The sequence below is a fragment of the Pleurodeles waltl genome, chromosome 5, assembly GCF_031143425.1.
Source record: "Pleurodeles waltl isolate 20211129_DDA chromosome 5, aPleWal1.hap1.20221129, whole genome shotgun sequence".
Taxonomy (NCBI): Eukaryota; Metazoa; Chordata; class Amphibia; order Caudata; family Salamandridae; genus Pleurodeles; species Pleurodeles waltl.
In genome coordinates, this window is record NC_090444.1 from 159,961,454 (window position 1) to 160,538,169 (window position 576,716).

At 45.5% G+C, this 576,716-nt stretch overlaps 1 protein-coding gene across 2 annotated transcripts; it reads left to right on the forward strand.

The window, feature by feature from the left end:
• Positions 1–64,458: 64,458 nt before the first annotated feature.
• On the forward strand, positions 64,459–350,970 carry TAF1A (TATA-box binding protein associated factor, RNA polymerase I subunit A). 2 transcript variants are annotated; one of them, XM_069233853.1, is made up of 11 exons: positions 64,459–64,705; positions 69,501–69,599; positions 93,617–93,786; positions 169,069–169,182; positions 203,470–203,662; positions 208,130–208,260; positions 211,353–211,511; positions 271,031–271,097; positions 304,621–304,744; positions 323,810–323,964; positions 350,341–350,970. In XM_069233853.1, the coding sequence occupies exons 1-11, from the start codon at positions 64,474–64,476 to the stop codon at positions 350,445–350,447; spliced, it is 1,551 nt and encodes a 516-aa protein (XP_069089954.1). In that variant the 5' UTR covers positions 64,459–64,473; the 3' UTR covers positions 350,448–350,970. The 2 variants fall into 2 exon arrangements, with proteins under 2 accessions (XP_069089954.1, XP_069089955.1); XM_069233854.1 differs by having other exon boundaries at positions 64,509–64,862.
• The last annotated feature ends 225,746 nt before the right edge of the window (positions 350,971–576,716 follow it).

Sequence of the window (576,716 nt, forward strand, 5' to 3'; positions counted from 1 at the left end):
ATTGCTTGTGTGTGTAGAACAAATGCTTAACACTACCCTCTGATAAGCCTACTGCTCGACCACACTACCACAAAGCATTAGAATTATCTAATTTTGCCACTATTGTACCTCTAAGGGGAACCCTTGGACTCTGTGCACACTCTCTCTTACTTTGAGCTAGTATATACAGAGCCAACTTCCTACAACATGCCATTCCCACAAAGGCCCGGTCCACTCTGCTGGATCCCACCTCTTCAAGGACTCCCAATAAAATTGGCAATGGGGCAACCTCAACCTCCACCTGCAGGACTCTAGAGATCTCCATCACAACTGCTTGCCAGTAAGTTGCTATGTGGGGTCCACACCATATGGAAAAAGTCAGCACTAGGGCCTGCACAACGAGCACAATCAGCCTGGGGCAGGAGGCCCGCTCTACGTAACCTGCCGGGAGTGAGGTAAGCCATGTGGAGAAAGTAGGCCTGCACCACCCGGAGATGGGAGGTCATGGTCAGGGTCCTCAGGGCCATCAAAGCGTCCCTCCTGTCCTTGTCCTCCATCGGACCACCCACTCTTCCCACCGCTCTAGGAGCTTGTCAAGTGTCTGTGCTGTATTAGTGACTAAGGTAAGATATGTTCGCAACACTTCCCCTCTACCCAGGTCGCCCATCAGTGTCATAGCCTCAACAGGGCTAAACTCAGGGAGGACCGTCCCTGCTTGAACATGCACTTGTAACACATGTCTGAGTTGCAGATATTTATGGAACTGGGTCAGAACGAGCAAAAACAGCTGCTGAAGCTCCTGGAAGGACCGCATGTGGGAACCCACCCAGATGTCACCCAGCAGCGAAATACCTATGAGGTCCCATTTATGGAACCCCTCAAGTGCCGAGACCTCTCCCAGCCTCGATCCTTGCCACAGCGGAGTCTGTTGAGTGAGACGGCGCCACCACCCCGTCACCCGCAGCACAGCCCTCCACCCCATCAGCACCACCCTCTTCATCTCCGGGAATTTACGCAGCAGGGGGTCACCGTACAGCATTCCGAACTGACCGGGAAAGCCCATCGTCAAGAGTTCTAGCTGATATGCAGGATCTGACCAACCCCCCCAACCAGTCATTAACTACCAGTAGATGCATCGCAAGGTGGTAAAGATAGAGGTTAGACATCCCCAAACCACACTCATACACATCGCCCTGATAGGGGCGAAACGCCAGCCGGGGGCGGGAACTATGCCATAGAAACTATAGCTCGACAGCCTCCATTTCTTTGAACCATCGCCTGGGGATGTGGTAGGGGAGGTTTTGGAGCAAATAGAGGAACCGTGGAAGCACCATCATTTTATACAGCACTATCCGTCCCAGGATTTTGAGGGGCAGAGACAGCCATCTCTGGAGGTCCTCCTTGGCACTCCGGGTTAGTGGCATGAAATTAAGTGACCATGCCAGCTCGGGTAGCTTCGATATATGCACCCCCAGACACCGGAAGTTATTGCGTCGGATAGCAATGGCACTTTGCCAATCATAGCAGTCCCTGGTAGGGCACAGGGGAGCCAACAGAGATTTACTAGGGTTAATTATCAAACATGAAGCCTCAGCAAACAGCCCTAGCAGTTGCATCACCCTAGGTCCACTGCTGGCCGGGTTGCCCAAGAACAAGAGTACATCGTCTGCGTATAACGCAATGGAGTCCTCCCTCCCAGTGGGCCACGACCAGCCGTCAATCAGGGGGTCTTCAATTATTAGCTTCATAAGCAATTCCATCGCCAATGCGAATAAGAGTGGGGACATCCCTGGCGGGTTCCCCAGCGGATAGGAAACTGGTCCGACACTGCCCCATTTACCTGCACCTGGGCCGTTGGATTAGAGTAGAGGAGTCCCACCAGTGCTCGGATTCGTGGACCAAACCCAGCGCTCGAAAGCACCCGCTGAAGGTAGGACCAGTCCACAGTGTTGAACGCCTTTTCGAAGTCCAAGAGGAGGAGCGCCAGAGGAGAGGTTAAGAGGGCCCGATTGGCCAGTGCCACGTGCAGTCGCCTAATACAATGCCTGGTACTCCTAGCTGGCATAAAGCCGCACTGGTCCAGGTGTATCAGCGAAGACAACAGTCTCTTCAACCCAGTAGCTAAAACTGTGGGCAGTATCTTAATTTCAGTATTCAGAAGCGATATGGGGCGGTACGCAGAGCAGCGCCACGAGGGGGGGGCTAGTCTTAGGTATCACCACTATGGTGGCATGGTCTAGTCCCGGGGGAAACCCCCGATCTTTTTGGCCTCCTCGAACATGGCAAGGAGGTGGGGAGTAAGTATATAGTGAAACTTGTTGTAAAGCTACGCCGGGAAACCGTCGGGGCCCGGTGTCTTGCCCGTAGCCAGCTCCGATATAGCGGTCCCAACTTCCTCGAAGCCAATGGGTTTGTCTAGGTCCTATCTTTCCCCCACACGAAATCCTGGGAAAGGACACCTCCTCCAACAAGGGGGTCTCACTCTCCACTTGGGGCCTAGGCCGCTCTTCGTAGAGTTTTGTGTAGTAGGTGGCGAAACTCTGCGCTATTTCGTACGGTGTCCAGGAAATGGCTCCAGAGTCGTCAATGACTTCCGGAACGACTCTGCTTGCCATCGGTCCAGTTGCAAGCCAGTGCAAGAGCTTGCCGTTTTTGCCCCCCCAACCGTACATGCGGACCGCGGAGGCTCACCACATATGCTTCGCTGTCTCGAGAGTAGCGTGCCTAATCTCTTCCCTAAGGCGAGCTGCCTTGTGATGGATGCATGCGTGGAATCAGTGAGTTGGCCCTACAGACGCACTGCCTTAGCCTCAAGCGCAACACTTTTTAGTTACACGCGCGCTCCCGCACACGAAGGAGATGTTTGGCATGCCCTCTTAGGGTGGCTTTGCAAGCAGCTCAGAATGTACCCGCAGACAGCACAGACCCAAGATTAAAAGCAAAGTAGTCAGAGAGCTGGTCCCTGAGGGCCTGAGCATAATCACTATCCTGCAGGTACCAGGCATTAAGCCGCCATAACTGGTGCCGGACCGCATCAATATCATCCAGTCGAAAAATGAGTGGCATGTGGTCCGAGACCCCATGGGAGAGTATTTCAACCCCTGTGACTCAGGGTACATCAAGGGCTGGCACAAGAAAGAGGTCTATCCTGGCATGAGTGTGGTGCGCCGCCAATGTGTAGGTGTATTGTTGCAATTGGGGGTGCCAAACCTGCCACACATCGCAGAGACCGAGGCCTTCCACCCATCTGAGCAGCCCTGTTGCCCTGGTAACTCGGCTCGAAGACAAAAGCCCGGTGATGTGTATCTCCGGGTTCATGACAGAGTTGAAGTCCCCCCCAAATATGGTTAGACCTGGGGGAAGTCCCGCCACCACGTCCCTGGGGGTCATGAGAAATCACTCCTGCATACCCGGAGGAGCATAGACACTAAGGATATTGAATGGGTGCCCCGGAACAGTCCGGAGATCGCCACGTATCATCCCTCCTGATCCAACCGGGAGACAGCAACCACCATAGGTAAGGAACGGTGCAACAAAACAGCCACACCCCCTACAGCCCCTGGAGAGTCCCGTGTGGTAAATCCTGTCGTAGCACCCCTCATGAGCATAGGGCACCGGGTACCAAGCAAGTGGGCCTCCTGGAGTAAGATTATGGACGGAACAAAGTGACGGATGATGCAAAAAAAACGCAGATCGGTTCATTTTATCTAGAAGCCCATTTACAGTGCAAGGAATCAGTAGTATTGTGTGCAGTGTGTCCGTCCGAACATCCCACCGTGACCAACTAGTCAAGAACAGGAGAGCGTAACACAAACTCAACCATAAAAAACTGTGAATGAACATTCCTGCAAGTCCCCCCAACTGCCCCCCACCCCATACTTCCAACCCAGAAGCATCTGTCGCCCAAAATTGTGAAAACTGTGTCAATAGTAGGTGTGGAGTGGTGGACCCCTCCATCGAGTCTGAGTTCTGCAATGTGGCCATCCGCCGCCCCGGCTCAAGGCCAGGGAGGGAGCGTTCGTCCATGTCCTCCCCAACTGCACGAGGTTCATGTAGGTCAGTCTCACCAGAGCAAGGGAGACTGGTTAAGGCCCTGCCCTTCCGCAGCCGGAGCCAGCCTCTTCTCCCTGGGGCCGTCTGGTGTACTCCTGCCCCCCGAGGGACTCGGGCTCGATTGAACATCTTCCGCCGACATGCCACGCAGGCTGCTCCTTTTCCTCCGGTGGGACCGGGTACGCCTGCGCCCTCCCTGCGCTCCCAGGAAGCTGAAGGGTCCGGACACCAGTGGGATGCCCCCAGGCAGGGGGGGGGCTCATCTGGGCCACCTGATGCTCTTCAGTAAGTCAGTCCCACTCAGCCTCCAGTGAGTCAAAAAAGAAGGATTTCCCGTCCATGAGGACCTTGAGGCACGCGAGTAAGAGGACCATATAAGCCAGTTGCGTTGCCCGAAGATTCTGCTTGACTCCTTTGAACGAGCGTCACCTGGTCTGCACCTCGTGGGTGTAATCTGGGAAGATTAAGATCTTGTGGTTGTCTCAGTGAAGGTCTGGGTGTGCTCTTGCCTCCCTAAGAATGACATCCCAGTCTTTGAAGTTGAGAGGTCTTGCAATCATCAGCTGCTGGGGGCCACCCGGCGGGGGCCCGGGCACCAAAGTCCTATGGGCACGCTCAATGGCAAATCAGGGGGAGAGCCGCTGATCGGGGACCCAGGATCTGATCCAGCGCTCCACGAACGTGATCGCGTGGCTCGCCTCCGCTCCCTGCGGGAACCCCACAAAACGCAGGTGTAGGAAGATGGCTCTGTATGTACTATTTCAAAGTAAGAAATAGCATGCACAGAGTCCAAGGGTTCCCCTTAGTGGTAAGATAGTGGCAAAAAGAGATAATTCTATTGCTCTATTTTGTGGTAGTGTGGTCGAGCAGTAGGCTTATCAGAGGGTAGTGTTAAGCATTTGTTGTACACACACAGGCAATAAATGAGGAACACACAAAGACAATTCCAGGCCAATAGGTTTTTATATAGAAAAATATATGTTCTTAGTTTATTTGAAGAACCACAGGTTCAAGATTTACAATCAATACTTTAAATGAAAGGTATTTCACTCAGGTATGATAGGAACTTTGAATCAGCAAAATAGCATGTACAGTTTTGGCAAAAATGGCAATAAGCTATTTTAAAACTAGACAGTGCAAATTTCAACAGTTACTGGGGGAGGTAAGTATTTGTTAGTTTTGCAGGTAAGTATAACACCTACAGGGTTCAAAGTTGGGTCCAAGGTAGCCCACCGTTGGGGGTTCAGGGCAACCCCAAAGTTACCACACCAGCATCTCAGGGTCGGTCAGGTGCAAAGGTCAAAGTGGTGCCCAAAACGTGTAGGCTTCAATGGAGAAGGGGGCGCCCCGGTTCCAGTCTGCCAGCAGGTAAGTACCCGCGACTTCGGAGGGCAAACCAGGGGGGTTTTGTAGTTTTGTAGGGCACCGGGGGGGACACAAGTCAGCACAAAAAGTACACCCTCAACGGCACAGGGGCGGCCGGGTGCAGAGTGCAAACAGGCGTCGGGTTCGCAATAGGTTTCAATGGGAGACCCGGGGGTCTCTTCAGCGAAGCAGACAGGCAAGGGGGGGGCTCCTCGGGGTAGCCACCACCTGGGCAAGGGAGAGGGCCACCTGGGGGTCGCTTCTGCACTGGAGATCGGATCCTTCAGGTCCTGGGGGATGCGGGTGCAGTGTCTTTACCAGGCGTCGGGTTCTTTGAAGGAGGCAGTCGTGGTCAGGGGGAGCCTCTGGATTCCCTCTGCAGGCATCGCTGTGGGGGGTCAACTCTGGCTACTCACAGGCTCGCAGTCACCAGGGAGTCCTCCCTGTAGTGTTGTTTCTCCACAGGTCGAGCCGGGGGCGTCGGGTGCAGAGTGGAAAGGCTCACGCTTCCGGAGGGAAACGTGTTGTCTTTAAAAGTTGCTTCTTTGTTGCAAAGTTGCAGTTTCTTTGGAACAGGGCCGCTGTCCTCGGGAGTTCTTGGTCCTTTTAGATGCAGGGTAGTCTTCTGAGGCTTCAGAGGTCGCTGGACCCTGGGGGACGCGTCGCTGTTGCAGTTTTTATCGAAGTAGGGAGACAGGCCGGTAGGGCTGGGGCCAAAGCAGTTGGTGTCTCTGTCTTCTCTGCAGGGCTTCAGGTCAGCAGTCGTTTTTCGTCTTCAGGTTGCAGGAATTCCTCTTCCTCGGTTCTGGGAGCCCCTAAATACTCAATTTAGGGGAGTGTTTAGGTCTGGGGGGTTAGTAGCCAATGGCTACTAGCCCTGAGGGTGGCTACACCCTCTTTGTATCTCCTCCCTGAGGGGAGGGGGGCACATCCCTAATCCTATTGGGGGAATCCTCCATCTTGCAGAGTCACCTCAGCTCAGGACACCTTAGGGGTTGTCCTGACTGGCCAGTGACTCCTCCTTGTTTTTCTCATTATCTCCTCCGGCCTTGCTGCCAAAAGTGGGGCCGTGGCCGGAGGGGGCGAGCATCTCCACTAGCTGGGATGCCCTGTGGCACTGTAACAAAGGGGGTGAGCCTTTGAGGCTCACCGCCAGGTGTTACAGTTCCTGCAGGGGGAGGTGAGAAGCACCTCCACCCAGTACAGGCTTTGTAAAGGCACTCTCCCCATGTGGCCAGCAACATGTCTGATGTGTGGCAGGCTGGTAAAACTAGTCAGCTCACACTGGAAGTCGGGTATGTTTTCAGGGGGCATCTCTAAGATGCCCCCTGGGGTGTATTTCACAATAAAATGTACACTGGCATCAGTGTGCATTTATTGTGCTGAGAAGTTTGATACCATACTTCCCAGTTTTCCGTGTAGCCATTATGGTGCTGTGGAGTTCGTGTCTGACAGACTCCCAGACCATATACTCTTATGGCTACCCTGCACTTACAATGTCTAAGGTTTTGCTTAGACACTGTAGGGGCATAGTGCTCATGCACCTATGCCCTCACCTATGGTATAGTGCACCCTGCCTTAGGGCTGTAAGGCCTGCTATAGGGGTGACTTATCTATGCCATGGGTAGTGTGAGGTTGGCGTGGCACCCTGAGGGGAGTGCCATGTTGACTTGGTCATTTTTCTCCCCACCAGCACACACAAGCTGGAAAGCAGTGTGTCTGTGCTGAGTGAGGGGTCCCTTGGTGGCATAAGACATGCTGCAGCCCTTAGAGACCTTCCCTGGCATCAGGGCCCTTGGTACCAGGGGTACCAGTTACAAGGGACTTACCTGGATGCCAGGGTGTGCCAATTGTGGAGACAAAGGTACAGGTTAGGGAAAGAACACTGGTGCTGGGGCCCGGTTAGCAGGCCTCAGCACACTTTGAAATCATAACTTGGCATCAGCAAAGGCAAAAATTCAGAGGGTAACCATGCCAAGCAGGGATTTCCTTACAGCAGGTTGTTATGCCTGGAGTGGTTTTTGGCGTCTTATGCCCTATGGTGGAGCTCACCCGTGTGAGTCTGCAGCTGGGCGACTTTGACCTTGAGGTCCGCAATCTCATCCCCCGCCTGGGAAATTCAGTCTTCAACGACCCGCTGCTGTCCGCAGATTCTGTTGCAACAGGCCCACATCCTCTCTCACCTCATCCACCTTGGTCTCAACTGCCAACTGCGAGGATTGGATTGCCTGAAGGATCATATTCACCCTCTCTGCAGCGGTTGCCTCCGGCACCGGGTCGCCCGCCATGTGAGAGGCCGCATGCCTGGAGAATTGATCAAAGCGCTGCTGCAACGACGCCGGCTGCTCACTTAATCTTTCCCCAGGTCCCTCACCAGTCCGTTGAGGAGCAGATGTGATCGGACCCCCTCCAAAGATCCAGGCACCAAAAGGCAAGTGGAGGACTCGCAGCAGCCACACTCCGGTCGCCCCAGAACCACTCTCCGGCGGGCAAGCGGGGGGTTGGGCGGCTGTTGCCTCTTCAGAAACTGAGCCTACTCAGGCCCATCCAGGCGACGACATCTTGCCCGGCACATGTCCGTGTCCTGCCACCAACTCGGGTCTCGCTGGTTGCCAGCAGATCTCCCATTCCATTGCCTTTTGTCCCCCACTTCTCCTGTTGGGGTTGGTCACCCCGCCACGGGCCACGCCGCACCTCAGGGGCCCACACACATCAGCTCCCTGTCTCCCCACTGCAGGTCACTTCCGGCCTGCTGCAGACTCCGCGCGGTCCTAGCACTGGCGGGGGTCGGCAGGCCCCCCACCCCACAAAGTCCGCTAGCACGCCTCTCCGGGTGCGTTGAGTCACCCTCTTAACGTGCGGCCCGGGCCCGCCGCAGTCCCAGCCGGGACCAGCGACCACAGCACCAACCCCAGTGGGCCACCAGCTTCGGCACCACCAACCGCCAGGCAGGATCCGCCGTCACTCCTGTCAAGCGCGGGCCCCGCTGGGCACAGGGATCAGGCCGCACCACTCGGCGCAGGCCTTGTTGCGCTGGCTCCATGCAACGGAGGTCCTCCCCAGGCTCAGTCGCAAATTCACAGGTAGTCCGGGCCCCCACGCCACCTCAGCCGCCTCCCATACAGGCGGGGGGCCAAGCAAGGACTAGACACCACTCAATTCTACTCTCACCACTCCACACCACTGCACTGTACACTGCACTACTCCACTTTACACCACTCCACTGCACCCTAATCTACTCTATGCCATCGCACTCTATGCCACTTCATGCTACGCCTCTCTACTCTACACTGTACCACTCTACTCTACGCCAATGCACTCTTTGCCACTCTATTCTACACCACTGCACTCTACAACTCTCCAGTCTAGGCCACACTAGTCTACTCTGCACACCTCCACTCTGTGCCACTGTATTCTACGCCACTCTTCAACACTGCACTGTATGACATTACACTCTGTGCCAATACACTCTACGCCATTGCATTTTACTCTGTACACCAACCTGTTGTTTGCCACTCTAATCTACTCTGCATCACCACACTCTACACCACTACACTCTATGCCACTCTACGCAACTTTGCTCTATGCCTCTTAACTTTACTCTGAAACAATCTACTCCATGCTACTCTGTGCCACTCCACTGCATACCACTGCCCTCTACGGCGCTCTTCTCTTAACCACTGCCCTCTACGCCACTGTGCCCTCTACGCCACTGCACTCTACTCTGTATCACTGTACTCAATGTCACTGCTCTATGTGCCACTCTACACCACTGCACTCTGACACTCAACTCTGCAACACTGCACTCTCTGCCACTGAACTCTATGCCGCTCTGCTCTGCACTGCTCCACTCAATGCTGCTCCACTCAATGCCACTGCACTCTGGGGCACTATACTCTACTCTGTACCATTCTATGCTACTCTGCTTTGCACCACTCTACCACTCTATGCCATTTGACTCTAATCTGCACTCTATGTCACTGCACTCTATGCCACTCGACTCTTCTCTGCGCCTCTGTCTTGTGCATCACTCAACTCTATGCCACTCGACTGTACACCACTCTGCGCCATTGCACTCTATGTCACTGCACTCTGGCTACTCTAGTCTGTGCCACTGCCCTCTGCATCACTGCACTCTGCACTCTCCTATGCACCACTCTAATCTATGCCACTGCATTCTACAATGCTGCATTGTACACTGCTGAATTCAATGGCACTGCACTCAACACCACTATACTCCACAGCACTTTATGCCTATGCAGTCTACACGAGTCCACTCTATGCAACTCCACACTATGCCACTCCAATAGCTGACATTCTCTGCCACTCCACTTTACTCCACCTGTCGCCATTCCACTCTACTAGACCTCACACCACTCTCCTCTACACCACTAACTTTTAGCAATGCTGAACAGTGTAGAAAGATGGCTCTTTATATAGCATACCAAAAAGAGATATACTGTGCAAAGAGTCCAGGTATCCCTTATAAGTGGAGAGGGACTTGCTCTACCCATACCCAGGTGCTTTCTTAGGGGGTAGTGTGGTCAAGCAGCCTTAGGCTTATCAGAGAGGATTGTTAGACATCTGCTATAGGCACACAGTCAATAAACAATGCGCACAACTCAGTAAGGAGATCCACACCAATTTATAAAAATACATATCTTTATATATATATTTAGGCACCAGAATCATTATGATCCGGTAAGTATGTTTTGCAATAGAAACTGTTACAGTTTTGAAAAGCTAACACAGTGCAGTTTTCTGATGCTGCAATGTTAACCTATGGAGGAAAAACATATACAGCAAACAGGTCTTTAACAGCAACATAAAGGACCAATCTTCCAGACTTAAGGTGAGTATAGGGCAGGGTCCTAGGCCAGACCAACAGGTCACCTCCGGCGGCACGGGGACAGCTGGGTGCAGAGGTGAAGTTTAGCATTGGGTGCCCTGCTGAAGTTAATGGGGATTGATCCGGTCGGAAAAATGCTGCAAGATGAAGGGAAGCAGTTTTGTTACTCCATGGGAGTTCCTGGTTCTTGGGAGAAGGCTGGCATTCCTCCCAGGCTTTTGGAGACACAAGCAACTGCAGGACTTGGCGTCTTTGTAACAATTGTCAAAGTCAGCAGGCAGGCTTGGAGCCGATTCAGTCACTGGTCTTCAGTTCTTGCCTTTTGCCTCTCTTCAGTGTACTTTTCTTCTTTCAGGTCGGCAGGATCTGATTTTCTGGTACCAGGGGCTCCCCTAAATATTGAATTTAGGGGTGCTAGGGTAGTGTAGTGTAGTACCCCTGGGGTCACTACTCCACCTATAACCCTGTCCCAGAGTTCCTGGTTCTGCCATCACCAAAATGACAGAATTCTGTGTCCACATCAGGTAGCTCACCTTAGGGGTGGAACTGGCCTGAAGGTGGACATGCCTCTCTAACTATTCATTTTCCTAACTGTCCAGGTGCCAAATGAGCCCTGGGTCAGGGAAGTTGGCATCTCCTTACCTCTGAGGGAAGCCAAAAAGCAGTAGGCACTTTGAATGCTAATTCGCAGGTCATCCTGTTGAAAGAGGTGTGGAACACCCCTGCCAGGGTAGGGTTTGTCCTGACCGCCCAATAGCATAGCCTGTCATCCTGGGGCAGTCAGAAACTTGTCTGTGGTGGCAGACTGATTAAGAGCAGTCAGCCAGCACACTGGTAGTTAGTAGGTTTTTCAGGGGGCACATCTAAGTTGCCCTCTCGGCGGATGTATTAGTAAATCTATCCCTGGATCCAGTGAGGGTTTATTATTACGAGATGTTTGATATGAAACATCCCTAGCTTCACTGAAGCTGTCATATAGCTAGGGAACTCGTATTGAACAGTGTCCACCACATGTGCTTAAAATGGTTTCCCTGATCACTTACTACATCTAAGAATCAACAAGGACATAGCATGGACATATCTGCTTCTGCAGATATGACCACACATGTAATATCAAACACCCTGTTTTAGGGTTGGAAGGCCTGCTGTAGGGGTGGCTTACATATACTGCATACAGTGTTAGTGGACATGGCACACTGGCTGTGTGTCATGTCGTGTTTTCACTTTTAGTTGCATCAAGACATGGAGCCTGCAATGGAAGTCTGCAAGAGCCAGTTGAGGGGTCCCTGGGGATGGCACAATACATGCTTCAGCCCTTGGGGGCCCTCTTTGGTACCCATGCCCTAGGTATCTGGGGTACCATTTACTTGGGACTAACAAGGATGCCAAAGGTATTGCCAACTGGGGAACAGTTTTAGGAAACGATATCTGGCAATGGGGACCAGGATAGCAGGAACCCACAACGCCAGTGCACTTCTTGTCAAAATTGCATCAAATACCAGGCGAAATATGGGGGTGGCCATGTCAAAAAGGGACACTTTCCTACAAACAGCAGCCACGCAGGTGTACAACATGACTGAAACACAGTGGTAAAGGCAATAGCTCTTGCATAGGTGAGACCTATTGGCTTTGCCCATGCTTGTTTTATTTACTGGTTGATCCTCGCTCAAGGTGTTATCATCTAAAAATAATGTCCTTCCTTCCTATTGTTGGCAACTTGCGTATCATCTTGCTTTCTTCTTGTAGATTAGAGGCTGTAATGTGGCGTAAGGAAGGACAACCTTTTCCTACCGAGCTTGAAGGAGAAAGTGTAGAGAGAGAGAGAGAGAGAGGCAAGGCCTGCTATCGACAGAAAGGCATGTGAATAGACACCAAAATTGTTGGTGGCATGACGTGGCTTTATTGCTCACAAGCAGTATGTTATGAGTTCAGCATTCTAATTTTCAAATTATCCTATTAACAGTGATTTCAGAATTTCGATTTATGTGTAATAATTTGTTAATAATATTTGCTCTTTGAATCTTGTACTGCTGCTTGTGCCAAATCGACACAGTTTGAGTGCTCTTGAGTAGTGAATAGAGGTACAGTATTAATTAGAATTGCTTTTTAGAAATTCAAATGTCTTTCCAATAAGTATTTTATATCATTCTGCCTATTCATGTGAATTCAAAATGCCATGCATGAGATTTTAAATCTACTTAACCTTTTCTTCAGTTGTCTCACGCATTGCTAAGGCGCAGGAACAGGCACGTATAGCGACCCATCCCATTGTGGTATGTTCCTGGTGTCTTAGTTTTGTTTTCTGACATTCAATGCCAGCGTGTACATCAACTTCTAAAAAAAGAAAGGTCAACAGTGAGGAAGGCATTTAAGAGGACATCCTAAATTAAGTTCTCACATTGATGGCAATCTCATCAACGAACATTCTGCTGCAGTTATTCTCAACAGCTGGGATGCAAGATGACTTTAGAATAATGACAATTCAGCATTTCCTAGAATGCTTACAAATTTCCATACCAAAGTGCCATTTGTGATGTCTACAGCATTTTGGCTATGTTTCAGCCAGCTCTCACAAAACAATTACACCCCCTGGCATTTATGAAAACTGAACACCCAGGGGAGTCCAGGGTTGTGTGATTTGCATGGATCCCACTACGTTTTCTTATCCAGAATGGCCTACATACCTCACAATTTGGAGACAATCAAAACATTTTCCTCAAATTTCTGTGTATTCGGAAGCTGCTCGTATCCACAAAATTCCTGCCACCGAGTGTACCCACACTTCTCTCCCCAAAACTAGTACCCCCACTTGAGTAGCTGGAACAATTGCCTGTGAAGAGATCAGATGAGGCCCATATGAAGTCAATGTACTATCAATGTGGTCTTTGCACTGTCAATGGCTTGGTCCCTTCTTGCCTCCAGTAATAGACTCAGCCACAAAAGTGTGATACCACTTTTATCAGGAGAGGTATGGGAATACTGCATGTTGGAATTATGTTGATCCCTGCAGATTCTGGAACTTTCCCTAAAAAAATGCAAGCAAAGTGTGTGATTTTTAGCAAAAGTTTGAGGTTTGCAGGGCGAGCTGGGTGAGGTAAAGGAGTGGAGCCAAAGCAAGTCACACCACTCTACTCTCCTCTGCGTGTCTATTCTTAAGAAATGTCTGGGCTTAGTAAGTTTCTCTCTATCTCTCTCTGTTAAGTGGCAACGCCTGGGCCCAAAAACCATAGCTTCTCACATTGCTAAAAAGGAGTCAATTTTCTGGGTGAAAATGCGATATCTCCACATTGCATTTTTGGGCCTATTTTGTCAGGGGCTCTAGCCCAGCCACCTGTTTGGGGTACCACTGTTATATGAAGTGTGAGTGGTAGGAATTTGGAAGATCCCTGCAGATCCTGGACCCTTTCTTCACAGAAATGTGGGGAAAATGCCCAGGCTCAAATACCTAAACTACCCACATCTCCACAACGGGTCAATTTTCAAGAGAACAGCAAGATGTCTTCATGTTGAGCATGTCTTATGTGCTATGCCCAACCACACAAGTGGGGTACCGCTTTTATCAGGAGATGGGCCAAAATGCTGAGTGTTAGGAATTTTGTGGCTCCCCACAGATTCCACATAAGGCAGTGCAGCAATCATTCCAAGATTTAAAAAGTGCCTTCACCCCACCTCGGCATCCAGATCCAATGAAGACATTTATTGTGGAAGCTGATGCTTCTTACAGATGAGTGTGAGCAGTTTTGTTGCAGACTTAAGAGGCTCACAATTTGTGACATCCAATCTGTTACCTTTTCCACAGTTAATCTCTCTATCAACATAAGTATTCCATTCTTTTTTTAAACTCTTTATTTATAATTGTGCAAATGTATAATACAAACACAGACCATCTCTCCCAGGCGTATAATAATGGGTTAGTGCCCAGACACAGCCCCATACATCAGTACTACGACAGTGCAAATAATCTGACTGTCATTTCCTCCCTGCTTCTCCCAATCACAGTTGTCACTGTATAGCCAAATGTCCCATAGTGAGTTCAGATTATGCTTTCATGAATTCGGTTTCTTTTTCCTCTTGTGCATCTACACCCTTGTTTGCCATGAGGCATTTGGGCCATCATTATTTTTTCCCAATCCCTAAGTTCCTCCTCCGCCCTCCCATCTCTGTGCACATGTTTCAGGAGCAGTTCTTCCACCAGGGCCCATTTCAGTATGCCCCTTATCAATTTGTGAACTTTGGGTCCTTTATCATCTATCCAGTGGATTGCTATGCATTGTTTTGCCAGGTGGGGACCTAACTATGCAAATTTGTTCTTGTTAGAAATGGGATGTCTGGTTGGCTAGGGTATGCACCTCAGCCAGGCAGAATCTCCCATTCTAGTCAGGGCAAGTCAGTTACACATCAAGGATAACCTGTGTCCACCTCCCGGTAGCTTGGCACAGAGCTCTCAGGCTCATCCCCAGAGGTCATATGTAAAGCATTTGTGCAACACACACACACACACCAGTGACACAATAAATGCACCACAAAAGAAAAGAGACTCCACAGAGGAGTATTTAAAAAATAAGATTTTTACATTGCCGATCTATATGTATATATACATATATCCTAGACCAAACAAGTCATACGTCATAAACATTGTGCAGATTAGGCAATTACTGAAATGTTACTGGTTATGCTGACACTGGGATCATCAAATACAATTGGCACTATCATGTCAGGGCATGAAGCGCAGTAGTTAGGTGAATAGCAGAGCATATATGGATCCCCATGTGTCGTAAAGACTGTGCATCTGAAACAATCATGCAATGGCCCTCCATATCCTAATAACATAAACATCAATATGCTATATATCCCAAAGGATTAATAATTGTTCAGGCCAAGAAATACATGAGGCTAGGAAATGCCCATATATAAATCGCCACCTGTCACCACAAATGCAGGGATCACAAATTATCACAATAAACATCAATAATGATAACCCCAAGTAGATACAGAACCCCTTGTGCCCCTTTTGGCAGGGTTACAGTAAACTTGATGAGCCTGGTTGGAAAAGATGGTTAGCTAGGATAGAATGTAAGCCACAGGAAATAGTAATGTAAAATCCACCTAGCTGCATAAGCAGGATTTCTCACTACAATTCCAAACATGCCCATGCTACTCCTTAAGGATCAGAAATTACCACTTGGGCACATATAAGGGAATTCCCAATGCAAACCTAAGAGAGGAGCAGCACTCACTGTAGTGAAAAGCAAAATAGGCTGTTTGTCACTACTAGGACATGTAACATATACAAATATATGTGCTACCTTTTACTTACACAGCACCCTGCCCATAGGGCTATCTGGGGCCTACCTTAGGGGTGGTTTAGACGTAGTAAAAAGGGAGTTTAGGCCTTGGCAAGTAGTTTGACTTGCCAAGTTAATGTGGCAGTAAACTGTGCATGCAGGCACTACAGTGACAGGCCTGAGACAAGTTTGAAAAGCTACTTCTGTGGGTGGGGCAATCATCGCTGCATGCCCACTAGTAGCATTTAATTTACAGTGCCTGGATATATGGTTTACCACTTTACATGTAAATTAAATAAGCCAAGCAGGTGAGAGCCAATTATACCACATTTTAGGGGAACGAGTGCCCAGAGTCCTAAAGCCAATAAAAAGAAGGCCAGAAAAATAGGAGGTGAAAGGCAAAAGGTTTGGGGATAACCCTGCAGAAAGGGCCATTTCCAGCAGTGGTGCATTGTCCTTTGGTTAGATTTGGGTACCATACCAGTAAGCAATGGTGGAATGTCACCTGTGTATGGATCCCTCCCACACTTTAGTTGCCTCACCACCTCTTCCCAGTAACCCGATCAAACTCTATATATCCATGTCATATGAAGAAATGTGGCATCTCGCTCCTTACATTTGGAGCTGGTCAATGGCCTAGTAGGGTAGATTTTGTGTAGCTTAGCAGGTGTTGTGGGCTCAGTAAAGATAGTGAAGGTGCGTCAGTTTGAATCTGGCCTTGCTGGCCATGTCTTGCATTTGGGCAGCACTGCTTGTGTCCATTCATCTTCAGTCAATGGTATTTGTAGGTCTCTGTCCCAAGCCCGCCATGCTTAGTGCTGTATTGGTGACTGGTCATCAGTTAATGCTCAATAAATATGGGATATCAGTCCTCTCCTCTTACCCCCGACTAGGAGCACCTCCAGTGTCTGTGAGGACTGTGGCAAATTCGGGAACCCAGACCAAATCTCCCTAGCTGTGCGTGCAAATTTAGCAAATTGTAAGAATTGTACTGTAGTAAACCGAAGCTCTCTCTGGCCATCTTGTATGATAAGGACCTGCCTGTAGGACAGGGGACTCCTACCAGTATGCATCCCGCTTCCTTCCAGGCACCCAGTCATGACTTTTTTTATTTGGCAAAATGGCTGGAGCCAGTCCAATGGTAGGGATTTGCTATACTGTGGGTGCTTCAGTACCTGAAGGATCGCCCTTTCCAGACCACCGCTACATGTTTAACCTCTTCTGGGGTACCCTCAGAGTGTTTCAAGCCCTGCACCAAGCAGACCAGCAGCATGACTTCCTCCCCAATTGCCTGCAGGAGGAGAAGCTCCCAGTTCAACTTGTCATTGCGCCGCTTGGCAGCGACGTGGAGTTTGGAAGCCATATAACAGAGTTCCAGGTCTCGTAAACCAAGACTGCCCCGCTCCCTCTTCAGCTTCAGCACATCTAGTCAGACTCTACTCCTCCATCTGCCCCAAACCAAGAGACTATCAAGTTAAAGGAATGCCTCTCTCTGTAATTGGTACAAGGCATTTTGTACTACATAGACGCATCTGGGCAGCAGGACCATTTGTGCAAGGACATCCGTGTCGATATTTGATAGGGGGAGTGTGTTCCAGAAAGTTATCGCAGCCCGCACATCCTGCATAACTCTGTTGACATTCAGCTAATTGTTCAGGGTTGCAGTATCAAGTCACCCAGATACCCAAATATTTAAATGCTCACTGCTCTCTTGGGATCCCAACATCTGTCAGCTTCATCTGGGAACCACCCCCAAAGTTGTGCTGAGGTAGAGCACAGGCTTCTGCTTATTTACTCTGAGGCCTGACACCAGTGAAAAAGCCTCCACTTCTCGAATGAGGGCAGGAACAGACTCCCTTGCATAAGTCAGATACACCAGAGTATCACTGGCATACATAGAGACCAGATGTACTGTGTTTCTGATGATTTTACCCCAGGGTTGCAACCGTTGAGCAGAGCCTAATGGCCATAGGCTCCACTGCTAAAAGACAGGTGACAGAGGGCAACCTTGCCCTATGCTTCTCTCTATTTTCCACTGTGATTATAGCCTACTGTAGGAAGTTGTCTCTGTATGTGCTATTTCAAAGTAAGGAATAGCATGCACAGAGTCCAAGGGTTCCCCTTAGAGGTAAAATAGTGGTAAAAAGAGATAATACTAATGCTCTATTTTGTGGTAGTGTGGTCGAGCAGTAGGCTTATCCAAGGAGTAGTGTTAAGCATTTGTTGTACATACACATAGACAATAAATGAGGTACACACACTCAGAGACAAATCCAGCCAATAGGTTTTGTTATAGAAAAATATATTTTCTTAGTTTATTTTAAGAACCACAGGTTCAAATTTAACATGTAATATCTTGTTTGAAAGGTATTGCAGGTAAGTACATTAGGAACTTTGAATCATTTCAATTGCATGTATACTTTTCAAGTTATTCACAAATAGCTATTTCAAAAGTGGACACTTAAGTGCAATTTTCACAGTTCCTGGGGGAGGTAAGTTTTTGTTAGTTTTACCAGGTAAGTAAGACACTTACAGGGTTCAGTTCTTGGTCCAAGGTAGCCCACCGTTGGGGGTTCAGCGCAACCCCAAAGTTACCACACCAGCAGCTCAGGGCCGGTCAGGTGCAGAGTTCAAAGTGGTGCCCAAAACGCATAGGCTCCAATGGAGAGAAGGGGGTGCCCCGGTTCCAGTCTGCCAGCAGGTAAGTACCCGCGTCTTCGGAAGGCAGACCAGGGGGGGTTTTGTAGGGCACCGGGGGGGACACAAGCCCACACAGAAATTTCACCCTCAGCGGCGCGGGGACGTCCGGGTGCAGTGTTAGAACAAGCGTCGGGTTCGCAATGGAAGTCAATGAGAGATCAAGGGATCTCTTCAGCGCTGCAGGCAGGCAAGGGGGGGCTTCCTCGGGGAAACCTCCACTTGGGCAAGGGAGAGGGACTCCTGGGGGTCACGTCTGCAGTGAAAGTCCGGTCCTTCAGGTCCTGGGGGCTGCGGTGCAGGGTCTTTTCCAGGCGTCGGGACTTAGGTTTCAGAGAGTCGCGGTCAGGGGAAGCCTCGGGATTCCCTCTGCAGGCAGCGCTGTGGGGGCTCAGGGGGGACAGGTTTTGGTACTCACAGTCGTAGAGTAGTCCGGGGGTCCTCCCTGAGGTGTTGGTTCTCCACCAGCCGAGTCGGGGTCACCGGGTGCAGTGTTGCAAGTCTCAGGCTTCTTGCGGGGAGATTGCAGGGTTCTTTAAAGCTGCTCCTTTGGATAAAGTTGCAGTCTTTTTGGAGCAGGTCCGCTGTCCTCGGGAGTTTCTTGTCGTAGTCGAAGCAGGGCAGTCCTCAGAGGATGCAGAGGTCGCTGGTCCCTTTGGAAGGCGTCGCTGGAGCAGAGTTCTTTGGAAGGCAGGAGACAGGCCGGTGAGTTTCTGGAGCCAAGGCAGTTGTTGTCTTCTGGTCTTCCTCTGCAGGGGTTTTCAGCTAGGCAGTCCTTCTTGTTGTTGTTGCAGGAATCTGATTTCTAGGTTCAGGGAGAGCCATTAAATACTAAATTTAAGGGCGTGTTTAGGTCTGGGGGGTTAGTAGCCAATGGCTACTAGCCCTGAGGGTGAGTACACCCTCTTTGTGCCTCCTCCCAAGGGGAGGGGGTCACATCCCTAATCCTATTGGGGGAATCCTCCATCTGCAAGATGGAGGATTTCTAAAAGTTAGAGTCACCTCAGCTCAGGACACCTTAGGGGCTGTCCTGACTGGCCAGTGACTCCTCCTTGTTATTCTCATTATTTTCTCCGGCCTTGCCGCCAAAAGTGGGGGCCGGGGCCGGAGGGGGCGGGCAACTCCACTAGCTGGAGTGTCCTGCGGTGCTGTGACAAAGGGGTGAGCCTTTGAGGCTCACCGCCAGGTGTTACAGCTCCTGCCTGGGGGAGGTGTTAGCATCTCCACCCAGTGCAGGCTTTGTTACTGGCCTCAGAGTGACAAAGGCACTCTCCCCATGGGGCCAGCAACATGTCTCTAGTGTGGCAGGCTGCTGGAACCAGTCAGCCTACACAGATAGTCGGTTGTGGTGTATTTTACAATAAAATGTACACTGGCATCAGTGTGCATTTATTGTGCTGAGAAGTTTGATACCAAACTTCCCAGTTTTCAGTGTAGCCATTATGGTGCTGTGGAGTTCGTGTAAAACAGACTCCCAGACCATATACTCTTATGGCTACCCTGCACTTACAATGTCTAAGGTTTTGCTTAGACACTGTAGGGGCACAGTGCTCATGCACTGGTACCCTCACCTATGGTATAGTGCACCCTGCCTTAGGGCTGTAAGGCCTGCTAGAGGGGTGTCTTACCTATACTGCATAGGCAGTGAGAGGCTGGCATGGCACCCTGAGGGGAGTGCCATGTCGACTTACTCATTTTGTTCTCACTAGCACACACAAGCTGGTAAGCAGTGTGTCTGTGCTGAGTGAGGGGTCTCTAGGGTGGCATAATACATGCTGCAGCCCTTAGAGACCTTCCCTGGCATCAGGGCCCTTGGTACCAGAGGTACCAGTTACAAGGGACTTATCTGGATGCCAGGGTGTGCCAATTGTGGAATCAAAAGTACAGGTTAGGGAAAGAACACTGGTGCTGGGGCCTGGTTAGCAGGCCTCAGCACACTTTCAATTCAAAACATAGCATCAGCAAAGGCAAAAAGTCAGGGGGTAACCATGCCAAGGAGGCATTTCCTTACACAACCCCCCCCCCAAACGAAAGAGGATGAGACTAACCTTTCCCAAGAGAGTCTTCATTTTCTAAGTGGAAGAACCTGGAAAGGCCATCTGCATTGGCATGGGCAGTCCCAGGTCTGTGTTCCACTATAAAGTCCATTCCCTGTAGGGAGATGGACCACCTCAACAGTTTTGGATTTTCACCTTTCATTTGCATCAGCCATTTGAGAGGTCTGTGGTCAGTTTGAACTAGGAAGTGAGTCCCAAAGAGGTATGGTCTCAGCTTCTTCAGGGACCAAACCACAGCAAAGGCCTCCCTCTCAATGGCACTCCAACGCTGCTCCCTGGGGAGTAACCTCCTGCTAATGAAAGCAACAGGCTGGTCAAGGCCATCATCATTTGTTTGGGACAAAACTGCCCCTATCCCATGTTCAGAGGCATCTGTCTGCACAATGAACTGCTTAGAATAATCTGGAGCTTTTAGAACTGGTGCTGAGCACATTGCTTGTTTCAGGGTGTCAAAGGCCTGTTGGCATTCTACAGTCCAGTTCACTTTCTTGGGCATTTTCTTGGAGGTGAGTTCAGTGAGGGCTGTCACAATGGATCCATATCCCTTCACAAACCTCCTGTAATACCCAGTCAAGCCAAGGAATGCCCTGACTTGAGTCTGGGTTTTTGGAGCTACCCAGTCCAGAATAGTCTGGATCTTGGGTTGGAGTGGCTGAACTTGGCCTCCACCTACAAGGTGGCCCAAGTAAACCACAGTTCCCTGCCCTATCTGGCATTTGGATGCCTTGATAGAGAGGCCTGCAGATTGCAGAGCCTTCAAAACCTTCTTCAGGTGGACCAGGTGATCCTGCCAGGTGGAGCTAAAGACAGCAATATCATCAAGATAAGCTGTGCTAAAGGACTCCAAGCCAGCAAGGACTTGATTCACCAACCTTTGGAAGGTGGCAGGGGCATTCTTTAAACCAAAGGGCATAACAGTAAACTGATAATGCCCATCAGGTGTGGAGAATGCTGTTTTCTCTTTTGCTCCAGGTGCCATTTTTATTTGCCAGTACCCTGCTGTCAAGTCAAAGGTACTTAAGAATTTGGCAGCACCTAATTTGTCTATGAGCTCATCAGCTCTAGGAATTGGATGGGCGTCTGTCTTGGTGACAGAGTTGAGCCCTCTGTAGTCCACACAAAACCTCATCTCTTTCTTTCCATCTTTGGTGTGAGGTTTGGGGACTAAGACCACTGGGCTAGCCCAGGGGCTGTCAGAGCGCTCAATTACTCCCAATTCCAGCATCTTGTGGACTTCCACCTTGATGCTTTCCTTAACATGGTCAGACTGTCTAAAAATTTTGTTTTTGACAGGCATGCTGTCTCCTGTGTCCACATCATGGGTACACAGGTGTGTCTGACCAGGGGTTAGGGAGAAGAGTTCAGGAAACTGTTGTAGGACTCTCCTACAATCAGCTTGCTGTTGGCCAGAGAGGGTGTCTGAGTAGATCACTCCATCTACTGAGCCATCTTTTGGGTCTGATGACAGAAGATCAGGGAGAGGTTCACTCTCTGCCTCCTGATCCTCATCTGTTACCATCAACAGATTTACATCAGCCCTGTCATGGAAGAGCTTAAGGCGGTTCACATGGATCACCCTCTCGGGGCTCCTGCTTGTGCCCAGGTCCACCAGGTAGGTGACCTGACTCTTCCTTTCTAGCACTGGGTAAGGGCCACTCCATTTGTCCTGAAGTGCCCTGGGAGCCACAGGCTCCAGAACCCAGACTTTCTGCCCTGGTTGGAACTCAACCATTGCAGCCTTTTGGTCATACCAAAACTTCTGGAGCTGTTGGCTGGCCTCAAGGTTTTTGCTTGCCTTTTCCATGTACTCTGCCATTCTAGAGCGAAGGCCAAGTACATAGTCCACTATGTCCTGTTTAGGCTCATGAAGAGGTCTCTCCCAGCCTTCTTTAACAAGAGCAAGTGGTCCCCTTACAGGGTGACCAAACAGAAGTTCAAAGGGTGAGAATCCTACTCCCTTCTGTGGCACCTCTCTGTAAGCGAAAAGCAGACATGGCAAGAGGACATCCCATCTCCTTTTGAGCTTTTCTGGGAGCCCCATGATCATGCCTTTTAATGTCTTGTTGAATCTCTCAACTAAGCCATTAGTTTGTGGATGGTATGGTGTAGTGAATTTGTAAGTCACCCCACACTCATTCCACATGTGTTTTAGGTATGCTGACATGAAGTTGGTACCTCTGTCAGACACCACCTCCTTAGGGAAACCCACTCTGGTAAAGATACCAATGAGGGCCTTGGCTACTGCAGGGGCAGTAGTCGACCTAAGGGGAATAGCTTCAGGATACCTAGTAGCATGATCCACTACTACTAGGATATACATATTTCCTGAGGCTGTGGGAGGTTCTAGTGGACCAACTATGTCCACACCCACTCTTTCAAAGGGGACCCCCACCACTGGAAGTGGAATGAGGGGGGCCTTTGGATGCCCACCTGTCTTACCACTGGCTTGACAGGTGGGGCAGGAGAGGCAAAACTCCTTAACCTTGTGGGACATATTGGGCCAGTAGAAGTGGTTGACTAACCTCTCCCACGTCTTGGTTTGTCCCAAATGCCCAGCAAGGGGAATATCATGGGCTAAGGTCAGAATAAACTCTCTGAACGACTGAGGCACTACCACTCTCCTAGTGGCACCAGGTGTGGGGTCTCTGGCCTCAGTGTACAGGAGTCCATCTTCCCAATAGACCCGATGTGTTCCATTTTTCTTGCCCTTGGACTCTTCAGCAGCTTGCTGCCTAAGGCCTTCAAGAGAGGGACAGGTTTCTTGTCCCTTACACAGCTCCTCCCTTGAGGGTCCCCCTGGGCCTAAGAGCTCAACCTGATAAGGTTCAAGCTCCAAAGGCTCAGTTCCCTCAGAGGGCAGAACTTCTTCCTGAGAAGAGAGGTTCTCTTTTTCTGACTGTGTTGCAGTTGGTTTCTCAACTGACTTTCCTTTTCTCTTGGTAGGCTGGGTCTTTCTTCCAGACTCCAGCTCTACTTTTTCACCCTGTGCCTTGCACTGTGCTCTTGTTTTTACACACACCAGTTCAGGGATACCCAGCATGGCTGCATGGGTTTTTAGTTCTACCTCAGCCCATGCTGAGGACTCCAGGTCATTTCCAAGCAGACAGTCTACTGGGATGTTTGAGGAGACCACCACCTGTTTCAGGCCATTGACCCCTCCCCATTCTAAAGTTACCATTGCCATGGGATGTGCTTTAGTCTGATTGTCAGCGTTGGTGACTGTATAGGTTTTTCCAGTCAGGTATTGGCCAGGGGAAACCAGTTTCTCTGTCACCATGGTGACACTGGCACCTGTATCCCTCAGGCCCTCTACACTTGTCCCATTAATAAAGAGCTGCTGCCTGTATTTTTGCATGTTAGGCGGCCAGGCAGCTAGTGTGGCTAAATCCACCCCACCCTCAGAGACTAGAGTAGCTTCAGTGTGGACCCTGATTTGCTCTGGGCACACTGTTGATCCCACTTGGAGACTAACCATTCCAGTGTTACCTGGATTGGAGTTTGGAGTGGAACTTTTCTTGGGACAGGCCTTGTCTCCAGTTTGGTGTCCAGACTGACTACAGTTTCGACACCAGGCCTTTTTGGGATCAAAGTTTTTACCCTTGTACCCAGGATTGTTTTGTGAAGAGGCTCTGGGCCCACCCTCCTGTGCAGGTTTTTGGGGGCCTGTAGAAGACTCTTTACTATTTTTATTTTTGGTTGTCTCACCACCTTTCCCCTGGGGAGGTTTTGTGACCCCTTTCTTTTGGTCACCCCCTGTGGAAGTTTTGGACACCCTAGTCTTGACCCAATGGTCCGCCTTCTTTCCCAATTCTTGGGGAGAAATTGGTCCTAGGTCCACCAGATGCTGATGCAGTTTGTCATTGAAACAATTACTTAACAGGTGTTCTTTCACAAATAAATTGTACAGCCCATCATAATTACTTACACCACTGCCTTGAATCCAACCATCTAGTGTTTTTACTGAGTAGTCTACAAAGTCAACCCAGGTCTGGCTCGAGGATTTTTGAGCCCCCCTGAATCTAATCCTATACTCCTCAGTGGAGAATCCAAAGCCCTCAATCAGGGTACCCTTCATGAGGTCATAAGATTCTGCATCTTTTCCAGAGAGTGTGAGGAGTCTATCCCTACACTTTCCTGTGAACATTTCCCAAAGGAGAGCACCCCAGTGAGATTTGTTCACTTTTCTGGTTACACAAGCCCTCTCAAAAGCTGTGAACCATTTGGTGATGTCATCACCATCTTCATATTTAGTTACAATCCCTTTGGGGATTTTCAACATGTCAGGAGAATCTCTGACCCTAGTTATGTTGCTGCCACCATTGATGGGTCCTAGGCCCATCTCTTGTCTTTCCCTTTCTATGGCTAGGATCTGTCTTTCCAAAGCCAATCTTTTGGCCATCCTGGCTAACTGGATGTCCTCTTCACTGGAGTTATCCTCAGTGATTTCAGAGTTGTTGGTCCCTCCTGTGAGGGAACCAGCATCTCTGACTATTATTTGTGGAGTCAGGGCTTGAGAAGCCCTGTTCTCCCTAAGTAGGACTGGAGGGGGGGAATTTCCCTCCAAGTCACTATCTTCATCCTCTGTGTTGCCATCCTCAGAGGGGTTGGCTTTTTCAAACTCTGCCAAAAGCTCCTGGAGCTGTACTTTGGTAGGTTTGGAGCCCATTGCTATTTTCTTTAGTTTACAGAGTGACCTTAGCTCTCTCATCTGTAGATGGAGGTAAGGTGTGGTGTCGAGTTCCACCACATTCACATCTGTGCTAGACATTATGCTTCTAAAAGTTGGAATACTTTTTAAGAAACTAAACTGGTTCTAGAATCTAATTCAAACTTTTAACAAACTTTTAAACTCTAAAAGAAATGCTAAACAGGATCTAACACAAGGCCCTAGCAGGTCTTTTAAGAATTTAGAAAACTTTTCAAATTGCAAAAATCAATTTCTAATGACAATTTTGGAATTTGTCGTGTGATCAGGTATTGGCTGAGTAGTCCAGCAAATGCAAAGTCTTGTACCCCACCGCTGATCCACCAATGTAGGAAGTTGGCTCTGTATGTGCTATTTCAAAGTAAGGAATAGCATGCACAGAGTCCAAGGGTTCCCCTTAGAGGTAAAATAGTGGTAAAAAGAGATAATACTAATGCTCTATTTTGTGGTAGTGTGGTCGAGCAGTAGGCTTATCCAAGGAGTAGTGTTAAGCATTTGTTGTACATACACATAGACAATAAATGAGGTACACACACTCAGAGACAAATCCAGCCAATAGGTTTTGTTATAGAAAAATATCTTTTCTTAGTTTATTTTAAGAACCACAGGTTCAAATTTAACATGTAATATCTTGTTTGAAAGGTATTGCAGGTAAGTACATTAGGAACTTTGAATCATTTCAATTGCATGTATACTTTTCAAGTTATTCACAAATAGCTATTTCAAAAGTGGACACTTAGTGCAATTTTCACAGTTCCTGGGGGAGGTAAGTTTTTGTTAGTTTTACCAGGTAAGTAAGACACTTACAGGGTTCAGTTCTTGGTCCAAGGTAGCCCACCGTTGGGGGTTCAGAGCAACCCCAAAGTTACCACACCAGCAGCTCAGGGCCGGTCAGGTGCAGAGTTCAAAGTGGTGCCCAAAACGCATAGGCTCCAATGGAGAGAAGGGGGTGCCCCGGTTCCAGTCTGCCAGCAGGTAAGTACCCGCGTCTTCGGAGGGCAGACCAGGGGGGGTTTTGTAGGGCACCGGGGGGGACACAAGCCCACACAGAAATTTCACCCTCAGCGGCGCGGGGGCGGCCGGGTGCAGTGTTAGAACAAGCGTCGGGTTCGCAATGGAAGTCAATGAGAGATCAAGGGTTCTCTTCAGCGCTGCAGGCAGGCAAGGGGGGGCTTCCTCGGGGAAACCTCCACTTGGGCAAGGGAGAGGGACTCCTGGGGGTCACGTCTGCAGTGAAAGTCCGGTCCTTCAGGTCCTGGGGGCTGCGGGTGTAGGGTCTTTTCCAGGCGTCGGGACTTAGGTTTTAGAGAGTCGCGGTCAGGGGAAGCCTCGGGATTCCCTCTGCAGGCGGCGCTGTGGGGGCTCAGGGGGGACAGGTTTTGGTACTCACAGTCGTAGAGTAGTCCGGGGGTCCTCCCTGAGGTGTTGGTTCTCCACCAGCCGAGTCGGGGTCGCCGGGTGCAGTGTTGCAAGTCTCACGCTTCTTGCGGGGAGATTGCAGGGTTCTTTAAAGCAGCTCCTTTGGATAAAGTTGCAGTCTTTTTGGAGCAGGTCCGCTGTCCTCTGGAGTTCTGGAGTTTCTTGTCGTCGTCGAAGCAGGGCAGTCCTCAGAGGATGCAGAGGTCGCTGGTCCCTTTGGAAGGCGTCGCTGGAGCAGAGTTCTTTGGAAGGCAGGAGACAGGCCGGTGAGTTTCTGGAGTCAAGGCAGTTGTTGTCTTCTGGTCTTCCTCTGCAGGGGTTTTCAGCTAGGCAGTCCTTCTTCTTGTTGTTGCAGGAATCTGATTTCTAGGTTCAGGGAGAGCCCTTAAATACTAAATTTAAGGGCGTGTTTAGGTCTGGGGGGTTAGTAGCCAATGGCTACTAGCCCTGAGGGTGAGTACACCCTCTTTGTGCCTCCTCCCAAGGGGAGGGGGTCACATCCCTAATCCTATTGGGGGAATCCTCCATCTGCAAGATGGAGGATTTCTAAAAGTTAGAGTCACCTCAGCTCAGGACACCTTAGGGGCTGTCCTGACTGGCCAGTGACTCCTCCTTGTTATTCTCATTATTTTCTCCGGCCTTGCCGCCAAAAGTGGGGGCCGGGGCCGGAGGGGGCGGGCAACTCCACTAGCTGGAGTGTCCTGCGGTGCTGTGACAAAGGGGTGAGCCTTTGAGGCTCACCGCCAGGTGTTACAGCTCCTGCCTGGGGGAGGTGTTAGCATTTCCACCCAGTGCAGGCTTTGTTACTGGCCTCAGAGTGACAAAGGCACTCTCCCCATGGGGCCAGCAACATGTCTCTAGTGTGGCAGGCTGCTGGAACCAGTCAGCCTACACAGATAGTCGGTTGTGGTGTATTTTACAATAAAATGTACACTGGCATCAGTGTGCATTTATTGTGCTGAGAAGTTTGATACCAAACTTCCCAGTTTTCAGTGTAGCCATTATGGTGCTGTGGAGTTCGTGTAAAACAGACTCCCAGACCATATACTCTTATGGCTACCCTGCACTTACAATGTCTAAGGTTTTGCTTAGACACTGTAGGGGCACAGTGCTCATGCACTGGTACCCTCACCTATGGTATAGTGCACCCTGCCTTAGGGCTGTAAGGCCTGCTAGAGGGGTGTCTTACCTATACTGCATAGGCAGTGAGAGGCTGGCATGGCACCCTGAGGGGAGTGCCATGTCGACTTACTCATTTTGTTCTCACTAGCACACACAAGCTGGTAAGCAGTGTGTCTGTGCTGAGTGAGGGGTCTCTAGGGTGGCATAATACATGCTGCAGCCCTTAGAGACCTTCCCTGGCATCAGGGCCCTTGGTACCAGAGGTACCAGTTACAAGGGACTTATCTGGATGCCAGGGTGTGCCAATTGTGAAAACAAAAGTACAGGTTAGGGAAAGAACACTGGTGCTGGGGCCTGGTTAGCAGGCCTCAGCACACTTTCAAATCAAAACTTAGCATCATCAAAGGCAAAAAGTCAGGGGGTAACCATGCCAAGGAGGCATTTCCTTACACAAACCCCCCCCCCAAACGAAAGAGGATGAGACTAACCTTTCCCAAGAGAGTCTTCATTTTCTAAGTGGAAGAACCTGGAAAGGCCATCTGCATTGGCATGGGCAGTCCCAGGTCTGTGTTCCACTATAAAGTCCATTCCCTGTAGGGAGATGGACCACCTCAACAGTTTTGGATTTTCACCTTTCATTTGCATCAGCCATCTGAGAGGTCTGTGGTCAGTTTGAACTACAAAGTGAGTACCAAAGAGGTATGGTCTCACCTTCTTCAGGGACCAAACCACAGCAAAGGCCTCCCTCTCAATGGCACTCCAACGCTGCTCCCTGGGGAGTAACCTCCTGCTAATGAAAGCAACAGGCTGGTCAAGGCCATCATCATTTGTTTGGGACAAAACTGCCCCTATCCCATGTTCAGAGGCATCTGTCTGCACAATGAACTGCTTGGAGTATTCTGGAGCTTTTAGAACTGGTGCTGTGCACATTGCTTGTTTCAGGGTGTCAAAGGCCTGTTGGCATTCTACAGTCCAGTTTACCTTCTTGGGCATTTTCTTGGAGGTCAGTTCTGTGAGGGCTGTCACTATGGATCCATATCCCTTCACAAACCTCCTGTAGCACCCAGTCAAGCCAAGGAATGCCCTGACTTGAGTCTGGGTTTTTGGAGCTGCCCAGTCCAGAATAGTCTGGATCTTAGGCTGGAGTGGCTGAACTTGGCCTCCACCTACAAGGTGTCCCAAGTAAACCACAGTTCCCTGCCCTATCTGGCATTTGGATGCCTTGATAGAGAGGCCTGCTGATTGCAGAGCCTTCAAAACCTTCTTCAGGTGGACCAGGTGATCCTGCCAGCTGGAGCTAAAGACAGCAATATCGTCAAGATAAGCTGCACTAAAGGACTCCAAGCCAGCAAGGACTTGATTCACCAACCTCTGGAAGGTGGCAGGGGCATTCTTTAAACCAAAGGGCATAACAGTAAACTGATAATGCCCATCAGGTGTGGAGAATGCGGTCTTTTCTTTTGCTCCTGGTGCCATTTTGATTTGCCAGTACCCTGCTGTTAAGTCAAAGGTACTTAAGAATTTGGCAGCACCTAATTTGTCAATCAGTTCATCAGCCCTTAGAATGGGAGGGGCATCTGTCTTGGTGACAGAATTAAGTCCTCTGTAGTCCACCCAAAACCTCATCTCTCTCTTTCCATCTTTGGTGTGAGGTTTGGGGACTAAGACCACTGGGCTAACCCAGGGGCTGTCAGAGTGCTCAATTACTCCCAATTCCAGCATCTTGTGGACTTCCATCTTGATGCTTTCCTTAACTTGGTCAGACTGTCTGAAAATTGTGTTTTTGACAGGCATGCTGTCTCCAGTGTCCACATCATGGGTTCACAGGTGTGTCTGACCAGGGGTTAGGGAAAAGAGCTCAGCAAACTGTTGCAGGACCTTCCTGCAGTCAGATTGCTGTTGGCCAGAGAGGGTGTCTGAATAGATCACTCCATCTACTGAACCATCTTTAGGGTTTGATGAGAGGAGATCAGGGAGAGGTTCACTCTCAGCTTCCTGGTCCTCATCTGTTACCATCAACAGATTCACATCAGCCCTATCATGGAAGAGCTTAAGGCGGTTCACATGGATCACCCTCTTGGGGCTCCTGCTAGTGCCTAGGTCCACCAGGTAGGTGACCTGACTCTTCTTCTCTAGCACTGGGTAAGGGCCACTCCATTTGTCCTGAAGTGCCCTGGGAGCCACAGGCTCCAGAACCCAGACTTTCTGCCCTGGTTGAAATTCAACCATTGCAGCCTTTTGGTCATACCAAAACTTCTGGAGCTGTTGGCTGGCCTCAAGGTTTTTACTTGCCTTTTCCATGTACTCTGCCATCCTTGAACGTAGGCCAAGTACATAGTCCACTATCTCTTGTTTAGGCTCATGAAGAGGTCTCTCCCAGCCTTCTTTCACAAGAGCTAGTGGTCCCCTTACAGGGTGGCCAAACAGAAGTTCAAAGGGTGAGAACCCTACTCCCTTCTGAGGCACCTCTCTGTAAGCGAAAAGCAGACATGGCAAGAGGACATCCCATCTCCTTTTGAGTTTTTCAGGGAGCCCCATGATCATGCCTTTTAATGTCTTGTTGAATCTCTCAACAAGGCCATTAGTTTGTGGATGGTAAGGTGTAGTGAATTTATAAGTCACTCCACACTCATTCCACATGTGTTTCAGGTATGCTGACATGAAGTTGGTACCTCTGTCAGACACCCCCTCCTTAGGAAAACCCACTCTGGTAAAAATACCAATGAGGGCCTTGGCTACTGCAGGGGCAGTAGTCGACCTAAGGGTAATAGCTTCAGGGTATCTAGTAGCATGATCCACTACTACTAGTATGTACATATTTCCTGAGGCTGTGGGGGGTTCAAGTGGACCCACTATGTCCACACCCACTCTTTCAAAGGGGACCCCCACCACTGGAAGTGGAATGAGGGGGGCCTTTGGGTGTCCACCTGTCTTACCACTGGCTTGACAGGTGGTACAGGAGACACAAAACTCCTTGACTTTCTGGGACATGTTGGGCCAGTAGAAGTGGTTGACTAGTCTCTCCCACGTCTTGGTTTGTCCCAAATGCCCAGTAAGAGGAATATCATGGGCTAAGGTCAGTATGAACTCCCTAAACTCCTGAGGCACTACCACTCTCCTAGTGGCACCAGGTTTGGGATCTCTTGCCTCAGTGTAAAGGAGTCCATCTTACCAATAGACCCTATGTGTTCCAGTTTTCTTGCCATTGGACTCTTCAGCAGCTTGCTGCCTAAGGCCTTCAAGAGAGGGACCGGTTTCTTGTCCCTTACACAACTGCTCCCTTGAGGGTCCCCCTGGGCCTAAGAGCTCAACCTCATAATGTTCTAACTCCATAGGCTCAGTTCCCTCAGAGGGCAGAACTTCTTCCTGAGAAGAGAGGTCCTCTTTTTGTTGTTGTGTTGCAGCTGGTTTCCCAGTTGTCTTTCCTTTTCTCTTGGTAGGCTGGGTCCTTTTTCCAGGCTCCAGCTCTACTTTTTCACCTTGAGCCTTGCACTGTGCCCTTGTCTTGACACACACCAGTTCAGGGATACCCAGCATGGCTGCATGGGTTTTCAGTTCTACCTCAGCCCATGCTGAGGACTCCAGGTCATTTCCAAGCAAACAGTCTACTGGGATATTTGAGGAGACCACCACCTGTTTCAGGCCATTGACCGCTCCCCACTCTAAAGTTACCATAGCCATGGGATGTACTTTAGTCTGATTGTCAGCGTTGGTGACTGGATAAGTTTGTCCAGCCAGGTATTGACCAAGGGAAACCAGTTTCTCTGTCACCATGGTGACACTGGCACCTGTATCCCTCAGGCCTTCTACACTTGTCCCATTAATTAAGAGCTGCTGCCTGTATTTTTGCATGTTAGGAGGCCAGGCAGCCAGTGTGGCTAAATCCACCCCACCCTTAGAGACTAATGTAGCTTCAGTGTGACACCTGATTTGCTCTGGGCACACTGTTGATCCCACTTGGAGACTAGCCATTCCAGTGTTAGCTGGAGTGGAGTTGGAAGTGGTATTTTTCGTGGGACAGGCCTTGTCTCCAGTTTGGTGTCCAGGCTGATTACAGCTACGACACCAGGTCTTTTTGGGATCAAAGTTTTTACCCTTGTACCCAAAATTGTTTTGTGAAGAGGCTCTGGGCCCACCCTCCTGTGCAGGTTTTTGGGGGCCTGTAGAAGACTCTTTACTATTTTTATTTTTGGATGTCTCAACACTCTTCCCCTGGGGAGACTTTGTGACCCCTTTCTTTTGGTCACCCCCTGTGGAAGTCTTGGTCACCCTAGTCTTGACCCAATGGTCCGCCTTCTTTCCCAATTCTTCAGGAGAAATTGGTCCTAGGTCTACCAGATGCTGATGCAGTTTATCATTTGAACAATTACTTAACAGGTGTTCTTTCACAAATAAATTGTACAGCCCATCATAATCATTTACACCACTGCCTTGAATCCAACCATCCAGTGTTTTCACTGAGTAGTCCACAAAATCAACCCAGGTCTGGCTCGAGGTTTTTTTAGCCCCCCTGAATCTAATTCTATACTCCTCAGTGGAGAATCCAAAGCCCTCAATCAGGGTACCCTTCATGAGGTCATAAGATTCTGCATCTTTTCCAGAGTGTTTGAGGAGTCTATCCCTACACTTTCCAGTGAACATTTCCCAAAGTAGAGCACCCCAGTGAGATCTGTTTACTTTTCTGGTTGCACAAGCCCTCTCAAAAGCTGTGAACCATTTGGTGATGTCATCACCATCTTCATATTTAGTTACAATCCCTTTAGGGATTTTCAACATGTCAGGAGAATCTCTGACCCTATTTATGTTGCTGCCACAATGGATGGGACCAAAACCCATCTCTTGTCTTTCCCTTTCTATTGGTAGGAGCTGTCTCTCCAAAGCCAATCTTTTGGCCATCCTGGCTAACAGGAGGTCATCTTCACTGAGGCTATCCTCAGTGATTTCAGAGGTGCTGGCCCCTCCTGTGAGGGAAGCAGCATCTCTGACTATCACAGTTGGAATCAGGGATTGAGGGTCCCTGATCTCCCTAGTTAGGACTGGAAGGGGGGAATTCTCCTCCAAGTCACACTTTCAAATCAAAACTTAGCATCAGCAAAGGCACAAAGTCAGGGGGTAACCATGCCAAGGAGGCATTTCCTTACAGCCACTATGAGACCAAGTACTGTGAATCGCTTGCTTAATTTGTTGTTAGCTCTATTGGGGTACAAGCCCAACAAACACTGTTTAATCATTCATCAGATGTCTAGATTTGGACTAGAATCTCGACCCAATAAGTTCCGACAACTGGGCAGCTCCACTCAGCATGGAGAAAGTCCGACGCAGCGGCACCACATCTAGCACAGCTTTGGTCCCTGGTGGGTTAACTAATATTTAGTCTCCTAGGGGAGAGGCAGGCCATATGTACAAAATTATATTACACCAGTTTAAATCTTGCATTGATTAACACCTTGCGTACACCATCATGAATTTTAGGCCAGTCTTTGGGGTTTAAGGGATCGTCACTGACTCACTTCCAGGCCTATTCCACTTGCAGTGGTGGTTGGCTCCTAAACAAGTGTAGAGCATGATACAGTTGCATCATCAGCTTGCGTACCCATGCAAGGGAGAGCAGAGTAACCATCATCAGCGTGCACTCAGGGGCATCAGGAAACGATGGCCAAAAATGTCGAGCCGTGACCGCAATTTTGGCATAATGGAGGAACTGTTCCTGGCCTAGCCCACACTAACTGAATGCGTCTTAAATAGTGACAAAACTACCCTCTGTGTAATGATCCGACAACATAATACACCGTCCCTCGCGCCACCTGTCGACCGCCATAGACTGCGCTATTTGCACACATTATTGCACAATCCACAATTCCATGTCTGGGGTGTACAGCGCTCGCCGTAGCACCTGCTGCACTGTTCCCTCTTAAAGCCAACATAACAATCAGATCACATGTGGGAGAGAGTCCCTCTCCCCCTCAACAAAGCCCCCAGTTCATGGCCCTCATGGGTACCATCCAGGAGTGACCTCTCTCAGTTGTTCTCACCATCGAACCAGTGGATTGCATGCTGAAGGTGTGCCGCCAAATAATAAAGCTCCAGATCCTGGTTCTCCATCCTGCCTCTTTCTCATTCCCTCTTGAAGGTGTTCAGCCCAATGCTACAATGCTTTCCCGCACATAGTAGTTACACCAAGAGACCACCCAGCGCCTTAAAGACTAACCAGAGGATCTTGTACATAGCTCCCTGAAGGACTTATAGGCACCTGAGCAGCACCACCATTTTACTGAGAGCTATTTTTCCCATCAGGGTCAGTTTCAGTGCATTCCAGAACTCTCTTGAGGGGCGTCAGTTACAGATCAGCCTACCTAGGTTCAGGTCATACGTCTGCTGTGCTCCTTGGACTACATCTATACCCAAATATTTGACACTATCCACCTTCCAGGGTAGGCCCAACTCAAGCAGACGATCTACAGGCAACCCCCTCAGCATCTCCAGTGGGAACAGAGTAGACTTGACAAAGTTAACTTGAAGACTGGAGAGGTCTCCAAATTCCTGCATAACATTGAGTAATATAGGGTACTGAGATGAACCACAGTGTCATCTGCATATAGGACGACCACATGCTCCATACGACCCACCCGTATGCCCACCACCACAATATTTGATGATGGAGACAGAACCCTAGGGGCTCAATCGCAAGGGCAAAGATCAAGGGGGACAGCGGGCAGCTCTGTCAGGTGCCCCTCTGTAACAAAATGTTAGTCGAGATATACTGCTTAGTGCGGAGCTCTGCTATCGTACTTTCATAAAGTAATTTGATCCAGTTTATGTAGTTATGGCCCAGCCCTACCCTGTCCAATAACTGCCATAGTGCCAGCAGACAGAGTCAAAGACCTGCCCTATACCTAGGAAGGCAAGTGCACATGAATCATCTCCCAGGTCAGGTTCATGTAGGACATGTCAGGCGGCGGAGGTTACATAATATGTTCTGGCGCAGGATTAATCCTGACTGATCCACATGGATCAGTCACGGAAGGTGCAGTATCAGTCTTACCTCCACCGTATGGCTGCAGACCTTTTGATCTACGTTCAACATGGAGAGGGGGCAGTAGAAGACTGCCTCCATGGGGTCTTTCCCTGGTTTTGGTCTCAGTAAAATGACAGCCTCCCTCATAGAGCCCTCTTTCTAGCGCTTCGGTGTACACAGGCAGCAATTTATCGACAAGGGGTCCTGAAAGGTTTTATATAATCTGCTGCCAGACTGCCCCCCACCCGGGGATTTAGCTGTTTTCAGTATGTCTACCATCCATAGCAGTTCTTGTTAAGTTAAAGGGACTCCTAGTTGCTCGCGCTCTTCTAAGGAAAGCTGCGGCAAGGACAGCTCCGCCAAGTAGTTAGGAAGTAGGTGCATGTTTGCATGGTGGAGAGCAGCATAAACCACTCTCAGATGATCCACAAAGAGCTCATTAATTGCTTGCAGCGTAGTAACTATGTTCCCCGTTCGGTTCTTCAGAGCCAGCATGGGTTGCATCAAGGTTTCAGACTTTATCAACCATGCTAATAATTGCTGTGTTCTGTCCGCCTCCATATGGAATCTCATGCAACTAGTGTACCGGGCATTTTTTTCTAGTTGGTCCCATAACGCACACACCTTGCGCCTTGCTTGGTCCCACTCTCCCAGGTTCTCTGGGTTAGTTGCCAGCGCTCTCTCAAGGGCTGCTAATGTTTCCTCACTTTGTGTCAAGTCCCTCTCAAGCATCTGGTGTATACCCATGGACGCTGCCAGACACACACCTCGGATGACCACTTCCATGGCATCCCATTACACAGGCCTGCAGCTTGCGTTAACTCAATTACATTCAAAGTATTGGTCACTGGCCACTGTCAACGCATCCCAAAAGACTAGGTCCGTCAGCGCCTCCACCTTGAGTCGTCAGAGTGGTAATCTAGGCCACACCATATGTAGAGAGCATGTAATTAACTGGGGCGATTGGTCCGATATATAGCCGGACAAGTAGGCTGAGTCAATTATGCACTGTGTCGCGTCAGCTTGTATGAAAAAGTAATCTAGTCTACTATATGTACCTGTTGCTGGAGTATAGCAAGAGTACACCAGTGTCTGCGGATGTTGTTTGTGCCACACGTCCACCAGTCCCTTTTTCACCCTGGCTTGTTCAAGCCCTGAAGTCATATTGGGTTTAATACCTCATTGTCTAACACACCATCCATCACATAATGAAAGACTCTGGCTATGACAACCTCAGCCCCAAAGTAGTTCTACACGGCCGCTAGGACCATGCCAAAATATGTCCCATCATCAGTATTAGGTGCATAAACTTTAATGAGGTATAGCTCGGATGTATGAAGTGTGCCCCCAGAATGACATACCTCCCATCAGCATCTATTCGGTCTTGTCTGTGTGTCTGTGTCTTTTTTTATGGAAAACCCGGGAGCAACCCAATCAGGGCCCCTCGGGGATAACCTGAGTAGGATGTGGCGTAAGTCTGTCCCCGCCATCTTTTCCTAAGCCACTTTATACAATCCCCCCACAGATGTGTCTCTTGAAGGAATGCTTTAACAACTTCATATCTCCGGAGATACGCATGCACCATTTGCCTCTTCTCAGGTTTATTTAACCCTCGCACATTCCAAGTTAGGTATTTGTATTTAGTCCCTGGCTTTGCCATGGAAGTCATGTGAAGACAATCCAACCGACCCCAAGTGTGGCAATGTCCATCATGTAATCGCACTGTACTAGCAGGCTGTGGAAGCTTTCCCAACAATCCAAAACAGAAATATTTCACATTCCTGCAATAGACCCTGTCAGAACCCTCCCACAGGCAGATCATACCAGACCCCTACTGACTAAACCAGTGGCCAAAGGGGCACCAACCCATGCCCCAATCTCCCACCCATCTCTTGCCCAACAAAGGAATTAACTATAAATAGGTGTAGCTACTGTCTGATTTGTCAATAGCTCAGTGAACCGCAAGACCGAAAACGGTACTCAGCAATCTAGAGGCGGTCGGGCCCTCTGTCAGTCCCAGTTGTGAAGTTGGTATGCAGCAGAATATCACATAGTACCCCCAACACTGCAGATCAGTTTTCCCCTCCCCTCCCCACAGACCATATGACCTTCAATATAGTCAATGTTTGTCACCTGGCACAAGCCCAACAGCAATATCCAGACCCATATCCGCCTACCCAGCATTAGTACTGTCACTCGGGGTATCTGGGACCATAAGTATCTGAAAGAAGGGGTTCTGGGAGACCAAGTCCCTCGATTCAGCTTGCAAGGTCCCATCTTGGTAGACCATGATGTGGCCCCCACCTCCCGCAGCAGAGGTCCCTGAAAATGTCAATGCCACTTTATTTCTGTTCGAACAGCGCGCTCCTTGCCATCCCAGCTCAAGCCATTAAAGATTACGTTGTTCAAGGTGCAGACCCAGCAGACTCATCCATTCTGTCGCTGCTTGGGGTGATTCATAAAAATGGACTCTGTTGGTGTACTGGATCCAGAGTTTTGCAAGGAACATCAAATTGTACTTAATATCATGCTCTTGCAGCAACTTTTTGATCCACATGAATTTTTTTCAGAGCTCCTGGACTCTCCTCATATAATAAGGAAAGTTTAGTATCTGTTTATCCTCATACCTTGGGGGGCTGTGTGAGCGCACATGTTGTAGGATCACGTTGTGGTCCCTGTAATTGAACAACTGGGCTATTAGGGCTCTTGTGGGCGCTCCCAATTGATGATTCATCGCCAAACCCTTATGTGCAGGTTCAATTATGAAGAATTTAGAGAGGTGTTTAGGGTGAAGTGTATTAACAATCCAGTCTTCCAAGAATAGTTCTGCAGAAGGGTCCTCTGCTCGTTCCAGGAATCCGATAAGGCATATATTATTTCTTCTGGAGTGCCCGTCTGCGTCCTCTATATACTTCCTCATTTGCATTGCACTACATTTAAAGCTCGCCACCTTGGCCTGGAGTGACGTGGTTTCCTTCTTGAGGCGGTGACATATTCCTCAGCACAGGTAACTCTTTCAGCGACTTTGCAGAGTTCGAAGGGAGGAGGTTGACTCCGAGTTCATTCTATTTTGCAGTGCGGCTCTGGTCCCCTGTATTGCGGCTAGTATTTCATCTGTGACCAGCCCTTGTTCCTTAGGCTCTTGACCATACCTCTCTTCCGGCTCAATCTCCTGTGGGGCTCGGCCAGACACAGTATACTGGTTGATTTTGTTCGATTGTGCAGCCTTAGCTCCTTTTTCCTTGCCCATTGTTAGACCTGACAGCCTTAGGGTAGTCACCCCTAACTTTTTGCCTGCCTCCCTCCACTTTTTGGACAATGTTTTTGCTGGTTTATAGACTCTGCGCACTTTACCTCTGCTAACCAGGGCTAAAGTGCATATGCTCTCTCCCCGAAAACATGGTAACCTGGAATCATACCTGATTGGACTATTAATTTACTTATAAGTCCCTAGTAAGGTGCACTCTATGTGCATAGGGCTGGTAAATTAAATGCTACTAGTGGGCCAGCAGCACTGGTTGTGCCACCCACTTAAGTAGCCCCTTCTCCTTGTCTCAGGCCTGCCATTGCAAGGCCTGTGTGTGCAGTTTCACTGCCACATCGACTTGGCATTTAAAAGTTCTTGCCAAGCCTAGAACTCCCCTTTTTCTACATATAAGTCACCCTTAATGTGTGCCCTAGGTAACTCCTAGGGCAGGGTGCTGTGTAGGTAAAAGGCAGGACATGTACCTGTGTAGTTATATGTCCTGGTAGTGTATAACTCCTAAATTCGTTTTCAAACTACTGTGAGGCCTGCTCCCTTCATAGGCTAACATTGGGGCTGCCCTCATACACTGTTGAAGTGGCAGCTGCTGATCTGAAAGGAGCAGGAAGGTCATATTTAGTATGGCCATTATGGTAATACAAAGTCCTACTGACTGGTGAAGTCGGATTTAATATTACTATTCTAGAGATGCCACTTTTAGAAAGTGAGCATTTCTTTGCACTTAAATCCTTCTGTGCCTTACAATCCACGTCTGGCTGGGCTTGGTTGACAGCTCCTTGTGCATTCACTCAGACACACCCCAAACACAGGGTACTCAGCCTCACTTGCATACATCTGCATTTTGAATGGGTCTTCCTGGGCTGGGAGGGTGGAGGGCCTGCTCTCACACAAAGGACTGCCACACCCCCAACTGGGACCCTGGCAGACAGGATTGAACTGAAAGGGGACCTGGTGCACTTCTTAGCCACTCTTTGAAGTCTCCCCCACTTCAAAGGCACATTTGGGTATAAAACAGGGCCTCTGCCCTACCTCATCAGACACTTGCTGGAGAAGAAACCGGAACCAGAAACTACATCCTGCCAAGAAGAACTGCCTGGCTGCTCAAAGGACTCACCTGTCTGCTTTCTACAAAGGACTGTTGTCTTGCTGTTGCCCTGCTGCCTTGCTGAACTCTTGTCTGGCTGTGAAAGTGCTCTCCAAGGGCTTGGATAGAGCTTGCCTCCTGTTCCTTGAAGTCTCAGGACCAAAAAGACTTCTCTCTTTTACTTGGACGCTCCGTGCGCCGAAAATTTCGACGCACAGCTTGTTTTGCGGCGAGAAAAACGCTGCACTCCGACGCTGATCGACGCGACGCTCTTGGGACGATCGAAGATCTGACGCGCGGCCTCGCAAGGACAACGCCGCCCGACCTCTAGAGGAGAAATCGACGCGACGCCTGCCGTGAGATCGTAATTTCAACGCGCAGCCCCGCAGATCGAAGTCTAGAGGAGAAATCGACGCGACGCCTGCCGTGAGATCGTAATTTCGAGGCGCAGCCCCGCAGACCGACGCGCAGCCGGAGAACAAGCAGGAAAATCCACGCACAGACCCGGGACATCTGGTAATCCCCGCGATCCACAGAAAGAGACTGTCCACGCGCCGGAAAACGACGCCGACTTCCCCGCGTGGAAAATAACGACGCAAGTCCGTGTGTGCTGGGGAGAAATCGACGCACACACCCTTTTTCCACGCTCCTCTTCTCTTGTGGCCCTCCGAGGAGATTTTTCCACTCCCAACCAGGTACTTGTGCTTGAAAGAGACTTTGTTTATATTCTAAAGACTTAAGACACTTTATATCACTGTCCTGTGATATTTCTACAATTTTCCATTGCAACTTTATTCTCTTTGACCTACAATTATCCTGATAAATATTATATATTTTTCTAAACACTGTGTGGTGTATTTTTGTGGTGCTATATGGTGGTATTGTATGATTTATTGCACAAATACTTTACACATTGCCTTCTAAGTTAAGCCTGACTGCTCGTGCCAAGCTACCAGAGGGTGGGCACAGGATAATCTTGGATTGTGTGTGACTTACCCTGACTAGAGTGAGGGCTTTTGCTTGGACAGGGGGTAACCTGACTGCCAACCAAAAACCCCATTTCTAACATTGGTGGCAGCGGTGAGGATAGGACTTGTATTTGTGCAGTGACATACAGTAGCTAAGTATTTCACTACCTACCCACAGTTGAAGGTGAACTTGGTTTTTATCTCTTTTTGAAAACCCGAATTTTTTCCTGACAATTTTCAAAAACTAAATCCTCACTCAACATGTCTCTGACTGGGTCTCAGACAGGGGAATTTGACCTAGTCCAGTTGGATGCATATACGGTCAAACAACTAAGAGGATTCTGCAGGGCATTGAGGGTACCCACCCAAGGGGCCTCTAGAAAGGAGGACTTTCAAGTGGCGCTGAGGGCCTGGGCAGAAGCCCATTTAGAGGATGATGAGGAAGAGGAGCCAGAACATGGCCCCTCAGAGGAATTTTCACTATCTGTGGATGGTGTTACCACTGCAATTGTGCCCCCTTCCAGACCAGGGAGCAGTGTCTCTATGCGAAAGCCTGACCGCAGAGGAAAGGAGAGAGGAAAGGGAGTTCCAATTGCAAATGGCAAAACTGAAAATTGAGGCTCAACAGGAGGAGAGGAGGGCAGAGAGAGAAGCCAAACAAAGTGAAGCTGAAAGAACAGCCAAACAGATTCAAGCAGAAGCTGAAAGGGCAGCCAAACAAGCGGAAGCTGAAAGAGCAGCCAAACAAGTGGAAGCTGAAAGAGCTTTGGCTGAAAAGAAACTATTGTTGGCTCATGAACTGAGTCTCAAGGAGCTGGAGATCAAGGCGAGGCAGTCTGAATCCAGCAATAATGGTGGCAGCATACAGACAGGACCTGCTGGAGAAAAGAAGGTTCGTATACCCAAAAATGTGGTGCCCAGTTTTGTGGTGGGAGATGACATAGATAAAAGGTTAGCTGCTTATGAAGTTGCACTAAGGGCTCATGAGGTTCCTGAAGGGCAATGGGGGGTAGCTATGTGGGGTTATGTGCCACCATTGGGGAGGGACACACTTCTCACATTGGATCAACCTGATCAAAACACATACCCACTTCAGAAAGCCACTTTACTTGCCAAGTTTGGGCTGACCCCTGAGGGATACCGTCAGAGGTTCAGGGACAGCACCAAACAAACCACACAAACATGGGTAGATTTCTTTGATTTCTCCAGTAAGGCACTGAATGGATGGGTGCGGGGCAACAAAGTAGCAGATTATAAAGGTTTATATGACTTGATTCTGAGAGAGCATATGCTTAATACTACTTATACAGAGTTGCGCCAGCACCTACTGGATAGTAAGCTGACTGATCCCAGGAAGCTTGCTGAGGAGGCGGACCTCTGGGTTAGCACCAGAGTGTCCAAGAAGGTACCTGGGTGGGACTCCCACAAAGGTGGTCAGGGTTCCCAACAGAAGAAAGAGGGGGGAGATAAACTTGTGGATAAGGAACTTTCCAAAGGCCCCCAAAAGAATTCCCAGGGAGGGGGTGGCAACCCTTCCTTTTCCAAATTTGGGAAAAAGCCAGGGACATATGACAAGTCAGGGAAATCTAGCCCCAAATGCATGGAGTGTTACCAGTATGGTCACTACAAAGGCGATCCACAGTGCCCCAAGAGGGCACCGTCCACTACCGGACAGGCACCTGGGTTGACTAGTGTAGCGCTCGGGGAGATGGACCCAAGTAGCTTTGGGGAGCAGGTAGAGATTTCCCTAGTGTCCCTGGGAGAAGGAGAAATGGTGCCCAAGGCCCACATGCCCAAAATACTTCCAAGTACCGGCAGTGGGTCACCATTGATGGGCAGAAGGTGGAGGCTCTGCGTGACACAGGAGCCAGTATGACTACTATCAAGAGTCAGCTGGTGTCAACAGAGCAGATAGTACCTAATACATTCCACCAGGTCAGAGTCGCTGACAATCGCGAGAGTCACCTACCGGTGGCTCTGGTTCCCTTTGAGTGGGGGGGGGTCTCTGGTACTCTGAAAGTAGCTGTGAGTCCTGCCATGCCTGTAGATTGTCTGTTAGGCAATGATCTTGAGCACACTGCTTGGAAAGAAGTGGAGCTCAGGTCTCACCTGGAGATGTTAGGGTTACCTGAGTGGGTCTGCATGACCACACGGTCCATGGCTGACCGAGAGGGAAGTCAAGGGCATCTGGAGCCTGGAACGATGGCCCAGAGAGCTGCCAGGAGGAGGGACCAGGGGCGCGGGAAACTGGCCCCAGAAGTTCCCACAGTGGCCGACGGGGCTCCTGAGGAGGAGGCTCCCGAGCCAACTGGGGAAGACATTGCCGCCCTAGGTGACTTACCTGAGCTTGCTGGCTGGCAAGTGGAGGGGGGACCCACCAGGGAGGAATTCTGCAAGGCGCAGAAAGAATGTCCCACTCTGGAAGGTTTGAGGAAACAAGCCTCAAACCAGGCAGCAGGCGACGCCTCTGGCGATCACCACCTATATTGGGAGAATGATCTCCTCTACAGTGAGCCTAAGGTTCCGGCCTTTGGGGCAGCACGTATGCTGGTGGTCCCCCAATGTTACCGAACCTTCCTACAGGGTCTGGCTCACGACATTCCCCTGGCAGGACATTTGGGGCAGGGCAAGACCTTTAACAGGCTTGTCACCCACTTTTATTGGCCCAAAATGAGGACACACTCAGATAAGTTCTGCAGATCTTGTCCTACCTGCCAGGCCAGTGGTAAAGCAGGAAAAAGGGTTAAAACCCCCCTGATTCCACTTCCTGTCGTTGGCACCCCCTTTGAAAGGGTGGGCATCGACATTGTTGGTCCCTTGGACCCCAAAACTGCCTTAGGCAACAGGTTCATCCTGGTTTTGGTGGACCATGCCACCCGTTACCCAGAGGCAATCCCTCTGAGGATCGTAACTGCACCGGTGGTGGCCAGAACCCTGATGGGGATATTTACCCGAGTGGGATTCCCCAAGGAAATAGTGTCTGACAGAGGCACTAACTTCATGTCTGCATACATGAAGTCTCTGTGGGATGCGTGTGGTGTAACTTACAAGTTCACCACCCCCTATCACCCCCAGTCTAACGGTCTTGTGGAGAGATTCAACAAGACCCTGAAAGGCATGATTGGTGGCCTCCCTGAGGCCATGAGGCGTAAGTGGGACATCCTCTTACCATGCCTTCTCTTTGCTTACAGAGAGGTCCCCCAGAGGGGGGTAGGGTTCAGTCCCTTTGAGCTTCTCTACGGGTACCCTGTCAGGGGACCCTTAAGCATTGTCCAGGAGGGATTGGAGAAAGCTCCAAAGACACCCCCTCAGGATGTGGTCAGCTATATGTTGGCCCTCCGCAACCAGATGACCCGCTTCTGGAAAGAGGCCCAAAGTAACCTTGAGGCCAGTCAAGAGGTAATGAAACACTGGTATGACCAGAAGGCCACCCTGGTAGAGTTTCAACCTGGAAACAAAGACCGCCGCGGCCATTCAGACATTTCCGCTGGACCGGCGGGCGCTCTCCAAAAGAGCGCCCGCCGGCCCAGCAGAAATGCCCCTGCAACGAGGACGCCGGCTCAGAATTGAGCCGGCGTAGTTGCAGGGGTGCGACGGGTGCAGTTGCACCCGTCGCGTATTTCAGTGTCTGCAAAGCAGACACTGAAATACTTTGCGGGGCCCTCTTACGGGGGCCCCTGCAGTGCCCATGCCATTGGCATGGGCACTGCAGGGGCCCCGCGGCACCCCCTACCGCCATCCTGTTCATGGCGGGTTTCCCGCCATGAACAGGATGGCGGTAGGGGGTGTCTGAATCCCCATGGCGGCGGAGCGCGCTCCGCCGCCATGGAGGATTCAATGGGGCAGCGGTAAACCGGCGGGAGACCGCCGGTTTACCCTTTCTGACCGCGGCTGAACCGCCGCGGTCAGAATGCCCTCGGGAGCACCGCCAGCCTGTTGGCGGTGCTCCCGTGGTCGGTGACCCTGGCGGTCACCGGCCGCCAGGGTCAGAATGACCCCCAAAGTGTGGGTAATGGAGCCAGTAGAGCCCAGAGCTCTCCAGGACCGCTGGTCTGGCCCATTTGAAATAAAGGAGCGGAAAGGGGAGGCCACTTACCTAGTGGGCCTCCAAACCCCTAGGAATCCCCTAAGGGTGCTCCATGTGAACCGACTAAAAGCTCATTTTGAGAGGTCGGAGATCAACATGCTTCTGGTCACAGATGAAGGAACGGAAGAGGAGAGTGAACCTCTCCCCGACCTCCTCTCTGCCCAAGAAGGTGATGGGTCAGTAAGCGGGGTCATTCTGTCTGACTCCCTGACTCTAAACCAGAAAGGAGACTGCTATGAGCTGTTGGAGCAGTTCTCCCCCCTGTTCTCCCTTACTCCTGGACTGACCCACCTCTGTGTTCATGATATTGACACTGGTGACAGTCTCCCTGTGAAGAGCAAAATTTACAGGTTGTCGGATAAGGTGAAGGCCAGCATCAAGGAGGAGGTCTCCAAGATGTTGACTACAGGGGTTATCGAGAAATCCAGTAGTCCCTGGGCCAGCCCAGTGGTGTTGGTCCCTAAGGCTACTGCTCAGGTGCGAAGCCAGAACTCCGGTTCTGTGTGGACTACCGGGGTCTCAACTCAGTCACACGGACTGATGCTCACCCCATCCCCCGAGCTGATGAGCTCGTGGACAGGCTAGGCGCTGCCAAGTTCCTGTGTACGTTTGATCTTACTTCAGGGTACTGGCAGATCGCCCTGACTGAGGGGGCCAAGGAAAGATCCGCATTCTCAACCCCTGATGGCCATTACCAGTTCCGGGTGATGCCGTTTGGGTTGAAAAATGCCCCCGCTACCTTCCAACGGTTGGTTAACGGGGTCCTAGTTGGCAAGGATGCCTTCTGTGCAGCCTACCTGGATGACATAGCTGTCTACAGTTCCAGCTGGGAGGAACACCTGCTTCACCTCAAGGAGGTGCTTCAGGCCCTGCAACAGGCAGGCCTGACCATCAAGGCCAGTAAGTGCCAGATTGGGCAGGGTTCCGTGGTGTACTTAGGGCACCTAGTGGGTGGTGGCAAGGTGCAGCCACTCCAGGCCAAGATTGAAACTATCAAGGCCTGGCAACCACCGCGAACGCAGACTGAGGTGAGAGCCTTTCTAGGCCTCACAGGATACTACCGCAGATTTGTCAAGGGCTATGGTACCATTGTAACACCCTTGACAGAACTCACTTCCAAGAAACAACCTAGGTTGGTGAATTGGACAGAGGCTTGTCAGAAAGCCTTTGACGCCCTGAAGGAAGCCATGTGCACGGCCCCCGTACTCATGGCCCCTGACTACTCCCAGGAATTTATCGTGCAGACAGACGCTTCAGAGCATGGCATAGGGGCAGTCCTAGCACAGCTGAATGAGGAGGGCAGAGATCAACCGGTAGTCTTTATTAGCAGAAGGCTATTACCACGGGAACAGAGGTGGAGTGCTATTGAGAGAGAAGCTTTTGCTGTGGTCTGGGCACTGAAGAAGCTAAGACCCTACCTGTTTGGGACTCACTTCCGGGTTCAGACAGACCACAGGCCCCTCAGATGGCTCATGCAGATGAGGGGTGAGAATCCAAAACTCTTGAGGTGGTCCATTTCCCTACAGGGGATGGACTTTACGGTGGAACATCGCCCAGGGGTTGACCACGCCAATGCTGATGGTCTCTCCAGGTACTTCCGCCTTAGCGATGAGAGCTCCCAGGAGGTCGGGTAGCTCTCCCCACTTTCAGCTGGGGGGGGACACATGTTAGACCTGACAGCCTTAGGGTAGTCACCCCTAACTTTTTGCCTGCCTCCCTCCACTTTTTGGACAATGTTTTTGCTGGTTTATAGACTCTGCGCACTTTACCTCTGCTAACCAGGGCTAAAGTGCATATGCTCTCTCCCCTAAAACATGGTAACCTGGAATCATACCTGATTGGACTATTAATTTACTTATAACTCCCTAGTAAGGTGCACTCTATGTGCATAGGGCTGGTAAATTAAATGCTACTAGTGGGCCAGCAGCACTGGTTGTCCCACCCACTTAAGTAGCCCCTTCTCCTTGTCTCAGGCCTGCCATTGCAAGGCCTGTGTGTGCAGTTTCACTGCCACATCGATTTGGCATTTATAAGTTCTTGCCAAGCCTAGAACTCCCCTTTTTCTACATATAAGTCACCCTTAATGTGTGCCCTAGGTAACTCCTAGGGCAGGGTGCTGTGTAGGTAAAAGGCAGGACATGTACCTGTGTAGTTATATGTCCTGGTAGTGTAAAACTCCTAAATTCGTTTTCACACTACTGTGAGGCCTGCTCCCTTCATAGGCTAACATTGGGGCTGCCCTCATACACTGTTGAAGTGGCAGCTGCTGATCTGAAAGGAGCAGGAAGGTCATATTTAGTATGGCCAGAATGGTAATACAAAGTCCTACTGACTGGTGAAGTCGGATTTAATATTACTATTCTAGAGATGCCACTTTTAGAAAGTGAGCATTTCTTTGCACTTAAATCCTTCTGTGCCTTACAATCCACGTCTGGCTGGGCTTGGTTGACAGCTCCTTGTGCATTCACTCAGACACACCCCAAACACAGGGTACTCAGCCTCACTTGCATACATCTGCATTTTGAATGGGTCTTCCTGGGCTGGGAGGGTGGAGGGCCTGCTCTCACACAAAGGACTGCCACACCCCCTACTGGGACCCTGGCAGACAGGATTGAACTGAAAGGGGACCTGGTGCACTTCTTAGCCACTCTTTGAAGTCTCCCCCACTTCAAAGGCACATTTGGGTATAAAACAGGGCCTCTGCCCTACCTCATCAGACACTTGCTGGAGAAGAAACCTGAACCAGAAACTACATCCTGCCAAGAAGAACTGCCTGGCTGCTCAAAGGACTCACCTGTCTGCTTTCTACAAAGGACTGCTGTCTTGCTGTTGCCCTGCTGCCTTGCTGAACTCTTGTCTGGCTGTGAAAGTGCTCTCCAAGGGCTTGGATAGAGCTTGCCTCCTGTTCCATGAAGTCTCAGGACCAAAAAGACTTCTCTCTTTTACTTGTACGCTTCGTGCGCCGAAAATTTCGACGCACAGCTTGTTTCGCGGCGAGAAAAACGCTGCACTCCGATGCTGATCGACTCGACGCTCTTGGGACGATCGAAGATCCGACACACGGCCTCGCAAGGACAACGCCGCCCCACCTCTAGAGGAGAAATCGACGCGTCGCCTGCCGTGAGATCGTAATTTCAACGCGCAGCCCCGCAGATCGAAGTCTAGAGGAGAAATCGACGCGTCGCCTGCCGTGAGATCGTAATTTCAACGTGCAGCCCCGCAGACCGACGCGCAGCCGGAGAACAAGCAGGAAAATCCACGCACAGACTCGGGACATCTGGTAATCCCCGCGATCCACATATGAGACTGTCCACGCGCCGGAAAACGACGCCGACTTCCCCGCGTGGAAAATAATGACGCAAGTCCGTGTGTGCTGGGGAGAAATCGACGCACACACCCTTTTTCCACGCTCCTCTTCTCTTGTGGCCCTCCGAGGAGATTTTTCCACTCCCAACCAGGTACTTGTGCTTGAAAGAGACTTTGTTTATATTCTAAAGACTTAAGACACTTTATATCACTGTCCTGTGATATTTCTACAATTTTCCATTGCAACTTTATTCTCTTTGACCTACAATTATCCTGATAAATATTATATATTTTTCTAAACACTGTGTGGTGTATTTTTGTGGTGGTATATGGTGGTATTGTATGATTTATTGCACAAATACTTTACACATTGCCTTCTAAGTTAAGCCTGACTGCTCGTGCCAAGCTACCAGAGGGTGGGCACAGGATAATCTTGGATTGTGTGTGACTTACCCTGACTAGAGTGAGGGCTTTTGCTTGGACAGGGGGTAACCTGACTGCCAACCAAAAACCCCATTTCTAACACCCATCATATAGGCAGCATGGGGGCCACTGCCACCAGAGCCCCAATCTGTCAGCACAGAGACTGCCCGGCTGACCCCAGGGGCGAGCACCCCGCCACCACGAGTCTCTCCACAATCATATGATGCTGTTCCTCCTTGGTGCCACGATCCCACAATAGCCTCCACTGCAAATCTTGGCCACTGCAAAAGACCATACATGACCCACGCGCAGGGACTCAACCAATAGGGGAGTGCTCACTGTCGGATGTCTCCACCATTCCCAGTCACCCCCCCAACAAATGTGCCTGCGATGTCCAGGCAGCGCTGATTTCTCCTCCACAAAGGGAGCATGAAGCAATCTGAGAGGTGTGCAGGGGGAGGGTAGGAGGCAGTCCCCACACTGGCTTTCACCACATATAACCAGATCCTCCAGGGCCAGCTCACCTTTGTGTCTCCCAGAACAGTTAAAAAGCTGCATCTCTCAACATCAGTGCACGACCAAGCCACTCCCCAGCATCCCCAAATGCACTGGCCGGCTTCCGGGATGCCAGCAATCCTCAGGCATACAATGCAGCAGGATATTGTTGCGGACAGCAGGCATGGCAGCCACGCCCTCCAGCACTCTCCTTAAGACAGAGTGGTGCAGGGGGGCAGGAAACTCAGGGCTCTGAACCCAAGAGCACCTATTCATCCATCAGAGAGCCCTGGTGCACCCCAGCATGTCGGGGTCCAGTATTAAGCATGTGGCGCCACAAACCTTCACAGTCCGGCAGACGTCCTCACTAGGCATCCCCGCATGTCGGTTGAGTCTGGGGGGGTTCAGGCTCCACTGGCACCGTTCGTATCTCCTCCAGGTGTCCTCTAATAGAGCCTCATGCTTCTATGCTGCAGGCTGAGTCAGCACACAGTCTTTGACCATCAATTGAAGGCACGTCCCGGCCTGAGGGAAGTGCCCGTTCAATTTAATCCCTGGCGTCATGCTTACTGCTCATCTGGGCGCATGCTTATCAGGAACATCGGTGTTTTCAATGCGCCTGTGTTAACAGCCGACATTATTGTCCGTTTTATGCCACTAGCATCATCCGGGCAAGGCATTGCCCGTTTACCCTCGTCTCATCCAGGCAGGCTAGGAGAAAGGATTGCTACATTGAGATCCTCTGGCACGGCTTGCTCTTCATAAGCGAAACCAATAGCAGGTTGTCATCAGAAAGGGTGTGCCCCAAGTACTTCCCAGTGTAAACTTATGAACCAGGTCAAGGAAACAGTACACTTTCTAGTTGTGAGTGTAGTGAATGTACTGCTGAGTACTGTGAGTAGTCCCTATCGTAGGGTGTAGCAGTCTCTCCATACGTCCCCCACTTGCATGTTATGTGCCCAAAGATGTATCTGTTGAGAGGTGGAAAAGGATTGTGTGACCAGAAGCGGGGGGTGAAACTGTCCCTCATTAGATATGGGGCAGAAAGTTGCCGCACCATACTGAAGCCGCTGTGGCATCTCACAGGAGCGAGGGCATCAAGGAGGAAAAGAAAGAAGCCTACCTTGTGTTGAGAACATACACCGGTTCCAACACCAGTGGCTCCCCGTCTAGCAGCCCCTTCACCACCACATATTGATCTTCCTGGTTTATCCAAGTGTCAGACTCCTGAGGACACCCACACAAGAACTCCCCTGGTAAACCCTGAATGCTTTTATGCACTTTAGTGAGTGCCACTGCCATTGAGTGTGTCTCTTGCAGGCATGCAAAGTGTATCTGACACCTTTTCATATATGTGTGAATCCTGTGCCTTTCAACATATGTGGTTATGACTCTCACATTCCACAAGTTAGCACGTCAGTAAAGAGGTTGCCGGTTGGGTGGTGAGAGAGAGAGGCCGAGTGCCCACATGCAACAAACATGATGAACCAGCCAAACATTTCCCTAGAAACCCTCTCCCTAGGCCTTTGCACAATGGAGGCAGAGACAGCCAATAACTATAGACAAGTCAATGTCCAACAAAGGTCCCTCTGGATGGTGGGGAAGATGTCTTGTATCAATAAAATGTTCATTGTCTTTCCCTAAGTATTCCCCAGCGCCATGCCATAACTATTATTAACCCCACCCCACTGTTGCAGGCCAACAGATCCTCTGCCCATCAATCTGAGGCACTAGCTAATATTGTCTCGCTTATACAACCAGAAAAACGATACATCAGCATAGTTATCATAGCAGAAGATTCGCCATCATCAGGGTAATCTGTGCGGGACCCCGCAAGTCCTCTGGGATGCCCTTATGGAGGGATCCATCTTGTGAGTTTGATATGTCCGAAGCAGTGCTGCCAGTCCTGCCATAGGATGTAACAGAACGTTGCAGCTTGGCAACTACCTGTGCTCTTTCTTGTGCTGCCTGTTCCTAGGAAGGATGACCTCGGAGTTTGTGGGTGTCTCGGCGCCTGCTCCTCTTCCTCTCCCAGCCCCTTTCCACTTCTTCATGGTCCGAGGGGAAATTCTCCCCCTATTCCCCAGCCAATTCTTGTGCCTCCTTTGAGGAAAGGGAAAAAAAATGCCTTGCCTCCATCAAACACCTTCATTTTCACCGGGAATATTAGTGAATATTTGAGCTTAAGATGCTAGAGACTTTGTTTAACAGAGTAATGGGATTCCCTCTGTCTCTGCACATCCGCTGTGTAATCAGGAAAAATTGTGACTGTACTCTTCTCCACCTGCCATGGGCCATTGGCTCTAGTGAGTTGCAGTATGTTGTCTATATCACAAAAGTTGAACAAGTGCACCACCACGAGCCTCGGGACGCCCCAAGCAGAGGTCTGCCCGGTATGCACGCTCCACAGAGAAGGTGGCCGTTGTCTTACCCTGCAGAAACATGTGTGTTAGCCACTGTTCTATGAACAGGTCCATACTAGGGCCTTCGACTTGTTCTGATAGGCCCACAACCCTGAGATTGTTGTGGTGCGGTGTAGGAGGCTGGACTGGCTTGTAGTGAGTACCAAGGGGTACTTGCACCTTGCACCAGGCCCAGTTATCCCTTATTAGTGTATAGGGTGTCTAGCAGCTTAGGCTGATAGATAATGGTAGCTTAGCAGAGCAGCTTAGGCTGAACTAGGAGACGTGTGAAGCTACTACAGTACCACTTAGTGTCATATGCACAATATCATAAGAAAACACAATACACAGTTATACTAAAAATAAAGGTACTTTATTTTTATGACAATATGCCAAAGTATCTTAGAGTGTACCCTCAGTGAGAGGATAGGAAATATACACAAGATATATATACACAATAGCAAAAAATATGCAGTATAGTCTTAGAAAACAGTGCAAACAATGTATAGTTACAATAGGATGCAATGGGGAAACATAGGGATAGGGGCAACACAAACCATATACTCCAGAAGTGGAATGTGAACCATGAATGGACCCCAAACCTATGTGACCTTGTAGAGGGTCGCTGGGACTATTAGAAAATAGTGAGAGTTAGAAAAATAACCCTCCCCAAGACCCTGAAAAGTGAGTGCAAAGTGCACCAAAGTTCCCCTAAGGACAAAATAGTCGTGTTAGAGGGAGAATGCAAGGAAAACACAAATCAGCAATGCAACAACGATGGATTCCTGTCTGAGGGTACCTGTGGAACAAGGGGACCAAGTCCAAAAGTCACAAGCAGCTCGTAGCTGGGCAGATGCCCAAGAAATGCCAGCGGTTGGTGCAAAGAAGCTCTTACTAGGCTGAAGAGCTGTGAATACTGCAGGAACGACAAGGGCTAGAGACTTCCCCTTTGGAGGATGGATCCCCCACGCCTTGGAGAGTCGTGCAGAAGTGTTTTCCCGCCGGATGGACGCCAACAAGCCTTGCTACACGCAAATCGTGCGTTTAGCGTTTTTGGACGCTGCTGGGGCCCAGGAGGGACCAGAAGGTCGCAAATTGGACCTGCAGAGAGAGGGGACATCGAGCAAGACAAAGAGCCCTCACTGAAGCAGGTAGCACCCGGAGAAGTGCCAGAAACAGGCACTACGAGGATGCGTGAAACGGTGCTCGCCGAAGTTGCACAAAGGAGTCCCACGTCGCCGGAGACCAACTTAGAAAGTCGTGCAATGCAGGTTAGAGTGCCGTGGACCCAGGCTTGGCTGTGCACACAGGATTTCCGCCGGAAGTGCACAGGGGCCGGAGAAGCTTGCAAAGTCGCGGTTCCCAGCAATGCAGCCCAGCGAGGTGAGGCAAGGACTTACCTCCACCAAACTTGGGCTGAAGAGTCACTGGACTGTGGGGGTCACTTGGACGGTGTCGCTGGATTCGAGGGACCTCGCTCGTCGTGCTGAGAGGAGACCCAAGGGACCGGAAATGCAGCTTTTTGGTGCCTGCGGTTGCAGGGGGAAGATTCCGTCGACCCACGGGAGATTTCTTCGGAGCTTCTGGTGCAGAGAGGAGGCAGACTACCCCCACAGCATGCACAAGCAGGAAAACAGTCGAGAAGGCGGCAGGATCAGCGTTACAGAGTTGCAGTAGTCGTCTTTGCTACTATGTTGCAGGTTTGCAGGCTTCCAGCGCGGTCAGCGGTCGATTCCTTATCAGAAGGTGAAGAGGGAGATGCAGAGGAACTCGGCTGAGCTCATGCATTCGTTATCTAAAGTTTCCCCAGAGACAGAGACCCTAAATAGCCAGAAAAGAGGGTTTGGCTACCTAGGAGAGAGGAAAGGCTACTAACACCTGAAGGAGCCTATCACAAGGAGTCTCTGATGTCACCTGGTGGCACTGGCCACTCAGAGCAGTCCAGTGTGCCAGCAGCACCTCTGTTTCCAAGATGGCAGAGGTCTGGAGCACACTGGAGGAGCTCTGGACACCTCCCAGGGGAGGTGCAGGTCAGGGGAGTGGTCACTCCCCTTTCCTTTGTCCAGTTTCGCGCCAGAGCAGGGGCTAAGGGGTCCCTGAACCGGTGTAGACTGGCTTATGCAGAATTGGGCACCTCTGTGCCCAACAAAGCATTTCCAGAGGCTGGGGGAGGCTACTCCTCCCCTGCCTTCACACCATTTTCCAAAGGGAGAGGGTGTTACACCCTCTCTCAGAGGAAGTTCTTTGTTCTGCCATCCTGGGCCAGGCCTGGCTGGACCCCAGGAGGGCAGATGCCTGTCTGAGGGGTTGGCAGCAGCAGCAGCTGCAGTGAAACCCCAGGAAGGGCAGTTTGGCAGTACCAGGGTCTGTGCTACAGACCACTGGGATCATGGAATTGTACCAACAATGCCAGGATGGCATAGAGGGGGCAATTCCATGATCATAGACATGTTACATGGCCATATTCGGAGTTACCATGGTGAAGCTACATATAGGTAGTGACCTATATGTAGTGCACGCGTGTAATGGTGTCCCCGCACTCACAAAGTTCAGGGAGTTGGCTCTGAACAATGTGGGGGCACCTTGGCTAGTGCCAGGGTGCCCTCACACTAAGTAACTTTGCACCTAACCTTTACCAGGTAAAGGTTAGACATATAGGTGACTTATAAGTTACTTAAGTGCAGTGTAAAATGGCTGTGAAATAACGTGGACGTTATTTCACTCAGGCTGCAGTGGCAGGCCTGTGTAAGAATTGTCAGAGCTCCCTATGGGTGGCAAAAGGAATGCTGCAGCCCATAGGGATCTCCTGGAACCCCAATACCCTGGGTACCTCAGTACCATATACTAGGGAATTATAAGGGTGTTCCAGTAAGCCAATGTAAATTGGTAAAAATGGTCACTAGCCTGTTAGTGACAATTTGAAAGTAATGAGAGAGCATAACCACTGAGGTTCTGGTTAGCAGAGCCTCAGTGAGACAGTTAGGCACCACACAGGGAACATATACATGCACACCTATGAGCACTGGGGCCCTGTGTGACAGGGTCCCAGTGACACATACATATAGGCCACAAACCTATGAGCACTGGGGTCCTGACCAGCAGGATCCCAGTGACACATAACAACCATACTGAAAACATGGTGTTTTCACTATGAGCACTGAGGCCTGGCTATCAGGATCCCAGTGAGACAGTGAAAACAGTGACAAACACCCTGCCATACACTCACAAACAGGCCAAAAGTGGGGGTAACAAGGCTAGAAAGAGGCTACCTTCTCACACAACCCCCCCCCAAACGAAGGACAATAAGGCTAACCTTGGCCAGTTGAGACTTTATTGTCTAAGTGGTGATAAGTAGAGAGTAGCTCTGCAATAGACTGGTTACTCCCTTTATCATCCACTATATGGTTACTTCCCTGTGGGGATGTAAACCACCCTGTTTGAAGTTTTTTAGCTGAGCAACAATGTGAAGATGTATTTTCAGAGTTTCTATCAGTAAGTTTTAGTTTAGAGCAGTGGGAATTGTCCACTGAACCTATTTGTAGTGATGGAAATGCCAGACAGGGATGCTGTCTCAGAAAAGCCATAGCTGGGCAAAAACTTTGTCCATCTGGCTGGAAGAGAGAACAGGGATGCTGTTTCTCTTGAGTTGGAGCAGGGCAGGGATGCTGTCCTATGAGCTCCACACTAGGGCAGGGATGCTGTCCTAAGTGTTGTGAGGTAGTGCAGGGTTTCTGCACTAAAGTTTCTCTGGGAGGGTTGGAGGGATGCTCCATGTTAACTAAAATGGTGCTGTTTTTCTCACCAATGTTAGTTATCCCACAGAGAGGTACTTCCACCTCAGGGAGTCCAGCTTTGCCAGCTGATGATTCCCTTGGAACAGGTGCCACCCCAGGAGAGGTTTCTCCCACCACAGGAATAGTATCCTGAATGGTAGGGTGGTTAGGGGATACTGTGATACCCTTTTTACCTGTTGATGGAGAGGGATCCTGAGTTTTCAGGCCTTCTCTCCTTTGCTTTTTCATTTCACTTGAAATGAGAGGGAACAATTCCTCAGGGATGCCCAGCATGGCTGCATGGGCATAAAGCTCTACATCAGCCCAACCTGATGCCTCTAGGTCATTACCTAAGAGACAGTCTACAGGTAAGCTAGGTGATACCACCACCTGCTTAGGGCCAGTAACTCCACCCCAACTAAACTGAATTATAGCTAAGGGAAGAAAGTTAGTGGAGTTATGGACATCAATAATCTTATACTGTTGTCCAATGATGTGTTGTTCAGGAGGCACTAGGTTTTCAGTCACCAAAGTGAAACTGGCACCTGTGTCCCTGTAGGCCAAGGCCTCAACACCATTTATTGAAACTGTCTGCCTGTACTTATCCATTGTAAGGGGACAAGCAGCCAGTGTGGCAAGGCCAATGCCACTAGGTGTGACAGAAACTGTCTTGGGACTGATTACATCAGTTTCCACTATGGACCCAAAAGTGAACCCAACTACACCCTTTGCTTGACTGTTGCCAGCAGTCCCACCACTAGTACCACTACTGCTAGGGGCACTAGAGCTTGATGTATTAGTGGTGGTAGGCTCAGGGGGTTTACCTGGACAGGACTTATCCCCTGGCTTATGGCCTCTATTTTTACACACAAAGCACCAAGGCTTTTTAATGTGTGCAGGTTGGGAAGAAGAGGAAGAATTTGTTTTATCCCCACCCTCTGTAGAGTGTTTAAGATTTGAAGTGGGATCTTTGGTTTTACCCTTATCCCCATGCTTATCTTGAGATTTTTCACCATCTTTCTTCTTATTGCCATCTTTGTCACCCCCTGTATGAACTTTTCTGTTCACCCTTGTTCTGACCCATTTGTCTGCCTTCTTTCCCAATTCTTGGGGAGAGGTCAGATCAGAGTCTACCAGGTACTGGTGCAACAAATCAGACACACAATTATTAAGTATATGCTCTCTCAGGATTGTGTTATACAGGCTTTCATAATCAGTAACTTTACTGCCATGTAACCACCCCTCCAAGGCCTTCACTGCCTGGTCAATGAAATCAACCCAGTCTTGTGAAGACTCCTTTTTGGTATCTCTGAACTTTATCCTGTACTGTTCAGTGGTTAAGCCATAACCATCCAGGAGTGCATTCTTAAGAACTTCGAAATTATTAGCATCATTTTCTTTTACAGTAAGGAGCCTATCCCTACCTTTTCCACTAAATGATAGCCATAGGATAGCAGCCCACTGCCTTTGAGGGACATCCTGTACAGCACAGGCCCTCTCAAGTGCAGCAAACCACTTGTTAATGTCATCCCCCTCCTTATAAGGGGGAACTATCTTGTGCAGATTCCTGGAATCATGCTCTTTTGCAGGATGACTATGGGGAATACTGCTGCTGCCACCATGGGTATCTAAACCCAACTTCTGTCTTTCCTTCTCTAATTCTAAAGACTGTCTATCCAAATCCAGCTGTTGCTTCTTGAGCTTCAGTCTGGTTTGTTCCACTCTCAATCTATTGAGCTCCCTTTCTAACAATCTGTCATCAGGGTGGGTGGGAGGGACATTTCTAGATACAGAGGTATGATGGGAATGAACAGAAGGAGACCTGTCCCTTACAGAGGGCACCCTAACAGCTTGGCTACCAGTATAATGTGAGAGCACACCATCAGTATGGTGTGATTCAACCTCTGTACCAACTATGCTAGACTGTCTAGTAATGGGCAAGCTGAGAAGTTTCTTTCCTGAACCTTTTCCTGGGGGAGTCCCTGGATCAGATTGAGAACCATTAGCTACTTTTTCACCGGATTGGGCACATATGGCCTTATCCTGTACTCTAAGCATATTAATTAACAGTTCTAAGGAAGGATTCTTCCCTACACTCAAACCTCTCTCTATGCAGAGACTCCTTGCTCCTTTCCAGCTAAGGTGATCATATGCAAGTTTGGACAGTTCAACATTTTTTCCTGTGCCAGACATTTTTTAGAGAGAGTTAAAGTGATAGAAAAAGAGAAAAAAGTTTTCAGAACTTTTTGGAAAGATAGAAAAAACTTTTTAAACTTTTAAGAACTTTTTGGAAGTTTTAGAAGTACTTTTCAGCACTTAGAAAAGAGTGAAAAGAGGAAATGCAAAACTTTTTGGCTATGTGTATATACACTGACCTTGTTTTGTATATTTTTCTCTTATGAAAAGTACAATGACAAGAGTGGTAAGTAGTCTCAAGCACTTATCCCACCACTGCACAACCAATGTAGGAGGCTGGACTGGCTTGTAGTGAGTACCAAGGGGTACTTGCACCTTGCACCAGGCCCAGTTATCCCTTATTAGTGTATAGGGTGTCTAGCAGCTTAGGCTGATAGATAATGGTAGCTTAGCAGAGCAGCTTAGGCTGAACTAGGAGACGTGTGAAGCTACTACAGTACCACTTAGTGTCATATGCACAATATCATAAGAAAACACAATACACAGTTATACTAAAAATAAAGGTACTTTATTTTTATGACAATATGCCAAAGTATCTTAGAGTGTACCCTCAGTGAGAGGATAGGAAATATACACAAGATATATATACACAATAGCAAAAAATATGCAGTATAGTCTTAGAAAACAGTGCAAACAATGTATAGTTACAATAGGATGCAATGGGGAAACATAGGGATAGGGGCAACACAAACCATATACTCCAGAAGTGGAATGTGAACCATGAATGGACCCCAAACCTATGTGACCTTGTAGAGGGTCGCTGGGACTATTAGAAAATAGTGAGAGTTAGAAAAATAACCCTCCCCAAGACCCTGAAAAGTGAGTGCAAAGTGCACCAAAGTTCCCCTAAGGACAAAATAGTCGTGTTAGAGGGAGAATGCAAGGAAAACACAAATCAGCAATGCAACAACGATGGATTCCTGTCTGAGGGTACCTGTGGAACAAGGGGACCAAGTCCAAAAGTCACAAGCAGCTCGTAGCTGGGCAGATGCCCAAGAAATGCCAGCGGTTGGTGCAAAGAAGCTCTTACTAGGCTGAAGAGCTGTGAATACTGCAGGAACGACAAGGGCTAGAGACTTCCCCTTTGGAGGATGGATCCCCCACGCCTTGGAGAGTCGTGCAGAAGTGTTTTCCCGCCGGATGGACGCCAACAAGCCTTGCTACACGCAAATCGTGCGTTTAGCGTTTTTGGACGCTGCTGGGGCCCAGGAGGGACCAGAAGGTCGCAAATTGGACCTGCAGAGAGAGGGGACATCGAGCAAGACAAAGAGCCCTCACTGAAGCAGGTAGCACCCGGAGAAGTGCCAGAAACAGGCACTACGAGGATGCGTGAAACGGTGCTCGCCGAAGTTGCACAAAGGAGTCCCACGTCGCCGGAGACCAACTTAGAAAGTCGTGCAATGCAGGTTAGAGTGCCGTGGACCCAGGCTTGGCTGTGCACACAGGATTTCCGCCGGAAGTGCACAGGGGCCGGAGAAGCTTGCAAAGTCGCGGTTCCCAGCAATGCAGCCCAGCGAGGTGAGGCAAGGACTTACCTCCACCAAACTTGGGCTGAAGAGTCACTGGACTGTGGGGGTCACTTGGACGGTGTCGCTGGATTCGAGGGACCTCGCTCGTCGTGCTGAGAGGAGACCCAAGGGACCGGAAATGCAGCTTTTTGGTGCCTGCGGTTGCAGGGGGAAGATTCCGTCGACCCACGGGAGATTTCTTCGGAGCTTCTGGTGCAGAGAGGAGGCAGACTACCCCCACAGCATGCACAAGCAGGAAAACAGTCGAGAAGGCGGCAGGATCAGCGTTACAGAGTTGCAGTAGTCGTCTTTGCTACTATGTTGCAGGTTTGCAGGCTTCCAGCGCGGTCAGCGGTCGATTCCTTATCAGAAGGTGAAGAGGGAGATGCAGAGGAACTCGGCTGAGCTCATGCATTCGTTATCTAAAGTTTCCCCAGAGACAGAGACCCTAAATAGCCAGAAAAGAGGGTTTGGCTACCTAGGAGAGAGGAAAGGCTACTAACACCTGAAGGAGCCTATCACAAGGAGTCTCTGATGTCACCTGGTGGCACTGGCCACTCAGAGCAGTCCAGTGTGCCAGCAGCACCTCTGTTTCCAAGATGGCAGAGGTCTGGAGCACACTGGAGGAGCTCTGGACACCTCCCAGGGGAGGTGCAGGTCAGGGGAGTGGTCACTCCCCTTTCCTTTGTCCAGTTTCGCGCCAGAGCAGGGGCTAAGGGGTCCCTGAACCGGTGTAGACTGGCTTATGCAGAATTGGGCACCTCTGTGCCCAACAAAGCATTTCCAGAGGCTGGGGGAGGCTACTCCTCCCCTGCCTTCACACCATTTTCCAAAGGGAGAGGGTGTTACACCCTCTCTCAGAGGAAGTTCTTTGTTCTGCCATCCTGGGCCAGGCCTGGCTGGACCCCAGGAGGGCAGATGCCTGTCTGAGGGGTTGGCAGCAGCAGCAGCTGCAGTGAAACCCCAGGAAGGGCAGTTTGGCAGTACCAGGGTCTGTGCTACAGACCACTGGGATCATGGAATTGTACCAACAATGCCAGGATGGCATAGAGGGGGCAATTCCATGATCATAGACATGTTACATGGCCATATTCGGAGTTACCATGGTGAAGCTACATATAGGTAGTGACCTATATGTAGTGCACGCGTGTAATGGTGTCCCCGCACTCACAAAGTTCAGGGAGTTGGCTCTGAACAATGTGGGGGCACCTTGGCTAGTGCCAGGGTGCCCTCACACTAAGTAACTTTGCACCTAACCTTTACCAGGTAAAGGTTAGACATATAGGTGACTTATAAGTTACTTAAGTGCAGTGTAAAATGGCTGTGAAATAACGTGGACGTTATTTCACTCAGGCTGCAGTGGCAGGCCTGTGTAAGAATTGTCAGAGCTCCCTATGGGTGGCAAAAGGAATGCTGCAGCCCATAGGGATCTCCTGGAACCCCAATACCCTGGGTACCTCAGTACCATATACTAGGGAATTATAAGGGTGTTCCAGTAAGCCAATGTAAATTGGTAAAAATGGTCACTAGCCTGTTAGTGACAATTTGAAAGTAATGAGAGAGCATAACCACTGAGGTTCTGGTTAGCAGAGCCTCAGTGAGACAGTTAGGCACCACACAGGGAACATATACATGCACACCTATGAGCACTGGGGCCCTGTGTGACAGGGTCCCAGTGACACATACATATAGGCCACAAACCTATGAGCACTGGGGTCCTGACCAGCAGGATCCCAGTGACACATAACAACCATACTGAAAACATGGTGTTTTCACTATGAGCACTGAGGCCTGGCTATCAGGATCCCAGTGAGACAGTGAAAACAGTGACAAACACCCTGCCATACACTCACAAACAGGCCAAAAGTGGGGGTAACAAGGCTAGAAAGAGGCTACCTTCTCACATGCGGCCTTCCACATCACCTGCTTTGTGCCTTAACAACTCCATCTCTCGTTGTAAAGACTCGAGCTGGGATTGTGCAAGTCAAGCTAGCCTGCACTGCTGATATGGTGTTTTCACATGCGATCCTTTTGTTTCTAGTTTCTTATGCTCCTCCCGAAGTATACTCATATCTATTATCAGGGTATCTAACTTAGGTTCTAGTGAGGTTTTCGGGTTCTGTACTGCTGTGAGGAGCTCTGTAAATTTTGCGGTTATCTTGCAGCATGTTTTCCATAGAGGTCGACAACTGTGTCAGGGGCACACCAGCTTTGCTCATGGATGGCTGAGGCAGTCCCTCACCTCTCCTAACCTCCTTCTGCTTTGCCATTTTGGCTCCAGATGTAATGTCCAGGTGTGATTGCAGCCACAGCCGATAACCCCCTCATGTAGCAGGATGTCACAAACCAAGCTGCTCTCCTCTGCGTGTACAGCAACTGCATTGCCCCATGTCACCATCACCGGCGATTATCTGTTGATCTTGGCCCACGAGGTAGCCCCCCCCAGTCGTTTGATGTCTGTGGGGGATTTAGTGTGGCTTCCCTGACCTGCTGCACATCACAGTCGTTACACAATTTCTGATTCCCTTTGTGAAGGACAATTTTGCCTCTACTCCGTGTATTGGCCTAAACAATTAAGGGGCTCCACGTGGTCCCAATGGTCAGTTGCACTGGCGCCTCCAACACCTTTTACAGCTAGGTGCCTGTTCAGGGTGGGGGATCAGGCCTCTGCCTACGCAACCTCCTAGAGTGGACAGACAGTGGCTGAGGCTAGGCACTGTAGCAGGTTTTCAATCAAGGGCCGATGTGACTCACAGTCGGGTTCTCCCCCTTCCTCTACAACTGCCCAAGTGGGGCCTGCATCCTACTATGGTGTCCCGGGCATCTCGCATTACCTCTCAGGGGCCCTCACGACAAGGTAAGTGTGGTGTCTGGGGCACCCCTGCCGCTGGGGGAACCACTCACTCCCACTGTGTCCGCTCTGGTGGCTGTCAGTAGGGGTGCCCCGTCGTGTGCACAGTCTCTTGTGATCTCCAGGCCCCCCGGGGGCACTCACATTACATTGGTCCTGTGTGGAACGGATCCACAGGCAGACTGCACAATGCAGAAAAGACCGGCAACACCGCATGTGCACCCAGCTCAGCTGGCTCCAGCACCCCCACCAGACAGGCCTCAATTGTGCCACAGAGGCCCAGGTGTCACAAGCAATCACTGTCTCTCTTCTACTGGGCAACAGGGTGCCTAGGAGGCCCCGCTGCAAATTTCACTGTCTGGGGTGGGGAACTTCAGCCCGCTCAGTCAGGACCTCCATGATTGAGTTATTGATGGAGTTATTGATGAGGGGATCACAAGTGGGTGGGGACTATCCCTACTTTGTATGACACACACTGCCTGTGTCTGGGAAAATCTAGCGCCAGAGTGCTTAGGCACCCTCCCTTCCCCAGGGATCTAGAGGTATGGGTGTTGACTCCGTCCAGAGACCTAAGTAATGATATGTCAAACATACCATGGCAGGCTGAAGTATGTCGAGTATTGGGTGACCTATGTCCCAGGGAACAGATTATTTCCTTCCAGGGTTTATAGGAAGCTTTCTCAGCAGGAGAGGGTCAATACGTGCAGTATGCTAAGAAGGCACAGACCATCCATCCATATTTTTCACGGACTGCCCGTAACTTAGCCCCAATGTCCATGATGGATGGTTTAACTGACAGCATTTGTCAATCATTTGGGCCTTTCAGCTAAACGACAAAAGTTAATTCTAAGAACTGAGATTCTCCAGCTGGAATGGAAGGGAGGGAATCTCATGTGCTTTCATCTAGAGGGAAGGGCAAACAGATAACAAGAAGCATGCCTTTCCACCTGGGTTCCTGCTTCCTAAAAGAAATGTACATGTGCACAACTGGTAAATCTGCAGATGTAAAGGCTGTTTGGGAGCCAAGATAGCTTCCTGTGATAAAGACATTTTCTTTTTTGAGAGGTACTGTAAGGGTATTCCAAACTGAGCTGTACATTGTGTGCTTTTGATGGACAGTTATAAAAAAACATGTTTGTACTAGATTTAATCTGCATATTACTGAAATCTATAATTGTGAAGCACTTTTTAACTTAAACCTATATGCTAATTTTGTGGCAGCCTATATTATACTGTATGTAATGCACGTTTAAAATAACGACTTACACATCCACAGTGCTTTCAGGGACCTCACAGCACTAAAAATACACAGGTAACTTTTCCCTGCTGCATGAAAAAGGATTTAATTATATGGGCCAATAGCTGCCCACACATACTTTGGCAGTGACTGCATTAACCAATAGAGGTTTAATAGCATAAAATACTGCATATGCTTCCAATTAGTTTAGCTTTCGTTTAAGGGGTGCATCCTTCTCTTTAATTGGTAGTCTGTGCTCCCAGTTCTGAGAGAAATGTTGAGTCTCAGACGCACACTCCAATACTGTGAGACTACAGACAAGTTGTGGGTACCTCACATCCTGACATTAGTTGTGAGACTGTCACCCACACCATCTGCTCTGCCTCGTTTTTAATTTTTTTTATTTATAGTCCACTGGACCTTGAGGTGAACCAGACGTTTTTGTTCAACTTCTTTTCACTAGCAAAAGGTCACTTACCTTAATGTTTCCCAAACTGTTTGCCATGGGTTTTAAACTGTTTAGAAACATGCTGCTGTTGCTTTCTCTCCAAGAAAGTTTGGGTAAATATGGGAAGGGGTGATGGCCTTGACACCATTCTCAAGGGTGTTAATATACTATTAAATAAGAAGATAATGTGCCACCTGAATGTAGCAAACCTGGATGTGAAAACAAAAAGACCAAAGCGAATAAATAGTACTATGGAGAAAATAGTAAATAAATGCACTGATAAAGTAGTAGGATGTGGCCTCTCCTTGGATGTGTCTGTAAAACTGACCTTTTGTTCTGAACTTTTGTCCTGATTTTTGACCCTTCGTCCAAAACGTTTTACAGCCATGTCCATAATTTGCCTCCATGCCAGGTGATCACTCTATGGGAGAGCCGAGCCAGGACCGAGTCAAGCCAATGGTCTGGCTCGATCTTTGAGCCAGTGCAAGAGACAAGTCCTGAAAATATGTTTTATGTACATCATACAACAAAAAAAACATAAAAGCATATTCAAAAACTTGTATTTTTTTAAACTTGTGGTACTACGAGGTACGTATTAAAAGTGGTAGTTCTGTACCGCTAGTAGTCTGAACTCCCTTATGTTGCCGATAATGCAGAAAAAAGGAGTTTGGGTGAAATAAACTATTTGCCTAAGATCACACAAATTAAAGTGGTAAATCAGTGACGTATCCGGGTTTTCTAGTTGTACTTTGTACAAATCACCCTGTAAATGTTATTAGTTGTTCCTAATGTTAAGGCGTTCATTATAATCCCTTAGAGCATTTTTCTGCAGGTTTTAAATACAGGGCGAACTGGTCGAGCGCTTTACACAAGCATCAGTCTCTTTACAGAAAACCAAATGAATTGCTTATAAGCACTGGGAGATTATGTGAATGGCCAAGAACCAAAGGATGTTGAACAGACGAGTCTCGAACATTGCTATCCAATTCCGAACTCAGCAGCTCTGACGCCACAAACCCAGTGTCGTAACAAAGGCCCTCCGCAGTCCCCGGGGCAGGCGAGATCCAAGGGTACCCCCAGCACAGTATCCTTGCCAGAGAGCTCCTGAATGAGTCCGCAGGGGGTGGCGGGGGGAGCTGAAGTTTTGCTACGCCATTACACAAACTGGTAAGGGTGGGGGAATGTTCGGCACGATGTTCCCACAGGGCCAGAGGCAGGCTTCAGGATCGAGCTAGTGCCTCGCCGACCTCTAGTTAAACGTGTTTGTGTAGACTCCCCGGAAAAGACCACTGTGCGCTATCAAAAGGGGTTGCAAGAGCGTGTTCCGTTCAACGAGGTGACCAAGAAGACCAAAACAAGTGACAAATTAGAGGCCAAGAAGACCGACTCAGGCGCACCGACAGTCCTTGTAAAGGGGTTGGGGATAAAAGGAAGACTTCCAGAAGTCCGTTACCTCAGTTTTATACTCAAGGGAACAAGACATATTTTAACAATAGATCACCTCAGTTGTGTTTCTAGTCGCTGCCTGAAAAGCCAGAAATAAAAACGAAGCCACAATTTACACATTTAACAGACAAACACAAGAAGCCAACGTCCTCGAAAAAATAGAAATCCAAACGAATATTTAAAAAAATATACGTAACTGGATTACAATTTAGACGTGAACTGAACGTATTAAGTGATGCAGTTACATGCCGGGTGGCTCTCGGCAGCGGATGGCGTTGTTGGAAGCTGCTGCGGGGCGGAAGTCAGTACAGTTTCGTTGCAATAGATAGGCGAACTTTCCCAGACATGATAGTTTCAGCCACTGTTTCAGCCAACCAAAGGGCAGGAAGTCCGTCCGCCAATAGGAAGTCACTATGCTTTTGCTATTTTAAAGGCAATATGTTTTCTCGCACGGGATTGGCGCACCATTCACTGACTCCGTTGTACCATGTTAATAGAAGGCGTCTGTTGGAAGAAGTAACCTGTCAACGAATTCGGATATTCAGTCGTAGGCTGTCCGTGAAAGCTCTGTGCTGGTGCTGTCTCGAGTTATTGCGCATTGACAACGTTGCTGGAGATACGCAGGGGAACGTTTTATACGGCTGTACGTTCTCGGGTTGTGTCTCGGCAGGTGAGGGATAGCGCTTGGAGAACGCGGTTTTAGGAACCACAGCCGCAGACTGGATTATTTGCCGAATCATTAGCAGCATTTTTCATCATTAAGTGGAATGAAAGGAGAAGAGTGTCTCTAAAAGCAGCGTGGCCAACAAAAGTTAAACCATAAACAGGTATGAGCTATGCAATTAAGGGCATGGCTTGAAATCTGTAAGTTCGAATCCTGTGCATCACAAATGTGCCACCGAGCAGTTTGTAAGAGCCTCTCTGAGTTTTCTATTGTTGCATCTAGACATATCACACAACTAGAAATACCTAAAACATTGGTTTTGCCTGTTCTTGTTAACAGGCCCAGGTAAATCAGCAGTGATTTTGGTTTGGGCATTCATACTACTTGTTTTGTGGTATCTCATTCTGTTACACACACACATGCCGTTTTTCCCACCATATCTTTCTGAAAGCTTCTATCTGCATCCCTCTCGCTGTCTCTGCTTTTCCGCACTGTCTTTTCAGTCATTCCATCTGCGAGTACTAGTGTTTGTTTACTTCACAGCCCACCTTTCCCCGCATACAACCAACTGACCTATAAGCACTGCATTTTCATTTTTCTTTAGAAATCTGTATATTTTGACAGCTGTGTATCTCAGTCACGCACTTTCCCACAATGACTAATTTTGTTTCTAGTTTCCCCGAAAATAATTTTCAGTTCTACTAAGGATACAGAGGATAGGATTATGCTTCTTTTCGTTACTGTAAAAATTCAGTCGCCAATAAAAATACAATCAAGAGAAAACTACATTGCCCATGTAACCATATGTCACTCCAGTCACATGTTCCAATCACAATAGCGCAGCCCCTATAAGAGCCTAAGAGTTCATTTTGTGTCCTCTTTCTTTGAATGAGAATAATCTAACCTAAAGTTAATGAATAAACACTCCAACCAGAAAATAATCCAGGACTCCAAGAAATCCACATCCAACGGGGATGAAGAAGGAAGACTTCCAGAAGCCTGTTACCACACTCCCATACTCAATGTAACAACACCTAACTTGAGAAACAATCGCCTCAGTTGCGTTTCTGGTCGCTGCCTGAAAAGCCAGAGCAAAAAATGAAGCCATAACATACAAATTTAACAAACCAACACAAGAAGCCAATGGTCTTGAAAAAATAGAAACCCAATCAGGTACTTAAAATTATATGCAGGATGGGATTACAACATTATACCACTAAACAAATAAGAGGAAAATTATATACTTAGCCCATATGCAGATAAAGTATTCATCTCTAAGCAGGTGGGATCATCCTCGGTTCTGTGTCCTTAAAGAACTGAAAATTCTTATCATGTAAAATAGAACCCATGATGAACTATTTGGTGTAAGGAGTATTCTGATTTACCTAAAGACCAGAGTTTGGAGTGCACTGTATCGAGGAACCGTCTCTGGCAGAGAGAAAGATCGAAAAGAGACGAGGATGATTAATCCATAGATCATGAAGACACCCTGAAATATGGGAGAAGCACCTCAAGGAAGCAAAAAAGTACAAATAAGGCAGTGAAGCACATGTGCAAGGGGGTGCAGGAGCCCGCAACACAACCATATTTCGAGTAAAACTAACTAATTAACTAGCTAGACGACCGTGTTGTGTGTACACAGCAGGATTGCTGGTCAACACATTGATATTGAACAACATGGCGAACTGGATTGAGGGACCGGAGGAACATAGATAACACCAACAACTATAGTTATCAAGCCAGATATTCCCACCCAAAACAAAATGCAGTACGGTAGAGAGGTGAGCCACCTACTCATGCAGCAAGCAGCCTGGAAAAGGAACACATTATCAAACATATTGACACTGCAAATTCCAGATCCGGACACAATGAACAGCCCACCCAGGTCAACAGGCATTGAAGAGCCAGGTCCTCAAAGTGATGCCAGCTCTGAAGGTAGCACTGTAGAGTGTTAAATTATATAGTCTGTAATAAGAGGTTGGTATACCTTAGAACTGAAAATACAAGGAGAGAGTCACAAAATTATCAGAGAGGCTATAAACAACAATTACAGAGACAACTCGAAGCATCTGCCTGAGAGCAATGCACCCTAGTACTTTGAGTTGGCAACAGAGCAGCACGGTAGACACCCTCAAGTGCAGGACCAGGCCCACAGAATAATGCCATAACCGGAAGAACATTGCAACGTAACCATATATTCATGAAAATAGGACAATAGGTCTGAGAACTGAAATGCAATTAAACATGCACAACATTGTCAATGAGATAATAAGAACAGTTCCAGAAATAACCAATAGTGTGTGCTGGTGGACAGGGACACCCTGGTCCTCTGCATTTACAAAAAACAAAGGCAAGTGGATTTTAAGCTAGCAGAACTGGAGGCTGAACATACATAATAAGATGGGAAAACATCTGGACACTCTAGAAGAGTTAATTCGCACCTACCGTACAAGTAAGACAATCATCACAGGGGATTTTAACTCCTGCAATCTAGGCATAAGCTCTGAACCCATAAAATGAAATCTACACAGGAGGGCAAAAAAAACCAAGTCCTTCAATAATGTCTCAACGCTGGACTATGTGTTCTTGAACAAACTTCTCTCAGATCAACTGCTGGATTTCTCAATCACGCACTACAGACCAGAGATCATTTACCATTAACTGCTACGTAGTGCTTACAGTCACTCAGTAGCCATAAAATAAACTTCTTGGGCTTCGCCACCAGGGAAGAAATATAAAAATTACTAGGCAGAGTAAAATGGTGTAAAACAAATACAACAAGATTAGCTACCTGGAAATCTAAATGAAAAAAGGAGAACAGCAGCAGCTCCGGAGACTATATTTTCTCACCTTGACCTGGTACAGTAGTACCCTTGCATCAGTTACTGCAAAGAAAAATGCCTGTTAAGCAACAAATGTATTGTATAAAGGAATGCCATTATAAACTGCGATGTAGCAAGGATGTAGAACAGAACAAAAGAACCCTGAGGTATGCAATCAGGCAATTCAAACGACACAGGGATGAGGTTTTCTGGAGTGAAAAGAGGCAAAGCAGTACAGAAGACAACCATTTCCCATTGTATCATGCTCTGCAAAAAGATCTGCTATGCACTGGCCAAAAACCAGACTTCAGAAGGTCTGGACACATTCGTCCATGGCCAAACTGCTACGACTGTGTTAGCACACAGAGTGCCTGTCTTAGACATCTACCATGCAGCTATATGGGCATCTCTCCACGCTTCCACAAAGCACTATTGGCTGGACAGTCAGTAGAAGCAGCTTGTCCACTCAGTCCCGCAAGACTTTCTGCTTGAGTTCATTCACAGATCCACCTATAAGGGGTTCTCTCTTAGTATCTATTCAGAAGGTGAGGAATCTTTGGCTAGAAGTCTCTACCAAAAGAGCAAGTTACATACTTTCAGTAATATTCTTTCTGGTACAGACACTAGCTGCAGATTCCTCACAGACTTACATCCTTCCCATCCTGTGATTGGATTCTATACTTTAAAAAGATCCTAAGTCTAGGAATGTGCAAGTTGTTTACCAGTTTGCTTTTGGGGCTCTGTGTCTGGTGGCCCAGATAGTCCCGCAAGTGTCTGATGTCAGCGCGGTAGTGGTGCTTAAATAGGCCCCACCTGTCATTTCCGGAATGGAACCGTGTCAGTGCAGAGCCTCAAGGTGACACCTTCCAGTACTCAGAGGTACTGCTGAAAAGAGTTTCCAGAACCAGTCAGACGTCTAAAGAATATTCAAAAGGTAAATAATCCGCAGCTAGATAGTCTCTCAGAAAGAGGGTTACCGAAGGTAAGTAACTTGTTCTTTAGGGACCAAAAGTATTTTTACTTTTAGCCAGTGTCTTAATTTTTTTTTTTTAATGATTAGATGAATGAGGCTCCATTAGCTCCCCCAAACAACAAAAATGTACAAAAACAGTAAAATAACTGGCATTGACAAGGCCAGGAGTCTGGTAGCCAACAACAGAGCTAATGGGTTTGCCAGTGCTTGTATAGAAGAAGCCTGTCTTCCTTTAAAGGAACTAGTGCATTAAAAACAAACCCCATTCAAGAGAACGTTCAACCACTGCCTTCTCCTCCCACTGCTACCTGAATCAATTCTCAAAGGGAATACTGCTCAACAGGGACAGCTTAACTTTTCTGAAGGGGTTACCACCTCCTTTCAGGAGCTGGTAACTTATCAATTGTGTGCAACCACAATTGTGGTCACCTATCATTGATCGATATCATTCAGACTTTGGAGGGGATGCCCCTTTTGCATCCCTCTCAATTGTGATACGAAGTGGGTCAAAATAACTATTTTGGAAGTTTGAAATGCTTTTCCAACTCCCAAAATGTGTTTAGTACATAGTAAAAAAAAAAAAAAAAAAGAAAATGCAGTTGCAACATAATGATTTTGTGAGCTGCAAATGAATGTGAATATTCAATCACTGGATACTGAAATACTAAGATGGAAATCAAGATGTCACAAAAAGGTATTAAGGAATTTGGGTTGGCGGATGATAAAGAAAGCGCTAGGAGTTTGGCAATAGAAATAGTCTTGTTTGAAGAATATTGAAAAATGATGCTCAGGTGATACAAAAGTAGATGATTCATGTCCACCACTGTAGGGTGTTTCTATATGGGAGATTGCACAACGTGCAGATTTAATCACAAATAGTGGGGTTATATTATTTTGTGTATTTTCATAGACTGGATTCAGTACAGTAAGTATATGGCACTTAAACTCCTCGAAAGAACTGGAATATTCTGTGTTATTTAATAATGTGAAATCTGCTTCTTTTCAGATATGGAAGAATCCATGGATGAGTGTGGTGAAGAGATGCCACAGATGTCGCTCCCTCGTATCCGACTACCATACTCTCACAGGCATCATCCATATAAAAGTAAAAGTTCTAAACATACTCCTTTTTACCCAAATAATTGTATACATATGTAAATATTCCTTAATCTGTCCGATAAATGTTTTAATAATCAATGTCAAAATATACAAGGGCTTTTTATTCTTTCATTTCACCTGTTTGCCCAGATTATCTCTCACCTGGGCATGCACATGCAACTGTGAACATAGTCTGTGCTATGTCTGTGATGTTCAGTTCTCATGCTGGTTAATGAGCAGGGTCTACAGTTTACTTGCATCCTGGATTGCACATCAGATTGGTTTAGTCTGTGATGTCATCCTTGCTAAACAAGGTCTGCGGATGAACTGTTGATGAGCAAAAGATGGCCACTGGTGACGGTTCTAGAGATCTATGATTCTAGTTTGGATGGGCATTTGGTTTAACTGAAAAAGTGTACATTAATTTTGAATTATCAGAATCTACTATGGGCTTTGATAGGAAATCGTCTGTAGTAGGTGGAACTGATGCATTAGTATTTAGGTGAACAGTTGAAGAGTCAATGTGCAAATCCATAAAACTATAGCAGTGCTTGAGGAAGTCACTTTCAAATAAACACTCCAGAGTATTGAGCACGGTTAAATATTTCTTTTTTCCAACAAATGAGCGTTGTAATTCAGATGATTTGGATGTTTCTTCTTTGAGTTGGAATGTGGTTTATCATCTTCCTCTTCCATATGATCCTCGCCCACAAACACCTTTATCTCTCAATTGATGAATTGTCCTCTGGAAACATCCCCACCAAATTGCAGCATCCCTTAATTCTCAAAAGGAGCTGACAGAGCTTCAGGGCTGTTCCATATCCTTTTAGTCATTTCAGATGAGACGCTGCAAAAACGGTCAGCTGGGTTGGATTTGATTAAAGTAAAGTTGAGTGACCTTCTTTTGGGGTAGCTTGACTTGGCTCTCTCGTTCTCAAAACCTAGGCTCAGGTACCTTTAGTCTGCAGTTGGGCAGAAGACCGGATAGAAGTAGCTTCTAAGAGTTTACCCTCCTCTCAATTGTTACTTTGGACCTTTAGTCTGGAAAGGTTTGCATTTCAGTCCTCTCCTAATGGGATATGCGATTTCGTAAATTCTTCAAGTAAAGAATCAAGTAAGTGGTCAATGTTTAATCACCTTTCCAGTGACCTACCTCATTATAGGTACATGTTAGAAATCCCATTACAAAGGGAGTGTCACCCTTCATTGGTGTCACAAGGTGGACATTTTATAAGAAAAAATAATTATTGCTGTCCTCTGAAATGGAGACTAACTGCTGAGGGTTGGCCTCATATTGTCCCTTTGCCTTAAATCCAGAAAATAATATTTTGAACTCGAGCACACCAGGAATATAGAAATAATCACGTAGATGGCATAATGGAGCATTTATATTTGCCAGTGCATCCTACTGCCACTGGCAGCAGGTGCAGATGCACCACTCCAGCATTTGAGACACCAAAACAAACTTGGAGGCGCTGTAGAAAAGTAGGACAGCAGAAGTTGAACAGTCTGAAGCTGACCAATATGAAATTTGTGCAGTTCCAGGTAGAGCATATTTCTGCAGTCAAGACAAGAACTGAAAAATGACTTTTGTGATACACTTGAAGTAAAAAAGAAAAAAAAGTTAGAATTTGACTAAGAACGTGTAGGTAGAAGAGACAGGACTTGTCGTAAAATGGTTGATGCCCGTAAATAATTTTTGAGTTCAATATAGATATTAGGTATAACATCCAATATGGACGTATTTCTCCTGGCATCAGGTGATCTTTTGAAGTTATGTTAGAATTTGGATGCCCTTTTTTTTGCATCACATATTATTTGGGTTTCACGTGCTCTAACATCCTCGAGCAACAGTTCAATGCCCCTGAGAAATGCTATTTTGATGTTTTTTTAAAAAATGTTTACTTATGCTTAGTTCCGTGCTTGCCAAACCTTTTTGAACCACAACTCCCCGTCTTTAGAATTTCATACTTTAGAGACCAACGTAGTTTTAATGGACACAAGGCATGCAGGATTTGTTAATGCAACTAAAGCATTGTGTGTTTATTTACAGAAATATATTTCACAAAAATGATGTGTGGAAATCAGATTTCTTTGAATATGCATCATTTATGCATCACCAAATAAAGTGTTTTAATGTGTTATCATATTAAAATCCTTGTTTCCATCACACAGAACTCCAACAAAATGTGCTTAATTTTTGCTTTCTTAACTGCTGAATGTTTACAGTTCACTTACAGGTATTTACATTTTGTTGTGTGGTACAAACGACACCCTATAGCTTTTCTTTTTACCACTTCCTGCACAGCCAGATTGTCCCATAATTCCCTTTACTTTTCTTTCTCTGGCTGCAAAGTGAGAGGAGTTTGGAAATACCCCATGTTAAAAAACATAAGCAGCAATTTGTCAGAAGACATAGCCTGAATAATGTTCTTTGTGGAACTGATGATTGTTATTTCTTTGAAGGACGTTAATGCTCATATCCTTCAAGATCACTAAAAATGCTTAGTTTTAGAGTTGCGTTTCTCCTTTCCAAGGGTCAGACCAGCGCTAAACTTCATTTGACTCAAAAATAGTTTTTGTTTTGAATTCTTTACAAAGGTGTTGTACTACAGAACTTTGTAGAAATATCCAGTACCTCAAGCTTTATAGCTGTCTACTGTACTTAATGTCACATTTTTTCTTGCACCTGAACCTCGATTGGCACCGGTTTTTCCAAGTGCTGTTTGAAATCAGTGGTGTTGCAGGAGTGCTTGAGGTGGTCAAGCATTGAGTCCCAGTATGTTGGTCCCATGGCAAAGAAAGAAAGAGAAAGACAGCTCTGCTCCTTAACCATAATTTGAGGGATTAAAAACGAATTCTTAGGTTGTTTAGTTGCTGCATTCTTATATAGAAATAAATGAATTGCAATAGATTGAAAGGAACTAAGCTATATGCATTTAAACACCCAGAACTTCAGCTTGAAAACAATGTAGTCACACACTGAATGCCAGTGTAGCAGTCTCCTGGCATGAGATACATGCTCCCTCTTACAATGACCTGCGGTGGGGCGAACTCTGGTGTTTTGTGCCCCACTGTGATTTATTTGGGTGGCCAGGGTATCGGAATACTAGCTTCTGCAGTAGCCTAGTCTGGCATTTATATCTGCCTCTAGAAAGAAGCTTTTATGTATTGGGCATCTCATTGGAAGAATGAGTCTGTTTATCCATTTAATAACAGCTACACAGTACAGTGCTGAGCTGTGCTTTCAGAGCGAGATTGCAGTGATACTAACACAATGTTTCTTCACCTTCGTTGAGACTGTCAGTTTTTGCCTGAATATATCTGGGAAGGTAGTACCAATAAGTTAGCTCCACCATAATACTGTAGAGAATTATTTCAGTATTAGTGCTATTAAGCTGTAAAAAAAAAAATTCCAACCAGGGCAACATTTCTATCTTCCTGAGGGTGAAAAGCCAGTTGTTTATCTGGATGAGATTCTAATTAACCTTCCACAATCTTATCCAACATATTTGCAATTATGGGCAGGTCATATACTGTAGGGTGAAGGATTTTTTGTGTACTCTGCTGCTGGGTTGACTGCAGTTGATCCTTTCCAGATCTTTACACACCCCTACTCTCACTAACACATGGAATGGATGAAGCTACTTGGTTCACCTCCATTTCATAGGCCCAGTGGTACTTCCTCTCATCGTCAACCCTCTCCTTGTCTAATGTCCTCACTCACAACAACAACAACCCACTCGGCATTTCTCTACCCTGATGTCCCCTCACACTGCTTCCTCTTTTGCACCTTCCTCTGAGGACACTTCTGTCCCACATTTCTGGATAGGTGTCTTCAGGCAATTCATGAATTTATGCTCTTTTGTGTATCTCATTCCAGATCAGCCTTAACTATGTGACTTTCTATGTTAATTACATCTTATTGTTTTTGAAAAAAAAATAATTTGTAAGGTGTCTCAGATAACCGGTGAGTATTAGTAAAATGCAAAGAAGATAATAATTCACCAACAGAAGAGTGTGCATTTGCAGTTTTAGATGCATGGAATGGAAGAACTTTAAGACAGATCTGGCTCTCCAGGCATTTCCAGACTGATCATCCCCTTCTTAATATCATGCCATAAATGTTTCTGGTGTCTTCATCTTTATAGCCTATTAATGGGATTCAGTCAGCGAAGATGGGGATGCAGGAAAGGGGAGTGAAAGAATAGCTTTGTGTTGCAACACTGCAGATCATATTAGTCTTCCCAGGTTGTATAATTTCCTGTGAGTTGGAGGTGGAGATGGGGAAAAGAGGTGGACCATGTGCAGTTTGAAGTGTGGAATGATAAATAGAGACTGGGTTATCGGACAGCACAAGGAAATGTGGGAGATCCCGCCAGTCTGCTGATTTTGTTTACCTTCCTCTAGAGGGTCTGTGGTGGCTTAAGGGTAAGGAGTGTAGTGTAAAGCAGCCTATGTGGGAAGATCGACCCGTAGCCATGACCAGGCCATGTTGGGGAGTTTACCACTAGCCCTGTATTTAGGGGAAAAAAGCGACCACCCCCCCAAAAAAAAACCTTTATCAAATGAACTTAACTGCCATCTCAGAGGTATAGTATTTAATACTGGGACTCTGTGGGACAAAGCCCTTCTGGCATACTCTTTTGTCCAGCTTGGTTAGGGCTCGAAATTCCACTCTTTCTGAAATGAGTAACCAGTATATCTGTATTCATGCAAAGGGAAGACAGCCCCAGTGTCTGAGATTAACCACCACTCTGATGGTTCAATTTGAAATTTCCTTCTGAGCTTTGTTGTGGAGAGTTGAGCTGCCGTGAAGTCGAGGTTCTTTAATTCTAAGTAGCACTGACATGTATGTCCTTTTTATCCATTCCCTTGTGCCACTACACTGGGTTCATTGACCAATGTGTTTGTCTGGACTCTTGTATGCTGCAGAAGTATTCTGTAACTCATGCTACTTGTTGGTATGGTTGTCTTTTTTAATATATAATGACGATGACTAGTCAAATGACCCAAGTCTTTTTGAGTGTGACAAAGGGATATATATTAACATCTTGGACTGAAAGCATAATTGTCCCCATTTTCAAAAAGGGAGATAGAGGTGACCCCAAATGCTATCGGCCAATCTCACTCCTAGATACCTCCATCAAATTGTTGGGAAGAGTACTCCTAGAAAGACTAGAATTATGGGCTACTAAAAACCATATACTCACAGAGGCCCAATTGGGATTTAGGCCTGGGGTTGGTACTCTGGAACAATGCATAAATCTTAACCTAATAATAAGTAAATATACAATAGCGAGGAAGGGTCATATGTTCCTCTGCTTTGCTGATCTTAGTAGTGCTTTTGATTTGGTGAACCATGTCAAGCTGTGGAAAGTTTTGACAGACATGGGTGCACCCCTAGACATAATACGTTTTTTGGCACAACTATATAATCATTTAACAGCACGGGTGAGATATGGAAGAAATTGTGAGTGTACCCCAGGTTTTAGGATAGGGAGAGGAATACGTCAAGGCTGTGTCCTGGCACCCCTTCTATTCTCCCTTTACATAAATGGAGTAGATGCCCATTTAAAAAATATGAAAATCGATACCCCAAAAATAGGAGTAAACTCTATCCCAGTCCTTCTATATGCAGATGATGCTATATTGTCACGAACTGCAAATGGGTTGCAGAGGCTAATTGAGGGGTTTGTGGAATTTATGGAGGAAAGAGATATGTTGTTGAATCTGAGCAAAACTGTTGTAATGACTTGCGGGCAGGGGAAAGTCAGGAAGAAAGCTTTTTTTATTAAAGGTCACAAATGTGAGGAGGTGAATGGATTTACATATCTGGGTATACAATTTTCTAATATGGGACATTGGAAACAACATCTAGAAATCATTAAGATGAAATATGTTAGGACAACTGAGGCCGTTTTTAGATTTAAAAAAAAAAATTGGAAATAAACCCCTTAGGGAAATGCTGCAAATCTACAAAAGCAAATCAATTAACAGCATTACATATGGTTCTGCCCTTTGGGGTTCAATGTCCGAGATCCGCTCATTACAAGTACTAGAGAATACCTTTCTTTGCAGACTATTGGCAGTGCCAAATACCACTTCCACATTTATGGTACATAAGGAGTTGGGTTGCCCTTACGTGGAAGATCTAATATACACCAATGCGTTATTGGCTTGGTATGGTATTTGGTCTAAAGAAGGGACGCTTTTTACCCAAAAGATTATTAAAGATTGCCTTTACATTAGAATATTGGGATAGAATTCCGTGGTTCATGCACCTAAAAGATTTGCTGAAAGGCATAAATCTAGTTCCAAATTTGGACAACCCAGATATTAACCTTCAATTTAGTAAGAAAGAATTGAAAGATCAACTTATAGCATGGAGGGTCTGCGAAAGAGAAAATAGGGAACGTAGGAAGATAACAGTAGCACTTTATATGACTGAAAATAATGAGCTAATGCCAAATTATTTGATGAAAGTAGCAAACATTCAGGACAGATTTGATCTGACTCGAATGCGTTTTAGAACGCTACACTTTTTGGTAGCCTTCCCAAGGATGAGGATTTGGAGTAAAAGTCTACCTAAGTGCCCCTGTGTGGGACAATTTGCACAATCCACAATGCATTTTATTATATCTTGTAAATTTTATCACTATGTTAGGAAGACATTTTTAAAACCCTTATTTATTACTAATTATTTTACTGTAGAGAGGCATTTAACTACCTATGTAATTTGGACACTAATGAGAAATGTGATGCAGTGATAAAATTTATCCTAAATGCCATTGAATTAAGGAAAAAATCTGTCATATTTAGAAAACCTTCAGTATGAGAATGAATAATTCTACAACCTGTAGTAGCAAGGGTTTTTATTTATTTATTTATTTCTTAGTAATGTTTCTTCTTCTGTATTTTTTTTTTATTGTATATTTTCTTATTATTTTAAAGAGACTGTTTTTATCTTTTGTGGAGTAAACTCCGAATAAAGATTGATTTGATTTGACTAGTCAAATGTGCAGGTGCCTTGGTCCGTTTCCATATATAACTTCTGTTCCTCTGCAGACTATTTGGTCCAGTTTAAAATGGTCCTTCTGGCTGATAAAGCCCTGCCTAGCTTGGAGCAAAAATACCTAAACCTGCATCCATGATAAGCGCTGTTCTGTTTTGTGCCCCTCGGGGATAATGCTGCTAAATCATACTTGCCTGTGTAACCTGTGTGTAGCCCTGCATTCTTGAACTTCTAGTCCCCGAATCTTACATTTGTTCTGAGTGGTAACTGCTTTGGAAAATGCTCTGGCCACATTTCCTATATCTGATTACCATCTCATTGTCACTCTTGCTAGAACATTCAGCTCACTAATGCACTCCCTGCAAAGGGAAGATCTCCAGCACCCACAGCACCAGATGAAGATCCACAGCATCAAACCATCCTGCTTTAGCAACAATTAGAGTGGCAATAAATATCATTTGTCTCAACCTATGTAGCTGTCTATTCATGATGGCATTTATATTGCACTCACTGTATCTGGGGGTAGTTGACAGCTCTTATTCTCATCAGTGGTGTAGCAATCGTTTTGGGTTTTCAGACCATTCATGTGATTTCATGGGCTCATATGTTGGCCAAAGGGGGTGGGATGCGGGGTGGGGGTAGTGTCCTGGAGTCCTAGAAGTTAGCAGCGAAGTCTGACGCAGTACTCATTCAGTCATTTTCCCTTCGAATACGATCCTGTGGGGGCTCTCAGTATCCAGAAACATAGGATTGCCCTGAGGTTCTAGATACTAGCAGCCAAAAGCTGAACCTGAACTCAAAGACATTGCCGCTTGTATTAAATACTGGATATTAAGACATATAAATAGCAGCATGCAGACTTGAAATATGAAAACATTAGAAGTTAACAATTTGCTTTTTCCTGGCTCTTCAGAAAGCTTGAGCAAATTGATCCAAGGTTCTCCTGTAGCATGCTCCAAGTTCTTGGAGTTGAAGGAAAAACGTGGTTAAAACTAGTATGCCCTTTATACACACTGAATCTTACTTCTAGTTGTAGCCAACTAAGATCAGTCAGAATGAATGTAATTTTCTGTATGGGGACAGCTGACCTGCTAACTTTCATTTGGAGGTAGTCTAGGAGGTTCAGTGTTTGTTAAATGTGGCGATTTTGCCACTCATCATAGTTGATGGAGTAATTCCTAAACTGTGTGTTGCTTAAAGACATCTACTAGATTACCAGGTGATTAACTCCATTATGGAGGGTTAGAATTTCAGTTTAGGTGGGTTTAGCATCAGGGAGAAAGAGCTGCAACTTTCTAGTTGTCCAAGGTATATTTTCTGCTTTTCATTGACTCCAGAATAGACCACCCTCAAGAATAAGTGGATATCATCTGCATACTGGTGACTTGATTTACCACCCTCTTCCCCTGTTCCAGGTGCATTTTAAACATACTGGGTTTGTGAGAGCCTCAGCAGTGTAGCAAAAGAGCTGGATGTTTTAAGGACACTAGGGGCCAGATGTACTAACACTAGTTTTAGAAATGGGGTTCCTGGTTTGCTAGGGTAGGCATCTCATCCAGACAGGGACCACTACTCTATTGGACCACTACTCTAATCAGGACAAGAGAGCTACACACCCAAGGAAACCCCTGCCCTCCCCCTTGGTAGCTTGGAACTAGCATTCAGGCTTTTCCCAGAGGCAGTGTGTAAAAGCGTTCACACAACTAGTACTCTGTTAACCAAGCTCAGGTCATCATTATTACCAGGAATGCAAGAGTGAAACATTCTCATACTGCATTAGTCATAAACAGACCATGCAGTGCACATCTTGAAAATATACACGTACCACCCCAACATGGCAAGCACGACATGAAAAATGAATCAGGTCATGAGAAATGATGCTGCATAAATGAGGAGGGCAGAAACACTATCATGAATGCCCCAAAAAAACATTCAGTAAGAGCAAGGAGCACTCTACTTGTGCCCATAAAAAGAAAAAAGCACTAGAGAGGCAGAAATGCAGGGGGACAGAGGGGACACCACCCTGCCACTGGAGACATCTGTGGGGCCACAAAACTGCAGTGTCCTGCAAGGAGGCCAGCACAAGGGTCCAGAAGAAAGCAGTGACAGTTCCTCTAGTGACCTAGCAAGTCACAGGTCGGCACAAAAGCAGGAGAGTCCAAAGGCGGTTCCTGGCAAGCCCTTCCAGCATCCAGTGTCCCGGCCATACTGTGTCCATCAGTGTCTGTCTCTGTCATGTGCGTTCTCAGTTCTCCCTGTACATGGGGAACAATCCCTATACCTATACTCAGTTTGCCCAGCTTCTAGAAGTAGAGAGAAGGTTCCAACCAGTTCTAACCAGTTCCAGGAATGCCTCTTCTCCTCCATACTGGCTGCAGACATCAGTAGGGGATAAACAAACCTTTGTCGTGGGACACAGCTTATACAAATTTAAGTGCACCCTCCCTCTACCTCTCCCAGCCCAGAAAGACCACTCAGTATGCTGATGTACTCCTATTACACCTCCACCATCCCTGTGTGATGGCTGCCTGGAAAGCATGCACAAAACCCAGCTGTCACTCTACCCCAGCTGTGGATTGGAGTCAAGCTGCAAAAGCCCTAGAGTTATAAGCACAGAGAAATGCCCACTTTCTAAAAGTGTCAATTCTGCAGTGGTAATAAAAAAAAAATCACCTACACCATTAAGCATCATTTCTTACTACCATTCCAACCATGCCAATCATACCCACGCCACCCCTCATAGATCAGAAAATACCTCTTAACTATCTGAAAGGGCATTCCAAATGCACTCCTATGAGATGGGCAGCACTGGCAGCAGTTAGGAACTAAATAGGCTGTTGGTCACTACTAGGACAGGCCACACAACAAGGTACATAACCCACCTCTTACCTACACAGCACTGTGCCTATAGGGCTACCTAGGGCCTACCTTGGGAGTGACCTATTTATGGTAAAAGGGAGTTCCAGGGCTGGCAAGTAAATTTAGATGCCAAGCCAATGTGGCAGTAAAGTGTGCAGGCAGGCCCTGCGGTGGTAGGCCTGATACAGGTTTAAAAGGCTACTTTTGTGGGTGGCACAAAATGTGCTGCAGCCCCACTAGTGGCATGTAATTTACAGGCCCTGGTTATAAGGGATGCCACTATACAAGAGACTTGCAGGTAAAATAAATAAGCCAATCAGGTGTATGCCAGTCATACCAGCACATGCACTTTAGGATTGCTAAAGTGCATGTGCTGTCCCAAATGGCGTGCATAGGAGGGACAGCACATGCACTTTAGCACTGATCAGCAGTGAAAAAGTGCCAAGTGTCCTAAAGCCAACAAAAAGAGGTCAGAAAAATGGGAGGAAAGCAAAAGGTTTGGGATGACCAGTCAAAAAGGGCCAGGTCCGTCCAACGATTAGGCATTCCAATTTCCTAACTAGAATTCTCTGTGATGAATTCAGTGTTCCTAATGTGTGATACTTTTTTGGGTTTCATTAGTGATTTCTAGTCAGTTGCAAATAGACTTACCAAATGCATATTAATGAGGTAGGTGACAATATGTGACTCATTAGGAATCGCCGCATGGCCACCAACCATAGGGTTGGTGGCCTGCTGAGGTCAGCACACCACTAGATCTGTGATTGCTGTTAAGTAAAGAATTTTTTTTGTAAATGCAAACAATTTTCCCTAAAGGAAAACGTGATGCATATAAATAGAAAAAAATAATATTTGCAGTTTCATCTTTTAGGAGTAGGCAGTGGTCCGTGGGATCCCTGCCTGCTTTTAAGAAGTACATGCTTACCATTCTCAAAGGGACCCTTTCCCCTTTCTGAATGGGTTACCATCAGTTTCAGACTGGTGGTAAAGTATTACTGTTTTGCGACTGGAATTCAGTCTCAAAACAGTAATACATACCATACCGATTTGGTATTTGGAAGGGATGTCCTAAACACACCACTTCTAAATACCGAATCGCAAATGCAAAATGTGATTCGGTAACAAGTTATAGAATTGCATTTTGTACATTAGAAATGTATTTTTTTTATCGCAAATGGCCCGATTCTGCAACTGGAAAAATGCTTTGTACATCTGGCCCTAAACCTGTATACTGTTCATTATAAATGTACTGTGAAAGCATTTATAACCATGTCACTACTTGGCAAGCCTCATGTGTAGTAAGTGTGAGTCGAAAAATATGTCTGATGGTGTTGCGTAGCTAAGTCGGTAAAACTGGGTGGGGGAGGAGGTGTGAACTTCAGATTTCCCAACAGCACTTTGGTTTATCTTGTGAAATCACAATATATGAGAAGCAGGGTATGAGTGGGGCTTAAGGGGTGGTGCGTATTGTAAGGAGATCTTAAAACAATAGTTTTCAGACTAACCTGCGTTTTTTAGGACCTTCAAAACAGGCGAGAGAGAGATTTTTTTCTTTGTGTATGTAAAACTCTCAGGTGAATCTGAAATGCTGACACCTCACCATACCCGACTGAAATCACTTTAATCCAACTATTTAGTGCAGAATACTTTTTTAAGTGGATGAAACACACCACACATCCCCCTGCCCCCACCCGTTTGTTGTCCTCTTAGTTATTGAAGTCTTCAGATTCTGCCGACATTGCAGCAAATGGCGTGCATAGTTGTGGAGGACGGAAATAAAAAACAGTGAATGGAATGCTAGAATTGATCTCAGTCAATGGTAATAACTACTGGGCTACACCACTTTTTATCGCTTTTTTGCTCTCCATGCTGCCCCAGATTAGACCTAGCTATTTGTATATAACTGTTGATCCTGCTCCATTAGCAAGATTCCAGCCCGAACTACCAAGTCACGCCTTCTCTGAACCGGAACATAAGCAACTCGGGACCGGTTTTGCCCATGTTTAGGCCTCATGGAAGACAAGATACGCTCTTCGCCCCACCAAAATCAGCAATACATTAGTTTGGATTAATCCGATTAAATCATGGGTGTAGGGCGCCATCTCGTGTTGTAAACCAAAAATACATAGGTAACTTTGAGATAGACCGTAAAACGCAAAGAACGTAATAAAATGCAACATTTACAGCAGGGCATAGCAATTATTTTTTACTTCTGCATTTGAATACTTGGAATGCTAAAATACTGAATGATTATTGTTTGCAGGATTCATCACTATCATAAAACAACCACTTTGGCATGTATTCCTTAAACGAGGGCCCTGGAAATGCGGAATTGACAGTGTGGTCCTCTAACATGTAATTTTTTGTTATATTTAACATGTTTTATCTGACTCCCTTATGTTGTACTATTAGCTCTGTCAATGCTGCATATTTCCTCAGCCAATAATTTATAAACTCAAACTTGTATTCAAGGTCCTTCAGTAAAGTCATTTGCGTGCATTACACCTGTACTTCATTATCCTACAGTTTATGCCAGGGGAGAGGTGGCTCAGGCTTTTGCCTGAAAAGATACTAACCCTTCATCTTGTTACCAAGTGAAATGCTTGCTTTGTGAAATTGCCAACTGTAAAGCCCTTCTATTTCCTGTCTTCACATCTGCATGTATGTATATATTGTTTTTTATAGAACAATCAGTTGTCATTTAGGGCGACCAACAATGAAGTGCTAGGTGCTCCAGTAACTTTCATACACAGTTCCTATCTCATTGCTCTGAGTGGGCCTTTTGCTGACACAAGGCCCTACAAAGAAGAGTTTCTGATAGATACATCGATCTGTGGATTCCTCACCTTTTGAATTCTCCCAAGGCACCAGCATTCAACGGAAATCTTTTCTTTCTAGCTCTCCATGTCGATGAGGATGTTGTAATGGAATGGCTTTGAACGCAACTCCATTTGATGTCATCGGAGCCCTAAGAAGTCCTCACTGGCGTGCTGACTTCAGTTCCCTTTTTTTCCGCTCCTTCAACGCTAATGTTTTTTCTGCCTCTCCAGGTGTTACACTGTATCGAGGAGCTTCTTCGTTGTTTTCTTCGTGCTACCATGTCTCTGCCAAAGAAGAAATCTGGGTTTAAGTCTTGCAAGGAGTGTGGAGGTCATATGTCAGTCACTGACCCACACGAAAATTGCCTCTGGTGCCTGAATTCTGATCACAACATCGGGGGATGCTCTTGTTGCCAGAGTATGAACCTGAAGGCACTGAAGGAAAGAGAGGCAAAGCTGTTCATGGTAAAGGCCAAAAAGGAGAAGTGGGGCTGTAGAAGATCCAGACATCGAGAGTCGTCGTCTTCCCATAGATCTTCAAAATCACAGAAGAAGCTGCGTGACCACAGCTCTCGGCGTCGTTCTTTCCAAGATGCTAGCCCGAGGTCCCTGTCACCGGCTTCCAAGTTTCAATGCCTTTTGTCTTGGGAAGGGAGCCCCACCCTTTCTTCTCTGCAACCAAAGGCGTCACTGGTGCCGTTTTTGGCTGAAATCTCGCCATCACCTTCAAATACTGCATCGCAATTCTCTCCTGTTACTCCACAGAAGATTGAGGAGCGAGACTCTGGTCATGTCCAGCCTCAACAAGAATATCTGGCCTTCCCGACTCCTGGCAATCCATATGGCTTTTTAAATGCTGTGTTCAACATTTTTAACAGGGCAGTGACCCCCGCTGGTGCGCCTGCGAGCCCGACTGGTCCATTAGCCTTCAATCTAGGCTTCCCAACACCGTATAAATGGTTCTCCTTTTATGCCGTTTTTGCCCACGACTCCATCACCATCAGGGATGACAGCACCGCGGATGGCAACATCGGATAATGTTTGCCCGATGTCGTCATTCAATGCCTACGAGAGGAAAGGTCACAACGCCGGCTCTGGCTTCACTGGTGCCGCAAGGTACATCCTTGGCATCAGTTCATTCTTTATTGATGCCGAGATTGGAGTCCAGGTTAAGGTCAAGACGAGAGGCATTGACACTCTAAGGAACAGCAATACCTGGAGGAGCATCAGGATTTGGAGGAAGGAGAAATTCCTTTTCATGTTCAGGGTTTTGAAGGGATTGAGGTGGCAAGTGGTCTAGACACCTCCCCAGAGTGGGGATTGCTATCTCCTGGAGATATTGCGCCTCCAGAAGTAACGTCTTATCACAGTGTGATTACATTTAATGAGGCATTGTTGGAGTTGGTTCTGGATTTGTGGTGGAAGCCTGTAACTACTCTGGCTGTGTCCAAGGTCATCGCTAGGAGATATAGGGCTGCACCTGGTGACCTGCAATTCCTCAGCTGACATCTGACATCTGAAATTCTGGTGGTCCAGGCTTCTTGTTCTGCTAAATCAGCTCCTGGTTCTTCCTTACAAGTCCTGCAGATAGGGAGTCAAAACGTGTGGAACAGTCTGCAGAAAAGGTGTTTTCCTCATGGAACATGGCGTTAAAATCTGTAAACACTACATGTGTCTTGGGCAGATACATCCATGCTCTCTTGTATTCTGCTAAGGAAGTGATTCCTAAGCTACCCCAGGACGTGCAGGAGCATTTTAAAGAGTTGAAGCAAGACAGTCAGGCAGCGGCTAAGCAGGTCATCCAATCTTGTTTGGACACTAGGGATTCTGTTGCCAGGGCCATGGGTACATTGATGGCGAGCAAAAGGCATATATTTTTAATGGGATCGGGGCTTCCCCCTGATGTTCAGTCTACCCTAATGGATCTCCCCTTTGATGAGTCAAGACTATCTGGAGAGATGGCTGACTCTGCACTTGAGAGATTTAAGGAGAGTAGGGCCACAGCTAAGTCTATGGGTCTCCAATCTCTCTCCTCAGCCTGTAGACCTTTTAGAAGATTTAGGGGGTTTGTCTGTGGCTCCTTCTTTCGTGGTAGGAAGCAGTTTCAGAAACAATCTGCCAACCCCCTCTACAGGTCCTACAGGGGTTGGGGAAGACTTACGCAACGTGGTGCTGCCCAGCAGCCTTCCTTCTCCTCCACCTCATCTTCCGCTGGGAACCTGTTAGGAAAGAAGCCCTGGTTCTCTCTCCTTTCAGTAGCTTTTGTTGCCATGGGGAGATGTTAATTCATAGTCTTCATGAGTGGGAGTCAATAACATCAGGCTCATGGATGTTGAGCATTGTAGGGAATGAGTATGCCCTGCCTTTTCAGGAGTTTCACCCTCCCTTCTCTCCCCAGTGTTCTGTTCAGAGTATCTCCTGCTGTTGCTTCAGTTATGCTGTTAAAAGGTGCTGTGAAGTTGTTTCTGGAGTGCAAAAGGGGTCAGGGATATTATTCAAGATATATCCTGATCACAGAGAAAGATGGTTGTTTGAGGCCCATCATAGACCTGAGGATTTTGAACTGGTACCTCAAACAGGAGAAGTTCAACATGCTGACCTTAGTTCAGGTGCTTCTGGCGCTGGACAAGGAAGACTGGATGGTTTCTATCGACTTACAGGATGCACATTTTCACATCCCCATTCTGCAGTCGTACAGGAAGTATCTCCGGTCCATGGTAGGGTTGCAGCACTACCAGTTTGTGGTCCTTTCTTTTGGTCTTTCTACCTCGAGGCTTCACAAAGGTGAGGTCAGTGGTTGCAGCGGATCTCTGAAAGAAGGAAATATCGGTATTTCTTTACCTGGATGATTGGCTGCTCAAAGCCAAGGCTCCAGATTTAGTGCTACACCATTTGCAGGTGAAACCCAGTTGTTGTTCAACCTAGGCTTTTCGTTGAAAGTGCCCAAATCTCACTTGGAGCCCTCTTAGCCCCTCTTGTTCATAGGGGCAGTACTTGACACAACATTGAGACATGCCTTTTCCCCCCGCAGAGGATTCGTGACATTCAGGCTATGATTCCAATGTTTCAGGATGGGGGTGCTTGTTCCAGTCCTAAAGGTCCCACGCTTTCTCGGTCTGTTAGCTTTCTGTACTCTGCTGGTCACTTGCGCACTTGGCACACGAGGGCTCTCAAGTGGTGCCTCCGCAAGCAGTGGTTTCAACACAACGAAGATCTCAAGGAGTCCATAACAGTCTGAGACACTGTAGCGGATCTTCGATGATGGAGTGTAGATGACAACCTACGGCAGGGCAGGCCTTTTTATCTACCACCTCTGCTGACTACAATTATAATGGATGCTTCCCCTATAGGGTGGGGAGCACATCTAGGGGATCTGGAGATCAAAGGTCCTTGGTCTTCAATGGAACAGATGTTTCACATCAATGTGTTGGAGTTATGGGCGATACGTCTGGCTCTCAAGGCCTTCCTCCCTTCCATTCACGGTCAGTCTGTTCAAGTTTTGACGGACAACACTACCGCAATGTGGTACATCAACAAACCGGGAGGGATAGGGTCATATCTTCTCTGCAGAGAGGCCCTGCGACTCTGGTCCTGGGCTCAGGACCAGTTGAATTGCATAGTAGCAAACCATTTGCCTGGAGATCGCACTGTACGTGCAGGCAGTCTCAGCTGGCACTTTTCAGCTGACTGTGAGTGCCATCTCTATCCGGATGTAGTTCTTCACGTCTTCCAGTTGTGGTGGCAACGCCTCAGATCTGTTTGCCACTCGTGAGATCATGCACTGCCCGTCTTTCTGCAACCTCCAGTTTCAGTTGAGCTGGTGCAACCGGCTGCTTTACGAGTTTCCCCTTCATACCTCAGGTTCTGAGGAAGCTTTGCAAAGACGGGACCAAAGTCCTATTAATAGCCCTGGATTGGCCAAGAAGGGTGTGGTACACAGACCTCCTTCACTTCTTGCGGTATCCTCCGCTCCATCTCCCTTACAGGGCAGACCTCCTCTCGCAGTTGCAGGGGCTGGTTCTACACCCCCTCTTTCAGGGCCTGCACCTACATGTCTGGAGATTGAACAGGGCAATCTGAGTTCTTTTTCTCTTCCCCCCAGAAGTGGTGGATGTCATTTTATTGGTCAGGTGACACTCCTCCAAGACTGTTTATGCTGGTAGATGGGCCAAGTTTGTTAAGTGGTGTGAGGAGAGACACGTTGATCCTTTAAAGGCCCATTTAGCTAATGTTTTACAATTTGCTATTTCCTTGGCACAACAAGGTTGTGCAGTTGCGACCGTGAGGGCTATCTGTCTGCACTTTAGGCATTTATTTGTTTGCTTGATCAGCCCTCTTTATTTAAGTCCCCTATAGTTCTAAGATTTCTTAAGGGATTAACTAATAGGTTTCATCCCACTCTGTTTATAATGCCTCAGTGGGATTTAAATGTATTTTTAGTGTACCTGATGGGTACACCATTTGAACCATTGCATAGTTGCCCATTGAGATACCTTATGTTTAAAACTGTTTTTCTTACAGCGATCACGTCGGGTAGACATGTTCGTGAGCTACAAGGTCTAAATGTAAAACCGTTTTTATGCTAACAAGTTGATTTTGAAAACTAGCACAGCTTTCCTACCAAAGGTGGTGACTTCTTTCCATTTAGGGCAGCCCGTCACCCTTCCGTCCTTTTACCCTTTGCCCCATCCTGTAAGGAGGAGGAAAGGCTGCACCATCTGGATCCAAAGAGAGCGTTTAGATTTTATGTGGTCAGGACAAGAGACTTCAGGAGAGATGATCACCTTTCCGATGGTTACTTGGGCAAGATGAAGGGCACTTCAAGGTGGGTCATTCTTTGCATTAAATTATGTTATTCACTGGCAACGAAGGGTCCTCTTAAGGGCATTAGATAGCTAATTCTGCTACTTCTGCTTTTGCTAGAGGTGTACCTGTTGTAGATAGTTGCAAAGCAGCAACTTGGGATCCCCTCCACACTTTTGCGAAGCGTTACTGCTTGGACTCAGAATTGGGAAGGGATGGTCTTTTTGCCCGTTCAGTGTTGCAGGATTTCTTGGTATATTTAAACAGGCACCCACCTCCGAGTGCGGGACTGTATTCAAAAGGTGAGGAATCCACAGGTAGATGTATCCATCAGAAGAACAAGTTATTTACCTTTGCCAATGCTTTATTCCTGTGGATTCCTCACGGTCCCACCTGCCTCCTTGTTGCCTGTATGGTTATGCCAAGAAAGATATGATTTGTATTTATATAGTACATATGTTTTTCTGGCAAGTTGTATGTACTTGTAATGTTGGTGTTCACCCGTCTGCCTCGAAGCAACAGTTTAAAAACAAAAAAAAAAAATGGGTGAAACTGACGTCAGCACACTGGTGAAGACTTCTTATGGCTCCGATGATGTCAGACGAAGTTGCATGCGGAGCCTTTTCATTATGACGTCCTTGTCGACATGGAGAGCTAGAAAGAAAAGATTTCTGTTGAATGGTCGCCCATTGGGAGAATTCAGAAGGTGAGGAATCCATAGGTAGATACTGTATCCACCAGAAAAGGCATTACCGAAGTTAAGTAACTTGTTCTTCATCACCATTACTTTCTGTGTACGGTAATCAGACTGTTACCTCGATACTCAGAATTAGTATAAAATTCACCTTGTATGCAAGCAATCTTCAGGGGTTGAATTTACAGGTGTGCAAAATTTGCATAATTTGCTTTTGCATGATTATGCAGGAAAATTATATGAAATTACACAAATGGCCTAGTTGAAATATTGCCACATTTTTTAATTAAGGCCAAAATCTTCATACTCTTCTTAACCTAGTTTAACTGGGTACCATTCCTGGGGAATTTGCTTTATATTTGCATTCTTATGCAGCATTGGGGTGTTAAAACCTTGGTAAAAGACTTGTTGCAGCTTAATGTAAATACGCTTTCAAAAAATGGCTGTAGCTAATAATATGTAGTAGCATGCTGAAAGATTCCTGCTTTTGTATAGTTAACTTTAGTTGCTCAAAAAAGTAAATATGTAACCATTAATGTTTTATTTCTTATGACAACTTTTAATTTTCAAGAAAGCAGTTCACAGCAGCTGTAAGCTTGTTCTCGTTTTCTCTTCTGGAATCTTTCTTAACCAACATCCTGTAATTAAAGACAACAGAATTCCCCCTGGTTGCCCACACAACCAAACAACCATAACTTCAAGCTTGGCTCTCCAGCTTAAACTTAGCTGGCTTCCTCCCTCCCACTCTCACCTGCAGACCCCTCTAAGCTGACAGACAATCCAGCATTTCTGTGATTCACCTTCATTCAAGGAACACATAGTCAGTGAGACCAAGACCGAAGAATTCTAACTCTTCCTCTTGAAGAAAATGAAGCCATTTCTCCGAGAAGACAACCTCGGAACAATCATACATGCCTTGGGCCTCTCCCATGTGTTCAGCAGTGTTCCTGATACCACTCAAGCATCCGTAGAAATGCGTCCTCCATGTAGCAACCCAGCTCATCAAGGTCGTCAGTAAATTCAGACACATCACCCCGTGTTAAAAGACCAACAGTGGGACACCCTTCGAACCCAGATTATTTTACTGACCAGCTTCATCACTAATAAAGACCCTAGTTTGCCTGGCAAACCAACTCATCTCCTCTGGGGAACAGTGTCAGACCAGGAACCTGAATATTGCCAGACTGGAGATAAAACATCTCCTAAAGTTAAAAACCAGAATGCAAACCTTCACTGTTGTTGCTTCTAGGATCTGGAATCCCATCGCTATTGACATCAGATCGCACCAGCATTCCTACCATTTAGAAAAAAGCCGTAGAAACACCTTTTCAAGGAGCCCTACACTTTTGCCCTATGATTTGTATCTTCTCTGTGGGCATCCATGTTGCTCTTTAATTATGTTTGAGCTCTGCAAATAGCAAATTATGCATATATAAATACATGGGTACATAAACCTTGGAAGGAGTAGCAGATGCAGTTCCATTGGAACTTGTAAATTATCTTTTCAAATGTAGTCATCTGGTACATTGTGGCGAACCATTCCATCATGAATCTCGATGTTGGGTTATTGTCAGTGTCTGAATATGCAGACTTGGACTGTGGCCAGCACTGTTGACCTCCATCTTTCCTGGTGATTGGTAAAATCCTACGAGCTATTTAATGTCCTTCAAATTACGGACTATTATGACTCCACTCTGAGATGTTCATGTACCAAAGAAGAGTTTTTTTTTTTATCAGAGTATGGGCATCTCATCATGGAGAGTTGTTGATCAAGCCTATCTTCTTTAGTCTGGCTGGTGCCTTTTGCCAGTTTTAAAGTATTTTTAAATAGCTGAATTTCAGTCTCATTTCGTAGTGCAGATGTGTGAGATTCAGTGAACAGTGACCATTCTGCCTCTGTGTAGTTATTTCGAAATATTGACACCATGTCTCCAAAGACTTGGAGAAGAAGTTAGTTATTACAAATTCACACCTACCTCATACCACCCCTCCATGGTCACCACATCTCACTAAATATTCTAGGATAGTGGGTAGAGCTGTTTCTGATGACTGGGGCCCTATATTCCTTAGTCAATGGGAAATATGGTGTTTTTTACAAATGTCGTCATTACTCAAATATACCTCTTCCTACAAGTCATGAAATGGTTTTAATGGATTGTGGTGTGAATTTATGGACCAGAATGCCTGTGTCCTGTCTCTCCCACGCATTCCATCTAACACCCCTCCTGCTGTTCTGTACTTTGGCATTCTGTTATAAAGGTGCTTGTTTATGGATCAAAGAATCAGTCTTTGTTATGGACAGTTCATGTTGCAGTGGTTGTTTAGATAACTGGTTGTCAGTTGTTTCTAAGGGAAACTTTGTACGGTAAACAAACGATAGGCCCCAAAAAATTATCCTTAGCATCCTCTTCCAGGTTAAACCTGTGTGAGGATGAGATGTGAGTTTTTCATTTAATGACCTAACACAGAACTCCAATGGAAAAGTGCTCAGTAAAGGTAGATCGCTCATATGAAAGGGGTCCACTGGCACACCTTCCCAAAGAGTGCCCAAGCCAACAGCAGCAGAAAATATGTGCAGGCCCTCAGTTGCTCCCTCCGTTTGACAGTACAGTACACTATTAACACACTGCCAGATTTTGGGACTCTTTACTGCAACACTAAAGGGTTTGGGAGACAGACGGAACTCTCAATGTCTGGCCAGTGGTACAAAACATAAAACCACCGCTTTGTTCTGCTCTGTTGAAGACCTGCTCAAGTAATATGTAATGGTGGGGACGACATTCTTGTTATTTGGAGACATGTCTATCTCGGAGCAACCAATCCTGATGTGCTATTACTCATACCTGTGCCTTGTGCCACTTTGAAAGTCTGAATCCAGAACTTACCAACTTCTGTGCCTTAACATATGTCTCCTCTCCACAAAAGTGGAGCTTTGTTTTTCAGTAGGATGGTCTGCATTGGCAATGGATCCCACTGTTGCTGGACCTACAGGTCAGTTGTTGTTGAGGTGGGAAGGCAGAGTAATTATAGTAAACTGGGATACAGCTTACCTGCAATTGGACTGTAGTTTTCCAGGTCTTAAAGTAACATTTTCCTTTGAGGCAGCTTGGCAGGGCAGGTCCAGACAATGGCCCTTCTGAAGGGATCCTGATGGTCCTCTGTGATGTAGCAGTTAGGTGAAGAGTAAATAAATAGAAAGCTTTGTTGCCCGATTGCCTTCTTGGGACAGTGGTCACCGCCAGGCCGATAAAAGGAGTGATAACTTTTTTTTTTTTTTTTAATTTAGTAAAATCTTGTAAAAATCTTTGGCTTTTTGAACTGTATCACTGTAGATATTTTTTGTTTTTCAAATCTCTGTCATAAAACCTTGGAGACCAGTTAAAACTAAAGCAGGACAGGTCACGGGCATACATATGTGAAACTTAGTCTGTATTTGTGCAAGGCTTTTACTTGGGACTTGAGGCAGCCCTGGGCCTTCCATGTGTTGCTTACCACCTAGGAGCCTACCAACTTGAAGAATGCTTGCTTTTGTTCTCAAATACTGATCATAGATTGGCATTTGGTATGACTGCCTTCTTCCTATAGATTAGAACATTCTTATAGTGTGCTTAAGTCTCTTCGTGATATGCTTGATTCCCCACAATTAATGCTCAGCACGTCAGTAATGTTTTTCATCTTAGACCTTTGAGATTTTCTGTTCTTTTGCTCAGAGTGTTTCTTTTTACTTATTTTGTGTTCTTTTACCTGATTTTATAAGCATGTCTTATAACCGTCAGTGACAAGAACTTCCTTGGTGGAAGGGTTCTTTCAATGTTTCCAACTGACTTCCAGCTTCATTTACACAAGCTCATGTCACTCTTAATAGATTTCCCTCTGAGCAGTTCTCCTGTTCCTCTCCTGGCTGTCACCATTGTTTTCGAACAGCAACCTTTAAGGTTTAAATCACTTTAACCTGTCCCCTCTTACAAACAAGCTTTGCCAGAGCCAGTAGGCCTCACTGTTTTAGGACCTATGGCATTTGCCAATACATTTTAGCCATGTTGTGTGCATCCCTGGTCCTGGGCAACATGGCTAAATAATAATAATTTAAAAAGCCTATTGCGTCATTTTATAGGTGTGCACGTTACACATGCCTGCAAATTGAAATAAAAAGAAAAAGTTTGAAAGTGTTTTATTTTTTTGGAAAGCTTTTGGGGAGATACAGCAGCAACACAGGAGGCGTGTAGCGATTGAAGCAACTCGGGGGGCCAGAAGCCACAGATATTATGCAGATGGGGGGAAGCAACCCGAAGGACGTGGTGGACCAAATGGGCTAGAGGCAGAGCCATGTGAAGGGTGGAGTAGAAAAACAAACAAGTCAGAGAGAGAGCAATGTAGAGCTGGGAGGATGAGAAACACATGAGCGAGAAGGCAGAGACGGCAGGGCAAGCACACAAGTGTGCGTGCATCACATAGGAGGGTGGGTAGAAATACATGGGCTATCGAGAGCAGCTCAGAGAGAGTTAATAGAAGCACACTTGGGATACAGCTGGAAAACACATTCACTCTTGTGGATTGCTTAAACGAAAAAAGTAGCACCTAAAATAGCGTACAGTGGGACACATGTAATGCTTCAGGGATAGGACAAGAAGAGGAAGGAAAGTCTCCAATAAGCAAGCAAATGAGTGACCATGAAGCTAACCAATGGTAAGGAATAAGCTGGCTCTAAGTCCACTGAAAGCTAACAGTTTGTCTCGAAACTCACGGCATGCACTATCTAGTTGCTGAGACCTAAAGAAGTATGGTCTATCACGCTTGAATACAGCCTTGCAAATCAGGGCCACACCTTTTTGGAGTTGAGCAAAAGATGTGCTTGCACAGAATTTCCCTGTGACATACCACCAGCAATATGCTTGTGGTAAGATTGTATGCATAGTGGGCCATATCACTCATAACCATGATTTCAACCTGCCATTCCTCACTAATAACAAAAAATGCTAAATTAATCGCAAACCCCAGTCTGAAAGACAATTATACAATTAGGGGGTTTAGCACTCGTTTTAGTGCTGATGGCTTTTTGTTGACTTAATACTGCCCGCCCTTCAGTGTGTTTGTGGTGTGAGGGGATTGGAGAGCCCTTTCCCATCACCCATACTCCTGGGCCTTACTGAGATGTGGACATAAGTGCTCCTTCCAAAAGCATTCTTTCCATGGCTGTAAATGCCCTAGAACAGGAAGTCACAGTACCCAATCTAGGCAGAAAAAAGCCAGTATTTAATTGTATTCTAAGTTGTTTAACTGATGATTTCCAACCCACTAGTAATTAGATATTTTCCTCCACTGCTACCACATTAAAATGTGTATATGGTCTGGAATGTCACCCAGAGCCACCTGAAGAAGACCGCCAATATGTTCTATAAGATTTCCACTGGGCCCACCCATCACACTCCTGTCTAATTAATTTTCAACATCGAAATACACGTGCTTTGTACCTTTAGAAACTGTTTCACGTTCTGTGAGTCATTCTGAACTATGTTTGATTGTGGAGGGAGAATGTGGATTCGGTGAAAGCACTTCTGGTCTGTGTTTGTCCTCGGTGCCTGAAGTTTGTCATTGTGAAACATGTTCTTTAGTACTTGTGTTACGCTTCTTTCTTCTAGGATTTGCAGTTGCCATTGTAGTTTGGTATTATAGGGACCTGTATTCATGGTGTACGCCCCCACTTGTCTTATACTGTGGTATCTTGGAATGGATTTAGCAATTCCGAAGTTCATTGGTGTCTCTAGTTCCACAAACGTTTTGTATTTGCTAAGGTTGCAGTCCTGAAACCTTCAACAAAGTGTTATTTTCTGCAGAAGTCATCTGTGGAAAACGGAAAGGATTTCTTGAAACTGCTGAGGTTTGCTTGGACCACATTCGTGAGGCCCTTTTCCAAAACCAGTGGCAGCGAGCAGCAGAACTCATGAATAGTTACTTTCAGTCCCTGGAGAACTCCTCGGCCACCAAATTAAGTGCTGCTAAGGAGGTAAGAGAAATTTAGCATGAATGATGGACTACGATAGCTGATAACAAACACACTAAGCTTCTGAAAATGTAATCTAGTTAGGCTGTGCCATGCTTTGTAAAAGTGTAAGTGAATCCACCACTTGCTTAATTAAGTACTCCTATTTTTATATTCTTAATGGTATTGCTGGTTATCTTGAAAGGTCATGTCCACAAGATCTTCGGAACATGGCCTTTCGGGTTTGGCCTCGCAGTGTATTGGAAACTAAAAGAGATGCTGTCTGTTTTCTAATATTTATAATTTAGGTGTTTCACCCACTTCGTGGGGTTTGACCTGGTGGTAAATCCTGTCTTTTTCACCATGTGTTTTTCCAGGACCTTGATAGTTTGTGATACATGTCTAGTTTGCGTACACTGCTGGTTACCAAAATCAGTAACTGCTGAGCAGACGTTATCAAACTGTGTGACCATAACTATTTGCAGCATTGGAACTAAAAACCTGCACAGATCCTCCACACAAAGTGGTCAGTCTGAGACAATACTTACAATACTTCTGCTGAAAGAAAGTGTATGAGATAATTGCCAACAAACAGTTAACTTCATAACATTGCATGATTGTTTGGAGCACTCTAATTCAAGCAAATCAAAACAGTATTGCAAAAAATAATTCTCATTTATTACAAAATATATAGCATAAACATAAATATCAAAAGTTCAAGGGTAAAACTACTATGCCACCATAGTCACTTAGTCTAATAGATATAATACACTATGATGTCAACATAGGTGGTAAAAGATCAGACAGTATGTGATGTACAATGTGTGTTTTTGCATAACACATTTGATCAATCAGCATAGCCAACACGTGTTTTGTCTTGCTGGACTTCCACAGGGCTGTAAAGACATAATAAATATGACACCAACAAACAATCCATACTTAATAAAATTGGATAACAACGAAGAAGAGAATAAAAGAGAATGAAATAGAAGGACCGTAACCCTTGCACCAGTAATGTGAAAACACACTTCAGTCTGAGCCAACACCACCAGCTCAATGCAAACTATAAGATATATACAAGAATTAATAGTGTGCACAGACCCAAATATCAAAGTTAAAATTGTAAGTAGAAATAATCTGTCCAAAACAACCAGAAGATGGTAAATCATTTTAGGGTATAGTACGTAAGTGCCCCTTAAGAAATGTAAAAGAACCAAAATCCAGTGTATAGGGTGATCTGCAAAGAAAAGAAATGTATTAAAAATAACATAAGATTAAATACCCTAATAAAGAAGTAAGATATTGACATACTCAAAGTCGACCTTAACCCAGACGTAGATTTCCACCCGTGACAACTTACAATAACTGTGTGTGCAAATTCTCAATTGATAGTTATGCCGCCAGACAAGGTAATGTCAGTGTAAGTTTCTACCTGAACAACCAAAATTACTTTTATTATATTTCCACAAAGTCGTAAGTCATAACCTCTAAAAGGGAAACACAACTATAAGCCATAAGTACAAAATAATAAATAATAACATTCTTACATCAGCTATGAACCCAAACATCAAGATGACCATGGGTAATAACCCATTTATCAACAATTGAACATATTCAAATACTGACTGGAATTCGTCAGAAGAAAGTAAGGAAACAGATATGCAAGAATTACTGTTGTCAGATACGATCCGTGTTTAACCCCTTCGCTGCCAGGCCTTTTCCCCCTCCTGTGCCAGGCCTTTTTTTTGCCTATTTGGAATAGTTCTCGCTTAGGCCCCCTAACTTTTTGTCCACATAAGCTACCCACGCCAAATTTGCGTCCTTTTTTCCAACATCCTAGGGATTCTAGAGGTACACAGACTTTGTGGGTTCCCCTGAAGGAGGCCAAGACATTAGCCAAAATACAGTGAAAATGTCGTTTAAAAAAAAAAATGAGAAAAAGGGGCTGCAGAAGAAGGCTTGTGGTTTCTTCCCTGAAAATGGCATCAACAAAGGGTTTGCGGTGCTAAAATCACCAGCTTCCCGGCTTTCAGGAACAGGCAGACTTGAATCAGAAAACCCACATTTTCAACACAATTTTGGCATTTTACTGGGAAATATCCAATTTTTACGATTTTTTTGTGTGCTTTCAGCCTCCTTTCAGTCAGTGACAGAAATGGGCGTGAAACCAATGCTGGATCCCGGAAACCTAAACATTTCTGAAAAGTAGACAAAATTCTGAAATCAGCAAGGGGTAATTTGTGTAGATCCTACAAGGGTTTCCTACAGAAAATAACAACTGGAAAAAAAAATATTGAAATTGAGGTGAAAAAAACAGCAATTTTTCTCTACGGTTTACTCTGTAACTTTTTCCTGCGATGTCAGATTTCTGAAAGCAATATACCGTTACGTCTGCTGGACTGTTCTGGATGCGGGGATATATAGGGTTTGTAGGTTCATCAAGAACCCTAGGTACCCAGAGCCAATAAATGAGCTGCACAGTGAAGTGGGTTTTCATTCTATACTGGGTATACAGCAATTCATTTGCTGAAATATAAACAGTGAAAAATAGCTATCAAGAAAACCTTTGTATTTCCAAAATGGGCACAAGATAAGGTGTTGAGGAGCAGTGTTTATTTGCACATCTCTGAATTCCGGGGTGCCCATACTAGCATGTGAATTATAGGGCATTTCTCAAATAGACGTCTTTTTTACACACACTCTTATATTTGGAAGGAAAAAATGTAGAGACAAACAAGGGCCAATAACACTTGTTTTGCTATTCTATGTTCCCCCAAGTCTCCCGATAAAAATGATACCTCACTTGTGTGGGTAGGCCTAGCGCCCGGGGCAGGAAATGCCCCAAAACACAACGTGGACACATCCCATTTTTTGACAGAAAACAGAGGTGTTTCTTGCAAAGTGCCTACCTTTAGATTTTGGCCTCTAGCTCCACCGGCACCTAGGGGAACCTACCAAACCTGTGCATTTTTGAAAACTAGAGAACTAGGGGAATCCAAGATGGGGTGACTTGTGGGGCTCTGACCAGGTTCTGTTACCCAGAATCCTTTGCAAACCTCAAAAAGGGGCTAAAAAAACAAGTTTTCCTCACATTTCGGTGACAGAAAGTTCTGGAATCTGAGAGGAGACACAAATTTCCTTCCACCCAGCGTTCCCCCAAGTCTCCCGATAAAAAATGATACCTCACTTGTGTGGGTAGGCCTAGCGCCCGCGACAGGAAATGCCCCAAAACACAACGTGGACACATCCCATTTTTTGACAAAATACAGAGCTGTTTTTTGCAAAGTGCCTACCTGTAGATTTTGGCCTCTAGCTCAGCCGGCACATAGGGAAACCTACCAAACCTGTGCATTTTTGAAAACTAGAGACCTAGGGGAATCCAAGATGGGGTGACTTGCGGGGCTCTGACCAGGTTCTGTTACCCAGAATCCTTTGCAAACCTCAAAGTGGCAAAAAAAACAGGTTTTCCTCACATTTCGGTGACAGAAAGTTCTGGAATCTGTGAGGAGCCACAAATTCCCTTCCACCCAGCGTCCCCCCAAGTCTCCCGATAAAAATGATACCTCACTTGTGTGGGTAGGCCTAGCACCCGCGACAGGAATGGATCACACAAGGGTCAATGGTAGTCCTTGCTTGAGGTCTACTGTTCACCCTGGAGTGATTCATTCCTGAAGCAGGCACTAGGCGCAGGCACACAAGCAGGGTTGTGTTTTTATCAGGACAAGTGGGGAAACACTGGCTGGTAGGAATTTTGAGGATCCCTGCAGATCCCTGGACTTCTGCTCATTGGAATGCAAGGAAAATGTGTTTTTTAAGCACATAATGTAATTTCAAGGGGATTCTGGGTGAAGGAAAACTGGTGAGAGCCATGCAAGTCCTACACCCTTGGACTCCCCTGGTACTAGTTTGTTAAAGTTAACCCACCACTCACACTGGTTGGTTTTAGCACCTCCAGAAATTATTGTTTCAAAGCATGATTACTTATCAAAGTATCTGAATATTGAAACCAAGCCTTCTGAAGGTGGGCCATAAAGCCGCGTCCAGGCACCAACCTCTTTATGGTCCATTCACACGCCATTCACGCACAACAAACAACCCTTTCATATCGCCAGCCACGGGCCCAATCCTATCAATCACTCCACTCACATTAACTTACCGCTGCCAGACAAGGGCCCATCACATTCACACGCCACAGAACGGAATAAGTTTGACTACATTTTACCACCTGTCAAGTAACTGCCTCCTTCTTCCTTAACATTACCAAATGCATGCGTAACAAACCTTTACTAATGACTCCTGTGACAGCCACCTGAGGCTCAGGAAGACATGTTTTTCATGCGCCTTTAACGCTCTGTGCTAAATCCAACTCCTTCCAGTTTGTGGATGCAAGTTGGGGGTGTCCGAGTATGCCGTACAAAGCGATTCCTCGAACTGAGTGAGCATATCTACCTTTGAAACTAAGGGAGACATGCTGGGGATTTCTCATGCTGTTACCTAAAGAGAAGGTCATAGGCTACCTGCCTCCTTCTTCCTTAACATTACCAAATGCATGCGTAACAAACCTTTACTAATGACTCCTGTGACAGCCACCTGAGGCTCAGGAAGACATGTTTTTCATGCGCCTTTAACACACTCTCTGTGCTAAATCCAACTCCTTCCAGTTTGTGGATGCAAGTTGGGGGTGTCCGAGTATGCCGTACAAAGCGATTCCTCGAACTGAGTGAGCATATCTACCTTTGAAACTAAGGGAGACATGCTGGGGATTTCTCATGATGTTCCCTAAAGAGAAGGTCATAGGCTATGGAAAAGGGTAGTGTTTGGTACATAGGGGAGTCCATGAGAACGTAGCATATGTCCCAGCCAACATTATGTGCAGTGATGTGACTATAATGCACTTATACAGCAAACTGAACATCTACTAAGTTCTGATGGAGGATGAACATGAAAAGCAGGTCAAACACTGACCTATACAAGTCATTCTCCTTCAGTGCTGGGATGGCACCAATGGGTTTGAATCCATAGGTGTAGATGATGTACATCTGTACTACCTTTACTATCTGCCTTCTACCTGTGCAATAACCCTGTGAAGGCACTCCTACCATAAGCTTTCCTTACCCATCCATGTCTCTGTTCTCATCAGAGTCCTGGCTAATCCTGTATAATAGCCAAGTGAACCTATACTAGTTTGTGGAAGCAAGTTGGGGGTTTCCAAGTATGCCCTACAAAGTGATTCCTCGAACTGAGAGAGCATATCTACAGTTGAAAGTAAGGTAGACATGCAGGTGAAGAAAGGGTACTCCGTGGCATATGTTCTGTCCACTAGTATATGCAGTAGGGGGAAGAAAATGCATGTTAATTGAACAAAACACCGACCACGCCAAAAGGAAGTCCATGATGAAGTAAAATTCTGTGGCTCCTTGCCTAACGAAGCAGTGGCCCATGGACGTTCTGTATCCATGCACTGCCACTGAAAGGATTACCCAACAGCAGCTCAACCTCAGTCGATTTCCCAGAACTTTGCTTTAGTATGATACAACGTAAAGCAAGTAGGGATACAGAGGCCTGGTTGTGATGGACACTGGGGACAGTAATACCGACTCTCCTGCCGCTTTCCATGCTTTGAGCACACTTTACAGCGACGACATGGACGATCCTTTTTGGGTGTTTTAGGTATGCTATCAGCAAAGTGTCGCTCCTGCAGCCTTGCCACATCCTCCAGAACATATGAGGTGGAGGCTGCTGCTTCTTCTGTAACAGCAGTGAGGCTTTCAATTACAGACAACTGGAAGTCAAGGAAAGTCATGAGTCTTCCTGTTGTTGTCTGACGGTAAACAACATACGCGTTATATGTTGCCATCTGAATCAGGTGGGTAAACAGTTTCTTGTACCAAGTGCGAGTTTTACGACACGCATTGTATGGTTGAAGAACCTGGTCGTTCTTGTCCACTCCACCCATGTACTTATTGTAATCGAGTATACTGATGGGCTTGTGGACGTCGGCCATCTGACCCCAAACCGTGATGGGAGAAGTGCTCTCATCATGAATTGTAGTGAGCACGTATACATCACGTCTATCTAGGAACTTGACTGCGAACAGTTCGTTAGAACGCAATGCAGTACTCTGTGATTTCTGGAGCTTCTTGCAAACAAGCTCCCGCGGGAATCCTTTGCGGTTACAACGAACTGTACCGCAGGCCACAGTGCCAGCTTTGTAGAGCTCACTGAACAGCTCTACTCCTGTATAGAAATTGTCCACATAAAGGTTATAACCTTTGTGAAGAAGTGGCTGGACAAGTTCCCATACAATCTTGCCTGTGACCCCTAACGCGGGAGGGCAACCTACAGGGTTTAGGGTAGAATCCTTCCCTGTATACACTCTCAGGCTGTACACATAGCCAGTAGAGCTCTCACACAGCATGTACAGCTTTATGCCATAGCAAGCTCTTTTGCTCGCAATGTACTGTCTGAAAAGCAGCCGTCCTTTGTACAGGATCAAGGACTCATCGACTGCTATATTCTTTCCAGGAGTATAGATCTCTGGAAACCTGGCAGACAAATGTTCCACGACAGGCCGAATTTTGAACAACCTGTCATGATCTGGATGGTCCCGGGGCAATGCAGCAGAATTGTCATTGAAATGCAGCATGCCCTGCAGTAGCAAAAAACGATCTCTGCTCATGTATGGTGCGAAGATGGGAGTTACCCAAACCGTGCGAGTCGTCCAGTAGGACTGCAAGGTGGGTTTCTGTACTAACCCCATTTTGAGCGTAAGGCCCAAAAATATCTTCAACTCCGCCAGCGAAGTGGGAGTCCACTGGCGTGCCCTAGAACGGGGCCCTAGAGTGCCTCCGCACTCCCTCAGAAATTGGTCTGCACGCAAATTTGTTTGCTGCACAACTTTCTGAAGAAAGTCAACATCCAAAAACAGATAGATGTAGTCGACTGGCAAAAAGTTAGCTGTATCGACTTTACATCCAGCGTCGCCAGTAAAAGGTGGAATTTGGGGCTGAACCAAACAGGGGGGCTGCCAAGAGAGCACTCTCTCTGTGCTTGCGGCAGCAAGCACGTGCTCTCTGGGTTCGGCTAACCCAATGTGGTCCCGCTGCCCAGAATGTGCTTGCGAAGGGACAGCACGGATGTCGTCATTGTCTCCTTCAGACTCACTGGAAGAGGTGTCGTCAGATGGGACTCCGCCGACTGAAAAATCACTCCCAGAATCTGCCCCATTGTCCTCTCCCTCAGATGCTGTCTCAGTGTCTGTTGTCTCAGTCTCTGAGCCTACATCAGAACTGTCCTCCATAACCCGAGCTAGGGCTTGATCAGCAGTCATCCAACGAGACGCCATCTCTGCAACTGGCTAAACTGTCCCTCTAAATTACTAGCCTACGTAGAAGGCAGATAGTCACAAAATTGCTTGTGGGTATGTTTGTTGTGTACAACAGGAAATGTCGTCACCTTACCTTCGCTTCTTCTCCAAGTCTGCAGATTCTCTGAGAACACTGAAAAAAACAAAAAAAGAATGTATTACTTCACCTTACCACACACCCTGTGCAACAGTCATTTTTGGTGCTCTGCCTCCCATTACCTCCTCTTCTAATTCCCTCAGTACTACCCAGCAAAAGTGCCACTCATATCTCCATAGTCCCCCTGGCATTACATTTGTTTTAAAGCGCAGGTAACGCTTGCCTTTACTAATCCACTCAGCTACTTTATGGCAACTGCCACTACAGAAAAGACATGCATGTGTGTGTGTGTGTGTGTGTGTGTGTGTGTATATATATATATATATATATATATATATATATATATATATATATATATAGTGTGAACAAGATTCTCACCCCACTCCACGAGGTTCAAATTGGCATCTTTTATTGCAAGCAACAGCCACGTACGCGTTTCGACTCTCAAGGATTCTTGATCACAGTAAATGAGTCCCTCTTTTCTTTCATTGTTTATACTTGCAATAAAACATGTCAATTTGAACCTCGTGGAGTGCGGTGAGATTCTTGTTCACAAAATATTTTCGAGGTTGCTCTCCTCCATCACTGAGCACCGGCAGTGGAGTGCACTGCACAACAATCTTTTTAACCAATTTGTGTTGCGCATATATATATATATATATATATATAATGTGTTTATAAACAAAGTGGTTGAAGGGTTGCTGGGCGGGACACTCCACTGCCGGTGCCCAGTGACCGAGAAGACCACCAATCTAGAAATTATCTAATGCCGAAAAATTTCAGCGCACTCCACGAAGTACAAATAAACGTGTATTTTATTGCAGTCAATAACCACCAACGTGTTTCAACTCACCAAGGAGTCTTGATCACGGTCCTTGTGGAGTGCGGTGAAATTGTTCACCATTATAAAACAACACACACAAGAATAACAAGCATTTACAATGCAATGGGTCTCGCATCTGCTCGAGTTAGAGCTATTAGCGTTATAAACTCCTAACCCAACTTTTCTTGCCACATAAATTGATAATTGAAAGTTAAACTCTTTCACATAAGAGAGCCGATTCACAGCGCCACGGCCACCATGAGCATCAGGTGAAGAGATACACAAAAGGAAAAGAAGTTCGCTCGCAGTTAAACGTAACAGCAAAAGTGCAATTAGCCATGTAACAGGGGCGATGGCCAAGGCGGTAACAAAACCTCCTCAAGGAGGGACAAAGGTAAATCATTTTCCAATGTCATCAAAGGATTTTCGAAGGGCAAGCCCACGAACGAGTGGTAGCGATGGGCGTGAGGTGGGCGTTGTTAGAAGCCCAGATACACACCAACAAGTCAGAAAAGCAGCACATGGACGCTGCAATGCTTGTCCTGAAAAAAAAAAAAAAATATATATATATACACACATATATATGAGAGAGAGAAAGAAAACATGGGGAGGCCGTTTTGGCCTTTTTTTCCCCACCGGAGAAAGAGAGAACGCTTACCTGCTTCTCTCCTTCTCCGGTGGGGAAAAACTGTGACGTCAGCACGCTTCGCGGCGCGCTGACGTCATAAGGGGGCGGGAGGGGGGTGGGATGGAGACGCAGAAGCTCTTCCGCGTCTCCGACGGTTTAAAAAAAAAAAAAAAAAAAACCCCTCCCTGGTGTCGGCCACTGGTCGTGACCCGCACCAGGGAGGGAGTGTGGGCGTCGGCCAGTGGCCGACGCCCACATCTAAAAGGTTAAAGAAAGTCACAAAAGGACACCCATTGTATATGTCCTTGAATTAGTGCAGATTTACAACTTTTATGAGTTACCAAGAATTTACAGAAGTAGGCCAGGAAATGGTACTTCCAGAATACAATTGTGAACTGCATTTTAGCACAAGCAAATGTGCTTGTGTAGATTTGCTCATGCGAAAATCTGTTGCGCGTTTACAAGTTGATGCACCCTTTGGCTGAATATTGCTAAGCATTAGCTTCCCAGTGTTATGCAAAACAGTCTACACCACACATTCGGACAACTACAGTCCTTCATACAGTCAGTCATTACATCACATGACATACTTACACTCAAGAAAAGTAGTTATTGAGGAAATCTTCCCACAAGTCAGCTCCTCTTCACCACTGTCATCCTCACTTGGCATTTCAGAAGGCTCACCGGGTGGCACTGCAGGCTGCCCCTCCCCGTGGATATATGGGATATTCCTCCTCAGGGCAATGTTGTAGAGCATGCAGCAGGCCACAATTATCTTACACACTTTTCTGGGAGAGTAGAGGAGGGCTCCACCGGTCTGGTCCAGACATCTAAATCTGGCCTTCAGGAGCCCAAAAGCCCGCTCCACTACCCGCCTTGTTCTTACATGAGCCTCATTGAAGCAGACTTCCCCTGGCGTAGCTGAATTCCATGTTGGCGTCAACAATGAAGGACGGTTTGAATATGATGTGTTTCCTGTTAAGGAATGGGACATACGTGCAACCCCCGCCGTCGCTGTCGTCTCCTTGTGTAGAGGAAGTGGCCATGTGAGATGTGGTGTACTGTAGATGAAACGAGCAACAAGCAAGCAGCTCTCTAGAACTGCATAGAGAGCTGTAGAATCCTCCTAAGATGCATTAAAATAAAAATAAGAGAAGCAAAGAAATGAAAGGGAAACAATAAATTCCAACCTAAAGGACCAACCGACTAGCCCTGTCACTGATACGCACTCACTTTCATGTGGAGGTACAAACATGATCTGAAAATGCTGTCATTCATAAGGTGAGGCGCCAATGACTAATGACAACTGAACCCTCAACCATGCACTTCACTTTCATGAATGGAAGCAGAGTGTAAATGACACTCAGGCAGACCAATGCAGTGACAGAACAGAGCTGACTCAGAGGCCCTCTATCTAATTATATATATATATATATATGTGTATATATATATATGTGTATATATATATATATATATATATGTGTGTATATATATATATATATATATATGAGACCAAATGGCATTGGGTATAATTATTCCAGTGCACCAAACAGGCATAGAGCTCATCACCATAACCAACTCAGGCCTACAGTTTTGAGTGTAAGCTGTTCCACACGGCAACTATCGAACACAGCATTAAAGTTAAAAGGTATTCAAAATTACAGATGCCTAAGTAAAATACGATCTCTCATAAGGCAGCCTAACAATGATTCTGCAGGATCATATCTTCTATATCCATGGTTTGTCACACTGGGCGACCAACATCAAAAGGCATTGCATGCTATGGTAATCTGTGAGATTCCACGTAACAAATGCCTATCTGTAGGCTTTAATATAAAGTAATAAAAATCTACTCTTAAATATCTATTGACTTTATCATATTCTTTTCACAATATGTCAGGGCTAGTTACGTTTAATAACAAATAGACCAGGCCTATAGCCAGGATCATGATCACTGGCTTGACACCATAAGCAACTCAGTCCTCCTGTAGCTACCATGAACTTTGCCTCAAACTAGAAAGTGCAACTCAAGCAGTCTTTCTAGTAAAAGCACACAAATTCGGACCTATCAAATCCTGTACTGACGGAAAGCTACATGTGGGTGAATCCTAAGTCTCCCTCTCTTTTTCAGTAGGACTCTGAAAGCTATTATTTGTTGATCATATCAGGTCAGGCAGTGGCTGCACTGTCAAGCAAGTCCTAAAACTCCAAGTAGCTCAATGTACTTTTGGGCTCTCAAACGCAGAACTACTCTAAAGTCTAAAAAGCCTTCTTTTAGCACAAAAAGATGCAGTCTGTCATTAGTATAAGTTGGATAGCCAACCTTGTCTACAGTCTATAATGTTGGTAAAAAGTGCCTTGAGCACAAAGAAAAGTGCTGAAGACAAAGTTGACCCACAGGTTACTCTCAATGTGATGATGGCACTATCTGAACCAAAGGAGGAAGTTGACTAAATGAGTATAATTAGGAAGAACTGATGCAAATCATGGCAGTACTATAACCACAGCTCATTCTGGTTTTTTTTTTTTTTTTGGGGAGAAGTACCTGATACAGCCAAGAGATTGATTAGAATCTGAGCACAGGGAATCACAGAAATGTATTTTACATGTTCCTTTTTAGAGAACCCCCAATTTTTTCATCCCACTTTAAGACCTGTCTGCACATATTTCTATATGACTGATTGCATCCAGAAGCTGTGGGTACTTCCTGAAGTCTGGTTAGAGTATTTTCTTCAAGGTTGATACCCCTTGGTGTGCAAGGGGCCTGAAGTTGTAGCACTGTGCAATTTGTACATTACAGTAACTTTTGAATATGTGAACGCAGGAAGATATGGGACAGTTTTCAATGTGTTAAATATGTTCCCACTACTTTATAAACCTTGCTTTCTGATTTCATTTGTGTGCTTTACAATGCTTCATGTTCAACTCTTTCATTTTTTTTTCTTGGTAAGAGGACCACCCCATGTTTTGGCCTTCAAGCTTGCTCACTTTGCTTGCTACATATAAGTCCAAATCAACTTTTACCAGGGCTCACCTTGTGCACAGGCTTGAAGTTCTAAGCCAAGCCCCTGGCTTGGCTCAGCTCTCCCTGTTACACTGTTGGCTTCCTCACCTTTAAACCAAACTACGCTAGTCAGGGCCAGTGGCGTTTGTTCTTAGGGAGTGGAGGAGCCTCACCCCACCTGCTGTGAGCGCAGTAGGTAAATATAAATTAATAAAATGGTAATTTACAATTTTATTATGTGTGCGCTAGTGTGAGGACGGGGCAGGGCTGATTCCTGCTGATTAGCAGCAGCAGCATCATCACTTGCCAAGCGTGCCAGTGCAGACTGCGCATGTCGGATTGGCTGGCTGCCTTTCCACAGCCACTCCGACATGCAAGCTTCAGACCACATCAATCCTAGTTGTGTTAAACAGCCCGGTGATTGCAGGCACAGGCTCCTAGCCTCAAAAAGAGCACTAGGTTAGCCTTCTCCAACCAATCCTGGAGTGGCTCTCGTGCTGAAAGCAGCATGAGAGCCACTCCAGGATTGGTCAGGTTTGCTTTCGCTTCCTTCCTTCATTTTTCCTTCCTTTCCAACTTAATGGTTTGGCTGGATGGCTGTTCTCAGACAGACAAGAGCTATTTCCATTGCATTTTCTACTGCTGGTCCTCCTGGACACCTGTCCGCTCCTACTCTCTGATTCGCCAGCTGTTTTAGGTTGCAATTGTTATACTGTCTTCATTGAGATTCAGTCGGCACAGTAAATTCACCCGATTGCATTTTGAAAGTCGCCATCCCTCTGGTTTCCAATTGTTTCCATGTGTACTATGATCCATTAGGTGCCTAATGTTTTTAGTGCTATGTTGTGCTGGTGATGGTGCACTTTATAGATAATAATGAGAAATAATTATTTCACATGCCTGCACCTATTTCTACAGCATAAGAAATGGCGGCACTAGATTGGACGTCACATGCTATACTCTATGAGCTTACAGCACACTATGGACATTTTATCGTTGTCATTTTATTATAACTGCAGCCAGTGTTTGACCCAAGGGTAGGTCGCTCCCCCTGCCGCTGCAGCTCCTCCAGCTCCTCCAGGTTCCTGAGTTCCTGAGACCCACCTCACAGTAAGTACCCACCACCTCCCAACCCCTCGCCCTGCCCCGCGCTACTCACCCTCTCTCCTGCTCCTGCTTCTTTTCTTCTTTTCTTCTTCTCTGTTCTTCCTCCTCGCTCCTCGCCTGTAATCTTCTTCTGTACTCTTCTTCTCCCCGTCTTCTCTCTTCTTCTGTGTGCTTCTCTGCCTCTCCTGTCGCCTCTCTTCTTCTTCATCTTCTTCTTCATCTTCTTCTGCCTTCTGTTCTTCGTATCTTCATCTGTGATCTTCTGCTCTTCTGTGAACTTCCGCTCTTCTGAGTTCTTCTGGACTCCTGTTCTTCGGTTCTCCTGTTCTTCGGTTCTCCTGTTCTTCGGTTCTCCTGTTCTTCGGTTCTCCTGTTCTTCGGTTCTCCTGTTCTTCGGTTCTCCTGTTCTTCGGTTCTCCTGTTCTTCGGTTCTCCTGTTCTTCGGTTCTCCTGTTCTTCGGTTCTCCTGTTCTTCGGTTCTCCTGTTCTTCGGTTCTCCTGTTCTTCGGTTCTCCTGTTCTTCGGTTCTCCTGTTTTTCTGTCTTCTGTTTTTCTGTCTTCGGCTCCTATGCCCCCTCCGTCTTCTTCTCCCCGCGCCTGCCCTCCTGCTCCTGCCTCATCACCCTCCCTCACTCGCCTCCCCCTCTCTATCACCCCTATCTAACCCATTCGCTATCTACCTCCCTCTCTCCTCCTATCCACCTATCTCTCTATCTCACTATCTAACTCCCTCACTCCCCACCTCCTCCTATCCACCTATCTATTTCTCTGTCTATCGATTTCTCTATCTATCCATTTTCTCTATCTATTTCTCTATCTCTCCCCCCCTTCCCGCCACCCCCTCTATTACCTATTCTTCCTATCCTCTCACTCTACCGCTCACCCTCACCCACCTCTACAACCTCCCCTCCCCTATCTTCAAAACCCAACTCCTATCTCTCTTCCTAATCTCCCAAACCTCCTAACACTCTCCTCCCTCCCCCAGCTCTTTTCACTCTACCTGTCCCCCCCTCCCTCGCGCTTTCCTGCCACGACCTCCCGCTCGCCCCGCCAGCTCCCATTCGCCCCCAGCTGACCCCTCCCCCCCTCCTACCTCATATGGCGGCCGCTGCCGTCTGCGCCCAGCGCCACGTCCCCTGGTCCCCAGCTCTCCCAAACCCCGCTGATCCGCTACGACCCCACGACCCTCCTCGCCCTCAACCCAGGACGCTCCAACACCTGCTTCCAAGCTCACCCCAAACGCACCCATGGACCCTTCGCCTGCAACTCCTGCAAACGCATCTTCCACCACGCAACGACCACAAGCCCACGCGCCATCAACCACCTCAAGTGCATCCTGGTCAACGCTCGATCCGTCCACAAGCACGCCGTTGAACTCTGGGACCTCCTGGACTCCACAGCACCAGACGTCGCCTTCATCACGGAGACCTGGATGAACGCCTCCTCTGCTCCAGACATCGCCACCGCCATCCCCGAAGGCTACAAGATCTCCAGAAAAGACCGCACCAACCAAGTAGGAGGAGGTATCGCCATCGTCTTCAAAGACTCCATCAGCGTCACCACCTCCACCGAAGACACCCCCCTCGCCGCTGAACACCTGCTTTTTCAGATTCGCTCCGACCCGAGGACCACCCTCAGAGGATCCCTCGTCTACCGTCCTCCCGGACCGCGCGCCCCCTTCAGCGACGCCATCGCCGACTTCATCTCCCCGCACGCCCTCGCCTCACCGGACTACATCCTCCTAGGCGACCTCAACTTCCATCTGGAACAAAACAACGACCCCAACATCGCCACCCTGCTCGCCAACCTCGGCCTCAAACAACTGGTGAACACCGCCACCCACATCGCCGGACACACGCTTGACCCTATCTTCTTCGCCAGCAAACACGTCTTTTTCAGCCACACCTCCGCTCTACACTGGACCGACCACAGCTGTGTCCACTTAACATTCTGACGCGAGACCCGCCACCTCCGCACTCAACTCATCCCTCGTCGACAGTGGAACAAGATCCCCGAAGAGCAACTCTTCTCAGCACTCTCCGCCAACCAACCCACCCTCACCACCGACCCCAACGACGCAGCCCTCAGCCTCACAAACTGGATCTCCAACTGCGCAGACAACCTTGCTCCCCTCAAACGCACGCATCGACAGACCAACACCAAAAAACCTCTCTGGTTCTCTGACACCCTCAAAGAATCAAAGAAAACTTGTCGCGCCCTTGAGAAGGCCTGGCGCAAGGACCACACCGCTGACAACATGACCGCCCTCAAGAACGCTACCCGCGAACACCACCGCCTGATCCGCGCTGCTAAAAAGACCTTTTTCACCGACAGACTGGACAAAAACAGCCACAACAGCAAAGAACTCTTCAGCATCGTCAAGGAGTTCTCCAACCCCAACGCCAACGCCGTCACACCCTCACAGGATTTGTGCGAATCCCTCGCCACTTTCTTCCATCGCAAGATCAGCGACCTCCACAACAGCTTCGGACACCAGACCCAACATAACACCACCGAACCCGCACCCCCGGCCATCACCCTCAACAACTGGACCCACATCAACACTGAAGAAACCAAATCCATCATGAACTCTATCCACTCCGGCGCCCCTTCGGACCCCTGCCCTCACTTCATCTTTAACAAAGCCGACGACATCATCGCCCCGCACCTCCAGACCGTCATCAACTCTTCTTTTTCTTCTGCTACCTTCCCCGAATGCTGGAAAAACACCGAAGTCAACGCCCTACTAAAGAAACCTACGGCTGACCCGAGCGACCTGAAAAACTTCCGCCCCATCTCTCTTCTGCCTTTCCCAGCCAAGGTAATAGAGAAGACCGTCAACAAACAGCTGACCACCTTCCTAGAAAACAACAACCTGCTCGACCCTTCACAAACCGGGTTCCGAACCAACCACAGCACGGAAACCGCCCTCATCTCAGTCACTGACGACATCAGAACCCTGATGGACAACGGTGAAACAGTCGCCCTCATTCTCCTCGACCTCTCGGCTGCCTTCGACACCATCTGTCACCGCACCCTAATCACCCGCCTCCGCTCCACCGGGATCCAAGGCCAGGCCCTGGACTGTATCGCCTCCTTCCTCTCAAACCGTTCCCAAAGAGTTTACCTCCCTCCGTTTCGCTCAGAACCCACCGAGATCATCTGCGGCGTACCTCAAGGCTCATCGCTCAGCCCGACACTCTTCAATGTCTACATGAGCCCCTCGCCAACATCGTTCGCAAGCACGACATCATCATCATCTCCTACGCTGACGACACCCAACTTATACTCTCCCTCACCAAGGACCCCGCCAGCGCCAAGACCAACCTACAAGAGGGTATGAAGGACGTCGCAGATTGGATGAGGCTCAGCCGCCTAAAGCTGAACTCTGAAAAAACGGAAGTCCTCATCCTTCGCAACACCCCGTCCGCCTGGGACGACTCCTGGTGGCCCACGGTCCTCGGCACCGCACCGACCCCCACAAACCACGCCCGCAACCTCGGCTTCATCTTGGACCCTCTTTTCTCACCATGACCAAGCAAGTCAACGCCGTGTCCTCCGCCTGCTTCCTCACCCTCCGCAAGATCTTCCGCTGGATCCCCGCCGACACTAGAAAAACCGTGACCCACGCCCTCGTCACGAGCCGCCTGGACTACGGCAACACCCTCTATGCCGGGACCACAGCCAAACTCCAAAATCGCCTGCAACGCATTCAAAACGCATCGGCACGCCTCATCCTCGACGTACCCCGCAACAGCCACATCTCCGCACACCTGAGACACCTGCATTGGCTCCCAGTCAGCAAAAGGATCACCTTTCGACTTCTCACCCACGCACACAAAGCCCTCCACAACAAGGGACTGGAATACCTCAACCGACGCCTCAGCTTCTACGTCCCCACCCGCCTCCTCCGTTCCTCTGGTCTCGCACTTGCTGCCGTCCCTCGCATCCGCCGCTCCACGGCGGGTGGAAGTTCTTTCTCCTTCCTGGCGGCCAAGACCTGGAACTCCCTCCCCACCAGCCTCAGGACCACCCAGGACCACTCCGCTTTCCAGAGACTCCTAAAAACCTGGCTATTCGAGCAGCAGTAACCCCCCCTTTCCCCTAGAGCCTTTAGACCCGCACGGGTGAGTAGCCCGCTTTATAAATGTTAATGATTTGATTTGTTTCTCGTCATGGACTCTTGTGGCTATTGCTTTCCAGAGTGGTTGGCGAAGAGGAAAACGGAGGGCTTTTTAAAAAAAAATTTTTATACGGGTCAGGTCCGGACCAGACTGAGCCAGAACATACCTGTTATGGCCTATCAAGGAAAACCAGGAGCTCATCTCATGCTCCACGGCTCTGCAGCAGGCAAGATGGTGGGGTCGCTGGTGGAGAGAGGCGGCCAGTTGGCCGTGGTAGGTGTCCTTCATGGTAGCATGCGTGGTTGAGAGAGACAAGAGTGGTCGGGTGTGCATGGCCTGACCCCTGGCACGACCTATGTGCCTGACACTCAGAGTCCCCACGCTCTGCCAGCCCAGCCCACCTTAACACGCTGTTAACTGGCTGCAGCCAGCACAGCTCAGCCTGAAATGCCAGTTCCCGTCCTGCGACATTGCACCGCAAGGACATGTGCCCTGCTGGTTTATACAGAGCTGGTTGGCTCTTGTGCACCTAGAAAGCATCGTGGAGAAAGTGTTTCAAAGATAGAGCATGAGCGCAGGTACCACCTTTAGGTTTCACATCACTACAATCTAATGAAAGCCCCACGTTGATTGATAAATCTTTTTCTTGTAGAAAAACAAACTGACCTTGTCCAACAGGTCTCACATGGACCGGGTTACTTGATATTTTTAAATCACTGGGCTCAGAATTAAAAACACAACAAATGGGCCAGCTCCTTTTATAATGTGTATACCATTAGCACAAAAAATTTCAACATCAGTTGGATTTTTCTTTGTTGGTTTTCTTTCACTGTTGGGCTAATCCCTCATTCTGTGGGAGAATTTCAACTGGAAAAAAAAATCCCAGATTTCATCAGCTCAAGAGCTGCCAAACTGAATTCCTGCTTTATATCACCAATAGCTGTTATAATGCACTCAGGTGCTCCTGCTGCAAGCCTCTGCTCTCTCACCATCTATATTGCAGAGCCCACGTACCTAGTCACAGGTGCTGCACCTGAATCTTGGAGTAAAAGGCCAAGAGGCGTGATTCTTTTGCATTCATCTTTACTTGGCCATGTGATCTTTTTCATGAGTGTCCGAGGGTGACTTTGGACTACAGGCATCTGCACTATCCAGATAACTTTGTAGTTCAGGTACGCTATCAGTTTTGCACTGGTGCCAGTTGAAAATACAGGATAATGTAAATTAATATTAGCCACTTTCAGGATGTTATTTCTGTACTTTTTCATGCAGCACATTACTCTTGTACTGCGCATACTTTGAACTGAGTGGCACCATTTGTTTGTATGATTGAGAGCTCTGGGGCTGTGGTTGAAGGTACTGTGAGTTTTTCTCCGGGTCCCTCAGTGGATCAAAAACGGATTTGGAATACATGGTTATCCAATCAGTGGCCTGTCTGCTGAGCGCTCAGGACAGTTGTCACGTATTTCAGTTGTACTTGTGATCCTATGAAAATGGGTGTGATGAGGCCCCCATCATGGGGGTACATAGTTTTGAAATAACGACAAGGCAAAAATAACCTAAAATGCTGTGGTTGTTCGCTACCTAAAACTCATACCTAACTTTTACATCCCACCACTTTCAAATGTCACCAGTCACCACTGAGAAGGGCTAGGCACACAGACCTGTTCACTGCCCTGATACCCTCACGCGGGATTGTGCGCTTTACATATACACATAACATAAGACTTGACAAGATGAGCTCCTCCCAGTGACAATGGCCAATATAACTAATGGAGCTATACATTTGTCATGCTTACTGGAATCAAGCTGAGTCAGATTATTAGTTAAGCAACCATGTTTATCCCATAGATCACCTTACCCAATATTAATTAATAGGGTAAACGGGCGTCTTAATTTTGCCTGGATAGTCCTGATTATTCACCATCTGCCCCATCACATTTAAATAAATTGAGCATTTGCCTGGTTTTCAGAGAAGGTCAACACAAGGAATGCAAGTGTTCATGTGTTCTGGTGCAGAGTTAGTGAGCAGCCCATAGTATAAAAAAATAGTTAACACAGATTATTCAGTTTAACAGTTTCATTGAATTCCCTTTTGTGCCATTTAGTATGTGTTTTCCATGTTGGTAAGCACTGCCATTTAAGGCATTCTATGCCCCTCCGTTGATGCAAAATCATTGTTCTATTTCTATTATTGTGGAATATTACGTTTTTGTTTTTAAACTGTGGTCATCATGAATATCAAGTATCAATCAAGCCTTTTTTCTGCAAATTTGAGAATGCAACGGGTAAAACGAGGATTTAATGAACCACTCTTTAAGAAGCCTTTATGTGCCAACAGTGATAATTTACAAAGTTGAGGCTTGCTTTAGTTAAGCATTAAGAACTCATGCAGCACATTAAGGGCAAGTGTAAACCAACTCAGACAGTTTACCTATACATTCAACCTTGGGGTAAAAGCTAAACAAATACAGAGCATTTTGCAGTCTGGGCTTTGCACAAGTACAGAAAACTACTGTAGGAAACTGCCGACACTAGAGAGACTTGATAATTACTTTATTTATCTTAAGTTACGGCGCAGAAGGGAGACGTGCAGATGCTCTGTCCGTCCCAATAACCGTCTCTAACACACCGTTCTCGAATGCCTCAGTGCGCGTACAGAATTCCCAGCGTGAGGCATTCAAGAACGGTGAGCTTCTCTACTACCAACACTACATATCTTCTCTCTTTTCACAAAAAAAATATGAGAATAAACAATATATATATTCCTATAAATAAAACCGTTACCTATAAATAAAACAGTTGGACATCCCAATAACCCATTTCTATAGAACATTACTATGAATAATAGTCTTTTAACTTCTTTGGTTTTACAATTCTCCTGCCAGATCTACTCCATCTTCCACTCCTACAGCAGATTCCTTCCAAGCCACTAAAGTCTCTGGAGCTGTTAGATGACCTCAGGTCATTTGATGGAAGATGCCGATCATCAGTGCTCCCTGAATCCACTCTATGTTGACATTGATGAACAAGTTCTTCTCTTCCCTCATTCTTCTCTTCTAACCATTCTTTCCATATATGACTTTTCGGAATCTCCGTTCCTGAGTCCGTTCCCGAGACAACTCTGGTACTCTTACACAGTGACATAGCCGATACATGCCACACTTTACCATCATTGAGTCGCGCTGAATTATTGTACACAGCAATTACTCTCATGGGGAAAGAAAATTTACTTTGTCCTTTAATAGTGTGTTTATTGCTCTTGACTCTCACAACATCTCCAACACACAACATCACCTCCTTACACTTGTGTATGTCATCATAATACTTCTTATATTTATCCTGAGCTTTCTCAATATTTGTCTTCACCTCCTCCGGACTCCATTCTACTCTTTTTGCAGCTTTGAGCCAACCAACATTATCTTTTGACATGGGAGTTCTACCCCTCATGAGTTCAAACGGACTAGCATTAGTACTGTTACATGCAGTAATCCTAAAAGCCCAAAGGGTTTTCCATAACTCTGTTTTCCAAACTAAATTATTGCAATTAGACCATTGAATCATTCCTTTAAGTACACGGTTAAACCTTTCTACAGAACCATTACCTGCAGGATGGTAAATTGATGTAGTATGATGTTTTATTCCATTTCTTCCCACATAATCTTGGAAAGCAGAGGACGTAAATTGTGTCCCTTTGTCCGACACAATACATTTTGGTAAACCCTCGCTTACAAAAATTTTATCCATAAATTTGATGATACTACTTACATCAGCCTTCCTTACAATACCAACCTCTGGCCACTTGGAAAAGTGATCTACAAGCACCAACAGGAAAGTCTGCTCTTCATCTTCACCAATTGGTCCCATGACATCAATACCTACTCTTTCCCATGACATGTTGGAAGAAGGAATGGGATGTAAAGGCGGTTTCAACATTACATGCGTTTTATCTGCATTATCACAAACATGGCAATCCCTCACCATCTTTTCTACCTCCTTATCTATCCCTGGCCACCAGTACCACTGTTTCACTCTATTCTTAGTTTTACTAATGCTTAAATGGCCTTCATGACAAATCTCAAGAATCTTCCTTCTTAAGGTGAAGGGAGGTATTACCTTTCCATTCCTTATAAATAGACCTTCTTCTATGGTTTATTCGTCCCTTACTTCCCAAAAAGGTAACACATTTTTATTAACCATTTTCTTTAACGGCCACCCTTTAGTAATCATAACACTCAAATCTTTCATCATCTCGTCCAAATTCTGCTCTGTATTCCACTCATCTCGCATGATACCTTTGCATATACCTTCCTCCACAATAGCCACCCACATGTCATTTTTACCATCTTCATCGGTATTCTGAAACTCTTCACTGTTGTTGGATGGCAAGGGCATGCGGCTTAAGAAGTCTGCAACCGTATTCTTCACTCCCAGGTAAGTATTGTACCACATAGTTGTAATCAAACAAACACACAGACATTCTGGCAAGCCTAGGAGAAGCTTTATACCATCCCTTTGTGGTTAAAACTTTCACCAGTGGTTTGTGGTCACATCTTAATATGACTGTAGTACCCCACACATACTGTCTAAAATGTTCCAATGCCCATACATATGCAAGTGCCTCACGCTCAATAACTGAATACTTCTCCTCAGTAGGAGTTAATGAACGTGAGGCAAAAGCAATAGTATCTTCATTCCCCTCCTTATTAATTTGAGTGAGAACTGCTCCTATTCCCTTGCAACTAGCATCAGTTGTAATAACACACTTAAGACTTGAATCAAAGCCTTGCAATGGTGGAGCTTTGCAGATATAATTTTTCAACATGTCAAAAGCATTTTGACACACATCTGTCCACAAAAACTTGTTTTTTGCTTTAAGCAGTTGCCTTAAATCATACGTTTTCGTAGAAAAGTTATTAACAAATTTGGAATAGAATTCCACTAAACCCAGAAAAGCATGGACCTCATCCTTATTGTGAGGATTAGGTGCTTTGTATATTGCAGACAATAACTCTTCCTTGGGTTTAATTCCCTGAGCAGATACAACATGCCCTAAATAATTGACATGGTCACAAGCAAATTTGCATTTACTAAATTCTGCCGTCAGGCCCTTTTCATCCAACGTATTCAATACTTTAAATAAAGTCTGGTCATGATCATCCCTTGACATCCCCATCACCAGGATATCATCTTGGAAGACCATCGTATTATCTATTCCTGCAAGAATTGAGTTCATCAACTTTTGGAACATGGCTGCTGCAGACGCCAAGCCAAATGGTATTTGCCGAAACCTGTAACACCCAAAGGATGTGATGAAAGCAGTCGAGTCCCTACTACTGGGACTCAGCGTACCTGATGATAGGCCGCTTTTAAATCAATAGTGGAAAACCATTTCATTCCTCTAGTGCGTGATAACATTTCACTAATATGCGGTAGGGGGCATTGATCAACTAGTATATTCTTATTAAGATCTCTCAAGTCGATGCATAATCTTAAACCCCCATTGGCTTTTTTCACCACGACTAATGGGGCCCCCCACTCAGAAGATTCAATGGGTTCTATAATTTTCTCTTCTTGTAGTTTATCCAATTGCAGTTTAACATCTTCTTTTAGGGGAATCGGAATATTTCTTACTTTATGCACCTGTGGTACAGCATCCTTTTTTAAATGAATAAGGTGCATAAAGCCTTTCATTTTTCCAATCTTCCCCGTAAATACTTTAGAGAATCTCTGCAGAACTAGTTGACCAATTCCTGACCCTTTTTCTATGGACAATACTGGTTCAGGATTATTGGGGTCCAATATTATGCCCAATTTCCTCTGATCAATCCATCCCAAAACGGAAGGACCTGTGACTGCAATATACAATTTTCCGGTCATTTGTCTGTCCTTATACTGGAATTCCAATTCCAATTCCTTGTAGCCTAACAATTTGATAATTTCACTGGTAAATGTCTTGATTGTTATGTCCGGTGAGCATAACTTTTCACCTACAATATGCTTGAGACACCTTTCCCACACATTTTAATTAATAATAGTATATGGAGACCCTGAGTCTACTACAATGCGCATAGTCACACCTCCCAGCATAATCTCACAGCTTGGTGTTTTCATTCTATTTTTCTCTTCTTGTTTCATGCAAAGAATAGTATCTTCGTCAGAAGAATTTACACACAAAATACACATGTTCAAATCATCATCATCCTCTGAAGAGTTTGTGTCTTCAAGATCTAGGATCTTGCTACCTCCACCCTTTCTCTGACACACTTTTTGGAAATGACCTACAATTCCACATTTTAAACATTTCTGTTTCTTTGCCGGACACAATTTATCATTGACCAAGGTGTCATAACTGCCACATCTATAACACTTCTTTTTATCATTCGACTTATAATCCTTAGATTCTATTCCTATTCTCCCTGTACTTCTCTTTTTAGAATCTTTATTGTGTTTTTTTTCTTTCACTCCTGCAATTATGGTCTCCTCTCCCTTATTTTCATTTAAAACTTCTTTCGCACACCTTCCCGTCAATTCTGCCCTTTTTACAATATCAATGACTTCCTGCAAAGAGCTTTCTCCTTTGGCCCACAGATGGTCTTGAATGTTTGAGTTTGACTATTGCATAACAATCTGGTCACGAATAAGCTTGCCATGTAAATCGCCAAATCTGCAATTAATTGCTAAATTCTTTAAGGCAGACACGTAATCCTCAACTGGTTCCTCCTTCCCTTGTTTCCGATGAAAAAACTTATAGCGATCCACAGCTATGCAAACTCTAGGTCTGTAATAGTTGTCCAAGTCTTCAAGCGCATTCTTATACAGGTCGCCATCACCCGCTTGCCTAGGTTTCTTATTAATGTTTAAAAAAAAATTCAGACCACCTGGTGCTAAACAATGCAAAAGAATTCTATATTTGTTTTCAGCAGGAAGTTCTTCTTCCTCCTCAATGGCAGAGATATAATTCTTGAAATATTCGCTCCATTCTTCCCATTTTAATATTGGTGAACCAGCAACAGGAATAAATGATTGTGGAGGTGATAGGTTCCAAGGGTTGTTCGCCGCCATGTATTTGCACTGTCTCCCTTCTAAAGATTAGTATAATCGCTAAAAGTGGATTAAAGGTGGTTTAAATGATGTGTGAAACTACTAATAAACCAATTTCCAAATTCAAATGAACTGTCCCAACTTAAAATGACTGCCGCTCTGAAGTGACGTGTGACCGACCATCACCAATCCAAAATGGCCGCTGAGACTGAATGACGTAATGGTTAGAGGCAGTGCCATTAGTAGTACACACCCACACAGTGAAGACGATCATCAGCTGCCAAGTAAATGCTGCCCAGCACCTAACTCACAACAGCTTACAGAAAAGACGATCTTCGGCCGCAGCGTGAGTGCTTCCCAGCGCTTGACTCACACGATCTGCTGCTCTTCACCATGCAGCATTCTCGTCGCTCAACAACGCGGTAGGGTCGATTCTCCTCTTGTCGCCAATTGTAGGAAACTGCTGACACTAGAGAGACTTGATAATTACTTTATTTATCTTAAGTTACGCCGCAGAAGGGAGACTTGCAGATGCTCTGTCCGTCCCAATAACCGTCTCTAACACACCGTTCTCGAATGCCTCGGTGCGAGTACAGAATTCCCAGCGCGAGGCATTCAAGAACGGTGAGCTTCTCTACTACCGACACTACAACTACCTATAGAAATGAAATAGTTATATTCTTCTGATAATGTACCCATAACTTTTTACCTAAATTGTCGTTTGAATGCTGCTTGATAGTGAAACTGAATTTCAAGCCGGGTTATCAATGTGCAGAAATGCCTGTTTTTGAGGCCTGAGAATGGTGTTTCCCTTCCCGTTTTCACTGATAACGGGTAGCATGTAATTTGTGGTTCACGGTGGCAAAACAAACTTTTAATGCACCTTTGGAGATTTGTTTCTTCTTCCTTGGAGAAGAGGATTTCCCTTACAAGACCTGATTAGCTCCTTCCAGAAGCATGCTGTACTGAACCTTTTGAAATTATTTGTGAGCTTTAATTTTCCCTGGGAATCCAGAAATGTGTCTATAGTGTAGATTCCTTTTAAGTACAGCACATAGTGTGTGTTTAAATGGAGAGTATGCATTAAGCAGTGTTCAGATGAAAATGCAGTTTGCTTAAAAAGCCTTTGGGACAAAGGAGTTTGTGCACAAATCCAGTGCGTGTGCATGAAGAATGTGTTTGAATAAAATTAGGGTGCTCATTAAACGATTGTGTCCCCTCACGAAGTGAGTGCACTGGATGCGTGTGGATGAATGGAGTGTGTCCAAGATTCTAATGAGATAGAAAAGAATGTGTACATTACTGAAGTGCAGTTATGATGGGAGTACGTGCATAAAAAAAGTGTACATATCAACCACTTTAGCGCATGACAGGCGTTTGTTGATGAAATAGATGTGTATATGCCAGACTGTAAACATGAAAGCAGTCTGTACTTCTGCAGAACAGGTGCATAAAACCAGTGTGCACAAATGTAATGCATACATGAAAACAGTTAGCCATGAAACACGTGTGTGCAGTGCATGAGACAAGTATATGCATGAAACAAGTGTGTGGCATTCTCCTCTAAGCAATAACAACAAACACTCAACACAGTTCTCTGGAGAAATCTCTGCACACCTAGAACACTGCCCAGATATTCCATATGCTTGGGTTTCAATGAGCTCAAATCAGAAAGCACAACATTACTAAACACCAACAACCGTGCTGTCATGAGTGCTTTAGATGACTAAGAGAGGTATCTATCATTTAATCCCACAGACTCTGGTCCTTAGCGACTCTTCACCAATCTTTTACCACCTACATATAAGCATACATTGTCGATGGGTAATACCATTCTAATAGATGTCTGATACTATCCAGAATTTGATCAATCCTCCCCGCTATGTGTGTCATCCAAGGCGCTTTGAGGCTGCTGCAAGATCATTTGCAGAGCTTTACAAAAACAATGAATTAATGTATAAATAAATAAAATTGAGGGAGATCTCTGGAAATGTATTTTATTTGTTTTTTTTTGCCAAGTGCTGTATATATCACCATCAGCACTTTGGGTGGGAAAACGGAAAGAAGAGCAAAAAAGTAAAAAATGTTGATAGTAGATGAACAGTCAAGACGGACTGGCAATCAGCCAGTGAAGCGATCCATCACCTAAGATGCCAAGAGTACAACATTAAAGCCTTACGCGGTAAAGCAATACACTTGTATGCCCGGGATGGTGAGAGCATGTGAACTGCCATAGGTGTCTGTCTGAAATACAACTTAACCTGTCGGTCAGCTTGGTAGGAGGACATTTGGGCCATCTCTTTAGATGGACTTCTCTATCTAATGGGTGCATATGGGTAATTGTGTGTGATTTATCTAGGTTTTCTAGGTTAGTACAGTAGGGAGCTTATTAATAGCTGACACCAAGGCAAATTGTATCTGCCTGAGAAATATATCAGGGAGCAGATCTACTTTCATTTCACACAATGCAGTGCTATGTTGCATGAAAGGAAGGCAGCAGAAATATGCCATATTTACAAAGACATGGCACATTCCTGTTGTCTGCTAATGCTGGCACACTGTGTGCTGCCTAGCACCAACACAGGCAACCTTGCACTATTGTGCATGAGTGCCTGTGTTACAGGCAGGATGTTTTTGTGAAGGAAGGATACCTACCTGCACAAATAAAGTCCTCAGAGGCATATTCCACTTTCTATGGGTGCTTCAGAATGCCACATAGCGTAATTTTTCACCAGCTACAGTTTGCAAACATTATGTGACAGTAAATCAAAGTACAGTGGCTTGCAGTAGTCCATGCAATCTGATCTGAAGGCATTAATCTGTACTTTATGTGGAAAGGAGATGAACTGGAATCGGTGCTTCAATATACACAGTTTACTTGATGGGTTACACAAGAAAGGTAATTCCGAAAAAGGAGGGAGTCTTGTGAGCCATAGGATCTCAGTCTTGTCTCCTTTTAGCTTCAGATGGTTGAAACATATCCATGTATCAACCACAGAAATGTAGTTTCAGGGAGTTTATTTGGGATGTGACTCCCTCTAAATAAATGGATACATGGCTTGGTAGTTGGGTCTGTGGGCGCCAAGTCAGATCTGCTATGTCTATTTTGGTTTTTCCTAATTTTTCTGATTTCATTAACATATTTTAACTTGTTCATTTTTGGGACCAGGAGCTTCAAGTGACCAGTTTACAAAACAGTAGCAGATCTGCACTCATAGAAGCACTCCTTGAATGGATGCAAATTTACTACTTTATAGAGCTCATCAGCATCAACAGTAGTAGGCTTTGTAAACCATGCCAGTCTCAGGTTTCCAGGCATACTATTGGCAATCAAATCCCCAACAGATGTTGGGATAAGTGTTTGCTAATATTCTAATCACTAACTATCACTCTGGGTAGCATTGCAAACCATTTTTCCCTACTGTGCCAGTCTAGACAGAGGAACTGATTTGCCATTTTGAATAAAGACATATAGGGTGATGGAGGACTTTACATCAACCATCCTGCCTTTATTCCGCCCACTAAATTTAGAGAGATTCGCCAACCCTGTGGACCTCTCTAAGTGGGAAGAACCACAATCATGGCAGATCCTGTCAGTGTAGGAAAAGTTTGAAAAACAGCTCTGTCAAACATCATGGCTTGTGGTCAGACAATTCCAATGTTTTATGTTTTTCTAAAGCAAACTCCCAAAGCGGTATTTGTTTTTTGAAAAATAACAACTAATGACCCTCACACTATGGGTATTCCCTCCCATGGTTGGGGAGGGAGTCATTTTTCTTTCTTCACTGCCCCCTCACTGGCAGGATATACCTGGGGAAGATGGACAGTGAAAAAAAAATAAAAAAAACATCCGGCTGTCCACGTGACTTTACTCCAATGGCGCCTACTCTATCTGACCGTCAGAGAAAGCTTTACACTTATGTAGTAAATTTTACTTTACCAGGGTATTATTTGCTGTCTGCCCAACACAAAATCAGGTGGGCAGACCTTGAGTTTGATAGACAGGGTACTCCATCAGTATTGCAACTGGGTACCTGTCTGGCATACTCCAATTCAGGCCGACCCAATTCAAATCTGTACTGACACTGCTCCTCATGGGAGCAGTCCATAGCAAACTTTGGTTATTCACCCATTTACCTCGTGGCCCTCTGCTTTTGTAGTTGGGAAATTTGAGAATCACATCCCTAATCTAACTGACTAAGCTACACCTTAGATCAGCCTTTTACAAATAATAAGGTAGTCAGATGGTGCAACAAGTGATGTCCCATGAGATTTTCAATATGATTTATGTAGTGCCTTCACACATGAAAAGGTTGAATTTTGAAAGATTGGGTGTAATGGGTTAAAGGAGTTCTATGAAGTATTGAAAAAAAGGGACTCCACAAGTCCTTGCTCTAACCGATGAAGAAACAAGGGAGAGAACTACTTGTTGGGTACTATCTGCTTGAAAATCAGAAAAGCAAGTAAGAGCAATTCCCTGCCCACCCAGCTGTGCAAGTCTGGCGAGCAGGATTAGATAGTTCATAATATGAAAAGCGTCTGCAAGATCTAATTGAATAAGACTATTACTATCCACACAGTGGTGCAATACATCCAGAGATCTCACAACTTCTCTGTACTGAAACCAGGGCAGAAATCAGTTTGTTAGGGCAAATGGAGATAATTACATTTTACAAATTCAGCAAGCTGAGTAATACTGCTCTCCCTAGCAACTTGGCCAAATAAGGAATTGGGAAATTATGTGGTAACTGGCAAAAAGTAGGCATCCAATGTAGGCTTGTTAAGGAGAATAATCACATACACGTGTTTGGAGGGGTGAGAACACATTGACACAAACCACACAAAGGATGTCACGTCCAACAATGAAAATCCTCAGCTGACTCTTACTAACTCAGAGAACACCACACTTATTCAAAGCATGTTTTACTGCCTTATCCAGTTGGATTGAGACATTCCAAAAAATTGAATTTCAGATTTGTCTGTGTTGAGCTACAGACACCTTTCTTTATCCATCTGGTCCCATGCATGGTGGCTGTCGGAATCTGGGGTGCATCCAGCCCCAGTGAAGTTAGCCAGAAATTGTGGGTTCAGTTTTGACTATGTGAGATCTCAGCTTTCAGCTTCATTTTATAAAACACACTTTGAAAAGTGGGCATTGCCATTGGGCAAACAGTAAAAATCATCCAAATCAATATATTTTTTTTAAAGAGTCTTATGCCAATTCTGTCACTAAATGTATTGTTTCTAGGCAGTTCTAAGCACCGCACAATAATGGTAAGGCAAGCTAGTGGTGTCTTGTGTGAGATTAATATTTGATGAAGTCCTCCAGTTCAAATTTCAACACAATGTAAGCTGTGTAAAAGGCATCTAGTCAGGTGGTATGATGTTACAATGCTTTATCACACATGGAATTTCCAGAGATACGAATTCCTTGGCTTTTTGCTCACTCATAACTTTGCGCCTGTTTCACAAATCTACACAAAACTTTCCAGGCCTATTGCTTTTTCTACATTGACGGATAATGCAAAGTTTCACGGAGATTGAAGTGGAAGTCAGGCAGCCCAAGTTGTTGCTTTGAATTACTATGCACACTATATTCTACATTCCTGAAAAATGTACACCCATTCAACCATTTACACACTACGTCTCTATGTACTAGACTCTACAATACGCCACCCGTGCCACTCCACTGTGCAACGCAATACTCCACTTTGACACACCGCTCCACTTCACTGTGCGGCACTATGCTCCACTGTATTACAGGTAAGTAGGCTAAGTATTTTTACCAACATTAGGTATTTAAACATAAGGTCTGATTCATAAAAGTTAAACACAGTAGTTTAAGTTTATGATTTTTTGCAATTCACAAAGGAATTTTACGACTAGTATCATTATGACTGCCTATCTTTTTATGTGTGTAGTCTGTCATGAGCGCGGAGACTCCACACTCAAAGATACTATTCATAAAAATTCCTTTGTGAATTGCCCAAAAAAATAATCAGAAACTGTGTGAATCAAGAACCTAGTGATGACTGTGGCAGCAGTATTTTCACAAAATGTCCCTTTTTTTTTTTTTTTTGTGAAACTACTGAATTATCATTATGAGATTGACTAATGACTGACTTTACAAAAGTTAAAGGCAGACATGTTTTAAGGCCACTTTCCCTCTGTGCTGGGTTAGGTGCTTAGAGCTAGGTAGTAAGTATTAGGTAGGTATTAGGTTTTGTAATTTATCCAAACCCATTACCACTTAATTAAAGTGATAATGGGTAAGCTTACATTCTTAAATCATATAATACTTTCTATATATTTTTTTTAAAATTCAGTGTACTGCCGTAATACCTAGGAAATACTGCAGTACTTAAAAAAAAATGTTTAAAAAGTAAAGTAAAATATTTAAAAATATATAAAAAATAATACTGCATATCTTTCACAAATATAGTGCACTTCAGTGTTTTTTTGATTGTTTACTTATTTAAATTTGTATGAAAAACTGTATGGAGTACAGCTGAAATACCAAGAAAATTCTGCACAACTTGAAAAAATTAAATAAAGGTGCATTTGTTAAAAAAACGTGATATTTCCTAGGTACTAGTGCATTCCTCCATAAACGTTTTAAAAAACACATACAGAAATACAAACAAATTTCCTACCTAATAATATTTTAATGAAGTGATAATAGGTAGGGACCAACAATAAATCCTATTATTTACCTATATGTAAGGCCGTAACTTACAACACAGCTTAAGTGTAATAAAAATAATATGCCTGTCTTTCATATTTTAAAGGCAGCCATTAGCCAATTATGTACTGTCTTGTCATCGCCATCTATAGCAGTATACTGCAAAAGTACTACAGTATGCCATGGCACAATATATCACTAAGTGATAGTTTTATCATTGCTTTGCATTACCCTTGCGCCAGTCCTGGTGACACAAAGGTAACGCAAAATTTCTTTTTTTTTATTTTTATTTTTTTATTTTGTTCACTTTTTTTTTTTAAATTTTGTTCACTGTTTTTTTCCCCATTTTTTTTTTTATATATATATATATATATATATGTATATATATATATATGTATATATATATATGTATATATATATATGTATATATATATGTTTGATGGCATGTGTAGCTGCAGATACACATGCTGTGCACATCCCGCCATCTAGTGTTGGGCTCGGAGTGTTACAAGTTGTTTTTCTTCAAAGAAGTCTTTTTGAGTCACGTGATCGAGGGACTCCTCCCATTTCGGCTCCATTGCGCATGGGCGTCAACTCCATCCTAGATTGTTTTCTTTCCGCCATCGGGTTCGGATGTGTTCCTCTTCGCTCCGTGTTTCGGTTCGGAAAGTTAGTTAAATCTCGGAAAATTCGACGATATTGTTTGCGTTCAGTATCGGGTTAGTTAATGAAGATCAACACCGAATTAAAGAAGAGCTCCAGTAGCCCTTCGGGGCTTCTATCCCCCTGCGGGGCCTAGTCGGCCCGACCGCGTGCGTCTTCAAGGCTCATGGAACGGACCCCATTCCGCTTCTGCCCTGAATGCCACAATAAGTATCCTTACACAGATCAGCATCTGGTCTGTAATTTGTGTTTGTCCCCCGAACACAAAGAGGATACTTGCGAGGCTTGCCGGGCACTTCGGTCAAAGAAAATGCTACGGGACCGTAGAGCGCGAAGGCTTCAAATGGCATCGGCGCTGTCAGGACACCACGACGTCGAAGAGGAGACTTTCTCCATTGCTGAGTCGGACTTCGGACGAGCCCGAAACGGAGCAGCTGGCGAAAACCGTGAGTAAACCAGCCCGGGCCAAAACTCGCGCCAGAATCATGAGGGCCCAGGGGACGCCACCGCCAGCAGGCCATGGCTTAACCCGTAAAATCGGTGACTAACCATCGGCACCGAAAAAGGGCACACACGTGTCGAAGTCATCCGACTCCGGTCGAGATACCGGCACAGAGTATACACGACATCGAGAACCTGGCTCCGACCAAACTCGACATCAAGATACCGGCTCCGACCAAAGTCGGCACCTAGAGATCAGCACCCCGAAACCGAAAAAAGTGGCATTGGAGCCAAAAAAGACTGCTGAAAAAGTTTTGGTGCCGAAACACCCAGCTTCGTAGCCGAAAACAAGCTCCTACTCCGAAGAACAAGGCCTTTCAACACAACTCCAAAGCCATAAATATGGACAAGAGCTAGAAGTGGGGGAGCCAGATTATACACAAAGAAGGCTCCATATTCAAAAGGAAACAGGGAAAATAAGAACTCTCCCTCCTATTAAGATGAAAAGGAAACTTGCTTTCCAAGACACAGAAAAACAACCAAAAGCAAAGGTGGCAAAAGAAGTAACTCCACCTCGTTTTTCGCCACAACCATCACCACACCATTCACTGCAACCGTCACCAATTGCAACCCCGCCCCCCCCTATGATGCAATCTCCAACGCACACAGGGATGAGCCAGGATGACCCAGGTGCCTGGGATCTATATGATGCACCAGTATCTGACAATAGTCCAGACTGCTACCCAGCAAGGCCATCACCACCTGAAGACATTACTGCTTACACGCAGGTGGTGTCCAGAGCAGCTGCTTTTCACAATGTGGCACTGCACGCTGAACCGATTGAGGATGACTTTTTATTTAATACTTTGTCGTCAACACACAGTCAGTACCAAAGTCTTCCAATGTTACCAGGGATGTTGAAACACACGAAACAAGTATTTCAAGAGCCCGTCAAAGGCAGAGCCATCACACCTAGGGTGGAGAAAAAGTACAAGCCTCCCCCTACAGACCCTGTGTACATCACGCAACAACTGATACCTGACTCAGTAGTAGTAGGCGCAGCACGTAAAAGGACTAATTCACACACCTCTGGAGATGCACCACCACTCGACAAAGAAAGTCGAAAGTTTGACGCAGCGGGGAAAAGAGTTGCAGCACAGGCAGCCAATCCATGGCGCATTGCCAATTCACAGGCTTTATTGTCAAGATATGACAGAGCTCATTGGGATGAAATGCAGCACTTTATAGAACATCTTCCCAAGGAGTTTCAAAAGCATGCACAACAAGTGGTGGAGGAGGGCCAAAGTATCTCCAACAACCAGATACGATCGGCAATGGACGCAGCGGACACAGCCGCAAGAACTGTGAATACAGCGGTCACTATTCGGAGATACGCATGGCTACGCACCTCCGGATTTAAGCCAGAGATCCAACAGGCTGTGCTTAATGCCTTTTAATGGACAGCAGTTGTTTAGGCCGGAGGTGGATACAGCTATATAGAAGCTGAAGAAGGACACTGATATGGCCACGGCCATGTGCGCGCTCTACTCCCCACAGAGCAGAGGCACATTTAGGAAGACACAATTTAGAGGGGGGTTTCGGGCTCAAAGCACAGAACCCTCAACCTCACAAGCCAGACCCACATACCAGGGACAGTATCAAAGAGGAGGCTTTCGGGGACAATACAGAGGTGGCCAGTTCCCTACAACCAGAGGAAAGTTCCAAAGCCCAAAGACCCCTCAAACTAAACAGTGACTTCAGTGTCACAAATCCCCAACACTTAACACCAGTGGGGGGGGAGACTCACAGATTATTACAAAAATTGGGAGAAAATAACAACAGACTTGTGGGTCCTAGCCATTATCCAACATGGTTATTGCATAGATTTCATACAATTACCACCAAATGTGCCTCCAAGGACACACAACATGTCCCAACAACACTTGGATCTGTTACAACTAGAAGTCCAAGCGTTACTACAAAAAGAGGCAATAGAACTAGTACCCAAACATCAGAAAGGAACAGGTCTCTACTCCCTGTATTTTCTAATACCAAAAAAGGACAAAACTCTGAGGCCCATATTGGATCTCAGAACATTAAATATTTACATCAAATCAGATCACTTTCACATGGGACACTTCAAGACGTAATTCCATTGCTCAAACAACAAAACTACATATCAACATTAGTACTCAAGGATGCTTACTTCCATATACCTATACGTCCTTCCCACAGGAAATACTTAAGGTTTGTAATCCAAAGAGTACATTACCAATTCAAAGTGTTACCATTCGGGATAACAGCACCAAGGGTATTTACAATATGCCTTGCAGTAGTAGCTGCACATATCAGAAGACAGCACATACACGTATTCCCGTATCTAGAGGATTGGTTAATCAAAACCAGCACTCAGAAACAGTGTCTTTAACACACAAAATACGTCATAGAAACCCTTCACAAACTAGGGTTCTCAATAAGCTACCAAAAATCACACTTACAGCCGTGTCAAATACAACAATACTTAGGAGCAACAATCAAAACAAAAAAAGGGATTGTAACTCCAAGTCCACAAAGGGTACAAGCATTCCAAAACGTAATACAACCTTGGTACACAACACTACTAGACCTGTCAGTAGTGCCTCATATCAAACTACCAAACAGACCAGATCTGCTAACTCAACACAAACAGATCAGACACCCGAATCCAGCATCGCTCAATCTAGCAATCTGGCTCCTGAAGTCTTAGAATTCTGACATCTAGACCTTACACAAGAATGTATGGAGGTCATCAAACATGCTAGAAAACCTACGCAAATAAATGGAAACGATTTGTTTATTACTGTCATAATAATCAAATTCAACCATTACACGCGTCCGCAAAAAACATTGTAAGCTACTTACTACACTTACAAAAGTCTAAGTTAGCTTTTTCATCCATTAAAATACATCCCACAGCAATTTCTGCCTATCTGCAAATTACACATTCAACTTCACTATTTAGAATCCCAGTCATAAAAGTATTTATGGAGGGTCTAAAAAGGATCATTCCACCTAGAACACCGCCAGTTCCTTTCTGGAACCACAATATTGTATTAACACGACTCATGGGTCCACCATTTGAACCCTTGCACTCGTGTGAAATGCAATACTTAGCTATTAGGAAGGCTACTTTCCAGGTTATCACATCTCTCAGAAGAGTAAGTGAAATACAAGCTTTTACCATACAAGAACCCTTTATACAAATACACAAGCATAAAGTGGTTTTACGAACAAATCCAATTTTTTTGCCAAAAGTTATATCACCGTTCCACTTAAATCAAACAGTGGAACTCCCAGTGTTTTTTCCAGAACCAGACTCTGTAGCTGAAAGAGCATTACATAGATTAGACATAAAGAGAGCACTAATGTAATACATTGATAGAACCAAACAATTTCGCAAAACAAAACAATTGTTTGTAGCTTTCCAAAAACCTCCTGCAGGAAATCCAATATCCAAACAAGGCATTGCTAGATGGATAGTTAGGTGTATTCAAACCTGTTATGTTAAAGCAAAAAGGGAACTGCCTGTTACACCAAAGGCACACTCCACTAGAAAGAAAGGCGCCACCATGGCCTTTCTAGGGAATACACCAATGACAGAAATCTGTAAGGCAGCCACATGGTCTACGCCTCATACATTCACTAAACATTACTGTGTGGATGTGTTAACAACACAACAAGCCACAGTAGGACAGGCAGTACTACGAACTTTATTTCAAACAACTTTAACTCCTACAGGCTAAACCACCGCTTTGGAGAGATAACTGCTTACTAGTCTATGCACAGCGTGTGTATCTGCAGCTACACATGCCATCGAACGGAAAATGTCACTTACCCAGTGTACATCTGTTCGTGGCATGAGACGCTGCAGATTCACATGCGCCCTCCCACCTCCCCGGGAGCCTGTTGCCGTTATAAGTTGATAAAAATAAACTTGTAAATTTGTAAATATATCACTTTTAATCACACTATGTACATACATACTTACTCCATTGCATGGGCACTATTACTATATACACAACTCCTACCTCACCCTCTGCGGGGAAAACAATCTAAGATTGAGTCGACGCCCATGCGCAATGGAGCCGAAATGGGAGGAGTCCCTCGATCTCGTGACTCGAAAAGACTTCTTCGAAGAAAAACAACTTGTAACACTCCGAGCCCAACACTAGATGGCGGGATATGCGCAGCATGTGAATCTGCAGCATCTCATGCCACGAACAGATGTACACTGGGTAAGTGACATTTTCCATATATATATATGTTCGATGGCATGTGTAGCTGCAGATACAACAAGTGGTGGAGGAAGGACAGAGTATCTCGAACAATCAGATACGGTTAGCAATGGATGCAGCAGACACAGCTTCTAGGACTGTAAATACAGCAGTAACAATAAGGAGACATGCATGGCTGCGTACATCTGAATTCAAGCCGGAAATACAACAGGCCGTGCTGAATATGCCATTTAACGGACAGCAGTTGTTTGGGCCGGAGGTGGACTCTGCTATCGAAAAACTTAAAAAGGACACGGATACGGCTAAAGCCATGGGCGCACTCTACTCCCCACAGAGCAGAGGCACATTTCGAAAATCACAGTTTCGAGGGGGGTTTTGAGGACAAAGCACAGAACCCACAACCTCACAAACAAGGCCCACTTATCAGAGCCAATACCAGCGGGGAAGTTTTCGGGGACAATATAGAGGGGGACATTTCCCAAAGAGTAGAGGGAAGTTCCAAAGTCCCAAAACTCCACAAAATAAACAGTGACTTCTATGTCACAAATCCCCAACACATAACACCAGTGGGGGGGGGGGGAGACTAACCAAGTTCTACAAAAACTGGAAGGAAATAACAACAGACACGTGGGTCCTAGCCATTATCCAGCATGGTTATTGCATAGAATTTCTAAAATTCCCTCCAAATGTCCCACCGAAAACACACAATATGTCAAAACAACACATGGATCTTCCACAATTGGAGGTCCAGGCTTTGTTGCAAAAAAAATGCAACAGAGATAGTACCAATTCATCAGAGAGGAAGAGGAGTTTACTCACTATACTTTCTCATACCCAAAAAAGACAAAACGCTAAGACCTATATTAGATCTCAGAACATTAAATATCTACATCAAATCAGATCACTTTCACATGGTGACACTGCAAGACGTAATCCCATTGCTCAAACAACAAGACTACATGACAACACTAGACCTAAAGGATGCATATTTCCATATACCGATACATACTTCACACAGAAAATACTTAAGGTTTGTATTCCAAGGGGTACATTACCAATTCAAGGTGTTGCCATTCGGAATAACAACTGCGCCAAGAATTTTTACAAAATGCCTGGCAGTAGTGGCCGCACATATCAGAAGGCAACAAATACATGTGTTCCCGTACCTAGACGATTGGTTAATCAAAACCAACACGTTAGAACGGTGTTCACAACACACAAAGTACGTCATAGAAACCCTTCACAAACTAGGTTTCTCTATCAACTACAACAAGTCACACCTTCAGCAGTGTCAAATACAACAGTACTTAGGAGCGACAATCAACACAACAAGAGGGATAGCCACTCCAAGTCCACAAAGGGTACAGGCATTTCACAATGTAATACAGGCCATGCACCCAAAACAAAAGATACAAGTCAAAATGGTGATGAAACTCCTAGGCATGATGTCCTCATGCATAGCCATTGTCCCAAACGCAAGATTGCACATGCGGCCCTTACAACAGTGCCTAGCATCACAATGGTCACAGGCACAGGGTCAACTTCTAGATCTAGTGTTGATAGACCGCCAAACATACACCTCGCTTCAATGGTGGAACAATATAAATTTAAACCAAGGGCGGCCTTTCCAAGACCCAGTGCCTCAATACGTAATAACAACGGATGCCTCTATGATAGGGTGAGGAGCACACTTCAACCAACACAGCATCCAAGGACAATGGGACACTCAGCAGAGACAGTTTCACATAAATCACTTAGAACTACTGGCGGTATTTCTAGCGCTGAAAGCATTTCAACCTATAATAATCCACAAACACATTCTTGTCAAAACAGACAATATGACAACAATGTATTATTTGAACAAACAGGGAGGAACACACTCAACACAGTTGTGTCTCCTGGCACAGAAAATATGGCATTGGGCGATTCACAACCACATTCGCCCAATAGCGCAGTTCATTCCAGGAATTCAGAACCAGCTAGCAGACAATCTCTCTCAGGATCACCAACAGATCCACGAATGGGAGATTCAACCCCAGATACTAAACACTTACTTCCAAAGATGGGGAACACCACAAATAGACCTCTTTGCAACAAAAGAAAACGCAAAATGCCAAAACTTCGCATCCAGGTACCCACAGGATCAGTCTCAGGGCAATGCGCTATGGATGAGTTGGTCAGGGATATTTGCATACGCTTTTCCCCCTCTCCCACTCCTTCCATACCTAGTAAACAAATTAAATCAAAACAAACTCAAACTCATACTAATAGCACCAACTTGGGCAAGACAACCTTGGTACACAACACTACTAGACCTCTCAGTAGTGCCTCATGTCAAACTACCAAACAGACCAGATCTGTTAACTCAACACAAACAACAGATCAGACACCCAAATCCAGCATCGCTGAATCTAGCAATTTGGCTCCTGGAGTCTTAGAATTCGGACATCTAAACCTTACACAAGAATGTATGGAGGTCATAAAACAAGCTAGGAAACCAACCACAAGACATTGCTATGCAAATAAGTGGAAAAGATTTGTTTATTACTGCCATAATGAACAAATTCAACCCTTACACGCATCTGGTAAAGACCTCGTCAGCTACCTACTGCACTTACAAAAGTCAAAGCTAGCTTTTTCATCCATTAGAATACATCTCACTGCAATTTCAGCTTATCTGCAAATTACGCACTCAACTTCACTCTTTAGGATCCCAGTCATAAAGGCTTTTATGGAGGGCCTAAAAAGAATGATCCCACCAAGAACACCACCAGTTCCTTCGTGGAACCTTAACATTGTCTTAACACGGCTCATGGGTCCACCGTTTGAACCCATGCACACATGTGAGATACAATATTTAACATGGAAAGTAGCGTTTCTAATTGCCATCACATCTCTAAGAAGAGTAAGTGAAATACAGGCATTTACCATACAAGAACCCTTTATTCAGATACACAAGCATAAAGTAGTTTTACGAACAAATCCTAAGTTCTTACCAAAAGTCATATCACCGTTCCACTTAAATCAAACAGTAGAACTACCAGTGTTCTTTCCAGAACCAGATTCAGTAGCTGAAAGAGCACTACATACATTAGACATCAAAAGAGCATTAATATACTACATTGACAGAACAAAACAAATTTGAAAAACAAAACAACTGTTCGTTGCTTTCCAAAAACCTCATACAGGGAATCCAATATCCAAACAAGGCATTGCCAGATGGATAGTTAAATGCATTCAAACCTGTTATCTCAAAGCAAAAAGAGAACTGCCTATAACACCAAAGGCACACTCAACTAGAAAGAAAGGTGCTACCATGGCCTTTCTAGGAAACATTCCAATGACTGAAATATGTAAGGAGGCACATGGTCTACGCCTCATACGTTTACCAAGCATTACTGCGTGGATGTGTTAACAACACAACAAGCCACAGTAAGACAAGCAGTACTACGAACTTTATTTCAAACAATTTCAACTCCTGAGCCACCGCTTTTGGGAAGATAACTGCTTACTAGTCTATGCAAAGCATGTGTATCTGCAGCTACACATGCCATTGAACGGAAAATGTCACTTACACAGTGTACATCTGTGCGTGGCATGAGACGCTGCAGATTCACATGCGCCTGCCCACCTCCCTGGTAGCCTGTAGCCGTTTGAAGTTGATCTTGAACATTTATAAATTTGTAAATATATCGCTTTAAACCACATTATGTACATACATATTTACTCCATTGCATGGGCACTGTTACTATAATACACAATTACCTCACCCTCTGCGGGGAAAACAATCCAAGATGGAGTCGACGCCCATGCGCAATGGAGCCGAAAGGGGAGGAGTCCCTCGATCTCGTGACTCAAAAAGACTTCTTCGAAGAAAAGCAACTTGTAACACTCCGAGCCCAACACTAGATGGTGGGATGTGCAAAGCATGTGAATCTGCAGCGTCTCATGCCACTGGCTGCATATCCAGAAAGAGACTGGAAAAATACAAACTCTTCCTCCAATTAAAACAAAAAGAAAACTGGCATTTCAAAGATCAGAAATGCAGCCAAAGAAAAAACTCCACCACCAAGTTTTTCTCCACAACCTTCCCCACTACACACACCACAGTTGTCTCCGGTGGGAACACCTCCGATGCAGTCACCTACGCATACAGGGATGACACAGGATGATCCTGATGCATTGGACTTTTATGATGCACCAGTATCAGATAACAGTCTGGATTGCTACCAATCAAAGCCGTCACCTCCAGAGGACAGTACTGCATATACGCAGGTACTATCCAGGGCAGCTATGTTCCACAATGTAGCAATGGACTTGGAGCCAATAGAGGATGATTTCCTGTTAAACACCTTGGCATCCACCCACACTTCCTACCAGAGTCTGCCAATGCTCCCGTACATGCTCAAACATGCAAATCAGGTATTCCGGGAGCCAATTAAAGGAAGGGCTATCACACCTAGGGTGGAGAAAAAATACAAGCCTCCCCCAACGGATCCTGTGTTTATAACACAGCAACTTACACCAGACTCAGTGGTTGTAGGAGCAGCAAGAAAGAGGGCAAACTCTCAATCATCAGGAGACGCTCCACCGCCTGACAAAGAGAGTAGGAAGTTTGATGCAGCGGGCAAACGAGTGGCAGCACAGGCAGCCAATCAATAGCGGATCGCAAACTCACAAGCCCTACTTGCTCGCTACGACAGGGCACACTGGGAAGAGATGCAACACATTATACAACACTTGCCCAAAGAACACCAGAAACGTGCCCAGCAGGTTGTGGAAGAAGGACAAGCAATATCCAACAACCAAATAAGGTCCGCATTAGACTCTGCAGACACAGCAGCACGAACCGTCAACACTGCGGTAACCATTCCCAGGCATGCATGGTTACGAAGCTCTGGATTCAAGCCAGAAATCCAACAGGCAGTGTTGAACATGCCTTTTAACCAAGAACAATTGTTTGGGCCGGAAGTGGACACAGCAATTGAAAAATTAAAGAAGGACACGGCCAAGGCCATGGGCGCGCTCTACTCCCCACAGGGTGAAGGCACATTTAGAAAGCCACAATTTAGAGGGGGGTTTCGAATGCAAACACCAGAGCCTTCCACCTCACAAACCAGACCCACCTATCAGGCACAATACCAGAGGGGAGGGTTTTGTGGCTCATATAGAGGATGACAATTCCCAAGAAGAAGGGGAAAGTTCCAGACACCTAAAACAGGCCAAACCAAGCAGTGACTTCATTGTCACAAAACCCAACACTTAACACCAGTGGGGGGAGACTTACCGCATACTATCAAAACTGGACACACATTACCACAGACGCATGGGTCCTAGCTATTATCCAACATGGTTATTGCATAGAATTCACAAATTTCCCGCCAGATCTTAGACCTATTACAAATAGAGGTCCAAGCACTATTACAAAAACAAGCAATAGAATTAGTACCCAACCATCAGAAAGGAACAGGCGTCTACTCACTATATTTCCTAATTCCAAAGAAGGACAAAACGTTAAGACCTATCTTAGACCACAGAACACTGAATCTCTTCATCAAATCAGACCACTTCCACATGGTAACACTTTAAGACGTGGTTCCCTTAATAAAAAAGGAGGACTACATGTCAACATTGGATCTCAAGAATGGTACTTTCACATACCCATCCATCCTTCTCACAGAAAATACTTAAGGTTTGTGATACACGGCGTACACTATCAATTCAAAGTGTTACCGTTCGGGATAACAACAGCCCCAAGGGTATTCACAAAATGCCTTGCAGTAGTAGCCGCTCACATAAGGAGATAGCACATGCACGTATTCCCATACTTAGATGACTGGCTAATAAAAACCAACACTCAACAACAGTGTCTTCTTCACACGCAATAAGTTATAGAAACTCTACACACACTAGGGTTCTCTATAAATGACCAGAAATCACATCTGCAGCCATTCCAAATACAACAATACTTGGGAGCAACTCTCAACACACAAAGAGCAATTGCCACTCCAAGTCCACAAAGGGTTCAAGCGTTCCAAAATATAACATCAAGCATACATTCAAACCAACACTACTGAGTAAGGTTTGTAATTAAACTTCTAGGCATGATGTCTTCATGCATAGCCATTCTCCCATTACACATGTGGCCCTTACAACAGTGCCTAGCAAAACAATGGACACAAGCACAGGGTCAACTTCAAGATCTAGTGTTGATAGACCGCCAGACACACTTCTCGCTTCAATGGTGGAACCCTATAAATTTAAACCAAGAGCGGCCATTCCAAGACCCAGTGCCTCAAGATGTGATCACAGCAGATGCTTCCATGATGGGGTGGGGAGCACACCTCAACAAGCACAGCATACAGGGTCAATGGGACAATCAACAAAAACAACTTCACATAAATCATTTGGAACTGCTAGCAGTGTTTCTAGCATTAAAAGCATTTCAACCACTATTAGCCCACAAACACATTCTTGTCAAAACTGACAACAATGTATTATCTCAACAAACAAGGAGGGACACACTCGTCACAACTGTGTCTCTTAGCCCTAAAAATTTGGCATTGGGCAATTCACAATCACATTCGCATTCGCCTGATAGCACAATACATCCCAGGCATTCACAACCAGTTAGCCGACAATCTCAGTCGAGATCACCAGCAAACTCACGAATGGGAAATTCATCCCCCAGATCCTACAGGATTACTTCCTACGCTGGGGAACACCAAAAATAGACCTATTCGCAACAAAAGAAAACGCAAAATGCCAAAACTTCGCTTCCAGGTACCCACACCCTCAATCCAAGGGCAATGTACTATGGATCAGTTGGTCAGGGATATTTGCTTACGCTTTTCCCCCTCTCCCACTCATTCCTTATCTGGTCAACAAACCAAGTCAAAACAAACTCAAACTTATACTCCTAGCACCAACCTGGGCTCGCCAACCGTGGTACACAACACTGTTGGACTTATCAGTAGTACCTCACATCAAGTTACCAAACAGACCGAATCTGTTAACACAACACAAACAACAGATCAGACAACCAAATCCAGCATCCCTCAATCTAGCAATCTGGCTCCTGAAGGTTTAGAATTTGGACATTTAAACCTTACACAAGAATGTATGGAAGTCATTAAACAAGCTAGAAAACCTACGACAAGACATCGTTACGCAAACAAATGGAAAAGATTTGTTTACTACTGCCACACTAATCAGATCCAACCACTAGATGCTTTCACAAAGGACATTGTAAGCTACTTATTACACTTACAAAAGTCTAATCTAGCATTCTCTTCCATTAAAATACATCTCACTGCAATATCTGCCTATCTGCATATTACATATACAACATCGCTTTTTAGAATCCCAGTCATCAAAGCATTTATGGAGGGACTAAAAAGAATAATACCCCCAAGGACACCACCAGTACCTTCGTGGAACCTTAATATTGTATTAACATGACTCATGGGACCACCATTCGAACCCATGCACTCTTGCGAGATGCAATACTTAACTTAGAAAGTAGCCTTTCTAATAGCTATCACATCACTTAGAACAGTAAGTGAGATACAAGCATTTACTATTCAAGAACCCTTTATAAAAATACATAAACATAAAGTGGTTCTCCGTACAAATCCTACATTTCTACCAAAGGTCATATCACCATTCCACCTAAACCAAACCGTGGAACTACCAATCTTCTTTCCACAACCAAACTCAGTAGCTGAAAGAGCCTTATATACATTAGACATAAAGAGAGCACTAATGTATTACATTGACAGAACAAAACAATTTCGTAAAACAAAACAGTTGTTCGTAGCCTTCCAAAAACCTCATGCAGGTAATCCTATATCCAAACAAGGCATCGCCAGATGGATAGTCACATGTATTCAAACTTGCTATATTAAAGCAAAAAGAGATCTACCTATTACACCAAGAGCACATTCCACTAGGAAAATAGGTGCCACAATGGCTTTTCTAGGGAATATACCTATGACAGAAATTTGTAAGGCAGCCACATGGTCTACGCCTCATACATTCACTAAGAATTACTGTGTAGATGTGTTAGCAACGCAACAAGCCACAGTAGGACAGGCCGTATTAAGAACATTATTTCAGACATCTTCAACTCCTACAGGCTAAGCCACCGCATTTTGGAGTTTACTGCTTATTAGTCTATGCACAGCATGTGTATCTGCAGCTACACATGCCACTGAACGGAAAATGTCACTTACCCAGTGTACATCTGTTCGTGGCATGAGACGCTGCAGATTCACATGTGGCCTCCCACCTCCCCGGGAGCCTGTATCCGTTATTAGTTGAATGAAAATTGTAAATTTGTAAATAAATATTTTAATACACATTATGTACATACATACCTACTCCATTGCTTGGGCACATCTAGTATATTCACAACTCCTACCTCACCCTCTGCGGGGAAAACAATCTAAGATGGAGTCGACGCCCATGCGCAATGGAGCCGAAAGGGAGGAGTCCCTCGGTCTCCTGACTCGAAAAGACTTCTTCGAAGAAAAACAACTTGTAACACTCCGAGCCCAACACTAGATGGCAGGATAATACACAGCATGTGAATCTGCGGCGTCTCATGCCACGAACAGATGTACACTGGGTAAGTGACATTTTCCATATATATTCTTCAATACAATCTGTACTTTAAGGGCTCACTGTATACATTCGGGTCACGCTCAACAACAGGGTCATTTGTGATTCAGTTAGTCATTGTTGTAATCATTCCCCTGCACCTACTGTTAACGCTCCCCATCATTCTCATGCCCTATTTCTTCCCGTGCACTGGATATCCTCATTGAACTGTAAGCCATTTAAACAACAAGGTAGCTAAAAAGTAACTACTAAAAACAAACAGCGCGCAGGTGGAATAAGTGGTGCTGTGTGTGATCCGTTCTAGCTATTACTTCCAGTTCATTCTACTGTTGTGGTCTGCTAAAGTGTCCTCCTTTCCCTTCCTCACTATGCATTGTCCACTGTTCCGACAGGGACCCCCCGGTCTCAACTAGGGTCATACTTCCTCTCCAGTGTAGTATCCGGGTCTCCCATCCCTCCTCCGAGATTCACCCTTCGCTGCCAGTTAATACAGTTTCGCTCGTGGTCCCCCCCACCCCCATGCTCATGCCTGTCTTTCCACCCTTCCCCACTCCTAGTGTCCGCCTCGTCAGCCTCCCTCCCTGGGGTCCCATCGCCTTGGTGCTCCCGTGCCCTCTCCTCCAGTCCTCCCAGTCCTCCATTATTTCTTTCCACAACGGAGCCAAATATTTTGCCCTAACCCCTCGTGCCTCCTCTCTTTGCAGCACTTGCAGTTCGGCCAGGGCCCATACCAAAACATCTGTTTTCCAGTCCTCTAATTTCGGTCCCGCCTGAGACTTCCAGGTCATTGCAATTTTGCGCCTAAACAAGACTATTGCAAGATCCAAAAACCCACTACCCACTTTCTTAGATGCAGGTCTCTTGTGCAGTCCCACCAAGCACAGAAGAGGGCTCATGTGTAGTCTAGTACCAAGGACCTCTCCTAGTTCCGCCAATATTCTCGTCCATCCCCCCTGTATGCTGGGGCATTCCCAAACCATGCGAAGGAAGTCCCGGTCCGCCACCTGACATCTGGGGCAATCCCTGGGCTCCCCCCGTAGATCACTCTAAGTCTATGTGGGGTGAGGTATGTTCTGTGGATATAGTTGTATTGAATGTATTTGAACTGTGTGTTTCTGGATGCTGTCTGAGGATATGCCAGTACCCTTTGCCACTCGATGTCTGTTAAGGCTCTACCCCCCCTGTCTCCCCCCACTTCTCCCTCAAGGTCTGTAAGGGCTTCAGTATAGTATCAATGGAAGCCCAGTAAAGTTTAGTGACCAGATGACTGTCTCCACCCCCCCCCCTCCCTGCCAATAGTAGATGCAATAAGGCATGGGTCTCTGGTTCCGCGTTTACTGTGGGCCATAATCTTTGCACAGCTAGCACCAGCATTTGGTATGTCAGAAATTGTCCCGCTGGGATCCCATCCTCCTCCATTAGTCCCACAAAGGGTCTCAGTACCCCCTCTCGGAAAAGGTCTCCTAGCGTCAGTATCCCCGCCTGGGTCCAGGCCCTGACCCAGCCCCCACTCAGTGTGGCCCGGTGCTCCCAATGGTATGCCAGTCAGTGGCAGTTCAGGGGAATAGGCCACCGTCACCTCAGTATGCCTCAGACTCATCTTCCAGCAGGAAAGAGCCGCCGTCAGTAAGTCCGATCTCCCAGGCGGGAGGTTTCTAGTGTCCAGCAGACCCGCCACCAGAGCATCCGTCTCTATTTCACCACCAACCACACTCATTCCCGTCCGATGTCCCCAGAGACCCATCTAGCCACCCATTGGAGCTGGCATGCCTGGTAGTACGATTCAAAATCTAGGACCGCCCGTCCCCCCCCCCTCCAGCCTAGGTCAGCAGAGAGCGATGTTCGCTGGCGCCCCCCATCCCATAAGAGCCCCCGAAGGAGCACGTTTAGTTCTCTAAAGCAGCTCCCTGGAATAGACACTGGTAGGTTCGTGAAGTAATAGAGGAGGTGAGGTAGCATGATCATTTTAGATAAGGCCACCCGGGCCATCATTGGGAGCCTAAGAGAGCACCAGAACTGCACAGCAGATCGTAAGGAGCGGAGGGCCGCTCCAAAGTTTCCGTCGCGCAGATCACACATATCGTGAAATACCTGGATGTCCAAGTACCGAAAAGAGCGTGGCGACCAGGGGAGATCGTCAGGGCATGCGGACGGGCGGATGGCACCCTCAGACAACGGAAAAACCTATGTCTTCCCCCTGTTAACTCTGAGGCCTGATCGTGCACCAAAACCCTCTAGCAGCGTCAGTGCCCATGGAATCTCAGACCCACCATCACGTAAATATATCAGCAGATCATCTGCATAGAGTGATGTAATGCTGAATTGGACAGAACATATTATACCCTTACCCTGTCCCTCTACTTGGAACTGTGCCGCCAACGGCTCCATGGCAATTACAAACAACAAGGGCGAGAGGGGACATCATTGTCTGGTACCACGGCATATGGGGTAAGATTCAGATCTCGTTACTCCTACTCGCACCCTGGCCACTGGTCGGCGGTATAACAGCTCGACCCACCGTACCCAGTTTTCTCCCATCCCCATTCTTACCATCACTGCCCGAAGATAGTCCCATCTCACCGAGTCAAATGCTTTTTCTAAGTCTACCGATAGGAGCATAGCCTCAGGGCATCGCTCCTCTAGTGGCCAGTGCAGTATCGCAAACAGCCGTCTAAGGTTCAGGGAGATGCTTCGTGTAGGCACAAAGCCATTCTGATCCTCGTGGATAAGAGTGGGAATGTGTTGCAACAGCCTATTAGCCAGCGCCTTGCTAAGGATTTTAAAATCACAATTTAACATGGGTGGGCAGAAATCGGTCACAGTTCTTTCGGCTGATTTGGTCTTGGGAAGCGGAACCACCAGCGCCTCTCTCAGGGTCCCGGGGGGAAAGCCAGTCTCAAATGCCTCCGTATATAGATCAACCAATACTGGGGCAATGATGTCCATATATGCCTTATAGAACTACATGGGTAGCCCATCCGTGCCCGGAGTGTTACCTGCAGCCAGCTGTGTGATAGCAATTTTCACCTCCTCTAGTGAGATCGGTTCCCCGAAGTGACCCCTATCGTCCGACCCAAGGCCAACCAATGGGAGGGACTCTAGCTGAGCCTCCAGCATCTGCTGCAAGTCGCCCCCTGGGTGCCTGTAAAGAGCGTATAATAGGAATTGAAAGCATCGTTAATCTCCAATGGTGTGTACACCTGGTCCCCAGCCACCCCTCGTACACTCGTTATTGGGCGTTACATCCCACGGGTCGTACCAACCACGCCCTGCCCTCCTCGGCTTTTACGGACATCATGTGCCTCCGGTAATCGTGGCATCTTAATCTGTCTAGTGTCTGGTGAAATGCCTTAAATAGTTTACGGTGGGCTTCCGGGTCCACCCCTTATTCAATCTCTCTGTCATGGAGGTCTTTTTCTAGCTGCGTCAATTCACTCACAAGAGTTCGTCTGATCCCCACTGACTGCCCCATGCAATGGCCTCTGATTACTACTTTAAGAGTCTCACATTCTACACTGTGGGACTCTGTGGAGCCCTTAAAAATCCCAATGTGTTCCCTGAGGTGTGTCCGAAGCTCTTCTCTGTACACTGGATCCTCCAGGGCCCTTGGCTGAAGTCTCCATGTCGATATGGGGCCCTCACCTCTGATCTTTGCCAGGTGACCAGTAATGGGCCATGGTCTGACAACGTATGCCCCAGATACTCGGAGGCGACTATTTTGTGTGTAATGGAGCCCGAGCACACCACCTGGTCTGTCCTGGTGTGCAGATGATGTAGACCTGAGTCAAATGAGTAGTCCCGGATCTGTGGGTTCTGTAATCGCCAGACGTCTTCTACTCCCCAGTGTCTCACCCACTCTCTAAAATTCTCCACCATTTTATGTGCCGCCGCTCCAAACATGGGAGGAAAGGAGCGGTCCATTCAGAGTTGTAATTCGCAATTAAAATCACCCCCAAGCAAAAAGCGGTCCCCAGTGCACCTAGCCATGCGCCCCGATAGTGTCCGCCAAAATGAGGTCTTTTCCTGGTTAGGTGCATATATACAGCTCATCACTACGAGCCTACCTTGCAGCCTACCCTCTACAATGACATATCTACCGTCTGGATCTAGATCTATAGAAAGGTCCTCGAACGGGACCCCAGCTCTGACCCAAATCAGTGCCCCCCCTCGCAGACGCTGAAAATGTAGGATCAAAGAGCTGTCCCCTCCTCCTATGCCTCAGTTTGTCTACCTCTTGTGAGGTGAGGTGCATTTCTTGGAGTATTGCTATGTGTACCCCCCTTCTCTTGAGGTACAACAGGATCTCATGATGTCTAATTGGTGACCCCCTCCCCCGGATATTCCAAGTTATCAGTTTGTATTCCATCGGTATGCGGGAACAGAGTTAATAAAGATCATAACCCCCCTGAAGTTTTCGCAACGCTTCATCACTCTTACGTGTCTCAGTCACGCCATATACATTGATTCCAGAGTAATTGACCCCCTGTGCATGAAATGTAACAAAAACATCAAACCCCAACTCCCTCTTCCCAGGGCAATTCCGCAACGGGCGGTTGTCCAGTTTACACTCAGTGAGCAAAACAGTAACATTAAGTCATGTAGAGTTCTCGCCATTTGGTGATGTTGGTCGAGAATCCAGGTTGGGGGGAGGGGGGGAGCTTTATTGCCTGTATTCCCTTAACCGGGTTGTTCCCCCAGTGGGAGGCCAACCCCTTTCTCTTTTGTTCTCCCTACATGTCATCTGCTGTTTGTGGGGTCACTATTGGGGCTCCATCAGAATGGTTGGAGCCCGAGTCCGTGGAGTAAGTTTGGTGGTCCGAGTTCCCACCACTGGCCTCAGCTGTCGCTTTTCCCTGCTGCAGTGATGCTACAGCTTCCAAGACCGATTTCCTGGCCAGATATTTCTGTGCCGGTGTTGGTCTGGTGCCCGAGCGCGATCCGTTCGGGAGTCTCCGCTTTTCTCTGCACCTTCGTCTTTGCGATGCCGCCAGCGAGGACCCAGAGTTCCCCCTCAGCCTTGTGCGCCTCCAACCATTCCCAGGCCTCCTCCGGTGTCTGGAAATATGTGCTGTGCCCCTCCTGCATTACTCTCATCCTGGCTGGGAATGGGAGCGAATATTGGATACCAGCATCTCTCAAGGCCCTTTTCACCGCCATATAGAATGCCCTTTTGGTCTGTACCTCCGCAGTAAAGTCCGGAAACAGGGTCACTGACCCATTATCTATCCTGAAAGGCCCTGCTTATCTTGCTTCCTCAACAGTATGTCCCTGTCCCTATAGTGGAGCAATTTGGCTATTACGGTCCACGGAGGGCGCCCAGGCGCCACTGGTCTTGTCTGTACTCGGTGGGCTCTCTCCAGGGCGAAGAATGATGTGAGTAGGCCCGGGGCCCCTTCCTGTTTCATCCATTTTTCAAGGAAGGCCACTGCATCCGTCCCTTTAGCTCCTTCCGGCAGCCCAATAATGTGCACGTTATTTAGCCAGTTGCGGTCTTCCGCATCCTCTGCTCAGCATTCCAGTCTCTGAACACGGTCTGTTAGTTGCCCCAGCATGACCTGTATCTCCTGCTGCGCTGGTGCCACCCCGGTGAGCGTCGTCTCAGCCTCTCGAACCCTGTCCGCAAGTTTCTGGTGATCTGCGTGCAGCAGGCCTATTTCTACCGATACTTAACCAATTTCTCGCTGGAGCATGGTCTTGGACTCTTCTTTTGCCCCCAGGATCTTGTCCATGTCACCTGTAAAGAAAGTGGTACCGGTTCGCCCATTTCCGAAGCGCTTTGGCTACCAGTGCGTTCTTTCCCTTGCAGCCTTCCCTTCTTCCGGCTATGGGTCGACATGCAGCCTCGGGGCACCCCTGCCCGGGAATCCGCAGCAATCGCTGTGCTCACACTCCTTCCTCCTCTTAATCCGCTCTATGCAAATGCAGCTCCAGATATAGTGCACCTAAGGCCACTGATCACCCTCTACCTCCTCTCCTTTTATTTCAGCTGAGCTCTCCGCTCCAAAAGGCACCCTACGCGCCTTCAGTTAATCATTAGGGCCATGCCCCATCATTGCGTCTCGTCTGCAGTTGTGAATATTTTAATGTCTAGCCGAAGGGGCGTTGACCCTCTGTCCGGCCCTGTGCACTCTCTCTTGGGCCTGCTCACTCGGGCGTCTTGGCGGCCCTGTGTTTCATGGTCCTCTCCCTGTTTTACTCCCCCGGGGTAGTGCGTTCTCGGGCTGGCCTCCTTCTCCTTGCCATAGGGCCCTCTCGAGGACCCCAGTGCTTACCTGTGTTCTAGCGCGCTCAGCGCTTTGTTATTGAAGGGCCACAGCAATTCCCGGGCCTTCCTCCTAGGCCGTTCGCTCCCCCGATGGGCAGAGTCCTTGCCCCTATCGGAGCCGCCCCATGCCTCCCTGGTACACCACTCTCTGATCGCGCATCCTCTGGTGCTAGCTCTGTTTCGGGGCCACTTTAGCCCCAGGTCTGCCTCCAGGAGTCCACCGGTGTTGGGCGCTTCCCAGCCCTCGCCACGTCTTCGCATTGCTGCTGTGCGTCCCGCAGGCCAGCAGCCGACTCCAGCGCCCGCTAGGCCGCTCTTTGTTCCTGCCCAGGTGCCCAGCCACGGGCTGTTTCTCAGGACATTAGATGGTCGCCGCGGGGTGTCTTCTTCACCCCCTGTGCCCGTATCGTCCTCGCAGGCTCCCACTGGGGTTAATAATTAAAGGATAATCTGTAGGCCTCGGCGGAGCGGCGCGTCTACACGTCCACCATTGCTGCCGGCCAAGCCATGCCCCAAAGGTGACGCAATATTTAAGTCCGATTTACCAAATAATGCAAGGCCACCATGCATCACTTTGCATTGCTTTGTAAGTCTGGAAAAATGGAAGTCAGGCAGCCCAAGTTGTTGCCTTGCGTTACCATGCACACTATATTCTACATTCCTGAAAAATGTACAGTCATTCAACCTTTTACACACTACATCTCTATATACTAGACTCTACAACACTCCACCCCGTGCCACTCCACTGTGCGACACAATACTCCACTTTATGACACATAGCTCCACTTCACTGTACGGCACTATGCTCCACTTTAGGACAAACCTATTCACTCTACAACATGCCACTCCACTTTACAACAGTCCTTTGCACTGTATGACACTCCACTGTATGCTACTACACTATATGTAAGCCACTCCACACTACTCTATTGTAATGTCACTTCATCCTACTCTACAGCAGACTACTCTACTCTGTGCCACTCCAGTCTACGCCAACCGTCTCTATAACATGACACTCCACTCCTCTCCACTTTACTAGGACATGCCACTCCAGTGTACATCACTCCACTTTGTTATTCATCTGTACGCCACTCCAGTCTATGCCACTCCACTCTACGGTATGCCACTCCACTCTATGCCACTCGATCTGCCACTTCACTCCACGCAACCCCACTTTAAGCCATTCCATTTTACAGTATTCCACTGTGTGTCTTCCCCGTACATCACTCCACTCTAAGCTTTTACACTGTATGCAACTCCAGTCTGCACCATGCCACTGTACATTATTCCATTGTATGCATCTCCTATCTATACCACTCTACTATATGCTATTTCATTGAATGCCGGGCGACTCTAGTCTATGCTATTTCAAATTACTCCACTCTATACCACAATACTCTTTAACACCACACTCTTTGCCACTCCACTCTACACCACAATACTCTACTATACAACACTCTACAACACTGTATGACACTGCACTGTAAGCTACTCTCGTTTGCCACTGCTGTCTACTGTTCTCTACAGCGGTGTACTTCAATCTACTATACTGAACTCCTCTCCAGTCTAGTAGACTTTACCACTCTGTGCCACTCCATTGTAGAACACTGTATTTAAGTCTATTTAACTGTACAACAATGTAGTACAGTTTATTCCACTGTATGATACTCTACAACACCACCCCAGTTCATTACACTACACTCTGTGACACACTACTCCACTCTGTACCACTCCACTATCACACTCTAACACACTCTTGTGTACTCTGTCACTCTACAACACTGTACTTCAGTGTATGCCACTCCACTTTACAACAGTTTCTGACACTCTGACATGCCACACCATTACACTTTACAAAAAGCCACTCATGTCTGACACTTTACTGCACTCTAAGCTACCCCACTGTACACCACTCCACTCTGACTTTTTACTCCATTCCATGCAATGCCACTCCACTCAACTCCACTATACAACACTTTACCCCACTAAATGCCAATCCAATCCATTCAACTCCACTCTACAACACTTTTCTATACTATATGCCACTGTACAACACTCTAAAACATACTACGCAACTCCCTGTATGCCACTACAAACCACTTTACTGCACTCTACTCTGACGGACTACTAAACTCTACTCCATTGTACTCTACTACCACTGTATGCCACTCCACACCATTCTATGCCACTCAACTCTACAACACTATATGCCACTCTACTCTGCAACACTCTACTCCACTCTGACACGTTCCAACAGTCTGACATGCCACTCCCCTCTATGGTATTTCACTCTATGCCACTCCTTTCTATGCCTCTACAGTCTACGCTATTCCACTGTACACGATTTCACTCTACAGTACACCACTCTACTGTGTGACACTCTATCCTATTCCCTCTATACCACTCTACCTCACTTTACTGCACTCTTCTTTACAACACACTACTCCACACTCTACTTTACTACTCCAGTCTACACCACTCCACTCTACGCCATTCAACTCTACAAGACCCTATGCCACTCCGCTCGACCATGCTGTACCACAGTGTACTCTACTCCAATCAATGTAGGTTATTCTAATCCAGTCTTTGGCACGCCACTGTACTCCACTCTATGACACATTACAACACTTTGACATGCCACAACATGTATAACCTAAATTGATAATGTGCTCACCACCTTCAATTTACAATAAATTGTGCACCTCCATAGACGGCCTTGTCACCTCACTCACCACACTACATTACCTATTAATCACCACTCTCTTGCACTCCTGTTCTCCGAAATTAGCTTTATCATTGTGCATATATATCTATATCTATCTATGTCTAGCTATATCCATCTATTTTAGTCTTGACATACCTTTACCACTAGCCACCACTAAACCCTAAAATTACCCTTACTACCCTTTACAACTTCCCATTAACTATAGAATGGCCCTTACCACACCCCTACACATTAAAATTATCCTTACCATCTTTTATCACTACCTAACCCAAAATGCTAAAATTACCCTTCCCACTCTTTACCACTACCTACCCCAAAACCTAAAATTAGTCTTAGCTCCTTTTAACACTACCCATCCCAAACCTCAAAATGACACTTACTGCCCTTTACCACTATATATCTATATTTTCAGATAGATAGATAATGCGCTGTGAAGGGATGTGTGGTAGATGCATGCACAGTAAAGGCTTTGCAGTAAAGGCATTGCATGGTAAAGGTAACATTGTAAAGGCATATTCCCATATAGCCATCATCTAAAAGAACATATTGCTTAATGCATTTTAATATGTAAATAAAAGTAAAGCAACATAGAAACTCTGATTTCCTGGTACAAGCATTAAAATTTAATAAGCATTGATGCCTCTAAGTTATATGCCAGAAATGATGAAACCAGTTCAATTATCATCATGTAAATAACGTTTTATTTTAATAAAAAGAGAAAAAGTAAATTTGCATGAAATTTTTTTATCGACAAACGCCAGGTAATGCAGGTGTTTCTTTGAAATGTCTCATTTCTGCTGCCAGTGTGTGTTTCTGGCGAGCAAAGTGTGTTTAAATGCAGTGTGTTTAAGACCGCAGTACCACCTCCTGCCTACAGGGGCAGAGCTGAGCAAAAATATAAGCAAACTTGATGAAACAAAGGTCCCCACAGTGCAATCAAGTCCCCACAGCGTGAGTGTGTTATCACACCCAAGTCCCCACAAGGATAGAGAGAGGGAGACACACACACACACACACTCTCTCTCTCTCTCCCTCTGTCCCTCTCTCCCTCTCTCAGCACAGTTTTGACATCAGCAGGGGGATCGTGCTGTTCCGCATAATGAAGGCATCATGGATTGAACACTGATAACCTTTGAAATGTATAGGTACGCCAATCTTACAACTTCGATATTGATCGAATGGAAGTTCTTTCAGTTGCGGTATACTTGCTCATTGGCATGCGGTGGGACCAAGCCAACATGTGCGCTATCAATAGCTGCCACCACATGTGGGATGCGTGCAGAACCATAAAAGTCAGCCTTCGCATGGGCTAAATCCTCCTGTTGGGGAAACTGGATGTAGCTGTCCAGGTGTTTCAACATTGATGAGAGGATATCCTTCACACCAGACTGTACATAGATTGGGACTTACCACCAGTTTGGGCCACTGTATGTTGGAAGGACCCTGTGGCTAGGACGTGCAACACAGACATGACTTGTACAATGGGTGGTATGCTGGCCGGATTAGTAATAGCTGGCATCAGACCTGGCTCCAGCTGATTTAAAAAAAAAAGTCCACTGTTTGCTAATTCAAACGATCCATGAGGATGATATATTTCTTTCATGGTCTGAAGGTCTGGCAGTGGATGGCAGACAGGTGGTTGTTGCATCCTCCCACTCCCTCAGTACCTATATATGACAAGAAGTGAATTCTGACATTAGTCATTATATCCACAGCAACATACATGATGAATGTCAAGGATAATATGCCAAGAGAATTTAGAAGGGATGGACATGGCAAACAGTACACATCACAGCTGCTAATGACACATGGGTCACATGTTACCCCCTTGGTTTGTCACATGTGTTCACATCATGTATCTGGACCTAAAACAAAAAAGTGCATCACAAATTCCACTCTGCATGTAACTGGATGTCCGGAGTGCAAAAATGGCCTTTGATAGGGGTGGACTGTGCCCCACTATAAATTGCCATCTGTGCCCTGCAACATACTACAATAGTGTTTGAGTAGTAGGACCTAAGTGACAAGACAGGCTAAGCATGTTTGTGTGCTGAAAACAACATTTTCGGAGGTGTGACACAGTTTTTGAAGCCTAAATCCACATTTCAGGCCTCTAAAATAACGCCTGCCTGACTTACTTCACTGGACATTCGGAACTGCCTGCGACCGCTGGTAGAAGTTGCAACCGCGGCACGCACAGCCATAGGCTAACATTGTTGCCATTGGCGGTCGCTGCCGGCGGTGATGACCTCATACGTGGTGGACATGACCGCCATGTTCTGCAGATTCCTTCACATGACTCCTGACACTGCTGCCAGCAAGACTACCAATATCGAGCCTCTGTGTACCGCCTCTGGGAGCAATTATACTATGACCAGCCGGTGATACGGCTCCAGCCTTCTCCAGAACAGCTGGAGAAGCTAGTCGAGGAGGTCCTACCCCTGTATGAACAGCTCTGTGGTTCACCAGTTTTTCTGTACATCACCATCCCTTCCCTCCTCACAGGCTAGATAGTGTGCTTGTGTGTCAGATTCGACTACTTGTGTGCCTGTAGTTGCAGTATGTGTGGCTTCAATGGGTGGGGTCAGTGTGCAGGTATTGCTGGATAGTGCCATATGTTGAGTTAATTCACATTGTGGTGTGTGTGTTTTTTGTGTAACAAGATCCTCCTTGTGTTGGATGCACATAACTAGGTGAGGTAACATTACAGCCATCCACTGACGTCTCTTTCCTCATGATTGTTGTATATGTGAGACAACATGTATGTGCATGGCAGCATGAGTTGAGTACGCATGTTGTATGTGTCAGTCGTGAGTAATGTGAGATATGTGTATGTTGTCACACAGATTTCTTCACACATATGCCCTTTTTTCACTGTGGTTTGTTAAGCATGTCATCGCTGTCTGCCCTTCATGTTTCTGCACACACCACATGACAATTAGCTATTGGCTACATGATGTACCGTCATGCATGGAAATAATGGGAATGTAGTGTCATGCAGGTTCTGTCTGCTCAGCCTGCATAGACCATGGCCTGTCACCTATATCCCCCAGTATGGGTCCTAGTTTAGACAGGGGTGGACATACTTTGGCTATGCAACTGTGGCAATGTGCCCACTCCTTGTACCCCAGCAGACCCTGCCTTGTGGCCAATATGAGGCTCTGTTGTAATATGCTTCCCAGAATACCTTATTCCTTTGATCAGAGTAGGAGTCAGTACAGGGGTGAGTTCTTGATCTATTATACATGTGCACTTAGCATCCTTAACATTGTGTGTGTTTGAGTCATGACAGGTCCCTTACTCCCACAGTCCTGTTCTGACCTTCACACAGGTCATGTTTATCCTGTGCATACTTATTGCCTAAATGACATTCCCACATTGCAGACAGTGTGTTGATTCCTGAGAGATATTATATTGATATTACAGATTCCTGAGAGACCATGATATGTGACTCAGTAGCTTGGTCACATAGCAGAAAATGGTCAATGCATGCCTTTGTGGGATGCCATCTCTGTAGGATGGACACATGTCCAAAAGCGTGTTCTGTGTTCCAGGTACATGACACAGAATCCCACCCCCTGAAGTGGCATGAGTCTACATTTGTCATTGCAAATTTCCACACATGGACAGGCTAAACACTCTCTGTACCCACCATGCCAGCCCCTTCATTGTTACCCATGTGTAATCACCACCATGCCTGACTAGATTAGGGAGTGCAGCCTGTGCATGATGTGGCTGAGAGCCGGGTTAGATGTGCACGTACTTCAGCCCCATGGTATCTCGCACTGCCACCGAAAGAGAACATTCACATGCACATTATCCCCGCTACTCGTTTGTTTACACTCACTGTGTCCCCTCTGCGCCTGGCTGCTACTGTCTCCCCTCCGTGAACCATGGAGAAGTATGACTGACACCTGCCTCACGAGTCCCTGTGCACAGACAGGTGCCCTGTTCCACATGCATGTACAGGTCTGCCCCCTTTTGTGCACATCAACTCTTCATCTCCCCTGACATCCTATGGAGGGCTGTGATTGACAATAAGAATAGGACATGTGCTTTAAGGGATCTTTTTTCTAGCTGCCCCTCCCCTTATGTCCGAGTTGTTTTAGTGTTCGCGCATTTTAGTGGTAATATCAGTGCTATGTACGCATGCCGCATCAACTCAATCAACCCGAAGTTCATATTGCACATGCGCTTCTTTACAGGTGAAGGAATTGTTCCCCACCCCCACGAAGCACCCGATTCACTTACTATGTAAAGTACCATGCCCAAACTATGATTTTACTTTGCATGAACTGCTAAGTATGTATGATGTCATTTTTTTTTTTTTTTTTTTTGTAAGCGCAAACGTCGGTTCAGATGGTGTGATCTAAAATTATGCAAGGCTGTTACAACTGGCATCAGTTGGCACAGGCACGTAAAGCACGCAGCTCTGTCCAGTGATGTTACAAAAAATGGGCCCACCCTGGGCAGCAGGGCCTTTGTGATGCCCGTGGTTCTGTCCTCCTCAGTTTTCTGATTTGCAGCTCACATAGCCCTTCATTGACTTAACGTCTTACTCTCTTCATGCACAAGTCTATTAAAACCTCTCCTCTCTAGTTGTGTGACATGCTTCGAGCTGATGTGAACAAACTACATCCTTGCTTCCTTTGTTAAAATGAATTTCGAAACCAGATAATAATAATGATTCTATTGATATTACAGAAATATCACCCATACTGTTCATTGTATTCCCATAGTTAGAGCAGCGGTTTATGACTTGTTTACTGGTGTTATCATGTTTCATTCTAAGCCACCGTCACACGGGCGCTATGTTAAACAGTTTTACTGTGCCTTGCAGCACCTCAAATCTGTTGCACTCTTTCCTTTGCCGTGAGATAGCAAGCAGTGGATTCGCTCCACCTAGCTAGTATTATTGTAAGCATCCGCTTCAGTATCCTGCAGCTACAGCCCAGTGGTTAGTTTCTTTCCCTTGCCATATAAGCTTCTTATAGTGTGTTCGGATCCCAGTGGAGGAGTTACAGGGTAAGTTGCCTTCTGTTTTTTTTTTTTCCATTTTAAACCACACTTCATTTTGCAATCTTTTTGTTCCTTATGAAGATTATGCTCAGATTTAGGAAGTGCCTTGTAAACAAAATACAAAACTCATCTTTTGCATAACCCATAACTGTAGAGGACGCAAACACCTTGCTGACTGTTTCCCCCTCCTATATTGTGTCCTCTGTGGGTGCTGCGGCACACAGCTGCCTTTTAACCACGGACAACAAAAAGAACCAGTGTATGAATAGCTTAGAAGTAAGAGGGCTGGTAACTTGGTGAGTGAGAGATTGACGCATGACATTGAGTTATGAATAAAGGTGAAGACACTTAGGCCCTGTCATACATAAATGCTTGTGCACCCGCAGGGCACAGCTCTGTCTCTACTTGTATGCAGTTGCTCTTTCTGAAGTGCAGGAATGTCCCTTATCCTTCTCTGTATTTAGCCTCTGTCTGGTCATCACTCAGTAGCTCTTCCTGGACTGATGTACTGTGCGGTGTTTCATCGGAAACAGTGTGCAGATCTTAAGACCTTGACCAGGCCAGCGTAGCGTCCGAATAGCCCCCTGAGGAGCAGCACGCGTCACACGTTACCTCCTGATAGACACGTGGCCATTTCCATCTATTGCCTTGCAGTGATTCCAGGTTTATCTGTAAAAATGTGTCTAAGATGTTAAACAGAAATTGTCAGTGGACACTCTGGCGTGACAGCTGAAAGCGTGTAATATCAATTATCCGAGAATTACTTATTTGGACCAAGCCATGCCTGCCACCACGCCATGTACCAGTGGACAACAAGGCGTATCTGCCTTTGCCATGCATGAAACACTGCTTGTTTTCATAATCTAACTTAAACAGTATCAATGCAGTTTTACTCCTTTCATTATTTTTAGTTAGAAGACTAACACAATTTGCATTTAAAATATCCACGACTCCCAGAACAGATTGCTTGAATGCGCGACTCCCTGGCTCCCACCATATGTTTGAATCCGCTGCGACACTATGTGGTTCTGGTCACATTTGTGTGTTTCAGTAGTGTTTCGTGCCAGCAGATGTGAATAAGTTCCTGTTTGCTTCTTTTTTTCACTTTTGCCAGGCGCAACAACTGCAATGTATAGCATGAACTTGCAGACTTCAGAAGAAGCCAAGTTAAATTATGTTTATGGGATTTTTTTTTTTGATGATTATATTTGGGGACATTACATGAGAGACCCAGTGGATATTTGCTGCCCGTCCTGGCGGCTTACATGTTTTTTTTAAATTCATTTTTGGGGTGTTTTTTATATAGCATCAACATCACCCGAAGGTACAGGAGCACTTTATATTACCACCACTGTTCACAATTTTAACCTGCTGTTCCCAGTTTTATTTTAGGGTCAGTTTTGTAAAGCTCCAGTATCACCCAAAGGTACAGGAGTGCTTTATATTACCACCAGTTACTGCATGATTGTAGGAAACTGGCCCCTTGTTGGCAGTACCCCCACTTTTTGCCTGATATCTGATGCTAACTTGACTGAGTGTGTGCTGGGATCCTGCTAAGAAGGCCCCAGCAACTGTGTTCTTTCCCTAAAAACAGTACCATTGTTCCACAATGGGCAAACCCCTGGCACACTGCTAAGTCCATTGTGAAAGGTACCAGTGGTACCAAAGGCCCTGTGACCAGGGAGGGTCCCTAAGGGCCGAAGCATGTTTTGTGCCACCCTAAGGGGCCCCTCACTAAACACATGCACACTGTGTCCAGGTAGCCCACAGGTCTAGAGCAGGTCCTCGGGCAATTTCGACTTTGTGTCCACCCTGGGTTGACCCCTCCTGGCCAACACAAAGACGCCTGCAGTCTAAATCCGGAAGACCCCGCTGACTGCAAGAGAACTGGATGAAGATTCCCTACGCCTCAAGGTACCCCTGCACCTGCAGCCCCCTGGCCTTGGGGAGTCAGACCTCCAGTGCAGCAGCATTCAGCAGGCGGCCCTCCTACTTGTCCGGCCTGTGGTTTTCTGGAACAGACTCCCTGGACCCAGCCTGCAGCCTACTTGTGACCTCCGGGTTTCCCATATTGGAGAGCATTGGGAGCCTGATGCTACGTTTGCATCCTGCACCCAGCCACCCCTGTGTCGCTGAGGGTGTGTGTTTGGTGCTGACCAGAGGCCCCCAATGCTCACTTAAACCCCCCAAGGTCTGCCCTCCGAAGTCGCAGGTACTTACCTGCTCGAAGATCCATTTCCAAGTGCCCCAGTCTCCATGGGATCCCATTTTAAACTCAACTGCAACTTTGACCTCGGCACCCGGCCCAGCCCCGTGTTGCTGGTGGTGGATGTTTGGAGTTAACTTGAACCCCAATCAGTGGACATCCTAATCCCCGGAGACTGGAACTATAAGTCTAGTACTTACCTCAAAACGTAACTAAAATTTCTTCCCCCCAGGACTGTATTGAAAATTGCAGTGTCAACTTTTAAAACTGAAAATTGCAACTTACTTGTAAATCTTTTTCTTTGCAAAATTGAAACAAAGTGGTGTTGATACATATGCTTGTTACTTACTTTCTAATATACTGGCCTGCAACACGATCCTTTTAGTTCTAGAAATAAAGTAACAAAATGTATATTTTATATAAAAACAATTGGCCTGGAGTTAGTCATTGAGTGTGTGCTTCATTTATTGCCTGTGTCTGTACAGCAAATACTTTCCCTCTGATAAGCCTAACTGCTTGACCTCACTACCACAAAAGAGAGCATTAGTATGATCTACTTTAGCCTCTGTTAAGCCTCTGGGGAACCCCTGGACTCTGCACACTATATTTCATTTTGATATAGTATATACAGGGCAGCTTCCTACATTAATATACTGCCTTTCTCAATAAACAACTCATTACACTTTTACAGTTCCTTTAAATTATATTGCACAACTGCTCAGCAAGCTAAAACTTAAAAAAAAATATATATATATATATTATCCACATAGGCGAAACCTATTGCATTTGTCAATGATTATTGATTACACGGTGTTAAATCCTAGTTGACAGGTCTGTGAGTCACTTGTAACACTTGAGGCACACTTGAAAGGCAGTAAAAAAATAATACCAAGGCTTTTGCTTTACCAGACCCCTGTCTCTCGGTTTCTATGGGCTTCTGTCATACTGGAATTTAGTGTTAGGTGTGGTAGGACACTATTATTACCATAGTACACTCTCCCCCCCCGGACCCCCCTCCACACACACACACACCAAACCATCAGAGCCCAAGTTTAGTGTGATCGAAGACTTTCGCCATCTTGAAAATGCCCAGACAAATGGCATTTTGGACATGTGGGCCTCTTTGAAGTAAAGCAAACAGTAACTTTTATAAAAGTGGGTATGTCAGGGCCTGTGAACCTTTACCTTATTGGTTAGGCAGAGGCCAGGAGTCACCCCACCCATTAGCTAGAGACAGGCATCAGAAGATGGGTTTGACCTCATGTCTGATTCTTGACCATATATATGTATATTTCTCGTACAATGTAGTCACTAGTTTCAGATAACATAACAGGATATTACCTACTGGCGTTTGGAACATGTAATTCCAACAGGAGCAGTCTGTCTGTTGATTCCCTTCTGTTCGACTGCAGCCTCCCAGAGTGTTCTAAAGAACAACTAGAGTGTAACAGTCTTACTTATGACAAAAGTGTGGCACACCTAAAGCCATCTTAATTGAATCAAACTGGTAAAGCTTGAAACCTTTAATTTAGAAAGGAACAAAATGAGGGGGTTCATTTTGTCATAGAAAATATGATTAGCGCTGTAGAAAGAAAAAATAGAACACATTTAAGTGAGTTTTAAAATATCTTCCTGTTGTACTTCTAACAGGAGCAGCTTGTCAGTTGATTCCCCTGTGTTCTGCTGCAACCTCCCACAGTGTTCTAAAAACAAATGGAGCGCTAGCAGTCTTCTTATGACAAACGTGTGGCACACCTGAAGCCATCTTGATTAAATCAAACTGGTAAAACTTTTTGAATTTATGCCAAAAGTGTGCCACATCTGAATGCCATGTAGATGGAATCGAAGTAGAAAACTGAAAGAATTTTATTCTGAGGATACTGCAGTAAGTAAGGAAATAAGTGAGCCAGGCCCTGCGTCCAACCCTCCCGCCCCATTGTTCCCCCACCCCATCCCTCCACCCACCATGCATTGTAATGGGCATCTAACTTAACGGTAAACCCTAGAAATTCAGTGAAAAAAAAACGGGGTTACAGGGGTGTTCTAGTTAAGAAATATAATTTTTAAAAAACCTTAGACGTTTACTAAAAAAAGACAAAAGTTAGAGGGACGTTATAGTTAGGTTCAGATTTTACATGCACAAATCCATAGAAATTCAGCTGTTACAGTTAGTTATTTCAAGTATCTATAACTCGTGCCCTAAGGGTAACAATAACTCGCACCACTGCCAGGCACTGCTAATTACCTGATATTACATCACTCATAACATCTTCTTAGACATCATTGACAATAGAACTGTTGCATTTGCAGTAAAATTATTGATGAGAAAACTCCATGGCGAGGGTGCGAGTTATAGTTCACTTAGGACATGAGTTATAGTTACCTGAAATAACTAATTAGAACAGCTGAATTTCTGTGGTTTTGTGCATGTAAAATCTGCAATTAGCGAATTAGCGATGGACTGGAATGTAGTTACCAGTTATTGAGATGACTGCATGCCTTCCATTCATCACTTTTTTTTAAATATATATATAGATCAGTGGTTCCCAACCTGTGATCGGAGGACGCCTGGGGGTCTGCAAAGCCTCCTCAGGGGATCTTCGAATGCTTAGAAAATGAATAAAAAAATATTGACTAGGTCCCCAGCTTCCAGAAATGACTCAGTGGGAGGTCCCCGGAGCCCAAAAATGATTCATAGGGGGTCCCTGGGTTCCAGTAGTGATAAAGTGAGGGTCTACGGAAGTCAAAATGTTGGGAACCACTGATATAGATCATTGTGATGCCCTAAATAGGACCTTATGCCCAGACATGGATCCTGTGCACACTTTGCCACTGGAAACAAGCTATACCCAACTGATGAGCCCTAATAAGAGTGAAACTGGTTTTAGGTTATTTGTGTTCTGGTTCATGGAGGATCCTGGCCTGCCAGTTCCAGCTGGACTTTTCCTATTGGGGTACAGTGCTGTGTTTACCAGTAAATTACAATTTAAAAGCACCTGCTAAACAGTTCCTAGTGGTCCAGCTTTCAGGTAGCAATACAAATAATCGAGCTGTATTTTATGTGGATAGCTGAGTGGTTAAATAAAGTCAACTTTTACCAGTAGTTTAAAAAAAAATAATAATAATTATCATGGGAGAGGGTCTATGGAGAGACGAGGGCACTTTTGCCGGGTGGTAATGAGGGAATCCGAGGAGATCCCAGGACGGGAGGTCGTTGGGCGGCCGGTGTGGCGCCAGAAAAGATTGTTGCACCGGGCGCCACCAGAGTTAGTACCGACCTTGGTTATATTGATACTTATTTCTGAAGTCTCTCATCCCTTGCACAGTTTAATCCCCTTCTATTTGCACTGTTGGCTCTCTCTCAGGTTGACACTTGTAGTTCTGTGGTGTTTTACTTTGGATCTGAGAGCATTTATGTGATTTTCCAAGAGTTTTTATGTGTGACCTACTTGAAGCGTAATGCTGCCAGCGTGGTTTTTTCGAAAATAACAAGCGACCAACTTTTGGGGAAACCTTTGAATTTAAAAGCATTTATTTGATGTTTGCTGTTTTAATGTTTTTAAAAATGCAATCCTTTTTTTGCAGTGCCAAAACCAGTGAAAAATATCAACTTCTTTAAAGGTTATGATATAAGGAATCCTCAAGAAGGGTCTATATTTTGTTGAAGAATTCATGAAAAACTTAAAACAAATAAAATAAAAAAAGTCAACCCTTTAAATGACTAAACCTCATCTCCATAAATTACATGCATCAGTAACAAATTGACCACATCTGTACTGTTATTATGTGTTTTTGCAAGAGCAGAATAGGTGCATTTGATATACGAGAGTGAGTCAAACACACCTAGATCAGCCAAAGACACCTGAGGCATGAGCCGGAGTTGCAGGGCTATGTGTTTACCCGGGACCTGTGGTTTGCCTGGTCTGTATGACATAAACCTGTACTGAGCTGGCTAGTTATAACGCTCCGTTTCACTCCAGGAGTGTTTGATTTATTCAAGCCAATCCAAATTTTCGGATCTTGATGCACTGCAGAGCATGTTTGTTCAGCTTTGCAAGAGAATTAGGTTTTCAGCTTACAGTAGTTATTTGTCTATCCTGGAAGACTCAATAACTCCTCTTCTTACTGAGGTTCTCCAGTTTGAACCACGAGATTGATGCATAGGGATTTTTGTAGGCAAAGGCGTGCTATGTTCTTCCTTTAATAATATACTGTAGTTCAAGTAGTTCTAGAGGTCTGCCTTGTTAAGCTACTTGTATTGTAGCGTTTATATAGTGCTTCAAACCCCGTTGCGGGGCTCCGTGGCGCATTATTAGAGGAATGGATGGTTGGCACGGTGTTGTAGTTTTTGTGGTACGTGAGCGACCAAAGAGTTGCTATTCACTTAATTTGGAGAGCAGCACCTAGTATTGTGATGGATGAGGAGATAGGTGAGGTGGCTCGTAAATTGCAATTAGGGTTCTAGTTTTTGTGGCATTTATTTTTCGACATTAGCCATTTTGTTGGTGTTTATCCATATTTATTTCCTGTTTTGTGAGTAAATGAGGGCAGAACTCCTATTTTACCACATTTACTTAACCAATAAATGCACTCGTACTTTGACTCCGAGTTTTAGCACATCAAACAGCCAAATGCCATAAAACAGTTCCACCCACTTAAAAATATTGCATTATAGAAACAAGCATATGTTGAGCTACGCAGTTATTTAAGCAAATCTCATTCTGTTTCTTAACCTCCCATGCGGCCAGTATGCACAGCTATTGGCCTGTTGAATGACTCCATGGACAGTCCCTTAAAAGAAGTCCAGTTTTCTGTATTTTACTGCTTTTAAAGATAGACTGACAGGAAACTGATTGTTTTCTGTATGTACTGATCTGTAAAAATCAGCCAAAATGGAAAACTGAGAACCTTAATTATACTTTACTTAGCCGGTCCCATGTCATGATTTGCAATTTCTATAATTCTTTCGTTTAATATAGCTTACAGGCTGCAGCAGTTGGATCAAACTCTCTAAAGAATTGTGAATCTGGGAAGAGCACAGATGGAGGGAGGAGAAACAGTGAAAAAGGCAGGAGAAAGGAGCAAACCTCTACCTGGATGTGTGAGCGCTTATAGAATTATAGTGCCTCCGTCAAAGTTCCAAAGAAACTAATTCACAGTTATTTTAAAATATATTAATAGAAATCGCATTTTGGTGTTTTTTTGAGTCTGAATAACTGCAGCTTTTTTAGCATGGCAGTGGACTTGTTTTAAGCACAGCTCCTCACTGTGCTCCTTTGAAGACTGAAGACAGATCAGATTTCTTAAAAGCTATTGGTTATTAAGTCAGTGAATCTGGAGATTGACCAACTTGAGCTTTGGCGATCCTTTTTGCCGTTGTGTGTGAAAGCAAAACAAATAAAAACAGTTTAAACCTGTTTTTCAAGAGGTGTTTGTTGGTAAACATCCATTCAATAGATGATCTGGCACAACTTAGAGAGGTGACCCAAGACTTTTTCAACGTTTGGCTTAATATAAAGAAAACCACAGTCGTAAAAGAGATATCACCAAAAAGACCACGGAACCTCTACGTACTAGCATACTGTTTCTTCTCTGTTTGATGCTAATCCAGCCCACATCTCCATTGACCGGAGGGTTTTGGTAGAATAGTGATAGTACACCATCATTTCTGCAATTTCCAACTTCTTGTGGACCTGCAGCCCCCGGGGACGCAGGAGGATATGGGTAGCACTCTTGCAGTACCTACTCTGTGAGGTGCGGTCTGTGCAGACCCACTGTCAACAGTAGATTTTAATCCGTGATGGCAGCAGCTTGTCAGAGCTACCACTAGCATGGTATCGGCTCTCTGCACTCAGGCTGAGAGTGCAGATGATGTAAGGCGAAGAGAGAAAAAAAAATTCAGTAGGTAGTAGGAAACCAAGTATTTTTTAAATAGTGGATAGAGTGGATGAATCTGCTACTAAGTAATGGGGGTGGGGGACTGACTGGACATCAGGGTTTTTTTTTATTGGTATTTTTGCAAGATAAGTGAGGGGTTCTGTAGAGGAGGTTGGCAGGCATTTTCTCTTTTGGATTTATGCTTGGAAAGGGTGAGGTGGCAAGGGGTGTCCGGTGAGGACACCAGGAATTTATTATTTTCTAAATACAGCACTGAGAAGTGGGGCTAAGGGAGGTGAAGACGTCACGGTCATGGTCCCAGCTTATTTATAGCTGCACAACTAATCCATAGCAGCATCTAAGCCGGATATGAGAGTCATACATAGAAAAAAAGTGCAAATGGTTAGTTCAGAATAACATCGCTTTCCTCCTTGTGTTTCAAGTGACAGCATAGACCCAACGAGGCATGCATTTCTTGTCTGTCACTTGAACCTTTCGTTAGAAACAAGCACCCTGTTATTTAAGTTTGGTTGTCAACAGTGATGACGTCAAAATGCCTGCAGCTTACTTTTAACTTGTGTGTTCTACTCCCGCACTAAGACACCTGTCAAACTTAATTTGCTTGCCACTGATTACTGAATGGGAGGAGTTATGTGAAATGAGGTAAGGAGATGGTGAGGCATTGCATCATAACATTTTCCAAAGTTAAGTATCAACAATGGAGCTTAGATCCGGATCTACCGGACAATGCTATCTTCTTTCTCGCTGAAAGCACTCGGAATTCCTTGGTGAAACCCCTCTGGCTCACGTCTGAGTATGATGGTATATATTCTCTGCCACTGATTTTAGCTTGTTATTTTATCAGTAAATATCTAATTTCCATGCGTCTTCTAAGAAAAGTAGTATTGTCCATCTGTACCATGCTTACGTTCTTTCAGCTGAAGTAAGACTTTAAAAAGCAAGACGCTTGGTAGCTCAATTGGTGGAACCTTATGAGGACAACAGAAAAAGGGCTTTAAACAGTCATTACAGAGAGAGGAGTTTTAGATCCACCCACATGTTGATTAGCATGAGTATAGCATTTGATCGGGCAGAAGTTGTGTTCTTCCACTGAAGTAGAGTGCTTATTTTGCACTTTATGCCTTTTGGGAATTGTGTGCTCATTGTACTTAATGTTTATTATGAAAAATTTTGATAGTGGTAGTAGGCCTGAGATATTTATCGTAATAAGCATATGTTAAATCTAGTAGGCATTTGAGGTTGGATTATTATAGCACTAGGTTATAGCCTAAGTACAGATATTTTGTTTCATGAAATCCCACACATTACTGTAATGTGCAGGAGTTTTAGTACTGGTTAAGTTCTTTGACAAACCCTGGGTATAGAAGATTTCCCCTGCGATAATCCTTTTTAGGACCTCTTAGGAAAAGTAGTATATTGCAATGGTGACTGTCATTTTGGCCACATTTGCATTTTTCTGAATGTATGCCTCTTAGGTGCTTAGTGGGAAATCTTATGCTGATCATGGCAGCCTGAGTTAGTGATGGTCCAGCCCAGTGTTCAAAACTGTAGGCTTAAGTGGTTCATTGTGAAATTATGTGTCAACTGTCTCACAGGTCTGACCTGTTTATTATGAAAAGTTATGACAACAGCATTGTGCCTGACATATTTATTGTGAAAAGAATATTTCAAAGCCAGTATGCCTTTCATGGTGAATTTATTTTACAGATTACATTTCAGGCAAGGGTTTTGGTGTGGGTTGTTTTGATGGATCCTGTGCTTAGAAAATTTGCACCGTGAGAATCCTTATTAGGTCCTCTTACTATAGGGTGTACTTCGTTTTACTAACTAAAATTTTGTACATATTTGCCCTTTTTGGCAGTATACCTGATTGTCTTTTTGGAAAGCCTATGCTCAGTACAGTAGGCCTTTAACAGTGGATTGTTATTACACTGTTTTAAGGCCCATAAACAAGTATTGTGTTAGATGGGTTGTCACAAATTACAGTAGTATTCAAGGGAATTTGATGCTGGTCAACCCCTCCCCCAACCCGACAAATCATTGAGGTAGAAGTTTTCCCTTTGATAATCGTTGTTAGCACTTTTAGGAGGGATTGCATGTTTTTGCCAAATACAGTTTTGTATATACTTGTAGTTTTAGGACTGTATGGCTCATGGTTGCCTTGTGGGAAAGCCCATGTGAAATCCAATAAGCTTGATATAGCTATGGTGACAAGCCAATGATGAAGGCTAGAGGTACGGTTGGTTCATTGGGAAAAGTACACCAAATGATGTAGGCCTCACATATTTATTGTTAAAAGCCTATGTTAAAGCCAATATACCTTTAGGAGTGCATTGTTATTTCACCATGTTAACCCCTTTGCTGCCAGGCCTTTTCCCCCTCAGGTGCCAGGCCCTTTTTTTGCTATTTGGGGCAGTTTGTGCTAAGGCCCTCATAACTTTTTGTCCACAGAAGCTACCTACGCCAAATTTGCATTTTTTTTTTCTCCAACATCCCAGGGATTTTAGAGGAACCCAGAGTTTGTGGCTTTTCCTGGAGGACACCAAGAAAATAGCCAAAATACAGCGAAAATTTAGTTTAGAAAAAAAAAAAAATGGGAGTAAAGGGCTGCAGAAGAAGGCTTGTGTTTTTTCCCCTGAAAATGGTATCAACAAAGGGTATGCAGTGCTAAAATCACCATCTTCCCAGCTTATAGGAACAGGCAGATTAGAATCGGAAAATCACATTTTTTTCAACACAATTATGGCATTTTACTGCGACATACCCCATTTTTACTATTTTTTTTAGCCGTCTTTCCAGTTAGTGACAGAAATGGGTGTGAAACCAATGCTGGATCCCGGACAGCTAAACATTTAGGAGAAGAAGCCATAATTCTGAATTCAGCAAGGGGTCATTTGTGTAGATCTTACAAGGTTTTCCTATAGAAAATAACAGCTGAAAAAAAACAAATATTGAAATTGAGGTGGAAAAAACCTGCCATTTCGCTCCACGTTTTACTCTTAACTTTTTCCTGCGATGTCAGATTTTCAAAAGCAATATACTGTTACGTCTGCTGGACTCTTCTGGTTGCGGGGATATATAGGGCTTGTGGGTTCATCAAGACCCCTAGGTACCCAGAGCCAATAAAGGAGCTGCACCTTGCAATGGATTTTCATTGTATACCGGGTACACCGCAATTTATTTGGTGAAATATAAAGAGTGCAAAATAGGTATCAAGGAAACCTTTGTATTTGGGCACAAGATAAGGTGTTGAGAAGCAGTGGTTATTTGCACATCTCTGAATTCGGGGTCCCCATACTAGCATGTGAATTGCAGGGCAGGTCGTCTTTTTTACACCCTGTCTTACGTTTGGAAGGAAAAAAATGTAGAGAAAGACAAGGGGCACTAACACTTGTTCTTCTATTCTGTGTTCCCCCATGTCTCCCGATGAAAATGGTACCTCACTTGCGTGGGTAGGCCTAATGCCTGCGACAGCAAACATGGACACATCACATTTTTACATTAAAATCTCACATGTTTTTTGGAAAGTGCCTAGCTGTGGATTTTGGCCTTTAGCTCAGCCGGCACCTAGGGAAATCGAGCAAAACTATAAATTTTTTAATACTACACACCTAGGGGAATGGGTGATTTGTGGGGCTCTCACCAGGTTCTGCTACCCAGAATCCTTTGCAAACCTCAAAATTTGGCACAAAAAGAACACTTCCTCACATTACGGTGAGAAAAAGTTCTGGAATCTGAGAGGAGCCACAAATGTTCTTCCACCCAGCATTCCCCCAAGTCTCCCGATAAAAAAGGCACCTCACTTATGTAGGTAGGCTTAGTGCCCACAGCAGGAAAGGTCCCAAAACACAACATGGACACATCCCATTTTCCCAAAGAAAACGGACCTGTTTTTTGCAAAGTGCGTAGCTGTGGATTTAGGTCTCTTGCTCATCCGGCACCTAGGAAAACCTAGCAAACCTGGACATTTCTGAAAATTAGACACCTAGGGGAACACAGGATGGGGTAACTTGTGGCGCTCTCACCAGGTTCTGTTGCCCAAAATCCTTAGCAAACCTCAAAATTTGGCTAAAAAAACACTTTTTCCTCACATTGCGGTGCTGCAAAGTTCTAGAATCTGAGGGGAGCCACAAACTTCCATCAACCGAGCATTCCACCAGGTCTCCTGGTAAAAATGGTACCTCACTTGTGTCGGTAGGCCTAGTGCCCGCATCAGGAAATGTCCCAAAACACTATGTGAACACATCAAAAAATCAAATACAAAACTACCTGTTTTTGCGGGGTTGGGGGCCACCTGCATTTTTGGGTCTGGGATCAGCAGCCGTTTAGGGAAACCTATCAAACCCAAACATTTCTGAAAACTAGAAACCTAAAGGAGTCCAGGGAGGTGTGACTTGCGTGGATCACCCAGTGTTTTCTTACCCAGAATCCTCAGCAAACCTCAAATATAGCTAAAAAAATTAATTTTTCCCACATTTCTGTGTGGGATCACCACACCAGCCCAAACTTCCTACCACCCAACGTTCTCCTGAAACCTCTCTTGTGTAGGTGGGCCAAGTGCCTGTGACAGGGAAGAGCTAAAACATGTCGAAAATGAGGGGCAACCAAAGCAGGTCCAAAAGGGCAGTTTGGGGAAAAAAATGTTTTTAGGCTGACAAGTGGGGCAGAATTGTTTTCGGCATAGGTGTGACAATGCTGGGTGGTAGGAATTTTGTGGGATTCCTGCAGATTCCGGAAGGTTCCGTCACAAAAAATGTGGGGAAAATGTGTTATTTCAAGCAAAGTTGCAGGCTTGCAGGGCATTGTGGGTAAGAAAATGGTGCGGGTGCATGTGAAGCACATCACCCTGGACTCACCCAGATGTTTAGTTTTCAGATGTGTCTAGGTGTCGTAGATTTTTCTACACAGCAGCATCCCAAAGTCCAAAAAGTGCAGCCCTCACCATTCCAAGTGGGGCGACTTTGAGAGTTAGACAAGCTCTCATGGCCCAAATGTAAAACCAAAACCTAAAATAATCAAATGTCCTCTTGCTTGCCATGGGATAAGATGTTTTAGTGTGTGGGGGGAGAGCTGAAAGACTGTTACCCCCTTCATTTGGGGTGGGGGCATAACCATGCCCATACTGGTTGGTAGCTACCACCCCACTATTTCTTTAAATCACCTGGCATCTAGTAGGCTTTCTGCCCCCCTAGGGAGTGGATTGGGTGTAATTGCCCCATCTACCGACTGGTGTGCAGAACAGCTTTCTCCCAATTTATTTGACCTATTATTGGCCTTACCCCCACCCTCTCTTTTTTGTATTTTTTTGTATTTTTTTTAAATAAATCTTCCCTGGTGAGCTTTCTGACCCCCTTGGGGGCAGATGGATCTTACAAAAATAGGCTGATCTGCCCCCAACGGGGGCAAAAATGGCCAACAGTAATGTGCCCCCATGGGCAGATCAGCCTAATTAAACTAGGTGCAAAGAAAAAAGCCCCTCCAGGGGAGTGACCTTTGCCAAAGGGGTCGCTCCCCTTTATTGTTTATCAAAAAACACACTCCCTGGTGTCTAGTGGGCATTTCTGCATCCTGATTGCATCACGATCAGGCCGCAGAAATGCTCAAGAGAGACATGAAAGGAAAGAAAAGCCCTTTCCTTTCTTTTGATGCCTCTCCCGCCCCCCTGCAAGCACTTCTCTTCCGAGCGTGGTGGGGGCGGTCTCTGATGAGGTCAGCACGTTATTGTGCACTGACTTCATCAGACGTCATGGGGGGTCGGGAAGGAAGGGGAAGCGATTCCCCTTCCATCACTGCTCATTGGAGGGGGGTGCGAGGCCTTCGGGGGGAGCTCCCCCGAGGGCTGGTACCAGGATGAGGTGGTCTCGTCCTAGGCAAACGTGACCGAGGGCGAGACCACCTCGTCCTGGGCACCCGAGGTGTTAAAGGCTTTAGACAGGTATTCTGTTACATGGAATATCACAGATTACCATAATAGTAAAGGGTTTTTAGTCTGGTTTTACCTCCTTTGGCATAGACCATTTGAACTGTGATCATAAGTGCTAAACCCCGTTAGTAATTAATGACAGGCTAAGCTGCCTGCCATACTCTTAAAAACATAGCGAGTCCTAAAAAAAAAATACATTTGTATACTTGAACGGAGTAATGTTAGGTCAGCCTTATTCTTCTAGTGGTCTGTTTGAGTAAAAGTAAATAGCTTGGCTCAGTGGGTCAGCCTGCTTAACCGATTGGCTCTATTGCCTTGTGAGTGATGACATATATTGCCATATTGCAAGGGTTTTCCATTTTCCCCTTTAATTTATTTCTTCCTTCTTTTTATTATAGGTCTAAGAACCTCCTGCAACTCATTTATTCTGTGGTTGTCTGCATCCTACTCAGCAAATGCTTCTGAACCCAGTGGCCTAATTGATTTTTTTTTTTTCACTTTAAATCATAAATTTTGAGATTCAAAGATGCCACAACATGTCATGTTTACCGAGCAAATATCTTGGTATGGTATTGTGCATAGTGGGCCTTGTTTTACGGAGTCAAGATGAGAGATATTGCTTGTAAACGTGGTGGTCTTATTCAAACTTGAAAACTGTACATTATGTGCAATACCATTGCATGGCAGCTGTCCATTGCTATGTATAACTTTAAAAAAAAATTTTTTATCGCTTGCACATTCCACTTTCTCCCCCCGTGTTAAGCCCTTTTTCAATATTTGAGGCACTTTGCAATTAAACTTTCATAACTTTTTCCCACGAGCGCAAATCTGTGTCTACCCTGTTCATGCATTTATGCGTTTTTTTAAGTGATAGTCAATTTCTGCTCTTTTTTGTGCTTTTTTTGTGATGGAAATAGGTGTATAATCAATTGATAAACTCAGAAAACTAAACATTTCTGGCAAGTAGATAAAATTTGGAATTCTTCAATTGGTCATTTGTTTACATCGCTCATGGTTTTCCCAAACAAACTTGTCCTTGAATTAAAAAAAAACATTTAAAAAAACAATGAAAATAAGTAGGGGAAAAATAGAAACAGGTGACAAGGTATTCATCTGTAATTTTGTTCACTCATGGCCGATTTACAAAAGTTACATACTGTTACATCCATAATACTCTTGTGGTTGCAGGGTTGTGTGCTTTTTTGGGTTGTCCGAGAGCATTCCAAACAGTCAACAACTGAGCTGCAGTTTATAATGATTTTTCATTGTTTACGGACCATGCATCAATCACTCTGGTAAAATCTAATGAATGAAATGCAGTGTATGCAGGAAACATATCATAAACTAAAGAATAGTGGTGATTTGTACAACTTTGAATTTGGGGATACTTGTACTATGATGTGATTTAGAGGGAATTTTCCAAAATGTCTTTCTTGTACTCTGACTTACATTTGTAGGTCCAGCATAGTGAGAAACTCAGTTGATGATAACAAATGTTCTACTGTTCTCTTTAACCTCGCTTCTGATAAAAATGGTACTCCACTTATATGGCTGGGCCTAACAACCTCAACAACTACTGGCTGAACTTAGATTGCGTGAAGCCCGTGTGGTGTCTGTGATGTGTTGACATTGTTACAGTCAGGTCTGTTATAACCATGTGTATTAGTTTGCTCCACACTAATGAGGTTTCAGTTGAGAGAAGTATGCAGTTGCAGAATGGTAAGACTTTGACCATTGGCTCGAATTGCTTGAGTTTTTTGTCATACATATATGGACAAAAATGGCCGCCTTTACCCATACTTTGTAATTTGCATGGCATTCTGGGTTGAAAAACATGCTGATCCACACAGGCCACACCACCATGGATTCCCTGGACCTCTAGGTTTCAGAAATGTCTAGGAGTTGTTGGGTTTCCGAATTGCCTGTTGACTTGGAAACCTAGCAGTACACTAGTCAAGCCTCCGAATTAGTGTGAACAAACTCCAGTTTCCAGTGATTCCCCAGTGATAGCACACTGTTCTGCAACTTGTGACTCTTCTTTACTCCGTATGTTTACAGCTTTTGCCATCCATTGATCTTTCGAAACTCATTGACTTATTGTTTGACTCACCTCTTCTGCCAGCCATTACAACACTACCTTGAGTACTAAAGGTTAGATAATCACAAAAAAGTGTTAACCACTAGAGGGAAGTTAATTACTGCATTGCCTCTTGCTAAGGCACTTCATGTTAAATTTTAGCAATTGTTGATGAGCCAGTCATGCTTTTGTTCGTAATAACTGTTTAGATTCCATCCATGTCTGCTCTCTGTTATTTCAATGTTCAGACTTTGGGCTGGATATTGTGACATTGAATTCACAATTAACCCATATCTATGCTATCTTGTTATTTTTCAGGTAATTTGGAAACTAGGAACTGAAATTTTGCTCCATCATCCAAAAAGCAAAATAGACGATATCAACTTGTTTGCAGACAGAATGAAGAACTTAGGAGTCAACAATTATTTGAAGGTGAATATAACCCTAATGCATTTGCCAGATTGTGCCTCGTGTTCAGTTGTGTAATGACAAAATAGTTAATTGCAGTATTTTCATGTTTGCATTGTTCTAATTTTCAACCTTGTGCCACTTCATCGTTGTCTCAGAAACTGTACCTTGGTAGTTCAAACTTTTGAGCCAAGTGTAAAGGTTGAGTTTGCCCTTCTGTGAGCCACTGAGACTTTTATGTTTCTGCATTTTGATTTTGTCTGCATATCTGCCTCAGCTGGCTCTCCTTGGTTTCAGCCGTCCAGCATTCTGAGCCGCACTCATAAAGTGAGTGTAACCTGATGACAGCCTTGTTTACTAGTCTACCTGTGTGGGCGATGGATACTTGTATTTGGATATCTGAAGAGAACATTTTTATTTAGTTACTCATCTGTTTCATGATGTGCACCATCACAATATAAACATTATGGGCACTACTTATAATAATTAACCACAGAAATATACGTGAGGTTTTTGGTTCCGTCTGATGGACTGCAGTGTAGGTTGAGTTGAAAGATTAGAGGTTACACAGTTCGAGTAAGTATTTTCTGTACTAGTGAATGGATTATTTTGGGCTTGGATGTTTTTTAAATGTTTTGCCCACCTGTGCTTTGCATGCCTGCAAACTAGATCTTCTAAGTGTGACATGTTGGCAAGTTCTTTTTTTATGATTTATTTTACCGTAGGATAAAAGGCAGTTGTAATTTAGTTAGATCCGATACATATTGATATCTTAAGGTTGGAGTTGAATGGCTCCATCCGTGCTTAAATGAACGTTCATGGGGCCCACAGTAATATTTAGCCTTGGATGGGCCATTAATCAGTGGGCCACTAATAGTTAACCAAGTGGTGAATCTTGTGGCCTCCAGAGGTCCAGGGAGCCCTTCTAACTCAAGGCTAAGTATGCCAGAAGCATCTGCTCTGATTCACCGTGATCTGCCCCGTCTAGTCAAATCAAATCATTAACATTTATAAAGCGCGCTACTCACCCGTGCGGGTCTCATGGCGCTAGGGGAAAAAGGGGGGGTTATCGCTGCTCGAACAGCCAGGTCTTTAGGAGTCTCCGGAAAGCGGAGTGGTCCTGGGTGGTCCTGAGGCTGGTGGGGAGGGAGTTCCAGGTCTTGGCCGCCAGGAAGGAGAAAGATCTCCCACCCGCCGTGGAGCGGCGGATGCGAGGGACAGCAGCGAGTGCGAGGCCAGAGGAGCGGAGGAGGCGGGTGGGGACGTAGAAGCTGAGGCGTCTGTTGAGGTATTCCGGTCCCTTGTCGTGGAGGGCTTTGTGTGCGTGGGTGAGAAGTCGGAAGGTGATCCTTTTGCTGACTGGGAGCCAATGCAGGTGTCTCAGGTGTGCGGAGATGTGGCTGCTGCGGGGTACGTCGAGGATGAGGCGGACCGAGGCGTTTTGAATGCGTTGCAGGCGATTTTGGAGTTTGGCTGTGGTCCCGGCGTAGAGGGTGTTGCCGTAGTCCAGGCGGCTCGTGATGAGGGCGTGGGTCACGGTTTTTCTGGTGTCGGCGGGGATCCAGCGGAAGATCTTGCGGAGCATGCGGAGGGTGAGGTAGCAGGCGGAGGACACGGCGTTGACTTGCTTGGTCATGGTGAGAAGAGGGTCCAAGATGAAGCCGAGGTTGCGGGCGTGGTCTGTGGGGGTCGGTGCGGTGCCGAGGGCCGTGGGCCACCAGGAGTCGTCCCAGGCGGACGGGGTGTTGCCGAGGATGAGGACTTCCGTTTTTTCAGAGTTCAGCTTTAGGCGGCTGAGCCTCATCCAATCTGCGACGTCCTTCATACCCTCTTGTAGGTTGGTCTTGGCGCTGGCGGGGTCCTTGGTGAGGGAGAGTATAAATTGGGTGTCGTCGGCGTAGGAGGTGATGATGATGTCGTGCTTGCGTACGATGTTGGCGAGGGGGCTCATGTAGACATTGAAGAGTGTCGGGCTGAGCGATGAGCCTTGAGGTACGCCGCAGATGATCTCGGTGGGTTCTGAGCGAAACGGAGGGAGGTAAACTCTTTGGGAACGGTTTGCGAGGAAGGAGGCGATCCAGTCCAGGGCCTGTCCTTGGATCCCGGTGGAGCGGAGGCGGGTGATTAGGGTGCGGTGACAGACGGTGTCAAAGGCAGCCGAGAGGTCGAGAAGAATGAGGGCGACTGTTTCACCGTTGTCCATCAGGGTTCTGATGTCGTCTGTGACTGAGATGAGGGCGGTTTCAGTGCTGTGGTTGGTTCGGAATCCGGTTTGTGAGGGATCGAGCAGATTGTTGTCTTCCAGGAAGGTGGTCAGCTGTTTGTTGACGGTCTTCTCTATTACTTTGGCTGGGAAAGGCAGAAAGTTTTTCATGTCGCTCGGGTCAGCTGTAGGTTTCTTTAGTAGAGCGTTGACTTCGGCGTGTTTCCAGCATTCGGGGAAGGTAGCAGAAGAAAAAGAAGAGTTGATGACGGTCTGGAGGTGCGGGGCGATGATGTCGTCGGCTTTGTTAAAGATGAAGTGCGGGCAGGGGTCCGAAGGGGCGCCGGAGTGGATAGAGTTCATGATGGATTTGGTTTCTTCCGTGTTGATGTGGGTCCAGTTGTTGAGGGTGATGGCCGGGGATGCGGGTTCGGTGGTGTTTGGTTGGGTCTGGTGTCCGAAGCTGTCGTGGAGGTCGCTGATCTTGCGATGGAAGAAAGTGGCGAGGGATTCGCACAAATCCTGTGAGGGCGTGACGGCGTTGGCGTTGGCGTTGGGGTTGGAGAACTCCTTGACAATGCTGAAAAGTTCTCTGCTGTTGTGGCTGTTTTTGTCCAGTCTGTCGGTGAAAAAGTTCCTTTTGGCAGCGCGGATCAGGTGGTGGTGTTCGCGGGTAGCGTTCTTGAGGGCGGTCATGTTGTCAGCGGTGTGGTCCTTGCGCCAGGCTTTCTCAAGGGCGCGACAAGTTTTCTTAGATTCTTTGAGGGTGTCAGAGAACCAGAGAGGTTTTTTGGTGTTGGTCTGTCGATGCGTGCGTTTGAGGGGAGCAAGGTTGTCTGCGCAGTTGGAGATCCAGTTTGTGAGGTTGAGGGCTGCGTCGTTGGGGTCGGTGGTGAGGGTGGATTGGTTGGCGGCGAGTGCGGAGAGGAGTTGCTCTTCAGGGATCTTGTTCCACTGTCGACGAGGGATGGGTTGAGTGCGGAGGTGGCGGGTCTCGCGTCGGAATGTGAAGTGGACGCAGCTGTGGTCGGTCCAGTGTAGGGCGGAGGTGTGGCTGAAGAAGACGTGTTTGCTGGCAGAGAAGATAGGGTCGAGCGTGTGTCCGGCGATGTGGGTGGCGGTGTTCACCAGTTGTTTGAGGCCGAGGTTGGCGAGGTTGTCGAGCAGGGTGGTGGTGTTGGGGTCGTTGTTTTGTTCCAGATGGAAGTTGAGGTCGCCTAGGAGGATGTAGTCCGGTGAGGCGAGGGCGTGCGGGGAGATGAAGTCGGCGATGGCGTCGCTGAAAGGGGCGCGTGGTCCGGGAGGACGGTAGACGAGGGATCCTCTGAGGGTGGTCCTCGGGTCTGTGCGAATCTGAAAATGCAGGTGTTCAGCGGCGAGAGGGGTGTCTTCGGTGGAGATGGTGACGCTGATGGAGTCTTTGAAGACGATGGCGATACCTCCTCCTGCTTGGTTGGTGCGGTCTTTCCTGGAGATCTTGTAGCCTTCGGGGATGGCGGTGGCGATGTCTGGAGCAGAGGAGGCGTTCATCCTGGTCTCCGTGATGAAGGCGACGTCCTGTGGAGTCCAGGAGGTCCCAGAGTTCAACGGCGTGTTTGTGGACGGAGCGAGCGTTGACTAGGATGCACTTGAGGTGGTTGATGGCGCGTGGGCTTGTGGTCGTGGTAGTTGCGTGGTGGAAGATGCGTTTGCAGGAGTTGCAGGCGAAGGGTCCATGGGTGCGTTTGGGGTGAGCTTGGAAGCAGGTGTTGGAGCGTCCTGGGTTGAGGGCGTGGAGGGTGGTGGGGTCGTAGCGGATCAGCGGGGCTTGGGAGAGCTGGGGACCAGGGGTTGTGGCGCTGGGCGCGGGCCAGGGGCAGACAGGCGCAGACGGGCTTGCCTCTGGTGCGCCTCTGGCGCGCCAGCGGCGCGCCCGCTGCGTGGTCGCACAGCAGCAGCCATATGAGGTGGGGGAGGGGTCAGCTGGGGGCGAATGGGAGCTGGGGGGTGGGGGCGTGCAGGAGGTCGCGGCGGGAAAGCGCGAGGGAGGGGGGAGAGGTAGAGTGAGAAGAGCTGGGGGAGGGGGATTTAAGGGTGGAGGGGGGTGAGTGTTAGGAGGTTTAGGAGATTAGGGAGAAAGATAGGAGTAGGGTTGTGAAGATAGGGGAGGGGGGGTTGTAGAGGTGGGTGAGGGTGAGAGGTAGAGTGAGAGGATAGGAAGATAGGTAATAGAGGGGGTGGCGGGAGGGGGGGAGAGATAGAAAAATAGATAGAGAAAATAGATAGAGAAATCGATAGATAGAGAAATAGATAGAGAGATAGGAAGATAGGAGGAGGTGGAGAGTGAGGGAGTTAGATAGTGGGATAGAGAGATAGGTAGATAGGAGGAGTGAGGGAGGTAGATTGTGAACGGGTTAGATAGGGGAGATAGAGAGGGGGATGCGAGTGAGGGAGGGGGATGAGGCAGGAGCAGGAGGGCAGGCGCAGGGAGAAGACGACGGAGGAGGCAGAAGAACAGAAGAACGCAGAAGAAGATACAGAAAACGAAGAACAGAGGGCAGAAGACCACAGAAGAACACAGAAGAAGATACAGAAAAGGAAGAACAGAGGGCAGAAGACCACAGAAGAACACAGAAGAAGATACAGAAAACGAAGAACAGAGGGCAGAAGACCACAGAAGAAGATGAGGAGGAAGAGAGGCGACAGGAGAGGCTGAGAAGCACACAGAAGAAGAGAGAAGACGAGAGAAGACGGGGAAAAGAAGAGTACAGAAGAAGATTACAGACGAGGAGCGAGGAGGAAGAACAGAGAAGAAGAAAAGAAGAAAAGAAGCAGGAGCAGGAGAGAGGGTGAGTAGCGCGGGGCAGAGCGAGGGGCTGGGAGGTACTTACTGTGAGGAGGGTCTCAGGAACTCAGGAACCTGGAGGAGCTGCAGCGGCAGGGGGAGTGACCTACCCTTGGGTCAAGGGTCGCTACCACTGTCGCGCAGCGGCCGCCATATGAGGTAGGAGGGGGGGGAGGGGTCAGCTGGGGGCGAATGGGAGCTGGGGGGCGGGGGCGTGCAGGAGGTCGCGGCGGTAAAGCGCGAGGGAGGGGGGGACAGGTAGAGTGAGAAGAGCTGGAGGAGGGGGGTTTAAGGGTGGAGGGGGTGAGTGTTAGGAGGTTTAGGAGATTAGGGAGAAAGATAGGAGTAGGGTTGTGAAGATAGGGGAGGGGGGTTGTAGAGGTGGGTGAGGGTGAGAGGTAGAGTGAGAGGATAGGAAGATAGGTAATAGAGGGGGTGGCGGGAGGGGGGGAGAGATAGAAAAATAGATAGATAGAGAAATCGATAGATAGAGAAATAGATAGAGAGATAGGAAGATAGGAGGAGGTGGAGAGTGAGGGAGTTAGATAGTGGGATAGAGAGATAGGTAGATAGGAGGTGTGAGGGAGGTAGATAGTGAACGGGATAGATAGGGGAGATAGAGAGGGGGATATGAGTGAGGGAGGGGGATGAGGCAGGAGCAGGAGGGCAGGCGCGGGGAGAAGACGACGGAGGAGGCAGAAGAGCCGAAGGCAGAAGACCGGAAGACCGGAAGACAGAAGAACGGAAGACCGGAAGACCGGAACACAGAAGAACACAGAAGAACACACAGAAAACGAAGAACAGAGGGCAGAAGACCACAGAAGAAGATGAGGAGGAAGAGAGGCGACAGGAGAGGCTGAGAAGCACACGGAAGAAGAGAGAAGGAGAGTGAAGACGGGGAAAAGAAGAGTACAGAAGAAGATTACAGACGAGGAGCGAGGAGGAAGAACAGAGAAGAAGAAAAGAAGCAGGAGAGAGGGTGAGTAGCACGGGGCAGAGCGAGGGGCTGGGAGGTGGGGGGGTACTTACTGTGAGGAGGGTCTCAGGAACTCAGGAACCTGGAGGAGCTGCAGCGGCAGGGGGAGCGACCTACCCTTGGGTCAAGTCTAGTAAAGGGTAGAAGGTAATCCGAGCAGATAGCCTTTTGCTTCCGTGCATAGATCTCCTGTATTTCGGAATTCAAGGATTGTAGCTTCTGTGGTGTCCACATTGAAACTTTCATAAATTCACATGCTTTGAATTATTTTACATCCACAGGCTGGCAATTCTCAGTATAAGTAAAGAAAAACGTATTGACATTAACAACTTATTTACTCAGTATCTTCAGAAACAGCTCTTTGTTTGTTTCTGAGAGGAAATTTGCAGCACTACTTTGCAATAAATTCCTGTAGAATGTATCCAAAATATTTATATAACTCTTCCATGTTTAACAGAGTGTTTCCCACTGCCTCTGGCAGCAATACCAAGAGATACTGGGCTTCTGTCGTGAGCGTCTGGGACTGAACTGCAAAGTCATGGCTGAATTTACAAAAGAAGACAGAGGTTTCTTTTCAATGAATGTCAGTTTGGCTAGTGAAAAACGTGCTTGTGGATGGATGACATTTGCTGTGAATGTATCTGTTGACTTAGCATGCACCATCATCAGGAACATTGACATTTATAAGGGTTCATCTCCAAACCTATTGACAAATAACACTGATGTTCTTTTTATCTTTCTTCTTTAGTTATTTTAATGAGAGAGAATATTTTTGTGTAGAATTGGCCAAGGTATACCCCTGACCATATGCAAGCAGGAAAAATCTTTGATGTCCTCTCCTAGACTAAAAGATAAAGGAGTAGATAAATTGAAAAGTGGGTTAAAATATAAACGGCACCAGTCTGACCTAGGTAGCCATTTAGATAGAGCCTACCATTCACAGCTGCTAATTCATCATCAGCATAATCTCTTCTTGTGGAGCTTCCTAAATCCTTGTAGACAGAGATATTGTTGCCCCTCCATACCATACCATTTTTAGAAAAGCTCTTGTCAGCAAGCCGGCGTACTGCATGTTTGTCTACAAGGCCACTGTTTTCTCAACAACATCCTGGCCTACTACCTTTCCATCATCCAAATGTCTAGCAACCAAGTCTCCACTAACAACTTCCCACTGCCAGCTCTTGTGACCCCAGTGTAAATTATACAAAAAACATGATTCTTTATTCTGGAGATGCTGGCACACATTACGCACCTTTCACTGTTCTGAATAGAATTGAAACTTTCTGTCTTGAAACCTAAGAAGTTTTTTATTCTCTTTCAGGACAAGAGTGTAGGAAAGTACCATCTTTCTTGGCATGTTACCCTCAATTGCTGCCTGTTTGTCAGTATGTTTTGCCTCATAGTTTGTGGCCTAATGTGTGTGTTGTCAGTATGCTTAACTGTGTCACTGAAGTTCTGCTAACCAGAACTCCAGTGCTTATGCTCTCTCCACTTCAAATTAGTTACTATAGTTTAGTAACTTCATATTCCAATTGGCACACTGGACCAACCGTATAAGTCCCTAGTATATTGTACCTAGGTACCCAGGGCACTGGGGTTCCAGAAGATGCTTATGGGCTGCAACATTTCTTTTGCCACCGATAAGGAGCTCAGACAAACCTTTCTTCAGGACTGCCACTGCAGCCTGAGTGAAATAGTGCACACACTATTTTACAGCCATTTTCACTGCACTTAAGTAACTTATGAGTCACCTATATGCCTAACCTTCATTTACTGAAGGCAAGTGCGAGGGCACCCTTGCACTAGCAAACGTGCCCCCACACTGTCCAGGGCCAATTTCGCAGTCTTTGTGAGTGCGGGATACCATTACACGTGTGCACTACATATATGTCAATACATATATGTAGCTTCACAATGTTAACTCCGAATATGGCCATGTGAGGTGTCTAAGATCATGGAATTGTCCCCCCCATTCCAAATCTGGTAATGGGGGGCCAATCCCATGCATCTTGGGGGCTCCACCATGGACCCCCAGTACTGCCAAACCAGCTCTCTGAGGTTTCCACTGTAGCCCCAGCTGCTGCCACCTCAGATGGGTTTCTGCCCTCCTCGGGTCTGAGCAGCTCAGTCCCAGGAAGGCAGAACAAAGCATTTCCTTTTGTATGGAGGGAATTACACCCTCTCCCTTTGGAAATAGGTGTTACAGGCTTGGGAGTGGTAGCCTCCCAGAGCCTCTGGAAATGCTTTGAAGGGCACAGACGGTGCCCTCCTTGCATAAGCCAGTCTACACCGGTTCAGGGACCCCCAGTCACTGCTCTGGCACAAAACTGGACAAAGAAAAAGAGAGTGACCACTCCCCTGTCCATCACCACCCCAGGTGTGGTGCCCAAAGCTCATCCAGTATGTCCCTCGCGTTAGCCATCTTGGATTCCAAGGTGTGGGAACACTCTGGAGACCTCTGAGTGGCCAGTGCCAGCAAGTGACGTCAGACACACCTCCTGATAGATGCATACCTGGGTAGGTAGCCAATCCCCCGCTCAGGGCTATTTAGGGTCTCTTCTCAGGGTGTTTCCTCAGATTCAGCTTGCAACACTTCTCCATGAATCCTCTGCTTCAGCTTCTGACCATCGGATCAACAGCAGACTGCTCCCAGGAACTGCTGTAACTGCAACAAAGTATCTAGGATGACTCCTGTGACCTTCAACTTCAGCTCCCACCAGCATTTGCAACAGTTTCCAAGGTGTGCACGCTCTTAGGACTCCCTGTCTTCACCCTGCACCAGAAGAACTGAAGGAATCTCCCGTGGAGTGACGGAGTCACTTCCCTGCTCCTTGCAGACACCTTCTGCGATGACGACCGGTTCTCTGGGGCTCTTCTCCTGATGACGAGCATGCTCCCTGGAACACAGGTGGTGGAGTAACTCGACCCAGACTGTTCTAAGGTCCAGCTGTTCAACTTTGGTGGAGGTAAGAGCTTGCCTTCCCGGTTTAGGACAGTACCCCTGTGCACAGCGTCATCTCCAGCTCCTTGGGCTTCTGTGCACTTCTTCCCAGAATCCTTTGTGCACAGTGTAGCCCAGGTCCCCAGCACTCCATCCTGCGACGCTGAGTTGTTCAGCCTGGGACCTTCTTTTGTTGTGCTGCACCAACCATATTTTGCACCTTCTTTGTCTCCGTGTCCTGGGACTCCCGTGGGTGCTGCCTGGTCATCTGTGGGCTCTCCCGAGTGTTGGAAGCCCCCTTTGCCTTCTCAGTCCGAGTTGAGGCCCCCAGGTCCCTCCTGGGTCCTGGCAGCGCCATTTTGACGCAAACCGCGACCTTGCTTGAACCAAGGCTTGTTGGACGAATCCAGCGACGCAAACAGCCTGCATCCAACATCGTGACGTGGGACATCTCCTGCACCATGCAGGAACCCGCAGCCATCTTCTTTGGTACTCTTCTGCAGACTTCTTCTAACCGGAGGATCCTCTTTTGCACCATCTTCTAGGTTGGCAGGGGCTCCTGTCCTTCCTGGAATCTTCTGCGACTTCTGGACTTGGTCTCTTCTCTTCATGGGTCTTCAGTTCCAGGAGTCCACCATTTGTTGCTTGCAGTCTTGCTAGGTTCTTGCAATAACTCTTATCACGACTTGTAGTGTGTCCTGAGGAAACTTGCAATACTTTACTCCTACTTGCGTGGGCTCTGGGGTGTTGTATTTTACTTACCTTTGGTGTTGTCTTAAACTCCCAGCGCCCCTATATACACTACATTTGCCTAGGGGGGAATTTGGGATTCGCATTCCACTTTCTTAGTATATGGTTTGTGTTGCCCCTAGGCTTATTGCAATCTATTGTATTGTCTACTGTTTGCACCATTCTATGACTATTTACTTACCTGATTTTGGTCTCTAGTGTATATATTGTGTATAATACTAACCTAGAGAAGGAGTATTGTCTGTAAGATATTTTTGGCCTTGTGTCACTAAAGTAAAGTACCTTTATTTTTGGTAACACTGAGTATTGTCATTTATTGTGTATAAGTACTGTGTAACTATAGTGGTATTGCGGGAGCTTTGCATGTCTCCTGGTTCAGCTAAGCTGCTCTGCTACAACTACCTCTAGACAGCCTAAGCTGCTAGAACACTGCCTGCATTTCACTAATAAGGGATAACTGGACCTGGTATAAGGTGTAAGTACGTTAGGTACCCACTACAAACCAGGCCAGCCTCCTACATTAGAGGCAAAGATTATGCTTTAAAGCTTAGTTACCACCAATGTTGCCATAGCTACAACTGGTTTCTAGTAAAACCTTTTAAACATTGAATCTGAGGAGCAATCCACAGCATTCAGGATGTCCTCCAATTGGCCCCTCACAACACGCAATTTAGAGTGATCAGTAAATGCTGGGTAAGAAATCAATCTTGAATTTCACTTTGTCCATCTAGATACATGGAATGTAACACCCCCTCTGCGGTGAAAACCCTACCAGCAACATCCAGTGCTCTGACATCTGAGACCTTACTGCAGGAGATTAGGCACAGCAACATGGCCAGCTTACCTGACAGTTCCTTCCTGGAATTATATTTATTGCTCTGCCAGGACAAGAAGAGGCCAAACAAAAGGCTGAGTACTTGGGTTCCGGCAAAAGGGAAAAACATATTCCTTTCATCAGTTTCCCTACCAGTAGGTGCTCTCCAACCAGGGAACCATCTAACGGGTGGGCATCCTGCCAATAAAGCAGACCAGAGTGTATTCACTGATCTTTAATCCATACTATCCAGTTCTGAAGATAACAAAAATCCAGGATTGGCACAGCGTTGCACCCCACTGGATCCACGTCCCGCTGAAGGCACCAACCTAACCATCTCAACGAGCCGGACCTGTATCTTAGTTGTTCCATCAACCCAACCCTTTGATAACAGACCTTGAGCATCTTGAGACAGTTCAGGGACTTTCCATTGTTCCTGTAATCCTCCATGCCACGAGCTAACATTGTCCTTTCAACACAAGGTGATGCAGGTTCCCTTGAGGATCCAGGAGGAGATCTCGAAATAAGGGAAAAAGGATTGGAGAGAACTGGATAACAGACTTCCGATCTCCAACTCAGCATGGTGACTAATTCTGCCTTCAATGTTCACTTGAGCTGATAATCTTGTGATCATGGCGAAGGAGGGAAATGCAGACCCTTTCTCTTGACTCCAATTCTGGAGAAACTCATCCATCACTATTGCTTTTGGATCTGGCCTCAACTGAAGAACCTCTCCAGCTGGTGGTTCACTTTCAATGCAGACAGGTCTAGTGTGACATCCTTTAACATCTGTTGATCCCCTGCTGGAAGACTGGAGGTCTATATTGGCCCATTTATTAATAGGAAATACGCGGGTCACACAACTTGATCCACACATTTCTGTAATGGACCAAAGAGTAATAGAGTGTGACGCATCTAATTAATAGCAAGAAAGTACAGGCACTCACAGACGAAATGCCATGTGCCTGGGGACTACATTTCCCATCATCTCAAGGCGCAGTGACAGGCGTTATATCATGCAAACATTGTGTCTTTAGATGGGTCAACAATGTGAGCAGATGCGGCAGCACTATGGGGAGACAAGTGTAGGTGTGAAGGCATGACCTACCCCCTGACGAAGTAGGAAGTTAACAGGGTTTGGGTCTAATATTTTTGTCTCTAGTTTCAGATTCAGATATGTGGCTTTAAGGAATTTACGAATTGTCAGCCAACCTGGGGAGTCGGGCCTAATAGATCCTCTCACCCTCGCTGTTTATATTTGGCACTATACTGATAGCGGGCGTTGTTTGTTTCCCGTCAATGGAGCATGGTGTTTAAGATTGGCTCAGGCTGTTATGCCAGGTGGTATATATCGATATATATTATTATATATAGAGTTTTGTGCCCTTCAATATTGCACAATGGCAGTCTCTTCTGCAAGCAAGTTGAACAATTGCATTCCTTGTCTGTCTATATGTAGTTGTGCATGTGTGGATTGGTGTCAGTTGAAACAATGCTACGGGGAGGCCCCTATTAAATGCAGTTGGGTCACCATAACATACATATTATGGTTGGGCCCTTTTTCTTTATATTTACCCTATGGCTAAGTATAACAGAGCGTGTCCTCACCGCTCATATTTCTCATTTTGAATTGACCTTTTGATGTGCCTGTAAGATATGACATCACTTGGCGCCATGGTAATGTAGGTTATAAGTACCATATAAGAGGAAATAGCATTTCATACAGCAGTTAACAATGTTTGGTTTTTCCTAGGAGGCTATGATTGAGAAATTTCCTATACTATCCTGTGACATACCACTATTTATGATTAGTCCATTTGGTGCACGATCTCTCTCCATCTATTCCTAGAATGTGACAAATCAATGGGATGGCCATCATATTATGTCCACCAGCATAGTAATCCTAGGACACTGCTGGACGTGGTCTTGAGTCCCCAATTCAGATATAGTTGAACTGGCATGAATGCGTCCAGAAAGAAGCAAGCAGTTATGATTGTTTTTTTTAGTTTGTGACTACAGGTGAGGACCCCCTGCAGAGTGACTGATGGTGCAGTACTCTGAGGACTGCAGGGTAGGTTTGTGGATACGAATGTTGCATGTACATACTATGTTTGCACACACTGAATGACAATAATTTATTTAGAAGTGAGTCACGTGTGTTTTCCACTGTGTGTTCTGAATGAGTCACACCTCAAACATTGTTTTAAACCTTTATTTTCATTTTTTTCTCTTTTATTCCATACATTGGACTTATGCTTATAATTTTTAGTTTTGTTTTTTAAGTGCACTGACAACGATTGGGTAATAGGTAAGACTTACTCTTAACATTTTGCATGACTTAGGCATGCTTTTCAAACAGTAGGGGACCTTTTCTTGGATTTGCCCTGACGAAGGCCCAAGACCCTCCACCTGGAAGCTTATTTTTTTCTAGGTGGGTGCCTAGTGATTGCCCGAACCATCTTGGCATTAGTGGGTGTGGTGAGTCTTTACCACTTCTAGACAACCCACTATGGTTGTTCACGAATGAGAAACACTCGTTTTGAATCCTACCTTGTGTGACCCTATTAGTAAAGGAGATAGCCAAGGCACGCACAGAGGTAGTTTTATGGACTTTAGATCTGGTTCCTTACACATACAAGAGGACACTTTATTTTGAGCTCCCTTTTCCCTAAGATGTTTTTCGGGTTAATGTTGAGACCGCAAGGTTGGTTTCATTTTAACCCAGTGGCACGGACTGGCCGAGGATGAAGCATGCCACAACAATGTCGGTGAGGTCTTTCAGTCCATAAACAACAGTTGTTTTGGGGATAAAAGGAGAGAAGAAAGGTATTTAAGGTTTGAGACTCCTTAGGTAGTGTGTGTGGGTCACAGGTTTGCCCTACTTTTGTGTGGTATTGGTATAAGTGTTGGAGATTGTGGGGCCGTAGATTAGTTCTCCGACCTCTGTTTCTGTGATTTTGCAGCTAGTATGAAGGGCCACATTTTCTTTCTCTAGCTTTCAGTACCATCAGATGCATCTTTTATAACCCATGTCTTGTAGTGCATGTCTGCCATTTCATTGGCCGTGCCGGGGAGACGTTCCGCTATCACCAAGATGTTATTGTCCAGACAGAAGTTCTTGGACAGCTCCGATAGGGCTTTCGATTGTGTCCTGCCCAGGTGATTGATGTAACGGAGCACTGAGACATGGTCCATCTTCAACAGCATGCAGCATTATGCCCTCTTTTTAATCTAGCAGTGCACTGTGAATGAGCCTGCTCAAAATTTTAGTCAGTTGGTATGTAACTGTTGCTCTCACGCAGACCACTTCCCTCCATCTGGTGCACCAGCCACTTCTGCTGGTTTCCGACTCTGACAGTATGCAGATTAGAGCTGAATATTCCTCTCCCATGCCACGCTTCCTTGTGCGTGAGCCACCATCTCATCTCCTCTTTGGTATCCTCCATCAATGGGACTAGTTCCAAGTATGTCAAGCCTTTGCGTAAAAGATGAGCTTTCATCTGCTGAAGTGCCCTGTAATGGAGCAGGCCTGGATAAAGAGCCTGAATTGACAATGAAATGATTTCTACCACTCAGGCCTAGAAGGGTCCTGGGTTGCTGTCTGAGCCCCGTGAAAGTTAGAAGCATCCAGGGGATCTGGGGTGTCTGCCATGTCTGGCTGGGGGCACAGCATCTTCTTGCTCTCTGCCCTTTGGGATGGGTGTCGGGACATCTTGGTTGTCTGTGGAGGGAAAATGGTCAAAGTTACCCATATCCATGCTTTGCACATGATTGGCTTGCCCCTTGTCTTAGAAGGGATTTTATTGCAGATTCCTGATTGTTGAATGTATTCCCATGGACTGGCAGGTGTGCCCTTCAGGATAAGAGGCTCATGGTATTAGTGGGCTAATTGCAGTCATTTATGCTTCAAGGGTGGGGTGGCTGAGGTGACCGCGTTGTGGACTGCCGCATGTACCTCGTTGCAAAAGTCATCATCAGAGGGGATGCAAGGACGGCTATTCTCCTCAGCATTATCTGCCTTTGTGTTCTGTGTTTTGGGACGGAAAAGTCCTGGTAAGAGACATGTACCCCTGCCTTGAGTACCTAACTGCACTGTGTAGATCCTTAATGCTGACTTTTATTATATTGTTTGTCATAGGTGAACACGGATCACGTATGTGCGCCATGACATAAGCATTTTTCACTGATTGCATTCTTGTGGGACTTGGTGGGGCGCCCCAAATTGCTTCAATCAAAGTGGTGGAAGTCTGCTGCCTTCACCAGGTGTTACACAGCATGAGTGCAGTGGTGGCAGCTTACTGTGTAATAATCAGTAGCAGTGAACAGGGCCTTTTTACCCTGCGTCACTGGCGTGAGGCTCACTCACCTTCTTAAAATGTTCCGCTGCTGTGTGCTTAACTCATCCTTGGCCTATTTCAGGTAGCTGTGTAGTGCTGCGTAGCATAGGAGTAGTGACTATGCATTAGTTGCATGTGTGCATCTGAAGGGTGCAGTAGAAGGATGGACTGGTGCTTGTGTGGCTAGTACATGTAGTAGGGGTATGTATGCCTTGGAGGAATACATTACATAAAAAATGTAGTGCAGTGCGTATGCAGGGAAGCATGTTCTGGATGTATGTGTGCCTGTGTATAGTAAAATACATGAAGGGTGAAGAGTTGTGCAGCATGCACATAATGTGTGCACAGGCTGTGAATATATTTTGAAATAACACACCCTAGTTAAAGATAGAAAAGCGTCAGAGCTGAACCACGTGCGCAGACTGAGTGTGTGTGCTGAATGCAAGTATAGATGTGAGAGTACAATGCATCGAGGTATTAGTGCTGAACAGAAAGTGTACTATGAATATACACTGAGTGTACCTGCAATGGTGCATTGTATAGAGGACCCTGGGTTCCATTTTAGGAGACCTGGAGGAGAGGAATCCTTCCAACCAAATTTGTGTATTTCTGCACTCCTCTGAGCTGATTGGTGATACACTGGAGGGAAAAGTAAGAGGCTCTCTTCATTTAAAAAGACTGCTCTTTGCTTCGTTGATAGGTCACGAGTAAGGGGCCTGGCTATATCTCAGGAAGAGAGATGGGGCTGACAAGAGAATCAAAGAGTAGGGCTGGAGGTCTGGAATTAACTCTTTGATACATACACATATCTCTGTGGCTGACATCCAGGCGTGAACTTTGGTCACTTCCATGAATTGTGTTGTGGGCAATCAGCTTTGGAGTGGTGCTTCCTGTGCCAGATCTCTTTCATGAAGGGAGATGAAAAGGAGAAGTGCCCACTTCAAAAGAAACAGACTTCCAACATAAAACGTCAAAAACACAGTACTGAAATCACATTTGGTGTCTGGAAAAGGACTATAACAGGGCCCGCAAAATTTACTTAACCACTCACTATGACAGTTTTATTTTATGAGGTAGAGCTATTTTTAGATTCCACTTGACCCTTCTGGCAAGTGGACAAAGAACAAATCAAATCAAATCAAATACATTTCTTAAGCGCACTACTCACCCGGTAGGGTCTCAAGGCAGGGGGGGTTACTGCTCGAAGTCAGAAACTGAATTAGCAATTAAGATGCCTTTAAGTGTTGTTCTTGTCACATTTGCTCTGTGTTCAGAGGCAGAGGTCAAAAGTCAGTTTGTCTTATTGCAGTGCATATATTTTACCTTGTGACTGCAGAGTTCAAGGATTTTGTAAGATGAACTGTCTGACCTATGTGAAATAGTTATATAACTAAGTCAACTTTACAAACATTTCAAAATATATTTCATTAGCTGTGAAGACCATTTTTGCTACTTCTGATATGATGAAAAAATATTTTAATAGAATGAAAAAAAAGTCAGAACACTTTACTTGGTGGTGTGCAAATGATAAATGTTTTCTGAAACCACATTTTCACAGATTATTGTTAATGCACTATTTAGTTTTATCAGTAAAACTGCAAGTTAGTGGGAAGGTTTTTGGACATTTCTTGGAAATTTACTGTCTGTAAATGACCGTGCGCTACCACATCATGCTTTAGTAATATATTTATTAAAAGTGAGTGTTTGAACATAAACTGAGAAACACTTCTGCCCCAATGGGAAAGCTATTAGTAAACTAAGAGGCACGTTCTGCATGGATCATGTGTACCCTATATGTGGGCTAGATTTATTATACATGGAGCAAATGTTTAGTCTATTTAATCAAACAAAAGAGGATTTTTTTACAGCAGAACTACTGAACTTGCATATTAGAAGATGCAGCAGAAATGCTGAACTCACATATTTTACGGTGCATCATGTGAGAGAACGAAGAAATAGACTGTAAAATACAATATTTGCCTAGGATCACACAATTTGAGACCCGTATCTAGGTGAAGTACATTACAGTTAGGTTAAGTAGATTATTCAGGCTCCTCGACCTGCAGGTCTAGTAGCATTTTTATGATTTTTCAAAGAGGTATAAGAAGGGGAGACTGAATCCTCAAAGAATTGCCAAGCAGCCAGACGGGCTGTGAGAAGGGGAAGCTCTGCAAGACGACTTCTGCCACTGACCAGGACCAGGGACCAAGTCCTGCTAGTCTCACTGCTAGGTGAAAGCCAGAACTCCTTACCAGGAGCCTGGAGTATCAGCACCTGCCTGCATGCCAAGACCAGTGTGCTATGTGAGGAAGAGGAGAGCATTGGAGGGAGCAAGGTACAGTGAGAAGTCTTACCATGAAGACTCCCTGTGGGAGTTGTGAGGATTCTGCTGTGCACCGATCAAGCCGTAGCTGGTGTGCAAGACTGTTTTTGGTGCCCCCGAGTGCCAGGAGAGGGCCACCGTTGACTGAGCCAACTATTGAGTTCTGTGTGGTGGGCACCAAGCCCACAACCTCTTTATTGTGACCCTGTATGCCAGAGGGGACCACTGGTGAGGAAGTTGTGTGACCAGCGTGGTAGGACTAGTGAACGTGTGAGTCGCAACCCCATATGCAAGGAGGGGCCACTGTTGTGTGGGCGGTCGACGTGAGAAGTTTTGCCCCACCTAGAAGGTACCACAGCAACTCCATGTGCCAAAAAGGGCTGCTGGGACCACCTCATCATAGACGTCCGGCCATCGCCCATGACTGGAGTTAAGCAGTGACCGATGTGACCAGCGGCACTGAAGGATCTGCCCAGACTGACCCTCGTGGACCAGAAGGACAACACTGAGGAGGACAACGTGTCCTGGGACTGAATGCCCTCTGCCGGGGAGGACTTGACTTACTGCATCGCTGTGAGCTGGAAATTGCTTTGATCACTGGGGAGAGCGACTGCGTGACTGCGTTACTGTGGAGCGCGAACCTGCCCTGACTGACGCTGATGCATGTACCGTGAAGAGCCTGACTTTTCCGAGCAGGATTTGATCTTGCGAGTGCTCGCTCTGAGGGCACCTGCTGTAATGGCCGATGCTTATGTGCTGCAGTAGCAGGTAAGACTTGAAATAGGGCCACTGGTGCCCTGGGGGATTCCCTGCTGAAGGTGCTGCTGCACCATTGGTACTTTTAATTGTAATCCTAAAGAGTCAAAAGAGGAACTCTTGAATACGACATTTCCTGATGTGGCCACCAGTGAATGGGGGATACCCAGAACATGTTACACAAAGGAAGATGGGGCAGGGACAACTACTAGAGCCCATTTGAATGCCTCATTTCTTTGCATGTGCAGAGTTAGGAATAAAATACAACTTTTTCTTCTAAAAATAAGTATTTGGCTGGATGTTCATTTATTGTTTGTACAATTGGATTTTAAGTTATGAGTTGTGTTCACTCACCTGTAACAACATCCGCCCAGAGGGAGCCTTGAATGCTCAACCACAGCTACCACAGAGAGTCAAGTGCATAAGGGGTACTTGGCCTACTTGAGCGGAGTCCATAGTAGATGGGTCCCCAGGACATCAGGAGTAAAAAGAGCTCACCACCATGGTTGGACCCAGTGCTCTGTGGCTAACTGAAGGGGGTTCTGACATTCAGGTATACCAGACTTATACTATTTTGGGGAGCAGAGAACAGCAAAGTGTGGTGCTGAGCAGTGCAGAGGGTATATGGGCTTGATGCTCATTGGTGGGACTATGCCCTAGATGGAATAACCCTTCTGGATGTATTGGGGCTGTGCACCTGGGTCCTGTCCCTGTGGTATGAGTAGAAGGCTCAAAGTCTTACAACTTAGTACAAACCCACCTGTAGAGTGTCAATAACTCTGGTATTAATAATGAATGTGACTTTTAATGCTACAGACCCCACATAAGGGGTTGTCTCACTCCAGGTGCTGCAGGAGGCCAAGGCTCTCCCTCTGATCTAGCTGCTCTGATTTAAAATGGAGTTTGCATGCTGCTAGAGAAGCCAAAAACATCACAATTCTATGGTGTGAGTTAGTGTCCTCTAGTGGTCAGAGGACGTAACCCTGTGAACATTGCGAACTGTGGTAATTATACCAGTGGCACGTAAGGAGTGCTGAGGTGCAGTCTTGCGGTGCCCTCTGTTGAGGGGAGAAAAGTGTTAGTAACAAAGGTCAGCAACACACATAGGTAAACATCTTAAATGACAAATTACAAGAGAAGGAAGAAACCACTTGTGGCTGCGGAGCAACGAAGATAGAGATGGCGTAGCAATCGAGGAAATACTATGTTCGATGGCATCTGTCGCTGTAGATACACATGTTGTGCATAGCCCGCCATCTGGTGTTGGGTCGGAGTGTTACAAGTTATTTTTCTTCGAAGAAGTCTTTCGAGTCACGGGACCGAGGGACTCCTCCTCCTTGTCTCCATTGCGCATGGGCGTCGACTCCATCTTCGATTGTTTTCTTTCCGCCATCAGGTTCGGACGTGTTCCTTTCGCTCCGGGTTTCGGAACGGAAAGTTAGCTAAATATCAGAAAAATTACATCGGTATTGTTGCGTTCGGGATCGGCTTAAATAGAATCGACACCGAATCGAAGAGTGAAGAGCTCCGGTACCATTCGGGGTAGTTTTCGATCCCCCGTCGGGGCCTGGTCGGCCCGACCGCGTGTAAAACAACGCTGATGGAACGGACCCCGTTCCGTTTCTGTCCTAAATGCCACAACAAATACCCGTACACAGACCAACATTTGGTCTGTAACCTGTGCCTGTTGCCTGAGCACAGTGAAGAGACTTGCGAGGCCTGTCGTGCGTTCCGGTCCTGAAAAACACTCCGTGACCGTCGAGCCAGAAGACTGCAGATGGCGTCCACGCCGACAGCTCACCGAGAGTTCGAGGAACAAGAGGAAGAAGAAACCTTCTCGATCCAGGAATCTGACTCCGAGGAATTCGACGACCAAAAAACTGTGAGTAAGACGTCGAAGCCAACACACAAGAAAAATGACAAGGCCCAGGGGACGCCACTGCCACCAGGCCATGGCTCGACCCATAAATTCGGTGACCGACAGTCGGCACCGAAAAAGGCCGAAATAGTGCCGAGATCGTCCGACTCCGGTCGAGACACCGGCACGCAGCCTTCTCGGGACTGAGAAAGTGCTGCTGAAAAAGATCGATGCCGAGATAGCGGAGCCGAAACTGCTCGACGCAGAGACAGCGGCACTGAGGAAGATCGACGCCGAGAGGGTTCGACTCCGAAAAAGAAGAAGGTCACCTCGGAGCCGAAAAAGAGTACAGACAGGGTTTCGGTGCCAAAACGACCCGCAACCGACCCAACTACCGGTTCCTATTCAGAGGAGCAATCACTGTCCTCTCAGATGCGAAAGCATAGATTTGAGGAAGAGTTGCAATCCACCGAAGTGGACCACACTCAGAAACGTATTTTTATACAGGAAGGAACAGGGAAAATAAGCACCCTTCCCCCTATTAGGAGAAAAAGGAGACTGGAGTTTCAGCCAGACCAAGCACCACAAACAAAAATGGTGAAAAAGGTAACTCCACCACCCTCTCCTCCACCTGTAACTAACGTTTCACCGGCACAAACTCCATCACATTCCCCGGCTCACACCACCATGAGCCAAGGTGACCAGGACCAAGACGCTTGGGACTTATACGACGCCCCAGTGTCGGACAACAGTCCAGAGGCGTATCCTACAAAGCCCTCACCACCGGAAGATAGCACAGCATATTCACAAGTGGTGGCTAGAGCAGCAGAGTTCCACAACGTGTCCCTACACTCGGAACCAGTCGAGGATGACTTCTTATTCAACACCCTCTCCTCCACCCATAGCTCCTACCAAAGCCTGCCTATGCTCCCAGGAATGCTTCGGCACGCAAAGGAAATCTTCAAGGAGCCGGTCAAGAGTAGAGCAATAACACCAAGAGTGGAAAAGAAATATAAAGCACCTCCCACAGACCCTGTTTTCATCACCTCACAGCTGCCACCAGATTCCGTCGTAGTAGGAGCAGCTCGCAAGAGAGCCAACTCCCACACATCTGGGGATGCACCACCCCCAGATAAAGAGAGCCGCAAGTTCGATGCAGCCGGAAAGAGAGTCGCAGTACAAGCTGCAAACCAGTGGCGCATCGCTAACTCTCAAGCACTACTTGCGCGCTATGACAGAGCCCATTGGGACGAGATGCAACACCTCATTGAGCATCTACCCAAAGAGCTACAAAAAAGGGCGAAACAGGTGGTTGAGGAAGGACAGAACATATCTAATAATCAGATACGCTCCTCTATGGATGCAGCGGACACAGCTGCAAGAACAATTAACACATCTGTGACTATAAGAAGGCACGCATGGCTATGAACGTCTGGTTTTAAACCAGAGATACAGCAGGCAGTGCTCAATATGCCATTCAATGAGAAACAACTGTTCGGACCAGAAGTGGACACGGCAATTGAGAAACTCAAAAAGGACACTGACCCTGCTAAAGCCATGGGCGCACTCTACTCCCCGCAGAGCAGAGGCACTTACAGCACCTTCCGCAAAACAACCTTTAGAGGGGGGTTTCGGGGTCAGGCCACACAAGCCAGCACCTCACAGGCAACACCGTCCAGCTACAAGGGACAGTACCAAAGGGGAGGCTTTCGGGGCCAATACAGAGGACAATTCCCTAGGAATAGGGGAAAATTTCAAAGCCCCAAAACCCCTACAACCAAACAGTGACTCACATGTCACTCATCCCCTCCACACAACACCAGTGGGGGGAAGAATAGGTCAGTATTACCGAGCATGGGAGGAAATAACTACAGACACTTGGGTCTTAGCAATTATCCAACATGGTTATTGCATAGAATTTCTACAAATCCCTCCAAACATACCACCAAAAGCACAGAATTTATCAAAACAACATTCAGACCTTCTGGAAATAGAAGTTCAAGCATTATTGCAAAAGAACGCAATAGAACTAGTACCAAAGACACAAATAAACACAGGGGTTTATTCACTGTACTTCCTAATACCAAAAAAGGACAAAACACTGAGATCAATCCTAGACCTCAGAACACTAAACACCTACATCAAATGAGACCACTTTCACATGGTCACGCTACAAGAAGTGTTACCATTGCTAAAGCAACAGGACTACATGACAACCTTAGATCTCAAAGACGCGTATTTCCACATACCAATACATCAGTCGCACAGGAAATACCTCAGGTTTGTATTCAAAGGAATACATTACCAATTCAAAGTATTGCCGTTTGGTTTAACAACCGCACCAAGAGTCTTTACAAAATGTCTAGCAGTAGTGGCTGCACACATCAGAAGGCAGCAAATACACGTATTCCCGTATCTAGACGACTGGCTAATCAAGACCAACTCACTGACCAGGTGCTCACACCACACAAATCAGGTCATACAAAACCTCTACAAACTCGGTTTCACCATCAACTATGCAAAATCACACATTCTGCCGTGCAAAGTACAACAATACCTAGGAGCCATAATAGACACAACAAAAGGGTTAGCCACTCCAAGTCCACAAAGAATTCAAAATTTCAACAAAATCATACAACGCATGTATCCAACACAAAGAATACAGGCAAAAATTATCTTACAACTCCTAGGCATGATGTCCTCATGCATAGCCATTGTCCCGAACGCAAGACTGCACATGAGGCCCTTACAACAGTGCCTAGCATCACAATGGTCACAAGCACAGGGTCACCTTCTAGATCTGGTGTTGATAGACCGCCAAACATACCTCTCGCTTCTATGGTGGAGCAGTATCAATTTAAACAAAGGGCGGCCTTTCCAAGACCCAGTGCCACAATACGTAATAACAACAGATGCTTCCATGACGGGGTGGGGAGCACACCTCGATCAACACAGCATACAAGGACAATGGGATGTACATCAAACAAAACTACACACAAATCACCTAGAACTGCTAGCAGTTTTTCAAGCACTAAAAGTATTCCAACCAATCATAACTCACAAATACATTCTTGTCAAAACAGACAACATGACAACAATGTATTATCTAAACAAACAGGGGGGGACACACTCAACGCAGCTGAGCCTTCTAGCACAAAAGATATGGCGATGGGCAATTCACAACCACATTCGCCTAATAGCACAGTTTATTCCAGGGATCCAGAATCAACTTGCAGACAATCTCTCTCGAGATCACCAACAAGTCCACGAATGGGAAATTCACCCCCAAATTCTAAACACTTACTTCAAACTCTGGGGAACACCTCAAATAGACTTATTTGCAACAAAAGAGAACGCAAAATGCCAAAACTTCGCCTCCAGATACCCACACAGGCAGTCCCAAGGCAATGCCCTATGGATAAACTGGTCAGGGATATTTGCATACGCTTTTCCCCCTCTCCCTCTCCTTCCATATCTAGTAAACAAATTGAGTCAAAACAAACTCAAACTCATACTGATAGCACCAACATGGGCAAGGCAACCCTGGTACACAACACTGCTAGACCTATCAGTAGTACCCCACATCAAATTGCCCAACTGGCCAGATCTGTTAACACAACACAAACAACAGATCAGGCATCCCGATCCAGCATCGCTGAATCTAGCAATCTGGCTCCTGAAATCCTAGAATTCGGACACTTAGACCTTACACAAGAATGTATGGAAGTCATAAAGCAAGCTAGAAGACCATCCACTAGGCACTGCTATGCAAGCAAATGGAAAAGGTTTGTTTGCTACTGCCATCATAATCAAATCCAACCATTACACGCATCTCCAAAGGATGTAGTGGGTTACTTGCTACACTTACAAAAATCAAACCTAGCTTTCTCTTCCATTAAAATACACCTTGCGGCAATATCTGCATACCTGCAGATTACCTATTCAACTTCACTATTTAGGATACCGGTCATTAAAGCATTTATGGAAGGCCTTAAAAGAATTATACCACCAAGGACACCACCCGTTCCTTCGTGGAACCTCAATGTTGTCTTAACAAGACTCATGGGTCCACCTTTTGAACCCATGCACTCTTGCGCAATACAGTTCCTAACCTGGAAAGTTGCATTTCTCATCGCCATTACATCTCTACGGAGAGTAAGCGAAATTCAAGCGTTTACAATACAAGAACCTTTTATCCAAATACACAAAAATAAGGTAGTCCTAAGGACCAATCCTAAATTTTTACCAAAGGTTATTTCACCGTTCCACCTAAATCAAACTGTAGAACTACCAGTGTTCTTCCCACAGCCAGATTCCGTAGCTGAGAGGGCACTACATACATTAGATGTCAAAAGAGCACTAATGTACTACATTGACAGAACAAAAAACATCAGAAAGACTAAACAACTATTTATTGCATTCCAAAAACCTCATGCAGGAAACCCAATATCAAAACAAGGTATAGCCAGATGGATAGTTAAGTGCATCCAAATCTGCTACCTTAAAGCAAAAAGACAGCTGCCCATTACACCAAGGGCACACTCAACCAGAAAAAGGTGCTACCATGGCCTTTCTAGGAAATATTCCAATGCACGAAATATGTAAGGCAGCCACATGGTCTACGCCCCACACGTTCACCAAGCACTACTGTGTAGACGTGCTATCCGCACAACAAGCCACAGTAGGTCAAGCCGTGTTAAAAACCTTATTTCAAAATACTTCCACTCCTACAGGCTGAGCCACCGCTTTTGGGGAGATAACTGCTTACTAGTCTATGCACAACATGTGTATCTACAGCGACAGATGCCATCGAACTGAAAATGTCACTTACCCAGTGTACATCTGTTCGTGGCATCAGTCGCTGAAGATTCACATGTGCCCACCCGCCTCCCCGGGAGCCTGTAGCCGTTCGGAAGTTAGCTTAAGCTTTGTACATTTGTAAATATATTATTTAAACCTTAAATAGGTACATACTTATTCACTCCATTGCATGGGCACTATTACTACAACACAACTCCTACCTCACCCTCTGCGGGGAAAACAATCAAAGATGGAGTCGACGCCCATGCACAATGGAGACAAGGAGGAGGAGTCCCTCGGTCCCGTGACTCGAAAGACTTCTTCGAAGAAAAACAACTTGTAACACTCCGACCCAACACCAGATGGCGGGCTATGCACAACATGTGAATCTTCAGCGACTGATGCCACGAACAGATGTACACTGGGTAAGTGACATTTTCATTTTGGGCTATCCACACTCCAATAAAAAAAGTCTAGCTTGCACAGCAAGAATTTTCAATTCTATTAAGGACTCTGATGCGAGGATTATGCGTCTCCTTCTTTGCTGTTTACTAAAGCCAAAACACACAGCAGCCAGAAAAAATAAAGCTTTTCCTAAAACTACATTACCCATAAAATTAATGGATGACACCATAACAGTCCAATCATAACCCATCAAACAATATATAGCTCTGAGTAACCACAAATCCTCCTCTTCTTTGCTCTGAGATAAAAGTCTTAAAGTCTAGAAAAGTCTCAACAGCGTTTCTGAAATTGGTCTCCAGCCTAGCATCGATGTAGGTCAACGAGATTGACAGGTATGCGGGTCCAACGTGAGAACCTGAAGGTGTCCACTTCTCTACTAACCGGAATCTTGATCTGCGACTGTGAAGAAAACAAAGATAACAATGTTGTAACACTCTGTCAAAAGTGAAATAAGTCCTGCAAGCAGACTGAGTCAACTTACTGTAAATTATAACGATAACAATGACTTTCTTATTAAGGAAGACAATGCATCATGTCCAAATTATGATTACATGCTGTAGGAAGTTGGCTCTGTATGTGCTATTTCAAAGTAAGGAATAGCATGCACAGAGTCCAAGGGTTCCCCTTAGAGGTAAAATAGTGGTAAAAATAGATAATACTAATGCTCTATTTTGTGGTAGTGTGGTCGAGCAGTAGGCTTATCCAAGGAGTAGTGTTAAGCATTTGTTGTACATACACATAGACAATAAATGAGGTACACACACTCAGAGACAAATCCAGCCAATAGGTTTTTATATAGAAAAATATATTTTCTTAGTTTATTTTAAGAACCACAGGTTCAAATTCTACATGTAATATCTCATTCGAAAGGTATTGCAGGTAAGTACTTTAGGAACTTCAAATCATCAAAATTGCATGTATACTTTTCAAGTTATTCACAAATAGCTGTTTTAAAAGTGGACACTTAGTGCAATTTTCACAGTTCCTAGGGGAGGTAAGTATTTGTTAGGTTAACCAGGTAAGTAAGACACTTACAGGGCTTAGTTCTTGGTCCCAGGTAGCCCACCGTTGGGGGTTCAGAGCAACCCCAAAGTCACCACACCAGCAGCTCAGGGCCGGTCAGGTGCAGAGTTCAAAGTGGTGCCCAAAACACATAGGCTAGAATGGAGAGAAGGGGGTGCCCCGGTTCCGGTCTGCTTGCAGGTAAGTACCCGCGTCTTCGGAGGGCAGACCAGGGGGGTTTTGTAGGGCACCGGGGGGGACACAAGCCCACACAGAAATTTCACCCTCAGCGGCGCGGGGGCGGCCGGGTGCAGTGTAGAAACAGGCGTCGGGTTCGCAATGTTAGTCTATGAGAGATCTCGGGATCTCTTCAGCGCTGCAGGCAGGCAAGGGGGGGATTCCTCGGGGAAACCTCCACTTGGGCAAGGGAGAGGGACTCCTGGGGGTCACTTCTCCAGTGAAAGTCCGGTCCTTCAGGTCCTGGGGGCTGCGGGTGCAGGGTCTCTCCCAGGCGTCGGGACTTTAGGTTCAAAGAGTCGTGGTCAGGGGAAGCCTCGGGATTCCCTCTGCAGGCGGCGCTGTGGGGGCTCAGGGGGGACAGGTTTTGGTACTCACAGTATCAGAGTAGTCCTGGGGTCCCTCCTGAGGTGTTGGATCTCCACCAGCCGAGTCGGGGTCGCCGGGTGCAGTGTTGCAAGTCTCACGCTTCTTGCGGGGAGCTTGCAGGGTTCTTTCAAAGCTGCTGGAAACAAAGTTGCAGCCTTTCTTGGAGCAGGTCCGCTGTCCTCGGGAGTTTCTTGTCTTTTCGAAGCAGGGGCAGTCCTCAGAGGATGTCGAGGTCGCTGGTCCCTTTGGAAGGCGTCGCTGGAGCAGGATCTTTGGAAGGCAGGAGACAGGCCGGTGAGTTTCTGGAGCCAAGGCAGTTGTCGTCTTCTGGTCTTCCTCTGCAGGGGTTTTCAGCTAGGCAGTCCTTCTTCTTGTAGTTGCAGGAATCTAATTTTCTAGGGTTCAGGGTAGCCCTTAAATACTAAATTTAAGGGCGTGTTTAGGTCTGGGGGGTTAGTAGCCAATGGCTACTAGCCCTGAGGGTGGGTACACCCTCTTTGTGCCTCCTCCCAAGGGGAGGGGGTCACAATCCTAACCCTATTGGGGGAATCCTCCATCTGCAAGATGGAGGATTTCTAAAAGTTAGAGTCACTTCAGCTCAGGACACCTTAGGGGCTGTCCTGACTGGCCAGTGACTCCTCCTTGTTGCTTTCTTTGTTCCCTCCAGCCTTGCCGCCAAAAGTGGGGGCCGTGGCCGGAGGGGGCGGGCAACTCCACTAAGCTGGAGTGCCCTGCTGGGCTGTGACAAAGGGGTGAGCCTTTGAGGCTCACCGCCAGGTGTCACAGCTCCTGCCTGGGGGAGGTGTTAGCATCTCCACCCAGTGCAGGCTTTGTTACTGGCCTCAGAGTGACAAAGGCACTCTCCCCATGGGGCCAGCAACATGTCTCTAGTGTGGCAGGCTGCTGGAACCAGTCAGCCTACACAGATAGTTGGTTAAGTTTCAGGGGGCACCTCTAAGGTGCCCTCTGTGGTGTATTTTACAATAAAATGTACACTGGCATCAGTGTGCATTTATTGTGCTGAGAAGTTTGATACCAAACTTCCCAGTTTTCAGTGTAGCCATCATGGTGCTGTGGAGTTCGTGTTTGACAGACTCCCAGACCATATACTCTTATGGCTACCCTGCACTTACAATGTCTAAGGTTTTGTTTAGACACTGTAGGGGTACCATGCTCATGCACTGGTACCCTCACCTATGGTATAGTGCACCCTGCCTTAGGGCTGTAAGGCCTGCTAGAGGGGTGTCTTACCTATACTGCATAGGCAGTGAGAGGCTGGCATGGCACCCTGAGGGGAGTGCCATGTCGACTTACTCATTTTGTTCTCACTAGCACACACAGGCTTGTAAGCAGTGTGTCTGTGCTGAGTGAGGGGTCTCTAGGGTGGCATAAGACATGCTGCAGCCCTTAGAGACCTTCCTTGGCATCAGGGCCCTTGGTACTAGGAGTACCAGTTACAAGGGACTTATCTGAATGCCAGGGTGTGCCAATTGTGGATACAATGGTACATTTTAGGTGAAGGAACACTGGTGCTGGGGCCTGGTTAGCAGGGTCCCAGCACTCTTCTCAGTCAAGTCAGCATCAGTATCAGGCAAAAAGTGGGGGGTAACTGCAACAGGGAGCCATTTCTTTACACATGCATATCAATAACTGTTACAATATAAATATCTCAGTGCTTGAACACATTTCGCATTTAAGATTGGGAGAGTTATTCAGAATAAATGGGTGGGATAATCCTCACCTCCGAGTCCTTAATAGAATTGAAAATTCTTGTTGCGTAAGCTAGAAATGTTTGTATTCTATGTCAGGACCGGAGGCTTCGGAATATGCTTGTTTAAAGCTGCTGTAATACAACAGAAGCCACAACTACGATAGGTTTATAATATGTTTTAAATGTCGAATCTGCTGATCAGTCTGCCGCTCTCATTATGTTCTGTAACTGTGACACTAGGGAAAACTGCTTCGAGGCCATGGCACCTCTTAGTGAGCACCAAACTTTGAGGTGTCAATTTCTGCTTCAGCCAGGATCCATCTCACCCAGCGTGCTAAGGTAGCTGAAGTCACTGGACAAAAGGGCTTCCGGAGAGAAATCAGGAGTTGACCTCCAGGGGTCTAACGATACCCTCTGGTTCAATCGTCATTCTTTTAAGCAGTGAACTATACATAATTTGGGCTTCTCAGTAACACCAGGGTAAGTCACTTGCTTAGAAAGCGTTTTGGTTCTTTTTCAGATTAAAAAGGTAGCACCGTCTGGAGAATAGACTCGTTCTGAGATATCTAGAGCTCTGACATCAGAGACTCTCCTACAAGATACGGGACACAACAAAATGGTTAATTTAGCTGACAATTGTTTCTTTGACAAAGCAGCAGAAAGTTTAGAATGATGTTAATATCCCATAAATAAGTTACTTTGGCTGAGGAGGATTTGCTAGCCGAATGCCTCTCCGTTACCCTACTTACCAACGGATGTTCTCTTACTGGCTTCCCATCAATGGCCATGTGTCCTGCAGAAATAGCAGACTGGTAATTATTAACCAAATAATAGCTTATACCTTCAGATGCCATTGTTTTGCAGAGGTAATGGGGGACCCCAAGGAATCCAGATTCTGTGTCACACCAACGTACCCATCTGCGCCAGGCAGAGGTGTAATGTTTATGAGGGACATCTGACCATGAAGCGTATACAAATGTCAGAGATTGCTCCAAAAGGCCTGGCAGAGTCAAACGCTGCCTGAAATGCACCATGCCATGAGTTGGAGTTTGTTCTGAGTGAGAAGAGGGTGGGGTACCCCTGCTGGATCTAATAATACGTTATGTAGCATTGGAATCTGTATTGGGGAGTCTCTGGACATTTCCAGAAGTACTGGGAACCATGACTGTTCTCTCCAAAGGGGCGTGACTGGGATCAGTTCCACCCTCTGTTGTCGAGCTTGGGCTGCTACTGTATCATGGTAAACGGGTGAAAGGCATAGAGAAGTGGTCCTGTCCATTGTTGTAGAAAGGCATCCGAGGCTATGGCCATGGGATCTGGCCTCCACAAGAAGAACCTGACTATTTGATGTGATATACGGAATGCAAATAGATCTATATGATATTGGTCCCATCTCTCTTGGAGGGCTTGGAACACTAAGTGATGGAATGGAATTTCCATTAGCAGGAATCCTTAAGGAATCTGGAGTTCCAATATGCTATCATATTGAGTTGGCCCGGGAGGTATTCTGCTGTCACTGTTATCTGATTCTGGAGGCAGTAATGCCAAAAAGTCTTTACTATCTGTGCTAAAATTTGTGACCGTGTGCCTCCCAGTTTGTTGATGGACTGGACTGCTGAGATGCTGTCCATGCTTAGTAATATGCAGCAGTTGGAATGTGGGGCTAGGGTCTTTCTTGCAAAAGACCCTACTACAAGCTCTAGGCAGTTGATGTGAAGTTGAGACTCGCTGTGAGACCAGCAACCGCCTGTGGAAACGGTGCCACACCTGGCCCCCCAACCCCACTTGCTGGCATCTCATTCTAGAATGACATTTGGACGGGAGTCGAAGATGGCTCTGCCATTTCAGGCCGACATGTGGTCTAGCCACCAATGTAGTTTGCTACGCATTTCTAGAGTGAGGTCTTTGAGTTCTGTGTAAGTTAATCCTTTCTGTAGGTGGGGAATCTTTAGGCATTGAAGCGCCCTGTAGTGTAAAGCAGCCGGCAATATGGCTTGTATGGAGGGCGCTAATAGACCCACAATTCTGGCTAATACTCTGATTGACGGCTATCTTGTCCTTGCAAAGAATTGATCTGATCACCTTTTGAATTAAGTGTAATTTCTGGGCCGTAAGAGATAGAAGAGAAGTAGAAGAGTCTATGCTTAACCCTAGAAACTCCATCTGGCGTTAAGGTGTCAGATTTGATTTCTTCGAGTTGATCAGAAAACCTAAGTCTTGGTCCATTCTAGGTGTTGTGTGAGGGTTTGGATAGCTTGCACCAAAAGGAGGATGTCGTCTAGGTAGACGATCATCCGAACAGCCCTTGAGCGGAAATTTTCAGTCACCGGGCGCATAACCTTGGTGAAGCACTGAGTGGTCAGAGGAGAGTCCAAATGGTAGAACCTTGAAGTGGAACCATTGACTATTTAATCTGAACTGCAGAAACTTCCTGTGAAGAGAAAATATTGTGATTGATAGGTATGCATCTTTGAGGTCCAAACGGACCATCCAGTTGCCTTCTCTGAGAATGTCTCTGAGGAGGTGGATGCCCTCCTTCTTGAAGTGACGATAAAGAATCCAACTGTTGAATTCTTTCAAATTGATCACTAAGCGTGAGCCTTCTCCTGCTACAAAGATGTTGCTGCAAAACCCTGAGAAGTTGGGTTGACATGGTGCAATTGCATCTTTGCTCAACAATTGGCCTATTTCTTGTTGAATAAAGGTGTGATCTTGTCAGGAAAAATGGATTGGCTGAGGCAGGTCTGTCTGTGGTGGGTTTCCAAAGAATTCTAGGTGAAAACTCGGGATTGTCTCCAGTACCCACTGGTCTGCAGTTAATAGGGCCCTATTGTGTAGAAAGAACCTGGTTCTGTCCCCTCGAGTTACTGACAATTGTGGTATCGGACTTACCTTGAGGGCTGGTGTTGGAGCCATAGTTGCCTTGGTATGTATTCCTAGTGAATTGGCCCATCGTGGTCGCGCCCTGGTGGGGTAGAAGGTATCTCTGTGGGGAGTATATCCCCTGCCTGAGGCGTAACTTGCTTGAGGACTGCATGTGGAAAGGCTGGGCAGACACCCTCTATTTCTGCCGGCCCTGGTAAAAAGGAGTAGCTGAAACACCTTATTCAGCAAGGTTTGGGCCTTGTTGAGGGCCGTGAATGCATGGACAAACTTGCTCAGGTTTTTTAATTAATTTGTCCCCAAATAGGAGCCCTTTGGCTAGGGGTCCTGGGTCTGCATTGGCCAGATCTTACAACTTTGGATCAATGCGTAGGATTCCAGTGAAAAAAGAAAACAAATGTACACATTTTAAAAAGTTTAACAATATGAGGCTAAGTATAATGCTCCCAGAATGCTCTGATTAGATGCAAATCTTTCCAGAAGCTTGTAAGAAAGACTGATGATTCTTGCTTTCAAAATAAAATGTTCAGAAAAAAATTGAAGTAGGGAAAGAAAAAAAAACTTTTCACTACTATGAAAGTTTAGGTGCTATTTTTTTTTTTTAAGCGTTGTTTTGTAAAATGTATTGATAGATGCTAATATTTCCAAAAAATATTCCTAAAAGAAAATCAGTGTAGCTATTTTTAACAAGATTATGGGAAGCACGAAAATAAACAAGCACTTGCAAAGCCAACCGATCTGACATTTTTTGTGAGTCTTTTGGTTTTGTTAATGAATATCTTGTTCTGACATGGTTTTTGTACCACTTTATTGTTGTCGGAGCTGCCAGGCCTGTGCCGTTATAACAAACACTGGCAAAAAGAAAAAATAGTTTTTGGTCTCAAAAAGCACACATTGCCATTAGTGGTGAAAAGGCCTCACAGCCCCCCTCCAGGGGCTTCCTCCGCACAGTACCTGCCCTGAGTGAGTCTCCATGTTGTTTGCAGGGGAGCCCCTTTCAGTTTTGTTACGCCACATTTGCCACTGTAGTTCCAGGCACTGAACAAAACTACTTTGTGTGCCAATATGCTCCTTGTGGAAGAGCAGAATGCAATCACTCACAGTAAAGCCAGGCAATAGAGAGAGAAATAGAAGTTCAATAAAAACAAAATGTTATTGTTAATGCCAGACCTAATTAGGGACCCAGTTCTTAAAGAGTCACAAAAGTGCACCCATGGTATATGTCTTTGAATTAGTAGCTTTCATGAATTCACAAGAACTTACAGAAGTAGACCAGGAAATTGTACTCACAGGAAATATTTGTGAACTGAATTTTATCACAAGCAAATATATATGTGTAGATTTGCTCATGTGAAAATATATTGAGAGTTTACAAGTTCACCTTCCCTCCAACCATTTTTCCCAACACTGGAAGAACTTCTACTTCTGTCATTGTCAGGAGTACGTTTCCAACCTTTCTACCTTCCTCATTATGGGAAAAGATTAGAGAAGCTGGTGGAACACCTTAAAACATGCAAGTTAGTAGATTTGCAAACTCAAGGGCATTCCAGCCCTGGAACTATTGCTTACTTCTTCCCCCCAGACCCAGTATGTAGATCTGTGGAAAGGTGGCAAAATAAGGAAATTGCTATAGTAGGGATTGAAATTGGAAGTATTCAGTCGCTTTTATAGTCCTAACCCTGGCATAATGAGAGAGGCTTTTATCAGAGGTCTTACATAATGCTATTGCTGCCATAATTTGTCCCCACACTACATGACACCAAGGGGACAAGCAGATTTTTTTACAGGACAAGTAGATTTCAGAAGCAACCTGTCCCATGGGCAAGTAGATATTTTAATAAATTGCACACCCCTAATCTGGCCCTTGTGGATAGAGCTGCCACCATGAGTAAAATTAGTCCAGGATCCAACAAGGCCCGAGTTATGGCATTCTAAAGTTTGGCAACCTTTGACCTACTTACCTGTCTCTGTGTGCATGGGGCTCAACTTTTGTTCTGAGACTCTTTCACTGGGGACCCCATCCCCTGGGCAAATTCCTGCTTAAAGGGTGCCATGACCCCCAGCCCTGGACCCCAGAATGCTCAAACGGTGCAGGGAAGTGCTGTCGAGCTTCTCTGAAGTTCAGGAGGATGGGGGAGTGCTGTCGCGCTCCGTCTGCAGGAGATGGAAGGGGCCCAGGTCCCTATCCCTGGGACCCGTGACAACGAAGGAGAAGGGGGAGCGCTGCCACGCTCCCACTTAGCACTACCACCCGATAGTGGGGGGGGGTGGGGGAGTGACCCCAAAATTATCCCCTCCCTTGGATTTCAATTTCATTTCAAGCTCTCCCATGGCTGGAACTTTTGTTCTACAGCCAGGAATGGGCTTGGTGTATAGTAAAATACAAGAGGGCCTAGAAATGTATAAATGCACTGTTCATGTGGTTGTGCCCTCTAGGGGTTGTTCCTATGGTTGCATTGTATTGTTTTTTTCACTGTGATACCCGCTAGATGTTGTTTCTACAATTACAGTTTAATGCCTAATATATGGAACAAATACACAAACACAAGGTTTTAACTCCTATAAACGTTTTATTAGGTTATCATAACGATTGCACATGTTTTATTGGTTCAGCCTTATCGCAGTAATGTCAGTGACTCATGCCAAAGTAATGTGGTTATTACAAAATGAATGTTGAAACTCATTTGGTATGTTTTGGTGACCCGTCTAGGTGGTCACTAGTGATTACACAGTGTCATGTATAGTATGTTCCATCTGCCAGTGTATATTTGTAAATTACTGTAAAGTATTTAGTTGTGTGTGTAATAAATGTACTTCTCCTTTTTCTAAGAGAATGAGAGGCAAAAGGCCCAAGCTGTCAAGTTCCAAATTGTTCTCTCTGTGTGCTAACCATTACTTGTGCTGCCTGCTGCATATTGGGAATCACACCAATTACTATCCTTTGATTTTACTGTGCTATGGATTGTCAACTTAGATAAATGCATACACTTTACTGCTTGATGAGTTGTAGGCCCTTGTTTTAATGAGAAATGCATCACTGAACTTTTCATTTCGTTTCTCAGGTGTGCCTAGAGCATGTTTTTCATCTCCTGTGTAATGGGTTAACAGAGGATGCATATCTAAACCTTACTGTAGCACAGAGCTGGAGGTATGGCAGTAAGTCACAAGAAAAAACGATGAAGCTTATCCAGGCCTACCGAGCATTGTTAGACTATCAGAGATGGTCATACAAGCGGTGTGCCACATTGGAGAACGGTAAGTTCCAGATCAATCAATGGTTTCTTACTTTCCTACAAAAACTTTTCTTTGGCTTTATTAGGATGTTGACATTAAACAGTGTCCGGATGCCTGCAGTTTGTGCTTATTTTAGACAGATCTTTTGATAATGATTGATCCATGGGTGCAGCACAATGTTGTAACGCTGCAAACAGCAGTAGACATATTCAATAATAATGAATGCAATAGCATGCTTCTCGATAATGCTTATATGGCTTACAGCCAACTCCAAGTACTGTGCGTGCTGTTATTAAAATAAAGGTGACAACAGAGTGTCAGTGATGATCCCCTGGTGCTGGTTAGTTTACAGTAACAGTATAGGTAACTGAAGGAATAGAAGTTAAATAGAAGCTAGAGGCCACATAAAACAATATGATAGGTGTGCAGCTCTCGGATCAGTAGATTGAATTTTCAGAGATTATAGAAGATCAAGAGACAGGGCGATTGACACCAGTTCTGGAAGTCTGTTCCAAAAACTGATTAAGGTTGACATTTGTGGGGTTGCAGGAACCACAGCAGTAGAAGGGATTCTCATGCAGACATATTGGTTCTTAACAAATAACCTTCTTGGTGATGCAGACACTTCTCAAAGTTATATTCTTTTTCAGAGGGAGCTTAGTAGAGGGTGGTTGAGCAGCGTTGCAAAGCGCTTGAGAGCTGCAATACTTGCATGATAGGATTCCTACACGTTTGGCATTCCCACTTTAAATACCAGCCCCTGACTAGCTTTTATGAGTGTTCATGAGGGAGCACAGGTTTTATTCTCAGATGAAAATATGATTGGCAAAGGGTATGTTGATAATCGTGGATTTTTGATGTAACTAGAATTGAACTTCAGTTATTGCATTTGATTCCTCTGGAGGAGAACGACGACTAAGATATACAGGTAAGTATCATTTCCTTTTTCCAAAATTGAGTAACACAAGGTCAGAGCTTTTCTTTGGTTTTGTACAAATTCTTAAGAGTTTAAGAACAGCAGACTAGGTCAAATGTCACCTGATAAGATCTTAGGGTTAAAAACATTGGTGCTTTTATTGCAAGCAGATGACCCTATCCGATATCCAACACATCTGAATGTGATGTCTGGTGCCTGACCACTGTACATCAGAGTTCCACTTCTGTGCTGTTATGCACATGAGGAAGCAGCTATGGAGTAGAAAGCTAAGTTGTTTTTGATTTGCGTTCATAGGGAGACCCTCAAAGGGCCCCACTCCCCTCCCTCAAGTAAGTCTTCTGAAAGGGAGACATCCTCCTATAGAATGCACAAGGACCATTATAGAAAGAGGAATTCCTCTTGTTGGTCATTGAAGAAATGATCTCACTCCTGGGACTGTTCTGAGTCAGCCGAACCATTCACCAACACTGGCTGCTTTCTCAGAATTGATTCCAACTCTCAAGAAGCTGCCTCTGGAATTTCTGGCCCAGTCAGCAAATTCTTCTTAAGGTTGATGCTATTCGACAGGCTGTGATCGGTCTCTACCTCATCGCCTTCAGGTTCTCCTGCACCTGACAGTTCGGACCTAGCAATCCTAGAGTCTACATATCAAATGCTCTGTGTCTCCACAGGCTACATCTTTGGTGCTTGTGACGCTGTGCTTTACATAGACCTTGAGAATGCCAATGGTCTTGTTCCGTCTTTGGCGGGTGATGGTTCCTATTCCTTGGGCCCTCCCACTGAGGAAACCTGGTCATGCTAGTGTGTATAAAGCAGAGTGAACATACTTTAATTGATCCTACTGTCTGCACAGCATAAATGTGGTCAGTAGAAGGATCTCGCTTTTTCCAAGTCAGTAGGAGTCCATCACCAACGGATCACTGGGATGCAGTTGTTCCACAGGGCTTGTACAACCCCTTTTTATCCACTACTCCAGAATATCGACTGTCCATCTGGAAGTTACCCCAACCAACACCTCGATGTTTGAGATGGAATTCCTGGCTTTGCTACAAAAAGAGTCCAAAGCCGTAGTGGGACTTTCGTGATATGATCAGTGTTTCACACATTGTTTCCGGTTCCGAAGGTTCTCCTCCTTTTGGGATTTTCGGTCTTGTGCATTCTTTTTTCAGTGGAAGATGAGGTCCCTACAGTGGTGCTTCAGGCAGCAGTGATTTTAGCATCTGGGAAGCCTTTTTACTCGCAAGGAGACTTATGCTCAGTCCTTTCAAATTTCGATAGGTGAATGTGCCCCTTCAACGTCATGGAGAGACGTCCATTTTGTCTTCTTCAGATACTGGCCACTGTTGTTTACGGGTACGTCCTTGTCGGACTGGGAATCGTGTACGGGGGAGAAGACAGCAGTGACCTCCTAGTTGGCACGTGGGGGTACTTTGGAAAAGGGTTGCAGTTCTGGATAGTCAGGATATTAAATTGTTGTGTTTTGGCTGCATAATTAAGATAAGACTTTGGAGCTCATGGTATGTAAAGAATTTGATTGGAAATTCTGTGGAACAAAGTTGTTAGGCCCTTTTCTTTACCAGAAATCACTAAAATATTTTCTTATCTACCAAAGTGAACTCGGTCTTTTGGAATATAAGAGAGAAAACAGCCCTGAGACTACATCCCGTCAAATTCAAATAATATCTGACAAGGGCAGGAGAGGATTAAATAACTGTACCAAACAGAAGTGATTCTATTTATGATTCTAGTTACCTGATTCATTGAAGGCAGATTCTTTTGGCTTCCCAATCGGAGTAACAGAAGCAGAAGCCCCTTCTTCTATAGGTGTGGAACACCCTGAATTAATCTCTTATATAATTATAATAATATCTGAAACCAAATCAGGCATATCAGTAGGTATGTACAGATTAAGAGAATCACACTTAGAATATTCAAGTTTAGCAGCTATGGGGGCAAAGTCAGATACTCTTTCAACTATTTCTAACAGACGTGTGTTACAGCCAACCAAGATGGATGTGGCTGTTTCTCAGGCCATGGGTAATCAGAGATGTGCTCCACTGGGTTTTCTTGTGACATCGAAGCTTCTCTTATATACATGCCCTTTGATTTTGGTGAGAAAGAACGTAAGGCCCTCAAGCACTTAATGGGCAGGAGAGCTACGGATCGCTAACTTGGGTTCCTGTCCCCTTATTGCCAATTCCGCTAACAATATATCAAATTCAGGGCTTATTTAGGGGGCCTAGTCTATCATCTAAAACAACCCCCACGGTCTGTCCAGCAGGGTCAGTAATTCAGGAGGAGGGGACCTCCCCTTAAACCGGCACAAGACAGGTTCTAGGTAGGTTTCGGAAACAAAAAATGTACACCTTGACAATAATAATTGACGTTTGTTGAGGAGACTTGATTGAACACCTACCTCCGAAGATTCAGCTAAGTCCCAACTCTTCAACTAACTGCCTCGCACGGTAATTGGTCAGTTCCAGCCTCAACACTCTGTGACATCATAGAGGACCTGGTAGCTCAGAATAACGCTATGATGCTCCGAGTCAAAGCGCACAAGCGTTAATTCAGACACCCCCCACTCTAAATGTAGACAGCAAAGAATATATATATCAAGAACCTATATTGTGCACGCACTCAGACTAAATGAAAATCATGATACTGGCCAGCGTGTCTCAGGTTCACCTGTACAGGTGTTTGCCTCAGCCCCATACTTCGAGTTCTGTTAACGTATACCTTCCTAAATTTGCCTTTCTCGTAATCAGTTTCTAAATGTACTCATTCAGTAACTTTCAGATGGATACAGTTTTAAAGGGGGAGCATGAGATTCGTTTTTAAGAGATTGACTACCACCGGCTGCCAGAGGGTAACATTTGTCAGTTAAAGGGTCGTGAGGTGGAGATCTCACTATTTTCTGTAGACTTTGCTCATCTTGTCTGATCCGTAGCAAAATCAGAACAGATGCTTATTTAAATGATTTTAATTGTTAATAGAGACAAACCGCTCATGATAACCTATTTCCCCGTGTCAGCCTCACCAATGTCCTTTGTTAATTTATTTACCACTTCCTGCAGCTTACAGATCACGGATTTGTTCATTTAACCAATTTTATTTCCGTGACTATTAGAAACTGTGCATTTTTTCCTGCTGAGAATGAACTCTCCAGGCCTGTGTTCTGCTTCTGAATATTTACGGGGAACAGCAGTAATTTACTGCATAAAACCTGCACCATAAAATTACATAACTGGGTTCGTGTAGTGCCATGCAAGTCAAAGAAATACATAGTATTTCTTAGATTGTTAATTTGTTAACTAATACGTTCAGTTGTTTGCTTACAAGTTTTCTTCACTACTTATGTGTTTTTAAAATGCCTGATGATGACAAGGAAGTGTTAATGTCCTGTTCCAGCTGTGTTCCCTTAGAAACTGCCTTTGAAATGAAAGCTTATGGTATGGATGGATGTTTTTGAGGTCTTCAGCTACTGGTGTCTTTGTTGTGTGTCCTTCCCCTTTGCTATAGTTGTTACAATTAAGCAATTCCTTGATTTTCAGAGTTGGATTACTTATCTGAAGCAGCCTGTGCACAGGAGATGGCCAGTTACTTCAAACAGGCGACAGGAGCCCTCAATGAGATTATTAAGGTCCCAGGGGTCTGGGATATCTTCGTCCAGAGTTATGCTGACGTAAGATCATACATCGAAAAATCATTTTAATGGATGCATAAGCCTTTTTGTTCAGTGGAGGTCTGCCTCTAGTTTCCTTTGTGTATCTGTGATACCAGGTCACTTATTTGAGTCTTCTTTCACCTTTTGACCTTCCTGTGGCAGTGTGAAAAGTTTGCCTCTGCCCAGCTGTCCACTGTTTCACATGGCATCTTGTAGATAGACAGGTAAATCCATTCATCAGAATGTAAAGGGATATCTTTCCTAAAGGACAGAGCAGCCTTAAAAGTTTTCTATTGAACGTTTCTAATAAACATCATGGCAACAGCGACAGCTACCGCATAATGCAAGGGGAGGGGCAAGGAAGGGCTGGGGTGTGAACGGAGACGAGGTAAAAAAAAGATTAAAACTAAAAAGAATATACCTTGCCTCTGTCCCTGCAGCCGCCTCACGCTCCTCTTCTTCTGGTGTCCCAGCATTCACTGCTGGTACACCAACACAGGCTCCCCAGCAATCCTGGTGCTGCTTTTATGTAAAACCTTGCATGAAAGCAGCTCCAGGATTGGTCTGAGCGGCCACTCAGACACGGCCTTGGGGTCTGTGCCATTTCTCTAGCCAGGCTGTGAACACAGCCAGGCTGGAGAAACCTAAGTGCGCATGTGTGTTTCGCATGTGTTTCGCCAACCTCAGGCGGCCGTCCAAACACACATGCACACTTAGGTGCACTCTCCCCTCATCACTCCTCCCTGCACTGCTGGCTGTGCCAGAAGCAGAAAAACAAAACGATCTTTAATTTTATTTGTCTGCTTCTGGCACAGCCAGTGGGGCGACACTCTTTCGCCATAGCAAAGGAGCCGCCCCTGAATGGCAAGTTGATGATGATGGCAAGTGGTAGGAGTCAGGTTGCCGGGCTGTGAAAAGAGGTGGAGCCGGGGATGGCTGTACAGGAAGAAAGCCTTGGAGATTGAAAAGAGCACTTCCATATGCATTACAATTAAATTACATTGACCTTCCCTGAAGAGGCCTGTCTTGCTTATTGAAAGGGCAGTGAATTGCGTTTATGTTGCTTTGGAAACCCTTTTTGGAGAGCTAATCCACACGCTGTGCAAGATCAACTAGTTCTTCTGCAAAGTTTTTTCTCAGACGTTCTGTATACCTCTGCATGTCTAATTATCACCTCACTCTTCGTGAACCTCTCCCCATTCTTAAACTGTGCAGATGGTTGGCCACAATTTAAACAGACTGAAATTAAAATTGTTTTCTTTTGGGCTTAGTGGAATTGCCTGGCCTCACTATTAGTTGCTTGGTCTGCATTTAATTTCGCAGTTTTGTGTTATTTGTACTGCTATTCTCCTGTGACCCGTTGGAGCTGTTATCCTTCCACTGTTTATTCCTCACGGAGTCCTTTTCCTCTGTTCTCTTTCTACAAGATTCTCCTTGCCAGCAGGGCGTCCATCTTTCTTCCTTACAGAACAGCAAACGTGTCACCTTTCAAAGAACCTGTTGGGCCTCCGGTCCTTATCTCACAGTTTCTGTCCCTAGCCCAACTCATTCCATGATGTTTGCAATAGATGGACTACTAGACACTTCACACTTGCAAAAAACCGTCTCAGTAGGAAGGAATTGTTCTTTATTTTTTTCTGTAATGCAGAAAATGCTTCCTTTCACAAATAGAACCACATATAGCCACTTGTTTGTTTAAAAACAAAAAACTGCCCCTTTCCTGACTGCTAGCCTTTTAATTTATTATAGTTGACCAGTGGCACGGCCATTAAGCCATACCTTAAGCTACAGGTAGGCATGATTGTGAAACATTTCACTGATCAGCATGACCTCCTGTAGCACAGGAATGGACAAGCCAGTGCAAAATGCAAAGTAGCAAAAGCAATCCTGATGGTGCTTCAATTTAGGCTAAATTATGCCTTGCTGTTCGTGGTGGAATCATTAACTTCCAGATTGATCCCTACACAGTAGATATGCAACTCTGGCCTTGCTTGTAAAGGATTGTGTCCATGATCTTTTGCGATCAATCAGTCCCTTAGGACTCTGTACCCACTGTTAAAACAGTTTGATTTGGACCTTCTAGGGCCAGCCAGCCATCAATGTGTTGATTAAGCCCTCTTCTTAGTGGCAGTTCTTGAGAAGTTGGTCCCCAAGCAGCAACTCACTCGCCGTTTAAAGTTAATAACTTGCTGTTGTCTTCTGGGCTCAGGCACCAAAACTGCCTGACTGATGTAAGGTAATAACTTCTGGAAAAGGTGGATCACAGTTCAGTTGTACTTCTCGCTTTATTAGACCTCTCTGTTGTCTTTGATACTACAGATAATATATATCTAGAGAGACTGTTGTGAGGCTATAGGAGATGGAGATGTTAGGGGTACCCAGTTGTTCCACTACATGGTATACATCTTTCTTAGGCAACAAAATGTAACAGATACAATGCAGTAAGGTTCTTGTTCCCTCATTAAATTTCAATTGAGACATTCCTAAATGCTCTTCTCCATTGTCTGTGCTAGTTAACATGTATATAGAATTTCTCCATCACTGCCTACAATCTTGAAGAATAGAGATTCATATTTATTTTGAAAGCCAGCTTCCGATTCCTGTTTAGTAATGTTTGGGCCAATTCACACAGTAAATATAATTGATGAATTCCATGAGTGTGTAAATGCCAACTGGCTGACTCTGATACCAGTACTCTGAGCATGTGCTGACTGCATCTTGCCGTTCCTTTAGTGGTCTAGGTTAGGCATGTAAATGTGAATATTGGAACTGATGTGATTAATAGGTCGTTAGAAGCCAAATCTCTGTGCTTTCAATTTGATTCTGAACTCACTATAGAATGTGAAGTGAACTGACTCGCAAGCAACCGTTGGTGCTATGTGCTGTTTCCTCCAGAAAAGGTTACAATTGTCTGTGTTTCTTACAGTCTCAATTAAAGTACTCCAAACCTGTTAGGGTTCTAGTTAACTAATCACGTGAGTTCAGAGAATACAAGATCCTGCAGTTTGGATTGTGGTAATAGTGTACCTACCATATAAGCAAAACAAATGCTTGGTTTTCATGGTGTTGATAGTGTCTATTGTTTGAGTCCTAATTTGTGTGTTGTACAGCTTCTAGAGTTCCATGGCGACCAAGAGGCTGCCCGAAGTCTGCTAACTGATTATGCTTATGACAATAAGTACCCAGCCAATCCCAATGCTCATGTCTACTTATACGCATTCCTGAAAAGAAACGGCGAGTCAAAGAAGTCTTTGATCGAAGCACTGAAGGTATAGCATGACTTTAAAAGGTACTTTGTTTTCTTTCTATAGTACAAATGATCCATTCTACAGATGTTTTATGCTTTTTTTAATTTTTATTTAGTTTTTTATACTCAACAGCACTTAAAAATCTTGCCTTAACTTCATGTTAAGCAAACTAGAACAGTGCCATGCCCTCCTAAATTGTGGTTCAAAGCCTAACTCATTTGTATGTATGCAGTAGTTCTATAATGTGAACCTAGCCAAAAGGTATTGGATCTCTGTCCAGAGTCAAAGACAAACATAAAGTCATCAAGCGATAGAAGAGGTAGCTGGGTTGTGGATGGTGAATACATTGTGATTTTTTGTTGTTGTTTTTAATAAAAGCGTGAGTCCAACTCTTTCCTAAACTGGAGCAGTGATGTTGTCAGTTTGGATGGATACAGGAATGTTGTTTGAGATCCTGGGTGCATAGATGGGAAAAGCCTGTTGTCTTGTTCTTTTTCTTTTTACACTTCTTACTCTGCTGGTGGCCTGGCTGAAGGTATGCAGAGACCCACCAGAGATGGTGAGCTTGTCTGCAATGTAAGCAGGGGTGCTGATCCTGATGGCTTGTTTTGTTGTAAAACAATTTTCATTTTTTTTTTTATAGCATATTCACACACATTAAAACATTCCTTTCATATGGCAAACTGTTTTAATGATCAAAAACATACTAGGCAAGAGATTCCAAATAAAAAAGTAGCAAGGCAATATTCTTTTGTTAATAAAAAAAATGTAGGCCATAAAAAATCAGTGTGGTTCACTTTGGGCTTCAGTTAGAACTTGGCGGAAGTTTAGATGTCCACCGAGCTTCTGCTTCTTCTCCCACTGCTACACTTGGCGGCAGAATATTTGCGTTAGTTGGAGTGCAGGCCGGTAAATGTGTCTCAGAGTCAAATGTCTGCCATTCTCACAAACCAGCTCACGGCGCCATTGAGTTGTCTTGGTGCATTGCCTGGCAGTGCAGTTCAAGAAGAGCTACCACCTGGGGCAGACACATACAGGGCACCCACTTTGATTCATTTCTGAGGAAGCACCAGGGATTTCCACAGTAATAGATTTACATGCACAAAAACGCATTGTGAATCCCGAAGTTCCCCCACCTCTAGAAGCAGAACTCCTGCCAGTCCAGAGGTGGAGAAGGCACTTAGCCGCTTCCCAACCATTTTCAGACCCTATGGGCTCTTGTGAGATCATATGCCCTGTGTGCTCTTACTTGTGAGATTGCGTGTCCTCTCTAACCAATTACGGGACCGATCAGATCTGCCCTGTCAATTCTGTAAGCCACGTAAAGATAAATTCTTTCACTATGTCCTTTCAGGTTCCTCCAGAAAACTGTCAATGTATAAACTGCTTGTGCAGGCTGGCCATTTGCATTGTCAGCACTTCTGATTATTATTTTTTTTTTAAAACTTTAGTTCCAGTTTTAGAAAAAACAAACATACAGCAGTGAACAGGTTATCAGATACATATCTCTTCATGCAAATATGGTGTAGAATTACTATGAAGCAATCATCAATCATGGGAATTGTTATAATCCCTCCAGGGCCAAACTCTCCCCACATTTTTGACATCTTAATTTTGGGCCTGTCCCTGTGTTGGCTCTCTTCAACGCCCCCCTTCCCCCAACACCTTCTGTCGTTCCGATCTTATTCTTACATCATACTGTCACTGTCGGAGGCACTGGAAGAGTCTTCGGGATTCAAGAATCTGCCACTGAGTGCTATCTGAACCTCCAGGCCCTTCACCACTTTCTCGTCCCTTCTATTTAATTTTATATGTATTTCTTTTGCTAAAGCCCATTCTTTGATGTCACTGTGCCAACAACTTACATCTGGTGCTCTTTGATCCATCCAAGAGATGGCAGCCCGGCACCTTGCTAGTACTAGCACTAATTGCAGAAATTTGTATGCCATTTTTTCCGTTTCTGGTGCCTAATGTTCCCCAGTAGGCAACACAGTGGCATGAGGTCCAGTGCAATACTCAGTCCTTTTCAAGTCCGTTGCCACTTGTTCCGAGTACCTGTGCAGCTCTCTGCATTCCCATGCTAGGTGCAAAAATCCTGCATTACTGTCACTGCATCGAGGGCAGCTGTCTGAATGGGAGGCGGAACATTAAGCTCTATGTGGATAAGGGAAGTCCAGTGCAAGAAATTATAGTGGATTAAGTTGAAATGGGCATTGCAGGATACCAAGTGGGTGAGAGCATTTTTAAGTGCCCAGTCTCCTACCCCCACTTGCATCTCCAGGTCATGATCCCAGGCTTCCCGGAACCCTGGATGCTGACCACCCCTGTCTGTTCTTATGGCCTTATGTAGTAATGTGATCAAGTGGTGGCCTGCCCGACAGGACAAGAGGATTCCCAGGGTGTGTGTTGTACCAGGGGCCTCTAGGATAGTGGGCCTAGTTTCCCTAGCTGTGTCGGCCAATCCGGCATAATGTAAGAAGTGGCCATGTCAATGTGAATGTGATGCATGCCTCTTCAAATGATATAATTGTCTCCCTGGGTATAGGTCACCGAGAGTGCAACAATTTTGCTTGGACACTTCTTTCAGCAATTGTCAGATGGGTTTCAATATCCAGATCGGGAACTCCTGATGGAAAGGGGCTCTTTTTAATTCTTTTTGGGTAAACCATTGCCAGATGGAGACAGGGACTTGCACTATCTGTGGGATAATCAGTGGGAGTCTTGCCCCCTCTATAAGGAGTTCAGGCAGGCGCTCCACCGCTACGCTACCCGCAAAAAAGGCGCTTCTCCCAATTATCTTCTTAATCTAGCCAGCAGGCGGCATGCTGTAGGTGCGCTGCATAGTGATACAAGTCAAGGTTCGGGGCTTCCGGTCTCCCCTCTTTATAAGCCATTTTTAGAGTCAACAGGGCCACCCTGCATTTCTTACCCACCCACAGTCAGGATACCAGCAGGGAGTCCAGTTGATTGAAGACCCTCACTGGAAGAGGGCATAAGGAATTTTGCAACACATACAGACATCTTGGAAACAGCACCATCTTAAAGATACCTGAGCGGCCCATTAGTGAGAGGGGCAGAGTGTTCCAGAATATGATAAAAAACCTGAAGCCATTAAGGCTAAGCTGACATGTTTCCATGTGTGCTACTTTAATGCGCGAGTATCTGAAGGGAGCCGTCGGCCAGCGCAGGCCCAGGGGTGGCAGTTCTTTCGCTGGACTCCCTGACAAGGAAGCAAGTGGAAATAGCAAGGACTTGTCTCTGTTAAGTCGAAGACTCAAAAGGTCTCCAAAACGCTCCGGCAGCTGAAGTAGTAGTGGTACGGAAACCCGAGGAGAAGACATATAGAACAAAGCTTTGTCAGCCTAAAGTGAGATTATATGTCGGACTTTCCCCAGTTGTCTGCCTCAGGCAGGCATCTCTTGGTGCGACCAAAGCACCAATGGCTCTCTTATGAGCGGAAATAGGAGTGGGGAAAGTGGATATCCCTGTCTTGTGCCACGTCCCTGCGTCCATCCCTCAGAATGAATGCCTCCCACCCTAAATCTCACCATTGGATCAGAGTAGAGGAAGCATATCCAGCTTAAGAACTGAGGGCCAAACCCCATTCCCCATAGAACCTCAAGCAAGCAGCCCCACGGTATTGAATGCTTTTTCCAAGTCTATCGTGACTATCACCATCTTTTCGTTAAGGCCCTGGACCTTGTGCAGTACATAGCTTAGCCGTATCAGGTTCATTCCAGTGTTGGGTCCCGGAATGAAGCCACATTGGTCTTCATGCACCTCCCGGGTCGTATAGGTAATCAAGTGGGTCACAAGCAGCTTTCAGAGTACCTTCATATCTGCATTAATTATTGTGATGGGCCTATATGCGACCAGGTCAGCCTGTGATCCCCACCCCAAGAGCAAACAACTCTCCCCCTCTCCCATGGTCGGTGGCAGAACTTCCTTATCCTTGGCCTCCATGAATACCTTCAGGAGCCTCTGTGTCATTGGAGCGGAAAATGTCTGATATGGTTCAAGTGGGAAACCTTTCAAAGCTGCCCAAAGCTCTTGCCAAGTTTAGGGGGCCTCCAGTGATTCTACTGCCAGCGACTCAGTTTTGGGATGCCTAAACCATCCAGGAATACTGCTGTGCCTCAACACCTGAGTCAGCTTCATACACTCGCTGTAGGTAGTATTTGAATGTTTGCAATGTTTTCGCACTGGAGGTGATCGTCTTGCCCTTCGGAGTCAATTGACATGTAATGAGCGGTGAGGTAGTTTCTTTACGTAGTATCTAGTCCAACAGTTTCCCCCATTTATCCCCTTCCTGGTGCAATCTTTGTCGGTATTGACGTAGAATGTACTTATTTAGCTGGTCCTCGATGTATGCATTCAGTGACCGATGCAGTATTCCTGATACTGTACATTGGGGCTTCTGCCTGTGTTTGTGGGAGTTCATGTTCCTCCCTAAGGAGTTCTGACTGCAAATGCTGGCGCACCCCATAGGCATCCGCCAGGTTCTAGTCCCTCACCCTGCCGTCCACCCATGACATCCTGCAGCTGACAGGGGAGTGATCATAGAGGAATCTTGCCAGGGGCATATAACCACTACATCGTCCAGTCTGGGGAACCCGGCAATCAAGACCCTGTCGACTATAGGTATTGTGGGGTAGTGAGTGGCATGTGAATACAGTTTTGGGGAGGAGGGTGTTGCAGTCTCCAGACATCTTGCAGCCCATGCTTGTGTGTTACCCAGCAGAGCGCCTCTGTAATTTTAGGTTTTTTAACGTCCCTTGGGGGGCGTCCTGTTCAGGCTGGGATTTAATACACAATTGAAGTCACCCAGTCACAATAATGGGGAGCCCAGGTTTTGCACCAGTAAGTCCTGCATGGTGTGAAAGAACCCCAGATCATCATTTTTCGGGGCGTAAGTATTAAGTAGGGTTAGTGGTTGCCCATCTAACATACCCTGTAAAAAGATACTTCCCCCACACGTCAGTCTCAGAATAAGTGAGGGAGAACAGGATCCCTGGCGCCAACCAGATCAGGGTGCCTCTAGCATATGTGAGTATGATATAATTGTGCCCGCCATTTTTTGGCCAAGCGCAAGGCGCCTATGTTGGTAAGATATGTTTCCAACAAGCATGCTATTTCTGTTTTGTGCCGTTTCAAAAATGTGAGAACTCTGTGGTGTTTTACATATGTGCCCAGGCCTCTAATGTTCCATGTTAAAATTCACCCGCATCATCTTCTGGAAGTAATGACTTCTAATGCTCCAGTCTTCCATTTTGCCCTAGAATCTGTCATCTGCTATTGAACAAAATAACCCAACCCCATGAACCCATCCGCAGGCATATATAGACAAACCTTCATCCTATAGATGCTCTCCCGTGACTGCCAAGACCAGCACCACTACCCAGCCTATCCAACAGGGACCGGCTAACTCGTGCAATAAACATAGCTCCTAGCCCCTGAATGCCTTCACAATGTACTCAATTAACATTCCCCAATCAAATTGCACAAGCCATGTAAGGTTAAGGATCTAGGCAGCACCTTGAACAATTTGGTTTGCTATAAGGTGTTGCAGCCCGGATCCCCCACACTCAATTGCAATTCAAAGCAAGAATTTGTAGCACTGCAGTCATCTCCCTTGCATAGTCTGAGTCGGATTCCACTACCGCCCTACAGGCAGTCGGCCAGTTTCACCCCACTGCCATCAAAGAAATCACATCAGTCTTCAGCCAGTGCCATGTGCCACCTCAGGGGTGACCAAAGAGTCCGGCACTGCTGTCGCTGAAGGGGAGTGAACCCTCTCCCCCTGATCATCTGGAGGCAGCTGGGCGTCGTCATCCTCCCTCAGTTGAGTCAGACTGGTGTTCAAATGCATAGTTCCATAATCCCCAATCATCACTCTTTGGGAGCCCAGGGGAGAAAAGTTCAGATTTTCTCAGCCTGTTGGTTCTTGTCAGGCACTGCCCGAGGCCAGGTCTCACAGTTTTGTCTCTTGCTACCTCCCACTCTTGAGCTCTTGGCACCATCTGGTATTTCAACCCACTCCCATACTGCCTCTGGGCTATCAAAGTGTGTCTTGTCCTGGAATAGAACGTTTCGTTTTGCAGGATATATCAACATGTACCTCAAGTGCAGGGAAATAGGGAGCGTAATTTTAGTTTGAATCCTATAAATGTGTGCGCTGCTTTGTATAGTTCGGATAGATGGCTATTGTACTGTTGGCAAAATGGGGGACCGTTTGCTCCTATATCACTAGAGGGACTCAGACCCTGTTCCGGTACCTAAGCAGTATAACTTTGATGGCCCTCAGTGGTGTCCTGGGGACAAATGAGGCACCAGTGCTCTGTGTGCCCTCTCCACTACAACCAGCTTCGACTGGCTACTGGGTCTTCAACTCCAACCAGCTTCGACTGGCCATTGGGTCCTCAACTCTGGCTTCAACTCCGTTCGTATCCAGTTTTCCAGGATCTGTCCTGTGGACATCCCTTCCACTTTCTCAGGAAATTCTAAGACTCTGATGTTACTCCATCTGTTGCTTGAGTACCTTCGCTTGCCCCTGCAGGTCAGCAATGTTTGTTTCAGCAGCCGTGACCTTATCTGCCACCTTACTCAGGTCCGCCCAGAGGAGGTTCACATCGATAGACACTGTTTCTGTTTGGTGCTCGAGAGCTGACCGGGAACCCTGGATGGCTGCCAACGGTTCCACCCTCATGACCTCTGCGGACCCTTCCAGAGGTTCTTCTGCCTCCATAGCACCCGTTTGGTGCGTTATCCTTTGGGTAGGATGTCGTGGAGTGGTATATTGGGTGATGGTATTAGATGCATGAGTGCAGGCCATTTTGTCCTTGCTGATCTTCAATGCCTCGTTATTCCCAGGCCTCCGTACCGTAGTAGCCTTCTCTAGTGTGGTTTCAAGCCAGTCTAAGCGACCGGGCCGTCCCCCCGGGCCCCAAGCTCCGGCCGCACAGCACTGTCCTTCCAAGGGTTCCCCAGTCCCACTTGGGGTATGGGAGTCCTATGGCATCCAACTGGCAGTGACTTTGCCGCCAATCAGTGTGTTCCCATCAATCATACCATGCCTTGTGCCAGCCGAGTGCCGCAGTCTCATCAAATTGTAAGAGCTGGGCGTGGCCGCTGCTGAGCAGGGCTCTCAAGTAGCATCTTTGCCCCCAGCCGCTTTGGCCTCAGGAATCCAGGTATGCCCCACGGGAAGTTTCCCCCCTATTTACGCCAACAAGGAGCCCGAGACTTCATTGAAGTGCAGTGGTCCCCAGGTGTCCTCTCACTTAGGTTCACTCAGCCCTTCCACTCTGCCTCTCTGGGCATTGGCAGCTGGGCTGCAGCAGCTCCCCGCAGCCAGTCCTCTTCACAGGGACAGCGGCTCAATGCTTTGTTACACTGCTAAGTGCCGCTCCGATCTGCACCTCAGTTCCCCGGGTCACTCAATGTCCCAGGCCCTGTGCAGGGCGGTCGAGCCTCTGAGCCCTGTTCTCGCCCTGCAATCTCCGGGAGCACAGCTCATGGCTTCCCCCAGACACCTGTGGGTTGCAGCGAGGGTGATATCGTTTTGGGGGTTCAGATTGATGAAGGATGGGGTAGGATTGCTAGGATTATAGAATTAAGCTAGCCGGAAGCTCTGAGAATTACGTCCTGGCAGCCATGTTCTTAGTTCATACACACGAGGGGTGAGAGGAACAAATTCCTTGTCCAACCTCCCAATCAGTAAACCAATAACACTCAAAGGACAAGAAGTCAAAGTGGAGACCCCAGGAGCGATCCCAACGATAGTTCCTGGGGTCTCCACTTTGATTTCTTGTCCTTTGTGTGTTTTATCCATGTTCTTAAGCCACACCACCACTTCTGATTATTATGGACATCTGTCAGCATTAGTACTGTTCCAAGCGAAAAATAAAGCTTTATATTTATTTGTTCCACAAAAGGTATAGAACGTGCCTTTCTATTGTGGATCACTGTTCTAATGAAAGATAGGCTTGTGTTTTTTTATTATAGTAATTATATTTGCTCTTATAATTTTTTGTTTTGCAATAGAGTACACTACTCTTCTTTACCAGTACTTTAGGATTTGTGATTCTGGGCACCATTAAAGCATGGAAAATAATACTACAACATGTACATGATTCAGTTGTGTCTTTAGGCTATGTTGGATGTGTCTGGCAAAAGTATTTTCTGAAAGTTTCCCATGTAGTCCCAGTTTTATACAAATAAGTCTGTCGGCTTTGAGGTATATATAATTTACATGCCACCTATAATGTATTTTGTAAACTTATTCACTAAACTGGATGTAACCTGACAAAGTGGTTGTCGTTTCACAGGTGATGAGTTCCTCTTAGTAGTTGAAGTTGTAGTTCCCTTGTTGAGCTCACCATATGTAATAGTTCTGCATTAATATCTACTGCATCTAGAAGTATGTTTATAGGATACATGTTTTAGGTACTCCTGTCTTTCCCAGTGAATAATAGTGAGGTTTCATATTCCTGTTTTTTTTCATACGTCCAGTGTCTCATTTACTAATGTCTACGCCTCCAATTCACTGGAATTCCAAATATTTAATTTCATTGTTCACATCTGTTCTTTCTTGCCAGTCTTTCATTTGTCAAAATTTGGTACATCCGTCCTTCCTCCAATGTTTAACGTTTCGGAGTCCGAAGTAGGTTGTGTTATTAACCTTACATGACCTTGGAAGAGCGGTCAACGGCGGAGAGGTCAGAGCTCAGATTCTCCTTTAGCTCTTCACTGATCTATAGACTATTGTATTCTACTTGCTAGATTTGGAAAAATCAACTGTGCTGCCAGAGTTGGATACAATCCTTTTTGTACAACAGAACCCAATTACTGGATCTTGTACCCTTTTCGAAACCATATAAATATCTCAAGTATGATATACCACAAGGATCAATATTATACTCTTTATTATTTAATGTATCTTCACCCACTTGCGGCTGCCCTACATAAAATGGGAGTGGCCTATAATAGATGTAGTCCGATGACAGACCGTTTGTGCTCAACCTGAAGAAAGCACAAGATTTAAACTCCCCTCCTTGCAGTGATTTAAAGAAATGTCTGCGCTACACTAGATGGTGGAGGTCAATTTAAAAAAAAAAATTTGATTCCTGCTAAACTCGACATTTTGCTATCCAATAATTGTCTGCAAACCATAAGTCTCAAAAATGACGGTCTAGCTTCGTCAAAATCCGTACAGAATCCGGAGATTACCGTTGATTTCGACCTTTTCTTTAAACTCAAGTTGCCAGTGTAGCCAAATCTTGTTACTAGCAACTAAAACTGATGAAAGTTTACTTCCGTTTCTAGAGGAAAACCTTCATAAACAAGTAATCTGATAGAGACTTCTAGGTGCAGATTCCTTAGCTTTGAATTTCCCCCAGGCATCCGCTTGATCCGGAGAATTTTCTGCTCAGTACCCCTGCACTGTTAGTTGGTGCCCATCAGCTAAGCATCAATTGTCAGTATCGTCCGCGCTGGAAATTACATTGCTGGTTATGTATACGGGCCACCCCAGCACGCTGACATCAGTTCTTTTCTTTCCGTGCCAGCTAGCACTGATCAGAAGAGAGCTACCCCTCAATCACTTTTTGACAGGCCTTTTTCAACTTTTTGTTGAAGGGTTTTTGAGTTTTCTACTCCTGGTTTGTTGAGGATGTCGTTGAGGAAGGCAGAGTTTAAGCCTTGCGGGTCATGTCATCAGTTGATGTCAGTGACGGATCTAATCCTCGTGTGTTTTTGGTCCCTGGAGCATGACCACCACCCAAAGTCATGCTCCCAGTGTTAGGCCATGCATCTGAAGGCTTTGATGGACTTGTCCCTGCAGCTGATGCCGGACTGACACTCAACTCCACACAAGGCAAGGTCTCGGTTGAGAGGAAGGTTCAAAGAGCGGTTGTGGAGTCCTCCATTGTCGTCGTCCCACTCAAAGTGCTCGGGACCATCGGTTAAGTTTAGGCACAAGAAGAAGAGCAAGAAGTTGAAGCATACTTCGACTTCTCCTCATCCGTTGGCCAACAAATCGAGGGAGCGTCGGCACTCTAGGCCTCGTTCTGAGCACCCTGCGCTAGGGTCGACTCAGCATCTCACTGAGTTTCCTTGAGCCGGAGCGACCCCTGCCCAACTTCGAGAGTTTTATGAGGCCAAGCGCCTTATTTTTGGGCTGCCCGACTCTGCTTGAGCGCCTTTGTACCCCGCGGAGTCAGAAGGACCAATGCCAATGGCGCCAGGGGAAACCCAGGGATACGGATCAGTGTCAGTCATACCACCCTCACTTTCCCCGGTGACAGTGCTAGCACTCATGATGCTGTCCATGGGCGGCGCCATCGCCATTCTCATTGCCTATTCCGACACAGAGCCGGATGGGCGTCGTACGATACAGACTCCAATGCTGGCAGGAGCCTTGTCTCCAATGTCTGATCCTGAGCCCCTTTCTTATGGGTTAGGTTATGTTGAGGAATAGGAGAGGCCGCTGGACCTTTTAGAATACCACCTCCAAGACTATATGGACTTGCGGATTGGATACTTCTCCAGATACTGGCACGCTTTCTCCTCCTACCGTGGCTTCGCAGGTGAGGGCTTCTGACTCAATGGTGGTGAGAAGAGCAGCTGAGGTCTTTGACCTTGAGTTGCCTTCGGTGGCAGTCAGGAACTTCAGCCTTGGGTTTCCTTCTCTGAACCTATGTTTCCCTTTAATGAAGCTCTTACAGATATCCTACTGGGTACCTGGTCCAAACCCAGCACAAGTGCTCTTGTGAACGCAATAATTGCCCGCTCCATCACCTGGCTCCTGGGGACCCAAGCTTTCTGTCGCAACACCTGAGAGCTTGGTCATCCAAGCCTCCTCTTCCCAGGGTGAGTTTCCTTCTGCACCCCCGGATAGGGAATCCAAAAGGTTGGATACACTTGAAGATTTTTTCTTCCTCCAGCCTAGCATTGCGGTCTGTGAACACTGGATGCCTTTTGGCCCGTTATTGGGTCTCAAGGTGGCCCCTTGTCCCCACCCTTCAGTCTGCCTTTCGTGGCTACGGAAGGGGCCTCCAACAGAATCCATTCCCGGTCAGCCACTGTGCTGTGCATGCTACCTACTGCTCTCTCTCTCTTTCTCTCTCTTTCTCTTTCTCTCTCTCTCGCTCACACACCTACCTCTAAACCTTCTTAGTCTGACTTTCCACCAAGGTTCTGTCGGCGGCTGTATTCGCCATCACCTGCTCCGCTGGCAATCCATCATGACAGGTGGGTTTGGAGATAGTCTGAAGGGGTTACTCCCTTCTCTTCAAGACTACCCCTCCATCCATGCTACCATCTTACAATTGGATGACGGAGGTTCATTTATCTCTTCTCCTTGAGAAAGTTATGGCTTTTTTGGCCAAGGGAGCCATAGAGAGGGTTCCCGTGCCAGAAGCAGGCTGTGGTTGCTAGTCCCTCTACTTTCTGGTGGCCAGAAAGGACAAAGACCTCTGCCCTTTCCTAGACCTACGATCTCTAAAACTCTTCCTCAAGAAGGAGAAGTTCAAAATGCTCACTGTTGCTCAGGTTTTATCTCCCCTGGACCCAGGAGACTGGACTTAGAGGATGCTTATTTTCATATTCCTGTCATGCCTGCCCACAGACGTTGCTTGCGGTTCACAGTAGGACACGAGCCCTTTCAGTTCACTGTGCTCTCCTTTGTCCTTTCCAACGCCCCTCGGGTGTTCAACAAGGCGATGGTGGTGGTCGTAGCTCATCTGCGCAGATCAGGGGTTTCAGTCTTTCCCTCTCTTGACGACTGACTGTTGAAGGTGGGCTTGCCTCAAGCTGTCATCTCCCACCTCCAGAATACCCCAGTTCTCCTGCATTCTCTGGGGTGCACACCTTACTTCCTCTCAGATGCTCTCTTCCATCGGGGCTGTTCTGGACATAGTGGCGTTTTGGACTTATCCTACCGAGCAGCCAGTCCAGCATATTCAGGCTGTGAAACGATGTTTCAGCCTCTATCCTGGATTTAGATGAGAATGACTCCAAGGCTGCTGAGCTTCATGGCCTCCTGCTGGTGCCATACGGCATATGCAGGCTCTGCAGTGGGACCTGAAGTTCCAGTTGGCACAGCATCAGGAGACTCTCTCTGAAAAGGTCCAGATTTTGGAGGGTACTGTGCAAGATCTGCAGTGGTGGTTAACAAACCTGCGATTGGGTCAGAGACCGATCTCTCTCCCTTCCCCAACCAGATCTGACAGTAGTGAAAGATGCGTCACTCCTGGGATGGGGCAGCCATGTGGGAGAGGTAGAGATCAGAGGCATCTGGTCTACAGCGGAGTCCGGACTCCACATCATCTGGTTGGAGCTCAGTGCGATCCGGTTAGCATTGAACGCATTTCTTCCCTCAGCTGAAAATGTCTACTGGATCATGAATGGGTTCTCCATCTGTAGGTGGGGGGTGGTCACTTTCAGCAGTGGGGAGAGCCTTAGTTAGATCTGTTCGCCTCCCAGAGAACTTTACAATGTCAGCAGTTTTGCATGTCGGAGTTTCCGAGGTGGCAATTGCTCAGAAACTCTTTTCAGCTCAAGTGGACCTCAAGCCTCCTGTACGTCTTTTCGCCCACACCACTTCTGCCCAGAGTTCTCAAGAACGACTGTGCCCAAGTAATCTTTGTGGCTCTGGACTGGGCATGGAGATTATGGTATCCTGAGCTGTTGAGCATGTCCATCGATCCTCCGATCAGACTGCCCCTTTGGGAGGATCTTCGGTCTCAGCAGCAGGGAAGGGTTCTGCATCTGAACCTGTCCACTCTCCGCCTTCTTGCATGGAGATGAAGCAGTGGCAGTTGACCGCTTTTGACCTCCCGCCCTAAGTCTGTAACGTTATCTTGGCAGCTAGGCGTCCCTCCACCAAATGGTATATGCCTGCTGTTGGACGAAATTTGTGGCATGGTTCACAGACAAGTCAGTTGACCCCCTTTCTGCCTTTCTCTCTCAGGTTCTGTTGTTTATACTTTTTGTCTCAGCAGGGATATGCTATGGGCACTCTCAAAGGTTATTTGTCTACAGTTTCCATTCAACCTTCTTTTCTTTACGTCTCTTATTGTACATAGGTTCCTTAAAGGCCTTATACATGTTTTCTCCATCCCCATTAATTGTGCCCCAATGGGATTTGACTGTTCTTATGTGCGCTCCTTTTAAGCCTCTCTACAATTGTCCTCTCAGGCTTTTCAGCATTCTCACTTTGAAAAAACCTTCCTTGTGGCCATTACATCTGCCCGCAGGGTGCGTGAGCTGCAGGCATTGTCATCTAAGCCACCCTACCTTTCCATCTACCCTGACAAAGTGGTGCTTCGCACTAGTGCCTTCTTTCTACTTAAAGTGGTTGCACCCTTTCATGTAGGCCAATCCATCACCTTGCTTACTTTTTACGCACCCCTCATCCTTCTAAGGAAGAGGAGAGACTCCACCACCTGCACCCAAAAAGAGCTGGCGTTCTACCTTGATTGTAGTAAAGAGTTCCGGGTGGATGATCAACTCTTCGTCGGTTATGTGGGTGCGAAGAAAGGTCAGGCAGTGCAGAAGCAGACCATCTCCAGATGGGTCGTATTCTGCATCATGATCTGCTATGCACTAGCCAAAAAAGCAACCACCTGAAGGTTTGCGTGCTCATTCTACCCGAGCTACAGATGCGACCACTATGTTAGCAGTTGGAGTTACAGTCCCTGACATCTGTCAGGCGGAAACGTGGGCCTCTCTGCACAGGTTTACCAAACACTACTGCCTGGATGGTCAGCTTCGTAGGGAAGGGTACTGTCTCCATCAGTCATGCAGGAGTTTCTAGTATGTTCTTGGTTTGCAGACCCACCTCTCTGGTATTGCTTGGGTATCTATTCAAAGGTAAGTAATCTGCAACTAGAAGTCTCTATCGAATTAATAAGTTACTTACCTTCGGTAACATCTTATCTGGTTGAGACATATTCTAGTTGCAGTTTCCTTACCGACCAACCTATCCTCCCCACACTGCGAACTGATTTCTAGGGACAGGGACTCCCATATCAGGGCCTTAGTTTTGATGAACCATAAGTCAGTGCTCTTTATGGCTTTGTGCTTCTGGCTTGGAAAGTCGTGAAAAGAAACGGATATCAGCGAGCCGGGGTGGAGCCTACATACGACCTGCAACGTCATTTCCATGACGCAGACTACTGATGCGGGGCTGATCGAGGCTACCTAATAGCGCACAGGGGTGCTGCTCAAAAAATTCTCTGGATCAAGCTAATGCCTGGGGGGAATTCAAAAGTAAGAAATCTGCAATTAGAATGTCTCTACCATATAAGGAGTTACCGAAGGTAAGTAACTTGTTAATCAATGCACTGATTTATTTTAGACTGAATTATGGTAACGCTATGTTGCTGGTTCTGGTACACTCATTCAGCATCAATAATTAGGCAGCATGCCTGTTAAAAAAAAAAAGGAGAGTACATATTACTACAGTTTTGTGCAGACTACATTTGGTCCTGATAAAACTGAGTGTATTTTTAGCCACAGTCCTTGTTTATCAAATCCTTTACTTTTGCAGTCCTGAATTCGTAGACAATACAAATTCAATGGTATCTTCCAGCTACAAATTTATACTCTAGACGTCGACTTTTAATGTCTCTTCCTAAAACTCGGCCTGCCAAGTGGTAATATGGCTTTCTCAAAATATGGAGCACCCTCGCTCTTCAACTGCAACCTTTCCCGAGTAAAAAAAAAAAGTTGATTGCACTTCTCTTTCTTTTATAAGACAATAGATAATAGTCTACCAGTGTTGGAACCCTCAGCACCAAGAAGCTTCGGCAATCGTTGTGCTATACAAATACCATAAACTCAAGCCTGACGTGGAATGTGTATTGCTCATCCTGGACATGCCTAGATACTTTTTTAGGTGAGTCATCCTAGTGGTCATATCCCATATTGTAACAGTAAAATGATGTTTTAAACTCCATTACTTCTAAAGCTTCCCCCCGCCTGCTGAGTTATCTTTAAAAAAAAATATGTAGGGGCACATCACATAAAAAGCTTCATATCTTTTTCTCTGCAAATGTACGTCCTTTTTTCCCTATGTGTTTGGGAATCTAAAGGTACGCATTGTTTGGAAGAAACCAAGAAAATAGCCATAATACAGCAAACATTTTTTCTTTTTGAATAGGTGGGAAAAAAGAGCTGTGCAAGGAAGCACATTTTTTTTTCTAAAACTGTTAGTAACTAAACAAGATTGCTGTGCTAAAATCACCCTCTTTACAGCTTTCAGTAATAGGCACAGATATAAAAACATTATATCAATGCACAGTTTATGCATGTTTCTAATAGGCCATGAGTCATGACCACAAATTTAGGCCATTGGTACCACTTGAGGGGATGGATTCCATCATGATTTTTTTTTTGAAGGTTTGGGTGCCTAGAGATGGAAAATACGTGATAGCAGATCATCACTCTTTGCATTTTGTCTGATATTATTGGATTAGAAACCATAGGCAAAAAATAATGGTTTTCATATTTCTGATAAATAGCATACAAATTCATCATAATATGTGGAAAAATAAATGTAATTATACCAGATTGGTTAAATTCAATACTTTAAAAATAATAATTATTAATTTTAATAATATAGTCCTTAAAATATTAACAAAACTTAATTGTATTCCTCATATATTCATATAGATTATATGCATAATTTTCAGTTACAATTTCAAGTAATAGTTGTCACATCTTAAATAGGCAATGTATGTCATGAGTGAAAATAAACGCAATATTATCATTCACATTTGTTGTCGTCATCTTCTTCTGAGTAGATGTTATCATTCCCTGCGTCTGTTTTTCACAGACATGAAATCTGCATGTCCATGCACTTGAGATCATTTAGACAGCAAACACGTTGGCAGTTTGCAGTTCCTAATGCAGTTGTTATCTTTTAACAGCACCCGCCTTGAGGTTGAACCTTGTCTTACCACCCGGAGTCTTTGTTGACTGTTACCTCTATCGCTTGATTGACTAGTATTCATCCAATCGGATTGACATCTGACAGTTGAACTGAAAAGCATCTGTTGATGAAATTGTGGTGTATTTCTAGATGATTCATTGCAAGTAATGTTGTTTTGGCATAGTACGCAGGAAGTTATCTAGCATAGTTCATCCTGTCATACGCAAACACCATGGGATCATAGATCGTATGGCAGAAAGATGTAAATGAAAGTTTCCTTCACGAGCAGCACACAGCAGAGCCAGCAAGACATTTTCAACAATATCTGCATACGACATCCAAAATGAAGAGAGATCTCCATTGTAATGACGAGATGAAGGTGGTTTTACTTCGGCAAAGGTGGCATTCTGCAAGAGGTCATCTAATTTCTGTTGGCATAGGTCTTTTGCAAAGTCTTTAACATTCTCAGTGAAGGAGTAGACTACGTGAATGTTCTCTTCATAAGTATTCTCCAACCATGGGATAAATTCCATCCAAGCCAGTCTCAGCATAGCTTCATACATGCACTTGTGTACTCGACCTGCACGATTGTGCATACGACCTTTTAGTACTTATGATATTCATCCTTCTGCTATCTTGTCTGCTTCATTGCAAAGGTCGCGGAGGCCAGCGTCTTTGAAAGCGTTTTCCAGCAATGGACATGACATTGCAATTGGTGAAAAGGTGCCCATTCGAAGAATGATTCTGTTGTACATTGATTTATGCTTCCACACGATCTCAGTTGCTTTTGTGTACAGAGCTTGATCCATGACCACTACAATTTTCGCCAAATGCTGTGATTCCCTCATCAGCTCCGACAGTTTCAAAATTTCAGAAACAGTGTAATCTCAGTTCAGGGGCATTAATGTGGGGCAAATAGCCTATGGAATCCTGTGATACACAAACTAGGTCTCTAGTAGTGATGTTAAATCCTGTCCAAATTGGTATTACCTATGCGAGGCTCGATTCTTGTCTTGTAACAACCCAGATTACGTTCTTATTTTGTACAAGCTTCAATTGGGCAACAATTCTGGCATGATTTAGGTACTTGTCATCAATGGCTGAGTCCCAACTCGTTCACCAGAAACATACATGAACAATTCTTCAGTATTTGTAGTGGTCAGTGTTCTTTGCTTTTGTTTCTCAATGCCTGGAAGAGGTGTTTTAAAAAGTTGTGGTCCAAACAACCTGGGCTGCATAGCTATACAGTTGACTTGATAAGTTGTCCCCTTAGCAGTAGAGTCTGTTCCAGCCGATCATTGTTATCCCATGCTAAGTTAGTGAAGACATGAGGCTGAATCTCAGCTGGAATAACAATTTGCTTTTTTAAGGTAGCAGCAAGTTTCTGAAAACACAAGGTGGTATCATTTTCTTCCAGTTGTGAGTATGAAATCCCATGACCAAGTTTAAGGTAATCAGGTTCTGTAAATTCATATTTATCAATGTCTGATGGATGATATGGCAATGGTGTTGATGTCAAGTTTGTTTTAATCATTGTTCTTATGTGTGATGATATTTGATCAATGATCTTGTTCATGTCTGTTGCCTTAACCTTTAAAACTCATAATTCTCTTTTCAAACTCAGTTTTTTTTTTTTCTTACAACATCCTGTAGCATGACATTAGCAGGTTGGGCCAGTAGTTTTCCTTGGTTGTCTGGGAATATGTGGAGGCTGTCACCGAACTCGGAGTCCATTTTTCTTCTAACATGCTTCTTGGTTGATTTGTCTATTACCTGTATTCCTCTGTGTGTCATGATGGTTTCAAGCCTTTCAGTGAGAGTCGTCGCACGTATTGCCTCTTTGTTAGGAATAATCACAGTTCTAATGTACTGAAATAGTTCATCATATGCTTCATCTCTCATATTTTTAAAGTGATCATGGGTTTGAATGCTAGATGCATGATCTTCCTTCTTTGTTTTAACCCTTGTATAGTTCCTATAACAAGATGCATGATGTTGAACATCTGCAGCCACTATGTCCTTACCACAAACTGCTAAGATTTTTGAATCACAATTAATGGTTGCACACCCTTGAAGCCTTTTGTCAACTCTAACCCCCTTGGCCTTGATTAATTTCTCACACGTTGATGTTCTCTTGTAGCATTTTATCTTTCCCCAAAATATACATTCTCCAGCACGCGTTTGACTTTAATAATGATCTTCTGTTTGAGAATTTACTGTGCACTCACTCATTCCAGCATCATCACTGACACTTGCTTCAGCTTTTCGCTTACTAGTCTGTAAATCTCTCTTCATAGTAAACAGGCTCCTGCACTTCCCGTGGTAAAATACTTGGGGAACTGTGTTGCTTTCCACGTTTCTCGCTATGTCCAACAGTGGAATGTGATCCCTTACTTGACCTGCCTCTACAAAGTTTTCCATGATGAGTAATCCTGCGGGCTTGTCAACATAACTCCATGTTGGACATTTGAGTATAAATGAATTCTACACTGGGGATCAGAGGGACAGGATGTACTTGTTTCAGTCTGCTTAATAATGCTGCACGGTCATTCACCACCAGCTCTGGAAAAATAAATTAATTAAAAAATGTATACATTTTACTTAGTGTACTTAATATAATCATATTATAATTATTAGCAATCTATATAATCACACTTACTGTAATTGTATTTTTTAATAATAAAATTCACATTAATAAAAATGATGAACAAATTTACATTTACATCAAGGTACCTAGGGAGTGGAGTGGTAACTTACAAAATGCAGTTATGACTTATCACATATTTTGCATCTCTAGGCGTCTATACCTTGCCAGTAAATCTTATTTAGAACACATCCCCTCTAGGGTACCGATAACGTGGTTGGCTCAAGGCTTGAAAGTGATAGTCAGTTGTTTCCTATTCTTCTGTGGTGTCTACCAACTTGCAATTTGTGATTGCAACATGTGTGAAACCCATCGGAGAACCTGGAAACCTATACATTACTGAAAAGTAGATACAATTTGAAATTCAGCAAGGGATCACTTGTGTAGATCTCTCTTGGTTTTACCACAGGAAGTGATTATTAAAAAATAATTAAAATATGTAGGTCAAATAGAAATAAGTGACGGTGTCTTCATCTGTACTTTTTTGCCCTGATGGCCAATTAAAAAAATAAAAACAATTTACTGTTACAACCATCTGATCAGTGTGAACACAGGAATATAGAGTATTTGCTGGTTGTCTAAAAACATGTGATAGTCCGATTCAACCACTGAGCTGCAGCTTATAATGATTTTTGCTTGTGGGTGCGGAAGACCCCAAACATTTTACAACCCAAAATAAATCACCTCAACCGAATGCCCAATAGTTGATAAATCAGAGACAGTGTTAAACCTCAATTTCATGAGGCAGTGCGTCTCTGAGGTAAGTCCTCTCCCAACACATCAAAAATACAGACAGGTGAGTAAGTGTCCACTTCATAATTGAGTCCTAGATAAGCAGCATAAATGTAAGTGTTTTATTGCAAAGATATATAGATGTGGTACAGAGTTGTCATTGCTTTGAAGGTTCTCATCAAAAGATTATTACATTTTCTAAGTCCCAAATGAACAGCATAATCAATAGTAAAACAAACAGCATCCCTACCAGCATAGGAATGTTCATAGGACAGTTTTAGCTTACACCCCAAAATCGAAAGTTTATATAAATTTTTTTGCTTATTAAATCATTAAAACTGCAAAATCATTGTGGTACGATTAAACATATTACATTAGCAAATCAGAGCACAGTTTTGTTAAATATCATTGCTTTAGCACCTAAGCACTATCCCACTACATGAATATCTATTCTGCTCAGTCAATGCTAATGTTATTCGGAGGTGGCAGGACAAACTGGTTACATGAATAACCAAAAACTGCTATGAATGAGTAGAGCACAGTGAGCTAGCTGAAGGTGCATGGAAGATTAGATTATTGTGACCACATTGAAAAAATGTTTTTTGAGAACAGCAAGAACGTAGTCAAAGGAAATAAACATGACTGTCCTTGACTGTGTGCTACACAAATAATGAACAGTGGTGTGTGCATGGGGAAATATCCATTTTGAAAACAATGGCAACCAGCCCTAAAACAAGGCATTGTTAACGAGCTAATAAAGCCCGCGTTTACAAGACATAGAAACTTCGTTTGAAAGACAGCACTTATCAACGTACGCATGTAAATTGAAGAGTAAAACTACTTTCTGCTTGTTGTTAATGATACACAAAAATATAATTGCACAAAAACCCCAACATACTGACCATGCATCTATTCATATGGTAATATCTGATGCACGAAAAATGGATGTGAAGGAAACCTATGCATTTATTAAAAGTGCCCCAGATACTGAGTTTAAGAATAGTGGTTAATTGTACAGCTCTGGGGCTACTCATACTGTTTTGATTTGGATTTCGGAAAATGGATTCATTGTTGCATTCTGGCTTAAATTTGGAAGCCAAAACCGGAGAGAATTTCAGTTGATAATAACAAATCTACTATTTTGTGTTCCTACACTTCTCTTGATAAAAACAATAGCCCCCTTGTGTGGCTGGAGCTTGCCCCCATCCACCACATTCTTCTTTTTTTTTAACTTAATTCCTAGTCTAGTGGGCTTTCTGTGCCCCGTCCCCATCATCACACCCTAAGGAGGACAGATTGGGGATGAACGATCCCCAGACTGCCCTTCGGTGGTTGGTAGACTGACTGTTGGGCCTATTAATAGACAAGGCATGGCCAAATGCCAAGGTGGACCATCCCTACCCTGATCTTTTACTGTGTAAAAAAAAAAATAATAATCATCATCCCTGGTGTCCAGTGTGCTTTCTTTGTTTGCTTCCCCCAGGAAGGCAGATTGTGATGGTCTCCCTCTGGGCAGGGCACAGTGTGGATAATACCCCCACTCGGCCCCCTAAGGGGTTTGGTGGTGCACAAAAAGGTTGAGGGCACTTAGGGGGTGGATGTAACACCTGATGCCTTGAGGAGCCTTCCCCAAACCATTCTTTTGTATAAAAATTATCTCTGGTTACTAGTGTTCTTTCTGTTCCCTGCAGATCACGGGGTGATCTCAGCCCTCGTTGCCTGCTGATCTTCACACAGTGGGGCCAGCTCACTCCTCCACCTGTTGGCACACCAAAGCCCTCGGAGCTAGCAGCAGAACCAGCTGGACTGCTCTGCCTGCTGCTACTCTGCTTTTCTGGCTGCAGTGAGGAGAGACAGTGGGTGTGGCAACACACTTGGTTCTCGAAGATCTGGCCCTCTGCACAGGGCCACCAGCGTGGGCGTCCTCAGACAAGGACTGCTCCTCCTGATGGAGGAAATACAAATAAAATATCACAGTAGAACCCCCAGGGTGCCACTTAGTTGGTTCCTCTCTTCTCAATGTGACTTCCTTTAGGCAAAGTTTTAAAAACTGGTGTACAGAGTTCTTGCAGTTGGATATCCCTATCCAGTCCAGAGATGCCAAATCACTCCTCCAACCTTAACTGGCACTTCCTGTGAGCAGACTACAACTGGCCAGCCCTTTACATAGCATTCTGGGAATTCCAGAATGGCAGATTTAACCAAGACTGGGAAAGACGTCTCCTGTAAGCCTGATTCCTTTCAGTCCAAAATGTTTTCTTCCCTCCAAGACTTTAATGGCAACCATTGGAGTGAATGATGCCAGACATCTCCCTGCCCTCTCTTTGTCCACTGAAAGATTATCTTGCCAGTGCTTGCCCAGAGATAAGCTGCTATTCACATTAGAGATTTCTCCCCATTCTTTTCCGATGAGAAGGCACATACGCCCTAATGGGCCTATTGTTCAGAGAAACTGCCAGCTGGCAAGGAGAGTAGCAAGCAAAGTAATTACCATGGCCCAGCAGAATAGTTCAAAGCGTCAATATCCTCTCATATGCCCTTTAACTGCTCTTTCAATGAAATTAGCCTTCTGAAATGAGCCCTCCTCCTGGAGAGAAAATGCTTACTAGTGGTTCATGATCAGTCCTTAACAAAAATGTGATGAAATTAACCCCTACAGTGCGGCCGACGCATACACTACCTCCCTGGTGCGGGTCACGACCAGTGGCCGACACTAGGGAGAGGGTTAATTTTTTTTTCCCCCCCAAAAATACCCCAGGAGACACAGAAGGACTTCCGTCGCCCCACCAGCCCCCCTCCCCACCCGATCGCGCCCCCCCCAGGGGCTAGATTTAAAAAAAAAATTGACATGGGGTTGCCTGTGAGCAGGGCGACCCCCTGTGAGGGCAATCACTTTGTTTTTTTAGTTTTTTGTAGTTTTATGGTTTCCCTAGGGGCCATTATGGCCCCCAAGTAAACTATAAAACTACTACTAAAAAAATATATAAATATATATATATGTTCGATGGCATGTGTAGCTGCAGATTCACATGCTGTGCACATCCCACCATCTAGTGTTGGGCTCGGAGTGTTACAAGTTGTTTTTCTTTGAAGAAGCCTTTTCGAGTCACGAGATCGAGGGACTCCTCCCCTTTCGGCTCCATTGCGCATGGGCGTCGACTCCATCTTAGATTGTTTTCTTTCCGCCATCGGGTTCCGACATGTTCCTCTTCGCTCTGTTTTTCGGTTTGGAAAGTTAATTAAATCTTGGAAAATTCAACGGTATTGTTTGCATTCGGTATCGAGTTAGTTAACGCAGATCGACACCGAATTTGGAAGAGCTCCGGTGGCCCTTCGGGGTTTCGATTCCCCGGCGGGGCCTGGTCGGCCCGACCACGTGCGTCTTCAAGGCTAATGGAACGGACCCCATTCCGCTTCTGCCCCGAATGCCACAACAAGTATCCTTACACAGATCAGCATTTGGTCTGTAATTTGTGTTTGTCTCCCGAACACAAAGAGGATACCTGCGAGGCCTGTCGAGCGTTTCGGTCGAGGAAAACGCTAAGGGACCGAAGAGCAAGAAGACTTCAAATGGCGTCGGCGCCATCAGGACACCAAGGCTTGGAGGAAGAAGAAACCTTCTCCATTGCTGACTCTGACTCGGACGAGGCCGAAACCGAACAGACGCCGAAAACCGTGAGTAAAACACCCCTGGCCAAAACTCACGGAAAATACATTAAAGCCCAGGGGACGCCACCGCCGACAGGCCATGGCTTAACCCGAAAATTAGGTGACCGTCCATCAGCACCGAAAAAGGGCACACATGTGTCGAAGTCATCCGACTCAGGTCGAGATACCGGCACAGAAAAGACTCGACACCGGGTCAGAGCAATCTCGACATCGAGATACCGGCACCAAAATAAGTCGGCACCAAGATATCGGAACACTGAAAGCCAAAAAAGTGTCTTCGGAGCCGAAAAAGACGGTTGAAAAGGTTTCAATACCGAAACATCCGGCTTCGGTGCCGAAACCAAGTTCCTACACTGAGGAACAAGGCCTGTCCTCACAAATGCAAGGACACAAATTTGGACAGGAGCTAGAAGCAGGGGAGCCAGATTACACACAGAGAAGGCTCCACATTCAAAAGGAGACAGGAAAAATCAGTACTCTCCCTCCAATCCGAATGAAAAGGAAACTTGCTTTCCAAGAAAGACAAACAACCACAGGCAAAGGTGGCAAAACAAGTAACCCCGCCACCATCACCACATCACTCACCACAACCAACACCAATGGCTACCCCACCGATGATGCAATGTCCAACGCACACATGGATGAGCCAAGATGATCCTGATGCATGGGATCCTTATGATGAGCCTGTTTCAGACAACAGTCCTGACAGTTATCCAGCAAGACCATCACCACCTGAAGACAGTACGGCTTACACACAGGTGGTGTCCAGAGCAGCCGCATTTCACAATGTCACCCTGCACGCAGAACCAATTGAAGATGACTTTTTGTTTAATACCCTGTCGTCCACACATAGCCAGTAGCAGAGTCTTCCTATGTTACCAGGAATGTTGAAACACGCAAAGCAAGTATTTCAAGAGCCTGTGAAAGGCAGGGCCATCACTCCTAGGGTGGAGAAAAAGTACAAACCTCCCCCAACAGACCCTGTGTACATCACGCAGCAATTGACACCGGACTCAGTGGTAGTAGGTGCAGCTTGCAAAAGGGCCAACTCACACACCTCGGGAGATTCACCACCACCCGACAAGGAAAGTCGCAAGTTCGACGCAGCAGGGAAAAGAGTTGCGGCACAAGCAGCCAACCAATGGCGCATTGCCAATTCACAGGCCTTGCTATCAAGATATGATAGAGCTCATTGGGACGAAATGCAACACTTCATAGAACATCTACCCAAAGAGTTCCAAAAGCATGCACAACAGGTGGTGGAAGAGGGCCAAAGTATCTCTAATAACCAGATACGGTCGACAATGGATGCAGCAGACACAGCTGCAAGGACTGTAAATACAGCGGTCACCATACGGAGACACGCATGGCTACGCACCTCAGGATTCAAGCCTGAAATTCAATAGGCGGTGCTTAATATGCCTTTTAACGTACAGCAGTTGTTTGGGCCGGAAGTGGACACTGCTATCGAGAAACTTAAAAAGGACACAGATACGGCCAAGGCCATGGGCTCGCTCTACTCCCCACAGAGCAGAGGCACATTTCGGAAAACACCATTTAGAAGGGGGTTTCGGGGACAAAGCACAGAACCCTCAACCTCATAAACCAGACCCACATACCAGAGCCAGTATCAGAGAGGAAGTTTTCGGGGGCAATACAGAGGTGGACAGTTCCCTAAAACTAGGGGAAAGTTCCAAAGTCCCAAGACCACTCAAAATAAACAGTGACTTCAGTGTCACAAATCCCCAACACATGACACCAGTGGGGGGGAGACTAACAGAATTTTACCAAAACTGGGAAGAAATAACAACAGACACGTGGGTTCTAGCCATTATCCAACATGGTTATTGCATAGAATTCCTACAATTTCCACCAAATGTGCCACCAAAAACACACAACTTGTCCAAACAACACATGGATCTATTACAGCTGGAGGTCCAAGCGCTGTTGCAAAAAGATGCAATAGAACTAGTACCCAATCATCAGAAAGGAACGGGTGTTTACTCCCTGTACTTTCTCATACCCAAAAAAGACAAAACTCAAAGACCCATCTTAGATCTCAGAACACTAAGGGCCAGATGTATCAAAAAACCAAATAGCATTTCTTAAATAGCGAATTTTAAGAAATCGCTATTTAAGAAATGCAAAATGGTATGTATGATTTTTGCGATTCAGTAATAGCGATTTCTTAAAATTCGCAAATGCTATTACCGAATCGCAAATAGAGAATCCAACTCCATTTGCACCTATGGGCCTGCTGCAAATTATTTTGCATTTCCTAAATTGCGAATTCCAGTTAGGAATTAGCAATTTAGGAAATGCAAATCCCAGGGTGCTGGGGGCCTAAGGCCCCCTCTGCTGCACCCCAAAAATATTTTTACGGACATGTGAAGCACACACATGCCTTAGGGGCATGTGTGCGCTACATGTCAATTTTAAAAATGCATTTAAAATGCATTTTTAAAATTTGCACATGGTTACCACCAAACTTTTGGTGGTAGTTGCATTTCCTAAATGCCCAATTTGCATTTAGGAAATGCTTGATACATGTGCTTAAGAAATCGCAAATAAGGATTCCTTATTTGCGATTTCCTATTTAGAGAATCGCAATTTGCGATTCTCTAAATGGGGTCGCAATTTTAAGGAATCGCTATTTTAGCGATTCCTTAAAATTGCACTGCGAATGCCTTTCATACATTCTGAAAGGCATTTTTGCATTCGCAAATGGCCGAATTTTGCAATTCGCACCGTTTGCGAATGCTAAATCGCTTGATACATCTGGCCCTAAATCTTTATATCAAATCAGATCACTTTCACATGGTGACACTTCAAGACGTAATCCCCTTGCTCAAACAACAAGATTACATAACAACATTAGACCTCAAGGATGCGTATTTCCATATACCCATACATCCTTCCCACAGAAAATACTTAAGGTTTGTAATCCAAGGGATACATTACCAGTTCAAAGTGTTGCCATTCGGGATAACAACAGCGCCAAGAGTCTTTACAAAATGCCTTGCCGTAGTGGCAGCCTATATCAAAAGACAGCAAATACATGTGTTCCCGTATCTGGACGATTGGTTAATCAAAACCAATACGCAAGAACGGTGTTCTCAACACACAAAATACGTTATAGAAACCCTTCACAAGCTAGGGTTCTCACTCAAGTACCAAAAGTCACACCTACAGCCGTGTCAAATACAACAGTACTTAGGAGCAACAATCAACACAAAAAAAGGGATTGCCACTCCAAGTCCACAAAGGGTACAAGCATTCCAAAACGTAATACAGGCCATGCACCCAAACCAAAAGTTCCAGGTAAAATTAGTGATGAAACTACTAGGCATGATGTCCTCATGCATAGCCATTGTCCCAAACGCAAGATTACACATGCGGACCTTACAACAGTGCCTAGCATCACAATGGTCACAAGCACAGGGTCAACTTCAAGATCTAGTGTTGATAGACCGCCAAACATACACCTCGCTTCAATGGTGGAATACTATAAATTTAAACCAAGGGCTGCCTTTCCAAGACGCAGTGCCTCAATACGTGATCACAACAGATGCTTCCATGGTAGGGTGGGGAGCACACCTCAACCAACACAGCATCCAGAGACAATGGGACACTCAACAGAAACAACTTCATATAAATCACTTAGAACTACTAGCAGTATTTCTAGCGTTGAAAGCATTTCAACCACTAATAACCCACAAACACATTCTTGTCAAAACAGACAACATGACAACAATGTATTATCTGAACAAACAGGGAGGGACACACTCAACACAATTGTGTCTCTTAGCTAAAAAAAATATGGCATTGGGCGATTCACAATCACATTCGCCTAATAGCGCAATTCATACCAGGAATTCAAAACCAGTTAGCCGACAATCTCTCTCGGGATCACCAACAGATCCACAAATGGGAAATTCATCCCCAGATACTGCAAACTTACTTCCAAAAGTGGGGAACACCGCAAATAGACCTATTCGCAACAAAAGAAAACGCAAAATGCCAAAACTTCGCATCCAGGTACCCACAGACTCACTCCAAAGGCAATGCGTTATGGATGAGTTGGTCAGGGATATTTGCTTACGCTTTTCCCCCTCTCCCACTCCTTCCGTATCTTGTAAACAAGTTGAGTCAAAACAAACTCAAACTAATACTAATAGCACCAACTTGGGCACGACAACCTTGGTACACAACATTACTAGACCTGTCAGTAGTGCCTCATATCAAACTACCAAACAGACCAGATCTGTTAACTCAACACAAACAGCAGACCAGAGACCCGAGTCCAGCATCACTCAATCTAGCGATCTGGCTCCTGAAGTCTTAGAATTCGGACACCTAGACCTTACACAAGAATGTATGGAGGTCATCAAACAGGCTAGAAAACCTACTACAAGACATTGCTACGCAAATAAATGGAAAAGATTTGTTTATTACTGCCATAATAAGCAAATCCAACCATTACACGCATCTGCAAAAAAATCGTAAGCTACCTACTACACTTACAAAAGTCCAAGTTAGCTTTCTCATCTATTAAAATACATCTCACAGCAATTTCGCCTTATCTGCAAATTACGCATTCAACTTCATTATTCTAAATCCCAGTCATAAAAGTATTTATGGAGGGTCTGAAAAGGATTATCCCACCAAGAACACCACCAGTTCCTTCGTGGAACCTCAACATCGTATTAACACGACTCATGGGTCCACCATTTGAACCCATGCACTCATGTGAGATACAATACCTAACATGGAAAGTAGCCTTTCTAATAGCTATCACATCTCTCAGAAGAGTAAGTGAAATACAAGCCTCTACCATACAAGAACCCTTTATACAAATACACAAACATAAAGTAGTTCTACGCACAAATCCTAAATTCTTACCTAAAGTCTAATCACCGTTCCACTTAAACCAAACAGTGGAACTCCCAGTGTTCTTTCCAGAACCAGATTCTGTAGCTGAGAGAGCATTACATACATTAGACATCAAAAGGGCACTAATGTACTACATTGATAGAACCAAACAAATTCGCAAAACAAAACAATTGTTTGTTGCTTTCCAAAAACCTCATACAGGGAATCCAATATCCAAACAAGGCATTGCCAGATGGATAGTTAAATGTATTCAAACCTGTTATATAAAAGCAAAAAGGGAACTGCCTATTACACCAAAGGCACACTCCACTAGAAAGAAGGGTGCCACCATGGCATTTCTAGGAAACATACCAATGACTGAAATCTGTAAGGCAGCCACATGGTCTACGCCTCATACATTTACCAAGCATTACTGCGTGGATGTGTTAACAACACAGCAAGCCACAGTAGGACAAGCAGTATTACGGACATTATTTCAAACAACTTCAACTCCTACAGGCTAAACCACCACTTTTGGGGCGATAACTGCTTACTAGTCTATGCACAGCATGTATATCTGCAGCTACACATGCCATCGAACGGAAAATGTCACTTACCCAGTGTACATCTGTTCGTGGCATGAGACGCTGCAGATTCACATGCGCCCTCCCACCTCCCCGGGAGCCTGGAGCCGTTTTAAGTTGACAAAAAAAAAAAAAAATTGTACATTTGTAAATATATCACTTTTAGTCACATTATGTACATACATACTTACTCCATTGCATGGGCACTATTACTATATACACAACTCCTACCTCACCCTCTGTGGGGAAAACAATCTACGATGGAGTTGACGCCCATGCGCAATGGAGCCGAAAGGGAAGGAGTCCCTCGATCTCGTGACTCGAAAAGACTTCTTCGAAGAAAAACAACTTGTAACACTCCGAGCCCAACACTAGATTGCGGGATGTGCACAGCATGTGAATCTGCAGCGTCTCATGCCACAAACAGATGTACACTGGGTAAGTGACATTTTCCATATATATATATATATATATATATATATATCTCTATATGTATATATATATATGTTCGATGGCATGTGTAGCTGCAGATACACATGCTGTGCATATCCCGCCATCTAGTGTTGGGCTCGGAGTGTTACAAGTTGTTTTTCTTCGAAGAAGTCTTTTCGAGTCACAAGATCGAGGGACTCCTCCCATTTCGGCTCCATTGCGCATGGGCGTCGACTCCATCTTAGATTGTTTTCTTTCCGCCATCGGGTTCGGACGTGTTCCTCTTCGCTCTGTGTTTCGGTAAGTTAGTTAAATCTCGGAAAATTCGACGGTATTGTTAACGTTCGGTATCGGGGTAGTTAACGCAGATCGACACCGAATCAAGAAGAGCTCCGGTAGCCCTTCGGGGCTTCAATTCCCCGGTGGGGCCTGGTCGGCCCCACTGCGTACGTCTTCAAGGCTAATGGAACGGACCCCATTCCGCTTCTGCCCCGAATGCCACAACAAGTATCCTTACACAGATCAACATCTGGTCTGTAATTTGTGTTTGTACCCCGAATACAAAGAGGATACCTCCGAGGCCTGTCGGGCGTTTCGGTCGAAGAAAACGCTACGGGACCGGAGAGCTCGAAGACTTCAAATGGCATCGCCGCTGTCAGGATACTGCGACGTCGAGGAAGAGGAGACTTTCTCTATCACTGACTCAGACTCGGACGAGCCCGAAACAGAGCAGGCGCTGAAAACCGGCGGTAAACCAGCCCTGACCAAAACTCGCGCCAAAATCATGAAGGCCCAGGGGGCGCCACTGCCGGCAGGCCATGGCTTAACCCGTACAATTGGGCAACCATCGGCACCGAAAAAGGGCACGCACGTGTCGAAGTCTTCCGACTCCGGTCGAGATACCGGCACGCAGCATACTCGACACCGAGAACGTGGCTCAGACCAGACTCGACACCGGGAGACCGGCTCCGAGATAAGTCGGCACTGAGATATCGGCACACCGAAATCTAAAAAAGTGACTTCGGAGCCGAAAAAGAATGTCAAAGTTTCGGTACCGAAACACCCAGCTTCGGAGCCGAAAACAAGCTCCTACTCTGAAGAACAAGGCCTTTCAGGACAACTACAAGGCCATAGATTTGGACAAGAGCTAGAAGCAGGGGAGCCAGATTATACCCAAAGAAGGCTCCATATTCAAAAGGAAACAGGGAAAATAAGAACTCTCCCTCCTATAAGGATGAAAAGAAAACTTGCTTTCAAAGACACAGAGAAACAACTGAAAGCAAAGGTGGCAAAAGAAGTAACTCCACTACGGTTTTCGCCACAACCATCACCACACCACTCACCGCAACCATCACCAATTGCGACCCCACCTATGATGCAATCTCCAACGCACACAGGGATGAGCCAGGATGACCCAGATGCATGGGATCTATATGATGCACCAGTATCTGACAATAGTCCAGACTGCTACCCAGCGAGGCCATCACCACCTGAGGACAGTACTGCCTACACGCAAGTGGTGTCCAGGGCAGCGGCTTTTCACAATGTGGCACTGCACGCTGAACCCATTGAGGATGACTTTTTATTTAATACTTTGTCGTCGACACACAGTCGGTTCCAAAGTCTCCCGATGTTACCAGGGATGTTGAAACACGCAAAACAAGTATTTCAAGAACCCGTCAAAGGCAGAGCCATCACACCTAGGGTGGAGAAGAAGTACAAGCCTCCCCCTACAGACCCTGTATACATCACACAACTGACACCTGACTCAGTAGTAGTAGGCGCAGCACGTAAAAGGGCTAATTCACACACCTCTGGAGATGCACCACCACCTGACAAAGAAAGACGAAAGTTTTATGCAGCGGGGAAAAGAGTTGCAGCACAAGCGGCCAATCAACAGCGCATTGCCAATTCCCAGGCTTTATTGTCAAGATATGACGGATCTCACTGGGGTGAAATGCAGCACTTTATAGAACATCTGCCCAAAGAGTTCCAAAAGCGTGCACAAGTGGTGGAAGAGGGCCAAAGTATCTCGAACAACCAGATACAATCGGCAATGGATGCAGCGGACACAGCCGCAAGAACTGTGAATACAGAGGTCACTATTCGGAGACACGCATGGCTACGCACCTCCGGATTTAAGCCAGAAATCCAACAGGCTGTGCTTAATATGCCTTTTAATGGACAGCAGTTGTTTGGGCCGAGGTGGACACATCTATAGAGAAGCTAAAGAAGGACACGGATACGGCCAAGGCCATGGGCGCGCTCTACTCCCCACAGAGCAGAGGCACATTTAGGAAGACACAATTTAGAGGGGGGTTTCGGGCCCAACGCACAGAACCCTCAACCTCACAAACCAGACCCACATACCAGGGCCAGTATCAAAGAGGAGGCTTTCGGGGACAATACAGAGGTGGATAGTTCCCTAAAACTAGAGGAAAGTTCCAAAGACCCCACAAAATAAACAGTGACTTCAGTGTCACAAATCCCTAACACATAACACCAGTGGGGGGGAGACTCACAGATTTTTACCAAAACTGGGAAGAAATAACAGACTTGTGGATCCTAGCCATTATCCAACATGGTTATTGCATAAAATTCCTACAATTACCACCAAATGTGCCTCCAAGAACACACAACATGTCCCAACAACACTTAGATCTATTACACCTAGAAGTCCAAGCGTTGTTGCAAAAGGATGCAATATGACTGGTACCCAACCATCAGAAAGGAACAGGTGTTTATTCCCTGTATTTTCTGATACCAAAAAAGGACAAAACTCTGAGACCCATTTTAGATCTCAGAACACTAAATCTTTACATCAAATCAGATCACTTTCACATGGTAACACTTCAAGACGTAATCCCCTTGCTCAAACAACAAGACTACATGACATCATTAGATCTCAAGGATGCGTATTTCCATACACCCATACATCCATCACACAGGAAATACTTACGGTTTGTAATCCAAGGAGTACATTACCAATTCAAAGTGTTACCATTCGGGATGATAACAGCACCAAGGGTATTTATAAAATGCCTTGCAGTAGTAGCAGCCCATATCAGAAGACAGCACATACACGTATTCCCGTATCTAGACGATTGGTTAGTCAAAACCAACACGCAGGAACAGTGTCTTCAACACACAAAATACGTCATAGAAACCCTTCACAAACTAGGGTTCTCACTAAACTACCAAAAATCACACTTACAGCCGTGTCAAATACAACAATACTTAGGAGCAACAATCAACACAAAAAAAGAGATTGCCACTCCAAGTCCACAAAGGGTACAAGCATTCCAAAACGTAATACAAAGCATGCACCCAAACCAAAGTTTTCAGGTAAAATTAGTGATGAAACTACTAGGCATGTTGTCATCATGCATAGCCATTGTCCCAAACGCAAGATTACACATGCGGCCCTTACAACAGTGCCTAGCAACACAATGGTCACAAGCACAGGGTCAACTTCAAGATCTAGTGTTGATAGACCGCCAAACATACACCTCGCTTCAATGGTGGAATCCTATCAATTTAAACCAAGGGCGGCCTTTCCAAGACCCAGTGCCTCAATACGTGATCACAACAGATGCTTCCATGAAAGGGTGGGGAGCACACCTCAACCAACACAGCATGCAAGGACAATGGGACACTCAGCAGAAACAACTTCATATAAATCAGTTAGAACTACTAGCAGTGTTTCAAGCGTTGAAAGCATTTCAACCACTAATAGCCCACAAACACATTCTTGTCAAAACAGACAACATGACAACAATGTATTACCTAAACAAACAGGGAGGGACACACTCAACACAGTTGTGTCTCTTAGCACAAAACATTTGGCGATTCACAATCACATTCGCCTAATAGCGCAATACATACCAGGAATTCAAAACCAGTTAGCCGACAATCTCAGTCGGGATCACCAACAGACCCACGAATGGGAAATTCATCCCCAGATACTACAAACCTACTTCCAAACCTGGGGAACACCACAAATAGACCTATTCGCAACAGAAGAAAACGCAAAATGCCAAAACTTCACATCCAGGTACCCACAGCCTCACTCCAAGGGCAATGCGTTATGGATGAGTTGGTCAGGGATATTTGCTTACGCTTTTCCCCCTCTCCCACTCCATCCGTATCTCGTAAACAAATTGAGTCAAATTCAAACTCAAACTAATACTAATAGCACCAACTTGGGCACGACAACCTTGGTACACAAAACTACTAGACCGGTCAGTAGTGCCTCATATCAAACTGCCAAACAGACCAGATCTGTTAACTCAACACAAACAACAGATCAGACACCCGAATCCAGCATCGCTCAATCTAGCAATCTGGCTCCTGAAGTCCTAGAATTCGGACAGCTAGACCTTACACAAGAATGTATGGAGGTCATCAAACAGGCTAGAAAACCTACTACAAGACATTGCTACGCAAATAAATTGAAAAGATTTGTTTATTACTGTCATAATAATCAAATTCAACCAATACACGCTTCCGCGAAAAACATTGTAAGCTACTTACTACTCTTACAAAAGTTTAAGTTAGCTTTTTCATCCATTAAAATACATCTCACAGCAATTTCGGCCTATCTGCAAATTACACATTCAACTTCACTATTCAGAATCCCAGTCATAAAAGCATTTAGGGAGGGTATAAAAAGGATTATTCCACCAAGAACACCACCAGTTCCTTCGTGGAACCTCAATATTGTATTAACGCGACTCATGGGTCCACCATTTTAACCCATGCACTCTTGTGAGATACAATACTTAACCTGGAAAGTAGCCTTCCTAATAGCTATCACATCTCTCAGAAGAGTAAGTGAAATACAAGCCTTTACCATACAAGAACCCTTTATACAAATACACAAACATAAAGTAGTTCTACGCACAAATCCCAAATTTTTGCCAAAAGTCATATCACCGTTCCACTTAAATCAAACAGTAGAACTCCCAGTGTTCTTTCCAGAACCAGATTCTGTAGCTGAAAGAGCATTACATACATTAGACATAAAAAGAGCACTAATGTATTACATTGATAGAACCAAACAAATTCGCAAAACAAAACAATTGTTTGTAGCTTTCCAAAAACCTCATGCAGGGAATCCAATAGCCAAACAAGGCATTGCCAGATGGATAGTTAAGTGTATTCAAACCTGCTATATTAAAGCAAAAAGAGAACTGCCTATTACACCAAAGGCACACTCCACTAGAAAGAAAGGCGCCACCATGGCCTTTCTAGGAAATATACCAATGACAGAAATCTGTAAGGCAGCCACATGGTCTACGCCTCATACATTCACTAAACATTACTGCGTGGATGTGTTAACAACACAACAAGCCACAGTAGGACAAGCAGTATTAAGAACATTATTTCAAACAACTTCAACTCATACAGGCTAAGCCACCGCTTTTGGGGAGATAACTGCTTACTAGTCTATGCACAGCGTGTGTATCTGTAGCTACACATGCCATCGAACGGAAAATGTCACTTACCCAGTGTACATCTGTTCGTGGCATGAGACGCTGCAGGTTCACATGCGCCCTCCCAACTCCCCGGGAGCCTGTAGCCGTTATAAGTTGATAAAAATAGAACTTGTAAATTTGTAAATATATCACTTTTAGTCACATTATGTACATACATACTTACTCCATTGCATGAGCACTATTACTATATACACTACTCCTACCTCACCCTCTGCGGGGAAAACAATATAAGATGGAGTCGACGCCCATGCGCAATGGAGCCGAAATGGGAGGAGTCCCGCGATCTCGTGACTCGAAAAGACTTCTTCGAAGAAAAACAACTTGTAACACTCCGAGCCCAACACTAGATGGCGGGATATGCACAGCATGTGAATCTGCAGCATCTCATGCCACGAACAGATGTACACTGGGTAAGTGACATTTCCCATATATATCACTTTTGTCAGTGCATGTGTGGCTTCCCTGGGGGCTGCAATCGCCCCCCAGGAAAACCAGACCCACATATGTGATCTCTCGCTCTCTATATTTTTAATCATTATTGACAATTGGTCACAAGTAAAAACACTGTCCTCAATGTGCTTCATGTCTTACACATTCCTATCTCAAAAATAATGCTTGCCTATAATTATATATATGCATGACAATAATATTGTACTATTTAAACTCCCATATTTGAGTGTCTACCATGTCATTTATAATATTTTCATCAAGATATTGTCAAATGAAGCAAACATATCCATAAATATAAATATCACAATTGCATTATCGTAATAAAACCTAATTGTGCAATATAAAGATGTATGCCAATTATAAATCCATATTTTGCAAAAATCGAATTTCACTCTCATGTATCAAATACCCAATAGATTGTATTGTATTGTATTGTAATAGTATTTATATAGCGCTTACTACCCCTGACGAGGCGTCGAAGCGCTTTTCGGTGAGTAGCACGCTACTCTGGAACCCATCAAGAATTTGTGATGGATTAGTATCGGGAAATATGAGTACAGTTTTAGTATTATTATGAGTTAATTTGAGCCGCGGATATGAGAGTTTGTTAGTTAGATTGACTGGAGTAATGGAGGGGTGGAGGAGGAAAGAAGTCCAGAAGTGTTAATTGGAGTATATCCTTCATTTGCTCAACCCAAAGGCTTGGGATGAGTAAAGGGGGATGGCGGAGGCAAGAGTCTGTGGAAGGGTTAGGGAGAGCATAGTAGCAGGGTGAGATAAATGAGGGAGAATTTAGTAGGGTTGTGTGGGAGGTCATGGTAGTAGAGTGAGGTTTGGTGAGTTAGATGTGGAAGCGAAGGGAAGAGCTTAGGCAGAGTTATTTAGGAGATGAAAGTAGTTTAAAGGATTTGGGAAGAGTCAGAGTGGGAATGGAGGATAGTTTGATAGAGACCTGACATATGATGATGGGTAGATAAGTGTGATAAGATGAGAGCAGGAATTCATAGATATATATATACATTCACACATACACACGCACATGCAAACACACATGAATATACTTAGTCAAACAGGTTTAAAGAGTCTGTGTATTTTATTGTTATGACATAGTAGCGATACATATTTTCTAAAGAACTATACATAACTAGAAATATACACATAATCAGCAAAAATATTTATCAATATAGGCATATGCAGTCCATAGTTGTTTGAATTTGGTGGTTACGAAGGAAAGAGCCAACTCTTGAGTAGTTTTCTGAAGACAAGAAAGTTATCTGTGGCTCTTAGAGTTGGGGGTAATGAATACCATAGTTTGGCTGCTTGAATGGAGAAGGATGTACCACCTATAGTCTTTTTCTTGTATGGTGGTGTTCTAAGGCGGGGTGCCAATCTTGAGCGGAGGTTTCTTTGTTGGATGTATTTGGTTATTTTGTTTCTGATAAAAAGCGGTCCTGTTCCATGTATAGCTTTGTAGGTGACACAAAGCAGCTTGAAAGTGCATCTTCTGGCCACGGGTAACCAGTGTAGTGCTCTCAAGGCAGGGAAGATGTGGGCTTGCAGCTTTACATGTAATAGTAGACTGGCTGCAGAATTCTGGATACGTTGTAGTTTTTTCATAATAGATAGAGATGATCCATGGTAGAGGCCATTGGCATAATCCAGTTTGGATAGTACAAGCGAGATAGTAACTTGCACCTTGTGTGGAAATCCGAGGTGGGGGAAGATGCGTCATAAAGTCTTCAAGGTGATGAAGCTTGTTCGTGCTAATTTGTCCACTTGGGCATTCATAGTTAACTTGGAATCCATGGTGATTCCAAGGTTTTTAACTTCCTTGGATAATTGAGGAGGTGGTCCGAGATCGTCAGGCCAGACGCACAGAGGGTCATAACTTTTCCAGTCACCACATATGAGTATTTCTGTTTTGGAGGTATTTAGTTTGAGATGGCTCCAGGTCATCCACTGATCAACGGCTCTGAGGCAACTGAAGATTTGTGAGTTTTCAATGTTTTGGGGGCATTCTAATTTAAGTAGTATTTGTGTGCCATCTGCATAGTTGTAGAATGTGAGATGGAAATCATTGATCAGTTCTGGTAAAGATATCATGTAGATGTTGAAAAGCAAAGGTGAGATGATTGATTCTTGGGGGACCCATGCTTTTGTGAGGTAGGATGAAAAATAAAGTGACATGTGCATCATATACATCTGCAACTTGACAATGGACCATATCCGTCAATGATCTCTCACATGACCGAATGTGATCAAGAGGAACAGTAATGTTGATATATAAATCCATATTGAAAATTGTCAATCTAATGTAAAATATCTTCAACAGTCCCCCTATGTCAATAGATGTTGGATCACATTCTCATTTAATTCCTCAATCCCATCAGCTGTTTGTTTTGGTACATGTGATCCTTAATTCTATCTGCCATGTGACTAATATTCCCCCTCCTATGTTCTCCTCTCATAATTTTGATTGACCACATCAAAGCTGATTCATACCAAAACATCTATGTAACCATATCTTGAAATATCATTTGAGACACCGACTAAATCCCCTAAACAAAAGTGCCAGGTGCTGATAAAAAGATTTAAAAATACCTTACAAACATAATAATAATAGTGCAAATTTAAATGCTCATTATTACTTCTCTTATTATCCAATCCATGCTATTTACACATCTGTATTGGTGACAATTTTTGTGAAAATAGTCCCTTGCCGAGTCAGGTGGTATAATGTAACAAGAATATATTTAAACTCTATTTATAGATCACTGTTTCTTGATGAACATTGTAGGACCCATTATATTATTTCTATTCATAAACGCACATGTATTTCTGCATCCAGATTATGTCCCCAAGGATATTCTGAACCAAGAGATAAAATCATTTTAGATTCCATTTGTCTCAATTCCAATGTTCGATCACCCATTCTGGGACCCATTTTGATCGATCTAATACCATAAAAGATCAAAGAACTGCAATCTCCTCCATGTATAACCCAAAAGTGTTTGGCCAGAGGATACGTTCTGTCTTGATTTTTAATGGCTCTGAGATGTTGCAAGAACCTGATTTTTAATTTATGACTGGTACTTCCTGCATATTTTTTCTGGCAACCGCATTCTATGACATACACCACGTATTCAGTTTCACATGTGATACGATCTCTAATCACACATTGCCTGCCCTCAAATGTTTGAAAGCTCTGTACATTTGTAGCAAATTTGCAGGCCTTGCAGTGGCCACATTTCCAAAAACCCATACTTTTGTTGGTTAACTACAGTGTCTTATTCTTATTCTCATTTCTGGCAAACAAACTCTTGGTCAGATGATCACCTTGTGACTGGGTCTTTCGATAAGTGATTTGAGGATGTTGGACAATTGTCTCTTTTATATGTTCATCTTGTTGTAAGATATGCCAGTTGCGTTGTAAAATGTTGACGGTTAAATTCTAAAAACAGTCTAGGCAAAGAACTTTTTGCAATTGCTTCATTATTTGAAAAGCAATTCCTCTCTTGTTTTACATTTCACTGTATGCTGCGCATCAATAAAAATTGTATGCAGGTATCATCTGTCCAAAAATCTTTGTCTCATGTCCATGGTTTCCTTTTCAAAACTGCCTTCAGCTGAACAGATTCTGCGAGCCCGCAGAAATTGACTATATGGTAAACTCCATTTCTGTGCCTTTGGATGCCCACTGTTAGCATGTAGAATGGAATGACATGTAGTCGGTTTATGATAAAACAAATTACTAGTTTGTCATTTTTAAAGCATAACATCCAAAAACTCAATCTTGTTCTTACTGCATGAAGTATCCAATTGAATATTCAATTCATTGTTGTTGAGTAGATTAATGTATTCTTGCAGGGCTTCTTTCTGGCCATCCCATATGAGAAAGAGGTCATTGATGTATCGCACCCACAATACTATCTTTTCCATGTGGATATTGTATGCGTCAGGCCATGCTGTTTCTTTTTCCCACCATCCCATGTAAAGATTCACATAGGTGGGAGCAAAAGAAGCCCTCATCGCTGTTCCTTGTTTTTGCAAGAAACATTCATAATTGAAAAGAAAAGCATTATGCATGAGACAGAATGACGACATCGACATGAGCATTCCGGTGTGTTGTAGAAATTCTATAGGCCGTGTTCTTAAAAAGTATCTACATGCCTCCATGCCATATTGATGTTTGATCGATGTGAAGAGAGAGGAAACATCCATAGTAACCATCAAATAACTATCTTGCCAAGGAATATTGTGTATCTTGGATAAAAAGTCAGTGGAATCCCGTAAATATGACGGCAACTCAGTTACATATGGACATAAAAAGAGATCTAAGTATCTAGAAGTATTCTCCAAAAGAGAGTTATTTATACTTACAACTAGCCTTCCAGGAGGAGGATGTTCATTTTTGTGAATTTTAGGTAAAAAGTAAATGCATAGAGTTCTTGGAAAGCCAACTTTTAAATATTGATATTCTTCATTTTCCATGAGTTGATCTGCCCACCAATTATATAGCATCTTATGGTAACCTTTTTCATACTTGACTGTGGGATTTACCTGTAACTTCTCATAATGCTCATTAATTGTCAATTTCCGATAGGCTTCCTGGGTGTAATCAGTTACATCCATGATAACAATATTGCCACCCTTGTCTGACAGCTTAATGATGATAGAGTGATTGTCTTTGAGAGAGTTCAAATCTTTCCAATCTCTGGAAGTAAAATTTCTAGATTTTGTATTCCTTGTCTGAGATTCCTTCCGGAATTTGTCATGGTCACCCACTGTCAATTCATGGAACGTATCGATTAGATTTCCACTGGGTAACTGAGGATTAAACTTGCTCAGTGGTTTCAAAGAGCTAGCTATGTTCAAATCGGTGGTAAATCCCATCATCTTCATTTTTGTAATGTCAGTACAATCACTAGTATGTATGTTCCGTTGGTCTGTTGCATTGCCATCCACTAGATCCTTAATCATGACAAGATCAGAGGTGTCACTTATCATGAATCCCAAAAAGATCCTATCACGTGGTGCTTTGTCTGGTGCAGGGGCCGGGTGTATCACTGCAAAATATTTAATAAGACGTAATTTTTGCACAAATTTTTCAATTTCAGTTTGAGTTTTGGCACAGGTTGGACCGAAACAGAGCCCTAAATTAAGAATCAGTTCTTGATTATTAGTCAAAATACTTTTTGAGATGCTTACAATTTTATTGGATCCAGTTGAATTTGTCACCAAACTGGGACCTAAGTCTAACCTTTGTGTTTTGCATCTTTTCCCTTGCCCCGTCTCATCTTGTGCCTCCACGACCTCGTCCTCTGCTTCTGCCTGATTGTGGCGTGGCCATTTGCATAAGTCGCATTTCCCCTCGAAAATCCAATTTGTTCAGTGGCGCCTCATCTGCTGAAGATCCCGGATCTGAACTTACATCTGTAACTGGCAACCACTTCTTTTGCATTGTTCATTTTTTCTTTAATCCTTAGAGTTTCATATTTTCGTGCATAAGTGTAGATTTTACCATGTTCATACTCCAATCTATCTCCGTTGAATTTGTGTGCTTTCTGAGTTTTAATCTCTTGTTCCTGTTTAGTAATTTGTTCTTCCATTTTGCTTAATAACAGTTGCACTTCGTCCTGATTGGATATTTTTTGCAGTTCTTTCATCTATGATTTTAATCTGTTCATCCATACGTCGTTTTGCTTGGATAATAAGAGTACCCATGAGTTTAGCAGAACAATCTGATGTCTGTGTTCTCCACAATTCTAATAGATCAAAGTCCATATCGCCCAATGTGGGCAAGATTAGAGTGAGTAAAACACGTGGGACCCTACTATTCTCAATGTATTTAGTTAATGAAGTCATCTCCCACCACTTCTTTAATTCAGAGATGTGTGCCTTTTCCAACTCTTTAATAATGCTAGCAGTTGTACGTGTACGTGCGTTATGTGTCTTCGCCTCCAAGCAGCAGCTGGTTCCATCAAACAATTCTGCTGCTGCTCTTTACCATAATGCTTGGCGTTCTGCCATATTGGTTAGATCATCGACAGGTATTGGCCACTGAAGATCTATATTTTCTGATATATAGAGCCAAATGTTCATATCATCCACTGTGTTCCCTCAAAACAGATGTGAAAAACTCATTACATTTGGATATACTGTTCCATTAAAAATTTGCAACAATCTTGTCAGGAGGAGGCTGTAAAGTGAATTATTCTGCTCCGAACCGTCTATTTACGTTTATTATAGTCAGTCATATCTGACAGGTTCCCCCAGTTTTTTGCAGCCAAACCATTAATTATATCCGACTGAAACTAGGCCAGACGTCGTGTATCCAAAACAGCTGGGAAACCCCACGACTACTCGGTGTCGGTGTTTCCTGAACGTGGGCGCCCTCCGACCCTCTCCCCCGGACACAACACGGAAACACCTACCGCTCGTTCGTGATGCTTGATGGGCTCCCAGCAGTTTGGCGAAGTGTTGTGTGGTGTCTGCAACTTCCTGTTTCTCGCCGGCGGGTTCCACGTGCACCAGTTGTCTTGCAGTTGCAGCTTGCGTCTTCAAAGCAATGCACATATTTCAACTGATGCGTTTCAACTGTAGCTTTTACGCAGCAATAAAAAAGTCAAGTAAGTCTTGTGATTATGTTTCTGCTATAAAAGGATTAGACTTTTCTCTAGAGGCAGTTTTGATGCCATAAAGTAGCGCAGAAGGTTTATATGCCTACTGCAAAGAGCAAATCTGTATTTTATGTAAATAGATGAGTACATTAGTAAAGTCAGTCATTACCTGCACCATAATACAAATGAAATGTATGTGCTGGGGGGCTACGGAGAGATGAAGGGCACTTTTGCTGGGTGGTAGTGAGGGAATCTGAGGAGGAGGACATGGGAGTGGGAGCACCAATAATAACTGTTGGATTGGGTGCTAGAGGTGCTAAAGACTGTGATGATTGGTATGTGACCAGGTTTTTTGAGTGTCTTGAAAGAACGTGCTGATTGAGGGGAAAATGCAAGGGTAAGGTGACCTCTACACGTATCGCACACACACCAGCAATTTTGTGACTGTCTACGTAGACTAGTGTTTTAGATCAACAATTTAGCCAGTAGCAGAGATGGCATCTCGTTGGATTACTGCTGCTCAAGCACTCACTCTGGTTATAGAGGACAGCTCTGACATAGGATCAGAGACTGAGACAGCTGATAGTGAGACAGCATCTGAGGGATAGGACAATGGCGCAGACCCTGGGAGTGATTTTTCAGTCAGAGGAATTCCATTCGATAACTCCTCTTCCAGTAATTATGAGGGAGGTGATGAGGACAGTCCCTACGCAAGCACAGTCTGTGCAACGGGACAATATCGGGTTAGACCAACCCAGAGAGCAGGTGCATGTGGCGGCAAGCACAGAGAGTGCTCTCTTGGGAGCTCCCCAATTTAGTTCAGCCCCAAATTCCACCGCCCAAATTGTATTGTTGAGACATCAAAATTATCTATCACAAAACAAACTGGTTTTGTAAGGCAGGCACCTGTGTTTTTGGTCCTGGGCTCGGCAGCCATTTAGGGAAACATACTAAACCCAGACATTTCTGGAAACTAGACATCTGGGGGAGTCCACAGAGGTGTGACTTGTGTGGATTCCACAAAGTTTTCTGACACAGAATACCCTGCAAACTGAAATGTTGAATAAAATCTCTATTTTTTCTTGCATTTATGTCACACAAACTACAGGAATATGCTGGGATCCTCAAAATTCTTACCACCCAGTGTTTCCCCACATGTCCTGATAAAAACATTACTCCACTTGAGTGCCTGTACCTAATGCCTACGTCCGGAATGGATCACCCCAGGGTCAACAGTTGCCCCTAATGTAAGGACCAACATTGACTGTTGTGTGATCTATTCCTGTTGCGAGTGCTAGGCCTACCCACACAAGTGAGGTACCATTTTTATCAGGAGACTTGGGGGAGCGCTGGGTGTAAGGAAATTTGTGGCTTCTCTCAGATTCCAGAACTTTGTCACCATAATGTGAGGAAAACGTGTTTTTTTTGGGGGGGGTGGGGGGGGATTCTGAGATTTGCAAAGGATTCTGGGTAACAGAACCTGGTGAGAGCCCCACAAGTCACCCCATCTTGGATTCCCCAAGGTGTCTTGTTTTAAAAAATGCGCAGGTTTGGTAGGTTTCCCTAGGTGTCGGCTGAGCTAGAGGCCAAAATCTACTGCTAGGCACTTTGCAAAAAACGCATCCGATGTAAAAATGTGGTGTGTCCATGTTGCGTTTCGTGTTGCAAGCATTAGGCCTACTCACGCAAGTGAGGTACCATTTTTATCGGGAGACTTGGGGGAACACAGGATAGCAAAACAAGTGTTACTGCCCCTTGTCTTTCTCTACATTTTTTCCTTCCAAATGTAAGACAGTGTGTAAAAAAGACGACAATTTGAGAAATGGCCTGTAATTCACATGCTATTATGGGCACCCCGGAATTCAGAGATGTGCAAATAACCACTGCTTCTCAACACCTTATCTTAAGCCCAGTTTGGAAATACAAAGGTTTTCTTTATACCCATTTTTCACTCTTTATATTTCAGCAAATGAATTGCTGTATACCCGGTATAGAATGAAAACCCATTGCAAGGTGCAGCTCATTTATTGGCTCTGGGCACCTAGGGATCTTGATGAACGTACAATCCCTATATATCCCCGCAACCAGAAGAGTCAGGCAGACGTAGCAGTGTATTGCTTTAAAAAATCTGACATCCCAGGAAAAAGTTACAGACTAAAACGTGGAGAAAAATTGCTGTTTTTCCAGCTCAGTTTCAATATGTTTTTATTTCAGCTGTTGGCTTCACACTCATTCCTGTCACTAACTGGAAGGAGGCTGAAAGCACAAAAAATAGTAAAAATTGGGGTATGTCCCAGTAAAATGCAATAATTGTGCTGAAAAATGTGGTTTTCTGATTCAAGTCTGCCTGTTCCTGAAAACTGGGAAGATGGTGATTTTCAGAGAAAGAAACCACAAGCCTTCTTTGGCAGCCCTTTTTTCCCATTTTGTTTTCTTTAAACAAAATGTTTGCTGTAATTTTGCTAATTTATTGGTCTCCTCCCGGGGAACCCACAAACTCTGGGTACCTTTAGAATCCCTAGGATGTTGGGGGGGAAAAAGGACGCAAATTTGGTGTGGATAGCTTATGTGGACAAAACGTTATGAAGGCCTATGCGCAAACTACCCCAAATAGCCAAAAAAGGGCTCAGCACACAGGGGCGGGCTCAGCACTGTGGGGTGAGGGGGCAGCAGCTAAGGGGTTAATAATTCACTGCATGAATACAATTCTAACCACTGTTCAGACACATAGAGAATTTAGAATTATTTTGAGAAACTGATCTCTACACAGTATGCAAGCATATCTCAGTTGTAACACCACATCTGCGGTAAAATAACCCATTAAATCAATTATGTGTTTTTATATGGCACAGTTATCTCATCTGGCATTTTTTTTTTTTAATGTAATGTTATCACTCAGAATTATGCCAAACAATACTCTTATAATAATGACATCAGGTAGACCTCAATCCTCCATCACACACCTTCCTTCTTTTGTACAGTTTATATTTTTCACCATAAACATTATAGCTTGGATTTTCTCTTCATCGTGGCCTATCTCACAAGGTTAACATCTCACTGATTTGCGTTATTCTAGTCTTGGAATTTTTTTGCGTCCCTAAATGTCTTGGAAAAGGGTCCTCTTCTCACACAGATGTTGCATTGGGGCAGCCTTTGAAGGAGGCAAAATTAAATACACTAAAAAAAAAGGTAAAATATCAACTTTGTTTCCCCTTTCTCATTCCTTTCCGGGCTCTTGTCTCGGGGTTTTCCTTCCCACTCTGCACACTTCTACAGATGTCTTTCTGTGTTTTTCCTCATTCACAGTTTTCACCTGTGTGATTGATTGCTCAGATGCTTTTGACAGATGTGATCTATTCATTTAGAGTTGGGGCTCCTTCACCCATATACACTCCTGAACTTTCCTGCTATTATTGTTTTTCATTTTATGATCTCTCAACATCATCAAGGGTAAGAAGCTGTAAACTTCCCTGTGGCTAATCCCCCCTAAGCTGTTAAAGGTTGCAAACGTTCCAATCGCCCTGTGAGCCTGTAGACAGTCTCCTCTCGGACTAAGCTAAAGGAACTGCCCTTGGAAGTGCTTTGAATACATTGTCCATCCAGTACATTGTCAGTTACACATACAAATAGGCGTGCTAAACTGCAATCTAACAGCATCAGTGATAATTAAACAACGGGATATTCTTTCCGTTTCTGCTGCGTTTTGGTGGTTCTCCTTTGCACGACAGATATTTTAGTGATGTTCCAAATTGTTCCAATTTTTGTAACACAATGACATCTTTAACACTGCACAATTAACTGACCAGTATAATTGACATAGTAGAAATAAACATAATATGGAAAAACTTGCTAAAAGTACAATTCCGTTAAACTGTTCAGGTGTGAAATATATTTGATAAATACTAATGCAATAAAATCCGATATAAAGAAAACACTTTCAGTTCCGTTTCAGTTGCATGTATGCTGCAGTGGGCGGGGTGGTGTTGTTGCCTCTTGAATCCACATGGCAAAAGGATTAAAAAGAGCAATCATAACTGTCACACTCTCAATGTACCTTTTGATGCGCAGTCCACTAACTATGTAAATTAAGAGGATGCCCACTAGCCTGTCCATATAAAACTTTTACTGCTGTAACAGGGATTTGCTGAGCAGTGCACATTAAAACAGTCTTGTCAAAAATATCAGCAAGGTAAGTTCTTATTGAGTGGAATACATGTGTACACTGAAAAATGCTTCCCACAAGATGGGCCTCCGTGCTCCCAGAGATGCACATATCAATGAAAGTAAATGCACATATAACATGGCAGCCCAGCTGTGAGCAAAGCTGATGTGTTGTACAGGAAGGGGACACCAGTCACTCACACTCACCAGTCACTCACTCTCACTCTCACACACACACCACATCACATGCAGTCTCAGCATCAATTGCAAAATCAGAAACATGCGTCATACACACACCCCGTCATGAGGAATCAATCACTACACGCCATCATACTGTCGCGTACACACCCTCACATTAACCCTGACATTTAATCACGCGCATCCATCCTATGGAGCTGCATCGTATTCGCCCATGTTCTAATTCTAACTCGCTCTGTGCGGTATATCGTCATATTCAAAGCTCTGAACTGTTAAAGTCGACCAGCAGGTCAGTTTTCATGATCCTGGACTCGTCTGTTGGGACTAAAATTTATTTTAGAGTGGCTTGTCTCAGTCTTAAGGACTCCCTTCTGAACACAACTCCTGCTGTAGCCTCACTGTAGCAGTTTAGAAAGCAGTTCAGGGCAACAATTTTTCTATACATTTTATACTTCTTAAATATTTGTCTATTTGACATTTTAATTGGTACTTTCTTATTGGACAAGTAGCTTTACGGGATGAGTTTTGCTTTAAAAATAAATGAATTAAAGAATGAAAATAAATTGAAGCTTTTACTATATGCTGGTGAGTGGTGAGGTAGCTCAGCTTGTTACATGCTTGCTGCAATGGTCTGTGTGCAACCTGCAACCATAGGGTTGCATGCTGACATTGCTCTCTCTGCCCTTTGTCTTTCCAAGGCTGATTAATTCAGTGTCATTAAGTTGTTAGTCCGTGATATGACATAGCTGTAAATACTCGTTCTGCATACTCCTGCCACCCAGTGTTAGACTTAGGCATGTACAACGTATTGTTCTTTGACAGTATAGTGACTCCTCCTATGACTGGTAATGCCATGGGTATTAGCTCCTTTGTTAGATAGTTTTCTTTCACCGTTAGATTTGGACGTGTGTCTCTGAAGCTCTGAATCGACTCCGCGTGGCATTCCTCATCGGGGCCTTCCAGTGCTTCCGCCCCCGTTAGTGCAAAACAAATTCTTGCCACATAGAAGTAAAACAGTTTCACATATGCGAGCTCACGACCACAATGAATCATGATGGAGACACACAAAAGGAAACACAAGTTCGCTTGCAGTGAAACATATCGGCAAAAGTGCAATTATCCATGTAACCGGCAAAAGTGCAATTAGCCATGTAACAGGGTCGATGTCATGCAAAGCGCTCTACTACTGCCTAGCGCGATAGCGCTGCCTGCAAAATAAAAATAAAAAGTAGTCCAGAAACCATACAGAAAACATGGAGCCTCGTATGTTTTCAGTAGTTAGCCGGTGCGATTGAGGAGGGCTAAACACCAGAAAAGGCATGACATATGCATGCCTTTCACTAATGAAATGAAGCAAATTTTAAAAGGCAACTCCACGAACCAACCACACTGATGGGCGTGGTTAAAAGCCCATAGAGAGATGATACCAGGGACAGACCGCTTTGCAGTCGACCACTGCCTCTCTGGGTCGAGCCTCAAGCCCACTATCAGTCCAGCAGTTTTCCAGGCAGCCATTGCATCCCGGCCATGGCAGGCACGACACAAAGGTTCGTAGCAGCCGCTGACTCCGATACTGGTGCCAAAACAGCTATATAATACCCGGGCTTCTTCGGTGGTGGCAGCGTCCTCAACACCTTCTGGGTTCTTGGTGCCAGCGCAGCCTGGCTCTTCAGAACTGAAGCACTGTTCAACTTGCAGACTGGCTTTTATGCCAAAACACAGCTACAGCACATTTCTCAGCAGGCTTCAAGGATCTCAATGACCCCATTCTACAGCACCTTCAGGACAGTAGGCAGAATAAATTATTCACCTGTAAACAGGCAAGTTTTCTGCCAAACCACAATCCGAAGGTTCAGGACATGTGTTCCTCGAAAAAGGAAGATTACCTTTGAGGGGTAGCTTACACTGGAGCCACCACCACCACCTTCCAAATTGAAGAAGCATTGGGACAGGAACACTAGCCCTATACCTGCTCATCCCCCCCTCTTTTTGTCCTCCTCCTCCTGCTACCATTTTTCCTTCTCTTTCGAAGTTCCCATTCCTCCACTTAAAGCCATCACCCCCACCCTCCCAACCCCCCAACACCACACAGACCATCTACGCCATCCTCGACAGGGGGACCCCTGTATTCCTCCTATGAGTTGGGTAGTATCCCTTTATCCTTTGGACCTGTATGATGTGGAGCCCCAGGATGATCCTTGGGATGATTATGGTGTTGTGCCCCTATTGTCAACCTCTACACAACCAAGCCTTCCTCTCTAGGTGATAACACCTCGTATCAGGCAGACTTGCGCACCATCGCAGAGGAAGGGTGACTTCTTGGTGGAAACATTGTCACACATTCTGCATTCAACGCAATACCTACCAATGCCCAATGGTTTGAAATGCACTCGTGTTGCCTCTAAAGGTCAGGGTTGACAACGTATAAGGCATACCTCTCTGACCAGCTGGGTACTGGCGATGCCCCTCTGGATGACAAAGAAAGTAAAAAGATTGATGCTGTGGGCGAGTGGATTGACTCCCAATCTGCCACCTATTGGTGCATTGCTAACTCAGTTGGCCCACTTTCTAGGTATGACTGAGCACAGTGTGATGAGATAGGGAACCTTATCCAACACTGGCCAGATCAGCACAGGCAGGGAGCTCTGGAGCTCGTAGCAGAGGATCAAATCATTTCCAATTCTAAAACGTAGGTGTTCTCTGGACGTGGATGACACCGTCATCAGGGGTATTAACTTCAGCATTCTCCTCCACCAACAGGCCTGGCTCCATGTCTCTGGTGTTAAGCCAGATGTCCAACAGTATCTGATCAACATGCCCTTTAATAGGTAACACCTTTTTCAGCGTCAAGTTGATCGGATGCTAGAGATAATTAAGAAGGAAACAGCCAAGCCAATGGGAGCTCATAGTTGCTCATAGTTCCATGGGGGTGCCAACGCCACCTCCCCAGAAGATTTCACCTCATACCAGAGGCAGCAGCGGTTGCCTCCCTGGGTTATTCCAGAGATGACTTTGGGGAGAATAACCACAAAGGCAGGGGCAGACTCTGTGTGACAAAGGGTGCTGCCCCACCAAGCAGTGACTCCCCTAACCATACTGCACCTGTTGGAGATGATTGCCGGAGTCCCTCGCACATTGGTGAAATTGCATATCAGACCAGTGGTTTCTGTCTATTGTAGAAAACGACTACTGCCTAGAACTCACTGTCCCACCACCATACACACCCCCTGCAGACACTCCCTCTCTGCAGAACATCAGCGCTGCCTCCTGGAGAAAGTGGACACGCTGCTGCTCGGAGGGGCCTGTGCAACCTCTCCAATATGACAAAGGGGTGTACTCCCTTTACTTTCTGATCCCCCAAGAAAGGTGGGTTTGAGAGGCCCATACTTGACTTCAGGCACCTCAATAAGTACATTTTGTTGAAGGACTTCTACATGGTAATGCTCCAGGACGTCATTCCTCTGCTGCAGCAAGGCAACTTCATATCTTGAAGGACACCTATTTCCACATCTAGATCCATCCTGCGAACCAACGCTACCTCAGGTTTGTGTTAAGTGGGCACAACCTTGATTTGAAACTGCTTCGGGGTAACTATGGCCCCCATAGTCTTTACCAAGTTCCTTGCACTGGTAGCCGGTCATCTCCGAAGGAGCGACATCTGCGTTTTCCCATGTTTTGACGATTGGCTGTTCAAGAGCACAGACAGCAGTACTTGACCCACACTCAGATCACCCTACGCGATCTTAGTTTGACCATCAGTGTGGGCAAGTCTCACCTACAACCCCTTCAGATATATCCCTTCCTAGGAGCAATTCTAAATTCAGTCACTGGGAAAACTTATCCCAACCGGGTCCAGGCCTTCCAGCTGCTGCTGCCTCTTTCAGTTAGGTCACCAGCTAACAGTCCGAAAAGTAATACACCTCCTTGACATGATGAATTAATGTATCACCATCGTTCCCCATGCTCAATTGCACATGCACCCACCTCAAGAGTACCTAGTGGCACAATGGTCGCAACCGGGGGTCTTTTTGATAGGTGCTGGCTCAAATCAACACTAGATCCTATCGCCCTCTGCTGTGGTGAAACAGCAACAACCCATTGCATGGAGGACCTTTCTAGACCCGGTTCCCCGGGTGACCATCACCATGGATGCCTCTCTCACAGGGGAGTACATTTACAGAATTTGACCCTTCAGGGCACTTGGACACCCCTTCGCAGATCTGCTGCATCAATTATCTGAAATTACTGGCCGTCCAACAGACTGTGAAAGCTTTCTTCTGCCAGGTGCGTCACAAACAATCAAAACAGACCATAATACTGCCATGCATTACATTTGAAAACAAGGGTGCAAGTATTCCTCCCAGCTGTCGGTGTTCGCGCGGAGCATTTAGGTTTGGGAAATCCACCACAGGGTACATCTACTAGTGGATGTTTTTGCAGGAGTGGACAACGACTTTGCAGACCTGTTCAGCAGGATGCACAACAAGTCCCTGAGTGAGAACTTCACCCCCAAGTCCTGTTCCTGTATTTTCAACGTTGAGGGTTCCCTGACATAGATCTATTTGCAACCACCAAAAACGCCAAATGCTCCAGCTTTGCTGCAGGTTTCCACACTGACAGTCCATCAGCAATGCATTATGGATGAACTGATCAGGGACATTTGCCTCTGTCTACACTTTTCCACATCTTCCCCTTCTTCGTATGTGATCCAGAGGCTACAGCAGACCTATCTCACCCTCTGGTGGCTCCCACATGGGCCAGACAACCATGGTTTACAACCTTGCTAGAACTGCCTGTAGTCCCTCAGGAGAAGCTCCCCAACTGGCTGTATCTTCTCACTCAACACCAGAACTCGGTCAGGCACCCCAATCCCAAGCAGCTCAACTTAGCGATCTGGCTCCTGAGGTCCTAGAGTTTGGTTACCTCAATTCGCCTTCTGAGCATATGTCCATCCTGAAAGAGGCCCACCGTCCCACTACCCGAGCCTGCTAAGCGACCAAGTGGTAGAAGTTTGTCCATTACTGCCTACCAAAGCACAATGATATACACTAAAGTCAACAGTGCAAGACATTGTCTTTTACTTCATGGGACACACCTTTCCAGTCCTTTCATTCTTGCCCTCTCCGGTATCTATCGTGGAAAGTAGCGTTTCTAGTTGCAGTCACTTCCCACAGACGTCAGAGTAAGATACAAGGTCTCACACTAGAAAGACCAGATGCTTTGATTCACATGAATGGCAATCTTCTTTTACTTCTGTGTTCCATCTCTGTCCTCTCCCGCCGTGCGGGAAAACAACCTAACAGTAGAGCCCATGCGTGTTTCCAGTCATAGTAGGAGTCACTATACTGCATGACTTGAAAGACTTCCTGATAGAAAAACAGGTTGTACGCGTCTGAGCCCTAACACTATATGGCAGGAGTATGCAGCGCATGAAAATCTACTGCTCTGCATGCCACAAACAGATGCGTAGAGGGTAGGTAGCATTTTCCCTTTTTATTACAGTGCTTTGAGGCATGGGATATGTGATGTGAGCACTATACTAAGATAAATGTCGCAATTAGTCCAGCGTGCACTCTTTTTACATTGCATCAGGCATAAGGCGACATAAAGTACTGGATGCTGTTCAGAGTGCAGAGTTGTTCCTCCTAATCCTTTGATTTCGTCAAACCATTGCCACCTGTTGAGGACCAGTGTAAATTCATTAATGAGTCATTGAGGGGCAGACTTGAAGTGTGCTTTTTTGTGAAAATAGTCTCTGAGCCAGATGCGTTGTTCCTAAAAGGTCATGAACCTGACTTCGAGAAAACCCTTGAAAGGATGTGACCCACATAGCAAAGTGCAGCCACTGAAGATCTATGACCAGCAGTCGGGAAATGGCTTGTAAATTGTCTCCAGAGTTCCCTTGTTCGCTGCATTACGAAAGAATGCCCAAGTCGGGCCTGAGCCCATTAAATTAGAGCTGCTCCACGTGGGTTGACCTATTCCTGAGCTAGTTTTGGCAGCGTGACATCTGCAACTCATAAGATAGCAGTTGGGGTTCATATCTGCAGCAGCTTTTTCACAACCTTGTAAAGTATTCAGTGCAGTACCATTGGTGCATTCCCCCTTCACACCCCTAGGCGGTACTGCAAGCACTGTTAGAAAAAGAACATAAGACATATACTTCACTTGCTTTCTAAACAAAAAGAAAAAAAAACTCTATTCTAGTTATTTGCAAACAGAGTTTAGTAGGAACATTAAAAAATATCAAGAATGTTTTATCGCTGTGTATTGAAATCTTTACACCTGAATGGCTTACATTGGTTTGTTTAAAAAATCACACCAGAAAAAGTTCACAACAATTGTATCGCGGGTAAGCTTGGCCTTGAAGCAGAGACTCGCTATAGAAGGGCGGGGGTCAATATTACGAACTTTATAAGCCTTGCTTAATAACGTAATAACTTTATAAGTTGCTTATAAGCGAACTTTATATCCTGCTGCATCCCCCACATGCTGCCCAAAGGCAAGGCACCACGGGAGAGCCGTGGCGACAACCCTGACAGGAAATCTTCAGGAAAGCTCCCAGTCCTGATGGTAGGGTTAGAATTAATAAACAGAAGGCTCTAAGCTGTACCCCTCTCCCACGACCTCTAAGGCTTTGAAGCGAATAAACAAGATAATGATTTAAAGCAATAGAGACGAATCGTGAAGGAGTCACCAGAACGAACCTGGAAATAAACCCTAGGTGTACCTTAAAGGTTAAGCCTCAGTGTCTGAAGATAACTAGAACTGATCCCAATTTAATGCATGAGGGTTATGAAATGAGTCCTACAAAAGAAAGAGGACGAGCACTCGGGCAGCAGGATATGCAAAATAACCAAGGTGAAGTCAGACAACACGGAAAGATGGAAGGTCATGCAGCCAGGAAAGCAGGGGTCTAGCAGCAAGAAAACACAGGAGATCCATGCAACAGGTTTAACCAGGAAGCTTCTGCCTCCACAATGGCTGATCCGTTGTGGACTATTGGGTTGGACTCTGGTTCTTGTGGTACACTTGTGGTCCTGCCTGATAGCAAACACCACTGTGGCATGCTGAGCACGGCCACACACTGAGATATGGCAAGCTTACATTCACAGCTATGCACACATTTCCATCCTTCAAAACTGACACTCTGATTTCAAAAAGATTTGGTTCTAGGTATGGGAGTTTTGTTCTTCCTCAGTATCCTGCTTCTCAGGTTCTTTGAGTCTAAAGACAGGACCTGAAATTGATTCAAGGTTAGTAGCAAGACCCAGTCACTCCTTACAAATATCGCATGATTTAATTAAATATTGGAGCCAGTAACATTCCCTCGAAGTCCACTGAGCTTTTTGCCATTAACAACAGTGTGCTAGGTGTAAGCCCAGTCTTAGGAGAGTCTGACACCTGGCCAATAAGACCTACTTTAACCCTCTGACAAGCTTATAGAAAGTTTTGCATTCGTCTTTGGGTACAAATGTAACCGTGGTGGATCGTTGCTTTTGTATGTCTTGAAGGAGACCAATCACCTTGTCCTCTAACCTTTTTTCCCCCCCTTGTTCAACTCTGTTTACAGGATAGAACTCTATACCTAAGTCTATAAATTTCAAATGGATTTTCCTTTTACATTTTGGTATAATAACATTCACATTGAGGCGCAGTCTCACCATCTCAGGAGCTGCATTGTGCATGACAAAGAATGCATGGTAAAAAAAAAAATAATCAGAAAACGTTTTGTACGGATAATTAATTGTATACATTAATTTTAAAGTCATTTTTAAAGCATAAGTTGATTATTTTTACAATCATTCCTTTTTGGAAAATGAAAACATCAAATATAAAACGAGGGCCTTTCCACAGAAACTAGACTACAAATTATGAATAAAGGTGAAATTTCATCTGAATTTATATACATCGCCTACACTCTAGTCCCTTATTTTCTGTGTCTTGTCTTATCAAATAAAGAGATAGTGAAAGTTCTACGTTCATTGAAAAGTTTTTGAAATAGTCAAGATATGGGTTGTTGTTTTGAGTTAGAAAATACTCTTTGGTGGTGCCAGTTTAACACTATTTCGATTTCCCAAGGGACCTTTATGCAGAGCCTGAACACAATAATCTATATTCTGTTCCTCGTCTGCTGGCTTCTGGTCCAAGCCGGTGGTGTCAGGCTTAATCCTATGGAAGACCTCCGTGTCAAGAAAAGGTTCTTTGCTCTTTTGGTCGGCTTTGACTACTACTTACCTGATTGTGAGAACACAGGTTGCTCTTTGTGACTGTTCAGTTTAAGAGTTTCCAATGGGTAGTGCTTTATAGCCCAAAGCTGCATTAGCAAGGCCACAATATTAATGTGCATTTTTTCGCTCATTAAGTGCCTAACATAGGCTTCATTAAACATGTATATCTTGACATCTCAGTAAAAACATTATTATATTTTTTAAAGGCTCTGATAAAGAGTAGAAAAACACCCTGCACGGAAGTCTGACTTTACATCTACCATTTGCTTTAGGGGACTCAGAATTTAGCTTAATAGCAAAACAAAACCTGCTTTTTACCAAGACCCCTAGCAAAACCTCGGCGCACATGATACTTTCTCCCTGTAGTACATCTTCTATTGTCAGTGCTGTATCAGGCCATTATTTTATTAATACTATTGGTTTGAGCAGAAAACTGTTTTTCTCCCTGATGTTATTAAGGTGGCCTTAAGATCGCATATCAGTTGTGAGTTGGACACGCTTCAAAGTAGGCTCATCTGGTTGTAGGAGTAGTTTGTGCCTGAACCTGATGAAGTCACACATACCATTCTGGAATTTGACTGGGTGTCAGTGTATGTACTTAAGTTTTTGATTGGAGGCAACTAGAGCTAGAATGACTTAAATTATTGGTTCAGTAGGTGTGAGGTTTGGAATTATTAAATGAGTGGGGGGGGGGTCTGTAGTGCATGGGATGAACTTGCACGAAACTAATAAATCCGTGCCTTGCTGGGATAATAGGGTTTCCTTGAGAAAATCCATTTTCTGATGGATACCTCACCTTTTGAATATTCCCCAGGCGTCAAACTGGATCTGGATACGTTTTAATAGTTTGCAAGGCAATAGATACAGTTAGATGTCCGAGGAAGACAGTGCTGATTATGCTAGATCTTTCAGTGGCCTTTGATATAGTTCCCCATGCCACGCTCCTAGGTCATTTGCAGTCTATTGGAATTGTGGGTCAAGCGCAGGACTGGTTGGATTCGTTCTTGGAGGGATGAGGTCAAGAGGTCTGGATTCCTCCTTTCTCATCTGGACCTCGTGAAATGTGAGTGGGAATGCCACAGGGTTCAGTTCTGAGTCCTACTTTATTTAATATGTATCTTACACCATTGCCAACTTGGGCGCAAAAATAATTTCCGATGCTGATGACTCCCTGGGGCAGGGATGCAGTCTTCCCTGGCAAAATGTTCACAGCCTGCCTGACAGCAGTCTTCCAGTGGCTTACACACCATCAGCTCACTTGTAACGCTGAAAAGACTGAGCTACTTTCTTTGGCTTGAAGGCCCCTGAGGCATGGCAGTCTTTTTGTCCTGCGGACGTGGGCAGCAGGTTAATTCAGTAAAGAATTTAGGCGTCAAATGTGATGACTGTCTCTCTTCAACCTCAGGTCTTGGTAGGTACTTGTTTTTGACGGTTATGCATTTTAAGTTAGTCCTTACACTTTCTTTCTTACATAACCATGAAACATGTCATATAGGCTTTAATAGCATCAAGGCTTGATTACGGTAATGCCTTGTATTTGGGTCTACCTGATTATATTTCTAATAAACTGCAGGTGGTTCAGAACGCAGCATCTCGCATCCTACTGGGCTTACCTTTGAGAACACGTGTCACAGCTTTTATGGGCTTTGCACTGGCTCCCTATAAAGAAGAGGATTTTATTTAAAACTCTTGTCCTTGTGCGTAGAGCCCTCCATCAGACTGGTGCAGGGTAACTCAGGGCAAGGATTAGTTTCTATGCTTTGTCAAGCTGCCTTTGTTGAGCCAATGCTTTTTTGGCCAAAATTCCTAGGATCTGGCGGTCTAGGGCTGGAGGCAGGCCCTTTCCTTTTTAGGGTCATTAGCTTCGAACAAACTGCCTCTTGAGTTACGGGCCATTGCAGCCACCTCTCAGTTTAGAAAGGCACTGAAACGTGGCTCTTTAATCAGGATTAATTGTTTTGGCTAAATTGGGCAGTGATGGCAGATGAGCAGAGCGCCAGGACACTCCTTGGAGTAACAGGGCACAGTATAAGTGTCTTTTCATTCATTCATAAGAGCAATATGCAGTAAACCCCAAGCAAAAATAGCAAAGGCCTGATTTAGAGTTTGGTGGAGGGGTTACTCAGTCACAACGGTGACGGATATCCCGTCCACTGAAATATAAATCCCATTATAGCCTATGGGATTTATATTTGGCGGATAGGATATCCGTTGTTACAGAGTAACCCCTCTGCCAATCTCTAAATCAAGCCCAAAGTCTCATCAGAATTCAAAAAAGTATATTTCTTTAACAGATGGAGGCGTTTTACCTTAGTACATCACATTAAGCAATCCATTGATGAGTTTTTATTACAAGTGATATTTTTTAAACATGAACTTATAAAAGTTCATGTCCCCACCGTGACAACAATGCCGCTGGTTAACTAAAGGGCAAGTGAGTTATTGTGTACCATACATGTGGCATAGGTTATTATAGCTGGAGCAGCATTACAGACCATTAAATCAAATACAGGAGAATTTTATTGTATAGCACACATACTGAACTCACATATTTGACTGTGCTTTCATATGTGGTAATGAAAGAAATTTCAGCTCAATGAACTAAAATATTTTCCTAGAATTGCTCAGTTTAGCCAAATGTGGAAGCTGGCATTGATGCCAGATTTTCTGGTTTCATGTTGTGCAATTCATCCACTACATCGGCATCTCTTTCCCGCATTCTTTTTACATCAAAGGTCACTGATTTGTTTTTAATTCTTGGAGCATGAGGTGCAGGCAGAATTCACATGATCGATCTGCTCATTTTGGGCTCAAGGGTCAAGGAGGACCTCGAGCTAAGCCAGGCATCTGCCTGTCGAGTTTTTGTTCATCCACCTTTAGCCACCAGTATTCCTGGTGCTTCAGACACTTAACCATATTCTACAGGACTGCAGTGATGTAGGTAGCACTCCCAATGGAACTCGACCAAACACGTCTTACTACGGAGGCTGTGACATAGCTCTGCCAAGGCTGGTAACGAGCAACTGTGCTTTCATCAGATGAAACTTCTAAGTCACAGTTTTCAGGTCTCGACTGAGACAGCACATGCACTGTTACTTGTGAAACATTTTGTTGGCATTCTTTGGGCTTAGAGCCTGCCCCTGCGTTCCATTTGTTGGTTTCATCATCACTTTCATTTCCTTGCTTTTCGTTTGTCAGCACGTGTAGGCTCCTTTTCCTCTTCTTGTGTTTGGCCCTCCCCAGGAGCATGGCCCAAGTACTTGTGTCCTTCGGGTGCTCACATTTTGAGAGCTATTTTTTTTCCGCAAACTGTCTCTCTCATATTCTTCATCTCTCCCACACTGTGTATTACTCTCTCTTACCTGTGTGTTTTTGTAACCCACTCCAGCTCTCGTCTGTGAGTTGCTGTGTCCCCCCCCAAGTCACTCTCCCGCTGTGTGCTTCCGGCCCCCACCCTTGCTCATGTTGCGGTCTCTTGCACATGAGCTTCTGTGCCCCACCCACCCATGCTGCTCTTGTTGGTCAGTGTGTGCTTCTGTGCCTCTATCCTCCCACCCAGGTACCTTCCCTGTATCCCCGCCCATCTCTCTTCTATGTTGCCCCCCCACTACATGTTGCTACCCACTACATGTTGCTACCAGACTTCATTACCATTGAAAAGGAAAAAAAAAGTCAATGATTCAGCTGCTTGGCTGCGTCATTTTGTAGGTGTGCGTGCATGTTTCAAGCATGCACATTCCTACAAAATGACACAGCCCAACGGCCGTGTCATCATACTTAATTTTTTGTTGCTGTTTTTTTTTTATTTATTTTTTATAATTCTTTCCTTCGTGCTGTACAGCATGTGGAAAAGACAATGGCAGTCCAGTAGGTCTCAACTGCGAGACCTGTTGCCTTTGCTAGTGATTGTTGTTTTTTCAGTCCTATATTCAAGGATAATGTTAGCGTGTCAAGGGTATAGAGAGTTCTAAGCTTTACAAAACAGCTTGGGTTCAGCTGAATCAGTGCCTGCGGCCTTTTCTTGGTGTCTTGCAGCATATAGAGCTGTCCGAAGATTATGACCAATTTGCATGACATTTAACTGTTTAAATTTAAATTCCGATTACCACCACGGTAAGAGTTAGCACTTTCAGGTGAACTCGGTTGGCTGGTGGAAAGCAGCTGATGGCCATATGTTCTCGAGCAGCAACACTCCATTCCTTTTAAAGACTTAAACCTGGTTACAACACCCAGCTGTTAAACTTGGACAAAAGTAATATCTGGAAACTGTCGAAAACAACTGTATTCAGGATCCTAGGCAAAGACATCGTCAGTGTATGATTGAAGGAGTAGCTGACGTCTAAGAGTCAAAGCTGCTTGTTCTTCGTTTTTTTTTTATTTATTTTTTATTTTTTACAGCACTCTTAACCTGTAATGGTGGTACTAAAGTATATGCTAAATAGTGGAATGTTTTTTAAAAAGAGGTGGCTCTTGTAGAGATTAAAGATGTAATTTCATGTTTCCTTTGTTCAGCTTTCCATCATTTCTTACTTATTGGTCTCCAGCCCTCCATACACTTGAGGTCAAGAAACTCAAATGCTGAGTGGACTACCTTGAGCGACTTGATGGTACCACCTACAACCACCTCTTTTCAATAGGAGATCATTTAGAAAATATGTAGAAGTGTGTAAATGGCAAACCTCTGAGGCATCCAACCACACACCTGGGCAAACCAAAAGTCCTTCATTCTTTGGTCAGTCGTATACTATAAAAGGTCAGTTGGTGCATTATAGCCATTCCTCAGACCTCTAAAAGACTGTTCAGCAACACAAGGGCATAAGTCGCCGAACTAATCGTCAAAACAAAGGCGAGTTTTATTTCAGAAGTATTTATTTTGCAAAGTGTTAAGCGAAAATTGTCACCTTCGTTTCATTGACTGAACTCAATAGGGTCAAGCTTGTTAGTGGTCCAACTTCTTAGGCCTTCATTATGAGAGGCATATAACCCCATTATCAGGTCTACAAAGTTATCATGGATCTGTCATGAGCCTCCTACGGAGTTCTGCTGTTCAAATTTTCTGAGGGCAAACTACAGAGGGAAATAAAGTGTTACCTGGGGAATCGGACCCGGTATTGGCGATTCCCTGAAGGTTTCAAACCTGTTCAATGGGACCCTCTGTGTTAACTATGAGCTTATGGAGTTAACTACCCACCAACCTCTACTGCCACAACAGAGCTCTTGTAGTGAAACCGCTAATTTTGTTGGACTGTACACTTCATTTGTTTGCCAACACTGGTTGATGTGGACTTAGCTGATCTGCCCCAAAGAAGGTGATATGATGTATGCTGCGGTTACTGGTGTGACTTTAGTATTTTCACCTAAAAGAATATTAGAAACAGTATGTACTGTTCTTCAGCACTACCAGGTCACCTCTGACTTGTGAAGTTCTATAGAGGACAAAGGTTTAAGATGAAGTGGAAAGCTGTATGGAATGATGGTATTGAAAAACGACTAAAACAATCTCTTTTTTTTCCAGATTCTACATCAACTTGTGCCTTCTCATGAACTGATGTTGGAGTTGAATACACTGCTTCAGGAATCTGGTATGCTTAAGTAAATGTACCCTTTTTTGAAGAGAGCAAGTGCTAACCAGTTGAAAGTTGAATCAGGCGAGTTTTTTGGAAAGACCTTGCATGAGTGAATTATTCTTCCCTTCTCATGTTAGAGTGATGAAATTAGCAATCCACAAAGCTGGGCTATGGTCATATGCCATGTTGATGGGCAGTATAAAGGTGTACAGTGACCAAATGTTATAAGCCTATTATAGAATACGCAATTCCACTTCTGCCCAAAGTTTATCTCGGGACACAGGCAGTTGCATTATTGGTGCTGACTTTAATGTTGGCTAACTAAACAGATTGGGCAGATCCACAGTTATCTGCAAGGCAAGGTCCACAACATATGTGCTCAAGATGTGAAAAGGTATGAATGATAGTGCTAGGTGTTTCTTATTTGACTGCAGTGTGTAGAAGCGAGTTCCAATACAAATCTGCAAAATGTGTTGCCTCCTACCAAAGTCTTCCGGACTGAGAACTGACTGGTTTGGGGAGTTCCTGTGGTTCTCTCCAGTGCAGTGCGGTCCAGTGAAAACCAAACAAACTGTCTACATTGCCCCCTTCATCATCAGTTTGTGTGGTTCTCCCCGGACCGTGTTTTCATAAAGAGAACCATGTCAACTGCACAAACTACTAAGTTTGTATCTTTGCTGGTGGAGTGAATTTGCATGTTTTTATAGCCCAGTTTCGAATCACTGGTGAATTTTTATAAAATATAAGGGCAGATTTAACGTATCTTACATTTTGTTAAATAGTTCCACCCAATATTAAAATCTAACTGTTAATTTTTAATTGATGTGTGGGTGTTGTACTAAGAGCAATCCATGATTCCTGATAGATCTCTTCTTAAGCTCAAGCAGTCGATTGGAATGAATGGATACAGAGCTATGACTCAAATGCATATTTGGGTCTTAATTTTTCAGTTTAACCCAGTTTGGAAGTAGATGGAGAATCAAAAACTACACTTTAACTCACAGTGCTGTAAGTTTATTTGAAAGGGTATTCACAAATACCACACATTTAACTTTGATTCAATACCCGGTGTTGCAAATTGGGGCGTCATTGATTTACTGGGAGATATTGCCATTTATCTACTGAATGAAGAGGCCAACTATAGGTGGATTAACTCAGGACCTGATCTCTTCTCAGAAGCTGTACACATCTTTCGACAGAATCAGTAGATCTGAGGCAAATGGCTGTGGATGTCTACCGACTTATCAAAATATAAGTTCCAGGTCCTAGAAATAATACGAATGATGTGCACAAAAAAAAAAAAACTTTCCAGAGTTGCTTCTGTGCACTAGGGCCAAGGCTGGGAAGCTGTCTGTTTACGTGGCAAGGTTCATGTGAATGCTAAGAATAATGGTATATACCCAGGACATCATGCACTGGTACACAATTGCAGTGAAAACGGTACTTATGAATTATAGACCGATCACACTGACATAATGAACAGCTATTTAGCATAGGTAAGACTTTTGATACTCCATTCCAGTGTCATAGACTGGGTGAATCAGAGCAATTTCAAGTGTAAAACTCAATAGACTGAAATTCTGCTCTTCATATCTTCTCAGGATAACTGGATCTATAACTGTTGGCCTGTCCTAACCCCCAAAGTCTTCCACTATAGTCAGGAATCTGGGAGTGAAGTTTGACAATAATGGATAATTTCTCCCTCAGATCTTAGTCATCAGAGCCTGTTCTGCATTACTCTGTTCCCTTGAGAAATTCTTAAATCTTCTTGCTTTAGAGACTCACAAAGCAGTGGTCCACACCCTGGTAACTATAAGGCTGGACTATGCTAATATTTCCTTTGGTTTATCAGACTACTTGGCCAACTGCCTTCAGACTATTCAGAATTCTACAGTCTATTTAGTTCTGAAGATCCCTCAACGTGCATCAGTATCGCACTATCTGAAACTTCTTCACTGGTGGCCTTTAAAAAAAGGATCCATTTTAATGCTCTGTTGCTAGCTCACTGAGCTATCTATAACTATGGGCCCAAATATCTGTCTGATCATCTTATGCGTTATATTCCTGCTAGAACCTTGATATCTTCTTACGTTCATCTGGATCAAATCCCCAGGTGTAGGTGTTGGAGAGGATTATGCTCCTTCTTCATCTTGCCAGCCGAAGCCAGGAACCATCTTCCACTGACACGCTGTCTGTTAGAAATGGGCCTCTAGTTGGCAGTCATTTTACACCAAGTAAGGACCGTCACTCTAGTCAGGGTAAGGGATACACAGCTCAGATAACCCCTGCTCACCCCCTTGGTAGCTGGACACAAGCAGTCAGGCTTATCTCGGCGGCAACGTGTAAAGTATTTGTACAAACACACATAGTAACACAGTGTAAACACCACAGAAGGACTCCACACCAGTTTAGAAAAATAGCCAATACGTATCTAGTTCAAACAAGAATAAAACAACAAAAAAACAACATACACAAGAAAATATATAATTTTTTAAAGTAAAAAGAGTCTTAATCTATAAGAATCAATGGAGGCATTGTTTTAGCACAAAGTACCTGGTATGCATCAAAAATAAAGTAGCATGGGCGAGCGTGCGTCGGAAAAGCAAGCAATGCATAGATTCCTTACTCGCAAGTGAGGTCATGTGTCAGTTCTTTCTCTGCCGGGTAAGCCATGCGTGGATTCTTTCCTCGCAGGGAAGGGATGCATAGGTTTCTGGACAAGCAGCCTCGGATCTGTGGCTAACTTCTCAGTCCCCACCAGGGAAATCCACAAACCCTAGGTACCTTTAGAATTCCCAAGATGTTGGGGGAAAAAAGGGCGTACATTTGGCATGGGTAGTTTATGTGGACAAAAAGTTATGGGGGCCTAAGTGCAAACTATCTGAAATAGCCAAAAAAAAGGGTTAGCACGGCAGGGAAGGCTTAGCAGCCCTTGCTGAATTCAGAAGCGGAGGGGTTAAGTTACAAGTCATGTTTTTCTGCAGCATCGAGTCCGAATTAGTGAACACAGGACTTTATCTATTTTTCCATATATTTGACTTAAACCTTGCTAAAGTTTTGACAGAACTCAATACCACTCTGTATCGTTTGGGGTTTTTCTCGCCATCAATTTTATGATGGACATGTGATTGTTGACGCTTTCCCTAACAGGCATCATGTCTACACTGTTTCTCTAGTGCCCTTCATGTGGAAACAAAAAAGCCTAAAATACACACTCATACTCCGTTCATCCGGTTCTAGACATCCATAGGATACATAAGTGCGTCATCTGTCAAGAAGCATCCTGGGTAACGTTTAACATTTGGGAAGTAATTTATCTGAGAAGTAGAGAATATTGTAGAGCCGCTTCAGAATCTGCAGCATGTAGACCTCAATCAAGTGAGAAGCCTGTAGGAGCTGAACTCCTGCATCTGATGAACACGGAGATAACATCCGATTTAGTGCCAAGGCGTACACTTTTAAGGGATTAATTATCAAGGCATATGAATTTACCATAATTTTCAGGCTGCATGTATATCATTGTAGAATACTGAGAAGGAAAGATAACTTTTTAAAATGACATGCTAATCATAAAAACACGATATATAGGTCTCAATTTAAGATGTACAACAATTACCTGCAAGTGTCTTGTGTTCTTGTAGGAAATTGGGTTATTATTTGAGAGGAGCTGAAGCCCCACTCAAATAATAAACTATCCTTGTCTGGACCAACCACAAAAAGTCGCTAAATTATTCTGTGCTTAACCCTCTGGTAGTTTGACAGAAAAGCAGTCAGGCTTAACTTAGAGGGAATGTGTAAAGTATTGTAAAGTATTCATGCAGCACACAAACAGCAGTGTTTGTAAAGAGAACACAAAACAAGAAAAATCGCACACCAATTTAGGAAAATAAAGTACATTTTAATAAATAAAATGACCATAAAACAAACTAAACCCAATCAGTAGAAACAGAGTTCTGAATTTTTTAAATGTTAAGTGAAATCTAGCACCTAAAAGATCAAAGCTCCAGCCGTTGGCCAGGTCAAAGTCAAAAGTTAAGAACAACCTTGATGGAGCTTGGTTGGTTTACAAGGGGTAGATTGGGCTTAGCCTCCACTTACCATAAGACTTACAGATCATTTCTGCAAAGTTCTTTGAGAAGGTAGAGTCTACAGTGGGGCTAGGCAGCAGGATGTGTCCAAGGAGTTGTCAGAGAGCTGCTTGATGAGGTTGTGTGACTTTGGGCAGTTTTTTTTAAGTCTGACTTCTGCAGTGAGACAAGGCTGCAGGCTGTAACCAAAGAGGGCTCAATAAGTTCAGATACTTTTGAGACAAAGTCCCACTAAAAAGCATTTGCTGCTGTGGAAAAGAATGTAGTGGGAGCTACCACAGACTCAGGCCAACATTCAATGCACCCTGGGCAGATCAGATGGCAGGTAGGTCTTTTGTCAGTTCTCCTTCCTAGGTTAAGGTTAGGCAAAAGCAATACCACTTCCAAGGCCCAAGATACCACTTGGGGGGCTTAGGACTCACTCCAGCAGAGCCCAGCAGCAGGGTTCAAGGCCTCAGGAGTTTGTTGTGTCCCTGTAGCACACACAGGAGGCCAGCCAAATAGCACTTAGAGTCTCTGTGGTGGCACTGAATTAAAGGAGCAGGTCCAGTCTTCCTTTCTCGGGCAGCAGGGCAGGCCTTTCAGCATTAGGTTTAACTTATACATATTAAAAAGGAAGGCTTAGGTCTGACAAAAGGTTTATTTTGCCAGGTCGAAATGGCAATATAAAACAGCACTGCAGTATGCCTGAAGCATAATTTAATGTACCTACTCTAGTTGGTGGGACAATGAGTGTTGCAGGCTCATTAGTAGCATTTCATCTTCAGGCCCTGGGTACATGTAGTAGTACCATGTACTAGGAGTTTCGAAGTCAATTAAAAGTGCTAGTTAGATACAGTCCAATCCGTCCAAGTTTTAAGGCGAGAGCACAAGCACTATAGTACTGCTTAATAGTGGAAAAGTACACACAGTCTAAAAGTCAACAAAAACAAATTCAGCAAAACCAGGAGAGTTGAAGACAAAGAGTTTGGGGGACTACTAGGCAACGGTGTCAGGTCTAACAATCCTGATGTACCTTGCCAACATATCCATTAGGCAAAACAAAGCTGGATTAGAGCACAATATACAGTCAACCTTAGCTAATAATGTACTACTTTCTGATTCCAACAACCCACTTTCTGACCACAGCCTTTAATCATAGATGCCAATGGTTACTATCCTAGCCTGATATGCACCCACTCTGCTCCTGGATACTCTCTCATTTAACTATGGGGAAACTGAACATATACAAAGTATTCCCACGTTCTATGAGTGACCCTAAGGTACTCATGAAGGTGTGATCATTTTTGTTGGTCAGCTACGTCAAAAATGTCACATTCACGACTTTTCTGCTGTCATTCCCCTCTTTTCATCAGTTTATTTAGCACAGTGGTTTCATCACCCATCCTCATATGCCTTCTTATTCCACCTAAAGGAAAAGTTGCTTACTTCTAATTAGAGTCCTCATCTTGTGAATGTGAAGGTGGAGTTCGCTGTTCTTTGCTAAGTAGGGTTTTAATGCCTTACTCCGGCTGTAAAATGAACCGCCACTCAGCTGTCAACTTTCATATAGCAGGGCCAACCTGAAAGCTTGAAGGCATAGTACAAAATTTACACTGTGCTACTTACTTTCATTATTTTAGTATGAAAAGAGCAAACTGCCACGATCTAATCAAGTTATTTGTTTGACTAGATATGCTTAAAAGATAAATATGCTTTCAGATAGAAGTATTGCTAAAATAACAAAAAACATTTTTTTCTTGTGAGGTGTTCAGGGAATTCTGCAAATAGGCAGAGCTATTCCATCTCCTACCGTTTTTTGGTGAATGTGTCTCCTTGCCAGTGTTAGATTGCTGATAATGCCACAGAGTATCTTTGCAAGTTTTTAATTTTTTCAACTTCCTCAGCACGGCAATCGTGTGCACTATTTTTCAACTCCCCGAGCACGACAGTCATGTGCACATTAAGTCCTTCATGCCTAATGTTTTGAGACCCTGGCCTAGAGCATTACTCTAAAGTCTGAAGAGGCACCCAGGTGCGCCTCTTCTTTATGCTGAGATGCCGACAGTGGTGGCAGCATTAATTGTAGTAGAATGGGCTGGCTTCTTTCTGACCAGGGAGAGATGCCTACTGACCTCCACTGTTGTAAAGGTCAGTCTCATCTCCTTCAGCTGGGTCCTTCCACTGTCTGAGTAGGGCATGAATGGCGAGTGAAAATGCATGCCGGGAGTAGTGTGTATGTTGAGCCCATATGTGTGTGCTGGGCCACCTGCTAACAGGACTCCGCTTTGGTATTCCTGTGTGGGTGAGGTGGGCCTAATTAAAGACTTTGGACGAAAACACTGGAGCAGTCCTCAGCATCTTCCTTGAAGTGGGCTTGCCCACAGTTGCTGGAAAGCCGAGGCAGCATATTCCTTCGAAGTGCAATGGCAGCCCCATTCTCTTCTTTCTGCCTCCTTCCCCAGAGTTACTACTTAAGACGGCTGTGCGTAATTGCTGAATTGGGAATCATACACCCTCTTTTGTGCCTTTGTTTTACATCCCCTGTCAAGAGACCTCCAACTCCACGGCTTCTTTTTGCTGAATCTGTGAATCAAATTGTATGGCTGGGGCAATCTATGTGTAATATACCACCAACACCCGCAAAAACCAGACGTAAGTCACAACAGAATGGGGCTCTTGGATTCACATCATGGTCCATCAGACAAAGATAAATACTAAGCAGACACCCATGCATCAGGATTTCCCCTGACCTAGGACTGTAAAACACAGAAGTGTTCCTGAGACAACTTGTGTGCACCATGGTGAGATTTTTAGATTGCTCTTTCCCCTTGCAGGTTGGGACAGCCGGGGGGTTATTGGGGCAAGGGGGACTACAACGAGGGCTGTAGACTGCCTGGCGAAGGAGGAGCTGCACACTGGATGCACGGGATTACTGCACCGCATTACACTGAGGAGAGCCTGCCTTGTGGAGTAGTCAGTCTGACTTTGACTGCCTGGCAATTAAGGAGATTTACACCTTTTGGATACTACCTCTGCTGGAAGTGTGGCATCTAACTTTTCAGAAGAGACCACCTCGGAGTGAAGAGCGGCGTTGGAGTTGTGCCCCTGCATCAGGACACTGTGTAGAAGAGACTACAGTTTTCTAAGGAAAGACAAAGGATTGTGGTGTAGTATTAGTTCTTCAGGATCCTGGGGCCATGAATCCCCTTTGGCTCTGTTCTCCGGGGTTAGGCCTAGGTAAGCCCAGTAGGACATTAAGTGAATTGTCTTCCTTTTTAGTCTGGAAATGGTTGGAGAATAGACCAGGCAATAATGGGAGGAATACCTATCTAAATCACTTTAAAATCTGCCCAGTGTTTGCAGAAAATTTGAATTGAAAGCCCCACTTTATTTGTATGCCTGCTGTGTCCCCCATTGGCTCTGCTGGTTGTCTAGGCATTGGAAAAGTTGACTGCGCTTTGAAAGTCCCAAAACAATGACCATGGAAATGTGTGGCCTCAAAGTCTGAACCACAGCCACACAGATCGGGGTTTGAAATATTGTTCTTTAAATTATCTTAAACATGTTGAGCGGTTCAGATGGCTCACCGTTTCATAGCTATGGGCTTTTAAAATAGTGGGTCTTCAAAAAAATAGAAAAAGCTCAATCTCATTCGGTGGATTTGCATGTGGGTGGTCCTCTTCTATAGTGGCATAGGTGAAGTAAAAAAAAAAAAACAATCATTTGAAAGAAACCCAGAGTAACTATACAGGGTTCATTAAAAGCAAGTATTTCCATCTGTCCATTTTGTCTTCTGTATTACATGTTTGTCTTTATTTTCAGAAATTACATAATTCCTGTGAATTACATTTTTCAATAGGTAGTTCTCATCCTGTAATGCAAAGTGTGTGTTCTGGTGACATTTACAAATAGCCTCGGGCCTCTGGTTTATTTAGATCACTCATGGACATTGGAGCTGGATGTATTGCCTAGAGTGGTCACAGTTCATAAGGAGATATGTTGATTGTGCTGCCACTTTTGTACCTATGACGCACACTCATTTTTTAGCCTTATTAATCCCAAAAAGATCCAGAAAGTCGAAGGTGCACTGTGCCGCTTTGTTAGATGAACGCCTCTGCTTGTACCTAATATTGAGATGAAGGTTAAAACAAAGAGCTACAGTGAAGGTTTAGTGATTATTGGTTAGGGTTCTTTTTCACGGCCACGTTATTGTCTTAATGATGTAATCACTATACCGTGAAAGGATTTATTTCACTGCTATCACCAATGTTGGGTATTCAGTCACTAACCTCAAGAGGAGTTAAAATAGCAGGTAGGGCAAGAAAGCAAAGAAGTGTCTTTTAGGAAGATCTTTCAGATGAATACATTTTCCCACAGATCTCATACCATGCAGATTATCTTTCCAGACTTCACGAAGGTCTGGAAAACATTTTCCATTAATGAATTCCTAGTACCTCTGGGTTGTGCCAAATGGGTTTACAACTACTCACTTCTGAACAAGACGGCGCTAGACTATGTTGGGTGCCAACCCGGTGGGCATGTGTCAGTCCTAGTTTTTAGCACCTCATAACAGGTCTGGTGCTCCCTCTCCATGTCATACTGACGACATTCCCTGCGTTCGTTTGCAGCACCTAGGTCAGATATCCATTTTAGAGCTTTCAGGTTTGAAGTTGTGTTGTGGATGCCACGAAACTCCTTGTGAGAATTGCATGTGATGCAATTGGAACATGATGCTGCGGCCTTTGATTCTTCTGTCTGTATGTACCTGCAGGCCATCTGGCTTCAGGAGGCCAAAATGTTTCTGGTTAAGGCCTGCATGGAGATGTCTAAGCCTCATCTGTAGGCAAACTGTCGTGCTTCACCATGCTTGGGTATGTTCCACAGGCTTGTCCAGAAATGTCCAGCTTTCAATGCCAGAGGCAGTTCTGAGACAAATCTGGCTCGTCCATTGAGCATTTAAAAAAAATAGTGTTATGGTTCATGTATTGGACCCTCATTCCCCAGTGCAGCAATTCCACCAACATTATAGAAATTTTCATGGCTACTTTAGAGCAGTACAGTTTCGGCAGAGACAACTTTCTTAGCCTATCCACACACAACAAATTTCTGTATGCCCCATTCGGGCCCGGGATAGATGTAGGGGACAAACCCAAGAAAAGCAGCAGATCAAGTCTCCACCATCCTCTGCCAACTCTTTTGCCTCAAAACTCATTTGAATCACCCCCTTAAGGGCTTAAGTAATTGTTTTCACTGGGAGGAGAGGAGACTATCATGATGGATTGTGAAATCATCCAGCTAATCTGCATGTGCTACCCGCTAGCATTCCTGTTCTTCCCTTCAGACTGTCTTTCTTCCACTAGGACACATTCTCCTACACAAGCCTCAATTTTAGAAGTGTGTGCCCTACTGAACAAAGAGGCCATGTAAGTAGTGCCTCTGGGAGAAAAAGGCATGGGATTCTAGCTCATTTACTTCTTGGTCCTTAAGAAGGATGAAGGTTGAAGACCCATCCTTGATCTACCCCTTCTCAACTTGTTCATTCGGTAGGGCAAGTTTAAGTTCTTGTCCCTGAGCCAAGTTTCACTGGTCCTGAATTTGGGAGATGGGAATATCCTAGATGTTCAGGACACTCATTTCCACCTTCCATTTTTCTCGCCCTCAGAAGTTACCGGAGGTTCATGTTGTAACACCATCGCTCGGGCAGATGACCACTCCTTGTGGTGTTCTGAATGTACAGGCAGCTGTGGCTGCTTCACTGTGACAGTCTTGAGTCCATGTATTTTCATATTTGGAGCAAAGGTCTGTGAAAGCAGAATCCCTGGTGATGGTCAAGAAATGGTTTCAGAGGATAATGACTTCTCCATGACTTTGGGCTATACCATCTATGTCCAAAAGTCTAACAACATTCAAATGCAGACTAAAAACTTTTTTCCTTCTCCTCAGATAATCGTGGATATCTGGGAGATGAGTTCAAGAATACAGACTCTGATCCCGATACTGGATTTCTTGTGCTTACATTGCCTCATGTCCTTATGCACCCTTTTAGTGCCACATGCCAGCTGCGGATGAGAGTCCTTCACTGGTGCCTGAGTTCACAGTGGACCCAGCATCAGGAAACCTATTGACTCAGGTGCAGTTTTGCCACTCTCCATCTAATCTGCACTGGTGGATTGACCCCTCCAAACCGTTGCTGGGTTATCCCGTCAGCCCTTCATAGGCTCAGACTACTGTAATCACAGATGCCTCTGTGATGGGCTAGGGTTTCAGTCAGGGAAACATGATTGCACGAGTCCTCAAGTTGGAGCAGTGCCTGCACATAAATGTGCTTGAGCTGCAGGCTGTCCAGCTTATCTTGAAAGCGTGTCTCCTTTCATCTGAGGCAGTGCCATTTAGATATTTTCTGACACCACCACCGCTGTCCATTATATATAAACAGACGGAGTAGAGTGTGGGTCATTTACCCTGTATTCGGAGGCGACTTGCCTGTGGAAGTGAGCTCAGCAACCAGGAATCTCTTGGTCACAGCTCACCTGGTGGGCCCCCTCAATATGAGGGTAGATGCTTTGTCGCCTTTGACTGGAATACCTCAAGTGGAAGCTGTGTCCTGAAGTAACAGAGGTGATCCTTTCCAGATTGGGGTTTCCAATTGTGGATCTCCTCAATCGGCCTGGAACAGGAAGTGTCCTCAGTTTTATGCCATATACTTCCCTCTGAATAGCTCTCTGGGAAACACCTTCAGTTTCACCTCGTCACAGGACCTGCAGCCCGTGTTTCCACTGCATTTGCTTCTGTCTAAGGTGCTGTGAAGGATGCAGGAAGATCAGGTTCAGTGGATTTTGATTGCTCAAGATTGGGTTTGGAGGATCTGGCTCTCTGATCTATTGGAAGTCACCACTTGGCAGGTCCTTCCGCCCCCATGCAAAGCAGATCTGCTTTCTCAGTACGATTATGAAGGCTTCCACCTCAATATGCTTGCAGCTACACACATGAAGATTGAGCGGAGCCTTTGTTAACTTCTTGATGAAGTCTCAGATTTCACCTCTGCTGCCAGGAAGCCTGCCACCAAATTCTTGGACGCTAGTCACTGGGCTACGTTTGTCCATTGGTGAGTCGCAAGGCATCAACCCGTTTGCCTTGCCTTTCTGACGTCTTGCAATTTGTGTTGTCCACCGAGTCTACCGCAATTGAGGGCAATATGGTGGCCTTTTTTGCCTCCTTGTACTTGCCTAATCAACCTTCCCTGTTGAGATGATAGGCAAATCAGGGTGCTTTTTCTGAAAGGTTTGTTCTGGTTTTTAATTTCAACTCTATTGATTGTTCCTCAGCGGCATTCAAACCTTGTTTTGACTTTCTTAATAACATCCCTGTTTGAACTGGTTTACAGTTGACTGGTTTGACATTTCTGTTGGTGGCAATAACTTTGGCACATAAGGGTGGAGAACTTCAGGCACTATTAGCTGTCTACCCAATACAGTGTTCCACACAGATAAGTTGATTCTTTGTTCCTACCCATCCTTCTTACCCAAAGTCGTTTCTTCATTTCATATTGCTCAGTCTGTCTATTACACTTCCAATTATCTCCCTTTCTCCACATCCAACCTAGGAGGCGAAACAACTTCATAGACTGGAACCCAGATGTGCCGGGTCTTACTGCGTATGACACAGTTTCCAGGACAGAATGAATGATAAGCTCTTGGGGCCTTTTGCTGGAGCCAAGTAGGGCACAGTGGTGACCAAACACATTTTTATGCTGGTCTTCCACTGCATCAATGTCTTCTGTTCCCCGGTAAATAATAACTCTGTGGATGGTATGCATGCTCAATCAACTAAAGGCATGGCTTCCTCCACGGTCCTCACTGGAAGGGTTCTGGTGGCCTACATCTGCCAGACGGATATATGGACCTCTTTGCATTCATTTGGCAAGCACTACTACCTCACTTCTCAGGTATGCAGTGACCAGTACCTTGCCAGAGAAGAGTTGAATGACTACAGTGATGTACAAGCATTACCACACACATCTCCCAGGCAGGTATTGCTTTGGGATTCATAAGGTGAGGAATTTGCAGGAAGAAGTCTCTCAGAAGAAAAAGTTATTTGCCTTAAGTAACAATATGTTCGATGGCATCTGTTGCTGTAGATACGCATGTTTTGCAATAGCTCGCCATCTGGTGTTGGGCCGGAGTGTTACAAGTTGTTTTTCTTCGAAGAAGTCTTTCGAGTCACGGGACCGAGTGACTCCTCCTTTTGTCTCCATTGCGCATGGGCGTCGACTCCATCTTCGATTGTTTTTTTTCCGCCATCGGGTTCGGACGTGTTCCTGTCGCTCAGAGTTTCGGAACGGAAAAATAGCTAATTTCAGAAGATTTTCGTCGGTATTGTTGCGTTCGGGGTCGGCGTAGTTAGATACAACACCGCGTCTAAGATCGAAGAGCTCCGGTGCCCTTCGGGGTAATTTTTTCGATCCCCCGTCGGGGGCCTGGTCGGCCCGACCGCGTGCAGAAGAACGCCGATGGAACGGACCCCGTTCCGTTTCTGTCCCAAATGCCACAATAAATACCCCTATACAGACCAACACTTGGTCTGCAACCTGTGCCTGTCACCTGAGCACAGCGAAGACACCTGCGAGGCCTGTCGTGCGTTCCGGTCCCGAAAAACTCTCCGAGACCGTCGAGCCAGAAGACTTCAGATGGCGTCCGCGCCGACAGCCCACCGGGAGTTCGAGGAACAAGAAGAGGAGGGATCCTTTTCGATCCAAGAATCGGACTCCGAAGGATTCGACGATACACAAACCGTGAGTAGGACGTCGAAAACCACTCAAAAGAAGATTTACAAGGCCCAGGGGACGCCACTGCCATCAGGCCATGGCTCGACCCATAAAATCGGTGACCGACCGTCGGCACCGAAAAAGGCCCAAACAGTGCCGAGATCGTCCGACTCCGGTCGAGACACCGGCACGCAGCCTTCTCGGGACCGAGAAAGTGCTGGAAACAAGCATCGACACCGAGATACCGGTGTAGACACGGCTCAACGCCGAGACAGCGGCACCGAAGAAGATCGACGCCGAGAGGTTTCGGCCCCGAAAAAGAAAAAAGTCACCTCGGAGCCGAAAAAAGATGCAGACAGGGTTTCGGTGCCGAAACAAACTGCAACCGACCCAGTTTCAGGCTCTTATACAGAAGAGCACTCGCTAACCTCCCAAATGCAAAAGCATAGCTTTGAGGAAGAACTACACTCAACGGATGTAGACCATACGCAAAAGCGTATTTTCATACAGCAGGGGACAGGAAAAATAAGCACCCTTCCCCCTATTAGAAGAAAGAGAAGATTGGAGTTCCAAACTGAACAAACACCACAAACAAAAGTGGTGAAAAAAGTTACCCCACCACCCTCTCCTCCACCTGTGATTAACGTCTCACCAGCACAAACTCCATCACATTCCCCAGCTCACACCACCATGAGCCAGGGTGACCAAGATCAAGACGCATGGGACTTATACGACGCCCCAGTGTCAGATAACAGTCCGGAGGCATACCCTACGAAGCCATCTCCACCAGAGGACAGCACTGCGTATTCTCGAGTGGTGGCTAGAGCAGCACAATTTCACAATGTAAGCCTCCACTCAGAACAGGTCGAGGATGACTTTTTATTCAACACACTCTCCTCCACCCACAGCTCCTACCAAAGCCTGCCTATGCTCCCTGGTATGCTCCGGCACGCAAAAGAAATCTTTAAGGAGCCGGTCAAAAATAGGGCAATCACACCCAGAGTGGAAAAAAAGTATAAGGCGCCTCCTACAGACCCGGCTTTCATCACTACACAGCTGCCACCAGACTCTGTCGTTGTAGGAGCAGCTAGGAAAAGGGCCAACTCCCACACATCTGGAGATGCACCACCCCCAGATAAAGAAAGCCGCAAGTTCGATGCAGCTGGTAAAAGAGTCGCAGCACAAGCTGCAAAACAGTGGCGCATCGCTAACTCCCAGGCACTACTTGCGCGCTATGACAGAGCCCATTGGGATGAGATGCAACATCTCATTGACCATCTGCCCAAGGACCTACAAAATAGGGCAAAACAAGTGGTTGAGGAGGGACAGACCATTTCCAACAACCAAATCCGCTCCTCCATGGACGCTGCAGATACAGCTGCACGGACAATTAATACATCCGTAACTATCAGAAGGCATGCATGGCTCCGAACGTCTGGATTTAAACCAGAGATTCAGCAAGCAGTTCTCAATATGCCTTTTAACGAAAAAGAACTGTTCGGTCCAGAAGTGGACACAGCGATTGAGAAACTCAAAAAAGACACAGACACTGCTAAAGCCATGGGCGCACTCTACTCCCCGCAGAGCAGAGGGAATTACAGCACATTCCGTAAAACACCCTTTAGAGGGGGGTTTCGGGGTCAAAGCACACAAGCCAGCACCTCACAGGCAACACCGTCCAGTTACCAGGGACAGTACAGAGGAGGTTTTCGGGGACAATATAGAGGAGGGCAATTCCCTAGGAATAGAGGAAAATTTCAAAGCCCCAAAACCCCTACTACTAAGCAGTGACTCACATGTCACTCACCCCCTCCACACAACACCAGTGGGGGGAAGAATAAGTCATTATTACAAAGCATGGGAGGAAATCACTACAGACACTTGGGTTCTAGCAATTATCCAACATGGTTATTGCATAGAATTTCTACAATTCCCTCCAAACATACCACCAAAAGCACAAAATTTGACAAAACATCATTCCAATCTCCTGGAGATAGAAGTGCAGGCACTATTGCAAAAGAATGCAATCGAATTAGTGCCAAACACACAAATAAACACAGAAGTTTACTCACTGTACTTTCTGATACCAAAGAAGGACAAAACACTGAGACCAATCCTAGACCTCAGAATAGTGAACACATTCATCAAATCAGACCACTTTCACATGGTCACACTACAAGAAGTATTACCATTGCTAAAACTACACGACTACATGTCAACTTTAGACCTCAAGGACACGTATTTCCATATACCAATACACCCATCGCACAGGAAATACAAAGGAATACATTACCAATTCAAGGTACTGCCTTTCGGATTAACAACCGCACCAAGAGTCTTTACCAAATGTCTAGCGGTAGTCGCTGCACACATCAGAAGGCAGCAAATACATGTGTTCCCATATCTAGACGACTGGCTAATCAAGGCCCATTCGTTAATAGAGTGCTCAAATCACACAAATCAGATCATACAAACCCTCTTCAAACTAGGATTCACCGTCAACTTCACGAAATCCAACATTCTGCCGTGCAAGGTACAACAATACCTAGGAGCCATAATAGACACAACAAAAGGAGTAGCCACTCCAAGTCCCCAAAGAATTCAAAATTTCAACACCATCATACAACGCATGTATCCAACACAAAAGATACAAGCAAAGATGATATTACAACTCCTAGGCATGATGTCTTCATGCATAGCCATTGTCCCAAACGCAAGACTGCACATGAGGCCCTTACAACAGTGCCTAGCATCACAGTGGTCTCAAGCACAGGGTCATCTTCTAGATCTGGTGTTAATAGACCGCCAAACTTACCTCTCGCTTCTGTGGTGGAACAACATAAATTTAAACAAGGGGCGGCCTTTCCAAGACCCAGTGCCACAATACGTAATAACAACAGATGCTTCCATGACAGGGTGGGGAGCACACCTCGATCAACACAGCATACAAGGACAATGGAACGTACATCAAACAAAACTGCATATAAATCACCTAGAACTACTAGCAGTTTTTCAAGCACTAAAAGCTTTCCAACCAATAATAGTTCACAAATACATTCTCGTCAAGACAGACAACATGACAACAATGTATTATCTAAACAAGCAAGGGGGGACACACTCCACGCAGTTAAGCCTGCTAGCACAAAAAATTTGGCGTTGGGCAATTCACAACCAAATTCGCCTAATAGCACAATTTATACCAGGGATCCAAAATCAACTCGCAGACAACCTCTCTCGAGATCACCAACAGGTCCACGAATGGGAAATTCACCCCCAAATTCTGAACACCTATTTCAAACTCTGGGGAACACCTCAAATAGACTTGTTTGCGACGAAGGAGAACGCAAAATGCCAAAACTTCGCATCCAGATACCCACACAAACAGTCCCTAGGCAATGCCCTATGGATGAACTGGTCAGGGATATTTGCTTACGCTTTTCCTCCTCCTCCCTCTCCTTCCTTACCTGGTAAACAAACTCAGTCAAAACAAACTCAAACTCATATTGATAGCACCAACTTGGGCAAGGCAACCCTGGTACACAACGCTGCTAGACCTATCAGTAGTACCCTACATCAAATTGCCCAACAGGCCAGATCTGTTGACACAACACAACCAAAAGATCAGACACCCAGATCCGGCATCGCTGAATCTAGCAATCTGGCTCCTGAGATCCTAGAATTCGGGCACTTACAACTTACCCAAGAATGTATGGAAGTCATAAAGCAAGCCAGAAGGCCATCCACCAGGCACTGCTATGCAAGTAAATGGAAGAGGTTTGTTTGCTACTGCCATATTAATCAAATACAACCTTTACACACAACTCCAGAACATGTAGTGGGCTACTTGCTTCACTTACAAAAATCTAACCTGGCTTTCTCTTCCATTAAAATACACCTTGCAGCAATATCTGCATACCTGCAGACTACCTATTCAACTTCCCTATATAAGATACCAGTCATTAAAGCATTCATGGAGGGCCTTAGGAGGATTATACCACCAAGAACACCACCTGTTCCTTCATGGAACCTAAATGTTGTCCTAACTAGACTTATGGGTCCACCTTTTGAACCCATGCACTCCTGCGAAATACAGTTCCTAACCTGGAAGGTTGCATTTCTCATCGCCATTACTTCCCTAAGAAGAGTAAGCGAGATTCAGGCGTTTACAATACAAGAACCTTTTATACAACTACACAAGAATAAGGTCGTCCTAAGGACTAATCCTAAATTTTTGCCAAAGGTTATTTCACCGTTCCATCTAAATCAAACAGTGGAACTTCCAGTGTTCTTTCCACAGCCAGATACCGTAGCAGAAAGGGCACTACATACATTAGATGTCAAAAGAGCATTAATGTATTACATTGACAGAACAAAGAACATCAGAAAGACTAAACAACTATTTATTGCATTTCAAAAACCTCATGCAGGAAACCCAATATCAAAACAAGGTATAGCCAGATGGATAGTTAAATGCATCCAAATCTGCTACCTTAAAGCTAAACGACAGCTGCCCATTACACCAAGGGCACACTCAACCAGAAAGAAGGGTGCTACCATGGCCTTTCTAGGAAACATCCCAATGCAAGAAATATGTAAGGCAGCCACATGGTCTACGCCTCACACATTCACCAAGCACTACTGTGTAGATGTGTTATCCGCACAACAAGCCACAGTAGGTCAAGCCGTATTAAGAACATTATTTCAAACTACTTCCACTCCTACAGGCTGAGCCACCGCTTTTGGGGAGATAACTGCTTACTAGTCTATGCAAAACATGCGTATCTACAGCGACAGATGCCATCGAACTGAAAATGTCACTTACCCAGTGTACATCTGTTCGTGGCATCAGTCGCTGTAGATTCGCATGTGCCCACCCGCCTCCCCGGGAGCCTGTAGCAGTTTGGAAGTTAGCTTCAACTATTTGTATATGTATCATCTCAACCTTAAATAGGTACATACTTAGTCACTCCATTGCATGGGCACTATTACTACAATTCAACTCCTACCTCACCCTCTGCGGGGAAAAACAATCGAAGATGGAGTCGACGCCCATGCGCAATGGAGACAAAAGGAGGAGTCACTCGGTCCCGTGACTCGAAAGACTTCTTCGAAGAAAAACAACTTGTAACACTCCAGCCCAACACCAGATGGCGAGCTATTGCAAAACATGCGAATCTACAGCGACTGATGCCACGAACAGATGTACACTGGGTAAGTGACATTTTCATTTTGGGCTATCCACACTCCAATAAAAAAGTCTAGCTTGCACAGCAAGAATTTTCAATTCTATTAAGGACTCTGATGCGAGGATTATGCGTCTCCTTCTTTGCTGTTTACTAAAGCCAAAACACACAGCAGCCAGAAAAAAATAAAGCTTTTCCTAAAACTACATTACCCATAAAATTAATGGATGACACCATAACAGTCCAATCATAACCCATCAAACAATATATAGCTCTGAGTAACCACAAATCCTCCTCTTCTTTGCTCTGAGATAAAAGTCTTAAAGTCTAGAAAAGTCTCAACAGCGTTTCTGAAATTGGTCTCCAGCCTAGCATCGATGTAGGTCAACGAGATTGACAGGTATGCGGGTCCAACGTGAGAACCTGAAGGTGTCCACTTCTCTACTAACCGGAATCTTGATCTGCGACTGTGAAGAAAACAAAGATAACAATGTTGTAACACTCTGTCAAAAGTGAAATAAGTCCTGCAAGCAGACTGAGTCAACTTACTGTAAATTATAACGATAACAATGACTTTCTTATTAAGGAAGACAATGCATCATGTCCAAATTATGATTACATGCATATCAATAACTGTTACAATATAAATATCTCAGTGCTTGAACACATTTCGCATTTAAGATTGGGAGAGTTATTCAGAATAAATGGGTGGGATAATCCTCACCTCCGAGTCCTTCTACCGCGTATATAATCCTTCCGTTGATTCTTCACTGCTCCCATTCCTCCCATGATGATTAGTGATGAGACAAATACGAACATATCATGTGCTGTCTTGGTTGCCGTCGTTACTTTCTTGGTTACTCTCTGCATGCACCACTGAGGCAAGGAAAATGTCCAGTATCTCACACCAGCACGCTGGTTGGTGCTGAATGTTCTCGGTGTTGCTGTGGGGCTGATATATATGTTAGGGTAAGCTCACTCCCAGAATGGTGTCTGAGTATCCTTACCGCCAACATAGTGGTCTGCCAATCCGGTTTAATTGAGAGGACCTTTGGTGTAACCACGGAGACTGCTCCATCTCCGTCATGCTTACATCCTTCTGATAGCCTGATGGAGTAATGCCATTCCAGGTTGACCTAGGACATACAGGCCAGTTTTCACTGTCAGGAAAACCTAGCAGTGAGGGGCAGTGCAAACTGTCTAATGCCCCCTCTCCTTGGGCAAGGGGCGCATTATTATTTATTTATTTTTAAAGAAAGCCCTGCTTTGGGATTTTCTTATTGATTTTTTTTTTTGATTTTTTTTATTAAATAATACGTTTGACGGACAGCTCCGAAATGTTGATTACGGCGGTTCCTGCCAATGCTACAGAAATTACAGTGAACTTGGTCATGGGCGTAGGAAGTGTGGGGGACGCTGGGGATGTATCCCCCCCAGATTTTGAAGGTTGGGGTCACGGGGGACGAAGGTGGGGGGGATAAGGGGACAAAATAATTTCCCCTTTTACATATATTATTCAGAGGGCCATTAGCGCACAAAAGCGCTACTTATAACAGCCCTGTACCGACCATCCTCCAATCTGATGGTAACAGTATGAAGGTGAGTCAGGAGGCCCCCTGCGCCCTCTGCCCTTTTGTTTGTCCTGTTTACAGCTGTGGGCATTAAGGGTGCTCATAAGAACAAAGGGCACGAGGAGGAGAAGAGTTTTGGATGATTACTATCTGCATCACCTGCTGCCGCCTTGAAGAGGAGCACTGCAGGAGGCCTTTAAGAGGAGCTGCAGGACAATGAGGAAGATCTAAAGAGGAAACAGAGTCCCACTCAGCCTGGTGCCTGCAGGCTAGAAAGGAGACTCTGTGAAACACAATATTTGTATTTGACTAAGATCACACCAGTTGGTGAAACAGTGAAGTCGAGATTGAGCCCAGATTTTACCTTTTCACAAAACAATTTAGCTATTAGAAGGGTATATTTTTCTAAGATTTATGTTTAATGTTTTGTTATCTAGGTAATGAAGGGCTTGGCTAACAGGGAGAAGCCATATTTTATTTTGGGCCGTTATGCCTAGCATTATTATTTATGTTGTTGTTATCATTACATACTTCAGCATATTGAAGTATATTATCTTTTCTCTATGTTTTCTTTACTGTACTCTGAAACAATCTACCCTATGCCACTGCACCCTACACCACTTTTCTCCACTCTGTGCTACTCTACGCCACTGCAATCTATGCTGTACCACTCTACTCTACACCACTCTCCTCTGCAGCACTCTACACTACGCCACTGCAATCTATGCTGTACCACTCCACTCTACATCACTCTACTCTGCAGCACTCTACACTATGCCACTGCAATCTATGCTATTCTGCTCTAACCATTGTACACTACACCCCTGCACTCTGCCAGTGTACTCTTCACCACTTTACTCAAAACCAATGCACTCTATGCCACTGCACTCTATGCCAATCTACTCTGCTCCATAACACTCTATTCCACTGCTTTCAATGCCACTGTACTCTGCGCCACAGCACTCTAGGCGACTGCACTCTATGCCACTCTACAATACACCACTGTACTCTGCGACCCTCTAGTCTGCAACATTGCACTCTGCCACTGAACTCCACACCACTCTACACCACTGCATTCAATGCCACTGTACTCTGTCCCACTGCACTCTTTTCTGCACCACAGCACTCTAATCTACTCTACACCACTCCAATGTAGGCACTTCACTCTACTTTGAAATCATCTCCTCTATGCCACTGCAATCTACGCAACTCCACTCTATGCTATGCCAGCCTAATCTACCCTGCACCACTCCAATGTACCCTGCACCACTCCAATCTGCTCTGCACCGATCTATGCTACTGCACTCTACATCACTATGCTCCACTCTGCAACAATCTACTCTTCACCACTATACTGTACTCTGCAGCAATCTACTCTATGCCACGGCACTCTATGCAGCTCTATTCTACTCTGCACCACTGTACTCTAAGCCACTCTTCTCTACTCTGCATCACTCTACATCACTGCACTCTACACCAATGCATTCTATGCCACTCTACTCTACACCAGTGCCCTTTATGACACACTGCTCTGCAACACTGCACTCTGCCACTGAACTATACTCCTCTCTACTCTGCACCACGGCACTCTACTCTGCACCGCTCAACTATATGCCACTCTACTGCACTCTACACCAATGTACTATATGCCACTACACTCTATGCCACTCTACTCTGCATCACTGCACTCCACCACTGCACTCTACACCAGTCTACTCTACCTTGCACCACTCCACTCTACCATGCACCGCATCACTCTACGACACATCACTCTGAACCACTGCAATCTATGCTGTGCCACTCCACTCTGCTCCCATCTACTCTTCACCACTCTACGCTACTGCACTTTACGCTAAACCAGTGCAGTCTTCGTCAATGCACTCTACACCACTTTACTCAAAACCAACGCACTCTTTACCACCACACTCTACACCAATCTACTTTGCACCACTGTACTCTGCCACTTCACTCTAGACCACCCAACTCCACTCTGACACTTCACTCTGCCATTATACTCCACGATACTAGACTCTGACACTCTATTCCATTAAACTCTAACACTTTCTCCACTCTGTAACTCCCTACACAACTCCCTATACGCCACTCCATTCCACTTTACTCCACTCTATACCACTCCACACCACTCTATGCCACTTCAATCTATGATACTCTACTCAACACCACTGCACAACCCTCTATGCCACTCCACTATACAACAATGTACTATGCTCAACAGCACTCTACCCAACTTTCTCTATGCAAGTTCACGTTACTTTACTTCACTCTACTCCAGTTCACTCTTATTTATGCCTTTCCACTCTACGCCACTCTGCCACTCCACTCTATTACACTGTGACACTACTCCACTCTACTACTACTTTATGGCATTGGCGCTTGATTAGAGATTCAGATCTCCATTGATTGCCTTCTCACTCATATGAGACGTGAGTCAGATTTATCTTCGCCGTTTTGGTTACAAGCACTCTGTAACCCCCTTTAACTCAAGCTTAGCGAAGGCTTAGGATGATCCTGATACTTGTCTAGGGGATCGAAATATCGTCGGCCAAAGTACCTTGACCTGAATTTGTGATATTGTACATAAGTTGGCATAAGCATAGGTACTATGAGCTAATGACTTCTTGATTCACTATTTGAGTCATTCATGTAATAGTGGGTGTATAAAAGCTTGTAAATCATTATTGTGGATGCTAACCTTGTAGGAAAGTAGCCTCTTTCTAGCTTGGTTACCCCCACATTTGGTCTGTTTTCCAGTGTGTTTGAGTGGGTCTACTGGGATCCTGCTAATCAAGACCCCAGTAGTTATGCTCTCTCCCTTAAATTATGGTTGTTGCATACTGGTAACCCAGTATTTCACCCAAGATTGGCATACTGGTGTCCCCTCATAAGTCCCTATTATATGGTACTTGGGTACCCAGAGCATTGGGGTTCCAGGAGATCCCTATAGGCTGCAGCATTTATTTTGCCACCCATAGGGAGCCCATGCAAAGGCTTCTGCAGGACTGCCATTGCAGCCTGCGTGAAAAGGTGCCTGCACCCTTTCACTGCCAGTTAAACTGCACCAGGTCACTTATAAGTCACCCCTATAGCAGGCCCTCCAGCCCTGAGGGCAGGGTGCAGAGTACCTGTGTGCGAGGGCACCCCTGCACTAGCAGAGGTGCCCCCACAACCTTCAGGACCATTTTCCCAGACTTCAGGAGTGCGGGGATGCCATTTTACAAGTGTACTGGAAATAGGTCACTCCCTATTCCCAGCTACATAATGGTAACTCCGAACATAGGTATTTCTGATGGATACAACTACCTGTGGATTCCTCACCTGATGAATACTCCCATGGGGCCAGCATTTGACGGAAATCTTCTTACTAGTCTCTGCACGTCGACGAGGACGTCACTTTAGCCCACGCGACGCCGTCTGACGTCATACAGGCAATAAGAAGTCCTCGCCGACGTGCCGATGACAGTTCCCTTTTTTCCGTGCATTCGAAACGGTTATCTTCGAGGGAGTTACTGTTACCTTCGTGGTTACAGTGTATTGTCTGCTGCGTAGTCTTCTCTGCGGTAACAATGTCTCAGAGGAAGTCGGGTTTCAAGCCCTGTCGAGAGTGTGGGGGCAAGATGTCAGTTACAGATCCTCACTCCGACTGTCTATGGTGTTTGAGCTCCGACCACGACGTCTCGACTTGCGATTCATGTCAACACATGAATCCGAAGGCCCTCAAAGAGCGCGAGGCCAAGTTATTCATGGCAAAGTCAAAGAAGAAGGAGAAACATCATAAGAAGTCTTCTTCGCCAAGGTCTCACCGGCGTCATCGAGACTCCCGGCGCCGTAGAGACTCACGACGCCACTCCAGCAAGGAGTCTCGTTCGAGGTCACCTTCGGCTCGGCGTCGGAGGACTTGGGAGGTCAGCCCCACGGTCACGCCGCATCCATCGACGCCGTTGCCCTCTCCGGCGTCACCGACTTCACCTGGTCAGGCGTCAGTGATTGAGGTGGTGCAGCCTCTTGTGTTTTCTCCGGCGTCGCAGACGTCGAGGCCGGCGTCGGGGTCGCCCTCGATCCAGGCACCCCAGTATCCGGCTTTTCCCACTCCTGGAGCCGATAGTACCGCGTTTCTTAATGCGATGTATACCATCTTTCAGCAGATGGCTCCAGGAGCTGCTCCGGCTGGTCCTTCGGGGCCCTTGGCCTTTTCGTTGGGTGATCCTGCGCCTCTTCGGCCGGCACCCTTTATGCCCTTTCTCCCTTTTGGGAATGTGGGCTCGGCGCCGGTGCCGGCGTCGGTGGCCGCTCCGGTGGCTTCGGATGTTTCGGCCCCGGAGGTTGCCCCTCCGTCGAAGTCAGGATTTTGCCCTGTGACTCCGGTTGGTCCATCGGCTCCTGCCTCGGCGCCGAAGCTGCCTGTGGCGCCGGACGCGGCGTCAGATGCTTCTGGAGATCGGCGCCGTTCTTCGACGTCGGCGGAGGCCATGTCGACTCCGCGTATCGAGGAGAGACTTCATTCGAGGAGGCGTGCTCTCCGTCTTTTAGAAGAGCAAGAGTACCAGCGAGTCCTAGAGGAGGGAGAGATTGAGGACTCTGGAGACGGACTGCATGGTCTGGATACAGCCAGTGGGCTGGACACTTCCCCTGAGTGGGACCTTTCATCTCCAGGGGAATATACGGAGGAGGCTGCTTCCTTTCATGCTGTGGTGAGGAAGGCAGCGAGCTTTTTGGACCTGCCTTTGCCGGTGGCAGAGGCAAAGCAGAATTTGCTGACAGAGGTATTGCATCCGGCCTCTGCTGCAGCTGAGCCTCTCTTGCCATTTAATGAGGCTTTGCTGGATCCGGTGTTGGAGGTGTGGAAGAAGCCGGTGTCTTCCTCGGCCGTTCATAGGGCTGTGGCCAGGAGGTATCGAGCTGCACCATCTGACCCTGGCTTTCTCTCTAGACACCCTACGCCGGAGAGCTTGGTGGTGCAAGCCTCCTGTTCCTCAAAGTCAGCGCCTGGTTCCTTCCCGACGGTGCCTGGAGACAGAGACTCCAAGAAACTGGATGCGCAGTCCAAGAAAATATTTTCGTCATGCAGTTTGGCGTTGAAGGCCACCAACGCCACGTGCATTCTGGGGAGGTACATCCATGCGCTGATGGATGATATTTCGTCTTCTTTCACGGAGCTTCCCCAGGGTCTTTTGGATGTGGTCTCGGACGCCCAGGCTGCCGCGACCCAGATTATCCAGTCTGGGCTGGACACGACCGACTCGGTGGCCAGGGCGATGGGCACGGCTGTGGTGGCAAGAAGACAGGCCTGGCTCCGAAACTCAGGGTTCTCTGCGGATGTGCAGTCGACCCTGCTGGACCTCCCGTTTGATGGGGACAGACTGTTTGGAGCCAAGGCAGATTCAGCCTTGGAACGATTTAAGGAGAGCAGAGCCACAGCCAAATCGTTAGGACTGCAAGCTCCTTCTTCCTCTGCCTCTTCTAGAGTTTTCAGGAGGTTTCGGGGATTTGGGCGTGGCTCTTATTCCTCTTCCTTTCGGGGGAGGTTCCAGCAACCCGCCTCTTCCCTCCCCTATAGGTCATTTAGAGGGAGGGGGAGGGGTGGGGTCCGTACCAGAGGAGCCTCTCAACAGCACTCTGCCTCTTCCTCGTCCTCTGGAGGGGTGCAGCAGGGGAAGCAGCCTTAGGCTTCCACCGTCTCCCACTCACTCCTCTCCTGTAGGGGGAAGATTACAGCGTTTTCTCCACAAGTGGAAGTCTATCACAACGGACACTTGGGTTCTCGGCATTGTGGGAAAAGGCTACGCCCTTCCCTTTCGGGAGTTCCCGCCCCTCATCCCGCCCCGCCCATCTTATTGTTCAGAAGAACACCTCCTGTTGCTAGAACAGGAGGTTCAAGTCCTCCTTTCAAAGGGCGCGGTAGAGTTGGTCCCAGAGCAGGAAAAGGGTCGAGGTTGTTACTCAAGATACTTCCTGATTCCCAAAAAGGATGGTCAGTTGAGACCAATCCTGGATCTGAGGATCTTGAATTGGTTCCTCAAACAGGAAAAGTTCAAGATGCTGACCCTAGCACAGGTGCTTTTGGCGTTGAACAAGGAAGATTGGATGGTGTCTGTCGACTTGCAGGATGCTTACTTTCATATCCCGATACTCAAGTCGCACAGGAAGTATCTCCGGTTTGTGGTAGGGTCGCAGCATTATCAGTTTGCGGTCCTCCCGTTTGGTCTTACTTCAGCACCTCGAGTCTTCACAAAGGTGATGTCAGTGGTTGCGGCGGAGCTCAGAAGGAGGGGGATAGCAGTATTCCCTTACTTGGACGACTGGTTGATCAAAGCCAAGTCCCCGGAGCTTGTGTCGCATCATCTGCAGTCAACAACCCAGTTGTTGTTCGACCTGGGCTTTTCGGTGAACGTGCCCAAATCTCACCTGGAGCCCTCTCAGCGCCTCCTGTTCATAGGGGCAGTACTGGATACAACATTGAGTCGAGCCTTTCCTCCGCCTCAGCGGATTCAAGATATTCAGGAATTGGTTCCAATGTTTCGAAATGGAGCGGTAGTTCCAGTCCTCAAGGTCCTTCGTCTGCTCGGTCTGTTCGCCTCCTGCATTCTGTTGGTCACGCATGCTCGCTGGCACATGAGGGCTCTTCAGTGGTGCCTCCGAAGGCAGTGGTCTCAACACAAGGGAGATTTAGAAGGTACTGTCAAGATCTCCAGAGATGCTGCTGTGGAATTGAAGTGGTGGATTGCGGGCAACAATCTTTCACAGGGGAAGCCGTTCGCGCAGTCGCCACCAGTGGCCACGGTAATAACGGATGCCTCCACCCTAGGATGGGGAGCTCATCTGGGGGATCTGGAGATCAAAGGGCTTTGGTCTCCAGAGGAACAGGTGTTTCATATCAATCTGTTGGAGTTACGGGCTGTACGTTTGGCTCTCAAGGCCTTCCTCCCATCCCTTCGTGGTCAGTCGGTACAGGTCCTGACGGACAATACTACCACGATGTGGTACATAAACAAACAGGGAGGAGTAGGGTCGTACCTTCTCTGCAGAGAAGCTCTTCGGCTATGGTCCTGGGCAAAGGACCATCAGATTTGCTTGGTGGCAAATCATCTGGCCGGGGTCTTGAATGTACGTGCGGACAGTCTCAGTCGCCAATTCTCGGCAGACCACGAGTGGCGTCTCCATCCAGATCAAGTCTGTTTAATCTTCCAGATGTGGGGGTTTCCTCGGATAGATCTGTTTGCCACTCGGGAGAACGCGCATTGCCCGTTATTCTGCAGCCTCCAGTATCCGATGCAGGGAGCGTTGGGAGACGCGTTTCAGATAACCTGGTGCGACCAGTTGCTTTACGCGTTTCCCCCCATACCCTTGATTCCTCGAGTGTTGAGGAAAATTCGCCAAGACCGGGCCCAAGTCATCTTAATAGCTCCGGATTGGCCAAGGAGGGTATGGTACTCCGACCTTCTCCAACTCTCACTGTGCCCTCCGCTCCGTCTCCCTCTCAGGGCAGACCTCCTCTCGCAGTCGCAGGGGCAGGTTTTACACCCCAACCTCCAGAGTCTGCACCTACATGCTTGGAGATTGAACGGGGCAACCTGAGTTCCTTCTCTCTCCCGCCTGATGTAGTGGATGTTATCTTAGCGGCCAGGCGACACTCCACTAAATCTATCTACGCTAATAGGTGGTCTAAATTTGTTATGTGGTGTGGAGAGAGACAGATTGATCCCTTACATGCTCATCTGTCACATGTTTTGTCTTTTGCACTGTCTCTAGCGCAGAAAGGTTGTGCAGTAGCTACCATTAAGGGTTATTTGTCGGCCTTGTCAGCCTTCATTTGTCTTCCAGACCAACCATCGTTATTTAAATCCCCTATTGTTCTCAGATTCTTGAAAGGTCTTCTGAATCAATATCCTCCAAAACCATTCGTTATGCCTCAATGGGATTTGTCCTTGGTCCTGACTTTCCTTATGGGGTCCCCTTTTGAGCCTATGCATTCTTGCCCCTTAAGGTATTTGGTTATTAAAACAGTATTCCTGGTAGCTATAACATCTGCAAGGAGAGTGAGTGAGTTGCAGGCCTTATCGGTTAAACCCCCTTATATAACGTTTTATGGGGATAAGGTGGTGTTGAGGACCAAGGCTGCTTTCCTTCCGAAGGTTGTTTCACCCTTCCATTTGGCTCAGACAATCACTTTGTCCACGTTTTATCCTCCGCCTCATCCTTCAAAGGAGGAAGAAAGACTACATCGCCTGGACCCAAAAAGGGCGTTGAGCTTCTATATCGACAGAATGAAGGATATCAGGCTGGAGGATCAGCTGTTTGTCGGATACGTGGGCAAGAGGAGAGGAAAGGCAGTCCACAAGAGAACACTCTCCAGGTGGGTTGTTCTTTGCATTAAAATCTGTTACTCTTTGGCAAAGAAGGATCCGCCTGAGGGCATTAGAGCTCACTCCACCAGAGCTAAGTCGGCCTCTTCGGCCTTGGCCAGGGGTGTTCCTGTGGTTGACATCTGCAAGGCCGCAACTTGGTCGTCCCTTCACACTTTTGTGAAACATTACTGTTTGGACTCTGAGGTCAGAAGGGACGGTCATTTTGCACGGTCAGTGCTGCAGGATTTCTTGGTTTGACCATTTAGGCACCCACCGCCGGGCGTGGTACTGCTTTGGGACTCTATTCATCAGGTGAGGAATCCACAGGTAGTTGTATCCATCAGAAGAACGAGTTACTTACCTTCGGTAACGACTTTTCTGGTGGATACATTAGCTACCTGTGGATTCCTCACGGTCCCACCCGCCTCCCCGTTGCCTTTTTGGTCTCTCCAAGCAATCCTTGAGTGTGCTCCTTTTGGTATTCAAAGTTGCAATACATTTTGCATGTATGATATTTGTATATATGTGTATATTTATATATAAATCTATATATATATTGGGTATATACATGGTTCGTATGTATAAATATATTTATTTGTTAAAAAAAAAAAAAAAAAAAAAAAAAAAAAAGTTATATTAAATCTATAGCTATTTTATTGCAATGTTGTGTGATTTACAATATTAAGAGATGTTGCTTTGCTCTTTCATTGCATTGGGTTATTATTATTATTCTCATGCACGTAAAAAATGTTGGTACTGTCATCGGCACGTCGGCGAGGACTTCTTATTGCCTGTATGACGTCAGACGGCGTCGCGTGGGCTAAAGTGACGTCCTCGTCGACGTGCAGAGACTAGTAAGAAGATTTCCGTCAAATGCTGGCGCCATGGGAGTATTCATCAGGTGAGGAATCCACAGGTAGCTAATGTATCCACCAGAAAAGTCGTTACCGAAGGTAAGTAACTCGTTCGTTTGGTATCAAACATGTTGGAATCATACCCCAAGGCTTTTGCAAGTATTGGTTGTATGATTTCATGCACTCTGGGGGCTCCTTAGAGGACCCCCAGTATTGCCGTTCCAGCCTTCTGAGGTTTTCCAGGCAGCCCCAGCTGCTGCCACCTCTCAGACAGGTTTCTGCCCTCCTGTTGCTTGAGAAGCTCAAGCCCAGGAAGGCAGAAAAAAGGATTTCCTTTGTGGGAGGGATGTTACACCCTCTCCCTTTGGAAATAGGTTTGGAAGGGGTAGCTTCCTTCCCCAGGCCACTGGAAATGCTTTGAAGGGCACACTTGGTGCCCTCCTTACATAATCCAGTCTACACCGGTTCAGATACCCCCAGTCCCTGCTCTGGCAAGAAACTGGACAAAGGAAAGAGGAGTGACCACTCCCCTGTCCATCACCACCCCAGGTGTGGTGCTCAGAGCTCCTCCAGAGGGTCCCTGGGTTTTGCCATCTTGGATTCCAAGTTGGCAGCAAACTCTGGGAGCATCTGAGTGGCCAGTGCCAGCAGGTGATGTCAGAGCCGTCCCCTGATAGGTGCTTACCTATTTAGCTGACCAATCCCCCTTTCAGGGCTATTTAGGGTCTCTCCTTTGGGAGGTTCTTCAGATTCAGATTCAGATTGAAAGACTCCAGCAGGAATCCTCTGCATCCTTTACTTAACCTTCTCACCGAAGAAACTGCATCTGGACCCTCCAGGAACTCCACAAACTGCAACAACGAAGCAAAGACGACTTCTGCAATATTGTAACTTCAGCTCCTGCCAGCAACTGCAGCTGTTTCCCAGTCGTGCATCCTCCGAGGACAGCCTGTCTTCAGTCTGCACCAGAAGACTGAACGAATCTCCCTTGGAGTGAAGGAGTCACTCCCCTGCTTCAGCAGGCACCTCTCTGCAACGATGACCATCTGCATAGGTCCCCTCTCCTGACGAGTTGCATGGATCCTGCATCACGGGTGGTAGACTGCAGTGTTCCTGATGGTCCTGACGTCCTACTGTCCAACTTTGGTGGAGGTAAGAGCTTGCCTTCTCACGCAAGACAGTACCCCATGCACCACGTGTTTTTCAGTTGCCAAGGCGTGTGGCATCCTTCTATGAAATTCTTTGTGCACAATGTAGCTCCGGCCCCCAGCACTCCTTCCTGAGATGCACAGCTTCCTGAGTGGTTCTCTGGCGGCGTGGAATCCTTTGTTTTTGTGCTGCGTGGGCCTCCTTTTGCAAATCCTTTGTCCCCGTGCTGGGGGACTCCTGTGTGCGCTGGCTGGTATTCTGTGGGCTCTCTGAATTGCTGAGAGCCCCTTCTGACTCCTCCTCCTGGGTAGAGTCCACCAGGTCCCTCCTGGTCCTGGGCAGTGCCATTTTCCGCTAACCATGAGCTTTGCCTGTGCCAAGGCTTGTTGGTGGAATCCAGCGATGCAAACCAGACTGCAATCATCGATCTGGCGTGGGACATCATCTGCACCAACCACGAACCCGCATCCATCTTCTTGGGTGCAGTACTGACTGTTGTTCTTCACCAGTGGTTCTTCTTTTGCACCTTGATTCGGGTTAGCGGGGGCTCCTGTCCTCCCTGGACTCTTCTGTGCTTCTTGGACTTAGTCCCATTCTTCCACAGGTCTTTAGGTCCAGGAATCCACCCTTTGTGTCTTGAAGTATCTTCTGGTTCTTGCATTTTCTTCTTTCTCGTGTTCTTGTGTGTTCTAGGAAAGTTACTGTGATTTACTCCTGCTTTCCTGGGCTCTGAGGTGGGTTCTGTTACTTACCTTTGGTGTTTTCTAATACTCCCAGCGCCCCTCTACACACCACACTTGCCTAGGTGGGAAACTGACATTCGCATTCCACTTTCTTAGTACATAGTTTGTGTTTCCCCTAGGCCCATTTCTAACCATTGTGATTTTCACTAATTGCACTGTTTTCTAACTGTTTTTATTGCTATTGCTGCATACTAGTGTATATAATTGGTGTATTACTTACCTCCTAAGGGAGTATAGTCTCTATGGTATTTTTGGCATATGTGTCACTAAAATAAAGTACCTTTATTTTTGTAACACTGAGTATTTTCCTTGCATGTGTGTGAGTATTGTGTGACTACAGTGGTATTGCATGAGCTTTGCATGTCTCCTAGATAAGCCTTGGCTACAGCCACCACTAGAGAGCCTGGCGTCTAGACACTGCCTACATTTCACTAATAAGGGATAACTGGACGTGGTATAAGGTGTAAGTACCATAGGTACCCACTACAAACCAGGCCAGCCTTCTCCAAACCACTGTACTATATAGGTTACTTTTTAAATTTTTCTTGTAATTGGCGACATTGGGTCATCCAGATAACTTGTGTAATGCTTGAATACCAGTCTTTCTCTATTTCCCCTGTTGATGTTTTCCCACTACATTTGATCTTTTATATTTTGATTGAATAAATGCATAAAACATTCCATTTGCATACTACTTTAATATCATTGTTTATGGGAGTGGTGTTGCATTTTTTTCAAGGGACCCCTGTTCCTTTAAAGTTAAGTTTACTGCTCCATTCTAGGATACTCTACTTACTCCATGATACTACGCCACATCCGATGACACATCATTCTCCTTTATGCCATTAACTTTGAGCCATGCTGAATAGTAGTCTCACTAGTGTACAGCATGGCTAAAACACATTGGTGAAGGCAATAGAACTTGCATAGGCGAGACCTATTGGCTTTGCCAATGCTTGTTTATAAGGTATGAACTTTAAGGTGACTTGCAATATCCTTATGTACACAGTGGGTATTTTACCCCATATAATACATGGTCACACTACCAACTTTCCCACAAACCACTTAAAACCTTAGTGCATAGCTTCTGTCATTCCAAGCTATTAAAGTAGAGCAGAAGAAAGAAAAGCAACATTCCATTTTTTGCTTTAAACTGCTGTATTAATTATGCTCTGTGACCTGATCTGCCTTTTACCTTGGCTGCGAGCTCTACCAGAAGGCATTGTAATGTCAGAACTCTACTGTAATAACCCTATCATAGTCATTTTCTGATGTCTTTTCTTTACAATCAGTGAATGTCTTTTCTTTACACGCTGTGACTTGGTGCATCACAAACAGCCGTTTCTAAAGAAATTAGTGACTGCAGTTTATACAGAGATTAGAGAATCCATGTTTATAGCCTGTAGCTCCAAGAGCTTCTTCAGTTGAAATGCTCCTAGTTATGACTGATGTGGAGCTGAGCTTCCCAAGATCACACACAGGAGTAGAAGTGTTATTAGAACTATGGTTTCCGAGCACAGTTTACAACTATTGTACCTAATCGCTTTTGATCTCTCCAGTGCGGTTCCAATTGGCATGAGGTGAATGGCATGGTGGGTGTGGGGTGCAAAGGGTATGTTCTTCCTCTTTACCCTCCTACCTTGATTTGCTTGGTGCATGAAGATGCAAGGTTAGTCAACATGTTATTTTCACATTTGAGCTAATTACTTTGTAAATGTAAATAACATTAAAAGATACTTTCAGACTGTGAAAACATGCCTTCCTTTCTCCCTATTTCACTTCCAATATATATGATTGTGTATATTTATCGGAGCCTGCAGTTCGTAAACAACAAGCGATTTGTATAGGGTTGATTGAAAGTCCCCAAGGCTGTCCCTGTCCCCCCCAGATATTTATGGTCTCCTACGCCCCTGAACTTGGTAGTAATTTGTAAACTTGGCGGGTGATGATTCCCTCAGTGCGACGTCAGCCTGATAGTCTACCCTCTGTTCGCCAATATGTAAACCAGGCTGTATGCCTGGAGGGTGAAGTGGTGAAGGTAATTGCACTGCGCTCTCTGGCGGTGTGCGAGAGCCATTGTTGGAGAAAACGTTCACAGTCTAATCTGACACGAAGGAAGGCAATTGATAAAATGACTCATTTGCGACAAAATGATGTATTCGTCACACATATCGTTACCGAAGGTAAACATTTTTTTCTACAGGTAGACTGGGCAGAATTATTTAAAAAATAAATTAGAATTTTCATAGTGCATTCTTTTGGTTGGTACAGCCAGGGTTCATGTACAGAAGCACCCTTGTCTCTAAGTAGTGGTGACGTTTCATGGCAGCCTGACTGATCGACCCACGGTTATTCAGATTGCTAAAAAAACAGGGCATTTTAACTACTTAAACTGGTCACACTGCGGCCAAATAGAGAGGTTGTAACTCCTCCTGGCAGGATGGAAGGGCTTCCACATAGCTCTTCATTTAAAGTAACTCGATGGTTCAGACGGGGCCGGTAACGGGAGTCACCAGCCCCTTTAGAATTATACTTTGCTGTAACACAGCAGCTCTGTTTTGTTTCGCCGGGAAATTTCACTTGCTGCAAGCAGCTGAGGGGTGAAATCCAGAAAATGCCAGTGTAAACCTGCAGAACTTGGTACAGTAAGTTCAGTTCCCGCATGTCATTCCCCTATAACACCTGTTTCTCGTTATTTTCCCATCCCGGAATGAGTGCTTAAAGCTGCTCGATGACATGCAAACTTAATTGTATTTTCAAGCATGAAATGTTACTATTAAATAAAGTCTTTCACTTGATTGGCTCTTTGGCGAGTGGCCTGACCTTTCGTGATAATTCCAGGGATGCTGGAACACCAGGAGCTGGGGCTGCGGGTCATTTTCGAGGTTCTGGATTACTCGGCATGGAAGGAGCACCTGGAAACATGGGCCTGTTTAGCAAAGCAGATGAAAGCTGCTATTCAAGGGTAAATATGCGATATTAATACCTGCATGAATGTTTATAATCTGCTTCATGCATCTGAAAGTAATAGCTGTTGTTTGCCAAGGTTCTCTTTACTTTGATACTGTTTAATATACGCTTTCAGCTTGTGGGCACAGGTTGAAGCCATTGGGCTTTTTTTTTTAGTGAAGCGCAGGAATGCTAGTAAAGTTTGCACACTTACCCTTTTAACAAGCAGATGCCAATGAATGGGAACTAGAAATAGAATCCGCGTGCTGTTACGTACATCTGACACTCCCCTACGGAATGTCTACTAAACGACCATAGCACTGTTCAAGGAGCAGCCACGTGACAGTGGCATAACAAAGGCCCTCGCGATGCGTTGGAGCTCATGGTGGCCCCCTTAGCACAGTACCCTGGCCGTAGAGCTCCCGAGTCAGTCCAGAGGGACACAGCTAAAGTTGCAATTTTTTTTTTTTTTTTTTTTTTTAGCATTCCACTATGGGGCCGAGCAAGAACACTTATGAGCACATTTTCATTTAAGAACAAATATTGGCAAAGCCAATAGGTTGCGTCTACGTGAAATCTACTGGCTCTGTCATTCACAGAATTAAATCTTGGTTGGTGCAGTGGAGAAAAGTGACGTGTATTTTTAGTGCTACGAGGTAACAGCCTGTGGCAGAAAGCTCTGTGAATATGCAATTCAATATGTTAGACTTGCATTACACACAGTATAAGATAGACTGCTACAAAATGGGCAAAATGTTTAAGATTAAATGGTGGTTCCAAAATATAGATTTCAGTAATGCCCAGAGGTGTACATAATGGATTTTGTTTTACATTACTGTCCCTTTAACAACTCCAGGTGTAGTAAGCGCCATATAAATACAATTACAATTAAAAGCACACTTCACAACCCAGTTGTTAACTCTTTGCACCACCACTCAAAGAGAATAAATCTTTGTCATCACAAGGCTTCGAGTGATTAGGTCAATTAAAGCCAGTACCTGCTCCGAAGCATCCTTTACATTTGCAGATTAACACATAGCGCACATTTGCATTTCTTTCAGGGAAGCAGCCACCCTGGCAGGAAGTCTTGCAGTCTCTTTACAACCAGTGGTTGGAGGGCAGCTGTGTCTCCCTGTGTAAAGTAACTGGTGCTCATGTGAAGTGCTCCAGTCCCGTCGGATAGTGTTTGCACTATATAAAAGTAAAAAAAAAAAAAAGTGAAAAGCAGGCTTGGCAGTGTGTGTTGAGGGGGAGGATGGGCTGTCAAAAGGTGGGGGCGTGTGGCAGTGCAATGGCAATGTTGCGTCCTGGCAAGGGGTTGCCTTTACTAAAAATGGCGTGTTTTTGACTGATGTCTTTTACATTTTAGTGGCGTACATGTTTCCAGCAAACAGGTTGCTGATTGCTCTGCTGTCTGAGAGCAGACTACGCTTGCTCGATGTCCCTCAGGGCTCCTCTCCATCCTTGCCCTGTAGTAACCTTTGCCCAGTGGTCGTAGGACAGCTGAATGCACCCTTGTGTAAAGTAACTGGTGCTTATGTAAAGTGCTCCAACACCTTCTGGTGTTGTTCGCACTATATAGCGGATAAAAAAGAAATGGGACAAGCATGGTCGGGAGAGGGGGAGGATCTGTGTACAGCAGGGCAAGCAGCCATGTGCGGGAGGTGGTACTGAGAGGGACAGGCACCCTACAAAAAGGCGAGCAGGCTCAGGGTTCATTATTTAGATGTACTGTAAGATGTTGCAACTGAGGCATTTTAACTGTCGGAATCGACCGTCCTTGGACAGCAGTATTTTTACATCCAGTGGTCAGAGAGTGGCTGAATATGTCAGTGTGTAAAGTAACTGGTGCTCATGTGAAGCGCTCCAGTACCTTCAGATGGTGGGAGCTATATAAAAGTAGAAAAAAATGTAAAAAGCAGGCCCATGGGTAGGAGGGAACCTGTTGGGGGAAGAAGGGATCAATGTAATGGCAATGTTGCATCATGGCAAGGGATTGCCTGGAATGAGTAAAAATAGCATGTTTGTGACCAACCTCTTTTACGTTTTATTGGAATAAGTGTTTCCAACAAACGGGCAGCCGAGTTCTCTGCTCTCTGGGAGCAGATTATGCTTGCTTGATGTTCCTCGGGTCTCCCCTCGCTCCTTGCCCTGTAGTTACCTTTGCCCATTGGAAGAGGGTATCTAATTGTGTCCATGTGTAAAGTAACTAGTGCTTGCGTAAAGCGATCCAATACCTTTGGGTGTTTGTGCTATATAGTGGATAGAAAGAAAATGAACAAAAAACGGGAATAGCAGGGATGGGGGAGGAGAGGGTCTGTGTACAGCGGGGTAAGCGTCAAAGTGTGGTAGGTGGTGGTAAGGGGGACTGACACCCAACAACAAAGACTAGCAGGCTCAGGTTAATGATTGGGATGTACTGTTACATGTTGCATGAATTTACCACTGCAGGAGCATGGGGGAGGAGGGCAGCGACAAGCTGGGAGGAGAGAGATGGCCTGAAAGTGCACGTGACATGTATGAAGTGTTGGTCATAAATGGAAAAAAAGAGTACCTGCAGAGTGAGTAGCCAGTGGAAGGACACTGGCCAGTAGCCAGTGAACAGAAGCTGTACTTGGTCCAGGATCCACACAACTGCATGGATGGCAAGGTAGAGTAGGAAGTGAAATCAAACGATGTGCTGGCCAATCAGAAGCACATAAATGAGTGTCATTTGAATCAACCAATGGTAAGTTCAGGCAAGCAAGGGGCGGGCTCTAAGCCCCTTTTTCTCAAAAAAGCGTTCTCAACCACAGCATGCAAGCACGCATGTGCAGGCAAAGCCTAATGAGCGCCCCCCCAAAAGAAAGTGCTGGCCCAAGACATTATATGGTTTGGGGGTGGGTGTTATGAGGCAGGAGGGAGCATGCACTTACATTGGGGTTGATAGAATGGATAAATAAGTGGGGGAACCACGTTCCAAAATATGCATGTTGTGACCAAAACCTCACTGATAATGTAGTTACTTGATTGACTCGTGCCTTAACCTTTTGCACCTGCTGGTCATTGGTACCAAAGCACTGATGATTTGTCGATGCTGAATTGTTGGCACTTGTTTATTAAATGACAAAAATAATTAATACTTGAAAAAAGGACGAATTGTGGCGGGGATTGTTGGGCAAAAGAACATTGCACTCCTTGGGCTTCTGGCTTTGCTGGTCTCCTCCCTGCTATAACGTATGCTTGTGCCCAGGCATGTGATGGTTGCAACTGTCCTTCGACTTACCTGATTGTTTTGTCCGAATACTTTCTCTGTTGCTCTGATGGTATCTCCAGTTTACAGATCTCTTCCCTTGCCTTCAGTGCCTTTGGGATGAAGATTGCTACTGCTTTGGTTATTCATTTATTTGGTTATTGAGGAGAAGAATTATCTATTTGTTGCATGAGTTGATTTCAGAGTACTGCATGTTCTGCTTTACGAGTGCTCTGGAAGGAACTGGAGAACAATGTCGATGTTGTCTTTGATCTTCCATGTGCTTCAGCATTCAGTGTGCTCTGGCCCCATCTGTTTTGCGGGGAGCAGGATGTTTGCTCTTTGCAGGGCAATGTTTTGGAGGTCCTCTTTAGATCTTAATTTTTTCAGGTACGGTCAGATATTTGGTGTACACTTGAATATTGTTGAGCTTAGGATGAACCTAAGATGATCCACATTTCTCCAGATTTGGAGTACCTCCATTGTGTAGCAGTCTTTTCCATCTTTTTTTCCTTTGCTGCTAGTTATAAAGGATTAGATGACTTGGTCACTGGATACCTCGAAATTCCAGCATCATCTGCCTCCGTCTTGTTGTTTGTCAAAACTTTGGATTCTGGGTTTTATTTTGACTTGTTCTTTCTAGCAAATGTCAGTGAGATTTGTTTAGATGATATGGATATTCGAGGCATGCTTCAAGCTCGACTTTCTGACTGCAAGTTACAGAGGAAGGTAGCTGCCAATTGCCTGTAAAATCACAGGCACACATGTAGGACTCATTCTAGAATCTGCTTTGTATTTACTTGATCACCTTTGTTATCATTATGCAAGACTCCAGAGCTTCGCTTCCCATCTTTGACTTAAATTTACCTTCAATTTGGGACTATCCTACCAGGCCATGTTTGTTATTGTAGTGTAGCAGCTCTCCTATTACCACCTCTGCTTTCTTCATAGATTTCTCAACGTGATGTTTTTATGCCACTGTGATCTGAACGTTAATGCAGGTAGATGAAATGTCTTACTTTACTAATTCTTTCCCTGAATGGAAGAAGTTTTCCATCTTATGCTCACGATTATGATTTTTAATTTGCTTTCATTCACATTTATGATGATGCATTTGCAATAGGCTAATGACACAGCGAGATACTCCGAAATGATCAGCCTTTTTTTTTTTTTTTTTTAAAACCTAACTGGTTTCCTTAGTACTGATATTTTCTGTAGCCTTTTTCCCATATCTACAGCAGCTTTCTCTTTGGTCACTATCTCTGGGTTGTTTCTGGACTATACAGAGGCGGGCACAAATCTCGGTCTGAAAGGCAAAGTGTATGCAGAGCTTTAAAATCTTTACAGACATCATATCTATTGCTTGATGTTTCCACCTTGATTCCCTGGAACCCTACATAGAAGTACAGTATACCACTGAAAACAAGGAACATAATTATCTGGCAGAGTGCCATAGCCTTAATTATATTTACTATAGTTTTGCTGCCTCTATTGTAACGGAGAATAATCATCTCATCTCTAATTGCTATCACAGCCACCTGACTAGCCAAGTCAGCTCTTATTTACATCTCACCAAGTTGGAGAAACATGATGCACGCGCTCATTATTCCATCCACTCTAACTCATTTCCTCTCACACACTGAGATACTTTAGTATTTCTCTATCACTAAGCATTAGTGCTTCCCCCTTTCCAGGAGTCTCCTACATCTGCTTTTAGGTTTGCAGACAGCAGTGAGGTGGTGGGTGGACAGAATCCGTTTTCTAAGTTACCCTCTAAAGTTGGAGCATACATTGAGTCCATACTTGTGCCTAGCTGAAGGCCAAGACTCAGGTAGTGTCTTCACTTTAAGACTTGGACAGCTAAGGTTATACCGTTATGCCTCTCCTTTGGAATTGGTAGCAGTTGTGTCCCACTGTACTTCACTCTGGTACTGAATACAAGGAGTCATCTAGCCTGGGTGCCTCTGTCTCCTGTGCTTCACCCGAGCAAGCTGGGGTCAGGAAGGCCCTGTAAAATCTGTCTTACGGTGACTCAGACCTCCCTTTATGTCAGACAGTTCTCCTGGCTCTTCAAGGGAGCCACCTATCCTCCAAGATTTGCTCCGTCCTTGTTTGGGTTCCACCCATAGGGATATTTTCTTTATCTTTACCATCATACCAGGGTGGCATCACCAAGGACTTTCAGAAATGCCTCGCATGCAGCTTCACGAACGTCATAGGAATAACTGCACTGCAGGTTTGTCATGCTGACTTATAATGAGAAATGACAACCCTGGGGTACTACCTTGCTTTTAGTTTACAATTCACACCCTAGAACAAGGAGTTCTGCAGATAAACCCCAAGAAAGCAGTGACATTCGTTAAAAAAATCTTTATTTCGACCAAACAGTGGCCATAGAATATCCCAACAAACACAATGAAATTAAAATATTAAAACGACTATTCACAAATGAGACACATAATTCAGGTCAAATAGATACAAAGGCTAAAAGATGCATAAAACTCAGGATTAAAACAACAGGGAATTGCGTAATTTTACAGCTTACTTTAGAAATAAGCCCATTCTAAAGCAGACGTCCAGAGATGGTAGTGACTGAAGGTAGAGCAGGGCGGGTCTACACTTTTTAACCTTTGCCATCCTAAGTGCTGGGATGAGCACAGGTCTCTGCATTACCTCCAGATAAACAAAGTGCAGTAATGTTTGGTCAGACGATTGGTCACAAGGGCAGCAACGGATGGTGGAGACATCGTACTAACCAAGGTGAAAGCAGTTTTGACCTGATAGAACCCAGGTGGAATCTAGTAAGGAGAGACTGCTCCCCTGGGTTCTTAACTCACTCTAAGTATGGTTTGATCCCTGGGCACGTTTGGATCAACTTGTACTTTCTATGGGAGTTTGAGGTGGAGTAAGGCCAACTTACCTGCCCTAGATCATTTCAAGACGTTTTCCCTAACCCACTTCTTGTCCGCCTTCTTAATAGATGTAAGGCCATTAAAAAGGGTGGGTCTTCGAAGACTAGAAAAGTTGGTCTGTGTATATTGTGTCCAGGGCAACAAGGGGCCCATGGCACATGAAGCACAGTCCTCAATTACCTCTCTGCAAAGGTAGGCCAGTGTGTTACACCAGATGGAACACCAAAGTAACAGCGGAGCTAGTTTAATGCCATCTTCAACATCGTCTAAACCAAGCCCCTCATGTACCTTGAAGTTGCTACTACATGGAGGAACCCCTAGCAGCTTTCACAGCACCTATTTTCTTCCAGCTGCAAGTTACCCATATTTGAACAACCCCAAATTCCAGCACTATAAGTCAAAACAGCCACATATCTGCGCTTGTATATCTCAATGAGCCGCTTAAGAGGCTTATTTCCAATGCATGCTGAGACTTCAAAAATTGACCTGAGATTGTGTGAACGTTGAACACCTATTGGCCATGCATGAGATCCAACTCCAATTTTCTTCAAAAGTGATGCCTAAGTAGGGGAAGAGTTGCACTCTCTCAATACGGTTGGCCTTAATAAGGATTGTGCGAGTTCTCACATTCCTAGGTCCACAGACTATTATGAAAGGTTTAGATCTGTTAGTCTCCAGGGTAGGGCCCTCCTTGTAGTGAACAAAACCATGAATTAGGGTTTTAAGTCCGTTGGATTTTCTGGCTAATAAGACAGCATCATCGGCATAAAGGAGTCCAGCACCATTGTGCTCTTAATTCTCAGGACATCAGTGCCTAAACCTACTAAAGTGGACTCTAATTTGTTGATATAAAGTAGAAAAAGAATTAGTGCCAACACACACCCCTGCCAGACCTCTTGCTGTAAGCTCAGGGAATTAGAACCCCATTGTTCCAAAATCTCATTCTAACCTGGAGATCTTGGTGCAGTTCTTGAGAGAGACCCATGTTGGCCATAAGGTCCCAGGGCTTGGATCTGTAAATGCTGTCGAATGCGCAAGACAAATCCATGAATGCTAGATGAATGGCACTACTCTTGAGAAGTTTGTACTTGCTAATGTTAAGGTGGGGATGAATACATTGTTTAATAGTGGCCATATCGGGTCTAGAACCAAACTGCACCTCCGACAAAACATTCTCTTTAATCCAGAGTTCCAGCCTGTCAAGTATAATGCGTCCCACAATCTTAAGAGAGGAGTCCAGGATAGAAATGGGACGATATCAAGCCGGATCCCATCTGTTCCCTTCTTTGAATACTGGAACTGTAGTAGCAGACCTCCAAGACTCTGGAAACCAGGCCACACAAGAGTAATTAAAGAGCCTTGTACAAGTCCACTGAGAGCCCATGTGGGCCTAGGGCTTTATTGGCTGGGCTATGCTCAATAGCTGTGATGACTTCCTCCAAAGAGAAGGAGATTTCCATAGGGAAATTGGATTGAACAGGACATGGCTTATTATATGCGTTTCCCTTCAAGGCATAGATATGTTGGAAGTCGTTCACCTGCTCTCCGAGCAGTGGTCCACGGCTTGCTTGGGTGCATCTGCCAGGTAGTAGTTGTTAACCGGGTTCCAAAAAGACCTTTTGTCTTTTTGGTTATAGGCCTCTACCAGCCTTTCCCAAAGCGTATTTCTAGATTTGGCTTTCCTTGACTTTAAAGCCTCTGTATACTCTTTCCTGCAGTTGGTGATTTTCTCCCTATCCCTTGGGGTTTTCCACAGGGCAAGGTGTAATTGCCTGCACAACTGCCTACAGTCTTTGTCAAACCAGGAGACATCGCCCAACTCGTTTCCCTTAACCCTCTTAGTAAGAATCACGCTTATGGCTTCACCCAGGGCCACAAATGATTCAGCTACCAAATATCTGTTAATCTGCAAGGAGAGGCAGTTTAAGAGAATGGTTTGGTTACCTGCCTCAAGTTTAACTAGAACTGAGGCAGTATCCACATACCTCCTTACTAGCCTGCTCAGATTGTCCTTAGCCTTTGTAAGAGAGTTGTTCACCAAAGTGCCCCTTTGTGCCTTCACTGGATGGTTGATAGAGAGGTGGAGAGCATTATGATTGCTAAGAATGCTGTAAATGTCACCTCCTTCAACAATTCTTGCGGACATATCTCTGGTGATAAAGACACAGTCAATAACAGAGCACTGACCTCTTCCAGTGAACTTAGGAGTTGTGAAGATGTCAGTCAAGAAAGTCAAAAGCATTGCACGGGTTATAACTTGCAAGAATGGGGAAAAGTAAGGTGCCCCTTGCATCACCATTTCGACGGGGGGAAGTGGCAAAGCACTTCAAAGGATTGGGACTGAATAAGGTCCAGTGTATTCCCCAGCTTTGCGTTGAAATCCCCTGCAACCAACAAGTTGAAACTCCCCCATAAACAGAGACGGCTAGAATGAGAGAATCCGTACAAGAAGAGAAGTCTGTAAAACGCATGTTAATCTGTCAGAAAAGTCATCATTATAAAAGTTCACAACAAATTGCCCACCTCTGGGAACCCATTTTAAATAGAAGGCCTGGATACGTCTGCTGTTGGAGACAATGCTAGTTATGGAACATCCCAGGGTAACCTGGAACCAGGCAAAAAGACCTGTGCTGGCCCGCCCCTAAGATACTTGTACTGCATGTTGGGCAAAGCGTATGTAATTATCACAGAAAACGTCCTTAGTGGCCCAAGTCTCCTGCAGCAGGACAATGTCAAATTGCTGGACCAGATCCAACCAGGCCTGGGACCCCAGCTTAGCTTTAACCCCTGCAACATTCCAGCTAAGCATACTAAGGCAGCGCAGCCCAGTATTGGCTGTACACAGAAGTCTTGCTCAGTGAGGAGCGGGACAAAGGGAGGGGGCTAAGATGATACCTGATACCGTTAGCGAGGATTCCATTGCACACTGGGTGGGAGCAAGGAGCGAGGGAGTAACTGGCTTACAAATACTGTGCCCCAAAACAAGAAGTGAGTCAACTTCAGTCAACGTAGAGTGTGGCTCAAAACAACTGGAGATGGTAAGCCCCGGGGGCTGAACCATATTCATTTGAGCAACCAGGTGACATGGTGCTTTGGCCAAGTTGTTATAAAAATGAGTGGGGAAAAAGCTGGATCAGGTTATATTTGATGAAATCCTGGTTAGCTTGGGGAACAGTGTCATCCATTATCCTAGGCCACCTGAAATTCAATGAAAACTGTATAGTCCCCTTCAAAACATTTAGGGCGGGAGCCCACCCACCACCCACCACCCAATTCTATGTATCATTATGGTGACATGATGCATGGTGCATCGAAGGAGTACAGCTCCTAGAATGTGCTACTGCTATAGATCCCGTATTTGACAGTTGTTTACATATGAATAGCAACCACCTTGATATGCAGCATTTTTATGCAAACGCTATAAAAGGCATTATGGAAAGTAATCCCTTTCCACCTGAATGAGTGATGAAAAGGTCTGTGTGGTCTTTTGAGGTTTAGCAACAAAAGGTTAAGCTCTCTGCCAGAGCCCATGACAACATAACAAGAATAACAGAACAGCAATATGGGGCTTTAGGCCATCCTGTTTAGTTATTTCCTTGTTTGCCTCTTCCCCTGTCAACCGTTTTATGAATGATGTGTTTCTGGATTGCGTTGCTGATTTGTTAAGTAGTCCCATGCTCTGCAATGACTGAGGCATTTGATGTATGCTGTAGCTAGGAGGGCCTTCTCCACCATGTCACCAAGCTTCCTTGACATAGCCTGAGAACTGCTGTTCATCTATGAACCAGGGCTTGGGTTCAATCCCGGCTCCTGATGATACATGGTTGGCAATTGTAGCCACCAGGCCACATCACCTGCTGTGAAATCTCGGCTCATTTTGGCTTGAGCTTTCACTAGTTTGCCAACCTCTGTGCTCATGTGCCAATGCAGTCCAGGTGAGCCCCCGGGCCCATTCCCTCAAGGAACCCTTAACTTTCACATAATCCCAGTTTGGGTTTAAGCTTCGTTTGCGCCTGAATCAGGATTCCTGAGGCCCTTGGTGTATTGCTGTTGTCTGGCCATGTAAGAGGTCTCGTGATTTCAGTAAATAATTTATAGAGTTGTACATTGCTTTAATTCCTGAAATAAGCTTTTCCGACTTTGGGTGGTTCAATATATATATATAGATATATATATATATATATATATAGATATATAGATATATAGATATATATATATATATAATATAAATTATAAATAAATATTATATTTCTACTCTCTTGTAAACTTTACTTTGTCTACCCATCACCATATGTCATGTCTCTATCATTCTATCCTCCATTCCCACTCTGACTCATCCCAAATCCATTCTACTACTTTCATTCCCTAAATAACCCTGCCTAAGCTCTTCCCTCCTCTTCCACATCTAACTCACCCAAACCTCAGTTTACTACCATGATCTCCCAAACAACCCTACTAAACTCTCCCTCATTTCTCACCTTCAACTTATCCAAAACCCTTCCTGCTTCTATGATCTCTCTAACCCTTTCCACAGACTCTTCCCTCCTCCATCCCCCCCCTTACTCATCCCAAGCCTAAATCCTATTACTACAAACTCCAAATTAACACTTTTGACTTCTTCCCTCCTCCACCACTCCATTACTCCAGTCAATCCAACTAACAAACTCACAAATCCGCGGCTCAAATTAACTCATAATACTACTAAAACTGTACTCCTGTTTCCCTATACTAATCCACCACTAATTCCTTTTGGGTTCTGGAGTAGCATGCTACTCGCCGAAAAGCGCTTCGACGCCTCGTCACGGGTAGTAAGCGCTATATTAATACTAATACAATACAATATATTGACATATTTGTCCCTCAAATTGAAAAATACATATTTGCTGTGTCACTGCCGTAAATGAGCACCCCCTTCTTGTCATTGCAGATGTTGTTTCCAGTCCTAGACGTTTGTGTAGTTGTATCCATCAGAAGAACAAGTTACTTACCTTCAGTAACGCTTTTTCTGGTGGATACAGTAGGTACCCGTTGATTCCTCACAGTCCCACCGCCTCCCTGTTGCCTGTCTGGTCATACCAGACTTCTTTTACTAGTTTTGTATATATGTTTTGGGGTATTTTTATATAAATAAATATTGTGTTTATATTGTATTTGGATTACAATATATATGTTGTTTTCGTGAGGTCGGTTTTCACCTGTTCGCCTCAAAGGCACGTAAAAAAGGGTGAAACTGACGTCAGCACGCCGACGTGGACCTCTTATTCCCACAGTGACGTCAGATGGAGTGGCGTGCGGAGCCGTGCAATTGTAATGTCCTCATCGACGTGAATTGCTGGGAAGAAAGTTTCCATCGAATGCTTGCACATTGGGAGAATTCATAAGGTGAGAAATCCACAGGTAGCTACTGTATCCACCAGAAAAAGCGTTACCGAAAGTAAGTAACTTGTTCCTCTGACATATTTACATCTGCATGAAGGCAAGTAACAAGCTTCAATGGCTTGTAATTCATATGTAATAAATACATTTGAGATCACCTTATCCCACAGTACCACTGTAGTTTGTGGTGAACCTATGGTTTGATAGAGAAATTTTCTCTGTCTGGTAACTAATTATTGTTTCAGGGCATTAAATGCTTGCTTGTTCATCCAAAAGTGTTAGCGGGCGTGAGTGGCCTTTCCTTTTCATTTTTAATAATTGTCTGTTTTCATTGGCCCAACAGATGTGCTATGCGATTATGCTAGGGGTCTGACGCTCGTTTGCATAAAAGTCTACTCTAGTGAACGTTTTGCGCTTGGCGCTCTTACAGTTATGAGATCAGATATCTTCTGATCCCACTGTGTCTGAGGGGCATATAAGACATGGGCCTATGGATGGTCGCCAACCTCCCATTTGATTTTTGCATTGAGATTCTTCAAGGAATTTGTGTCCATCAGCCTGGGTATACACTCATTTGTTTTGCCTTTCTTGTACCATTTATTTGGACTTTTGCGGAGGGTTTGACCTGAGTCCTTGTAGCCAATTCTGTTTGAATTGTTATCATAAGGAGAATCCCACTATTAACTTAGTGACATGAGTGAGTCCCTGTTTTGTTTAAAGAAGTCTTTCAAGTCAAATAGTATACTGTACTCCTCTCTTAGTTGGCAATGTGTATGGGCACCAACTTCATTATCAGATTGTTTGTCTCTGCCATCGGGAATGGACATATATTGATGGAGACTTGACATCTGGCGTTTTCTGCTTGAGGCCTACACGGTCAAATCCTCCACTCCCATTGCTGAGAAGACTTAATTGACGGCCGTGCCTTTCCTGCCCCTTCAACAAGCTTCAGGTGATTTTAACAAAAACCGGGTCCCCAACTCTTGGAGCTCTCCATCGGGGCTCAACACATCTTCCATCATTGACTCAGGAGAATAAAGAAACATGGAGGATGATGAAACGGATGCCCTTCAGGGTATGCCTTCAGTGCCATGTCAAATACCCATGGCCAGACATACACAAAGTCTGTAATCTGTCTTGCCTTGCCTGTACTACGATGGTGCCATTTGTGCCTTCTGCTTGGCCTTCATGTGCAAAAAGACCCTATACCAATGGAGAGAAAGGCGATTGGCATGCATCAGGATGTGAGATTCATCAGTAAACATGACCTCTTCTGTGACTCTGACCCCATAGGAGCCAAGGAAGAAGAGGATGCCCACCAGCCCAGTCTGGAAGTCATGGATTCCGGCTCTTCTGAACCAGGAAGAAGAGGGGGCAAAGGCACTCCATCCATTTTAGTCGACACCAGCCAGCCCTCCCATATTATCGATCTCGAGAGCCGCGAGTATGGTTAAAGCCAAATCACATAAATCTATCATCGGGTCACACGTCTAGGCAAGAGCTTATGGTAGGAGCAAATCAGAGTGGTAGGAAACAGAATGTGTTGATGGGAGGGAGAAACATAGGCTGCACGGTCTACAACAAATAAAGCCAGTGAATAGAAAGCGAACTAACATGACTGACAAAACACAAAACCAACTGTAACCAGTGGTCGGGATGCATTCCTTGGTCACCTTTCAACACGCCCCTAATACGTCTTTGCAACCAGACAACTGTGCTGCCTGGTAGGCTTTGACCTAAAATATAGGCTGAAAGGACAAGTTGCAATCCATAAAAAACTGGTAGCCTTCCCTCTGCATGTCAGTTTGGAGCACCGATGGTTAAATGTAAAGAAATTAGCAAAGTAGCTGAAAGTGGAAACCCGCACTATCATAGTTTTTTGCTACAGTATAGTTTGTCACACCATCGGAGTTGGTACACCTTTAGTGGTTTACTCCAATCCCCATGCCTCCCTGCAGCACACATTTGCTGCCCTTTTTCGAGACACAACATTTTGATTAATTCTTTCTGTCTTTTTTGTATCTAACTATGCACAGAGCTATAGAAATAGCAACAGTACGAGGGGGACCAGCGCTATCTACCCTTCTGGACACTTTAGCCAGTCTAATGCTGTCCCTTCCAGCACTTGGGACCTTTGGGCCTAGCCTCATGTTCTGCAGAGACCTTCTTTGACTCAGCCTTCCAGGAGTAGTCCTACACCCATCACTTGGGGACCCATGACTTAAGCCCAGCATTGCAAGATACTCTACTTGGTACTTCCTTAACTACCAACTGCTTTCTCAATTTACTCAAAATTCTCCACAAACCGCACATTCCTTCCCCTGAAGACACATGTGCAATCTTCTCCCTGAATGTCATGTTAGTCATATCTAACTCTGCCATGTACATTAAGCTGGTAAGATGGCTCTATGGACTAATCCATCTATTTTAAACGTGTGTGTGCGCAAAAGGACACGGGGGACAAATTCCAGTGTGCCCATTCACAGCCTTCCATCTGTTTGCTTCCGCGATGCATGTTTTTTTCTATTATCCTGCATTTATGACGATGTGCCACTTTAAGAAAATATATTTAGTGAATTGCTGTGTGTTGCTTTACTTGTTACGGCTACCCCTGATGAAGGGTGTGGTTGGCTGAAATGCATGGGATTTCATCTACAAGACTGAGTGAAACATAATGTATTTACTTATTGTTGCATTGTTTGCGATTTGAACGTGGAACAACATTTGAATGCCACTTTAACCACAACAGCGTTGTTTAGCGTAGTTACTACTAAATGGCATATGATGGCACTTGCATAACAGTGATTAGTATTTATTTGAAATTTTTTACAAGAACTTGTGAATAACTTCGACTTTTTGGTTATTTTGACTTAAATCATGTGCCTATGGGTTCACTGTTGTGTGCTCTGTTTCTAATGAACTTTAGTTTTCTAGCATTTATCAGACTTTCACTGACAGGGGCAGGTTCCCTTTCAGAGCTGCACACACTACCAGCTAACTGTTTTGTTTACTTTTCTTGAGTTGTGAATATTGAGTGTACTCTATCATATTTTTGTGTATACATTGAAAAGGTTTATTTTGCCAGGCCGAAATAGCAGCTTAAAACTGCACACACAGGCTGCCGTGGCAGGCCTGAGACTCGTTTTAAAGAGCTCACATGGGTGTCACAATAAGTGCTGCAGGCCCACTAGTAGCGTTTAATTTACAGGCCCTGGGTGCAAGTAGTACCACTTTAGTAGGGACTTACAAGGCAATTAAATGTGCCAGTTAACGTGTAAACCAATTTTACCATTTTTAAAAGAGAGAGCACCAGCACTAGTTAGCAGTGGTAAAATGCATAAAGTCCTGAAAGCCAACAAAAATCCATTATGAACTGAATGCACTCAACATAAATTAAAACGCACACAGGACATCTACACATGATGTACCCCAAGAAGCACCCTATGTATGTTAAAATACAAACGGAAGCAGGAACCAGAGTATAAAAGACAACAAACAAAGTAGTCACTAGATTAACATCTAGGAATTCACAAGACCTTATTGTGGGATTCATCATGAAGAGTAAGCAATACTGTCTCTCTGGTTCTACCCTTGCTCCTAGTGGGCAACTCCACTGCTCGTTTCAGTGTTATGTGAAGAGGGTAATTAGAAGAACTCATCTCAAACTGAAGAAAAGTCTCAATATAGTTCCATAGATCAGTCTCCCCTTTGGCCCAGTTCTAGCCCAGCAGACCGCCATCAGTCACCCTCTCAATATTCTTCAATCTTTGTAGCCTACCTTCTACAAGCAAAACTGAGGCAATAATACATTACTGAAAATGACATAGGTTCTCATTTGTTGCCTCCTGATCGGCAACAAAGGCCTCTAAAGTTTGGTTCAACCCTGACAGCTTTCACCAATGTGTCCTCTAGCCTGTGTTCCACTGCAGTTGGTTTGGCATCAATGCCATGAAGCTTCTGGTGAATACCTTTAAAGGATTCTACCAAAGCCCTCTCTACTCCAGAGAGCTCATTCAGATCACAAATTGTGGCACTCTCCTTGGGCTTTTTCACCAGTTGCAATCTAGGGTGGAAAAAATCCATCCTCCCCACCAATCCATTCTCTGAACTCGGTGGATCATCCTTCTGTGTTTTTCCCGTGTCTTCGCAGTAGTCTCAGGAAAGGGTCACCTTTACTTCAAAGTATCACTTATGGCTCCTCTGCAGTAACAACTCACTGCTCACTGGATATCCGTCCCTAACGTTGCTGAAAAGATTGCGAGTCCTTGGCACGTACGGAGGTTTGATGTAATCACTGCTGGTTGCTGGAGTACCAGACAATGAAGCACCACTTCCCGGTCCAGTCCTGTGAGTGCTATTTCCTTGAACTCTTGATGTTTAAGCCCCAGCGGGCCGACAACGCCATCAACAGTTCAGCTTTGTTTACTGCAGCGCTCCTGCTACCATCTCAGAATCTCACTGAGGGATGATGAGGAACAACTTTGCTGACCGATCATTCCAAGTTGAGAGTCTCCCCTACTTAGTTTGCCCTCCAGATCAAGAGCAGCTTCATCTGCTGTACCAGAAAAATGTTTCAGACCGTCAGCAAACCCATTTTAATTGCTCATTGAGAAGGCCATAAAAGATAACGGGTCACAACCACACCTGTTTTGATTTAATAGTTAACAGTGCTGTAGCATTTGCTGACAGAAGTGTCTGTCCACGTAGTTGTTCAGTTGCAGTCATTGTACGAGCAAATAATGTAACCGCTGCAATTGTCTTGTTATGTATGGTTTCCATCGGAAGCCATTGCAGTGAATAACTGGATCACAATTTCTTTACTGATTGCCGAATGAAATGCTCGCTTAACCCGTGTTCCACCACCTCGCCTGGGTCTCCAGATACTAGAATGAAGCAACAGAATAACAGCTGGGGGGCTCACCCACCTTCTACTGCCCGCCCCAGGTGCCCACGTTCTAGACTGAGGCAGAAACCCACAGGCGGCACACTGCCTGCGCCGCCTGCCACATTTCCCTCTCACCATGGGTCACCGCCACCCTGCACTCAATGGAAAATCCATGCGGACAGCAGTGCTGGCTAGTGGAGGGCGAAACCTTGGCACAAGAAGTGGGAGTGCTGGCACAGAGAGCGGTGTGGGGTGTGAGCGTCAGAAGGTCAGATTATTTATTTTTTAATTTGGGACCAGAGGAGGCTGGGTGAGGGGTCAAATCAGTGGTGGGGTGTAAAAGTTGCTGACAAGTGTGAATGAGCGAACTGTCTGCCAAATGAGTGGCCAAGGGGAACTCTCCCCATAGCAAAATATTTGAAAAAATATAACAAAATAATATATTTTTCAGCACATTTTGAGAAGGAATTTGTTTAAAAAGCCCAGCTACGTATCCATGGCTTATTTGTCCATGAAAATGTACTTGTAAAGTCAGGCAGCATATATAAAGACGCATGTGTGCAGGCCCTGGCCCCATGCCCGAAGAAGAGCGAGAGATCAGATACACTTATTTCCTGAACAGTATTTCAGTAGAATAGAGAACATGGTAAATTGTCTTCAGAAATATGAAATCATGTATGCTTATTTTTTTTAACCAGTCTTTTGCAAGAATACATGAGGAGGGCTTCAGCCACGTTCTTGGGCCTTGGAAACTGTCAATCTGCTGTACAGCTATATTTATTTTGAAATCAGTGTGTGTGGACTCTTGCATCCAGTCTTCATAATCTAGTTAATGTTTTTTATGTTTTGTAAACATGCTTCCTAAGAGTTCTGCAGCTTTGAAGCGCCGTGAATGCTGCTAAGATACACTTCATCGATAGTCCTCAAACTGTGTGGCTGTGCGCTCATTTGTGATTACATCTTATTAAAGATTCAACGAAACTGCAGGCGAACACCCCACCTTAGTGGCAGTCTACAGTATAATAGTGGCTGATACCGGTGAGATTTGCCTCCATGTTGAATTCTGGACATATGTTCACAAATTGAACTGCAACTTTTAAAAATATTGTACTTCAAGATCCTGTTAGCCATTTAATGAATCTATTAATCAACATAGAGGATGTAAGAAAAGTTGAGACAGAGTTTAGTCTAAAAAGAAAAACTGAAAGGAACCTATTGGCAATTAATAAATTCGTAATATAACTGCTGGCTGCAATTATGGGGCACATGGAAAGTCAATGGCCAGCGTTTACAGCATTAAATGGAAATATTTAACCTTAACCAAAACCCAAAACCCGACAGCTTTTTGTTCAACATATTGCAAAATATTTTGTTCAAAATAATGCAGCCACAGATAGCTGTTTCCGATTAAAGGGACAGATCTCATCCAATTATGAAACTGCGAAAATAAATCATCTATATTAGTTAATCCATATACTGCCTGGCACTTTCAGGACTCTAAATAATATGCCTAGCTGTTCTTGTGCATCGAATTTTGCTTCTGCTATTGGCGCCTTGTGCGGCCACATGCCTCAATCCCATCCCTGTTGGAAGTGCTTAGAAAACTAATTAACGGTATGCTATTTAAACATGTGAATATTAACTCACATGTCGATCAATGATTCTGCCAGCATACTGCATGGCTGTTCCCCCCGAGAGGGAAAATGTCACTAACATTTCTACATTTTTTTTCATTTCAATAACAAATGGTCTCACTCCTTCTTTACATTAGCACTACTGCGGTCAGAAACAATCAGCTCTTTCAGTAGCAGTACTTTCACTTTAATTACCTCAAACACAGTGTTGTCAGCTGTGCAGCACGAGTAGAAGGAGCACGCTACCAGAGAGCCTTTCAGAGACTAATGGCTAATCATTGTGTGTATTTAAAATAAGGGCACTCCGTGATTAGCCATGTTCTTCGGTTCTCCTGACCCCCTTTGCCACGTGCGATAGTTCGAGGGACTAAAGGCCTGCCTTCAGAACCAATCCAGACACTGCTCTCATGTTGTACATACCAGCAAACAACATGAGAGCAGAAGCATGATTGGTTGGAGCAGGCAAATCCTCCACTCCATAGGAGACTGGGGCCCTACATCTTCACTTTCCTGGGCTCCTACTACAGCGAGGTTTAGAGAGTCCTGCTATGCGCATGTCGGGCTGGACACAAAAAGGCAGCTGTCCAACCTGACATGTCCACTACACATGTCTCCACACAATTAGTTGCTCTCCCTTTTGCAAGGATTGGCCCACCGTCAAAGACTTCAGACCCGGGAGAAAAAAAGAAAGAGCACCATGGTCCGGCAAGGCACTGGGGACAAAACACAAGTAAGGTTCCTATTGAATTAAAACTTTGTGATGTGGTAACACAAAGAAGGGATGGGGCAGCGCCCTCACGCTCCAACGTAGAAACTGCCACTGGGTCAAATGGAAAGGATTGTGGTGGTTGGTGGCCGGAGTCCACGTATTTTTGTCAATTAGATTGGGGTTTTATGGGAAATTAAATACTGAGGGGCGGAGTTGGGCTGAAGGAGGCTGGTTAGAAGACCAGATGATTGACAGCGGTGTAATACTTTCATTTTCCAATTTGTATCTTTTCTCCGAGGTTGTCACACTTTTGTCTTGCCATGTCTATTCTAGGGAGCATCTTGAATGGATACATCAAGAATGGGATTCGAGGAATGACTGGTGGCCGGCTTATCACTTCAGTCACTTCCAGGCTAAAAAGGATTGCCAGCAAAATGAAAGGCTAGCAATGAAGAAGGCATTTGTGGCAGGCATCTTATTGGGAAAAGGTACTATTTTGCTAATATTTTGTGGTGCTTTGCAGGAATGGTCGCTTGTTCCATGCTCTCTGTCCTAGACAGAACATTGGGCGAATGAAGGCAGATGCCTATTTAATTTTGTCAAATTGAGAAATATAAAAATGTGCTGCAGCAAGTACTTGCTTTGTTTATGCTTTTTCTAAAACCTATCAGGTTGCAGGTATACCATAATTGGAGTACTTGCAAATCATGTTTCAGCCTTGGTCTCCTTTTATTTCGGCACCGAGTCTAATGAGGAATAATTGAGTGCCCATTTCTCTGTGCTGACTTATTTGCTGGCTTGCAGTTGGGACACTTTAATACCCTTCATAGTCAATAATTTCCAGAAACTCTCCTGCTTCTGCACTCAGTGGGCTAGCTCAAAATCACAAAGTAAGACTTCTTGTACTATGGCATAGTACAAAATAAACTGTGTTGTCCATGGTGACATTTATTTATTTGAACTTATATTATTATTTATATAGTGCAGCCCTAACCACACAGGCAACCAGAAATGTTTCTGTGAATGAAGGTGATAGAATAATAGGGGGCGGAGAGTGCATGGACATCCAGAGATTAAAGTGGAGAAAGTGCTGTTTTTACAGATAGTTTCTTTACACGTGGGTTTTCAGATTCCTTTTGAAGTGGTGAATACATTCTAATACAATAAACTATGTCTCTATTGCTCCAGTTGTATTTTGTGGATGATTAATCCTGTGGCTGTGGAACCTGAAAATCGTGTTTGTTAGAAGATCCCCCATCTCTCTTTTTGTCGATGCCCTCACTTACTCAAAGAGCATTAGGATCCAGGCTTTCTTCGATTCGGTACATTCTCCTACAATGTTATGGTCTTTCCTCTTGGGTAGCCAGCATTTGTGTAGATGTTCAGTGAGGTTCTACGAAGTGTAAGAAGTTAGATGATGGCTCTGTGTATCTGCGCAAGGTGAATGGAAGAAAGAAGCTGACCCTCCATTTTTCTGTAGTCATTAGCCTCAGTGCTAAGGCATTGAGCTTGCCTTCTGGGTAAGCGCAGTCCTCTCCACCAGGTCTAAATATGTAGATGTAGATACGTTGACACAATGTTTACTTCTTTTACTACTATACAAGTTTTGTCTTGATCATAATCGCTGGTTAGATGGCTGTTGTTGACCCCCATCTGGGTTTTATAGCTTTGTGTAATCTTTTCTTTTTATACATGCTACTGGTCTATTTCTCTATTACTGCCTTTTAATATTCTTAAGCTTTGGTAAATGGGAGAGAGCATCCCACAAGTAGGCTAGCAAAAGGCAATGCATAATCTGTAGAGCTCTGACCCAGTAGGAATTACCTATTGGTGGCAGTTAAAGGGGCTGCTCACCGAAGTATGCATATGCTTACACAAGCTGGGCTAGACCCATTAAGGTCAAGTGAGAGAGAGGGGAGTGCTTTGGTGCCTCAGTAGGACATGATTTAACTTTGTTTTCCGTTTATGGTTACTATATGACACCAGGGCAAGGGGACTTTGGATGAATTTGTGTAAAACATATGAAGTTGCCATTTTCTCATTGTCAAAACAGTTCTGTTGGGATTAGTTAAATGTGTGAGAAGCAAGGCTTGTTCTTTTGTGAACATATGTAATATGTCATTTTAGCTACAGTTGTAATAAATGATAAGCTATTATTGTGTCTTGAAAAGTGTGTTGTGCCACTCAAAAAAAAAAAAAAGTTATTTAAATCATGGTTTTTCATACAACATGCTCATATAAGAAAAAATGCTTTGTTTCTCTTTGGTTTTGTTTGAAAATTGATTCAATTGTTCCTTTTGTGAGTTAACGTTATTACATACAATTGTTGAAGAAATTGGTGGGGGCATGTTGAAAAAAGTCTGCATGTCTTTTAAATAGGTTTTGATCTATGGTGAATACGGGTATTTGTTGTTTCAGGGATGTGGAATTCCTATCGCCCGACACCCAGGACATCTTGTTTGGGGTCAAGGGCAACAAGTTTTTATGTTTACTTTGTCCTTGGGACAAGTAGGCCCAACCCTCTGCAGCACAAACCCTTTCGCTGCCTGTTTACAGAGAGTGGAACTCTCTGCAGTTGAGGTAATGTGTTTCCAAAAGATAATGCTGTTCGAACTTGTATTTATAGTTCATTATTTGAAAGCCTTCATTATTAGGGTGAGTGCTGTAAATAAATGTCTTAAGGCTACACTTCACTACTGACGTTGGTTCCAGTACAAAAAAAACAAAAAAAACGTGTATACACATGTTTGAAAAGTTTAGGCTATGAGGCTAAGTATAATGCTCCCAGAATGCTCTCTGATTAGATGCAAATGAAGTGTCATTTAGTAAAATGTTTTGATGCATGCTAGTATTTCCCAAAAATATTTCTAATGGAAAATCAGTGTAACCATTTTCAACACGATTATGGGAAGCATGAAAATAAACAAACACTGACAAAGCCAACTGATCTGAAATATTTTTATAAGTCTTTTAGTTTCATCAATGCGTGTCTTGTTTTGACATGGCTTTTTGAAACACTTTATTGTTGTGGGAGCTACCAGGCCCTCAACATTGTAACAAACACTGGCAAACCCCCCCCTCCAAAACGTTTTTGAACTCTAAAAGCACACGTTGCCACCAGTGGCATTACAAAGGCCCGCAGCCGCCCTTCAGCACAGCACCTGCCCTGAGTGAGTCTGGAGAGGGGGCTCCTCCATGTTCTTTGCAAAGGGGTACCCTCCAGTTTTTTTACGTCACTGATTGCCACTGTAGTTCCTGACAATGAATAAAACTACTTTGTGTGCCAATATGCTCCTTGTGGAAGAGCAGAATGCGATCACTCACAGTAAAGCCAGCCGAAAGAGAGAGAAATAGAAGTTTAATAAAAACAAAATGTCTTTGTCAACACCAGACCTAATTAGGGACCAAGACCCACATGTAGGTAGCTTTTTGTATGTCGCAAACAGCAACTTTCGCTGTTTGCGACATGCAAAAAGCACATTGCGATGCACAAACCCAGTTTTGCGATTCGGTAACCTGGTTACCGAATCGCAAAACGGGTTTGCGACTCGCAATTAGGAAGGGGTGTTCCCTTCCTAATTGCGACTCGCAGTGCAATGTAGGATTGTTTTGCGAATGCGGGCAATCCAATCGCAGTTTGCACCCATTTCAAATGGGTGCTAACACTTACGCAAAAGGGAAGGGGTCCTCATGGGACCCCTTCCCCATTGTGAATGTCACTGTAAAAAAAAAATCAGAGCAGGCAGTGGTCCTGAGGACCACTGCCTGCTCTGAAAAAATGAAACAAAAACGTTTCATTTTTCGTTTTTGTAATGCATCTCGTTTTCCTTTAAGGAAAACGGGCTGCATTACAAAAAAAAAAAAAACTGCTTTATTGAAAAGCAGTCACAGACATGGTGGTCTGCTGTCTCCAGCAGGCCACCATCCCTGTGAGGGCCGCCATTCGCAAGGGGGTCGCAAATTGCGACCCACCTCATGATTATTCATGAGGTGGGCATTTGCGAAGCCCTTGCGAATCACAGACGGTGTCAGGGACACCATCCTACATTCGGATTTGCGGGTCGCAAATCTGAACCTACCTACATGTGGCCCCAAATTCTTAAAGAAAGTCACAAAAGTGCACCCATGGTATATGTCGTACCCGTATAAAATATTTGTGAACTGTATTTTAGCATGGGTAAATACGCATGTGTAGATTTGCTCATGTGAAAATCTATTGAGCATTTGCAAGTTCATTTTCCCTCCAGCCACTTTCTTCCCAACCCTGGAAGAAGTTCTAATTCTGCCATTGTCAGGAGTAAATGTCCAACCTTTCTTATTATGGGAAAATATTAGAGAGAAGCTAGTGAAAATCTTTAAAACATGCAGGTTAGTAGGTTTGCAGACTCAAAGGCATTCCAGCCCTGGAACTATTGCTTACTGCTTCCTCCAGCCCTATTATGCAGATCTGCAGAAAGGTGGCAAAATAAGGAAATTGCTACAGTAGGGATTGAAACTGCAAGAATTCAAGCCCTACTGTGGTAGTAGCCCTGGCATAATCAGAAAGGCTATTATCAGAGCTCTTACAGAATGAGATTGCTGCCATAATTTGGCGCCACACTACATGGCACCAAAGGGACAAGTAGATATTTTTACAGGACAAGTATATTTGAGAAGCAACCTGTCCCCTGGACAAGTAGATATTTTAATAAATTCCACACCCCTGGTTGTTTGTATTACATGGAAGCATGCTTGCCATCTATATAGAACAACGACCATGACCTGTTGAACTTATGTGCATGTTTAGTTTGGGCACATTTCCTGAACCTGTGGCCAGTTAGTACCATAGAGAACTTAAATAAGTAGGAGTAGAAAATGACTACATCCATTGTATTATTTCATTCAGTATACCTAACAGTGAGGTGGGCGTGGCCACACAATATAGGCGACAGGATACGTTCCTGAGTGGTATCGCGCTGGCCCCCACAGGATCCTGTATTTATCCTGGCAACACTAACCCATTGGAGGCTCAGGTGTAGCAGAGATTCCTGCTGGTGCCCTGGATTTGACTGGCGCTGCTGTTTCTGGACACTGGATTTTCTGGACTGCTTTGGGCTAAGGCGCCGCTCCCAGATTTCCAGCGGCTGTAGGAGGACTCTCATTGGAAGCTGGGGACAGGGTTGCGGTGAGTGTCTGAGGATAGATTCCGGACCTCCCTCCCAATCCCCCTTCCCCCCTCCAGGCATTGAACATCGCCAGCAGCACTGCCTTAGGTGATTTGTGCATGGCGCAGCGGCCTCTTTGTAAACAGCCTGGGCCCCAGGGGCAGTGTAGTTGGGAGTGGTCGGAGCATTTGGGTCTTCCCCGAAATGCACAATCTAGGGATGGACATTTATGGCCCACGCCACCTTGGATGGTTGTGTGCGGTGTTGTCAGGGTTGGCCAGACCTCTTGTACTGGCATAACTTCCCCCTCTTCTGCTGGACGTCACTATTCTGGGGGCATATGTACTATTCCTCCAGAGACCTGTTGTGCCGGCTGGAGGGGCCTGCACCAGACCGAAGGGCAGTGGCTGGAGGCACCAGCAAGGCACTTTTCCCAGAGTGGGTGTGCCACTTTATTTTCATTGTTGTGAAGGATTTCCAGAGGATGATGTTGGGGATGCACTGCTGGGGCCTGGGGGACACTCGCCGCCTTCCTTCTGGTGAACCTCATCGCCTTGCACTTGGGCCCTGGCAGTCTGGTGAGTGTGGGGATTGGACAGGGTCGTGGTCCCCACTGTCGCCCCTGCCTGGATTGCTTAATTTGCTGCTTCTGCCCTGTGGCACCGAACCCTGCTGGGGGGCCTAGTGACTGATTCCTGCCAAGGGACACAGGAGACAATGGATATTGGGTATAAAGCGAGTACTTCAGTGGTTATTGTGGAACAGTAGAGCATACCAGGCAGTGCGTGCTCAAAGACTTTGTTTGCTTAAGTGGCCTTGCCCTCGGATAGTGCCTACTTCAGACTCTGCTTTGGTTCTTTGTACTGTGTAGTCTCTGGGGTCCCGGTTGGTGGGGGACCCTGGTGTGTGTGTGTGTGTGTGTGTGTGTGTGTGTGTGTGTGTGTGTGTGGAGGTGGGGGCTTGGGTGCAGATAGCCATCACCTAGTCCTGATCGATGGATTGTTGGTGGGGTAGCCGCTGGGGAGGAATAAACAACCAATGCCCACTCAGGAGAATGCAGTGGAGGAATACACCACATTGATGCCGGCAATGCTGCGAAAGACGCACTAGGGTGCTGGCCTTGGTGATGTGGTTATGTATGTCCGCGGAGGAGCCCTCGCGGGCAGACCTCATGGCAGCTATTCAGGGCTCACGGGCGGCGATGGAGGGCTAAATTGAGACTGGCTATCAAGTGAACCTCCTCCATGCCGATCTGCAGAAGGTAACTGATAAGGTGCTTGTTGCGGAGGGGACAGTTGTTGACCTGCAATCGGAGGTTGCTTTGCACAGGCAGCAGATGGCTACAGTCAACTCTAAAACTGCATAGTTGGAGATCAGGGCAGATGGGGAGATCGCGTTGCAACAATGTGTGATTGTTGGGGTTTCCTGAGTGGGCAGAGGGAATGGCAACAGAGTTTTGTGAAACACTAGACTGTAACTTACTGGGTTTTCACTGTTTTTTGCCATTGAGAGGGTGCACTGGGCGTTAGTGGCACCACCTAGGCCTGGGGCACCGCCATGGGCCATCATAGTGCGCATCCTTAATTACAAGGATAGGGACTGTCTCCTACAGGCAGCCCGAGAAACTAATAATGTTCACTTTGATCTCCATTTTTTAAGTCTACACAAACAAGGTGCAGGGCATTCGTAAGAACTTTTTGGAAGTCAAGGATAAGCTGCACGCCATGGACCTCTGATATGTTACTCTTCCCAGCTAGATTATGGGTGATCTATGGGGACAAGTTTCACTTTTTTGAATCACTAGAGGAAGTGTGCAGATATGGGCCAAGCTCCCCAGAGACAAAAGGAGGTCATGGAAATCAGGACCCCACTTGGAGGAGGTGGTCGCGTAGCCCCAACTGACGGTCGCAGGGGAGACTGCGGACATTGGAACTAGAAAGCCTGTGGTCGTAGGCCCGGAATGCATTGTGGTTCAGGAGGATGGAAGTATGGCCCTGGACCCCTTGACTGAGGTGTCTGAACTGGCGGGGGCAGAGCTGGTTCAGATGGTGGATGCATCCTTGCTGGATCCTGTTAGCTGAAGGGGAATCCGCTTAAGTTTGCTAGGTCGTTCTTCATGTATGTTTTTCTGCAGTTGGTAATTTACTTTTTTCCTCATTTCTTGCAGAGGGAGTGGAGGGGTACCGATGAGTTGGCAGGGAGTGCGGTCTTGCTCACTGTTGCTGGTTAATAGTGCTCTGTCTGTTAGCTGAGGTATGGTTGGCACGATGATGTGAATTGTGTGGGGTGATGTGGAACACTCTCCGTGGTTTGTGGTAGGCCACGTTGGGGGTTGTGTTTAGGCTGCAGGTCCTGGCAGCTATGATACTTATGAATGGGCAGCATAGTCGCTTCTTCTGTGGCTGTGTATCCAGGGTGGAGGGTCAGTTACTTTTTTTTCCATCCCCTAATGTTCGCGAGGATACTGTTTGGTGTTGCAGTGCATGTGTGAGAGAGAGGGTTGGTAATGCTATTGGTGGATTGAGCTACTGGACTTCCCTTACCACTGGAGACGAGGGCTGTACTCTATTGCACACAATCTTATGGCTAATAATATTTGTATCCTTACATGGGATCAGGGGACTGCTGTATTACACCAAACAGGAAACACATTAGATGGGGTCAGAGGTCCAGAAGCTAGCAAAGAAACGGAGGGATCAACTCTATTGTGCCTCATACTCCTCCTATGCCAGGGGGGGTGGCGATCTGGGTGGCCCTGGGGGTGCAGTTTCGGCATGTGTATAGTGAAGCGGATGTGGAGGGTAGATATTTTCTCCATTGGATGGCAGGGATGTTACTATTTTGAACGCCTACAGTTCTAACATTGACTATTGACAATTCTACTGCACAATACAGAGGTTGCTTGATGACCGTGTGGGCTCCCCACTAGTATGGACGGGAGATTTCAGCTGTATCCTAGATAGGAGGAGGGATCCGCACCCATCGCAACTGGGAACAAAACTGCAAATGATGGAGTCCCTTCATTGAGTTATGCAGGATTTTTGGTTCATCGATTGTTGGCGCACCAGTCACCTTCAGACACATGGGCATACATTTCATTCCATGGCCCACATTACCTACTTGGGTTTGTACAGGATTCTAATGCAGAATCCATGCAGAGAATTGATCACCTGGAGAGGTACATGTCCGATTATGCCCCAGTGTTACTTAATCTGCATTGGGGGGTGCTGCTCGCACTATTTGTCACTGGCACGTGCTTCCTGATCTCCTGGAAGATGTGACTAGTAGGGAGACGTTTGGGACAGAGCTCCAACAGTGCATAGATGGTGATTGGGGCTCCTCAGATACTATGGCCACAAAGTGGGAGGCACTCAAGGCTGTTCTGAGAGGGGCCTGGATTGGGATGAACATGGTGTCCGGCTGCATCTGGTGGCAGACATTGAGAATGGTGAGCAGAACCTTGGCACAGCTCCATGAGGCTGAGGCAGATTCTGCCACAGTGAGAGATGAGGTTATATGCACTCAGCGCAAATTACAGAGACTATGGGACACTCAAGTCCTACTGCCAGCACCTTCACAGGGAGGGTGATACATCTGGTTGACTCTTGGTTTGGACATTGAAGCGTGAGCAGGACATTCCACCAATTCTAAGGCTTCGGGACAGGGAGGGGCTGATAGTGACGCAACAGCAAGACATACTGACTACCCTGGTAACCCACTTTCAGACGGTATATCGAGCAGATGATAAGACCCACCTTGTCATCATAGATGGGTTTCTTGAGGGGCTGACCCTAGCTCACGTTTTCCCCGTCGAGGCACACGACTTGGACAAGGAACTTACATTAGAGAAGCTTAGAGCAGCCAATTCTGGATCTGAATAGGGCCAAAGCTCCAGGGGGAAACTGTTTCCTTGCTGAGGTTTGTCAGGCCTACTCAGACATTTTTGGGGATAAATTGCTGGAAGTTTTCTTGGAGGCACAGAGACTTGGTGTCCTGCCACTGACTATGCATGAGGGGTTAATTTGTCTAATGTTGAATCGTGGAGGGGAGCAACGCGACCCTGAGGATCCTTTATCCTATAAACCGCTCACTATGATCAATTCTGATGCGAAAATTCTTTGTAAGGTTTTGGCGAAGCAGCTAAGAGGATGTTATTCAGGGTCTGGTTCATGATGACCAGTGTGGGTTTATGCCCTTCCCTAGTACGGCCCTTAATCTGTGATGTCTTACTCATGTTATACATGAGACTGCTTGGTCAGATCAAGTGATCGCTCTTGTGTCGCTCGAAATTGAGGAGGCTTTCGACACAGTTAGATGAAACTGTCTTAAGTCGGTGCTCAGGGAGATGTGAATCGGTCCGGTCTTCCGGCAATGGGTACAGATGCTCTACATGGGACCTACAGCCAAAGTCAGAGTGGGGGAGAGGTGTCAGATGTCTTGGTGGTGGAGAGGGACACTCAGCAAGGATGCCCCCTCTCTCCACTGTTATTCACCTTGTTGACTGAGTACCTGGCTGCAGTGTTGTCCAGAGAGCTGGAACCCTGGGGAATCCAAGGGGAAGGGACTTCACACACATTGTCTCGCTGTACACAGATGATAACATTGGTATAGGTTCGTACACCTACAGAGGTGCTACCAGTCCTGCTACAACACCTGGGGAGTTTCAGAAAGGCTTACGTGTAAACATGATGAAAATGCTGTTGTACTCTCTTGTGGGGCTAGCTGTGTTGCCGCAAAGTCAGTTACCAGATTTGGTCATACGATGGCAGTAGGAAAGCCTTCGGTACCTTGGTATCATGGTTACTAGGGCAGCGAAGGATAATTGGTGCAATAATGTGGACAGGGTGGTGCATGGCGTCACCAGGTCAATCGAATTCTGTAACATTCTGCCGTTGTCGGTTATGGGGAGAGCAGCCAATGCTAAGATGGTCTTCCACCACCGGGATCTCTACTGTAGTGCAGAATGCGCTTTTTCCTATTCCAGTCAATTTTTTCGGACTTAAAATAGTGTATTCATCTCGCAGGGAGGAGAAGTAGAGTGACGCTTCCTGTCTTGAAAAGGGTTTTGGAGGACAGAGGCATGGCATTACATCTGCAGCATGCTGCCTGATGGCTGACTGATACTATCAACTGGGGGAAACAGCTCCCGCGGGGTATGATTGACAATGATACACTGCTGTGCATCTTAATGCGGGGTGACGTGCAGATGTTCCAATACTCAATTTGGTCTGTCGTACTGCACGGATATGGGAATCTGTGGGGAAAAAAGTGATTTACTGGGAATTATGTATCTGGGACCTGGAACCCTTCCGATCTATTGATCTTGATATGTCATTTAGCGGTGTAGAGAGGGTGGATGCCAAGTGGCTGGGGATTTATATCCAGGGAGGACTTGCTCACTTTCCAGGAGGCTAAAGACACTTTTAAAGTGGGAAAGGGCCACTTTCTACAGTTTGCCAAACTAGCGAATACTACAAAGGAATTTTGGTTAATGTACACAGCAGTGTCTCCACCGTCTCACGTATTGGGAGGACTGATTCGATGGGGGGGGGAGGGTAAGCATCTTAGATCTCTCTTCTGTAATGCAATTTTCGTGACAACTGTGTACAAATAGAAAGCATCTTGGGAACTTGACCTGAAGGAAGTCATTGATGGTTCAAACTGGACACATGGCTGTGGTCTGGTAAAGAAGGTGTCCTGTGATAATCGATTCAAATTACTTAATTTTAATTTTTAACATCTGCTCGGCTTAACGGGATGGATCCTAGCCGGACACTGGGCTGTGCATACTATGAGGCGGGGAGCGCCATGTTCCTTCAATCAATCAATAAAAAAAAATGTATAGAGCATGCTACTCACCCGCTAGGGTCTCAAGGCGCTTAGGTGGGTGGGGGGGGGGGGGGGGAGGTTACTGGTCGAACAGCCATGTCTTCAGTTTTTTTCTGAAGAGCAGGAGATATTGGGTCTTGCGGAGGTCGGTGGGGAGCGAGTTCCAGGCCTTTGGGGTGAGGTAGGAGAAGGATCTGCCTCCTGTGGCTGTGCACGCTATGAGGCGGGGAGGGCCATGTTCCTTCAATCAATAAAAAAAAATGTATAGAGCGCGCTACTCACCCGCTAGGGTCTCAAGGCGCTTAGGTGGAGGGGGGAGGGAGAGGTTACTGTTCGAACAGCCATGTCTTTAGTTTTTTTCTGAAGAGCAGGAGATCTTGGGTCTTGCGGAGGTCAGTGGGGAGGGAGTTCCAGGCCTTGGGGGCGAGGGAGGAGAAGGATCTGCCTCCTGTGGTGGTGCGTTTGATGCGGGGGACTGCAGACTGGGGGTGGCGGATGGGAGTGTGGAAGTTAACTCTATGGTTGAGGTAGGTTGGGCCGTTGTTGTGGAGGGATTTGTGCGCGTGGATGAGGATTTTGAAGGAGATCCTCTTGTTGATGGGGAGCCAGTGAAGGGATCTGAGGTGTGGTGAGATGTGTTCATGGCGAGGGAGATCCAGGATGAGGCGTGCAGCTGTGTTCTAGATTCTCTGGAGTTTGAGTTTGAGTGTGATGCCTGCGTAGAGGGCGTTACCGTAGTCTAGCCTGCTGCTGATGAGTGCGTGGGTGACGGTCTTTCTGGTCTCTAAGGGAATCCATTTGAAGGTTTTTTTCAGCGTGCGGAGAGTGTTGAAGCAGGAGGTGGTGACGGCGTTGATCTGCTGGGTCATGGAGAGGGATGGGTCTAGGATGATGCTGAGGTTGCTTCGTGGTTAGCAGGGGTAGGAGCGGGGCCTAGGGCGGTGGGCCACCAGGAGTCGTCCCATATGGTTTTGTTGGGTCCAAAAATGATTGGTTTTGTTGGAGTTGAGCTTGAGGTGGTTGGCTGTCATCCAGGTGGCTGTGTCGAGAAGTGCAGGGTGGAGGTTTGTTTTGGCGGTGGTAAGGTTGCGGGTGAGGGAGATGATGAGTTGGCTGTCATCTGCGTAGGAGAGGATGGTGATTCCATGCGGTCCGAGGATGTTGGCGAGCGGGGTCATGTAAATGTTGAAGGGGCTGAGGGAGGATCCCTGGGGGACACTGCAGATGATTTTGGTGGCGGTGGAGTGGAAGGGAGGGAGGCGGACTTTTTGGGTTCTATAGGTGAGGAAGGAGGTGAGCCAGTCTAGGGCTTTGTGTCGAATCCCTGCGTTGTGGAGACGTATGCAGAGTGTGTGATGGCAGGCGGTGTCAAAGGCCGCGGAGAGGTCTGGGAGGATGAGTGCGATGGTCTCACCCTTGTCGACTCTGGTTCTGATGTCGTCAGTGCATGTGATGAGGGCTGTTTCCGTGCTGTGGTTTTTGCGGAAACCGGACTGGAAGGGGTTGAGTATGTTGTTTTCCTCCAGGAAGTGGGAGAGGAGTGTGTTTACTATTTTTTCGGCAACTTTGGTGGGGGAGGGGAGGAGGGAGATGGGGCGATAGTTGGCGAGGTCGTCCGGGTCAGCTTTGGGCTTTTTTAGGAGTGAGGTGGTTTCTGCGTGTTTCCAGGGGCCTGGGAAGGTGGCGGTGTCGAATGAGATGTTGATTATGTCGCGAAGCTTTTGGGTGATGGTGGGGCTGGCTTTGTTGTAGATGTGGTGGGGGCAGGGGTCGGTGGGGGATCCAGAGTGGATGGAGTTCATCGTTGTTTCGGTTTCTTCGACAGTGGTTGGGGCCCAGGTGGTAAGTAGGCTGGGTGGGGTGTAAGGGGGGGTCTGTGTTGGATGGGTGGGGGTGTGTGCGGTGGGTGTGTGTGTTGTGAAACTGTTGTGCATGTCTAGGATTTTGCGGTGGAAGTGGTTTGAGAGGGAGTCGCAGAGGAGTTGTGTGTGTGTGGGGGTCTATGTTGCTGGCTTTGTGTTTGGAGAGTTCTTTGATGGTAAAGAGTTATTTGCTGTTGTGGGAGTTGCTATCTATGTGTTTCTTGTAGTATGCTCTTTTAGTGGTGGGTATGAGTTGGTGGTGAGTGCGAATGGTGGTTTTGAGGGTGGAGAAGTTAGTGATTGAGTGATCCTGTTGCCAGGCTTTCTCAGCTTTGCGGCATTTGCGTTTGGAGTCGTGGATTTCAGTGGTGAACCATGGGGTGTTCTTGATGTTGCGGGTGGTGATGTTTTTTCTGAGGGGGGGTGAGTGTGTCTGCGCAGGTGGTGATCCAATTTGTGAGGTCGTGGGCAGCAGTGCTGGGGTCGTTGATGTGGGCGGGGGGTGTTCTGTGCCAGTTGGGAGTTCAGGTGTTCTGAGGGGATCTTATCCCACAAGCGGTAGGGCATGGTGTGGTGTGAGGGGGTTTTGACGAAGGAGAAATGGACGCAGTGGTGGTCGGTCCAGTGGAGTTCGGTGGTATGGGTGTAGGCTATGTGCTGGCTTGAAGTGAAGATTGTGTCTAGTGTATGTCCTGCTGAGTGGATGGGTGCTGTGACCAGTTGTTTGAGTCCGAGTTTGGAGAGGTTGTCTAGGAGGGAGGAGGTGTTGTGGTCTTGGGGGTTCAAAGGGCTGATGTGGCAAAGTATTTTTTTTTTTTTTTTTTACAGTGGGGTGAATGAGGGAAGTGGGAACAGCGGAATAGAAATCATTAACTTCCAGTGAGTTGATTAAGCTATCGGGAATAAAAGGGGAGGATAAACAGTTTTCATGCTGAGAAATTGGTATCTGACTGTTGTGGCATTACTGGAGATAGATAATTCCAACCATATACTGGAACTGAAAAGCACACCGAGATTCCTGAAAAAATGTGCTGAAGTTACAGTATCTTGGGTGAGGAGGAGGGGGAAATTGAGCTACATGAGCAAAGAAAAGTAGATTATTCCAGAATAAATAATTAATCGTTGGAAAGAGATAACCCACCAGAGGACGGATGAAAGGGTCTGAAGCCATTTGAAATTGAAGCCTGGCGGTAGGAGGACGATGTAGAGAATGGCAAAGGTGTGTGTCATCCATGTGAAAATACTATGAGACATGAATGGAGGAGAGAATCCAACTGAGGATGGTAGTGTAAAGATATAAGAAAAGGCGGCTCAGACAGTTTTGAGGTAGACTGTCATAGGGAGGGTTGTGTGCATTTGCGTACAAAGTAAGACGAGGACTGGTACATTGCTGTGCTAGGTTTCATTGCAGAACAGATGGCTGCATAGAGGTTGAAGAGGAATTGAATAGAAAGGGAGATTAACTTAATGCACAGAGGTGAGGGATGAAATCAGGTAATTTCGGAGCAGACACTAGAATGGAGCTCATGACCGCCAAAGTGAAGAGTATTAATTAACATATAAGCAAAGAGATGAAGCGTAAGTCTATGAAGTAAAATATATTTGTTATCTTTAAAGAATTATAGTTGTTAGAGCAATAGAGATGTGTGGTCAGCTCAGGGCTTCTTGAGTAGAGTAATATCCTATGGCAGGATTGAGATTTTGAGGCTGGGCTCCAGTGGGACTGGAGAGAGTGTCAAAGGATTAAGCTGCTGCTTAGGAACAGATGTGAGAGATTTGGTACATTTGGCACTGAAAAGGTCAGATGGAGTGTAGGATGAACTGAATGTCCTACTAATTGGAATGACTTCCATAGTGGCTGTAGGATAGATGGTGAGTTGGGAATAGTGCAATGTGGAGGTGAAGCATAAAGAATACAAGTGAGAGGAGGGCTGTGAGACCATTGCTAAATAAGTTCCTTACATTTGTGTTTTTTTTTTTTTATAAAAGATAGTCAATGACGGAATAAACTGGTTTGTGATTGTATGGGAGGGTGTCAGAAGAGAGTTGAAGTGCATGATATCTGCTGGGGGTTGAGCTGAAGGGAGGAAATAAGGTTGTAGAAATAGGCAGATGTTGAGGTATGGGAAGCAAGCATGAAGGCATTTAGAGACTTTTTATAGGCATGTATGACATTCAGAAAGACCCCTGAACAAGATAAGGAGTGAAATGCCTATGTACGACTTGCAGGTAAGAGGGTAAACTTTGTCAGTTGTGCCTCTAAAGGGCATGCCACAAACTTATTACCTATGGACAAGGAGTTGGTCGATAGGTGTGACTTCAACTACGTCTTGAAATAAAGGAGTGAAGATGTTTATTAAATGCGTGCCAGTATTCAGCTGCATATCTTTGGTCTTTTCCTTTATCTTTTCATTCCAAACTTAGTAATGTCAAGGCTGCTTCTGTTGTGATGATCACTGGAGATCTTGGGTTTACCTGCCAGTGCTATTGTGTTAGAGGCAGCTGTCAAAGTTGATACTTGCATTGACCTGGATCACAGCCAGCTCTAAGTTGGAGGCTACTTGCTGGTCCTGGCCTTCTTTTTCAGGGTCACCTATAGATTTCTTCTTTCTGTTGCTGAACCTTGTTTTGTTGGCATTAGGACGCTATGCTCTTTATCTCTGATTACCAATGGTAAAGTGCCTGTGCTGTCTTTCTTAAATGTGGTATAATTGGCATCTACTTGATGGGTACATTTACTGTTCCTGTAAGTCCCTAGTTTATGATACTACATGTACCCAGGGCCTGTAAATGAAATGCTAATAGTGGGCTGCAGTACTCATTCTGCCACAATCTAAAGTAGTCTTTTAAACTCATGCCTCAGGCCTGCAACTGCAGTCTGAAGTGCAGTTTCAGATTGTCATTTTGACCTGGCAAAATAAACCTTTTCCCAAACCTAAACCTTCCTTTTTAGTATTCATATGTCACCACTAAGGTAGTGCCTAGGCTCATAAGGCAGAATGCAGTTTATCTAAAATGCAGGACATGTATGTTTAAGTTTTACCTGTCCTGACAGTGAAAAACTCTAATAACCCCCTTGATTAACAATAGTTATCTTATTTAATGTTATTAGTGCAAACTGTAGGTTGGGAGCAAGTAGTGATATTTTGTTTCCACTCAAATTAATTTCAACTTCAAAACCTTCTTTGATTGTGAAGTTAGATTTTAAGTTACAATTCAGCAAGTGCTACTTTTTGAAAGTTGGCATTTTCTTGTCCTAAGCATCTGTGCCTTCTGCCAGTGTCCTGGTTCACTTGACTGTGAATGGTTCTGCTGTTAGGATTTGCGTATTGCTTCCAGATAGTGCCGCAAAGAGGACTTACGTGTGGACAGGATGGACCATCCTGGCAGGATGACTGGGGGGGAGATGCATCTAGCTTCACACTTTGAAAGGGCTTTTCCTCCTGCACACACAAAGGAATCTGACACAAGGCCTCCCTTCCTTTTGTGACACCAGACAGGTTTGATCATTGACGGGGAAGGAAAATAACTTTCCAGAGCCAGATGTGGAGATAAGACAGGCAGTCCACACCACAAATGGTGGCACTAGATATAAATATTGTACATTCAGAGCCTCTCATCAGAACACTCCTGGACTTGTGGAGGTTACATAAGAAAGACTGCCCTGCTGCATGAGGACTGCCTTTTGTTGCTGTTGGAGAAGCAATTGGACTTGCTTATCTTCATCTCAGGCTACCCAGTGACTCCAAGAGTCTGTTGGCTGACCTCCTCTGTGAATTACATGGACACAGCAAGTTTCAGAGGCCTCCCCCCCTGCAACTGACCATCTGCAACTGCACCTGCTTGGACCAGCAACTGGATCTGCCTGAGCCAAGCTAGTGTGAGAGACTGATCCCCTAAGAAGTCCCTCCCCAGGCTCCGCACCCTTGGCTGGTACTCCTTCTAAAGAAAACGTGAAATCCTGAAGTTTGAGATCCTCACGAATGGGCCTGTTCACATCAAAACTCTGTCCCCTGTGAAGGGCACCAATGCAAAATTCGGGAGAGACCTGCTCTTCTTGCTGCAGCAACCTCCAACAATGAACAGCAATGTAAGAGCCTCACTTCAAGCTATAGCAGCCCTCAGTGACTGCCAACGCGAAGCTGCAGCAGTGACCCTCTGTGACGCCTAACTGGCTTTTTGTGCTACAGCAACAACATCCTGCGACACCCAACCTACTCTTCTTGCTACAGCCATGACCATCCCCAAACCTCTACCTGTTCCCTGTGCTGTCCTCCACCTTAAACTGAACTCTGCGTTGTAATTAGAAGATACCGCTTCAGCAGGTCTAACCTGGTCCTTCTATCCGACCTGTGCTCCATCGCAGTTGGTCTGAAATTGTGACTTTGTCCTGGTCCAGCACGACTAGATAGCCTCAGTTGGTGCTTTGTACCTTTGGGCACTATTTTCAGTTGTGGCTCACGAAAATATTCAGGGGGAAGACTCGCCATAATGTCTCGCCTCAGCATACTCGAAACAGTTTTGCACTACTGTTCCCAGAACAGATAAACTGCTAGGCACTCAATAAATATGTGAATGTCGGTTGCATTCTGAATACCACATTTAGCGCATTTGACCACTCCACTTTCCTCATTTTCGAGACCTTATGTGGTGACAGATAGGCTCTGTGTAAAGAAAAAAGATGATTTCTCCTTAATGGGGCAGATTTCTCTATGTCAAACAAGGTACGCATTGAGACTTGCCACCATTCTTGCAGCTGCTCTCAGGGCATGCTTTCTCCCCAGAGGACTTCTTCCAGCTTAAAGTCACTATCCAATATATGTAGGATCTCCCAGTACCAGACCGATACCTCCTTGGAGTTTGAGGGTCTTGTAAATAGTTTGTCCTCAAGATGATTCATTAATCCCAGGTTCGCACGAAATACCTTGTGACCAACGTTTCAGCTGGTTGTTCTTCAGTCTAGAGAGATTCCCCCATGTTACTTCTGTTAGTTCTTCTTAGGAAGGAAGCGATCCATCCCTAAAGAGATCTCCCCAATACTCAATGCCTGGCATCCTGATCGGCACGGCTAGCACATTATCAAAGCATTCAGGGATGCCTGGGGATTCTTGAATGGGGGCACGTTGACTATAGTATTCTGCCTTCATTGCTTGTCATAACTTGTACCAGATCTTTGCCAGATCTTGTAGTACCTTCAATTTTATCTTTTTACAAATTTTTGATCCCCAAATTTCAGAAAGAAGTGCTTTGCTGCCCCTTTTAAAGAACCCACCATAGCCTTAAACATACTTTCAATCACTGAACAGTCTGGGAAGATGAAAAGCATCCTTGAGTTTGTAAGATGAAATGCCCATGCATAATATTGCAAGTCGGGGAGGGCAAGACCCCTTTCTCTCTCCTCCTATGTAACTTTTTCCACGAGAATCTGGAACCTTTGTACACCCATATAAATGAATTTATGCCTTATTGAAATCTGTCCCGATATACTTTATTCATTTCTAATGGGATAGAGTTTTATAAGAAGTTCAGGTTAGGTAGAATCACCATTTTTAACAAACTCACTCTTCCTAATAGTGTCAGAGGAAGATGTACCCACCCTGCATTAACTAGCTACACTCTCCCAGAACTTGTTTTAGATTTACCACTGAGATCTGTTCAGTGTCTTGCACAATCTGAATACCTAGGTATCTCATTTCACTTTTTATCTGCCAGTGGTCCCTCTGCTGATTCCAGACCATTGTCTCTGTTTTCCCGGCATTGACACGGTATCCAGAGATTTTACCAAACTTTTCTGCTATGTCTAGTATTGCGGGAAGAGCTGTCAACAATTCCGAAGTATATGCCACAAGATCATCCGCATATAGGGTGATGTTTTTTTCCCACCCATTGCAGCAGAAGGGGGATATTACAGAATTCTGCCTGATCTTTCTAGCCAAGGGTTCGATATAAAGTCTGAACAGCAGGGGAGACAGGGGACATCCTTGCCTAGTGCCTCTGGTTATCCTAAAAGCCATTGTTAGATTTCCATTCACCAGTACCCTAGCCGAAGGAACATGATAATTCAGACCAATAGACTTGCAGAATTTCATTCCCAAGTAGTATCACTTAAGGATCGTGTTCAAATGCTCCCCTCTGTTTTCATTTTTAGCACTTTCATCAGTATCTTCTCTTTTAGAACATATGTTTGGAAGGTCAGCAAAATTTTGCGCGGCTTCTTACTGTTAGGGTTTCTCCTGAATGGGTTTCTATGAATCCTCTGGATATCACTTGCGATCTCTTCCTTGCTCTCCTTCAACGAGACTACTGTCTTGATGAGAGAGACCACGTATATTTTAGGTCATCTCCTTCCACTCTTTCATGTACATTTAAAATTCTCAAACTATTCCTTCTAGAGCTATTTTTAAACTGCTCTAGTTTATTCTGCAATTTCTGCTTGTTTCCTTTAAACATCTGAATTTCCTCTTTATTCTTCCTCAAGTCATCATTCATTGTACCAACTGACTCTTTAAGAGCCTGAGTTCTAATCGCCAAGAGGTCAAATTTATTTTCCAAAGTTTCACAGGGTAGCCTTATCTCCCGTTGATTTGTCTCCAAGACCGCAAGACCCCTTTTGATATCATCCAAAGCCGATGTGGAGTCGGCCACACTGTTTGTTAAATCGAGGACTTCCTGAGAGGGCCCCAATGGCACAGATAACACAGGAGTGGCTCTTACAGGAGGACCTGCTGTACCACTACTCAGCTGAGCACCAGTGGTCACACTACTGCTTCCACCTAAGTCAACGGTACTCAAAGTACGGCCCGCGGGCCGCCAGCGGCCCCACGGACCTAGCTTGGCGGCCCGCGAGACGCACACCAAACGCCACATCATAATGGCAGCAGTATGTAAACATAGAAGAGGGCCGCGGGAGCATGCTCCCGCGGCCCTCCTCTGTTTACATACAGCGGCCATTGTTTATGGCGTTGCCCTGACGATCCTGGAAGCCAAAGCCCCATAAAAGTCAGCGCTTGCAGCTAACTTTTATGGGGCTTTGGTCGTCTGCTTCCTGTCACCGGCTCCACGTCTGCTGCCCGCCTGCCTGCCTGCCGTTCCACATTTGTGGCATCTTTACAGTGCTTTGAGTCAGGTAAGGCTCTTTGGTTATTTATTTATTTGTTTTTAATGTAGTGTGTGTTACTGGGGTAGGCGTGAGAGCAGATTGCGCTGTGTGTGTGTGTTACTGGGGTAGGCGTGAGAGCAGATGGCGCTGTGTGTGCGCGCGCTGTGTGTGTTACTGGGGTAGGGGTGAGAGCAGATGGCGCTGTGTGTGTGCGCGCTGTGTGTGTTACTGGGGTAGGGGTGAGAGCAGATGGCGCTGTGTGTGTGTGTGTTACTGGGGTGGGGTGAGAGCAGATGGCGCTGTGTGCAGATGGCGCTGTGTGCAGATGGCGCAGTGTGTGTTACTGGGGTAGGGGTGAGAGCAGATGGCACTGTGTGTGTGTTACTGGGGTAGGGGTGAGAGCAGATGGCGCTGTGTGTGTTACTGGGGTAGGGGTGAGAGCAGATGGCGCTGTGTGTGCGCGCGCTGTGTGTGTTACTGGGGTAGGGGTGAGAGCAGATGGCGCTGTATGTGTGCGCGCTGTGTGTGTTACTGGGGTAGGGGCATTGTTTTGAAAAAGGGGGTGGGGTGGTTGTTCCCCCTCTAAGCCCCGCCCCCCGCTGTCACTTCAGTGCGGCCCTCGGCCGCAAACCATACTGCAATTTTGGCCCCCGAGAAAAAGTTTGTGAGTACCCATGACCTAAGTCTTCAGGGTTACCTCCTGAATTCCCAGAAGCCATGTGCGCGCTCTCCCTAGTGTCTACGTCCTCCATGTCTTGTAAGTCAAACGCCCTCTCATTTAGTACTTGCTCTAATACATTTGGGGTGCTAGTGCTCATCACCGTCAGCAGTGCTTTGAAATATGTCCTCAGCGAGGGAGTAATTTTTAAGTTTGGAATTGCCTTTTTTAAAACTAATTTTACTCAGTTTATTCTCATATACCACATCACCTTTGACCTGAGACTGTTGTGTATGTCGAGCTTGCCCCTTCTTACTTCTCAGGATATGTTCCCTCATTGAACTGGCTCTATCTGCCGTTTTAGATTTAGGTTACCAGCCTACCTCTTTCGGTCGTCTCCCTGTCTTTGCACAAGCGTGAGCCACATTTCCCACCTCTTGCCACCATGCCGCTTTGCCGTCTACCATAGTCTCCTTCCCGGCCTCACCATCCTCTCCAGACACCGCTACCGAAAACGTCCTGCTTGTGCTGACTCTCCCACCGTTCCCTCGGAGGGGAACGCGCACAGCCACTCTGTGGCTTCTGCAAAGCCCAGGGCGTCTCGGCACCAGGTTGTGGCCCCATACATGCCGCTGGCGCTTCCTAAGTGGACTCTCGACCCCCCACAGCACGAGCCGACACATCAGGTTTGCATCCTACTCGAGGGTCTTGCCTTACATCTCACCGGCTGAGAGACCCAAGGTACCATGTTCTCCAGTGATTTACAGCTTTATCTTCAGTTGGTTTATGAGGGAAAGCGATAAGTAAAGCTTAATGCTTGTTAGCTGCTTACACATCGAAAGGAATCTTGCATGGGACCGTATTCCAGCTCTTCTGCCCTTTGCCCAAGAGTTGAAGAAACTTTTTAGCACATAGGGAAATAAGTGAAAAGGCAGAATCTCACCTAAATGTATAAAGAAGAGGTGCAGACTTGACTGCAGCTGGTTACGAGCCCAGTATTGAAATTCAGTGACCGTGATTAGTTATTCACCACATACAAGAACAAGCATTGTCAAAGCCAATATATATGGCCATTTAAAAGTCGAAGTACTTGCCCACTGATTTGAGAGATTGTGTGAAGTGGTGGGCTGAGTGATTAAATGTGAAAATGACTTCCCATTTGGAGGGATGGGTAATTGAACTGATGAATGAATAATAAGTGAAGAAAGGATGAGTGGCTGGATGAAAGGAAGAGTGAGAGCTTTATTACACGCAGACAGGTTACATCAATCCTGCAGGCCGAGGCTTCAGACAGCCGTAGTGGTAATGTTATAACGGCAACAAGAAGTACCATTGCAATGTGAAATCAAGCATTACATCAGGGCTGCACATAACACAGTATATAATTCCCCCAGTTAATACTTTCACTAAAACAATACATAAAATATCATACTGTGTCAGTTTAACTGGGAAGTCCTCACAAACTTTAAAGAATCAGCCAGACACTAACAACTCATCGATCCACCACAATCTGAGTGCACTCCCTAGCCACGGGTAGCCTGCCCCTCTCTGAGTGAAAAGGGGGGCAGGTATTCTCAGCAGCCTTTGAAAGAAAGCAGTACTAGCAGAGCCCAATGATGAAATCAGATATTTAAAAGGGTGACCCCATAAGCCAGTGGAGAAAGAACAGTTTTTGAAGGTGATGTGTGAAAACAAATGACAACATTGAAGAAAACGGAAGTGTTTTATATGCTCTGAAAGAGAATATGACTGAAAGTAGTATTAGTTATCGGTACAAGAGACACCCAAAGTAATAATTTCTTTTGTTTCTTGCAATTGATTAATTACATATGACTCCCCCCAGAGTCATGTATCTTCTTTTATTGTTAATCATAATAATAATAAAGGATACCAATCCACCAAGTTACTCAGATATTAGCTAATTGACATCATTATTATTTTATATATATATATATATATATATATATATATATATATATATATATATATATATATATTTAGTACTTGATCAATACCATTATAGAACACACGATTCAATTCTAAATTAAAACCGCCCACATGTGTTTCACAACACCTGTCGCGTTTTCAAGCCCCAAATTATTTGACACTAACTGTCTCAAAGTCCTGCAAATTTAATTGCCGTAAATGATAATGTCCTCCCCATTAGGTCTTTCTTCCAATGTGTCTTCTAATTGAAGCTGAAAGCACTCTTAGAATTAGTGAGTTAAACAGTTGCAATTACCTTCTTAAATTGTCCTTGGCGTTTGCAAACTTCCTCTTGGAAATTGACAATTTTGAGCTGCCAAATTCGATGAGCAATGGTTACTTCCTTGAGATCACACCTTGCATCCAAAGTTCCATGTCACCTTGACAGCTTGAGTATCCTTTAAGGTGCCTTATTTAAATTCTTGACAACACATGATACAGTTATAAGATTGTGTTAGAATCGTCTGACATCATCTACAAACAGGTGGCTGAAAATAGGGTGACATCTGCTAAATTGAGGGTATGTTGACGTGCACTGAGATATTAGGCTAATCCATTCAAAGACACAGTTTGCGAAGACAGTAATATAGTGTACAGCTGCCTATGTTTCCTTGGCAGAAAAAAAAGTTACATATCTTGCTGTGTCTTTACTAAACAGTTGTATGGGCATAAAATGAAAAATTAATTTTAACGGTATAGATCATACCATAGAATGCAAATAAAATGTATACAACCCAACTGTATGAGGCATTTACTTTAACCACTATAAGAGGTCATGTATGTCACTTTGTTGTTGATGTGTGGGATCCTGGCCCCATAACAAAGTAGCAGTGGTTCAGAGTTTGACTGCACCTGACAAAGGCAATGCATCATTTTAGCTTCAGTGTGGTTGCAACAAAGTTAAACGCAGCAGGTGAGTTAACCTTTATTGAAGTACTCAAGATTGGGCCTTGGGGAACAAAAATACTAGTTTCTGTGTCTAACATTTAGAGTGCTAAAGACATTGCTATCCTTAAAGTATCTGATGCGTAACTAGAAAAAGAATTCAGGAGACCAGTGGAACAACACTCTCAACTCCCACCTCCCAGGCACAACATCCAAACCCAGAACAGGCTGCAAAGATCTTCTCCGAGTGAATCACAGAATGAGCTGGGACACTCACCTCCGCCAAACCAGCCAAATCCAAAGGATCTTCCAGAAGAGCCAGCTGGTTCCCTGCGGAAGTGGCACACAAGCAAAGAGACAGGAGACCCCTCCACCTTTAACACAGCACTCAACTAGTACCACCGCCTCCAGTCTGCATAGAAGCCAGCACAAACCGCAGCAAGGAGCTCTTCACCATTGTGAAGGAGTTCTGCAATCCCGCAGCCACTGGGAACAACATCACTCCCTTCCAAGAGCTATGTGACACCCTGGTGAATATTTTCCACAACAAAATCTCAATCATCTACCAAAACTTAGAACCCCCAACCCTCCGCTTCTGACAGCATCAGCCTGCTCGCACCCACAAACTCTGAACACCTGCAAACCCATTCAAGTCAAAGTCTCTGTCATGAACTCCATCCACTCAGGAACACCCACGAACTCCTGTCCCAACCACGCCTTCAACCTCAGGACCAAGAAGATTGGCGATGAGCTCAAGAAAGTAATGCACACCTCCATCACCTCGCCCTCCTTCCCTGAGGACTGGAAACATGCTGAAGTGAAGCCCCTCCTGAAGAAACCATCAATCCAGCAGAACCGAAACATTACTGGCCCATCTCCCTCCTCCCCTTTCCATTGACGGTTCTCTATAAGGCAGTCAAACAGCAACTTCCCGAACACCTGGAACACAACAATCTTCTGGGCCCCTCTCAATCCGGATTCCGAGCCATTAACAGCACCAAGACAGCCCTCATGGACCACAGCGAAACAGCAGCTCTCATCCTCCTGAACCTGTCAGCCACCTCCACACCATCTCCCATCACATCCTGATCAACAGACTGTACCAAATTTGAATCCAAGGAGAAGCACTCAAATGGATCATCTTAGACCTCACCGGAAGAACCCAGAGAATCAGTCTACCACCATTCACCTCGGAACCCAAGAAGATCTGCTGCATCCCCCAAGCATTGTCCCTTGGCCCCACCCTCTTTAACACATATATGACCCTTCTGGTCAACATCGTCAGACCGCACAGACTTAACAGCATCTCTTACGCCGACGACAACCAGCTTATCCTCTTGCTGTCAGAAGACCCCTCCACCACCAGAGTTACACTTCCACAAATGTATGATGAACATTGCCAACTGGATGAAGGAAAACTGTCTCAAGCTCAACATAGACAAGGACTCCTGATCTTTGGGTACAACACCTCACCATGAAAGATGCATGGTGACCTGCTAAACTCGGCCCTTCCCCCGCTCCAAAAGACCACGTCTGCAACATCTGCATCATCTTGGACAGCAAGCTATCCATAAAGAAACAGGTAAACGCAGTCTCATCTGCCTCCTTGCACACCCCATGCATGCTCTGCAAGATAGTCTGGTGCCTTCCAGTCAGCACGAGAAGGACCTTCGCCCATGCCCTCGTCTCCAGCAGGCTGGACTACGGGAACACCCTCTACTTAGGAATCACCACATGCCTCCTGAAGAGACTACAGTTATTACAAAACTAAGCAGCCAGACTTGTCCTTGACCTCCCTAGATGAACCACATCACACCCCACCTCAAGAAGCTACACCGGCTCCCAATCCAGAAGAGCTGCCCGTTCAAGATGTTGGCCCACACATACAAAGCCCTGCACGATGAGGGACCAGTATACACCATACATCAACAAATGCATGAAATTCCACCAACCAACTGACCAGACACCTACAATCTGCCTCCCTCTTCCTCGTAGACCACCCCCACCCTAGATCTGCTGAGGCAACAGCGGAGGGCTCTCCTTCTCACACCTGCTGGCCAAAGCTTGAAACAACCTTCCCCTGAACCTCAGGAAAGCCTGATTGCTCTAGCAATTCTGGGAAGGACTCGAGACCTGCCTGTTTGAATTAACAGATCACCACGATTTCTATAAACACACTTTCAACATCTGTGGGCCTACCACAGGAAAGAAAATAAGTATCTTTAAAACAAGCATTGCTCCCATACACGCTTGTTTATGGTTCTTAAACTATCAAAGGAATACAACAAATTAAGTGGGTCCCAGACCCACTGACTGCAGGAGAATAGTGAAAATTGTACTGCTGGGTTATCTAAGTTACCTAGTTGAAATTTATGACTTTGCTACCTGAGTATCAAATTTTTGTTTTTGTGACTTATTGAACGGTCCTATTAGCAACTTTCTCTCGAAATCCTCAAAAACATGGGTGAGGGTTACAGACCCATTCAGTGAAAGAAGCTTAGAAGCACCAGCAATTAATTGAAAATACTAACTTATGCTTGAATGACCGCCTCTGTGAGTGCTTATCTGTTCAGTCAAATCTGGAAGTTTAAATATTTTGATACCACTGTGGCTAAGCATTTGAGAAATATTTACTGTGACTTAACCTAGGGAAAACACAGGCAGACGCAGGTGTCCAGAGGGCTGCAATGTCCACCTCCTTAGAGGCCTCACAAAACCAAATTACGCTGATGCCGAAAGACACTCACTTAAATGCCAATCATTTTTTTTGACCCAAATAAAATGAAAACTTAGTGAAAATTACAGGGTCACCAGCAATGGAACTTGAACCTGTCAGCCAACGGGACTGATGGGAAGGGGGGGGGGGGCGTTTGCACTGTCCTGGAAGCGATTCACTGTTGCTATCTTTTGGGTTGCTGAAAATAGCTGCTTTGTTATGATGATATTTTGTGGGTTGCGAAAGTTCTCCCAGTCGGATTTCAAATACGATTTGCTGTTCACCCTCGACGTTTAATCTTTATCTTCTTCTGTGGCTTTGGAGTAGGGTAAATGAGAAATGTGACTTTGGTCCAATTTAATGGTACGCTGTTTATCGACCTCGGAAGGATGAACTTTTGAGCTTAGTTACTGCGATTCAAATTTGTGATCTACACGCCGTAATTATAGTCAGTAACAAGCTCTCACCTCATGGCAGGTGTTTGCATCCCAGCATAATGTATTTGTTCGGACGTTCTCCAGGTTTCTCATTTTTCAGTGTGTGTGTAAATTTGTGGTGATAATTTTTGCCATGTATGCTAACTTTACTCCAGATTTATCCTGAGCTCTGTGCCCACGGCAGTAAAATAGAATGCATCCAGTACTGCATATCATAAGTTAACATTTATCTTCTTTGTTTGCTGCAGGTTGCACATACTTCAGCTTTGTTTGTAAAAGCAGCAGGCAGTGCAGAAAAGAAACTAAAAGGCTGAAGAAGTTTGTTAAGAAGCACGCGCTCCCAGAGCTGGGATGAGCTTCCGCCCTGCATTCCAGCTCATGCGTTGATGTTTAAGGGTGTCTTTCAAGTGCCTGTTAAAATGTGGAAATACTTTTAACATAGTTTTTACTACGCTGGACAATGCATCTGTACCGCTGGGTCCGTACAGTTAAAACCTCTCATTTCCGCCACTCGTGTGATGTTTATGGTTGGCTCTCAGGTTCGCAGTCACCTCTCGGGTCCAACTCTGGCTAATGCTTATGGCAGGCGAGGATATACTTTTTACTAATGTTTGAAGTCGTCAGCTTTAACTACCTCAAAATACTGTACCCTCCTGGCTTTAAGTACAGCGCCCCCAACAAAAATCTGAAGGCGGTGGAGTTGAAAGACATCTCTTGACTTATGATTAGGTGCCTTAAACCGAACGATGGCTTACCAGCATTCATTCATCTTACTTTCCTTCGTGGGAAGCTATGTTGAAAGAAATTGGGTAAATCAAAAATAAACTATAAAAATACATTTAAAGAAACCATTACGGAATTGAATAATAAATGTGTGTGTGTGTGTAAAAAATAAATACAATTTTTTAATATATATATATATAATTTGTGTTTCATGATGCCGAAATGTATCGCTACTTGAACAGGCGCGTTGCTGCTTTTGTACACTTTTGAACTAACTGTGCTATAGTTGCATTTCTAGTCCCTGTAGGACATAACTAACATCTGCACTACATTTCATAGTTGTGTGTAGCACGTAACTCCTTTCCCGGTGATAGGGGTCTTTGTACACAATACGAAGTGTAAGGTAAAGTATTGTTTTGTAAATATAATTGAAATTTCAGGAATCGGTAGACACTGGAGGACTCGGGAATCCCAGGCCTACGTGTTATTCCTCAAATTAGTGGTGCTTGAAATTAGGGTTGGAGGTACCACCCGGAACCGGTGTCTCGGCACCAGTATCCCCACCGTGTAATTCCAGGCATCTTGTAATGAAAACTTGCAAATGACATGTATTTCCTAAATTATAGATAAATAAGACTAAAAAAATAAAATAATTTCAACAAGTGTATGTGTGTCCACTGGCACAGCAAGTACAAGACTGGTCCCTAGGCGCTCAGTATCAGCAGTCTTAAATACCTAATAGTTGTTTATTTATAATAAAAGAAAAAATATGAAAAATGAAAATGAAGTCTATTAACAGCGATGCAGTGGGTGAAGATGACAAATGTGCTTATTGCTCCCATGTAGGTGATACTCCTGTGATAATAGTGGTCAGAGTGCGTACTCAAAATATGATTGATAAACAGTGCAAATAGGGTCTGTAACAACAGTCGACGTTTTGATCACGTGAGTGGGTGTCCGGATCATCACCAGGACTCAAAGGTTTTTTAAGACTCCTAAAGTTGGCTAAAATCACACAAAGAAAAATAGAGAAAACCCGTTGTTAGACTTGTCATCCTTGGCGTGGTCTCCACTAACGTTTTGCCTCTGCTTCCCAGGTGGATGTGTGCTGTTTTTGATACTCTGGACACTTTATCACTGCTAATCAGTGCTAAGGCGCAAGTGCTCCTATGTAAAATATATGTGTAGTTGGCTTATCTATGATTGGCATATTTGATTTACTAGTAAGCCCTTAGTAGTGTGCCCTAGAGGTGCCCAGGGCCTGTAAATCAAATGCTATTAGTGGGCCTGCAGCACTGATTGTGCCACCCACATTAATAGCCCTGTAAACATGGCTTAGACTTGCCACTGCAGTGTGTGTGTGTGTGCAGTTTTAAACTACCAATTCGACTTGGCAAGTGTACCCACTTTCTAGGCCTAAACCTTCCCTTTTTTACACATGTAAGGCACCCCTAAGGTAGGCCCTAGGTAGCCCCATAGGGAGGGTGCAGTGTATGTTAAAGGTGGGACATGTACTGATGAGTGCTCCATGTCCAAACGGTGAAATACTGCTAAATTCAGTCTTCTCCTTTGCAAAGCCGATCTCTGTCATAGGTTAACATGGGGGCTGCCTTTAAATATTAAAGTTCATATTCCGCTTGAGAGCATATAGAAATATGGAGTTTGGGGGTCCCTGAACTCTCAATTTAAAAATACATCTGTTAGTGAAGTTGGTTTTTAGATAGTTTGAAAATGCCACTTTTAGAAAGTAGGCATTCTTTTGCTCAAACCATTCTGTGACTCTGCTTGTTTGCAGATTCCCTGTCTGGGTCAGTTTGACAGTTGGGCTGTTTGTGAATCCGCTCTAGGCAGTGAGACCAAAGGGAGCTGGGGTGTAGCCTTAATATCCCAATGAGCCATCTGTGCTAGAGTGGAGGGAGAAGTGGTCACTCGCACCGGAATGGGCTGTGCCTGCTCTCTCACAATGCAGTCTCCAACCCCCTGGTGTGTGTCTAGGGCCTGGACTGAACAAGGCAGGATCTTGTGAACAGAGATTTTCTGTAGGAAGTTGGCTCTGTATGTACTATTTCAAAGTAAGAAATAGCATGCACAGAGTCCAAGGGTTCCCATTTGAGGTAAGATAGTGGCAAAAAGAGATAATTCTAATGCTCTATTTCGAGCAGTAGGCTTATCAGAGGGTAGTGTTAAGCATTTGTTTTACACACACAGGCAATAAATGAGGAACACACACTCAAAGACAATTCCAGGCCAATATGTTTTTATATGGAAAAATATATTTTCTTAGTTTATTTAAGAACCACAGGTTCAAGATTTACAAACAATACTTTAAATGAAAGGTATTTCACTCCGGTATCTTAGGAACAAAAATGGCAATAAGCTATTTTGAAAATGGACACAGTGCAAAAATCAACAGTTCCTGGGGGAGGTAAGTATTTGTTAGTTTTTCAGGTAAGTAAAGCACTTACAGGGTTCAAAGTTGGGTCCAGGGTAGCCCACCGTTGGGGGTTCACGGCAACCCCAAAGTTACCACACCAGCAGCTCAGGGCCGGTCAGGTGCAGAGGTCAAAGTGGTGCCCAAAACACACAGGCTTCAATGGAAATAGGGGTGCCCCGGTTCCCGTCTGCCAGCAGGTAAGTCCCCGCGACTTCGGAGGGCAGACCAGGGGGGTTTTGTAGGGCACCGGGGGGGGGTACACAAGCAAGCACAGAAAGTACACCCTCAGCGGCACAGGGGCGGCCGGGTGCAGAGTGCAAACAGGCGTCGGGTTCGCAATAGGATTCAATGGGGAGACCCGGGGGTCTCTTCAGCGATGCAGGCAAGGGGGGTGCTCCTCGGGGTACCCACCACCTGGGCTAGGAAGAGGGCCGCCTGGGGGTCGCTCCTGCACTGGAGTACGAATCCTTCAGGTCCTGGGGTCTGCGGGTGCAGTGTGTTTCCCAGGCGTCGGGTTCTTTGAAGCAGGCAGTCGCAGTCAGGGGGAGCCTCTGGATTCCCTCTGCAGGCGTCGCTATGGGGACTCGGGGGGGGGGGTCAACTCTGGCTACTCACGGGCTCGCAGTCGCCGGGGAGTCCTCTCTGTAGTGTTGGTTTTCCGCAGGTCGAGCCAGGGGCGTCGGGTGCAGAGTGGAAAGTCTCACGGTTCTGGCGGGAAACGTGTGGTCTTTAAAAGTTGCTTCTTTGTTGCAAAGTTGCAAGTTGGTTGAACAGGGCCGCTGTCCTCAGGAGTTTCTAGGTCCTTTTAGATGCAGGGTAGTCCTCTGAGGCTTCAGAGGTCGCTGTACCCTGGGGGACACGTCGCTGTTGCAGTTTTTCTTGAAGTGGGGAGACAGGCCGGTAGGGCTGGGGCTAAAGCAGTTGGTGTCTCCGTCTTCTCTGCAGGGCTTCAGGTCAGCAGTCCTTCTTCGTCTTCAGGTTGCAGGAATCTATCTTCCTTGGTTCTGGGAGCCCCTAAATACTCAATTTAGGGGTGTGTTTAGGTCGGGGAGGTTGGGAGGTTAGTAGCCAATGGCTACTAGCCCTGAGGGTGGCTACACCCTCTTTGTGCCTCCTCCCGGTGGGGAGGAGGTCACATCCCTAATCCTATTGGGGGAATCCTCCATCTGCAAGATGGAGGATTTCTACAAGTCAGTCACCTCTGCTCAGGACACCTTAGGGGTTGTCCTGACTGGCCAGTGACGACTCCTTGTTTTTCTCATTATCTCCTTCGGCCTTGCCGCCAAAAGTGGGGGCAGTGGCCCGAGGGGCGGGCATCTCCACTAGCTGGGATGCCCTGTGACGCTGTAACAAAGGGGGTGAGTCTTCGAGGCTCACCGCCAGGTGTTACAGTTATTGCAGGAGGAGGTGAGAAGCACCTCCAACCAGTACAGGCTTTGTTCCTGGCCACAGAGTGACAAAGGCACTCCTCCCCATGTGGCCAGCAACATGTCTGGTGTGTGGCAGGCTGGTAAAACTAGTCATCCCACACTGGAAGTCGGGTATGTTTTCAGGGGGCATCTCTAAGATGCCCTCTGGGTGTATTTCACAATAAAATGTACACTGGCATCAGTGTGCATTTATTGTGCTGAGAAGTTTGATACCAAACTTCCCAGTTTTCAGTGTAGCCATTATGGTGCTGTGGAGTTCGTGTTTGACAGACTCCCAGACCATATACTCTTATGGCTACCCTGCACTTACAATGTCTAAGGTTTTGCTTAGACACTGTAGGGGCATAGTGCTCATGCACCTATGCCTTCACCTGTGGTATAGTGCACCCTGCCTTAAGTCTGTAAGGCCTGTTAGAGGGGTGACTTATCTATGCCATAGGCAGTGTGAGGTTGGCATGGCACCCTAAGGGGAGTGCCATGCCGACTTAGTCATTTTCTCCCCACCAGCACACACAAGCCGGCAAGCAGTGTGTCTGTGCCGAGTGAGGGGTCAGCAGGGTGGCAAAAGACATGCTGCAGCCCTTAGTGACCTTCCCTGGCATCAGGGCCCTTGGTACCAGGGTACCAGTTACAAGGGACTTACCTGGGTGCCAGGGTTGTGCCAATTGTGGAGACAAAGGTACAGTTTAGGGGAAGAACACTGGTGCTGGGGCCTGGTTAGCAAGCCTCAGCACACTTTCAAATCATAACTTGGCATCAGCAAAGCCAAAAAGTCAGGGGGTAACCATGCCATGGAGGCATTTCCTTACACTTTCCTTTGAAACATGCCCACTTCAAAGGCAGAAAGGGGTATAAGTATTGGACCCAAAACCCCAGAAAATTAGATCACTTCTGGATTTAAGAGGAACCTCTGCCAAGGAGAAGAGCTGAGGAGAAGTGCTGCCCCTGCCCGTGACTGTGCTTTGTTGGGCTATCCTGCAGCTGCTGCTTCTGCCTGTGAAAGGGGACAAAGACTGGACTTTGTGGTATATTCCTGCTTGTGAAGAATCTCCAAGGCCTGTTTCAAAGACTCAGGGCCATCAAAGACTTCCTCTACCAGCACCTGGACTCTCTGCTGAGACTCCTGCCCTGTCAAATGGTGTCATATCCAGTACCTGGGCCCTTGAAAGGTGAAGATGACAGAACAAGAGATGAAAATCCACGCACAGAATGCAGTGCGAGGCCGTTTTCAACGTACCATCTACAGGGCGACGGATAAACGACACGCCGCCGGCTTTGTGGTTTAAAACGATGCTTCACCTGCATTGCGGCTGGGAGAGCAACGCATCACGGCTGGAGAAAGAATGCGCAACACCCACTTGCATCTGATAACGCAAACGCCACGCGGTTTTCTTACACCCTGCAGCCAAATTTTCCACGCAACGACCCAGGGTGGCAAAGTCAACTCGACTGCACGGATTCGAGGTGCCCCGTCCGGAATTTGACACATTGCTCTCTTGCGAGGGAGAAACACAACGCATCACTGACCTGACCGGAGAAGAAACAACACATGGCCTCCCTTGGAAGGAAGGAACCAACACACGCTCACCCTTGCGGCTTTATTGTTGACACTAACCAGGTACTTTGTGCAAAATCAACGTTTACATTGTTTTCTATTGAGTAAGGCTCCTATTCTCTTTAAAATTTGTATCTTGACTTGAGTATGTTGGATTTTTGTCATATTGGACTTGTCTGATTTAGATAAATATTGCCTATTTTTCTAAACTGGTGTGGTGTCCATTTTGTAGTGTTTTCACTGTATTACTGTGTATGCTGGTACAAATACTTTACACATTGCTTTGGAGTTAAGCCTGCCTGCTCATGGCAAGCTACCAAAGGGGTGAATGGGGGTTAACCTGGTGTGTTTCTTCTTTGCCCTAATTAGAGTGAGGGTCCTTGGTTGGACGGGGGTAACCTGACTGCCAATCAAAGACCGCATTTCTAACACCCGTCATCAGAAAACTTGTGTGTGTGTGTGTGTGTGTGTGTATATATATATATATATGTTCGATGGCATGTGTAACTGCAGATACACATGCTGTGCATTAGTCCACCATCTAGTGTTGGGCTTGGAGTGTTACAAGTTGTTTTTCTTCGAAGAAGTGTTATCGAGTCACAGGATCGAGTGACTCCTCCTCTTCGGTTCCATTGCGCATGGGCATCGACTCCATTGTTAGATTTTCTTTCCCCTGTCTGGCACGGGCGTGTTTCCTCTCGCTCCGAGATTTCGATTCGGAATACTTTGTAAAACTCTCTTTTTGTCAGTATTGTAACGATCGGCTTCATCTTCTTCCATCGACACAGCAGTACCGTCGGGAAAACAACTTTGTTCACCCTTCGGGGCACGCGCGTGCCCAACTCTGGCCTATTCGGGCCGACCTCGTGGAAAGCCTCATGGATCGGACACCATTCTGATTCTGTCCTCGTGCCACGCAAAGTACCAGTACACAGACCAGCATCTGCTTTGCAACCTCTGCCTTTCCCCAGACTATCGGGAAGAGAACTGCGAGGCCTGACGATCCTTCCGATCGAAAAAGACTCTTAGAGACCAAAGAGCAAGAAGGCTCGAAATGGCGTCGAAGAGCGGGGAACATCTTGACGTAGAAGAGACGCATTCTCAGTTTGAGATTCAGAGTCTGAGCAGGAATCCGAGGAAGACAGACCAGTCACAGCAGGACAACATGCGAGTACGTCTGGTCCTGCATCCTCACAAAAGAAAAAAAAAAGGCCTTGGATACGCCACTGCCGGAAGGCAATGCCTCAGCCCGAAAAAAGACTGTCGGGACCGACCTCCCAGTTCGGCACGAAAAAGGCCACGCCTCCGAAAACCTCGTAGACAACAAAAAGCTCAATTTCCGACTCCAGTAGACATCAATTTTCGGAGTCGAAAATAAGAAAGCCAGTTTCGGAGCCGAAACCTTCGTCCTCCTTATCTTTTTCGATCCCGAAAAAGCACACTTCGGAGCCGAAAAGACCAACATACACAGAGGATCATGGACTTTCAAAAAAGACTTAAAGCCACAAAACCTCTTATGGATGAAAGGCAATCCAGGATCCACATCCATAAAGAAACAGGAAGAATTCTTACAGCACCTCCTTTAAAAACAAAGAGGAAGCTAGCTTTTCAGGAGAAATCGGATACTATGCATCCTCCAGCTAAAGTGCCAAAGCAGATGGAGAAACCCCTACCTCCTCAGTCTTCTCCTCCTCATTCTCCCCACCTACCTACCTCTCCTACTACTAGCCCTACACAATGCATTCACCCACTCATTCATATGATTCACAACAAGACAATGTTGATCCATGGGATCTTTATGACCCTGATCCCATTCCAGGTAATGATCCAGACAGCTATCCCTCTAAACCATCACCACCTGAGGATAGTACTGTCTATGACCAGGTGATAGCTAGGGCTGCAGCATATCGTGGTGTTACCATGCATATAGAGCCACTAGAAGAGGATTTTTTATTTAACACTCTATCTTCAACTCATTCTAGGTACCAATGCCTCCCAATGCTCCCAGGCATGGTAAAACATGCAGATCAGATCTTTTACGAACCAGTAAAGGCACACATCATAACACCTAGAATAGAGAAGAAATATAAACCTGCACCATCTGACCCTGATTATATCACCCATCAGGTACCTCCAGATTCTTTTGTAGTTAGTGTTCCCAGGAAGAGGGCAGATAGTCATCAGGAAATACACCCCCTCCTCATAAAGAAAGCAGGAAATTCGATGCTGCAGGGGAAAAGAGTTGTGTCCCAGGCAGCAAGTCAGTGGAGGATAGCCAACTCGCAAGTACTATTAGCTTGCTATGACAAAGCCCATTGGGACGAGTTGCAAGACATAATACACCATCTCCCCAAAGAACACCACAAATGGGCACAACAGGTAGACGAGGAAGGGCAAGCCATTTCAAACAACCAAATAAGATCTGCCCTGGATGCAGCAGATATCGCTGCTAGGAGTGTCAACACTGCAGCCGCTATACGTAGATATGCATGGCTCAGATCTTCTGGATTCAAGCCAGAAATACAGCAGGCTGTGTTGAACATGCCGTTCGACAAAAAACATATTTTTGGGCTAGAAGTAGACACAGCTATCAAAAAATTGAAAAAAGACTCGGACACAGCAAAGGCAACGGGTGCACTCTAAACCTCAGTTTCGAGGTGGTTTCAGTGCACAGCCCTCAGAGGCATCAGCCTCTCAAACGAAGCCAACCTACCAACCACAATACCAACGTGGTAGCTTTAGAGGCACATATAGAGGACAATACCCCTCTAAGCAGCCTCCACAGCACCCAAACAATGATTTCCCTCATTCCCTTCCACTCCACACCTCTCCTGTGGGGGGGAGGGGGAGGACAACAGTTCCACACAAATTGGCAAAATATTACCACAGACAGCTGAGTACTATCAATTATCCGCAATGGCTATTGCCTAGTATTGCTAAACACTCCTCTAAATATTCCACCAAGCTTACACAAACTATCCACAGAACACACAATGCTGTTACAAGAAGAGGTCCAATCTCTACTACTCAAGCAAGCAATAGAGTTGGTTCCACAGTTTCAAATAAGAACAGGAGTTTATTCACTATACTTTCTAATTCCCAAAAAAGATGGCACCCTCAGGCCAATATTAGACCTCAGGCCCCTCAATCTTCAAAAATACTGTCAGAACACTTTCACATGGTAACTTTACAGGATGTCATCCCTCTACTATAAAAACAAGATTTCATGACAGCCTTAGACCTCAAAGATGCATGTTTTCACATACCCATCCATCCTGCACACAGAAAATACCTCAGGTTTGTCATTCAGGAAAAACACTACCAATTCAAACTGTTACCCTTTGGAACAACAGCGCCAAGGGTATACACAAAGTGCTTGACAGTAGTGGCAGCCTACCTAAGAAGACAACATATACATGTCTTTCCATATCTAGATGATTGGCTAATAAAATCAATCAGTTATACACAATGCCACAATCATACGCATTATGTAATACAAACCTTACACACACTAGGCTTCTCAAAAATCACACTTTCAACCAGCACAAATACAACAGTATTTGGGTGCAATACTAAATACTCAACAAGCTCTAGCATATCCAAAGGGTACAAGCTTTCCAAAATATAATCACACAAATACGAACAAATCAACAATACACTGTCAGATTTGTCATGAAAATTTTAGGCATGATGGCGTCATGTATTGCAATTGTTCCACACGCAAGACTAAACATGCGGCCCTTACAACAGTGCCTTGCACAACAATGGTGACAGGCACACTGTCAACTCCAAGACCTAGTGTTGATAGACCGCCAAACGTACATGTCCCTTTAATGGTGGAATTCCACAAATCTAAACAAAGGGCGGCCATTTCAAGACCCTGTGCGTCAGACCATAATTACAACCGATGCATCAGTGATTGTTTAGGTGAGCTCCCCAACCAATCACAACATTCGGGCGTGGCCAACCACACCAACATGGCGGACGCATAATCCCGAGGCTCTGTCGGGGCCGAAAAGAATCCTGCCTGAATCTACTCCCCTTACGAGTCTGTAAACTGGGCCGTGCAGAGGGATACAGAGGCGCCAGTGAGGAGCAGCCGGCTAGCGCCTGGGAACTCTGAGGCGCCCGCGGACGACTGCAGGAGGGGACCTGGGTGTGGCTGGAGGCCTAGCCCGGACGGGCCCACCAGACGTGGCGGCGCCGCCTTGCTGAGCCGCAGAGGTGGGACGCTGATGCGAGGAGCGGCTTGTGCACCTGGAGGGCTCCCGGCGTGCCCGTGCCTGCCGGCCTGGCTGGAGTGCTTCCCCTAGCCCCAGGAGATTGGAGTGCTGCAGCGGCAACCTGGGGCCGGAGCCTCCCGGCTGTCCTAACCCGTGGGTGCTGCGAGCGGGGCCGGGGCCCGTGGAGGAGTGCCGATCTTGGCCGGCGGGCTGGAGGAGGCTCTGGGCCTATAGTGGTGAACCGTAGTGCGCACGATTGACCTAAGAAGAGCGGCACCGGGGTGAGGAGTGGTGTAGCGACGCTGCGTGGGGAGTCGGCGACAGGGCCTAATCTCGGGCCCGACCTGCTGTTGGACGCCCGCGGAGGAACCTCAGCGGCTGCATTTTGGTGGTTTAAAACGTGACTCCTGGAGGCACAACCCGACGGATGTCGCGGCCTGGGGGAGCTCTATCACTTCTGGTAAGCCGGAGGCCTATACTGGAGAAGACAGACTGAGCTGCTGGGGCAGGGCCGATGCAGCGGCACGGAGGGAGGTTCGTACTAGACCCGTATCCTTGAGGCAAGTAGACCGCAGCCTACCCTGGGCAGCGGTGGTGAGTTAGAACGTGCCCGTTGGTGAAAGACTGAGGCCTGCGGAACCGAGCGCGCAAGAGCACAATTCTGACTTGATCAAGGCCTTGCCTTGACGGCGCGGAGCAGGGATGCCTGGCCTGGGGGCGGAGAGCAGTACCATACAGCGCCACCACCGCCGTGGTCATACACATAGACAAACCTTAGAAACAGTGCCTGTTTGTGGAAGACGACCGGTTTGTTGTCATGACCTCCCGAGGGGTGCTCAAGCCAGAGGCCTATACTGGAGAGGACTGACGGCTGCTGGGGCCAGTCCTATACCCTTGAGGCAAGCGGACTACAGCCACAGGGGGAAATGGGAGAGTGCACTCTGAGTGGCAAATTGGTGGCCTGCCCTGGGCCGCGGTGGTGAGTCAGAACGTGCCTGTTGGTGAAAGACAGAGGCCCGCGGAACTGAGCGCACAAGAGCACAATTCTAACTTGATCAAGGCCCTGCCTTGACGGCGCAGAGCGGGGGTGCCTGGCCTGGGAGCAGAGTGCAGTACCATACAGCGCCCCGACCGCTGGGGTCATACACATAGACCAGCCTTAGAAACAGTGCCTGTTCGTGGAAGACGACTGGTTTGTTGTCACGACCTCCTGAGGGGCGCTCATACCACTTCACCGAAGATGGACGGCGCCTGATTGATGCTGCTGGTTGGTGCACCTCTAGTCTGAGCCATAACAAAGGAACGCAGTGTCAATGCCGTGGAGAACAGCTGGAGGTGAACCTATAAGCCTAGGGACGAGGCACTGAGTAATCTCCCACCTGCTTGACAATTGAAGTACGATTTACATGTCCCGGATGACCACCAGGCATAGGACAAGAGGCAAAAACCTGGGCCGTAAAACCACCAGAGACTACGACAAAGAGAAGATGGAGGACCCCGCACAATCCACGGTACAGACCACCCTTGACAAAATCCTAGGTGCAATAGAAGACACAAAAACCACTCTGAGAAATGACATCAACCAGGTAGTGGTCGAATTGGGTCTGCTGAGAGACGACCACCACAAATTAGCGGACAGAGTGAAAGAGACCGAAACTACACCGAAACAAAATAAACTCGCCGCCACAGTCCTCCACCTAACTGAACGAGTGCAACATCTAGAACATAGGGTGGAGGATGCATAGGGGAGAAGCCGCAAAAATAATATACGGATCGTCAGTCTTCCTGAGGGTGTCGAGAAACCAAACATGGTAGAATTCCTTGAGGAATGGCTGCGCATGGTCGTAGCCCCTGAGCTTCTCTTGCCCTTCTTCTCCCTGGAGCGGGCACACAGAGTACCCTTGCACCCACTGCCACCAGGAAGGCCACCAAGGGTGGTGATAGCCAAACTAATGCACTACAGGGACAGAGATACCCTACTCTAAATGGCCAGAGAGACTGGACCATTCATAGTCGAAAATGCCACAGTGACGCTGTTTCCCGACTTCACTATGGAAGTGCAGATGAAACGGGCCTCACACACGATGGTGGTGAGGACACTCCGAGAAGCTGGGATACCATACTCCCTTCTCTTTCCGGCCAAACTAAAGGTAATCCTAGACCGAAAAACCATGTTCTTTCAAACACCTAAGGAGATATGGGAGTGGCTGGAGTCGAAGGGAATGGCGGAGGGACCGCGTGGCCAGTACGAGCGCATGCACCGCACGGGTCGAAGAGGTCAGAGGAGACAGCGAAACAGAAACAGATCGTGGACAAGACCAACCACAGCCCAAAAAGAACTGGCCAGGATGGACGCTCTGAATGCGGTGGCCTCCGTTTGTGGAGGCACTCCATTGGTTGATAGCGGTAGTGGGGACTCGGAACGTGCGTCCATATCCTCCGAGGGGGGGCTCCGGCATCAGGAGATGCGCCCAGGGTAGCCCCGCAGACGGCGGACGAGCTAGGTTAACAGTCCAGACCCTGAACACGAGGTGAGGAATGTCATATGAATGAGGCCCCGACGGACACGCATCCACCCCCCCACTAGTTTCTCGGCCACTAGACAGGATGGCGAGAACTTTAATCAACTTGTTGTTATTGCTTCATTGTTGCAATGTGTTATGGGCAACCTACATTTCGAGAGGTGCCCCGTGGTCCGGGAGTTGGGGTTTACGTTTGCATTTTTTTGATGGTGATGGAAACACTATGAACGTAGCACACAATTCTGCACAACGAGAAGTGGAGGAGGGGACACAAAGGGGCGCGACAGAACTCAGTTTCACCCTAGTTAGTCTAGTATGGCTGAATACAACTTTCTGACCTGGAACATCAGGGGAATGGGATTGCCCTCTAAAAGGTACAGAGTGTTATCGTACTTGAAACGGCAGGGGTGCACATTGCTATGATACAGGAGACTCACCTTGCCTCCACCGAAGTAGACAAACTCCGGCGTAGATGGAGGGGACAGATATTTGCTACCAAGTACTCGGCCTATGCTAGGGGAGCACTGATATGGGTAAGAGCAGGGGTCCCCTTTGAGGCCAAAGCTGTGGACATAGACCAAGAAGGCAGATTTGTGGTTGTGGAAGGTATATTACATGGAGTTACGATTACCATTAGCAGTATCTATGCGCCCAACCAGGACCAGATACCCTTCATGCAGCGCTTATCGAGTCACCTCACGCGCCAGAGGGGGGAGAGCTGTTATTAGCAGGAGATTTTAACTGTGTATTAGATACTGAACTGGACCGCTCCACCCCACCGCTGGCTGGAGCACCAATGCATAAGATAGCTAAACACATGGAGGAATGGGTCCGGGGCTGGGGTTTGGTGGATGTATGGCGAGCGCAGCATCCGCAAGATAGGGACTACTCCTACTTTTCACACTTACACCAATTACACACCAGAATTGACAGGGTGATTTGCTCGGCAGCGATAGCACAGAACATGATCCACACTGAATATCTGGGGTGCACTCTGTTTGATCATAACTCACTGCTTTGCGTATGGCAAGCAACTAGAGACAGACCCCCTATACCACTATGGAGATTGGGCCCAGCCGCACTAGAGGACCAAGCATATAGGGAGACATTGCGTTCCTTTCTCACAGATCATATCGCCACCAATTCTAGGTCGGCGAAACGCTAAAGGTTGCAGTAAGAGGGCACTGCATGAGCCAGACTGTAGGGGTTACGCGCACTCTCGAGCGTGAGCTAATAGGCTTAGAGAAAACCATCCACGAAGAAGAAAGGAAAGAGAACAGAACTGCCTTAGAATGTGATAGGCTCAGAGAGGCGAAGGATTCACACGCTAAGACTGAGGAACAGTTAGGATGCCACAACACACAAAGGTACCTAACCTCAATACAAGCAGAGGAGTGCAGATCAGGGAGGATGCTACCATGGTTGGTGAGACCAGGAGGAGAGGGGATGCCTATAGTGAGCGTAAAAGATGCGAAGGGACTACATAAATATACACCTAATGAGGTCAATGGAGCCTTTAAGGAGTACTACACCTACCTGTACAGACAACCGGAGAACCTGGAAATCGAAAGGTTCAGAGATTACCTGGGGGCATTACCATTGACCACTCTGACGGAACAGGACGGGGACAGCCTAGGGGGACCAGTGACGTTAGAAGAGGCCATAGAACAGCTGGCGGCGGGGAAGACCCCGGGTACGGATGGTCTTCCGATGGACTTCTACAAGAAGTATTCCGCACTACTGGTTCCCAGGCTAGTTGAAATTTATGCAGAGGTTCTCCAACGGGGTTCCCTACCAGGGACACTGAGAGAAGCTTTAGTGGTCCCCCTGCCAAAACTGAACACATGTGAGCTCTCAGTGACAGACTTCCTACCGCTGTCAATGTTAAACTGTGACTTTAAAATTTTGAGTAAACTAATGGCCAACAGACTTCTCAGCTACATCCCCAATCTAATACATGAGGACCAAAATGGATTTATCCCAGCGCGAAGCACCTCCCTAAACTTTAGATGTCTGTTTAATGTTTTACATATGCCCCAAGCTGCAAAACCTGATGGGTCGACGCTGTTGGCAATAGATTTTGAAAAAGCCTTTGACTCAATACAATGGGATTTCCTGCGCTCCGTGATGCTCCAGATGGGGATGGGTGAGGGCTGGGTAGATCTGCTATATACGACTCCCCTGGCACGAGTGAGAATGGGTAAAATGATTTCTGAGACTTACCCTGTACACAGGGGAACTAGACAAGGATGCCATTGTCCCCTTTGTTGTTTGCCCTGGCAATCGAACCACTAGCAGTCCGGTTCCGGTTGGAGGGAAAGGGACACGGAGTGGAGTGGGGACAAACTGAACACATCATTTCACTCTATGCGGACGATGTATTAATTTATCTGAGAAATGGCAAGACTGGTTTACCAAGGGCATTGAGAGTATTAGATGACTTTGGTGCTGTCTCGGGACTCCGTCTGAACCGTGGTAAGACCTTTGTCTTTCCCATGGTAGAGGGCAGTGAGCGACCCTCCTCTTGCCCCGGGGATGTAGTGTGGGCTCTGCACACCTTTAAGTACCTTGGAATACAGGTGTTTCACAATCTAAAATACCTCCGCGAGGGTAATTTGGGCAAGGCGTTGCGTTCGTTTAGGTCCTCTGTGAGATTCTGGAGATCACTCAGACTAACCATATCAGCTAGGGTGTCCCTTTCTAAGATGATCATGCTCCCACGCCTTCTCTACTTCTTTGCCAATCTCCCGGTACTAGTTCCTTCGACATGGTTTCACAAATTAAATACACTTCTTAGGGATCTGGTATGAGATGGAGGCCGGAGGCGCACATCGCTATCGTCCCTGACTAGGCCAGTACTCATGGATGGTTTGGGAGTGCCGGACTTTGAGCTATACTACCTGGCCTGTCAACTCCAGTGGACAGCCGGGTGGCTGAGGGGAAGAGGCCAACTGGACAGATGCACTGACGCCGGAGTGCAGGATTTAGGCAAGATACTAGCACACATGATTGCTCAAGGTGGAACACGCGGGGAGGAAAGCGCCCTAATGAGGGTTGCGGCAACCTGCTGGAAGCACTGCTCGGGACAAGTAGGGGTGGGAGTAGCTTATTCACCAGCCCTTCCGTTAACAGTGCTGGTACAAACCTCACCAGATAAACCACTAATGAGCCACGGGCTGGGAGTCTGGGCGCGGGCCGGGGTACAGACAGTTGGAGATTTCTTCCAGGACGAGATAATGAGAACTTTCACAGACATGTCCGATAAAAAATAATATCCCAGGCGGGAGGTTCTTGTCGTATCAATACCTAACACAGCGCATAAAATCACTGTGGGACACCGTCAACGCAGAACCAGAGGTTCATAAGATCGTTCATTACCTACTAACACAGGGCGATGAATCTCACCTGGTAGCTAAATTATATAAGGCCCAAATGGAACGCTCCATGGTGCCGTTACAGGCGTTAAGAGAACGCTGGCAAAAAACACTAGGGGAATACTGGAGGAGAGCAGTGTCCTACCCCAAGACAATATCACAAACACATGACTGCGCTATATCCAATACAACTACCTACACAGGACGTACCTCACCCCACACAGACTAAACATACTTTACGGAGGCAAAACTAGAGCATGCCCCAGGTGTGGGGAACTTGATGCGGACCTGGACTACATGCTGTGGCAGTGCTCCGAGATCCGGCATGCCTGGGGGGTGGTGCTGGGCAAGCTGGGGACGCTGCTGGAAAGGGAACTGGATCAGTCCCCATCGGCATGTATGATGGGACTATAAGCCAGTGCAGCGGCAGGATAGGTAAAAACAAGATTCTTGGATCTGGCTCAGGTACTATTTAGGAGACAGATTGCCATTAGATGGAAATCTTCTGAAAGCCCCCCTCTAAAGATCTGGAGAAGAGATGTCTCAAAGTGGGCGAGAGCTGAACTTCAAGCGTTGAGGCGAGAGGAGATGAAGGGGCTACGCCTGAAACCCATTGCCCCTGACTGGGAGGAAATCTTAGATAACTGGGAGCAGGAAGTTCAAGAAATGGGAACTAATAGAGAGACCACGGACAACCCTTAGAATAGAAATTAAGAGAAAGGAACACACAGTAGCAAGCTGGCATAGATAGGGGAAGTGAAGGCAGGTAAAGTAGCAACATGGTAGGCGCAAGAAGAAAGAGTCAGATTGCACCACAACATAACAGACCCATTGGAGGAAAGAGCAAGATGGCATCAGCACATAGCATGCACATGTAGAGACCTTCCCCCCTACATTACTAGATTCAGTAACTAAGGATTAACTTAGAACTGAATAAACTAATATCAATAGACCCTCCTCAACTCAGCACCACACTAGCACTGCATACCACCATCGTGTACATAGTTCTGAATGTAATCAGACAGGTAACTATTACATAATGACTATGAAAAATCGCTATTTATATGCATGAAAAGTATCTCAACCACAAATGATTTGTTACGAAGAATTAGTCTGATATTGATGCATAACCCAAGATGTATGATGAAGCAATAAGTGTGAACATAGAAACAAGTAATATAAACAATAATGAAATTATGTCTGTGTGTAAGTAAAATGTTAATAAAAATATATATAAAAAAAAAACAATCACAACATTCAAGGGCAATTGGATGTCAAACACAAACAGCTACACACAAACCACTGTTTTTCAAGCACTCAAAGCTTTTCGACCTCTTCTCACACAGAAGAATGTTCTTCAAAACAGACAACATGACAGCCATGTATTATCTCAACAGGGAGGGACACATTCATCCCAACTGTCCCTTCTAGCACGGAAAATTTGGAAATGGCCAATCCACAACCAAATTCATCTATTGGCACAATACATTCTGGGGATAGACAGTCACTTGGCAGATTTCCTCAGCAGAAATCACCAACAAACTCACGGATGGGAGATTCATCCCCAAGTACTTCAAAGATACTTTCAAAAGTGGGGAACACCAAACATAGACCTGTTCGCAAACACAAAAGCGAAAACACAAAATGCCAAAACTTCACATCCAAACACCCACATCCCCTATCCAAGGGCAATGCTCTATGGATCAATTGGTCAGGGATATTTGCATACGCTTTTCCCCCTCTCCCACTCCTTCCATTTCTAGTCGACAAGTTGTGTCAAACTTCACTCAGCATGATACTCATAGCACCAACATGGGCACACCAAACAAGGTTTAGCACGATGGATTGTAAGGTGCATCCAAATATGCTATATTAAAGCAAAAAGACAGCTTTTAGTTACTCCCAAAGCACATAGTACAAGAAAAAAAATGTGCAACAATGGCTTTTTTAGGGAATATACCAATGGCTGAAATATGTAAAGTAGCTACATGGTCAACAACACATACATTCACTAAACACTACTGTGTGGGCGTATTATCACAACAACAAGCCTCAGTAGGTCAAGCTGGTCTAAGAACATTATTTCAAACAGCTTCAACTCCTATAGGCTGACCACTGCTAATTTATGGGAGGACAAATTGCTTTATAGTCTATGCTCAGCATGTGTATCTGCAGATACACATGCCATTGAACAGAAAATGTCACTTACCCAATGTACATCTGTTCAAGGCATGTTCTGCTGCAGATTCACATGCACCCTCCCCAGAAGCGTGTAGTTGTTTAAATTACAAACATTTGTACATATGTATATACACTTACATTGGCATGGACATCTCTTACTTTATACCTATATACTCTATCACTCCTTCCTTTACCCTCTGCGGGAAAACAATCTCACAATGGCGTCGATGCCCATGCGCAATGGAACCGAAGAGAAGGAGTCACTCGATCCCGTGACTCGAAAACACTTCTTCGAAGAAAAATAACTTGTAACACTCTGAGCCCAACACTAGATGGTGGACTAATGCACAGCATGTGAATCTGCAGCAGAACATGCCACGAACAGATGTACACTGGGTAAGTGACATTTTCCATATATATATATATATATATATATATATATGTTCGATGGCCTGTGTAGCTGCAGATACACATGCTGTGCACATCCCGCAATCTAGTGTTGAGCTCGGAGTGTTACAAGTTGTTTTTCTTCGAAGAAGTCTTTTCGATTCACGAGATCGAGGGACTCCTCGCCTTTCGGCTCCATTGCGCATGGGCATCGACTCCATCTTAGATTGTTTTCTTTCCGCTATCGGGTTCGGACGTGTTCCTTTTCGCTCCGCGTTTCGGTTCGGAAAGTTAGTTAAATCTCGGAAAAATCAACGGTATTGTTTGCGTTCGGTATCGGGTTAGTTACAACAGATCGACACCGAATTTTGAAGAGCTCCGGTGACCCTTCGGGGTTTTCAATTCCCCGGCGGGGCCTGGTCGGCCCGACCACGTGCGTCTTCAAGGCTAATGGAATGGACCCCATTCCGCTTCTGCCCCGAATGTCACAACAAGTATCCTTATACAGATCAGCATCTGGTCTGTAATTTGTGTTTGTCTCCATAACACAAAGAGGATACCTGTGAGGCCTGCCGAGCGTTTCGGTCGAGGAAGACGTTAAGAGACCGAAGAGCAAGAAGACTACAAATGGCGTCGGCAGGAGAACAACAACTGGAAGAAGAAGAAGAAGAAACCTTCTCCATCGCGGATTCGGACTCGGATGAGGTCGAACCCGAACAGACGCCGAAAACCGTGAGTAAGACGTCACACAAAACTCACGGGAAAAACACTAAAGCCCAGGGGACGCCACCGCCAGCAGGCCATGGCTTAACCCGGAAAATAGGTGACCGAACATCGGCACCGAAAAAGGGCATGTCTGTGTTGAAGTCATCCGACTCCGGTCGAGATACCAGCACAGAACAGACTTGACCCCGAGACACAGGGTCAGAGCAATCTCGACACCGAGAGGGCGGCACCGAAATGAGTCGGCACCGAGAGGGCAGTACGCCGAAAAGCAAAAAAGTGTCTTCAGAGCTGAAAAAGACTGCCGATAAGGTTTCTATACCGAAACATTCGGCCTCGGAGCTGAAATCGAGTTCCTACACCGAGGAACAGGGCCTGTCCTCACCGATGCAAGGACACAGATTAGGACAGGAACTAGAGGCAGGGGAGCCAGATTACACTCAAAGGAGGCTCCACATTCAAAAAGACACAGGGAGAAAGACAAGCAGCCACAAGCAAAAGTGGCAAGACAAGTAACTCCGCCACCATCTCCACAACGCTCACCACAACCATCACCGGTAGCCACTCCACCAATGATGCAGTCTCCAACTCATACAGGAATGAGTCAAGATGATCCAGACGCATGGGATCTTTATGATGCACCTGTATCAGATAACAGCCCTGACTGTTATCCAGCAAGACCGTCACCACCTGAGGACAGTACTGCCTACACACAAGTGGTGTCAAGAGCAGCTGCGTTTCATAATGTCACCCTGCACGCAGAACCTATAGAAGATGACTTTTTATTTAACTCACTGTCGTACACACATAGCCAGTACCAGAGTCTCCCCATGCTAACTGGAATGCTGAAACATTCCAAACAAGTGTTTCAGGAGCCTGTGAAGGGCAGGGCCATTACTCCAAGGGTGGAGAAAAAATACAAGCCGCCACCAACAGACCCTGTGTACATCACGCAGCAATTAACACCAGACTCAGTGGTAGTAGGGGCAGCTCGCAAGAGGGCGAACTCACACACCTCAGGAGACGCACCACCTCCAGACAAGGAGTCTCGCAAGTTTGACGCTGCGGGGAAAAGGGTTGTGGCTCAAGCAGCCAACCAGTGGCGCATTGCCAACTCACAAGCATTGCTGGCTAGATATGATAGGGCTCATTGGGACGAAATGCAACATTTCATAGAACACTTGCCCAAAGAGTTCCAAAAGGGAGCACAACAAGTGGTGGAGGAAGGACAGAGTATCTCCAACAATCAGATACGGTCAGCAATGGATGCAACGGACACAGCGGCTAGGACTGTAAATACAGCAGTGACCATAAGGAGACATGCATGGCTGCGTACACCAGGGTTCAAGCCGGAAATACAACAAGCTGTGCTGAATATGCCATTTAACGGACAGCACTTGTTTGGGCCGGAGGTGGACACTGCTATCGAAAAACAAAAAAAAGACACAGATACGGCCAAAGCCATGGGCGCACTCTACTCCCCACAGAGCAGAGGCACTTTTCGAAAAACACAGTTTCAAGGGGGGTTTCGGGGACAGAGCACAGAGCCCTCAACCTCACAAACAAGGCCCACTTATCAGAGCCAATATCAGCGGGGAAGTTTTCGGGGACAATATAGAGGGGGACACTTACCAAAGTGTAGAGGGAAGTTCCAGAGTCCCAAAACTCCCCAAAATAAACAGTGACTTCAACGTCACAAATCCCCAACACATAGCACCAGTGGGGGGGAGACTAACCAAGTTCTACAAACACTGGGAAGAAATAACAACAGACTCGTGGGTCCTAGCCATTATCCAGCATGGTTATTGCATAGAATTTCTACAATTCCCTCCAAATGTCCCACCGAAAACGCACAACATGTCCAAACAACACATGGATCTTTTACAACTGGAGGTCCAACTGTTGCTGCAAAAAGATGCAATAGAAATAGTACCAATTCATCAGAGAGGAACAGGAGTCTACGCCCTGTACTTCCTCATACCCAAAACAGACAAAACTATAAGACCTATTTTAGATCTCGGAACATTAAACATCTACATCAAATCAAATCACTTTCACATGGTGACACTGCAAGATGTGATCCCATTGCTCAAACAACAAGACTACATGACAACACTAGACCTAAAGGATGCATATTTCCATATACCTATTCATCCTTCACACAGAAAGTACTTAAGGTTTGTATTCCAAGGGGTACATTACCAGTTCAAAGTGTTGCCATTCGGGATAACAACAGTGCCAAGAGTTTTTACAAAATGCCTGGCAGTAGTGGCTGCTCATATCAGAAGGCAGCAAATACATGTGTTCCCGTACCTAGACGATTGGTTAATCAAGACCAATACGCAAGAACGGTGTTCACAACACACAAGGTACGTCCTAGAAACCCTTCACAAGCTAGGTTTCTCACTCAACTACAACAAGTCACACCTACAGCCGTGTCAAATACAACAATACTTAGGAGCAACAATCAACACAACCAAAGGGATTGCCACTCCAAGTCCACAAAGGGTACAGGCATTTCACAACTTAATACAAGCCATGCACCCAAAACAAAAGATACAGGTAAAATTAGTGATGAAACTACTAGGCATGATGTCATCATGCATAGCCATTGTCCCAAACGCAAGATTACACATGCGGCCCTTACAACAGTGCCTAGCATCACAATGGTCACAAGCACAGGGTCAACTTCAAGATCTAGTGTTGATAGACCGCCAAACATACACCTCGCTTCAATGGTGTAACAATATAAATTTAAACATGGGGCGGCCTTTTCAAGACCCAGTGCCACAGTACGTAATCACAACGGATGCTTCTATGATAGGGTGGGGAGCACACCTCAACCAACACAGCATCCAAGGACAATGGGACAATCATCAGAGACAGCTTCACATAAATCACTTAGAACTACTAGCAGTATTTCTAGCGCTGAAAGCATTTCAACCTATAAAAACCCACAAACACATTCTTGTCAAAACAGACCACATGACAACAATGTATTATCTGAACAAACAAGGAGGGACACACTCGACACAGTTGTGTCTCTTGGCACAGAAACTATGGCATTAAGCGATTCACGATCACATTCGCCTAATAGCACAGTTCATACCAGGAATTCAGAACCAGTTAGCAGACAATCTCTCTCGGGATCACCAACAGATCCACGAATGGGAAATTCACCCCCAAATACTAAAGACTTACTTCCAAAGGTGGGGAACACCGCAAATAGACCTATTTGCAACAAAAGAAAACGCAAAATGCCAAGACTTCGCATCCAGGTACCCACAGGCTCAGTCTCAGGGCAATGCGTTATGGATGAGTTGGTCAGGGATATTTGCATACGCTTTTCCCCCTCTCCCACTCCTTCCATATCTAGTAAACAAATTGAGTCAAAACAAACTCAAACTCATACTAATAGCACCAACTTGGGCACGACAACACTACTAGACCTCTCAGTAGTGCCTCATATCAAGCTGCCAAAAAGACCAGATCTGTTAACTCAACACAAACAACAGATCAGGCACCCAAATCCAGCATCACTGAATCTAGCAATTTGGCTCCTGAAGTCTTAGAATTCGGACATCTAGACCTTACACAGGAATGTATGGAGGTCATAAAACAAGCTAGAAAACCAACCACAAGACATCGCTATACAAATAAGTGGAAAAGGTTTGTTTATTATTGCCATAATAATCAAATCCAACCATTACACGCAACTGCTAAAGACATCGTAAACTACCTACTACACTTACAGAAGCCAAAGTTAGCTTTTCCATCCATTAAAATACATCTTGCCGCAATTTCAGCGTATTTACAAATTACGCACTCCACTTCATTATTCAGGATCCCAGTCATAAAGGCATTTATGGAGGGCCTGAAAAGAATTATCCCACCAAGAACACCACCAGTTCCTTCGTGGAACCTCAACATAGTCTTAACACGACTCATGGGTCCACCTTTTGAACCCATGCACTCATGTGAGATACAATATTTAACATGGAAAGTAGCATTTCTAATTGCCATCACATCTCTAAGAAGAGTAAGTGAAATACAAGCATTTACCATACAAGAACCCTTTATTCAGATACACAAACATAAAGTAGTTCTGCGCACAAATCCTAAGTTCTTACCAAAAGTCATATCACCGTTCCACTTAAATCAAACAGTGGAACTACCAGTGTTCTTTCCACAACCAGATTCTGTAGCTGAGAGAGCATTACATACATTAGACATCAAAAGGGCATTAATGTACTACATTGATAGAACAAAACAAATTCGCAAAACAAAACAGTTGTTCGTTGCTTTTCAAAAACCTCATACAGGGAATCCAATATCCAAACAAAGTATTGCCAGATGGATAGTTAAATGCATTCAAACCTGTTATATCAAAGCAAAAAGAGAACTGCCTATAACACCAAAGGCACACTCAACTAGAAAGAAAGGTGCTACCATGGCCTTTCTAGGAAACATACCAATGACTGAAATATGTAAGGCAGCCACATGGTCTACGCCTCATACGTTTACCAAGCATTACTGCGTGGATGTGTTAAACACAGCAAGCCACAGTAGGACAAGCAGTATTACGAACTTTATTTCAAACAACTTCAACTCCTACAGGCTGAGCCACCGCTTTTGGGGAGATAACTGCTTACTAGTCTATGCACAGCAGGTGTATCTGCAGCTACACATGCCATTGAACGGAAAATGTCACTTACCCAGTTATCTGTTCGTGGCATGAGACGCTTCACATGCGCTCGCCCGCCTCCCCGGGAGCCTGTAGCCGTTTTTAAGTTGGTCTTGAACATTTGTAAATTTGTAAATATATCACTTTAAACCACATTATGTACATACATATTTACTCCATTGCATGGGCACTATTACTATAATACACAACTCCTACCTCACCCTCTGCGGGGAAAACAATCTAAGATGGAGTCGACGCCCATGCGCAATGGAGCCGAAAGGGGAGGAGTCCCTCGATCTTGTGACTCGAAAAGACTTCTTCGAAGAAAAACAACTTGTAACACTCAGAGCCCAACACTAGATGGCGGGATGTGCACAGCATGTGAATCTGCAGCGTCTCATGCCAAGAACAGATGTACACTTGGTAAGTGACATTTTCCATATATATATATATATATATATATATACATACACACACAATTTGGGACCATGTTTCTATAGAAAAAAAATTGTTGACTTGCCTATATCTTTGGGGGCGTTTGATGAATCTTCATGAAACTTCCCAAAAAAGTGTTCCAGAGAATCTTGTTGTACATAGGAGGTTTTGGGGTGATCCATCAAGCGGGGCCGAGGGGGGGGGAAAAAGGGGTAGGGGGTCAAAAAAGTGCGTTTCCCATTTTAATTCCCATAGAGATTTTACACACAGCTACAACCCGAACTGCTAGACGGAATTACACCAAATTTGGCAGGAAGGTAGCTCTTGGTCAAGAAAGAGCTCTTTTCAGGTTGAGCCTTTGCAGCGCGCACGTGCTGTCTTCTGGACATGCTGTATTCAGTCTGTGGGCTTTGAACACGTCTATCGCTTTCCATTGTTTGTGTAGAATGCCTTTCCAAATTCCTTAGTTTTCAGTGGTTAATTTGTGGCTGTTTGTCCCTCATTTTGGTGCATCATTCCCTCCCATGACTACTGGCCCGGTTACATGTGTTATTTCGCTTCTTGCCATTTAAGTTAGTTATTGTGCACTTTTTTTTTCTTTAGATTGCCTCTGCTAGTGTGTTTGGAATGTTGGGTTTGGTGGCTTTCCAAAGCAGACCCCTCCCACGCCCGTTGTAGCTCACTTTAATCACAAACCCCCTCCCCCCCAAAAAACGCAGTGTCCGCGCAATAGGAGGCTCTTAACAAAAGGTTGTTATTTCACCAGTTTTGTCCAGGGCTGTACTATTTTACAACAGTCGCACACTGTTGTGTGTAAGGGCTCTGAAACCATGCAGTACTCTTAATAACATGCAAGACTGACCTTGTGAGATATATGCCTGCAGCAGTCAGGCTTGGATTCCTGTTACTTTTTGAGACCTCTTACCCTGCTCGTAATTCAACTTGGTACGTTCTGGATTTTCTCTAAAATGCCTTATACTAATTAAGTGATATCAGCACTACATACATAGTAATTGGCTGCTGATTGAATTACTTCCGGCAGGGAGGACGGGCGAGGTATATGCGGGAAGCACTGAGGAGGGGGCACGACTCCCCGGTAAGCACACCTCTCAGCAGCATGCTCTAGAAGCTTTTGTTATGGATGTTCATATTATTAATTTATTTTTGTATTGCTGCACAGCTGATTGGATTGTGAAGAGTGTGCTGCACAAAAATCGCCTTCAGGTGTGAGTGTTACCAGACAGCCAACATAAAGCAGAGTGAGGCGCTAGGAAACCATGTGGTTCAAGAGCATGTTGTGTTCAATTTCCCCTGGGACCATTTTAGCATTTATTTAGCATCTAATCCAGGGAGCTTTGGGAGAGCACCTTGGCAGAGGGGCATACTTCACATGTAATTTATTCCTACACAATTGGTTCCGGTCAGAAATGACACATTTAGTTAGCTAATTTTGGCACACACCTTCGTCCAGGTTTTAACAGTCAAGCCTCATTAGAAGCCCAGCATCGGGGTCAGGACTTTTTGAGGCTCATTGAATTTCAAGTGAAGGTAAAAATACAACCTACAGTAGTCATCTTTACTCTATTCAGGCGTAGAGCTAGCCATTTCTACCATATGTGCGTGTTTTTTCTAGATTTTTGAGAAATCCATTTGGATGAGGTAAATTCTCTCCAGATTCGTCCCTTCTGTTCTCGGATTAAAAGAAATTACAGGAACAAAAGTGGACCTTAGGAAATCAGGTAGTGCTCATGATTTTTTTTTGTAGCACTTGATATCTAGATTTCCTTTTTGTGTTCCTATTTAACTTTACCTGTCTTGTTTTATTTTCCTTTGCGAAAAGCCGAGTTTAGTTACGGAAGCAGAGGCCCGATTAACCTTCATGCTACCTGCTGCTTGAACAGTAGCTTTTTCATGTTGCTCTCTTTCTCTATAATGCAGCTAAAAATCCCCCTCAAAAGTTGCATTTGACTAAAAAAAAAAAAAGGTACTAACTGGGACTATAGTAAAAATACAAACTGGGTTTTATGAACTCCCTCAAGACCCCAATTTGATTTACTAAATAATCTGTAATAAAAGTTATTTTGTCCTTCCCATTTTGCCATTAAAAGCCAACCAGCCTATCATCTCTTAGATCTCAGTATCCTTACATTCTTTCTTTCCATCTTTCCCCTTCGTGTAACCCAAGAAACAAAAATTGTGAAGTGAAGAAATATTTTGTAATTGGGTATTTGTCAACATCACCTTATTAGCATAACTGATTAATCGTTGCCAGGTATTAAAACGTTAAAACCTCATGGTGGCCCCAATTGTGTAAATGCGGCATAAATTACTGTCATTAACAGTATTACTGGCTTGGCCATTTCTGCAGTATTTTTTTGTGAATGTTATAATCTGTGCCGGTAGTTGTACTACCAACTCCGCCCTAGTAACTTTTGGGACTTCTGTGTTCTGTATGAGTTGAATGCTGCAAATCTGCCCTGTGCAGAAATGTGTAAATCTTTCCGAATCTGCCCCATCACCTTTCTCCTCAATTCTTGATTTTCTTCAGTTTTTGTCAGAGTGAAGATTCATGGATTACGCACCCATGTTGTTCTAGGAATGTGCACAATTGTATCCACATTTCTAGCTGTTGCATTGAAGGGCCATATAGAACTCAAGCCTCGCAGCAGTCTTGCAAGTGATGCTGGTGTCTCTTCATTACCAAGGCTTTACCACCACACTGGGATTATCCAGGTGATCTGATGGATGATTTGAAAAGGTACCAAACGCTATCTGACCTATCCGAGTGCCTAATTACAGCAACATTTTTTTTTTTTTATAGAGCACCTAAAGCGAACATTTGCTATTCCAAAACTCTTTATACAGTAGCAGTCTCTGTTACCCAATTTAATGGTACTTTCACTGACTCGGAAGGATGGAAAGTTAAAATGACATAGCTCATCATAGCAGAGAGCCTTTTTCCAAGCTAGGACCATTTTAAGTGCACTTGTTCCTAGCTAGGACTATTTTAAGTTCAGTTCCACCAGGAAAGTGTATCCATCTCGCGCTTCCATCCCTCTTATCTCCCCTCACACCGCCACTGACTCTCTCACCCGTCCCTCACACACTGGCCCCTCACCTCACACTTCCACTGACTCTCTCATCCCTTCCTCACACTCCCTGTCTCCTCTCTGTACTGTGTGCGCACACATGCTTCCATCCTGTACATCCTTGTGCTGTGCACTTGTCCACTTCTTGTGTTCTTCTCTGAGTGCCCCTACAAATCATCTCAGTGCTGCTCTCACTTTTACTAGTAAACTGGAAGATGTGCACAGCCCATCTCTTTACTTGCTCACTCTGTCAGCTCACACAGTGCCCATCCTCTGTGCCCCGCCGTCAGCTGGTGGGTGGTCAGTGTGTCTCTGAACTCTTGCCTTACTTTGAGGTTAATAAAGGTTCTTTGGAAAAAGCAGCCAGTCCCTCTCTCTCTCATACTCTGTCTCCCCATCTCGCTCTCTCATGCACTCTGCTCCTCTTTCATGTGGATAACTTCAGGTCTTCGAGCACAGTTTCTTTCCCGTGCCTTTTCAAGGTTTCTGTCCCTTAATCCTATGGTCTCCTCCTCCTCTTCTTGGGCGCTCCCTCTTTATGCATCTGTCGCCTGCTCCCCCTTTTTTCTCTGTTTCTCACACACTCTTTCTGCTCCACTGTCAAGTTTATTGACCACTTCCTGCACAAACTACATATCCTTCTCTGTTTTCCTTTCTGTCTATTCTGTGCAGCTCTCAACTGTAGGAGGTTGGCCTGGCTTGTATTGGGTACCAAGGGGTGCTTACACTCTGTACCAGGTCCAGTTATCCCATATTAGTGTAGAAGAGGTGTTTCTAGCAGCTTAGGCTGATAGAAGGTAGCTATAGCAGAGCAGCTTAGGCTGAACTAGGAGACATGCAAAGCTCCTACTATACCACTGGTGTCATATGCACAATATCATAAGAAAACACAATACACAGATATACTAAAAATAAAGGTACTTTATTTTTATGACAATATGCCAAAAGTATCTCAGTGAGTACCCTCAGTATGAGGATGCCAAATATACACAAGATATATGTACACAATACCAAAAATATGCAGTAATAGCAAAATGAAGTAATGCAAGCAATGTAAAGTTACAGTAGATTGCAATAGGAGCACCTAGGTATAGGGGCAACACAAAGCATATACTCCAAAAGTGGAATGCGAACCACGAATGGACCCCAAACCTATGTGAGCTTGTAGAGGGTCGCTGGGACTGTAAGAAAACAGTGAGGGTTAGAAAAATAGCCCACCCCAAGACCCTGAAAAGTAGGTGTAAAGTGCACCTATAACCCCCAGAGAGCACAGAAGTCATGATAGGGGGTTTCTGCAAGTACCTGTGAAACAAGGGGACCAAGTCCAAGAATCGTGACAATGTCGAGAGTGGGCAGATGCCCAGGAAATGCCAGCTGAGGGTGCAAAGAAGCTGCCACCGGATGGTAGAAGTTGTGGATTCTGCAAGAACGAAGAGGGCTAGAAACTTCCCCTTTGAAGGATGGATGTCCCACGTCGTGAAAAAGCTTGCAGATGTGTTCCCACGCAGAAAGACCGCAAACAAGCCTTGCTACCTGCAAGGGTCGAGGTTAGGGTTTTTGGATGCTGCTGTGGACCAGGAGGGACCAGGATGTCGCCACTTGGATGAGGAGACGGAGGGGGCGCCCAGCAAGTCAGGGAGCCCTCACAGAAGCAGGCAGCACCTGCAGAAGTACCGGAACAGGCACTTGGAAGAGGAGTGAACCGGAGTCCACCCGAAGTCACAAAAGGGAGTCCCACGATGCCGGAGGACAACTCAGAAGGTTGTGCACTGCAGATCAGAGTGTCGGGGACCCAGGCTTGCCTGTGCACGAAGGAAATCCTGGAAGAGTGCACAGGAGCCGGAGCAGCTACAAATCACGCGGTACCCAGCAATGCAGTCTAGCATGGGGAGGCAAGGACTTACCTCCACCAAACTTGGACTGAAGAGTCACTGGACAGAGTTGCTGAGTTCCAGGGACCACGCTTGTCGTGATGAGGGGGGACCCAGAGGACCGGTGATGCAGTCTTTTGTTGCCTGCGGTTGCAGGGGGAAGATTCCGTCGTCCCACGGGAGATTTCTTCAGAGCTCCTGGTGCAAGAAGGAGGCAGGCTACCCCCAGAGCATGCACCACCAGGAAACAGTCGAGAAGGCGGCAGGATAAGTGATACAAGGTTGCAGTAGTTATCTTTGCTACTTTGTTGCGGTTTTGCAGGCTTCCTGAGCAGTCAGCGGTTGATCCTTTGGCAGAAGGTGAAGAGAGAGATGCAGAGGAACTCTGGTGAGCTCTTGCATTCGGTATCTGAAGAATTCCCCAAAGCAGAGACCCTAAATAGCCAGAAAAGGAGGTTTGGCTACCTAGGAAGGAGGATAGGCTAGTAACACAGGTAAGAGCCTATCAGAAGGAGTCTCTGACGTCACCTGATGGCACTGGCCACTCAGAGCAGTCCAGTGTGCCAGCAACACCTCTGTTTCCAAGGCAGAGTTCTGGAGCACACTGGAGGAGCTCTGGGCACCTCCCCTGGGAGGTGCAGGTCAGGGGAGTGGCCACTCCCCTTTCCTTTGTCCAGTTTTGTGCCAGAGCAGTGCTGGGGGATCCCTGAACCGGTGTAGACTGGCTTATGCAGAGGTGGGCACCATCTGTGCCCATCAAAGCATTTCCAGAGGCTGGGGGAGGCTACTCCTCCCCAGCCCTGACACCTTTTTCCAAAGGGAGAGGGTGTAACACCCTCTCTCTGAGGAAGTCCTTTGCTCTGCCCTCCTGGGCCAGGCCTGGCTGGACCCCAGGAGGGCAGAAACCTGTCTGAGGGGTTGGCAGCAGCAGCAGCTGCAGTGAAACCCCGGGAAAGGCAGTTTGGCAGTACCCAGGTCTGTGCTAGAGACTCGGGGATCATGGACTTGTCTCCCCAATGCCAGAATGGCATTGGGGTGACAATTCCATGATCTTAGACATGTTACATGGCCATGTTCGGAGTTACCATTGTGACGCTATACATAGGTAGTGACCTATGTATAGTGCACGCGTGTAATGGTGTCCCCGCACTCACAAAGTCCGGGGAATTTGCCCTGAACGATGTGGGGGCACCTTGGCTAGTGCCAGGGTGCCCACACACTAAGTAACTTAGCACCCGACCTTCACCAGGTGAAGGTTAGACATATATGTGACTTATACGTTACTTAAGTGCAGTGGTAAATGGCTGTGAAATAACGTGGACGTTATTTCACTCAGACTGCAGTGGTAGGCCTGTGTAAGAATTGTCAGAGCTCCCTATGGGTGGCAAAAGAAATGCTGCAGCCCATAGGGATCTCCTGGAACCCCAATACCCTGGGTACCTCAGTACCATATACTAGGGAATTATAAGGGTGTTCCAGTATGCCAATGTGAATTGGTCACTAGCCTGTTAGTGACAATTTAGAAAGCAGAGAGAGCATAACCACTGAGGTTCTAGTTAGCAGAGCCTCAGTGAGACAGTTAGTCATCACACAGGGAACACATACAGTGCACACTTATGAGCACTGGGGCCCTGGCTGACAGGGTCCCAGTGACACATACACTAAAACAACATATATATAGTGAAATATGGGGGTAACATGCCAGGCAAGATGGTACTTTCCTACACACCTCTTCCTTCCCCCCCCCCCCCCCCCCCCCCCCCCCACCCAACGAAGGACAATAAGACTAGCCATGACCTGATGAGTCTTCATTGTCTAAGTGGAAATACCTGGAGAGTCCATCTGCATTGGAGTGGGTACTCCCAGGTCTATGTTCCAGTGTATAGTCCATTCCCTGTAGAGATATGGACCACCTCAACAATTTAGGGTTTTCACCTTTCATTTGTTTTAGCCAAAGTAGAGGTTTGTGGTCTGTCTGAACAATGAAGTGAGTGCCAAACAGGTATAGCCTCAACTTCTTCAGTGCCCAGACCACAGCAAAGGCCTCCCTCTCTATGGCAGACCAACGCTTTTCTCTAGGGGTCAACCTCCTGCTGATAAAAGCAACAGGTTGATCCTGGCCCTGATTTGAATTGAGTTGTGATAAGACTGCCCCTACGTCTAATTCAGATGCATCAGTTTGAACAATGAATTTCTTGGAGTAACATGGGCTTTTTAGGACAGGTGCAGTGCACATGGCCTGTTTCAGCTCCTCAAAAGCTTTCTGACAGCTAGCTGTCCACAATACCTTTTTAGGCATTTTCTTGGAAGTGAGATCATTAAGTGGGGCTGCGATGGAGCCATAGTTCTTAATGAACCTCCTGTAATACCCAGTGAGGCCTAAGAAGGCTCTCACCTGGGTCTGAGTTGTAGGGGGAACCCAATCCATGATAGTTTGGATTTTCCCCTGAAGTAGTGCAATCTGTTCTCCACCTACCAGGTGTCTCAGATAAACCACTTTCCCCTGCCCTATCTGGCACTTTGAAGCCTTGATAGTGAGGCCTGCCTTATGCAGGGCCTCTAAAACTTTCCATAAGTGGACCAGGTGATCATCCCAGGTGGAGCTAAAGACAGCTAAATCGTCCAAATATGCTGCACTAAAAGCCTCCAACCCTTGCAGGACTGTATTCACCAACCTCTGAAAAGTGGCAGGTGCATTTTGCAAACCAAAGGGCATTACTGTGAATTGATAGTGCCCTCCAATGGTTGGAAATGCAGTTTTTGCTTTAGCATCCTCTGATAACTTGATCTGCCAATACCCTGCAGTCAAATCAAAGGTGCTTAGATACTTGGTAGATGCCAGTGTATCTATGAGCTCATCTGCCCTGGGTATAGGGTGAGCATCAGTTTTAGTTACCTGGTTGAGACCTCTGTAATCTACACAAAACCTAATTTCTCTTTTCCCATCTTTTGAGTGAGGCAACCACAGGAGAGGCCCATGGGCTTTCAGAATGTTCAACCACTCCTAGTTCAAGCATTTTCTGAACTTCTTGTTTTATGCAGTCCCTGACATGGTCAGGCTGCCAATAGATCTTACTTTTGACAGGCATGCTGTCTCCAGTATCTATAGTGTGCTCACACCAAGAAGTGGTGCCTGGCACAGTAGAAAAGAGTTCAGAAAACTGACCCAGGAGATTTATGCAGTTGTCTTTCTGCTCAGCAGTAAGACAGTCTGCTAAAACTACACCTTCCACTAGAGCATCCTGTTCTGTGGAAGAGAAGAGATCAGGGAGAGGGTCCCTCTCTTCTTCTTGTCCTTCATCTGTTGCCATGAGCAGGGTGAGATCAGCCCTGTCATAGTAGGGTTTTAGGCGATTGACATGGAGCACCCTAAGGGGACTCCTGGCAGTGCCCATGTCAACCAAATAGGTGAACTCTCCCTTCTTTTCAACAATGAGATGGAGTCCACTCCATTTGTCTTGGAGTGCTCTTGGGGCCACAGGCTCCAATACCCACACCTTCTGTCCTGGTTGGTACTGAATCAGAACAGCCTTCTGGTCATGCCATTGCTTTTGGAGCTCTTGGCTGGCCTGAAGGTTTTTACTGGCCTTTTTCATGTACTCAGCCATTCTGGATCTTAGGCCGAGTACATAGTCCACTATGTCTTGCATGGGAGCTTTTAAAGGCTGTTCCCACCCCTCCTTCACAAGTGTTAGGGGACCTCTTACAGGGTGTCCAAATAGGAGTTCAAAGGGGCTGAAGCCCACTCCTTTCTGGGGTACCTCCCTGTAAGCAAAAAGGAGGCAAGGTAACAGGACATCCCATCTCCTCCTGAGTTTTTCAGGGAGTCCCATTATCATTCCTTTGAGAGTTTTATTAAACCTCTCTACCAGTCCATTTGTTTGTGGATGATAAGGTGTAGTGAATTTGTATGTTACACCACATTCCTTCCACATGGCCTTCAAGTATGCAGACATAAAGTTGCTACCCCTGTCTGATACAACCTCTTGTGGGAAACCCACCCTGGAAAAGATTCCCAGGAGGGCTTTTGCCACTGCAGGAGCTGTAGTGGTCCTTAGAGGAATTGCTTCAGGATATCTTGTGGCATGGTCCACTACCACCAAGTTAAACCAATTGCCTGAAGCAGTAGGAGGGTCAAGGGGGCCAACTATGTCAACCCCTACCCTTTCAAAGGGAACCCCAACCACAGGCAGTGGAATAAGGGGAGCCTTTGGAGTGCCACCAGTCTTGCCACTGGCTTGGCAGGTCACACAGGACTTACAAAAGTCTTTTGTGTCCTCTGACATCCTAGGCCAGTGAAACAGGGGGACAAGCCTTTCCCATGTTTTAATCTGACCCAAATGTCCAGCCAAGGGAATGTCGTGTGCCAGAGTTAGGAGGAACACTCTGTACTGCAGGGGAATTAACAATCTCCTGGCTGCTCCAGGTTTTGGATCCCTTGCCTCTGTGTACAAGAGGTTGTCCTCCCAGTAAACTCTATGTGAGTCACTGACATCCCCATTTTGCTGTTTGACAGCTTGCTGTCTTAGACCCTCAAATGTGGGACAGGTTTGCTGTGCCACACTCAGCTCCTCCCTGGCAGGCCCCCCTCCACCCAAAAGCTCAGCAGTGTCTGCTGCCAGCTCCTCTGGTGAAGGTTCTGCACAGGGGGGAAATTCTTCTTCCTCAGAAGTTGAATCATCTGTAGAGGGAGGGATAGTGGGTAGGGATTTACCCTTACTAACCCTAGCTTTAGGGAACACTTGGTCCATTGTTCCAGGATCCAAGTCACCCTGTCCTTTTTGCTTTTTGGCCTGAGCCCTTGTCAAAGCAAAAATATGCCCAGGAATGCCCAGCATTGCTGCATGAGCCTCCAACTCCACTTCTGCCCAAGCTGATGTCTCTAAATCATTTCCTAGTAGACAGTCCACAGGTAAATCTGAAGCAACCACAACTTTCTTTGGACCAGTAAATGCCGTCCCCCCCCCCCCCCCCCCCCCCCAGTTGAGATTTACAACAGCCATGGGGTGGCTAAGAGTGTTGTTATGAGCGTCTGTCACTTGGTACTGGTGACCAAGTAGGTGTTGTTCAGGGTGTACCAGTTTCTCTATTACCATGGTAACACTGGCACCTATGTCCCTGTAGGCCTGAACCTCAACACCATTGATTAGGGGAAGTTGCTTGTACTTATCCATATTAAGGGGACAAGCAACCAAGGTGGCCAAATCAATGGCACCTTCAGAGACTAACACAGCCTCTGTGGTCTCCCTAACAAGACCAACCCCAACTGAATTACCAAAAGTGAGCCCAGCTACTCCCTTGGTTTGGCTATTAGTAGGTTTGCTCCCACCACCACTGCTATTACTAGGGGCACTAGAGGTTGCAGTAGGGGTTGTGGTAGTGGGAGGCTTGGTGCTTTTCTTTGGACAACTGGCATCAGTTGTCCAATGGCCTTTTACTTTACATAAATAGCACCATGGTTTCTTTACTTGATTAGAAGAGGATCTGGACCCACCACCCCCACCAGAGTGTTTTTGTGGGCCAGATGAAGACTCATTTTTAGATTTGGCCCCACCCTTGTCTGAAGACTTACCATCCTTCTTCTTGCCATCCTTGTCACCCCCTGTATGAACTTTTCTGTTCACTCTTGTTCTGACCCATTTGTCTGCCTTTTTCCCCAATTCTTGGGGAGAGGTCAGATCTGAGTCCACTAGATATTGGTGTAACAAATCAGACACACAGTTATTCAGAATATGCTCTCTCAGGATTAGATTGTACAGGCTTTCATAGTCAGAAACTTTACTGCCATGTAACCACCCCTCAAGGGCCTTCACTGAATAGTCAACAAAGTCTACCCAGTCTTGTGAGGACTCTTTTCTGGTTTCTCTGAACTTAATCCTGTATTGTTCAGTGGTTAAGCCAAATCCATCCAAGAGTGCATTCTTCAAAACTGTAAAATTATTGGCATCACTTTCCTTCACAGTAAGGAGCCTATCCCTACCCTTTCCACTGAAAGATAGCCATAGGATAGCAGCCCACTGCCTTTGAGGGACCCCCTGTACCATACAGGCCCTCTCAAGTGCAGCAAACCACTTGTTAATGTCATCCCCCTCCTTGTAAGGGGGAACTATCTTGTGCAGATTCCTAGAATCATGCTCTTTCACAGGATTGCTATCAGGAATACTGCTGCTGCCACCATGGGGTCCAAACCCCAACCTCTGTCTCTCTCTCTTTCTAAGTCTAGGGATTCCCTGTCTAGAGCCAGCTGTTACTGTTTAAGCTTCAGCCTGGTCTCTTCCACTCTCAACTTATTGAGTTCCCTTTCTAACATCTTGTCATCAGGGTGGGTGGGTTGGGAATGTTTTGACACTGAAGAAAGATTTGAATGAGCAGAGAGAGACCTGTCCCTAACAGTTGGCATCCTAACAACCTGGCCTCCAAGAACAAAAACATCCCTACTATGATGGGAGCTTCTATTACTACCAGCATTGCTAGGTGTTCTACTAAGGGGCACATTAGGAAAGGAACCCTGCAACACTCCTACTGGGGGCTCCCCTGAGTCAGAGTGTGAGCTATCTCCTAACTTCTCATTTGAACTGCCAGCTAAGGCCTTATCATTCTCAATGAGCATGTTAGACAATAATTCTCTAGAAGGGTTCTTTCCTACCACTAAACCTCTATCAATGCAGAGACTCCTTAGGCTCTTAAAGTTAAGGTGGTCATAAGTAGTATTGACCAAATCAAGAGGAGTTCCTACACCAGACATGATAGAAAAAGGTTTAGAGACAGTTAAAAGACAGAAAAAGTTTCTGGACCTTTTAAAGAACAGGAAAAAAAACTTTTTCAAACTTTTTGAAACTTTTAGAAAGTTTAGAGGTACTTTTCAGCACTTAGCAGATAGTGTAAGAGAAGAAAAGCAAAACTTTTTGGTTAGGTGTACATACACTGAACTTGTTTTGTATATTATTCTCTTATGAAAAGTACAATATGACAAAGTGGTAAGTAGTTGCAAGTACTTATCCCACCGCTGCACAACCAATGTAGGAGGTTGGCCTGGCTTGTAGTGGGTACCAAGGGGTACTTACACTCTGTACCAGTTCCAGTTATCCCTTATTAGTGTAGAAGAGGTGTTTCTAGCAGCTTAGGCTGATAGAAGGTAGCTATAGCAGAGCAGCTTAGGCTGAACTAGGAAACATGCAAAGCTCCTACTATACCACTGGTGTCATATGCACAATATCATAAGAAAACACAATACACAGATATACTAAAAATAAAGGTACTTTATTTTTATGACAATATGCCAAAAGTATCTCAGTGAGTACCATCAGTATGAGGATGCCAAATATACACAAGATATATGTACACAATACCAAAAATATGCAGTAATAGCAAAAGGAAGTAATGCAAGCAATGTAAAGTTACAGTAGATTGCAATAGGAGCACATAGGTATAGGGGCAACACAAACCATATACTCCAAAAGTGGAATGCGAACCACAAATGGACCCCAAACCTATGTGAGCTTGTAGAGGGTCGCTGGGACTGTAAGAAAACAGTGAGGGTTAGAAAAATAGCCCACCCAAAGACCCTGAAAAGTAGGTGTAAAGTGCACCTATAACCCTGAGAGAGCACAGAAGTCGTGATAGGGGGTTTCTGCAAGGAAGACCAACACCAGCAAAGCAACAACAGTGGATTTCCGGACCTGAGTACCTGTGAAACAAGGGGACCAAGTCCAAGAGTCGCGACAATGTCGAGAGTGGGCAGATGCCCAGGAAATGCCAGCTGAGGGTGCAAAGAAACTGCCACCGGATGGTAGAAGCTGTGGATTCTGCAAGAACGAAGAGGGCTAGAAACTTCCCCTTTGGAGGATGGATGTCCCACGTCGTGAAGAAGCTTGCAGATGTGTTTCCCACGTAGAAAGACCGCAAAAAAGCCTTTCTAGCTGCAAGGGTCGCAGTTAGGGTTTTTGGATGCTGCTGTGGCCCAGGAGGGACCAGGATGTCGCCACTTGGATAAGGAGACAGAGGGGGTGCCCAGCAAGTCAGGGAGCCCTCAGAGAAGCAGGCAGCACCCGCAGAAGTACCGGAACAGGCACTTAGAAGAGGAGTGAACCGGAGTCCACCAGAAGACACAAAAGGGAGTCCCACGACGCCGGAGGACAACTCAGAAGGTTATGCACTGCAGGTTACAGTGTCGGGGACCCAGGCTTGGCTGTGCACGAAGGAAATCCTGGAAGAGTGCACAGGAGCCTGAGCAGCTGCAAATCACATGGTACCCAGCAATGCAGTCTAGCATGGGGAGGCAAGGACTTACCTCCACCAAACTTGGACTGAAGAGTCACTGGACTGTGGGAGTCACTTGGACAGAGTTGCTGAGTTCCAGGGACCACGCTCGTTGTGCTGAGGGGGGAACCAGAGGACCGGTGATGCAGTCTTTTGTTGCCTGCGGTTGCAGGGGGAAGATTCCGTCGTCCCACGGGAGATTTCTTCAGAGCTCCTGGTGCAAGGAGGCAGGCTACCCCCAGAGCATGCACCACCAGGAAACAGTCGAGAAGGCGTCAGGATAAGCGATACAAGGTTGCAGCAGTCGACTCATCCTGGACATACCTCGCCACCACCACATCTCCGGACACCTGATAAAACTCCATTGGCTCCCGGTCAACAAGAGGATCACCTTCAGACTCCTCACCCACGCACACAAAGCCCTCTACAACCTCGGACCCAAACTCATCAACTCCCGCGTCTCCTTCTACACTCCTCCGCGCACTCTGCGCTCCACCGGTCAGGCCTTGGCAGCCGTTCCCCGCATCCGCAAAACCACCGCCGGAGGAAAATCCTTCTCTTTTCTGGCAGCGAAGACCTGGAACTCCCTGCCCAGTCACCTTCGCGCCATACCCGAACACCTCCCCTTCAGAAGGCAGCTCAAGACCTGGCTCTTCGAGCACTGACCCCCTCCCCCCCAGCGCCTTGAGACCCTTATGGGTGAGTAGCGCGCTTTATAAATGTGATTGATTGATTGATTGAGCAGTCGTCTTTGCTACTTTGTTGCGGTTTTGCAGGCATCCTGAGCAGTCAGTGGTTGATCCTTTGACAGAAGGTGAAGAGAGAGATGCAGAGGAACTCTGGTGAGCTCTTGCATTCGGTATCTGAAGAATTCCCCAAAGCAGAGACCCTCAATAGCCAGAAAAGGAGGTTTGGCTACCTAGGAAGGAGGATAGGCTAGTAACACAGGTAAGAGCCTATCAGAAGGAGTCTCTGACGTCACCTGATGGCACTGGCCACTCAGAGCAGTCCAGTGTGCCAGCAACACCTCTGTTTCCAAGATGGCAGAGGTCTGGAGCACACTGGAGGAGCTCTGGGCACCTCCCCTGGGAGGTGCAGGTCAGGGGAGTGGTCACTCCCCTTTCCTTTGTCCAGTTTCGTGCCAGAGCAGGGCTGGGGGATCCCTGAACCGGTGTAGACTGGCTTATGCAGAGATGGGCACCATCTGTGCCCATCAAAGCATTTCCAGAGGCTGGGGGAGGCTACTCCTCCCCAGCCCTGACACCTTTTTCCAAAGGGAGAGGGTGTAACACCCGCTCTCTGAGGAAGTCCTTTGTTCTGCCCTCCTGGGCCAGGCCTGGCTGGACCCCAGGAGGGCAGAAACCTGTCTGAGGGGTTGGCAGCAGCAGCAGCTGCAGTGAAACCCCAGGAAAGGCAGTTTGGCAGTACCCGGGTCTGTGCTAGAGACTCGGGAGATCATGGAATTGTCTCCCCAATGCCAGAATGGCATTGGGGTGACAATTCCATGATCTTAGACATGTTACATGGCCATGTTCGGAGTTACCATTGTGACGCTATACATAGGTAGTGACCTATGTATAGTGCACGCGTGTAATGGTGTCCCCGCACTCACAAAGTCCGAGGAATTTGCCCTGAACGATGTGGGGGCACCTTGGCTAGTGCCAGGGTGCCCACACACTAAGTAACTTAGCACCCAACCTTTACCAGGTGAAGGTTAGACATATAGGTGACTTATAAGTTATTTAAGTGCAGTGGTAAATGGCTGTGAAATAACGTGGACGTTATTTCACTCAGGCTGCAGTGGCAGGCCTGTGTAAGAATTGTCAGAGCTCCCTATGCGTGGCAAAAGAAATGCTGCAGCCCATAGGGATCTCCTGGAACCCCAATACCCTGGGTACCTCAGTACCATATACTAGGGAATTATAAGGGTCTTCCAGTATGCCAATGTGAATTGGTGAAATTGGTCACTAGCCTGTTAGTGACAATTTAGAAAGCAGTGAGAGCATAACCACTGAGGTTCTGGTTAGCAGAGCCTCAGTGAGACAGTTAGTCATCACACAGGGAACACATACAGGGCACACTTATGAGCACTGGGGCCCTGGCTGACAGGGTCCCAGTGACACATACACTAAAACCGTTAATCAATATAGGTACACTGTTCCAAAAGAAAGAAGAGAGAAGACAAAAAAACTTGTTAAGTTCTATTCAGCAAAGGCTAATCTATGCTGGGTATTTAGGAGAGCCCTCAAGCACCCAATAGGGTGACAGGTATCATCATTGGGCCTACTCCTCGCCAGACCGGCGCTGCAATGCCTGGCGGGCCACCCAGGATTCTGAGTGGCGCTCAACCGTGTTAAATTGCCAAAAAGAAGGTCTGGGATGAAAACTGACTAAGAAACGGAGAATATAGAAAGAGACAAAACTCTTAAAATTGGCTCTGAACCAAAACCATCATTTTAATGAGTTAGAAACAAGGTACAGGCCAAGATTAAAACGGGGATGTAAAGAGTGTTGATGGAAATAATGTACCACTACACTCTATGACTAGGGAAGGTAGTTTACCTAATCCTAAATGGTCAACATGTTTCGCGTCTGCGGTTGGTCACAAAGTGATCCTATGACGCTTCTTCAGGACCCAAAAAAAAAGGAAATTGTTATTAAACTACTTCTCCTGTGTATCAACAATTAATCAAGTGCAAAAAAGTCACTTACAAGTAGAAGACAAAGTATGTCTAAGTCAGTTGGTCAGTAAGGTCGCCCTGCATAGAATCGAAAAGACACATAACAATTAGTGCCAGTGATAAGAAAAGAAGAACAATTATAGTGACAACCACCCTCAGTGTATAGTAAAAGGAAGTAAATAAAAGTTAGAAGCTTACCATCCCATATTAGAGATTGGGCTTCCTAGGTCTGCGCTAGCATCAACCAAGGAGATAGTACTAGGTAAAAATAATAATATAACGTATAATGGTATAACACCGCAAACAGTACATAATAACATGACATTTGGAAGGTCTTAGTATCGCCGTCTAGAACAAATCACTGAATTCAGTAATTGACAGAATGGCATATATTGGTCAAAAATAGTCTGTTGACAATAAATTATGGCGAAAGAGTAAATACTTTTAGACTCCATGTCAATGCAGTCAACATTGTAGGTACTCTAGCCATGTGACAAAATACCATCACTCATTCATCTTTGACCCAAAATGCTACTATAAAGATGGCAAGAACTGCTAGCATGCTGTAGATAGTCCGGTATTAATCAATGTATATCAATTCCTTAGTCAAAAAGAATCAAGAGAATGCATTCGGGTCAGGAGGATGCCGATCACCCGATTAAGAAGTCAACAAAAATACAGGGTAGAGAGTTGAAATATGCGGAGTCATAAACGGGGGCGGAGGAAATACCTTCCGTAGCCCCGTGCTTACTTGATTAACTCCTCGGTGAGTCTGGTAACCTGCCCCATGCCGCGCGCCTGAAAACAGTGTGCCGGTGCGGCGGAAAGGTATTTATGCAGACGCTGTCAGCGCGTCTATGCCGGAACCAACCAGCCGGTTGTTCCGGATACTAAAAATAGAGGAAGGACCAAAGTCTATATTATCGGCTGCCATCTTGGGATACATTTTTTTTAGAGTGTTGGTATACGGAGGTACTCTTCCTGCAAAAGCCACTGGATACAGATAGGGTGGCCATCTTTAAGTTCAAATGAGTACAATAAACCATAAATTAGTAGTCAATGACATCAGACCAGTCAAGCAGTTTTATGAAAAACGGGCCAGACAACATTAAAAATGCTTGTTCCATGATGGGGGCAAAAGGAGACGAAATAAAAATGAAAAAGATTTTTTTTGAATTTTATTTTTTTTGTCTAATGATATAAGATCGGGTCATCATAGTTATTTATTCAAAGGGATATGTCTATATAATATTGTCAACTAAGTCTGGAAAAGCCAACCAACAGTTTATATCTCAATCAACTATTGGTCAGAAAATGTTTGTTATATATTGAGTAGGGTTATAATAACCGACCCCCTTCCACAAATGAAGATGTTAAAAGATTGCAAGGAATGTCATCGTTCAGTCCTTCTTTGTGGGTTTTCAATTGAAAAACCCATCTTTGTTCGATCTTGAATAGATAATTTGGGTTATTACTGTTGTGTCTAGGTACTTGTAGTACTATCCACCACATGTCGTCAGGGCCATGTTTTGCTTCTAAAAAATGTGAGCTAAGCATTGTAGTGATGCGGGAGCATTTAATGTTGCTCCGATGTTCATTAATACGTAGTTTTACCGGGCGAGTAGTCATCCCGATATATTTTAAATTGCAGGGACAAGAGATCAAATAGATACATTGGCGCGTATTGCAATTAGTGTGCTTGTTCAAGTGCCAAGTCCCAAAATGATCGAGGTCAATACTATCTGTGCGTTTGATAAGAGGACAGACACTGCAAGAACCACATGGGTGATGACCCATGACTGGGGGTAAATTCCACAGAGTGGTTTGTCTCTGTACATCATTGGACAAACGAGGGCGAGTGTGGATAATAAGATCTCGTATATTAGCCGATCTTTTGAAGGCAAATAGCGGTCTTGAAATTGAAGTTCCACCACTCTGTAGTATGTTCCATCGTTTATTGATTAATTTTTTGATGGCGTTAGACAGTGGAGTGAAAGTGGAGACACATGTCAGTCGTGTTTCTGGTACTTTAGGTACTGTAGTCAAAAGGGCATCCCTGTGGTTGTTACGGGCTCTCTTGTAAGCTGGATTGATGATCTTGTTCGGATAATGTCGGTTCCTTAGTTTCTGTTTCAAATCATGAGATTGAGTATCAAAGGTTTGGATTGAGCTACAATTACGGCGTAACCTCAGGAATTGCCCGAAAGGGAGATTATCCCGCAAAGCTTTTGGATGATGACTATCATACAAAAGTAAACTGTTACGGTCAGTACTCTTGTGGAACGTGGTAGTGGTAAGTTTGCCATTATCAATTTTGATCACGAGGTTCAAAAACGAAACTTGTGTTAGGGACGAATGGGCAGTAAATCTCAAGAAAGGGTCTAAAGAATTCACCCAGGTAGTGAAGTTATCTATTTCTTCAAATGGACCATTCCAAATGATGAGAATTTCATCGATATATCTCTTCCACAGTGTGATCTTATTATAAAAAGGATTAGATGTTTGTAGTAGTATAAAGAGTTTCTCAAAATTATACATATACAAACAAGCCAGACTGGGAGCAAAAGTGCTGCCCATTGAGGTTCCTTAGATCTGATGGAATAAGGAATCTTCGAATTGGAAGAAATTCTTTTTCATCGCTAATGTAGCACATTGCATAATGAAGTGGACTGGAGTAGGGGGTGACCATGTGCTGGCAAGAAGGGCAGATTCCACTACTTGCAAGGTAGATTCCTGTGGAATGTTAGTATATAAAGCCTCCACATCAAGCGTGATGAGGGCTTGTACCTTATTGTTTAAATTGATGTTCTCAATCAGGTTTAAAACATGTGTGGTGTCCTTCAGGAAAGTGCTTGATTCTTTTACCAACGGTTGAAGAAAGAAATCACAAAACACAGAAAGTGGCTCTAAAACAGAGCCAATGCCTGATACGATGGGCCGCCCAGGAGGTGGAAGGGTCCCTTTATGTATCTTCGGCAGGCAGTAGAAATAAGGAATCCTAGGATGTGTTGTATCCAGGAACTCTGCTTCCTTAGGGGAAATCCATGTGTTGTTCTTATCACTGGCACTAATTGTTATGTGTCTTTTCGATTCTATGCAGGGCGACCTTACTGACCAACTGACTTAGACATACTTTGTCTTCTACTTGTAAGTGACTTTTTTGCACTTGATTAATTGTTGATACACAGGAGAAGTAGTTTAATAACAATTTCCTTTTTTTTTTGGGTCCTGAAGAAGCGTCATAGGATCACTTTGTGACCAACCGCAGACGCGAAACATGTTGAACATTTAGGATTAGGTAAACTACCTTCCCTAGTCATAGAGTGTAGTGGTACATTATTTCCATCAACACTCTTTACATCCCCGTTTTAATCTTGGCCTGTACCTTGTTTCTAACTCATTAAAATGATGGTTTTGGTTCAGAGCCAATTTTAAGAGTTTTGTCTCTTTCTATACTCTCCGTTTCTTAGTCAGTTTTCATCCCAGACCTTCTTTGTTGGCAATTTAACAACGGTTGAGCGCCACTCAGAATCCTGGGTGGCCCGCCAGGCATTGCAGCGCCGGTCTGGCGAGGAGTAAGCCCAATGATGATACCTGTCACCCTATTGGGTGCTTGAGGGCTCTCCTAAATACCCAGCATAGATTCGCCTTTGCTGAATAGAACTTAACACGTTTTTTTGTCTTCTCTCTTCTTTCTTTTGGAACAGTGTACCTATATTGATTAACATGTTCATTTTGGGAGACTGCACTGGACCAATAATCTCCCAGTCCCCATTTTTGTTTAAAAAAACCATACACTAAAACAACATATATACAGTGAAATATGGGGGTAACATGCCAGGCAAGATGGTACTTTCCTACACCAACCTATTCACCATGCCCCATAATTCCACTTCACAAATACATTCCACACCACACAGTTCCACCCTACACAAGTCCACAATTAACAATTCCAATCCAACCCACATAGTTCCACTCCACACAACATACACCCACTCCACTCCAAACCTAAACACATGGGTAAAAAACATTTTCCCCCATGCGGCCCTCTGCAGCCCTGGGCCAAAGGAGGAAATTAACTTGGGGCCTGAGTGCCCCCAACCCCTCCCCCCGCAGGGCGTCCATGCGGCCCGACGCAGCCCCAGGAACCACCATCTCCCGAGGGCAAAAGATTAAATTATTGCAGGGGGCCCATGCCCCCCCCGCAGCCCCAGGGACTGCCACCTCCCCAGGGCAAAGGATGAAATGAACACATGGGGATTCTCGCACCCATCCACCCCACTCAGCCCATCGGAACACCACCTCCCCCGGGCAAAGTTTAATGTTGGAGGTTGGCCGCTTGGTGCCCCTCATGAAGCCCATAATGGCCCTGGGGACTGCCACCCCCTAGGGCGAGCTCCTACTATGTCCCAGCCAGAGGACATAGCTGTTTGGTGTGACTTGGCGGGAGCTTTGACAGCTCCCGCCAAGTCAGAGCAAACACAACTCCGCTCCTTGCAATCGACAGCTGTCAAACAGCTTTCTGCATGTTATTAAAATCCGACTTATCATTAAAGAGGGCTTTTAATTCCAATTCCATAGTCACCAAACTCAACATCCCCGTCTGCTCTCAATTGAGTTATCACTTATTCAATGTAATAAGGAAAACTAATGTTAATCTATGGGAGAGTTAGGACTTGCAGTAGTGAAAAACAAATAAAAAAATGTTCACAACAGGACATGTAAAACTTAAAAGTATTTGTCTAACTTTTTAAATACATTGCACCCTACCATGTGGTCTGTGTAGGTCCTACCCTAGGGGTGACATATGTATTGAAAAGGAAGGTTTGGGCCTGGCAAGAGGTTTATCCTTCCAGGTCGAAACGGCAGTTTAAAACCGCGCACACAGGCTGCAATGAAAGCAAATGGCTACTTGAGTGGGTGACACAATCAGTGCTGACATCCGACAAGTAGCATTTCATTTATAGGCCCTGGGCACCTGTAGTACCACTTTTCTAGGGACATATAAGTCAATTAAATAGGCCAAATGGTTGTAAGCCAATTCTATTATGTTTTGATGAGAGAGCACAAGCATGTTAGCTCTAGTTAGCAGTGGGAAAATGCTCAGTCCTGGAAGCCAACAAAAACGTGTTCAGAAAACAGGAAGGTGAAAGCAAAAAGTTTGGGGATGACCCTGCGGAAAAGGGCTAAGTCCAACAAACACCCATTTTACATTTCCTGGTACTTTTGCCAATATAAAGTTTATCACATGGGCATGTGATGGTATATATTGCATTACAGGTGTTGCAATTTGTTGGACCTGGTCCCTTTTGCAGGGTCATCCCTCAAGCGTTTTGCCTCCTACTTGGTCTGACCTGTTTTTGTTGGTTTTAGGACTCTGGGCACTTTGCCACTGCTAACCAGTGGTAAAGTGTGTATGCTCTCTGTCTAAATTGTAGTGGTGATTGATATATACATGATTGCCATATTTGATTTACTGATAAGTGTAGGAAGCTGGCCAGTAGTGTGGTGAGCACCTATGGTGTTACCACCTTATTCCAGGTATCCCCTGTCAGTGAAGTGTAGGCAGTGTCTAGGAAGCCAGTAGTGGTAGTGGTAGCTGTGGATAAGCCGCCAAGACGTATCTAGGAGAGATGCAAAGCTTATGCAATACCACCATAATCACATAGCACTATCACACATGAAAGAACCACACAGTGTTACAAAAATAAATGTACTTTATTATGGTAACACAAACACTAGAATAAGCAGTCCCCCAACTGAAGTTAAGTAAACACACTAATATATATACATTAGCAGTCAGTAAAGAGCATAAAAAGCAATAAGCATTGGCATAAGTAATAGGAAATAGTGAGGGCCGTAGGGGAGGGCCACACCATATACTAAATAAATGGGATGCAAGATACAGTCCCCCACCCAAGGATGTGGAGTTGTTAAACCGGAGCTGGAGGAACTAGGAACCCCAAGAAGTGAGTACCAGAGTAACCCCAGTAACCAGGGGAGCAGCAGTAAGTACCTGGTTTTCCCCAAACCCAAAAGGAGGAATTTGGAAAAGGATTGTGCAAGACCCAAACAAGACTGGAAGAACCCAAAGGTGGCTTCTGGCAGAAGAGGGCCTGCAAAGGAAGGGGACAAAGTCCAGTTCATGATGGAGTGTCAGGTCGTGGCAGGAGCCACAGCTCACCCTTCTGTGGATGCAGGACCAGATTGATGGGGGACAAAGAAGACCAGCTGGGCAGCACAGGAGATGAAGAGGAGTTCCTGAAGTGATAAAGTTTGTGTCCCATGTTGTCTGTCAGGTTGCAGCTGGTCAGTGGTGCTAGAGAACCACCAACAAGCCTTGGCAAATAAAAAAAAAAGTAGAAGACGATTTGCAAGGCTGAAGAGGAGCCCAGGGGACTTGACCCAAGGAGGGGAGTCCGGTGTGACCCTCAGCAGTCGGGAGAGTCGCAAAAAAAAGGAGGCACCCCACTGGCAGCAGGAACAGCAGTCGCAGTGAGGCCCACTCAGCACACCTGAAGAGGAGTCCCACGTCACTGGACCAGCAGAGAGGGGACTTATGCTTGTACAGGAAGAAGTGCTGGGGGCCAGGTCTGCATGAAGCCTGAAGTTCCCTTGGAGGAGGAGCAAACAAGCCTTGGTTGCTGCAAGAGTCGCAGTGCACAGGTGGTATTATCCTTCAAGGAGAGGCAAGGGCTTACCGCCTTGCAAGTTGGACAGCTGGCAGAGAGGACCAGGGAGACCACTCCAGACCACCACCTGTGATGCAAAATCCAAACAGTTCCAGAGGAAAGCAGATCCACTCAGCCGGTCGTCTTTGCAGTTGGTGCCTGAAGATGCAGGGGAGTGACTCCTTGACTCCAAGGGAGATTCCTTCTTACTTCTTGGTGCAGACTAGAGTCTCTTCGATCTCAGAGGATGCACAGACGGGGAAATGTTGCATATGGTGGAAGGAGCCGGAGAAACAATGTAGCAAAGCGGAGTCATCTCTCAAGTTGCAGATTGTTGGTTCCTGTAGAGTCCAGTTGAGGTTCCAGTGGCCAGAAGATGAAGTAGACTATGCAGAGGAGTCATACTGGCATCTTGCACGTCAAACTGAGGACCCATCTGAGAGGGAGACCCTAAATAGCCCAGGAAGGGAGATTGGTCACATAGCAGGATGACCACCTATTGTGAGGTGGCTGTGACGTCACCTACCTGACCTGGTCACTCAGATGCTCCCAGGGGCCTTTGCCCACCTTGGATTCAAGATAGCAGAATCAAGTGGCCACCTGGAAGAGATCTGGGCATCACCCCTTTTGTGGTGATGGACAGGGTAGTGGTCACTCCTGTTTACTTTGTCCAGTTTTGCGCCCCTGAGCAGGGACTGGGTGTCCCCAGACTGTTGCAAACCGGTTTATGCCAGGAGGGCACCAAATGTGCTCTTCAAAGTATACCAGTGGCTTGGGGAGGCTACCCCTCCCAAGCCATGCAACACATATTTCCAAGGGAGAGGGTGTTACCTCCCTCTTCCACAGGAAATCCTTTTTCTGCCTTCCTTTGCCTGAACTGGTCAAGCAGCAGGAGGGCAGAAACCTGTCTGAGGGGTGGCAGTAGCGCGGGCTGCTCGTAAAACCCAAGAAGGCTGGTAGGAGCAATGCTGGGGTCCTCTGAGGAACCCCCAGAGTGCATTGAATCATACAACCAATACTGGAAACAGTTTTGAGGTAGGATTCCGACATGTTTGATACCAAACATGCCCAGGTTAGGAGTTACCATTATGTAGCTGGACACAGATACACGTGGTCCAATACACTGGTAAAATGGCTTTTGCACACTTATGAAGTCCAGTGTAATGGAGCTGGAGTTCGTAGGGGCACCTCTGCTTATACAGTGGTGCCCTCACACATAGGAACTTGCACCCTGCCCTCTAGGCTAGGAGGGCCTACCATAGAAGTGACTTACAGTGACCTGGTGCAGTGACATGTGGTGAAAGGGTGCATGCACCTTTTCCTCACAGGCAGCAATGGCAGGCCTGCAGATACATTTTGCATGGGCTCCCAGGGGTGACACAATATATGGGGAGCCCCTGGTGCCCCAAGGACCTGGGTATAACATATACTAGGGGCTTATTTAGGGGCACCAGTATGCCAATTGTGGGGTGTGCAAAGTCCTAGGCAACCACATTTATAGGGAGAGAGGACAATCACTGGGGTCCTGGTTAGCAGGATCCCAGTGAAAAAGGTTAAAGCATACTGAGCAGCAGGCAAAAAGTAGGGGTAACCATGCCAAAAAGAGTGACTTTCCTACAGTAAGTCCCTAATAAGTGTGCACTGTGTGTGCCCAGGGCCTGTAAATCAAATGCTATGATTTGATTTCATAGCATTTGCAGCACTGATTGTGCCACCCACAAGTAGCCCTGTTAAAATGTCTCAGACCTGCCACTGCAGTGTCTGTGTGTGCAGTTTTAAACTGCCAGTTCGACCTGGCAAGTGAACACACTTACCAAGCCCTTTTACTCCATATACGTCACCCCTAAGGTTGGCCCTAAGTAGCCCCAATTGCAAGGTGCAGTGTATTTAAAAGGTTGGACCTGATGGTGAAATACTGCCAAATTCGATTTTCACTATAGCAAGGCCTATCTCTCCAATAGGTTAACAGAAAAATTGCCTTTAAATATCTTTTTAATGCAGTTTCCTATTGGGAGCAGATAGAGATGTGGAGTTTGGGGTCTCTGAACTCACAATTTAAAAATACAAAGTAAAGTTGTTTTTTAGATTTCTGAAAATGCCACTTTTAGAAAGTGGGCATTTTCTTGCTTAACCATTCTGTGTCTCTGCTTGGCTGCTGAATACACGTCTGGATCGGACTGACAGTTGGGCTGTTTGTGAATTCACTCTAGACCATGACACAAAGGTAGCTGAGGTGTGTCCTACATATCTTGATGAGTCTTCCTAGGCTAGAGTGGGAGGGAGGAGCTGACACCTGCACTTGAAAGGGCTGTTCCTGCCATTACAATATACACACTCCAACCCCCTGATGTGTGTCTGGGGCAGGGCAAGGAAGAGGCATGGTTTTGTGCACTACAAATAACTTCCTTTGAAGTTTGCCTGCTTCAAAGGCAAAAATTAGTATACGTATTGGACTGCTGACAGTATTCGCCATTACCTGCCCCACTGGTAATCCATCACGTCAGGTGGGTTTTGCAAATAGTCTGAAAGCTAGTCCCTCCACTTTTAGACTACCACTCAATGCCACCATCCTACGATCGGATGATAGAGGATCACTTGGCACTTCTCCACAAGGAAGTTATGTTCCTCTTGGCCAAGGGAGCCATAGAGAGGGTCCCTGTGCCAGAAGTGGGTTGTGGTTGTTATTCCTGCTACTTTCTGGTGCCCAAAAAGGACAAGGGCCTCTGACCTATCTTAGACCTCTGGTCCCTCAATATCTTCCTCTAAAAGGAGAAGTTCAAAATGATAACTCTGGTTCAGGTCCTATCTGCCTTGGACACAGGAGACTGGATGGTAACGTTGGACTTGCTGGATGCATATTTTCATATTCCCATACTGCCTGCCCACAGACGTTACTTGCGTTTCGTGGTAGGTCATGAGCATTTTAAGTTTACTGTGCTCCGTTTTGGCCTTACCAGCGCCCTTCGCGTGTTCACCAAAGTGATATGCGGTGGTCGCAACTCATCTGGGCAGGTCAGGGGTTTCAGTCGTCCCCTACCTCAGCGACAAGCTGTTGAAGGCGGGTTTGCCCCAGGCTGTCGTCTCCCACCTCCAGACTATGGTGGACCTCCTGTATACGGTGGGGTTCACTATAAACGTGCTGAAGCCACACTTGACTCCCTCTCAGATGCTCCCTTTCATCTGACCTGTTCTGGAGCGGCCAGTCCAGGTTATTTAGGCTCTGATAATGTTTCAGCCTCTATCCTGGAATTCGGTGAGAATGACTCATGGCCTCCTGCATCCTGCATTCTGCTGGAGACACATGCCAGATGGCGTATGCAGGCTCTGCCTTAGGACCTGAAGTTCCAGTGGGCATAGCATCAGGGGAACCTCTCCGACATGGTCCAGATCTCAGAGGGAACTGCACAAGATCTTCAGTGGTGGCTTTTGAACCATGATTAGTTCAGAGGCAGATCCCTGTCCTTCCCCAACCAGTTCTGACAGTAGTGACCGATGTTTCACTTCTGGGATGGGGTGGCCACATGGGAGAAGTGGAGATCAGAGGCGTTTGGTCTTCGGTGGAGTCCGGGCTCCATACCAATCTTTTGGAGCTCAGGGCGATGAGGCTAGCATTGAAAGCATTTCTTCCCCCTCTCAAAGGGAAAGTGGTGCAAGTGTTCACAAACAACACCACTGCCATGTGGTACTGCCACAAGCAGGGCGGGGTGGAGTCGTGGACCCTTTTTCAAGCCGCTCTGCGCCTCTGGATATGGCTGGAACATTGGGGAATATATCTGGTTGTCTAACATCCGGTGGGTTCTCTGAACGCCAGAGCAGACAAACTCAACCGTCAATGCCTGGTCGATTACGAATGGCGTCTCCATTCGGAGGTGGTTTAAGGTCTCTTTCAGCAGTAGGGATAACCTTGGTTAGATCTGTTCGCCTCCACAGAAAACGCACAATGTGAGCTGTTTTGCAAGTTGGAGTTTCCAAGGCGGCACTTGCTCAGTGACATTGTTAATCTCGAGTGGAACTCAGGACTCCTTTATGCCGTTCTGCCAATACCACTTCTGCCCAGAGTTTTCAAGAAGGTCAGGAACATCTGGGCCCAAGTAGATCTTGTGGCTCTGGACTGGGCAGGAAGAGTCTGTTATCCCGAGCTCTTGAGCATGGCCATCAATCCTCCAATCAGACTGCCCCTTCGGGAGCATCTTCTGTCGCAGCATCAGGGTACGGTACTCCACCCAAATCTGTCCAGTCTCTGCCTTCTTGTGTGGAGATTGAGCGGCAGCAGTTGACAGATTTTGACCTTCCTCCTGAAGTCTGTAACGTTATCTTGGCAGCCAGGCGTCCCTCCACCAAAATGGTATATGCCTGTCGTCGGAACAGATTTGTGGCATGGTGCACAGACCAGTCTGTTGAACCTTTCTCTGCTCCTCTGTCTGAGGTCTTCTTGTTTGTTCTTTCTCTAGCCCAGCGTGGCTTTACTTTGGGCACCCTAGAGGGTTACTTGTCTGCTATTTCTGATTTCCTGAGATTACCTGACCAACCCTCCTTGTTTGAGTCTCTTATTGTTGGTAGATTTCTGAAGGGAAATTCTAAGGTTAAGGAATCTACAACTAGAACTAGAATATGTTTCTACTATATAATTCATTACCAAAGGTAAGTAACTTGTTCTAGTGTACATCAGAAGCTATTATTTTTCATCCTCTTTGAAAGTGTAAAAGGACTGAGAACAGTCTTGCAGGTAAATTTAGTTCTAGTCAGACCAGAACACAATGCAGGATCCATGAAAGTGCAGGTTGAAGAGTATTTTATTTTTATTTTCAACAAATGGAAATGTTATAAGCACAAATACATAACCACAAAAAGTGAATCATTATGTATATTGAGACCCATTTTGCCCAGGTCTAAACTTGTTGGTTGTTACTGGGCAGTTTCCTCAGTTAGTCGTGTTGTTTATCATTGGTGATTCCAGGATGTTCTTGCACTCCAGTTGATTAATGAGGTACTCACTTGTGGTAGGTAGGAAGAACAATCATGACTTTCTGTTGCAAGTATGAAACTCAAATACAGTACAACACAGTATGCTCTACCAATACAGTGTGTTTCCTGTCAGAGCTTTGTTTTCTAAATAAAATCAGTCTATTTACACACAGGAAATGTAGGGCACACCAGTAGTGCACCACACAGAAAATTATAAGGTCTTAGCACACTTTAGTACCCACTTATAACTCCAAACTTCAACCTAACACTTGGACATGTTAATTGGAAACTCTGTCTTAACAGGAGAAGTGATGTTACAATATGCACTGAGCCCATTCAGTGAATCTCTTCGGCACTCTTTCATGGGTGACCCTGAGGCTTGCTACAAGACCACAGAGAACAATGCATCTGTGCTGATGTGAGGTCTACCCTTTGGCCCAGTTTCTTCTGTTGCTATGAAGTTAGGTGAGCTAGCTCACTGAGTCTAAGCCAGTACTGCAAAGTTCATGTTTGAAACCAGCAGTCGATCACCAAAAAGTGAGATGTATCGCCCTGAACTGAAAAGGTGTTGCTGATAGTTGGCAAATGGAAGCTTGATGAAGCTTCAGGTTGTGGGGTGTCAACTGTGCTGGAACCTTCATGCTGTCTTGCAAAAAACCAGGCACAGTTCAGAGAACAGCAGTAACTCCAAAGTGGTCCCTCCCAGTGTTCTGAGTGCCAGCTGGTGGTGCTAGGAGATGGATTACTAAATCATGGGTGCTGGAAACCTTAGGGGGTAATACCTCAAACATATGGGTTCTTTCATAATTTAACATTTTCATAGATATCCACAGTTCCAGTAGCACTATGTTCTGGTTGGCACCCACTTAGATCATCCTGGTTTGTGGTTAATTTTCTGTGGAATTTGGAAGCCATTATATCTTGAACTGTAAGTCATAGCTCGATGGCTCTCCAGTTCAGTGCAGTTAGCCCCAACCAGAGGAATGCGTGATGTGAATCGAGGAAGAAAGGAGGTTACAGGCTCATACCTTGTCAAATAGTGGTTCAGTAAATTTCTTCATGCAATGCTCCTTTCCCCCACAGGGTAAATTACCCAATTTCTCACTACCGACCGGTAGGGTAGATATCCTGTGTGTAGGTACCCAAACTTAAGTTTAAGATGCAATGCAGGCTCATACGCAGGTGCACTGCTTTTGTGTCGTCATGTGAAGATGATGCTACATAGAAGTATTTGGTTTGATTCAAGTCAGCGTTGCTGACTTTATCCAAGAGGTGCCTTCTAGGACGGGGTTTGTCAGCTTGGCCCTGGAATTGTCCTCAAAGTCATGGAATTCTTCTCCCTGCTCCAGACAGTACATATCCTTTTCTTCCAAGCAGTGCAAACCAGCAGAGCGTTCTACTCTTACTCGAGGGTTATTTTCAGCTTTAGGTGGGGGAGACAACAGTGATTCATGTCCTGATCTTATTACGCTCCTCATAGCAGGTGCTGAAGAGCTGCAAGTCGAAGTCATTGAACGTCCTGGCTCTTGCACCTAAAGGTTTGCAAATCTTGGAGTCATCCAAGTAAATAACTAGTTCACTTTTGATATGGTGACCAAGAGGACTCATATTACACTTTCGATTTTACAGTACTGCACAAGGTCATTTGTCCAGCATATTCACTTTCCACTTGTTCATATTGAAATTTCCTCTCAACTAAAATATCATCTCCAATTATATAACATAATGCTGATCTTTTTTTGCCCTTGCAACGAGCATTGCATTACCTACACTTTGTTTGTATAACATATGATATGATTCATACATTGCCTGGATGTGGTTCCAAATATGTCCTTTTCTTAACCTATTCTGAATATTGCCTTCTAATAGGAATCGCTTGTTTCTTCCATTTGATTATACACCCAGGTTCCTCTTCCTTGCTTTTACCTTGTACTTTACTATATTCAGAAACACTGGCAGGAATTCAGGGCTAAATTAAAGCTTATCCCACCTTCAAAATCCATAACCCACCAAACAAGATCAGAGAACAGAGTAGAGGTGCTACACTCCCATCACAACCCACATCCTCTAGGGGATCCAGGTGTGGTTATTTTTACATTGTTTAAAAACTCTAAGAAACACCAACACCGGACTTATTGTTTATTATTAGAGATGAAGCTCCAGCCAGATGTCTGACTCTGGCTTATTTCAGGGATCCTCATAGTCCCTCAAGCCCAACATGATCCCAGCCTGACTCCTCCCTCTTAGTAGGGAACTGTGGCTGCAAAAAACAACATTGTGAAACACAAGCACTGACGCATTGTCTCTTGGCATCTCTGACTATTAAACAATACACGTATGTTTGTATTTCTTAAGAGTTTTAACCCAATTTAGGTTTGTACATGCTGTGAAAAACAGCATTGTGTTAAAACTCTAAAACAACACCGATGCATTGCCGTTTGGCCCATCTGATTAATAAGCAATGAGTAGCACTTGCATGGCAGCAAATATGTGTGACAGAGGGGGGATACAAGGTGCTGTACAATGTGTACCAGCAGCCTTATCATACCATACCTCCTGATTTGGGCAAATCAATGATATAATCTGGTGAGGTTGGGGAGCAGAAGTTGCGGGGTTACTACTATACCACTGCCATCCCCCACACCTTTTCCGATTCAAGCTAATCCAAATTTGTTCTCAGCATCTGCAGTTTGTTTGTGATAGGCTCAAGTCTTTCAGAGTAGGCACAAGGAAAACCCCAGACCTTAAAAGATACGTAATAGCCTCACAGCTTTCTTACCTGCTTAATCTGCAAGAGCATTTCCTCTGGACACTTCATCTAGGACTGGTTGAAGTGTCCATTATGTGTGTGGCAGCACATAGAATGACTGATTCTGTTAGGCAGCAGAAGGAAGGGCATACAGCAATCTTTGTTCCATTTTCAGTAGGAGTGTCTGCGAAGGTCATGAATTATTGTTTCAACCGCAGCAGCCCAAACTCAAAGGGCTTTGTAAAGGTATACTTGGACCCTGTGAATATGTTAATCTTTTCTCTGCAATGAGGCATACTTTGGTCAAGGTTGCACGTTCATCTACCTGTGCGGAAAGTATGTGTGGCAGGTGCCTTGACTTGCCAACTTACTATACAGTACACACTGAATAACCAGCAGTTAAATGTTCAGCATCATCTCTAAGACACCAATAATTAATGTAGTTAACAGGTTTGCTGGTGGGTGTTGCTGTATCAGTAAGACCACTGTGGGGCTTCATCACATGCCCAGTCAAGATAAGCTAATAGTGGTGGTTATCCATCTTGGGAGGAAGTCTTCAAATAGGCCAAGCTCATGGTGGGGTAACAAACTATATATCGAGATAAAGATGACAAATGTTGTGTTTTAGTGGTAAGGAGTAAAGTTTCAACTGATTGGGAAACAGCTACAATCAGGACTGAACCCAGCACAATGTTCTCAGAGGTTTCCACAAAGTGGACAGCAAAACAGAGGGCAAACATCGCTGGAGCCGAGCCGCAATACGGCAGAGAGCGGACAAATAATACACAAGTGGCTTATTGTTAACCCCATGATTTTGTACCATTACTCTAAGTGCCCCATCATCTTTCACAGCAACACACAAAATATTTTAGTATTGTCTGGGAGCCACCGTGAAAACATGACTGCCTCACCTTCATGTCAGTGCTCTGTGCCTCCTCTGACATAATTATCACACTCCAGAGAGAGTCCTTTGTTGGCCAATTCAGTTAACAAATATAGGAAGTCTACCTGGAATTGGTTCAAAGTGAAATATGTGATTAAAAAGTCATCAAGATACTGAACTGAAGGGGAGTTTTTGTGGAAGACCAGAGTATCCCAATTTTTCTGTAAAGGTTAGAAAAAAAAACCGAAGGAGCCACTGTAACCCTTGAGGAAGTCTCCACCACGTTAATAGTGAGCTGCTGAAAGAGAAAGCAAGAAGTATTGACCCTCTTTGTGTATGGGGATTGAAAAGATGGCCAAAAAAAGATCCATCATTGTAAACCATTGGAATATGGCTTGGATGCCAAAAATGATGGTGGCAATGTGAGGGACTTTAGGGAAGCTCGGAATAGCCATTTTATTTATAGTGTGGTGGTTTTGTGCGAAGCAGTACACATCGGTCTTGCCCTTCTTTTTCATAGGCAGCATGGATGTGTTACAGCGGCTAACAGTAGGCACAAGAATTCCGTTCTTGATGCTGTTATAAATGACTCGTCAAATTCCTGGTTTATATTTAGGACAGAGAGGATATTGTGGGATGTGAGGTAACTTACAATCCACAATCTCGACTGGTGCTGCTTCACGTGTTGCCATGTTTCCAACAATATTTTCACCTGTGGACCACAACTTAGGAGGTACCTGTTCAAACAGTTTAGCAGTTCATAAGAGGGTTCATAAAATGTATGTGAACTTCATTCTACATAAGACAAATTCAGGCCACAAAGATGGCCAAAATGTCCTCTTCATGATGCACTGGAACATTCAAGAAAACTCCATCATTCATACAGAAAATATCAGTTTAAAAAGCGTGTTTCTTCCTAACAGGGTTGCAGGAGATGAAGGTCTTAATAGGAAAACATGTTTATCAGGACCTGTGACTGTGACGTGTTACTGGGAAAAGCAGTTGACAACTGGGGGACCTAGGACTCTCAGGTTGGCGTTCTACCTGTATGTGTTACTTTCACCCATCACCTGGTAAAAGGCAGGGACACAACTGCAGAAGGGAGAGAGGAAATCAGAGATGTAGCAGCCTGGTGACAAGGATGGGAAGAAGACTTGGAATGAGGGCTCCAACGAATCACAGCATGGGTGAGTAGGAGGCCACAGCGTTCAGCCAAGGTGACAGGAGTCCAGGACGTGGTGGTGCTGGAAAGGAGAGACAGCGACTAGATAGAGAGACGAATGACAGGAGGCCAGTTGCCCCAGGGAAAAGCGCTGGGAACCAAGAAGCTGTGGCTCTTGTACAGGGCCGAGTCTCAAGGCAAGTGAAATATAGGGGCACTGAAGGGAGAACATGGTGGGGGGTCGCACAGGAGTTATTCACTGAGCTAGGCTTACTCCATATCTGTGAGACGCATGGGAGGTTGCAACGCTTCATTTTCTTTCGTGTGGGTCATCTCAGCCTTGGAATCAGGTATGTTTTGACAACCCGGGTCTAGTATACACTCGCAAGCAGAGCAAGTGAATCACCTAGAGGTGTGGTGTTTTGTGATGACAGTACTTGGAAAAAGAAACTGATTACCAAAGGCCTATCTTGTATTCTCTTTACTCTTGAGGGCACCACAGACTAACCCCAAAGGAGATGTAACCTAGACAACCCCGAAGATTCCATTGGGTAGAAGGGACAACTCCAAGACTGAGGGACTTTTTTTTTTTTTAAATCATTTTTGGGAGTGTGAAAAGTAAAAAGGAAAAGAAGACAAAAATAATTAGGAAAAATCATCTATCTCGGGCTAAGTTAATCTGACAAAAAAATAAAAGGTAGGTGTGAACATACTAACTACATGAAAAGAGGACAAAGGGACAATCAACATTGCTATTGAATATACTTCTTCCGGGATCAATATACAAATCAGGTTCATCAACAAAACAGTGAGTCTTCAGCAAGTCCATTAGAGGCACCATCAAGGGGAATGTGCAGAATACTGGTTGCACATAGGAAAAAGGAAAGCTTTGAGGGGATATGTTAATGGTTCAGGATGCAAAGGGGCTCTTCTCTGGACAAGAATCAAGAAAGGACTGACTAAAACTTAAAATATCTATCCCTATTCTAAAATTACTTTGAATAGTTTGATTGGTCAGTGCAGTTGATCCACTTTATGCAAAAAAGGGCAATATCCAATGAAAATTAAAACACACGATGAATCTGCAACAACAAAGAAGAAGAGATGACTTCACCCAGATCTGGGAATCTTCAGTGCCACACTGGCACTAATTAGCAACTCTGTTCATTAATTGATACATTCAAACATCTTCCCATGGCTCAAACAGTTCCAGTAGTTCTCATGAGATCGGATGATTAAACAATAGGGTCTGTTTTAATTCTGAATCTCCAGCTCTCAATGAACCATGTTCAAGTTCAATGACTAAAAAACTTACACATAATACTATAGGACTATTCATATGAAACAACCTAATGGAAAAATTAATGTTGGGGGGGGGGGTTAAGATGACTTGTCATTTCATGTTACTGCAATATGAAAACTTCAGGCCTAGTTATGCTAACGCAAGAAATGAAATTCTTTAATATTGTTATTAATAAAACACATATATGCACATTTATAAATTCATCAGTAATAATATATCATAAAATAGGCAGACATTTCAATATTAATTGCAAACTTCAACGCATTACATTAGGTATGACAGAGATGCACATTTATTTTTCTGCATGTGACTTCAAACTAATAAATCATCAATGAACATAAATCATATTATTACTCATAATTCATTAATATAGTTCAACATTATTAAATCGGGTTAGCATTTAGCAGATGATGGTAATCACAACATTTGCCATGATAGGCAAAATGTCCATCATATTTAAAATGTGTACAATCTTAAAATACATATTAGTGCAGCTATAAAATTTTGAGCTTTTAAATGCAAATTTAATGTTGCCTAGTGCTGACTTCTGTGCCATTAAAGCATTGCTAAAATTAACACTCCAACCATCCCTCCTCTGACAGTAATCTATACCGTCTCAAAAGTGACTTTCTCATTTACAAATCAAAGCCTATTTGTTTGATAACGAAAGGGCCTTGGTGTACTGAAACTCTCAATTCTCTTCAGGTTCTTGTAATAATTCCTCAGTTTCTTCATTATAATCTTTTTCCTTCTCTGTTTAGTCTTGGCTCTTTGTATCTTCCAGTAATTGTGTAACTTGTGAAATCCAAGTGCGACTATAATACACATAGTCACTATCAACAGAGGTCTCAGGATCATTCTCACAATTCCCTTTCCCAAATCTCCAACACATGATCCTGTATTCGAAAATCCTTTACCTATTGTTTCCCAGATATTTGTCTCCTTCAGATCTTTCAGTGTACGTGCAACGATGTTGCACCTTTAAAACTTTACAGACTCCTCCTTCCTTCGCCAATAAGGTGTCTAATGCAAGACGATTTGGCAAAACCATTGATCTCATAGCATCCATATCCACTAAAAGCATAGTACCTGCATTATCAGTTGACATCTTGTCTGCTATTGTGGAGAGCTTTGTAATATTGATGTCATTTAGAATCACTCCAACTGATGGAATAATTGACATCTTGTCTACTATTGTTGAGAGCTTTCTAATATTGATGTCACTTAGAATCACTCCAACTGATGGAATAATTGCACCAAAAGGTTCACCTGTAATCTCTGCTGCAATACTCCTCTTCTTGGTTTGGATTTAAGTCTCTCTTTCCAGACTGGATTGTAAGAATTGTCTACATGGTAGATTTTCAGAAAAGCTACCCCTAAGTAACATGTACCATACCAGCCTTTCGGCAGCTTGTAATAGGCATTTTTCCCACAAATGAAATAAACACCTGGTACCAGGTTCCTGTCCATTTCACATAAAGGTCCAGGCACTGTTAAAAAAAAAAAAAAAAAAATGCCTACATTCACTAGTTCCTACAAACTTGTCAATCTTTGATTGCAGTCTATACATACATAGCTTCCCTACATGTTGCCAATCTAAAGCTAAGAGTCCTTGTGTATCAGCACCTGCAAGATGTGTAGCATATTTCTGCCAATCCTGTAAAACTATTCCCTTGTCTGTTTTGGTTTTCATTTCCTTTTTCCTGTCATCTGCTTGAATAATGAAATATTTTTCCACTTGTGTGAGAATGCAGGTTAAGTTATTCTTGTGCATATAAGCAGTGCTGAAGGTTAGTGTTGGTTCAAAGAATAATCCCACTATGTCAATGTTTCTAGCTTTAGTAATGCTACTCAAATGCTCGTTAATGGGCTCAAAGGAAAAGACTAAATCAAAATTAGAATACAAATACTTAATATACTCTTGATTATATAACAGACTAACAGGTTAAAAAGAGACTGCAACTAATATCATAAATCAATGGTAGACTATGGTAGGTAATTCCTTCCTGTACAGATGAAGGATTCTGTATACACGCACAACAATCACACACATCAATAGTTTCAATGTATTCATACAGCAGTTCTTAGTATACATTAGATGACAAATCTCCATTTGAGTCATCAAGATGAAGCCATCTCTTATCCTCATACAATTGATCTAATTTTGTATGTGTCTCCTCGTGCACTGATGTAACTGTGCTCTCTAAATGATCCTCCACTGACAGAGTCAATACAGCAATCACCAATATGCTCACAATCACACATACTACTGCTAAACCAATACACACAGATTTGCATTTACTTTGTTGACCTTGTTCCGGATTCATAACTTGTCCAGATTCAAACCAAAATATCAAATTAAAAAATCAAGAACAAAATTGAAAATCTAAAGCAGCCATTAAAATGTTTTTTTCTTAATGTAAGCAAAGCAAAAACAAATTCAAAAATACTTCAGTCTTATTGCACTTATTTACAACAGTTCTTTATTTAGAAAGTTCATCAAAGTTTTTCCTATGTTTTCAAAGTTCAAAGGGAAAAGGTCTTTAATAAATTATAGTTTGGTAATCATAAATTAGCACTTCCAGCATGTAGTGTTTCTGTTCATAAATGGGCAAGGTTATTGCAAAGTTCAACTCAAGCACAATTTCAAGTTCCAGAATATTCAGCTGAATCCACACAGTCAAAACAAAAAGCAAAAAATGATTTCTTCCAGTTATTTGCTGTAAAGTAAGTCCATTCGGTTGCAGAGTATCTGGGCCTTGGCACCCATTTTCTCTTTGATCGCCGTCTCTTTGATCGGACTCTTCAGCTACTTCTGCAGTTTTTGGAAGCACATCTGCAACTGGATCTGGACTTTTTGAGGGTCACTGGTCTTCTTTCACAGTTTGCGTTTCAAACACAACTGATGTTGCAGGTTTAGTAGCAGCCACTTGTCCAGTCCTCACAGTTTGGCTAGCCTGGACCCCTTCACTCACCGATTCTGACCCAAGAGGAACAGGCACTGTATCTTCAGGAGGATTTGGAACTTTGTGTGTATGGCAATCTGATACGGCCCTTTCCAACTCTAAACATAACCTGCCCTACTCCAACCTCTGCGTTCCTCCTCAGTAATTTCGTCCTGTAATCTCTTAGCCTCTTCCCAGGTGTCAATTGCTGTTGTCAAGAAACTTTGGTTTCTCTCATTGGTGCTACTTCCATCACTCCATTCCTCATTAAAGGATGTACAGTGGAGCGCACAGTATCTGGCCACTTGTACAGCATAGGCATTGCCCAATGAGATATAATCATTTGACTTTTGATGTGCTGCACATTTCACAGCTGCAGTTTCTGCTGGTAATTGTAATGCTTTCAATAACTGATAGATTCTTTCACCATTCCTGAAGAAGTCATATAGCCCTTCTGGGACCACAACTGTCCGAAGTCATGAACCACATCAAACCCATACTGGCTATAAGTGAAAATGATCACTTTGAGCTGTTCAGAAACACAGCATGCTCTAGTATGGCTACTTGGGCTGAAACGACTCCTTGAAGCCACAAAGCTTCTATCACTCCTAAGACTGTGCAATAGAAATGTTCTTCTAATGGGGTATTTTGAATATCAGGTCTAGGTTTGGTGCATAGTTCAGTCACATCGAGACAGTCTACTTTATGTTCATCATTAGCATTGTCAGGAGTCATAGGCAAGAATGTTGCTGGATTTAGGGTGGTAAATCTTTTGATATTGATATTTAGCGAACCCAGAATGGCTAACTCATAATGGGTCAAATGAGTATTGGTCCAGTTTGGCAGAAAAATAAGCTGCTGGTCTGTTGACCCCTCCATGTAACTGGGTCAAAACAGAAAGTGCACAACCATCACATTCATTACAAAACAATGAAAAACATTTATTATAATCAGGCATTCCCAGCGCTGGGGCTCAGCAGAGGCTTTCTCTCAGTTTGGAGAAGGCTTTCAAACATCTCTCATCAAATGGTACCAGATCTGACTTAGAAATCATTGAAAAATTCGGGATCCACTGGCGGCAGTAACCAACCATTCATAGGAACATTGCATCTCTCTGTACTGCGGGTGGATTCATTTGCATGATTGCTTTAATTCTCTCTTGGGACACCTTCCTTGCTCCTTTGTGATGGGCCAAATATTTCACTCCTCTTTGACAATGCTGTGATTTTAGGGGGTGGGGGACCTCATGCCCCATTCCCACCTAAATGGTTCAACAGGGCAATGGTATCTTTCCTACAGGCTTCATGTGTGTTTGATGTGACCATCAAATCATCAATGTACTGAACTAGGACTGAATGAAATGGTATGTTCAGGGACTCCAAATTCTTTTTCAAGATCTAATTGAAAATTGATGGTGACTCTGTATACCCCTGAGGAGTACAACACCAGAAATATACACAGCTCCTGAATTTAAACGAATATAAGAACTGGCTCTTTTCATGGAGTGGAAAGGAAAAGAATGCCTGACACAAGTCAATGACAGTGACCCATTTTGCTTCACAACGGATCTGGAACAAAACCAAAGCACAATTTGGTTCCACAGTACAACAGGGAACAACAATTTTGTTCACCTCTCTAAAATATTGAACTATGCGGTATTTTCCATTGGACTTCTGCAGTCTCATATTAGGAGAATTGCATGGGCTTCCCATGATTTCCTTCAGGACTCCCTGTTCTAAAAAAGTTTAAATCACAGGATTAATTACTGCAATTGGTTCTGGGGCCATGTTATACTGGGAGATCTTGGGAAACACTGCATTTGTCTTTATTGGTCTTTCAACTGGTTCAACTCCTCTAATGAGTCCAGTTTTGTTTTCCTGAAAAAGCCCAAACCTTCACCATCACTGTTCCCTGCAACTCTTCGGGCAAATCATTAACTCATCACTGGGAATAATGAAATGAGAGGATACATTTCATCTATTTTGCTGGACATCTCATCATCATTATTTGTCTGTCCCATTGTGATGAAAACTAGTAGAACAATTTAATTTGCACAATAGATCACATCCTAGCAAACTCACAGGACTTGAATAGCAAATCACAAATTGGTGCAAATCCTCAAATTACCCCTTTTAGCTGGAATATGCTCTGTAATCGGGTTTGTAAAATGCTGATTTTCTTCGCCTACCACCTGTACTTTTCTTCCTGACAAGGGCACATTTGGCACTTCTGCAGTTCTGACAGTGGAAGGCGTTGCTCCAGTGTCAACCAGGAATGAAACATTATGTCCCATAATGCTGGAATTCAATAGGGACCACACTGATTCACCTCTGAGGATGCAGCTAGTACACATTCTTCCTCATCTGAACTGTCACTGTTATATATTTCTGAGACTTTGTCATCACTCACATCAATGAACGGGTTTTGTTTGATTAACTGATGTGCATTTGCTCTTTGATTCATATTTTGGTAAGGAACCTTCACTTGTTGGTGTTGCATCGGGGCTTGAGGAATCTGCATTTGCTGAGGGACTTGGACCTGTTGGGGCACCTGCATTTGTTGCAGGGCCTGCATCTTTTGTAGCACAGTTGGAACAGTCACATTTTGAATTTGGGGTCTTTGAATTCTCTGAAATTGAACTTGAGTATTGTCCACAGTCTGAGCAACACCACCATTCTTCACTAAATTGTTCAAATTACTGTACGGACACTCCTGCTTCCAAGGCCCGAATCTACTGCAAGCATGACATGGGCTCAGTATCTTCATTGACTGAACATCAACTGCATTATCACTGTAATGTATCCGAAAACTGCGTCCACTACTTTTAAACCGAGACACGTTGTTGCCCTGCTCTTGTGTACCTTGCATCCCACTAGTGTTCACCACCCCTTGCAGACTCTTTGTTCCTGGCTGGGCAGATGTAATTTGTATCATCATTGCTTTCTCGTTCAACTTTTTCTGCTCTAATTCAGTTTCATCACTACAGTATCTAACCTACTGCAGCACTTCATCAATCGGTTTCTTCTGAAACAAATCAAATTACTCTGGCTCATGCTGCTAATTTCAGGCTTCAATCCTTGCACAAATCTGAACAAAACATTATTCATGTCTTTCGGCTCAAAAACCTCAGAACCACTATGCTGTTTGAATGCTTGCAGCAGCCTTTCATAATAAGCATGAATCAACTCCTTTGTTTCCTGTGCTGTCCTGTAAATCCTTTGCCAATCAACATCTTTTGGGGAAACTCAGTTTTTTAGAAATTCAATCCCTTTATTGCACCCTTTCATCACCTCTTCAGACGGCGCACCTGTTACTGGATCTCTCTGCGGTTCACGAGTTGGCCAATCAACACTCCGCTTGCACTCAGCCCACAAATTGACTGGAACCACAATGTCAAATAAGGAGTTCAAATCTTTCCACAGACATTTTGAAAGTTTCACAAACCTCTCTGTTTGCTTGTGCCATTCTGCTGGTTTCTCTCTTATTCTCAGGTAATCATTTGTGAATGGCAGTATGTCACTTCTGCTCCAAGGGACATGAACATAACCTCCACATGGTATCCCTCTCTTTGGTAGCATTTTTACACTCTCAACAGGATGGTTTGCTCCAGCCAGAGCCAAATTATGCTTTTCTTTCTTTTAATCTCTTTTCATTGCCCGTCTGCTTTCCCATTTACCTAATGCTGCCACGTTCAAATGCTTAAAATTAATTCTTTAACAGGCATTCTCATGCTGGGTGACCTCATGTTTGCAATGTCTTTGGAACTAAATTCTAATCTATAACTTTTCCTTAAAGATTTTGATTTGTCTAAGTCCACTTCATCTTTCCTAGCCAATTCTTCTAATCTTCCATAAGTCAATACTGCACGAGGGAAACGAGGCTGCGCTCATTTGACCTGTCTCAGCAAACTTGTTGACGAGTATTTTTTCACGGTTCTTCACATGGGTGGTTGGGTTGTGTGTGGGTCCAAAATCAGCAGGCCCCCGTGTCGAGTCCCATAGAGAGATGTCTTTACCAAAGATGACTACTTCCATTTTCTATTGGCGATTGCATTGTATTTAAGACCTATGCAGTGTCCAAAAGAAAGTAGTAGGCAGTGGCCCCACTGATCTCAGTTCTGTGTTCCATTCTTACACACCTACATTCACTCTGATGTGGTTGATCCTTTCCTTTTCTAGCCACCATTCTGTTGATCAAGCTCACTGCACATCTTGCTGTTTCTCGAATCACTTGATCTTTGACAAAAAAGCATAAGGAACTTCTCTACTTTAGCACACTGTTGCAGTGTCTCCTAGGATAGGTAGTGCTTTTTCAGAGCTGGGATGCTTTTGGGCAGGTGTATACTCTATTAATATTATTTCATTCATTTATTCCTTCCTAATAGCAATAAATGAGTCTCACCACAATTCCATCTAAAGCATGTTTTAATAATTCTCATGATCAACACAAGTTTCTTCATAATCACCCTTCTGCATATACAAGAACAAATATTGCAGAGATCTGAGAGTCACCATTTAAAGTCAACATTGATCCATTACAGTTCTGAAGGAACAGTATTACTTCTGAATGCCATAGAAGGAAAACTGTACACAGGCCCAAATTCCACTTTTTCGGGCCAGGCAGGCCTTCAGGTGGATGCAGGTGCCCAGCGGTAGGCAATAAGGGTCTCAAACTCCTCAGTGTAGTGGTAATGCCCTTTACAGAGTCCAGAAGACTTTTTAAGTGTTTTGTTTTGTGTGGAGCTTTTTTACTTCTTCAGGTTCCTAAGGTGTTGCTCCTTTTGCTTGTCATTTTCTTCAGTTCAGTAGTGTTCTGAACTTTAAATTTCTCTGATGCTCAAACAGAATTGTCTGGCCTGGAGTCACCTGGTATTTAAGTGTCCACAGTTTTTGCATAGTATCAGATGGGGGGGGGCATGATGGGCATCCTGGCCTATTTTAACTGGTACTCTCCTTTGACATCTCTTCTGTTGTGGCCACTTGTGAACTTTGGATCTCCTTTGGCTTACCTGTCTGACCTGCTCTCTGGTTACAGTCTCTACTACAGGGAGGCCTGACTGGTTTTAAAAGTTCCCCTTTTCGCTCAAGCTCCTTTTTTGTTAGAATATAGAAGGCACTGACACAGTTTTGCGTTACATCAAGATTTAGCCATCACAATATGAGTAATATGCATGAGAAAGTGTCCATGTACATTGTGCAGAAAGTTACAGAATGTGGTCCCAATAGTCTTTACAGTAATTGTAATGTTATGAATAACGCAGTACAGTGTGCAAATTGTGTTCGGTGTCAAATGACATGAGCGGGGGCAGTAATCGTTATGTCATTTCTTTAATCATCAGTGTGTGCTATCTCGGATATCTTGACCTGTCGTAGAAGGTATCACCGGCAAGGGCCCCATATATCTCTAGGCTGAGCTGTAGCTGGTAGGAGGGTGATGTAGGTTTCGGTTCGGTCGTGATGTATTGCTAAGTCTTTCAGCCAGTCTATGACTGATGGTGTGGTTTGAGGCCTCCAGTTCAGCCCAGTCTTAGACTTTGCAAGTAGAAAGGCCAGTGCAGTAAATCGTCGGGTAGCGGGAGGAACCTCCTGCACACATACCAGGAGAAGAGCATTGGCTGTGGCTCAACTCTATGGCTTGCCACCTCAGAAACTGTCTCTATGATTGCATGACGGAACTCACGTACGAATGGGCATTCCCCTGCTAAAAGGAAATAAATCAGCTTGACCTTTGCTATAGCAGGGATGTGTATGCGGTTGTGCCTGGTGTATGCTATCTATCCTGTGCTGGTGGTTCAGTGTGAAGGATGCCATGGGAAGGAACCAAAAATGGAGATATTCATGATGGTAGTTCATGGAGACCAGTTTGGTTTTTACTCCACAGTAGTCCCATTGCTTGTCTGTCAGCACTATTCCCAGATCTGCAGACCACGCTCCACAAGAGCTCTCCACTCAACGCACTCCGCTGTGATATCAATATGTATAGACTGGATACCTATCTGGTGCAGTCTTGTGAACCAATGAGCTGGGTCAGTGGGATAGATTCCTCAAGCTCTGTAGGGAATCCCAGTAGTTATTTCTCTCATGACGAGCCTCAATTGAATATACACTTACATATCTGATACTGTGAGGTTATTGTTGCTGTTAGACTCTTCATTCTTGGCGTGGTCTTCCTTAACTTTTTACCTCTGTTTCCCAGGTTGTTGATGTGTGCTGAACTCCGTTTTTGCTGCTTTTGTTACTCTGCGCACTTTACCACTGCTACCCAGTGCTAAAGTGCAAGTGCTCTTATGTAAAATATATGTGTAATTGAATTTCCATGATTGGCATATTTGATTTACTGGTAAGTCCCTAGTACAGTGCACTAGAGGACCCCAGGGCATGTAAATGAAATGCTACTAGTGGCCTGCAGCACTGGTTGTGCCGGCCACATAAGTAGCCCTGTAAATATAACTCAGACCTGCCACTGCAGTGTCTGTGAGTGCAGTTTTCAACTGCCAATTCGACTTGGCAAGTGTACCCACTTGCCAGGCCTAAACCTTCCCTTTTCTTACATGTAAGGCACCCCTAAGGTAGGCACTAGGTAGCCCCCTGGGCAGGGTGCAGTGTATGTTTGAAGTAGGACATATACTAATGTATTTTATATGTCCGACAGTGAAATACTGCCACATTCTTTCACTGTTGCAAGGCCTATCTCTCTTATAGGTTAACATGGGGTTGCCTTTAAATATGATGAAAGTGTAAATTCCCTTTGGGAACAGATAGACATGTGGAGTTTGGGGTCTCTGAGCTCACAATTTAAAAATACATCTTTTAGCAAAGTTGGTTTTGAGATTGTGTGTTTGAAAATGCCACTTTTAGAAAGTGGGCATCTTCTTGCTTAAACCATTCAGTGACTCTGCCTGTTTGTGGCTTCCCTGTCTGGGTCTGTTTGACAGTTGGGCTGTTTGCACCTCTCTCTAGACAGTGACACATAGGGAGCTGGGTTGTAGCCTGCATATCCTGATGAACCATCTGTGCTAGGAGGGATGGGAGGAGTGGTCACTTACACCTGAAAGGGCTGTGCCTGCCCTCACACAATGCAGTCTCCAACCCCTTGGTGTGTGTCTGGGGCCTGGCCTGGACAAGGCAGGATTTCACAAACAAGAGAGACTTTCCTTTGAAGTAGGCCTACTTCAAAGGACAAAATGGGTATAAGAAGTCCACCCAAAACCACAGACTTTAGATCACTTCTGGACATCAAGAGGGACCTCTGCCTGGAGAAGAGCTGAGGAGAAGTGCTACCATGTCTGTGACTTTGCTTTGTGGAGCTATCCTGCAGTTGCTGCTTCTGCCTGTGCAAGGGGACAAGGACTGGACTTTGTTGTGCATTCCTGCTTGTGAATAAATCTCCAAGGGCTTGTCCTGAGCTTGTCTTCTGTTGTTGAAGTCTCAGGGCCATCAAAGACTTCTCTTGCCAGCACCTGGACTCTCTGCTGTGACTCCTGCCCTTCCAAGTGGTGCCCTATCCAGTTCCTGGGGCCTTGGAAGGTGAAGCTGGCAGACCAAGATTGAAAATCCACATACAGACCGCCGTGCGGGGAAAATATCTACGCACCTTCCTAGACATAGCTGAAAAATAACACTCAGCTGGCTTTGCAGCAGAAATCAATGCTCCACCGGCATCGCGGCTGGGAGATCGGCGCACGCAGCTGGAGAAATGACGTGTAACACCCGCTGACAGAGGCTGATAACGCCACAACCCAGATTGCATGGTTTTGCTGATACCGTGCGGCAGGAGTTTCAACGCAAACCTTGTTGGAAAAAACGATGCAACGCCTGCCCGGATCCGAGTACTTGCCCAGATCGACGCATCGCTCTCCTGGGGACAGGAAAAATGACAGGAGAAGGCGAAAGGACGCATGGTCTCGCTTGCGGGTGAGAAATCGACGCATCGCTAACCTTTTTTGACTCACACTTGCCCATGCGTGTTATTTTACGCTACCCAGGTACTTTTCAACGCTAACAGTGTTTTTACTGTTTACTAAAGGATTTAAGACTCTCTTGCTTTTAAAATTAATAACTTGACTTGTGTATGTTGGATTTTGGTCATTTTGGTCTTGTTTTGTTTAGATAAATATTTCCTATTTTTCTAAACCCGTGTTGCGTCATATTGTAGTGTTTTCACTGAGTTAATGTGTGTGTAAGTACAAATACTTTACACCTAGACTCTGAAGTTAACCCTGTCTGTTGTGCCAAGCTACCAAGGGGGCGAGCGGGGGTTAACTGAGGGTGCTTCTCCTTTACCCTGACTAGAGTGAGGGTATTTGCTTGGATAGGGGGCAACCTGACTACCAACCAAAGACCCCATTTCTAACATTGGTGATCAGCGGTTGGGATTGGACTTGTATTTGTACTTGACATACAGTGATTAGGTGTACACTACTGTTTTCAGCACAACCACTATGTGACCACATACTACTTGTCTTGTGATTTAGCTTTTTCTCTTTTTTTGAATTTTCCCTACTTCCATTTTTGTGGTAATCCTTGATTGACTTTTGAACTTCATTGGGAACTTTTTTTTGCCTTTGGAACTTTGCAGTTCTGTTTACTTTTCATCATGTCTCAGTCTGGAGATGCATCAGCTGGAGCTGCTTTTGATTTAGGGAAACTGGAGAGTTACACAGTGGCCCAATTGAAACAGTTATGTAAAGATCTTGCCTGGCCATTAGGAGCTCCACCAGGAAGGAGGAGCTGCAAAAGGCATAGAGGGCCTGGGTTGCAGCCAAGGAAGCTGAGGGGCACACAGAAGATGAGGATAAGGGTGAGGAGGAGGAGGAGGATGTGCAGAGTATTCACAATGGTATTGTGGGTGGGCCTGTTCTGTGTGGGGGGAGGAACTCCAGGGCAGGTAGCAGTGTCTCGTCTAAGGGTCTGACTCCTGAAGAGTTGCAGGACAGACATGCGGAGAGGGCTCAGCAGTTGGAGTTGGAGAAAATGAGGATGGCCATAGAGGAGAAAAAGTTATTGTTGGCTCATGAGCTCAGCTTGAGGGAGCTGGTTTAGAGGAGCCAGTCTAGTAGGGATTGTGACAGCAATAACACAGTGCAGCCTGAGAGGAGGGTGCACATTCTTAAGGAGCTTGTGAAGGATTACAAAAGGGAGGATGACATATGCTTGTGGTTTAAGGGATATGAGTCTGCTCTCCATATGAATCTTGTCCTTGAAGCTCAAAGGGGGGGTGGGTCTGTGAAAGCATTTAAGGTAGAGGGAAGGGACACTAACATCCTGAGGGAATCCCCAGGGGCTCACTTACCCTATCATGAAGGTCACCCTGATCACTAGGTATGGTCTCACCCCTGATCATTTCAAGGACAAGTTTAAATCCTATAAGAAGAAGGAATCCCAAACATGGTTGGAATGTGTTGATTCATTCTGCAGGTCACTGGATGGTTGGGTGAAGGGCAGTAAGCTGACAACATATGAGGGGCTTTACTATCTGACTGCTTGAGAGCACTTGTACAGTTTATGTTTTCCAGAGCTGCGCCAGCTTGATTGACAGCAAGCCGAATGACCCCAGGAAGCTTGCGCAGGAAGCAGACTGCTGGGAGAGCACCACGGTCCAAAAGATGTTTTAGGGAGACCATGCCAAGGGTGGGCAGGGTCCCTCTCAGACGAAAGGAGGGGGTAAGGGTAAACAGGAGGAGTTCTCTAAAGGGCCCCAATTTGATTCCCAGGATAAGGATTCCCAGCCCTCCAGAGAGAAGAAGCCATAGTTCTCCAAAGGGAAACCTGTGACAGGGGGTCCACCACATAAGTGTTATGCATGTGACCAGGTGGGTCATGTGATGGAAGACCCCAAATGCCCCAAGAGTACACCAGCACCCACTGGTGCGCAGTCCCAGGGTTTGGCTAGTGTAGCGCTTGGGGAGGAGTTGGTGGATGGGAGCCAGCTGAGATGACCCTTGTCTCACTAGGAGACAGTGAGATGGTCCAGAGAACCCTAGTGCCTGAGAACACTAAAAAGTACAGGCAGTGGGTGACCATCAGTGGACAGAGGGTGGAGACTCAGGAGCCAGTGTGACTACAGTGAGGAGTCACCTAGTGTCTGAAGCGCAGATAGATCCCCGGGTACTTCACCAAGTAGTTGCAGTAGACAACTCAGAACAACACAGATCCTGTGTAGAGTGGTGCAGGTTCCCTTTGAATGGGGGGGGGTCTAGGGTTCCTTGAAGGTAGCTGTGAGCCCAACTATGCCGGTAGATTGTTTGCTTGGCATTGACCTGGAGAATTACCCCTGGAAGGAGGTGGAACACAGGTCACACTTGGAGATGTTGGGTCTGCCTGGGTGGGTACGCTTATCCACCAGGTTTATGGCAGCCCGTAAGGGTGATCAGGAGACCCTGGAGCCTTAAAGAGTGCCCCAGGTGTCTGTCAGAAGGAGGAAGCACAAGGGGCATGGGAAACCAGCCACAGAAGTTCCCATGGCCCAAGAGGAGGCTGGACCTGAGGGGGAGGCCCTAGAGTCTACAGGGGAACAAGTGGCTGAACTGGGTCAGGTCCCTGAGTTGACAGCAGGAAGGGGGCCCACCAGGGAAGCATTCTGTGAGGCAAAGAAGTCATGCCCTAGTCTGGAGGGTTTGCAGCAGCAGGCTGCAGACCAGGCATCTGGCAAGGAGCCTGGATCACATTTGATTTACTGGGAGGGTGGCCTCCTATATAGCAAGCCTACGGCTCCTGAGCCTGAGTCAGCCCATGTGCTGGTGGTACCCTAGTGCTTCAGAGCCTTCCTACTTGGTCTGGCTCATGACGTGCCTTTAGCTGGTCATTTGGGGCAGGACAAGATCTTTGAGCAGCTTGTCACCCACTTCTATTGGCCCCAAATGCGCAGGCACTCTGATGCTCATTGTAGGTCTTTCCCAACTTGTCAAGCAACTGGCAAGAGTGGTGGGAAATGTAAGGCTCCCCTCCAACCTTTTCCTGTTGTCAGTACCCCCTTTGAAAGGGTTGGCATTGACATTGTGGAGCCTCTGGATCCCAAGACAGCCATTGGCAACAGGTTTATCCTGGTCTTGGTGGACTATGCCACCCGGTACTCAGAAGCCATTCCTTTAAGGTCAATCACTGCCCCTGTGGTGGGCCGTGCCTTGATGGGACTTTTTACCCGCATGGGGTTCCCCAAGGAAGTGGTGTCCAATATGGGTACCAATTTCATATCAACATATTTGAAGTCTCTGTGGAAGGTGTGTGGGGTAACCTACAAGTTCACCACACCTTACCACCCCCAAAGTAATGGTCTTGTTGAGAGATTCAACCGCAACTTAAAGGGCATGATCATGGGCCTGTCAGAGCCCTTGAGGCGGAAGTGGGACATCTGCTTGCCATGCCTTCTATTCGATTACAGGGAAGTGCCTCAAAGGGTACTTAGCTTTAAACCTTTTTAGCTGATAGCCCCTATTAACCCCCCCCATGATGTATTTAGTTACATGCTGGCTCTGAGAAACCAGACTGCCCGCTTCAGGAGTTTCGCACAGGAAAACCTAGAAGCAAGCCAGGAGGACATGAAACTCTGGTATCACCAGAATGCCACTCTGGTCGAGTTTCAACCTGGTCAGAAAGTGTGAGTGATGGCACCAGTTGAGCCTAGGGTGTTCCAGGACAAGTGGACTGGGCCATTTGAGGTGGTAGAGCGCAAGAGCGAAGTCACCTACCTGGTGGACTTGCAGACTCCCAGGAACCCTTTAAGGGTCCTGCATGTTAACTGGCTCAAGCCCCACTTTGAGCGGACAGAGTTGACCATGCTCCTAGCGACAGATGATGGGGTAGAGGAGGAGAGTGAGCCTCTTCCCAACCTCCTGTCTGCAGGAGAGAAAAATGGGTCTGTAGAGGGAGTAAACCTCTCCCCCTCCCTGACTGCAGAGCAGCAGAGGGACTGTCACCAGGTGTTGGGACAGTTCGCCTCACTGTTTTTCTGGATCCCAGGGGTCACACACTTGTGTACACATGATGTGGACACTGGGGACAGTACACCCCTTAAACAAAAGGTTTACAGGGTGACTGACAAGGTCAGGGCTAGCATCAAGGAAGTGGTATCCAAGATGTTAACTCTAGGGGTTGTTGAGCATTCCAGCAGTCCTTGGGCCAGCCCTGTGGTATTGTTCCCAAAAGCTGCTGCTCCTGGTGCCACCCCAGAACACCTGTTCTGCGTCGGCGACCGTGGTCTCAATGCGGTCACTAAAACTGACGCGCACCTCATCCCCCGAGCTAATGAGCTCATAGATCGGTTGGGAGCTGCTAATTACCTCAGCACGTTTGATTTAACGTCTGGGTATTGGTAGATTGCCTTGACTGAGAGGGCCAAGGAGAGGTCTTCATTTTCTACCCTAGATGGGCACTTTCAGTTTAAGGTGATGCCATTTGGGATGAAAAATGCCCCTGCCACCTTTCAGAGGTTGGTCAGCCAGGTGTTGGCCGGGCTGGTTGAGTTCAGTGCCGCTTAACTGGATGACATTGCTGTCTTCAGTTCTACATGAAAGGAACATTTGCAACAGCTCTGCAAAGTGTTGGAGGCCCTGCAAAAGGCAGGCCTCACTATTAAGGCAAGCAAGTGCCAAATGGGGCAGGGTTCTGTGGTGTACTTGGTGGGGAGTGGCCAGGTGGCACCCCTACAGCCAAAGATTGATCCTGTTCTGGCTTGGGAGCCTCCAAAGACCTAGACTGAAGTGAGAGCCTTTTTAGGCTTGTCAAGGGGTATGACATAATTGTTGCTCCCTTGACTGAGTTGACCTCCAAAAAGCAGCCCAGAAAGGTGAACAGGACTGAGTCTTGCCAGGTGGCTTTTGATGCCCTGAAGGCTGCCTTGTGCAAAGCACCTGTGCTGAAGGCACCCGACTATTCCAAGGAGTTTGTTGTGCAAACAGATGCTTCAGAGCATGGTATTGGAGCAGTACTCTCGCAGCTTAATGAAGACGGCAAGATAAACCTATAGCCTTCATTAGCAGGAGATTTCTTCCCAGGGAATGTAGGTGGATTGCCATAGAGTGTGAAGCTTTTGCTGTGATCTGGGCGCTGAAGAAGCTAAGACCCTACTTGTTTGGGACTCACTTCCGGTTTCAGATAGACCAGAGGCCCCTCAGATGGTTAATGCAGATGGGGGGGTGAGAATCCAAAACTGTTGAGGTGGTCCATTTCCCTACAGGGGATGGACTTTACGGTGGAACACTGCCCTGGTAAGGAACACACCAGTGCTGATGGTCTGTCCAGATTCTTCCGCCTTAGTGATGAGATCTCCCATGACGTTGGGTAGTTGCTCCCCACTTTCAGCTGGGGGGACACATGTTAGACTTTTCATCCTTGAAGTACTCTCCCTTAACTTTTTGCCTCTGTTTCCCAGGTTGTGGATGTGTGCTGGACTCTGTTTTTGTTACTATGGGCACTTTACCATTGCTATCCAGTGCTAAAGTGCAAGTGCTCATTTGTAAAATATATGTGTAATTGAATTTCCATGATTGGAATATTTGATTTACTGGTAAGTGCCTAGTACAGTGCACTAGAGGTGCCCAGGGCCTGTAAATCAAATGCTACTAGTGGGCCTGCAGCACTGGTTGTGCCATCCACATTAGTAGCCCTGTAAACATGGCTCAGACCTGCCACGGCAGTGTCTGTGTGTGCAGTTTTCAACTGCCAATTCGATTTGGCAAGTGTTCCCACTTGCCAGGCCTAAACCTTTCCTTTTCTTACATGTAAGGCACCCCTAAGGTAGGCCCTAAGTAGCCCCATGGGCAGGGTGCAGTGTATGTTTAAAGTAGGACATATACTAATGTGTTTTATATGTCCTGACAGTGAAATACTGCCAAATTCGTTTTTCACTGTTGCAATGCCTATCTCTCTCATAGGTTAACATGGAGGTTGCCTTTAAATATTATTAAAGTGTAAATTATCTTTGGGAGCAGATAGACATGTGGAGTTTGGGGTCTCTGAGCTCACAATTTAAAAATACATCTTTTAGTAAAGTTGGTTTTGAGATTTAGAAAGTGGGCATTTTCTTGTTTAAACCATGTGGTGACTCTGCCTGCTTGTGGATTCCTTGTCTGGGCTGTTTGCACTCTCTCTAGACAGTGACACAAAGGGAACTGGGGTGTAGCCTGCATATCCTGATGAGCCATCTGTGCTAGGAGAGAGGGGAGGAGTGGTCACTTACATGTGAACAGGCTGTGCCTGCCCTCACACAATGTAGTCTCCAATCACCTGATGTATGTCTGGAGCCTGGCCTGTGCAAGGCAGGATTTTACAAACAAGAGACTTTCCTTTGAAGTAGGCCTACTTCAAAGGGCAAAATGGGTAAAAGAAGAGCACCCAAAACCACAGATTTTAGATCACTTCTGGACATCAAGAGGAACCTCTGCCTGGAGAAGAGCCGAAGAGCTGAGGAGAAGTGCTGCCCTGCCCGTGACTGTGCTTTGCGGATCTATCCTGCAGTTGCTGCTTCTGCCTATGCAAGGGGACAAAGACTGGACTTTGTTGTGCATTCCTGCTTGTGAAGAAATCTCCAAGGGCTTGTCCTGAGCTTGCCTCCTGTTGTTGAAGTCTCAGGGCCATCAAACACTTCTCCTGCCGGCACTTGGACTCTCTGCTGAGACTCCTGCCCTGCCAAGTGGTGCCCTGTCCAGTTCCAGGGGCCTTGGAAAGTGAAGCTGGCAGATCAAGATTGAAAATCCACACACAGACCGCCGTGCAGGGAGAATATTGACGCACCTTCCGAGATGTGGCTGAAAAACGACATGCCGCTGGCTTCGCAGCAGAAATCGACACTCCACCAGCATCGCGTCTGGAAGATCGACGCATGCAGCTCAAGAAGCGAAACGCAACACCCGCTGACGGAGGCTGGTAACGTCGCAACCCACATTGCACAGTTTTGCTGGTACTGTGCTGCATGATTTTCGACGCAAACCTTGCTGGGCGCGGAAAAATGAAACAGTGCCTGCCAGGACCCGAGTGCTTGCCCGGATCGACGCATCGCTCTCCTGCAGAGAGGAAAAAACAACGCATGGTGACCTGACTGGAGAAGGAGAAATGACGCACGGTCTCGCTTGCTGGTCGGAAATAGAGGCATAGCTAACCTTTTTCAACACACACTCGCCCGTGTGTGTTATTTTGACACTACCCAGGTACTTTTCAACACTAACAGAGTTTTTACTGTTTGCTATAGGATTTAAGACTCTTTTGTGAGGAAGTGGTGTCCAATATGGGTACCAATTTCATATCAACATATTTGAAGTCTCTGTGGAAGGTGTGTGGGGTAACCTACAAGTTCACCACACCTTACCACCCCCAAAGTAATGGTCTTGTTGAGAGATTCAACCGCAACTTAAAGGGCATGATCATGGGCCTGTCAGAGCCCTTGAGGCGGAAGTGGGACATCTGCTTGCCATGCCTTCTATTCGATTACAGGGAAGTGCCTCAAAGGGTACTTAGCTTTAAACCATTTTAGCTGATAGCCCCTATTAACCCCCCCCATGATGTATTTAGTTACATGCTGGCTCTGAGAAACCAGACTGCCCGCTTCAGGAGTTTCGCACAGGAAAACCTAGAAGCAAGCCAGGAGGACATGAAACTCTGGTATCACCAGAATGCCACTCTGGTCGAGTTTCAACCTGGTCAGAAAGTGTGAGTGATGGCACCAGTTGAGCCTAGGGTGTTCCAGGACAAGTGGACTGGGCCATTTGAGGTGGTAGAGCGCAAGAGCGAAGTCACCTACCTGGTGGACTTGCAGACTCCCAGGAACCCTTTAAGGGTCCTGCATGTTAACTGGCTCAAGCCCCACTTTGAGCGGACAGAGTTGACCATGCTCCTAGCGACAGATGATGGGGTAGAGGAGGAGAGTGAGCCTCTTCCTAACCTCCTGTCTGCAGGAGAGAAAAATGGGTCTGTAGAGGGAGTAAACCTCTCCCCCTCCCTGACTGCAGAGCAGCAGAGGGACTGTCACCAGGTGTTGGGACAGTTCGCCTCACTGTTTTTCTGGATCCCAGGGGTCACACACTTGTGTACACATGATGTGGACACTGGGGACAGTACACCCCTTAAACAAAAGGTTTACAGGGTGACTGACAAGGTCAGGGCTAGCATCAAGGAAGTGGTATCCAAGATGTTAACTCTAGGGGTTGTTGAGCATTCCAGCAGTCCTTGGGCCAGCCCTGTGGTATTGTTCCCAAAAGCTGCTGCTCCTGGTGCCACCCCAGAACACCTGTTCTGCGTCGGCGACCGTGGTCTCAATGCGGTCACTAAAACTGACGCGCACCTCATCCCCCGAGCTAATGAGCTCATAGATCGGTTGGGAGCTGCTAATTACCTCAGCACGTTTGATTTAACGTCTGGGTATTGGTAGATTGCCTTGACTGAGAGGGCCAAGGAGAGGTCTTCATTTTCTACCCTAGATGGGCACTTTCAGTTTAAGGTGATGCCATTTGGGATGAAAAATGCCCCTGCCACCTTTCAGAGGTTGGTCAGCCAGGTGTTGGCCGGGCTGGTTGAGTTCAGTGCCGCTTAACTGGATGACATTGCTGTCTTCAGTTCTACATGAAAGGAACATTTGCAACAGCTCTGCAAAGTGTTGGAGGCCCTGCAAAAGGCAGGCCTCACTATTAAGGCAAGCAAGTGCCAAATGGGGCAGGGTTCTGTGGTGTACTTGGTGGGGAGTGGCCAGGTGGCACCCCTACAGCCAAAGATTGATCCTGTTCTGGCTTGGGAGCCTCCCAAGACCTAGACTGAAGTGAGAGCCTTTTTAGGCTTGTCAAGGGGTATGACATAATTGTTGCTCCCTTGACTGAGTTGACCTCCAAAAAGCAGCCCAGAAAGGTGAACAGGACTGAGTCTTGCCAGGCGGCTTTTGATGCCCTGAAGGCTGCCTTGTGCAAAGCACCTGTGCTGAAGGCACCCGACTATTCCAAGGAGTTTGTTGTGCAAACAGATGCTTCAGAGCATGGTATTGGAGCAGTACTCTCGCAGCTTAATGAAGACGGCAAGATAAACCTATAGCCTTCATTAGCAGGAGATTTCTTCCCAGGGAATGTAGGTGGATTGCCATAGAGTGTGAAGCTTTTGCTGTGATCTGGGCGCTGAAGAAGCTAAGACCCTACTTGTTTGGGACTCACTTCCGGTTTCAGATAGACCAGAGGCCCCTCAGATGGTTAATGCAGATGGGGGGGGTGAGAATCCAAAACTGTTGAGGTGGTCCATTTCCCTACAGGGGATGGACTTTACGGTGGAACACTGCCCTGGTAAGGAACACACCAGTGCTGATGGTCTGTCCAGATTCTTCCGCCTTAGTGATGAGATCTCCCATGACGTTGGGTAGTTGCTCCCCACTTTCAGCTGGGGGGACACATGTTAGACTTTTCATCCTTGAAGTACTCTCCCTTAACTTTTTGCCTCTGTTTCCCAGGTTGTGGATGTGTGCTGGACTCTGTTTTTGTTACTATGGGCACTTTACCATTGCTATCCAGTGCTAAAGTGCAAGTGCTCATTTGTAAAATATATGTGTAATTGAATTTCCATGATTGGAATATTTGATTTACTGGTAAGTGCCTAGTACAGTGCACTAGAGGTGCCCAGGGCCTGTAAATCAAATGCTACTAGTGGGCCTGCAGCACTGGTTGTGCCATCCACATTAGTAGCCCTGTAAACATGGCTCAGACCTGCCACGGCAGTGTCTGTGTGTGCAGTTTTCAACTGCCAATTCGATTTGGCAAGTGTTCCCACTTGCCAGGCCTAAACCTTTCCTTTTCTTACATGTAAGGCACCCCTAAGGTAGGCCCTAAGTAGCCCCATGGGCAGGGTGCAGTGTATGTTTAAAGTAGGACATATACTAATGTGTTTTATATGTCCTGACAGTGAAATACTGCCAAATTCGTTTTTCACTGTTGCAATGCCTATCTCTCTCATAGGTTGACATGGAGGTTGCCTTTAAATATTATTAAAGTGTAAATTATCTTTGGGAGCAGATAGACATGTGGAGTTTGGGGTCTCTGAGCTCACAATTTAAAAATATATCTTTTAGTAAAGTTGGTTTTGAGATTTAGAAAGTGGGCATTTTCTTGTTTAAACCATGTGGTGACTCTGCCTGCTTGTGGATTCCTTGTCTGGGCTGTTTGCACTCTCTCTAGACAGTGACACAAAGGGAACTGGGGTGTAGCCTGCATATCCTGATGAGCCATCTGTGCTAGGAGAGAGGGGAGGAGTGGTCACTTACATGTGAACAGGCTGTGCCTGCCCTCACACAATGTAGTCTCCAATCACCTGATGTATGTCTGGAGCCTGGCCTGTGCAAGGCAGGATTTTACAAACAAGAGACTTTCCTTTGAAGTAGGCCTACTTCAAAGGGCAAAATGGGTAAAAGAAGAGCACCCAAAACCACAGATTTTAGATCACTTCTGGACATCAAGAGGAACCTCTGCCTGGAGAAGAGCCGAAGAGCTGAGGAGAAGTGCTGCCCTGCCCGTGACTGTGCTTTGCGGATCTATCCTGCAGTTGCTGCTTCTGCCTATGCAAGGGGACAAAGACTGGACTTTGTTGTGCATTCCTGCTTGTGAAGAAATCTCCAAGGGCTTGTCCTGAGCTTGCCTCCTGTTGTTGAAGTCTCAGGGCCATCAAACACTTCTCCTGCCGGCACTTGGACTCTCTGCTGAGACTCCTGCCCTGCCAAGTGGTGCCCTGTCCAGTTCCAGGGGCCTTGGAAAGTGAAGCTGGCAGATCAAGATTGAAAATCCACACACAGACCGCCGTGCAGGGAGAATATTGACGCACCTTCCGAGATGTGGCTGAAAAACGACATGCCGCTGGCTTCGCAGCAGAAATCGACACTCCACCAGCATCGCGTCTGGAAGATCGACGCATGCAGCTCAAGAAGCGAAACGCAACACCCGCTGACGGAGGCTGGTAACGTCGCAACCCACATTGCACAGTTTTGCTGGTACTGTGCTGCATGATTTTCGACGCAAACCTTGCTGGGCGCGGAAAAATGAAACAGTGCCTGCCAGGACCCGAGTGCTTGCCCGGATCGACGCATCGCTCTCCTGCAGAGAGGAAAAAACAACGCATGGTGACCTGACTGGAGAAGGAGAAATGACGCACGGTCTCGCTTGCTGGTCGGAAATAGAGGCATAGCTAACCTTTTTCAACACACACTCGCCCGTGTGTGTTATTTTGACACTACCCAGGTACTTTTCAACACTAACAGAGTTTTTACTGTTTGCTATAGGATTTAAGACTCTTTTGCTTTTAAAATTATTAACTTGACTTGTGTATGTTAGATTTTTGTCATTTTGGTCTTGTTTTGTTTAGATAAATATTTCCTATTTTTCAAACCTGTGTTGCGTCATTTTGTAGTGTTTTCACTGAGTTACTGTGTGTGTCGGTACAAATACTTTACACCTAGACTCTGAAGTTAAGCCTGCCTGCTTGTGCCAAGCTACCAAGGGGGTGAGCGGGGTTAACTGAGGGTGATTCTCCTTTATCCTGACTAGAGTGAGGGTCCTTGGACAGGGGGTAACCTGACTGCCAACCAAAGACCCCATTTGTAACAGTTGCTGAAGCTGTTAACCACCTTTTTGAACCTCTACCTCTCTTCTGCTGCCATGGTCGGATTTAATTTCCAGCATTCTTTTGGTTTCAGTCTCAGGCCATCAGTGATGTAGTAAGACTGCCATGGGCCATAGTACAAGCAATGAAAATGGCCCTCCTACTGTTGGTTAGGTAGAAAAATACAACATTAATCAGAGGTTAATGGGCCCTCAGGGCCCTGGTGCCACTGCACCTACTGCACCATTGGTAACTACATCTCCCTGCAGGTGGTGTTGGGATGAAAATCATATGCATGCATTGCATGCAGCTATGCCCAGCCCATTTTCCCTGGCTTTTTCTCAAGTGAATTCGACATAGAGGTCCTGGTCCACAGTGTCTGTCCTGGCCAATGTACTTACAAAATTCCCACCTTACCAACCCTTCCCTGATACGCAATCCTCTTAAATTATAATACTTTATATGTCACATTATAGTACTTTCCATACACTTATAAAGAGACACAGATCAGCAGCACACTCAAAGCAGGCACATTGTTCATCTTCTTGCACAGAATCTTACAATAACCAAAAGTGCGACACTGTAGAAAGCTAAACTTATTGGCTTTGCCAGTCAAAATATGAGAAAACTCCTTTATTAGCTACACCCGAAAACACACCACCCCAGCTGAGATGCCTGGGTAAGTCTCATTGTGACGTCAAAGGGTTTAAGAGGATTGTATTTATAAAAGTACCACTGGAATTATATGACATGGGAAGACCAAATTATGGGGCAGGGTTGACTAAAGTATGCAGCATCTTTTTGTGACATTACGTCACTGTAATTTTTACATGTTAATGCTGTATAGGTAAAGGTTTCACCTCTTTAGTACCAGTTTAATACCCAAAACACAGCAATAAGCAACTGAATGGTGATCAGTCATCCTTTTGAAAGTGTCTTCCACTGTGTAGCAGCATGTCACCATTTTTGCAACGATTTTGATCTGTTTGGACTAGACCCCATTTTTTGTGATAGTCTTCAAATTATACAGCAGATGATGGAGTATGTGGCAATTACAGCAAAGCCATAATTATGCGGAAACTGTTGCAGGATCACATAATTCCAATATTACTGACTTATAAGAATGTAAGCGACTAGCCCCCTCCCAATGTCACTATCATTAGATATTCCAGCAAACAACAAGGTGATGGTAGGAATGCTTGAATTAATCTCATTTACTGGCGATTGCTCTGACCTGCAGTTCAGTCCATCACTGTACGCTCATTGTGCCTCTCCACACAGAGACCTGCTATATGCAAATCAGTCTTGGTACTGCTCCAATGGAGCCATCCAGCCCAAACTTCCAGGCCAAGTCCCCTCCTCTGGGCAGGAGCACATGCAATATTAGACTGGTTCAGCCTCTTTAGGCATCATCAGTAAGTTATAGTCTGAGTCTAGTGGCACAGTGAGCACCGGATCCACTTCTGAGCATACCCATTGTCCTCAGAGCATCTACAGCAATACATAAAATGGTGATTAAAAGAATACTTGAATTAATTTCAGCTATTGGTGGTCATTCCTAGCCACATCACATTCCAGACCCTTGTTTTCACTCACTATCATAAGACAGGCAGAAACAGTAGTAGGAAAGAAGTACAAACAAAATGAGTTTGTTCTTTGGGAGTTACTAAGCACTACGGAGATCACTCTACGGCACAATATCTGCAACTATTGTGGAGAGAGGACACCACGTTAGCTTTCATATCTAGTGTGTAAATAATACCACACAGAAAAGCCATTCAAATACTCACATATAAAAAGTTATATTGCAGCAATTGTATAAAACAGTAACAAGCGTTGGCAATGCCAATGGATTTGGCTTATAAAAGAAAGTGCCTCTTCAGCCTTTAATGGGCTTAGGCACTCAATGGACCATCATACTTTCACTCTGTCACTTATCCATGCATTTATGTAGTCCTCTAACAACTGACATTTTTTCATTCACTCATTCACCCACTTACACAATCACAATAAACAGACACACAACATAGGTTTAGCAGGCAAATGCTTGCAATAACAAAATGAAACATAGCAACTTGCTCATTTTGTAAGGAAATTTGACAAGTTTATGATTGTTTTAAAGTTACATCTTGGCCACATCATTTAGAAGCAACATATTGGCCATTTTGTAATTGTGGGGTATGTTATGAAAAGTAAAATGAAAAGAAGAGAAGGATAAAAATGAAAGGGAACCTATAAGAAGAGAAAATTGTATACTAAAAGATTGGAAGCATATTGCAAATGACACTCATGCAGAACAACGGCAGAAGACAACTGACCCAAAGCCCCTGAATGTATGTATTTTTAAGGATCTTTTTTAATTCAAGATTCTGGTAGAGAACTAAGTCAGGCAGTTTTTCCAAATATATCCTAGCAAGATTTATTGTACAGCAAATCTTCTACTCTTTATGTTTGTGCTGACTAACCTCTTTGACTGTCATTACATAGAAAGTAATGTGTGAGATTTAATTTAACAGAGTGTAATACAAAAATCACCCTTAAAAAATCCCCTTGAATTTAACATATGTGTTTCACAATAAGTAAATCAGACCTACTGTCTTGGTCATAATCTTTCATAATAACCTAATCAGATCAGCCTTTAGCATCTGAAATAACTTTTCTCAATGAACAAGGCAGACCAGTAGCATTTATCATTGGCTTGTTACCATAACCAACTCAGACCTACATTTTTTAGCATAATCTGCCCCATATGGCAACAATCAAGTACACTGTAATAAACTTACCAATACAATTTTATAATAATAATAACTAAATAATAAAATTACAAATATGTTCCAAATCACAGTTGTCAAAACGATGACATCGCTCCTAAGAATGTCTAATAAGGATTATCATAGTGCGAACTGTGGTGTTAGAACATACATACATAATAGTGTGTGTGCCAAGCAGGGCACTGTACAACCTCCTTTATGAGGTCATATGGAATGTTGGAGGATTCGATGTAAGGAGAGAGATGAAGGCGGCTGTTGCTTCCTCGTGCTTTGCATGTACTTAAGTGCCAGGATTACGATTAACTCTCGAAGAGAATTGGAGTGTGGATCTTTCTTTACAGAATTGGTGACAACCTTGCACTTGAACCCACGGTGTGCAAACTATGGAATTCAGGAAGTACTGTATGTGAAACATTTGAGAAATAAGCTCAACGAAGATTTGGTGCCTCTAACTTGTTATCTAATCAGACGTGCTCCTTATCGTGAGTATTCACATAACAAGTTAGAAATTTCTCAGTTTGAGGCGTACTTACCTTTGGGGGAAAAAACAGAAGGTTGGAAGACCGTAATATTCACATGTGCTGCTTTGCTTTCAGTACAGCTGTGAGAAGCGTACCATGGCTTTGTGCAACATACTGCTTTTCACATGAACACACGGGACGTTCTGGTGTGATTTAATGCGCTAACATGGATCCTGATTGGCTAAACACACAGCATATTCTGGTGCCTCATTGGATGTGTGTTGGAAATGGCTTCTCTGCAGGGTCACCCCCAAACTTTTTGCCTTCCTCCTGTTCATTGTTTGACCTCATTTTTGCTGGCTTTAGGACTCTTGACACTTTACAGCTGCTAACCAGTGCTCTCTCCCTAAAAACATGGTAACATTGGCTCATACCCATTTGGCACATTTAATTTACTTGTAAGTCCCTAGTAAAGTGCACTACATGTGCCCAGGGCCTGTAAATTAAATGCTGCTAGTGGGCCAAGCCATCCACATAAGTAGCCCCTTAACCGTGTCTTAGGCCTGCCATTGCAAGGCCTACGTGTGCAGTTTCACTGCCACTTCGACTTGGCATTTAAAAGTACTTGCCAAACCCTATGCTCACCTTTTTCTACATAAGTCACCCCTAAGGTAGGTCATGGGTAACCCACAGGGCAGGATGCTATGTAGGTAAAAGGCATGACATGTACCTGTGTGTTTTATATGTCTTGGTAGTGGAACACTCCTATATTCGTTTTCCACTACTGTGAGGCCTGCCCCTTTCATAGAATAACATTAGGGCTACCCTCATATACTGTTTGAGTGGTGGATTCTGATCAGAAAGGGCTAACCAGGTCATATTTAGTATGGCCAGGATGTTAATACAAAATCCTGCTTATTGGTGAAGTTGGGTTTTATATTACTATTTTAGAAATGCCACTTTTACAGTGAGCATTTCTCTGCACTTAAAATCCATCTGTACCTTACAACCTGTCTCCAATCCACTTCTGGGCTGGGCTGGTTGACAACTCCCTTGTGCATTTCACCCAGACAACCAGAAACAAAGGATAGTCAATCACACCTGCATACATCTAAATACTGAATGGGGTCTTCATGGGCTGGAAGGGTGGAGGGCCTGACACTTAGAATTTCAAAGGCTAGTGACCTGCCCTCACACAACGGACTGCCAAGCCCCCTACTGGGACCCTGGCACTTCAAAACCACTCTTTGAATTCTCCCCCACTTCAAAGACCTTTTGGGGTATATAAACTGGACCCCTGACCCCACCAAATCAGACACTTCTGGACCTGAACCTGCAACCTGTCAAGAGGATCTGCCTGGCTGCCCAAAGGACTCATCTGCACTGCTTTCTTGTGAAGGACTGGGTGACCTGCTGTTGCCCCGCTGACTTTGCTGAGAAGTGCTGTCCAAGGACTTGGATTGAGCTTTCCTCCTGTTTTCTGAAGTCTCAGGGCTAAAAAGACTTCGGGGGTCATTACAACCTCGGCGGTCTTTTAACAAGACTGCCGAGGGACCGCCGTGCGGAAGACCGCCAGTAGTGGTGGTTTGCCGCTCGGCGTATTATGACTGTTGGCTGCTCTCCGTTCTTTTTACGACGGAGAGCTGCCAACAGCCATACTGGCGGGCGGCGGGGAAGTGGAGGTTGCTCCAACTCCACTGCCACGCCAACAGAACACCGCCCAGCGAATCACGTCCTGTGATTCGGCGCGGCGGTGTTCTGTTGGCGGTGTGGTGTCGGCGGTGCAGTTCCCATGGCTCCCGTCCCCTCCCAGAGGATCGACGGACAAGGTAAGTCGATCGTCCGTTAGGGGAGGGGGGTGGGGGGTGTTGTGTGTTGTGTGGGTGCATGCGTCTGTGTATGTAGAGGGTGGGTGTGAGTGCGTCTATGCTTGCGGGTGTGTTGCGTGTGTTGGGAATGATTGCATGTATGTCTGTATGTATGTCTGTATGTATGTCTGTATGGATGTGTGCGTGTATGTCTGTATATGGGTGTGCGTGTCTGACTGAGTGTGTGGATGTAGACATGTATGTTGGTGTGTGTGCGTGTTTGTGTGTTGGTGGTGCCTGCGTGCGTGTCGTGTGTGTGTGAGTTATGTGATGTTGGGGGTCGGGGTGGGGAGGGGGGCCCTGCCACCTTTGGGGGGTGGCAGGGGTGGTGGGGGGTGTAGGGGAGGGAGTCGGGTGGGGGGTGGGGGAGACCCCTATCAGTGCCAGGGAAGGAATTCCCTGGCACTGAGAGGGCTTACCGCCATGGATTTCATGGCGGTTCCTACCGCTGGAAATCCACGGCGGTAAGCCAGGTCGAAATACCGGCGGCGGTATTGTGACAGCCGCCGGGCTGGAGACCCAGGTCTCCAGCCCAGCGGTCGTCTCTGCCCTGGCAGGCGGAACGGTGAAGCGGCGGATGACCATGGCGGTTACATAATACGGAAAAAAAGACCGCCAGCCTGTTGGCGGTCCTACCGCCGCTTTAACACCATCCGCCAGGGTTGTAATGACCCCCTTCATCTCTTCAAGGATCTCCTTGTGCGCCGAAAATTGACGCACAGCCTGCCTTGCGACGAGAAAAGTGCCGCACAGCAGAACTGGAACGACGGAGCCTGACTTCCGAAGGAAGAATTGACGCGGTGCCTGCCTTGCAGCTGGAAATTCAATGCACAGCCCTACCGGATCGACGCACAGCCAAACCGGAACGACCTAGCCTGACTTCCTGAGTGAAGAATCGACACAGCGCCTCAAGTGCAACAGAAAATTTGACACATCGCCTACCGGATCGACGCAACCCCTTGACTTCATCGCGCACGCCCAGGATTTCCACGCATCGTCCCTGGGTGTCAAAAAGATCCCCACATTGCAGTGAAGAACCAAGCCTTCATGCCAGAAATCAACAAAAAGCCCCCTGCAGCATCTGAAGAAACAACGCATCATCTGTGCCACGTCGGAAAATCTGGCACACACCCTGTTTTTTCCATGCATCTCTTCCTCTGCGGTCGCCGTGCGTGTTATTTTTGACGTAAACCAGGTACTTTGTGAAACCAAGAGACAACTGTTGATTTCTAAGATTTAAGACTCTTTTTAATCTTGCAAAAGTGATACCTCAACTTGTGCTTATTGAATCTTTATTGTTTTGACCTTACTTTAACCAGATACATATCATATATTTTTCTAAACCTGTGTGGTGTATTTTTGTGGTGATTTCACTGTGTTAATGTATGATTTATTGCACAAATACTTTACACATTGTCTTCCAAGTTAAGCCTGACTGCTCAGTGCCAAGCTACCAGAGGGTGGGCACAGGATAATTTGGATTGTGTGTGACTTGCCCTGACTAGGATTATGGTCCCTATTTGGACAAAGGTGAATGCCTCTGCCAACTAGAGATTCCATTTCTAACAATGTGCAGCTCTGGACCCTGATTGGTTAAATACCCTGTTTGGAGGACATCAAAGCTTCAGAACTGTATTTCAAAGAAGCAGATATCTAAAGAATTAAACGCAGAGGTCTCCTTTCATCTCTATTTTGGCCTTGATTTATGGAATAAATCAGTGTTACTGAAACACACCTTTGTCGAGCAACAGCACTGCTTTTAAACTTGTATATGATATTGAGTGTACTCTCCAGAAGATTCCACACAATTGTGTTGGAGACAATTGTATATTTGAGCTACACAGCTGCTGATCCTTCAATTATCATGAGAAATGCATTGAATATCTATATTTATCTCTCTCTCTCTCTCTATATATATATATATATATCTCTCTCTCTCTCTCTCTCCCTATATATATATACATATATATATATATATAAAATCTCACTCCACCACAAGCATTTTTACAGGCAAAGGGGAGCCAGTATTAAAATAGGGTGAATAGAAAGAATACTTTATAAATTATGGGGGTGATTCTAACCCCGGCGGTCTTAGACCGCCGGGGCCAGGGTCGGCGGGAGCACCGCCGACAGACCGGCGGTGCCCCGCAGGGCATTCTGACCGCGGCGCTTTGGCCGCGGTCAGTGCAGGAAAACCGGCGGTCTCCCGCCGGTTTTCCGCTGCCCATTGGAATCCTCCAAGGCGGCGCAGCTTGCTGCGCCGCCGAGGGGATTCCGACCCCCCCTACCGCCATCCAGTTCCCGGCGGTCCGCCCGCCGGGAACCGGATGGCGGTAGGGGGGTCGCGGGCCCCTGGGGGCCCCTGCAGTGCCCATGCCACTGGCATGGGCACTGCAGGGGCCCCCGTAAGAGGGCCCCTAAATGTATTTCACTGTCTGCTGTGCAGACAGTGAAATACGCGACGGGTGCAACTGCACCCGTCGCACAGCTTCCACTCCGCCGGCTCGATTCCGACCCGGCTTCATCGTGGAAGCCTCTTTCCCGCTGGGCTGGCGGGCGGCCTGAAGGCGGCCGCCCGCCAGCCCAGCGGGAATGTCAGAATTACCGCTGCGGTCTTTCGACCGCGGAACGGTAACCTGACGGCGGGACTTTGGCGGGCGGCCTCCGCCGCCCGCCAAGGTCAGGATGAGGGCCTATGTTTCCACATATGAGGATGATGAAGACCTTATAGCAGAGAAAAAGAAGAAAGGAAAATTCTACTGCATTGTTTGGGTCCTGGTGGGCTTAAAGTCTATAACTGGATACAGCAAAAAACCCAGACAAGGGGATGTTTTCACTAATAGGACCTAGATGCATAGTATAACCCAACAGTATGCGTATCAGTATACTGTTTCCAAAATTTTCATAGGAAACAGATGAAAGTATTGAGGACTATGTTGCATCATTAAAATATTTAGCATTAACATGTAGGTTTGGAAATCTTCACAATGAGTTAGTTTGTGACCAAGTAGTGATGCATGCAAGTGACCCAAATATACAAGAGAGGTTATGGGCAAAAGGAGAAGCGTTAATGCAGGAAATAATTAACATTGTTAAAAGGGTGGAAATGACAAGATGATGTGCTAAAGCTGTGATTGCAGAAGACAAAAATAAAGTATAGGAGAACAGGAACAAAGATAAAGATCTTGTAGCAAAAATTCGGGCAAAGGAAAGCACCACCTACTAACCAAAAAGATAACTATAAAAAAAGAATTGCAGACTACTGTGGGTAGATACAAGGAAGGGTTAAACCAAGGAACTTTTAAGGGAAGGTGTTACAGGTGTGGCAATGTGGGCCATTTAGCTAATGACAAGAAATATCCTGGAGGTTCACAAAGATGCTCAGGCTGTAGGTTAATAGGTCATTTTTACAAGGTATGTAGAAGGAAGAAGGAATAACTAGTGAAATTACTCAACCAAATATCTAACGCAGAATCAGATAGCGGAAAAGAAAATGATATGAACGTGTGTGTGCTTAGTATCAAGGAGGAAATATTTAAAATTGAGATTCAGAAGAATAATCCTGTTTCTAACAGGTCAATGGACATTGTAGACATTTCCATTGTAGCTGACTCAGTATTGATAGGGCAGGGGTAAGATCCTAGTCTTGTCCTAGACCCTAACAGCCCAGAGCCTGTGTTATCACCTCAAATGAATGGTGAGTATGAACAATGGGGCATATTTATACTCCGTTTGCGCCGAATTAGCGTCGTTTTTTTCGACGCAAATTCGGCGCAAAACTAACGCCATATTTATACTTTGGCGTTAGACGCGTCTAGCGCCAAAGTATGAGGAATGAGTGTCATTTTTTTTCGTGAACGCCTTCCTTGCGTTAATGAGATGCAAGGTAGGCGTTCCCGTATAAAAAAATGACTGCGACGCAAATGCGTCGTATTTATACTCCCGGGCAAAAATCACACCCGGGAGTGGGCGGGGCAAAAAACCCCGCATTTGCGCCTCTTTTTAACGCCTGGGTCAGGGCAGGCGTTAAGGGACCTGTGGGCTCAAAATGAGCCCACAGCTGCCCTCCCATGCCCCCAGGGACCCCCCCTGCCACCCTTGCCCACCCCAGGAGGACACCCAAGGATGGAGGGACCCATCCCAGGGACATTCAGGTAAGTATAATTTATTTATTTTTATATTTTTTTGGGGCATAGGGGGGCCTGATTTGTGCCCCCCTACATGCCACAATGCCCAATGGCCATGCCCAGGGGACATAAGTCCCCTGGGCATGGCCATTGGGCAAGGGGGCATGACTCCTGTCTTTACTAAGACAGGAGTCATGTAAATGGTGTCTGGGCGTCGTTAAAAATGGCGCAAATCGGGTGGAGGCGATTTTTTTGCCTCAACCTGACTTGCCCCATTTTAAGACGCCCTAACGCCATTTTTCCCAACGCCGGCACTGCCTGGTGTACGTGGTTTTTTTCCACGCACACCAGGCAGCGCCGGTCTGCTAGCGCCGGCTAACGCCATTCAATAAATACGGCGCCCGCATGGCGCTTCAGAATGGCGTTAGCCGGCGCTAAACATTTTGACGCTAAACTGCGTTAGCGCAGTTTAGCGTCAAAAAGTATAAATACGGGTCAATGTGTTTTAAAAACATACCCAGATATATTCTTAGGATCTGCAGGCCACCTTGAAGGGTTTCAACACAAAATAGTCTTAAAGTCCAATGCAGAACAGTGTTTACACAAAGCAATAAATATACACTTGGCCCTGAGTGAGCACGTGACAAGTAAATTAGAGAAATTATGTGCTGCTGGTCTCACAAAGTGGGTAGAGCCATCAGAGTGGGTGTCGCCTATGGTGATAGGCAAATAAAGCTAATGGGGAACTCACACTCTGCATGGATTTAAGATATCTTAAGAAAAATATTGTGGTAGATCAATTTCCTCTACCAAAAATAAATGAAATACTGTCCCAAACTAAGGTTGTGGAATGGTTCACCACAATAGAACTTACAGCAGCATACCACCAGGTTCAGTTGCAGCCAGAGAATAGGAGTTTGACCATTTTTATTACACCTTTTGGTTGTTTTCAGTTTGTAAGAGTTCCTTTTGGTCTAGCCCCTGCAGCAGCCATGTTTCAGAGGCTAGTGTTTGAATTGTTTAAGGAATTAGGAAACAGAACATTTCTTTAGGATGAGATCCAGATTATGGGGAAATCTAAAAAAGAACATGATCACACTGTAGAAAAAGTAATGAGAATATTGGAAAAAAATGGGCTGATAGTGGAATTTGCTAAATGTAAATTTGACAAGCAAAGTGTAACTTATTTAGGACATGAGGTATCTGTGGAGGGGATTAAACATAAAAGAGAATTACAAGAGGTTATTAGCCGTTCCCTGAGTCTGAGTAACAAAGATGAAGTGAGAGCCATTTTAGGCTTAGCAGAATTTTAATCGAAGTTTGTAGAAAACATTTTGAGCAAAACATACAATATTATATAGTACTAGAATACATTTGAAGGGCCCTCTGATTGTTGAAGAGAATTTGAAAGAGTCAAAAATAATGTTTGTTTTGCATTATCAATACAAGGATTTCATCCTAATCTAAAATATATTATCACAATGGATGCAAGTAAAAAAAGCATTGGTGCAGTCCTAAGTCAGAAAAATAAAAGTGGGAAAGAGTGCTTAGTTGCATTTACTTCACATTCATTAACTTCTACTCAAGAGAAATATTCAGTTACTGAACACAAAGCATCAGCATGTGTATGGGGAATGGAACGTTACAGACAATTCATTTGGGGTTCTGTCAACATCAGGGCAGTGCGCGCTCTACGGGCAACTGGAATGCAAAAATCCAGCACTTCCAAGATAACGTAATTCATGCAGTATGCTGATGTGCTGTTATTTAACCTTTTGCATTTCAGAGTTTAATCCTGAAGACTTATATTAAAGGTGCTTATAAATACTGTTCATTTGCAATGTTTTGCTGCAGGCTTTCAGAGTGTGTCAGGGTGTGGTCCTTTTCCAGGGCCTTCTAAAAGCTTCCTCTGCAGCATGACTGGGTGTGGTTGTGGGCTGGGCCAAGACTCAATATAAGGGAGCCATTCCAGCTACACGTGCTCACTATTCAGAGGTCCCGGTGCAGAGCAGCAGCAACTTCCTGAGCGCCTGTTCTGGAGGCCTACTTTGATCTTCCAGGCCTTGCCCTTCACTTTGTTGGTGATTCTTGATCAGGGCGGTAAGACGGAGGTCGGGCTGGGCCCCGGATCCCGTTCTCAAAGGCTTTCGAGTTTTTGGGCCTAATTTTCATGATAAATTATTTGACCTTGTGCGTGTGAATGTGCGCTTGGCTTTTTCTGGCATTCGCATGCTAGCATTCAAATCTGCAAGACGCGCGATTCATTTCTTGTGCTTAACTCATGAAATTCATTGTACGCTACCACTTCATGGCATTTACAAGGTAGCATTCGAATTGGCAAGACGCGCAATTCATTTCTTGTGCTTAACACGTAATATTCATTGTGCGCTACCATTTCTTGGCATTCACATGGTGGCATTTGAATCGGCAAGGTGCGCAATTCATTTCTTGTGCTTAATCCATGATATTCATTTTGCGCTACCATTTCATGGCATTTACAAGGTAGCATTCGAATCGGCAAGACGCGCAATTCATATCTTGTGCTTAACTCATGATATTCATTGTGCGCTACCATTTCATGGCATTTACAAGGTAGCATTCGAATCGGCAAGACGCGCGATTCATTTCTTGTGCTTAATTCATGTTATTCATTGTGCGCTAACATTTCATGGCATTTACATGGTGGCATTCGAATCGGCAAGATGCGCAATTCATTTCTTGTGCTTAAGTCATGATATTCATTGTGTGCAACCATTTCATGGTGTTTACATATTCTTGTGGAACACAGCAATGTGCGCAATTCATGTTTCTGCATTTAAAAACTAAATGTTAGAATTCTAGATGTTACATTATATGTGCATAATAAGCCCCTTAATACAACTCCTATGGTGTTCCAGAAAGTGTTCAGATTATTTCCTTGTCCTCATGCAAAAAGACTGTGTTTGATTCTGAAGACATAGTTCTAGAGGGTGCTTATGTTTCTAGTCAATGTGTAACAATTCATTAAGAGGTTTTATTGAGAAGTTGTATTAATCATTCTTAATTTCTTCCCAGGTAACCAGACGTCTTGAGGCCTAGTTAATTAGTCCATGCTTAAGTTATCCATGGTTACAATATGACAATGCTTAGAATCATAGTCTAGTAAAGATTAATATGATATAATTTTGATATTGTGTGTTTTAACCTTTTGCTTCCTACAGGTCTTCTTCACAGCTGTTCCCTACCTAATCCCCTTTCCCCCACTTGGACTCTTTTAGACTCTGTGACATTCTATTCAGAGTATTGGAGCTGTCTTGTGGTGGACATGTTGGGAATGTGCGCAGACCCCGAGGATCTGGTGACTCTGACAGAATAGTGAGCCCACGAATTAATTATCCTCCTGGTTTGCGTGTGTTCTCAGCATGGCCACCTTGGGCAAGCTAGTCAAGGCTATCACGCAACTCCAAGCAGAGGTGGTGTCCTCAAAAGATATAGCAGCTCACCTAGCTGAGAGAGTGAGTCAGTACAGGAAAAGGTAGAGAAGAAGGAACAAAATCCCTTAGGTGCGTCTTGGCCTGGTCCTTCTTCTCAGGCGTCTGGAGGTAATCCTCCTACGAACATTTCCCTCAATGTTCCTTCGGCCATTGCCCTAGCTCCTCCAGAACGTTTCTCAGGCGACCCCTTGAAAGCACAATCTTTCCTGGTTCAAGTGGAACTACATTTTACCTACCGACCACACACTTTCCCTGATGCCCAATCCAGAGAAGCTTTCTTGTTATCATACCTGTCTGGGGATGCAGCTACCTGGGCTATTCCTCTTGCGCGTAAAGACAGTTCCCTGCTTTACAATTGGAAAAATGTTGTTTGTGAGTTTGAAAGAGTATTTGATCGTAGAACTGTGACATTGTCAGCAGATCGTGAATTATTAGACTTGCAACAAGGTAACCAGGATCTAGTGTCATATTTAGCTAACTTTAATCGGCTGGTAGCCGAGACATCCTGGCCTGAAGAAAAGCAAGCGGCCTTGTTCTACAAGGGACTCAAGGAGGAGCTAAAAGATATTCTAGCTCAAATAGACCTGCAGCCTACAGACTGTCAAGACCTGATAAACCTTATTTTAAGACTGGATCATTGTTTAGCGGAACGAAGGGGAACACGCAAAAAGACTGAGATATAATCCTGGCGTGTTCACGATAATAGAGAATCAAGGACTCAGAAAGAACGAACGCCAGAACCTATGGAAATCGGTACACTCAGGAAGCCTCTGACCCAAGTTGAAAAGGACTTACGCAGAAAGAATGGACAATGTCTTTATTGCGGGCGCAAGGGTCATTTTGACAAAGAATGTCCAATCAAACCAAAGAACAAACGAGGTCCTGTCAAGAAACTTGCAGCCAATGCACAAGTCGAGCCGGAAAACTAGATCACCCAAGATGTAAAGAAGAGTTGCGCTTGGGTGTTATCGTAGACCCTTCACAATCTAGACATCTCAAGCTGGGCATAAAAGTTAAAGTAAAGAAAAATAGCTATTTCAAGAAGGCCCTCGTGGATTCTGGGGCTACCAGGAACTTTGTTGACACCCAATTGGTCTGCGCATGGGGGATCCCATGCATCGAGAAGAAGACTCCTGAAATAATCCAAGCAGTCGATGGAAAACTCATGACAGGAGGCCCAGTAACTCTTCAGACTGTCCCTTTGTTGGTGACCTGTGAAGGGAAGAACCAAAGAAACAAACATAAAGAGTAAATCATCCTTGACGTAATCCATGCTCCTCAGTATGGAATTATCCTTGGTTTACCCTGGTTAACTCATCACAATCCTGAGATTAATTGGGCAGAAAGAAAGGTCATATTCTCCTCAGATTTATGTAAAGAAAAATGCTTCCAAAAGTCTCAAGTAACCAAAGTTGGTAACTCTTACATAGCCACTGCAGCGGAGAAAGAAGTTAAGTTGCCCAAGCACTATTCATCCTATGAAGATGTATTTGATGAAAAGGAAGCAGGAAGCTTGCCTCCTCATAGACCTTATGACTGTCAAATTGATCTAATCCCAGGGGCGATACTTCCCAGCTGTCGTGTATACGCCCTGTCAGAACATGAAAACCAACATTTACGAAAGTATCTAGATCAATTCTTGGAGAATGGTTTAATCCGTCCTTCTAAGTCTCCTGCAGCCTCTCCTTTGTTTTTTGTCCCTAAAGCAAAAGGAGATCTTCGAACTTGTATTGACTATAGGGGTTTGAACAAGGTCACCAACAAGAATAAATACCCCTTGCCCCTGATTCCGGTCTTGCTGGAACAAGTAAAGAAAGCTAAAACCTACACTAAGCTCGATCTACGAGGTGCTTATCATTTAGTCAGAATGAGAGAGGGCGATGAATGGAAAACAGCGTTCAAGACAAGATATGGCCTCTTTGAATACACCGTCATGCGTTTTGGTCTGTGCAATGCTCCAGCAGCATTTCAGTTTTTCCTGAATGACATTCTTAGAGAGTATCTCAACATATTTGCAATAGTCTACATCGATGACATTTTGATCTACTCTGGCAATGAAAATGAACATGTACAACATGTCAAGAAAATTCTTGCAGCTCTTCGAAAGCACTGTTTATATTGTAAACTAACCAAGTGTGAGTTTCATGTTACCACAGTTGAGTTTTTAGGGGTTATCCTTACCCCTCAAGGTATGGTTATGGCAGAAAAGAAAGTACAAGCCGTATCCGATTGGCCCACTCCAAAGACTGTCTGAGATGTACAATGTTTCCTTGGGTTTGCAAACTTTTAGCGCAGGTTTATAAACAATTTCTCTCAATCAGTGGCCCCAATCACTAAGTTATTGATGAAGAAAGAAAAATTTGTATGGTCCCCAGAAGTTGACCAAGCCTTTCCAACTTTGAAGGAAGCTTTTTCTACTGCCCCAGTCTTGACTCACCCTGATGTGGATTGTCCCTTCATAGTGGAAGCAGATGCCTCAGATGTGGGAATTGGTGCAGTCTTGTCACAACGAAGTAAAGACACTAGCCAACTTCATCCTGTAGCTTACATGTCTCGGAAGCTGAATGAAGCCGAACAAAACTATGTCATTGCGGAGAAAGAGCTTCTGGCGATTTGTGACGCTTTTAAAGAATGTAGACATCATTTGTTGGGTGCCAAGTACAATGTCACAGCATATACTGATCATCGCAATCTCCAGTTCATGAGTTCAGCCAGATTTTTTACTCCTAGGCAATTACGCTGGATGTTGTTTTTTGCCGAATCTGATTTTGTGGTAACTTTCCGTCCTGGTAAAGACAATCGCAAAGCTGACGCCTTGTCCCGCCAAGAGTCTACCGCGGTGCCTGCAGTCCATCACTCCAGAGCTATCATTGCTCCAGACAAAGTCCTATGCATCATAAAAACTGAAGATTTCTTTGAAGACATCCGTAATTCCTTCACCATTGAGAAATGGCAGACATGGGCTCAAGCAGACCCCAAAAGGTCAATCAAGCAAGGACTACCTTTCCATGATGCTCGCTTGTTCGTGCCCACTACCAAGCTTCGCAAGTTAGTATTTCATTGGTTGCATGTTATACCTACCGCACCTCATCCAGGAACTCCTAAAACTCTTGAATTAATCCAACGCTACTTTTGGTGGCCTACTCTGACAAAAGACGTCAAAACAATGGTAAACGACTGTGAAGTCTGTGCTCGCATCAAGACAAGTCATTCAAAACCGAAAGGGTTGTTGCATCTACGACCCACTCCATGTCGACCTTGGGAAAACATCTCTTTAGACCTCATTACAGGATTACCAGTGGTCCAACGACATTCACTAATCCTTGTGGTAGTAGATAGTCTCACGAAATATGGACATTAAATTGCCTGTAAGAAATTGCCCACCTCCAGCGAACTGACGACCATCTTACTAAATAGAGTGGTCCGTTATCATGGGCTGCCAAAAATGATTCTCTCCGATTGAGGGTCACAATTTGCCTCCAATTTCTGGAAAACATGGTGCAAAACACTTCAAGTCACGTCCACACTATCTACTAGCCATCATCCTCAAACAGATGGTCAAACGGAGAGACTAAATCAGACTTTGAAGCAATACCTGCATGCTTACGCTGAAAAAGCACTTCATTCTTGGACATCAATGCTCTGGTTAGTTGAGTTAGCCTACAACAACTCATTTCACACTTCCACTGGTGTTACATCCTTTTTGGCTTGTTTCGCTATCATCCTGACACCTTGCCCATCATGATCCCTCAAGAAAGTTCTCTTACACCAGCTGTGTCGGAAATAATTCAATACCTTCACCAAACCCAGAAATTGATTCAACAACATGTAGAAAAGGCCAAACAAAAATACAAAAAGCATTACAACAAGAAACATTGTGAGGGACCTCAGTATCAACCAGGTGATAAAGTGTGCCTTTCTACAAGACACGTAGACTTCAAGAAAAAGCACATGTTTAATCCCAACTTCATCGGTCCCTACACTGTCCTTCAGCAAATCAATCCTGTGACCTATAAACTGCAATTACCAAGGTCACTACGTATTCATCCAGTATTCCACACTTCCCTCCTGAAAAAAGCAGTCCAGAAGGTCCGTCTTCATCCAGCTCCAGTTTTAGTACAGGGGAAAGTGGAATACGAAGTCAAGAAGGTGTTGGATTCCAAACTGAGAGGGCGTAACCTATGGTACTTGATCTTATGGAAAAGTTATGGCCCTGAAAGTAACTCATGGGTTTCTGCATCTGATGTTCATGCTCCATTACTTGTGAGGCGTTTTCATCGTCTTAATCCAGGCAAGCCAGGCCCTAGAGCGCGTCTGGGAGAGGGGAGTACTGTCAACATCAGGGCAGTGGGCGCTCCACGGGCGACTGGAATGCAAAAATCCAGCACTTCCAAGATAACGTAATTCATGCGTTATGCTGATGTGCTGTTGTTTAACCCTTTGCATTGCAGAGTTTAATCCTGAAGACTTATATTCAAGGTACTTAGAAATACTGTTCATTTGCAATGTATCGCTGCAGGCTTTCAGAGTGTGTCAGGGTGTGTTCCCTTTCCAGGGCCTTCTAGAAGCTTCCTCTGCAGCATGACTGGGTGTGGTTGTGGGCTGGGCCAAGATTCTATATAAGGGAGCCAACCCAGCTCCACGTGCTCACTATTCAGAGGTCCCGGTGCAGAGCAGCAGCAACTTCCTGAGCTCCTGTTCCGGAGGCCTACTTTGATCTTCCAGGCCTTGCCCTTCACTTTGTTGGTGATTCTTGATCAGGGCGGTAAGACGGAGGTCGGGCTGGGCCCCCCATCCCGTTCTCGAAGGCTTTTGAGTTTTTTGGCCTAATTTTCATGATAAATGATTTTACCTTGTGCGTGTGAATGTGCGCTTGGCTTTTTCTGGCATTCGCATGCTAGCATTCAAATCGGCAAGACGCGCGATTCATTTCTTGTGCTTAACTCGTGATATTCATTGTACGCTACCATTTCATGGCATTTACAAGGTAGCATTCAAATCAGCAAGACACGCAATTCATATCTTGTGCTAAATCCATGTTATTCATTGTGCATTACCATTTCATGACATTTACAGGGTAGCGTTCGAATCGGCAAGACATGCGATTCATTTCTTGTGCTAAATCCATGTTACTCATTGTACGCTACCATTTCATGGCATTTACAAGGTAGCATTCGAATCGGCAAGACGCGCAATTCATATCTTGTGCTAAATCCATGTTATTCATTGTGCGCTACCATTTCATGACATTTACAGGGTAGCGTTCGAATCGGCAAGACGTGCGATTTATTTATTGTGCTAAATCCATGTTATTCATTGTGCACTGCCATTTCATGGCATTTACAAGGTAGCATTCGAATCGGCAAGACGCGCGATTCATTTCTTGTGCTTAACTCGTGGTATTCATTGTACGCTACCATTTCTTGGCATTCACATGGTGGCATTCGAATCAGCAAGACGTGCAATTCATTTCTTGTGCTTAACTCATGATACTCATTGTGCGCTACCATTTCATGGCATTCACATGGTGGCATTTGAATCGGCAAGACGCGCAAATTATTTCTTGTGTTGAACTTGTGATATTCAGTGTGTACTACCATTTCATGACAGTACATGGTGGTTTTTGAATCAGCAAGACGCGCCATTCATTTCTTGTGCTTAATTCATGATATTCATTGCACGCTATCATTTCATGGCATTTACAAGGTAGCATTCGAATCGGCAAGACGCTCAATTCATGTCTTGTGCTTAATCCATGTTATTCATTGTGCGCTACCATTTCATGGCATTTACCAGGTAGCATTCGAATCGGCAAGACGCGCGATACATATCTTGTGCTTAACTCATGGTATTCATTGTATGCTACCATTTCATGGCATTTACAAGGTAGCATTCAAATCGGCAAGACGCATGATTAATTTCTTGTGCTTAATTCATGTTATTCATTGTGCGCTAACATTTCATGGCATTTACATGGTGGCATTCGAATCGGCAAGACGCGCGATTCATTTCTTGTGCTTAACTCATGATATTCATTGTGTGCAACCATTTCATGGCATTTACATATTCTTGTGGAAATCAGCAATGTGCGCAATTCATGTTTCTGCATTTAAAAACTAAATGTTAGAATTCTAGATGTTACATTATATGTGCATAATAAGCCCCTTTATACAACTCCTTTGGTGTTCCAGAAAACGTTCAGATTATTTCCTTGTCCTCATACAAAAAGACTGTGTTTGAGTCTGAAGACATAATTCTAGAGGGTGCTTATGTTTCTAGTCAATGTGTAACAATTAATTAAGAGGTTTTATTGAGAAGTTGTATTAATCATTCTTAATTTCTTCCCAGGTAACCAGACGTCTTGAGGCCTAGTTAATTAGTCCATGCTTAAGTTATACATGGTTACAATATGACAATGCTTAGAATCATAGTCTAGTAAAGATTAATATGATATCATTTTTATATTGTGTGTTTTAACATTTTGCTTCCTACAGGTCTTCTTCCCAGCTGTTCCCTACCTAATCCCCTTTTCCCCACTTGGACTCTTTTAGACTCTGTGACATTCTATTCAGAGTATTGGAGCTGTCTTGTGGTGGACATGTTGGGAATGTGCGCAGACCCCGAGGATCTGGTGACTCTGACAGGTTCAGAAATAATACTAAGAAGTGATCACAAACCACTTACTAAGGTTTCAACCACCAAAGGACTATACAGTGCTTCACCACATTTAGCAAGAATGTTCATAAAACCTTTGGATTAATAATATGTGGTACAATACCTACCAGGTCTTAATAATAGGGTAGCAGATTTTTTAAGTAGACTACCACCACCGTTAGACAAAGTAACAGAAGAGGATATTGATAAATAACATGTAGCGAACATTGATAATTGTAAAGGTATTTTAAGGTAAGAGTGGATTGAAACCTGTGATAAGGATCAAGTTTTAATAGATTCCCATGGCAAAATAATTAATGGTTGGCCTGAGAAAAAGACACTGAGTGGAAAAATTAGAATATTTTGGGAAGTAAGACATCAGCAGAAGATGGCAATGTTTGGAGGAGTGGGAGAATAATTCCACCAGAAGATTTAAGAATCAAATTAATAGAATTATGCCATGAAGGACACTTGGGAATCTGTAAGACAAAACATAGAATAAAGGAGCTATATTATTGGCCAGGAAAAGATGCTGTCATTGAAAAACAAATCGGGGATTGAGCAATGTGTGAAAACTCAGACAAGATGAAGACAAGATAAAGGTGACTTTCAGGCCTCCATTATGTCCGATTAGCACACCCAATATGCCACGGGAAATAATATGTTTGGATGTAATAGGCCTAATTTTAGATAGTGCCTCTTGGTGGTTATTGACCATTTCTCTGAATGGATGAAAGTGGAAATTGTAGAACATGCGAAAACTAAGAGCATAATACAGTTTTAAGATAGAATGTTTTTGAAGGGAGGATTGTCAAAATATATAATCACAGACAGTGGACCACAGTTTATATCTGATATATTAAAGAAGTTCTTAAAAAGTATTGGAGTTCAACACAGCTCAACTTCGGTTTACCATCCGGCAGGAAGTGGTGCCATAGAGATGTTTAACCGGGTAATTATGAGAGCCACTCAGTTGGCAGAAAATAATAGTCTAAATTGGAAGATTGAATTATTCTGCACTGTCTAGGCATCTAGGGTTGCACCCTGCACTGCTATAGGCCATAGTCCATTTGAACTTATGAGAGAAAGGACACCATTGTTGAGAATTAACATTAGTTGGATGCCCAAGGGCAGAAGAGTGAAGTGGAAACCAGAAGTAGTAAAGGATAGAATTATCAAAGCCCAGAAGGTTTATAAAGAGGGGAAGGTAAAATAGTCAGGTATTCTAAGGAAGTAACTCTGCTTTATTAAGCACTGGGAAAGTTGGACTATTTGGGTGATTGTCCAAACGCATCCGAGCCAAATGGTGAATCCATAAAACATTTGAACAAATCTCTAATAAATGGTAAAATGTATAACTGGATAATTGAGGAGGATATTGGAGTATATATCCAGTTGATGAGGAAATGGGGGATGTAGTAACTGAGAAAGTAGAAATTGATCAAAACAGAGATGACCAAATGTTGCAAAATTCACCTTAATAGGTCTGATAACAACCAGGATTTTCAAGAAGGCGGGAGAATGGGCAGGTCTGGCAGGGTAATTCACAAACAAGCTACATTAAATGACTATAGCTTTGAGTAAAGGTTTCATTAGATAATATACAGTTAAACCTTATATTAAATAAGGAATCCCTTTACATTTTAAAATGATTAGACATGTTGAGTGTTGACATGTTGTATAGTAAGTGTATAATATTTATTATTGTTAGCATGATTTATTTAAAATGCATAATATTTTTAGGGTGATTAGGTGTGCTAAGTGCAGAATATTTACAGTAAATATATATTATGTATGTATTTATCTTGAACTTGGTATAGATATACTTATGCATTCGTTATAATTCATGTTAAAGAGGGGTATGTGTGCTGTTGGAACATGCAGACATAATATTGTGTGCGGCAAGCAGGGCACCATACAACCTCCTGTATGATGTCATATGGAATATTGGAGGATCTAATGTGAGAGATGAAGGCGGCTGTTGGTTCCTGGCTCTTTGCTCTTAAGTGCCTCGATTACGAATAAATCTTGAAGAGAATCAGAGTTTGGATATTTATTTACACAAACCTTCATTCTCCCCAGTTTGTTTGGGTGATTTGTCAGTGCCAAAACTCTTGACTACTATGATAATCTCGGAGATTCCATGTAACAAAATACCTGCATAAAGGCTTTAGCACAGTGTAATTACAATCCATTTTAAAAGCCTATTGCCTTTAACACATTCACAATAAGTAAACTAGGCCTACTTGGTTTGTCAGAATCAGAACCAGCTTTATTCGGTGAATGACCAGCTATTAAAGATTACAAGAAATACACTGATAAAATGCAAAAAATCAACCAATTAAAACAGATAGTTCAACGTTCATCAAGCATAATTAATCAAAGTGCATTGTGCTTCTGGATCGCACTGTGGCTCGAAGAAACAAGGTTACACAAAGACAGAGCTCATTATCTGATAATTCTTGTAAATAACGAGAGGCCTGAATGGTGTTTCGGAGATTTCTTGACTTCATGAAAGGGACTAAAAACTTTTTAGTATAAAATGTATACTAATCGCAGAAAAGAGGAAGTGTAACATTGATTATTTAGACACATTGTTACAAGGGCATACAGTGGAATCAAGCTTGTACTGGTATCCAAGTGGGAAACATACGTAACATTTCAGTGTGCTGGCTCTAAAGCGAAAAATAAAAAGTGCTACCAGCACCCTCCGGTGGTCCACAAGTAACTTGTAGGGACAATCCCAGGGTTGAGGTCCAAATGACTCAAAAGTTGGTTTCTGGGCTTCCATACTTAACCTCTCTAGTTGTAGCTTTTCTAACAATCTACTTGCTTCCTACCAAGGACAACACATGAGGCGGAGTCAGAAAAGATGTTAGTTAGACCAATCCCTTCCAGAGATTTTTTGGCATGCGCCACCCATGGTACGGAGCGTCCTTTGTCACAAGCCAAGCACTGAGATTTATTTTCCTATTGAGTGAGGTTTGTTCCATCCACCAGATGGATAACTACAGGAGGGGAGGGGAGGGTGGAGACGAAATACGATCACTCAATTAAATTGAGCCCAACTTCTTGTGACAGATAAACTGGGGAGTTCATATAAGGCCTATCAGAATTTTCCTAAAAACTATTTTCTTCCCTCTGAAGTGTGGTAGGATCACCAGTTCCATGGATCTTTGCCCCATATGTTGCAGTCAGTACACATTGGGCAGAATATATCCATTACACAGGTAGGAGGGCTCTGCCGCCTGACAGGGATGGTAAATTCTTCAGACTCCCCATTTTTACCAAACTTAACCCTGGCTTTGGTGCCCAGGTGCAGCGATACAAATGAATGTACAAGTGCAGAGTTCATTCCCATCTCGATGAGGAGTTGCCATAACGTTGACCGCAATAGAAAGCCATCGACAAGTCCATAAAAGTGAGGTGCAATGAGGACTGTTTGGCCACTGTGTACTTCCCAATAATTAAGTGTAGGTTCAGACATTGTTCTACCATTCCATTGCCTTGCTAAACCCAAACTGACAGGCGTTTAAAATATTATTCTCATTAACCCACTCCAAAACCTATTATACAACACCCTGTCGAGAATTATGACTGGAATATCAATCAGTGATATAGGTAGGTAATATCTAGGCTCAGAACGGTTCCCTTTCTTACAAATTGGGACAATAACTGAAGTGACCCAGAAAGTGGGCATTGTGGAGTGACTTTGGCTATTATAAAGGCTAGTCAACAAGGGCACCCAAAAATTCACATTGCACTTAATTAAATCGATGGGGACACCATCTGGCCATGATGCTTTACACCCCGGACTCGCTTGGAGAGCATCCGTAACTTCCTGTACAAAAACGGATAGGAATGCTCGCTATTCCCTAAGAGTTACCTGCCCACAGTAAGGCACATTGTCAACATAAATCTTTGAGAAATATGCCAACAAATCTTCGCCTGTTATGTGGCAAGTGATTGACGTACTTGCTTGATCAAGGGATCTTATGTGTGATACAGCTCTCCAAAAGGCTTTGCCTTCTTTAGTTTGGGCAGTGTCTGTTAATAAGGCCCACTGCTGGTTGACAACTACCTCCCTTCTCTTTGTGACTAGTTTGTACTGCTTTCGCAGAGTGGCGATGTAAGGAAATGCCTCCTTGGCATGGTTACCCCCTGACTTTTTGCCTTTGCTGATGCTATGTTTTGAATTGAAAGTGTGCTGAGGCCTGCTAACCAGGCCCCAGCACCAGTGTTCTTTCCCTAACCTGTACTTTTGATTCCACAATTGGCACACCCTGGCATCCAGATAAGTCCCTTGTAACTGGTACCTCTGGTACCAAGGGCCCTGATGCCAGGGAAGGTCTCTAAGGGCTGCAGCATGTCTTATGCCACCCTGGAGACCCCTCACTCAGCACAGACACACTGCTTGCCAGCTTGTGTGTGCTGGTGAGAACAAAACGAGTAAGTCGACATGGCACTCCCCTCAGGGTGCCATGCCAGCCTCTCACTGCCTATGCAGTATAGGTAAGACACCCCTCTAGCAGGCCTTACAGCCCTAAGGCAGGGTGCACTATACCATAGGTGAGGGCACCAGTGCATGAGCACTGTGACCCTACAGTGTCTAAGCAAATCCTTAGACATTGTAAGTGCAGGGTAGCCATAAGAGTATATGGTCTGGGAGTCTGTTTTACACGAACTCCACAGCACCATAATGGCTACACTGAAAACTGGGAAGTTTGGTATCAAACTTCTCAGCACAATAAATACACACTGATGCCAGTGTACATTTTATTGTAAAATACACCACAGAGGGCACCTTAGAGGTGCCCCCTGAAACCTAACCGACTATCTGTGTAGGCTGACTGGTTCCAGCAGCCTGCCACACTAGAGACATGTTGCTGGCCCCATGGGGAGAGTGCCTTTGTCACTCTGAGGCCAGTAACAAAGCCTGCACTGGGTGGAGATGCTAACACCTCCCCCAGGCAGGAGCTGTAACACCTGGCGGTGAGCCCCTTTGTCACAGCACCGCAGGACACTCCAGCTTAGTGGAGTTGCCCGCCCCCTCCGGCCACGGCCCCCACTTTTGGCGGCAAGGCTGGAGGAAACAAAGAAAACAACAAGGAGGAGTCACTGGCCAGTCAGGACAGCCCCTAAGGTGTCCTGAGCTGAGGTGACTCTAACTTTTAGAAATCCTCCATCTTGCAGATGGAGGATTCCCCCAATAGGATTAGGGATGTGACCCCCTCCCCTTGGGAGGAGGCACAAAGAGGGTGTACTCACCCTCAGGGCTAGTAGCCATTGGCTACTAACCCCCCAGACCTAAACACGCCCTTAAATTTAGTATTTAAGGGCTTCCCTGAACCTAAGAATTTAGATTCCTGAAACTTACCTGAAGAAGAAGGACTGCTGAGCTGAAAAACCCCTGCAGAGGAAGAACAGAAGACACCAACTGCTTTGGCTCCAGACTTACCGGCCTGTCTCCTGCCTTCCAAAGAAACCTGCTCCAGCGACGCTTTCCAAGGGACCAGCGACCTCTGAATCCTCTGAGGACTGCCCAGCTTCAAGAAAGACTAGAAACTCCCGAGGACAGCGGCACTGCTCCAAGAGAACTGCAACTTTGTTACAAGGAGCAGATTTAAAGTCCCTGCAACTCCCCGCAAGAAGCGTGAGACTTGCAACACTGCACCCGGCGACCCCGACTCGACTGGTGGAGAACAACCAACTCAGGGAGGACCCTCCGGCGACTCTACGACTGTGAGTAACCAAAGTTGTCCCCCCTGAGCCCCCACAGCGACGCCTGCAGAGGGAATCCCCAGGCTCCCCCTGACCGCAACTGTCTGAACTCCATTTCCCGACGGCTGGAAAAGACCCTGCACCTGCAGCCCCCAGCCCCTAAAGAAACGGAACTTCTGTGCAGGAGTGACCCCCAGGAGGCCTTCTCCCTTGCCCAGGTGGTGGCTACCCCGAGGAGCCCCCCCCTTGCCTGCCTGCATCGCTGAAGAGACCCCTTGGTCTCCCATTGAAAACTGAAGGAAACCCGACGCTTGTTTGCACACTGCACCCGGCCGCCCCCGCGCTGCTGAGGGTGTACTTTCTGTGTGGACTTGTGTCCCCCCCGGTGCCCTACAAAACCCCCCTGGTCTGCCCTCCGAAGACGCGGGTACTTACCTGCTGGCAGACTGGAACCGGGGCACCCCCTTCTCTCCATTATAGCCTATGTGTTTTGGGCACCTCTTTGACCTTTGCACCTGACCGGCCCTGAGCTGCTGGTGTGATAACTTTGAGGTTGCTTTGCTTTGAACCCCCAACGGTGGGCTACCTTGGACCAAAAACTGAAACCTGTAAGTGACTTACTTACCTGTTAAAACTAACAATAACTTACCTCCCCCAGGAACTGTGAAAATTGCACTGTGTCCACTTTTAAAACAGCTTATTGTGTTTTATGTGAAAAGTATACATGCTAATGAAATGATTCAAAGTTCCTAAAGTACTTACCTGCAATACCTTTCAAATGAGATATTACATGTAAAATTTGAACCTGTGGTTCTTAAAATAAACTAAGAAAAGATATTTTTCTATAACAAAACCTATTGGCTGGATTTGTCTCTGAGTGTGTGTACCTCATTTATTGTCTATGTGTATGTACAACAAATGCTTAACACTACTCCTTTGATAAGCCTACTGCTCGACCACTCTACCACAAAATAGAGCATTAGTATTATCTCTTTTTGCACCTATCTTATCTCTAAGGGGAACCCTTGGACTCTGTGCATACTATTCCTTACTTTGAAATAGTGCATACAGAGCCAACTTCCTACATTGGTGGATCAGCGGTGGGGTACAAGACTTTGCATTTGCTGGACTACTCATCCAATACCTGATCACACGACAAATTCCAAAAATTGTCATTAGAAATGGATTTTTGCAATTTGAAATTTTTCTAAATTCTTTAAAGTCCTGCTAGGGCCTTGTGTTAGTCCCTGTTAGCATTTCTTTTAGAGTTTAAAAGTTTGTTAAAAGTTTGAATTAGATTCTAGAACTAGTTTTAGTTTCTTAAAAAGTATTCCAACTTTTAGAAGCATAATGTCTAATACAGAAGTGAATGTGGTGGAACTCGACACCACACCTTACCTCCATCTACAGATGAGAGAGCTAAGGTCACTCTGTAAAATCAAGAAAATAACAATGGGCTCCAGACCTACCAAACTACAGCTCCAGGAGCTGTTGGCAGAGTATGAGAGAGCCAACCCCTCTGTGGATGGCAACACAGATGAAGATGATAGTGAATTGGAGGAAGATTCCCCCCTACCAGTCCTATCTAGGGAGGACAGGGCCTCTCAAGCCCTGACCCCAAAAATACTAGTCAGAGATGCTGGCTCCCTCACAGGAGGGACCAACACCTCTGAAATCACTGAGGATAACTCCAGTGAAGAGGACATCCAGTTAGCCAGGATGGCCAAAAGATTGGCTTTGGAAAGACAGATCCTGGCCATAGAAAGGGAAAGACAAGAGATGGGCCTAGGACCCATCAATGGTGGCAGCAACATAAATAGGGTCAGAGATTCTCCTGACATGTTGAAAATCCCTAAAGGGATTGTAACTAAATATGAAGATGGTGATGACATCACCAAATGGTTCACAGCTTTTGAGAGGGCTTGTGTAACCAGAAAAGTGAACAAATCTCACTGGGGTGCTCTCCTTTGGGAAATGTTCACAGGAAAGTGTAGGGATAGACTCCTCACACTCTCTGGAAAAGATGCAGAATCTTATGACCACATGAAGGGTACCCTGATTGAGGGCTTTGGATTCTCCATTGAGGAGTATAGGATTAGATTCAGGGGGGCTCAAAAAACCTCGAGCCAGACCTGGGTTGACTTTGTAGACTACTCAGTAAAAACACTAGATGGTTGGATTCAAGGCAGTGGTGTAAGTAATTATGATGGGCTGTACAATTTATTTGTGAAAGAACACCTATTAAGTAATTGTTTCAATGATAAACTGCATCAGCATCTGGTAGACCTAGGACCAATTTCTCCCCAAGAATTGGGAAAGAAGGCGGACCATTGGGTCAAGACTAGGGTGTCCAAAACTTCTACAGGGGGTGACCAAAAGAAAGGGGTCACAAAACCTCCCCAGGGGAAAGGTGGTGAGACAGCCAAAAACAAAAATAGTAAAGAGTCTTCTACAGGCCCCCAAAAACCTGCACAGGAGGGTGGGCCCAGAGCCTCTTCACAAAACAATTCTGGGTACAAGGGTAAAAACTTTGATCCCAAAAAGGCCTGGTGTCGTAGCTGTAGTCAGTCTGGACACCAAACTGGAGACAAGGCCTGTCCCAAGAAAGATACCACTTCGAAATCCCATCCAGCTAAAACTGGAATGGCCAGTCTCCAAGTGGGATCAACAGTGTGCCCAGAGCAAATCAGGTGTTACACTGAAGCTACATTAGTCTCTGAGGGTGGGGTGGATTTAGCCACACTGGCTGCCTGGCCCCCTAACATGCAAAAATACAGGCAGCAGCTCTTAATTAATGGGACAAGTGTAGAGGGCCTGAGGGATACAGGTGCCAGTGTCACCATGGTGACAGAGAAACTGGTTTCCCCTGGCCAATACCTGACTGGACAAACCTATCCAGTCACCAATGCTGACAATCAAACTAAAGTACATCCCATGGCAATGGTAACTTTAGAGTGGGGAGGGGTCAATGGCCTGAAACAGGTGGTGGTCTCCTCAAATATCCCAGTAGACTGTTTGCTTGGAAATGACCTGGAGTCCTCAGCATGGGCTGAGGTAGAACTGAAAACCCATGCAGCCATGAAGGGTATCCCTGAACTGGTGTGTGTCAAGACTAGGGCACAGTGCAAGGCACAGGGTGAAAAAGTAGAGCTGGAGTCTGGAAGAATGGCCCAGCCTACCAAGAGAACAGGAAAGTCAGCTGGGAAACCAGCTGCAACACAACACCAAAAAGAGAACCTCTCTTCTCAGGAAGAAGTTCTGCACTCTGAGGGAACTGAGCCTATGGAGCTGGAACCTTATCGGGTTGAGCTCTTGGGCCCAGGGGGACCCTCAAGGGAAGAGTTGTGTAAGGGACAAGAAACCTGTCCCTCTCTTGAAGGCCTTAGGCAGCAAGCTGCTGAAGAGTCCAAAGGCAAGAAAAATGGAACACATAGGGTCTATTGGGAAGATGGACTCCTGTACACTGAGGCAAGAGATCCCAAACCTGGTGCCACTAGGAGAGTGGTAGTGCCTCAGGGTTTCAGAGAGTTTATTCTGACCTTAGCCCATGATATTCCCCTTGCTGGGCATTTGGGACAAACCAAGACGTGGGAGAGGTTAGTCAACCACTTCTACTGGCCCAATATGTCCCAGAAGGTTAAGGAGTTTTGCCTCTCCTGCCCCACCTGTCAAGCCAGTGGTAAGACAGGTGGGCATCCAAAGGCCCCCCTCATTCCACTTCCAGTGGTGGGGGTCCCCTTTGAAAGAGTGGGTGTGGACATAGTTGGTCCACTAGAACCTCCCACAGCCTCAGGAAATATGTACATCCTAGTAGTAGTGGATCATGCTACTAGGTATCCTGAAGCTATTCCCCTTAGGTCGACTACTGCCCCTGCAGTAGCCAAGGCCCTCATTGGTATCTTTACCAGAGTGGGCTTCCCTAAGGAGGTGGTGTCTGACAGAGGTACCAACTTTATGTCAGCATACCTAAAACACATGTGGAATGAGTGTGGAGTGACTTATAAGTTCACTACACCATATCATCCACAAACTAATGGCCTTGTTGAGAGATTCAACAAGACATTAAAGGGCATGATCATGGGGCTCCCAGAGAAACTCAAAAGGAGATGGGATGTCCTCTTGCCATGTCTGCTTTTCGCTTACAGAGAGGTGCCTCAGAAGGGAGTAGGATTCTCACCCTTTGAACTTCTGTTTGGCCACCCTGTAAGGGGACCACTTGCTCTTGTTAAAGAAGGCTGGGAGAGACCTCTTCATGAGCCTAAACAAGACATAGTGGACTATGTACTTGGCCTTCGCTCAAGGATGGCAGAGTACATGGAAAAGGCAAGTAAAAACCTTGAGGCCAGCCAACAACTCCAGAAGTTGTGGTATGACCAAAAGGCTGCACTGGTTGAATTTCAACCAGGGCAGAAAGTCTGGGTTCTGGAGCCTGTGGCTCCCAGGGCACTCCAGGACAAATGGAGTGGCCCTTACCCAGTACTAGAAAGGAAGAGTCAGGTCACCTACCTGGTGGACCTGGGCACAAGCAGGAGCCCCAAGAGGGTGATCCATGTAAACCGCCTTAAGCTCTTCCATGACAGGGCTGATGTAAATCTGTTGATGGTAACAGATGAGGACCAGGAAGCTGAGAGTGAACCTCTCCCTGATCTCCTCTCATCAGACCCTAAAGATGGCTCAGTGGATGGAGTGATCTACTCAGACACCCTCTCTAGCCAACAGCAGTCTGACTGTAGGAAGGTCCTGCAGCAATTTGCTGAACTCTTTTCCCTAACCCCTGGTCAGACACACCTGTGTACCCATGATGTGGACACAGGAGACAGCATGCCTGTCAAAAACAAAATATTTAGACAGTCTGACCAAGTTAAGGAAAGCATCAAGGTGGAAGTCCACAAGATGCTGGAATTGGGAGTAATTGAGTACTCTGACAGCCCCTGGGCTAGCCCAGTGGTCTTAGTCCCCAAACCTCACACCAAAGAAGGAAAGAGAGAGATGAGGTTTTGTGTGGACTACATAGGTCTCAACTCTGTCACCAAGACAGATGCTCATCCCATTCCTAGAGCTGATGAGCTAATAGACAAATTAGGGGCTGCCAAATTCTTAAGTACCTTTGACTTAACAGCAGGGTACTGGCAAATCAAAATGGCCCCTGGAGCAAAAGAAAAGACAGCATTCTCCACACCTGATGGGCATTATCAGTTCACTGTTATGCCCTTTGGTTTAAAGAATGCCCCTGCCACCTTCCAAAGGTTGGTGAATCAAGTCCTTGCTGGGTTGGAATCCTTTAGTGCAGCTTATCTTGATGATATTGCTGTCTTCAGCTCCACCTGGCAGGATCACCTGGTCCACCTGAAGAAGGTTTTGAAGGCCCTGCAATCTGCAGGCCTCTCTATCAAGGCATCCAAATGCCAGATAGGGCCGGGAACTGTGGTTTACTTGGGACACCTTGTAGGTGGAGGCCAAGTTCAGCCACTCCAGCCTAAGATCCAGACTATTCTGGACTGGGCAGCTCCAAAAACCCAGACTCAAGTCAGGGCATTCCTTGGCTTGACTGGGTACTATAGGAGGTTTGTGAAGGGATATGGATCTATTGTGACAGCCCTCACAGACCTCACCTCCAAGAAAATGCCCAAGAAAGTAAACTGGACTGTAGAATGCCAACAGGCCTTTGACACCCTGAAGCAAGCTATGTGCACAGCACCAGTTCTAAAAGCTCCAGATTACTCCAAGCAATTCATTGTGCAAACAGATGCCTCTGAACATGGGATAGGGGCAGTTTTGTCCCAAACAAATGATGATGGCCTTGACCAGCCTGTTGCTTTCATTAGCAGGAGGTTACTCCCCAGGGAGCAGCGTTGGAGTGCCATTGAGAGGGAGGCCTTTCCTGTGGTTTGGTCCCTGAAGAAGTTGAGACCATACCTCTTTGGTACTCACTTCCTAGTTCAAACCGACCACAGACCTCTCAGATGGCTGATGCAAATGAAAGGTGAAAATCCAAAACTGTTGAGGTGGTCCATCTCTCTACAGGGAATGGACTTTATAGTGGAACACAGACCTGGGACTGCCCATGCCAATGCAGATGGCCTTTCCAGGTTCTTCCACTTAGAAAATGAAGACTCTCTTGGGAAAGGTTAGTCTCATCCTCTTTCGTTTGGGGGGGGGTTGTGTAAGGAAATGCCTCCTTGGCATGGTTACCCCCTGACTTTTTGCCTTTGCTGATGCTATGTTTTGAATTCAAAGTGTGCTGAGGCCTGCTAACCAGGCCCCAGCACCAGTGTTCTTTCCCTAACCTGTACTTTTGATTCCACAATTGGCACACCCTGGCATCCAGATAAGTCCCTTGTAACTGGTACCTCTGGTACCAAGGGCCCTGATGCCAGGGAAGGTCTCTAAGGGCTGCAGCATGTCTTATGCCACCCTGGAGACCCCTCACTCAGCACAGACACACTGCTTGCCAGCTTGTGTGTGCTGGTGAGAACAAAACGAGTAAGTCGACATGGCACTCCCCTCAGGGTGCCATGCCAGCCTCTCACTGCCTATGCAGTATAGGTAAGACACCCCTCTAGCAGGCCTTACAGCCCTAAGGCAGGGTGCACTATACCATAGGTGAGGGCACCAGTGCATGAGCACTGTGCCCCTACAGTGTCTAAGCAAATCCTTAGACATTGTAAGTGCAGGGTAGCCATAAGAGTATATGGTCTGGGAGTCTGTTTTACACGAACTCCACAGCACCATAATGGCTACACTGAAAACTGGGAAGTTTGGTATCAAACTTCTCAGCACAATAAATGCACACTGATGCCAGTGTACATTTTATTGTAAAAATACACCACAGAGGGCACCTTAGAGGTGCCCCCTGAAACCTAACCGACTATCTGTGTAGGCTGACTGGTTCCAGCAGCCTGCCACACTAGAGACATGTTGCTGGCCCCATGGGGAGAGTGCCTTTGTCACTCTGAGGCCAGTAACAAAGCCTGCACTGGGTGGAGATGCTAACACCTCCCCCAGGCAGGAGCTGTAACACCTGGCGGTGAGCCTCAAAGGCTCACCCCTTTGTCACAGCACTGCAGGACACTCCAGCTTAGTGGAGTTGCCCGCCCCCTCCGGCCACGGCCCCCACTTTTGGCGGCAAGGCTGGAGGAAACAAAGAAAACAACAAGGAGGAGTCACTGGCCAGTCAGGACAGCCCCTAAGGTGTCCTGAGCTGAGGTGACTCTAACTTTTAGAAATCCTCCATCTTGCAGATGGAGGATTCCCCCAATAGGATTAGGGATGTGACCCCCTCCCCTTGGGAGGAGGCACAAAGAGGGTGTACTCACCCTCAGGGCTAGTAGCCATTGGCTACTAACCCCCCAGACCTAAACACGCCCTTAAATTTAGTATTTAAGGGCTTCCCTGAACCTAAGAATTTAGATTCCTGAAACTTACCTGAAGAAGAAGGACTGCTGAGCTGAAAAACCCCTGCAGAGGAAGAACAGAAGACACCAACTGCTTTGGCTCCAGACTTACCGGCCTGTCTCCTGCCTTCCAAAGAAACCTGCTCCAGCGACGCTTTCCAAGGGACCAGCGACCTCTGAATCCTCTGAGGACTGCCCAGCTTCAAGAAAGACTAGAAACTCCTGAGGACAGCGGCACTGCTCCAAGAGAACTGCAACTTTGTTACAAGGAGCAGATTTAAAGACCCCTGCAACTCCCCGCAAGAAGCGTGAGACTTGCAACACTGCACCCGGCGACCCCGACTCGACTGGTGGAGAACAACCAACTCAGGGAGGACCCTCCTGCGACTCTACGACTGTGAGTAACCAAAGTTGTCCCCCCTGAGCCCCCACAGCGACGCCTGCAGAGGGAATCCCCAGGCTCCCCCTGACCGCGACTGTCTGAACTCCATTTCCCGACGGCTGGAAAAGACCCTGCACCCGCAGCCCCCAGCCCCTAAAGAAATTGAACTTCTGTGCAGGAGTGACCCCCAGGAGGCCTTCTCCCTTGCCCAGGTGGTGGCTACCCCGAGGAGCCCCCCCCTTGCCTGCCTGCATCGCTGAAGAGACCCCTTGGTCTCCCATTGAAAACTGAAGGAAACCCGACGCTTGTTTGCACACTGCACCCGGCCCCCCCCGCACTGCTGAGGGTGTACTTTCTGTGTGGACTTGTGTCCCCCCCGGTGCCCTACAAAACCCCCCTGGTCTGCCCTCCGAAGACGCGGGTACTTACCTGCTGGCAGACTGGAACCGGGGCACCCCCTTCTCTCCATTATAGCCTATGTGTTTTGGGCACCTCTTTGACCTTTGCACCTGACCGGCCCTGAGCTGCTGGTGTGATAACTTTGAGGTTGCTTTGAACCCCCAACGGTGGGCTACCTTGGACCAAAAACTGAAACCTGTAAGTGACTTACTTACCTGTTAAAACTAACAATAACTTACCTCCCCCAGGAACTGTGAAAATTGCACTGTGTACACTTTTAAAACAGCTTATTGTGTTTTATGTGAAAAGTATACATGCTAATGAAATGATTCAAAGTTCCTAAAGTACTTACCTGCAATACCTTTCAAATGAGATATTACATGTAAAATTTGAACCTGTGGTTCTTAAAATAAACTAAGAAAAGATATTTTTCTATAACAAAACCTATTGGCTGGATTTGTCTCTGAGTGTGTGTACCTCATTTATTGTCTATGTGTATGTACAACAAATGCTTAACACTACTCCTTTGATAAGCCTACTGCTCGACCACTCTACCACAAAATAGAGCATTAGTATTATCTCTTTTTGCCACTATCTTACCTCAAAGGGGAACCCTTGGACTCTGTGCATACTATTCCTTACTTTGAAATAGTGCATACAGAGCCAACTTCCTACAGGCGACAACTGCACGATCACAGGGGAGCACGTTTCAAGCTCTGTGCAAGTGATGGTTGGCCACGGAGCACTCATGGTAGAACCACTGTGGAGCCAAGTGGGCCAATTTAAAAGTTTTAAAAAGGTACTGTCTGATCGTAAAGCAAAGAGCCACAAAATGTTTTTCAATCTCCCCTTTTTTGTGATTCTCCATTAATCACCCCGTAGCTAACTCCATGTTCTCCGCTACTGCTATACCCAGAAGATTTGGGGGTCAGGCAGTTTCCACTGGAGCCTAAAGTTATCCGTGGTAGGAGATAAAAAAAACTAAGGGCCTGATTTAGATCCTGGCGGTGGAATTCTTCCGTCACAAACGTGACAGATATCCCGTCCGCTACATTATGATCTCCATAGCATATTATGGGATCGTAATACGGTGAATGGAATATCTGTCACGTTTATGATGGAGTATTCCCTGCCGCCAAGATCTAAATCAGGCCCTAAGGCTGGGTACAATTTCAGGGGTCTTTCTAAAGGGCACTTCCAAGGCTATCTTGATCGGGCTGTGGTCATAAAATTTGGTGCTGATAATAGTACTGTATTGCAGGAGGTTTGTTAGATTTTGGAAAATAAAAATGTAATCTATTGCTGAGGTGCCATTCCTTCCCCTAAAAGTGGTCAGCCCCAGTGTACCTGGCCCGGCCCCTTCTAACACATTGTGTAAATTGGAGGAGGTAAGTAAAAGCTCTAACCCTTTAACACTCAAGTCTATTCTTGTGAGGGCCCCCTGTCTTTTTCCCAACCCTATTAGGTAGTCTAGCATTAAAATCACCAGCCAAACAAAGATACATTAGCTATCCCTGGTTGGTTTTACTCTTTTGCCATGCACTTAAATAACTCGGGAATCTTTGATTAGGCACATTAAGAAAATCGTTATTATAAAAATTGATAAGTAATAAAGTCAAGGTTATCTTAAAAAGAACAGCTTGGAAATTGCTCCCTGGGGTTTTCAGTGCTTCAGCATGGCCTCCAAGTAGTAAATTACCCCAAATTGTTGAGCCTCATGAGGCTTCTGAGGCTTGGTCTAAATGGGAGGGGACCATGGTACACTAACCTTTGAAGTCTATGGGATTGGTGTCCCAGGTTTCCTTCATTAATAAAATATCATATGACTTTATAAATAATTGCCAGTCAGGGAGTGTTATCTTGGAATGAAGGCCAGCAATGCTCCAGCTTAACATCTTTATCGCATTGTTTTCAGCAAAGAATGTTGGGGGAGCAGAGTCTGTGACAGAGCTCTCCAGCATTAATGTACATTTAGTTAGTGAGGTGATGTTCAAGGGTGAAGACTTTGGGGTTGTACCTAAACAATCAGGTTCAACTGGAGCTATGGGTGCAGCTATGGCAGCATATGCCGGGTTGAGGGGCCTCACTTTTACAATGCTTGTCCCAGGTTCAGTCAGTACACTCCTCACAGAAGACCTGGGCATTACCTGTCAATAAACTTTGCTGAAACTGCATACAGATTGTTGAATGCGAGGCCCCGGACGGGCAGCGACCAGCAATCAGGTAATAAAGAGTGTAATAATTGTTGCGGTCGCTTGTATAAGTAGCCCAAGGGCAGCATGACAATGGTGGTCCCAGCAAATGTCCTGGTGCCTAGTAACTTTCCCACTCTATATGGATGCCGGAATTAAACAACAAGGCAATCCCCATTTATATTTTTACAGGATGGACCCATTCAGCCTTCCCTCCGCATCATTAAAATCTCATGACTTTCTGCAATGTTGTAATTCCTGTGCACGCCCAGCCAGTGGGCAACCTTAGTGCGCACCTCTATCCATGTCTCCATCAGATTATGTTTTGAAGGCGGGATGCCTGCCATTACCAGGACATACGGGCAGGCCTCAGGGAATCATTTTAGAATCAATGAGTTAGCACTAGTATCCTTCTGCCTGCGTTTCCTACGTAGGGTAACCACGCGCTTCAGGATGCCAGCTTTGGGAGGTAAAGAATTGTCACCAGCGGCCCCTCACCATTACTGATAGTAGAAGAACCTGGAGTATCATTTGTCAAATCAGGCTGTGAAGGGGGCAAAGGAATGACCGTAGACTGAGTGGTTACTTGGTCCAGAATTAGATTTTCGGTTGCACACACCTGGGACCTATTACATAAAGCAGGTCCAGCTGTGTCCATTATACAGTTCGATTCGGTGTTGAATATGGTGTGGGGCTTCAACGCTGTTGCTAAGAGTGTTTGCAGTAAGGCGCTCCTTTATTGGGCTTAGCTGCTCTTCAAGGATTGCTGATAATTTGATAAAGATCTCCTCGATGTTAACATTACCTGTAATAGTCGGGCTTGTTCACTTTACGGTTGCAGTTTGGCTAAGCTGGGATCTCGCCTGTTGAGGGTGAGTGCTTATCTATATCCCTTTAATTGCAGGTTCAGGGGGTGAATAACATTTTTTCGAGCTTTCGCATCAAAAATTTTCAATTCTATTAAGGTCACAAAGAACTCCTTGGCAATCCGAGCCAAGGTCTGAGATTTCGTATCACCCAGCTTGTTCACATACCTGACCGCTGAGATGTTGTCCATTCTCAATAGAATGCAACAATCCCATCTCAGGGGTGATACGCTTCAGATAACAAAGGAACCAGCCAGAAGCTCCAGGCAGTTGATGTGGAGGCGAAGTTCCTCCTCTGACCACCGGCCTCCCGTGGTCAAAGACCCGCAAAAAGCTCCCCAGCCCCATCGGTTGGCATCCGATTCCAGGATCACATCTGGGGAATTGCTGAATATCACTGGACTGTTCCAGGCCTCCATATGATCTAGCCACCATGCTATTTCCGATCGGGCCTCCGCTGGGAGAGGCACCTTCTCCGAGTATGACAGGCCCTTCTGCAGATGAGATGTCTTGAGACGCTGAAGGGCTCTGTAGTGAAGGGGATCCGGGAAGATAGCCTGAATCGAGGAAGACAAAAGCCCCACCATCCAGGCTAAGCTCCTCAAGGACACCCTCTCTTTGGACAAAAGAAGGCGCAATTCCTTCTTTATATTGTGAACCTTCTGAGGGGGAAGAATCAATTGGGTCTTCACTGAGTCTATCCGGAAACCCAAGAAATCTATCTGCTGAGACGGAAGGAGACAAGATTTGGGTTGGTTGATCAAGAAACCCAGACTCTGAAGAAGGGTGGATTGTCCACGCCAAGTGATCTTGCAGGACTAAGGGGACTTGAGCCATAATGATCAGATCGTCGAGGTAAACGATTAGACGCACCCCACGGGCGGGAAGAGACTCTACCACTGATCTCATCACCTTGGTAAAGCACCAAGGAGCGGAAGAAAGCCCAAAGGGAAGGACCTGAAACTCGAAACATTGACCTAGCCAAAGTCTCTTAGAAGATGAATTCCCTCCATTTTGAAATGCCTGTAGACTATCCAGGCATGGATTCTGTTGGAGAGGGGATTGATAAAACTCCAACTGGAAACCTTGAATGGTCTCTAACATCCATGGGTCTCTGGTCAATTTTTGCCATTCTATAAGACATGTCTGAACTCTGTCCCTAAGAATCACCTCTGAGAAAGGAATGAGTCTCACCTGAATTGGGGGGAGTCTTGGGAGGCACCTTGCTCTCCTTTGTAGTAGTTCTTCTGGTAACGGGCTCTACCTCCGTGGAGGACGCGAGGGGTAGAAAGTGGAGTCTGCTTGCTGGTCACTGTTATACCCACGTCCACGGGCAAAGGATTCGCATCTTGGGCCTTGATAATAGAGGCAGCCTGACAAGCGTCCCCGCATACGTCCGGCCCTCCGAAAAAGAGTTTCCCTGAATACTTTCTTTAGGGATAACTGTGCTTTGTCCATTGAATTGAAGGTAGCTGTGAATTAATAGAGATCTTTAATGAAAGGGGCTCCGAAGAGGAGGCCCCCTGGGCCACCTGACCTGCTTCAGAAGTAGCGAGTTCGTTCAGTTGGGGATCAATGCGCATCAAAATAGAGTGCCTTCTCTCTGTAGAGATTGCCACGTTGGCGTTAGCGAGGTGGCAAATGGCTCTCTTAGCCCAACCCACAAGGACATCTGGGTCGATCAGAGTATTAGATTCCTTATCCAAATATGCCAATTCTAAGATCTTAGCAAGGGATCCAGCGAGATCAAGTAGCTTATCTTGGCAGGACCTCCAAGCACGGTCAAGGCCCTTCTTTGGATCCTTGGCCCATTTTTTCATAAATGTGACCATCGTAGGGTCGATATCAGGTGTGTCAGTGACCCTACCTTCGAGATCTGGTCTAGGGCATTCTGCTCATAGTCTAGCCCTCACATCCTTGTCAAATCCTGCCCTGATGTGTTCCGGAATGTAAGATGCTACCTCCGGAGGAGGAGTCCAGCTCGAAGAGTAAGGATGGACAATGTCTTCAGGGTTAAAGGTCAATACTCTAGGGGCCTTAGGTACTGGGCTCTTAGACTTATCTGACTTTTTCCATTTGCTTGGGCCGGGGTGGTCACCGGGATCAGCCTCCGAGTCAGAATCTGAAGAATGCTTGGAAGAAGAATGGTCTGAAGACTGGTCTGTCTCATGAGCTTCATGCTGTTGAGAAGAGCTATATCCATGCGCTTTCTGAATGGAAGCAGACAGTTTATCAAATATTTCTGAATGCACCCATTTTTTGGCTTTCAATTTACCCTTAGAGGTAGCGGGTTGACTTGCTTGGGCTTCTTCGGAAGGCATAATGGGGGGAAGCCAGCCCTTATGATGTGCAAAAGATGAGTGAGGGGGACAAGAGATTTTGCTAATGCCTTATTCACAGAGAGCTGCACGCTATTATCCAGGGCACCAACAAGATTCTCTTCAAAAGATTGGAAGTCACCCCCAAAATATTAATCCTCCTCATATGAATAAGAGTGAGCCATAATCACTGTAAAATGTCCAAAGGACTGCAGATGCTATGGTAGCCAAAGGCTACAGTCAGGGGGAGTGCAATAAAACCCCAGCAGGCTGAAGTGTACAAATATAGAACGTGGAGGGAGCAGCCTGCAGTACTCTAGGCAAAGCCTATGCGTATTTTACAACCCTGAGCCAATCAAAAGCGTCTCAGGGCACGAGGGAGCCAAAAGTTTTTAAAATAATTGGGAGCACTGCCAGAGGACTGAAGAAAAGGTAGGCAGAAGGGAATAAATGGCAAAATTCTCGAGTGTGCGGTCGTTCCACCTGAAAGCACCGCCGTAATCCTTTGAATAAGGAAAAACGGGCGGTAAAAAGTGAACGAAGGCGCGTGCGTGCATGCAACTGCTTCGAGTCCCGAGGAACTAAATATAATTACCAGCGAAAGCCTCGTAAAATGCTCCCGCTCCACAATATGAAGGAAAAGGTTAACAATCGCGACGAACGCGAGTGCTAAATATTTCACAAGGAAAACAGTAAGAAATGAATTGCACTTAACTGGCTGCGGAAGCGGCAAAGAAAGAGGAAGTTCATTAGCTTCTTGTGTTTATATACTGTATTCTCTATGGTTGTGACGTGTATACTTTGAATGTTGAGATATGTTTTCTTTTTAATAACATCTTATCTGATTGGCTGCTGATTCAATTAAAGCATAGAAAGAGAAGCGTAATCTGAGCCTCTGGTCCTGACATAGAATTGGAGCTACCGTGTATCAGAGCAGCCGGGCGGATACCCAGCACTGTTATTTCAGTTGTACCTCCACATGCACTGGTTAAACCGCAAGGGGTCATTTCCCCCCACCCCCCGCAACCCTGACACCTCCCCCCTCCGCTGGGCTACAGATTTCATCTATGCCATTGCCATTTGCTGACCCTCCCGGACTGCACCCATGCCCCAATGATAGTCTATGTTCTGTAAGGGCTGTTTCCTTTGTTACAACTCCCATTGTACGTTCTAACATAGTGTCAATGCTTGTGGGTTTATGAGGTAGCACAGGGCATCTAGCTGATTCACGTTTGCCTATTCTGGAGGGGGATTGTAGGGAATGTCTCTCTTTTGTATCTGAGGGTACTCACTTGCATCATGGGGGTAGCCAAGCCCGGCGTCACCCAGGCGCAGATGGGCCCGGTCTTGGCCCAGGCATGCACCTAGGCATGTCTCGTGCTGCGAGAAATGTCCAGTGCTTTTCAGCGCTTGAGACCCCTCCTTCTAGCAGGAACAGCAGGGCAGGCTTTGGGACAAAGTCTTCCCCCAGCGAGGGCCTACAGGAGAGAAGGCAAGTGCAGGCATTTCAGTTACTTTGCAGCGCGTCCCCGGTTTGTCATAACTTTTCATAATTAGAGATCAAACCTTTGGAATCTGACATACGGTTCCCCAATTAATCAATAAGGCCTAAAGGTTTTACCACTGGTTCGACAGCATATTCAACTCAGTCCTACTGAAGTGGGCCTAAGCTGGCATCCATCATACGTTATAAAATTAAAATATGTACACAAGTACGGCTGGCAAAACAATACACAAACCGTCTCAAAGGGGCCTCACAAGTATTATTTACATTGAAACTGTTCTACCCCCGAGATTTGTCAGAGTAAAGTAGGAGATTAGCATCAAAACCTTTGCCTACTTCAGCAATCTGTGAGAGTCCATGTAACAAAGGACCTGATTTAAAGTGAGTCTGCTGTGACAAACATGAACAGATATGCTGTACACCTTATTACAAGTGCTGTGGAATGTAATGTACTTTTAATAAGGCAGGTAGGATATCCATCAAGTTTGTGACAGAACAACCCCTCTGCCACACTCTAAACAGGTCCAAAGTAACTGCCTACACCTTGTAACACTGTGCACACAACTTCTGCCTGACCAAACGGTGTACTCAAGAAAAATCCACTTGTGGGATTGTTCTAATTTAATGCTCACATGAGCTTGCTCAGCGTGAACAACTTCTTTGTTTTTTGTATGGTTTCATGCTCTAGAGCGGAACGGTTCTGCTGAGCCTGGCAACGCTTTTTCAGTTGTTGGACTCAACTTGCAGACACCGGGCGCGCCCGGTTGTGGGTGTTCTTGCTTTTCAATAAATTTTGATTATTTGCATCATGCCTACTCCTTATTACTTCAACTTGGCCATGAGGGATCCACGTCTTCACGAACACCCACCAACCTGAGGTTGGTTTTAGCCCACGGCTGCCTCCGGAGGACCTCCGCTGATCCTTCCGCCCCTGCCTGCTGCCGTTCCGCCTCCGCCCACAGCCTCTTGCTGGGCAGACTTGTGAGCTACTCCTTGTTGCCAGATCCGCAGAGTCCGAGGGGCACACCGGATATGAGTGCAGCGCAACCCTCACGCTGTTTGGTGCTGTGCGCGCTGGCACGAGACACTTGCTTTCAGGCATGAGACAAAGCGGTATCCATGGCAACGTGCATCTGTCGTCACAGTTGTTGCATTTTCACTGTGCGCTTCAGAGCAACATTTGTTATTTACTCGTGCCGCATTGGCAGCGCACTGAGAGACTGAATAAGATGTTATTTATCTTATTCTCCCATCATTCATATATTGAACAAGGGATCGTTTCAGGATAGGCATGCTGGTGTCTTCGGAAATTGGCAAAATTGTATTATTCTGATACATTTAATTATTTGTGGGCACACTTGTGGTTTTCCTCATGGTGATCTTTCAGCATATTGCCCTTCCACCCCCTTTCTTGCAACAACCCGGCAAACCAAACATCGAATGACATCAGTGGCTCAGAATGTTGGAGAATCATTTAGTATTCATTGATGCGGCTAGGTCTGCGCCAGAACAGAAAGTGGCAATTTTATATAATTGCATTGGTTACGCTTCACATCAGTTCTTTGACAGTTTGTCTCCCATACCATCACCGCGTGCGGCAGGTGACAATAGTGATGACTGGAACTCGTATAAGGGGGCTTTGGTGCGTTTCAGGAAACAATAAGCCGAGGAACCAAGTATAATGATGGAAATGCACAAGTTCTTTAAAAGGAAACAAGGTGCAGATGGAGGGGTAGACGAATTCGTAGCTGCACTGAGGCTTCTGGCAGCCACGTGTGATTTTGGAGCTAACTGTGATACTTATATAAGGAATCAATTTGTATTTCATGTTTTTCTAAAAAAAAATACAGGAATGCGTACTCAGCTGCAGGAACCCTACATTATTGGAAACCGTAGGTTTGTCGAAGAGCCTTGAGAGGTCTATGATATCCCCAAGGCCATCCGTGATGATCACTCTGTTAATGACTTATGGATGACAATGAGTTTTATGATTCTGTGAATGTGCTGAAAGGGTGGGGGTAAACCAGGAAAACAGCCTATTGAAAGAGGTACTGTCATTTGCTTTAGTTGTGGGTCAAAAAACACAGCAGCAATAACCTTAACTATCCAGCTGTTGCAAAAAAATGTTTATGTTGCAAAACAAAATTGTCATTTCCAGGTGATGTGCAAACGCAGCAAAAAACCTGCTCATGTTAATAGCATAGATGTTCCAGAAAGTGTGGATGTTGCTGCAAAAAAAGTCTAATGTCATATTAACCTTTGAATGTAATTCAATTCTGGATGAACACACAAGGTCAAGTGTCCATTGTGCCTCGCACTAATTGCAAATGTTCATATTCAGGTTGTGGCTGATTCTGGTTCACCAATTACTATTCTTTCTGATGTAACTTTTTTTGAAAAATGGGGTAAAGGAGTGGATTTGAAACAGTCTAATGTTTCTTCAAAGACTTTTGGTGAATTTAACATGGAAATGTTGGGATATTTTGTGTCTAGACCGGAATGTTTAGGTAGACACATGACAACTAAAGTATATGTTGCTGTCAGAGTAAGCAGTATCATTGGTTGGCATGATTTAGCCGAGATGGGTCTATATCTGGTGCCTTAGGCAGAAAATCGCATTGTGTTAGTTAAAGCACCTGCAGGATATGTTCAACCTGTAGTTGTGAATATAGTTGAAGATTCTCACTTATTAGACATTCAGCGATTAGTCAACCGGTACCCAGATGTTTTTACTGATAAAATTGGGTCTGTCAAATGTTTAACTCCCCAGATTCGGTTAAAACCAGGAGCTCTGCTGAGCCTCGCAGCGCTATTTCATTTGCTGGACTCACCTTGCAGACCCCGGACGCTCCTGGTTGTCGGTGTTCTTGCGCTTCAATAAATTTGGATTATTTGCATCGCGCCTACTCCTTGTTACTTCAGGGTGGAGCCCGAATCCCTCTCAATGTAGTTGCTCGGAAAGCTTCTTTTCCTCTGCTGACATGAGGTCTGGTGGCAGCTGTGGTGTCCGGCCAGGTGTAAACATGAAAGAGGCGTAGAAACACAACTAGGCAGGTGAAGGAAAGAATAATGAAACAGAGAGGTAGATACTGAATGGACTTGGATTGACTTCTAAGAAGACGGACACCCTCTCTCCCCTTTTTCCATTTTGAGAGCCCATCCTCCACTGTTCTCTCGTTTCCTACTCTGCGCCCATGTCTTTACCCACTGTGCCACCGTTTTTAATCTCCTTCTCGAGGCCCCAGCCCCCCCGTCCTCCTATGCCCCACACCCTTTCAAACTGCGGGACCTCACCCAACACCCGCCTTTCCTCCCCTGCTGAAGGTGAGCTCCTCTCTGAACCTGCGCCCTCATAGGCACCGACCTGTTTCTACCACCACACTGCACTCAGCCCTCCACAAGCTCCGCTTCTCCCCAGCCGATGAAAAAACCCAACATCTCCCCCTATTCCTTTCCCACCCCTGGCATTCTCCTCCATCATTTCCCTCGCCCAACATGCCTACTGCCCATCCTCTGTCATCCTACCTCCTATCTGCCCTCACCCCACAGCCTCCCCTATTCCCGCACTTCCCCTCTTTCCAGATCATCATTCCCCTTCTCCCCAGTGGACGCAGTAACCGCCTGAGCTATCTTGCTGGGTTTTAAACCGGCCACCGGCAAGTTACACGAAACGACTGAGCAGCAACCGCAGGAACCTTTCAGAGAAATCCCCTCTTTAACATTCTGCAATTTTATGAGTGTTCTTTTCCATTTGAATTCTGGATTGCGATTTAGTCCTTCACTTAATCAATTTAAATCTCCAGGAGTGAGCAGGCTGGGAATGTGTCTTACAAAACTTGGCACATTTTCACATTAATTTTAAGTGTGAGATTATTTCTTTACAAATATAAATTAAAATTTTGTGATTACGCTCCATACATGTTCTCTCATAAATCATTTACTCACCTGCCTCAAGTTAATAAGCTGAACAGAGGCGCGTAGAACGGCTTTAATTGGGCAATCATCTTTGTAAATCGGGCTCACGTCTCTTTCAGGCTTACATTAAGAGGTGAACTTTCGCTCTTCTCAGCAGTCGACGTTAGACAAAACCCTGATGTCTGTCCTGTGGTGATGTCATGCAATAAATCTGCCAATAGACGCTTGAGAATCACGTTTAGCAACTTCTATACCTGATTACAGATGTGAAGCGTTGTAGGGAGAAGGCTGCACGTCGTTACAGATAGGGTTGCTAAGCTCACTGCCTTCGCCAAGGTTTTTACACCGTCATTGGATCCACATGCTGGGCTGAGAGCTCCTTCCTGTCACGTCCATGTGAAGGACGTGCCTAAGGACTCGTTCGCCTACTCTACAGGTCCGAATATACCAGACCTCCGTCCAAAATTAGTGACTACAGCCCTGAATAATAAATAAAACAATAATTTAAAAAATGTACCTGTCCTGCCGCCTGTGAGAAGGTAGCCTCTTTCTAGCCTTGTTACCCCCACTTTTGGCCTGTTTGTGAGTGTATGTCAGGATGTTGGTCACTGTTTTCACTGTCTCACTGGGATCCTGATAGCCAGGCCTCAGTGCTCATAGTGAAAACACTATGTTTTCAGTATGGTTGTTATGTGTCACTGGGATCCTGCTGGTCAGGGCCCCAGTGCTCATAGGTTTGTGGCCTATATGTATGTGTCACTGGGACCCTGTCACACAGGGCCCCAGTGCTCATAGGTGTGCATGTATATGTTCCCTGTGTGGTGCCTAACTGTCTCACTGAGGCTCTGCTAACCAGAACCTCAGTGGTTATGCTCTCTCATTACTTTCAAATTGTCACTAACAGGCTAGTGACCATTTTTACCAATTTACATTGGCTTACTGGAACACCCTTATAATTCCCTAGTATATGGTACTGAGGTACCCAGGGTATTGGGGTTCCAGGAGATCCCTATGGGCTGCAGCATTTCTTTTGCCACCCATAGGGAGCTCTGACAATTCTTACACAGGCCTGCCACTGCAGCCTGAGTGAAATAACGTCCACGTTATTTCACAGCCATTTTACACTGCACTTAAGTAACTTATAAGTCACCTATATGTCTAACCTTTACCTGGTAAAGGTTAGGTGCAAAGTTACTTAGTGTGAGGGCACCCTGGCACTAGCCAAGGTGCCCCCACATTGTTCAGAGCCAATTCACTGAACTTTGTGAGTGCGGGGACACCATTACACGCGTGCACTACATATAGGTCACTACCTATATGTAGCTTCACCATGGTAACTCCGAATATGGCCATGTAACATGTCTATGATCATGGAATTGCCCCCTCTATGCCATCCTGGCATTGTTGGTACAATTCCATGATCCCAGTGGTCTGTAGCACAGACCCTGGTACTGCCAGACTGCCCTTCCTGGGGTTTCACTGCAGCTGCTGCTGCTGCCAACCCCTCAGACAGGCAGCTGCCCTCCTGGGGTCCAGCCAGGCCTGGCCCACTATGGCAGAACAAAGGACTTCCTCTGAGAGAGGGTGTGACACCCTCTCCCTTTGGAAAATGGTGTGAAGGCAGGGGAGGAGTAGCCTCCCCCAGCCTCTGGAAATGCTTTGTTGGGCACAGATGTGCCCAATTCTGCATAAGCCAGTCTACACCGGTTCAGGGACCCCTTAGCCCCTGCTCTGGCGTGAAACTGGACAAAGGAAAGGGGAGTGACCACTCCCCTGACCTGCACCTCCCCTGGGAGGTGTCCAGAGCTCCTCCAGTGTGCTCCAGACCTCTGCCATCTTGGAAACAGAGGTGCTGCTGGCACACTGGACTGCTCTGAGTGGCCAGTGCCACCAGGTGACGTCAGAGACTCCTGCTGATAGGCTCCTTCAGGTGTTAGTAGCCTTTCCTCTCTCCTAGGTAGCCAAACCCTCTTTTCTGGCTATTTAGGGTCTCTGTCTCTGGGGAAACTTTAGATAACGAATGCATGAGCTCAGCCGAGTTCCTCTGCATCTCCCTCTTCACCTTCTGATAAGGAATCGACCGCTGACCGCGCTGGAAGCCTGCAAACCTGCAACATAGTAGCAAAGACGACTACTGCAACTCTGTAACGCTGATCCTGCCGCCTTCTCGACTGTTTTCCTGCTTGTGCATGCTGTGGGGGTAGTCTGCCTCCTCTCTGCACCAGAAGCTCCGAAGAAATCTCCCGTGGGTCGACGGAATCTTCCCCCTGCAACCGCAGGCACCAAAAAGCTGTATCTCCGGTCCCTTGGGTCTCCTCTCAGCACAACGAGCGAGGTCCCTCGAATCCAGCGACACCGTCCAAGTGACTCCCACAGTCCAGTGACTCTTCAGCCCGAGTTTGGTGGAGGTAAGTCCTTGCCTCACCTCGCTGGGCTGCATTGCTGGGAACCGCGACTTTGCAAGCTTCTCCGGCCCCTGTGCACTTCCGGCGGAAATCCTTCGTGCACAGCCAAGCCTGGGTCCACGGCACTCTAACCTGCATTGCACGACTTCCTAAGTTGGTCTCCGGCGACGTGGGACTCCTTTGTGCAACTTCGGCGAGCACCGTTTCACGCATCCTCGTAGTGCCTGTTTCTGGCACTTCTCCGGGTGCTACCTGCTTCAGTGAGGGCTCTTTGTCTTGCTCGACGTCCCCTCTCTCTGCAGGTCCAATTTGCGACCTCCTGGTCCCTCCTGGACCCCAGCAGCGTCCAAAAACGCCAAACGCACGATTTGCGTGTAGCAAGGCTTGTTGGCGTCCATTCGGCAGGAAAACACTTCTGCACGACTCTCCAAGGCGTGGGGGATCCATCCTCCAAAGGGGAAGTCTCTAGCCCTTGTCGTTCCTGCAGTATTCACAGTTCTTCAGCCTAGTAAGAGCTTCTTTGCACCAACCGCTGGCATTTCTTGGGCATCTGCCCATCTCCGAGCTGCTTGTGACTTTTGGACTTGGTCCCCTTGTCCCACAGGTACCCTCAGTCAGGAATCCATCGTTGTTGCATTGCTGATTTGTGTTTTCTTTGCATTTTCCCTCTAACACGACTATTTTGTCCTTAGGGGAACTTTAGTGCACTTTGCACTCACTTTTCAGGGTCTTGGGGAGGGTTATTTTTCTAACTCTCACTATTTTCTGATAGTCCCAGCGACCCTCTACAAGGTCACATAGGTTTGGGGTCCATTCGTGGTTCGCATTCCACTTCTGGAGTATATGGTTTGTGTTGCCCCTATCCCTATGTTTCCCCATTGCATCCTATTGTAACTATACATTGTTTGCACTGTTTTCTAAGACTATACTGCATATTTTTGCTATTGTGTATATATATCTTGTGTATATTTCCTATCCTCTCACTGAGGGTACACTCTAAGATACTTTGGCATATTGTCATAAAAATAAAGTACCTTTATTTTTAGTATAACTGTGTATTGTGTTTTCTTATGATATTGTGCATATGACACTAAGTGGTACTGTAGTAGCTTCACACGTCTCCTAGTTCAGCCTAAGCTGCTCTGCTAAGCTACCATTATCTATCAGCCTAAGCTGCTAGACACCCTATACACTAATAAGGGATAACTGGGCCTGGTGCAAGGTGCAAGTACCCCTTGGTACTCACTACAAGCCAGTCCAGCCTCCTACATTGGTTGTGCAGTGGTGGGATAAGTGCTTGAGACTACTTACCACTCTTGTCATTGTACTTTTCATAAGAGAAAAATATACAAAACAAGGTCAGTGTATATACACATAGCCAAAAAGTTTTGCATTTCCTCTTTTCACTCTTTTCTAAGTGCTGAAAAGTACTTCTAAACTTTCAAAAAGTTCTTAAAAGTTTAAAAAGTTTTTTTTCTGTCTTTCCAAAAAGTTCTGAAAACTTTTTTCTCTTTTTCTATCACTTTAACTCTCTCTAAAAAATGTCTGGCACAGGAAAAAATGTTGAACTGTCCAAACTTGCATATGATCACCTTAGCTGGAAAGGAGCAAGGAGTCTCTGCATAGAGAGAGGTTTGAGTGTAGGGAAGAATCCTTCCTTAGAACTGTTAATTAATATGCTTAGAGTACAGGATAAGGCCATAAGTGCCCAATCTGTAGAAAAAGTAGCTAATGGTTCTCAATCTGATCCAGGGACTACCCCAGGAAAAGGTTCAGGAAAGAAACTTCTCCCTGGGATATCAGCACAGGCGCCCCCACGCAATCCGGGAACTTCTCTCATGCTATACCTAGCATGAGAGCAGCACCAGGATTGGTCTGAGCAGCTTGGTCTGCCACTCAGATAGTGCATTGGAGACTGTACTGTTTGTCTAACCTGGCTGTGCAACACAGCCGGGTTGGAGAAACTGAAGTGTACAGGGCAGTTTGGCCGGCCTAAGACGGTCGGCCAAACTGACGTCCAGTCCTCCTCCTCCCTCTCCTCATGGCCCAGCCCCCTCCCTGCTGGCTCAGCCAGCAACTGAAAAATAAAACAATAATAGCTACTGGCTCTTGTAGGAAAGTACCATCTTGCCTGGCATGTTCCCCCCCATTTTTACTGTATGTATGTTTGTTTTTGCCTGTGCTAGCCAGGACCCCAGTGCTCATAAAGTATGCCCTGTATGTGTTCCCTGTGTGGTGCCTAACTGTATCACTGAGGCTCTGCTAATCAGAACCTCAGTGTTTATGCTCTCTCTGCTTTTAAAATTGTCACTGCAGGCTAGTGACTAATTTTACCAATTCTGATTGGCACACTGAAACACCCTTATAATTCCCTAGTATATGGTACCTAGGTACCCCGGGTATTGGGGTTCCAGGAGATCCCTATGGGCTGCAGCATTTATTTTGCCAACCATAGGGAGCACAGACAATTCTTACACAGGACTGCTACTGCAGCCTGAGTGAAATAACGTCCACGTTATTTCACAGCCATTTTACACTGCACTTAAATAACGTTTAAGTCACCTATATGTCTAACCCTCACTTGGTGAAGGTTAGGTGCAAAGTTACTTAGTGTGTGGGTACCGGTGCCCCCACATTGTTCAGGGCAAATTCCCCTGACTTTGTGAGTGTGGGGACACCATTACACGCATGCACTACATATAGGTGAACACCTATATCCAGCGTCACAATGGTAACTCCGGCATAGAGCCGGGCTACTGCCAAACTAACTTTCTGGGGTTTTCTCTGCAGCTATCGCTGCTGCCAACCCTCAGACAGGTTTCTGCCCCCCTGGGGCCTGGGCAGCCCAGTCCCAGGAAGGCAGAACAAAGGATTTTCTCTGAGAGAGGTTGTTACACCCTCTCCCTTTGGAAATAGGTGTGAAGGGCCTGAGAAGAGTAGCCTCTCCTGGCCTCTGGAAATGCTTTGAAGGGCACAGATGGTGCCCTCCTTGCATAAGCCAGTCTAAACCGGTTCAGGGATCCCCCCAGCCCTGCTTTGGTGCAAAACTAGACAAAGGAAAGGGGAGTGACCACTCCCCTGACCAGCACCTCCCATGGGAGGTGCCCAGATCTCCTCCATTGTGTCCCAGACCTCTGCCATCTTGGATGCATAGGTGTGAGAGCACAATGCACAGCTCTGAGTGGCCAGTGCCAGCAGGTGACGTCAGAGACCCCTCCTGATAGGTGCTTACCTTTCTCTGTAGCCAATCCTCCTCCGTGGGCTATTTCGGGTCTCTCCTGTGGGTATCTCATCAGATAACGAATGCAAGAGCTCACCAGAGTTTCTCTGCACTTCCCTCTTCGACTTCTGCCAAGGATCGACCGCTGACTGCTCCAGGATGCCTGCAAAACCACAACAAAGTAGCAAGAAGACTATCAGCAACATTATAGCGCCTGGTCCTGCTGGCTTTCTCGAGTGTTTCCTGGTGGTGCATGCTCTGAGGGCTGTCTGCCTTCACCCTGCACTGGAAGCCAAGAAGAACTCCCCCGTGGGTCAACGGAATCTTTCTCCTGCCAACGCAGGCACCAAACTTCTGCATCACCGGTCCTCTGGGTCCCCTCTCATCCTGACGAGCGTGGTCTCTGGAACACAGGTGCTGGGTCCAAATATCCCCGACAGTCCAGTGGCCCTTCTGTCCAAATTAGGTTGAGGTAAGTCCTTGCCTCCCCACGCCAGACAGTAATCCTGTGTGCTGCGTGAACTGCAGCTGCTAGGGCTTCCGTGCACTTTTGCAAGACTTCCTTCATGCACAGCCTAGTCTATGTCCCCAGCACTCCGTCCTGTCTTGCCCAACTCGCTGAGTTGGACTCCGGCTTCGTGGGACTCCTTTTTGTTGTGCTGAGTCGACCAGCATACTCAGATCTTCTGAACGCCTGTTCAGGTGTTTCTGCGGGTGCTGCCTGCTTCTGCTTTGGCTCTCCATGTTGCTTAGCGCCCCCTCTGTCTCCTCTTCCAAAGGGCCACCTCCTGGCCCTTCCTGGGCCCTGGCAGCACCCAAAACCTTCAACTGCAACTCTTGCAGCTAGCAAGGCTTGTTTGCATTCGTTCTGCATGGAAACAACTCTGCATCCTCCAGCTCTCCGTGGGACATCTTCTGACCAAAGGAGAAGTTCCTGGCATCTTCCGTTGTTGCAGAATCTTTGGCTTCTTCCACCCAGAGGCAGCCCTTTTTCACCTTCATCCGGGGTTTAGTGGGCTCCTACCCCCCCTGGACACTTGCTTGACTCTTGGACTTGGTCCCCTTCCTTTACAGGTCCTCAGGTCCAGGAATCCATCTTCAGTGTTTTGCAGTCAGTTGTTGTTCTTGCAGAATCCCCTATCTCGACATTACTGTCTTTCTGGGGCAGTAGGTTAACCTTACTCCTACTTTTCAGGGTCTTGGGGTGGGGTATCTTGGACACCCTTAGTGTTTTCTTACACTCCCAGCGACCCTCTACACACTACACTAGGCCTGGGGTCCATTCGTGGTTCGCATTCCGCTTTTGGAGTATATGGTTTGTGTTGACCCTAGGCCTAGTTTCTCCTATTGCATTCTATTGTGTTCTACACTATTTGCACTACTTTTCTAACTGTTTACCTACCTGATTTTGGTGTGTGTGTATATTTTGTGTATATTACTTACCTCCTAGGGGAGTATATCCTCTGAGATATTTCTGGCATATTGTCACTAAAATAAAGTAACTTTATTTTTAGTAACTCTGAGTATTGTGTTTTCTTGTGATATAGTGCTATATGATATAAGTGGTATAGTAGGAGCTTTGCATGTCCCCTAGTTCAGCCTAAGCTGCTCTGCTATAGCTACCTCTACCAGCCTAAGCTGCTAGAACACATCTAATCTACTAATAAGGGATAACTGGACCTGGCACAAAGTGTAAGTACCACAAGGTACCCACTATAAGCCAGGCCAGCCTCCTACATTGGTGGTGCAGCGGTGGGATAAGTACTTGTAACTGCTTTACCACTTTGTCATTGGTGCTTTTCATAAGAAAAACATATACCAAATACTTCAGAATATACACATTGACCTAAACAGTTTAACTTTCCTTCTCTAAAACTTTCTAAAGTGTTTCTGAAAAGTTTTGAAAACTTTAAAAAGTTTTCAAAAAGTTTGAAAAAGTTTTCTCTGTTCTTTTTAAAGTTCTACAAACTTTTTTCTATCTCTGTCCTAAACCTTTTTCTATCATGTCTGCAGTAGAGCTTACTCCCACAGTTGTCCAGGCAACCTATGGGAATCTAAACTTTAAAAGTTTGAAGGTCTCTGCATTGAAAGAGGTTTAGCAATTGGAAAGAATCCTACTAAAGATCTTCTCCTCAGCCTTCTCACAGAAAGTGACCAGAACCAGTCTGGCCCATCCCAGGATCAGGAGGTAGAGGATGGGGGTACCCAGTCAGACTCAGAGGAGTCCCCTGAGGCTGCTGGGGAGGGTTCTTCCAAGGACCTGTGAGCTAGCAGGCCACCTCGTGACACTGGTAGTGGGAGGGGGTCACACACTAGTAGGGCACCTTTCACTCCTAAAGGCCAGGTTACTAAAGTCCAGATAGTTAGGGTCAGGTCTCTCTCTGCCAATTTCCACATTTTGTCTGTGTCTCATAATTCCGAAGCCTCCCACCCTGAGGATAACTTAATGGAAAGGGAATTCAGAAAGCTGAGGTTGGAAGAGGCCAGGCTGAAGCTCAAACAGTAGTAGCTGACCTTAGACAGGGAATCTCTGGATGTGGAAAGGGAAAGGCAGAGGTTGGGGTTAGTTCCCCATGGTGGCAGCAGCAGTGTTTTTGATAGCAATCCTGTTAGAGAGCAAGATTCCAGAAACCTGCATAAGATAGTCCCTCCTTGCAAGGAGGGGGATGACATCAACAAGTGGTTTGCTGCACTTGAGAGGGCCTGTATGGTACAGTTGGTCCCTCAAAAGCAGTGGGCTGCTATCCTGTGGCTATCTTTCACTGGCAAGGGTAGGGATAGGCTTCTTACTGTCAGAGAAAGTGATGCTAATAACTACAAAGTTTTGAAGGATGCACTCTTGGATGGATTCGGCTTAACCACTGAACAATACAGGATTAAGTTCAGAGACGCCAGAAAAGAGTCCTCTCAAGACTAGACAGACTTTGTAGACTGTTCAGTGAAGGCCTTGGAGGGTTGGTTACATGGCAGTAACTGTAAGTTGGTTACATGGCAGTAAGTGACTATGAAAGCCTGTATATTCTAATCCTGAGAGAGCATATTTTGAACAATTGTGTGTCTGATTTGTTGCACCAGTACTTGGTAGACTCAGATCTGACCTCTCCCCAAGAATTGGAAAAGAAGGCAGACAAATGGGTCAGAACAAGACTTAACAGAAAAGTTCATACAGGGGGTGACATGGATGGCAAGAAGAAGGATGGTAATTCTTCTGACAAGGGTGGTGACAAAGATAAAAAACATTCTGAGTCTTCATCAGGCCCACAAAAATCCTCTGGGGGTGGTGGGTCTAAATCCTCTTCTAACAATCAGAAAAAGCCTTGGTGTTATTTATTTAAAGTAAAAGGCCATTGGGCAAGTGATTCAATTTGTCCAAAGAAAAACACCAAACCTCCCACCACCACAACCCCAACTGCAACCTCTAGTGCCCCTAGTAATAGCTGTGGTGGTGGGAAGTCTACTACAAATAGCCAATCCAAGGGTGTAGCTGGGCTCACTATTGGCAGTGTAGTTGGGGCTGGTCTTGTTAGGGAGACCACAGAGGCTGTTTTAGTCTCTGATGGTGACATTGACTTTGCCACTTAGTTGCTTTCCCCTTAATATGGGTAAGTACAAGCAACTACCCCTAATCAACGGTGTTGAGGTTGAGGCCAACAGGGACACAGGAGCCAGTGTAACTATGGTTATAGAGAAACTGGTTCACCCTGATCAACACCTACTTGGTCAGCAGTACCAAGTGACCGATGCTCACAATAACACACTTAGCCACCCCATGGCTGTTGTGAATCTCAACTGGGGGTGGGGGGGGGGGGGGGTACTGGTCCAAAGAAAGTTGTGGTAGCCACTGAATTACCTGTAGATTGCTTACTAGGCAATGATTTGGAGACAACAGCTTGGGCTGAAGTGAAGTTGGAGGCTCATGCAGCAATGCTGGGCATTCCTGGGCATAATTTTGCTTTAACCAGGGCTCAGGCCAAAAAGCAAAAAGGACAGGGAAACTTGGATCCTGGAATAATGGACCAAGTGCTCCCAAAAGCTAGGGATAGGAAGGGTAAATCCTTACCCACTATCCCTCCTTCTCCAGAAGAAGATTCCCCTTTTGAGGAAGAGGAGTCCTCTTCTTGTGCAGAACCTACACCAGATGAGCTGGCAGCAGAGACTCCTGAGCTTTTTGGTGCAGGGGGGCCTGCTAGGGAAGAGCTGAGTGTGGCACAGCAGACTTGTCCCACACTAGAGGGTTTGAGACAGCAAGCTGTCAAACAGCAGAATGGGGATGTCCGTGATAGCCATAAGGTGTATTGGGAAGACAACCTCCTGTATACAGAGTCAAGGGACCCTAAACCTGGAGCTGCCAGGAGATTGGTCACCCCCTTGCAATACAGAGAGTTTCTTCTTACCTTTGCACATGACATTCCCTTGGCTGGGCATTTGGGCCAAAGTAAAACTTGGGACAGGCTTGTTCCCCTGTTTCACTGGCCTCATATCTCAGAGGACACAAATGAGTTTTGTCGCTCTTGTGTGACCTGCCAAGCCAGTATCAAGACTGGTGGCACTCCAAAGGCCCCCTTAATTCCACGTCCTGTGGTTGGGGTGACCTTTGAAAGGGTAGGGGTTGACATAGTTGGCCCCCTTGACCCTCCAACAGCTTCAGGCAATAGGTTTATCCTGGTGGTAGTGGACCATGCCACTAGGTACCCTGAAGCCACCCCCTTAAGGACCACTACAGCTCCTGCAGTGGCAAAGGCCCTCCTGGGAATCTTTTCCAAAGTGGGCTTCCCTAAGGAAATGGTGTCAGACAGAGGTAGTAACGTCATGTCTGCATACCTCAAGGCAATGTGGAAGGAGTGTGGTGTATCTTACAAGTTCACTACCCCTTATCATCCACAAACAAATGGTCTGGTTGAGAGGTTTAATAAAACTCTCAAAGGTATGATGATGGGACTCCCTGAAAAACTCAGAAGGAGATGGGATGTCCTGTTACCTTGCCTCCTTTTTGCTTACAGGGAGGTACCCCAGAAAGGAGTGGGCTTTAGCCCCTTTGAACTCCTCTTTGGGTCCCCTTGCTCTTGTTAAGGAGGGTTGGGAACAACCTTTAAAAGTTCCTAAACAGGACATTGTGGATTATGTACTTGGCCTAAGATCAAGAATGGCTGAGTACATGAAAAAGGCCAGTAAAAGCCTTCAGGCCAGCCAGGAGCTGCAATGGCATGACCAGAAGGCTGTCCTGACTCAGTACCACCCAGGACAGAAGGTGTGGGTATTGGAGCCTGTGGCCCCAAGAGCACTCCAGGACAAATGGAGTGGACCTCATCTAATTGTTGAGAAAAAGGGTGAGGTTACCTATTTGGTAGACCTTGGCACTGCCAGGAGTCCCCTTAGGGTGCTCCATGTCAACCGCCTGAAACCCTACTATGACAGGGCTGATCTCACCCTGCTCATGGCAACTGATGAGGGACAAGAAGAAGAGAGTGACCCTCTCCCTGATCTCTTCTCCACCACTGAAGCTGATGGCTTAGTGGAGGGAGTAGTACTTGCAGATTGTCTTACTGCTGAGCAGAAAGCTAACTGTATAAATCTTTTAAGTTAGTTTTCTGAACTCTTCTCACTGATACCAGGCACCACTACTTGGTGTGAGCATATAATCAATACTGGAGACAGTTTACCTGTCAAAAGTAAGATTTATAGCCAGCCTGACCATGTCAGGGACTGCATTAAACAAGAGGTTCAGAAAATGTTAGACGTGGGAGTGATTTAGCCTTCTGAAAGCCCATGGGCTAGCCCAGTGGTGCTTGTTCCTAAACCTCACAGTAAGGATGGAAAAAGAGAGATGAGGTTTTGTGTTGATTAGAGAGGGCTGAACCAAGTAACCAAGACAGATGCTCACCCTATACCCAGGGCAGATGAGCTGATTGATACACTGGCTTCTGCCAAGTATCTGAGCACTTTTGACTTAACTGCAGGGTATTGGCAGATTAGGTTATCAGAAGATGCAAATCCTAAAACTGCATTCTCAACCATTGGAGGGCACTATCAGTTCGCTGTGATGCCCTTTGGTCTAAAGAATGCACCTGCCACTTTTCAAAGGTTGGTGAACACAGTCCTGCAAGGTTTGGAAGCTTTTAGTGCAACATATCTGGATGAAATAGCTGTCTTTAGCTCCACCTGGGATGATCACCTGGTCCACCTATGGAAAGTTTTGGAGGCCCTGCAAAAGGCAGGCCTCACTATCAAGGCCTCAAAGTGCCAGATAGGGCAGGGGAAGGTGGTTTATCTGGGCCACCTGGTAGGGGGAGAACAGATTGCACCACTGCATGGGAAGCTCCAGACCATTATGGAATGGGCTCCCCTTACAACTCAAACCCAGGTGAGAGCCTTTTTAGGCCTCACAGGGTACTATAGGAGGTTTATTAAGAATTATGGCTCCATTGCAGCTCATCTTAATGACCTCACTAGTAAAAAGATGAATAAAAAGGTTTTGTGGACAGCTAGCTGTCAAAAAGCTTTTGATGAGCTCAAACAGGCCATGTGTTCTACACCTGTCTTAAAAAGCCCTTGCTACTCCAAAAAGTTCATAATCTAGACTGATGCTTCTGAATTGGGGGTTGGGGCAGTGCTATCACAGATTAATACTGAGGGCCAGGATCAACCTGTTGCTTTTATCAGCTGGAGGTTGACCCCTAGAGAAAAGCATTGGTCTGCTATAGAGAGGGAGGCCTTTGCTGTAGTCTGGGCACTAAAAAAGTTGAGACCATACCTGATTGGTACTCACTTTATTGTTCAGACAGACCACAAACCTCTACTTTGGCTAAAACAAATGAAAGGTGAAAACCCTAAATTGTTGAGGTGGTCCATATCCCTACAGGGATAGGACTATACAGTGGAACATAGACCTTTGGAGTACCCACTCCAATGCTGATGGACTCTCCAGATATTTCCACTTAGACAATGAAGACTCATCTGGGCAAGGTTAGCCTTATTGTCCCTCGTTTGGGGGGGGAGGGGGGTTGTGTAGGAAAGTACCATCTTGCCTGGTATGTTACCCCCATTTTTACTGTATGTATGTTTATTTTTGCATGTGTCACTGGGATCCTGCTAGCCAGGACCCCAGTGCTCATAAAGTATGCCCTGTATGTGCTCCCTGTGAGGTGCCTAACTGTATCACTGAGACTCTGCTAATCAGAACCTCAGTGTTTATGCTCTCTCTGCTTTTAAAATTGTCACTGCAGGCTAGTGACTAATTTTACCAATTCTGATTGGCACACTGGAACACCCTTATAATTCCCTAGTATATGGTACCTAGGTACCCAGGGTATTGGGGTTCCAGGAGATCCGTATGGGCTGCAGCATTTCTTTTGCCACCCATAGGGATCTCAGACAATTCTTACACAGGACTGCCACTGCAGCCTGAGTGAAATAACGTCCACGTTATTTCACAGCCATTTTACACTGCACTTAAGTAACTTATAAATCACCTATATGTCTAATCCTCACTTGGTGAAGGTTAGGTGCAAAGTTACTTAGTGTGTGGCCACCCTGGCACTAGCCAAGTTGCCCCCACATTGTTCAGGGCAAATTCCCCAGACTTTGTGAGTGCGGGGGCACCATTACACACGTGCACTACATATAGGTCTACACCTATATGTAGTATCACAATGGTAACTCCGAACATGGCCATGTAACATGTCTAGGATCATGGGGACAATTCCATGTATTCCCGGGTCTCCAGCATAGAGCCCGGGTACTGCCAAACTAACTTTCTGGGGTTTTCTCTGCAGCTACCGCTGCTGCCAACCCTCAGACAGGTTTCTGCCCCCCTGGGGCCTGGGCAGCCCAGTCCCAGGAAGGCAGAACAAAGGATTTCCTCTGAGAGAGGGTGTTACACCCTCTCCCTTTGGAAATAGGTGTGAAGGACCTGCGAGGAGTAGCCTCTCCTGGCCTCTGGAAATGCTTTGAAGGGCACAGATGGTGCCCTCCTTGCATAAGCCAGTCTACACTGGTTCAGGGATCCCCCCAGCCCTGCTTTTGTGCGAAACTGGACAAAGGAAAGGGGAGTGACCATTCCCCTGATCAGCACCTCCCAGGGGAGGTGCCCAGAGCTCCTCCAGTGTATCCCAGACCTCTGCCATCTTGGATGCAGAGGTGTGAGGGCACAGTGGACAGCTCTGAGTGGCCAGTGCCAGCAGGTGACGTCAGAGACCCCTCCTGATAGGTGCTTACCTTTCTCTGTAGGCAATCCTCCTCTGTGGGCTATTTTGGGTCTCTCCTGTGGGTATTTCATCAGAAAACGAATGCAAGAGCTCACCAGAGTTCCTCTGCACTTCCCTCTTCGACTTCTGCCAAGGATCGACCGCTGACTGCTCCAGGATGCCTGCATAACCGCAACAAAGTAGCAAGAAGACTACCAGCAACATTGTAGCGCCTCATCCTGCCTGCTTTCTCGACTGTTTCCTGGTGGTGCATGCTCTGAAGGCTGTCTGCCTTCACCCTGCACTGGAAGCCATGAAGAAATCTCCGGTGGGTCAACGGAATCTTCCCCCTGCCAATGCAGGCACCAAACATCTGCATCACCGGTCCTCTGGGTCCCCTCTCATCCTGACAAGCATGGTCCCTGGAACACAGGAGCTGTGTCCAAGTGTCCCCGATAGTCCAGTGGCCCTTCTGTCTAAATTTGGTGGAGGTAAGTCCTTGCCTCCCCACGCCGGACAGTAATCCTGTATACTCTGTGAACTGCAGCTGCTAGGGCTTCTGTGCACTTTTGCAAGACTTCCTTCATGCACAGCCTAGCACAGGTCCCCAGCACTCCGTCCTGCCTTGCCCAACTCGCTGAGTTGGACTCCAACTTCGTGGGACTCCCTTTTGTTGTGCTGAGTTGACCGTCGTGCTCAGATCTTCTGAACGCCTGTTCAGGTGCTTCTTCAGGTGCTGCCTGCTCCTGCGTGGGCTCTCCCCATTGCTGAGTGCCCCCTCTGTCTCCTCCTCCAAGGGGCGACCTCGTGGCCCTTCCTGGGCCCTGGCAGCACCCAAAATCTTAAACCGTGACTTTTGCAGCTAGCAAGGCTTGTTTGCGGTCTTTCTGCGTGGAAACAACTCTGCATCCTCCAGCACTCCGTGGGACATCTTCTGACTAAAGAAGAAGTTCCTGGCACCTTCTGTAGTTGCAGAATCTTTGGTTTCTTCCACCCAGAGGCAGCCCTTTTGCACCTTCATCCGGGGTTTAGTGGGCTACTACCTCCCCCTGGACACTTGAGTGACTCTTGGACTTGGTCCCCTTCCTTTACAGGTCCTCAGGTCCAGAAATCTGTCTTCAGTGCTTTGCAGTCAGTTGTTGTTCTTGCAGAATCCCCTTTCTCGACTTTACTGTCTTTCTGGGGTAGTAGGGTAACTTTTCAGGGTCTTTGGGTGGGGTATCTTGAACACCCTTAGTGTTTTCTTACACTCCCAGAGACCCTCTATACACTACACTAGGCCTGGGGTTCATTCGTGGTTCGCATTCCGCTTTTGGAGTATATGGTTTGTGTTGCCCCTAGGCCTAGTTTCTCCTATTGCATTCTATTGTGTTCTACAGTATTTGCACTAGTTTTCTAACTGTTTACCTACCTGTTTTTGGTGTGTGTGTATATTTTGTGTATATTACTTACCTCCTAAGGGAGTATATCCTCTGAGATACTTTTAGCATATTGTCACTAAAATAATGTACCTTTATTTTCAGTAACTCTGAGTATTGTGTTTTCTTCTGATATAGTGCTATATAATATAAGTAGTGTAGTAGGAGCTTTGCATGTCTCCTAGTTCAGCCTAAGCTGCTCTGCTATAGCTACCTCTAATCTACTAATAAGGGATAACTGGACCTGGCACAAGGTGTAAGTACCACAAGGTACCCACTGTAAGCCAGGCCAGCCTCCTTCAGCTCTCAACCAGTGGGGCGACGCTCCATCATAGCGGAGGAGTCCCCCTCGCTCCAGAGCTCTCAGTTGTATACATCATAAACACCCACCCACAATCTGAACACCCCACAACACAAACAGGTGACAGTTTACAGTACACACTAGACATGAACAATATGATGCCAAATTCTTTGAAGGAATGCAAGATTAAGTAAAACGTGAAATGTAAACTGGAACTTCATCACTGACATGTATTACCTCAATGGGTTTACTACTTTAATGAACATGTTAATGTTTCCCAATTAACCAACCTCAAAGAGATGAGTGGCTGGGTCAACCTTTCTAGGAATGTGTGGCCAGATGTATCAAGATACTTGGGGCCAGATGTAGCAAGGTCAGAATTTGCGATTCTGAAATTGCGAGTCAGTGCGACTTGCAATTCCAGAATCGCAAATCCTGATGCAGAAGGGTGTCTCAGACACCGTCTGCGACTCGCTTTAGGGTCACAAAGACCCACCTCATAAATATTAATGAGGTGGGTCGCATTTTGCGACCCCAAAGCGAGTCCCTGCACTCACAGGGATGGTGGCCTGCTGAAGTCAGCAGACCTCCATGTCTGTGACTGCTTTTTCAATAAAGCAGTTTTTTTTATTTTGCAGCCCGTTTTCCTTAAAGGAAAACGAGTTGCAAAATAAAAAAAATAACAAAACCATTTGGTCTCGTTTTTTCAGTGTAGGCAGTGGTCCATTGGACCACTGCCTGCTCTGAAAAAAACTTTTTGGCAACATTCACAAAGGGGAAGGGGTCCCTTTTGCGAATGAGTTACCACCAGTGTGACACTGGTGGTAACTGCGAATTGCTTTGCGACCGCATTCGCTGTCACAAAGCAATTCTGCATAGCGATGCGAGTCGCAAATAGGAAGGGAACACCCTTCCTATTTGCGAGTCGCATTCACAATTTGCGAGTCGGTACCGAATCGCAAATTGTGAATGTGCATCGCAGAAGGCTGTTTGCATGGCGCAAACTGCGATGTTCGCAGTTTGCACCATGCAAACGGGTTCCTACATCTGGCCCTTGATGGCATAAAGTTGTCTCAATTTGCAATCACCTTTTTTTGTAACTCATATCTAATTGTGCAAACACACCTATATGTTTATTGGTTGTTTTGCAAAATTCTTTTTGGAGTGGCTCGCAGTCCGACTCGCCTAATGAATATTCATTAGACAGGTTGCAAATTGCGGCTCACTCACTCCAATTAGATACCATCACAAATAGCCAGCAAGGATCAGCAGATCACCATTGCTGAGATTGCATTTAAAAAATAAAAAGTTTTTTCGACTTAAAAAAAAACAAAAATAAAAAACAGCCCGAATTCCTTAAAGGCAACTTTTGGAAAAACTAGTTTTAATTTTCATAAACGTAAGTGAAAGTTACTGCCCCTGAAACGTGCACCCCAATTCATAAAGGGCAAGAGGTCCAAAGGGTCCCTTTACTATCCCAACTTGGGAGTCAGTAACTTTTTAATAGTTTACCATCGATACACCTGGTACTGAATCGCAGATTGGAAGAAATGCCCACAACAAGCCTCTTGCAAATGGCGATTCATTAATCATTTGTAATACTTGCAATCCCATATTAAGAATCTGTAAAACTTTACCAACTCTTATGTGTGTTTGAGTATGGGAAATAAGTTTTCCATAGACAAAAACCCTGAATTGGCTTGTTTTTGACCATAAAAAAGTTTAGTACATCTGGCCCCATATTCCTTAGCTATAGGTGCCTCTGAGCTGTCCACTGTGCAACTACCGAGTCACTGTGAGCCAGTTCAAGAAAAGGGCACATTTGTATATAGCCTTCTAATTTGTTCTCCTTGCAGTGCCCAATCAAGACTTTATTTTAACTAGACTTAAACATGGATCTCAACTAGGGTCGCCAGGAGTTGCAGCTGTGACCCCTGGCTTGCCCCTTGTGACCCCCTGGACTGCCCTTGCTACCCCTGGCATCAGGACTGACAAAATAATTACCAAGAAGACTGGGGCAGCACAATGTTGTAGATGTTGGTTTATATCCTTCTAAGCTACCAGTGAATAATAATCTTTGATTCACTGTTAGCATAACGAAAAAAATGAAACACCCACAGCTGAAACAGGACCTTCTCTGGTAGCTATGGTAATTAAAATAAAATGCCTTTAAATGTATGTTGTGTGGATGCGATGGGAGTGAACTTGTGCATGTATCTGTGAAGCTGACTGAGTGGCGAGAAAGAGTGAGGAGTTCGTTTTACCCTGAAAAGTAGCTTTAAAGTAGTGCAAATATTATTTTTTGCTACTTTGCACCACAGGGCCTGCCATGGGTGTCAAATGGGCGTTTCCCTGCTGCAACCCAGGCTTTTTGATGCAAAGCCCCATCTACTAAAAATGTTAGACAGGACTTTGCACTGTGCTGCACAGGAATATGTGTGGTGCTAGGCTCCCTGTGGGTATGCCAGTGCTGGGTAAAAGAGAAACAGTGCCATATCTTAGTAAGTATGACCCCTAGTGCAACGCAGCATGAGTGAGAATGCAATTTTATGTTTGCAAGTGTGCTCTTGACCTTTACATATTGACGGTAATTATTGTATTAAAGATGCACCTATGGCAAAATTCTGGTACTGGCACACTGAAGGCAGTTCTTCGCATGACAGACACCTATGACATATTGCCAGCAGATGAGAGCACTCTAGAGGTTATATTTGGCGTATGGGTACGGCCATGACAAAATGCTGGCCCTAACATACTTTATGTAATTCTTGGCCAAGGGGCACTTGTGGAAAACTGCTGCTGTTTCTTGCATATATGCATTCTGGGCAAAATGCTGGTGCTGACATATTGAAAGTAATTTTGAAACTTAGATAGGACTACCATGGTATGTAGGAGGGGAACGTTTGTGACAAAATGCTGACCCTAAGATAATTTTTGACGTAGGGTCATTCATGGTTTAGGGACAGCGCTATTGCAAAATTCTGGCAGTGGCATGAAGTATGGTCCTTTTGCACAAAATGGTCACACATGGCAAATATGGACCACCCATAACAATATGCTAGACCTAGCACAACTGAGGTAATTTTTGACATATGGGGCCACCTCTAGCAAATGTTGGAAAAATAGCATCAACCTTTGGGGAGATATAGGTCAAATTAGCCTGGCACACCATGAAATAATTTATTATTTAATTAGTGCTTTTTTCAGAGCTCATGGCTTTTTAGTTAATTTAAAATGCACTTTCTTGCCACATTGTTTCAAGATGTTTTTTGGGGGGGAGATGTCCCTGAACTCTCCCTAGAATATTTTGGGCTCACTTGCTATAGTTATCTCTTCCCACCACTTTAAGAAATACCACTCCAAAATCAAAAGGTAAACAGCAACTTGATGATCACTGTTTACTCTGTAGCTGCCACTGAGAGTGGGCCTTTACATGTTAGCTTTTGTAAAATCAATAAATTCAGCAGTGTAATGTGCGCTCTTCTGATTAAGTAAAACAGTGAACTAGAAACAAACATTTTTAAACAAATCGCTGCCTTGGGTCTTTATTGTAAATGTGTGGAAAATTAAGTGTCTATATAAAACCTTCACCTCTTTGATTCACAAGAGTGTTATAACATTTGAAACAATCTTATATCAAGATGCACTAATAGTAAGGAATAATTGAAGCTAATAATATTCATAGTCAATATATGGTCCACATTAATTAATACATGTGGACAGAACTACTATTTCTTTATTGAAATCTCTTTTCCTCTCCATATGATTTGTCAATACATTTCTCATTCCAGTAAAGAGCAGAGGAAACTATTAAATCATGTCAACTTGTGGTGTAAAAATGTAGTTCCCCAGTGCTGCTTTGTGGCACTATATCCTCTTTAGATGAACACATATTAAGAGAAACGAGTAATGATCCCTTTGCATATCGCATCAGAAGCCTAATACGAGTGGTATCTAAAACAGACATTTGCCTGTTTTGTTTACTATATTAATCATGCATTTATTATGGAACTTCAATGATGTCAATCATTATGATGTCATCGGGGTTAAGTTATTTTGACATCACGTCCTAAGCAGATGGAGAGTCAAAAGTCCTATGATGTAATTTCCTTTGTTTTCATAAGTCCAAAGTTGTTTGATGTCACGTCCACTACCCCTTGCACTTTGGTAAATCAACATACATGACCTTACCTCAAACAAATCTAAACTTGCAGAAAAATGTGCCATCATTTTCTGTATTGTCTTCAGTAGTAAAATACTACTGTTGTGCAGCTCGACACACTCTGAGCAGCATCCATCTCACTTGCTGCATACAGTTTTTGTCAAAGGGAAAAGGAGACATTATTTCTGCTGGTCAGAATGACATATTTTTATTGTACAATAGCAATGTGTTGTTTATAACAAATTCCATTCAGTTGAACTTTTCAAGAAAACCTGCACTATATGCAGAGTTCTGTTCCACGTTTCTACTACTTGTCATCACTACTTACTGACCTTGCAAGGATGGAAAGTTCTGTTAGCCTTGCATCTTAGTTTCCTCCCGATTAGTTTATGAGTCTATGGGCCTCATTACGAGCCTCGCAGTGACGGTTGGACTGCCATAACTGTGGCGGTCCGACAGCCACAACAACCCTGGCGGGTGGACCCGCCAGGGGACCACTGTCCCGACCAGGATCATGGTTCCCAACGGGGTGATGGCGGTCTGAATTGTACTCAGCCACGGTAGAACTGAACTTGGTGCCTCCTGGCTGATTACAATTCCGTTCTTCACCAGCCTTTCCATGGCAGGAACTCCACCATGGAAAGGCTGGCCAAAAGCCAGTGCTGAGGGCCACAGGGGGGCACCTGCACTGACTATGCCCATGGCATGGGAAGTTCAGGCCCGCCCAGCACAATTGGAATGCGCTCTGTCTGCACTACACAGTGTGTATTCTGATGGTGCTGGTGTGCTACGGTATTGGGCTCGTAGCACTGTTCCGGCTGGTCAGCCCTGAGGGAACACATAATACAATGTTCCCACCAGACTGCCTGGTAGGAACATTGTAATACACTCAGTGGGGGCAACACCGGTATGACTGTGGTGTCCTCCTCGCGAGTTTGGTGGTCAGCTCATCCGGCTGCCAAACTCATATTGAGACCCTATGTCTGTTGCTGTTTTGTTGAAATTTTCCAAAGAATTGTTGTCAGCTAGTGGTCACAGTGTTTTAGGGATTAGGGGTTTGTTGGGAGACCTATGTTCCTTCTAATTATCAGTCTTATTACAAACAGAAAGGGTCCTGTACTGCAATGGGTGTCTGGTGTTGCAATTGCATTTCTTATGTGATATTTCATAGCCTTTTTGGATTTCTGTAATTTACATTGTTTAATTTTTCTACAGCACATATATAATTATATTTCAAAAGTGTTATTAATTTGTTGCTTATTTTTAAAACACATAACAACCAAAACCACATTTTTCATCTTTATTAAAATTCTGGTAATTATTATTATATTATATGGATAAATGACAAAAATATCAAATCAAACATATAATGTGACTTGAATATCTTTCAAAAAAAAGTTCTCTCTCAAAGTATTGACTAACATAATAAAGAAGTTAAGTATAAAGTTTTTATATATATATATATATATATATATATATATATATATATATGTATATATATATATATATATATAAATATATATATATATACTATTGTTTTACAAATGTATATATGATATTGTTTACTTTAATAATACAGTTCTATTAGTTATTGTTTTTAATAACTATATATATTAGCTAAACATTAATTTTAGGTAATATTAATAATAATAAAATCACTTATAAGGCACATGGCTACTTCTTCTGAAGTGTTCCAGTGCTAGGTAAAAATGTCCCATATACCGATTCAGAAAAGTTATGGAGGAAAAAAGAACAGACCAATTAGGCTGACTTAAACTGCCCAGTTTTTAGCTTTTTCCAGAACGATGGTTCTGAGATTTCCAGTCTGATTGAGAGAGGCAGGGACATTTGGCTGCCTGTGACAGTAGCACATAGCTTTAAAGGTTAATTGTTTCTCAAGTGGCAGCCAGTGCAACTTTGACAGAGCAGGTCCCAGAGAAGGCCGCCTGGGGAAGTTCAAGAGCAGACAAGCTGCTGCATTTTGTGTACACTGGATTCTCCTCAACCTAGTCTGTGTAACTCCTAGATAAAGGACATTACAATAGTCCAACTTTGAAATAACCAAGGCCTGGACCTCTATTTTTCTGGCATCCTTAGGAAGAAAGCTTAGAATCCTGCGGAGGACTTGCCTGCTAGGGCTGTGATCTGATTATCAGCAGACAACTTTTTGTTGAATAAGATACCCAGTTTCTTTACTTTAGGTTTGGGGTGGTTGGGGGGCAGGGGAAGAGGGCCAAACACATCTGCCCACCAAGCAGACGACCAGGTGGATGGCTGGTTCCTAATAATAATGACCTCAGTTTTTCCAGCATTTATTTTGAGGCAATTCAGGTCCATCCACTGGGCCACCTCCAGCAAACAAGCCCTTAACAGTGCAGCAGTGACAGTTTCCTTCTGAGACAGGGTGATGACCAATTGAGTATCATTAGCATAAAAGATGATGCTAAATCAGTAAAGCTCTATGATGTCAGACAGGAGGTGCAAATATAAATTAAATAGCATGATGCTCAGACAGGAGCCCCGAGGCACCTCCTGCTGCAGTGGGAGGATCTGGGATTGAAAACATTTTAACAACTCATGAAATGATCGATCCTGCAGAAAGGAAGCTAACCACTGCAAAGGATTTTTCCTGACACCGCACTTCCACAGTTGTTCAAGCAGAAGGGTGAGTCACATGGTGTCGAAGGCTGTGCTGAGGTCTAACATCAGCACTGCTGCTGTATTACCCCTGTCTGTGATTTGACAAATGGACTCTTAACAGTGAAAGCAGCGCTGAGTGTACTGTGGGAGGGGTGAAAACCTGACTGAGGTTTACAGAGCAGCTCTTTTGTCTCAATGAAACTGGACAGTTGCTGATTTACCCATTTTTCAGCCACCTTAGAGGCAAATGGGAGCAGCAAGGTTGGTCTAAAATTTTGAGGTCTATTTGGATCCAAACCACATTTCTTCAAAAGGGGCACCGCCGTGGCATGCTTCCAGCATTGAGCGACCTTACCTGCAACAAAGGAACTATTCAAAAGTTCACAGTGCATGGGTGCTATGACAGACACTTCTTGCTTCAGGACCGCAGAATCTGCTGGATCCGAATGGGAACCAGACTTCACTGCTGCCACCAGAGAAAGCCTCTCATCAAGTTGAATGGCTTTAAATGAGGATAGCCCAGAGTCATCTGGCAGCGGTTCAAACCATAAACTGCAGCAGGGAGCAAGCCTAGGCGCCTCACCTAATGTAGAGTAAATGAGTGCAACCTTCTTTGCAGAAAACTGAGCTACCGCATTACAGCGCTCCTCTGAGGGTGGCATGGCTGCTGACACTAGATCCAAGGAGGATAAAGATTTAAAAATTGAGAAAATTTATAGTGTGGAATTTTGTGCCGTACCAATTATCTCAGCATAAAAACACAGTGAGTCACTGTGGTGCATCTATGATATCCCTTCAATGCTGCCTAATAATTAGTCATAGCGCTGGAATCAAAATGTGCGCCAAATGTGGTCTGGCCAATTCTTTTTTAAGGCAAGCAATGTGTCACAAAATCATTCATCTGAAGGTTTAGACCTTTCAACAGTATGATCAACCTTTAATAATAATAACTGTTTTACTTTTTTAAGTGTAATTTGAAATGGGTAATTCCTTTTTTTACATTCTAATAGCAATTTATAATTAGTAGCAGGTTTTTGCGATTTGTAGGGAAACACAATGAGAAGTTATTTAAATGACAAATTGTTTTTTCTTTTTAATTACTTTTTATGTTAATTAAATACCTAATTGGTGATTAACTGTGTATACATTATTTGATTAATGGTTGTTTTAATAATTGAAATGTATTTTGTGATTTGAATATATATTTTATTTTGGTATTTTATGTTGTAAATTAGTCATTTACATATCAGTTGCAGATTGTTGGGATTGTAGGTGAATAGAATGGGAAGCTATTTGAAATAATGATTTTTCATTATTTTTTATTTTAATTACATATAAAGTTGATAATGTTATTCTGTATATTCATTATATTGTTGTGATGAAACTTAAAGTTTTGTAATCAATTGCTAATTGATCAGTGTGTTTAACAGGAGAATTTGCAAAATGTATTTTTATTTAGTATTGTCTTAATTTTATTTGGTGTATTTATTTAATATTGTAAAGTTGCTATTCTTTTCTTTATAATTTATTATAATTTGGGGGTTGCTATTTGAGTTGCAGGGACAAAAGAGCCTTTTTTATTGTATGTTATTTTTTTATTAGCTACATTATTGTTTGTTTTTCATAAACCGTTATTTGGATAGAATATATTTTCCATTTTGAATATGTTTCAATATATATATATATATATATATATACATCTTCATGAGTTCAACTCTTTCCATGTTTTTGCTTATGTTGGAATGGTAAATGTAACCCCTCCAAACTCCCAACACTTTCCCTACTTCCCTGCTGTTACTTAGATTGGAGTAGGAATAATAAGTCTAACCCATTCAAAGTCCTACTTTTGCTTACATTCGAGAGGGAATCGACAATCTAGACCCTTCAAAGTCCAACAGTTTTCCTTTTGTTGTTTAGATTGGAGTAGGAATATTAAATATAACACTTCCAAAGTCCAACACTTTCCATGATTTTGTTCTCATTGGATGGGAAATAGTACATCTAAACCCTCAAAAGCCCAGCACTTTCTCTTCTTTTGCATGCTTCAGAGTGGGAATAGTAAATGTAACCCCTTAAAAGTACAAAACATTTCTGCTTTTGCTTACAATAGAATGTGAATAGTAAATCTAACCGCCCCAAAGTCCAAAATGTTTCCTACATTTCAGCTAAGCTGACTCCTTTTAAGTTTAACTCTTTTGCCAATGTTTGTTATTTATTATTGTCATTTTTTCATATTGGCTGTTTGTGTCTTTGGTGTTTGTGTTATTTTTCTATCAAAATGTAATTATTAAATTTGTATATTAATTTTATTGTTTCAATTCTGGTATATGTTATTGTTAATATATGTTAAGGTTAATGTGTAAGCAATTGTTAATATTATTATTGTAATTTTGTGAACATTGTTTAAACCTTCATGACATTTTCAAAACTAGTAGCCACTCACTTCAGCTGCTGTCTTGAAAGTTTTGCAGTGATTCGTCTAGTGGGGCCACAAACAAGGGGGAATAGGGTGGGGCTCCAAAAATGCTTTTTCCCCCATAAAATTTCCATGGAGATTTTTAGACACAGCTAGTTCAAACAGCTGGATTGAATTACACCAAATTTGGCAGAAAGCTAGATCTCGGTCCAGAATGTTTCCTTTTTGTGATTTGGTGTAAATCTGTTCAGTAGTTTTGCAGTTATGATAAGAAAAAAGACATTTGATATCTGGGTGAAGCCTAGGCATTGATCTCATGGTGAGATCTGTTTGGCTGCCAGCACTTCAGTCAGGAAGTGCTGGAAGCCATCTCGGGACTCGTACTCAGCTAAGTCCCAGGAAAACCATTAATAAAAGACAAGGGGGGTAAATACTGGCCAAGGCGTCAAGATGGCGGACACACTTTCATAGTGCTCCGGACCCCTCCATCATCTGCCTTGAATCCGCCCGGAATCCTCCCCCGTGAGTAGCCCCCTCCCGTCGGGAGGACATTGGGACCTTCTGCCCGAGGCGAGCAGCGAAAATTAACCCCGGGCACGGCCCGGAGACCCGGACAGACCCAGAGAGTACGCAGCCTGTAGTCAGCCGCGAGGAGGGGCTGAGCATACCTGAGGCGCGGAGGCCCTGAGTCGGAGTGGAGCCCACCGGGGCCGATCCGGAGAGGAGGGCAGGGACGATCCCTGGCCTTCTATCTCCTTCCTTCCCCCCTCCCTGACGGATGGGGGGGGGTGGCCCGGATGCCGGACCGGAGGAGGCTGGAACTCCGGCCGAAACGCGCGGTGAGACAGAGGTTGGGCCGGATTGAAGCCGCGAGGGAGGGGAGCCGGAGTGATCGGGGGCAGAGCACGCCTGGAAAGGGAGTGATCCACCGCCGGGGCAGTCACAGGCACAGGGATTGGAGCTGGGGCCCCCGCGATTTAAAAGGGGCGGAGGAAGGGACACTGGCACCCTGATGGTGAAGCCCCCTCCTCGATAGACACCCCCTCCGCCCCAATCGCTTTCTCCCCCCCGTTTCCCCTCCCAAGGCGAGGGGGGGAGGAACGCCCGACGCCAGGGGCCCACTTCTCTGGCTCCCGTTCCTGCTGCCCCGCGCTTTCCGGACCGGGGCCACGGCGAGGAAGTGGTGCAGACCCAAACACCAATCACCCCCGCAACAAGGGACATTTGGACGCTCTTTGTGCGGCGGGCTGAGGCCCTTTAAGATGTGCTGTCGTGGGGCCTGGCGCGAGCGGACCCGTCCCGAGCCTGGGCGACGAATTACTGGAGGCAGCGGGAGACGGGGGTAGAAACCCAATATAATCTATTGCATAGAGAGAGACACTTGGCGCCTGGGGTCGGGCCACATATGACAATGAGAACCTAAGCAAAACACTGCTTCAGACCCCGACAAAGAAAATGCAATAAAATCATGGGCAAAGATAAGGCGTCAAGACAATCGACAGCCCAAACACGTATAGAGCAGTATGCTACAAACGCAGCTGGGCCCCGAACAGAGGCCCGCACCTCGGGTGAAAAGGAAGACCAACCGACGATCTCCAGAGACTTAGAAACAATTCTTCAAGCCACCCACACATTCCAGGCCGCGGTAGAGGCCAGGGTTGGGGAGGTCAGGTAGGAGGTGACCCTGGTTCACCAAGACCTTCGCAACACCACAGCCCGAATCACAGAGGCGGAGGCCAGAATATCCACGGTGGAGGACGAAGTAAAGGCCCTCAGAACACAGGTGTCCATACTCACATCTCAAACGTCAGAGTTACATCGAAGAGCTGAAGACGCCGAAAACAGGTCAAGACGTAACAATCTCAGAATGGTTAGGAAGACACAGCCACGACGTCCCTTACCACATTCCTAGAGGAGTGGTTCCGCTCCTGGATCCCGAAGGACCGCCTCACTCCATGGTTTGCCTTCGAGGGAGCTCACAGAGCCCTACAGATGAGACCTCCGCCGGGATCCCCGCCGAGACCAGTGATCCTCCGCCTCTTTAACTTTAAAGACAGAGACATGATCCTACAAGAGGCCCGTGCCAGAGGAGACCTCCTCTGCAGTGGAGTTAAAGTACTCCTCTTCCCTGACTACACACGGGATGTACAACAAATAAGGCGCTCTTTTCTCGAGGTCAAGCAAAAACTAAGAGCAATGAACATTCAATACCGACTACTGTTCCCTGCGGAGCTGTGGGTGGTCCATGGAAGCAAGACCCACTTCTTTGAACAACCAACCGCGGCATGGACATGGCTAACAGGAGAATTGCTGCTCAGACCGACTGGTGAACAAACCGAATGGCCACTGAGTGGGAACAAAGCCAACTACCGATCGAAACAACCAATCAGTAAGGGACACCGCACGCAGTCGAGAAGACGCAGGGGAGGACGGAGTTACCGCTCGAACTCCCCACCAGTGGGCGCATCTACCACATCTAACAACCCGAAGGACCAGGGATCACCATAGAGATCTGAGGAGAACGACTGACTGTGATAGGGGGCGACTTACTGTGATAGGGGGCGACTTTAATGCAGTCCCGGACCCGAGACTGGACGTGGAAGGCCCAATAACCACTCACAGACGTGATATGGCGACAGGTCTTACGAACTGGATGACAGCAATGGGACTCAGCGACACATGGCGACTGTGACACCCACGACATAGGCAATACACTCACACCTTGGCGGCACACGGCTCACAGTCCCGAATCGATCTGGTACTATTACCCAGCATAGACTGCAATGCCGTATCCCATATCGAAATACTAGCAAGAGGCATATCTGATCATGCACCACTACGCTTAGTTCTAGGCCATGCCCGACAGACGAACCGACCTATGTGAAGGCTAAACGCCTGGTATTTACAAGATGAAGAATTTGTAGAACAGCTACAAAAGGCACAACTTGACTACTTTAGCCTTAACGAGGGATCAGTGCCTTCTCCTGGCACCTTATGGGCCGCGGGCAAGGCTGTACTGAGAGGATCAGCTAGAGGCCTGATAAGAGAGCTAGAGCGTTTAAAAACTCAAAATATTGAATCACTAGAGAAACATGCAGCAGAGCTAGAACATGCACAAGGGAGGGACCCCAAAGAGAGGGGGGCAAGGCAGCTATTCCTGGTACGGGAGGAAATCAGAGACCTGTTCGTAGAAGCAGCAAAAGCTCTCTGGCGAGCGATCACAGCAAGAATATACGGATGGGGGGAAAAAACAGGGAAATTACTACACTGGCTGATCTCACACCACAGAGCCTCGGCCATCATCTCCGAAATATGGGACAGAGAACAGGGCAAGGTCGAGAAACACCAAGATATAGCGGAGGCCTTTGCCCGCTATTACAAAACATTATATAAGGCCTCGGAATCGGTCGACCCATCCTACGGCCGTAGACTACTAGACACCATCCCCCTGCCCCGACTGCCTCCTTCGGAGATGCAGACTCTAGACGAACCTTTGAAAGAGGAAGAGATAAATAGTGCTATCACAGGAGAGCTGGGAAGACCCCAGGCCCTGACGGCTTCCCATCAGAATACTACAAGAAATACAGGAAGGAGCTAATACCACGTCTGATGGACCTTTTCACAGAAGTGGAACAACAAGGGCGTCTCCCGCAGGGGCTAGATGAAGCCACCATAGTGGTGATTCCCAAATCTAATCCTCCATCACTGCACTGTGCAGACTATAGGCCGATCTCACTGATCAACTGCGAGGTCAAAATCCTTGCTAATATACTTGCAACGCTTCTCAAAAGAGTTTTACCACAGTTGATTCATGCAGACCAATGCAGATTTATGACAACCCGCAGCACCCGTCATTGTATCTGCTGCCTTCACGTGGCTCTTGATGAGAGGCACAAACTACCCGAGACCTAGCACTGCTCTTTATTGACTTCGAGAAGGCTTTTGACTCAGTAGACTGGAACTTCCTATTCATGGTGCTTCAGAGGGCGGGGCTGGGACCAAGGTTCTGCCAACTGAACCGAGCGCTATATGCAGACCCCTCGGCCCGGGTACAAGTCAACGAAACCCTGTCATCACTCTTTGAAGTCAGAAGGGGAACGAGACAGGGATGTCCGCTGTCCCCCCTCCTCTTCGCCCTAATCATAGAACCTCTGGCCCAGATGTTCCGGACAGACCCAGAATATTGTGGCTGGAAATGGAGGCACGCCACAGAAGATAGAATAGCCCTATGTGTGGACGACGTGCTACTTTATATGGGTACCCCAAGCACGTCTGGTCCACGCAGCCTCCAACTCCTTAAAAGTTTTGCAACGGCATCAGGCCTGAAAATGAATCCCGCTAAGTCGGTTCTGGTCCCCTTGGTGAACACCCGAGACTGTTTTGACTGGCAGGACACGATACCCCTCCGCAGACTGAGCTTTAAATACCTGGGCATCTGGGTGACCCTTCTACCGGAACTGACCTCGACAAAGAACGCGGACTCGCTGTTAACACAAGTTAAGACAGACGTACAAAAATGGCAGACACTACCACTGAACATAATGGGCCGGGCGGCCTTGTATAAAATGATGTTTCCTACCCAGACTACTTTGGCGGTCATTCCAACCCTGGCGGTCCGAGACCGCCAGGGTTGGGGACCGCGGGAGCACCGCCAACAGGCTGGCGGTGCTCCCATGGGCATTCTGACCGCGGCGGTACAGCCGCGGTCGTTGACGGGAAACCGGCGGTGTACCGCCGGTTTTCCGCTGCCCTGGGGAATCCTCCGCCATGGGGATTCCGACCCCCATACCGCCATCCTGTTCCTGGCGGTTTCGGCCGCCAGGAACAGGATGGCGGTATGGGGTGTCGTGGGGCCCCTGGGGGCCACTGCAGTGCCCATGCCAACAGCATGGGCACTGCAGGGGCCCCCTAACAGGGCCCCAAAAAGATTTTCAGTGTCTGCCATGCAGACACTGAAAATCGCGACGGGTGCAACTGCACCCGTCGCACCCCTTCCACTCCGCCGGCTCCATTCGGAGTCGGCATCCTCGTGGAAGGGTGTTTCCCGCTGGGCTGGCGGGCGGCCTTCTGGCGGTCGCCCGCCAGCCCAGCGGGAAACCCAGAATAACCGCAGCGGTCTTCTGACCGCGCAGCGGTATTCTGGCGGCTCCCGCCGGCCCTGCGGTTACCGCGGCCGGCGGGAGTCAGAATGACCCCCTATATGCCTTTAAGAACTTCCCCTTCCCAATCCCTTGTTCGTGGTTTCGGACCCTAGAAACAGCCACAACACAATTCCTCTGGGGAGGAGCTAGGCATTGTGTAGCAGCGAAGTACTGTAAGAGAGGAACACACAAGGGAGGGTTGGGGGCATCTGACCCATACCGATACTACTTGGCGACACAGATCCTAATAATACAAGACTGGTTTAATGGAGGGTGGTCAGATCCAGCATACCAAGTGGAACTGGGCACCCTGGGCTTCCCACGCATCCTGGATGCGCTGTATGGTGCACCTCTCCCCCACTGCATGGGCGGGACAACTAGAGCTGTCCTCCTGGCGTGGCGGGCTGCACTGAGACATACCCACTGGAACGCTATAATTACCCTGCAAACTCCGCTGTGAAGAGGGACGTGGGTAAGCACCACCGCCGCACTGGAGGGATTTGCAGAATGGGACCTGCTGGGGATCTCACTAGTGGGCGACGTATGGAAGGGAGAAACACAAAAATCCTTTCAGGAACTACAGACAGAGTTCCAACTATCCCGAACACAGTTTTTTAGATACCTCCAACTCAGACATGCCATAGGAACACATCTTTCCAAGAGTCTGCTGCCGGAATTTATTCCTCTCGAAGCCAAACTACTAATGGGGAACATGGGAGGGAAAGGGGTCTCACAACCCTACAAAATGCTGGTCAATAATACAACAGGAGACATGAACTCGATAAGGGCTGGATGGGAGACTTGGACGGGGGCTTTGGAAGACTCGGAATGGGCAGAAGCACTAGAGGCCCCCAAAACCTTAGCCATATCGGCAAAACTACGCACTGTACAATTTTACTACCTACATAAAGCATATCTGGCACCTATCAGGCTTTCACGAGCTGGACTATGACCAAATAGCCGCTGCCCCCGGTGCAACAGGGAACACGCAGATTTTTTCCATATGGTCCGGTCATGCCAGACCTTACAGGTTTATTGGGGAAGGTTTTGAGGCGACCTAAACAAGACACTAGGGACAGAGCTGCAGCTATCTGCCAGTATGGTATTACTTGGGTTTATGGAGGGGTGATGAGATCGCGGACTAACCGAGCTTTCATTGGGACGGCCTTGCTGGTGGCCAAAAGAGACATAGCCGCGGCATGGACCTCGTCCGCCGGTCCATCCCTGCAGAAATGGAGAAAAGGAGTAGGCTGGTGTGCAATCCAAGAGAAACAAGTATATGAATCGAGAGGATGCCCCTGGAAATATGAAAAGATATGGGGCCCGTGGCTTGGAACACTGTCGTAGACTAGACTGGAATGCTCTCCTCCCCACCGAGCGAAACCAAGGTAACACACATGCTATCCCCCGAGAAGAAGATGTGCATGTATACGACAAATGTATAACATTGAACTGTCTGGTTGTATCTGTACTAAAAGGTGTATGCCAACATTCTCTGAAAACAATAAAAATGTGTTTATAAAAAATTTAAAAAAAGACAAGGGGGCAGGGTAGAGATACCATGACCCCCTAGACATGACTCTGAGGTCCCCGAGGCCCATCTTTCTGCATGCCTCTGCATCGCTCTTACGCTTGTCTTTTCCTGACTTTTTCCCCTGTTTTCTTGAGTGTCCTATTTTTTCCCTCATTTCCAATGCTTCCTCCTTGCCTTCCCCTCTCTTTTTTGTGTGCCGGCTCTGTGCTTTTCCCTCTCTTTCACTGGTTTCTTCCTGCTTTCCTCCCGTATTTTGTTTGCCTTCACCTTGCTTTCCCCTCGTTTTCCCTGCTTTCTCCTTGCTTTTCCCCCCATTTTGTGTGCCTTTTCCTTGCTTTTCCCTAGTTTTCAGTGCTTCCTCCTTGCTTTTTCCCCTGCTTTTTGAGTGCCTTCTCCTAGCTTTGTCTCTCATTCTCACTGCTTTCTCCTTGCTTTTTCACCTGCTATTTTGTGTGCCCTGGCTTTGCTTTTCCCTCATTTTCTCTTGTTTCTCCTTGTTGTTTCTGCATTTGTGTGGGCCCACTTCTGCCTTTCCCTTATTTTCACTGCTTTCTTCTTGCTTCCCCCCCATATTTTGTGTGCCTTCTCTTTGCTTTTCCCTCATTTTCACTGCTTTCTCCTTGCTTTCCCCCCATATTTTCTATGACTTCACCTTGCTTTTCTCTCATTTTCACTGGGTTTTCCGTGCTCTTCACCCATTCGTAAGTGCCTTCTGCTTGTCTTTCCCTTGTTTTCCCTGCTTTTCCCCTCATTTTTTGTGTGCATGCTCCTTGCTTTCCCCTCGTTCTCACTGCTTTCTCCTTGCTTTTTCACCTGTTTTTTAAATGCCTTCTTTCTTTTGCCTCATTCTCATTGCTTCCTCCTTGCTTGTTCCCCTGCTTTTTGAGTGCCTTCTGCTAGCTTTTTCCCTCATTCTCACTGCTTTCACCTTGCTTTTTCACCTACTATTTTGTGTGCCCTTGCCTTGCTTTTCCCTCATTTTCACTGGTTTCTCCTTGTTTTTTCTGCATTTGTGGTTTTCCACTTCTGCTTTTCCCTTGTTTTCACTGCTTTCTCCTTGCTCTTTCCCCATTTTTTGAATGCCCTCTCCTTGCTTTTCCCTTGTTTTCCCAGCTTTCTCCTTACTTTTTCCCCTCATTTTTTGTGTACCTTCTCCATGCTTTCCCCTCATTCTCACTGCTTTCTCCTTGCCTTTTCACCTGTTTTTTAAGTGCCTTCGCCTTACTTTTCTCTTATTCTCACTGCTTTCTCCTTCCTTTCCCCCCATATTTTCTTTGCCTTTTCCTTGCTTTTCTCTTATTTTCAATGGTTTTTCCTTGCTCTTCTCTCATTTGTGAGTGCCTTCTGCTTGTCTTTCCCTTGGTTTCCCTGCTTCCCGATTGACTTTTCCCTAATTTTTTAGTGCCTTCTGCTTGTTGTTACTTGTTTCCACTGCTTTTTCCTTTCTTTTTCCCCTGCTTCTTGAGTGCCTTCTCCTTGCATCTTCCCTCATTCTCACTGCTATCACCTTGCTTTTTTACCTGTTATTTTATGTACCCTCGGTTTGCTTTTCCCTCGTTTTCACTGGTTTCTTCTTGTTTTTTCCACATTTGTGTGTGCCCGCTCCCTGCTTTTCCATCGTTTTCACTGCTTTCTCCTTGCTTCTTCCCCCGTATTTTGTGTATTTTCTCCTTGCTTTTCCCTCGTTTTCACTGCTTTCTCCTTGCTTTTTCCCCATTTTTTGAGTGCCTTCTCCTTTCTCTTCCTTTGTTTTCCCTCCTTACTCCTTGCTTTTTCCCTCATTTTTTGTGTGCCTTCTCCTCTCTTTTCCCACATTCTCATTGCTTTCTTCTTGCTTTTCCCCCTGCTTTTTGAGTGCCTTCTCCTTGTTTTTTGCCTAATTCTCACTGCTTTCTCCTTGCTTTTTCACCGTATTATCTGTACCTTTTCCTTGCTTTTCTCTAATTTTCACAGGTTTCGCCTTGCTCTTCTCGCAGTTTTTGAGTGCCTTCTACTTGCTTTTCCCTTCTTTTCCTTGCTTTTTCGCTCGTTTTTGTGTGCCTTCTTGCTTTTCCCTCATTCTCACTGCTTTCTTCTTGCTTTTTCACCAATTTTTTTGAGTGCCTTCTCCTTGCTCTTCCCTTGTTCTCACTTTCGCCTTGTTTTGTCAACCGTTTTTTATGTGCCCTCGCCTTGCTTTTCCTTTGTTTTCAATGCATTGTCCTTGATTTTCCCCTGTTTTTTTGTGTGCCCTCTCTTTCCCTCGTTTTTATTGCTTTCTGCTTGCTTCCCTGTTGTTTGAGTGCCTTTGTCTTGCTTTTTCTAAATTTTTACTGCTTTCTCTGTGCCTTTTTCCTTTGTTTTTTGTGTGAATTCTCCTCGCTTTTTCCTCGTTTTCCCTGCTTTTTCCTTTGTTTTGTGTGTGCTTTCTCCTTGCTTTTCCCTTGTTTGCATTGCTTTCACCGTAATTTTTTTTACCCTTGCTTTGTTCGCACTATCCTTGCTTTTCCCTCATATCACTGCTTTCTCCTTGCTTATCTCCCCGTTGCTTGAGTGCCTTCTCCTTGCTTTTCCCTATTTTTCTCTGCTTTCTCGTTGCTTCCCTCTTTTTTGTGTGCCTTATCCTTGCTTTTCCCTAGTTTTTACTGCTTTCTCCTTGCTTTTTCCCCTTTTTTGTGTGCTTTTTCCTCGCTTTCCCCTCATTTTCCCTGCTTTCTCATTGCTTTATTTCCTTATTTTTTGTGTGCATTCTCCTTGCTTTCCCCAGTTTTCAATGCTGTCTTCTTGCTTTTTCAAATGGTTTTTGAGTGCCTTCTACTTGCTTTTTCCTTATGGGGTGGGGTTGGATGCACAAGGGGGTTGGCTAAAGGCCAGGCTCTGCAGCCAACCACTGCTGCATTAAAAAAAAAAAAGACATTTTCAGAAAAAACAAAGGTTTAAGGGATGTTATAGTTAGGAATTAGCATTTTAAAAACTTTAGAAATTCAACAAAAAAAGCAAAGGTTACCGGGACCTTTTATTTAGGATCAGAACTCATGCCCTCGCATTGCACTGCTAATGACCTCAAATACTACATCAGTAATTGCATCTTTAACATTTGCAATAAAACTATTGAGCTGAAAACTGCATGATGGGGGCGTGAGTTATAGTTACTTTGGGGCACGAGTTATAGTAATTTGAAATGACTCTTAACAGCTGAATGTCTTTGGTTTTGTACATGTAAATTCGGATTCTACCTAAAACGTCCATGTAACGTTTGTCTTTTTTGGTAAATCTGGTGAACAGTATTAATTGCATTTTTATATTCATTTTAATTTTAAAAGTTTGTTATGTATATCTACATATATATGTGCATCATTTTTTAAAACTATTTATTTTTAATTATATATGGGATACAGTACCCTTGATATATATTGTAGGACCATATAGAGGATGAGGCTAAAGGCGGAAACTTGAAATATCCTTATCATGCATGGCGTGAGGTACTTTATTCAGAATCTCTAGTGCAAAATTAAACACAACAAAAAAGTTGTTAGATACCTATTGCAAAAGATGTTAGAATCAGTTTTATACAAGTTACTTTTTTTTTTTTTTATGTTAAGTGCAGTAGTAACTTGGGGCCAGATTTATCAAGGTTCACATTAGCGAATGCCGAATAGCGTTTTTTTTTTGCAAATCGCTAACAGGGATTTGCAAAATGCGATGTAACAACACCATCGCAAAATTGTAATGCGAATTCTTAAAATTCGCAATTGCAAATAGTGAGTAACAAATAGCGATTTGGTAAAATTGCGAATCGGTATTTTGAAATCGCAAATTGCAATTTTTGTATCCTGGAGCAGCTTGATGACATCACAACCAGGAAGTGACTCAGTGCATGCTGTTTCCAGAAGCCTGAGCCACAGGAGCAGGCAGAGAGACCCAGCACAGCATCAGGGAGTAACTCAGGAGAGTCTGCCAGGACCAGAAAATACTATGGCCACTGATGGAAATGGGAAGTACAAAAGAGAGAGAAAGTGTAAACTGAAATTCAGTGAGCAGGAATTGGAGGTGCTCACAGAAGAGGTGGTCAAGAACCATGACCAGTTATTTGGAAAACACTCACTACAGGTCTCGTCAGCCGCAACACACTGTTTTCTGCTGCTGTCACTCAGCTGTATTTACGCGGTAAGCCGAATGAGTTAGAGTGTGCCGCAGGGCGGCTGGTGGTGTGCACTGGTGAGCTGTGTTTGCCAAGCGGTTTGGGGGGCCACTGAGCGAGGAAATGGCCCTTTTGAGTATTTCCCCTCCCACGCTCCTGCCCCTCGGAGCCGCGGAAGTGGATTTGGGCAGAAGCCACCTTACTTGCCAACTCATTGACATTCTCTGGTACTGTCTATGGTACTCTGGGACTCATGGGGAGTCGACGAAAGACATGACAGTGCCATTGAAAGTGCATTTAAAGTGTTTTCAAGCATTTCTATCTGGCAGGCCTGTAGGTGGTGGCGGCAGCTATCGGCTACGGCCAGGTGAAGAGGTAATTGGCTGATTTATTGTGGCATGCACTAGGCTCTTGGAGTTGTTGTCTGGAGCTATCTGGAGTTGTCCGGAGTTATTGAGGCTGCTGTCCCAGGAGCCTGTGGGACTTTAGTCACTCAAGAGTCAGTCTCTGTCAGTCCTGTCCATGTCCCTGTCTCTGTTATTGTGCTGCCTTGATTTGGGCAGTGCAGTGGTATAAGCATCACATCAGGTTCTGCAGTATTGTTGATAGCTGGTGACTCTTTGGTGGCTGTTGGTAGCAGGATTGTACCAGCCCTCCTTGTCCTTATCCAATATAAGTCCTATATAATTCTTTTGCAATGGGATGTGCAAGTACTGGAGGTCCATACCAAACCTGCAAACCACCTCCCCTTCGAGAACTCCCAGAACAACACTGGACAGGTTCTTGCATAGAACTGTGAACGTTATTAACATAGAAATCTAGCTGGTGGAGCAGTGCTTATCACTCTCTTCACCGTCTTTTTCTTTGCCAAGTGATTCAGGGGCCGCCAACATAGGCTTAACTCGGGTTCAACAAACAGACAAACAAATTGCTGAGGTACGGTCAATGACTTGCTCGTCTAGGGCCTCTGTGCAAGCCTCGTCAAATGTAATATTGTTGGGGCCATCACACGAGCTTCCCCACAAAGCCAAACCCTGTTGGACAGCAGGCGCAAGAAAGAGAATTGATAGTGAGGCCATTTCTAAGAAGTCATGTCTGTCATCTTTGCTCATCTCTCTGTAGGAAAGTATGGAAAAAAGGTCAAAATTAAGGACATAGCGGATGCCATCTGTAACAAAGTGCTAGACCTCCTGAATAACAAACTTGATCCCATTTTGCCTTGTTTGGGGAAGATAGAGAGTGAACTAACCAAGGTGGGGTCGGTTTTGCCTGTCCAGCCACCAGAGGCTGTGCCTGTGGGGGTTCCTTCTACTCTTTCTGCTCCTTCTGTAGGGCCTGTATTGATCAGCTCCTTCCCTCATCAGTCTGATCTTCTAGCCCCCGAGTTCACTAATTCCATCTAGGAACAGGTGCCATACTGCTCAGGGAGCAAGGCTCCAATATGTAAGGGTGCCTACTTCACAGGAAAATGTGGGGAGTAGAAATTCTGAGCGGGTTATAGGTCAAGTGGGTAACTCCCCCATCCGCTCCCCACCCACGTAGGCTATCCCTTTCCCCAGCTTCCACCAGAACGTACCCCTTATGTGATAGTTCTGAAGAATGTATCAGCCCTAAAACCTAGCCATAGAGAATATCAACTGGCACTTACAAATAAAGTAACCCATGGGTCAGGTATGGAGTGGTTGTGTGATCTTCCAAGGGAGGTAATAAATGTGAGGAGGACCCCTTGGGTGGGTCTGGCCGCAAAGGTAGTGTCTGGGGTTTGCGTAAGAGTTAATTTTAAGTCAGCCCACACTGCAAGATCGATTTTGAGGCTGTTCAGAAAGCAGACTCAATCCCCAAACCTTATCCAGGTTCTACATTTAGGTTAATTTTATAGGCTGGATGTTCACCAGGGGGCTGTGAATTCAATCTACAATGTAGAAATTAGGAATTCATTTCTGGCACTCAGTTCCCTGAAAGATCTGGATTGACTCTCCCCCCGAGTGTTTGGTGGCTGTGTCCCTTGAATACACTTATAAGGGGGCGGGGTGTATGCTTAATGAACCTTTTGGTCAGGTTGGGATGGAACTCCAAAGAGGGGGACTCATTAACCCCTCCCCCCGGCTCAGGTCTCTGTATGGAGACAGGGAGGCCAGGATGGAAAAGGTTACATCGTGGAACATAACTGGTGTCCATTCCAAACTTAGAAACCAAGACTGGATCACTACTATTAAAAAAGCAGACATTGTCTTATTGCAGGAGACATGGGCAATCAAGGATTTTTGTATAAATTGTTTTCAGTATGTAGCCCTTGTGGTCCATCTCATGCAGGCAGAGCTAAGAGTGGTCTTAGCAATTCTATACTCTGTAAAATGAACATGTACCTCGTTAAGAACACTGTTTATTAGGGCCAACTATCAGCTGGCTGTATTGCAGACCCACACTGTTTTGGCATGGTCTTGATCAACATATATAATAATGTTGGTGACTCCCATATAACCTCCATAGTTGATGATTTGATAAGACCCCTATCCTCATAAATTAAAAAAAAAACAGTCCTGGGGGTTGGGGTCCCAGGGCCTAGTAAAGCTCAGGGAGGGTCCACACAACCTCCTCTCCCTTAATGAAAAAAAGAAGACCCTAGGGAACTCAGTCCCCAGGTGCTAAAGAGACTCAAGATGGAAGTTGCTTGGCCTCCCTTCCCTTAGTTGTATGTTTTGGATCCTGGGGTGGGCTCCTAGTGCCTAAAATGGCGTGGGAAGAGGGGGTCCCAGCAACCCCCTCCCCTTTAAAAAGATTACCCTGGGTGATGGAGTCTACAGGGCCTAATGAGGCTCGGGGGGACTTGGCACCCCTTCCCATTGCAGATGCATAGGGCCCTGGAAGAAAGGGCCCCCCAGGGCCTAATGAGGCTTGTGGAGGGGTGGCATGTGGCCCTCCTCCCCTTTAAAAAAGATATGGCCAGGGGAATGAGGTCCCTAAGGCCTTTAAAGGCTCAGGAAGGGGGCTGCAAGCCCCCTTCCCTTAAAAAAGACACACCCATGGGATGGGGTCCCCATAGCCTAAGACTCAGGTATAAGGGCTATTTGTCTCCTCTCCCACTTTAAAAAAAAAGAGACCTTGGGATGGGGTCACCAGGGCCTAACAGGACTTGAAGAGAGGCCCCTTTAAAAACATAAGTCCCTATGACCAGCCTCCCACTGCGCATGGCAGGGGTTGGCTTTAGGTATGGAACTAAAATATTACTTTACCTTAAAAAAACTCTAAAAATAATGTTAATGACAAAAATGTCATTTGACATGTCAACTGTGATGTGATAAATGACATCACAGAACGTGTCATGAGTGATGCCATATATGAGATCAAGTTATAGTTAGCTCTGTTAACTATAACTGGTGAATTTCTTTTTTTATGTGGTCAGTTTCTGTAGTTTAGTTAATGTTGTCACTGGCATACTCACCTAACTATAATGTTTCTTTAGCCTTTGTTTTTTTCCAGTGAGTATCTATATCTTTCTATCTATCTATCTATCTATCTATCTATCTATCTATCTATCTATCTATCTATCTATCTATCTATCTATCTATCTATCTATCTATCTATCGTCTATCTATTTATCTCTCTCTCTATATATGTGGACTATAACTATAACTTGCGCCCTGCCATGCACAATTTCCTAATCTTTTTTTACTGAAAATATTACATTGATATCATCAAGGATATTATCAAAGATGTCATGAGTGCTGTAATTTGTCGGGTAATTAGCAGTGCATGGTGAGGGTGCGAGGTATAGTTACCTTAGGGCACAAGTTATAGTTGCTTCGGATAACTCTAATTATAACTTTAACGTCCCTGTAACCTCTGTTTTTTTAAGTAAATTTCTATTTCTTTTAAATTCTATTTTCTAACTATAATGTGGCTGTAATCTTTGTTGTTTTCAGTGATTTTTTTTTTTTTTTTAAAGTACAGTAATTTTCATTACTATATGCTAATCCAACCACCGCCGCGCACGACCACAGGGCCTGCGGCCAACCCCTATAACCACCCAACCCTGCGCTGCTCAAAACCTTTGGCCGTGCGCAGTGGGGTTTGTACGCAGGCCAGTCCCTTCAGCCAACACCTATACCAACGAAGACCTGCAAGGCCCCCTCCCCAGGCCAATCTCAGCCCCGGGGACCCCATCCCCCAGGGACCAGCCCAAACATTTCATTTTTTTGGGGTGGGGGCTGTGTTTATCTCCACCCTGTCAACCCCATCTCTCAAAGGCCCAGCCTAATTATGAATTTCTTTTGGGGGGGGGGCACGTAGGCCCCAAGGACCCCATCCACTAGGATCGGACCTAATTATTTATTTATTTATTTATTTTTAATGGGATGGTGGCTGTGTGGCCCCCGTCACCAGGGCTGATCTTGCCCCTGGGGAGCCCGAACCTGGGCGCCCAGCCATGTGACTTGGGTGCCACCCAGGGCACCCAGCTACAATGTTGGAGACCGTGGGGGAAGCCTTGAGCCCCCCACGGTCCCAGCTGGCTCCCCACCTCTTGTGGAAGCCAGCGTTGCTGCCACAGGGATGGAGCTATGGGCACCCCGGGACATAGCAGGAGCTAGCCCTGGGGAGTCATAGTCCCAAGGGCCATCAGTGGCTCCTGGAGGGGGGCTGTGTGGCCTCCCTCCCACGATTATAGTCCCGGGGAGGTGGTGGTTCCCGGGCCTGCAGGAGGTCCAGAACGGACCCCCTTTCTATTTTGCAGTGTTTGCGCCCGGGGGTTGGTGGTCCCCGAGGCTGTGGGGGTCCACTTGCCACCTCCACACGTTTTAATAGTCCTAGGGAGGTGGTGGTTCCCAGGACTGCAAAGGGTCAGGGAGGGTCCCCTCACAATTCATGAAAATCCCAGGGAGGTGGTGGTCTCCGGGGCTACAGGGGGGCTGGGTGCCCCCGCATTATATTTGCAATGTCCCCAGGACTTGGACCCCAGCACTAGACCTAAGAAGGGGTCAGGGTGTTTGTACCATGGCCTCTTTTGTTTTGTTCATTCCTTTTTTGTGGGACTCAGCTTCAGCATGGCAGCCAACACTTCCTTGTTGAAATGCTGGCAGCCAGTCAGATCTCAGCAAGAGATTTGGAGGGGTTGAGAATCCTTTGCGTTCCTATATATACAAATTTTGATTTCCTTTTATTTCTCAAAAAGTACTGAACCGATTTACATCAAATAACAAAAAGGGCTCTTTCTGGACCAAGAGCTACCTTTCTCATTTTAGTAGCATGAGGGCCCAGGGCCCCAAACACTACAATGGTGACGAGTGGGTACGATGACCCCACGTGGCCGCAGACAGAAACTTCGACGTTGTACATGGGGGGAAGGAATGCCTCTGTATAAGGCACCCCCACGTCTCTTGCTAGCACGACAGCGACCGGCGCAGGAAAAGTAGCAGGGGGTTGGAGATCCCTGTGATGAAGGGAGAGGAAGGTGCGTTGCAGCCCCAGCCCCACTGGCACATGAGATGGTAACGGCTGTCCTTCTGCCCCTCCCCGCACTTAACTCAGGCACCTGCGGGGGCTATAGAGGCCGCGCTCAGCCTGTCGTATGCCCCCCCAGGGAGTGATGCGCCAACAAGGAACAGTGAGCAGCGTAGCGTCCCGCAGCACTGCGAATATTGCTGCGGCCGCCGCAGAGAAGAAGGCACAACAGTGCTGCCTCGCACCGAATGAGGCACGAAGTGCCCAAGAACGACCCCATTTCCAGCAACACAGCCCACAGCATGAGGGAAGGCTGCTGCGGCCTCAAGATGGAAGGTGCGACGGTGCTAACATGCACCAATGAGGTAAAGCGCCTGGGGCAGGCCCCCTCCCCGCAAGCAACCAGCGTGTGATATAGCGGCCCGCAGTGAGGCAAGACTGCTGCGGCTGGGAGATGAGAATCGCCATGGTGCTGTCATGCACCAGAAGTAAAAGTAAAGTGCCCAGAGCCACCACACCCTCACCAAAGTCCACGAGGGACGCAAAGCAGGCCTGCCACGGCCTACCTCGGGTGTGCCTCCACACCGTGAGGCTGAAGAAAAGAAAGAAAAAAGAAAAGACTAGAGAAAGAAAACAACACTTACCTGCAGCTCCGAACACCGGCAAAGGCCCCCACCAGCCTGACAAACACCTCCTGTGTAGCATGGCTCCTCACTGGCGTCTGTTTCAATCAACAAGGCCTGGTAAGAGGAAAGACTGTTTGTGATCTGAAAAGAAGCTCCACAGTGGTATCTAGTGCTCAAAGAAAGCTACTGCACTCTTTTTCTGTCTTAAAAGGGAAACAAGCATTGGTGAAAGCAAATTGACAGCAGCACCCCCAGACAGTGACTGCGCCAGAGCAGCAGCGCGCCCACGGACTGAAACGGCGCAAAAAAGGAAGCGACGTGTGCAACCACTGCACAGTGGAGGAGAAGACTGCAGCTGCCCCAGACAAGCTGCAAAAGTGCAAAATGGACACAAGCGCCACGTGAGGTGCAAGGAGAACGCACATGGCCAGCGTGGCCCCTAGTGGCCGTTTGCCGCCGCCAACGCGGAAAGAGCCACACATGCCCCAGCAGTGATGGACATCACCGCAAGATAGGAAGTGGGCATGCCAGGCATCAGCAAAGGAAGCCCAGATGGAAAAGTGACAATGTCAGAGGTGCACAGAGGGCTGCGCCACCGAATCTGACAACACGGGCAGTAGCCCGAGAAGATGGACAGAACCCCCAAGAGCATTACGGAACGCCCGGGAGACGAGGCTGTGCCAGTTGGCCTCACTGTGACACACGATGGCCACCGTTGGCCCATCATACAGCAGGTCGAGAGAAGCAATCAACCCTGCAAAGCACGCCCAGGCTCAAGTAGGACTTAGTGCCAAGATGGTGCTGCCTTGAGGCACGAGCACTGCGCTCTCAAGTGAAGAGGAGGCGGGGAAGGTAAGTGACCCGCTGTCACTGCCTTGCAATGGGCCGGAGACTGATCAAGGAGTGTCCTTCCCCCACACTGCCTCAAGATGGAGTCAGCAGTGACTCACAACAGGCAAGAGGAGAGTCGCATACCCCGAGTGGCAAACTGCCACCACCGCAACACTGAGAAGATGCTTAGTCCTTGGACAGGACAGGACCTATGAAAGGTCCACACAAAAGGAAGACAGGTGGCCAGATGCCACAGCAAAGGAGAAGAGAGCGTGGCACGACACCACGCTGTGAAGAAGGAAGAGAGGAGATTGTGTGACATCACCTGTCACGCTGCAACACCTGACTACCACAGGAGTATGAGAGCGAAAGATCACAGGGTGGAGAGATGGAGGACTCATGCCACAAGGGAAGAGTGCACCCACACACAAGACAGCCACCGGGGTGCAGCGAAGCCACTGGAGACAGCTCAGCAGGAGTACCAAATGTAAGACGCCTATATGTGCGAATCGCATACTTGCCCCACGCACCCACTGCTTGAAGCAGATAGCATCATTGCTAACATCTGCACATGAGGCAAAGAAAGACCGCACTAGCTATGGTGAAGTCCTCCCAGTCACCCTCACTCCAGCAACATCACTAGTCGTCGAGGTCACCAAATGGCAAGCACCATCATTGCCATGTGCATCACGGTATCCATCAAAGGAGCAGTTAAGTACCAAGGTGGATCATCAACTCCGCAATACAACAATACCAACAAGACACCCTCCTGGCAATGTGAGAGACAATTTACCTGAGACCATCTGAGAGCCCACCTACACCTGGCCCATGTTGGCAAGCACACTGACTATGAATCATCCATCCTTGTGGCTGCACGAATGACTTGACCGTGGCTCCTGTCGGAGAGCCTGCAGCGGCCCGGAGATGGCCCACACGCAACCCTACACAGTCCACGCCAGTCCCGTGGCAGTCCATTGAAAGTGCTTCAAGGACGTTCCAGATTGAAGAATTCACAAATGAGAGGTGGTCTGGAAGCTGCTCCACCGTGTCAGGATGTGCCAATGCTTCAGAGGACTTCACACCATCAAAGATGTCGCCAGTCTTTGAGGGATTGGCCTTTATGAAGCCATGATGTCTCAAGAAGTATATTTGCAGCAGACTCCACCAAAGCTACTGAGTTTAGTTCGAACAAAGTGAACTGTATACAGCACCAGCCTCGCCACGAGTGCCTGCAGGACTGAACCACAGTGCATGAGTGGATACTTAACCAGCCATCTGATTGTCACAGAGTCCGTACTCCATCCACACAGTGTTCGTGCCCAGCTGCACCTGGTTAAATCATGGACTCGTGCGGAGGTGTCCGGGTGCTCCCAGCTGCACCTGTCCACTGCAATACTGCGGCCTGCCTTTTTCGAGGCCGAGAGACTGATGGTGGTGTTTTGTTATTGTCTTTCTTTTACAGGTTTGACTTTGTTTTGTTACTCAATAAAGTTTGGGAGGAATGTAGTGTCCTGCTGGACAGGTTCTAGTGTTCCACCAGCCACTCAGCTGAGGACTGGCTTTCCACACACCCCACACCCATCCAACACAGGCTTCACTGGTAAGGTGACCCTGCCAATAAAAAAAGGGCTGGGCACATGTTTCCGGGGCCAGTTAACAGAAACCCTAACCATGTGTCTGCGTCACCTCATTTTAGTAGCATGAGGGCCTAGGGCCCCCAACACTGCATCGATGTTTATTTTCCAGTAGCATTGTTTGTTTAATAAAACTCTCATGAGAAACAATTGGCTCCTATAATTACATGTTACTTAAGCTGTACAAGATTTAAAAATCTCGACAGCCATCTTGGGGAGAGGCTATATAAGTCACACTGTACCTGATACTCCTTGATAGGTAATTCATTCCATGCCATCAACAAATGCAAGAACAAGGAAACACCAGCATCTGAAGCACTTCCTTAGTGGGCACGCCACTGTTCACATTGCCCGTTAGCATGCTCAGCATAGTGTCATCTGGAGTTTTCCCACTCTGAACCGAGTAGGAAGTGCATGATAAAGAAAAGTGACAGAGTAACCCCATCTGCCAAACTCTAAAACAGGCCCTAAGTGATTTGCCCAGAATCACAGGATTTTGAGCAGAAATGTGCACATTTGGCCACTTGGAAATTAATTAAGAATTCAGGCAAGAATGGAACATTTGATTTTTGAAAGAAGGAAGCTGATACCCTTTAGTACATCTGTCATGCAATAGAGAAAGTGATTACAACTGATAACATTGAGCAACAGTAATCTTGTGTATTAAACAGGCCCTTGCTATTTTAAAACAGGGGGAACATAAAACAGAGAATCTCCTGAATAACACATAAACGAATACAGTGATTAATGCAAATTCATAAATATGATAAAGTGTGAAGGGTGCTGCATTACAGGTGGAAGGCATAAAACAGGAACAGGCTAAAAACAACAAAGTTCTTGGAGAAAATAGGTGGTACATATTTAAGGAGAGTTATAGCGTGAGTAAATAGTCAGTTGTCTGTGTTAAATTAATTCTTTTTTGTATTTTGAGAAGCCATTCCCCAAGCATCACAAAAAATGAAACTTCTGACACCAGCAGTGAAGAGCTTAAGGGAAGGTGCTGAGTGTAGATGCTGCATCTATTTATCTGTTGAGTCTCTCAATCCCAACCTTCCTTCCCCTTGTGTGACTTCAAGGAGTAGTATTAAGGAAACACAATGGAACTCCAAGTCCCAACCTCCCTTACAACCCTTGGCAGTTAGTACAACTCATATATGGATAGGGTGACAAACTGACAGAGTTGTGTCCCAGGACCTGCCTTCTGATATGGAATGAGGTAGAGGTAACAGTGTGGTTCATGAAAACAGAATGGGAGGGTGTTAACCTTAAGTGACCAGCAGGGAAAACTTCTAACATATACACATGAAGGATGGAAACATGTGACGGAGGCACTTACCAGTGTCTACTAAAGATGACTTCTTGGCAAAGCCTCAGCCACCAGAAGGGATCCCAGAACCTGAAACTAAAATGGGATTTGAGGGTACACAGGAGTCACAATGGATAGGCACATGAGAGTAAAGAAATCATACAGTGGACCCCAAATGAGAGAGGGCCTTAGCCAAGTCCCTAACCAGGCACCCACCCGCATCTGAGGAAACAATTAAAATGTGGATGTGCACCAGTAAGAACGTGGATCCCAACAGAGCCCACAAGAGCTAACATCACTAGGCACTTCTGCTGTGCTTTTACTCTCTGAAAGTAACCAAAAGGCAAAAGTCATGCATGCATTCATAAGTGTTGCTGTGGCCTATGTGACCTCTATGTCTACCCTAGCTGCCATGAGCCAACATTTCTGTGATGTGCTTGTTGGGAAATTCTTCTCCTTTTCTGATAAGTCCAGATAAGTAGTTGTAGCACTGATTTCTGGTTGGTCACTGGTTGCTGCAAAGGTGGTCACATATCACTCCTGCTAGACCTATGATCGAAAATTATTGTGAAATTAAAATACAACCTTGCATTGGATCAATACTTTTCTGACATCTTTTTCCAGCAGGGCCTCCTTCTTCAGGTGGCGTCCTACCAGATTAAGAAAGTAGTGGTTAAGGTGCCAGATTTATCCTGTACACTAGACCATGATTGAGAAATTCTACCACCACATCCAACCTTTTTTGCAGGCTCCCAACTCCTTTGCAGCACCTTCTCTTTGCCTCGTTGTAAACGTATGCAGGAGCCCCTGTTTCAAGGTGGCAGATCTTAGCTGCCACAAACAGACCTGTCTGCTGTTCTCTCTCCTACCAAGTCTATGGCTGTCTGGGAGGGACCAGGATATAAATAAAGGCATTTTCAAATCAAAGAGGGTAGTGCAAAAGCTGACCTCTGTTCTACCAACTGTTCATGGTGCCTCTCCATGGTAAGTGGTCAGCAGTTCGTATCCATGTGCTCTGCTTGGGCTCAGACGCATACTGCTATCCTCTGAGCTATTGTTATTAAATCTCCCAGTCTATGATGTGTATTCCAGCTCTGGAGTAACTTTGATGAGTAGCAAGACTGGTTTAAAGGCAGTTCTAGCTCAGGCAGCCTTTTACAAAGTAACTTTTCCACTTAAGATATTAGAAGTGTGATTTCACCATTAAATCAGATTTAAAAAGTATGTAAGAAATATGTTTGAAGCACTTTTCTAGTTTATTCCCAAGTGGAGAGAGGAAATAAAGATTTTAATCCCATTATCATGGAAACGTCTACCAAGCCATATGCAGTAAAATAGCTTTTGAGTTTTATTTTACTGTGAGAGCACACTGACCTTTTTTTATCTTATTAACATTGTGCCCTGTGGGCTTACAAGGCGCTCTACAGGAATAACCTATAAATATATAAAATAGGCTATCCCTACATGGCATAGTCACTTTCCCTGCTATGTGTCAATGGAGGTACTTTTAAACTGCAGCACAGCCAGGGTACAGTAGTGCTCCCAGCAGGCATGTATTTTTATCCTAAATTTTGGTGATGTAAATACACACTGTAGTACACATATGATATTTATCTTCCACACAATAGACACACTATCTGCACCATCTTCTATGGTCTTAAATGGCAGGTAAATAGACAAATTAGGTGAACACAATTAAACAATACGATATTGGCGTCATAGCACGCATTGTGACACTGAATGGAAATGTCACTGTGCATTCAGTCCTCATACTAGCAAAACAGGGCCCAGGTAAAGCTAATAAATTTCGGGATCCCATGCAGAAAATCCTACAATAACTAGCAGAGGTTGTGGGTACAATGCAAAACTAGTTAATGTCTCTATCTCCATTGAGTACAAGACCATATCGCTAAGAAGCTTCCCAGATAAGAGACTAAACTTGAAAGATCACATTAAGTATTTGGACCAAGGTGAACAATTCCAACTGAGAATTCTAAGAAAACTAAAATGTCCTCTCTAGTTAAGCTTGCAGCCTTACAAGTAGGTTTACATGCAGCTTCATATGTTGTGGGGGGCACCCACCATAAAGACTACTTCACTCCATTCCTAAAGTATATCAAATGTGCTCACTTCTTTGGCCCCCATTCGAAGCCAGGATCATTCTGAAAATAGCTTGCCTTACATACAAAGCCATGAACTATGATGCACTCATGTACCGGTCACAAAAGCTTACAATCTCAGGAGCCGGTCGCTCTCTACAGAGTGTAAATTCCCTCTGGCTTTAAACTCCACAATCCAGAAAAATGAGGGCCAACTACCACACCTTCTCCAGATCTGCCTGAGAATGTGGAACTTTTTCCCATCAGATATTTGGATTCTTTAGTTTTTCACTATAGCACCATCAAGAGGGAGATCCTGGATTATCTACCTATGGTTTTGTATATTGTTTTCTGTATTGTGTTTCTGTGGCTTGGTACCATAAGTTGTGTAACAGGATATGGTTTTCTATGTACAGTGTACAGTACTCTGATACTTTTGAGTCATGTCTCAATTCAAAAAAATTGAAAATAATAAATATGGACTGAGCATTGAAACAGTCCTTCTCTAGCTCTGAATTACTGAATCTTTGCAATTCCCTTCCATTCTCTCTGGGGAAATCACCTTCTATCAACATGTTTAAGCACAAACTCAAAAATGTCTTGACAAAGAAGTAGTATCATCATGTTTTACTCATTGTGGCCTTGTACACCTTCCCCTACTTTGCTGTCAGTACCCTGTATTGGTACTACCTGTTCTCAATATATTTATTTTTTAAATGTATATGTAGTTTTATATACACTTGGACAAGGCTAGAAAGGGTGACTAACCACTGTATGTAAAAAAAATAAAAAAGGTCACAATATTTAGGTATGTTGGGTTGTGATATTGAGAACAGGTTTCAAGAGTTTGCTTTTGACATTTAAGGCAGAGATGCAGTCTGTGTACTTATTCATCAGCTAGATTGTATGATGTGTGCACCCAGACATATAGGGCCTCATTACGAATTTGGCGGTCTGACGGTAAGACGGCCACGGTGACGGCCGCAAAAGATCGACTAGATGGCAGTCATATGACCGCTATATTACAAGTCACACTATGAACACCGCCAAAAAGCAGCCAAATTTCTGAAACAGACATGACACTGGAGGACCACTACTGTCCAAATCAACTAATACCCCTCTCTGGCATTCCACATCTCCACTGAACTCATCTGGCCTCACAGCCCTTGGAAATGTTACGTGAACTACTGGCTAATCATATCACTACAGCTCCCAGAAAGCACCATCCCATCATTGTGTAAACCTGGAATGCGCACAAAATATCACGTCATGCATGTGTAACTAATTTACCATCTACACCATCTTGATTGAACAATACATGGCAATGACAGCAATGGTGTGGCTCACTCACACCTGCATCCCAGGCAAAACACAGCTATTGCTCTGTGCCCATTAATAATGGCCACAGATTAAAGATCCCAAGCTATAAATGTGCTCACCTGGTTTGGAAAGTCAGATGGCTGTGTCGATGCACATGCAGTACATCCAGATACAAGTCAATATTGCTTGCTTACTCACAGACTATTCTCCTACAAGGACACCATTGTGCATTGTAGAGCTCTAATGTGTGCCATCTAGCAGCCCTGACTGTTCACTAGGTAGCAGAGGTGAACACTAATGTCCATAATCAGACAATATCAGATGCCATCAGCAGTACAATAGCTACCAAGCTGGTCTTAAAACTCTTTACATGGAGTATGGAAATCAAGTCAACTAAGATACAACTAAGGTATGCTATGCAGCAGCTGTCAATGTCATTGCTGGGAATCATGTCAAGACACCGTCTGCATCTCACACAAATGCAACAATACACCCATTTTAACCTGAACTCTGTGTCTCACTCCCTCCACAGGTAACCTTGCCATTGCCACAATGGAGAGGATTCCAGAGACTGTCACCCCCCCACTGGATGAAGACCCCAGTGAGAACAACAGCCTTGGGTGTCTGGACACTAACTAACAACCTGACCCATCTAGGACACCTGGTCAGTCAAGGACTCTCAGCCTCACCCTGCACACATCAACTCTTCCCAGCCCTTTTGCATCGATATCACAGGCAACCATTCGCCCCCAAACCTGTGTCCCAAGGAGTGTAACGTCTACTGTGTGCCCCACAGTAAAGATACCTGAGTCTAACTTTGCCACCCTTGTCAATGATGGACCTGCAATCTCTGTGAGTGGGCACACTGTGCCAGGGGCACAGTCATGTGAGGGTAGGGCAAGTGGGAGGGATGCTGTGGGCCAGAGGATAGTGCCTCAAAGGGACACAACTGACCAGGTTACCATCTCCCAAGTCTTGGGAGCCTACCATAGTTCCCAAGGCATGATCGGCCAAGTCATCACGATGTTGGGGGAAATGCAAATACTGCAGAGGTACCACCACCAGCAAGTCATGGTGCAGTGGCAGGCACAACATTCCCACCTGGCATCCATTGCAGGGGTGCTAAGGGACACTAATACCACCCTGAGTAGGGTTTGTACCCCACATCTGGTCCCTTCCACTACCATTGAAACATCAGCCCATTTCACATCTGCGGCTGCTAGTGGAATGGAGGCTCTGCCAGGGGAAGGGCATGCCTCAGGCATCCCTCCCTCTGTAGCTGAAGAACCCCCCACAAATGTGGACGTCCAGCCAGACATCCAGAAGGAGCAGATGCCAAGACCAAACCCACTGCCAGGAAGTGAACCTCTCCTGAACTGTTCCCCTTGTGTGCCACAGATACAACCTGTTGACTGTCCTGAGACCAAACTCCATGTTCCCATGGTACAAGGGCACTGGACTTGTGTTTACCACTGGTGTAGCAGCTACCCTGATGATGACATCCACCATGACCTCACCCATCACTTAGTTCTCATTTCATTCCTGTTATAGTCTCAGATAGTCTTTTGATATGCACAATAAAACAAACTTAAACATAGGTCCTGTGTATGTGTCTTTTATCATCCATGTACAATAGACATGCATGCCTACTCTGGTCTGATTATATGTCTCTGTATTGTAAACCCATTGGTATGGACATCAAACAGGGACTCCATAAGCAGGAGACTCATTTCAACAGAAATGTAACAGGACAGATTTCCTACAAGTTGTAATTTAGTTCTACACACATTTATAGGTAGAATTACAAACAGCGCATACAGCATGACTGAAAGTAGCATTAGAATGTATGCTAAGGTGTCACACATTGCAAAAACACAGGATACAGAAGTCAGGGCCATGGTACACTTAATACAAGTCAGGAGCCACACTGATAGGTCCTCTGTATCACCTGGTATAGCCTCATCACATACCCATCCCATAGTTTCAAATACACATATTCCATGTAACATAGATAGATGTTTAATGAAGTACCCAGTCCCGAAACCTTTCTCTTACATTGGTCCCATACCTGTAGGATTGTCACTCACCTATGTCGGTCTACAGTGACATGCACCTTGATCTGCAAAGTATAAACACAATGACAGCTTGGTCCAATGTAGCTCACAAACAACTAAAGCCACTGTGATGCGAGAGCCTATGATCCAACATTTACACATGAGCCAGACACATCTCCAGACACAATATACACCATTTGTCAACCTCTTGTACCCAACAGATGAAAGAAACGGGAAAACACTTTTCCACCCATGTCCGGATGGTATAACAATCTCTGTTACACCCACTTACACAACACTAATATCACCTGGTTTCAGTCATGTTAATTTCTCATGTCTGTCTGCAACAATACAGTCTTCACATCAGAGAAGGCATTTCCAGAAGTGTAAATTTGCATCTGCTGTTACAATACATGATTCTGCAGACCACTCTGTCCTGTACACAATGCAAACTTTTAGTCTGCATTCACAACTCACTTATAGGCATTGGAGCTCACTACAACCCCACAGATGATGCAAGAAAGGAGATGACATGCTACTCATCAACATCTGCTTGCACAATTATATCACAGCAATATGTCAACTTCACATACCTATTAGTCAGTTGAAGTAATGACTGGTGACATCTGCCCTAGAGTCTCCTGCTGCATCAACCTCTGGCTCTTCATCACTTAGCATTTCTGCATTTCCACCCACAGGTTCTGCTGCCTTCCCCTCAGCTGGTATAAATGGGATCTGACATCTCAGGGCAAGACTGTGGAGCATGCAGCAGGCTACTATTATTTGACATACCTAGGTGAAGGAGTAGAGGAGGGCTCTTCCTGGTAAGTCCATCACATAAATCTTGCCTTCAGGAGCCCAAAAGTACGCTCAACTACACGCCTTGTCCTCCCGTGGGCCTCATTGTAGTGGACTTACCCTGGCATGGTTGGGTACCTCACTGGTGTCAACAGGCAAGGACAGTTTGAAAAGCCAGAGTCACCTGTGAACAAAATGGTAGAACAACACAAGCATGTATGTGGGACATGCTACATTGTGATGGCAGAAACATACACTGCAAACACACACTTCAATTGTAACTTACAATCCAGCCAGGCCCCCTCGTCGTGTCATGAGCAGTGGGGCATTGCTGTTCCGCATGATGAAGGAATCATGGACTGATCCTGGATACTTTGCTGTGACTTATGAAATGTACTGGTCTGCCAGACACACCACCTGAACTTTGATGGAGTGGTAGTTTTTCCTGTTCCAATACACCTGTTTGTTGGCAATGGGGGGGAACCAAGGCCACATGGGTGCCATCAATGGCTCCAACCACATGTGGAATGTGTCTCATTGCAGAAACATCTGTCTTCACATAGACCAAATCCGCTCTTTGGGGAAACCTGATGTAGCTGTCCAGGTGTTTCAACCATGCACACAGTACATCCTTCAAAATCAGACTGAACATGGGCTGAGACATCCCTGTGGATAGAACCACTGTATTCTGAAAGTAGCCAGTGGAAACGAAGTGTAGCACTGACAAGACTTGAACAATGGGAGGTATGCTACAGGGATTGCCAATGGCAGGCAACAGATCTGGCTCCAACTGTTTACATCGATCTATGATAGTAGGATGATTCAGATGATATGTCTGAATACAATGTCTTTCCTCCATGGTGTGCAGGTCTACTAGTGGACGGTACACTGGTGGTCGCCTTCCTCTCCTCATGCCGGGGTAACTATGTGGAAACATGTAAACATAGTATGTGACATTCAGCATGCACACATCAAGTACAGTTAAATAAATCACTCACACATAACAGCTGTCGAGGGCAGCTACTACCTCTGACATATACAGTAATGCACATAGCTGTGCATCAGTTGACACCATCCTTGGTCCACATTGCCTCAACTAAAAATGGGATTACCCTTATGAATTCACATGTTACTGGATATGTTTGTAAGACGAATCATTAAGACATGTGTCACACATATTTTGGGACATTATCCACAATTTCGAAACAAATAGGAACCTCTGAGTAGTTGTAGTTTACTGTCACCACATGTCCTCCAACAACACTGCATTGACCGCACAGATGCACAAAAGTCACCGAGACATGAGGGCAGGACTTACAGATGTATTGCACAATAGCGAGCTTAGTTAATGACGCAGATCTTGATACACGTCCATACATTAAATGTGTTCAAAATGGCAGGTGCCTGATCTACTGTATGTGACATGTGGAAGTGGCAAAAGTCCATAGGCAGTAGACGTCATGGCGGTAGGTGTTCACAATCGTGGTGTTATTTGCCATTGGAACACATTGCTGCCTTTGGCAGACTTGGGCCAATGGCGATGTCTGCCGGCGGTGACAGTAATGTATGTGGCGGGCATGACTGCTATCTTCTGCAGCCTTGCTCACTTGACTCCTGCCACTGCTGCCAGCAAGACCTCCATGACCGGAGCTGCTGTGTACTGCCCCTGGGAACTATCATGCCACGTCCTGCAGGTGATAGGGCCCCTGTCTTCACTCCTGAAGTGCTGGAGAAGCTAGTGGAGGAGGTCCTACCACTGTATGAACAGCTATATGGTGCACCAGAGGAGCAGGTGAGTCCAATGTCATACCAATGTGTGATGGGTGTGGTGAATGAAGGTGTACCATTTGTGTAAACTAGTGAAGGTGTTGATGCATGCAGATGGTATTATGTGAAGAAGTGTGAGCTGAGAGGATGTGTGCCTACTTGCTGTTACTGATGTGTTCTGCCTACTACTATTGGTATGGTGCATGTAGACATCACTTTCTCCTTTTGCAGTTCAACGCCCATCAGAAGAATGGAATCTGGTGTGCCATCACCAAGCAAGTATGGACCCTGGGAGTCCACAGCCAGCTGAGCATCCACTGCAGGAAGCAGTGGGAGTACCTGAGACGCTGGGCCCGGAAGACCGCAGAAGCCCAGGTGGGATGTCCTCCCTATGAGGGAGGGGTGCCCTTCGTACCTTGACCCCCCCTAAATGCCCACATTTTGGCGGTGGCCTACCCTGAGGTGGATGGGCAGCACAGCAGCCACAAGGGTGTAAGTACTGACAGAACGCATGTACTTTCCTCTGATAGTTTACTGTATGCTGTCTACGTATTGCAGCTGTGAAGATGTTGTAGGTGTTACTGGTATGTTGACTTCTGGGAATACATGCTACTTGAGTAGCCAATATGCAGACACAGATATGGTAATTGTAATGTCCATGGAAACATGTTGATCAATTGTATGTAGGAAATAGTATGACTGCATGTGGAGATGCACATGTGACTGAGTCATATGTGTGACTCTACTCAGCCATATATGATTCTCCCTGCTGTGTCATCCTTCACACCAAGTGTCCCCAAGATCATTCATCCAAATGGTGAGTCATGTTGCTCTAAGGTGTCTGACCACTCCTATTTCACAAGACCTGCTCCATGTGCAACATTGGGTCTGACATATGAGTTACAGGGCCAAATAATCGTGTGTCCTGAAATATTTGTACACTTCATGTGAGGCTGTCATCCAAATCTGCCTTTTGTGATGGCCAACTTAGGCCCATATTTATAGTTTTTAGCGCTGCATTGAAGTCATGTTTTGACACAAAAGCAGCACAAACTTACAAAATACAATTGTATTTTGTAAGTTTGCGCTGATTTTGCATCAATGCAGCGCTAAAAAAGTATTAATATGGGCCTTAGTACTTTCCCTATGAGCTTTGAGGAGATATCCCCATCTTCATGTCATATTCATACAATGGGAAATGTGCAGTTTGATGAGAGTGGTCATCCTTCAATGTGGAACTCATGTAGTCCATTCTACCTTCACATTTCATGGCATATCATTGACATGTTTAAAAATGAACTTGTATCCCAATGTGTATGTTGTAGAGAAGACAAGTAGCTAGGCTGCTTAACCCTTAGCACGTGTGTATTGTCCATTCTAGATAGGCCAGTGCCTTTCTGATTATATTTTGTTAACTAATTCTTCCCAGACTTACTTTAGCTGATCTCAGGCTGTTTGGACAGTTATGTTTCTGGTAATGCTCATTTCTTCCTGACTTAATGGTGTAGCAAATTTGTCCATATAACATACACTTGTAGGTGTTATGGGATATGTTGTAAGTAAAATAGCTTTCCTCTAGGTGCATGTGTCATTCATGGGTACACTAGTAATCAGTTGTGTAAGTGTTAACTCTGTACTAAGTTAGTGAGGATCACATTTCAGGTCAGTTGTTAGTGATGTAGGTGTTCTTATGTTATCATGTAGAAGCTTCTTTTCAGCATGTCTTGTAGAAAGATATAAGCCCTTCAAGCCCAAACCCAAAGGTCCCCTCCCAAACCAAAGACCAACCCCCCTCCCACCTACCATAATCCCTTTGGTACCTGCCTGCCCCCTTGATGCCCCTACCTGTGGAGATAACATGGCAGTCAGGAATCAAGATGGCGGCACACACATGTGCATTGTGTGCATGTTGCACATTGTTGTGTTGGACTGCCTAATGGCCTTCAACATTTTTACGTTATTTATTCATTTATTATATAACTAGGCGAACCAATTGCTGATTTCGAAGTTACATCTTTGTCCTTCCTTTTTTTTGTTAGGGCATATCTGTTCCTGGTTCACATTGTTGACATTGTTTGTGTGTGAGTATTTGTGTGTAAGTGGTGGTTGTGCTACCTGTTTTGTCTGGGCTGCATGTGAGGTTGTGTACAGTGCATTTGTCACCCCGTGTGTGTGTTGTGTGATGGACATGTGTATGTTGTTGTGATGGTATTGAGTGGGTTTTGTGTTAACATGTGTTTGTTGCAGTGTTGTGTGCCTTTGTGTACTTGGACTGTGTTGTGAATGGTATTTCAGATATGTTGTGATGTGTGTTTGTCGGGGTATGTCGAATGCAGCATTGTATAGTTGTGTGATAGTATGTGTTTGTTCCGTGTTTGTGGTACATTTGTTTGTATATGTGATTTGTCAATGGGTAGTGTCTGTTGTGGGTGCTTAGCAATGCTTTGATGGTGTTGCTGTTGTGGTGTCATTTGGTGGTGTTGTGTGTGACTGTGCTGTGTTTCTGGGGGTAGGTGTGTGTTATTGACAGGTGTGTACTGTGTTTGTGCGTGTGAGTGTGCATGTCAGTGTGTGGTTATGTGTGTGTGTGTCACCCTCACCCCCGTTCCCGATTGGTTTGTGGTGTGTGAGTATGTACTTTGATATTTTACAACAGTGATAGGTAATTGTGTGTACTCATGGTATCTGTCGTCGCAGATTCCGCAGTCTTTGGGCGAGTAGGAGCAGCGGGAAGATGTGTAGTTCTGGTTCCATCGCGGCTCTGGACGAGTATGACTTCCTGAAGGTGAGTGTCTCTTTTTATCACCTCAACCTTCCAATGTCAACTCTCCCGGTGCCACCTTCTCCCTCTGGAGGCACCACTCCCATTCTTATCCCTGACTCCATCACAGAGCCGAAGAGTTGCCCAGTGCCAATTTCTCTGCCAACTGGAGCCTTGCCCTCATGATAGGAGCCTGAGCCCTATTCCTATGGACTAGGACTGGGAAAAGGTTGGGAGAGACAACTGGACCCTGAGGAATAGCAGCCCGTACACCCCAACACGGACTGGTGTGAGGAATTGGCAGATGCAAGTGGACTGGACACCTCCCCAGATAGTGTCCTGATTTCTCCTACCACTGTAGCTACAGAGGGAGGAGCTTCTTTTGCTATGGAGGTGAGAAGGGCAGCCAAGTTCCTTGACCTTAGCCTGCCCTTAGTAGCTGTCAAGATTAATGTCTTGGCAGAGGTGCTTCAGCCGGGAGTGACCCTCTCGGAACCACTTCTCGTTTCAAGGAAGCCCTTATGGACGTCCTGCTTGGGACCTAGTCCAAGCCCAACAATTGCTCCTGTGAACAGGGCAATTGCCCACCGTGATTGCCCCACCCCTGGAGACCCCAATTTCCTCACACAATATCGTTGATGGTCCAAGCCTCCTCTTCCTGTGTAAATCCTGGCACATTCCCTACCATTTCACCAGATTGCGGAATCTAAGATGCTGGACACCTTAAGCAAGAAAAGGTTTTCCTCCACCAGCCTGGTGCTGCGGTCCATGAACACCACATGCCTTTTGGGCTGTTTCTCCCATGCACACTGGGATTTGATTGCGCAGGTGCTGCCCATGGTTCTGGAGGAGGCCCAGGCCATACTCTCCCAAGCTATAAGAGATGGGAGAAATGCAGGCAAGTACATGATCAGATTTGGGCTGGATATGACCTACTCGCTAGGCAGAGCGGTTTCCTCGATGGTGGCCTTATAGTGCCATGCCTGGTAGATAACAATTGGCTTTTCATGGGATGTCCAAACCTCGCTTATGGACATGCCCTTTGATGTTACCTGTCTCTTTGTAGACAAGGCGGGCTGAATGCTGGAGTGCTTTAATGAAAGCAGAGCTACGTCCAGGTCCTTGGTTCTCTCCATAACCCCTCACACCCCCTGTCTGCCTTTTCAACCTTTTATGACCACGGAAGGGGCTTCCAGCTGCATCCCTACCTACCCAGCCACCATGGCACACAAGCTCCCCAGTCTCTGCTTGGCTGTGGAGGTGGTACTCCCAGACCCTCTGGGTCAGGCAGCCAGAGGTTGGGCATATCCACCATCACCCCTGGCAGCTGCAGCCTCCAAACTTCTTTAGTTTGCCCTCCAACCATCATGGGCAACCAGTGGGAGGTAGGATACACCATCACTTGCACCACTGGAGGTTGATAACATCAGGCACTGGGTTCTTCAAATTGGCCGAAGGGGCTACTCCCTCCCCTTCATAATTATCCCTCCACTCATGCCCCCACTTGTGACGAGCTGATGTAGGACCATCCACCCTTACTCTGACAGGAAGTAGGGCTCTATTGGCCAAGGGAAATATAGAGAGAGTGCCGATGACAGAAGTAGGTCATGGTTGTTATCCCCACTATTTTCTGGTGCCCAAAAAGGATGGAAGCCTTCATTCTATCCTGGACCTGCCCTCTCAGTTTCTTCCTCAAAAAATAGAAATTCAAAATGCTCACTCTAGCTCACATCCTGTCTGCCCTGGACCCGGGAGACTATGGGCCTGATTACAACTTTGGAGGAGGTGTTAATCCGTCCCAAAAGTGACGGTAAAGTGACGGATATACCACCAGCCGTATTACGAGTCCATTATATCCTATGGAACTCGTAATACGGCTGGTGGTATATCCGTCACTTTACCGTCACTTTTGGGACGGATTAACACCTCCTCCAAAGTTGTAATCAGGCCCTATATGTTGGCATTGGACTTGCAGGACGCATATTTCCTCATTCCCGTCCTGCCTGACCACAGATGTTACCTGTGGACCACAAGCACTTTCTGTTTGCCATGCTCTGCTTTCTCCTTACCAGTGCCAGGGTGATGGTGGTGGTTGTTGCTTATCTGCGGAGATAAGTAGTACCAGTCTTTCCCTATCTCGATGACTGCCTATTGAAGGTGGGTTAATTCCAGGCAGGTTCACTATCAATGTGCCATAGTCACACCTGACTCCTTCTTAGACACTCCATTTCATCTGAGCTGTTGTGGACATGGTGCAGGTATAGGCTTATCCTCCCGAATGGTGATTCCAGGATATTCAGGCTATGATACCAATGTTTGAGGCTCTATCCTGGATTTTGGTGAGACTCACTGTGATTCTCCTGTGCTTTATGCATCTTGCTTGTGACACATGCCTGCTGACATGTGCGGGCTTTGCAGTTGAACGTAAAGTTCCAGTGGGTGCAGGTTCAGGGGAATCTCTCCAACATGGTCCAGATCTCAGAGGGAGCTACAAAAGATCTGTGTTGGTTAGCAAACTCCGATAGGGTCAGCGGCAGAAACCTCTCTCTTCCCCAACCAGGTCTGACAGTGGTGATAGATGCGTCACTCCTGGGATGAGGCGGCCATCTGGGAGAGGTGGAGATCAGAAGCCTCTGGTGGAATCCGACTCCACATCAACCTTCTGGACCTCCAAGCAGTCCAACTGAGATTGCAAGCCTTTCTACCCTTCATCAAAGTAAAGCTAGTGCAGGTGTTCACGGACAACACCACTGCCATGTGGTACTGCACCAAACGTGGTGAGTTGGGGTTGTGGCCCCTTTGCCATGAGGCCCTGCACCTCTCGACATGGCTGGCATGTCAGTACATATCCATGGTTGTTCAACATCTGGCGGGCTCTCTAAACGTCACAGCAGACGAACTCAGCCGAAGATGCCGATCACAACTGCTCAACAGCTGGTGCAGCAGTGGGGAGAGCCTTGGTTAGATCTGCTTCCCACTGCCAAGAATACGCAATGTCAGCAATTCTGCGTTTCCATGGCAGCTCTCGCTCAGAGAAGCTTTTGTGTCAAACGGGGCTCAGGCCTCCTATGTGCCTTTCTACCCATCCCACTAATGCCCAGAGTTCTCGAGAACAACTGGGCTCAAGTCATCCTTGTGGTTTTGGACCAGGCTCTGAGAGTTGGGTATTCTGAGCTTTTGAGCATGGCCATCGGTCCTCTGATCAGGCTGCTCCTTCAAGAGGATATTCTTTAACAGCAGCAGGGTAGGGTTCGCCACCCAAACCTGTCATGTATGGAGATTGAGCAGCAACAGTTGACAGCTTCAACTTTCCCTCAAAATCTGCAATGTTATCTTGGCAGCCAGGCCTCTCTTTACCAAGATGGTATATGCCTGCTGCTGGGTCACATTTGTTGACCCTCTTTCTCCTCCCCTTTCTCCGGTCCTTCTGTTTATTCTTTGTCTTGCCTAGCAGGGCTCTGCTTTGGGCACCTTAAAGGGCTATTTTTTCTGCCATCTCAGCCTTCCTGCGGCTGCCAGATCAGTCATCCCTCTTTAAACTCCCTGTTGTAAATAGGTTTTTGAAAGGTCTCAAACATATGTTTTCCTCTTCACCCTTTATGATGCCTCAGTGGGACCTCAATCTCATAGTTACATTTCTGATATGTGTGATCCCTTTCAGCTGCTACATAACTGTTCTCTCAGACTCCATACCATCAAGATGACCTACCTAGTTGTGATAACATCTTTCCGGAGGTTCAGTAAGCTCCAGGCCTTGTCATCTAAGCCTCCATCCCTCCATACCTAACCAGCTTCCCAGTTAAGCTGGTTCTTTGCACTAGAGCATCTGCTGAAAGTTGGCACTCCCTTTTACGTAGGCCAGTCTATCACCCTGCCTACCATTTATGGTCTGCTACAACCCTCTAAGGGAGAGAAGCGACTTCATTGACTGGACCCAAAAAGAGCTTTGTCATTCTATCTAGACCACACAAAAGATTTCCGGGTGGACGACCAACTCTTCGCGGGGTATGTTGGACCCAAAAAGGGGAAGGCTGTGCAGAAGCAAACCATCTTCCGATGGATCCTGCTCTGCATTAAAATCTGCTATGCACTGGCCAAGAAGCAACCCACTTAGGGTTTTTATGCTCATTCCACCAGAGCTATGGCTGTGAGCAGTGCATTAGTAAGTGGAGTTCCAGTCTTGGACATCAGCCAGGCAGTGATGTGGGCTTCTCTGCACACGTTCACCAAGCACTACTACCTGGAGAGTCAGGCCAGTTGGGATGGGCACTTTGCCTGTTCGGTCCTGCAGGACTTTCTAGTGGGAATTTGTTATGCATACTCACCTCCGTGGAGGTATTGCTTGGGTATTCTAAGGTAAGGACTCTGTGGCTAGAAGTCTCTGTTAAATGAACAAGTTACTTACCTTTGGTAACGCCTCATCTGGTAGAGACTCTATCTAGGCACGGATTCCTTTGCGACCCACCTATCTTCCCCTCTCGGCAAACAGATTTTCAGATTTTCAGGGCCCAAGTTTTCCACACCAATGGTCAGTTTTCTTTGGCTCTGCACTCCTGGAGTGGAAAGTTGCAAAAAGAAACTGATGTCAGCGCACTAGGGTGGCGGCTGTATATGCATTGTCCTCATCACTTCTGGTACAGACAATGCCACGTGGAGTCGAATGACGCCACCAACCGGTGCACACAGGTACTGCTCATGAAAAAGAAATATGAATCCAGTCTGATGCCTAGGGATAAATCCTAGGTAAGGAATCTGCGGTTAGATAGAGTCTCTACCAGAAAAGGCATTACCAAAGGTAATTAAAGTGTCCATCAATAAATAAACCTGCAGTGTGGCAAGTTGGGTAGCTCAGGAAAGCAGGCACCTGTCTCAGCAACAGACTCAGCATGTCCAACCTGGCAAGGACACCAAAACCACTGTGCCCTTCTTCAGAGACTCTATATCTTCCTCAGGCTTGGGTGGTCCTTTCAGGCACAGGTACCCTGTCACCATCATCTTTGTTTCACATTTTAAATAAACTCTGTTAATACTAAGAAGACCAGTTTTTGTCTGTATAAGGAGGCAGAACCTCTGGCTTATATCTTCTGTGGTGATAGCATGTTATGAGCATGAAGTGGCGTGGCACATAACTCCTATTCATCAGTTGATCCTGATGCCTGTGAAGATAAAAAGCAAATATATGGGTGTGTATTTGGCTCCAAATAAAGAAATGCAATATGCATTTTCCAGCAGAGAGGATTATTGCACTGTAAGTACCATATTATTTATTTATTTATAAAAAGTCACCTAAAGCACAGTTGAAGTGCAGCTATGGTTTTGAATTAAAGCTAGAAAAACGCTCACATTCACAAGTTATGATTAGGACTACAAACCATAACCTGCACATCAACTGCAGTGCTCAAGCTCTGACCTTAATGCAACAAATGCAATTACATGTTATAAATAAACTTACATATTCAATTACATATCACATTACACTTACCACATATAAAAGGATGAATATGAATGTAGAATTATTTATTTGTTTAATTATGTGTTATGTAATCACATTCCTTTCAGATGTTGTTATTTTTTAGTATAACTATTGTTTATGTCTTGCATTTGGTGTGCATGTTATGGTTTGCATGGATGTTGTCCCAGCCTTCAAACATGCATCACACATTGACTGTATGAACCTGCAGCGTGGCTGGGTATTTCGAAGGTTTAACAGATTGAAATGTCTTTTATTTTTAGATATAGGTCCATGAGCAGACTGCAAACCTGGCTTTAAGGACTGTCCAGACAAGGACCGTCCAGACATTAACTGTCAAGCTATCTCAATCTTTTTAAGCTCACTGATACATTATTGTATTACAGTATTCTGGGATAGAACATTGCCGCACATGGTGATGGACGTGCACTCCTGCCCTGGGTGCCCAAACTGCAATGATGTCTGGAAATCTGATTTTTGTTGTCATGGGCGAAACAGATCATCTGTGTACGCCATGACGTAAGCCTGTCTCATATATTGTGGTCTTTTTGGGCTGAGAGGGGTGCACAAAGCGCTACCCTTAGAGTAGTGAAAGGCTACTGCCTTTGCAGGGAGTTACACAGCATAAGTGTGGTGGTGAAAGCATAATCTGTAGTGATCCGCTGCTGTGTGCTTAACTCTCCCTTGGCATACATTGATTTGGTGTACAGTGCAGCACAGCACATATGGTTACTACATGTGGTGGGTGTATATATGCATGTGAATGGCACAAAACAAGTATGGTGCAATGCTGTGCAGTGAATGTATGTTAAAAGCATATTCTGGGTGTATGTGTTCTGGGGAACTGTACAATACATGAAGGGTGTAGTGCAGTGCATATATATCATATGTATTACACCTGTTAGCCTTAGGGTGATCTTCCTCCAAACTTTTTGCCTGATTTCCTCCATCTTGTCTGGATTTTTGCTCTGTTGGTCTTAGGACTCTGTGCACTTTACCACTGCTAACCAGTGCTAAAGTGCATGTGCTCACTTCTCTAAACATGGTTTGATTGGCATACGCCTGATTGGCATATTTAAATTACTTGTCAGATTAAAGTGGTAAACCATGTACCCAGGGGCTCTAAATCAAATGCCACTAGTGAGCCTGCAGCACTTATTGTGCCACCCACCTAAGTAGCACCTTAAACCTTGTGCAGCCTGAAGGCAGTGTACCACTGCCATGTCAACTTAGCATATAAAACCCCTTGGAAAGCCTTAGTCTCCCCTTTTATTATATATAAGTCACCCCTAAGATAGGCCCTAAATAGCCCATAGGGCATGGTGCAGTATGATTAAAAGGTAGGACATGTACCTTTTAGTTTTACCTGTCCTAGTAGTGAAAAATTCCCAAATGTGTTTTCTCACTACTGAGAGGCCTAGTCCTCCAATAGGGTAACATTTGGGCCTCCTTATTAAAATGAATAAGTTGTAATTTCCAAACCAGAGGTGGTAGATATATCATGTTGGGTATCTCTGAACTTGTAATCATAAACCCTCTTTAATGGTAAAGTTATCATTACAAGTTTGAAAATTACACTTTTAGAAAGATGGCATTTTCTTACCCTTAACCCTCTGTGCCTGCAGCCTGCATTAGGTCACATGACTGGGTGTAACTGACAGTTGGGACTTTGTGGATTCACCCCAGACAGTCACACAATAGTGGGAAAGGCCTTTCCACTGGCAGGATGTGGGGGGGGCAGAGCTGAGCACAGCCCCACTAACATCTGAATGGACTGAGCTCTGCTGCCACACAATATGCTTAAGGACCCTGCATTGTCAGTGCAACCAGCTAGGAGCCAGGGCAGGTAAGACAGGACATTCCTTCAGAGAACTCTTCAGGAAATGACTCCCAACTTCTAGGAGCAGGGCATAAAATAGGGCTCTCAGACCTGCTCCTCAGTTCAAAGCTGGACCTGCAAAAGGACTCTCAGAGGACTGCCTGTTGCTGTAACCTGCATGCAGTGCCAGACTGCTGCTGTTCCTGGAAGGACTGCTTTACTGCATGAAGCCTGCTTGGAACCTTTAGAGGCCCTGCTGTAGAGCCCTGCATCACCACCTGCACCCGGACTTCAGAAGTGACTCCAAGGGCTAGTTTAGCTAGTCTCCTGTTCTGAGCCACGGGAATATAAGGCTCCCACCATCTTAAACCTTCACCTGGACCCAGCCTGTGTGAGTCCCGATGTTAAAGGAGCCCGATGGTCAATTTTCAAAAGTGAGGGCTTAAATAAAATTTGGCTCAAAAGTCATCTGAGAACCAGAAGGAGACCCAGACCAACTTGTTCACCTATCCACCTATGCATTGTTGGTAAGATTGACTTTCCAGCTTCTCCCGCTATGTTCTTCCCCACAGCAGCAAATCCTCTTCAGCGACTCCTCTTGAAAGGGGTATCCAACCCTGTGGAACTGTTTTCAGCTACAGCCTTCTGCCTCGTCCTACTGGAGATTTTTGACTTCCATCTTGACGGCTAAATCCAAAGGTAAAAATCTTTACTGTGGCTTTGCTCCACGGCTACCTGACAACGTCGCTCCCTCCTTGGGCACTCCTGCAGTCTTACCCCTCTGAATTTCTATCTTCTCAGAGACTTTTTCTTCATTCTTCGTGTATCTAACCCACGCTCCATCGCAGTCGGCTTTAACTTTTGACTCTGCCTCGGTCTAGCGCAACTAGATACCTGTGATTGGCGCTTTTCGTTTTTAAGGGCTATTTTACCCTTAAAACTTTAAAAATTCATAACTCCGGTTCTGTTATCTGTTAATTTGATTTTGATGGTTTTGGTGTCAAACAATCTATTAAAATGTTCTCCATGTTTCTAAATGTGTTTGTAGTTTTCATTGTGTTGTGTTTCACTGTGTTGCTTTGTGTACTGCATAAATACGTAACACATTGCCTCTAAGTTTAGCATGACTGCTTTTTGTGGCAAGCTACAAAAGGTTAAGCACAGGTTAATTTAGCAACTTTTTGTGGTTCACCCTTTTGGGGTTTTGGCTGTTATGGCTGTTGCTTGGCAACGGCTCACACCCTAGTCAACCAACAACTGAATTTCCCACAATATGCATATGCTGGGTGTATGTGTTCCTCTTGAGTGGTATAGTACATGAAAGATGCTGGGTTCCATTTCAGAGACCCTGGGCTGACTGGAGGAACACGAAGCTAAGTCGGCGACCTGGTATGCCAGGGTGGCCCGCCATGATGATTGCTGCTGTGCGTATTGGGCTGTAGCTCCATGTACCAAGTGGAGTTGGTGACCCTGAGTTCTGGTATAGTATATTGCTACTTTACCAGCATTCACATCTATTGAATGGATTTACTTCAAATCAAGCAGCAGCATTTCCCTGAGTAAACGTTTAGTTTAATTTCAAGTTTGCTATAATTACCTTCAGGGTTTTCTTTCTGTAGCAGAGAGCGAAGAGTCCTGTGGGAGTTCAAATGGGAACTGCTGCTTTTTTTTATCACCCCTTTAAGTGTACCCACCCATCTCCTTAAAGAGTTTGTATGAAACCCAAACTACCACAAATAAGCTACACATTTAAGTGTTGTCCAAGTGTGCAAAGCTGTAAAACGGAATCATTGTTAAAATCTATGATTCTTTTTAACCCCTTCCCATTTTACTTTGCCTCCTAATCTCTGACCTGCATGAAACCTGTTATTTCTGCACTGGGCACAATAAGCTAAGAACCTGACAAATTTCCCTTGATGGTTCTGCACAAAACAAGACGCACCCACAGACGATTAAACACGATAACTATCTTGCAAATTTCATATGGTTTGTCAATTTATAGTTAGTAGCAAATTAACCCATTTGAACTCTTTTTAAAGTGACTCCTGATGAATCTACACAAATGTAAAAATACAAATTTCATGCAAGTTCATCAAACAGTGCTAAAGTTATGAGTCGATTAAAAATAAATATTTCCAACTTTCAAGATATCGCTAAAATGTAACCTCTTCAAGGCCAAACTGAGCCCTTCTTTAAAACGCGAATTATTCAGAAACTACTGAACAGTTTTTCACTGGCATGGGGATGCATTTTTAAACATATTGCAGAGTTGCATATCTCCTATTGAAGCCACAGACAATTCAGATCTGATTAGACACATGTATAAACCTCTTTTCCAAGTAGGTGTGGAAGAGGTAGGTCTCCAAATTCTGGTATATATGTTATTTTCCATTATGCCGTTGATGACGCCCTCCATGCTGGAAATGTGCATAATAAGTTAAATATGAAAGAACACCTGCAAAGCGCCACTACATGGGCAGCAGCAGCTCCTTATCTGGGGCTTCAGGGCCAGCCCCTTTGACTCCTGTGAAGCCCCCTGCACATTTTTCAATTTATCAATGCACGTGTTTTGTATTTGCACAAACACTACCAGTGCGCAGGTCATCCCTCTCCGCCTTGTCTTCAGGCTCCTGATCACAGGATGAGGAGGAGGGGGGCAGGCAGAGGCATGATACAGCTAAAGAATGTGGTTGAAACACCGCAGCTGGATGTCTGGATTGTGCATGCCTGAGAGGCATACATCTCCCACACAGGCACAGTCCATTTTATTTAGCAGAAATACTGAGCACGGCACAGGCAGCACTTTATATCTGCCAAAAAGTGGCTGTCAGTGCGCACATCAGTGCATTCCTGCAGCCACACGATATCACCTTGTTATAGGGCTGTGCTTTCAGTCCTTTCAAGATGCTGGGAGAGGGATTGAGTTGGATCTTACCTTTTTCAAACCGTTCAAACCAATCCTTAGTGCTCCATCTGGCTCCTCGTTGCGAATCATGGCTTGCCAGTTCCAGTGCCCAGCACCTGGTTCCTACTTTGCTGCTGCCACGGAGCAGTAAAAAAAGTAAAACAAGCACTTGAACTGCAATCGGTCTCGCATTCGCTCGAGTTAGAGCTAATAGTGTTTTCTTACCACACAAACTGAAAATAAAAAGTAAAACAGTTGACATAAGCGGCCGGTTCAAAGCGCAGCTGTGAGATTGCAGAGACAGACAAAAGGAACAATCATTTGCAATGCAAGAACAGAAAATGCGCGAGGGAGAGTAAAGAAAGGAATGAACAAAGTCACACATCACTGCAGATGAAAAGAAGTAATAAACTAGAGCCCTGTTAACAGAAACAGACTGGAGCCACTTAAACATCCAGCGCTCTGGTCAAATGCTATTAGCCTTTGAAAAAAGTAGTCCCCAAGCACATGCTACATGGTACAAGTACTAGGGTTTGCTCCAGGGGAGTGTACAACTGTGGAAAAGGTGGAACAAAGAGCAAGGATTGACCACTAGCAAGCAAGGATTTTTTAAGGACACTGAAACAAACCAGTGAAAAAGCAGAGACCCCACAAAGAAGTATTGAAGTATATACTAAAGTATATACAATAGGTCTTGAATGCTCGACCTAAAAATATTTATTCTTGCATTCAAATGTATGCATGTGTGTATGTGTCTGTGAGTGTGCTTGTGGCTGATTGAGAATAAATGGGATTGAGTGAAAGTGTGAGTGTATTTGAGAGTGTCAATTACAGTGAAAGCGAATGAGAATCTAAATGATAATGTGTATGACTATGTGAAAGTGAGTACGAGAGAGTGCATGAAAGAGTTTGAGTATGTTAGAATGAAGGATTGCTTGGAGGTTGTGAGAGTGAGTACAAGTGAGTCAGGGGTGAAGCTATAAATGGTGTAGCAGTTGCACCAGGGCCCAAAGTCAGTACGTGTGTGATAGAACCAGTGAGCATGAGTATGTTGTATGTTAAGGTGTTAGTAACAGTGGGTGTGACTGAGTATGAGTGAGAATGACAAAAAGAGACAATGTGAATTAGAGTGAATGAAGGGAAAGAGAATAAATATGAGTGGAAGAGGGAGTAAGTATGGGTGAGGCAATTTTTTTTTAAACAAAAGGGTGAACTTCTGGCTGGTATTATGCCCAACCCCTTTCCAAGATCACCAGCCACCATTGCCCATGGGGCATCCTGGCTCTGACGGGACACTCAGTGAATAACAGTGGCAGTTAGAAGGCACTAAGCACTTACTAGACAGGCAGACTTCTACACAATCCAACCACTAAACCCCACTGCTTAATTCAACAGGGTGCCACCAAGACCTGCATCTAACATACATCCAGGCTTCTTAATATTTTATTATTCATGTTATGCAATATACCAAACAATTTAGCATAGATATCGGCATACATCAAGTCTTTGGGTTAAGTTTCAGCTAACCTGACTTTCAGTTGGAATCGCTAAACATGATGGGGATTGTCAGATCATACTGTCTTGAGGACCCTTCTAGGACCCGAGTTGGTCATCCCGGTTTTAGCTTAGTTTTATTATTAATGTTATTCATGTTTTATTCATGTTAGCAAAGCTGCTGTGTAGGTATGGCTTTTTCTTTCACCTTTTATCAATTGCTTTTATTCTAGGAAGGCAAGGAACATGCTGCTCGCTTAATCAGCTTTTGCACCATAGCTAATCAGTACTTCTTGTCAAAGGCTGTGGAGCGAGGTACATGATATCCTAACTAGTGTTACTCGTTTGGGAGACAGCTTCTATCACTAAAACAGAGCATTACATCAGAACTGTATTTCCAATGTGGATTGGTTTAGTGTTAGAAATGGGGTCTTTGGTTGGCAGTCAGGTTACCCCCTGTCCAAGCAAGGACCGTCAGTCTAGTCAGGGTAAGTCACACACAATCCAAATTATCCTGTGCCCACCCTCTGGTAGCTTGGCACTGACCAGTCAGGCTTAACTTAGAAGGCAATATGTAAAGTATTTGTGCAATAAATCATGCAATAACACAGTAGAACACCACAAAAATACATCACACAGTGTTCAGAAAATATATAATATTTATCTGGATAAATGCAGGTCAAAATGATTAAGATGCAATAAGTATATTTTTAAATATCACTGTAAAAATGATATAAAGTGTCTTTAGTCTCTTCAAAGCAACAAATGTCTCTTGCAAGCACAAAGTACCTGGTTTGCGTACAAAATCTCCGCAAGGAACCGCAGAGGGGGAGATGCGTGGAAAACAGGGAGGTGTGCATCGATTTCTCTGGCAGCTCACAGTCATGCGTCTTTTATTTTTCACTCAGGGAAGTCTTTGCGTTGATTTCTGGCACTCAGTCTTGGATCCTCTTCGGGTTGCAGGTTTTTTTAACACCCCGGGGACGATGCGTTGAAATCCAGCACTGGAAGGATGAAGTCACAGGGGCTGCTTCGATCCAGTGGGTGTTGCATGGAAATTTCTACTGCACGGCAGGTGCTGTGCCGATTCGTCTCAGGAAGTCGACCTGTGTCGTTCTGGCTCGACTTTGCGTCAGTCCAGTGGGCTGTGCATCAAATTTCCGGTCACTACGCTGGTGCTGCGTCGATTTTCTCTTTGCGAAGTTGGGCTGCTTTGTTCTGGTTTGGTCTGCAGTGATTTTCTCACCGGGATGCAGGCTATGCGTCGTTTCTGGCAGGCTGTGCGTCGATTTTCATCGCACAGGGAGTTCTCCTTTCAGAAATGAAGTCCTTTTGGTCCTGAGACTTCAGGGAACAGGAGGCAAGCTCTATCCAAGCCTTTGGACAGCACTTCTTCAGCACAGCAAGAGAGCAGCAAGGCAGCAGGGCAACAGCAAGGCAGCAGTCCTTCTCAGAAAGCAGTCAGGTGAGTCTTTTGGGCAGCCAGGCAGTTCTTGGCAGGTTGCAGGTTCTGGTTCAGGGTTCTTCTCCAGGAAGTGTCTGTGACATCAGTGTCTTGTCAAGAAGTGTCTAAGTTGGTAGGGTCAGAGATCCTGCTTAAATACCCAAATGTGCCTTTGAAGTGGGGGAGACTTCGAAGAGTGGCTTAGAAGTGCACAAGGTCCCCTTTCAGTTCCATCCTGTCTGCCAGGCTCCCAGTAGGGGGTGTCACAGTCCTTTGTGTGGGCAGGCTACTGTCCTTTGACATTTAAGTGCCAGGCCCTTCACCCTCCCAGCCCAGGAAGACCCATACAATATGCAGATGTATGCAAGTGTGACTGAGCATCCTGTGTTTGGGGTTGTCTGAGTGAATGCACAAGGGATCTGTCAACTAAACCTAGCCAGACGTGGATTGGAAGGGACATTCGGATTTAAGTGTAAAGGAATGCTCACTTTCTAAAAGTAGCATTTCTAAAATAGTAATATAAAATCCAACTTCACCATTAAGCAGGATTTTGTATAACCATTCTGGCCTTACTAAATATGACCTGGCTACTCCTTTCAGATTAGGATCTACCACTCGTACGGTATATGAGGGTAGCCCTAATGCTATCCTATGAAAGGAGCAGGCCTCACAGCAGTGTATAACGAATTTAGGAGTTTTACTCTACCAGGACACATAGAACACACATGTTCATGTCCTGCCTTTTACCTACATAGTACCCTGCCCTATGGGCAACCTAGGGCCTACTTTAGGGGTGACTTATATGTAGAAAAAGGGGAGTTTAGGGCTTGGCAGGTACTTTTAAATGCCTAGTCGAAGTGGCAGTGAAACTGCACACAAAGGCACTGCAGAGGCAGGCCTGAGACATGGTTAGGGGGCTACTTATGTCAGTGGCACAACCGGTGCTGCAGCCCACTAGTAGCATTTAATTTACAGACCCTGGGCACATGTAGTGCACTTGACTAGGGACGTACAAGTAAATTAAATGAGCCAATTGAGTATGAGCCAATGTTACCATGATTTAAGGAGAGAGCATATGCACTTTAGCACTGATTAGCAGTGGTAAAGTGTGCAGAGTCCTAAAGCCAGTGAAAATTAGGTCAGAAAAAGAGGAGGAAGGCAAAAAGTATGGGGGTGACCCTGCAGAAAGGCCATTTCCAACATTTAGTATATAAACCATGCACCAACCCAAGTAGGGTAGATGATCCCTGGGATGCATGCTGTGTGACACGTAGTTGAGCTGGAGCTGATCTGCCAATTCCCTGAGATGATTGTCACCATGGGACTGGGGTCGTCTCTCAGATCAGGCCAGGCAGAGGGTTACAACCAGTATGCTCTCAGAGATAGACATTGGCACTAGCATAGAAGGAGACCATATCTAAATCACTCAGGCAAGATCTATGACACCATGGCTCTACTCCTACTGCAGCTTGGAGACCCAAGAAGAACACCACCACCATCACCACCACTATCACCATCATCTGCACCACAGAGGCAGCACAGGAGAAGGGAGCGCATCTATCGACAGCATATGTCACCAACTGGATTTAAGGAGGAAGAGGTAATTACCCATTACCGTCTGGGGAGGGAGTCCATAGTACGGCTGCTACACCTGATTGCGTCAAGTCTCCAGGCTACAATGTACAGGTTTACCAGCATCCCTCCACAGACAAAATTCCTGGCTGGACTCCACATGCTGGCCTCAGGGTCATTCCAAACAACAGCAGCCTAGTACGTGGAATCTCTTAGCCATCATTCTCCTAATTCCTACCCTCTGTCCTGGATGCCATCATCCATCTAACACCCCACTACATCCTCTTCCCAAACACCCAGCAATGCAGCAGGAGATCAAACAAGAATTGTATGCCATCACTGGGTTCCCACTTGTGCTGGGTGCCATGGACTGCATGTGCAATGAGTTCCTCTTACTGCAACTGCCCACCTCTGCCGCAATACGAAACACTCCCACTTCATCAATGTCCAGGCCATTGTTGACCATCGTGGGTTATTTACAAATGTGCTGGCAAAATAACTCAGCAGTGTGCATGATGCATACATATTCCGGCACTCAATAATAAACAAGTGATTCCAGAATGGACAATATGAAAATGGCCTACTTGCAAGTAAGCAAAACTCAAGTACCTAACAGATCCACTAACTATTTGAAATGGGTGACGCAATACACATCTCAGTGTCTGCCATCACAGATGGGGACCTCAGTATGAGGGCCATTTCACGTACATGCACCATGCATCTGGTTACATAGGCAATGCAAATCTCCTCACCATACATGATGAATACATCTAAAGCCAGTTTTGCAGATGTTGCATGCTGTAAAAGCACAGAGCCATGCATAGCAGGCAGGAATTATGGCTACCATCACTGTGTGCAAAGGAGGTGTCCCATGCCCATTGTGGGGGTGTCCCCATGCGACTCCCACTTTCAAGCATGTCATTAATCCCACACCAAGAACTAGGTGCAAGCTGACAAACCACTGCTCCTGGGCAGGTCATGTGTAACTGTCCAAATGAATAGTAATCATCAGTCACTCCCATGTACTATGGCCCTCATTCCAACCCTGGCGGTCTCTGACCGCCAGGGCGGAGGGCAGCGGAAGCACCGCCAACAGGCTGGCGGTGCTTCCAAGGCTATTCTGACCACAGCGGTAAAGCCGCGGTCCGAAAAGGGGAACCGGCGGCTGGCATGGGCAGTGCAGGGGCCCCCTAACAGGGCCCCATACAGATTTTCACTGTCTGCTTTGCAGACAGTGAAAATCGCGACGGGTGCCACTGCACCCGTCGCACCCCTGCAACTCCGTCGGCTCCATTCGGAGACGGCTTCCTTGTTGCAGGGTCTTTCCCGCTGGGCCGGCAGGCGCCCTTTTGGCGGTCGCCCGCCGGCCCAGCGGGAAAGTCGAAATGACCAAGACCGCGGAGCGGTCTTTCGACGGGGGAACTTTGGCGGGCGGCCTCCGCCGCCCGCCAAAATTGGAATGACCCCCTATGTGTGCTGTGTAATGCGGCACATGTCCATCACTCACCATACCTCTGAAGCAGCAGCCTTGGCTGGATTGTGCTCTCATACACACTAATACAATCCTTCATGCTATGAAGAACCCTTACAACTGTGAATGTGTACCTGGCAGGCAACTTGTGTGCAGTCTATTCAGAAGAAATTCTAAAATACAGAATGCCCCGAAATATTGTGTACAAATTTCTACTCCCCGTTCAGACCAAACTGCAGTTTTAAAGGCATAGTTACAATGCACAGTAGTAGCAACGACCCACCAGCCCCACACACCATCATTAGTTTGTACACACATGGCCCTCTGGTGTGTATCTTTTGCATTCCCCCCTCCCAGTTGGATTTATTAGATGAGAAGAGTTCATGTGGTCCCTTCCAAGGCAGCTGCCGCCTGTGTGCTCTCACGCTGCACACCAGGTCAGCTGGGTGCAATGCAGTTTCATGCAGGGTGCTATACACATCTCTTGCCAAGTCCCTATGTGTAGATACTTTCCATGTCCTACACCTGACCCCCCTCCGATGAGTTGTTTCTTCTGTGACATGACCATTCCATGTAGAGGATTTACAGTCTAGATTGATGTGCATGGGCCCATGGTGCAAGGTGGCCTGCATTGTCACAGTCAGGTTGTGCAGAGTAGCAGTGTGCATGCTTGATGTATTGTTCCAGTCCATGTTTTTTGCTGTCTATTCTGGGAGTTGTAGTTGTGGTGAGTGATGTTGTACATTGCACTGCAAGTGCCAGAATACCAAGAAAGGTAAATGTGGACTGATGCTGCACTTCACACATTGAAGGTAGTAAGGTGACAGAGCTGGACTGAGCTGTGCAAGTTGTGACAGGTCAGTGTGAATTACATGTACTTTTATGTTAAACCATAAATGAGCCAGCATACTACCGTTTGGTCTGCTGACAGTTAGTTGGAGCGCTGGGACATATCTGCCTACACCTTACGACATTACCTAGTTGCAACTTACAATGCTGTTCTTGTTCATCATAGGCCGCAATGTCCTGTCCTGGAACACTTGTCATCAACTCCTCAGGGATGACGGCTGTCACCATCTCCTCCAAATTATCCAACTGTTCCTGGGGCGCTGGACTTAAACCTCTGGTCTGCAGTTTCTGCTTTGTCCTGTACTTGCAATCATGGCAAAGCTTCTTACCATCGATCACTGTTGACCTTGCCCACAATGGATTGCCAAATGGACTCTTTCCTCCCTAATGGCAACTTTGAGGTGCCGAATAGCTGGTGTTGGTGCTTTGCCACCTCAGTGATCGGGATATTATTCTCCTTTTCACTAAACTTGCACTTCCCCTTCTCCTTCCCCTGGGAGTCTGTCTGGACATCTTGGCTGTTACTGGAGTCACTGGGGTTGTCCTGGGGTCTCTGATATCCTCTGTCCTCCATATCTGCTTCTGGAGTATTATTTTTCTGTGCCAATGCAGCATTTTGTTAACTGTTATTTAATTTTAAAGTTTTCGGCGCTCAAAAGTGATGCTAGAATGGCTTGCATTGCTTTACTTGCTGTTGTTCAGCCTAGCGTCACTTTTGTAGTAATAGAGTCGGTTTTCCTTCCCAAGCGGTGCACAGGCTAGCATCACTTTTTTTTGACTCAGCAAAGATCCTAACGTCCTGGTGCCCTATATAGTAAATATTGCTCAAGCATGGCGTTGGGGTCTGCCATACTGCACTGTTCACATTTTTGACGCATCTCTGCGTTGCAGCAGCAATGCAGCAGTGATGCATATTTCCTTGTAAATGAGACCTCAGTCTCCCACACTTTACCTTTCCGCTGTCCTAAGTACGCAGTCCTATTATCAAAGTAGAAACTGCATAACAATACGTAAAACCGGAAAAAATTAATTACAGCTCCAAACATGCTTAATGCTGTTGGCTGCAAACACTGATCAGGCCAAAGATCCCTTCTTGCTGTGGACCAATAAACCACTACATTCTGGCACAAATCAGCCACACTTGATTCAGGAAGGGCAGGTTTGAAATGTTAGACATCTCCTTACAATAGATTTATTCAGAAAACCCAGTTGCATGGGCCTTACAATTAGTTCTACAGCTGAAGTTAGTTTCTAACCATTGCACGATTAACAAAGAATTCCAGAAGTACTCTTAGTTGCTCCAGATTGCTCCATGTCTTCAGCGTCACCATATAGTCCTAGAATCTACTTTTTTCAGTCATGTTTTCAGGTGAATTTCTCCTACTGGCTAAGATTAAATAAAATGAGGTTACAACTTGAGGATGCATTAGGCTGTTACAGGAAATTCAGGGACTGAAAATGAATATTCATGATAACATGAAGACTTATTCAGGGGTGGGGGGAGCTTGCAAAATTTCACTACATGGACTACCGCAGAGTTATTTAAAAACTCTTTGAGATTCCGCAGAGTTCCACCCATGTGGCGACAGGAGACAATGTCCAGCTCAAACAACATGGCAATGCATTCCAAAGAGCCTGAGGGAAACAGGCCACCTCTGTTCATGACCTGAAACATAACACAGACACCTCAGAAATTGAAGATAAGAGTGATATCTGTAGCATTCTGTGGTGTGATGACACAAACTAATGTATATGCACACAAGCCTGCCCCCCTCGGAACAACAACAGATGCCTCTGAAGGACTGCCACTCATGCACAGGCCTCAATCTGAACACTCATGTACTGTGAATATGTGGAAAATAAGCGCAGAATTCCTTGCTGCTGCGCTGCCCACAAACCCAAGCAGAGTAGTGAGAGGAGGCCCACTTTCTCTTGATAAATAACGGTATACCACTGCTCCGAGGCTCGCCGCTTCCAATACACCAGTGACTGATTCTGCACAGACCAGCTAGTGTGAAGGCACACACACATGCATGCCGAAGTCGTGTGCCCATAATGTACGCACTGCAGTCATCAAGACGCACCCTGAAGATCTGCGCACAATGTACAGACAGGGGTATCAGCTGCCATTGACACATACCCAGTTGTAGATGTGCACTTGCATCCTTAGAACATATACACTGTGCAGAGAATGTACACAGAAGACATCAATATATATGCTCCCCTTATAAGTGCATCGCCCCTCTGAAAGTATGTCCGATCATGCCACTAAACTGGACAGACTGAGACTAGCCACAAATACAGAAAGACTGTCAAAACAATATGGTTGCTACAACAAATACTATTAGAACAACTTATTTATGGGTTGTGAGCTTACTTTGGCAGTGCTGGCAACTAGCAGTGGCTCTGCTGTGCCGCGGCCCTCGGGTCTCTTGCTCCCCGACTGCCTGGCTTACACGGTGACAGGTATGGCAGCTTGAGCAGAAAGAGGGTGAAGTTGCTGCCGCAGCCCTTGTTGCCTGTGCCAGATGCGGCTCACAGGGTGGAGGCACCAACATTACGTCGCAGTAGTAGTATGGTTGTACTGCCTTCTCTGAGCCCTGCTCCCTGGGCCTTGGTGAGGAGCCACTGACCCCGCCCTCAACCCTCCAGCTGCCCAATCTGTGCTCAGTGCCGGCCCACGTGCCACTGGGCTGCTCTACCGTACCTTAGCAGCCAAGCGTATGTATTTTTTTAAATTTTAGAATAGGGTCAGAGCAAAGTGGGAAATGAGGTAGCCAATACAGGACGAGAAGGAGGAGCCGCAGTCCTTATTTGCATCTGGGCTGTACATTTTGACCCGTGTCATGCCAAGCAACTAGTAGGGTGGGTGGAAAACTCCATCACACAGCGGATGCTACAGTTTTTGCCACGCTCCATGTTCCAAGCAGAACGAAGAGTGGGCAAAACTCTGAACTCCGACAGGGGAGCGGAGTTTACTGCCCGCCCCTAGTTAAATGGTGACCTTAGTAGTAGATTTCCAGGAGGGCTCCAAACCACAAAACCTAATCATGCAGAACTTCAATCAAGTGGAACATTCTGCATGAGTAAAGGATGCTGAAATGTGCATTGTTCTCCAAAGTGGAAACATTTTTCCCTGAAGAGAAACCTTTTCCCCAAAACCCTTATTAATGTGGGGGTATTGCCGTTCTTTACACTCTATAAATATATTTAGTTATGCCTTTCACTGGGGTAGTTTCCAAGCACTTGCGTGTCCTAGTTTCACACATGAAGATTTGATCCAGCCTAACATTTTCTTTATGTTTTAGTACTTATAGAGCTGGTTATCTAACTATACATTCAAGACAATACCAAGTTGGTTAAACTCTTCTCACACACTGAATCAATAAAACAGTGTTTGTATATAGGATGACAAACCACTTGCAAATTGCTCCTGAAAACCCAATTGTGAAGTGTTCACAGTTGTATGCAGCCTGTCCCCTCGCCCACTGAATATCCCCAGTCTTCCCTCTAACCTTACTTTTAGGAATGCTGCAATTTCATCATATATTTTAATTATTCCTGTTCGAAAGCTCACTTTGCAAGAGTAAAATTTAACTACTTCTGATTCTGTGAACAGGAGGTGATATCTACTCTTGCAAAGTGACTCCCACCCCTCACTTAATGCTTTTAGTGCATACTGATAATATCCAGACGGAATCCACATGCACAAAGGTCCTAAATGGAGCTAGTAGATAATTAGGAACTTTATTTAATGGTTTTGGGGAGCAAACCATTGAATGCTTAATGGTTCATAGAGAGAATCTTTGCCATCAAGCATAAGTATGAAGAGATCTTGCATGAGATATTTTCAACACCATTAATCCACTTTGAAAACGTCTCAACAAGATCATAAAACCTTTTCTCAAGCTCTCTGGTAAGCGACATACATTTTTATAGGGACAATAAAATGGTACAATTCATTTCTTGTGTGTGTGGTGTTTTTAAGAGATTTTGGTTTTCAGGTTGAAATTGTAATTAGATATTATCATTTGCAACGTTAATTATTAAGTACCAACACTAAAACTGTGACTTTTGCCTGAAAAGATGTGGAAATAAACTGAAAAAATATCCAGTAGTATTTCACAAGCACTGTTCAAAATGTTTTCTTTTTCTGGACCTTTGTAAAACAAAAACCACAGTATTCATAAAGAAACTATGAACTTTAATGTTAAGGTGTTTACAGTATTCAATAAAAACATTATGAAAAGTGTTGTTAGTTTGAGTATAAGCGTTTGACCACCTGTATACTTTTAGTATACTTCTTATGGCTTAAAGCAATTTCATTTGTTGGTTGCAATATCCTTTAAAATTTCTTGCTCCCTAGTGGTCAGTTCTGCGTTTTTCTCCCTCCTTTTTCTGTTTCAGAGCAGTGATCAACTACTGTATTATTCCACTTTGGCTTCTTTATCTATTGCTGTGATGGAATTTTTGTTATTTCTTTGGTGCTCCCCTTTCACTGTGGGTGTTATGGGCTGGTAACTGTCTGTGTTTTAGTACTGCATTCTGTTCCTCCCATCGCCTCCCAAGTCGCTGACATTTGTTTTGGCTTTGTTCCAGTGCTGTCCTTGTTTACTTCTAGCTCCAAAATAAGCTTATTTTAACAAAAGAAACACCCATTTAGCTCACTGCTCACGAAAGCCACACTGTGCCCTCTCTGGTAGAATGTAGCTAAACCTGGAAGCAATGATGTGAAACTTGCTTAGCCTCCCTCGAGTCTCTCTCTCCAGGGCCCCTCCTTGCCAGCAGTCATGACATCGCACACAGGGCATTGCTCTTTTACTGGGGCCATAAATCTTCTCAGGCTGCTCTGCTGATTGAAATAGGAGATAAGAATGCTTGCAAGACTTTTCATTCTGTTAAAATCAAAACAAAATACTTTTCCAGCCTTATTTTCCAATTTCTGTTTAGACCTTTACAGAACTCGAGGTAGTGCAATCATCTTCTCGTCTCTCTCAAGGGCTTGTGATTTTTTATGTCAATAGCCGCCAGTGACCCCCAAAACATGACAGGAAAAGACAAAATTATGAGACAGGGTTGACCAATTTATGTGGCAAGAAAAATCCAGTTCTGAATTTATAATGTCAATAGCTCTAACTCAAGAAAATGTGAGACTTATTGCATTACAAATGCTTGTTTTATTTGGTATTTGAATAGCACATATCTAGATAACTTGCAGCTGGGTCGAAGGCAAAGGGATGAATACTGGGATGTTGTTCCAGATCTCGGTACGTAGATGGAAAATGTGTGTTGCCTTGCTTTTCTTTTTACACTTTCTCATCTCCAGTTGAATGGTATCCTGCCTGCGGCTGTGCCGAGAGCCACGGACAATAATGAACAAGTCAGCCAGGCAGATGGTCTGGTCATGATGGCTTTGTATATGATACAGCTGTTTATGAAGAAGGTTCAGGCCAGCAAGGGGTAAACACTGAGATAGAAGACCAGCTTGTCCCATGTTTTGCAGAACCTGAGTAGGAATACAATGGGCATTTGTGCACCTTTCAGGCACTTCCTGATACTTATTATTGCAAACCTATGTACAGCCTTTTCTATAATTTCGATTGCAAAATGTATACCAGTGCAATCTGATCTGGCTAATGCATCATTTCATTGAGGCCTGGCCCCATGTTTCTTTTATGATTTGACTCTCTACCCTCATGCACACTTGACGTCTGATTGCTAAGAGTTTCACTACCTCAGCGTGATATGTCAAACTATCACTTATTGCATTAGTCATGGCTAGTCCTCTTGGGTGTACCACCGAGTGACAAGCAACTGGTTCTCTGATTCCACATTCAGACAGGTAGTTCACTGTAGACTCATTTCCTGCCTGAGAATGCCGTACATGTTATTTACTGATTTCATTATTTTACAAATTAATTCAGTAAACCTAGCTGCATGTGCCTAAACATTACTCCAAGGCAAATCAAAGTACAAGTATCTGTCCCCCTGCTGTAGAATTTCTGAGTTCAGCTTGTATATATAGGGGCATATTTATGAGACCACTCTTTGTGACACTCCAGCAGTGCATTCTGCAAAATCATATCTATGAGGCCAAGCAAAGCCACTTTGCATGGCTTTGAATGGCCTCATACAAATGGAGTAAGGCAGGCAGCGCAAACTGCTTTGTTGCCTTACTCTGCGCGTGGGAGGTGTTCCATGGCTGTTGCGGTGTATGTTCCCATGCAGCACCCATGGATTTTGATGCCTCCCCAGATTTACAAAACCATGTAATCCTGGGGATGCGCTCTTCTGACGTGAGGTGTAACAAGGAAAAATACATTATTTCTCCTTGTTATTTCCTCTTTCCATGTGTGTTGTATTCTGTAGTACACATAACACACAGACAAAGAGGAAAACACTAATCAGGATTGTTTTTCTGCACAAAAACAATACTGCCAACAACACAGGCACCCTTGCACCAAGTTGCAAAGGGGCCTGTGTTGGCGCTAAGCTGCTAAAAAGGCACCAGTGCATGGTGAAAGGACATGAGTGCACCCCATTGTGTAAATACGGTGCATTCCTGCCCTTTCACTCTGGCATAGGGCAGTGCAGCAAATTGACTTGCTGCGCTGGCCTATGCCTAATCCCCGTACATGAGGGCCTTAGTGACCAACAAGCAAATGGTTGGTGTAATGCAAGGTCAAATTGAGCATGTTGTCATAAAAACAGTGCCAGCTATGAATGTTGTTGCACATTGCTGGTGAAACCCTTGTGTTCCAGCTTAGGGTGCTCTCCCATATTTTCCTCACTGTACTTGGCTGTGGTGTACATCATTGCCTGTGCCTATCCTTTTTCTGTGCCCTCCATGCTGGCACCATTTTGTGTTATCAATCCCACACACTTGTACCAGTAAGCCTTGGGAAAATGTATGCAACTCGTGCAAGCAAACAAAAAGTATAACATAGAGCTAAATAAAATGCATAAATGGCAAAGAGAACTTCCACACTATTCTACAAGTTGGGCAAATATCCAGACTACCTTGCATTGAAAATGTGGCCCCTGTTGCCATTACACAACTTTTTTTGCAGAAACAAAACTGTTGTTTCATTGTTATAATACACTCTCTTTCACACAGTCACTTTTTTTTATTGTAACATTTAATGGTATTCTAGTTCAATCACCAACCAACAGGAAATAAGTGTCGGTAATCACTGGGACTGATAATTCCTTAGAAAACACACACACACGAGTTGTGGTCAATGAATGTCTCCCTGACACATGAGCAACTTATCATATCATTCTCTAGTCCATCAATAATGATGACTGTTGCTGTATACCTCTGAAATGGGGGAGATAATACAATGCTAATGTCAAGTATCAAGGTATGAAGAAAATAAATTAGCACATGTAAAACCATTATGACCCCCACATAGCTAAGTACCTATGCTTTCATCATCTCAGCAATTAGTATGCAACCACTAAAATCAGGGTGGCATGAGTGTCATACACAATGACAGCATTCAACACAACGTCAATGTTGTTAGTGTATTAGTCCATGCTTGTAAGCTTATCAGCCAATTAATCTGTTAATTTGTTAGGAATTAGACTTTAGCAAAAGTGAGGCGATAATATACTTCTCCCTTTTACAGGTGTTACAGGTCTCTATTATGGTTGTGCCAGGGATAAGCACTGCAACTGGCTTTGAATGGCACGCACAAATCAAGATAAGTACACTGCATGTGCATGCGGCGTGTTGCGGCCCTAGTGTTTTGTTGATCTTGTTTTCTGTCTCTTTTTCAGGTTATCGTTGGATGCGCAGAAGATCGGGTAAGGATTCAGGTCTGATAATGCCCAGCAATAATGACACCCAACAGGCAGCGTCATGGACATGAAGAGGGGAACAGGAGCCGCAACCACAGAGAGCTCTCTTCAGTTCGATGGCAGGAACGACAAGTGCTCCTTAACGGTTGTGTACGGGATCATGGTCCTCGTATATGGAAGTGTCTTTGAAGGCATACGTGCCCCCAGGGAGTAAGGGAGAAATACTCAGCGGTTTGTACGCTATGCACACTCGTATTTGTGACAATGCTTTCCTCCTCACTGGCAGAGGAGCTGGATAGTGCATGAAGCGCACTAATATCTGCAACATAGCCATCCCCTGCAAAGTCTGAGTAAACAAGCATTTGCAATGCAATGGGTCTCGTTTTGCTTGCGTTAAAGATATTAGCATTATAAACTCCTAATTGGACTTCTCTTGCCACACAAACTGAAAATGAAAAGTAAAACATTTTCACATAAGCGAGCCGACGGCTGCAATGAGCATGAAGGAGACACACAAAAGGAAACAGAAGTTCCCACGCAGTGAAATGTATCGGCAAAAGTGCAATTATCTATGTAACCGGCAAAAGTGCAAATATCTACGCAACAGGGTCGATGTCATGCAAAGCTCTCGATTACTGCCCAGCGAGATCATGCTGCCTACAAAATAAAGAGAAAAAGTAGTCCAGAAACCATCCAGAAAATATGGAGCCACATATGTTTTCAGTAGTTGGACGGTGCGCTCGAGGAGGGCTAAACACCATAAAAGGCATGACATATGCATGCCTTTCACTAATGAAATCAAGCAAATTTGAAAAGGCAAGCCCACAAACCAACCGAACTTATGGGCGTGACATGGGCGTGGTTAAGAGCCCACAGAGAGATTACAACCGGGACAGAGCGCTGTGCACGCTCGACCCTAAAAATGGTTTCGGCCTCGGAAGAGGCATGATTGAGGTTCCAAACCAGTGCAATTCCTTAGTCAGCAGTAGTGGCTAGACAAGCCCTACCGGAGTTTTCTGCTCACATATTTCACTAGGAAATACTTGACAGACTTTGTATGAGAAATAATGCATTTTTTTCCACATTTCACATCCCCGAATGGGGGAAAACATTCAGAATTGCCATATTATTCATCATTTCAAGTGCAGAACTTGCAATAGGGAGGTAATACTGCAATCACAAATACTTCATTCTGGAATAACCTCAACAAATCCTGAAGAACTCCGAAGGACCTTACTCCAAACAGTAAATGCTGAGTCTCCCTTGATTTGAATGTCACATCCAGCTCATAGATGGACAACATCCCTAACCGTCTAATGCTGTTTTGGAGCAGGCTCATTCCAGCAGATCTCTATGGTTATCTAACGGTAGTGCTAGATGCCATGGCAACAAAAATACAAAAGAACATGGGACTGCACATCAGAGAGAGAACACATACAATTTTCACTTATTGTACTTTTAATATGAGTCTAATTTGTTTTTTGATCACACATTTTCACTCCTCATTCATGTGAAAACCCCTTACATTAATGATCCTACTTTGACCCAGTATCAACTCTTGCACCCGGCTGCATTTAATTCTGACCTTTGAAGATTAACTTGCAGTAGAGCCTGGGCTAAAGAACCCTGTCATTTAACGTATTTATCAGAGTTTTCCTTTGCTGGTTGTAATCTAAGATACCTGCAAGAATCCTTTGTTCTAACAACATTGCCATAACTGAGCACTTAAAATGAAATATCCGTACAATCAGAAATGTTATATCATGGCCTTGGAATGTGCATCCCAGGGGCCTTAGCATCGGTCATGGAAAATAATTAAACGTCTAACATTACTCACTTTAGAAAGTGTATGTTGTTGCATAAACTAAGACCCTGGCTTAGCTCTGTAAGGTTTGCTTTCACACCCACAGATGCCTGAACTTAGTTCTGTCCATCAGCTCTTGAATGTGACAAAACAGGTTATTGTAGTCTCACATAACCCCACTAAGAACATAGTTGATGCATAGTCCTTGCTTTCTGGGTTACTAATAGTCTCTTGCAAAGCGTTCAGCGATGCAGTGGTAATTCATACCCAATTTCGTGCTGCATAATATCACACATAAGCACTGAACTAAGACAAATACACTTTGAGGCTTATTTACAAGCCCCTTGCGCTGCTGGTGCATCACTTTTTCCCCATATAAAAAGTGACACACCAGGAGTGCAAGGGACTTGTAAATAAGCCCCTTTATGCTTGAAAGTGTTTTATTTCAACAGTCTCATCCTGCTGCTTAGCACATGTAAAATAACCACACAGAATATTACTAAAACAACACTAACGCATGTTGCTAACAAGGAAAGATATATAAAATTTCTACCGTAGTGAAATATCATCTATTAACCTAACACCCTAAAGCCTACGTATATGTGCAATACTACGAAAGCATGACATAGCTTAACTTGCATTTAGAGTTTCTTAGGAAGTATCAGTGCACTACATACATGTGTACAGCAAGAAGACATATTTATCAGTAGCTGGGAGAGAATGTTCCCCTGAAAGGAAAACAAATCATCAGCTGGGCTCAGCACCTCTCCTCTTGGACTTGCCTCAGTATCAGCTCTCCACGTAAGACGGGATGCTGTGGCAGTATGGCAGCCTGGCTGTCAGTCTCTGCAGGATCTTCTGGCAGTATCTTGAGTTCTCTATGTCAGTGGCCTCCTGATGGGCCTTTTTTATAGTGTTGCCCACTGATCTTATCTGTTACGGGGAATTCTGGAGAAATTTCTCAATTTTTCTAGGTGCATCAATATGCTAGTCTTAGACATATTAATAAAAACAAATATGGAAAATATACATCAATTTAGACTATGTTGTTTATGTTATCACTGTTAGCTGATCTTAAAATACAGATAATAATGTTTGCCCCAGACTGATGTCTCATTAGGTGCTGAACTAGGGGCCAGATGTAGCAAGCAGTTTTGCCCATTGTGTGTCTATGGGAAAATGTGTTCGTACATATGGCCCTAGGTGTCTTATCGATATCACTGTCTGAATGACTTGGCATCTTCACAGGTTATTGACGCACAAGGGCAGTTGGCATTTATGTCAAAGGTAGACATGCGATGACCAGACAGAAAATAGAAAACAGAGTCTTGGTCTGCTCAAAATAGAGTCTGACGTTAGGATCTTGTTGTCAATGTCACTACATAGTTTGCCTAGTTTCCCAACTTTGCACATACTCATTTGTTGAGCCTTTCTCCTGCAGACCTATTTTTAGCAGAAGCTATATAGAACTGTAGGGAGTACTTGTGGTAAAACTTACACACCTTCATATAACCCTAGAGATATGTTCCTTAACCGCAACTTTGCCATTCGAGGGTATGACATATACCATCATGACTGTTTTGGGGTTCCGAGGTTGACCCTAAAAAACACTGAGGCCCTTGCTACAAGTCTGGCGGTCCTAGGAGTAAGACTTGTGGTGGCTGTGCGACAGCCACATTATGACCGTGGCAAAAGCTCCACAGTCCGACCGCTGGCACCGTCACTTTTTCATTGGCCGATGGTCAGTGGGATTATGACTCTGGTGTCTGCCAGCTTTTGCATGGGGGTTCCACCACCTTGCAAAGGCTGGCAGAGACTGGGGGCCCATACACTTGGCATGGACATGGCAGGGGCCCCATGGGCAGCCCCGTTGCGCTTTTCATTGCCTGAATTGCAAGCAGTGAAAAGCACGATGGGTGCTGTCCCACCCAATGCACCACAACATTGCAGCTGGCTCGGTTATGAGCTGGTGTCAATGTTTTGAGTAGATTCCCGCTAGGCTGGCTGGTGGAAACTCTGTTTCCACCCAATGGCCCAGCGGGAAACTCATAATAGGGCCAGCGAGTGGAAGACCGAACTGGCGGTCTTCCGATCAAATGAGTTTGGGAGGCGGCCTCTGCCGCCCACCAAACCCGTAATGAGGCCCTGAGTAATTACCAGTAACATGCAAATGAATGATATGCTACTTTTCCACAGTGCATGCCATATAACAAAGCTGTGTACCAAAAGTGGCATATAAGCGGAAAAGCTTTTGCCAACTTTTACATACAAGTATTAGGGATCACATCTGCTGGTGGCATCAGGAACAACATAACAAAAGTGCTGTCTACCAAGAAAATACCTTTCTTTACAACAATATAACAAAATAGCTTTCTACAAAGGAAAGACTCTGCAACATTATAACCAATCTCCTGTTTACAGAGGAGAAACGCTTGCAACAATATAACCAAACTGCTGTATGCAAAGGAAAGACTCATAACAATAAAACCAGACAGAATCTGCAAAGAAAGAATCTTCTAACAATATAATCAAACAGCCAAAGAAAAGGCTCTTGCAGCAATACTGTATAACTGTATAACCGAAGAGTAATCTACAAAGAAAATACTCTTGTAAAAATATAACCAAACTACTGTCTACAAAAGCGAGAAGCTTGCAACAATATAACCACGTTGCTGTCTATAAAGGTGAGACATTTGTGACAATATAACCAAACTGTTGTGTTCAAATGAAAGACTCTTAGAGCAATATAAATCATCTGCTGTCTGCAAAGAAAAGACCCTTGCAACATTATAAACAAACTGTTGCTTACAAAGGAAGGACTCTTAAAACAATATGAACAGTCTGCTGGATGCAAAGGAAAGACCCTTGTAGCATTATAACCAAGAGGTAGTCCAAAAAGTTAAGAATCTTGTAACAGTACAACCAAACTACTGTCTGCAAATGAAAGAGCGTTACAACAGTATGACCAAGCTGCTATCTACAAAAGAAATACACTTGAAAAAAAGAACAACATAACTGTCTGCAAAAAGGAAAGACCTTCGCAACAGTATAACCTAATTGTTCTCGTAAAGGAGAGACACTTGCAACGATTTGCCAGACTACGGTCTGCAAAGGAAAGACTTGTACAAAAATATAACGAAACTGCTGCTCAAAAGCAGGAACAACAATTGCAACAATATAACTAAACTGCTACCTAAAAGCAGGAAGAAAAAATTCAACAATATAACTGAACTGCTTTCGACAAAGGAACACCCATTGCAAATGAATGGCACAGCATTTACACACCTCTGAAAGGTTAAACATCAAATTATGTTCAGACACATTCATGCGCTCCTAACAAAGTCATCAATCTGACATGGCTACATCTTTCCCCAGTAGCCTGGTAAAAAGACTGGAATGTCAGGAGTGCTCTTCTTTCGCTGATCACTGATTGTTCTGTTTAGTCTTGAAGTCTTTTCTAGACCGAGCTCAAGAGGCATAGATATCATTCACACTACACTAATCACGTGAGTCAATCATTCAACACATTTCATATGCCACACTGCAAATACTTAAAAAAAACGGAGAAAAAAAAATACTCACCATCAGTCTGGAACCAGTGAGGCACTATCCATATTTTCATCCTTTCGGTCACTCAGTGGCTGAAGAGGGGTGGGGGGCTGGGATGTCTCCTAAGATTCAGATGCGAAAGAACAGCAATATGTTTGTGTTCTAAACAAATTTTCGATGGCCTCTCATATGTAGGCTGACCAAAAACATGAGCATTAAATTAAAGTGCAAATGTGATATGCTACATTATCTGGCACATATACAGAGTGCAACAACCACTAGTGTGACATTATGGCACGGTAACAGTCCAGCGTGATCACAAGTGGACCAATATGTTTGGTTGCAGAAGTGTCTGCTTGGACTATGACATATGTGGGAAGAGATGAGTGAGGTGTATGAGGGTGTAACATTTGGCCATGGCATGTCACCATGAACATGGCATTGCTTGTGTTTGTGTTCCTGTTTAAAAGTGTAAATAGCTTCCTACAGCTTTATTTATTTTACACGAAGCTTGTTGACTTCTTGTTCAGAGGGGATCATTGTTCAATTGTTTAATTTGTGAGGAGTGTTTTCTTGAAGGTTACTTAGGTATCAGTTAGGGCAAGAAAATTCAAAGAGCTACCTTTTTTATGGCCTTTTGATAAGAGGTTTTCTAATTTGCCTATTGGAAAGGGAGTCCCAGAGCTTGCTGTTTTTGACTTAGACAGTTTGTTTAGTGGATTTATAAAGTGCACGGCTACTCGAAGGCTTCCCAGCGCTGAAAAGGAACATGAGACTGTAGCAAGAACTATATTGTGAATAGGAAAGTCTTCAGCTTCTTCCGGAATGCAAATTCTGAACGTTCCTGCCAGAGGTCCAGAGGAAGAGAGTTCCAAAGATGTGCAGATTTCACTAAAAAAGAACAGCCTCCCCATGCTACCTTCTTAAAGCGAGGTATAGTCACCAGAGAGTCTGATTAAGACCTGAGTGCTCTCTGAGGGACACAGGGTGTAATACTATTCCTGAGGAACATGGGACCTTTATTTTGAAGGGCTTTGTGTGTCATACAGACAGCCTTGAAATTAATCTGCTGCTTAATTGGAAGCCAGTGAAGAGAAGCCAATGCTGGCTTGGCTGACAGATGGCTGGGTGTGTTTATACGCAGGCGTGCAGCAGCATTCTACACACCCTGCAGTCTCCTTATTACATAGATTGGAGAGCTGAGAAAGAGGGACTTGCCATAGTCTAGCCGGGTTCAAGATCAGAGCTTGAATAATAAGTCTTCTGGCAGTGAAAGGGAGAATATAAAGAATTTTCCTCAGAGATCTTAGTACACCAAAGCAGGATGTGGACAGGTTTCTGGATTGGCAGTCCATCCGAAGATGCAAATCCAGCCAGAAACCCAGGCTTTTTATGTTTTCCATAGGTGCAGGAAAGTTTTTAAGATCCTCAAGAGAAAAAGAAGGAGACTTGAGAAGGACTGGGTTTCCAACTATCATTACTTCAGATTTCTCATCGTTCAATTTAAGCTTAGAGATAGTCATCCATCTGGAGATGTCCGTAAGACAAGCAGCTAGCTTGGATTGAGAGGTATTGCTTGTGTGAGAAAGGGATACTACCAGCTGGGTATCGTCTGGATACGCCACCACGGAAAGACCATGGGGTTCAACGATTTTAGCTAGAGGAAGCATCTAAATATTAAAGAGAGTACGACTCAGCGAGGAACCCTGAGGGACTCCGCAAGTAAGGGGGAACGTATTAGACAGGTACGTCTGGTCCAAGACTTGGAAGGTTCTATTTTCCAAAAAGGAAGTGAACTGTCGTAGCGCTGTGCCCTCGATTCCTACAGCAAAAATGTCTTTGAAGTAGTATATCATGATCCACAGTGTCGAAAGCAGCACTGAGATGAAGTAGAATAATGGCTGCATGTCCGTCTGAGTACAATATTTTCTGAGTATCTTCCACCACTGCTAGCAGTGCTGACTCTGTACTGTGTTGTGGTTCTGAAACCCATCTGTGAGGGGTGGAGAAGCATGTGCTCTTCCAGGAAACCTGCTAATTGCTTATTAACGTGTTTTTCCATTATGTTTGATACAATTGGAAGGAGGGCAATTGGCCTATAGTTAGAGAGGAGAGAGGGGTCAAGCTTGTTTTTTTTAGTAGGGGCTTGACAACTGCATGTTTCAGAGGCTGTGGCACAAGGCTAGAGGTTAAAATCTGGTTCAGAATATAATTTAATATAGGTGAGATCATGTGTGCCTTGTAATCAGATTTTGTTGAAACATGGCACTTGAAGACTGTGGATTTCAAATGTTGTCATAGGAATGCTGGTCCTATTCCGTAAAGTGCTCGGTGGTATATACGCAGTGCTTTGAATACGATCCTGTGAGACAATGGGAGTTAATACAACACAAGGACAAGGGTGATGAGATCACACGGTGCCAGGTGTAGCCAGTAAGTTTTGCACCTATTTCATTTATTTAGAAGCGATTTCTGGGCTCTTAGGATAATCCATTTGCGTAGTCCAGCAATAAAAGCACAAGAGCCCCTGTGGCTTTAATCTCTGTGGAAGAAACCTAAGTAAAGGGAATCCTTCTTAAGATTCTGAACATATTTGTTGGGGAGTTCACTACTGAATCTATTTGCAATTCCACAGAAGTGAATTAAGTATGTGTATTGCTTATTGTTGTTATTTTAGATATGGACTGTGTCGGTGCTGGATAGATTGTGTTTGTGGGCTAGATTTTCCCACATGACACATGTGACTTTCTGCAGCAACTAGATACTGTTGACTTTTTCTCTCCAACTCCATTGGACACAATTCAGTTGTGCACATTTGTGATGTATTTTCCTAAACTAACATACAGGCTGCAAGCCTATCCAAGATCTCACAAAAGCTGAGATGAAGCATGCTATAAAAGCGAGTAAGGAGTTTTTGTACTGCGTCGCAGTGCTAAGAGTGGCTCATCTTTGTAGTGCGCAATGCCCTCTTCTATTTCATTCACTTGTTTCTTTTTGGGTTTGTTGGACCTGGCCCTGTTTGCGGGTTCATCCCCAGCATTTTTGCCTCCTTCCTCCCATTTTTCTGACCTCTTGTTGTTGGCTCTAGGACCATGAGCACTTTATCACTGCTGATATTGCTAAAGTGCAGGTGCTCTCCCTTATAAACTTAGTATGATTGGCTTATACCTAATTGGCACATTTAGGGCCTGATTCTAACTTTGGAGGACGGTGTTAAACCGTCCCAAAAGTGGCGGATATACCACCTACCGTATTACGAGTTCCATAGGATATAATGGACTCGTAATACGGTAGGTGGTATATCCGCCACTTTTGGGACGGTTTAACACCGTCCTCCAAAGTTAGAATCAGGCCCTTAATGTACCGGTAAGTCCCTTGTACTGTGGTATCCCTAAAACCAGGGCCTGTAAATTAAATGCTACTAGTGGGCCTGCAGCGCTGCTTGCACCACCCACTAAAGTAGCCTTTCAAACCTGTCTCAGGCCTGCTAGCACAGGGCCTGCGTGCACAGTTTACTGCAACAGGGACCTGGCATCTAAATGTACTTGCAAGGTCCCCTTTTACTACATGTAAGTCACCCCTAAAGTAGGCCCTAGCTAGCCCTATGGGTAGGGTGCTATGTATGTAGAAGGCAGGACATGTGCCTGGTTGCGTGGCCTGTCCTGGTAGTGACAAACAGCCTATTTGGTTTATCACTGCTGTGAGAGCTGCCTTCTCATAGGATTGCATTGGAAATGCCCTGCCTTATGTCTAGGGGGTATTGTCTGATTTATGAGGGGTAGCAAAGGCATGTTTGCAATGGTTGTAATGGTAGTGAGAAATGCTGCTTACCGGTGTAGGTGGATATATTATTACCATTATAGAAACGCCACTTCTAGAAAGGGAGCATTTCTCTGTGCTTATAACACTGGTGTTTTGCAGCTTGACTCCAATCCACGTCTGTGGCAGGGTGACAGTTTGGCTTTGTTCATACTTTTCAGACAGCCTGTATACAGGGAGGGTCGAGATGTCCAGAGGTGTATCTACATTTTGAATGGTCTTCCCGGGCTGAGAGAAGGGGAGGTGGGGCACTTTTGCATTTCTAAAGGCTGTGCCCTGACCTCACACAAAGGGCTCATTTACCCCCAACTGATGCCTGGAGCCTGTGCTGGAGGAGAGAGGGGACACTCCTGGAACCAGTTGTAACTGGTTGGAACCTCCTATCCCCCTCTTTGTTAAACATTTGCAAAACTGAGTATAAGTACAGGGGATTTTCCCCATGGAAGAGAAGACACTTGAGACACAAGAAACATCTTAAGGATATGGACACAGAATGCTGCTGGAGGGACTCACCAGGAATAGCCTTGGACTGCTGCTGCTGTGCTGACCTGTGACCTGCTGGGTCACAAGGAGGAACTGCCACTGACTGCATCCACTTTGTGCTTGCCGGCTGCTGGGCCCTGCTGCCCTGTGTGCCTCTGGCATCCCCAGAGGCTGGGTGCTGTGACCCCTGCCCACTGCAACCATGAGCTTCCCAGCACGAGGACACCATTGTGTGGGAAGCCCCATGTGTTGGCTTTAAGTGCCTGGAGAGCGCTTTTCTGTAGGCCCTAAAGTGCCTTGAGAAGCGCCAGTTCTTCCTGTTGCAAAAGCGCCTGGGGAGCGCTTTTGCTGAGGCCACCGCCGAATGAAGAAATCACCGCAGCAACTCGCGATGCCTCAGCACGTCTTAATCGTGCTCCCCCATGTTCCCCTGGGGCACAGGAACGACAAAAGTTGGAGCCGACACGCTCCTAGTGGTGGCTTCGGGGTGCCCCATCCTGAGAAGTGTCCCTGGGTCTCATGCCGGCTCCTGTTATTGAGACATCATAGCCGCGGCCAGGGAGAGAAGAAGGCTGTGGGCTGGAATTGTCCCGCTGGCAGGAGGCAGAAGCCTTGGTAAACAGAGTGGAGCAGCTGCGGGATTCCTGAAGGGCCCGCGTGCGCCCCGGATTGCCACCGCAAGAGGAACCCCGCCAGCCGGATAGAGAAGTGAGGAGTCCACTGGCCGGCGGGAGTCTGGGGCTTTGTGACCCCAGAGCCAGGAGGCTCCATCTGAAGGATGAGTGGGGAGGAGGCCTCATTGGAGGCTCCCCGCCCCACTGGCCTCAATCACTGAACAGGAGTTGCGGGCGGGGCGGTTGCCTCATCGAAGGCCCTGCGCACTGCTGGGCCCCTTTCTTTTTGTTTCTCTGCCCCCCAGGGAGCCTGGTCATGGCCCTGGAGGGCCCACAGGGATAGTGGGCACCCCAGTGCCGACGCAGGCCCCTGGAGGGGCCCCTACATAAGAACAGAAGGGGTGCGTGCAACCCCCTCCCCCAATCATCAGACGGCCCCCGTTATGGCAGAGAGGAGAGCTTGGGGCCCCCTTTCCTTTGTGTCACTCGAGGTGCCTTCATTATAAGGGCATGTGCATTTGGTGGTAACGTGTTCCTGATGACATATTTGCTGATGTGTTTTTCATAACTTCCACTATATATTTTGTAATGTTCCTGTTATGAGCATTTCATGCTAATCTGTTTTTATGACTTGCCATGTGTTTCCCGATGTTTATAGTAGGGGTATTTATGTGGATTCTATGACATGTGCATTATTGTAGTAATGTTATCCTGACTACTGCTTATGTTGCAGAATAATGAGTAACCTGTGTGTTCTATCATTTTTATAGTTTTTGCAGAGTAACAGTACTGTGTGATGTTCTGACAACTGTTTGGGTAGCATGGTATTACTGACATCGTGTGTTTGGTCTTATGATGTTGTGTACAATACAGTTTATTTTTATTTAACGTGGTGTTGTGTTGTCTTTGTGGTGGGGATAGGGCTTCACAGGTGTTGGTGATGTTATGCAAATGCTTTATACATTGCCTCTGGGATAGGCCTGACTGCTCGTGACAAGCTACCAAGGGAGTGAGCAGGGGTTATCTTGTGTGTGTAACTCCCTTGCCCTGACTAGAGTGGGTGGGTGCTGCCTGTCTTAGATGCATACCCTATCCAACCAGAAACCCCATTTCTAACAGGGTTCTTTCTGTTCAAGTAGTTTCTTGTGTTGTTCGAACTTTTAGTTCTTGTTTCAATTTTTAGATGTTTGGGTACGTTTTTTTAATGCTCTGCTGTTTTCCTTTCATTGAGTGGCATATTTTCCCTTCTCTTTTTTGGCATTTGAAGATCTTGTGAATCAACTTTGTTATTACCTTTTTCTGGTCTCTTTTTCCTGACTTACCATTTACTGGTAAGACAGCTCAGAGGTATCAGAAGAAGGTTTCTCCTATATTCCTAACAGATTTTGGTACGATAAAGTAAGAATGGATCATAGGTCATCACCTTACAGGTTGTGATAGCAACATTTATTAGTATAGACAAATATAGCTCAAATACAGGAGCTATAACAAGTCATAAATTATCTTACAATCAAGGTTCAAACCTTGACTGATGGAAACACTGCCCTTAGACAAACAGAAGCTTCTTGGAAGACCTTCCTCTTAGGTTCTCCAATGGAAGGAATTGGAAGTAACAAGTTTAATGACAATCCTATATAGGTAAAGGACATTCTTAATGCCTGTAAAATATAATCTCTTTCAAGACCCCATAAGTTTACCACTGATATGGCTAAGGTATGGTATAATATTAGTAATTTTAGTGGCCATGCATTGGCTTAAGCTACTCCAGTTGTGACTAGTGGAGCTGCCATGTTCGATAATTATCACATTTTGTGTTAGCTTTCAAGGCAGTGTTTGATACCCCTGATCAATTATAGCCTTGGAAGAAGCCATTTTTGATTTTCAGTAAGGTTTGCAAGGACAGCACTTGTTCAGATGTTGTGATGAAATAAAGGATGAGTTAACAATCGTGACACATACTGATTCTCTAAAAATAATAATTGGTATATCTAGGCAAATATAGTTCAGAATATTGAAACGTAAGGCTCAGTGGAAACAGGGAACAGGAAAATCTCCAGCCATTCCTTGATCAGTGGTTACCAAACCACCTGTCATTACTCATAAAGAAGTTGTAAGGCCTATGAAGCTGGATTCTGACTCAGGACATCTCTTTGAAGATGAGAGAAATAGATATAGAACTAAAGACCAATAAAAGATCTATGGTACTATACTGTCCTCTTTGCCTGAGTAAAATGCAGGGAAAGAAGACCACCCGGCTCTGAAAGGGGAGGACGATGTAGGTGTGTCTGTTTTTCTCTCCGTTTGACTAACATTAAGCAGTATGTATCTACAGCCCCAGCTTTAAAAGTGTTCTTATTGCTACCTATTCATTTGTCTTGCAACCAAGTGAAGGGCTACCTACTCAGGCCATGGTAGATTCAGGTGCTACATGAATGTTTATGTATAGAAAATTGGCTAATTAACAAGGGCAACCCATAACTAAGAAGGAAGTAGCCAAAAGTGTACAAGCTGCTGATTTCTTCAGATCATTCAACATAAGAAGTTGATTTGATATCATGGCATCACCCATTGTTTTGGGTATTCCATGGATATCTTGGCACAATCCAGACATCAAGTGCATAGCTACATGCATTGTTTACATCTTACCTAATATTGGAACTCAGATTTTGCAAATTCTCAATCATTAGACATAGCAAAATGCTCAACCTCTCTGGTAGGAGCTTATATGAAGTCGGTACCAGGTCATTACCACTACTTTTGTGAGGTTTTTCAATAGCTTAAGGAGAGAAAGCTTTCCCTGTCTCGTGAACATGACAGCACCATAGATTTGATACCCAATTCTGCTTTTCCTTTTGATCAATTTGATGCATTGTCTTAATCTGAAATGAAGGCACTGAAAAGAATATCGTCAGGGGAATTTTAAGAATGGGTTTATGGTCAGATTAGGCTCCTGCTGGATCTCCTTTAATTTTTCTTCCCAAGATGGACAGTACTGAGTGTAGGCCCTGTATAGATTAAAGGGATATCAATCAAATCAGCATAGAGGATAGTTATCCACAACCCCTTCATTTGTGATATTCAAGAGTCATGACAAGGTGCAAACTTGTGTACAAAATTAGATCTGAGATGAGCCTGCTATTTACTATAAAGAAAAGGGGTAATGAATGGTAAATTGTGTTCAGAACCCCTTTAGGGCATTTCGAATTCTGAGTAATACTCTTTGGGATTTGTAATGTCAATCCCATTTTTCAGCATTTCATGGACACAGTATTCTCTAAAATGCTGAACCATAAGATCATTCTATATCTGGATACATTTATTTCAGTTGGTTTGTAAACCAGAAAAATGTTGAGGTAGAATACATGGACAGTCCTTTCTGCTCAAGGTTTGTCTTTGTACCCTAGAAAGATATCAATATTGTCTGAATGGTCTAAAACCAATCCAGCAAAGGAAATGCAGTGCTTCCATGGATTTTGGCAAGCCATTCATCCCATTTTTCATCATACACAGTAGTACCTATTAATTGACAGTGTCAACTTTATGTGGGATGACAAGGTAAAACAAACCTTTGAGAGCTTAAAGAAAACCTTTGTGTTAGGTCCTGTTCTCCAGCATCCTGATATATCATTTCTGTTCCTGTTTGAAAGATAGGGCCATAGGTGCTGTCCAAAATCAAAAGGATGACAGTCACAAAAAGAAAGCTGGGTTCTCTAGATTATCTTGAATTTAGTGTGAGTGAAACTACTTTCTACTCGCAAAGGAACTGGTCACCATAAGGGAAACAATACTGAATGGTGACATCACTTACCAGGGCAAGGCATACATTAGGATTCATATTGACCACCAGACATGAAGTCTTACAGCAGATGCAATGTGGAAATATCAAAGAAGCTAAGAGGGCGTATTTCTTTACTCAGTTTGATTTCCAGATTTTCTGATCACTTATTTTGTATGTTCAAAAAATAAGTTGTTCAGTGCTGATTTTAGGTGATATCTAGATATTGAATGCCCAAAATTAACACCTGGGCCTATATTCTCATATCAGCACTTCCTAAGTCTTTTAAATCAATGTTTTAACATGTGAAAGAGGCCTATACAATAGTCCAAATTCACTTCCCTCAAGAGCTTGTTAAGAATCCTAATCTTCTATATTCTAAGGATGAATTACTTTTTGTTACAAATAAACTCTGGTTACCTTCCTCCATGTTGCAACAATAGATCATGAAATGATATCATAACTTACTTACTACTGGCCGCAGAGGTATTCAGATCACAACTGAGTTAATAACACAACATTTTTGTCACTTTCTGTCAAAATAGATATAGCTGCCTTTGGTTCTTCCTGAACAGTATGTGAACAAGCTAAAACTTTGCATTCTTGTCCTACTGGTCTGCATTAAACTTTAGAGGTCATTAAATGCCCACAGTTAACAATTTCTGCTGATTTCATTTCTGATCTTCCAGAATCTGTGAACTGTACTGTCGTCATGATAAATGTAGATAAGTTCACTAAGATGGCACATTTTAGTGCTTTATACAAATTGCCTGAAATAGGTACTGTGTTTCTTACAAGATACTTTTTGTTTACATGGGCTTCTAGTGAAGATTATTTCTGATCATGGACCTCAATTTAAGATCATCTTTTTGGAAAGAGGTATGTACCTTGGAACAAAAAACACTTTTTCCTCAGGTTCCGATCCAAAGCCAAATGGACAAACAGAATGGGTAAACCAGGTCTTGAACAGTATATAAGATGCTTTACTAATGCTCAAAAAGCCAAAGTTGAAAACCTTTTTGCCTTCCACTGAATATTTGCAATGTTTCCCCCTATGGTCTTTTTACATTAGAGATTCCAGTTGGTGACCAGGTAACAGCTGCTTCGGATTTTTTTCCATTCTACAGAAGGACATGTTACCTTCACCATGCAGTAATTACTATGTGGTATATATCCACACATTAATTACCAAGCATGGCATTTTACTATGCAAGGCTTTACTCTGCGGTACTTCACCACTCATCGTAAGGTAAATATGGTTATGATAGTGCATATGAGGGTTGGTTTAAAAAAAACAGAAGACAAGGGGGTTGCTTGGGGAGGGTTAGTCTCCCATGCCACCCATAAATTTAAAGGTTTGGGAATTTACGCCTGATTAGTTAAAAAAAACAATTATAACAAGGGGAAAATGTACTTTGCTCCATAAATAAAAAAATGATATTTGGAGGTATTCCTAATATGAAAGTCTCAAGGGGGTTGGATCTAGTCCCCACAATAAATAAAAGAAAGTAATGCTTTTTAAAATACACCTGTACTAATCATTTTTAAGTGTTCTTTAATAACTGATTTAATTTAATTTTAGCAATGATATGTAAGGGGTATAGGGGTCATGAGTGCATGGTAATTAAAAATGATATAATGTATTAGTAATTAATCTTTAAGTATTAATATTCTATTAATGCTCAGAAAGAATTGTAATACAAATTACAGTTATTACATTTAATATCAAGAGTGGGGGCTTAGTAATACTATAGACCTAAAAATAAAATTACATTAATACAATACATATTTCTTTAATAATTAACCATTTAAAAACAAGCACTACAAACACCACACATACATTTTTATATTGGAAAATATATATTTTACTTTTCTAAATTAAAATTATATGTTTATTCAAAAGTTATTTACAGTTGCTTAAGTTTGTAATATTTATGTAAACTTCTTATTTCTGAAACATTTTAATAAATTGTTCAAACATTGTTATAGATAATTTTAAACCATTTTCCACAGCCATATTATAATGTATTTCTTGCCTCTGCATTTGTTTGGCTAGTCAGCAGATCGCTGCAGCCAAGAATGGATGTGTGCTGTTGCGTCGGAGAGGTAGGAACATCCCATTTTGCTACTTTAAACATTTTTTCTAAGGTACATTTATTGTGGTGAGAGTCTAAAGGGGGTATATGGTATTGGCACTTCTATTTCTTTGTTTATTTTTAAATGGATTTCAAATTAAAAAACAGGTCTCAGTGCATCCTTCCCGATCTAATTTGGGTTATCACATTTATTTTTATTTATTGCGGTAAATTAAATGGTACATTTTTAATGACTTTCTTGCTTTTCTGTTTTTTGTAAACGGTAGAGAGTTTTTTGCAATTTAGAACATTATAACATTGCCTGCAATTATGGTCCAGTTTAACTGAAACATTTAAAAAACTTTTTAATAAATTTAATACATTTGTTCCCTGATTTGACATAAAGGATTTAAAATTGGCTTGCCATTTGCCATTTTTTTAATTGAGTTTTTAAAAAAACATTCATGTTTTAATAGTTTCAGCTGTGGATTATTGTTCTCTGTATTATGACTGAGTGACGATAGATGGTTCTTATACTCCTGGTGCTTGAAAAATGAAGAATACTTTAGGTAAGATCAAATTTCATTTTATTAATCTTGCCGCTTGTAATTGAAGGAATTATTTTAAAGACCGGAAAGTTAGAATTTCTGAATTTATTATTGATCTAATCTAATCCAAAATGTGTTCAATATTTTTTAAGGAGTCTGAGCCATCAAACATCCCAGATTGTTGAAGTTTTGTAAGGACTTTTTCATTCATTTCCTTTTTTTTTGTTATTCTTATTTGGAGACTGTTTGCAAAAAATGGCCCTTCCCCCATTTTTTTTAAAACTTTGCTTCTTTCAAATTGTTTAAAAAACGATAGAAGTTTGGTTAGGCTTTACCTATTGAGTTATTGAAAAGTTTATGGCAACGCTCAACAACAATATTTGTTTTTGTCTAGCCTCCTCCTCCATGCAGATTTGGTTGCAGTTCCACAATTCAATGTGGAATTTGGCAATTCGTTTGTGGCCTGATCTGTTTTGATGGCCAATTCATATCTTCACAAAATAATTTAGAAGTGGGGCTGTTCATTCTCTCTTCTCTAAATAAAAAAGGTATGATTGAAAATTGCTTGTGTAGTAATCATCTACTTGTGTAGGGGGGACAAATATTAATGCATATTATTTGTTTTATTTCAAACTGTAATTTGCTATCTGATGTACTCAGCTGCTAGGGATGTTTTTATAAAAATGTTTACAAATTGCCTGAGAAAAATGAAAAGTATTCTTCAATATGGGTCTCTGGGTAGATCTTTTTCCTGTTGTAATAATTGTTAATTCAAAATTCATTATGAAAAAATCTGTTATAGCTAACTGCTTGCCTGTCCAGTAGAAAAGCATATACTAAGGGCTTAGTATTGTTACTTTTGCTACTGGTGTATATTTGGGAAAATGGAAGTGTGTTTATTTTAAAGGTACCATCCAGCATCCAGACAGCACTCCTTTCAGGGGTATATGAAGGTGGAGGGTATCAAATATTTGTATTCTTTTAGTTAGGTGTTTGTTATTATAAAGCAAGAAAGGTTTGTGATCATAGGTCTCAGTTAGTGGGTTAGGAATTTCAAGGTCAGTATTTTGTTTATGTTGATGGGGTTCTAATCTCCTTGCCTGTCTTTGACAGCTAATTCATTGTTTTCAAATTTGGGATGACAGGCATATCTCCAGCAACATGAATAGTATGTTTGTGACAGTTTCCTTAGTATTGTACCACAAGGCTCACTTGAAATGGCTGCAAAGTTTTAATCTGTTGATTTTCTCTTACTTCTTCTTAAGTGGTGGAGGTAGAGTGGTTATGCTCTCAGGGTAACCGCTGTGCTCTTGAAATGAGTAGAGAAATAACTAACTGATCTTCATGTGCCTGTGGCTCAGTATACCTGGCCTTACAGAAAGCTAGAGTCTGTGTTCTAGTAACCCATTCCAATTTTTCACAGTACAAAAGAAAAAATCATGTTTTGATACGACCATTAATAAAAGCAATCTCTTAAATAATATATAGGCCCTCATTACAACATTGGCGGTAAAAGCCGCTTACCGCCGTGCAGAAGACCGCCAACACACCGCTGCGGCCGCGGAATTCCGCCACAGCTATTATGACCCACATTTCGGAATCTGCCAAAATTCAGACACCCACACAAGTCCGCCACACCAAAGGTCAGTGATAAACTGGTGAAAACAAAACCTCCAGCCACGCCAACAGAAAAATGCCCACACTATCACGACACACGAATCCACGCGGCTGTCTTTCAACCGCGGTATTCCATTGGCGGTACACACCGCTGCGCTCAAAATACACACACTCTTACAAAACACAGCCACGTTGGACAATTCGAAATACACACACCTGATACACATACACACACCACTCCCTCACACCCATTACAATATAAAACACACACCCACATCACCCACAAACCCCTACAAAAAAAATTCCAAAAGAAGGCCAGAGAGAGACAGCACCAGCAAGAGCAACAGCATCCACAGGCACACAACACCATCTCCCACAGAACTTCCACACACCTCACACAATACCCCACTACATATCCGCACACTTATCACCACACACATCACCTACACCACTCCATGGCACGGCAAAGACACCCCAGGTTCTCGGAGGAGGAGCTCAGGGTAATGGTGGAGGAAATCGTCCGGGTAGAGCCACAGCTATTTGGATCACAGGTGCAGCACACCTCAATAGCCAGGAAGATGGAGCTATGGCGAAGAATAGTGGACAGGGTCAACACAGTGGGACAGCACCCAAGAAATCGGGAGGACATCAGGAAGAGGTGGAACGACCTATGGGGGAAGGTGCGTTCCGTGGTCTCAAGACACCACCTTGCGGTTCAGCGGACTGGCAGCAGACCCCCACCTCCTCCCCCACAACTAACAACATGGGAGGAGCAGGTCTTGGCGATTCTGCCTCGTGAGGGCCTCACAGGAGTAGCTGGAGGAATGGACTCTGGTAAGACAAATCTTAATTATTATATCCCCCACCCTACCTGCATGCCAGCACATACCCCCACACTCACCCCCAGCACCCCAACTCCTCACATATGTCCCAACATCACAAACCACCCATCCCAACACCAAGCCCTTCATGCAACAACAAAGCATGGACACACATCACTAAAGCATGCCCACTGCACATACCCATACAACCCCCTAAACCATCATCACACAAGGTCCCACACGGGAATGCAAGCACTGGGTACACGGTCACCCATCCATTGCACACCATGACACACACAGATGTAATAACCATCCTTTTATACCCCTGCAGGACCCCTACCCAACGTCACCGGACAGGAGGGTCCACACCACCAACAGAAGAGGCCCACAGTGATGACAGCACCTCTGTCCAACTGGATCTAGATGACCAGCCTGGCCCATCGGGGACCTCGGGACAGTCGGTTCCCCTCACCCAGTCACAGGCCACCACAGACCTTCCCCCCTATGGAAACACCAGCACAACACCCACCCAGCGGGCCCATACCTCCGTCCCCAGGATACGTCAATCAGCTGTGTGTCCACCACTACAGGGAACCCAGGATAACCCACCACCCCAACAACAACAGGGGTGGCAGTGGCAGTGGGCACATGGTCCAGGGGACGGAGGCCCAGGAACACAGGGGAACTGGGAGGGCTGCTGTGCGACAGGGGGCGGACAGTCCAAGGGAACCCACTCTCCACGAGGCCCTCTCCTCCATCATGGGAGCCTACCACCACTCCCAGGAGACGATGGCAACGGTACTGGCCAAGTTTCAGGAGATCCAGCGCCTGCAGGAGGAACAGTATATGGGCTTCATGGAGGAACTCAGAACCATCAGCTCCACCCTGGGCACCATCGTAGGGGTACTGAACACCAGGAAGGACACTGTGGCACTACAAGGGGTCCCTGACACTAGCCTGGACGATGAACTGCCCACCACCTCCGCCGGCGCTAGTGGACAGGACCACCACACCAGCACCCCACCCCCTGCAGAGGGAGAACCACCCCGCAAACGGTCCCTGAGATCCAGGACAAAGGCAGAGCACGATGCCAAGACCCCCACCAAGAAATGAGACCACCCTGATTGTCATCCTACTGTCCCACTTTGTCACCCTGTCCATACTTAAACTGCCCCAGCTCCACTTCCTATGCCCATATGGGCAATGCACCTGTGAGACTAATAGACTGGACTCTGCCATGGACATTCCTCCGCCATCACACCTCACCATTTCACTACCCCCTCCAATATTGAGCTCTTAAATAAACACACTTAAAGTACAAAACAATCTGGAGTCTGTCTGTGATTTCGAAATAGTGTATTAGCAATTACAGTGACAAAATGCTCTTTCAATTGCAATGTCAACATACCTATGTCACACAGCTCTAGTCCATGAGGAATCTAAGCAGATGTCACACAGTGGGACCCACATCTGTGAAATCGTAAGGGAAAGTGACAACTCAGTGACCATACACTGGGTGAAAACGACAGACAGTAGAGAGGTAGTAGTGTTAAAGTATATGTAGTAGGCAGGTCTGTACTCTTACCTGTGTCTCACTGGAAATATTGCTGGATCACTGAGTCCCTGTTGTTCATGTCTTCTTTCTCTGCTTCCTCGTCTTCACTGTCCACAGG

Excerpts from the sequence above, each read along its gene's own strand:
- TAF1A (XM_069233853.1), top strand. The coding sequence starts at position 64,474 with ATGTTTTCTCGCACGGGATTGGCGCACCATTCACTGACTCCGTTGTAC. Across the intron at positions 69,600-93,616 it reads CAGGCATCATCCATATAAAA|AAGTCATCTGTGGAAAACGG; the intron begins GTAAAAGTTCTA and ends TATTTTCTGCAG. Across the intron at positions 208,261-211,352 it reads TCGTCCAGAGTTATGCTGAC|CTTCTAGAGTTCCATGGCGA; the intron begins GTAAGATCATAC and ends TGTGTTGTACAG.